The sequence below is a fragment of the Schistocerca gregaria genome, chromosome 4 (genome assembly GCF_023897955.1).
Source record: "Schistocerca gregaria isolate iqSchGreg1 chromosome 4, iqSchGreg1.2, whole genome shotgun sequence".
In the NCBI taxonomy this organism is placed as follows: domain Eukaryota; kingdom Metazoa; phylum Arthropoda; class Insecta; order Orthoptera; family Acrididae; genus Schistocerca; species Schistocerca gregaria.
The window spans coordinates 523261265-523837980 of record NC_064923.1 but is presented as its reverse complement, the minus strand read 5'-3'; the positions used below and the strand labels follow the sequence as shown (position 1 = coordinate 523837980).

The following is a 576716-nucleotide window of genomic DNA, read 5'->3' as shown; positions in this document are numbered from 1 at the left end:
AATATATGCTCCCGTCAAGTATTAAAATAACTAAAATCCCAGCAACGTTATTGGATATTATGCTTTTAATAAAAGACGGATGTAAACATTTGTCTCACTATTTTTCTTGCACATAACGATAGCAATTTATTTTTGTGAATGTTTTGTCTTCGATATCATAACTTATCGCCCTGTCTGAAGATGTCTTCTATTAGGTCAAACACGAGTCATTAATGAATAAATACACAGCAATTTCAACATTGCAACCAACAGAAAATACAACAATGGAAAAATGGATAAGTGGAGATGCACGACATTCACTGGAGTCCAACGAGTAATCGACTGAGTGTGAGGGAGGGAATGACGGAACGAGGGGGCCTCTGAGAGGTAATGAAAGCGTCGACAAAGAACCAACTGTGCGTTACGACAGCGATGTGACTACATCACGTATTCCAGTGTGGCTGCACCACCCAACTTACAGGGCGATCGTGGATTCCATATTCACTAGCATAATGGTGTATGGCACCGCTCCAAGACGATACTATTACGCGTATTATTAGCAGTTCCGTCTAGAGACCAAGTGGTGCAACAAGCCCTCTATCATTTGAGAGCTACAGAGGTGAGCGATTGTGGCGGGATACACCCAGTTCACTGCTATTAGCGCCACGTTACCGTAACGCGCCATATCTAAGGATGACGTTAAAAAAAGTAGCTTTTCCAAACTTTGCCAACATACGCTTCACTGTATTAGTGTTTAAGCTTTTAAATCTCAGAGTGATTGGGTGAATATGTTTCCCTAAATACATCGTTTTAAATAAAAAAGTTAGAAAGTCAAAAATTGTTCAGAATGTGCGTATCTCTGTCACAATCAACTGTTACAGGTCTCAAATTGATCGGTGTAATATTTTAGCTAAATCAGAGTTTTTGTGAAAAATTGAAGGCGCTAACTATTAGAATCAGAAAGATGAAAGTTGGTATGAAGCTTAAGTCTGGTATAAAAACATTAGCCATGTGGCCTCATTAAGTTACCTCTAATAGTTTTCAAGCAATTTTCTAGAAACTAAATTTGGAACAAAAACGTCCTTCTTTGTAATAGATTAAGTATCATTTATATTAATGCTAGAAAGTGCTGATTACAGTACTTGATTATATCCATTAAATTATAAAGAATTAAATAATTTCAAGTCTTTGAAGTAAATACCAACAAGGTCTCTTAAGCTTGTAAAACTCTACTGTCAGTTCCTTTCTAAAAATTCTAGCCCATAAAGTTTCAATGCTATAGAGCTGAAACTTTTTCTGTAATTAAAATCGACATAACTACATTCGTACAAAAATTACGAAGATTGTAAATTGATGGCGATCAGTTAACTCTGATGATCAGAAATAAGGGCATAAGATCATTTAATTGGTTTAATTGGAACTTACAGTAGAGATCACCTTTGATCAGATCATAGTGCTGTTTATGATAGAGACATCATTATTATTGAAACTTCCTGGCAGATTAAAACTGTGTGCCCGACCGAGACTCGAACTCGGGACCTTTGCCTTTTGCGGGCAAGAGCTCTACCAACTGAGCTACCGAAGCAGATTCACGCCCGGTACTCACAGCTTTACTTCTGCCAGTACCTCATCTCCTACCTTCCAAACTTGACAGAAGCTCTCCTGCAGGAGACGAGGTACTGGCAGAAGTAAAGCTGTGAGTACCACGCGTGAGTCGTGCTTCGGTAGCTCAGTTGGTAGAGCACTTGCCCGCGAAAGGCAAAGGTCCCGAGTTCGAGTCTCGGTCGGGCACACAGTTTTAATCTGCCAGGAAGTTTCATATCAGCGCACACTCCGCTGCAGAGTGAAAATCTCATTCTGGGATAATTATTATTTTTATCACGAATATTACTCTGTTTGTGCGTAAGAACTTTTACTGATGAATCAATCTGAACTCAAGACTTTTATTTATAATCAAAGTTCCTGGTTCTGCTGAGTAAATAGACAGTAGAAACATTTCTTTCAGTGAGCACAAGAGGAATGTGGACTTGCAGAGTGGAAGCTATGGTCAGTATGTTCTCCATCGCTCTCTTGTTGATCGCCAGAATAGTTTTCAGGCTCTCGTATAAGACGGCAACGAACGATCAAATACCATATTTCATATTCATGTTAACCCGCCGCCCCAGATATGACGCATCGGCCAGGAAACTAAACAGTGAAAGTTATCGGAACAAAACTCGTTTGGCACTAACAGGATACCGAAGTAAACTATGAAGAAACCAGTGCGAGAACAGTGCTAAAATTTTCTCGCGAGTGTGGAAACTGAGCTGCCAAAGTTAGCCACAGACGGAAAGAAACAAGAGGACAACACTAGACTGCGGCTACCATCGGCGCTGAGGTTAGAAGAAGAGGGGATGTGCTCACGGACTTGGACTCCAACCCCATTTCTCGATACCAGTAATATCGAGCTACTTTTCTTTGAAGTAAGAGACATATTTTTGTGACAATATTCACATTTGGTTCTATTAATGTATAGTTACTACGATGTATCGATATATTACAGTGATATGGTTCTTGTGTGTAAGCATTTCTGTGAGACTGTCATAATGTTTGAGTTTTTTGTAATCGTTTTGGCGTGAATGCGCACAATGCTGTCTTTGTTTCACTTTCCAGATATTATGTTGTTATTTCGCTTTGTAAAATAACATACAAGTCTTGTGTTTGGTTAAAGTAGAAATTACATATGTGAAGATTGATACAAAACAGTTTTCTTGATGATGTGACAATTAAGAAGAAGTATATGTGAATTTACAAGAAGTTTATTAAAAATGTGGATCATGAACACCAAGTCAAAACTTATTTCTGCCATGCCATGGTTCCAATCTGGGATTGTTTGATTATTAAGAATTTCCTGAAAACGCATTTGTTAGGTCTTCAAATATTGCTAAAGTACAGATCCGGGCCTTCTAGCAGCCAAAGTGGAATCATCCTAGAATCAACGACATGAGCCATAACGACTTCGACGAAATCTTCGTGCGAATCCAATCAAGATAAGTGCCAAATTAATGACTTATTTACAGTGACCTCATTATTTATATTCTGACGATACCATCCACAACCAATAACTTAGTCGTTGCCCGATAAAGCGAACATATTCTGCATGAGCAACATTATAAATCTAATTTCTAATCTAGTTTGCAAGTGGTGGTCTTGTTAGAAGGTGAAGCAATTAAGTTAAGTCAAGAATATTTAAAGTGCATGTGAATTTCTTCCTACAGCCTACTCTAAGTGGAAAATATTGTTAAGAATAATGCGAAAGGTAAGAACGAACCTGTCTCTGACGATGAATCCTGTTAATTTGAAACTGAAATTAACAAGAATGGTTCTGTCAAAGTAATAAATCCAAAATTGGAGTGTCATTTGTCAAAATCGGATTCTGAAGAACATTGCCATGTTACTGCGAAGGTGGAATCAGTTTCTGATGATGAGGTAATTGAAGTCACAAAGGGAAAAACATAGAATTAATAGAGCTATCAGACAATGAAACTGCCTTTCTGACACCCGTCCAAGTCAGGGAATGCTAGAAACTGCTTTGAAACCGGTGGAAATGCCCATTGGCAATGTAGAGGCACCAAACTGGATGCAGTTACTGTTTTCTAAAACTGAATCGCATCATAAAGTGCTGAACAAAAAGAGGAAATAAAATAGCAAACGTTTAAGTAACAATTAAGTTAGTAATAAAGAACTAAAGGATAGCAATAAAGAACTGAATAGTACGATTGAATCCAGTAGTAAACAACTTAAGGATACTAATAAAGCATAATAGTGCATTAAAAGAGATAATCACCTAAAATTGAATAGTTTAAATTATAAAATTGATGCTAACCAGCATGATCTGCAACTCACAGTAGAGCAACAGTTAAATAAATTGCATAGTAAATTCAAAACCAAAATTGGCGAAGTTCGCAAAGAATTCAAAGACGTAGATGAACTTATGGAAGGTGAGTTGACAGAAAGAATAGGCAATGAATCCAAATTTTGCTCTGATCGATGTCAATAAATAACTATTAAACTAAATGCTTGTCATAGTGAAATTAGGAAAGTAAAGTCTGACTGTGTGAAATTATTTGAGGATGTTGATAAAAGACTTTCTGACTAGATGGTAGCAGTAGAATTACAAGTAGAAGAACTAAATACTAGAAGTACTAACATACGAAACGGAGCACCCTGTTGTAGTTCCCGTAATACTACTGTCCAGCATGTTGCTTCCGTTCGCCACTTTCATCGGATGTCGTCAGTCTTTACGCTTTGATCCCGACAAACATATTCACACATTAGAGTTCTGGAATGATTTTAAGGCTGTTTTGCCTAACGCAAGGTCGGAACGAGAGAAAATTTCTTTCTTAGGAATTCATTTATAAGGAGTTGCTTTGTGGTGGTCAGCCGACGTCATAATTAGATGCAAAACTCTTTCTGAATTTAGCACTGCATTTCTAAGTGGGTACTGGTCACACAACTAAGAAAACGATGTCTTGAGAGTATTTTAGAGTGGCAAACAGTTTGCTCCAGGTCGTGAGCCAGTAAAAGAGTTACCTAGAAAGTGGGTTTCACGGCTGTTGAATCTGACAGAGAAGATGAAACTGGAAATGATTGTCATGGGAGAAGAAGATAATCTTCTTTGGTACTGGCAGTAAAGAATCATCTCCGCACCTAGAATTAATGTGGATAGGTTCATTGGATATTTGGAGCCATCACAAAGAGTAAATGCTGCTGAGGAGCAAGCCCAAATAATAATAGGTCTTCTAACAATCACGTAAACAACAAAAACAATAACGGTGGGAACGTGAATGTTTGAAATATGGAGGGTCGGAATACAAACTGGAACTATCCTAGTGAAGGCCGTGGTAGATGGAGAGGGGTAGACAGCCACCGCAGCAGTTATTATGACGGAAGCAGAAATGTTAATAATGTGACGTTGAGACCAGAGGGAGAGCAAATACTGTGTCGAATGAACACAACAGGCCGCGTGCGTGAAACTAAATCCCGTCTTTGAGGAAACTGGCTCTCACAAGGAGGAAACAGTGACACAGCCAGTAACAAAAACACAGACCAGGTCAGTCAGCACACGCAAACCCATAACAGGGACGATGAAATAAGAACAGACAGTATTGGTGATGTGCTAAACAATTCGAATCATACAGTTGATAGCATTTTGGACACTTTACAAAAATGGATCAAGGAGGAGAAAGGAAACGCTGTAGATAATAGAGAGGAAGAAATTAACTGGTTTGAACCATATAAGGACGAAAATGAGGTGGCTTACATCTGCGACAATACAGACAATCTGAAGACTAAAGTTTCGGTGGAGGAAATAGAGTCAGTTTTGCAAGATTTTGACGAGGAAGTGTTGATGGACGAATGGGGTAGCAAGAATAATGAGGTCAAGGATCCCATTAGCTGTATTGACCTGCCACAAACTGTAAAAGCCGACGACAGAGTTTTAGATAGCACTGTTGCCCAGGGACGCAGCTGCTCAGAGGTAGAGAGTAGTTTAGCTGATGTGCTGCAAACGGAAGTAGAGGAAGTCGTTCAGTGCTTTGATTTAAAACTGATGGACAGGTTGGAAAAGGCGGCTTCGAATGTAAAGATTGATGATCCCGTGAATCTAAATGTGAATGTACTAGCAACTGAACAAAACTGCTTTAGCTGGAAACAGATTGGAAAGTAGCTATTAGAACACTCTTATGAGGAACCTGTTCAAACTAGAATAACACTCCCTGTTATAAAAACTGACATCTCAGGAGTAACAGAGCATTGTGTCCTTACAGAGGCAGTGAACCAAGTGCCTTGCCCCAAGCATTCTTCTAATCTGTTCGCAATAAGAGTGAACTAGTGTCATAAAAGGAAGTGGTTTAAGAATAATATATACTACTGGAAAAGTTTCTAGACTAGTACAGCGCAATGCTTTGATAGCATTTGGTATAGGTAATATATCTATAGATCAAATTTCTGATCCCGGAAAGGCAGTAATAATAAAACATAGGAACCGCCTATTAGAGTAACGAGGAATAAGGGATATTTGCAGGAAGATATTGAATTCGATAGTAATGTGCAAGATTCTAATGAGTAAAAGAACTACACACTGGAAGAAATGGAGGCTAAGGTACAGCCAACAAATCAAATTTGTGATGAAAAAGCGAAAGAAGGCATGACGCGAAATGTTCCCCCACTACTTTTAGCATTGATAAGTTAGTGTTAATCAAAACTACAGAAAAATCTAACAAAAGTTCAGCGGAAACAAATAAGTTTATGCATGTTTATCAAGGACCATTCAGGATAGTACGTAAGCCTCATGCAAACACACATCTTTCGGAATACCCGAAAAGAAAGAAATAGGTCTACGAAACATTGTAGATCTACAGCGATTTCAAAATGACAGCAACTAGTTTCTGTAGGAAGTCTGCCACTGCTTTGGCGGATACAGAGTTTGGTATAATGTGTGGTTCCAGCTGGCTGTAACTTCCTTTCCCTTTCTAGTTTAATTCACTTCTTCCATCCTGTCTATAGATGCTGTAAGGAGCGTGCCACTTTTTTTTGCGGATACACAGTTTGGCGTACTGTGCGGTCCCAGCCTGATAAAACTTTATTTGCATTTCAAGTTTCGTTATCTTCTTTGGTCCAATCATAGTATGTAAGGAATATATGGCTTCATGTTGTACATATGCTATTAGTTTGGCGGGCCGGGGTGGCCGAGCGGTTCTAGGAGCTACAGTCTGGAACCGCGCGACAGCTACGGTCGCAGGTTCAAATCCTGCCTCGGGTATGGATGTGTGTGACGTCCTTAGGTTAGTTAGGTTTAGGTAGTTCTAAGTTCTAGGGGACTGATGACCTTATACGTTAAGTCCCATAGTGCTCAGGGCCATTTCAACCATTTGCTATCACTTTGTAATATCTTCCTAGTGAGTCTTCCTAGTGAGTAAGTATGATTTCCGAAAATGAATGTTCGCGAATGATGACTTACAATGGAATATGAAAGGTAGTTTCCAGTAACAAATTCTAAATGTTAAAATAACAATGGGTAAATTTTGAGCACAAATAATAGGAATATCATGGCTAAGGAAAATAAATAATCTCCATTAAAATGGTTAGCAACTACAAAATACAGAACGCTTTGCATTAAGGGACGTTTTTGAAGATAGAAATTCCTAAATTTTGGAACAATAGACTGTGAATAAATTAATAATTTTTAGTTGAGAGTAATGGTGTCAGAAGGTAAAAGATAAAACGATGCCACTGAAGGCAAGCCAAAGCGTTTTGATATTAGTTAAAAGAGATGTGTGAGGTTCACACCGAAACGGTGTATAAATAATGAGGTCAGTAGCCTGACGGACATAAAAGGGAGAAAGAAGCGTCAAAACAAATGGGCAAGGGAAAATAGAGAAAAATAGGAGTAATGAAGTCAGTAGGCTGACATATGGTGAAAAATTGATGAGTAATTCCCATGTGTCTCGTACAAGGGTTTGAAAAACGCATAATCTTGCACATACATCATCAAAGCCTATAAAACTGTTTCCAACACAGAAGTAACCAATTGCACAATACTTACTACATCTGAGTCACAAACAGTAAAAATTTCCAAACATTTGCTTTCTAAGCAAAACTAATTATACTTACAAAAATATTCATCTATTAGAAAGTCGAGTGAAGAGTTAGAATCTCCGAATCATTAGACACCATACAAAATTTTATTACGTATCAAGGAAAGTTCCTATCATACTAAGAACAAACAACAGAAATATACACTTCTCATTTATGATATGTGTTTTATTTTTCTTAGAGGTGTAAGCTGCTAAGCTGTACTTATACACCATTCTCAGAAGTACTCCTTATTGAACAAATATTGGCTTATGTCACTGAACCAGTGCTATGTGGCTGGTTTTTCATTTATTTCACGATCATACATGTATCTTGATAATTTGCCCAATACTTGGAACGCCATTCATTAATTAAGGAAAAAAATAATTAAAATGATAACTTAATCTTATGGCTGATCTGCTCGCCGCTTGATGACCTAGAGTCACTCCAACCGTTAGACGATAACTTTCATAGCAGTCATATCATGGCTGTATATATTCTGAGACAAAAGTATTGACGCAAAACGAAGGAATTAACCGAAAGGGTCGGAAACCGATATTACAATTTCTGAAAAGTTGGGTGACTTATTCAAGAGAAGGACATTCAGAAACTGTGCAAGTCAATAACGACTTTCACCATCTCCGCCCCTTATGCAAGGAGTTATTCGGTTTGGCTTTGGTTGATAGAGCTTTCTGATGTTCTCTTGACGGACGTCTTGCCAGATGCTGTCCAACAATTGGTGCCCTAGATTGTCAAACTCCCCAGATGTTTGAAGAACCCTGTCCATTATGTTCCAAACGTACTCAATCGGGGAGAGCTCCGGAGATCTTCTTGGATAAGGCAAGGTTTAGCATGCACAAAGTCAAGCAGTAGAATCTCTCGCCGAGTACGCTCGGACATTATCTTGGTTAAATGTTGCCCCAGGATTGCTTGCCATGATGCGCAACAAAAAGGGGAATAGAATAATGTCATGGTATCGCTGTGCTTTGAGAATGTTACGGATGACAATCAAAGAAATCGTGTATGAAAAGAAATGACACCTCAGGCGCAAGCTCTATCTTCTTATCTCGTGTTTTCTACTGCTTGTACTCTTGTTAACCTTACTATTACAGAGATCGACCAAACTTTATTTATTTATTTTATTGGTCCTGTGTGCAACAAATAACTTACTTGGTCTTTCCGCTGCCACTTTTTGATCTGCTGCATTCCATTATTTAACAAAAACATAAAAAAACCTATTACTCATACTGGGAGCAATGCATGTTCTGTATGGCGGCTCCTGCTGTTGCAGCGGCTGCTGCTGCTTCCTACAACTATATATAATTCAAGAGAAAGGGTTTGGTCAAATCTAAACTCGATAAATGATAACCCAAACAAGTAATTCCTTTTTTCAAAAACTATATTTTCAAAGCGTTTATCATTCAATTAACAAAACGCTAGAAGCTCTTTGAACAATCGCTTCGTATGTAAATTTGCCTCCAGTGGCACTAAAGCAGTGTTACAAATTAATCAAACTCTTGAGGCAGACTGAAATACTTCTCAATTAAACATATAGTGAAACAATTCCCTGGCAATTACAAAAGAAATCAATGACCAAAATTAATACTTAATCTATTCGCCTAACAATGGTTGCCCTTAAGAATTCAACTCCTATCATTATCAAAATTACTGTCTGCTGCTACGCACGTACACAAACCCTTTTCTTTAAATTAATAAGAGCGCTGCAAGTTATAAAAAATATCAACTCAATACCAAATCCTGTGTCGCTGCTGACGGACAGGGCAGCTCGGCGACGACCTCTCGCCCAGCACACGAGTTAAGTGCACTTACACTGGTCTTCAGAGATGTGTCTCGCTTCAAACTGAGCCCCGATGATCAACGAAAATGTTTCTTGAGACGCCTTGCGTAGCGGTGCGATACCAACCTGACTGTCGGCAGCCATACGAACCAACAAAGAGGAGTGATTGTCTGGAGTGCCGTTTCTTTTCAGAGCACGCCTTAGGTTTCCATCTGCGGCACTCTTACAGTGTAGCGGTATGTCGACGACATTCTTCGCCCGTCTTGTCCTCCGTGGCAAACCATCCTGGTATCGCATTTAATACACAGTGACCACCCACACACGGAGAGGGTTTCTGCTGCTTGTATTTGTGCTTGCCAAACCCTATCTTTGCCAGCAAAATCGCCAGATCAGTCCCAATTAAGAACGTTTGGAGAATGATGGGCAGGGGCCTCCAAGCATTTCGACACTTCAACGGTCTAACGCGCCGTTTGGCCGGAATATGACACCATATCCATCAGGACACCAAACAACTATGTCAGTCGATACCAAAACAAATAACTGCTTGCATAAGGACAGGCCTGGACCAGCACGTTGCTTAATTTCTCAGTTTGTGAAACCTTTTCTTCTAAATAAATCATCCAACTCCTTGTGAAATCATAATAACATGTTTGTCCGTACATGTATATCACATCTACCGAATTTCATATCATTCGGATAATTCCTCCATGGCGAGTCTTTTTCTTATTTTTTTCTTGTCTTGGAGTGTATGTTAGCCTGAGATTGCATAATGATATCAGCATCGAGATTACGATGCACCTGATGTCCAAACGTGTGATTTAGTTAATTTAGGAACCCAACGTGTTCAGGGAGACATGAGTCCAATGTCAAGTTCCACAAACGAGAAAACACGTCTCGTTGTTTTGCATCGTTTTACATATACTTTATGCAAATGTTGTCCGTGTATTATTATGTACCGGAGTAGTTTTATGTCATTAGTCACATTCAATAATGAGCAAGCTGCAAAAATACATTGGGAAACATATATAAGACATTCCACTTTACGTGTAACCTGGTATGATGATCCTTATTGCTGGTGACGCTTAACAGTCTCACAGAATTCATAAACCAAAGAAAGTCTCTTGTCATTCACATTCCAAAGTTTGTAACTTCCCATTGCATCTACCTCAGTGACAGCGAACGATGCAGTTGTCGACTCAAAGAGCTTTGAACATCTAAATGTCTGCGTTATAGCAGTAATAAAATAATTCTTACTGCTGTGAAACGTGATTTCCTTGGTTACAGAACTTGACGATGGGGTCTTGTCTTCCTGAAACCTGTTGCGTTTCTCATATTAAATAAATCTTACATGTGGGCAACAGACACATCATAATCTTTGTTTTGACACGTCACTCTATGACATTTTACCGTACGTCAATTGAACAACATTATTCGCAGATGGTGACCTTTAGCAAGCGTGATATTACTAGGGAGCAATTTGAGGCTGAGAATAGATCGTCGTTCGATAATATACATTCTTCCACATGACGGGGCCTCTTAATGGCGCAATACGAGCCCGGAGGACACGTGGCCGCGCTTCGTGAGGAATTTCATTTACGCGCGCGGCAGTTGCCGAAGAGCGGGCCTGGCTGATATACGAGCTGGGCGGCGCTGTCGCTGGCGGCGCGCCAGCCCGCGCGACTCCCCGTGCGGTCGCGGCGGCACGCGGGCTGCCGGCATCCAAGGGGCAGCGGGTGCAGCGGGATGACCGCCGGCGTAGCGCAGCCCGCGCTAACAGCGGTAGTGACAGCGACAAGCGCTGGCAGAAAACTGACAGCTGGCAGTGTAGAAGCGCATTCTTGCACGAGTTCCTTTCTGGTCGCCTTACTTATGCTGATACAGTTCGTTTTATCTCTGCTGTAGTGGTTTCCAGTGTTGGTGTCAAGACCCTTTCTAGCCTCAAGAGCTCCGAACACATTTAATGTCTGGTATCACACATATTGCATATAATATTACACAATTTATTTATGATAGATTTGTTCTTTCGTTTTTCTTTATTTGAATTTGGTTATCATTGTGCTTAGAGTTGAAGTAACGCCATATTCGCTTTGTGATACGGAGCGTTTGGGTAGAGGTAGGAATGGGTTGATTACTTGTACTTCGTTTCACAATAATTATTGAGAAATATTGCGCTGTGTACAATCAGCCCGGCTGCCAATTAAATCCTGGACAATATATACCTCAAAGACAACAAACAGAAAAGTGTCATCGCTAACAAAGCTTGAACACCTATGAACTAAGTTCATAACATAATCTTGGAATAACTATGTAGCGTTCTGTAGCCAGTGTCAAGAAGATTAAATTTTTTCTGGGTACTGCATCACCTCATTCTATAAAATACTTTGAATATATACGACAAAAGTAACGTTTCAGCCGTATTATAGCGATTTTCTCACAGAAAAAAGTAAAGGTGCCCCATTTCATTGTAAATAGTCTGTACCCTTCTTCTTTCTCCCAGACTAAAGCCTGTTTCATTCAGTGCCCCTCATCCTTCCCTGAGGCAGTAACCCCATCTTTTCCTTGGATGGCCAAAATTTCTTTTAGTTAGTAACTTATTTCTTACCATTTTCACGATCTTCCGTTCATTCACCCTGTTGTTGAGTGGTACTTAAGTAAATAAATTAATGAAATCAAAGTGAAGTAGAAATTAGAATATAAATGAAAAACTTAGTTTAGTTTAGAAGAATTACACACTGGCAAACCACGGGCAGAACAGCAGAGCAGAAGAGACAATGACCGTGAAGTCAGCAAGTTCCACATAAGCGGACGCTGTCGATTCAGCCGTCGGGGCTTCGCCCGACCGGCTCACGTGTTTCTCAGTTGTCACATGTGATCAAAAGCCCTCGCCTACATTTCAAGAGCCAATGACCGACGTTAAGAAAATTCTTCGAGAAGATTTTCAACGTGACAGACGAGGCAATGACCGTGAAGTCGTTCACCTCCAGTAAACTGAAGTGAATAAATACGCGAGACGCAGTGGGCTGGGATGAAGACCTGACAGGCGAAGACTGGCAAGCGGGAGTCCGTTGTTCGACTCCGGGACACTGGCCTTCCCCCGCCGCGCCGCTCCGCTGGCCGACGCACAACACTGACACACGCGGCCGCTTGAGAAGAGAAACATTGGGACGCCACACCCAAGGTATCACCATCCGATGCACGACCTCGCTCGCAATAATTAAACGGGCCACCTCGCGCTGCGCGCCTCCAGTCAGCTGGGCGAGACGGCGACACGAGATACACGCTGCCACGCGTAATCAGATGCCGCCGCGGCCGCAGCAGAAGGCTTCGCAAACGACACAGCTGCCGCTCTCAGAGCCAGAACATCGAGTAAGGAAACAGTTGCACAAATCGTCAATAAAAGTTATCTTATGTAAAAATGCTGTTTCATTCTACCTCATACCCGAGCCAAGGAAGAACCCACCCTGCCCACATGTTGTTAAGAGAGAAAAATTAATTAATTTAGTATTTTCACCCTGACAGAATGCTTTAGAATCAAATGCCCTTTGCAGTAGTGCTCATCCTGACAATTGACTAGTAACAAAAGAGAAAACCCAGTTACATTTAGTGACAGAAGTGTTACATTAGGTATCACAACTGTTACACTGTCTATGTGTTTGTTCCATTCATGTTTTCTCTTATGTATCCAATAATTAATGGAGTAAACTTTACATCTTTTTCTAAGGAACATTAAATAGGAAAGTAATAAAAGGACAAAATAAAATACAGTACGTAAAGGGAGATGAAAACCTAACGGTCATGGAGGACTGGAAAGCTGTTGTGGACGAAATGGTTCAAATGGCTCTGAGCACTATGGGACTTAACTTCTGAGGTCATCAGTCCCATACAACTTAGAACTACTAAAACCTAACTAAGCTAAGGACGTCACACACATCCATGCCCGAGGCAGGATTCGAACCTCCGACCTTATCGGTCATGCTGTTCCAGACTGTAGTGCCTAGAGCCGCTCTGCCACCCCGGCCGGCTGTTGTAGGTGAAGAAGCAGAAGAAAAGGTTGCAGGAGAGTAAGAGCTTGGCACAAGTAATGAGAGTGAAGAAGGACTAATTGATTTCTGTTCTGAATTTCAGCTAATAATAGCGAATACTCTATTCAAGAATCACAACGGGAGGAGGTATACTTGGAGAAGGCCGAGTAATATGGGAAGATTACATCATTGTCAGACAGAGATAACGATATCAATTACTGGATTATAAGGCGTACCCAGGAGCAGACATAGATCTGAAGTTTGAGAGACTAGTCAGAATCAATAAGCAAAGAAGTGAGATAAGGAAGTACTAAGGAATGACGAGATACTCAAGAAGTTCTCCAAGGTTATAGATACAGCAATAAGGAGTATCTGAGTAAGCAATACAGTTGAAGAGGAATGGACAACTGGAAAAAGGGCAATCATAGAAATTGGAAAGAAAAACATAGGTATAAAAACTGTGAAGAAGTCATTGGTAATAGAAGAAATACTTCAGTCGATCGACGAAAGACGGAAGTACAAAAATGTTCAAATTTATGAACACAGGGAAGTTAAGACGAAATTGCTGCTTGAAAGATGTGAAGAAATCTAAAAGCAAATGATTTTCGGAAGGATTGACTCAGTATACAGGAAAATAAAAACAACCTTAGGCGAAATTAAAAGCAACGATGGTAACATTGAGAGTGGAAGGGGAATTCACTGTTAGCTGCAGAGGAGAGACAGGAGGGGAGGAAAGAGTACGTTGAAGACCCCTGTAAGAAGAAGATTTGTCTGATGTGATGAAGAAGAAACAAGAGTCGATTTAAAAAAGGTAGGGAATCCAGTATTAGAATCAAAATTTAAGAAACCTTTGAAGTACCTAAGATCAAATAAGGCAGGAGGTATAGATAAAATTCCATCAGAATTTCTACAATCATTGGCCGAAGTGGCAACAACTTTGGCATGTAGACTGTATGAGTCTGCCGACGTACCATCTGTCTTTCGGAAGAATATCATCCCCACAAGACTCAAGAGGTGACAAGTGCGAGAATTATCGCAGAATCAGCTTAACAGCTAATGCATCCAAGTTACTCACAAGGATAATATACAGATGAACGGAAAAAAATTTAGAGTCTGTTAGATGGCGATTAGTTTGGCCTAAGGAAAGGTAAAGGCATCAGAGAAGCAGTCCTGACTTTGTGGTTGACAATGGAAGAAAGACTAAAGAAAAGTCAAGAAACGTTCGTAGAATTTGTTTACCTGTAAAAAGTGTTCGACAGTGTAAAATGGTGCAAGATGTTAGAAATTCTGAGAAAAATAGGGGTAAGCTGTAGAGACAGTCAGGTAATATACATTATGTACAAGAGCCAAGGAGGATTAATAAGAGTGGACAGCCAAGAACGAAGTGATCGGATTAAGAATTGTGTAAGACAGGGATGTACTATTTCACCCCTACTGTACAATCTGTACATCGAGGAAGTAATGATGGAAATAAAAGAAAGGTTCAGGAGTGGAATTAAAATTCAAGGTGTAAAGTTATCAATGATATGATTCGCTGATGACATTGCTGTTCTGAGTGAAAGTGAAGAAGTATTACATTGTCTGCTGAATCGAATGAACAGTCTGATGAATACAGAACATGGATTTGGTGTAAATTGAAGAAAGAAGAAAGTAATGAGAAGTAGCACAAATGAGAACAGCTAGAAACTTGAGATGGTCATGAAGTATCTGAAGTTAAGGAATTCTGCTGCCTGGGCAGCAAAATAATCAATGACGCAAGGGGCAAGGACATTCCTGGCCAAGAGCAGTCTGCGAGAATCAAATATGGCCCTTGATTTCAGGAAGAAATTCTGAGAAGGTACATCTGGAGCACAGTATTGTATGGCTGTAAAACATGGTCTGTGGGAAAACCAGAACTGAAGAGAATAGAAGTATTTGACATGCGGTGCTACAGACGAATGTTTTAAAATAGGTGGACTGATAAGGTAATGAATGGCGAGGTTCTGCGCAGAACAGAGAGGAAATTAATATGTGGAAAATGCTGACTTGGAGAAGAGACGGGATGACAGGAATTTTTTTAAGGCATCAGGGAATAACTTCCTTGGTACTTGAAGAGGGCAAAAACTGGAGAGAAAGATAGAGACTGAAATAGTACAGTAAATAATTAAGGACGAAAATTGCAAGTGATGCTGCGAGACGAAGAGGTTGGCAAAGGAGAGAAGACAGACAAAACAATGGAGAGAGAGAGAGGCAGAGGGAGTGAAAGAAACGCGATACTGCCGCCAGCTGCATGTGTAGAATACGCGGACTGTCAGGTTTCATTTTATCGTCTGTGGCTACACTACGTCTCCGCGATATCCTTTCTTCCAGGTGCGCTAGTCCGACCGAGGTGACCAATATGAAGTTTGGAAAGTACAGCAGGAGAGGATTATTGGCAGCAGAAAAGCTAAGATTGTGGGTCGTGGTTCATGCATTGATAGCACAGTCGGTTAGAGCATTGTATACAGTATTATCTGCTAGGATGTTTTGTACGATGCTATCGCAAAATGTGGTCCTTGACGTGTAAGCCGCGATTAGTATTGGCTCCAAGATGAAAGACGTAAATGTGAGTGACCTACGCATTAGCTTTTCGTCAACAATCAGGCAGTCACTGAGTTTCCAATTTCCCTGGTGAGTTGTCGGGCAGAACCACGCGAAAGGTGGAAGCGCCTCTAGCGGCAGCGACTATTAGATTCGACGTGGTTCCGAGCGTCAGTGACGGGGACCTGTCAGCTGCAACTGTGACACACGTGGACTCGGGTCCCGGAAAATTCTGGATTTTCGTGTTGGCAGGTTTGTCTGTAAAGTAAGGAATCCAACGAGCACCCGTTTGTACGGAGCGAGCTAAGCTTATAGCTGACCACAGCGCCGTGTTCCTTGCTTCCCACACTACTATTACCAAGTGAATATTGTCTGTGGAGAAAAGTGTACGGACGTAAATTCAAACAAACGCCTTCGGTGGGGAAGGTGTTTGCTTTGGTCTTATGACCTGTTGGTCGATTACCTGGAGAGAGGTACAACAATCTACTCAGCAAGGTACTGCATGACACAAAGCTAAGCCGGGCTACACATAACAAAAGGATTGGTCGGTGGACAAAGGGAGTTCGTTTGCACCATGATAATCGCCAAACTCGGGAGGGGGGGGGGGGGGGGGGGTGAAATCATTGACCATCTTCCATACAGCCCTGATTTGCCTCCCAGTGACTAATATTTGTTCCGCAACACTACTATTTGTCCTCCAACACATCGGGGGAGTGAAAGTCTCAAGCAACGAAAAACTGAAGGCATATGTGCAACCCTTCCTGCACAAGTAGGGGGGAGAGTGGTACGACGTGGGTATGAAAAAGCTCCATGAGCGTCTCCAAAAATGCTAAGGTCGTGATGGGAACTACCTTGAAAAACAGCTAAAAGTCCAAGCTTTCAGACCCTGTAAATGGTTTTGCAATAAAATTATGTTTACTGTTTGAGAAAGCAATGTGGGCCTTAATTTACGGACAACTCTCGTATTTCTGGTTGAAACTGGCAATCAAAGTGCAGACTTGTTTTTGGAGAATAAAACAAGTAATAGGAAGACACACACACACACACACACACACACACACACACACACACACACACATACCCATGCACACAGACACAAAAACGATGAGTCTGGCGAAGACACCGAAAGGAAACTCCTAACAAAACAAAACGTCTGATGCATTGGCCCACATTTTTCGTCTTTTACTTTAAGAGTTACAGGCACTTACATACGAACAATTATTGCAATAACCGTGAAAATAAAATAGACTTAATGGAAACTCAGTACACTCGCAAACGATGTGTCAATTTTTAGTCGCAGAGTGCAAACATCCGCGATGCACTCTACCAAAGAGCAATAATTTACGTGTCCAATAGAGAAAGAAAGCTAGTAATTAGAACAAACTTACGATTTTCAACAATAGCGAATCCATACAAACAACAGAGGCCGTAAGTAATTGTTCGGATTAGTATTTCGAATGTATACTATAAACAGGTAAAATTTGTGTATAGCGATTAGGTTTTTTCAACGTCCTTCTTAACAGTTTAATTCGGCTCATACTATATAAAGTAACTACGACAATGCAGCATGAAAGAGTACATATAATTTTGGAAGGACGATGTACTCAATCCCATGAAGGTGGTACACCACAAACGTCAACTGCCTTCAACTGTGAAACTTCCTGGGAGACTGAAACCGTGTGCCTGATCAAGACTCGAACTCGGGACTTCGCCTTTAACGGGCAAGTGCTCTAACGACTGAGCTATCCGAGCACGACCCAAGTACTGGCAGGGTTAAAGTTGTGAGGACACGTTGTGAGCCCTGCTTGGGTAGCTCGGTCGATACAGCATTTGCCTGCGAAAGGCAATGGTCGCGGGTTCGAGTCTCGATCCGACACTCAGTTTTAATCTGACAGGAAGTTTCATATCGAGTCACACTCGGCTGCAGAATAAAAATTTCGTTCTGTCTTCACGTGTATTGTAAGGGGTGGACAAAGTAATTCCGTTCGAAGGCCTTGCAGTGCAGAATTGGAATACAAAAAGGCAAAATCGGCGTGAGCACTAAGGCAATCATCGAAGCAACGCGACCGGCTGAAGATATCCAGTTGGTTAAAACATCTTGTCCTGCGTGAACAAATCCATAAATGCCTACTGCACATCCTCGCCCGTCAGGTATCGTTGACCATCCAAGCCCTTTTATAAAGGACCGAAAGGATGATAATCGTTCGGAGAGAGCTCAGGACTACAGGGCAGTTGGAGGAGTATCTCCCACTTGAGACGCCATAAATTTTGCGTTACGATATTTGCGATCCCAAGCCGACCAGTGTCGTGTCCAATCACGACGAGCTCGGAGCTTGACGCAACATTCCACAACGCTGGTTTCCAGCAGGCAAGCTAAGCTCCTCCATACATTTTCTTCATTCTACCGGTGTTTGCCCTCCGGTAGCCAAGGAAAGAATAATAGCACGTTGATCCGTTTTGGACGTTTTTGGTAATAATGTCGCCATAGTGTAAGTTTCCACATTCAACGCACGAATGTCGGAAAGGCATGAACGCCATACTTATCCCTTGGCTGCATGTCGGTTCTTATATACCCGCATCGAAGTCGTGCTACGTTGTACATACGCTCTATCGAAGTCCTCAAAAGGCAGTTTTTTGATAGGGCCTTATAGATGTACAGATGTGCAAATTATTAGCATTTATGTGGAACCGCAAAAGACAGATAGGATTAATGAACTATATGTCTATAAAGAAATATTATGCAACGCGTTTCTATTTCAGAGTCGCATTTCATTATTGACTGACGATGAGAAAATCGTGTAATGCGCCGTCTGAAAAAGGGACTTTGTGGCTGCGAAACTGTAGTTTGTCTTTCCACAATATTTACTGCTCGCGTTTCTGAGGATTCTATGACTGTCAACTGAATACAGAATCGTTGTCTTGAGAAGCGCCATACTCAAAGCCATGTTTGGATCTCAATGCATCATGTGACTAGCTCCTTAGAAGAGAGTAATATTCGCCCGATTTTGTAGGATCGCTCTGCTTTGCGACGTACCTTATTTGAGGAAAAAGGACTGTTAGGAACAAGGCAATTATCCACATGGGCAGTGCAGCGATGCCCGGAATGTCAGCACAACGACCACGTTTGTGGCTTTCCTTGACTCAGCAGCAGAGAGGAATGGAGCAGTGCTGCTCCCAACGGTAACATGGAACCTGAGGACAGCGCCACAGGGTCTCGAAGGAATCCCAGTTCTGCGTACAGCATCTACATCTACATCCATACTCCGCAAGCCACCTGACGGTGTGTGGCGGAGGGTACCCTGAGTACCTCTATCGGTTCTCCCTTCTATTCCAGTCTCGTATTGTACGTGGAAAGAAGGATTGTCGGTATGCTTCTGTGTGGGCTCTAATCTCTCTGATTTTATCCTCATGGTCTCTTCGCGAGATATACGTAGGAGGGAGCAATATACTGCTTGACTCTTCGGTGAAGGTATGTTCTCGAAACTTTAACAAAAGCCAATACCCAGCTACTGAGCGTCTCTCCTGCAGAGTCTTCCACTGGAGTGTATCTGTCATCTCCGTAACGCTTTCGCAATTACTAAATGATCCTGCAATGAAGCGCGCTGCTCTCCGTTGAATCTTCTCTATCTCTTCTATCAACCCTACCTGGTGCGGATCCCACACTGCAGAGCAGTATTCAAGCATTGGGCGAACAAGCGTACTGTAACCTACTTCCTTTGTTGTCGGATTGCATTTCCTTAGGATTCTTCCAATGAATCTCAGTCTGGCATCTACTTTACCGACGATCAACTTTATATGATCATTCCATTTTAAATCACTCCTAATGCGTACTCCCAGATAATTTATGGAATTAACTGCTTCCAGTTGCTGACCTGCTATTTTGTAGCTAAATGATAAGGGACCTATCTTTCTATGTATTCGCATCACATTACACTTGTCTACATTGAGATTCAGTAGCCATTCCGTGCACCATGCGTCAATTCGCTGCAGATCCTCCTGCATTTCAGTACAATTTTCCATCGTGATGGAAGTATTCGTATGTGAAGGCTCTAAGAAGAATGAATGTTGCGACATTACGTTTCTCCTTGCCACATAGGTTCAGCACTTGGCGTGAGGGTACAGGTTGCCAACACGATTACCTCTGGCCCGTACTGCCATTAATTTGGCCAACAAGCGTTATATTCCTAACATGTTAAGTTCGCAGTTGGGGAGAGTATGTGAGGATCTTTAATGTGTATTTCAGTATGTAATGTGATTTAATAATCTTGGGAATTGCAAAGTGCTAGGACGAGAAAGAATAGAAGAATGAGTTACAGGGGAATAAGAGCTCAGTCGTAATAAATTTCAGCTAGCAATGGCGAACGTATTGTTCAAGAATCACAAGCTGAGAAAGGATGCCTGGAAAAAAACTAAAGACAATGGAAGATTCCAGTTGAATTACACAGTGGTAGGACAGTGATTCCGTAATTAGATGTTGTAAGATCTACGCAGGGGTAGATACTCGTATAGGACCACGATCATGATTTAGTAATCAAGACTAGACTGAAATTTAAGAGAATTATTCGGAAGAATCAATGGGGAAAGAAGTAGAATATTGAAGTATAGAGGAGCGGTGAGATGCGTTCCAAATTCTATAATACTGTGAATACTACGATAATGAACACCACAGTGGGCCGCACAGTCGAAAAAGGAGTGATCATCACTATGAGCGCAGAATATTGGTTGAGAGTAGACAGGAAAAAGACGAGAGAAATGAGGCGTGCAAGCCGCTGTGGCCGAGTGGTTCTAGGCGCCTCATTCCGGAACCGCGCTGCTGCTGCGGTCGCTGGTTCGAATCTTTCCTAGGGCATGGATGTATGTGATGCCCTTAGGTTAGTTAGGTTTAAGTAGTTCTAAGACTAGGGGACTGATGTGAAGTCCCATAGTGCTTAGAGCCATGAACCATTTGAAATGAGATGTAGCAGAAATCAATCAGAAAATTGAAATTGGTAACCACGAAGTAGTCCAAACTAAGGAATTCTGCCACCGCGGAAAGAAAATAACATACGATGAATGGAGCAACGAGGAGATATAAAGCGGACTGACACAAAGAGGGCATTCCTGACTAAAATAAATCTCGTATTTATTTCGACAGGTTCCGGTCTTAAACCATAATCTAAGGAAAAATAAAAATGAAACTCACACTTTTCGTTTACACTGTAGAGTCAAAGAAACTGGTACACCTGCTAAAATGTCTTGTCAGACCCCCGCCAGCACGTAGAAGTGCCGCAACACGACGTGGCATGAACTCGACTATGGTCTGAAGTAGTACTGGAGGGAATTGACTCTATGACTCTTGCAGGGCTCTCCGTAAATCCGTAAGAGTACTTGTGGGTGAATATCTCGTCTGAGTAGCACATTGTAAGGCATCCGAGATAAGCTCAATAATTTTCATGTCAGGGGAGTTTGGTGTCCAGCGGAAGTGTTTACACTCAGAAGAGTGTTCTTGGAGCCACTCTGTAGCAATTCTGGACATGTGGGATGTAGTATTGGTCTGCTGGATTTGCCCACGTCCGTCAGAAGGCGCAGTGGACTTGAATAGATGCAGGTGACCAGGCAGGATATTTACTTACGTGTCACCGGTCAGTCGTATGTAGACGTATCAGGGGTGTCATACAACTCCAACTGCACACGACCCACACCAATACAGAGCCTCCGCCAGCTTGAACAGTCCCCTGTTGACACGCAGGGTTCATGGATTCGTGTGGTTGTCATCATACGCGTGCAGTCCATCCACTTGAAACCATTTGATACGAGACTCGTCCAAGCAGGCGACAAGTTTGTAGTCTTCAACAGTCTAATGACCGTGTTGACGGGCGCAGTCGAGGCGTAAAGTTTGTATTGTGCAGTGATCAAGGATACCCGAGTGGGCATGCGCCTCGGAAAGTCCATATTGATTATGTTCCGCTGAACGGTTCGCACGCTGACACTTGTTGATGACCTGGGATTGAAATGTGCAGAAATTTTCGGAAGGGTTATATTTCTGTCAGGTTGAACGATTTTCTTCAGTCATCGATAGTCCCGTTCTTGCAGGATCTTTTTTCCGGCCGCAGCGACGTCGGAGATTTGATGTTTTACCGGATTCCTGATATTCACGGCACACTCGTGAAATGGTCGTACGGAAAGTCCCTACTTCATAGCTCCCTCGGAGATACTGTGCCCCGCCGTTCGTGCGCCGACTGTATCACCACGCTGAAACTCACGTTAATCTTGATAACCTACCATTGTAGCAGAGTAACAGATTTAACAACTGCATCTGATACTCGTTGTCTTATATAGGCGTTACCGACGGCAGCGCCGTATTCTGCCTGTTTACATATCTCTGTATATAAATACGCATGCCTGTATGAGTTTCTTTGCCCCTTCAGTGTATGATACAACAAAAGATAACTGTCCTTACTGTTACTTATTTATCCGAGTCCAAAGGACACTAACAAAACGACAATCAAATAATTAGTACAAATGATTTTACTCTTTATTAATCGAACGTTCAGCCACAAAATGGCACGGCCATTCGCTGCAAATAAGTCTCCCATGTGAGAGGGTTCAGTCAGGTAACTGCAGACCAACGCGTGTTCAAGAGTCCTGCCTTGCCACAAAGTCACAAGTTTCATCATCGCTGATACCTCACCTCACCCATTCAAATTAGTCTTGGACCTTGTCACCCCTCTTCCAACATGTTTTGGTCACACATTGAAGAAAGCAGCCTGACGGTAACTTCTCTTTTGTCATCCGTCATCTCCCAGAATACTTTGTTCTCCTCCTGAACTTGGAATGGTGCTGTTATAAGTAGGAAGCTTTCCTGAATTTCAGTCGTGAATGCTGCTACCTGTCTTGTTACATCTGCAGGTGCTACTCCCACGACAGGAAAGTGGCTGCTGACAGCGGTTGCTCATAGGCACCATGCGACTTTGCGGCCTTTCTAATGAAGAGCCGTGTCAGTTTCGTTTGTAAGTACAGCGTTCCTCCTGTCTGGTTACGGCGTATTTCGTAACAGAAAAACGCAGAGCCAGTGTGGACATGCGGAGGACTCTGGGCTGCGCTCCTCATGTTGTGTTTGTCAACTTGCGGTTAAGGCTGTTCCTGATACATACCTTGTGTATGATGCACATGCATTGTTGTTTGTAGGTTGAAGCACAACCCAGATCTATTCCTGGGAACTGGAGATGGTCTCAGGGATTTAGATTGTGTCCTTTCAAAGAGATATGGAGCTTTGTTTTTGCTTTCTTATTGCATAAGTAGAACACACACACTAGAATTTTATTCGGATCGGGTTTCAACATTATATCAACAATCCAATACTTGTGATTGCCGGAAGGGTCGTAATATTGCTTTGTATCATGTAAGATATGTGAGACATATTTTATTTCCATCTTACCCTGGACTGCGTCAGGTATTTCATACGATTTTGTTCGGCTGTGCTGTTGATGGTCGCCTAAGAAAGGTACAAAGTAAGTCTACTGTTAACAAGCATAGAGGCTAACTTAAGGAAGAAATTTCTGAGACTGTCGTTTGAAGCGCAGAAATTTGCAATATTTACTCAAGGACTATAGGAAAACCCTAGAATATTGGCATCGAAGTGTTTGAGTTGTGGTGCCATTGGAGTATGATGGAAATGTGTTACGGTATGAAGGGGTTATCTGTACAAGGAAGGAGCGTTTGAAATACACTGATAATTAAAAGGGATAGGAAGATACATGTATTACGGCATCCGGAAGTAGGTTCCAAGTTAGTAGAAAGCTGTAGGGGCTAAAACTTTGACATTAAATAATTTCGCAACCGAGCCTGTTTTTGTTCTGAAACACTTTTAAACTGGTTGTTGTAACAGCATGCCAAGATGGAAGAGAGATTTTTTATATATGTAGATGTAGATATATGTAGATGTAGACTGGTGGCAGACCTCATGAAAGCGGACAGAAGAACGATGACCAAGTGGTGTTCAACTGAATTACCCAGGACATTTCGCAAGAGCATTCTTTGGGCTGAGATAAACTTCTTGTGCTGCAAAGACATCGAATTTTGGTTGGGTAATTCCATATACGGAGTCTAAATATATTATTAATTTGACTGTGGGAGAAACTGTATAGCTTCTTCAAAATTTCGATTTTATGGGAAGAGAGTTTCAGTCATTGACGTTATGCTAATGTTTCTTTGTTTTGAAAATAATTTACTGCCCGGCAGAATCAAAACAATTTCAGTACGAAATAACCGTTGTCTGCCGTCATTGGACATCTGTAGAGTTACAAGAAAAATGTTTACAAGTTAAAAGAAAGTCAGGCATATTATACGTCAGAATCAAATTATTGTGATGTTCAATCACATCGCTGCATCTGTCTCAGGGTACGGTATCACACGTTACGCATTTCAATTTTGACGAAGTCTGCGTATCTTATCTTTTAACTCTTAAATCTCTTAAGACGGCTGACGACGGACAAAACGGTAATTTCGTATTGATATTCCGCTTTTTTTCCTTTAATTTAAAGGAAGCCGACTGGTAGGCGCCTCTGACTCCCATGCGGAGAACCCGGGGCTATTCTTGGTACTACCGGGGAATTGTCCTTCGTAGAAGAAATGGAACAGGGTGCGCACGGGATCGCTATACGAATTGGGGAGCTGCTTGAAAGAGAAGTATCGGCTCCAAGATCTGGAATGTCAACAGCGGCTTGGAGAGCCGGCTGCTAACCCCTTGCCCTCTGCACTGCAACCGCATGACCCCACACTGTAGAAGATGGCATGGCAACCGGTCGACAACGAGGGGTCGTATCACATTGTTTGGTTATTTAATTTAAATTATCGACAATGGGACATTTGAGAGTGGGAGTTTATGGTGCAGAAGCGAGGTTGTGGCTCCGTCACCAAAGTCGAACATTCAACAAAAGGATAACAAAAAAGTTGTTTCTTTTGGGAGAAATGTGTTCGTCGTCAGAGTGACTATGTTGAGAAATAAATACGTAGACATTAAGAAAAAAGGCGAAGAATGGTAATAAAGTTAGAATTATCGAGAAACTTTAAGAGTTTTCACATAAATATTTCGGAGTCTTTACTTTTCAGCACGCCCTCGTATACCAACCAATGACAAAGTTCATGATGATTGTGCGTAATAGTAATAGGGTACACTACGTTGAGGCAACATTCGTCCTCACTCTAGAGGAAAGTTTTGCATAGGGTTAAGAATGAGTTATTAAGGTTACTGCTGAACCAGAAGGTAGAACTTTATCATGGATAAAGGAACTACTGCTTCTCTGTTTTTTCGTTGTCGTTTCGCTGTTCTCCTCTATCTCTTCGAGCAGCTTAGGAAGTATTTATGACAGTGCACATTATTTTCTTCTGTTATCCAGGATTATTTTAACGACGCCGATCAGAAGATTCTTTCGTTTGTTGAGTTTCACGAAGCAGCGTATATGCAATCAGAAATATACAGCGCAAGACCCATCATAAGGCGCTTTCAGGTCGGTATTAGAACGTATAGTTAACGAACTTTCTTTACATGTGCAGCACAATTAGCGAGCACAATTGGTCTCCATTGTGGCGCCACCAAAGCTGCTCCGGAGAGGCAAGGTCTTTGTGTTTGACCTCTTCCTAGAAGTGCTTGTTACTGGTTTTCCTAACCCACTCAAAGACCCTTTGGTTACTAATATGCCTCTCCGAGAGCTCTTATAATTACCATTAGCAACATTATTGTGTAGTTTTGTACTCCATTTCAATTTGCATCTTCTATTCCAGAGTAAATAGCTCGTCCTCGCTATGCACTTAATCCTACACAATACAGAACGAAACTATTCGAAGACGACTGATCAAATGTGTTCTAGGTACACAATAACGAAAATAGAAGAGGTAGCTTAAGGCGAAACTGCTGCACAGCAAGCTTATAGCTCATACACCCCTATTGCATATGCAGCACAGTGGGGAAGGAAATTGTAGTTCTGACAGATCAGGAGCAGTTTGGCTTTAGGAAAGGTAAATCTACCAGAGAGGCAGTTCTGACACTGCCCTTGATAATGAAAGTCAGATTTAAGCAAAATGAAGACACGTACATAGGATTTGTTGGCATGGAAAGCAAAATGGTTCAAGGTGTTAGACGTTCTTGGAAAAGTACGGGTAATAAACACTATGAACAAGCAACATAAGAATGGAAGAGATACGAAATGCTCATATAAAAAAGGGCGAAAGATAGGGACGTAGTCATTCGCCCCTATTCTTCAATTAATAGGTAGAACCAACTCTGACGGAAATAAATGTTTATGAATGAGGATATCAGATGAATGAGGATATCAGAGCTAAAATTTGGTGATGGTATTCCTATCCTAATTGAATTTTGTAGAAGGAAGGGAGCGCACAACAATTGCCGAAATAGAGATCTTTTATTGCTACACGAGAGATTTTGGAATAGTTAAAGTTCCATCAGCAGGTGCAAAAAATAAAATCACTTAACCATCTGAGGTCATCCTCATCCTACTCTGGCGGCACAGAGAAACTTTTTTTATGGCGCCTCTTTTCTTCTTTCGACACGGAACTGCTATTCCATCACAACACTGGAGTGAGAGTGCCCTCAGCGGGTTATGTGATCTTATTTCTTACAGCAGAGGATTGAAGATTTTCAGTAAGAAAGAACAGCGATCAGTCGTTAACAATTTGGAATCATTTTACACGTCGATTGCAACATAAACTAGTCATCATCAGCGCTAAGAATAGTGCAAAAGAGAAAAAATCTTTAAAGTAACAGTGCTTACAGCAAGTCTTAAACAGCCATACATAGTGCATGTAAAAGATGACATATTGTCACGTAGAAGAAGGTGTAATTAGATGAACGACGAACACTAACTTCACTTAACGATGGTTTATTCAGCACTTGCACATACAAGAGCGCTGAGCGAACTGCCTCCGGCCAGAACACATATGGTATATATACAGTTACAGAACATTCCAGCACACTGATTCTTGATATTTGTGGGTACTTCTAGAATGTCCTCGAACCAAATACAGAAATTAAAAATTTGCAGTTGAGGTGAGTTTTCAACTCACCTTCCATGCAACAGTTTGGTATCATTCCCATTACACCACCGTGTTACTCAGCTTCTTCTGCGAAATTGCTCCCTCCTTCAGAGAATAGCGTGTTGGTGTTACGTCCTCCTGATCCGGAACGAGGTATCGGTCCTGCATACTCCGACGCCCGATAACTGATGCTCACCCTGGCGGTGATCCTCTTAGAACTTCCTTTGCCGCTACGCTCTTCGTCAACTGTAACGCCGGAAATGCATACCCTCTTATTTCCATCTATTGTACTATAAATTTTTTTCCTTATTGTCTTACATGAAGATATGACATTTCTGTGTCTTTATTATTATATATATATATATATATATATATATATATATATATATATATATAATTGATTTGTTTTGTAAATATTATTTGTATTTTTACGCTGGGTGTGGCTTAGGGAAAACTATGCTATCGAACGATTACATCGATAGGGCGTGTGGAGAACCAAAGGGTTTAGGATCTTTGCTAGTGAACTCTGCCGCGTGGAGCGCGGGCAGAGCAGAGTCTGGTGGGAGTAGGGCGGTGGATCAGGTGTGTTGTGTGACGCTCCCGCAAGTTGCCGCGCTTTCGGGGTTTGGCAGCATGTAATTGCGCCCGACACAAACAAAGTTCACTATTAATTTCAGTCACTAAATCAACTTTCAATTTTCCGGTTTGATTAATTCTTTTGCTAAATTAAGTCAGAATGTAGCGAAATTTATTACTTCTGACAAACATTCAGTTTTCATACAACACGTGTCAACCTTCAGTTGCCACACTTTTAGTGCTAATTATATGTGCATTAATCTTTCATTTTCAGTTATTATAGTAGTTGTGTATAGGACTGGCGACCGTAACTTTCCCCAAATCTCAAATATCTAATTAACGCCAATTAATTGTTAACGTAAAGACCGCACATTTTCTTTCTTTATTAATTTTACCTTTTTCTCAAAACTAATTTCCACCAATTTCATTTGCATTTTTCCTTTCATTTAGATGTAACCCTTTTCTCTTGGTGTTTCCCTCCACTTTTGTACTCTATGATAATGTCATACTCTTGAAGACTTGGTGCCTACCTGGCGAATCGTCCTGTTGGATCCTTAAGACCAGTCAACCAACAACGTGAATGATGGTCTGTAACAACTGTGAATAGCCTTCCATAGAGATAGTGTAGAAATTTGCACATGGCCCAGATCACAGCAAGACATTCTCTTTCTGTAGTTGAGTAGTTTCTCTCAGCTTCTCTTTTCCATCCAAATTTGCACCCGACCAGCACCGATCCCATACCCACTGGCATCTGTGTGTAATTCTGTGGGTCCTCTCTCATGACACAGACCAAGTATAGGGTCAGTCGTCAAGCTTTCCGCAGCACATCGAAAGAATCTTATTGAACACCACCCCAGATAAATTTAGCATAAGCTTTTAACAACTCCTGGCTTTGATACAAAAGTCTTAGATAAAACGATGGTAATACGTACATCTCTAATACTCTTAGGAATAGGAAATTCCGTTACATATATCAACTTCCTTGAGTCTGGCCGCACAACTTTGTTTGACACAAGGTGTACGAGTATTTTGATTTCTTTTGCTCCAAAGAGACACTTTCTTGGATTAAGTCGACTTTCTTGGACACAAGGCCCACACTCTATTTATGTGTTCATCAAATGTCTTTGAGAATACTATAATGCCATCTAAATAACAAAGACACACCGTCCAGTTCAGGTGCATTAGAAAATTATCCATCATACGTTAAAAAGTTGCTAGTGCATTACACAAACCAAACGGCATTACCTTAAGCTCATACAGGCCCTCAGAGGTAATGAATGCAGTTTTCTTACGAACAGCCTCATCTACTTCGATATGCCAGTATCCCGAGGACATGTCCATGGTTGAGAAAAAGTTTGCCTCCTTCGGGCAATCCAGTGTATCATCAATTCGTGGAAGAGGGTAAATGTCCTTTTTAGTTATCTTATTAAACTTCCCGTTATCATCACAAAAGCGCCAACTGCCATCCTTCTTCCTGAGGAGAACCACTGGTGACGCAATGGGTTCTGCGAAGGCTGAATGATGTCATTCTTCATCATTTTCTCTACCTCGTAGCGAATTATTAGCCATTCGGTTGCTGACACATGGTGTGCTCTCTGGCTTCTTGGTTGATGGTCTCCAGTGCTAATCCTGTGCTTCACCGTAGATTTGTCTAATTTGCTCTTCACCTGTGTGTGGAAGCATTCAGAGAACTCTTGAAAAATGTCAAATAGCTTCTTCGTTGTTCCTTAGTGAGATCTGGTGATAGTCGAGCTAGAAGATCTTGTCTCGTACTGGTAGCGCTAATTTCGACAACAGACTTGGCATGGGAGGTTTTTATGACGCTCAGCTGTTCTGCAATTAACGGCTCAGCGTTTGCTGTGCACATGCGTCTAGGAAGGAGCTGCGGTTCTCGGCGACCTTTAACTATCCATAATATTCACCGCATCGGTTCTTAAATGAGGCAACAGAGCCTGGGATGACCAAGTTATTCTTCAGTGGTATGATTCTCTTACATTCCAGTACAAGATCCATGGGTTGATGCATGGTGTGACACATGACAATTACCTTTATAGCGCTGACTGCAGGAATGATCACTTCATCCAGCACACAAAGTCTCCACACACTCGGAAGCGCATCTTCCTGTCCAAAGTATCTCATCTCGTCTAGCATATTCCTCGAGAAACCATAAATCTATAAAGGCCTGAGAAGCTTTCAAAAACTCCCATCCGAAAATGACGTCATGACTACGCTCTTGTAAGACGATGAATTCTAAGAGCTGTGAATGGCCACTTATACCCACACGAATGACACATTTTCCTTTAGGTTTTACATATTTCCCATTACCCAGCTTCAGTAGAGATGTTTTGCTGACGACGAGTACGGTTTTCTGTAACTGGTGACGGTACTTCCCCGAAATGACTGAATATGATGTTCCAGGGCCCACAAGAGCTTGGGGTGGCCGGCCATCCATGAGGATATCGACGTAGGTTCCTATCATTTTTGGAGTGATCGACGGCGGAGGATTTTTCTCTTCGGTGGCCTCACCTCCAAGGAAGGTCCCACCCTTTAGTTTTCCAGGATGCGGCGGCTAGGTGATCGGCTGCAGCTTCTAGACGGCGATGGAGACCGTGATCGCAGCGAGCCTGCAGCGATGGTGACCTACCATATTCTGCACGCAGATATTCTTGTTCATCTTCGTCGTCCCGGAGCTGGCGTCTGCTAAGCTCAGTGTGCTGCCTTCTGGCACGGGCTTCATCAAATATCCGCCGCCTTTCTCGTCAATAGCGCACCACACATCCCGGTCGTCCGCAGTTGTAACATACTAGTTCGTTTTCCTGAGTTCTACACACGTCAGTCTTCCTTAGTGCCCAAACAGGTTCCTCATGCGGCATTGTAGGAACGCAACTTCGCCTGGGTCTCGACTTTTTCACCGTGTTATTGGGAAATAAAGGACGAGAGACTGGGTTCATTGTCTGTTCCACTTTCTATTTATGACCGCTTGAAGCGTCTCGGTTTTTTGCTAGCCGGGCAATCCAAGTGCCTTCTGAACTCCTCTCTCCCTATGTGACGAAGAACACTTGTGAAATCAGTTTCTTCCTCCATCACAGATATCGATACGACGTTTGGAAGCCGTTCAAACTTCTTGAGCGTAATTTTTGTTTGATGCATTGTCTTGATATACTGGCACCATTTTATGAAGTAGTCTGCTTTCGAAACCTCCTTTATGCCTACGGCATGATATATGTTATCAGCAACACGCTTCATGAAATGTGAAACTTTATCTTCCTCCTTCCTTCTAGGATCCACTATTTTGGACAGCTCCAGGACGTCTTTAATTTATCTCCAGCCTTGCACTTCTGTCGTTGTGTGTCGCCGAAATACTTGCGCAGTTCCGCCTGGCATATTTACCAGGTTGTGAACTTCTCCTCGTAGTTCTCATACATTCCTTGGCAGTGCCCTCCATGTAGAAGAATACGTTAGCCAAACACACGGTGTCATCCCACTTGTTAAATTTTGCTAAGCGCTCATAAACCTTCAGCCACTTGTTGGTATCTTGACCATCGTCACCAGAAAACCCGTAATGATGTCTCATGTGGTGGTACGCAGTTGCTGTCATCAAGACGTCCTCTTCTTCTTCCGTCTCTTATAGATTGCGACATGCTGAATATGGCTCAAACTCGGGTTTCTCGCCCCATAAGCGGCGGCTGTGTCGTGACCTGTTTATCGGAGCCACTGTGTCGTCCCTAATGTGCGCTATCACAAGTTCCAATATCTAGCTTCGCCACCAGAATAATGACACTTAGAAGAAGTTGTAATTAGATGAATGACGAACACTAACTTTACTTAACGGAGGTTTATTCAGCACTTGCTCATACAAGAGTGCGGAGCGAACTGCCTCCGGTCAGAACACATATGTTGTATACAGGGTGAGGTGAAATTCGCGCACTCGGGCATCGCATCTCGACTCCTCACGTGTCAATGGTAAAAAAATGTCTCTTACAAAATTTCGCCCGGTGAGTACATCGGCAGAAAAAGGGCGTTAAAGAGTGACAAATTGGCAACACTGTAGTCAAATGTATGGTATGTATCACTGTCAGCACGTACCTGTTGTGCTGTAATGTTGGTGCAGTAGATAGACATTTGGGTTAGCAAGCAGGAGATCGAGGGTTCGATCCTGGGTTAGGGCGCATTTTTTAATTTGCTAATTTCATTCTGTATCCTAAATTTACAAAATTTTGCAACGCTGAACATAACAAATATGTGGTTAGGCAAATAAGAAATAGACAGTTGAAACAAATTACCTGTCATAGGATAGAACAGCTAAAAAAATAATATCAATTTCGAGATGCTAAAGATCATGCACTGTACAGTAACATAACATCGTCTCGTCATTTGTAAAACATGTAATATAAGCACTCTGATGTGGGACATTAGGAACCAGTGACAATAATAATGTCCATGTTAATGGTCGCATGACCTTTACAACAGAATACTTTGTTCTCAGAACAACAGATGCTCAAAGTTACCTCACTGCATGTCCAAACATTGCGCAACCCGCCGGATCTTACAGCTCTCGACCCTTCGCAGCAAAGCTGCTTCTGCAGTAACAAGAGCAGCATGACACGCGCCACCAATTCTTCCAATTCGTCGACGGAGTACAGTACACATGCTCCTGCAGGTGTCCCCACAGAAAGATATCCAGGGAATTTAGGTCAGGCGAACGCGGTGGCCGTACAACTGGACCTCCATGTCCGATCAATTTTCCTGGAAATGTTCCGTCCAAATACTGTTGCACATTAATTCCAGAGTGTGTAGGTGCACCATCATGTGGGAACCATATTCTCTGCCGAACGTGTTGTGGAACGTCTTCCAGCGTGTCAGGCAGATAATTTTATAAGAATTAACGATACCTTCGTGCAGACAACCAGTCAGGCAACATGTAAAGGCCCAAACACCTGTCGCCCAATAACACGGCCCAGACGTTGATACCAAAGCGAACTTGATATCCACGATCGCAGGTGACTTGCGGGTTAACCTCATACAAGTGGTGGGCATTGTACAGGCTGATGACACCCTCACGGGTGAATGCTGCTTCATGCAATCATATTGTGGTGTTCACAAAGTCATCGTTGGCTTCCTGTTGTTGTTGCAACTAGAATTGCATCCGCTGATGGCGATCTGCAGGATGCAGGTGTTGCGTGAAAGCATAATGATAGGGGTGAAGTCGTGTGTCTCACAACGCACAGTCGTGCACCATGTTAACGACTGTGTGTTGTGAGACACTTAGCTATCTTGCTACGCTACGTGTACTTCACTCATGTTCTTGGTGTATGACCTCCAGTATAGCTTCCTCAGTAACTGGAGTACGGCGAGTCCATGGATGACCTCTGTAATGCCATGGTGGGAGGAGAGAACCCGACTCCAGACAATGAAACACATTTTTATCTGGATAACACGGACGAGGATATCTAACAGCTTATCACGAGCAGCAATACCAGAGGTTTACAATGAGAAAATTCTATACGTCTATGCATGTACATTGGAGTGTGTGGCTCGTTACTCCGCTCGTAACTAGTCCCTGTCTGTCGGACAGTGCACACAGTATAAACTCGCCGTCAGTCCAACGCGCTGTTGCACCTAACACACCTTTGACAAATAATGCTCTGCATGATTCATCCCGACACCGCTAATTGTGAAATTTTCAGTTTCGAATTACACTGTTTCCCTAACGGTAACAGACTTGATATTTCCACAATCCCATCGATAGAATAATAATAATAATAATAATAATAATAATAATACATTGAGATACATACTAAACAGCATGCTGTTACCAGACTCAATGTTGAACTGCATAATTAGTGACACCATGGTGATAACACATACAAATAGTTACCGAGTTTCGACATAATTCACAAAGAACGTTCTCAGTTCTACTGGTAACATAAGACACTAACGAAATGTAATGGACCTGAATGAGGGAAGAGTAATAGTTGGTACTAATCTACGGAACCAATGGAGAAGGGTACAAAGAAAACAGGTTTCGCATCAAGTAGATGAAGTGGTGCGAATAAATGTAGTCCTACGACGTGGAAAGGGCTTCTGTCAAAGCTGACCAATCTTTGATTTCTACGATTGTAGTATGTAAGTGCAAATGTTTTCTAGAGGACCTGCTGCAATGGCTTGATTAAGATGCCACATACCGTACCACCTGGACGACAATTACCAAATAATAAACATATACGTCAACCCATGATCGCACCATGGATCTCTTGCATGCGAACCCAGAACTCTATCCACTGCACCAACTATAGAGCAAATTAACGTGTGTTGTCAGAGATAGTTACCATACTTGTGGTTACAGTGTTGCCAGATTGCCACTCTTTAACATCCTCTTTCTATGGATGTACTCGCCAGACGAAATTTTGTGAGAGACACTTTTTTATCGCTGGTATGTGAGGAATCGCCCTACGAAGCCCGAGTGCGCTAATTTCGCTTCACCCTGTATACAGTTACAGAACATTACAGTACAAGGATTCTTGGTATTTGTGGATACTTGTAGAATGTCCTCGAACCGAATATAGAAATTAAAATTTTACAGCTCGGGTGAGCTTTTAATTCACGACCCTCGCTTCAACAGTCTACTATCATAATTGCTACACCACACTAACAGTGATACTCAGTTTCTCCTGCTACAGTGTCATTAAATAACTAGTGAAGTCACATTGACATTAAGCTCTAGCGCATGTAGACCACAATTTGAATACATGTATACACACACCCAGTGGAACAGAAATTTTAGAAGTGTAATGTAAAACCGAAGCTTGGCATTACAAACGATGCAATGGCCTCCGATTGTGCCATATCCCAGCATACACTCATTATATACGGGAATACCATTTTAAACAAATTACATAGATCAGTTAGCATTAATTACATCAAAGACTAAACGTACAACATTGCGAAAGCTTTATCAAATTTTCATGGATAAAATGGGTAAAAATTAAAATTGAAAATATTTTAAGGCAATTTTTTTCTTTATTTTTATTTCTTCTCCCATGCTCCAGCGATTCAATATTATGCTCTAAGGTGATACTGTTTAATGGAAAAAGCGCTGGATCACTGCACTGTCACTCAGCATCTGAAGAACCTGTGCTGGGTGAGAAGTATTGTGGGAGAAGAGAATATATTCTACAGAGGTTTTTTTGGGGGGGCGAGCAGAGGGGGTAGAGAGAGAGGTGTTTGCTTGGTGGGGAAACTATGGAGATGGCATGTAGGAGTTGAAGCAGATAGTGGGGACGACAGAGGATGATGAAAAGTAATGGTGTATGGCGATGGTGGAATTGCGAAAAGAAAGGATTAGGGATGGGTATTAAGGGAAAGGAGCAAAGAACACCGATATTGATGGGTGAGGTGGGGGCGGAGAGTTAAAATGGTAGAAGGGATAAGTTTCGGGGCTGATCTCATTGTCTGGGAGAGTTGGTTGAAGTTGAGTCTGAGGTCATAGGGTTCTAGTGGACTCACTTCACACCAAAACTGACATGAAAACATCATGAACTAATTACACCAGATGCATAAGAAAAACATAAACCTAACGTAGACGAAAAGTGTAGTGTGCGCATACATAAGGTTAAAAATACATAATATGTTGGTTAGGCCGAGCTGTTCTAGGAGCTACAGTCTGGCACCTCGCGACCGCTAAGGTCTCAGGTTCGAATCCTGCCCCGGGTATGGACGTGTGTGATGTCCTTAGGTTAGTTAGGTTTAAGTAGTTCTAAGTTCTGGGGGACTGATGACCTCAGATGTTAAGTCCCATAGTGCTCAGAACCATTTTTGAATATGTTGGTTACAAAAAGATTAAAAGTGTAACAGGAATGATCAAATGGTTCAAATGGCTCTAAGCACCATGGGACGTAACATCTGAAGTCATCAGTCCCCTAGACGTAGAACTACGCAGACCTATATAACCTAAGGACATCTCACACATCCATGCCCGAGGCAGGATTCGAATCAGAGACCGTAGCAGCCGCGTGGTTCCGGACTGAAGCACCTAGAACCGAGGAAGATCGGAAAAAACCAAATGTGTCCATGAAGAAATTATCTACAGATGGCGCTGACAAACTTCGTATCTAGAAACATCAGACATTCGACTAGCGAAGGTTTAACCCCAGATTTAAAGATGCTCTGAGAAAAGATAACTGTCAGAAAACCTACAGTGAAGTACTGGTATTCATTTGTAATACGAAAAAGAAGGCGTATTAGTACTGCGCTCGTAATGAGACGTAACCGAGCGAGTGATAAACGGATATAATATTTATAATCGGTATTCATCCTAGAGCAAGCCTTTCCGCTTTAAAGTGAAACTGCGTTCCTTCGGTGTTTTATCAGAAGAATAAGACCTTCATATGATGTGTTTTTTAATGTATATACACCAATTCCCCATATTAAGGAAAGTTATCACCCCCAGCACAGCCACTCACAAAGATTCTAACCATCCAATTACGCACAAATTAGCCGGCTTCCAATATGTGGTACACAGACTGAACAAAACCCCACTCACTGAAAACAACTACAAGACAACGAGACAAATAGCTCTAGAGAATGAATATGTGACAAACACTATAGATAAAGTGAACCACAAAATCAAAACAAAATTAAAAAGGACACCTAACTCACAAAAACAAAAGCCCCCTCATCAACTTACAAACACACAAAACACACATATGAGCACACATGAACAAGAAATACTCACAGCGGCAAATAAGTGGTTCACCCTCACCTACAACGACAAAGCAATCCACAGAATAGGCAAACAAGGCTAAAAGTAGCTTACAGGACAGACAACACAGAGAAAACTAAGGACAACCAACACAAGCAAAGACAAACACATGACATATGGTATCTACCCTATAACATGCTTTATATAGGACAGACAAGCAGAAAGTTTAATACCAGATACACAGAACACAGAAGGGCATTAAAAAGTAATAGCTCCAGTTCCACATTTGCTGAACACCTTATGGACAATAAACATTACCCAACTAACATCAATACTGATTCGAAAATTCTCAAATGCAGCAACAGCTCCCCACAAAAACTAATAATAGAATAAAATCATCAGATACAAAAAGCCATAGTGGAAGGACACCAAGCGATAAATGAATAGACAGTTGTCTGCAATGGACCTCTGTTCCCTGCCGTCAAAAAATTATTAGACAAGACCAACCTAAAGAGCTCACACCCCCCTCCCACCCACACCGCCACAAAAAAAAGAAAAAAAAAGAAAAATTCATCAGACCTACTCTCTCTCTCTCTCTCTCTCTCTCTATTCACACACACACACAGAAAAGTTCATCAGATCTACTGTCTGTCTGTCTCTCTCTCTCTCTCTCTCTCTCTCTCTCTCTTCACACACACACACACACACTCACACAAAATGCACAGACACCTTTGAAAGATTCAGTATAACCGTCAGGAACACCTTCAACTGTTCCAGCGCCAGCCATTGTGTTTTTACACCTTTAAGTGTTCCACTGTCAACCATGTTTTGTTTTTACTGTTGGTAAAACGTGAAACAGTGACAGTGACAGCTCAGTATATAGTTTTTGACAGTGATGAAGGTGAGGAAAAAGAAAACGTTAGTGAAACATAATGTAAACAGACACACACACACACACACACACACACACACACACACACACACACACACAGAATTAATTAATTTCAGGCGTAGTCATAACAATTTTCAAATCGTAATTTTTGCTTCAATAATTTGTGTACTTTAAGATGTTAGGTGGTTTCAGATTAGAAACTGTGAAACAAAACTGTCATAGTAGAAACATAATACATTAGGAAAACCACATTGTCTGGTAAGAAGGGATGAATTCATAATTTTATGTGTTTTTCAAATATTTGTTATTACGATGTAAAAACTAATATTTACATGTGTACAAACAGTAACGAACATTCTTTATCTTTAACAGCCATAAAATGAAAGACCACTGAAGATGCTGCAACTGCAGTGAAACATGTTTGGGTTAAAAAACAAAAGTGTATTTTATAAGCAAACACGGTAAGAAAGAGCTTCAACCCCAAGATTATTATGTTTACGCCTTTCTTTGTCACCTTTACTTGAAAATCGGAACAAACGTTTGTATATCCATCCATACTCGTAGTGTATGAGAACTCGTATTATAACCTTGTTTAAATACAATAGGAATTTACCAGTGGTAGGATTTAATGCTATTCCCTTCATTGCTTCACGAAAGCAAAGCCACAGCTTATTTTTGAGCTTAGTTCGTAGTCTCTTGCATATTACTTGCACAGGCGCCGCTAGAGGGAAATACCACGCGACTGCTCGAACAGGCTCGATACTGTATCGAACGCTGCTGGGAACCGCGAAATCTCGAGCGCGTTCGAGCGCTAGTATAATTTGTAAATTTGACCACGTAATACAAGATCTACATTGCCTGATATTGTATTTATCTATCTGCATACATACACATGCACTGATCTGTAGAATCTATGCAATAGTACCAGCTCGCAGTTATCTATGATTTTCTAAGTTTGTTTCAGTGTCAAGTATTTTTCACCTGTTCAGGTGTAGGATTGTTCTCTCTGTGTGCGAAGGTGCATCTCAGACTTACACGTTGCTGAATGCTTCGTACTCGTAATGCATTTAAACGCTATGATAGGAGCTTTTTGAAGAAGTAAACGATGGTCATGAACTGATAAAAACTGAGCAAATTGTAAAGTGGTAATGAATGATGCCCTGTAAGTAATGTGCTGGTCTACACATAAAGTAAACACCATTTGTACGCTTATACATACACAGCTAAGCAACATGAATCGTAGTGTATTGCTGAGGCGAAGCTTGTAATCGGAAGTTCTTTCCTCTGCTCCTTTTTTATGATCATTTATTTGTCTTGTAATCGTTTTTCACAGTAGATATTTTTTTTCATTTTTCGCTCACGTATTGTAGGTAGTGATTTGTCGTAGTGTCTTGTCTGTAACCTGACCTTTTTGTGAAGACAATTACTTGAAATACTAATTTCATGATATGTGAATATTAAACCTAGATTCTAAAGCATACTTCAAAGGCTGAAAATATGTTAGAACTTTGTTAAAACATGTGAGTGGGTAGATGCTCTCAAAATTCATTTCCAGTGCCAATTCTCACTGAAAACGCTGCACTTCGCATGAACATATTGCACCGCGTCCAACGTTCGCAACTGAGTTAAATCGGGGAGCGCCAGCAGCAAAATGTATTTTTCGCCGGGTATCTGCGCAGAGCACATTATTGACCTCTGTACATGCTAACACACGTACGAGGAAACGAAACATAGGGACATGTGATATTCGTGTGAACTCAACAACTTGTAACTCTCGTAAATAAGCAATTTATTCCCCAAACAAAGAACGAACTTTCTGATTTGCCCGATTTCAATGCGAGATGCTTATAACAGTTTGTACAATGAAACTTTGTCTCGAAACCTAGTAGAAAATCCAAAGAGATTCTGGTCGTATCTGAAGTATGTTAGCGGCAAGAAATAATCAATGCCTTCTCTGAGCGATAGCAATGGAGGTACTATCGAAGACAGTGCTGCCAAAGCAGAATTACTAAACAGCGAAATCCGAAATGTCTTCACAAAAGAAGACGAAGTAAATATTCCAGAATTCGAATCAAGAACAGCTGCCAACATCAGTTACATAGAAGTAAATCTCCTCGGAGTAGTGAAGCAACTTAAATCACATAAAAAAAGGAAGTCTTCATATCCAAACTGTATACCAATTATGTTCCTTTCAGAGTATGCTGATACAATAGCTCCATAATTAATAGTTATGTACAGGCGTTCGCTCAACGAAAGATGCGTTCCCAGAGACTGGAAAGTTGTACAGGTCACGCCAATATTCAAGAAAGATAGTAGGAGTAATCCACTAAATTACAGGCCCATATCAATAACATCGATATGCAGCAGGATTTTGAAACATATATTGTGTTAGAACATTATGAATTACCTCGATAAAAACGGCCTACGGACACACAGACAACACAAATTTAGAAAGCATCGTTCTTTTGAAACACAACTTGCTCTTTACTCCCATGAAGTGTTGATTCCTGTTGACAAGGTATCTTAAATTGATACCGTATTTCTTAATTTCCGGGAGGCCTTTGACACTGTACCACACAAGTGGCTTGTAGTGAAACTGTGTGCTTATGGAACATAGTCTCAGTTATGTGAATGGATTCGTGATTTCCTGTCGGAGAGGTCACAATTCGTCGTAGTTGACGGAACGTCATAGAGTAAAACAGAAGTGATTTCTGGTGTTCCCCAGGGTACCTTCATAACTCCTTTGCTGTTGCTTATCTAAAATATATAAACGATGTAGGAGACAATCTGAGCAGCCATCTTACGTTGTTTGTAGGCGACGCTGTCGTTTATCGACTAGTGAGATAATCACTATGCTAAAAGGAATCCGCTAAACTTCGGTTACAAGATAAATCAGTCAAATCTAAAGGCCGTAAATTCAACAAAATACCTATTAATTACAATTACAAACAACTTAACGTGGGAGGAATGCAAAGAAAAGTTACGGGGAAGGCAAACCAAAGACTGCGTTTTATTGGCAGGACACTTAGAAAGCTGGCCGGAGTGGCCGAGCGGTTCTAGGCGCTACAGTCTGGAACCATGTGACCGCTACGGTCGCAGGTTCGAATCCTGCCTCGGGCACGTATGTGTGTGATGTCCTTAGGTTAGTTAGGTTTAATTACTTCTACGTTCTAGGGAGGGGACTGCCAAGGGGGAGGTTACCATGAGAAAAAGATTGAATAATCAACGAAAGGATAATGTTATACGAGTCGGGGCGTGGAATGTCAGAAGCTTGAACGTGGTAGGGAAACTAGAAAATCTGAAAAGGGAAATGGAAAGGCTCAATCTAGATATAGTAGGGGTCAGTGGAGTGAAGTTGAAGGAAGACAAGGATTTCTGGTCAGATGAGTATCGGGTAATATCAACAGCAGCAGAAAATGGTATAACAGGTGTAGGATTCGTTATGAATAGGAAGGTAGGGCAGAGGGTGTGTTACTGTGAACAGTTCAGTGACCGGGTTGTTCAAATCAGAATCGACAGCAAACCAACACCGACAACGATAGTTCAGGTATACATGCCGACGTCGCAAGCTGAAGATGAACAGATAGAGAAAGTGTATGAGGATATTGGAAGGGTAATGCAGTATGTAAACGGGGACGAAAATCTAATAGTCATGAGCGACTGGAATGCAGTTGTAGGGGAAGGAGTAGAAGAAAAGGTTACAGGAGAATATGGGCTTGGGACAAGGAATGAAAGAGGAGAAAGACTAATTGAGTTCTGTAACAAGTTTCAGCTAATAATAGCGAATACCCTGTTCAAGAATCACAAGAGGAGGAGGTATACTTGGAAAAGGCCGGGAGATACGGGAAGGTTTCAATTAGATTACATCATGGTCAGACAGAGATTCCGAAATCAGATACTGGATTGTAAGGCGTACCCAGGAACAGATATAGACTCAGATCACAATATAGTAGTGATGAAGAGTAGGCTGAAGTTCAAGACATTAGTCAGGAAGAATCAATACGCAAAGAAGTGGGATACGGAAGTTCTAAGGAATGACGAGATACGTTTGAAGTTCTCTATACTCTATAGATACAGCAATAAGGAATAGCGCAGTAGGCAGCACAGTTGAAGAGGAATGGACATCTCTAAAAAGGGTCATTTAGAAGTTGGGAAGGAAAACATAGGTACAAAGAAGGTAGCTGCGAAGAAACCATGGGTAACAGAAGAAATACTTCAGTTGATTGATGAAAGGGGGAAGTGCAAACATGTTACGGAAAATCAGGAATACAGAAATACAAGTCGCTGAGGAATGAAATAAATAGGAAGTGCAGGGAAGCTAAGACGAAATGGCTGCAGGAAAAGTGTGAAGACATCGAAAAAGATATGATTGTCGGAAGGACAGACTCAGCATACAGGAAAGTCAAAACAACCTTTGGTGACATTAATAGCAACGGTGATAACATTAAGAGTGCAATTGGAATTCCACTGTTAAATGCAGAGGAGAGAGCAGATAGGTGGAAAGAATACATTGAAAGCCTCTATGAGGGTGAAGATTTGTCTTCTATCACTAGAAGAAGAAACAGGAGTCGATTTAGAAGAGATAGGGGATCCAGTACTAGAATCGGAATTTAAAAGAGCTTTGGAGGACTTACGGTCAAATAAGGCAGAAGGGATAGATAACATTCCATCAGAATTTCTAAAACCATTAGGCGAAGTGGCAACAAAACGACTATTCACGTTGGTGTGTAGAATATATATATATATATAAACGTTCATAGGGTTTGTCGACCTGGCAAAAGCGTTCGACAATATAAAATGGTGCAAGCTGTTCGAGATCCTGAAAAAAGTAGGGGTAAGCTATACGGAGAGACGGGTCATATACAATATGTACAACAACCAAGAGGGAATAAGAGTGGACGATCAAAAACGAAGTGCTCGTATTAAGATGGGTGTAAGACAAGGCTGTAGCCTTTCGCCCCTACTCTTCAATCTGTACATCGAGGAAGCAATGATGGAAATAAAAGAAATGTTCAAGAGTGGAATTAAAATACAAGGTGAAAGGATATCAATGATACGATTCGCTGATGACATTGCTATCCTGAGTGAAAGTGAAGAAGAATTAAATGATCTGCTGAACGGAATGAACAGTCTAATGAGTACACAGTATGGTGTGAGAGTAAATCGGAGAAAGACGAAGGTAATGAGAAGTAGTAGAAATGAGAACAGCGAGAAACTTAACATCAGGATTGATGGTCAAGAACTCAATGAATTTGAGGAATTCTGCTACCTAGGCGGTAAAATAACCAATGACGGACGGAGCAAGGAGGACATCAAAAGTAGACTCGCTATGGCAAAAAAGGTATTTCTGGCCAAGAGAAGTCTACTAATATCAAATACCGGCCTTAATTTGAGGAAGAAATTTCTGAGGATGTACGTCTGGAGTACAGCATTGTATGATAGTGAAACATGGACTGTGGGAAAACCGGATCAGAAGAGAATCGAAGCATTTGAGATATGGTGCTATAGACGAATGTTGAAAATTAGGTGGACTGATAAGGTAAAGAATGAGGAAGTTCTACGCAGAATCGGAGAGGATAGAAATATGTGGAAAACACTGATACGGAGAAGGGACAGGATGATAGGACATCTGCTAAGACATGAGGGAATGACTTCCATGGTACTAGAGGGAGCTGTAGAGGGCAAAACCTGTAGAGGATGACAGAGATTGGAATACGTCAAGCAAATAATTGAGGACGTAGGTTGCAAGTGCTACTCTGAGATGAAGAGGTTAGCACAGGAAAGGAATTTGTGGCGGGCCGCATCAAACCAGTCAGTAGACTGATGACCAAAAAAAAAAAAACGTTCTAGGGGACTGATGACCTCAGAAGTTAAGTCCCATAGTGCTCAGAGCCATCAGAACACTTAGAAAACGTAACAGATCTACTAAGGAGATAGCATACAGTACTTTTCTCCATCCTCTTTTATAATACTGCTGCGCATTGTGGGATCCTTACCAGATAGGACTGTCGGAGTACACCGAAAAAGTTCAATGAAGGGCAGCACGTTTTGTATTATCGCAAAAGAGTGGAGAGAGTGTCACTGCAAATGATACAGGATTTGGGCTGGACATCATTAAAACAAAGGCTTTTTTCGGTGCGGAGGAATCTTCTCACGAAATTCCTATCACCAACTTCCTATTAAGAATGCGAAAATATTTTTTTGACGGTAAACTACATAGGGGGAAACGATCACCATGATAATATATGTATAGGTGTTCGTTCTTTTCGCACGCTATAGGAGATAGTAATAATAGAGAATTGTGATGGTAGTTCGATGAGACACTTTTCAGATACTTAAATGTGATTTGCAGAGTATCCATATAGATGTAGATGTAGGCTTCCGACCAGCCAACAAGTTTTTGGGATCGACAACTCAGCCCCAGATCTTTGTATCGCTCATATGTATTGTTGATAAAGGATGAATCTGTACCAAGGACTTCGCAGTGATTAAAATCAATATTAATGAAATTGTTTTTATGGAAAAAAGAAAGTACATATTAACTTTTCATTCCGATGTGTAAGGCCTGAATGTAATTAACAGCGAAGGAACAAATTGTATCGTAGTGATTGTGTGGCATTGTGACACTCCTATTCTAGAAAAACTGTGGTGTGTGTAAAACATTCGTATAAAAACGGCAGCTGTTCATATCTGTATTATCAGTGTAACGAAAGAAGGTGCAGCTAGGAGAGGCCTGGCAATTCGCACTTGTCTTTCTGTTGTCTACCTCCGTAATGTAAGCATCGTGGGCTATAGTTATAGTAATTTCACAATATAATAGCTTTTCTTGAGTTAATTAAGTGCTGTTTTACTATCCGTTAACCATTACACACGTTTATTTCATTATTCATTGCATTATGAGTTTTATTTTTCAGCTCTCCTAGCAGGGAAAACTCAACACATCACTGTGCCACCGATCTGCCGTTGGTGTGTTTTCATTACTAATTTGGAATATCCATTCTTACTTATTTTATTGTCCGCCTGCTAGCTGAGTGGTTACCGTGCCGTGGATCCGGCTTCGATTCCCCGCCGGTTCGGAGAGTTTCTCCATACGTGGACTGGAGGTTGTGTTTCATCACCGAGACGCGTGTCGCCAAGTGTGACGTCACCCGAAATAAGACTTCTAACCCGACGGCCCAACTTCTCCGGATGGGACAGACCGGCCGACAGTGCAACAACATCAAATTCATTTTTCTTGTTGTATATTCGGAACTTGCAGTCGTCCAGGAATTTAAAAAAAATAAATCGTAAAGCACAGACCGACTGACAAACAGCAATATGTAGATTACATCTACTAAAACCCAGTAGGTCCACATCCTCTGCTGCACCGCTCACAACACCAGTCTGGGAACACAGTCTTCAGTCTGGTTACGAAATTCCGGCAGCGATGGAAGCCCAACTTACAATGCTCATCTTTTTCGATTTTGTTTGCCAATGTTTCGTCATTTCCATATTCGTCCCTCACAGCCACTCAGTAGATTCATAAAAATTTATAGCTACTGCTGTTCGTCTTTTAAATTGCACCTCGTTCATTTCATCGTTTTCTCCAATCCCAATTCATTTTGTCTGTAATCAGTTTCAGTTCTTTTCTCTGTGAGCCAATCAGATCCAGTAATAAATTATAATAAATTCTTCTCGTTAGCCAGGCTCCAGGATAGCATCAATGCAGTAAGTTTCTTCCTCCATTTTCAGTTCTAATTTTAAAACTAAGGCAAACTTGATATTGATACTCCACATAGTAAGAGCTCGTTATAAACTTTGCTGTCTATCATAAATAGCTGCCTTCCTGAGTATACTAGCACCACACATTTCTGCCATATACCCAGGTATCCAATATCGGTAGCATTACCGCTCTGTCATCATGTACTGTCTCTTTTTCTATCAGGTCTCCTTGCTCTTTATTTAAGCTGTCTTTCGTTATTAGAAATAAATTTTCACATTTGTCTATCTTATTTAACTGAAGCCCTTCTGTGCTCATTCTAGGATGGGCCACTCATGATACTATTGCATGCTTTCTGGTTGGTCATTCATAGGCTGAGCTGAATCGCACCTTCGCTACCAGGAGTCATATTCGTTCGTGCATGGCCTGAGCCCGTCTTCTCCCCATTCCATATTATCTCCGTTCCTCGTAACCTGTTTATTCATAACTGGTCGCCCCATCCACATCTTCTCCCCATCCGTCATATCTCTGTACCCTGTAGCTTTGTTGTCTATAACTCCACTTCCTCTACCTCTCTGCCTCCAAACTTCGTTTCTCTATTCTGACTCACGCCGCTATGACGGCGGTCCTTCTTCGTCAAAAGAGTCCCTAAACGTTCCCATCAGCCTCTTCTCTCTCTTCATTTGTGTGCAAGTCGCTTGTGCTTGTTCTACTGAGTCTATAATTGTTGCCATCAGATGATTACGGCAGTCGCTGTATTACCCAACGCATCCAAATACTGCTTTCTTTCAAGTTCTTTTTCAAGTATTTTTTTCAGGACAGTTACACATTATTGTTAGTATGTCATCCAACATGTTTCGACCAATAACTGTCAAAAAGCATTCTCTCGAATGCGTTATGTGACCACGTTGTCTAAGTCACATGCCCAAGTTATAACGTTCATCCTCTGTCTGAATCACCACGTAATCTACTTTTGTTTTATCGTCCCATCACTCCGGTAACAGACATTGAAAATTTCAAAGAAAAGCTACTGGGTGGAGTTTTCCTTGAGATTAAATATGCAGAATTGATAAAATACACTTGACAGTACCTTTTACTAACATGGGACGTCTCTCGGCTTGAACACGAATTTGTATTTAAACATTTATAAGGAGACACATCTCACACTCCTATGCACGCCTTCGACAAGGTGTGAATGTGTATCATTTGGTTTGTACACAACAGCACTCACAGTATTGGAGGAGGAAGATTTAACATCCAAGTCAGTCAATTATCTCAGTAAGTACTTAAAGTGTTTAGTATGCTTCTGTCAGTATTGTTATTCACATATACAACAAAATGGAACGGTAATATTAATGGTGGCACCATAGTTAAGGCGTCCTCGAATGTAAGACTGTTTTTGGTGATCCCATTATTCAGAAAGATGAATATTCATTTGACTGTTCTACTGAAGCTACATTGGATACGATAGTGAATAAAGACTATCGTTCAAGATTGTTGTACTAGTGACGACGGCGGGTACAATACTCAAAGACAAGCAAACAGTTGTGGTGACTATGAACCTTCACCAAAAAAGAAATCCAGTACTTTGAAAAACACACCAATCACGCATTTCCATGAAATAAGGGAGTCAAAGACCTGGAGATAAAACAACACATTCTACTATTATTTGACAGAGCAAGGAATGAAGGAGTGTGTGTCCTTCACTGGTGTCCGAAATTTTGGGCAATGCAAAATAGCAAGATTAATTGGACACACAGAATTTCATAGTGTTAATTTCAAGAAAGAATACAAAATTTGACATAGACGTATCATTGCTTTAATGACAGCCAGAGATAATAATGTCGAAGCATTGGCTCATGCTAGACTATTCATAAAATGTGTAACACTGAACTTTTGGCCCTGCCTGGGCGCCGTTTAATTAGAACAACAGCTTGCAACATAAATGAAACACAAAATTAAATAATGTCACTGTTTACACAAAATATTGTTGTTGTTGTGGTTTTCAGTCCTGAGACTGGTTTGATGCAGCTCTCCATGCTTCTCTATCCTGTGCAAGCTTCTTCATCTCTCAATACCAACTGCATCCTACATCCTTCTGAATCTGCTTAGTGTATTCATCTCTTGGTCTCCCTCTACGATTTTTACCCTCCACGCAGCCTTCCAATACTAAATTGGTGATCCCTCGGTGTCTCAGAATATGTCCTATTAACCGATCCCTTCTTTTAGTCAAGTTGTACCACAAGCTCCTCTTCTCCCCAATTCTGTTCAATACGCCCTCAATAGTCATGTGATCAACCCATATAATCTTCAGCATTCTTCTGTAGCACCACATTTCAAAAGCTTCTATTCTCTTCTTGTCGAAACTATTTATCGTCCACGTTTCACTTCCATACATGGCTACACTCCATACAAATACTTTCAGAAACGACTTCCTGGCATTTAGATCTATACTCGATGTTAATGAATTTTTGTTCCTCAGAAATGCTTTCTTTGCCATTGCCAGTCAACATTTTATATCCTCTCTACTTCGACCATCATCAGTTATTTTGCTCCCCAAAGAGCAAAACTCCTTTACTACTTTACGTGTCTCATTTCCTAATCTAATTCCCTCAGCATCACTCGATTTAATTCGACTACATTCCATTATCCTCGTTTTGCTTTTGTTGACGTTCATCTTATACCCTCCTTTCAAGACACTGTCCAGTCAGTTCAACTGCTATTCCAAGTCCTTTGCTGTCTCTGACAGAATTACGATGTCATCGGCGAACCTCAATGTTTTTATTTCTTCTCCGTGGATTTTAATACCTACTCTGAAATTTTCTTTTGTTTCCTTTATTGCTGGTTCAATATACAGATTGAATAACATCGTGGATAGGCTACAACCCTGTCTCACTCCCTTCACAATCACTGCTTCCCTTTCATACCCCTCGACTCTTATAACTGTCATCTGCTTTTTGTACAAATTGTAAATAGCCTTTCGCGCTCTGTATTTTACCCCTGCAACCTTCAGAATTTGAAAGAGAGTATTCCAGTCAATATTGTTAAACGCTCTCTCTAAGTCTACAAATGTTATAATCGTAGGTTTGCCTTTCTTTAATCTTTCTTCTAAGATAAGTCGTAGGGTCAGTATTGCCTCACGTGTTCCAACATTTCTAGAGAATCCAAACTGATCTTCCCCGAGGTCGGCTTCTATCAGCTTTTCCATTCGTCTGTAAAGAATTCGCGTTTGTATTTTGAAGCTGTGACTTATTAAACTGATAGTTCGGTAATTTTCACATCTGTCAACACCTGCTTTCTTTGGGATTGGGATTATTATATTCTTCTTGAAGTCTGAGGGTATTTCGCCTGTCTCATACATCTTGCTCACCAGATGCTTGAGTTTTGCTAGGAGTGGCTCTCCCGAGGTTGTCAGTAGTTCTAATGGAATGTTGTCTACTCCGGGGGCTTTGTTTCCACTCAGGTCTTTCAGTGCTCTGTCAAACTCTTCACACAATATCATATCTCCCATTTCATCTTCATCTACATCCTCTTCCATTTCCATAATATTGTCCACAAGTACGACGCCCTTGTATAGGCCCTCTATATACTCCTTCCACCTTTCTACTTTCTCTTCTTTGCTTAAAATTGGGTTTCTATCAAAGCTCTTGATATTCATGCAAGTGGTTCTCCTTTTACCAAAGGTCTCTTTAATTTTCCTGTAGGCAGTATCTATCTTACACCTCGTGAGATAAGCCTGTACATCCTTACATTTGTCCTGTAGCCATCCCTGCTTAGCCCTTTTGCACTTCCTGTCGATATCATTTTTTGATGTTTGTATTCGTTTTTGCCTGATTCATTTACTGCATTTCTATATTTCTCTTTCCATCAATTAAATTCAATATTTCTTCTGTTACCCAAGGGTTTCTTCTAGCCCTCGTCTTTTTACCTATTTGATCCTCTGCTGCCTTCACTATTTCATCCCTCAAAGCTACCCATTCTTCGTCTACTGTATTTCTTTCCCCCATCCCTGTCAATTGTTCCCTTATGCACTCCCTGAAACTGTGTACCACCTCTGGTTCTTTCAGTTTATCCAGGTCCCATCTCCTCAAATTCCCACCTTTTTGCAGTTTCTTCAGTTTTAATCTACATTTCATAACCAATATATTGTGATCAGAGTCCACATCTGCCCGTGGAAATGTCTTGCAATTTAAAAGCTGGTTCCTAATTCTCTGTCTTACCATTATATAATCTATCTGATTCCTTTTGGTATCTCCAGGGTTCTTCCATTTATACAACCTTCTTTCATGATTCTTAAACCAAGTATTAGCTATGATTAAGTTATGTTCCGCGCAAAATTCTACCACACAGCTTCCTCTGACATTAATTCCAGTCACCAATGACTATTAAATTTTCGTCTCCCTTCACTACCTGGATAATTTCTTTTATCTCATCATACATTTCTTCAATTTCTTCGTCATCTGCAGAGCTAGTTGGCATATAAACTTGTACTACTGTAGTAGGCGTGGGCTTCGTGTCTACCTTGGCCTTGGCCTGACCAGAAGTCTTGTTCCTCCTGCCACCGAACTTCACTAATTCCCACTATATCTAACATTAACCTATCCATTTCCCTTTTTAAGTTTTCTAACCTACCTGCCCGATTAAGGGATCTGGCATTCCACGCTCCAATCCGTAGAACGCCAGTTTTCTTTCTCCTGATAACAATGTCCTCCTGAGTAGTTCCCGCCCGGAGATCCGAATGGGGGACTATTTTACGTGCGGAATGTTTTACCTAAGAGGACGCCATCGTCATTTAATCATACAGTAAAGCTGCATGCCCTCGGGAAAAATTACTGATGTAGTTTCCCCTTGCTTTCAGCCGTTCGGAGAACCAGAACAGCAAGGCCATTTTGGTTAGTGTTACAAGGCGAGATCAGTGAATGATCCAGACTGTTGCCCCTGCAACTACTGAAAAGGCTGCTGCCCCTTTTCAGGAACCACACGTTTATCTGGCCTCTCAACAGATATCCCTCTGTTATGGTTGCACCTACGGTACGGCTATCTGTACCGTTGAGGCACGCAAGCCTCCCCACCAATGGCAAGGTCCATGGTTCATGGGGGGGGGAGGGGTGTTCACAAAATATTATACTAAATTAAATTACATAGACACTTACATTAATTTTGTTGCTGTGTGTAACTCTGAGTACGCCTAGTGAGACTGCTCCTCAATAAAATAGAATAACGGCGATGTGCCAAAAAATTATCTGCAGCGATGGCACAATACATCCAATCTGGACCGCTACAGGAACAAAAAAGGTACCGTCTTCTCAGCAAGACAACTGAACTGCGTAATTATTCCAATGTTCCAGCGGTTTCACGACACAGTCGATACAACTGCTTATACTAATTAATATCTTACGTAATTCTTTATTTGTATTCTCAACTTATATCTACCTTTTGCAATATATCAGCACTAGTCTTGCAAATGTGTCTTTAAAAGTTGAAAGACTTATCAAAGAATATTTAACTGCCAACCAATTTCTCATGCGACACTTTCTGAAAAAGGGCTGAAGTCAACAGTCGCTTTTGTCCAGTCTGTGCACAATACAACCATAGTTACGCAATACACGTTGGACTTTCAATTAGTCCACACATAACAAAAAAAGCCGTATATTTGTCTTCAGGGGACGGCCGCTGTGACCGAGCGGTTCTAGGCACTTCAGTCCAAAACCGCGCTGCTGCTACGGTCGCAGGTTCGAATCCTGCCTCGAGCATGGTTGTGTGTGATGTCTTTAGGTTAGTTAGGTTTAAGTAGTTCCAAGTCTAGGGGACTGATGACATCAGATGTGAAGTCCCATAGTGCTTATAGCCATTTGAACCTTTTTTTTTGTCATCAGGAAGAAACTTTTGGCAGCAAAGTACGAAGGCATCAAATGCGCATTTGGAGGCTAGTACAAGTGAGAAAATGCCAAATTTCCATTTAAAACGCTTTTCTCGTGAGTTTGCTAGTGAAAGTGTCGCAGATAGCCAGAAGCTTTCATTACATTATGATTCTCGGGGTCTTCACAGGGACACAAAAATAGTATATGGTGCACTTGCAGGCAAATACATTCAGTAAGTAATCATTTCGCCAAAAACAAAAATACCTACATCCTTTGGATGCATATTTCTTGTGGCAATATAAAATATATGCAGGAACGGTAGCAGACTCTGCAAGGAGTCTCTGCAGTGACTTCGACATTACATTAGAAAATAGAATTTTCATAATGAAGATGCATTCTGTTATTCATAGCCAGCTCCAGAACAGCAGCCGCTTTTTCAATATTTGCACCTAGCAGCTGGGTAGAAGGCTCCTGCACTTGTTGCTGAATTCCAGAATGTGATGCAAGTGTCATTTGGTTTTGCAGCTCGACAATACGATTCTGTCGATTGTCCAGACTTTCCTTTCGCCAAATGTGCCCATTGCGATTATGCATATTGTTTCATATATTTTGTTGAGGAAACTCATGTACAGTTAATTTATAGTCCGATAGTGTGCAAACTAAGGCTAACACCGTCAAATGATTTCACCATCGTAATCACTGTGCCACATAAAGCTTCTAAATACAACTGGGACATCGAATTTCTGTTCGAGCCTAGAGACTTCCCTTGTGAGTACTGCGAATTGCTCATTTAAGTCTTGTATCTCTTTTTTATTTTTTGCTTCAGCGCAAAATCCACCCGTTGTCGAACGGTTTGTTGCACCTCTAGTACCACCTGGCCTACCTTCTCTTTTTTCAGTTTCATTGTTATTTGCTAGTTTTTGCTCAATACCGTACAAACGAACAGGTACCGTTTCCATACTGTTCTCCAATTTTACCTGACGTTTGCAAATTTTACCTGGTTTGTTAATTCTTGGTTCACAACTAAGTGTTCTCCCTTCATGGTTTTTATTTGTTCGTTTATTTCGCCTCATCATTCTGATAGTACATTACCCACCGTCTATTTAAATTCTTTAATTTATCCTTCTTTGCCATTTTTAAACGTATTATGGAGGAAGATCATTATTTGTTTACCGTTTATTTCTTCGTGTATCTCTTTAATTGATGTTCCTGTGAACGTTTTATATTTTTCATCCAATTTAATTACTATAGTTTCTCCTTGTTCCTCCTCCGTGTACTTTCGTTTTCCGTACTAGCTGCTACAGAATGTGATTCTGCCTTCCGAACTTACTACCTTGGCCATGGCCATATTTGCTTATGTTGCAAATTTAATGCTTGTTATAAGACGAAGTCAGAATGTGTGACGTTTGATGCTTTTCAGTTTATTCGATGTTCAGCACGATGAATATCTTTCATATTTTTTTATTTATTGGTTTTCTATACGATGAAACTTCTTAAGTGTTTGTATAGGTACAAACCCTGATTCTTATTAGTTGTAGGATTTGTGAGCAAATAACAGCCCCGATGTGCAATGCATCGTCCTTCATAAAATATTACCCAATACTTCTTGCGTTTGAGTATTCAGTCTACATATTCTTAGTCTCATGAAATTAGGACAGTGAATCTGGTATGTCCATTGAAAGAGAAGTAAATTAGTGTTTAACGTCTCATTGACAATGGGTCGTAAGTGATAGATCATAAGCTCAGATTAGGGGAGTATGGAGAAGGAAAGAGGCCGTACCCTTTCGAAACTACCATCCTGGCATTTGCCATTAAGCGATTTAGGGAAATCGAGGAAAACCTAAGTCCGGACGGCAAGACACAGGTTTGAACTGCCGTTCCCCAGGATGGGAGTCCAGTGTGCAAACCACTGCGCTATCCTGCTCGCTTTGTTACTGAGGTTTCACTTGTTGAGACATCACTGTCAGTTCAATATGTGTGAAAATTCCTTTTGATCTTAAGAGAATTTTCAATTACCGCATTCGCTCGGGACAGATATTGTCCTTTCTTGGTGTTCATTTCTTGAGGCAAGCTTCCGCAGTTATTAATCATGTACTTAAATGTTGTGTAACTAGTCTCCGTATTGGTTCAGTGACCTGGTCAGATTTATGTCTTCGGAATCAGTAGGTGAGTAGCACTTTCTTCCTAAGAGAAGTCGTCTGTTGCGTCCTACCCTTTATTTATTCATCAGTTAATATTCAGATCCTTGGAATGGGGATCATCTTTTACTCCACTGCCCCGGTTACCTTTCACTAAACTTATACCCTAACCTCGTGTGACTCGTATCTAACAGTAGTTATATTTCAGTTGTCATGATCAGGCTATCTTAGTATCAAGAGTAATCTTGGATCTGTGGCACAAAAACATGCAATATAATGTAACATAATACAGTATCGTCTAGTATAAAATGAATGAAGTAACTGATCCTGTCATGGCTCAAAACACTTTACTTGAAAATACATTGCGCTCTGTGTTGGCATTGTATTGTACTAAACCGGGGACCTAGAAACGACGGAGAGTCTTCGTCCCGCCGTAGCCCTCAGTGGCTCACAACCCCACAACAGGCCACAACATTCCACTCACCCCACCGCCGCCCCAACCGAACCCAGGCGATTTGGCCCATTGTACCCTCCGGGAACGTCTCATACCAGACGAGTGCAACACCAAATATTTGCGTGGTAGAATAATAATGGCGTACACGTACGTGGAAACGGTGTTTGCTCAGTAATCGCCGACACAGTGTAAGTGAAGGAATAAGGGGAACCAGCCCACATTCGCCGGGGTGGATGGAAAACCGCCTTAAAAACCATCCAAAGGCTGGACAGGACACCGGAATTAGTCACAAATCCGCCGAACGAATTCGTCCCGGAGACTGGCACGCCTTCCCTCTTGGGAAGCAGCGCGTTAGACCGTACGGGTAGCCGAGCGGGCTTTGTTGACATTTCTTTAGACATGATGAATATCTGTGTCGTCATTAAAGTTTAGTATACGTACTTATCTTACTAGACCATGTTTTCTTTAGTTTGTTTTATTTTAATACATAGTGATATGTTGTTGCTCCGTCAGGTCCATGGTTCAAACTCATAACGTGTTGTACTGTAACCATTTAGTGTTGTTTATTTGTTACTAAGTAGTAGCTTGGTAGTAGCACTGTCTGCTGCATATTGGAATGCAGCATGGCGTGTAAATTGTTGTTTCTATTTATACGTTGCCTATAACATTACTTAGTCGTCGTAACGCAAGTGGCAGTCCAGGTGATATCGGCTATTCCTCCTTTTTTCCTTGTAGTCGCACGGTCCATGATTTGGTTTCCATACTACTACGAAATCATTTAACAATAAAATTCTCTGAAGCCACTTTCTGATCTGAACAATTACATTTTTGTTTTCGAAGATAATCTTCGGAACATGAAAATCTCATTACTGTCCCTGGATTATGAAGTACATGCTAGGATAGTGTTTTGCTGTGCGTGTGGTCATGCGTGTTCCTAGGCTGGTATACAATGTTGTCAGAGCATGCCATATTGTAAAAGCAGTAGGGCTTACTGTGATAAATCTGTATAGCATATTTCTCAGAGCTTGGTTCAGAGTGGTTTTTCTTGTTTGGTAAAACATAATTTAAATCTGTGTACACGCTTTATAACGGACGTAAAGTGAGGCCTTGTACTAAATGCATCAAAATTCAGCACACTTTGCATTGTGTTCATGAGTGATGGCAGATTTTAGGTCCATTTTGGTGCCTTGTTCATGCAATTTTTGTTTACATTTCTTTACAACAGTGAAATAGTTTGCATTCCTACAAATGGATCTTGTGACAGCCCTTCGCTTACATTCCTTTTGACTACAGATACTGAGGTAACATTTTCACTTTCACTGAGCAAACTATCGTCTGCAGATATCAAGGCGGCAAAGCAATTTTCGGAACTTTATTCATTGTTACAATCATCCGTTAATTCTATCCCAGCAAATGGTAGGGTTGAAAAGTCGTTTCTATTATCTTCAGAAAGTTAAGGAGGCACTATGTAGCTCTCCAATATTAGTCCACCGGAATTCAGTTATTATTTGGCTAGTCGAAAATCTGTAGTAGCGACAGACAACAAAAAGCCAACCTTCATGTTGACCAATAAACTAAGACATGGAAGACTGAGCAGAAGGACTTTGGCAGTGCAGGAGTTTGATTTTGATATACAATATGTGTCTAGTCGTGAGAAGGTGATTCCAGGTACACGTTCTAGTCTAGGACTGAATGAGGCTCCAGACGAGATGGAAATAAGAATGATGTACATTATTTTAATAGGTGGGGTAGCTTACAAAGGGAATGTGAAGAAATTGATTATGAGACCAGGACGAGGATGAAAAACTGGTTCTAATAAAATGAAAGTGCAACTGTACCAGTGAAGAAAAAATTAAGAAACTTTACCTCACAGTAACAGAGTACTGTACCACAAAATACTGAAGAAAGGAATGAATGAAGAATCTGTGCACCCAAGCATGGAACTGATAACCTTATTAAATACACATATTTGAATTATGGACATTTGGGTCCCAAGAAATGCTTACACAAGCTCAGAAACGATTTTTAGTTTCATAACATGACGAGACATGTGAGGAAAACATTACTGACTTGTGAAATCTATCAGCAAACTAAAACATCAGTGGTGTAGTACAAGAGGTACATGCACCCAGTGTAACTGAAAGAGATTAAAGAAGGGATGTAAAGTATATATTAGTAAAGTATATATTCTTTACAGGTATTTTGCAACAACACCCTTTGATTCCTGAGAGTTAGGTAAGACTCGAATCATTTCGCAGCACTGCCGCTGACTTCCTAATATTCCAATTTACTTAAGAGAATTATGTCATTTACAGTTAATGGATTTTGAAAGGACACAGAAATTGCCAGTAGCTTCTAATGTGTTATTTACTGAATGAAGTACATTCTCACTGTACGTGTAAACATCTTTCTCTACATCTAAACCCTTAAGGAACATAAAAGAGAAGAAACCGAAAAAATACTGATTTTATATCACTCACAAAGCTTATAAGGAAACTACGTGAACACAACACCAACATCATAAAGGCAGATAAAGGAAAAACAGTGGCTCTCGTGGATAAAGAGCGATACATCAGTAAGACATCCAGTTCATCACAAAAAATAAAATTATAGAATTAGACATTGAACATGCAATAGAAAACAATGAAAATAAGAAAAGTGGTACAAGCAAATCCCAGTGCACCTTACTTCCTATCCCAACCAAAGCTATGCAAGAAAGATCTTCCCATCAGGACCAATGTGAATTATAGAAACGCCCCCGCTTACCCACTTGCAAGATACAAACTGAAAATCTTGTCAGAAAACTACAAATTACAAGAAGACAGGACTATAAGAAACACCACACAGTTGATTCTGTACATAAGAGACTTGCAAGTTCCAGACACAGCCACCCTCCTGTGATTTGAAGTAGAGAATATGTATTCCAGTATACCAATAACTGAAACAATATACAATATAGAACAAAATTTTAAGACAAACAGCACACTTTGGAACACCCCCGTTTAAGTTCCGTTACTGGATTTTGTGTAATTTATGGAAGCAGCCAAACAATTAACTATTATGATTATATGACCGTATGCTTAATGGATGAAAGGTTATCGATTTTCCTTTTGTGGTTTCGGGGATATTTCAACCGAGTGCGGCTATTCTGAGACTGAATAGTGGAATGATTGGAAGTTTGTCTATTATTAAGGACCACGAAGGTTGCGATGTACAATTCCTACTAACACACAAATGCTGAGGCAGTTGCTACCTTCGCCTTACACGTGTAATTACAGTTATGTCTTTCTATTGACTGTTGATTTCCAGTACTTCATCAGACGCCATGCTGATGGTTAACATTCACAACAATCCTCACTGCAATCCATGGTTGTTGCTGGCCAACGCGGTTGACACGAAACATGTAATTCGGCACTTGCCACTTTCTGTTTCATATCACTCGCAAATAGTATCGATGAGGGTCCACCCCACGACGATCAGGGGAACGCGCTCACTCCTCATAATCTGGTGAATTTACTCAACCACCATTCTTGCCCGTCTCTCCAACACTACCTGTCACTCGTCACTCTCCCATACTACTCCACACTCGACACTCGTCTCACTGCTTCCTGCAGCACACGACAATCGACTTCTGTCTACTATCGACCTGGGCGTTGGATACTAGCATCTATGTTCGTGGGATCGCGGATCTCTTACAACTTCCACATGAATACATCAAAGAAACAGTCAGGATCCTGGAGCTAATAACAGAACAGAATTATTTTCAGTTTAGTAATGAATTCTGTTTACAAAGCGAAGGATTACCAATGGGATCTCCAGTGTCTGGAACCATAGGAAACAAACTTATGAACCATGTAGAATAGATTACATTTAACAAAATGTTGTCAAATAGGTACCAAATCCATTACTGCAATAGATATGTGGATGGCATCTTGTGCTTGATGAACCAAACATTAAAACTGACCAGTTACACACAGACATAAATTCTGTTCATGATAAGATACATATTACAATAGAGAAAGAGCAAAATAGTTAGTTATATTTCTTGGACGTCATCATAAAGATTCAAAATAACCAACACACATTTCCCATATACCGAAAATCGACAACAACAGCAAAAATTATACATGAGACACCTCAATTCACAAAAGCAGGCAGCATGTAGATGTAGAGCACCTTTAAATACATACAGTTACAAAAAGGAAATGAATACTATATTACCAACAGCCACAAACAATGGATGGAAAGAGAACTCAGTAACAAAGCTGAACAAGAAAATCAAGAACCAGAAAAGAAAAAAACACCCAACTGTCACCAACACAAAGGCAAAATCACACACAAACAAATACACAAAATACAAGAATAGAATCAGAAAGTAAAAAATGGTACAGAATGACATAAACCACAAATGCACACACAGAATATCCAATATTTTCAAACAAGAAGGCAAAAAAATAGCATACCAAACCAACATCTCAATTCAGAAATACTTCCCAAAAACAATAGCAAAAACTGCTCTCTATCAGATATCAGTAATATACCAATTGAAATTCAATACATCTGATGGAAGATACCAGGTCCAACCAGGAGAACACTTACACCAATATCAACATAAAACTACAACCCGAGACATAGACATGGTAATCATAAGGATAAACAACAACAAGAAACATCTCCTCACCTTACAAGAAAACTTCACACATCCAATAAAACCATAACAGAAAATAAACAACTTATAAACAAAAAACTTTCTGGCAGATTAAAACTGTATGCCAGACCGAGACTCGAACTAGGGACATTTGCCTTTTGCTGGCAAGTTCTCTACCAGCTGAGCTACCGAAGCACAACTCACACCCCATCGTCACAGCTTTACTTCCGCCAGTACCTCGACTCCTACCTTCCACACTTTACAGAAGCTAACCTGGGCAGGAGTCATAATACACATCAAGATAATTCAAGACAAATGACCAAACACAAGCTAAATTCGTTATTATAGGTTATCTGTCTTGATCTGACTGCCATCTAATTAAAAGAACTACGCCAGACATGTTTCACTTTTATTTATAAAGCATCTTCTGTGGTATTCCGTAAATTGGATACATACTTTTGTACATTTTTTCATTGTTTTAGGTTAAAAACAATGTTTTCTTTACAAAGTTGGCCTGCAAGCTACTTACGGTGCTTATGGTTGACCTAAATTGAAATACATGATTTAAACAGAATCTTGCTGCGGAACTGTTTGTTCATTAGTAAGATAATGTACATTGTTTTCTTTGTATTATAATATCCTGTGCTAAATGTAGGTGAAGTGGATTAATTCGGAGTGATGATGTTTCTGATGTTTCTCTTGCAGAATATGTACAGTTTAGGACCTGGAATATTCGTCTTTAATATCTAAAGAACTAAATATTTGCTGTATTTTGTTTTTGAGTTTTACGTATATACGACATCTTGTTTTGAAAGCAATTTGTGAATGTTTGTGAAAATCCAGGGGAAGTGAATGCTGGAATGAGTGAGATATAAATACTGAACTTTGAAAGCTTTAGTGCCCTGAGGAACCACTGCGAAGGAAAAAAATATCGAAATCATGTTTGTCAATTTTATTCTGAGTACCTCCTGCTGATATTACTTGGTTCTGCGGGTGTTTTTATTTATTTTATCTACATCTCTGGCTAACTTTATTTTTCCCTTTTTAAAAGTGGAAATCTTGGAAACAACGAAGAAGGGGGATGTAACGGTACAGGCGATGCTGTTGCAGTATCTACACTTACGCGCCACTGCCTCTTGGAGACAGCGTCGCTGATTCGGGGAACCGCCATCAGTCTAGCGGCGAGGAGAGTTTTGGCTGCTGCCGTTATCTGGTCGCGGCCGGTAACGACCGAAATGATAAGGCACAACGATGGAGCCAGTGCCTAATTACGAGGTTTATAGCAGCAATGGTTACCCCTGGGAAGTGAGTAAAAAGCCTGTGCGAAAGCGCTTGTCACTATGAAGGAGCTAGGATAGAAAATATTCCTTGGGCGTAAGATCCCCCTTTTAGCTATCGTACTAAACTTTAATCCGAGTGCCTAGATACTCGTATAGGAGGTCGTCAGAGGCATGGAGTATGATGACAAGAACGATGAAAAGGCCTAGCAACTCTGCACCCCCAAAACAACCTAGGAGTCCGTCTCTTGGACTGTGGAAAAGAACTTTCAAGAACTTCTGATAAAAAAAAAGATACCACGTGGCAGAAGTCTACAAGAAAGCAGTACGTTATATAATATAGAAACTACACTAGATGGAGAGGTAAAAGCGATGCTGAAAAAGGCAAGAAATGGAAAGGCAAGTGGAATTGTGGAAATATAGTCTTCCTCAAATGGTGAGGCATATGTACATTCTTCAGTCAAATTGTGGAAGGTGAGGAAATATCAAGATAGAGGTGATGTCATAAATATGTGTCTTCTACAAAAAAGGAAACACGAAGCACCCAGCCGGCCGAAGTGGCCGAGCGGTTCTAGGCGCTAGAATTTGAAATCGCGCGACGGCTACGGTCGCAGGTTCGAGTCCTGCCTCGGGCATGGATGTGTGTGATGTCCTTAGGTTAGTTAGGTTTAAGTAGTTCTAGGTTCTAGGGTACTGATGACCTCAGCAGTTAAGTCCCATAGTGCTCAGAGCCATTTGAACCATTTTGAACGAAGCACCCAAATAATTATAGGAGAATTAGTGTTATGGTTTCTGTCCGCACACTTTTTAGCGCTGCACTGAAAAACAGGTTGGCGAATGAGATTGAGGGAAAGATGTAAGAGGAACAGACAGGTTTCACAGTTGGACGACCTTGTATGGATCGTATTTTCAGCCTTAGACAGATAACTGGGAAGGTGCATTCCGAAGTACACATAATATTTGAGAATTTAGAGAGAGCGTATGGTTCTGTGTCCATCAACGGTCTATGTGAAGCGATATAGTATGTTGGCGTAGATGCATAACAAACATCCCTAATTCAAAGAATATGCCACCAATTATACGTGGCAGTTGAAGTAGGGGCAAAGCTGAGTGAGCCATTCCAAACATCTAAAGGACTTGGACAGAGCTGTTTTAATGCTGTAAATCCCAAAAGCACGTATAATTTCAGTGACCCTCTCTCCCCAGTCTGCCCATTTTTGAGCTTTCTCGATGTACTCCATCAAACCTATCTGGTAAGCTGTATTCTGAAAGAGGACGAGCAAGCTTAGCGTAGGCAGTCTCTTTAGTAGATCTGTTATATTATCTAAGTGTCTTGCCATTAAAACGTAGTCTTTGGTTAGCCTTCGTGACAACATTTTCTATATGTTCCTTCTAGTTTAAATTGTTCGTAACTGTCATTAATAGGTATTTAGTTGAATTCACAGCTTTAGATTTGACTGATCTATCGTGTAACCGAAGTTTAACGGATTCCTTTTAGCACTCACGTGGATGACCTCACACTTTTCGTTGTTTAGAGTCAATTACCAATTTTTGCACCATACAGGTATTTTTCTAAATCATTCGTCAATTTATTTTGATCTTCTGAAGACTTTACTAGTCTGCAACCAACCTATGACGCATGTTGAGATTGTCTCCAAAACCGTTTATATGGATAAGGAACAGCATAGGAACTGTAACACTACCTTGAGGAACGCCAGAAATCCTTTCTGTTTTAGTCGATGACTTCCCGTCAATTACTGAGAACTGAAACTTCTCTGACACGATATCACGAAACCAGTCACACAACCGACACGATATTCCATAAGTACGGATTTTACTACAAGCCGCTTGTGTGGTATAGTGGCGAAAGCCTTTTGGAAATCTAGAAATACGGAATCAATTTGAAATCCCTTCCCAATAGCACTCAGTATTTCTTGTGAGGAAAGACCTAGTTGTATTTCACAAGAACGATGTTTTCTAAATCCGTTTTCACTGTGTGTCAATAGACCGTACACTTCTAGGTAACTTATAATGTTCGAAAACAATGTATATTCTAAAATCCTGCTGTATATCGACGTTAATGATATGGGTCTGTAATTTAATGGGTTACTCCTATTACCTTTCTTGAATATTGGTGTGACCTGTGCAACTTTCCAGTCTTCGGGTACGGATCTTTCGTCGAGCGAACGGTTGCATACTATTTTTAAATTTGTATCGGCATACTCTGAAACGACATTGCATAGACATGGCCTAGCCATGGTACTGGCGGAATTAGAGCTGTGAGGACAGGGCCTGGGTCGTTATTGGGTAGCTCAGTTGGTAGAGCACTTGCTGGTGAAAGGCAAAGGTCCGGAGTTCGAGTCTCGGTCCAGCACACAGTTTTAATCTGCCAGGAGGTTTCATATCAGCGCACACTTCACTGTAGAGAGAAAATTTCATTCTAGTTTAAAATATGGTTGGTAAATGTATGTCCAACCGACCCATAACATAATTATATTAAGCTCGTGCGATTACCGACGTGAAATCTAAGTCCGACAAAATCGACCGGTTATAACAACCGTGGGTAAAGACAAGGTTCATGCCCCTACTAATCCGACATTTAAGATCCCTCCTCTCATATTTTCATAAGTTTATTTACGTGTTTCAAGGAAAAGCTGTCTTTTATGCTAGGCTTTCTTGCTTTTAAGGGCTTTTCTGCTCTTCACCAATTGCCCTGTTTTCCGCCGGCCGGAGTGGCCGTACGGTTCTAGGCGCTACAGCCTGGAACCAAGCGCCTGGTACTGTCGCAAGTTCGAATCCAGCCTCGGGCATGGATGTGTGTGATGTGCTTAGGTTAGATAGGTTTAATTAGTTCTAAGTTCGAGGCGACTGATGACCTCAGAAGTTAAGTCGCATAGTGCTCAGAGCCATCTGAACCATTTTTTGAACCCTGTTTTCCCCTTCGCCAACTTTCCTGATCATGGAAGACTTTCTCTTCCAGATCTCCCTTCCTCATCATCCCAGTTACTCACACTCTCCATCTTAATCTCGGCCATCCACGCATCCTCCTTCCTGGCGGCGACCAATTCAGAATTCCTTTAGCTCGTCTTCGTTACTCCATTCGCTGCACGTGGTTATACAAAGAGCTCTGTTCCCAGTTCTTTGCACGACTATTTGTTCCACATCCGTTCCCTCCCTACTGTCTTCATTTCTTCTCCGTTGTGTCCTGGGTATCCTGTTTGTCCTCCTAATTCCATCCATCTCTACTGCATGTCTCGGTTTCTCATTTGCTCCACCAGGGTTCGTCCTCCTGTGCCGTAAGTAAGTGTTCTTTCCACTACTGTTTGCAGAAGCCTCTTCTTTGTTTCTTTTGATACTGCCAGGCTTCACAGACCTCCATTTAGAATTTTAATTGCTTCCTTTGCCTGCTTCTTTTCCACAGCTTGGCGAGGAATGAATAATCGATCATAAGTATTACATTAAAAATGCTTTACAGTTTTAATAGTTCACTGCAGCAGTACTATTTCGCTTCCATCTCCTCCGACTACTAAAAATTCAGGTTTGCTCATATTTATTTTTAAGCATGACTCGTTTAAATGCTTTCATTAATTTCTTCATTACGTAGTTGACATCCTCTCTACTTTTTGATATCAGCACCTGATGATCAGCAAATAATATTGAGCAGATACTACCATGATGGACAGAAAATCCGCATGACTGATTCACCAGCGACATCGAACAAATAATAAAAATCGATCAAGATAGAAAAGTATAAGTGCGTAAATATGATGACTGATCTTTACAAAGACGTCCTGTTTTCCATTATTAATTCCTTGTTTTACACCCAATTCAGTATATTCACATTAGTTCCTCGATCTACCCACACAGTCCTCATTATTCCTCTGTAACACCACAAGTCTCTATTCTCTCATTCTCTGAACTGCTTATTGTCCGTGTTTCACTTCTGCAAAAGACTACAACTCAGACAAACATCTCCAGAAAAGACTTCCTCACACAGACTTCGTAGCTGCCGTAGCTTCGCACAGGTAGCACTAAGAATCTGTGTTGGATGACTTGACTGATGTAGCGGTGGTGAAGTATATACACAAAACTACCTCGTAAATGAATATTTCCGGTACTGAAAACAGTTTCACAGCACTACTTTCTGAGAATAGCGATCACGTAGAGGCAGAAAAAGGTGTTGGAGGGACCCCAATATACGCAAATAATTTTTCTGTTCGTCAGCTTGAACACGCTACTCTCCAAAAGCACTAGAGGACTTTCGTTGCGTTTCACAGTCAGCTTGGGCAATTTAAAGTTTTATCGAAAACGTCTGATCATTTTAGTAGTTCGGATTTTTAACCACCATAGAATGGTACAGCAAGGAACCAACAGATGGTGCTGTTAGTTTCGTGAAATATAGAAGAACCAATAGATGGCACTGTTAGTTTATTTCAACTCAGTGACTGCTTTATTGTCGGAAGTTTACCTCAGTCTGATCTTATTGAATACAAACTATCACTGAATTTAAATGGCAGGAATATACGCTTTACTGATTTCACTTTGTGTATTAAAACCTTAACAACACTGCTATGTTTCTTTCGATTGGCTTTATTTTTATTCTTTGCTAGGAACACGAATTTATTAAGTTAGCTTTCTGATTTGGGTGCCTATTCGTGACATTTTGATTTAATTTACTTTATGTCAAAATTGACTGCAAAACAGTCAAATTTATTCTGAATGCACCAAAACGGCTAACAGAATGCGGTATAAGGAATCGAGTTGAAATCGTGATATGAGACGTACTGTGGCTCAAGAGTGTCTGTCTTAAAGTCACTGTTTGGCAACTGCTTCTGAAAGCGAGACGCAACGTAGCTCTGACCGGGATAATTGTGCATTAGCTCGCTCCTTAGAACCTTTCATTCACAAAGGCTTAAAGTTGTTTCTCTCCGTCACAGAAGAGGAAATTTTGAGGGGGAATTGCCCAGGCGACCGATTTTTTTATGCCGTGAATCCCAGTTACCACTAACAATTTACCATTTCAGTTCAAACATAAAGAATTGCCGGTGAGATTGTTATGCCAAGTACACAAACAAAGAACAAGGCCAGTCGCTGCCCATTGCGGGCATGGAACTGTGGCAATTGTTTTTCGTACGGACAGTTCTACATAGATCTCTCCTGTGTTAGTGAAGAAAAGAAGCAAGCCATTCAAGTTCCCAACCATACTACTTCAAACTTTGTATACAGGGAAACTTTATATCCACATGTACAAAGTCTCTGGCGCAACTATAAATAAATACCTGGTAAAGCTGGGTTTCTCTGCTAGTTTATAATATGTTTAGATGCTAACAAATTCCTGTTTTTCATATATGCTATTCAGGTAGTCCTAATTTTATATTTTCTCTACTTCAGGTGTAATAAGTCATTTTACTGGTCAAATGGAGAAAGTGATCTGTTACTTTTAAAGTCTCATTACGTAATCTAGTCCTTCAGCATATCCTGATTTTATTCAGCTACATTCCATTGCAATTGGTTGCACCTTTGTTGATGTTTATCTTATGATCTCTTCCCAGTTCATTATCAATTCCATACAACTGTTCTTCCAAGTACGTTGTTGTTACGGACAGAAAGTGTCATCAGCAAACATCAAAGATTTACTTCTCTCTGAACATAAATTCCCCCACCAGATTTATCCTCGGTTTCTATTACTGCTTGCTGAATGTAAGATCTAAAATCGTCGGAAACAGGCTACTTGCCTGTTTTATTCCCTTCTCAACAACTTATTCGCTTTCATGTCCTTCGACTCTTACAACTTCCGGCACATTTTTGCACATATTACAAATAAAATTTTGCTCCCAATGCAACCTTGAGAAGTTCAAAGATTGCCAGCCAGACAGCACAGTCAAAAGCTTTCTCTAAATGTACAAATGCTGTAAACCTAGGTTTGCTGTTCCTCGGTGTATCTTCTAAGACAAGTCATAGGGTCAGTACTGCGTTACGTGTTCCTACATTTCTCCGTAACCCAAACTGCTCTACTCCCATGCCAGCTTCTAGCAGATCTTATATTGTTGTGTAAATAATTCTGTGTAGTGGTCTGCAAGCATGACGTAATAATCTGGTGATTAGTATTCCCACCTGTATGTACTTACGTTCTTTGGAATTGGCACTATTACATTGTTCTTGAAGTCCAAGGGTAATTCGCTTGTGTCTCACATGTTACACTATCTCTGTTACTACCGCAACAGTAATAGGCTCTGCAGTACCCTAATATTATGCGGATCGGTAAGTTCTCTCTTAGAAATAATACAAAAAAGTAAAAATAGATGTCATCTAGGTCTACTTAGTTTCACGTGAGCTCCCGAGGCCCACCGCACGGTGTCAATGAAGACGAGGCGCTCGCCGGAGCTTCAGTTAAGTCTTGGTCGTGACTTAGTACCTACTTAGCGCATTTTTAAAATGTGGCTACGACTATTCAGGCTGTTTTAGTTTTGTTTTTAGACCATTCCGTCGTAGACATATTATAGAATAAGGTTTATCTTCTGAAGAAGCCTCAATTATTTGCGCTGACACCTATCTAAAGATAGGTTTCATTACCGCAATCGAGGCTGATAGTTTCTTATATATTACATTATCGCGATTGCTGACTGGGATGCAATGTTGAAAGTACTAAAATAAATGGAAGTAGTCAGTTCGTAACACAATTTTCGTTGTGATTGACAGTTTTACAGTTTTATTGACAACTGAGAGGAGTATTAAGATAATATACACTCTTGGAGCTTGGAATTGTCCTAAAAGCTCCTCTCAGTTTTGGTAGATTGTGCCTGCGTAACACCGTTCGATTACCAAAACGTGTTCGCCAGTGCAAGATCTGGCAAGCGAGAATGGTGCTGGTAATTAAATCGTTCCATTGATTCATTCATAGCGTACATACCACCATCTCGTCTCCCTTGGTCGGCAGTGACAGAATGTTACGACCCAAAGTGCGGGTGAGATAGGCTGTAATAGTAAAATGCGACATATTTGTAGAAGAATACAGGTTATGCTACTTCAAACCCTCTGTCTGAATAAATAAAACATATCAGAACCATCCAAAACACCTGCATATAATAGAAAATATGAACACCAATTTGCCTGTGTCCTAGTGTCAAGCAGGTGAAGCTTGCGCTAACGAACACATCCAACGAGAGAGAGCACTAGAGTTTTGCGGGAAAAATTGGCGCAAATTAAAGACTAGGATACATACTAGCGAAACCAAACAAAATGTTGTATTAAATACGAACCATCTGTCGTCATGAATAAAAAACATAACAGAGTCATTTAAACCACACATACACATCAAAAACCACGAATAACGATCATCAAAAATACGTAAAATCCCAACAAGACAGGAATGGAGCATCTCATCAGCATCAACAGGCAAGAAAACTGTCTTCTAGTCGGCCAGACTATATTACGTTAGAGCAAGATCTGCAACTAATATTCCATGTTTTTAACAGAAAAATGAATTTCACAAAAGAGATACAAAACGATGAGAGAGAACTCCATTCTCTTAACTAGAAACTTAAGTTATGTGACAACACTATTAGCTTCCACATTTTTCGTAACAATACCCGGCAGATTCTTGTCGTCCACAAACTCACAAAATTGCGTTCTTTCACTCTGCAGTTCATCGTGCCGTGAACACACCTTTAGAACAGCATTGTTTAGAAAACGAAATATCTTTAGTAAAATTAATAGCTATTAACAACGGATAGGGCCCTATGTTAACAGACCAAATTGTTAGGAAAAAGATAGCTGTAAAATGTTCCACCTTAAGAGATAACAGGGCGATAAAGAGTAAGGGTAATAGCTTTATTTCTATTCCATTTTTGGGGAACGTATAATACAAGATAAGGAGACTTCTACAGAAACAATACGGTCACAGAGTTGCCTTTTCCGTAAACCATAGCTTAAAACAAAGATTGATTCATACTACTGAGGCACGGGAAGAACTTGACATTATACCTGGAGTTTACAAAATTACTTGTAATGACTGCCCCAATTATTACGTTCGACTGACAGGTAGACCCATTAAAGTAAGATATAAAGAACACATGCTAGGTAAAAATGGGGAAAACGTGTACAGTTCCGCGCTTGCTGAACATCTATTTCTCGTACAACATACGACACGTAAACTGGATGACGTAGAATTGCTACACGAAGTCAGTAAGGTTTACAGACTGAGCCTGTTCGAGAAAAAAGAAATTTTCAAACAAGTATCTCAAAAAGATGGATTTATGCTTAACAAACAGGTGCAGCATAGAAACAAAAATTTTTTGAATAGTTGCAAACCCCTTCTTGCTCTAACCTAATATAGTCTGGCTGAGTAGAAGTTTTCTTATCTGTTAATGCTGGTTAGATGCTCCTTTCCCGCCGTGAACACACCTTTAGAACAGCCTTGTTTAGAAAAGGAAATATCTTTAGTAAAATTCATAGCTATTAACAACGGATACGATGGGATTTTACGCATTTCTGATGATTTTTGTCCATGGGTTTTGATGTGTATGTGTGGTTTAAATGATTCTGTTATGTTTTTTATTCATGACGACAGATGGTTCCTATTTAATACAACATTTTGTTCGGTTTCGCTGATATGTATCCTAGTCTTTAATTTGCGCCAATTTTTCCCGCAAAACACTAGTGCTCTCTCTCGTTGGATGTGTTCGTTAGCGCAAGCTTCACCTGCTTGACACTAGGACACAGGCAAATTGGTGTTCATATTTTCTATTATATGTAGGTGTTTTGGATGGTTCTGATATGTTTTATTTATTCAGACAGAGGGTTTGAAGTAGCATAACTTTAAAATTTTAACACTCATGAGTATGTGTCCTGAGTCTTAACGTGCCCTCGTGTCTCGCCCATACCGCGAGTGCCCTTTTTTTTTTTTTTTGGTCATCAGTCTACTGACTGGTTTGATGCGGCCCGCCACGAATTCCTTTCCTGTGCTAACCTCTTCATTTCAGAGTAGCACTTGCAACCTACGTCCTCAATTATTTGCTTGACGTATTCCGATCTCTGTCTTCCTCTACAGTTTTTGCCCTCTACAGCTCCCTCTAGTACCATGGAAGTCCTTCCCTCATGTCTTAGCAGATGTCCTATCATCCTGTCCCTTCTCCTTATCAGTGTTTTCCACATATTCCTTTCCTCTCCGATTCTGCGTAGAACCTCCTCATTCCTTACCTTATCAGTCCACCTAATTTTCAACATTCGTCTATAGCACCACATCTCAAATGCTTCGATTCTCTTCTGTTCTGGTTTTTCCACAGTCCATGTTTCACTACCATACAATGCTGTACTTCAGACGTACGCCCTCAGAAATTACTTCCTCAAATTAAGGCCGGTATTTGATATTAGTAGACTTCTCTTGGCCAGAAATGCCTTTTTTGCCATAGCGAGTCTGCTTTTGATGTCCTTGCTCCGTCCGTCATTGGTTATTTTACTGCCTAGGTAGCAGAATTCCTTAACTTCATTGACTTCGTGACCATCAATCTCATTTCTACTACTTCTCATTACCTTCGTCTTTCTCCGATTTACTTTCAAACCGTACTGTGTACTCATTAGACTGTTCATTCGTTTCAGTAGATCATTTAATTCTACTTCACTTTCACTTAGGATAGCAATGTCATCAGCGAATCGTATCATTGATATCCTTTCACCTGGTATTTTAATTCCACTCCTGAACGTTTCTTTTATTTCCATCATTGCTTCCTCGATATACAGATTGAAGAGTAGGGGCGAAAGGCTACAGCCTTGTCTTACTCCCTTCTTAATACGAGCACTACGTTCTTGATCGTCCACTCTTATTATTCCCTCTTGGTTGTTGTACATATTCTATGTGACCCGTCTCTCCCTATAGCTTACCCCTGCTTTTCTCAGAATCTTGAAGAGCTTGCACCATTTTATATTGTCGAACGCTTTTTCCAGGTCCACAAATCCTATGAATGTGTCTTGATTTTTCTTTAGCCTTGATTCCATTATTAGCCTTAACGACAGAATTGCCTCTCTCGTGCCTTCACTTTTCCTAAAGCCAAACTGATCGTCACCTAGCGCATTCTCAATTTTCTTTTCCATTCTTCTGTATATTATTCTTGTAAGCAGCTTCGATGCATGAGCTGTTAAGGTGATTGTGCGATAATTCTCGCACTTTTCATCTCATACCTTCTTCGGAACTGTGTGGATGATGCTTTTCCGAAAGTCAGATGGTATGTCGCCAGACTCATATATTCTACACACCAACGTGAATAGTCGTTTTGTTGCCACTTCCCCTAATGGTTTTAGAACTTCTGATGGAATGTTATCTATCCGTTCTGCCTTCTTTGACCGCAAGTCCTCCAAAGCTCTTTTAAATTCCGATTCTAATACTGGATCCCCTATCTCTTCTAAATCGACTCCTGTTTCGTCTTCTATCACATCAGACAAATCTTCACCCTCATAGAGGTTTTCAATGTATTCTGTCCACCTATCTGCTCTCTCCTCTGCATTTAACAGTGGAATTCCCGTTGCACTCTTAATGTTACATCCGTTGCTTTTAATGTCACCAAAGGTTGTTTTGACATTCCTGTATGCTGAGTCCGTCCTTCTGACAATCATATCTTTTTCGATGTCTTCACATTCTTCCTGCAGCCATTTCGTCTTAGCTTCCCTGTACTTCCTATGTATTTCATTTATTTATTTATTTATTTCTGTATTCCTGATTTTCCCGGAACACGTTTGTACTTCCTCCTTTCATTAATCAACTGAAGTATTTCTTCTGTTACCCATGGTTTCTTCGCAGCTACCTTCTTTGTACCTATGTTTTCCTTCCCAACTTCTGTGATGGTCCTTTTTAGAGACGTCCATTCCTCTTCAACTGTGTTGCCTACTGCGCTATTCCTTATTGCTGTATCTACAGCGTTAGAGAACTTCAAACGTATCTCGTCATTCCTTAGAACTTCCGTATCCCACTTCTTAGCGTATTGATTCTTCTTGACTAATGTCTTGAACTTCAGCCTACTCTTCATCACTACTATGTTGTGATCTGAGTCTATATCTGCTCCTGGGTACGCCTTACAATCCAGTATCTGATTTCGGAATCTCTGCCTGGCCATGATGTAATCTAATTTAAATTTTCCCGTATCTCCCGGCCTATTCCATGTATACCTCCTCCTCTTGTGATTCTTGAACAGGGTATTCGCTATTACTAGCTGAAACTTGTTACAGAACTCAATTATTCTTTCTCCTCTTTCATTCCTTGTCCCAAGCCCATATTCTCCTGTAACTTTTTTTTCTACTCCTTCCCCTACAACTGCATTCGAGTCACCCATGACTATTAGATTTTCGTCCCTCCTTATATACTGCATTACCCTTTCAATATCCTCATACACTTTCTCTATCTGTTCAGCTTGCGATGTCGGCATTTATACCTGAACTATGGTAGTCGGTGTTGGTCTGCTGTCGATTCTGATTAGAACAACCCGGTCACTGAACTGTTCACAGTAACACACCATCTGCCCTACCTTCCTTTTCCTAACGAATCCTACATCTGTTATACTATTTTCTGCTGCTGTTGATATTACCCGATACTCATCTGACCAGAAATCCTTGTCTTCCTTCCACTTCACTTCACTGACCCCTACTATATCTAGATTGAGCCTTTGCATTTCCCTTTTCATATTTTCTAGTTTCCCTACCACGTTCAAGCTTCTGACATTCCATGCCCAGTCTCGTAGAACATTATCCTTTCGTTGATTATTCAATCTTTTTCTCATGGTAACCTCTCCCTTGGCAGTCCACTCCCGGAGATCCGAATGGTGGACTATTCCGGAATCTTTTGCCAATGGAGAGATCATCATGACACTTCTTCAACTACAGGCCACATGTCCTGTGGATACACGTTACGTGTCTTTAATGCAGTGGTTTCCATTGCCTTCTGCATCCTCATGTCGTTGTTCATTGCTGATTCTTCCGCCTTTAGGGCCAATTTCCCACCCCTAGGACAAGAGAGTGCCCTGAACCTCTATCCGCTCCTGCGCCCTCTTTGACAAGGCCGTTGGCAAAATGAGGCTGACTTCTTATGCCGGAAGTCTTCGGCCGCCAATGCTGATTATTTATCAAAATTTAGGCAGTGGCGGGGATCGAATCCGGGACGGAACACGTTTTTGATTATGAATCAAAGACGCTACCCCTTCACCATGGGTAGCCCTAGTGCTGCAAATATCTCTGAGCACTATGTGACTTAACATCTATGGTCATCAGTCCCCTAGAACTTAGAACTACTTAAACCTAACTAACCTAAGGACATCACACAACACCTAGGCATCACGAGGCAGAGTAAATCCCTGACCCTGCCAGGAATCGATCCCGGGAACCCGGGCGTGGAAAGCGAGAACGCTACCGCACGACCACGAGATGCGGGCCCCTAGTGCTTCCACACCGTCTTCACGCTAGTTCACAGGCTAAGTACTGATAAAATGCCGTGTTCGCATCGACCATCTCTTCATAATTATGTTGTGCTGATAGAAGTGATATTTTAATTTTTAACTTCTGACGATGCCTTTCTCACGATTGTTTTATACACCTCCACTGCAGGATGTGATTTTAGTAAGTGACTAAAAGTTTTTGTGCTTGTAATATTATGATAATTTTCATAGTACTTAAAGCTATCACTGTTTGTACTTTTCTTTTATTTTAGTTATGTTGATAAGTTGTTTGTTAATGCAGGTGTCTCCCTATTCGAGTGTATTTTTGCTTCTGGTGTAGGTATACTTAGATGTACCGAAACCGTGGACAAGTATTTCAATAAATCTTTATCCTGCTGGCCGTTGTGGCCGAGCGGCTCTAGGCGCTTCAGTACGGAATCGAGCGACTGCTACGGTCGCATGTTTGAATCCCGCCTAGGGCATGGATGTGTGTGATGTCCTTAGGTAAGTTAGATTTAGGGAATTCTAGGTTCTAGGGGACTGATGCACTGATGTCCTCAAATGTTAAGTCCCATACTGCTCAGAGCCCTTCTTTTTTTTTTTTTTTTGCTACTGTTTGGCTGTTATCATTTACCGTCAAGATTTTCAACAGTTGCTGGTTCAGCCATGTTTTAAATTTTGACTTCCAAAAATACCATCTACACGTACTACGTCATGTTTACACTGACGAACAAAATTCTTTAATCCTGTGCGTGCTACTACAGTCGGGTTCTTCTACTAACTCTCCAACAGATCCGATACTAAGACTAATACTTAACATTAACGTTTTACAACACTAGTGCTCTTACATATCAAAATAAGAAACTTTTAATCATAAGTTATTACGATATTGCAGATATTAAATTGTACTGATACTTTTTTATCACGCAGAATTCGACAAAGTAGACTATATCGTAACAATTTATGCAATTAATTTCCCAAGATTTATATTCGGTTTGTTTAAATAGAAGACACAAATCGTTCTTGATGTATAAGCCAAACATAATTACGAGCTATGGCTACAGTTTACATAGGAGAAATAGAAACAAGTACGGTATTTATATCTGAACCATCACAATTTATGATCATAATTATGTGAAACAAAGATAAAAATGACATTGTATTTTTTGTTGGTGCAGCACAGGCGGAGAAGACTAGTAAGTTCACCGACAACGGGCAGTGTTTTCACTGTCGTATTACAAGTCATTAAGTGAAGCGACTATTATTTACTGGCTAACTCGAATAATTCTTTCCCATCTTTAGAATCATTTCAACGGAAGTTATGTAACTGACTGCTTAACAATAAAACTAGACTGCGCAAATTATTTGTCATGTAATGACTTTCAGACCAATTGTCGTATTCTAAGCCCTCGCATACTCCAACTGAACGAACTTGGTTTCTTAAGCTTCTGTTCATTCTATAGAACTATATTGCACTAAGTACTGAATTCTGATATTTTCATAAGCTAACATGTATGTTTTAAATCTTTTATCTTAGTTAGAGAAGTTAATTACTCTGTCGCACCAACTGGTGGGCAGAAGGAAATCGAGACGATTTTCGCTTGACATTATCACGAATCTGGCATTACACATTCATTCCTAGAAGAGCAGTTAAGCTTTGTTAAGCCGGCAGGTGGGATTACAGCTCCCGCGAACGCTAGCGGAAACAGAGCAAGAGCAGCAGGTGCGAAGGGCCCTGCATAGATATGCAGTTCCCCTTTCCACACGTACTGCGGGTTAGACTAGCATGGTTTACGTGCAAAAAGTTCTGGATACAAGAGCATTTGCATTTAAGTGCCACGACATCACCCCTGTTGTGTCATAATGATAAAGTGAACGTTCACCAGCAAAGATAATTATCTTCTGTGCATTTATTGTGTGAGCCAAGATAATAATAATAATAATGATAATGATAATAATGATTTCGTGTGGTTCAGTGGACTGGTGTAAGTCTTTCAGACGGAGATTACTACCTGACCCAGAGATGCTATCGGAGAAAGAGGACCTACAGAAAAGTGCAGCTGGATATTAGGTAGTGTTATTGTGAGAGGCCTCTTTTTAGATACTCGATACACGTAACTTTTTTATGAATAGCGAGCAAAATGATATTTTAAGTGCAGCGTTATCAACTTAAATAGTTTGAAATTTTTATGTATGACAACCCACAGAGTAAAGATGGTATATAACTTCGATTTTAGTTTAAGAAAAAGTTGAACTGTATTACACGTATCATTGATGAAATGTGTGTGGCGCGAATAGTATCCAAACAAGCGGCAGGGTGCAAAGTATTTAATGGGAGATATGATATACATAAAGCATAGAAAGTGGTAAAAAATTATAGCAACGCCTTTTTAGAATTTGGAATGAAACATTTTGTTTCACAATACTTTTGTGCAGTAAATGGATATAAGCCACTTTACAAAATAATATATAACATAACACTAAGTTGAAACTATTCATCAAGCTAGAACCTTCCGTAACTATAGTAACATTGGTAGTACAGCAGTATAACACATTGAAACACTTGTTATTGACAGACTAGCTTTCTCGTGGACTATTTCTCAAAGTGGACTGAAACTGTAAAACCAACTTAGGTACCTAGAAACGATATAGCTTTGAAAGGTATTGTGGACATAGTATTTTTCAGTATTAGCTGCTTTTGATTCTTCATCCAAAATTTAATTTCACTGGTAGTTGTTACGTAAGTTCTACAGAAACAAAAGGCGTAATTCAGAGTTACGTAACTCAGACGGGTATGGTGACAACGTCTGGAGCACGAAGGACTTCCTTGACGGCGACCAGTATTCCAGATTCCCTTGACACGTCAGCAGACAGAGGCTCTCCGACGTTGATGTGCCCAACAAAAATACTAGTCACAAGTGTGGCAACGCATCGTCTCTTCAGACGAGTTGTAGTTCTACATACAACACCGATATGGGTGTATCTGTTTGATGAGGCTCGGGGAGGGGGGTAACGAACGCTACTGAATTGGCTTTGTCGGCTCCATAAGCGGTCAACACCGAGTGTGATGATAGCGTGTGGCATAGGATACACAACACGATAATGTCTGCTTCACGTGGCCCGTACTCTGGACAGCAAGCGTTTCATTTATGATGTGTTCGGCTGGTTGTAGTGTGCTATCTTACAGAAATCTTTGACGTTACCTTTCACGATAATGCAAGACCACTTGTAACTCGTATTTCCTGAGCCACCTAGATACAGAGGTAGCATGTTCTCAGAAGGGTGTTCCTACGTTAGTCTGTAGGGGAGAGGGGAGAGCCCATGACCAGGAGGTATGCAGTAATTTTAGTACACTCAGCTTCAGAAAAAAAACAATATCTTGAACGACAAGAGATAGGAAGTTCAAATTCACAGGCCATGTACAGTAATACGTTCCGCAGAAATGATTAGCATTTCAGTTACATCGATTCAACATGTGATCTACTGCCTAGTGTGCACAGGATGTGCCATGAGCGCTGACAACTTGTTCCATGCATGATGCCATCGATGTGTGTAAGGTGCGAATGGCGTCCTGTGGTATATTCGTGCTGCACTCGTCTGGTTCCAAAGCTCATCTGTACCGGTTTGCATTGGATCACAGCGCTGCACCCGTCGTTCCACCATAACCTACGCATTTACGATTGGCGTGTAGTCTGGTGATCTGGCGGGCCAGGGCAAAAGGCTGACGTCCTGTGATACCAAGAAGGCACGTGTTAGTGTAGCAACATGTGGTCGATCATTGTGTTGCTGAGAAATGGCACCTGGGATATTGCGTAGAAAGGGTATAGCTACGGGTCGCAGGATGTCATTCACGTAGGTCACACTAGTCGCAATGCCCCGAACAAGCACGAACTGGTTGTACCCAGCAGCACCCCACGAAATAAGGTCTTGAGCTGGCGCTTCCTTGCCGCTCCTTCTGTCTGAAGCGAAAGAAAATGCGGCCATCATTTTCAAACAAACTAAACCTGGATTTATGCGAAAACAATAAATGTTACCATTCTTGTGCCTAGTAACGTCTTTCCATACACCATTATCATTCAGCATGTTTATGCACTTTCGTCAAAGGTAGACGGAGAAGTTGACGACGAGCACGTATCATCCCTGAAAGTGTACGATGTGTTATGCTGTTCCACTGTTGCGCCAGAGCCATGGAGGGCGCAGATTTGTCCCGCAGTGCCATTGGCACGAGGTGTCGGTCTGTTCGGGGTGGTGCGACCAGACCATCTCGTCGCGTTCTGGCTTCTTCCGCGAACCATTAATATTTCGACCCATACGAGCAGAAATTTCCCGGACAGATGCATCACATTCTCTCATGCTAACAATGTGCCCTCTTTCAGACTCACTGATTTGACGGTACGGTTCGCGCATACGTCTGCGAGGCACCCAGTCACACTGATCCATGGTCTTCGGTTTACAGCTGCAACGAGAGTCGCAGGCACATTTTACCGGTAGGTGGTGTTGCGCCACGATATCGATTTTGACCTCGAACCAGCGGGCCCAAATCGTTCAAAAGTTAATTATTTCTGCAGAATATGCAAATATATTTGTCCTGTCAATATGACCGTTCTATCTCTAGTAGCTCAAGCGCAAGTAGCCGACCCTGTTAAAAACTTGTGTCATATAGATTTCTTCTTATTTTCTCGAAAAAAAAGCACATGATAACACAATTTTTTTTTGCTTCTAGAAATAGTAAACAGCCAGTCTGCTGCAAATTGGAAGATTTATTAAAGCTTCTTTAGCATCATTACGACGTTCACGGAAACGTCTTCTTGGGAAGGAAGTTCGGACAACGGGATTGTACACTACTGGCCATTAAAATTGCTACACCGAGAAGAAATGCAGATGGTAAACGGATATTCATTGCACAAATATACTAGAACTGACATGTGATTACATTTTCACGCAGTTTGGGTGCATAGATCCTGAGAAATAAGTACCCAGAACAGCCACCTTTTGCCATAATAACGGCATTGATACGCCTGGGCATTTAGTCAAACAGAGCTTGGATGGCGTTTACAGGTACAGCTGCCCACACAGCTTCAACACCATACCTCACTTCATCGAGAGTAGTGACTGGCGTATTGTGACGAGCCAGTTGCTCATCCACCATTGACCAGACATTTTCAATTGGTGAGAGATCTGCAGAATGTGCTGGCCAGGGCAGCAGTCGAACATTTTCTCTATCCTGAAAGGCCCGTACAGGACCTGCAACATGCGATCGTGCATTATCCTGCTGAAATGTAGGGTTTCGAAGGGGTCGAATGAAGGGTAGAGCCACGGGTCGTAACAGATCTGAAATCCAACGTCCACTGTTCAAAGTGCCGTCAATGAGAACAAGAGGTGACTGAGACGTGTAACCAATGGCACACCATACCATCACGCCTGGTGATACGCCAGTATGGCGGTGACGATTACGCGCTTCCAATGTGCGTTCACCACGATGTCACCAAACACGGATGCTACCACCATGATGCTGTAAACAGAACCTGGATTCATCCGAAAAAATGACGTTTTGCAACTCGTGCACCCAGGTTCATCGTTGAGTACACCATCGCAGGCGCTCCTGTCTGCGTTGCAGCGCCAAAGGTAACCGCAGCCATGGTCTCCGAGCTGATAGTCCATGTTGCTGCAGTCGTGTTCGAACTGTTCTTGCAGATGTTTGTTGTCTTACAAACGTCCCCATCTGTTGATTCAGGGATCGAGACGTGGCTGCACGATCCGTTACAGCCATGCGGATAAGGTGCCTGTCATCTCGACTGCTAGTGATACGAGGCCGTTGGGATCCAGGACGGCGTTCCGTATTACCCTCCCGAACCCACCGATTCCATATTTTGCTAACAGTCATTGGATTTCGTCCAACGCGAGCAGCAATGTCGCGATATGACAAACCGCAATCGCGATAGGCTACAATCCGACCTTTATCAAAGTCGGAAACGTGACCGTATACCTTCCTCCTCCTTACAAGAGGGATCACATCAACGTTTCACCAGGCAACGCCGGTAAACTGCTTTATGTGTATGAGAAATTGGTTGGAAACTTCCCTCATGTCAGCACGTTGTAGGTGTCGCCACCGGCGCCGGTGGCGACACCCTTGTGTTTGCTCTGGAAAGGTAATCATATGCATATCACAGCATCTTCTTCCTATCGGTTAAATTTCGCGTCTGTAGCCCGTCGGGACGTAGCAATTTTAATGGCCAGTAGTGTATGTTGTGGCAGAAGTATGTTAAGATATAACTGAAAGGTGTCAGTCACGTATAAAATTTCAGCACATTTTGTTTCTTTTCCTCTAGAGTTAGTGAGGCTGCTAACCCTAGCTGCCCTTGAGTCTGGCCGCCCTGCGTTCTCCGGATGCCTCGCTCATTAAAAACGTCTGGTCATGGCTCGTGGACGAGTGGCACACCACCACTCCACGTCACTGCAATTGATGAACTCAATCGTAGAGATGATTGAGCATGAGAGGATGTACTTGTGTCGGTCATCGAAACTTAGCTCTGCACAATTCGCCGATTGTTTAAATCCACCGTACTTACCATAGGTAAATTTCGTACCTTTTAAGCCCCTAAATTACCTTCATACTTAATCAGACTCCTGCATCTTTTCTTGAACAAGTATCATTTCGTTATTTGCTGTTTTTCCTGGTGATGTAATTTTAACGCGCAACACTGGAAGTGGAACAGATGTAATTATACACAGCTGACTGCCCCACTGCTTACTCTCTTCTAGCTGAAGTATGACACTTCAACACACATCGGCTGGCAGACTGTTGACTCAAAAATTAAGTTGAAAATGAATGTTTTGTAACTTCCTGGTACATTTAAACTGAATGTTTTGATTTCAGTTAGTAACACTAGTGGTCTTCGTGGTGCAATTCGTTTACTGTATGCGGAAAATGAAAAAGCTACTGAAATTCAACTAAAAATAGTTGCCATAGTGAAGTTGATATGAATAAGTGGAAAGTTTAATGATTTTTCAAGGGGAAGACGTGAAACTCCTTCTGAAAAATGGATCGATAATGCATCTCATTAATGACATCATCAAAGTCCAGTCAGTCTCTGAATGAAGTTCAGAAGTGTCGAGTTCTCAGGAGTGCCAACGGAAAAAGTTACATGAACTGAGTTATTACAAAGGATGTACGGTAGGTAATGCAAGACATTTCTTTGCTGAAAGCCCTTTAGTTTTATTCAGTATTCCAGTACACCATACTAGTCTCCGTCCTCTTGGCTAACAACCCATTTTTTCAACACAATCTCCGTTCAACGCGACTGTCTTACACCGTCTCACTGGGTGGGCCTGTATGCCCGCTTGGTACTAATCCACTGGTCGACGTCGGAACCAAAGTCCTGCTGCATCAATAATAGCCACCTACTGCTTCCCGCTGAGTACATCCATTGGGACAAACAGATGGAAGGCGGAAGGTGTGAATTACGGGCTGTAGGATGGATGAGGAAGAACGGTGCTTTAAAGTTTTGTGAGTTCCTCTCAAGTAAGCAGAAAAGATGTCCAGTTGTGCGTTCACGTATACGATTTTGGTGCGTCGATCACCTCGAATGAGAGTGTTCGCACATTCTAAAATTTCAGGAGTGACAACTACGTGTGGCTGACTGGCATGCGTGAGGAGGGCCGCCGACTTGGTGGGGGAGGGGGTTGGGGGGGGGGGGGTCATACTGGGGGTCTCGCTCCGGCAAATTTTCTAAATTTTAAATGAAAAATAGTGAGTTTAAAGTTTTTTAAGCATTTTAGAGTCATTTTATCAACATTAGAACGCCGAAAATTGGACTCGTAACTCTGCATTCCGGGGAAACTCGACAAGACACATGGTTTGGATTTGAAAAAACAAAAACAAAGCACAAACACGCGCGGTATTTTCGTGAAAAGCTAATTTAATTTACAGCAATAATCATGCTTATAGACTATTATACAGCTCTGAAAAGACTGAAATTATATTTAAATAAATCCTAAACTATCATTAAAAGAATAAAACATAAAATTCTGCTGTCACACATTAATAGCTCTTTGATTAATAAGTGAAATAGCTAATTTAACCGTGCGTTGAATAAGGCTCAAGGTCCATTAAATAAAACAATATCTCAAAGTTAATGCCTTAATACAGGCAATAAAGTTAATACAGTATGCTTAATACTTGCAGTCAAAAAGTAGGCAAATAGCAGGTTTTAACTGGGTCATACACCCTAAAAATATCTAAGTATTTGAAAATAACTAATACAGTACTATAGTAATGTAGTAATGCATTACTAAACTAGTAACAATATTTCGAAACTGAAAATTTAACATTATGTATGTATTTAATTCTCTATTTTATAAATATTTTTAATATTGCTCTAAACGCCATTATTATGGCTCGAATGTATTTAGAAAGGTGGAAACTTCGACAGTCCGACTGGATTATTGAGTATGAAGTCGTTGATGACTGGTCGGATATCCAATTCCTCCAAAACATGTCGCTGGGCATGAAGAACAGCCAAATCGTTAAATAGCTTCTGTCCCATTGTTGATTGGAGTCATAACTCCAGTCGTCTAAGGGCACTCAATGACTGTTCTGATGTTACTGTCGTGGTTGTAACTACTTGGAGAAGCTTAATGCACTTCAGTACTTCACATAACATTTCTCCAATTGCAAGCTCTTGTGTAATGTACTTTCTTACATCACTCATTTTTTTTAAGACCTGTTGTTTTTTATTAGCGATATTAGCTAACATATTCAAATCTAAGCGCAGTCTCTCAATGTCTTGGTCATTTTTGGAAAACACAGTTGACTTTTCCAAAGTTGTTTCACCTCTGTTTACTAAAAGCAAACACACGTGTTCAACTGCAATGACCTGTGTGAGCCTAGTTGAAGCGTAAAACGCTCACTAATGCAAGACTACACCGTTTCATAAACTGCAATGTAAATAGCTTCGTTGTATTCCTTTGGGTTTTTGAAAGTATGTGGTCAGCTGGCTTCGTTGTTTTCATACTCCTTTGGTATACTTCGATTCCGAGGAAGCGAAGGATCATCAACTTGTGAACGTTTTTCTTGCAAACACAATTCCCAATTCACGCCTTCCATTCAACATGCGAATCAAGGCCTCATATATTTTTTCCAAATCAGCAGCACTTACATGAGGGCACTGAATTTTTTTCATTGACATCCTCTACTGCGTTCATTGCAATGCAATAAAGACGTAATCAGAAATAAGTCTTGAACTGTAACATCGACTCAAGATAGACTGCACATTTGTATCCTGCCTCTGTTTTGCCTCTGCAGAAAATGTTTCAAAAACTAGCTTTTGAATATTCTCAGGATACTAGAAGCTCACATAGTCCATCGAGTCGGGAAAAGGGGTCGTAGACCTGCTTGGCAGTAGGCGCTCTCACAGCGTATGCTTCTGGAAAAGCCTCATCCTTTTGTTGGATTCCCTTACGGTGTTCATTAAATCCTTGGCTAAAGCCATAATATCCGTCATAGACGTAAGATAGCGGAGACTGTCTACAACTGCCAAGTCTAAACTGTGGGCAGTGCAGTGCACATAACGTGCTTTTGGATGTATATCCTATACTAACTTTTGTAGTCCTTTGGACGTACCTCTCATATTCGAGGCACCATCATAGCCCTGTTCTTTTAAGTTACCCATTGACAAACGAAGGCGAGCAAAAATGTCTTTTAAAATACTAAACAGAGTTTGTAATTCAGTGCTGGTGGGGGTCTCGTTTTTTATTTTTTTTATTTTAATTTTTATTTTTTTATTTTATTTTATTTTTTTATTTTTTTTGTCATCAGTCTACTGACTGGTTTGATGCGGCCCGCCACGAATTCCTTTCCTGTGCTAACCTCTTCATCTCAGAGTAGCACTTGCAACCTACGTCCTCAATTATTTGCTTGACATATTCCAATCTCTGTCTTCCTCTACAGTTTTTGCCCTCTACAGCTCCCTCTAGTGCCATGGAAGTCATTCCCTCATGTCTTAGCAGATGTCCTATCATCCTGTCCCTTCTCCTTATCAGTGTTTTTCACATATTCCTTTCCTCTCCGATTCTGCGTAGAACCTCCTCATTCCTTACCTTATCAGTGCACCTAATTTTCAACCACATCTCAAGTGCTTCGATTCTCTTCTGTTCTGGTTTTCCCACAGTCCATGTTTCACTACCATACAATGCTGTACTCCAGACGTACATCCTCTGAAATTTCCTCCTCAAATGAAGGCCGGTATTTGATATTAGTAGACTTCTCTTGGCCAGAAATGCCTTTTTTGCCATAGCGATTCTGCTTTTGATGTCCTCCTTGCTCCATCTCGTATAAGCCAATAAAGAGGTCCTGGTGATTAAGGAATCTTCGACAGTACGAATACAAAAAGACACTTTTTCGTGAATCGAAGAATCACTTGAGAAAGCAGGCTTTCTCGGCGAATCTTGATGATAAAATCTTCTCGGGTTGGCAGCCGAGTCAATGTATTGTTCTCCAGCAACGTTTCAGCAAGTTTCTTACTTGCCATCTTCAGGTGAAGTGTCGGGTTCATTGCTCTCATCTGTTACTTTCCCCTCTTTGGGGAGATGTGAGGGAGAGTTTATAGCCTTCCGGCTTTTACTACCCTGTGTACGTGTGTGTGTGATTATATCTGTAGTTTTTTGGTGTCTGTGAAATGTGATGATTGCTCTGTTTGAGTCTGGTCCATGCCTGAAGTTGGCAAGATGATTGGTGTTATGTGGGAGAGCAGGATTAGGGATTGGATATTAGGATTTTCTCTTCGACTTAATCGTCGAAGATCGTCAAGGGGTGCTTGTGCTTGTCGCGGGAGATGTCATACCGACCTAGGGAGTGGATGAGGGCGTTTCCTGATCTGGAAGAACCTTCATAGAAGGCCCTTGCCAGATCTTGGAAACGCTCTCTCAGGAGATGGATTTCAGCTGCGGCGTGCAGATCATCTATGTGCAATGCCCTCATGAGGGAGCAGTTCTGCAGCCTCTGGAGCTTGTCCAGGTGCTGCTTCGCCACGTATCCCCAGACAGGACACGCGTATTCCATTACTGGCCGGATCAGGGCCTGATACACGTTCACTCCAACTGAGTAGGGAAGGGAGCGGGATGAGTTGAGGATTGGGTACAGGATGGACGTTCTGGCACAGACTTTCCTGTGGACCTCGTCTATGTGGGGTTTCCACGTAAGACGAGATTCCAAGGTTACAACAAGGTACTTGAGGTTCTGCGCCAGGGGAGTTGGGTTCCGTTTAGGTGAAGGTGGTGGGGGAGGGGGGGGGGCGTTGAGGAAGTTCGCGCCTCCCGAGACTACGGGTAATCGGCATGGCCTGTGTCTTTTCGGAGTTGATGGTGATGTGCCAGCAACGGGCCCAAGTCTCTGCGTCATCTAAATCCGTTTATAGCCAACGGATGACCAGCTCCGTGTTCGAATTTCTCGTGTAGAAGGCTGTATCGTCAGCGAACTGTGCGGTGCGCACCAGGGGGCCGTTTTTGTGTCCGCAGTGTAAGGACTGTACAAAACGGGACCCATGACCGATCCCTGTGGCACTCCAGCACGAATACGCATTTTGGTGGAGGTAGCTGTTTCTGCTTTGACAGAGAAAGTTCTATCCGTGAGATAGCTTTTGATTTGCTTAACTATGCCCCAAGGGAGCCGTTGTGTGTACCACTTGTACTCTTTCTATGCCATACTCAGTCACAGGCTTTCCAGCACGCTGGGAACTCGCGGGAACGAGTAATCTCTTTGAAGACGTTCGCGAGGTGTGTGATCGCCGTGGGTGGGTGGTTTTTGACTAACTGATTGGTGACACTGCCATGTCCTGGCGCCTTTTTGGAGGGGAGGGACCTAATTACTTTTGCCACGTCTTCTGGGGCAAAAATCGTGGTTTCTTCCTCTGGATCCTCCTCAGCGTTGAGGAAGACAGCCACTTGACGACGGACCACTTCTTCGTGCTCTCCATCCTGGGGATTTTACCGTTTGAAACTGCTTCCTAAAGGAGTGTCGGGTTCAATTCTTGTCCCGATCTTTATAGCCGCTGGACCACGAGTTTCTCTGCATCCTCGGCTCCGGTTGGGCAAATCAGGCACGAGCAGAATCGGCGCGGCGGGGCGTGGTAGAGGGGATCCGCGGGAGCCGGGTCCTGGCGTCTCGTTTCGGTGCGGCCTGTTTATTCCATCCGCCGCCATCGACGTGCCTCCATCGGTGCGCTCTCATTCAGAGTTGGAAGCAACTATCCAGACTGACCAGGTTATCACTGAGTCGTATCTCCACTGCCTCTTTAATGATAGAGTCCCAGAAATCTTTCGCTCTACACAGTCTCTTGGTTTCTTCAAAGTGAAACGTGCTGTGCTCCGCTACCGCGGATTTTTCTTTTTGTGTGAGGTGGATGCTTCTCACATGTTCAGAGATGCGTTGTGTTATGCAACGCTGTGTCTGTCCGATATATTGTTTCACACGTTCACAGGAAATTCTGTAGACACCCGGTGTTCTTAGGCCCATGTTGTCCTCTATTGAGCCCAGCATATTTCTCATTTTTGCTGGAGGAAGGAAGATGGTTTTTATCTTGTTCTTCTCCAGCATCCAGGCAATCTTGGTCGTGGGCAGCCCTGCATACTGGAGAAACACCAGAGCTTTCTTGTTCTCTTCTTCTTGCCCATCTTGAGAGCGCGTGTAATCAGCGTTTCGGTGTATGCTTCCTTCTGGAAGCTTTTCTTCAGGTGCTGAATCTCATTAGATAAACTGTCCTTGTCGCTTACGTCATGAGTTCTGCGAACAAGAGTAGTGAGCACGGATTTACGTTGTGCTGTGTGATGGCAGCTGTTGGCGTTGCGGTACAGCTCTGTGTGTGTTTTCTTTCGGTAGACCGAGTGTTCCAGTGTGCCGTCCGTTTTCTTCTTTATTAGGATATCGTGAAGTAGGCACCTATTCTCTTTCAGTTCCATTGTGAACTTGATGTTATCGTGTATGCTATTCAGATGGTTGAGAAATTCCATTAGAGTTTCCTAGATCTCTGTAGACATTCTACGAGTGCCTATGCATAGTTGCGGTGCTCTGGTTATCCGCCAATAGAAACTCAGTATGAACTCCCTGCTTGGATCAAATCTCCGTTACGGATGGCATTTTTACGTCTATGTACAGCGCTACTACGTATCGGAACTTCAGGAAAGTATAGCGTCTGAAGCAGGAGTATACCACGATGGCCCCCAACAAATTCCGTATTTTTTAAACCGATACTGGCTAACAAAAACAATGTGTTGCCTTACTTATTGAACACCCTCGTAATTGCCACAAATGCCGGCCGTAATGGCGCTTCAGTCCCGAACCGCGCGACTCCCACGATCAAATCCCGCCTTGGGCATGATGTCCTTAGATTAGTTAGGTATAATTAGTTCTAAGTTCTAGAGGACTGATGAAGTCAGATGTCCCACAGTGCTCAGTGCCATTTGAACCATTTTTTGCACAAATACAAACAGATTATGATCACCAACGAGTTCGACTCGTTGCAGAAAAGATATTTTTATTTAATAAGCAGCATAAGGAATCTGAAGACGAATAAAGACTAGTAGATCACGATGTAACAAAACGTCTCTCAAAGATAAAGGGCAAAGGTATTGTGAAGAATTGCTTTATTGGTCGACTATTCACTTTCGTTCAACGGATGGGGCGCAAAAGAACTTTTGGACACTTTTCAATTCATGTTTGGAGAAGCTGTCTCATCAAAGACGAGGTCAATAGAGACATTAAATATTATTAACTTTTCGAGAGATGATGTCGGACTGGCTAAATTAGGAGGAGTAATAACGTTGCAGTGTTGAAATAAACAATCACAGGTTCGAATTCTGCCTCGGGCATGGGTGTGTGTGATCTCCTTAGTTTAGTTAGATTTAAGTAGTTCTAACTTCTACGGGACTGATGACCTCAGATGTTAAGTCCCATAGTTCCCAGAGCCATTTGAACCATTTTTTTAAGGAAACAAATTTATAGGTAAGACCGCAAAACGTACGAATACTGGCGTGTGTCAATCGTCCATGAATTTATTAAATAATAAATACACTTCAGAAATATTTTATGTGCTTTGTATCGTTGCTTTGCGGTGTGGGATCCGTATGTGACGGGACTGACGGAGGACATAGCAGAAGTTCAAAGGAGGGCAGCTCTTTATGTACTCTCGTGCAACAGTGGAGGGGTGGCAATCGCTAAAACGAAGGCGGTTTTCGTTGCACCAGGACCTTCTCGTGAAATTTCGATCACCAACTTTCTCCTCCGATTGGAAAATATTCTTTTGGCGCTCGTCTACGTAAGTAGAAATCATCGTCATGTTAAATTAGAGAAATCAGAGTTTGTAGAGAAAGATTTAAGTGCTTTTCTTTACGCGCGCCGTCCGAGAGTAGAACGGAACACAAATAGCTTGAGGGTAGTTCGATGAACCATCTGAAAGGCTCTTAATTGTAAATTATAAAGGTATCATTTAGATGTAGATGTAGATTTTCCAGCTAACAGTCTTAGAAAGCTTCTTTCATGATAATGCTGCTTGTAATCCAGATGTAAAGCCGACTATATTCTCAATGCTTCTATCACATGCTGAGAAAGATACTGTGCACGAACTCATTTCCACTACTGAAGTTCTTTGCGAATAATATTTATGCACTTCCATTCGTACCAGCCGTAAGAGGATATTCATCTCCCACAATCGAGCTGCCCTTTAGAACCTGACTATTTCCGTGCTGAATAATGATCGTATAAGCTCTACTGGAGGCAGTTACTGGTGGGATGAGTGCTTCTGGTTTTGAATCTTTTATGGAGATGACATTAAATGTCTATCGTACCACCGTAAACGTCGCAAGTCTGTTACTGAACTTCTCTGTAGTCGACATTTCTCGTCATTCAAGAAGATAAGGATATAGATCTGATTATCGTACCTATTGCTGTTGTGTATACTAATTACTGTGTTCTAGTACAATAAGAAAAACAAGGAATTCCCGAGCCCGAAATGCTGTAGTGTTTTTTTTCGTTACACGGAGTAGTATCATTAGATAGTCATGTTCTTGTGGTCTACAATTCGAAGACGGGTTTGATGCAGCTCCTCTCAGTACATTATCCTGTGCAAGCCTCCTCACATCCGAATAACTACTGCAGTCTCCATCTACTTGAATTTCATTACTGTAGTAGTTTCTTGGTTACCCCTACAAAATTTAGCCCTCTCTTCCACCCCACCCCCCTCCTCCATACTCTCCGCTCTCCGCCTCTCCCGTACACACATACACTTCTAATGCTTAATTGACAATTCCTTGATGCCTCAGAACAATCCATTCTTTAACAGAAGACCTGCCAAAAATATATCTTTTCAATTCTGTTAAATACCCTTCATTAATTAAGCGTTCTGCTCATACAATCTTCAACAATCTTCTTTAGCACCACATTTCAAAAGCCACTATTCACTTCTTGTCTGAATTGCTTCTGGTCCACATTTAACTTACGTTCAAGAGAAGATTCCAGACAAATGCCTTCAGATAAATATTCCGAACTTAAGTTTAGATTCGCTGTTAACAAATTTCTCTTCTTTAGAAATGATTTTGTTGTCATTGCTAATCTACATTGTATATCATTTCTACTTCGTCTCTAACTGTTATTTTACTGCCCAAACAACAACACTCATCTGTTACTTTTGGTGTATCGCTTCCTGATCAAACTCCCACATCAACTAACTGAATTCAGCTGCATTCCATTATCATTGTTTTGCTTTTGCAGATGTTCGCCTCAAATCTCCTTTCAAGATGGTGTCTATTCCGTTCAAATGCACTTCAAAGAGCTTTGCGTCCCTGACAGAATTACAATGTCATGTGTAAACCTTAAAGTTTTTATTTCTTCTCCCTGAACTTTTAGCACTTCTCTAGACTTTTCTTTGCCTTCATTTACTGCTTGCTCAATGTACAGATTCAGTAACACGTGGGATAGGTTACAATCCTGTCTCATCCTTTCTCAATCACTGCTTCCATTTCATGGCCTTTGAGTATTATACCTACCGCTTGATTTCTGTAGAAGTTACCTATAGCCTTCCGCCGCCTGTATTCAGAGACTGTGTTCCATCCAACTCACGGCCAACGAAGGTTTGCCTATCCTTAACCTGCCCGCTAAGGTAAGTCGTACTGCAAGCATTGCTTCCCGTGTTCCTGCATTTCTCCGGGACCCAAACTGATTTTCCCCGGGGTCGGCTTCTATAAGTTTTTCCATTCTTCTTTTAATAATTCGTGCTACTATTTCGCTACAACGGCTTATTAAATTGATAGTTCGGTAATATTCGCATCTGTCAGCATCTGCTCTGACTGTAATTGAAATTATTACATTATTCTTGAAGTCTGATTGTATTTCTTCTGTATAACATACCCCTCACACCAGGTGAGATAGTTTTATTCTTTGTTTCTACTAACAATATGAGCAGTTATGAGAGTATATCGTCGCCACCAGGAGTCTTGTTTTAGATTAGGTCTTTCAGTGTTCGTAAATTCTTCTCCAGTATCGTATCTCCCATCTTTTTTCATTTCATCTGCTTCCTCGCCCCTTTCTATAACTTTACCTTCAAGTGCTTTGTCCTTGTATCGGCCTTCTAAGCATTCCGTTCAACTTTCCCTTCGTTGCTTAACACTTAGTAGTTTGTTTTCAATCTGAGCTCATGGAATTTATATAGCTGCTCTTCTGTTTTCTCCAAAGGCATAACTAATTGCCCTGTAGCAGCTATCTCTCTTTCCCCTAATTGTACAAGCTTCTTCAGACTTACGCTGGTCTTCTAGCCACTTCTTCTACTAGATTTTGACTGTTTATCTATTGGATCCTCTGCTGCTGCTGCCTTCACTATTTCATCTCACAGATGTTAAAATTCGGTCATGTCCAATTCTATGTACTTATCAATTAAAATCTGAGTGTATTAATGTAAAGAAACAAGTCCTATTTCATTTCTCTGGGATATGACATGTGGATCAATGTACTATTCAAGAGTATAAACAAAATGCAGACCCAGACTACTAATGGGTATGCTACACACGTGTTCCACGTTTCCTCTGATAGTCAATGATGTTAAATACTATTGGGAAATTATGGGAGAGTTCAATGTTTCTTAGTCTACAACAAGAGTTATACAATTCAAAATTTTACTTCTTTTTAGTATCGTACAACTTTAGAGTATTTCCTCAATTGCTAAAAAGTTTACCTTACTTACCTCGGAATCTGATTACAGGGTAATATATACGTCACATTATTATTGGTTTGTTGCATTACTCTGCTATCTTTTTTATCCATAGCATTCATTATAACACTGTTCTCTCACATACCGTACAAGAGCTTTGTGTAATTATAATTTTCTTTGGTAATCTTTCAGCGATTGTGATTAGTTAACTGCCACATATTTTCCGAGCCTTGCAACTATCAAATAGAAGACAGGTCTGACAATGTGTTCATACATTCATGATTTTTTCATCTAGTGTTAGTGCTATAAGGAGGCACAAGTTGATGTATTATTTAACTCTCTTTCGAAGTGTTGCTATTAGCGTAATACATAACCACTTACAATCTGATACGTCTTACTTCATTACATTTATTCGCAATGACGTATATGAATGAACGTTTTGACATTTGTTCGACTTCCTTGATTCTGTAGCAACAGTTATCACCAAGTCCAATTTCCTTCTAAGAACTTCATTAGATGATTAATTTATGAAGCATTTTAACTTTTTACTTAGGATTTAAAAGCTATTTTGTCTTTAAAGTTCCTTTAATTGCAAATAACTTTGTGTGGAGCTAAAGTCATTCACGCAACTAGCAGCAACTACGTTTCGGCGACTGTATGCGACACATATGTATTGAGGACGCATTAGATCTTATATTTATCATTTGAGAGTGGAAACTGGGTGTCAGCCAAAACAGCCGCACTACTGCAATTTATCATATATACTGCAGCATTCTGTTAAAGCATCTATCGCCCAATAATGATCAAAGATTTTCATAATAAAAAAGTGCCAGAATATACTTCTATTGGAGGAATTCTAATTCCATTGGATTTGAGTCTGGATGATAAAGTAAATAGTGCAGAGAATGAAAATGTTTCCAAATAGTGAAGAAAGTCGAACATTTCCTTACAAAATAATTATTGAAGGCGCTGGAGAAATGACAACTACTAGACGATGACTGTTTAATTTTGTACAATAAAGCAATATTGTAGTACTTCACTTACGTTCTCGTCGACCAGTACTTATGTTGTATCCTGCTACTTCACCCATTATATTTAAAGAAAGCAGTTTTCATTTTGTGTCTGAAGTGTTCCTTAACATTTTAAGATACTGTGTGACTTCTGCGCTCTGTATTACACGCTCTGGCACCTATTAAAAACACCGTAGAGCCCATCATTAAAGTTTAACTCTGGGAAACCTTAGTGGAAAGGAAAGTTTTCGCAGAGTTTAAATTTTTGTGTACTGTTCACAAAATCGTAGAAATTGATGTTTCTTACGATGTTTCTGTATGTCGTCTACGTAACGCTTAAATTAAGTTGCTTTAATTCCCTTTCCTCTCTCGAAAGAGAAATAAAAACTCTTAAGCTGCAACCCGCCAATTATTATCAATTAATATTCCCTAGTTTAGACACCACTGAATTTTGAAGTGTTAGATGACATAAGTTCGTTGTGTCTCTTTTTCGCCGGCCGCAGTGGCCGAGCAATTCTAGGCGCTTCAGTCCGGAACCACGCAGCTGCTTCGGACGTAGCCTCGGGCATGGATGTGTGTGATGTCCTTAGGCAGGTTAGGTTTAATTAGTTCTAAGTTTAGGGGACTGATGACCTCAGCTACGAGCTCCTATAGGGCTTAGAGTCATTTGAACCACGTCGTCTGTTTCTCGTTGACACTGTTTCTGTAGCCATATGTTAATGTAGTTATCAGCAATCCGCAGGACTCATTACCACATGCTTTCCTTCATCTATATTCGACTGAAGACAGAATAAAGCAGTAACACGTCAAAACTGCATGTGATTGAACCTTGTCACACGACAAACGGTTGGTCCACAATGGCTGGGTCGCACTTGCCGTTGTCGAGTTACGCGAGCAGAGGTTATCGAAATAGAAGAAAATGTGTGTTTGGCAGGCCGTACTTATCTAAGAGGTACTCATCACTGTGCTCATGGACTTCATTATTTGTTGCTCTGTTGCAGGACATTATTTGATGAGCCCTGTATTGTACAGGGTGAGTCATTAAGTATTGCCACCTACAATAACTCCGGAAGTATGATAGTAACTGTAAAGTTTGTGGCACAAATGTAGCAAGGTACAACAGGGATCATAATATGGTATTCGTTTTTGTTGCTCGGTGGTATCGCTTCAGAGATATAAAAGTCAACTTTTTTTTAATAGGATGCTATAGTTTGGTGCGTATTTTCTGACAGCGGCTATCGAGACAAATCCAATGATGTGTAACAGTAAGCTCTTTGGAGGTCAACGAAGGTCAAAAAGGTGGCATGAAAATCCATTTACAGAAGGTGTTGGAAGTGATCACCATTGGTATCAATGCAGTGCTGCAATCTTCTTATCTTGGCTCCAGTGGTATTCCTTATCGCTTCATCGCTTAACGACGCGCATGCTCTGTCGATTCTCTCTCGTATACCGCGCAAAAAGTAAATATCCGCCGAATATGGCGTGTCCATCTAACGTGTCACTGACATGTAAACACCATTCGACGGTTTCGAAATACAGCACTAATAGCAACGGTAAGACTAGTATCGCCGAATCTAGCGAATGTGACTGATGTATTCCTTCGAAGAACAAGTCAATATGCTTCTCATTTACGGCGAATGCCAACTAAATTCAGTGAGAACTAGGAAGTTATACGCTAAAAGATAACCTCAAAGGGCTTACCCTATACGTCGTACATTTAAACAAGTGTATTATATATTGAGAACAACCGGATCTTTAACGCATCGGAAACATGTCCCCCGAATGCAAGTTACTAACGAGGAAACGAAAATTGGTCCTCTTGCCACTGTGGTTCGAGATCCTTGTGTTATTTCGCGTCAAATCGCAAGGGATCTAGGCGTGATCCAGAGTAGTGATGTTCGTGTTCTGCATCACCATAAATATCATCCTTACCGTATCAGTCTCCACCAAGAATTAACTGGTACAGTTTGTATGCGTCGCATTGAATTCTGCCGATGGGCTCAACTTCAGATTCAGAGGATGACATTTGTTAATTCGATTTTATTTACTGACGAGTCTACATTCACGAACAATGGAAATGTTAATTTGCATAACATGCATTATTGGGCAACTCAAAATGCATGATGGCTGTGGTAAGATGCAACACCAAAAACCGTGGTCGGTGAATGTATGGTGTGGGATTCTTGAGAACAGAATTGTAGGCCCCTATTTGATCGAAGGAAATCTTAATCGAATGAAGTACACCACTTTCCTGTTATTGGAAGAAATACCTTTAGGAACAAGGAACAGGATGTGGTATTAACACGATGGGTGTCCGGCACGTTTTTCGCTAATGGCTATAAATGCAGAGGCATTCCCAAATCGTTGGATTGGCCGCGGAGGAGATGTGTCGTGCCGGCTCTTTCGCCAGACTTGGCGCCTCTGGATTTTTTCTTGTGGCGTTTCTTAGAAACATTATATATGAAGAAGTTCCTACTATACCTGAAGATAGGCGGGAGAGAATTGTCAGAGCATGTGCCGAAGTGATAAGGAATACCACTCAATCCATGATAAAAATATTGCAGCACTGCATTGATACGAATGGTCATCACTTCGTACACCTTCTCTAATGGATGTTCATGCCATCTTTGTGATCTTCAAAGACCGTATTGCTACACATCACTGAATTCGTCTCGATAGCCGCTATCAGAAAATAAGTAACGAACTGTTGCATCCCTTTTAAAAAAAACGAAGTTGACCTTCGTATCTCTGAAGCGGCCCTGCCTAGCAACAAAAAACCAACGTCATTTTATGAACCCCCTTATCCCATGCAACATTTATGCCACAAGCTCTTCAAGCCCTATCATACTTTCGGAGTTATTCTTGGTGGCAGTAGTTGCTGACCCACCCTGTGTATCTGTCCAACAGGTCGGAGGTGACGCTCAAGAAACAGAGACATAATGGTTGGTGCACCATTAATTAAATTAATTACGTCGTGGACTATCACAATGTTAGAAGAATCACAAGAAAGTCTTTGTTGATAACAACAGATCCTACCCTTTGGTAAAATTATCAGTGGTGAACTTAGAGTAAAGATAACTCTCAGTGAATACTTTGGATAACTAAGCACACAGTGGTCAACGAAGGGTTGACGGCAGCTGCACCACAGTCCCTATCAATCAGGGCCATCAATTAACCATATGAATTTCGCATCTTATTTGTATTATCGTCTAGTCCCAAATTATTGTACAGAACAAACCCGGTTAACTGAATTAAAGTCTGTATTTTTGAAAGGTTTTGTAGGAGGAACACTGTTTCTACACTGAAACCCCAGGGGAACTGGTATAGGCGTGCGTGTACAAATACAAAGCGCGACTGCTACGGTCGCAGGTTCGAATCCTACCTCGGGCATGGATGTGTGTTATGTCCTTAGGTTAGTTAGGTTTAAGTATTTCTAAGTCTAGGGGACTGATGACCTCAGATGTTTAGTCTCATAGTGCTCAGAGCCATTTTGAACAAATACAAAGATATGTAAACAGGCTGAATACGGCGCTGCGGTCCTCAAACCCTATATAAGAAAACAACTGTCTGGTGACAGCTGTTAAAATGGCATTTTTTCAAGATTTAAGTGAGTTGGACCGCAGTGTTATAATCGGTTCACCGAGTGATGGGACACAGCACCTCCGAGGTAGCAATGAAGAGGGGATTTTCTCGTACGACAATTTCAAGAGTTAGCCGTGAATATCAGGAATCCAGTATCACATCATGTGTCCGACATCGGTGCGGCCAGAAAAAGATCCTGCAATAACGGAACCAATGACGACTGAGAAGAATCGTTCAACGTGACAGAAGTCCAAACCTTCCGTAAATTGCTGCGGATTTCAATGCTGGGCCATCAACAATTGTCAGTGGGCGAACCATTCAACGGAACAGTATCGGTATTGGCTTTCGGAGCCAAAGGCCCACTCATGTACCTTTGATGACTGCACACAAAGCTTTGCGTTTCACGTGGGGCCGTCATCACCGAAGTTGGACTATTGATGATTTTAAACATGTTGTCTGGTCGGGCAAGTCTCGTTTCAAATTGTATCGGTTGGATGGACGTGTACGGGTATGGAGACAACCTCATGAATCCATGGACCCTGCACGCCAACAGAGGACCGCTCAAGCTGGTAGAGGCTCTGTAATGGTATGGGGCGTTTGGAGTTGAAGTGATATTGGTCCCCTGATACGTCTAGAAACGACTCTGAGACGCGACATGTACGTAGGCATCCTTTTTGATCACCTGCGTGCATAATTTCCAGCAGGACATTGCGACACCCCACACGTTCACAATTGCTACGGACCGGCTCCAGGAACACTCTTCTGAGTTTAAACACATCTGTTGGCCACCAAATTCTCCAGGCATGAACATTATGGAGCATATCTGGGATGCCTTCAAAGTGCTATTCATAAGAGATCTCCACCGCCTCGTACTCATTCGGATTTATGGACAGCCCTGCAGGATTCATGGTTTTAATTTCCTCCAGCACTACTTCAAACATTATTCGAGTTCATGCGACGTCATGCTGCGGCACTTCTGCGTGTTTTCAGGCACCCTACACGATATTAGGCAGGCGTACGTTTCATTGTCTTCTTGGTTCATGATCTGCTGAGAATCGTCCGCAACAACCCGTTCATCCACCTTGCATGGTTGGTTGGTTGATTTGGTGGAGTGGACTAAACAGCTAGGTCATCGGCTTCATCGGATTACAGAAGGATGGAGAAGGAAACTGGACGTGCCCTTTCAAAGGAACCATCCCGACATTCCCCTGAAGCGATTTAGGGAAATCACGGGAAATGTGAATCAGGATGGTTGGACAGGTGTTTGAGCGTCGTCCTCCCGAATGGGAGCCCAGTGTGCTAACTTTTGGGCCACCTCGCTCAGTCATCATGCATATTTTCAAGTCTTAACATCTGGGAATTCCTTTTACCATTTCTAGGACAAACCGCTAAATTACGTGTTTTATTTTTACTACCTTCTGCGTTTCATTCGTCTTATTGATTTGCATGTCACAATCGTGGAGGATGCTTCTCAAAAACAGCCCACGGTAGTGCCGTTGAAATGTCACTGTTACGCCCTGATCAAATGACTGAATTACACCGGTTCTACTTCAGGGAAGGAACACAGCAAATCGACACATTTTAACTGTCTAGGAAGCGTAGGTGCATAGTCAGATAATTAATTCGTTGCTTTAGGGAAACCTCCGTTAATTAAGAACTTTTCAACTTTCGGTAGGACTGACCGTTGTAGCATTCGGCCAAGAGTTAACAAGAGGTCCCAGTGTTTTTTGGTAGTGTATTTTGGGAAGATCCTTCAACGCTTAATGTTGTTCAACTTAGTGATACGTACTGCGGGCAGTCTGTATGTGCCAGAAGTGTTGAAAGAACTGTTTTTCGTTCTTTTTTTCCATTTTGTCTTATGAGGGGGACGTTTCTTTTAAGGAAATGAAGATCTTTTTGGCAGCCGTTTCATCGGCACTGTAAATATGATCCTTAGTGTAGCCTCGGCTGTAATCTTCAGACATAAACACCATCTGGATTTGCAAATGACTTTTCTCCACATACATCAAATTACCAAACGCCACATCTGCTTTTGAAACTAACCACCAAGAGCTTGAAAAAGGATCTTTTCCTTCCTCACCTAACATTCCGTTAGCAAAGAGAACGAAAAACCACTCCAAGTTGCAAATACTTTATTTTTCATTCCATGACTAGTTTCGGGGCGAAACCCATTTTCAAATCAACGTAACAAAGTCTAAGAAGGTATTTCCGAAGATGTCGAAAATGTGTAAAGTACATTTACAGTGCCGGAGCTAGACATTGAAGAAATAGAAAATATTTGCAACTTGGACTGGTTTTTCGTTCTATTGATTGACAGAAGCTACTGACATAAAAATGGTTCAAATGGCTCTGAGCACTATGGGACTTAACTGATGAGGTCATCAGTCCCCTAGAGCTTAGAAGTACTTAAACGTAACTTAACTAATCTAAGGACATGACACACATCCATGCCCGAGGCAGGATTCGAACCTGTGACCGTAGCGGTCACGCGGTTCCAGACTGTAGCGCCTAGAACCGCTCGGTCACTCTGGTCGGCTACTACACAAGTTCATGCTGTAAGTTCGTACTCATTTAACATTTCAGCTTACCCCTCGGTTGTCAGACCACTGAAAGGCAAACGTTTTACTCGTTGTTAGGTGAACCAAAGATATTGTGGACACCAGCTCAGTAATTAGCCGCAACACTTTTAAATAAACTTGCTTTTACAACTTCTTTGACAACATCTAATTTATCAGAAAAATTAATTGCAACATGCTTCGGCTTAGTCACAACATACACGCAACGGAAGTAAACAGTCACTTGAATGCAATATTGTTGACAGTGTAGCCATCGTTAGACAGTTGAGTCGATGGCAGGGGAAGCAACTCAAGGTCGGGCACCCACCTCTCCCAACTTGTTATAGCTCAGATCGCTCAAGCCCTCGAATTATTTCCGCGAAGTACAACATAAATTTTTGGTGTTTGATTTTACGATTCCCGGTTAACCGAGGCGTTACTGTGCTTCAGTATTCTAATTTCTTTGTAAATACTTATGATTAAGTGGAACGTGGTGGAGTAGTTAGTTGCTGCATGTCTATAGATCCTTTAGATGATTATCATAAAATACTTCATGTTAATTTCTTATGCACACTTTTATGTTTCATGTAGTAAAATAACGTATTTTTATAGACGTACATTTTGTTGAATACTTGTTATCAGACTTTTAAGGGTATTTTCAGTGGGATATCTATAGGAGCACTGGGTTGTGCTACCTCGATAGTAGTTCCCCTGCCTTTATGCACTATGTTGTTATTCCAGACAGAATAAAAAAGCAAATTGTAGAGCAGAAATTTGAACAATTCAAGAGAAAGGTATCATCTAAATCATAATTTGGCGATTCACAGACATGCACTGTGGCCCCCTCGCTTACTTCCACGGGGCTTTCCACTCAACGGCACCGAAGCCTGTGTTCTTCCGATTTACCTGGTCTTCCTATATACCCGCTTCCTGTTCCAAGCCTCTTCTCCAGGATACTGAAAGTACAACGAATTCCCCCTACAATATCAGCTTTCAATAAATAAAATTTTACGCCAGCCGTTTTAAGATCTTTTTACCTAAAATGTATGCTTCCACTTCGTTGGCGGTTGAACGTTTTCATGTAATCCATAACTTTCTTTTCACTTGCCTCAGTTACAAATACTTTTTATGTGTTTCTGTAAAGGATTCAGCTGATCTCATCTAAGGGTTTTATGCAATCCAGAACGCCTTCAAAAACCAAATGCGAGATTTTCATTTTCTCTCGCTCACTACACACAGACAATTGCACTTACAGAAAAAATTGACAGGTTCTTTTTGTGGATAGTATAATGTAGTCAAATATTGCACTGAAACACGTTTTCGCAGGAGGCCATGGTTTCGGAGTTATTCAAATGGTTCAAATGGCTCTGAGCACTATGGGACTTAACATCTGTGGTCATCAGTCCCTTAGAACATAGAACTACTTAAACCTAACTAAATTAAGGACGTTACATACATCCATGCCCGAGGCAGGATTCGAACCTGCGGCCGAAGCAGTCGCGCGGTTCCGGACTGAGCGCCTGAACCGCTAGACTTCCGCGGCTGGCTCGGAGTTATTCAACAAATACAAGTTTGAAGCGCACTTTTTCACGTTTATCTTGAATAATTCGTAAACTACGCCCTCCACCAAAAAGTATCCCACTGCAAAAGATAACAACATTAAATTTTCTTGAGAAAGGTCCTTTTCATTGTTTCTATAGGGCTAATAGTTTTCTCATAGGTGATGTAGAGAAAGAGAAAATCTTGTGCTGGTGTAGTGGGTTACATAAAACCAACAGGAACCCTGTCTATGTTCCCTGCTGTACTACACCAAACTGACTCCGTATACAGAGTATCCCAAAAAATGCTCCTTCCAACTTTATGAACAAGTTCCTTATCCCAGAACGAGAAAAATATGTCAAGTAAACAAGGCCACTAAATCGCATACCTAAAGAGATTTGAGCACTTGTTCATGTTCAGTACTATGAAACACATCTCTTCTATTGCAGTCTCTTTGCATTTCACACGTCGGGAAGAGGTAGTATGGATCATATCAAGAAAACAATGTCTAGTAAACACGAGCTCTAAAATACGTGCCTTGAGAGCTAAGAGCACTTGCTCAGTAGAACAAATGTGTTTCATATTAGGGACGATTAACAAGTGCTTATAGCTATAGAAGTATGTGTTTTAGACCCTATGCTTACTAGACTTTTTTCTTGTTTTGATAAATACTTCCTTCTCGGAAAATATCGGAAGCAATGACCTTGCAATAGGAGAGGTCTTTTTCAAGTATAGAAGATGAATAAGTGGTCACAGCTCTAAAGGTATACTATTTAGATCCCAGGTTTATTGGACTTTTATACTTATTTCTGGGTAGGGAACCTGTCCCTAACGTTAATCGGTGGTTCTTGGGGCACCCTTTATAACTTTGATTGACTGTTTCTCAGTTATCAATCTGAGGTTATAAGTGAAGGGGCGACAGAAAGATTTGCATATTTGCATACTTTGTCTTTATTGAAATTCAAACACAAGAAAATCCATAACATAAGACACAGAAATTTACAAAGAAGACGGCGGTAGATTAATGGAAGTACTTGTTAGCAGCATGTTGTGCATAAAAAAAACGATAATGTAAACAGACTAATTCTAACAACTTAGGGGTTGGCACTTATTTCTGCGGAACCCTTAAATTGTCGTATATATTTTGCTTTTTTTTCATTGCGCTGCACTTCATTGACAATGTGTTTACCCACATTGAGTAAATTTTTTGCAACACGCTTCTTGCATGTACCTAAAGATATCGCAACCTTCTAATGATTTACATTTTCCTAAATTTTGTAGACTTACACAGATGATAGATTAATCTGTCGAAACCGGTTAATAGCAAGAGAAAATTCCAGTTTTCCAGCTGACGACTGACTTTTATTTTAAAAAGTTAATCCTATTTACAACAGAGAAATGAAAAGGTACTAAAATAACGGACAATTATGCCGTGTTGCAGCCGTCTTCTTCACGGCTTAGGCTGATTAGTTGAGAAGTAGCTGCTTCAATATGCTGCGTTTCTAGCGGTGCCATCACACCACTGACGTCATGTTACACAGAATTTAATGGGCCCTAAAATAACACTGATCGATCTTAGAAGCGAGGGAAGGGATATGTGGCAGACTGTTTGTAGGTTATACGGCTTGCTGGTTATTGGTAACCGGCTATGAATCTTGCGAGCTGCCAAAATACATCAGCTGTGCGTGTGCTGTGTGGTCGGTTGTGGTGGTGTCCGATGGATGAGATGGCTGCACTGAGATCACACGCTGCCCGTCATACCGACTTAGCTGGCGGCCACGACGCCGATGACTGTAGTTGTGTGTCCTGCTGATGTTGCCATGATGCTGTTCGACTTCACTTGCCAGTCGCATTTTGAGAGTGCGCTTCCTTGCCTGTTTGCAGTTTGCACTTGTGGTGCTTCATGGAACTTAATAGACTGCCCACAATCGGTGATCGGTTGTGCTGCCCCAAAGGAAAAAGTTGCTTACGCTGTGCTGTGCTGTTGCTATCATGATTTCTGGTTTTCTCGATACAGCCGGCATCCCTCACACAACGTATCTCGTATAGACGTGCAGGGTAGAGGGTTTTTACTGCATCCTTAGCGGAGCCTCCCGAATCCTGGATGCTGCGAGCACTGTAGAAAACTGGTGAGATTCCTCCTCAGCAAAACGCCTTGCCTACTCGGTCACTGACGCCCTTGACATATAGTAATCTTATCACTGGGAGCTACTCTTTTATTTCATTTTCTGTGACTGACTTACTTCTGAGATTTCTAAATCTTTCTTTGTTTTGCATCCGTTGGCTCAGAACATGTTGTGAGTCTCCTTCAATTCTTGTTGGTTATTATTTTCATTACTGACGCAGTGGTCTAAAACAGTCTGTGTAAGATGGAACACTTCTGAACCGGATGACGGAGAGATTCGGCATTTAAATCCTGGTTGCTGTAGGTACTGTTCCGGCAGACCTTGTGCCCCAGTTTACTATAGGCCCAGTTGGCAAAAGGGGGTTCTGTGGACCCCAACATTTAGAAATATAATAGCGTGACTGATATGGAATCATCAGTTTGACTGTTTTAATGACTCTCCATCTCAGAATAGCATTTTCAGCCTACGTCATCAGTCTCTGACTTCCACTACAGCTTTTAACCTCTACAACTCCCTCCAGGACCGTGGAAGTTTTTCCCACTTCTCTTAATAAATGTCCTATCATCTTGTTTCTTCTTCTTGGCAGTGCTTCGCCGATTCTGCGGACGCCCTCATTCGTTATGTTAACAATGCACCTAACGTTCGATATCGTTTCAGGTCTTAAGCAATTGATTGATATGCTAATGGGATACATGTTGTTCTACTTCTTCAAGAGGTCAATTGAGTGTGTCGACCATTCATCACAACCAACAACGAGAGCGGAGCTGTGTGGAAGTACACTATTGGCCATTAAAATTGCTACACCGAGGAAATGCAGATGATAACCGGGTTTTCATTGGACAACTATATTATACTAGAACTGAAATCTGATTACATTTTCAAGCTATTTGGCTGCATAGATCCTGAGCAACCAGTACCCAGAACAACCACCTCTGGCCGTAAAAACGGCCTTGATACGCCTGGGCATTTAGTCGAACAGAGCTTGAATGCCGTGTACAGGTACAGCTGCTCATGCAGCTTCAACACGATACCACAGTTCATCAAGAGTAGTGACTGGCGTATTGTGATGAGCCAGTTGCTCGGCCATCATTGACCAGGCGTTTTCAGTTGGGGAGAGCTCTGGAGAATGTGCTCGCCGGGGTAGCAGTCTAACATCTTCTGTATCCAGGAAGACCCGTACAGGACCTGCAACACGCGATCGTGCACTATCCTGCTGAAATGTAGGGTTTCGCAGAGATCGAAAGAAGGGTACAGCCACGGATCGTGACAAATCTGAAATGTAAAGTGCACTGTTCAAAGTACTGTCAATGCGAACAAGAGGTGACCGAGACGTGTAACCAACAGCACCCCATACCATCACGCCGGGTGATACGCCACTATGGCGATGACGAATACACGCTTCCAATGTGCGTTCACCGCGATGTCGCCAAACACGGATGCGGCCATCATGATGCTGTAAACAGAACTTGATTCATCCGAAAAAATGACGTTGGCCATTCGTGCAGGTTCGTCGTTGAGTACACCATCGCAGACGCTCCTGCCTGTGATGCAGCGTCATGAGTAACCGCAGCCATGGTCTCCGAGCTGATAGTCCATACTGCTGCAAACGACGTCGAACTGCAGTTAGGATGCCTGTCATCTCGACTGTTAGTGGTATGAGGCCGTTGGGATCCAGCACGGCGTTCCGTGTTACCTTCCTGAACCCACCGATTCCACATTCTGCTAACAGTCATTGGATCTCGACCAACGCGAGCAGCAATGTCGCGATACGATAAACCGCAACAATCCGACCTTTATCAAAGTCGGAAACGTGATGGTACGCATTTCTCCTCCTTACACGAGGAATCACAACAACGTTTTACCAGGCAACGGCGGACAACGGCTGTTTGTGTATGAGAAATCGGCTGGAAACTTTCCTCATGTCAGCACGATGTAGGTGTCGCCACCGGCGCCAGCCTTGCGTGAATGCTCTGAAATGCTAATCATTTGCATATTACAGCATCTTTCTCCTGTCGGTTAAATTTCGCGGCTGTAGCATGTCATCTTCGTGGTGTAGCAATTTTAATGGCCAGTAGGGTAGTTTGCTGATATACACTTGGATGTAAATGTCCGCTGCTATCGCCGATGGACACCGATTGTTTATTCATAACATTTACCAAGCCAGCTCAAATAGGTTGACGGCAAACATAACCGCACCATGTCAATGAAAATCAGGTGGTATTCGTTTCTGAACAGTTCCGATCGTCTCTTCCACTGGAATGTTGGTGAAGAGAATTAGTTGAAGCTGCGTCAGAGTTGCGTACCTGCTACTGATGTATAAGATGAACGAAGTGAGTCCACTCCCTCACAAACGATTCAGCGTGCCATGTACAGTATTTAAGAATCGTTTTCTGAGCATTGCTGGTGAACCAAAAAAAAAATTAATTTCGGCAGGGAATAATATAACTCTCTTGGAGAATGCCTTTCTGAAACTGATGTCTGAAATACTCCTCTGTGATATTGGTAAGGGGGAGATTGAGTCAATAATTAAATCATTGAAGACTTCTATCAGAATATTAGAGCACTGTGCTCCACGTGTTAGCCCTGTACGTAGCCATATTTGATATTTTCCTTTAGGAATGGTCAGTTTCCTGAACGATTACAGTACTCAATAGTAAAGCCGCATTGTAAAAAGAGAGAACTGGGTCATGTAGACAATTTAAGACCTATGCCATCAGTGTTTGCTAAAGTTATTGAAATGATTGTGTATGTAAGGTAATTGATTATCTTATATCACATAATTTGCTATCATGTGTACAGTTCGGCTTTAGAAGTCGTTTAACAACTGAAAATGGTATATTCTCTTTTGTCTGTGAGCTACTGGATGGGTTAAACAAAATGTTTCGAACGCTAGGCATATTTTTTGGTTTAACCAAGGCGTTGATTGTGTTGATCACAAACTGTTGCTCCAGAAGTTGGACCATTACAAAATTCAGGGAGTACTTCATAACTGGTTCACCTCTTACTTTAGCAACAGACAGCAAAAGGTATTATTCACAGTGTTGAGAATGGCTGTGATGTGGCGTGTGAGTGAGATAGTCTCAAACTGGGGGAGGGGGGTGGGTGCCCCAGGGATCAGTGTTGAGGCCACTCCTGTTCCTTATTTAGATAAATGATATGCCCTCTACTATTACAGAAAACTCTAAAATATTCCTGTTTGCTGATGAGACTAGCTTGGTGTTGAAGGATGTGGTGTGCAAATTGGGTCAGTTTCAAACAGTGCAGTTCATGACGTAAGTTGTAGAAAACAAACTAACGCTAAATCTTAGTAAGATCCAATTTTTACAGTTTCTAACACATAATTCAACAAAACGAGACGTTTTAATTTCACAGAATGGGTATATGATTAATGAAACTAAACACTTAAATTTTCTATGTGCTCAGATATATAGTAAACTGTCGTGGAAAGCTCACACTGAGGATCTTGTTCAAAGAATTAATGCTGCCATGTTTACTATTCGAGTGGTGTATGAAGTAAGTGATCGTTCTGCATAACAATTTGTCTACTTTGCTAATTTTCATTCGCTTATGTCGTATAGTATTATGTTTGGGGTAACTCTTCCAATTGTAAAAGGATATTTTTGGCTCAGAAACGGGTGATTCGGGCAGTAAGTACTGTAAGTTCGCGAACCTCTTGTCGATCCCTGTTCACTAGTCTCTGTATTCTGACATTGGCCTCTCACTATATAAATTCTTTACCGTAGTTTCTTGTTAACAATATCATCTTATTCCTCAGAATAAGCAGGGGCTTTCACTTAGTTAATACTCGGCAGATATCCAAACTGCATTTGGATCGGACTTCCTTAACTCTTGTGCAGACAGATGTGCAGTATACTGCTGCATCAATTTTCAATAAGCTACCACAAGAATTCAGAAATCTTAGCAGTAATCCATCTTCCAAATCGAAACTGAAGAGTTTCCTCGTGGGTCACTCCTACTGTTCTGTAGAGGAGATCCTTGAAAAATTAAGCTGATTCTTATGTTATATTGCTGACTGCGTTTACTGAAACTTATAGCTTGACTTTTCTTTAGATCATAAAGATTTTATTTTTATCTGTTATTACTTTTATGTTGTAATGTCATGTGCTGACACATTCCAGGACCTTGGAGATTTGCACCTCAATTTGGTCCTAAGGAACTTGACGTGTAAATAAGAAATAAAATGTGTTATATATATGTATAGACAAACAAATGGCCGCATTTTCAGAAAGATTGGATGATTTATTCAACAGGAATAACTTCAAAAATAACGCGTTGATCGACGTCTGGCCCTTACACATACAGCTACTCGGCTTGGCATTGATTGACAGACTTATGAATGTCTCCCTGAGGGATATCGCAGATTCTGTTCAATTGGCTCATCAGATCGGCAGAATCCCGAGATCGTTGGAGGGTCCTGCCCATAGCGCTCCAAACATTTCTCAATTGGGGAGAGATCTGCCGACCTTGCTGGTCAAGAAACGTTTTGGCAAGCACGGAGGCAAGCAGCAGAAGCCCTCGCCGTGTAGGGACGGGCATTGTTACTGAAATATAAGCCCAGGATTGTCTGCCATAAAGGACAACAAAATTGGGAGTAGAATTACGTGTTCTGTAAGGGAGTCGCGGATTACAACCGAAGGGTCCCGCCATGGAAAGAAATGGCACCGCAGCTCGTCACTCCTGGTTGTCGGGCCGTAAGCCGGGCGACACTCAGGTTGGCATCGCATCACTGTCAAGGTTGTCCGCAGTCCTGGGATCTCATTCACTGTAGTAGAACTGTCTTCAGTGATGAGTGTCGCTTCCAAATGAGCCCAAATGAAGAGTGAAGACGTGTATGGAGACGCCATAGATGTGGTGGGATGCCAACTGACAGTCGCCCGCCATACGAGCGGACAACCAGGAGTGTCTTGAGTCTCATTTCTTTTCATACCATTATCACTTTGATTGTCATCCACGGCACTTTACAGCACTGTGCGGACGATATTTTGCACATCGTTTTGTTTCCTTCACGGTAAGCCAACCTTGCCTTATATTTCAGCAAGATAATGCTAGCCCTCACAGTGTGAGAGTTTGTACTGCTTGACTTCGTGCTTGCCAAGCCGTAGCTCGCTGAGTCTTTCTCCAATTCAGAAGGTTTGGTGCATCATGGGAGGGGTCCCCTACCATCTCGGGATTTTGACGATCTAATACGAGAAATTGGGCAGAATTTGGCACGATATACCTCAGGAAGGCATCCAACAATATCGTCAATCAGTGCCAAGGCCAGTAACTGCCTTCACAATGGCCAGAGGTGGACCAGCGCATTACTGACATGTTCAATTTCTGAAGCTCATTCACTTGAGTAAATCACTCAGTTTTTCTAAAGTTGTAACCATCTGTTTGTCTGACAAGACCATCACCTCCATAGATTTTCGTCCAGTTCGCGTAAATTCTTGGTGCTGCATCGTTTTTTATTAGTGTGTTTGCAGAAGAAACAAGAGCAGAAACAAAAAAATAGAACAAAATTTAAAGGCAGTGGATAAGAAGGTACTAAGATAGATCGAAAAAGTAGCCAAGTGGGACAAGAGAATCAATCGGTATCATTGTGAAATACAGGATATAAATAAACAGAAGAAGACAAGAAAAAGAAATTGTAAATATCATGTGGGATACATGGACACCACAAGACACCAGTTAATGTTTTGTGAACGTGGACGACCGAAGTGAGACGATTGCCCGGACGACCACCCAAGAGATGTGATGATAGATGGTTTCGAACACGCACGGAATGAGGCCGACAAACAGTAGAAACCCTAGTCAGGAGAAGAATATGAAAGACCTGTTCCAAATAAAATTACGAAAATCCAGCCAGGAAGCAGCACTTTCCACAGAAGGTATGTTACCGGGAGAAGGAATAACCGCAGAGAATGGTCACATTCTGTTCCTTTAAGTGATAGAACGGCCAGAATTGGTAAACGTTTAACGGAAGACGTGTGTCCTCAACGACAGCGTGCAACAACCAGTCACATACGGTAGGTCGCAGGACTAGCAATGGAGGGTATACGAGTACAAAGCGTATCCGCGCCATGCAGAGCACAGTGGTCGTTGTTGTGAGGCGGTAATGGGACGATTTATGCGACATTCAAAAGGGCAGAATCATTGGCTTTCCGGCGAAAGGTGGAAGCGTTTTCGAAACGAGTAACTTTATAAATTGTTCACATGCTGCCATGCACGGCAAAATGGCACTATCCAAACCGGTGCTGAGGAAACTGTGGTGAACGTCTGCTGCGGAGATGTGAACTGACGAGTAGACTTGCAGTTGATGAGAGGCTGACTGCCCAGACGAACCAAGGGGCTACCAACAGTGCATCCTCAAAGATCACAATGGCAGCAAGCGTTCTGTTCGTGCACCCACGCTTACTGCTGTTCATCGGCGATGAAGGCTGGAATTTCCACGCCACTGCCGCCATTGGCGATAGGTGACTTTCTCAGATGAACCACATTTAAGGCTGAATAGAACAGATGTTGGTGTATCCTGCGTGTAACGTCTGAATGCAAAACACGAATGGAGTGCTATGGTCTGGGGAATGTTATCGTGGCATTCCCTAGGTGCTCTAGTCATTCTGGAAAGTATAACGGAACACAACAAGTGTGCATATATCCATGGATCAATGTTCACTCCTAAAACCAGTTTGCTTTTCCTCAACGATAGCATCTACCAGTAGGGCAATGCAACGTGTCACACAGCTCGCAGTGTACGTGTGTGATTCGAAAAACATCAGGGTTTTATCGTTTCCCTTTGGCCACAAACCCCAACGGATTTAAATGCAACTGAGAATCTGTGCGATCATCTCGATCGCGCTCTTCGAGAGATCGATTTTCCACTGAGAAACATAGCGCCGCTGACCACGACACCTCCCAGAAACTCATCCTGCATACCCGCGATGTGGTTAATCAGGTTTCTGACAGGTGGTCACGTTAATGTGATTGGACTGTGTACTTCCAACCTCGGTACCAACCGAATTTTCCAGGAGGATTTCATTGGTTGCTAGGCAAAATATCGCAAATGGTACTCCCGCTCCACTTTCTTCCAATTGGGAACCCGCTGCCCAGTTGCTAATTCCCATGGTAATTGACTTAATTGGATAAAAAAACGTGAATCTATAATTGATCGGATGTCAGACAGCGCACTAAATGTTTTATCCTTCTCCTAGCCTTTGTGCCATATCGTCAACTGTCTGTGTGCAGTGATCTAATCCGAAAAAAGGTGAGGTGAAATGTTTTTGAACTGTGTACCAAAGTCATACACGAGTACCAGCCCGGTATTTACCTACTTGCATTTGGCAAATCGCTTGAAAACCAAATCCGGGCTCGTCAGTACACACTGGGTCTCTTCGTCAATTCGCTGAGCGGTTTCGATCCGGAATGGCGCCGGCTCCGCGAATCAGGGAAGTGGTGTGCTGCTAAAGACTTTGGTTGTCCGGAAGGTTTTCAGATTCTTCGCCCGACGTCAATTTGGTGATTTTTCTAATGTTTCGCAAGCACGAGTTTGTGGCATTGTCAAAGCTTCATCCTCCTTTGCTGGTGGTGGACACCACCACGTCTGTCGAAGGTACCGAGACACAAGCCAACAGGCAATTTGTTAAACGAAAAGTTTAAAAAATGGATAGTAGTGAAGAAAATTGTTGTTTACAAGTTAATCGTCGTGTAATTTGTCCTGTGTGTCAAGAGGACATCTTTTACGATCATAGCTCACTACCACTACCTTTCTCACAACGAGGCAAGGGATCGTTTCACCTTGTATAGAAACAGTTCCGGTGACAGTGCCGGTGATTGTGTTAAGCGAGTTAGAAAAATCATGTCAAATCTATAGTCAGGAGGCCAAGGTCATGGAATACGTTCTGCTGCGTGTCGCACCACCTTTCGCCCAGTATGGTGCAACAACTTGACGTGATATGGACAAGTCGTTGGAAGTCCCCTACAGAAATATTAATCCATGCTGCCTCTGTAACTGTCCATCATTGCTGTACGATTGGCGATGCAGGATTTTGTGCACGACAGTCCTTTAGATTATGTCCCAAAAACGTGGGATGGGATTGACTTTGGCCGATCGTTCGCTCTAGTTGTCCAGTATATTTTTCAAACCAAATGCGAACGACTGTGGCTTGGTGACATGGCACATTGTCATCCCACCATTGTTTGGGAAAGTGAAGTACATGAATGACTGCAGATGGTCTCTTAAGGAGAAGATCATAGCCATTTCTGGTCAATGATCAGTTCAGTTGAACCACAGGACCCAGTCCACTCTATATAAACACAGCCAACACCATTATGGAATCGCCATCAGACTGCATAGTGCCTTACTGGCAACTCGACTCATATCTTCGTCGGATCAAAGCCACACTCTAAATCTACCAACAGCTCTTTTTTTGTCATCAACCTTCTGACTGGCATGATGCGGTCTACCACAATTTCCTCTTCTGTGCCAACCTTTTCATCTCAGAGTAGCACCTCCAACCACCGTACTCAATTATTTGCTGAATGTATTCCGATATGTGTCTTCTTGTACAGCTTTCGTCGTCTACAGCTCCCACTAGTATTATGGAAGTAATTTCCTGATGTCTTAACAGATGTCCTATCATCCCGTTCCTTCTCTTTGTCGGTGTTTTTCGCATATTCCTTTCCTCCCTGATTCTGCGCGGAATCTCCTCATTTCTTACCTTATCAGTCCACCTAATTTTCATCATTCGTTTGTAGCACATCTCAAAGGCTTCGATTCACTTTTGTTCCGGTTTTCTCACAGTCCATGTTTCACTACCATACAGTGCTGTGCTCCAACGTACATTCTCAGATACTTCTTCCTCAATATAAGGCCTATGTTTGATACTAGTAGATTTCTCTTGACCAGGATTGCCCTTTTTCCAGTTCTAGTCTGCTTTTGTTAGCCTTCTTTCTCCGTCCGTCATTGGTTACTTTGCTGCCTAGTTAGCAGAATTCCTTAACTTCATCTACGTCGTGACCATCAATCCTAATATTAAGTTTATCGCTGTTATCATTTCTGCCACTTTTCATTACTTTCGTCTTCGGTTTACACTCAGTCGGTGTCATTAGACTTTTCAGCCCATTCAGAAGGTCACGTAATTCCTTCCGGTTTTCACTCCGGATAACAACTTCATCGGCGAATCATATACTTGACATCCTTTCACCTTAAATTTTTGAAGTTGGGCTCTTCCTACTGAAATCATATGATCAGATCACGATTTTACAGTCGTCTGGGGTCGAACCGTTGTGATCACGAGGCAAGAAGAGGCGCTGCAGGTGAGGTCGTCCTCTGTCATAGCCCATCAACGCTAAATTTCGCCGCTCAGTCTTAGCGGATGCATTCGTCGTACGTGCCACATTCATTTCTGCGAATACAACACGCGGTGTTGCTTGTCTGTTAGCACGGACTACTGTACAAACGCTGCTGCTCTCGGTCATTAACTGAAGGGCGACCGTCAATTCGTTGCCCGTTTGAAAGACAAAGCCTGAAATGTGATGTTCTCGGCATACACTTGATACTGTGGATCTCGGAATATCGAATTCCCTAATGATTTCCGAAATGGAATGTCCCACGCGTCTTGCTCCACGTACTACTGCACGTTCAAAGTCCGTTAATGCCCGACGTGCGGTCATAATCACGTCTGACACCTTTTCACATTAATCACCTGAGTACAAATGACACGTCCGCCAATGCACTGCCCATTTACAGGGTGTCCGAAAAGTCTTTCTCTGATTAGATAGATTGATAACTCAGGCTAGAAGTAATATACAAATATGAAACCGGTGTCTAATTGTTTCAAAACTATCATTGGTTTTTTCACACATCAGTATACTTCCACATGAGCTCCCTTGGTAGCACGTAGCACATCTAGGCGACATTCAATTTCCGTCTACACATTAGCCAACATCACTGGAGGGATCAATTCAACGACTGTGGTTATCCGTTGCAGCAGGGTTCAAGGTCTGGTACACGTGTTCCGTAGACCTCGTCCTTGACATAACCCCATAAAACGAAGCCTAATGGGGTTATGTCAGGACAGCGTGGAGGCCAAACCGTTGGCCCACCACGACCAATCCATCGCCTAGGAAAGGTCATATCGAGATAGCCACCCTAATGAGGTGGTGCACCGTCTTGCTGACACAAGGCATCGGGGTGATATTGAAGCAGCTGAGGAACAGCATACATTTGCAACATGTACACATACACATGTGAAGGTAGCCTCAGCGAAGAAGAATAGCCCGATAATTCAATCGTGCAATAGCGCGCACCAAACATTCACCTTTGGACTGCCTCTGGTGCACTCCATGTCCTCGCCAGGGGGTTGTGACCCCCAAATGCGCACATTATGGCGATTCATTACTCCACTGACAAAAAAGGTCGCTTCGTTGGAAAAGACAATTCCTCTGAGATAACCATCATCGTCCTCAATACGTGACAGCATTTCGACCGCAAAGTCATATCGACGTGTACTGTCATTCGGCAACAAGGCCTGAGCGATTTGCACTTTGTAAGCACGAAACAATAAACGTTTGTGTAAAATGTCATGGAGAGAGCTTTTTGGCATCTGTAATTCACGTGAGGCCCTGCACACCGATTTCTTCGGACTTCGCAGGAAAGACTGCCTTACAGCTTCCACCCTGTCTGCTGAGGTTCTTGGTCGACCAGACCTCGGAAGGTCAGCAACCCTGTGTTCTTGAACTTCTCATACCAGGCTCTTGCTCTTAACATCAGGTGGATTCCTTCCAAATGCTGTCTGGAAGTGTATCTGCACTGTGGTTGGTGATCGTGTCTCATGGTACTACAGGACACACGGTGCCTTCTCCTGATTGGTTAACATGGCTTCTTGGGCACTGCACCTCATCCACTACTTACGTACTGCGATCCTAAAACAGAAAAACAACTTTGATAGTTGTAAACAATTCGACACGAGTTTCATAGTTGTATCTTACTTCTAGCCTGAGTTATCAATTTACATAATCAGGGAAAGTCTTTTCGGACACCCTGTATAACTTGTGCACGCGATACAACCCAAATCTGTATATGTGAATATCACTAGCCCTTGAGTTTTGTTATCTCAGTGTAAATCTAGATAGTCGGAGGGGAATTCGAGCCCCCTTCAGTCACATTACGAGTTGGCTGTATGACGACTGCACCACTTCGCTACAATCTGCAGGGTGAACGTCGTCGTTTCGGTGCCTAACACCGTCACTGCGTTTTGGCGCGGTCCATTTGTTGGGGGGCGCTAAGGAGGTCGGGTGGGCGGTGTAGTGGCAGCGGTAGCAGCAGGTTCCCGCCGCTGTTGATATGTTTGGTGGCGTGACGCGGCCGTATCGACAAGCCGGCGGCGCGGCGCGGCGCGGCGGTCAGTGTTTGCGCCGTCCCTCTGGCAACGCGGCGCCGCGCCGGCTTTTATAATGCATGCCGCGGCCGGCCGCCGCACACTCGCTGCGAGTCCCACGCGGCCGCCTCGCCTTCCGCTTTGGTCCGTATATAGATAGCGCGCCGCCATTGATGCACTCTGCCTGAGTGCAGCTTTCTGACCGTGTCGCTCTCTGGTGCCCGCCCGTGAAGGCACGACGTGACTCCCCCATTCTGCTGGCTGGGACCTACACGCCCACTGCGTCACGAAGTGGATACCTGTAATTTATTCCGCTCTCTCACCGTCTCGTACTGGACGAACCTTCTCGCAGAAATAAACATCTTGAGTTTTTACAATTCTCTCATTGTCGTTTTTGTTCCTCAGAAGACAAAAGATATCCGTCGAAATTTGTTGTGCAATATACTGCTTTGTAGCCACAGAAACGTGTGATCGAACCTGGTAAGCACATCAACACCTGATCTCTATCTATACCGTCACTGTGGCTCGTAAAGCTACTGGGATAAACATCAGAAATATTTCCTCCAACTCGCTTACTTTGGTGAAAATGGTCTCTTCCGTGTGTGTTACTACACCGACGTATTCGAAGAAGCTGATCGCAGAACCCATCTCATGGTGAACATACTACACACAGCAGACTTGGGAAGAGGTCCGCACCGAGACCGATACCGCTTATTATTCTGCTCGTTGGAAGAGGAAGGCTGTATCCACCCGCTAACAGCTTTTAGACAGCTAAAGACAGAAGCATCTGGCGACAATGTGCACACCACTTTGCGGAGACAGTGAGGATGCTGAAGCGCCATCTGGTGAGTGAAACAGACGCACTGCATATCCGTTTTAATGAGGTTTTCATTAGCACATTGCATCGTGTACCGTTACCTACACCTTCCAGGCATTTATTGAAGTCGGCGTCCGACGCGATCGATAAACTACATTGTTTGCTTTCTATGTGAGAAGTGTTCGATATTATGGACATGGGTCTCGAGTTATTTTCTCATTGGGCACAAAGGCTATTTTAATTTTACTTTTACACTCAGTTCTCTTGTTTTTACTTTATTTGAAATTGCTTTCGATGCTTTTTATGTCTGCACCTTAGGACACCTAGGCACAATTATCAGAACAATGTACATCCGTAAAAATATGCTGTCGTTGCACCACAGCATCCACTAATGTGGTAAATGTAAGAGCATACAGGCTCATTTGTGCCTAACGTCCAGACGAAACCGCAAAGGCTTACAAATAGATTGCAAATAAAGTAATTAAAAAATACAGCTGAGTGGAAATTGTTTATGAAAGTAGCCTTAGCCCTCCATAAAAAAATAAGGTAGAAATTACGCGAAACACTCATACTCCTAATGTGAAGACCATAACGCTTGCATAGTCGTCTTGTAGTGTATTATCCTTCTCATAGTACTTCTTAAAACAAAGATCTCTTGTGGTCAGTTATATAATAATAAGATTAATAAAACAATAAAAATAAGGTATTCTTACACAATTATTGGCTATCGCTTGAGCATCACCTGTGAGGGCAGTTGATTGGAAATTATTTCACTGAACACCTTTTTATAACTGATGAGTACGTTGTTGCAGCTATGCATCGGTGCCTAATTGGCAAATCACCGAGACCTTAAATTCGTAATGTCTTTGAATTTCCCCGAACTTGAGTTATTCATTATATAGTCCAGTAGGTTCAACCTGGTCCCTGCCTAACAATGACGGGCGGTAGAGGTATTAAAACCATTTTCATAAGGTTCTTATAAAAATTGGCATAAAGTATTTGGTAAGTAACTATTGTTATAAGCTTTAAGTTACTGTAATTCTGCTGTATAATTTTCGTGAAGTTACTTCTCCACTTTATAACTTATTAGTACTGTGGAGCCGATGGGCGGATAGAAAATTTCGCTGCTGACAACGATAAAAAAGTGGATTGTAGGTAACGAACGTTGACAATCCCTGATCTAGTCGAATTCCTCTGATCCGGTACAACGTTTACGTAACAATGACATTTAAATAGTATCTCATTTCAGAGAAGGTTAATTACAGTCTTCTGTAAGGAAGTCTACGTGTTCCAAAGTTCTGTAAAACTGTGAAATAAAGTCTTCATTCAGAACCGAAAAAGTTACTACTCTAGCTTTGTTGATCAAGTGACTGAAAGTGAGATCTGCAGATAATGGGAAAAATTCATGGACATAAGTTTCGTAATTAATTTTTCGGTGATTTACTTGGTCCGGATACGGATTGCCAGGAGTTTATTAATACTAGACCACTTTATTTTCCAGATACACTCCTGGAAATTGAAATAAGAAAACCGTGAATTCATTGACCCAGGAAGGGGAAACTTTATTGACACATTCCTGGGGTCAGATACATCACATGATCACACTGACAGAACCACAGGCACATAGACACAGGCAACAGAGCATGAACAATGTCGACACTAGTACAGTGTATATCCACCTTTCGCAGCAATGCAGGCTGCTATTCTCCCATGGAGACGATCGTAGAGATGCTGAATGTAGTCCTGTGGAACGGCTTGCCATGCCATTTCCACCTGGCGCCTCAGTTGGACCAGCGTTCGTGCTGGACGTGCAAACCGCGTGAGACGACGCTTCATCCAGTCCCAAACATGCTCAATGGGGGGCAGATCCGGAGATCTTGCTGGCCAGTGTAGTTGACTTACACCTTCTAGAGCACGTTGGGCGGCACAGGATACATGCGGACGTGCATTGTCCTGTTGGAACAGCAAGTTCCCTTGCCGGTCTAGGAATGGTAGAACGATGGGTTTGATGACGGTTTGGATGTACCGTGCACTATTCAGTGTCCCCTCGACGATCACCAGAGGTGTACGGCCAGTGTAGGAGATCGCTCCCCACACTATGATGCCGGGTGTTGGCCCTGTGTGCCTCGGTCGTATGCAGTCCTGATTGTGGCGCTCACCTGCACGGCGCCAAACACGCATACGACCATCATTGGCACCAAGGCAGAAGCGACTCTCATCGCTGAAGACGACACGTCTCCATTCGTCCCTCCATTCACGCCTGTCGCGACACCACTGGAGGCGGGCTGCACGATGTTGGGGCGTGAGCGGAAGACGGCCTAACGGTGTGCGCGACCGTAGCCCAGCTTCATGGAGACGGTTGCGAATGGTCCTCGCCGATACCCCAGGAGCAACAGTGTCCCTAATTTGCTGGGAAGTGGCGGTGCGGTCCCCTACGGCACTGCGTAGGATCCTACGGTCTTGGCGTGCATCCGTGAGTCGCTGCGGTCCGGTCCCAGGTCGACGGGCACGTGCACCTTCCGCCGACAACTGGCGACAACATCGATGTACTGTGGAGACCTCACGCCTCACGTGTTGAGCAATTCGGCGGTACGTCCACCCGGCCTCCCGCATGCCCACTATACGCCCTCGCTCAAAGTCCGTCAACTGCACATACGGTTCACGTCCACGCTGTCGCGGCATGCTACCAGTGTTAAAGACTGCGATGGAGCTCCGTATGCCACGGATAACTGGCTGACAGTGACGGCGGCGGTGCACAAATGCTGCGCAGCTAGCGCCATTCGACGGCCAACACCGCAGTTCCTGGTGTGTGCGCTGTGCCGTGCGTGTGATCATTGCTTGTACAGCCCTCTCGCAGAGTCCGGAGCGTGTATGGTGGGTCTGACACACCGGTGTCAATGTGTTCTTTTTTCCATTTCCAGGAGTGTATTAACCGCGAACACTGCTGACAGTGAATGACCTGCAACAATGGAAAAAAGAGTACTCAATATTGTAACAGTTGCTTGAGAGCCGATTTCTGTAGATTCCATAACGTAATTATACCAAAATACTTTTTTTTTCATTTTCAATTCAGTTGATCGTATCTTCCACATTAGCACTTTACGAGTTCCTGTTTCATTTCGGTATTTTTATTGAATATCCAGTGTATTGAAACAGTAAACGTTATGGTATCTACAACTTCTCTTTTGTTTCATTATGGTAATTAAGCAACCGCTTCTTCACTTTTGCCGTGATAACCTCGGCGTTGAGTGGCCGTAAGCTCCATTCTTCTTCAGTTTTTAGAGGCGGGCTCTGTGGCTGGACACTGGGGTTTCGCTCGGAGGCTGGCAGTTCAAATCATGGGAGTTCAGGATTTTTCATACCGTAATTGGTTCTGCGTCTGCCTCCCTAGCTGAGTGATCAACGCGGCTGACTTCCATGCGGAGGACCAGGCTTCGGTTCCCGATACTGTCAGGGTCATTTTCTTGGCCGGAGGACTGGTACGTGGTGAACTCAGCATGAGGCCAGCTAAGGAGCTACTCTACCAAACAGCAGCTGTCCCGAGGTCGCCTGCCGAGGTGGCCGAGCGGTTCTAGGCGCTACAGTCTGTAACCTCGCGACCGCTACGGTCGCAGGTTCAAATGCTGCTTCGGGCATGGATGTGTGTGATGTCTTTAGGTTACTTAGGCTTAAGTAGTTCTAAGTTCTAGGGGACTGATGACCTCAGAAGCTAAGTCCCATAGTGCTCAGAGACAGTTGAACAAGGTCGAAAAACGCGACAACGGCGGACAGAGCAGTATACTCACCTACAGTTGTGCTCTAGAAAAACTACGGTTCGGTAGTTTTGATTCACTACGTCAGTGACGTAAAGTTGTGTGACCGCCGGTAATATTGATAGCATAGGCAGGAAAAATAACATGAATGAACGTGTAAGACAGAGACAGGGAGCCGAGGACCTTAGTTGGTTGCGTAACTGCTGCACTTTTATGTAAGCAAAGCAATCACTTTTCATGCAAGTACAGTAACACGCACAATAATAAAAACAATTAGATTCTCGTCTGGGTTAGAGATTTACTGAGCTCGTGCACTGGTTTGTGTTGTCCTCATCATCATTTTACCATCATCAACATGCAAATCGCTCAATGTGGTGTCATCTGAAAAGATTTGCAACTCAGCGACCGAACTTCCCCAGGTGGGGACGCCTGGCCATCAACGCTTTAAGATTACTTTTCGACGAAGTAGTGAAGTGATATTTCACATACTTTTGTTTTGCAGAGTTTTTCATTTTAGATTTTTTTGATAAGGAAATGGCATTATCTAGCTTCAACTGATAAATCTGTTTCACGTTAAAAGTCAATAATTTTCGAATAGAACTTGAATTAAATATTGAAAATATCAATTTTGCCCTAAATACTGTGTACTTTAAGGGACAGACGGGAGGACAACTATGTGGAACAAGAATGTTCTGTAGGTTACCCAGCCCTTTATAATCCTCACTCAGTTCTAGACGGTTCACCGTTTCCGGTTTTTAAGGTAATCTAGTAAGACACTGATCGCAATCATAAAGAAAGTAATGGCTGTGAGTAACGCTCGACAGGTAAGCAACACACATAACGAACAGGTAAGACGGGTACGACATTAACAGAATAAACTCCGTTCCAATAGGCCTTGGAAGGCCCAGCGGTACAGATCGCCACCGTGTCGTACTCGCCTGACAGGTGTCACAGGACGTGGATATGGAGACTCGTGTGGTCAGCACACCACTCTCCCGGCTGTTGTGAATTTTTGCTACCGGAGCCGCGATTTTACAATCAAGTAGATCCTCTCTTGGCCCCATTGTCAATAACACTCTGCAGACCTGGACGGTTACCCATCCAACTGCTATCCAAGACCGAAAGTACTTAACTTCAGCGACCATTACAACAAGGGCAAAGGCTCAGCTGACCAAAGCTACTAGGAAAACTGCTTATTATACTTTATGCTAGCCTACGGTAGTTTTACAATTCTGTGGTCATCAAATGGCCGTCCATGACGCATCCAATTACACCACTAACTGAGGATGACACAGTGGTCGCCAGGGCGCGATTGGCCTGTCTACAGCCAGAATGTGGAACTTTACCTTACTTTATTTTATTTGATCAGCAATGAGACGTTGCGGTGTTCAATTTCTGATCATGAGAGTGAGTTGTAAAGTGGGAGGGGGGGGGGGGGGGGGGGTGATGAGTAGAAGTCTCTTTTCCAGTGCTCATAGATTGCCTGTTAGGTTTATTGTGATGAGAAGTTTGTTGGCGCCATTAATGCTATTCCTTAGGAGAGGCTTGTGTGATGGGAGCTATCGGCTTATTGATTATCGGTCACATTAGTCTTCATTAATCAGTGACGAAGAGAATACTTTATTTAACTGCACAAATATTCGTCTCTCATCTACACAAAACAGAAACACAGTAGACGTTGCATACTCTTGAACACCTCTGATTCCAACTGCCTGCCTGTAGTAGTCTCTGTACTGGCTCATCTATAAAAGTCTCAGTAAGGGTGGGCAGGTGGCAACGAGCTTTTTTTTCTGGCCTGGAAAGGGGGGAGGCGAGTCTTCTTAGAGGGAATCTTTGCAGCTTTACTCATGCATGTGTTAATGCCGCATCCCCCGCCCCCCTGCCTCTTGTGGTCACGCCACAGGAAATCTCGAAACAGGAGGGCTGAAAAAGAATGAGCATCCATTGCTGATTCAGGTCACATTAAAATTTCGTCTAATTTCCAACCTGTACAAGAAAGGAACAGTTGCTGTCGCACTGCACTCCGAAGGAATGTAATCGCATTCGGTGGGTATGCAGCCTCACAACTTCCTTACAGAAGGATTGAAATGTACAGGGGTGTCAGCCAGTGACCAAGATTATCAAGAACGTTGCCTTGTTGCTCATCGCAAGTTATCGTTTTCGACACGAACTGTGTAAGACAACGCCCCAAGGAAACAGGTCGTTTCATTGACGCCCTTTACGCCGTTCTCTGAGACCTTCTCGCGTCGATTCTGAGTGCGATGTTTCTGACATATTTTCCTCGGCCACCCATAACAAAACCGAGTGATTTCAGCGCTGCGCTTCATGGCTCTGACCATCGGAAAGACATCACAACAAGGAGTGAAATGTCGTAAGAGACACTGTGAAGTAATACGCGTAATACGTCTACAGTATAGATGGACAAACTCGTTCATCCATGGGAACTAGTTCGCTGGTGATCGCTCTTTTTTGGGAACCGTTCATTTTTACTCGTTCACGGTTCACTTGTACTTGGCATGCAGTTCTTACGAAAATTTGGAAGTTAGTAGCATAGGCGATTGAAGATGGAAGGCGCCAAGAGGGGGCACTTCCCTCCCCTCTGGAGTACAGAGTTTTTATTCATAACAGAATTCTCACACATTTGTAGTTTTCGTCATTCTGCAAAACCTCTCGTTTAGCCAACTGTTGCGTTATGTGGCTGATTGCAGTGAAATAATATAAGGTGGTGCACGAAAAACCGGCTCCGAGTATAGACTGCTCACCAGTTACGCAAGGTTTGTTGACTGATACGAGCAGAATAGATAAACTTGTAATAATTAGGCTGTTAAGAAATAAAAAATAAGCTAATGCAAACAACAACTGCGAAACGATAGATGGCAATTGGTAGGGGACAATGAGCAGTCTAGTACTCGAGTCCGATTTTTCGTGCGTCATCCTGTACCACTGAAATAATATTGGAGAAGTTTTCATATTCTTTGTACAAAATGTGACACCAGACACTCGATTATGGAACGCGGGCTTGATTCGGTTGTAAGTCGGTCTGCCTTCTATAACAATGAACATGCACTTTTACCTTGAATCAAAACAAGACGGAAAATAGCCACCCATGTGCGCCGTGCCTACATCCTTTGCATGTGCAATAACAAAAAAATCTTGTCTTTCTACAAGTATTTCTTCTGCTGTTTATAGAAATAGTGAAGTAAGCTGATATGCCGTTTTGTTACCTGAAAAGATATATGTATTACATGCCACGTAATTTTAAGTAATTTACATAATTATAAAATAAATTTCAACTACTGCTCATGGGCGCTGAATAAAATACGAAAAGAACCAGAATTTCAGAGTTCAAAAAAGTTTTAAAACAGGTCTAGAATGGTCGTGCACAGCGAACGAAACGAAAAACTCTGTACTAATCTGTCTATGAGCAGTCGGCAGTGGAACTGCGACGGGTGGCCACGCGAGGAAGAACGATTCCGGCCGACCGAGACAGATGGGAACGGGACCGAGGCTGTAACGAGAGCGGCCGACGTGCCGTTGCGGGAACGAGACTGGCTGTTTCCTGCTCCCGGGAACTATAAATAGAAAGCCGTGACCGAAGTGAACTATGAAAGACCGTTCCTTAGAATTCGTTCATCGCTCGTTCCGTTCATCTTGATGAACCGTTCCTTTGGAACCATAAGTTTGCGAACGACCCATCTCTAGTCTACAGTTGCGTTGGGCACCATTGCGGTGAAACTCGTTGCCGATGTGGTATCATTAACCCACCATGCCCGCAATTCGTGGTCTAGTGGTTGGAATTGCTACCTCTGGATCACGAGGTCCCGTCTTCGATTCCCGGCCGCGTTGGGGATTTTCTCTGCCCGAGGACTGGGTGTTTGTGTTGTCCTCGTCATTTCATCATCATCATCATCATTCTTGACATTGGCTAGAATTGATTGGGTAAGAAAACCGGACTGTGTAAAAATTGGGACTTTGTACGGGCGCTGATGACCGTGCAGTTGAGCGCCTCACAAACCAAACATCAAACATCATCAACCCACCATACACGTCACGTTAACTTCTGAATCTGGCCTTTTTTCCGCGTATGTCGACACCTTGCTTTTGATGCGTCTTCCAGCTCGAGGTTAACGTTGCTTTTCCGACGTTACAGAGGTAGGCTTCGGCCAAAGTTCAAACTTCTGAGTCGCAATGGAAGACAGTTATGAATTTTCGGAAAATTTATCACTTCATTCTGTTGCGCAGTGTAGAAATCCTCTCTGATAGAACCGTAGCGGGCTGCAATTTGAAATTTACAAATTTTCCTTAACGATCAGTATTTTGCTTCCTGAATTGTTTCTCTTTTTTTTTCTCTGTAAGAAACAAAGTTCTCAATTTCAGGTTTCTTTCCGAGTCACTCCTCTATCAAGATGTAGGTATTATGCAAATGTTTGCCATGTTTTCATTTTGCCCCAATAAATTTTTATACTCTTATTGCTTACTTAATATTTCCCTTTCTTTCATCCATAAAAGCTACATAATCATTGTGTCTCTTGTTAGCGGTAATAACAACTTTAAATCTTCTTCTGTTCACAGAAGGCTTGTGTCAAAATTGGTGTTTGCATGTACTGAAAGTGAGGTAGCAATTCAGCCTGAGACCTTCCAAAAATACCAGTCCTTATCGATCTTAATTATGTACCATTATAGCTTGTCGAAACTTACCTACTGTACATGCTTGATCCCCAAACTTTGTGATCAGTATCTGCATCCACACTTTGCAAAAGAGTGCCGCAGAGGATGAGACGTAAAACGCCTTTTTCAACTGTCTGTCATTTAAGATTTTTGAAATTTTATGTGACGCTTTCACTTTATATATTATAATTTTAAAATGTATATATATGACATGAGCGACTGTAGCTGTGATAATCATGTATTCAAAAGCTGTTGTGTTTATACAGTTGGTGAACTCCACAACTTTCTCTGCATTAAGAGTTATTTGCCCACCTTTACACCGGGATGATATATTACCACGATCTAACTGGATAATACCAACATTCCACCCTATAAAATTTGATCCGCGAAAAGTCAGAGACTGTTAGCAATAACCTCCGTTAAGTCATTAACGTATAATGTGAATAGTAATGTCCTATTACACTTCCCTAGTTCGGACCTTCTATTGCTTACAATAACTATATTAGTTAGTGTGTCTTGTGCGAACAAAACAAGATGAACTTCACAAGGTCGGTTTATTTTCAGAATCCGTATTGATTAGAACAAAAGAAATCATTTTGTTCCGCGTATATCGTTATATCTGAAAGGGAACGTGTTTCACAATTCAGCATAGATGATATCTATGCGAGTTAGTGTTGCCGACTGTTCCACAGTGTGTGTTACCTGTTCCGATCACAGGAGACTGTTTTCAGCTCAAAGGATATTTGGTTAATTCTGATAATGGCTGAAGCTAATGTACAGGTAAATCATGTCTAGGGCGTGACAAAGATTCCATCTACGCTGAAAACATGCCGATACTTAACGATTAAGGGTTCTCTTCACGCCTTAGTTCTAATTACTATGTCCCAGATTTTTGCAGCAGTGCTGGAAATGAATGAATATTTTCAACAGTTTTTGATATTTACTTATGACGTAACATTTGACGACAGAATTCTAAATATCGACGTCCGTTTTCCTTAATATCTACATAGGTTTCTGTCTCGTGAACCAATGGTTGGACATGAATTTTTGTGCCACATAATCATCACCGGGATTTGGGATAGGTCCTGGCGTACAGATTTCACATTAATCATACGACTGAGAGAGAGAGATATCTCAGTCCTGTTTATAAGTCGGAAATACGGATGGAACGATAAAAATTGACGACAAATGCGTAAATAAGATGAGGAACGTCTTTCATTCTCCAATATCATTTCAATAGCTCTTTGTATGTTGGAAGTGTTGTTGCTACGACTGCCTGATGATGGCTATCTCTCTATTTCTCAGTATTTTGTACTACATTGTACCTTTCCATGAAGTTCGAATCATTAAAGTGTTTGTGAAAACTTCCCTATTATTGATTTCCAAGTACAATAATACAATGATCCCATAAGAAATTGGGGAAGTGTACCTGTATAACGAATAAAAACTTTGTAAATGGTAGTAATATGAGAGTTATAGTATATAAGGTAGTGTTATTCCATGTCATATTGTTAGCTAGTGTCCTTAATAAAAAAGATCCTATATTGACACTAAAGCGAATTATTCCTTCTAGTCAGTTTGTGAGATATGTTAGTCTCAGATCTGGAGGACGAGAATGGGATTGAAACTGTGAACTGCACTAAAAAACCGTTAGTCAGTTGTTCCCATTTTGAGATTAGTTTTTGAAGGTGTTTCTCACACCAGTTTAGGTCACACACACATACACACCTTTTCAGAAACACAATATACAAGTATCTAACTTCAGCTGCCATGTTATATAAAAGTTATGCGATAACGTCTTAACAAATTTCCTGTCATCTTGCTCCTTCTTGATGTCATTATTTTCTATATTTTCTATTCTTCGCCGATCCTGAAGAGAACCTCCTCAGTTGTATCAGTTCACTAATTTTCAGTATTTTCGTATTCTCTTCTCGTTTTCTCGCAATCCTTGATTCACTACCACACAATGCCTTGCTCCAAACGTAGGTTGTCGGACATTTCTTCCTGAAATTAGGGCCTATGTTTGCTATTATTAGTCTCTTTTGGCCAGGAATACTCTCTTTCCTCCGTTAGTCTTCATTTTTGTTCTTCTTGCTTCGTCCGTCATGAGTAATTTTGCTTCCAAAGTAACAGAATATTTTCATTTCGTCTTCTAATTCATGTAAACGGACTTTAATGTTAAGACTATTCTTCATCTTATTGTTGCTAGTAATCATTACTTGTTCTCTCTTCGGTTTACCCTCCATCCATGTGATACACACACTACAACGTCCAGTTCATCCAATAAGTCGCGTAAATAAGCAGTGTCAACATCGAATCTTACCGTTTGTAACCTTTCACCCTGAATCTATGTCTTGAACCCTTCTTTTATTTTCGAAATTTCTTCTTAGTAGCAGAAGAGGTAAACATTGTATCCCTGGGTTACACTCTTTTTAATACAAGCACTTTGCTGCAGTCTTTCATTGTTATTGTCCCTTCTTCGTTCTTCTATACCTTTTCTCATAGCTTATTCCTATTTTTCTAAGTATTAAGAACTCCTTACATCATTTCACTATCTCTAGGACGGCGAAGCTTATAACTGTGTCGATTTTTTCGAGGTTTTCTTCCTTCCATTATTAGGTGCAACGCCAAAACTACCGTTATGATGCCTTTATCTTTACGAAAGCTAAACTGATTATCAGCTAACGGTTATCGATTTTCTTTTTCATTCTTCTATATATTATCCTTTCAGCAACTTGGATGCACGAGCTGTTTAGATGATTGTGCGATAGTTCTCGAACTTATGTTCCCATGCTATCTTAAGGATTGTTTTTCCGAAGTTCTAATGGCATGACACCTAAAGCATTCTTAATTTTGACGCTCTTGCTTTTGATTGCTACGAAGGTTTATTTTGCTGTTGGATAAGCTAAATCAGTTCTCTCGACATCCATCCAGTTCTCGATTTCTTCACATTCTTTTTGCATCCTTTTCGCCCTGGATTCTTATTTATTCCATTCCTAATTAACTTATACTACTGTATTTCCGTTTTCCCCAGACCGTTTTTGTACATCTTCCTCTTGTCGATCACTTGATGTATTTCTTCTGTTATTCAAGAGTTCTTCGTTGTTAGTTTCCTTGTACCGTTGTTTGTCTATCCAACATCGCTAATTGGGCTTTTAAAATATATCAGTTTACCTGTACCTGATCCGTCTGCTTTGTTATCCATTACTGCAGTATCTACAGCCTTAGACTTCTGAAATGCATCTCATATTTTCGCCGTATTTCAACATCAAATTTGTTTAGGTTGAACTCAATTCTCTTCTTTTCTCTGATTTTTGCTTCCAATTTCATTTTATCCTGTACTCGCTTCTATTCCCTCTCCTCCTACCTAGTTCCTATCACCCACTATTATTATATTATGATCTCCCTTTATGTACTTAATTAACTCTTCGATATTCCGCTATAGCGTCTCCATCTCTTCTTCCTCTGCTTGTGAGTCTGGCATGTATACCTAAACTATTGTAATGGACGTTGGTCGCTCTCTGTTCTGAGGAGAGCAACACAATTACTGAACTGTTCACAGTACCTCACTCTCTGCCCACCTTTATAATCATAATTAATCCTACCCCTATTATTTTCTGCTGCTATGTATTCTTCTGCCCAGAAATCAGTTACTTCCAATTTCACTTCAGTGATCCCCACTATATCTTAGATTGAGACTTTGCATTTTCCTTCGCAGATTTTATAGATTCCCTGCCACGTCGAAATATCTGGCATCCACTCTCCGACTTGTAGAATGCTACAATTTCGATAGCGTGGTACACGATATTTACTTTCTTTGATGACGCACATTTTGTGCTCGTGGCACGCCAGGAAGCCTCTTAACTAAATGGTAATTATCTACACAAATAATTTTTTTTGTATGAAATCGTAAATTTCCGAAAGTTTTTCAGCAATTGCTTTGACATTTTGACACAACGTTGCTGGCGAATAGGCACTTGTTTTCAAATATTCCCGAAAATAGTGAAAAGATCGTGACACATTTACTTGAAATTTTATACGATTTACCAAAAATTTGAAAAGGTACTTGACCGTCTTACTTGAGACTTTTGCATGCACTTGATATAAACCGGTAAAGAACGCCTGTGTTACATCAAATTATCAACGATACTCCGCTCCACGTCCACACAAGGGTTTAAACAATAATATACAGGTTTTCTGTTAATGATTGCGCTAAAGAAAATGCTGTGCTGTGCTTTGCTGTAAAAATTTGTGGATTTGTTTTCATTCTCGCATCGCTACGACAGCGGGGCATGGAAACCAACAGATAAATTGTTCCTCTCATATACAACATTTTTAAACACAAATTATATACCCTACAACGTACTGTTTTGTTTTCTTCCTCGCAGACGGTTTTCACAGGAAACAGGAAAGTCATTTGTGCGACTTTGCCAGTTTTTGAAAAGAGTGGTCGGAGAGGACATGGAAGGACGGGTGAGAGAAAATGAACAATGACAGAGGAAAGAAGGAGATGGAGAGAGAAAGAGCACGGACGGGACGAAATCGAATGGGAAGGAGAAGAACATCGGAAGTAAAAGAGGGCAGAAGGTGATAGACAGAGAAGGGGGAAAGGGGGAGGGGCTGGAGAAAGAGAGATCGAGAAGGAGGCGGAGAGAAATAGCGGGAGAAGAAAGAATAGGACATTTAGTTCCCGTGCGTATAACGAACGTGAGCCTTCTCTTTTCTTTCTTTTCTGTTTAATCAGATTGAGCCACAGCAACAAGTCACAGGGTGTAGCTTGTTGGATTTGTGAAAATTCATTAGTTTCCGACCATAAAAGATGCACGCTAAATATTAATGATTAATTTTTTTGCGAGAAGTTATCAGTCTTCTAATTGGTTTGATGGGACATAGCATGAAATCCTCTCCTGTGCCAAGCTCTTCATCTCAGAACAGGTTTAGATTTCACAATGGTGTCTGGACAATGAGAATTTAATACCATTTTCAGTCATGATATTTTGCTATTACCTTCGGATGCACTATATTTCTCTCTTTGCTGTTCATAATTTCTTTCTTTTGACGTCTGAAAGATACCTGATCATTACAAGCTTTTTTAAACTTTTATCTCGTTTAATGTGAACGATCTTTGTATCGCGAAAAAGGAAGGGGGCTCATTTCCATTCCAAACCACGCCGTGTTTGGAGGGAAGTCAAAAATTCATTCCCTTTCTCGACAATGAGCTCATCTGAAATTCTAATTAAGGAGGAGTTAGTCTGAATCGCCTAAAGGATTACACTCCTCTCTCTCGTGTTTAAAGAGTTTAAACTTTTTATATCCACACACAGGGATTCAATGTGCTTCGAGGTAACAGAAGCCACAACGGAAACTTACTATTCAGCCAGAATCATCCACTGAATATGATAGAGATATTTCTTTGAAACGTAGGTCTTTTTAAAAAAACGCTTGGTTCATTTTTTGTGTTCTGTATATTCGTTATATATTTCGCAGTCTAAGCTACGATCCGCTTCGTTTCAATCCATAGAAGAACTTTGGTAAGTGTTCGCAATATGATAAAACAGTGGGCAGCGAAAGTAAATTTAACTCACCACAATAAATATTTCATAGATATTGTAAATATGGCTGAAAAGTAAATTAAAACCGGTAACATGAGGAATGTAATTATTTTTGATTAGCGTGTATTTAATGCTAATATTCGGCAGTTTTGGATTCGAAAATCTTTTATTTAGAAACTTTTCTTCTCGAAAAAAAATTTTGGGCACATGTCTTCACAATATTGTTGAAAATAATGCGATGAGATCATAACATGGACAACATCTTCGGGTATCTGTGAGTGTCTTGAACAAACATTGTATAGATAACATTGTGTAAAACATCAAACACATTTTTCTGAAACAATTTCAACTTCGGTTGTACATTTCACTACTTAATGATCTTATGTAGATTCAAAACTATGACATACTTAAACTTTTCCCTATCGGTATAGCAAAGCATTGCAAAAGAACAGATAAGAAATAAATGGAAAACAAGTACGCTAGTACTATTGAGACTGTGAACAGTTGTACATTGTTAGCGACCTGTAATGCCGATGTTTTGCATTCTTTGATTTTTCTGAGAAAAGACATGATGAGGTTGAAATATTCACACGGTAACACATTTTTTAGATAAAGACTCGTATTTGTAATATGAAAAAAAATTTATTTCTAATGTAATCTGAAGATGATAGGACATCGTTGTCAGATATCATCAAAACTAAGAGCACTGTAGAAAGAAAATTCTTAAAGGTGATTTTTCTCCAGATATTAAATCCTGTTTTACATGACTGATAGGCTTGCACTATGCTGACTGATTGAAGAAATATTCTGATTTCAAATCTGATAATTTTGAGACAAATTAGTAATTATTAGCAAAAGATTGTACTTCCAGTGAAAATTTTTCTTTATACTATACATAGAAACAAGATTGTAACAGTAAGGAAATTCGTCTTAGATTGAATTTAATGTCCTATCTTCACGAAAAGCTAGGGAACTGAAATGGGATCTTAGTAAGATGAAAAAAATGAGACGATTTTGAGAACTTAAAAGGGAGCATCGGGTACAATTGACTGCCATAGCGGAGAAGACCTCAAGATAATTGGCTATATTTGAAGGATTGAATAGTAAGGCATCTGAGGAGCTTTAATCCAGACTAGATGATTTATTGTTTTTTTTTTTTTTTTTTTTTTTTTTTTTTTTTGTCTTCAGTCTACTGACTGGTTTGATGCGGCCCGCCACGAATTCCGTCCCTGTGCTGTTTGATGCGGCACACCACGAATTCCGTTCCTGTGCTAACCTCTTCATCTCAGAGTAGCACTTGCAACCTACGTCCTCAATTATTTGCTTCACGTATTCCAATCTCTGTCTTCCTCTACAGTTTTTGCCCTCTACAGCTCCCTCTAGTACCATGGAAGTCATTCCCTCATGTCTTAGCAGATGTCCTATCATCCTGTCCCTTCTCCTTATTCTGCGTAGAACCTCCTCATTCCTTACCTTATCAGTCCACCTAATTTTCAACATTCGTCTATAGCGCCACATCTCAAATGCTTCGATTCTCTTCTGTTCCGGTTTTCCCACAGTCCATGTTTCACTACCATACAATGCTGTACTCCAGACGTACATCCTCAGAAATTTCTTCCTCAACTTAAAGCCGGTATTTGATATTAGTAGACTTCTCTTGGCCAGAAATGCCTTTTTGCCATAGCGAGTCTGCTTTTGATGTCCTCCTTGCTCCATCCGTCATTGGTTATTTTACTGCCTAGGTAGCAGAATTCCTTAACTTCATTGACGTCGTGACCATCAGTCCTGATGTTAAGTTTCTCGCTGTTCTCATTTCTACTACTTCTCATTACCTTCGTCTTTCTCCGATTTACTCTCAAACCATACTGTGTACTCATTTAGACTGTTAATTCCGTTCAGCAGATCATTTAATTCTTCTTTACTTTCACTCAGGATAGCAATGTCATCAGCGAATGGTATCATTGATATCCTTTCACCTTGCATTTTAATTCCACTCCTGAACCTTTCTTTTATTTTCATCATTGCTTTCTCGATGTACAGATTGAAGAGTAGGGGCGAAAGGCTACAGCCTTGTCTCACTCCCTTCTTAGTACGAGCATTTCGTTCTTGATCGTCCACTCTTGGTTGTTGTACATATTGTATATGACCCGTCTCTCCCTATAGCTTACCCCTACTTTTTTCAGAAACTTGAAAAACTTGCACCATTTTATATTGTCGAACGCTTTTTCCAGGTCGACAAATCCTATGAACGTGTCTTGATTTTTCTTTAGCCTTGGCTCCATTATTAGCCATAACGTCAGAATTGCCTCTGTCGTGCCTTTACTTTTCCTACAGCCAAACTGATCGTCACCTAGCGCATTCTCAATTTTCTTTTCCATTCTTCTGTTTATTATTCTTGTAAGCAGCTTCGATGCCTCAGCTGCTAAACTGATTGTGCGATAATTCTCGCACTTGTCAGCTCTTGCCGTCTTCGGAATTGCGTGGATGATGCTTTTCCGAAAGTCAGATGGTATGTCGCCAGACTCATATATTTTACACACCAACGTGAATAGTCGTTTTGTTGCCACTTCCCCTAATGATTTTAGAAATTCTGATGGAATGTTATCTATCCCTTCTGCCTTAATTGACCGTAAGTCCTCCAAAGCTCTTTTAAATTCCAATTCTAATACTGGATCCCCTATCTCTTCTAAATCGACTCCTGTTTCTTCTTCTATCACATCAGACAAATCTTCACCCTCATAGAGGCTTTCAATGTATACTTTCCACCTATCTGCTCTCTCCTCTGCATTTAACAGTGGAATTCCCGTTGCGCTCTTAATGTTACCACCGTTGCTTTTAATGTCACCAAAGGTTGTTTTGACTTTCCTGTATGCTGATTCTGTCCTTCCGACAATCATATCTTTTTCGATGTCTTCACATTTTTCCTGCAGCCATTTCGTCTTAGCTTCCCTGCGCTTCCTATTTATTTCATTCCTCAGCGTCTTGTATTTCTGTACTCCTGATTTTCCCGGAACATATTTGTACTTCCTCCTTTCATCAATCAACTGAAGTATTTCTTCTGTTACCCATGGTTTCTTCGCAGCTACCTTCTTTGTACCTATGTTTTCCTTCCCAACTTCTGTGATGGCCCTTTTTAGAGACGTTTATTCCTCTTCAACTGTGTTGCCTACTGCGCTGTTCCTTATTGCTGTATCTATAGCGTTAGAGAACTTCAAATGTATCTCGTCATTCCTTAGAATTTCCGTATCCCACTTCTTAGCATATTGATTCTTCCTGACTAATGTCTTGAACTTCAGCCTACTCTTCATCACTACCATATTGTGAACTGAGTATGATCCTGGGTACTCCTTACAATCCAGTATCTGATTTCTGAATCTCTGTCTGACCATGACGTAATCTAATTGAAATTTTCCCGTATCTCCCGGCCTTTTCCAAGTATACCTCCTCCTCTTGTGATTCTTGAACAGGGTATTCGCTATTACTAGCTGAAACTTGTTACAGAACTCAATTAGTCTTTCTCCTCTTTCATTCCTTGTCCCAAGCCCAATATCCTCATACACTTTCTCTATCTGTTCATCTTCAGCTTGCGACGACGTCGGCATGTATACCTGAACTATCGTTGTCGGTGTTGGTCTGCTGTCGATTCTGATTATTACAACCCGGTCACTGAACTGTTCACAGTAACACACCATCTGCCCTACCTTCCTTTTCTTAACGAATCCGACACCTGTTATACCATTTTCTGCTGATGTTGATATTACCCGATACTCATCTGACCAGAAATCCTTGTCTTCCTTCCACTTCACTTCACTTCACTGACTCCTACTATATCTAGATTGAGCCTTTGCATTTCCCTTTTCAGATTTTCTAGTTTCCCTACCACGTTCAAACTCCTGGCATTCCACGCCCCGACCCGTAGAAGATTATCCTTTCGTTGATTATTCAATCTTTTTCTCATGGTAACCTCCCCCTTGGCAGTCCCCTCCTGGAGATCCGAATGGGGTCCTATTCCGGAATCTTTTGACACTTCTTCAACTACGGGCCACATGTCCTGTGGATACACGTTACGTGTCTTTAATGCAGTGGTTTCCATTGCCTTCTGCATCCTCATGTCGTTGTTCATTGCTGATTCTTCCGCCTTTAGGGCCAATTTCCCACCCCTAGGACAAGAGAGTGCCCTGAACCTCTATCCGCTCCTCCGCCCTCTTTGACAAGGCCGTTGGCAGAATGAGGCTGACTTCTTATGCCGGAAGTCTTCGGCCGCCAATGCTGATTACTTATCAAAATTTAGGCAGTGGCGGGGATCGAACCCGCGACCAAAGACGTTTTGATTATGAATCAAAGACGCTACCCCTAGACCACGGGTACAACCCGTCACACCTACTTGTCGCTTAGGCTATCAGCGTTTGCTGGCATCTAGACTTCACTTTCAAGTTCACTAGGATAAAGAAATGGTACAACCTCTCTCATAAAGATTACTTTCATCAGCTATTTATACAAACGTAGCTAGTTTAATTCAGAGTATTTCCTTTAGGGTAAATCTCAGGTCTTGTTATGTATCATATTATGACAAAAGAAAATATAACCTATACAGAGTTTATGAAGGCTTTAGAACAATTTTGAAAGTTCATCGTTATCTTCCATGTATTGTGCTGTCGCGAAGGGTCGAACAACATGCTGAAAGCCTGTACGGTAATTAAGCAAAGCATTCGAATCACCCTTGAGACATGTAAAGATAATGACTGGATATTTCGTCAAATACATCGTGCAACTGCTAATAAAAATCATGCTTTTCTTCATCGTTGAAGCGTAGACCTGTGCCGTTGTTGTCCCGGTTTGAGTAGAATGAAAACGTCCAGTAACGATTCGATCATTAATTGGAGTTTTTCGAAACAGACCCTTAGCTGTTTCTTGACTTAGTGCTAGTACAACATCATGAAAATGTTGACCATTATGCCCTGAGTAAAGGACTATTTTAGAATAGCTGACTATTTGAACTTTGACTGTCCAGCAAATTTCAAAAAAGTTCCAGTATATCTAGTTTATACTGATCGGATTTTGCAACCTAGCCTATTTAAGGGCTATACCTTCCAAGTTCCGATCAGGGTAATGTATTTCGCAACAATGATTCAATTCCTTTTCATCACTGGCAGGATACCCAGTCGCGTTATTCTTAGATTATGTAAGTCACTTTCACGTCCATGCTATGATTTACATTCACATTAAGATTCAGAATTCTCAGGTTCGGAACCTGGAATGTAGTAAAATTAAATCAGGTGTTGCTAATAGATTCAATTAGCAAATAAGACTCTAAAGCAGTAAATGAGTCTTGATACTCTGGAAACAAAACAATAGATGAAGGTCGAATTTGATAGCAAGAAAAGCACATACGCCGCTGAATGCACCTACAAAATTATATCATTGTATGACACATAAGTTAGGAGACATGACGTTATAAACATTGAGATCCGTGAAGAACTTTTGTGTTGTGCATGACGTTTAAATTTATTATTACTTTTCTACTAAATGTATTCACACATATTTCACTGACAGTATTCACATATGTTGGTAAATGTACCGACACAAATGTAGTATTGTACGGCACATAGGATAAGAGACATGACGTCATAAACACTGAGGTACGTGAAAAAATGCCGCACCATGCATAAAGTTCTATTAAATATATTCTTTACGACTAAGACACTCATACAGTAGCATCAACTTAACAAAATCACTGACACCTGGCAGCGCTTTTTGTAGGTTTGAACTGCGAAGCGCAAACAGCTGTAGGTGGAAACGATATCCGTATATAGAGCTAGAAGAGGTGTTGCCATAGAGACGCTTACAAAAGACGTAGATACGCGAAGCAGCTGCGCCCAGCGTACGCGAACTTTCCAGGGTACTGTACTTGCACATTAATTGTACACTGTGTGTATATTCTTTGTACGACTGTTTCATAATTTCACAAATACATGGAAACGAAGTTCTTTATGTACGGGTCTAAAAAGGCAGTTAATTTTTTGTTTTCGTTTCTAATAGAAAATTGGCGAAATGAATATCCTGGCAATGCCGGTTTGTATGTTTGTATATTACAATGAGGCGAGTAAAGCCATGGAATAGCGATAAGAACATATACAGATGGAGGTAGTATCATGTACACCACGTATAAAATGGCAGTGCCTTGTCGGAGCTGTCATTTGTAATCAGGTGATTCATGTGAAAAAGTATACGATGTGTTTATAGCCGCACGACGGGAATTAACAGACTTTGAACGCAGAGTAGTGGAGATAGACGGACGGGACATTCCATAGCGGAATTCAGTATTCCGATATACACAGTGTCAGGAGTGTGCTGAGAACAGAAAATTTCACTTATTATCTCTCACCAAGCACAAAGCAGTGGCTGACAACCTTCACTTAACGAACTTAAACACCGAAAATAGTGGTCGTTTAGGTAGAGTTGTCAGAGCTAACAGACAAGCAACACTGCGTGAAGCAACAGCAGGGACGAAATGTGGGTCGCACGACAAACGTATCCGTTACCAAAGGGCGACGAAATTAGACGTTAATGGGCTACAGCAGACGACCTATGTGAGCGCCTCTGCTAACAGGGCGATATCGCCTGCAACGGCTCTTCTCGGCTCTTGACCAAATTGGTTGAAACGTAGATGACTGGAAAACCGTGAGCAGTCAGACGAGTCCCGATTTCAGTTGGTAAGAGCTGATGGTATGATTCCATTATGGTGCAGACCATATAGATCCAGGCTATCGATAAGGTATTGTGCAAGCTGGTTTTGGCTCCATAACGATGTGGGTTATCTTCCTATGGAATGAACTGAGTCCTCAGATTCAACTGAACCGATCATTAACTGTAAAAGATATGTTCGCCTACTTGGAGACCACTTGCAGCCATTCATGGACTTCGTTTTCCGAAACAATGACGGAATTTTTGTGGAGTTCAGATGTGAGAACATTTTTGACGATTCGAGCGACTGACTTAGCCACCCAAACAGACTGACTTAATACCATCGAACGTTTATAGTACATAATCGACAGGTAAACTTGTACAGAAAGTCCTACAGTGGCATCATATTCGCAGTTAGGTACGACTATAGAGGCAGCTTAGCTTATTATTTCTGCAGGCGACTGCCAACAACTTCGCTGGATATCGGGGCTCAGTTCGAAATGGGTCTCATCACTGAAGACAATTCAGCTGCAGTAAAACAAATTCCAAGCAGAAGACGTTGCAGGCGCCCCAGACAGCACTGGGATACCACCTTATACTGCTTGTCTTCACGCTTTGCAAACGCTACCGTGGCGAGCAAGGTCGCCCGATGCCTCCCCAACTGAGTACGTTTGGAGCTATATGGGAATTTCTCTCCAAGAAGCTCCAGATATAGACGATCTAACGCACCAATTGGAAAGAATTTCGCGTTATCTCGCTCAGGAAGACATTCAACACCTATATCAATCAATGGGACCCACATAACAGCTTGAACAATGGACAAAGGTGGAACAACCCGTTATCAACTCGGTCAACTTATGGAGCTGTCTCTCACGATTAAATAATCCATTTTTCCTGAAATTGTAATCATTTGTGGGTCTGTACATGTACATCACATCTACCGATTTTTGCCCCATTGGTATAATTTCATCGTGGTGTATAGTTTTTTTGCCTTACACTGTATTACATTTATAAATAAGACTCTTAAACCTTACCTATTTCATTAATTTGTTGTCTTCAGAAGCCTGCTAAATTATTGATATTTTGAATGTATTTAGCTTTATTATACATTGCTTAAATGTTTGGTCTAGGTACAAAGATCTGTAAAAAATGGCTCTGGGCAATATGAGACTCAACTTCTGACGTTATCAGTCGCCTAGAACTTAGAACTACTTAAACGTAACTAACCTAAGGACATTACACACATCCATGCCCGAGGCGAGGAACCTGCGACCGTAGCGGTCTCGCGGTTCCAGACTGTAGCACCTAGAACCGCTCGGCACTCCGACCGGCACAAAGATTTATAGTTTCCCTAATTTTGTAGGATTCTGAAGAATGCAAATTAATTTGCAGCGACTGGTAAAGCGAAAGAAAATATAAATGCTTATGACTCCTTGTTACGTGCTAGGATTGTGGTTTGTTTGCGTGTTGTACAATTTCAGCAAGATTACCATAAAAATAGTTGCTTATTATCAATGTAACTTCAGGTTTTATTTAAACACTGCTTTTCCCTGCTAATGATCGTTATTTCGTTAAAGAAATCTCCACCTGTGACCATATACGAGTAGCAATGTTGTCTGTCAAGCAGTGTAAATGGCACTAAGTTGCAGATCGTTTATCGAATTTGAAGCTATGTTACTCGAGGTGGCACCACTTTTCTGCAAGCAAAATGAACAGTTTTGTCACACAATGCTACACGCACACAACACTAATATATTTTTCCTGTCAAAATATTTCTTAAAAGTTGTTACGAAATAAACGAGCTTCATACATCAACAGAGAAGAATATATGTCACGTAACATTCTATTTGCGCTATATTTAAAGATTATTTACAATCTAAGTCAAATTACTTCCTCAAAGTGGGTTCTGGGCCATTTATTACTCAATTATTATAGGAATTATTACCAAGGACATTTATGTCTCTATAGGAAATCTGTTTAAAACTGCCGCTGCAATATTTCACTAGGATGGCGGCTAACATACGACAATCACTTACCGATTCTCCTTCAGGCCCTGTTTTACTACTAACAAATAATATATATTAAATCTTTTTGTACCGTCACTATATGCATTAACATTCAATGTTAATCGCTTATTATTCAGCATTTACCAATAAACCGCACTGTAAATCAATAGCGCTAATGGCTGCGATCCTTTCTAACTGAGGAAAAAACATTTATCTAGGGCGCGAATTACAATGAAATAAAAGATTAAACAAAGAAAATTCATTTCAGTGACACAGAAACTCTGTTTTTCTAATATTAAAACAACATAATACAGCTTTTTACAGACCTCAGTGTTACAAGATATCAACCACGTTGATCATTATTTTCACAGAAACATAAATTATATCACTGGCAATAATTATTTGTTATTATTTTAGTATCGATGAAGTCCTTTTTTTATTATTATCACGAGATTGTTCGCTCAAATTCCACACACAATGCTGTCGCGAATATTGTTCTTAATAAAATATGGTCGTGGATATTACATTGCCCCTTGGGCAGAGAAAAAAAAATTGGTTGATGTATTTTTTTTATCAGACCACCATACCCACGTTACTTATTGCTGACTTTCACTTGATTAACATATTGTTCTCATCATGCAAATTTTTGGATAGAACATTAAGTAACTCATAACAAAGTTAGTGTTGACGTGATAGTATAAATGGCTTCAGTAACTGTAAATTCTTGGAAAATGCGGCGGAAACTTCCCGGATTAACTTGTCCCCCTCCCCCCCCCCCTCATTTGGGTTCAAAGGATTCGGAAAACCAGGAACAAAACCGTATAAGGTGCCTTAAGAATATACATTTACCTACTCCTATTTGTCAGGCTTGGAATGAGTAGAACAGATAATATTTTGAACACGCAACTTTAAATTTCTGTTTAGTGGAATCTGAGCTCAAGAGAGTCTTTTACGGAGGTTAAACATTAAAATTAAAAGTTAATGTAACTCAAATAACAAATTTCATATAAAGATTCCCCGACGACGTCGCGTAGCCGCCCCCGCGTCGAGCCGCTGGATCGCAGGCAGGCAGAGACAGCTGCTGGAACGCCCCCGACCAAGTGGGTGGATCGCCGGCAGCCGTCACCCGCACCCTAGTCTGGATCTGTTGATGTCTGGAAGTATTCCTGCAGCACGCCCTGCTTCTCTCTTTCCACGTCCCTCTGGTACAAGATGGGACCATGAAATGTTGAAAAAAAAAGGAATATCAGTAACAAGATAATTATTATATTTATCCTGTGGAAGAAGTTTTAGTCTCAAATTCACTTTCTTTCACACGGATGTATACAGTTTGATTTTGGATGATGTCCTGCGTCTTGACATTGTTCGTTTGAATGTAGTGATTCATAGTCAACTTTAATTAACTGTGGACTGTGCACATGTACGACACTGCACCGTTTATCATTCCGGTGTCCATCGTGTACTTCGTTCAGCTTTTGCGGTAAGCAATCATTTCCGCTAGGCGCTGCGTAGCCAGCGTTGCATTATATTGTTGCCACGCGGCTGGCTGTACTGTCTGTCTCATAACGTTTGGCACGCGAAGATGACTGGTGACACGTTTATTTGAGGTCTAGAATTTTACATCGATTTTAATACTGTTAACAGATCTTAACGTCCATGTCGTTGCAGCTAACACTGACACACTATGAGCGTTCATATGTTCTACAATCACAATTATAATAACTCTTCAATACTTTTCTTAAAAGAAAATACAGTTATTCACGAGTCCATTAGAGTTTCATATTTCTTGGGAGAGACGATTCATTGTCGTAATTGCTCCTAGTGTTTCATAAACCACACAACAGACAATCTTGTATACAAATGGCACTTTACAAAATAATGCATTTTTTTGTACAAGTGCGCATTGTTCCATATTGTAATAACTTGACAATATAGATCAATCACTGTCAAAAAATATGAGACAAAATGACTACTGGAATCTTGTACATTGTTATGACCGTAGGATAATGATTTAACAGTGTACATACCAGTACATTTCCATAATTGATGACAATCGCTTATCGATTCTGATTCAGGCCCTGTTTTACTACTAACAAATTAATTATATTAAATTTTTTGAATCTTCACTATATGAATTAACATTTAAAAATATTTCTCAATGTTAATCGCTTATTATTCAGCATTTACCAAGAAACCGCGCTGTGGATCAATAACGCTAATGGCTGCACTCCTTTCTAGATGAGGAGAAAACGTAACATTTATATAGGACGAGAATTACAATGAAATAAAAGATTAAACAAAGAAAATTCGTTTCAGTGACATAGAAACAACATTTTTTCTAATTTTAAATAACAACATAAATCAGTGTTTTACTGATCTCAGTGTTACAAGACATCAACCACGTCTGATCATTACAACAGTTGGAACAAGAAGAAGAATTAATCCAGAAGAATCACAGTTAACACAAGATGAAGATTTCCATAATCTTTTTCCATGAGCATTGTCTGAGGCATGATTTTCACAGAAAATTAAATTATATCACTAAGAACAATTATTTATTGTCATTTTAGTATCGATGAAGTCCTTCTTCATTAATATCATGAGTATGTTCGCTCAAATTCCACACACAATGCTGTCGTGAATGCTGTTCTGAATAACATACAGTCGTGGATATCACATCCTGAATTTTATTCTGAAACATACAGGTACGTCGTTGCAAGCTGCCTCACCTCAGTGCCAGAGTTAATCAATCGCAGTGGTGGCAAGTTGTGGCGCGCCCATTTTCCGACAGAGCATATAATTGCATTACAAGCCTGTACAATACAGCCTAAGACGGAAGTACAGAACCTAAACTACTGTTACTCTGTGGGAAAGTATACAAACTAATTAATCTCTGAAAAAAGGAAAATATTACATGCTGTCAACGCATAAAACGCATCAGAACAGAGATACCTTGTACTGGATCGATTATTACGGCGGTAGTAATTTATTTCGTAAGCCAACACGCAACCTGCTTGCTTTTTAATGAGACAGCTGCGGCCGTACCCACGGTGCAAAATGAGGGTAATTCTGTGGTTTATAATGTGGAAAACACGCTGCAGAAAGCATGACATGTGTCACCGGCCACCGGTGTCAGTACTGCGTCCGGCCACCGACTGCGGAGAGTCGACGGCAGGGCGATAACAAAAAAAGGTTCAAATGGGTCTGAGCACTATGGGACTTAACTTCTGACGTCATCAGTTCCCTAGAACTTAAAACTACCCACACCCAACCAATCCAAGGACATCATACACATCCATGCCCGAGGCAGGACTCGAACCTGCGACTGAAGCGCCTAGAACTTCGCGGCCACTCCGGCCGGCAGGGCGATAACACTGCAACTGTCAAAGATCGCCCGCCGAGGCCGGCTGCAGATTAAACACAGTTAAAGTCTACGGTTTTTTCTGTTCTGTCCCGTACGGTCTGATCTACTACAAATTATCCAGCGTGTGGTCAGATTCAACTCATATTGCCTCAGAATAATATACGTCACTGTATGATAGGTATACGACTGGCGCTATGTGTGTATTGAGTTAAAGACTACACGTCACTATGCTACTTTACAAATTATCTCTTGTGATTAATAGATCGTATCTATTGACTTGATTTCATCGTCGTGTAAGCTTTGTGGAGCACTTCTGGATTATTTATGTTTCGACGTTGTTACGAAGAAATGACAGTTTCTTTGCCTTATGGTCGCGTGTTTAATCTTCGACATAGTCAAGCTTTTCAGTAACTGTCATACTGACGAATTTTTCCCTCGATTTCTTCTCACTAGCGAAATTTGTGAGGCAAGTCAGTGCTTATTAACGAATATCAAGATCGTAAAAATTACGGGAATGGCAGCTGAAGCTTCGTTTTACAATCGTTTCTTTGTCGGTAATGGCATCTGGAGGCACTGAGGTTTCCTCAGGACAGTCGATTCTTTAACACACCTGCATCCAAATGTTGAAATGTGTGTGAAATCTTATGGGACTTAACTGCTAAGGTCATCAGCCTCACAGTCCATGACTGCAGCGCCTAGACCGCTCGGCTAATCCCACGTGGCACACTTGCATCCGAAAAAAGTAAACACCAGAGGATAAAAGTAACAGCGAGTAGCGAGTACAGTCCATCTTTAAAACTGATGCAGTCGCAGGTGAGCAGTCACTACAAAATAAATATCCATCTGTAACGGTTATTATGTCTGAAACAGAACACTAAAAACATTTGGTAGAAATTGAGACAATGCTCACTGAAGATGACATAAAGATACTGAAACGTGTTTTGGTAAAATAAATTAAAAAATATAAAAATGCAGTTTTTCTTTTTTTGCAGAAATGATTAAAAACCAAAATTTAAAAGTAAATTACTGAATCCCCTGAAGCAGAAACTATTCCTTTATACGTATGTCGACCGTGTTTGTATTTCAGCATAACGATAGCGTATGCGCTGCAGCGAAGTTGACTTACTCGGGAAACACATTGTGTGCGCTCACCAGAGAACGTTTTGCGCCTTACAGCGTGAGAGGGTGAAGGGGAAGGGCGGGCCGTGCCTGGGCGAAGTACAGCGCTGCGGCTCGTGTGGCTGGTTCGGCGTCACTGTGCAGGTCTTCAGGTCTGCGGCCGTGCCTTATCTGCGGCCGCTCGCAGACTACGCGCTATCACGAGGCGCCTGGCTGCTACCGCCGACACCGGTCTCACTCGGTAAACTTCGATTCCCGCCGAGTTTATCCCAAGACGGCGCCACACTGTACACAATATGGCACGTACTCTGTGAAACAAGTAAACAATGAGCCAAAACATTATGACCACTTGCTTAGTAGCTTGTTTGCCGTCTTTGGAGCGAAATACATCACTCATTCTGTGCACCACGAATACGACAGTTTGTTGGTAGCTTGGTGGAGGTATATGTCATTAGACGTCTGCGCACAAGTAATGTACACTACTGGTCATTATAAAATGTTACACCACGAAGGTGACGTCCTACAGACGTGGAATTTAACCGACAGGAAGAAGGTGGTGTGACATGCAAATGATTAGCCTTTCAGAGCATTCACACAAGTTTGGCGCCGGTGGTACTGACATGAGGAAGGTTTCCAACCGATTTCTCACACAACAGCAGTTGACCTGTGTTGCCTGGTGAAACGTTGTTGTGATGCCTCGTGCAAGGAGGAGAAATGCGTACCATCACGTTTCCGACTTTGATAAAGGTCGGATATTAGTCCACCTCGATTGCGGTTTATCGTATCACGACATTGCTGCTCGCGTTGCTCGGGATACAACGCTTGTTTGAAGAATACGAAATCGGTGGTTTCAGGAGGGTAATACGGAACGCCGTGCTGGATTCCAACAGCCTCGTATCACTAGCAGTCGAGATGACAGGCATCTTATCCGCATGGCTGTAACGGATCGTGCAGATACGTCTCGATCCCTGAGTCAACAGATGGGGACGATTGCAAGACAACACTCTGCACGAACAGTTCGACGACGTTTGCAGCAGCATGGACTATCAGCTGGGAGACCATGGCTGCGGTTACCTTTGACGCTGCACCACATACAGGAGCGCCTGCGAGGGTGTACTCAAAGACGAACCTGGGTGCACAAATGGCAAAACGTCATTTTTTCGGATGAATCCAGATTCTGTTTACAGCAACATGATGGTCGCAACCGTGTTTGGTGACATCGCGGTGAACGCACATTCGAAGCGTGAATTCTTCATCGCCATACCGGCGTATCACCCAGCGTGATGATATGGGGTGCCCTTAGTTACACGTCTCGGCCACCTCTTGATCGCATTGACGGCACTTTGATCAGTGGACGTTACATTTCAGATGCTTTACGACCAGTGGCTCTACCCTTCATTCGATCCCTGCGTAACCCTACATTTCAGCAGGATAATGCACGACCGCTTGTTGGCCGGCCGCAGTGGCCGAGCGGTTCTAGCCGCTTCAGTCTGGAACCGCGCGACTGCTACGGTCGCAGGTTCAAATCCTGCCTCGGGCAAGGATGTGTGTGATGTCTTTCGGTTAGTTAGTTTTAAGTAGTTCTAAGTTCTAGGGGACTGATGACCTCAGAAGTTATGTCCCATAGTGCTCAGAGAGATTTAAACCATTTGATTGCCACTCAGTGGGTTACATAGGACTTACATAAGGTGAAACTGATAACGAATACATCGATGTGAGTTCACTGTAATGTTACTAAAACCACTGTAGCTCGGTTATGGCTCCGAAACACGGACAGTTATACTGCTGAAAGATGACATCGTCGTCGGGGAAGGCATCAAGCATAAAGTGGCATAGTTGACTCGCAGCTGTCAGCTTGTCTTCGATTACAACCACATGTCTCATACTAGCATAGGAAAATATCTCCCACAGCATAATACTGTTCCCACCGGCAGATGTTCACCTGGATGACGACGTTTTTGGAGACGACCATCGACATAGTGTTGCAAAATGTGACTCAGCCGAAGACGACACGTTCCCATCGACCGACGGTCGAATCTCAATGATCCCGTGCCCACTGCAATGTTACTCGCGACGCCGTTGGGACGACATGTGAACACGAAGACTCGGCTGCGGAGCTCCATGTTCAGCAATGTACGACGAACGGTGTGGTCCGAAATACTTGTGCGCGAAACAGCATTGTGCTCTTTTGGCAAAATCGCCACCGATCACCATCTATCCTACTTTACAGAGCAGACAAGCGTCAGAACGCCACATTCTGTAAATATACATGGCCATCCTACCATTTAGCACCATTTAGCACTTGAACGTTCGACCAGTTTCGCCGTTTTTGAGATAGCCGTTCACAGGGTCAGGGTATTAGTAATATCATCTCTGTCAACGTCTCTTATGCCAGTAGATTTACCCATTCGCGGTCCGTGTCGTCGCTTGAATGATTCCCCATCCGTATTTCATCCACTTACATACTTTCCATCCCATGTCACGTTCCCGCAACGCCACCATGAGCAATACAACGTTGCGGTGAGCAGAGGTTATAATGTGATAGCTTATCATTGTTAAGTGCATATAACTGCAAATGTGACAATTCTTCACCAGTGCAGAAGATGGGCGTCATGTGCTTATACACAGGTAATATGTTACTAGACTTTATTTCTCTCTAGCCTTACCTCATTAATACTACATGGAGTGTAATTTAAGTAGCTAGCTCCAACGACTGTGTCGTTCTGTCAGTGTTAGGAGAAATACTGAAGCAGACGTAAGGCCCAGCAAATCTGTAGACTCCTTAAAAATGGAGTTTTACCTGCGAAACCCGTTGGACATCAGCGTATATAGTATAAAAAAATGTAAATGTTACTTTATACAGAATCTTAAATCTCCGAAACTTATAAGCCCATTGCTTTGAAATTTTGACACAGCGTTGCATTCGAAAACGCGCGTGTGTTAATGTACCTATTGCAGCGCCATCTAATAACATATAAATACATATCTTTATATATATAATTCTACTGTACGCGTGTATGTCACTGAACTACTACTAAGCGGCTGGACCGATTTGAATGAATTCTTATGTATGCGTTTGTGTGGCGCCATGGATGGTTTAGATTCACAACTCAGCCCGGCAGATGGCGCTGCAGTCGATATCTAGGTTATATATCTATACTGCAACTAAACGGCTGGATCGATTTGAATAAATTTTTGTGAATGCATTCAAGTGGGGGCCTGGAAAATTTATATTCTTAAATCAGCACGGTAGGTGGCGTTGAATTTTTGTGTGCAATATTGAGCGTATTATATTCAGATATAAGTTACGTTCATAGGATTTCGTTTATTTATCGACGTTTTAATTTGAGTGTATTATTATGTGTGTTTCGTTATTTTTACATTTTAATTTTTTTTTTTTTTTTTTTTTTTTTTTTTGCCTTTTGATATTTCAGGTGTCGCATTTCAGTAAATATTAAGTATATTATATCCACATATAAGTTACGTACATAAAACAATGCCACAATGGAAGAGGAGGAAATATTGGTCGACGGACTCGGAATTCACAATTAGTCCAGAACCATCGGTTAAATAAATCGGCAGAAGCTCTACTGGCGGACAAAGAAAATTTAAGAAACCAGGCTGCAGTCAGATGTGCTAATGAAAGTCAAGGGCAACGCAACGAACGCCTTCGAGCTAATGCATTGTGACAAAGACTGGTCCGTCAACGACTCACAGACACACTCAGAACACGTGAACAACAGCTTTTGCAAGTGTATCGCGCACTGACACGTGCATCACTTCTTCGCCATGCATTTGAATATGAGTCGGACATCGACTATTCGTTACATTCACAAATTGTGATCGGTGCTATGAACAAACAGTGCCAACACTGTCATGCACTCTAATACAAAGGTGAATCGGCCGGTTTCTGCTGCGCATCTGGAAAAGTTGTATTGTCCCCATTGAATTCGCCGCCAGAACCATTGAACAACTATTCGCTAGAGCTACATCTCAGTCTAAATTGTTTTTGCGTAAAATTTGCAAATTCAATTCGTGCTTTCAAGTGACATCATATGGAGCGACCAAAATCGTTCAGAATGGGGATGGTCGCAATTTTCAATCAACGTTTAAGGTTCAAGGCCAAGTGTATCATCAAATTGTTTCTTTAATGCCGATGCCTGATACCGATTCAAAATTTCTGCAAATCTACTTCATGGGTGATGAGGAGCAGCAAATAAACGAACGCTGCCACTACAACCATATCGAGCAGATGGAGGAGCGAGAAATTGTGGGTATTTTGGAACCGGTTTTTACAGAATCACAACCAGTTGGTCCAGTTGTTCAATACCGTTTCAAACAGACTGCAAAACGACAATTATACAGCAAAGTACCATCTGGGCAGCACTCGAGCCAATATAATGCACCGACCATTAATTAAGTTGCAGTTGTTATGGTTGGCAACGCATTTGAACGTCGAGATTACGAATCCAACGCAGGGATAACACAGTGCATACGATTGAACACAGTCATCGCTCTTACGACGCTTTGCAATATGCATTGATATTTTGAGAAGGATAAGATGGGTATCATTTAAATATCAAACAAAAAAAATGCAGGACAAGGTCTGTCAGGTCTGCTAGTCTAATATATAAAGGGAAAAACGTCGATAATGATCTCGAAAAATTCTCGACTTATTTACCTCCAAAATTTTTATACGTTGCTCGAATAAACATTCTAATGAACATAAGCTATATGTTTTTAATGTGTATGGTATAAAAATGTATATATAACAGGGGAACATTGATAACAAGCATATCGAAAAGATCTCGGCCGATTTACTTCGGGTTTTTACAGTACACTCAAATAAACATTCTTATGGACGTTGCGTGTATACTTTTTTAGCAACAGTCTGCTGTTAAAACAGACTGCGAGAAAGAAAATGCTGTTCTTTTCTGTGCTGTAAATGCTAGTGTACGGTTCGGTTTTCTTTCTAGCAAACATTAATATATATGATAGAATAACTTTGAAACCATCAGAAAAATTGCTTCTCTCATACATTTTCTTTCTCATTACATATATTTTTCAACCAAAAGTCTTTACACAACGACGTGCTGTTTTGTTTTCTTACTCGCAGTCGGTTTTCACAGAAAAAATAAAAGTTGTCTTTATAGATTATCGGCTTATGATGAGAATACTACTACTAATTTCTCATAACAATAACCCAGGTTCAAGATCAGAGATGGAAGGAGGTGAAGATGGACAGATAATTAGTGGGGGAAGGGGGGAGGGGCGAGGAAATGGTCATAGAAAGGTAAAGGAAGGAGATTGACAGGGAGAGGGTGTGAAGAGATGCAGAGACATACAGAAGGAGGAAATGGACAGCAAGGGGAAGGAGGTTAGGGACAGAGAGAAGAGATGGGAGGATGAGGAGATGGACAAGGAAAGAAGAAGGAGGAGATGCAGAGAGAGATGGGGCAGGTCGTTAGGACATATATCGAATTCCCACACGTATATAGCAATTGCGAAGTGTTGCCGGACTCGGTAGTTGGAAAGTGACTGATGACGGAATATTATTAATTAACAATCCCTAACCTAAAACCTACAGTCACGGACAGCCTACGACTTAATCTCCATCAACAAAACGTCTGTTAACTCTTTAACGCAGGCGATATCCGCGCATTTCATATTTCGCTCAAAACTTCAAACTGGAATACCACACTCTATCACAGTCGAAAGAAAACTTAACTTGAAAGTGGACAGAAAATAGACGCTCTCGTGCTATCTAGGCAAATCTGATTGGATTTACAATTTGCTCTTAAGAAAAATGCAACATGATATTTTGGATGAAGAGTTATCGTCCAAAATAAAAGTAGGTTTTGACGTTTGCCAGAAAGTGAGTTATAACTGTTGCTCTTCATATTGTTACGTTAATGACCTTGCAGAGAATCGTAACAATAGCTTGAGATACACTCCTGGAAATGGAAAAAAGAACACATTGACACCGGTGTGTCAGACCCACCATACTTGGTCCGGACACTGTGAGAGGGCTGTACAAGCAATGATCACACGCACGGCACAGCGGACACACAAGGAACCGCGGTGTTGGCCGTCGAATGGCGATAGCTACGCAGCATTTGTGCACCGCCGCCGTCAGTGTCAGCCAGTTTGCCGTGGCATACGGAGCTCCATCGCAGTCTTTAACACTGGTAGCATGCCGCGACAGCGTGGACGTGAACCGTATGTGCAGTTGACGGACTTTGAACGAGGGGGTATAGTGGGAATGCGGGAGGCCGGGTGGACGTACAGCCGAATTGCTCAACACGTGGGGCGTGAGGTCTCCACAGTACATCGATGTTGTCGCCAGTGGTCGGCGGAAGGTGCACGTGCCCGTCGACCTGGGACCGGACCGCAGCGACGCACGGATGCACGCCAAGACCGTAGGATCCTACGCAGTGCCGTAGGGGACCGCACCGCCGCTTCCCAGCAAATTAGGGACACTGTTGCTCCTGGGGTATCGGCGAGGACCATTCGCAACCGTCTCCATGAAGCTGGGCTACGGTTCCGCACACCGTTAGGCTGTCTTCCGCTCACGCCCCAACATCGTGCAGCCCGCCTCCAGTGGTGTCGCGACAGGCGTGAATGGAGGAACGAATGGAGACGTGTCGTCTTCAGCGATGAGAATCGCTTCTGCCTTGGTGCCAATGATGGTCGTATGCGCGTTTGGCGCGCCGTGCAGGTGAGCGCCACAATCAGGACTGCATACGACCGAGGCACACAGGGCCAACACCAGGCATCATGGTGTGGGGAGCGATCTCCTACACTGGTCGTACACCTCTGGTGATCGTCGAGGGGACACTGAATAGTGCACGGTACATCCAAACCGTTATCGAACCCATCGTTCTACCATTCCTAGACCAGCAAGGGAACTTGCTGTTCCAACAGGACAATGCACGTCCGCATGTATCCTGTGCCACCCAACGTGCTCCAGAAGGTGTAAGTCAGCTACCCTGGTCATCAAGATCTCTGGATCTGTCCCCCATTGAGCATGTTTGGGACTGGATGAAACGTCGTCTCACGCGGTCTGCACGTCCAGCACGAACGCTGGTCCAACTGAGGCGCCAGGTGGAAATGGCATGGCAAGCCGTTCCACAGGACTACATCCAGCATCTCTACGATCGTCTCCATGGGAGAATAGCAGCCTGCATTGCTCCGAAAGGTGGATATACACTGTACTAGTGCCGACATTATGCATGCTCTGTTGCCTGTGTCTATGTGCCTGTGGTTCTGTCAGTGTGATCATGTGATGTATCTGACCCCAGGAATGTATCAATAAAGTTTCCCCTTCCTGGGACAATGAATTCACGGTCTTCTTATTTCAATTTCCAGGAGTGTATTTTGCCGATGATGCAGTTGTCTGTAAACCAGTACTCTCCGAAGAAACCAACACAAATGTTCAGTCGGCTTAAATAAGTGTAAAGTGGCTCAAAGATATGCAAAAATGGATTGATCATAAAGGCTCAGTAGTATGTAAACAAATGACTGACATCTGTTCACTAGTGTGCTACATTATTCTAGAAAGCATAACACATTAGGTGACGTTGACCTAATACACCAACGACGGACACAAGTTCGTTTTACATCATAAAGAGATTGTAAAACATGACCTGCCAAACAATTCTAATCGTAGATAGATGTTAACTACACCACGAAAGCCTACTAACAAAGCTTCCGGAATGTGCGAGGAATGCATGAATATGCTACAATCCCTTTGTACTCGTAAGTACCGCACGAGGATCACGATTACATTACTAGAGTAATTACAGTCAGCACAAACGCATTCAAGCAATAATTCTTCCCGAGTTCCATACTCGAACGGAATAGGGAGAAGACGTGAAGTGCTGCTGTGGGGAGTATCCTTTGTGGTTTGCGGGAACAGATATACAGGGGTTGGACACAAATTTATGAACACTGAGAGAAACGCATGCTTCAACATACAGGGGTCCAACGAATCCGTCCCTGATTTCAAAACCAAATATCTTCAAAACTAAGATCGATAGACGACTGTAATAATCGGTAGGTTTTTTGTGAAAGCTATAAAAAAATTTTACAGAAGAATTTTATACAGAAGTTAGACAGACGTTTCAAAATTGTTCGAAAATCTGGAACAGCTGACCCTGTAACCGCAATACACAGTACCCACGAATAGTGTGTAGTAGCTCAGAACCATCATTTCCACCACAAGGGTACTGAAGGAAGAGGCTGGAATCATGTATTCTGTTGAACAACGTGTTTTCTGCTACTGGAATTCCACACTTTAGAACATAGTCCTACGGCAAGAAGAAACAGTTTTCAGACACGATTTGATGTTCCAAAAGGACCCGATGCGAAGACCATTCGCGAGCTCTTCACCGAATTGCAACAGACAGACACGTGACTGATGATCTAGTGGGGGATGTTGGCCCCAGGCAAAGTGTATTTACTAGTGAAAATATCGTCACGGTTACTGGAATTATTCAGCAAAATCCAAGGAAATCATTTCAAAGAATTTCAGTAGAGACTGGTTTGAAGCGTTCCAGTACGCTGAAAATATTGAGATGTTTCCAGAGTGAGATTTGCACTCTGCAGCGGAGTGTGCGCTGATATGAAACTTCCTGGCAAATTAAAACTCTGTTCCGGACGGAAACTCGAACTCGGGACCTTTGCCTTTCGCGGGCATGTGTTCTCGAGTCCCGGTCCGGCACACAGTTTTAATCTGCCAGGAAGTTTCATATCAGCGTACACTCCACTGCAGAGTGAAAATCTCATTCGGGAAACATCCGCCAGGCTGTGGCTGAACCATGTCTCCGCAATATCCTTTCTCTCAGGAGTGCTAGTTCTGCAAGGTTCGTAGAAGAGCTTCTGTAAAGTTTGGAAGATAGGAGACGAATTACTGGCAGAAGCAAAGCTGTCAGTACGGGGCGTGAGTCGTTCTCGGGTAGCTCAGTTGGTAGAGCACCTGCCCGCGAAAGGCAAAGGTCCCGTGTTCGAGTCACGCTCCGGCACAGAGTTTTAATCTGCCAGGAAGTTTTAATACTGAGATGGATCCTACAGGCTTCAATTCAAAACCCAAGCCACTGGGCCATACCTAAGCGAGATGTAAGGGAGAGGGCTGACTTGGCGAACCAGATTCTCATAATGATTGATAATGAAGGATTTCATCTTGGCTACATCAAGATCACAGATAAAACGAGTTTCCACTTGAATAAACAAAACTGGCGATTTTGAGATTCCAAAAATCCCTATTTGAAGTGAGGCCACAATATTGTGATGTGTTATGCCACAACGGCATTATTGGCCCTTTTCCCAAGAGAAAAACGGTCACAAGTGAACTTAACGTTGCAATTTTGGAACAGTTCGTCGCCACACAGCTAGCCTTGGAGGATCTACCAGGCACTGAATTTTTCACGCAACATGGAGCCAGCCAATGTTGCACCAAACAGATGATTTGCTTTCTTCGTGAATACTTCCGGAATAATATTGTACATTTATTGGCGCAGGGATGGATTGTCCTTCTTATTCGCCCGATATTATTCCTTGTAACTGCTGTTTGTACGGCAAATTGAAGGACACTATCTGCTGGGATGAACATGAATCGGCCTTGTGTCTCGCATCTGAATCATTTTCCGTTGAACCACTACAGGATGTGATGGCAAATTTCATTGTTCATTTGCATCATCTCCGTACTGCGAGTGTTGGTCATTCGGAAAAGATTGTGATGTGATTGCAAGAACTTCTTGCAGGGAGTGAGTCAAATCATTCACACTGATACTATACGCGCTGCACAGCGCCGGTCCTAGCCAAGCTGTTGTATTTAACCACTAACAGTTCCTATACAGCGTCCTCAATAAGTTGCAAATGTTAGTCGTGGACAGAGTAGTCTTCTGTGTAGTTGTGAGTTCAGTGAATTCGAACGTGAACTAATTGTTGGTACTCTTATGGCGAATGTTTGCTTAATGAAGGTAGCCGAAGTGTTTCGAGTTTCAAGATGCGCCATATCGAAGATCTATACCGCTTACAGGGAAATCGGAATGTACACATCCGCTAAGATACAAAGCGGATGAAAGTGCGTATTGAGTTATCGTGACGGACGGTTACTGACGTAACTGACTGTAACGAGAAATAAGAAGACGATACCTACATACTTGACTGCTGTGCTGATTGGTGCATTCGAGAACCATGCCTGCACGAAAACAACACGAATGGAGATCCAGAAGCAGAGAATTGCAGGGCGAGGTGGAACTCAAAAACCACTCAACACCGACGAAAATATTCATAAAACGAAAACGTAGTGGAGAAGCAATAAAGCCTCGACTGTGGATCAATGGAAGAATGTCATTTGGTTGGTCTTGTTTCCCATTGTTTCCAACTTGGGACCGAGTTTACGACCCAACAGTGAAACATTGTGGGTTGGACTACAAGGTCGAATTACTGCCAAGGATAATATGACCATTCTGGCTTATCATATTCTTCTCGTCGTATAATGGTAGTACCCCAATGGTGCTGCTGTATTCCAAGACGACAGGACTCCTGTTCACACAGCCTGCACCACACAGGTCTGTGTTTTAGAGCACGCGCAAAACGCTTGGAAACAATGTGGCATTTACACACATCAAAAAACGTTTTGTATCACACCGGTTCCCAGAACTCCTGAACATAGACGTTGACTATGGGCATTGTATTACATACACAGTCCCTTTGACTGTTCAGAGATGTCACTAAACCAGCCCAAAGATGTAAACAACCATGCATGAGCAGTGCATGTTACACGGAGGGGTTCCAACTGCCATTCAGTTACAATAAAAAAAATGGCTCTGACCACTATGGGACTTAACAGTTTAGGTCATCAGTCCCCTAGAACTTAGAACTACTTAAACCTAACTAACCTAAGGACATCACACACATCCATGCCCGAGGCAGGATTCGAACCTGCCACCGTAGCAGTCCCGCGGTTCCGGACTGCAGCGCTAGAACCGCACGACCACCGCGGCCGGCTCAGTTACAATTATTCCACCAGGAAGGAAGTACACGGCTCGTGTTGTCTGTAGTTCAACCATGCCTAGACGGTCAGTAACGTGGTTCGATCGCTTCCGCATTGTTACTTTGTGCCAGCAACGGCTCTCAACAAGGGAAGTGTCCAGGTGTGTCCGAGTGACATGGAGGAGATACACAGAGGCAGGAACTGTAGATGACATGCGACGCTCAGGCCGCTCAACGGCTACTACAGCAGTCGATGACCGTTACCTACGGATTATGGCTCGGTGGAGCCCTGACAGTAACGCCACCATGTTGAATAATGGTTTTCGTGCAGCCATAGTAACTATCGTGTTACGATTCAATCTCTGCGCAATAGGCTGCATGATGCGCAACTTCACTCCCGACGTCCATGGCGAGGTCCATCTTTGCTACCACGATACCATGTAGCGCGATACAGATGGGCCCGACAATGCCAACTGGACCACTCAGGAATGGCATCACGTTCTCTTCACCCATTAGTGTCGCATATGCCCTCAACCAGAGAATCGTCGGAAACATGTTTGGAGGCAACCCGGTGAGGGTGAACGCCTTAAACACACTGTTCAGCGAGTGCAGCATGGTGGAGATTCCCTGCTATTTTGGGGTGGCATTATGTGAGGCCGACGTACGCCGTTGGTGGTCATGGAAGGCGCCGTAACAGTTATACTCTAGCCCAGATGAAAGACATTGCCTTAGAACTGTCACCCGTCTTGAGTCAGCAATGGTACCGTCAACGCCAACCGCTGTTTTGCAGCCATAGCGTACTGCTGCATCATCGTACTCACTGACTGCCCGCTAGCTGCGGTCAGCTCCTGAGCCACAGACATCCGACGTGTGAAGAGGAGTACGGGCAGTGTTTCCTATGAAGGTAGCTGAGGCCACAGCAACTGCGACGGCATTACAGGAGATAGACGCTGCGATTCGACTTCATGGTATGAAAGGGATTTCATCGTGGGTGATAAATATTACAGATGTGGACCAATGTTACAGATATAGCAGTAATTTCGTGAACCACAGTGTAAGAAATGCGGTTGAATAAGGTAACCGGAACCGACATCCAGACGACAGTCTGATTTTGGGCGTGGCAGGTGGACACGTTGTGAGAAGAGAAACGCATCGTTTAAACAACGATGAATGCTAGCGTGCCGCCATGCTGCAGCCCAGTGAACACAAGCACAGAAGAAATGTGTGCAATAGAAGTTTTGCCTCTTATGCTTGATGGGTACTGCACAATATTAGGATCAAATTTCTTACATAACATCACGCTAAAGTCGATGTAGAACTATCTAAACTAGAAACAACCTAAATTTCGTGAAGGTCCGATAACTTTATTTGCAAGATAAAATCTGAAAGGTGCAGGGGAAACTACATTGGGTGAACGTAGGAACTAATCTGCCAGTAAAGGTATTGTGGGTAGTGGAACAGCTAAAACAAAATGAGAAATTGAGTAAATTCCTGTGTTTTACATGCATGAGTATTGTGTGCATGCACGAGTTAGATGCTGAGCTGCGACAAAAATTGTAAAAGTACTGGTAATGGGAGGCATTGCTTGACTACTTATGTACTTTTTGTTGATTAATATTACGTGGTCAGATGTATTTGTCACATATTATTTGACACCCTTCAGTTTTGTGTTAAGCATAGATCATTATTTATTATTATTAATTAATTTCTTACTGTTGTTGTTGTGGTCTTCAGTCCTGAGACTGGTTTGATGCAGCTCTCCATGCTACTCTATCCTGTGCAAGCTTCTTCATCTCCCAGTACCTACTGCAACCTACATCCTTCTGAATCTGCTTAGTGTACTCATCTCTCGGTCTCCCTCTACGATTTTTACCCTCCACACTGCCCTCCAATGCTAAATTTGTGATCCCTTGATGCCTCAAAGCATGTCCTACCAACCGATCCCTTCTTCTAGTCAAGTTGTGCCACAAACTTCTCTTCTCCCCAATCCTATTCAATACCTCCTCATTAGTTACGTGATCTATCCACCTTATCTTCAGTATTCTTCTGTAGCACCACATTTCGAAAGCTTCTATTCTCTTCTTGTCCAAACTAGTTATCGTCCATGTTTCACTTCCATACATGGCTACACTCCAAACAAATATTTTCAGAAATGACTTCCTGACACTTAAATCTATATTCGATGTTAACAAATTTCTCTTCTTCAGAAACGCTTTCCTTGCCATTGCCAGTCTACATTTTATATCCTCTCTACTTCGACCATCATCAGTTATTTTACTTCCTAAATAGCAAAACTCCTTTACTACTTTAAGTGTCTCATTTCCTAATCTAATTCCCTCAGCATCACCCGATTTAATTTGACTACATTCCATTATCCTCGTTTTGCTTTTGTTGATGTTCATCTTATATCCTCCTTTCAAGACACTGTCCATTCCGTTCAACTGCTCTTCCAAGTCCTTTGCCGTCTCTGACAGAATTACAATGTCATCGGCGAACCTCAAAGTTTTTACTTCGTCTCCATGAATTTTAATACCTACTCCAAATTTTTCTTTTGTTTCCTTTACTGCTTGCTCAATATACAGATTGAATAACATCGGGGAGAGGCTACAACCCTGTCTCACTCCTTTCCCAACCACCGCTTCCCTTTCATGCCCCTCGACTCTTATGACTGCCATCTGGTTTCTGTACAAATTGTAAATAGCCTTTCGCTCCCTGTATTTTACCCCTGCCACCTTTAGAATTTGAAAAAGAGTATTCCAGTCAACATTGTCAAAAGCTTTCTCTAAGTCTACAAATGCTAGAAACGTAGGTTTGCCTTTTCTTAATCTTTCTTCTAAGATAAGTCGTAAGGTCAATATTGCCTCACGTGTTCCAACATTTCGACGGAATCCAAACTGATCCTCCCCGAGGTCCGCATCTACCAGTTTTTCCATTCGTCTGTAAAGAATTCGCGTTAGTATTTTGCAGCTGTGACTTATTAAACTGATAGTTCGGTAATTTTCGCATCTGTCAGCACCTGCTTTCTTTGGGATTGGAATTATTATATTCTTCTTGAAGTCTGAGGGTATTTGGCCTGTCTCATACATCTTGCTCACCAGCTGGTAGAGTTTTGTCATGACTGGCTCTCCCAAGGCCGTCAGTAGTTCTAATGGAATGTTGTCTACTCCGGGGGCCTTGTTCCGACTCAGGTCTTTCAGTGCTCTGTCAAACTCTTCACGCAATATCGTATCACCCATTTCGTCTTCATCTACATCCTCTTCCATTTCCATAATATTGTCCTCAAGTACATCACCCTTGTATAAACCTTCTATATACTCCTTCCACCTTTCTGCCTTCCCTTCTTTGCTTAGAACTGGGTTGCCATCTGAGCTCTTGATATTCATACACGTGGTTCTCTTCTCTCCAAAGGTCTCTTTAATTTTCCTGTAGGCAGTATCTATCTTACCCCTAGTGAGATAAGCCTCTACATCCTTACATTTATCCTCTAGCCATCCCTGTTTAGCCATTTTGCACTTCCTCTTGATCTCATTTTTGAGACGTTTGTATTCCTTTTTGCCTGCTTCATTTACTGCATTTTTATATTTTCTCCTTTCATCAATTAAATTCAATATTTCTTCTGTTACCCAAGGATTTCTAGCAGCCCTCGTCTTTTTACCTACTTTATTCTCTGCTGCCTTCACTACTTCATCCCTCAGAGCTACCCATTCTTCTTCTACTGTATTTCTTTCCCCTATTCCTGTCAATTGTTCCCTTATGCTCTCCCTGAAACTCTGTACAACCTCTGGTTCTTTCAGTTTATCCAGGTCCCATCTCCTTAATTTCCCACATTTTTGCAGATTCTTCAGTTTTAATCTACAGGTCATAACCAATAGATTGTGGTCAGAGTCCACATCTGCCCCTGGAAATGTCTTACAACTTAAAATCTGGTTCCTAAATCTCTGTCTTACCATTATATAATCTATCTGATACCTTTTAGTATCTCCAGGGTTCTTCCACGTATACAACCTTCTTTCATGATTCTTAAACCAAGTGTTACCTATGACTAAGTTGTGCTCTGTACAAAATTCTACTAGGCGGCTTCCTCTTTCATTTCTTAGCCCCAATCCATATTCCCCTACTATGTTTCCTTCTCTCCCTTTTCCTACACTCGAATTCCAGTCACCCATTACTATTAAATTTTCGTCTCCCTTCACTATCTGAATAATTTCTTTTATTTCATCGTACATTTCTTCAATTTCTTCGTCATCTGCAGAGCTAGTTGGCATATAAACTTGTACTACTGTAGTAGGTGTGGGCTTCGTATCTATCTTGGCCACAATAATGCGTTCACTATGCTGTTTGTAGTAGCTTACCCGCATTCCTATTTTCCTATTCATTATTAAACCTACTCCTGCATTACCCCTATTTGATTTTGTGTTTATAACCCTGTAATCACCTGACCAGAAGTCTTGTTCCTCCTGCCACCGAACTTCACTAATTCCCACTATATCTAACTTTAACCTATCCATTTCCCTTTTTAAATTTTCTAACCTACCTGCTCGATTAAGGGATCTGACATTCCACGCTCCGATCCGTAGAACGCCAGTTTTCTTTCTCCTGATAACGACATCCTCCTGAGTAGTCCCCGCCCGGAGATCCGAATGGGGGACTATTTTACCTCCGGAATATTTTACCCAAGAGGATGCCATCATCATTTAATCATACAGTAAAGCTGCATGTCCTCGGGAAAAATTACGGCTGTAGTTTCCCCTTGCTTTCAGCCGTTCGCAGTACCAGCACAGCAACGCCGTTTTGGTTAATGTTGCAAGGCCAGATCAGTCAATCATCCAGACTGTTGCCCCTGCAACTACTGAAAAGGCTGCTGCCCCTCTTCAGGAACCACACGTTTGTCTGGCCTCTCAACAGATACCCCTCCGTTGTGGTTGCACCTACGGTACGGCCATCTGTATCGCTGAGGCACGCAAGCCTCCCCACCAACGGCAAGGTCCATGGTTCATGGGGGGGAATTTCTTACTATTATTATTTAATTTTTTGTAAAAATTACAATGTGAAAGTCACTGTATTATTCCACATCTATGTAGTTCTCCGGTTCAGATGTTATCAGTTTTGCTATGGATTAGTATGATATTATTTCTGCTAAATATTGTAGCATGTTGTAGGTTCCCTAGAAATTCTTGATCGTTTCTTGAAGATGAAAATTTCTAAAAGACATTCCTGCGTGTACTACAACGAAACCACTAAAATCATTATTATTCTGCAACTGTTTCCCTAATTTAGAATTTGAAATAGTGTGTACCACAAGTACATTACTTGAAAATACATTACATAAATTATCGAAATTATTTGCAACATAATAAAGACATTTGCATATTTGTGACGGTATATCTAAAATGTCTCTTCACCCATTAGTGTCGCATATGCCCTCAACCAGAGAAACGTAAATGTTTTGGAATAGTGAGATTATGTCTGTAACGTAACCACAAAATCTACTATCCGTCCGTGTAAGTAGTTGTAGCGGACAAAACATATGTGTACTGAACATAGTGAACACGAAATTTGTCACAAAATATTATGGACAAGGAAGGTGGTACTGAATAATAAACGAAGAAAAGAGGGAAAATCGTTTGTAGCATTTATCAATAAGCTTTTCATACCGGAATGAATAATTTATTGCGTGTGAGCTCTGTACAGACTCTGTTGTCTATGTTAGTCTGAGAGGTGTCAATGGCTGTTGTTGGAGCGCTGTTTCTCTTCGCAAATAGCAGTATCTAAATCGTACGGAATACAGAGTTATATTCCCCATTTTCAGAACGTCTCAACGCATTCTATCATCTGTCTTTGGCCCAAAACGTATTTACAGAGACTGGGCTTCGACAACCTCCGCTTCCCGCGGGCCTTTCCTTCATTGTAATTGCTGTTGGCACCTCTGGCAGTTCGTTGGGAAGCGCAGTCCCAATTGCTCGCATTTCCGTCTTCCTTCGCTCAATTATGCTCCTTTGTGGCGCCAGCGAAGCGTTCTTGTCGCATGCAACGGCAACCCTTCCCTGCTCCCACGCTTGTAGCGGTGACTCGGAGACGCGGCGATTTTGTCGACCTCCTTGCTTATTTCCATTAACAAGCGAATAAAATTACTGTTTCCTTGCAATTTAAGACCTAGGTCGCGAGGAGTACAAATTAACAAAGATTGCCAGAGTGCAGAGTGAACTAAAACAATTACGTGTTTCAGAAAATGGAGAGTGTGTGTCAGGCAGGGGGAGGGGCAGTGGTGGGAGAAATAAAATATGATTTACTTCATCCTGAAGCACTCTTTTTAGCCACAGAACAAATGTATGTCTAATATTCATAACGATTACACGCTCAAATATCTCGTACGATATCTCGCAGGAGCACCTTCGTAGTATTTGAAAGTATGTGGCTTTGATTGCGAATGCTAGGCAACATTTATATATTCAAATACTGTATCATAGGTATAATTTTGACACGAAATGTATTAAAGAGGGTAAGCAGTACATAAAAGCGTGTTGCTCGCAAACAATGAATATTAAAGTTCTGTAAAATGCACCATGGTGGTTGTCTCATATATGTTTTATACTTACACAGCATTTAGAATAGTCGAATAATTGTTCTTTACTTAACATTCATCATGATGAATATTCCTAACGAGAGAGATCACTGCCAATATATTCAGAGTGTTTATTTCAGTCGATCCTGCCGTAGCCGTCTGAAGCTTTAATGGAAGTCACTTGTCTTTGTAATTCGTAATTTCGTCATTGATGGTCCGTTGGAGTGTAGCAGGAGACGACATAGGGCTGGTTTCGGCGGATCTTATAATGGGTATCGCGAAACACGTCATCATTAGCTTATGTCTTTGTCACCAAGGGCACGCTTTCGGCATTACTACTTTTGGATTTGACATGGTTAATTTAATGGGTTACCAGACGTCCTTTCTATCGTACTGATGACTGTAGCAGTCATGATAGATATATTGGTTATGGTTCTTTTTGTTGCTGTTGTGGTGACTGTGAGATCCAGGGTGCCGAGCGAAGACACCCCTGTGTTGTCAGAATGGCTCAGAAGAGCATGAGAAGCGTCTTTGACGCTATTAAAACAGTGTTCAGTCACTTTATTCGTACATTTACAGCTCAATGCTTACTGCACCAGCCTCAGAAGGTGCCTCATTCAGGAAATCTTTGGATTACTGCTGACATCCGTATGGTCAGCTTACTGTCTGCTCGTCCAGGTAACCGTGATAGCGGTCTCAATGTCGTACAGACAGCAGTCTGGCAGGATGCAGTCTTCGCCACAGCGCGATTGTATGCTTTCATCCGGTTTTTGCAGTGAACTCTGTCCCAGTCCTAATTGTGAGGTGTTTTTGATGACCCTTCAGCTATTGACCCAGTCTCGGTAGTAGTATGACCGTTTGATCACCTCCCTGCTGGTCTGGTAGGTCTCAGCAGCCACAGGGTCCTGATCGTTAAACAGCAATGGGATCCTGAGAGGCCCCTGACTTCTGCAGCGATCTTAGTGCTACCAGCACCTGGCGACAAGGTGATACTGGAAGACAATCTGTATCCCCATCTGTACATTGTAGGCAGCGAGCAGCGTCAAGTTCATTAAACATAGGTCAGGATCTCGAGAACCTCGTTCTGCTATCATCTCTTAAGAACACATTGCAGGCTGCTAACTATTGCGTCAGGTTCATTCTGTATGTTCTTGTGTAGAGGATGTTATTTCTTGTATCATGTCTTACCGCTAACGCATATGTCTGTCTGTCTCAGCTTTGGTTTTCTGTCTCTGCCACCGTTCTGCTGACCGTGTGCTCGGCGCTTGGCGCCTGATGGCGATGTTGAAATGTGTGTCCAGATCTCGCCCACGTGCGCCATTACTAGCGCGCTTCCACTCCAGACTCCGCCTCAACTCTGCTTGGTAACGCCTGTGGCAACGCAGATGGTTATTTTAATCAAAAATTCAAATTCATTTTTCTTACTATTCTGTGCCGTAACGGAGAGAACCGTACTACCCATGATAATACCAGCGTGATAATTGTACTAAAACTGTCAACAGTATTGTCAGGTGGTGAGTATCATGAGACCAAGGAACCATTAACACGAAACCTCTGTAGGCAACAGCACGCAGCGTTGTTTTGAAAAAAATGCAGCACGTTGGATTGTGATTTTAGTTACTGAGTAGCGCTTTAAATCGTGAAAGTACAATGGTTAGGATATCAGTAGGAAACTTAACTTCCATGTCCTGCAAGGTATTTGCGGGTTATATAAGGGGAGGAGCGCTGTGAAGGGTATTACGTCCGTTATCTTTGGTGAAACGGCATTTGGGGCAACTAACAGAGAAGTAATGATCTGATTTGCTGTCTCACTGCTTCACCTCCCTCTCCCACCTGTTATGTGGGATGGAGACAAACTGGTGGCAGCGCCATTATGCTCTGGGGAAATTTCATGTGGGCATCTAGTCCAGTGGAGCTCGTACAAGACAACATGATGGCCAAGGATCATCGTACATTGGTTGCAGATCACGCACATCCTTTCACGAAGGTCATATTTCCAGATGGCAGTGGCATTTTTCAACAAGATAATGCGCCTTGTCGCAAGGTCAGTAGTGTGATGGAGTGGTTCGAGGAACACAGTAGTAATTTCCGGTTGACGTGCTGACCCCAGATCTGAACCCGATCGAACAGATCTGAGATCTGACTGAATGTGTCATGAGAGCTCGTGGCCATAGTCCGAGAATTTACGGGAATTTTGTGACTTAAGTGAGCAAATGCGATGCCAACTCCGTCCAGCGACCCACCAAGGCCTCATTGCTTCCATGCCACAACACATAGGCACTGTTATCGATGGCAAAGGTGGACATGCTGGATATTAGTTAGGTGGTCATAATGTTCTGACTGATCAGTGCATTAAGGCTGACAAGGGAGAAAAACCTAGCCATTGCCTCTGAAGGGTAGAGTTTGGGAATACTACGGCTCTGGCTAGGCTCCTTCAGAACCTAGCTAAAGAAGAAGAACGGAAAGAATGAAGTCATAGCCACCCTATAGCGACACCTGACTGATAAGGCGTTTTTTCTCTTCCAGATTGGAGACGCTGCAGTTGGAGAACTGGCCGATAGACTGTCGTTAGACTCTCACTCTAAAATATGTTCAGATATACTCAGTTGTCCTCCCATGCTCTCCGACGTCCTCCGTACATGACTGTCATGGCTGTATCGTGTTGAGTCCTGCCATCTCTACCAGGTGCTGATTTAGACGTAAAGACTCCTACTGAACCAGGAGCCAGACAGAGTTTCCAGTCATAAACCTAGGACTTCGTCTGAAGTAGCGCCAGGCAACCGCCCGCACTGGGGACCGTATGCAGAAGACTTAGTTTACTCGCACCGCGTTGCCTCCCTCTGTGAGACTATCTAACAGAACGCCTGTTCGAGCCTGGGCTGTGGTGACCCAGTCTCTCTCTCGATGTTCTCCGGTTCCTTGGGGCTCCCATCGACGCTGATCATATCCCAGGGTGAGCACACGCCTTCGATATTGATCGTACTGGGGCTTAAGGTACAGCTACATCCAGTTGTATTCCGTGGCCTGAGGGAGACCAACCGGATGCACCTGGTTTTCACACATCGGCCGCGGCGTGGTCTTTGCCAGCTACTGCCATCCTGCAGACACCTGTGTACGTAACGTGAATAAAAGCCTAATTTAATCAAGGGTGTCGTTATGGCGGTCCGCCACTCCCTTTCACTGACCAAGACCTCTGTCGACCTACGTCCTAGCGAAGTACGCAGCGTTACTTGCTAACCATCTCATAGCCGTTTCCTCCAACCCTGGTCTCTAAAGCAACATCTAGAGCTGATAGCGGATAATAACAACTATTAATTCACTTTTTGTGTGTCCATCCTTTTGGCAGGAGGTCTTTGGGACGACGGCCGTTTACTATTGTGAGGAAGTAAAACACCTGCTGTCGTCCTTGTGATTTTATTTTATTTTGTTTCAACCAGTGCATTGAAGTGCCAAAACTGGTTGCAACAAAATAAAATCAAATCATAAGAACGGCTGTAGGTGTTTTATTTCCTCACACTATTAACTGAAGTGAACTGATCTGCTATATAACTGAGAACGGCTGCAAATATTCGGATCCACACGTAATTGGCCGGGATGTGGAAGCGGAAACTGGTCGTAGACTGAAACAAAATACATATCAGCAACTGGGCCGATCTTTGAAAAATTACGTGAAATGTTGTTGTTGGCATTGATCTACTATCGATTCTGATGAGAATAAACCAATTACTAAACTGCTCACAGAAATTCATTTTCTGCACTACCTTCCTATTCACAAAGTGTGCTACCCATGTCATACACTTTCCTGCTGCTGTTAACGTTACCCTCTAATCGTCCAACCAACAATCCATATATTCTTTCCACTTGACTTCACTAACTCCGCGCTATATACAGATTCAGCCCTTCCATTTCCTTTTCCAGATTTTCTACCTTCCTTACCATACTCAAAATTTAACTCGCAGAATGTTTCAGCATTCCTTACCACACTCAAACTTCTGATATTCCACGTTTTATACGTACAATGTTATTCTTTCGTTGGTTATTCACTCTTTTTTTCATGTTTACCTCTCCCTTTGACAGTCCCCTCCGGAAGATCACATCGGGGTACGTCGTCGTCTCCGTCGCTGATTGCCGTTCCTTTGTTGTACACATTAGTTTGTAAGCATTCAGTCACATATACTGATTCTTGCAATTTCCACAAGTTTCCGTGTACTGGCCACTACTTAAATGTCTGCAGGCAATTTTTATCTATAAATATTGAACAATCGATTGCTTTTAACTGTGAGACAATAAACTTAAACAGAAGAAGGAAATTCAATAGTATTAGCATTAGCTATTAGCAATGAGCTTTGACGAGTCGCTTAAGAAGATGATTACGTAAGGAAATATCACAAATTTTGCTTAAAACATAATAGGAGTTGTAGGAAAGGAAACTTGAAAATTTATATTTGTTTCTGACGGAGTGTTGCACACTTGAAAGAGTGATCTCACGCTGAAATGCATCCTCGACTAGGGGACCAATATTTGGTGTCTTGACGATCTGAAAGAAGTGACCGACAGAATTCACAGTTTCAGCTCGATGTACTCGCGAAAACAAGGTGAGAATTCATAATAAATTGCAAAAGGCTGATTGAATAGTGGAACTAAAGTACATAAAGCAGTCACCAAGAGATTATATCGTATAACATTGTCGCATACTTACTTGGACCATACAGGAGAGAATATTTAAAATTTATGTCTCTCTGTGGAAAATATTGTACACCACCTCATACTTGCAACCTACATTGTTCGGTATCATAATCAACATACTTCTTTCCCAGTGTCGTCCGGCCTCCCTAATTCTCTTTCTTATTTTCCTTTTCTTATTTGTTCAAAAAATTTATTTGACAGTCTTCAGAGTATTTTGATGCAAAGTTGATATGGTCCCTAATGGAGTTATAGATTTGGTTGGGTTAAATTCTGAGCTGCGGGTAAAGAAAGCAAGCACAAATAAAACAGTTTTGACAGTGAGAGGCTTTAAAGTTGAAACAACTTTTTAATGCGTATTAAATATTTATTATTTTTCTACTTAGAAAATGTTTATTCAGTAACAGTGAAATGTATATGTGTAAAAGCGTTGATTAACCACTACTCGACAAATTTTAGAGAACAGTTGTTATTTACAGAATTAAATGTTTCAGTGGTGGAGACACAGCGATCTCTATGACTTTTTACAATTTTAAAAATCTTGTTCCCGATACAATTCAAGTGAGACTATATAACCGTTTTCGATTGAGCGAGCGCTATCTTTAGACTGTACTTCAGGTACCAATTACAGTGAAAGTAATATATGAGATTGGTTGTTGTTCAAGCAAAACCAGTAGTCTTATTACTTTTGGACTGCGAAAAAGACTTTAAAATTGTAATAAGTAATCGTTATAGTTAGGAATGTAAACTTTCAAAAATGTGATGAAGTTTAACAGAGGAAAAATATATATACACCGTAAACATTCCACTTATTTTCTAAGGTCTGTCAGGTACCCAACACTGGGCGATAGCGCTCCATGTAAGACATTGAGCAGTTGGTGGAATACAGCGCCTGTGAACGGAGACAAGGCCCGGTGTGGGGTGCAAGGGTCGCCGCCCTTGATATTGTGCTCTTCACCGTGATGTGCCATTTGCGCGCTAAAGAGAACGATCTGGCTAATTGAGCGGGTAGTCAGAACTTCTCCAATGAAGGGTAATCACCTGGAAAAGCTCTCCGAGGTCGGATGAACAGCAAGGACGCGGGACGTAAATGCGTCAGGAGTACACATACTCGGGAAATATTGTAAACTCAAAGGCTCACGTCTCAGACACGTTGTATCGAAAGCAAAATCTGGTCAACACGCTTCTGAGACCTTAGCATTTTTATTGTCATTCCCAATAACACCTTCGCACGTGTAATTGATTTTTACTGGTGTAAATCGTTTCAGGGAGTACTTGGTAAGTTATAAAACCTGACAGATCTGCACAGAGTAAGCATGACTGCATTGAAAGTGCTGACACCCATTTCCTGTTAGATGTTTGCCAGATCACTCTGTTCACAACTATATGAAAATCAAAAGTTCAATCGAAAGTTAATCAGAATTATGGTTATCTAATTTCGGTAATCTAAACATTGTATTTCGGGATTTGGTGAGAGTAATTTGCTTGAACGACTGATTCTGAATTTCAAACAGCCATTAAAAAAGTGGTATTTCATCTCATTACTCTGTCGTTTGTCCTGAACTCTAGTGGCGTCCCTCAACGTTTCTCTGTAGTCTGTGATGGTACCTGTAGTCTGGGTGGTTAATACTCGGTTATCAGCCACAATAAAGGAAATTCCCAGCAAACAATCAAAATCCACCGTAAAAATAAACCGCAGACTGTCGTATAGTTACGTGAAAAATGAATAGAGAAATTCCATCTCGAACTGCCAGCGGAATTCTTCTAAGATATGACTTTCACAAGGATGTAGGGAGCCAAATCCATGGTGTTTTCTAGCTTTGCTGGCCAACGGACGGAAAAGAATGATAAATAAAACGTGAAATTAAAGCACAGTGCTTAAACTACGATATTTCATGCCAAATTTTGAATTCTGTGCCTTCTGTTACCATGAAACAGTACTGAATTTTTGCTATAATGAACTTTTTCCCAGAGGATACTCAATTGATGTGAGCATAAACATCCCTGAAAAAAGCCGTCATTATTGTAAATTCTAAACTCATTGCTGCATTCTACAGTAACAACACCAATTCAAAATAGTAGTGTATAAGAAACATAATATGAATGCCATTGCAACTTAATTTTTTCAGTACAGTACTCCTTTAACACGTTTCGTGAAGTTCGTGGTAAAGCTAACGCTGATGTTAAATTTTTTCTCATCGTCACTGCCGACTCATTCTCTGGACGTATGATGAACTGCAAATGCAGCTGAGAATATACCATAAAACCATCTTGAGCCTCATATTTTTGTGCACAAGTAACTATTGTTACCCCCCACCCCCCATGAATTGCGGTTGGTAGGGAGGCTTGCGTGCCTCAACGATACAAATAGCCGTACTGTAGGTGCAACCACAACGGAGGGGTATCTGTTGAGAGGCCAGACAAACGTGTGGTTCCTGAAGAGGGGCAGCAGCCTTTTCAGTAGTCGCAGGGGCAACACTCTGGATCATTCACTGATCTCGCCTTGTAACAGTAACCAAAACGGCCTTGCCGTACTGGTACTGCGAACGGCTGAAAGCAAGGGGAAACTACAGCCGTTATTTTTCCCGAGGGCATGCAGATTTACTGTATGATTAAATGATGATGGCGTCCTCTTGGGTAAAATATTCCGCAGGTAAAATAGTCCCCCATTCGGATCTCCGGGCGGAGACTACTCAAGAGGACGTCGTTATCAGGAGCAAGGAAACTGGCGTTCAACGGATCGGAGCGTGGAATGTCAGATCCCTTAATCGGGTTGATAGGTTAAAAAATTTAAATAGGGAAATGGATAGGTTAAAGGTAGATACAGTGGGAATTAGTAAAGTTCGATGGCAGGAGGAACAAGACTTCTGGTCAGATGACTACAGGGTTATAAACACAAAATCAAATAGGGGTAATGCAGGAGTAGGTTTAATAATGAATAGGAAAATAGGAATGCGGGTAAGCTACTACAAACAGCATAGTGAACGCATTATTGTGGCCAAGATAGATACGAAGCCCACACCTACTAGAGTAGTACAAGTTTATATGCCAACTAACTCTGCAGATGATGAAGAAAATGAAGAAATGTACGATGAAATAAAAGAAATTATTCAAATAGTGAAGGGAGACGAAAATTAAATAGTCGTGGCTGACTGGAATTCAAGCGTAGGAAAAGGGAGTGAAGGAAACGTATTAGGTGAAAGTGGATTGGGGCTAAGAAATGAAAGAGGAAGCCGCCTGGTAGAATTTTGCACAAAGCATAACTTAATCATAGCTACCATTTGGTTCAAGAATCATGAAAGAAGTTTGTATACGTGGAAGAACCCTGGAGATACTAAAAGTTATCAGATGGATTATATAATGGTAACACAGAGCTTTAGGAACCAGGTTTTAAATTGTAAGACATTTCCAGGGGCAGATGTGGAATCTGACCACAATCTATTGGTTTTGAACTGTAGATTAAAATTGAAGAAACTGCAAAAAGGTGGGAATTTAAGAAGATGGGACCTGGATAAACTGAAAGAACCAGAGGTTGTACAGAGTTTCAGGGAGAGCATATGGGAACAATTGACAGGAATTGGGGAATGAAATACAGTAGAAGAAGAATTGGTAGCTTTGAGGCATGAAATAGTGAAGGCAGCAGAGGATCAAATAGGTAAAAGACGAGGGCTAGTAGAAACACTTGGGTATCACAAGAAATATTGAATTTCATTGATGAAAGGAGAAAATATAAAAATGCAGTAAATGAAGCAGACAAAAAGGAATGCAAACTTCTCAAAAATGATATAGACAGAAGTGCAGAATGGCTAAACAGGGATGGCTAGAGGACAAATGTAAGGATGTAGAGGCTTATCTCACTGTGTTGTTGTTGTTGTCTGCAGTCCTGAGACTGGTTTGATGCAGCTCTCCATGCTACTCTATCCTGTGCAAGCTTCTTCATCTCCCAGTACTTACTGCAACCTACATCCTTCTGAATCTTCTTAGTGTATTCATCTCTTGGTCTCCCTCTACGATTTTTACCCTCCACGCTGTCCTCCAATACTAAATTTGTGATCCCTCAATGCCTCAGAACGTGCCCTACCAACCGGTCCCTTCTTCTTGTCACGTTGTGCCACAAACTCCTCTTCTCCCCAATTCTATTAAATACCTCCTCATTAGTTATGTGATCTACCCATCTAATCTTCAACATTCTCCTGTAGCACCATATTTCGAAAGCTTCTATTCTCTTCTTGTCTAAGCTATTTATCGTCCAACCGGTCCCTTCTTCTTGTCAAGTTGTGCCACAAACTCCTCTTCTCCCCAGTTCTATTCAATACCTCCTCATTAGTTATTTGATCTACCCATCTAATCTTCAGCATTCTCCTGTACCACCACATTTCGAAAGCTTCTATTCTCTTTTTGTCTAAACTATTTATTGTCCATGTTTCACTTCCATACATGGCTACACTCCGTACAAATACTTTCAGAAACGACTTTCTGACACTTAAATCTATACTCGATGTGCACAAATTTCTCTTCTTCAGAAACGCTTTCCTTGCCATTGCCAGTATACGTTTTATAACCTCTCTACTTCCACCATCATCAGTTATTTTGCTCCCTAAATAGCAAAACTCCTTTACTACTTTAAGTGTCTCATTTCCTAATCTAATTCCCTCAGCATCACCCGACTTAATTCGACTGCATTCAATTATCCTCGTTTTGCTTTTGTTGATGTTCATCTTATACCCTCCTTTCAAAACACTCTCCATTCCGTTCAACTGCTCTCCCAGGTCTTTTGCTGTCTCTGACGGAATTACAATGTCATCGGCAATCCTCAAAGTTTTTATTTCTGCTCCATGGATTTTAATACATACTCCGAATTTTTCTTTTGTTTCCTTTACTTCTTGCTCAATATACAGATTGAATAACATAGGGGAAAGGCTACAACCCTGTGTCTCTCTTTTCCCAACCACTGTTTCCCTTTCATGCCCCTCGATTCTTATAACTGCCATCTGGTTTCTGTACAAATTTAAGTAGCCTTACGCTCCCTGCATTTTACCCCTGCCACTTTTAGTATTTGAAAAAGGGTTTTCTAGTCAACATTATCAAAAGCTTTCTCTATGTCTACAAATTCTAGAACCGTAGGTTTGCCTTTCCTTAATCTTTCTTCTAAGATAAGTCGTAAGGTCAGTATTGCCTCACGTGTTCCTATATTTCTACGGTATTCAAACTGATGTTTCTCGAAGTCGGCTTCTACCAGTTTTTCTATTCGTCTGTAAAGAATTCGCGCTAGTATGATGCAGCTGTGACTTATTAAACTGATAGTTCGGTAATTTTCACATCTGTCAACACCTCATTTCTTTGGGATTGGAATGATTTATTCTTCTTGAAGTTATTATATTCTTCTTGAAGCTTGAGCCGGCCGCGGTGGTCTCGTGGTTCTAGGCACGCAGTCCGGAACCGTGTGACTGCTACAGTCGCAGCTTCGAATCCTGCCTCAGGCATGGATGTGTGTGATGTCCTTAGGTTAGTTAGGTTGAAGTAGTTCTAAGTTCTATGGGACTAATGACCACAGCAGTTGAGTCCCATAGTGCTCAGAGCCATTTGAACCATTTTTTCTTGAAGCTTACACACTATTTAACCTAAATAATCCTAAGGACAAACACACACACGCACACACACACACACACACACACACACACACACACACACACACATGTCCGAGGGAGAACTCGAACCTCCGCCGGGACCAGCCGCACAGTCCATGACTGCAGCGCCTGAGACCGCTCGGCTAATCCCGAACGGCCTTTTATCGTTAATAAATGTATTTAATGCTTGTTAAGAATTACGCCTAGAAAATCGCCAGCCACTTGGAACTCTCACCGCTTCCCGTGCCACACATTCCTATGTAGTGAAATATTCCTAGGTTAAGAAATTCGATTCCGTTTGTTAGCGAACTTCGTCGTGCAGTGGAGAGAGGTCATCGGCCGCGGACTGAGACAGAGGCGCGCCAGTCCTAGTGTGACATTCGGGAGCAAGTTGAGGGGGGACGCCGCAGGCGCGCACTGGAGCGGCGCGAGGTGGCGCGTCAGGCGACGGGCGGCTATTAATCACCGCTAATCTATTCGGCGCAGGATTTCCGTGGCGGCGCGCCGCGTCGCGTATCGTGTTAGCGCACCCGCGCGGAAGGGTTATATTGCGGGGCGCCCGCCCTAGCTGCAGCCGCTCCACGGCTCCCCAACTCCACGAGGTCAGGGACCAGTCGGCACGTCGGCTGCCGCATACACGGCGAGCTCCACATAGCGCACGACATTACGTTCTCTCGTAGCGGCGGTGTGGGTTCGAAGAAGACAGCACCTGGCAAAGATCTGTGACCTTTCGTCCCGAAAAATGGGAAACAGTACCAGTATGCGTGGCAACAGTGGTGCAGCGTGGTAGAGAAGCTTCGTATTCGAAAATCTTAGCAAAACCCGAATTGAATTTCGTAGTGATGAACAAAAGAAGAGTTGAACACTTGAGTTAAAGTTCTAAATACTGATTTGGGTTATGTTCTACTTTTTACCATTCAGTCTGAAAGGGTACAGAGCTTAGATCTGGGAGTGGAACGGTGCTGAGACGAAATAAAAAAAATTAATGCTTTTATTTGGTTCAAATGGCTCTGTGCACTATGGGACTTAACTTCTAAGGTCATCAGTCCCCTAGAACTTAGAACTACTTAAACCTAACTAACCTGAAGACATCACACACATCCATGACCGAGGCAGGATTCGAACCTGCGACCGTAACGGTTGCGCGGTGCCAGACAGTAGCGCCTAGAACAGCCCGGCCACCCCGGCCGGCTGCTTTTATTTGCCTCAATGGCATTTTAAGATCCACGCTCAGTAAGCGACTATGCGTCCCCTAGCGAGACGCTGAGCAACCCATCGCTTCGAAACGCCGAACAGAGAAGTTTTATGAGATGTAGAAATCGATTGTAACCACCACGGCTTACAGTATTTCGAACTATAATGCTTTCACTACTTCCTATTTTCTTTTAATCTTTACTTACGTATTACACCATGTGTATGACACACGTATTTTCCGTATTGTACTTTTCCCCTCCTCTACTACTGTTTCTTTCCGTTCAGCTTCCGCCTGATATTCGTTATACTTCCCTTCTGTGTTGTACCCCATATCAAATCTTTCAGAATATTACAACTGTGAACTGGGCAAGTACTAAAACTGTTCCTTACAGGGAATACAAAACTTTTACCGACTGAGAGATCCAGGCGAGATTGTGAGGACTGTGAGAAAGAAGACCAATGGTCGACTTCGGTTTATTGTGAGAATACGCATTTTATAAAACTGCGCAGAATTAATCCTTTCCGTGAATGTACATTTAGCGCGTAGTATCTTTTAGCAGTGCCTTAGGAGACAAACGTTTTGGAATAATAACGCGGGAATGATACACAGACATCACAAATTCGTCAAACGTTATCTTCCTGTCTGCTATGTCCGTCCATGTTAGTGGTTTAGCAAATTAATTTACAAGCATTTTGCACTTTCGCAATACTTTGTCTTTATTAAACTTTTGTCATTATAAAATTGTTCGTGTAAACCGTTTTTCTGTTTAAAATCCGTAGTGGAGTTGCATACCCATTTCTTCATGCTTTTTATTGTTGTTATTTATCATTGAAGTTGTATTTATTTTAATTTAGTACCATATTACGTTGCGTACTGTTTGTGAATGTATCTGGTAAATACAGGCTCTCAGTGTGCACTTCTCTTCACATGCTTAGTTTTAGCATTGCAGCTTAATAAGATTACGTCTTTTGTAAACTGTAATGTGTACATATATCCTTTTTCACGTGACAGGATACATGACAACTGGGCCGCCCAGCTTTCACCTGTTTTCTTCCCCAACCCTATCCCTTCCCTTAGATTTTGACTTTATTTTTATTGCAGTTCTCTTGTTTTTGGTGTAATTTAACGATACCTTTTATGATCGTTGCTGTATATCGTCCCACACATATTTTTATTTTTTCATATAACACGACACGTGTCTACAGTGCGTATCTATTCCCCCCCCACACACACCCATCCTCTATATTACTTTTCATTATTATTGTATTTATCATGTTTTCGATATATTGTAACGATGTATTTCATGGTCTTTGGTGCGTAACGTGATTTGTGATATGCTTTGTTTTTAAGTAACTTTGCATCTCCATTTGGCTCGTCGGACGCGTTCAACGCTACCTTGAGCCGTTAATTGCTCCACCCGGTGGCAATGTTTGTTACTTTGTATGTAACGTCATATTTTCTCACCTATGAAGATAACATGGGCTCTGCCACAATCCAGTTTCTCAGAAGCTTCATTCAGTGTAAGAAGGGTCAAAAGAAGCGAACATGAGTCTCGGTTTAATCCGTAAATACTCTATCGTTTCTGAAAAAACGACAGTCAAAGTTTTCGAGGTATTTTCCACGTAATTTGTGTTTCTTTTACTGCGGTGTATCCTCAGACGAAATGGTGGCACAATGGTTAGCGGTGCGGCTTCTTAATTTTGTGCCCTTTTTTCGAAAGGGCACAAAATAACTACACGCCTTGCTACACGAATTTTTTCCCATTGTATAATGATATAACGTTATCTTTATTCGACTACCAGTTGTATGCCAGATGAATGAACTTTTAAAAAATGAGAAAATTATTTGAAGTTGTTGCTGTGGAATCCCTGCAGTGTATATTGATTCATATCAACTGCAGTCGCTAGTTTTTATAAAAGTTATTGTCTGTGCGTGGTGTGCCGCGAAATTATTGTCAACGAGCGAAATCTTGGACCGCGTTTTTTTTAGAAACGGTCGAGTCTACGGATAAGCCCAGGCACTCCTTTTCCTCTCAGTGAACTTACTGGGAAATCGGGTAATGGCACTTCCCATGTTCTCCTCGTCATTTGTACTTCGATATTTGTACTTTACTTGAACATGACACCATGTTGTGTGCATGAAGCTTCTTAACTCCTTTGACGTGTTCATTTTATGTTCTTCTAAACTTTTTTCAGTTTTATTATTTAGTAATTCCTTTTTTAAAAAAGCAGTGCTTCTCCTGACATTCTTAACCTGAAGACGAGTTTACTCGAAACACGTCAATAAAGTCGACTTGCTGAACATCAAGTGACTAAAATTTTTCTACAGCGAACATGACAGCAGTGCATAAAAAAGCTCGGAAGCTATAAAATGGCCACATGAATCATACTAAAAAAATATAAAAGTATTCCAGACAAACACTATGTGATCAAAAGTATCCGGACACCTGGCTGAAAATGAGTTACAGGTTCGTGGCGGCATCCATCGGTAATGCTGGAATTCAATATGGTGTTGGCCCACCCTTAGCCTTGATGACAGCTTCATCTCTCGTTGGCATACGTTCAGTTAGTTGCTGGAAGGTTTCTTGGGGAATGGCAACCCATTCTTCACGGACTGCTGTACTGAGGAGAGGTATCGATTTCGGTCGGTGAGGCCTGGCACGAAATCGACGATACAAAACATCCCAAACGCTGTAGAATTCAGGTCAGGACGCTGTGCAGGCATCCTGGCATCCTGGATGGTGTCGATACCAGTTTTCTTCAGACTGGTTCTGTCTTCAATTAGTTGTAGTGTGGACTTAAATATCCTGTAAGTTATAATCATGAAATCGGATCAAACTTTTGGAATTTATCCAGATACTATTTTTGTCAGTGATTCATGGAAGCTATCTCATTTGCATTTTTACGCATTAATTTGCTAGGAACGGCTTAGTTTTTTTGCACGTCTTCAGGCGGATAAATTGTGCTGAAGTCAAGATAGAGGCTTCGATGGTCTGGTTGTCATATTTAATGTTGAAGGCAACATCTGTGTCTTGACGTCTTCTGCTCAACGCGATCCAGATACTGTTTTTGGCGCTGTGGTGTCAAATGAGAACGAACTGCTGTAATAAAATTACCTATCGAAAGATACATCGGCCAAATAAAACTGTCGTGTTATAAGTTGTAGCCCGGAGCTACCACGGCCACGTGAAGTCTTAGCTAATGCTACCAGCAGAGTGTGGAGGCCCAGTAGGCTGCGAGGTGAGCCGGCGCTCGGTGGCTGGCCTGTCGCGGAGGCGACCATCCATCACACGGCGGCCTGGTCGTCGCCCCGCCCTCGGCCCCTGGTCGCCAAAAACCGGCCGCAGCAGAGTCGCCCTAATCGAATCCTGATGCGACGTCCTCCACCAGGTCGCTGATCCTCCGAAGTTCGCAGAAACTGCGCGCAACTTTTGTAGCTGCACAGTGATTCTTCCATTCCTTCGTTTATCCTTTCTCCCCTTGTTTCTGTAGAATAAGTTATGACAGGTGCCCACAGTTTACGTAGTACTTCTTTTTTTTTATTACTTTTAACAAGTTCTCTCACTTTATGTGGATTAATTCAGATTTAACGATTAACTTCTCGAATGGCTGCAAATTTTCAATACCGTTTATTTACATTACAGCATAATCTAGATGCACGAGTCCGCAGAATATTTGATAAGGTTCTGCTGGAATTCCATCTGACCCTGGAGATTTGTTTTTCGAGCTATCTAATATACCAGCTTTCGAGTCTTCGTCAGTGATCTTCAAAATGAGAATTTGTGCTTCCGCATGGCTTACTCTGTCTTCCCTGTTAGTCATTAATTCTTCTTGTAGATGTTCGTCGACGAGTTGATTGGACAGTAAAGACGCAAAATGTTGTACGATTGCGTGCTTGATCTCACCGTGCGTTACAGCGTTCGTCCATCATCAGTTTTCAGGCCAGTTAATATTTTGCGAGACCCTCGTTTTTCTTCTCAAATTACGCGGTATACTAAAGCCAACTCGTACTGTGCTATATTGTATCGTCTTGACTTTATTTTGTAAACTTTTGGTTGTTTACACCGGAGAGGCAAGGTTTGCTCTTTAATCCTTTTGATTCTTTCGTAGTTTCGCATCATTGCTCGTCGGTGGATTTTTAAACCCAAATCATTTTTCTCGCGTAGTGTATGAAAAATATACTAATTTTGGGTTTGGCATATTGATCCACCATTCAGTAGTAGAATAGAGGTGACTATGCTTTCACATCATCTTCATATGAAGTGGAATGCTTCTGATACCAAGGGTCTTGCAAGTGTGATACGTTAAGTTTCCACGTAACTCTGCCTCTGTAGGTTCTTTGTGCTGGCATATTAATTGGGTATATATACGAAACAAGATCCAAAAATACTGTGAACCATACTTCGAACTGCAAAATGTTATTCTCTAAATTGTGTGACACATATATTCTGTCCAAAGGACTCGCCAAATCGCTGGTGATGTGAGTAAAGACAGGGGCCTCTCCGTAGATGTGCCTCCATAAGAGAATTAGTCGTGAGTCTTTCACTTTACTTTCCAGTTCAGTGCATCTATTGCAATGGGTTATATGACTTCTTTAAAGAACTGCACTCTATGGCGCATGCTGATGGAGCATAATCATTAGTTTATATAAATATATGAGGAACATGTCCGAAAGAACAGATACCAATGGTGATCTTGCAGCTCTCGAACAATGAAATCCAGACCTTTACCTACACGATATTTCAGTCTAATCTAAAAGCCATAAATTCAGCTAAATTCCAAGATATTACAATTACGAACAACTTAAATTGGAAGGAACAGATAGGAAATGTTGTGGGGAATGCTAACCAAAGACTGTGTATTGTTGGCAGGACACTTGGTAATGTAACAGATCTACTAAGGAGACTGCCTACACTACTCTTGTCCGTCCACTTTCAGAATAATGCTGCGCGGTGTGCGATCCTTACCAGATAAGATTGACGGGGTACATCGAAAAAGTTCAAAGAAGGGCAGCACGTTTTGTATAATCGCGAAATATGGATGAGAGTGTCACAGAAATGATACAGGATTTGCGCTGGACATCACTAAAATAAAGGCGTTTTTCGTTGCGCCGGAATCTTCTCACGAAATTCCAATCACTAATTTTCTCCTCCTAATGCGAAAATATTTTGTTGACATTGACCTGCATAGGGAAAAACGATCACTAATAAGGGAAATTAAAGCTCGTACAGAAAGATATAGGGGTTCGTCCTTTCCGCGCGCTATACGAAATTGGAATAATAGAGAATTGTGAAAGTGGTTCGATGAACACTCTACAGGTACTTAAAGGTCATTTGCAGAGTATCCATGTAGATGCAGATGTAGATGCTTACAGGGGATGATAAATATCAACGGGGATAGTTGAAAATATGTGCCTCGGTCAGAACTCGAACCCCGGACCTCCTGCTTTACATGGCAGACGCTCTCTCCGTCTGAGCCACCGAGGACATTGAGGGTACTCTAACAGCAGAGAGTTATCTCTGGGGCTCCCTGTGAGACCCACATTCCCAACTTACTGTCCACACACTACATTTGTAGTGCCCCTGCTCACTATATTCATTACTCGCGGCAGTAAATCTACCGATTCCTGTAAGAGTTTAAGCAATGTGCATCCACATTGAAGAAGATCATTAGCTGGTAAGCCTTACTTATATGGAGCTTACTTATATGAAGATGGTATCTGTTCTTCCGGACATGTCCGCCGGCAAGCAGCTAATGATCTGGATTTCATTGTCATTACATTCTTCGAGAGCTGCAAGTTCACCTATGGTATCTGTTCTTTCGGACTCTTACGGGAACTCTTATTGTAATCGGTAGATTGACTGCCGCGAGTAATGAGTATAGTGGTTAGGGGCATTACAAATGTAGTGTGTGGACAGTAAGTTGGGAGTATGGGTCTCACGGGGAGCGTGCCAGTGCTACGTCCCTGCAGTCGCACTATCCTCTGTGTCGTTGGTGGTTCAGACGGATAAAACGTGTGCAACGTAAGCAGAAGGTCCCGGCTTCGAGTCTAGATCGGGACACGCATTTTCCACTGTCCCCCTTGATATTTATCAACACCTGTAAGCAGCTACAGGTGTGGATTTCATCTTAATTTGATTTAGTTAGTTTATTGTTATTTATTGTACCCATTTTGCCTCTATTTGCCGCGCGGGATTAGCCGAGCGGTCTGAAGCGCTACAGTCGTGGACTGTGCGGCTGGTCCCAAAGGAGGTTCGAGTCCTCCTTCGGGCATGGATGTATGTGTTTGTCCTTAGGATAATTTAGGTTACGTAGTGTGTAAGCTTAGAGGCTGATGACCTTAGCAGTTAAGTCCCATAAGAATTCACACACACTTCAACATTTTTGTTAGGTAGTTTGGTAATACCTTTCATTATTATGCTCGCCTTTGTGAGAAGAGCCATACCCATTGGTCAAGCTCAATATCCGTCACTTTTTGTATAAAGATAACGACAGTATCACCTGCACACAGAAAATCTTCTAAATTTTGTACATGAAAAGAACTATGTATTTTTTTCATATTTTACGAGTAGTGCTTATAAATTTATTCTACGCAACTAAATCTCTAAAAGCATTCTTAAATTTTATCTCGAAAGTTTGCTCCTTAGCTAGGTAATAATAATACTCGTCAGTTACAAACGGGTCAGAGGCTCGTCCTTTTTGTATGAGAAAACCATCCATGGCGACCTGTTCTGCTTCTTTGGGGTCGGAGTTCGGTCTACTTTAGTTCCTGAGAATTACACCTTCATCCGCAGTGGATTGGTCTGTGGCGTCTGCTCAGTTTGTTAGCGTGAGGATTTTCACCGGATGCGTCCAGAGAGCGGCCTTTTTAACGCCGTTGTTCAGTTTCTTTCTTTGACTCCATTCCACTGGTGTCCTGACCTTCTGGCGCAGAAACCGAAGGATCTTGGGGAAACAGGAATAAGTTTTGTCTTCTTAGGAGCCTGCTGACTTAATTTGCTCCACATTTCTTTCGATTTTTGACACAAAAGTGGAGCTGTTTGTTCCTCCCTTTGGTTCGACAGCTTTAGTTTTTTATGTTCCTTGGGAGAATTCCCTCTGACATTTGTCAGTGTCCGAAATAGTTTCTGCTTCTTGCACGGTGATTTCATCAACGCTGCGAGGGCTGCTTCCTTAGTAGTTGGCGGCATCTGGGGCGGTAGAACTTCGACAGATTTCGGAGGTGGTCGGAATTCAGGTAGGTTGTCATCTATTAATGCAGTGATTTCCATTGCAATATCCATCTAATTAATGCCGGTAGTCTCAACAACTTCGGGGACCGTTGGTATAATCGGATGCGCTCGGCTCACGGCAGCGTACAACCCAGGCAGTGTTGTCATAGCAGTGTTCGGTGCGGGTGGGACCAGGCAAGTAAGGCCTCACAAGGCCTCGGTTAGTCATCATCGATTACAACAGCTGTGTGTTAACAAACATGTATACACCGAGCGTTTACAATTAAAGTACAGTTAGTCACAGATATCTAGAGTGGGCTGTAATTGTCGTACGGCAGCGGAACTTGGTAGATATTCTAATGCTTTAACGCGGAATCGATATACTTTGGAAAACGTTAGTTCCAGTTTTGACCTCCAGCTGCAGATTTGGCACCGTCAATGCAAGAAAGACGTATAGAAATGTTTCCGTATGTAATAGAATTAGGTAAGGAATGTGGACAGAAAAGATTAAATAAGTGGGAAAGGCATAATGTTGATTTTATTATTAACCTGCGCTTACTCAGTTTGTTGAGTATGAGTACCGGAGTCGTCGGCGAGATGCAACATTCATAAAATGACGTGATCCTCGCAGCGGTTCCGGTGGAATCTGAGCAACATGTTCCCTTTATTTTCTTTTTTTCTTCTTTTTTGTGCGATAATCAGGGCTCTACCTCCGGAGGAGTTTGGTCCCTCAAGTGTGCGGGGTACGGTGTCTTATGGGCGACACCACTTATTTTACAAAATGGGGCGCCTTATTATTTATCCTTTGAGAGCCATTAGGCCCTCATTCTTGGTATTTCGAAGAAGATTTCTTCCTGTTAGTGAGGTCTATCAACTGCCATTTCTGGTATTCCTGATTGATATTGAAGAATTTCGTAGCTCGTTAATCGTAATGTAGGATGGGCATTGGTACTCGTATTTTGTGCCATTGCGCTGGCTGAACTGTTGCCAAATCAAGAAATTGTTCACGTGTAGGCCTGAGCCGTTTGATCTTGTCGAAAATTCTTCTTGTGGCGTTGCTGATTTGTGTATCGACTGTCGGCACGTCAAGTTCTGCGTGGATTTGGTTTGTGTTGGTCCACCATGGGGCGTTAAGAATGAGTTTTAAGCAACTGTTCTGTGGTGCTTGTAATGGTCTTCTGTTTGTTTTGCTGGTGATACCCCACGACGAGCAGCCGTAGAGCATCATGAGATGAACTATTGCTTTGTAGATGTGGAGTTTGGTTCTGTGGTGCATTTCTTTGCAGGCCAGGAGAGGATAACTTGCATGGACTGTTCTGGATATTCGCTGTCTTTTGTCTTCAATGTGTTTCTTGAATAGCATCTTGTTGTCTATTGTTACTCCGAGATATTTGACTATGGTGATCCATCGAAGTTGTCTGCCGTTTAGTTCGATTTGGTCATGGAGCTGCTGTCGGCGGCAGGTGAACATGATAGCGGTTTTCTTTTCCGGATTTATTTTTACTCCGTTGAATTTCGCCCATTTTTCTGTTTTGTCGACTTGTTGCTGTAGTCTGCTAATTGTAGTTGAAAGTCGTCGGTGTGTGGCCACAAGTTCTGTATCATCCGCGAATTGCGCAACTGTGGAATTTTCGGTGGAAGGGATATCGTTGACATAAACTACGAAAAGAGCAGGAGAGAGTACCGAAACCTGCGGAATGCCTTCTTGTAAGACTTTGCTTTCAGGTCGTATGCCATCAATTTGGACAGAGCATACTCGGTCTTGTAAAAAGCTGTCGTTGAGTCTGATGCAACAGTCAGGTAAGTCGGTATCTTTTTTGTGATAAGGTTGTCTTTCCAGACTTTGTCATATGCTTTTTCAACATCCAGGAAAACTGCGGCTGTGTATCTGGAGAGGTTCATGTTGTTGGTGATGTACTCTGTTTTCTTAGTGTCTGTAATTCTGCTGAGAGAGTTTCTTGGAATGCAATTTGTTCTCGTCGGCTTATATTTCCATCTAGTTGTGATTGCCGGATTCGTGGAAGAGGGATTCGTTTTAGGAGTTTAGACATGGTTGGGAGCAGGCTGATTGGTCTATAGTTTTCTGGCTTTTTTAAATCCTTCCCAGGTTTGAGAATGGGAACGATTTTCGAAATTTTCCATGCTTCCGGGAAATAATGGTTTATCAGGCAGGCATTGATAGTTCTTGTAAGGAGGACGATGGGTTCCCTTGGAAAATTCTGAAGTTGGATGTTGGTTATCAGCTCCGGTCCAGGAGCAGAGTTTGTGCCGAGTCTGTTGATAATTGTTTTTACTTCTGCAGGTGTGGTTCCGAGATGGTGTTTGTCGTATATTCCGTGCTGTGGCCATGACGTGTTTTTCAAATTGGTTTATGTCTTGCTGTGGGCGTCCTTGTGGTTCAACTGTGTTTTGCTGTTCATGGGTGATCGCGAACAGTTCCGCCTGGCAGAAAGCGTTGTTGTGTAGTAGTGCTAGTTTGTGAGTTTTAGTTCGTCTGAGGTTTATAATGAGTTTCCAGTCGTCTCTATTGCGAAGTTGAAGTGTGCTCATGCGATCTTCCCAAACTTCCGCTCTCCACTCTTGTATGCGGCAGTGAATTTCTTTTTTGAGTCTATTTAGTTCCCTTCTGTCTTATGGGTTACGTGTTTGAAGCAATCGGCGTCTGGTGGTATTCTTGAGATATTTTAGGTCGTGTGTAAGCGGTGGGAGAGTGTGGAAGTATGTTTGTGGAAATATGGTCCTTATGGACGCTTTCCTGTAAGCTGTTTTGATTTTGTCTGTAAGTGTACCTATTGCTTCTTCAAGTTTTTGGTGTGACGTTAGATCCAGTATGCAACGGATGTTGTTGTTAAGCCATCTCCGGTATCGATCCCAGTTAACTGTAGTTGTGTGTCGTGGCTGAGACGGTTCGATGGCATTTCCGATATGTCCAAGTACCGGAAGGTGGTCAGAAGTGTGGTCTTGAAGTGTTCCGAGGTGAAGGTCAGGATCGAGGTTATCTGTAATAAATATTTCGAGAACATCCGGTTGGTGGCGATGGTTAAAAAGAATGCAGGTAACTTCTTCAGGGGCGCTGATGGCTGCATGTAATCGTCCTTGTAGATTGTACAGTGTGTTCCCGCGTGCGTTATTCCTTCGAGCGTTCCATGCCACGTTTTTTTTGCGTTAAGGTCACCTCCGAGTTAGACGCGGTTATGGTTATCAAATATTTGTAGAAGGTCATTCTCGTCTAATACTGCGCTGGGGCTAAGATTTGCGGCCACCAGGGTTATTTTGCCTTGGGCTGTTTCTATGGTGACTATTGTTGCTTCTAAGGATGTCATTTGCGGCATGAGTTCTGTCTGGGTTGTGCAGGATGTGAGAACGAAGGTAGATGGCAGTTCCGCCTCCCTGTCGGTTTCTGCGGTCAGTTTGGTGACAGATCATGTTGCCAAGTTTGAAACATTCTATTGGTCGTAGGTGTGTTTCTGTAACGAAAAGTATGTCAATTTTGTTGTCTTCTATGAATTCGTTCAGGAGATCCTTTTTGTTGTGTAGTTCAGTGGCATTGAAGCTGCAAAAACGTAGGTTGTATTTTTTGACTGGTCTAATTTCCATTGCTGTTTCCGAAAAATTTCATGACTCCACCGACAATTGCCATTATTTTTTATAATAGATCCGGACCTGTCGTAAATTGCTGTATTGTGGCCGTGATGATGGATATGATGTTTGTCCATTGGAAACTTTGCAGTATGTTTTTGACGACGAATGCAGCAAGTCCAGTAGTTGTTTGGTTGGAGGTGGAGTTTTATGATTGCTGTGCTTCAATGGTTGAGGATAAGGCTTGATTGGTTTGCATGTTTGCCCATGTTCTTCGTCCCCTGCGGCAGGCTTCAGCGGCGTATTCTTAGTGCTTGGTTTTATGGTTGAAACTGTAGGTGTAGTGGTCTGTGGTCGTTGAACGTGGTAGGCGCGGATTGCTTTTTGGAATTCCTCACATACTCGGAAGGAAGCTGGATGGTCATCTCGTTTGCAGTTAATTCAGTGTGGGGTTGCGTTCTTTGCTAGACTGCATTCCCTTGCTCTATGATCGGCGCTGCAGCGGACGCAGCGGGTCGGCATAGAGCAGTAATGGGCAGTATGGAAGAAACCCTGACAATTCTTGCACTGTGATGGTCCATCTTTGTTCTGATATGATTCTATGGTTACTTTTGTGTCCAGGAGATAACGTACATGGTAGATTGCGTCATTTTCTGTTGTTTTTTTTTTGTCTAGTGCGACACAGAAAACGTCCATAAGGCGTAACTGCTTGGTTTCGTTGTCTCTCTTCTTGTATTGATGTACATTGTGAGGGTTGAAGTTCAGGAACCGGAGGTCTTTCTCAACTTCTGCTTCAGTTATTGTTTCTGGTAGTCCTTTGATGACAACTTTCAGGTGTCTGTCACTTTGTGACTGGTGTGTGAAATTGTTGATGTTGTGGTGGTGGAAGAAATCCAGGGCAGTACTTTGATCTTTGAGTGATACGAAATGATATTTGATGGTGTTGCCTTTATAGATGGCTTTAATGGGTCCCTCCATGTGTTTTTTCAAAGCTGAATTTAATGTCAGATACTGGCCTTGGTACTGAATGGTGATTGATGGTATTTTGGTTTTTTCGGAACAGCTTGTGGTGAATTTGATGATAATGGTGTTGACTGGGTTGCTGCAGTGGGGGTTCCCTTGGTGTCGCTTTGATGTACCGATGATGTCAGAGGCTGTTTGTATTGTGAACTGTTTATGCGGTGCTGTGTCCTCTTCAGTGTTTTTTTCGTTTGATTGTTTTTCGGGGGCAGAGGGGGGGGGAGTGGTCTGGAATTCCCCTTTCCCCTCGTCCTGTTCCATTTCTTTCTGTTCTGACGATTCAGATTCAGAAGAGTGGTAGTATTGAGAGAAATTATCGTCGTCAGATGTTTGATTTGTGTCTTCATTGGTTTAAGCATGTTCTCGATCCTGGCGTGGTGTACTGTGATTGTTCGATACATTTTGGCGGCATGTCTCTATGTCGGTGTGCTATTGTCTCTTCTGTAGCTATTGTATTAGCTGTCTCAGAGCAAGTTTAACATTTGTGTCAGGTGTGGTGGTGGTGTTTGCCTCAGACCTACTCGCGTTTTCTGCCTCAGCCCTGTTGTTAAGCCTTTGCCTCGAAGATTGCGGACGTACAGTACGCGGAGGGGCGGCCTCCTCTATGTCGGGCTCCCGCGTCTGAAGCCCTGGGTCTTCATCTTGCCCTGACCTGTCCATCCTACTCCCATCTACTCTGGGAAGTCTCTCCTACTTCCTATTTTGCCTTAGCTCCCTGCTACACGACAGATTTTGCTATACGTGCCAACAGATGCGAGGTAAAAACGCCGCCCCATGTGCTCACACACACAGCGCAGGCTGCTCGGAGACCGATGTTGTTTCTGTAAATTGGACTTCAGATGAGTTAGAGACCTAACATGTCCCCGGTAAACGGGTTCTTTTAGGTATTCAAAGAGTCAAAAGTTCCATGGATTCAGGCCACCTGATCTTGTAGGCCATGCGTTTGGAAAACCTCTGGTGATAACACACTAATGGAAGGTTACAGTACGCTTATCTGTCATTGGGCGAGCGACATGAGGCGTTGCCACACTTTGCATGGAAACAGCGTTTTCAACACAGTTACACTCTTGCAAAGCAGGAACCACATGCTGTACAAGGAGGTCTCGATAACGTGCACTGTGCAACTGAGAAGCCCTGTGAATGTATTCTCTTCAAAGAAGGACGGACAGAGAATAGGTGCTTGTGAATCCATACCACACGATAAAATGTGAAGAGCGTAATGGCTCTTTTTGCATAGCATGCGGCTTAACAGTATCCCAAATTCGACAGTACTGTGTATACACTGTACCCAATAGTGTAAAATGTTCCCCGCCATGTGCCACCTACTTCGATCAGTGCCAGAAACCCAAGAGCAAATTCAGAATGCAGGTGCAGATCATGAGCTTTCAGTTGCTGCAGCGTCTGGATCTTATACGGGTACCACTGTAAAACAGACCCCAAAACTTACCTTGCTGTTGATCATGCAACGGACAATTCTCGTGACACTGCACGAGCACTAGCACTAGCCTACCCGAGCACTAGCTGCAGGATCAGTTACAGCAACAGCAACCTCGTCAACAACTTCCGCCGAAATAGGATACCTCTTCCAGGCTCCACAGCAAGCTCACCAGTGTTTTCAAATTTCATTATGATCTTCTTTTAACCATTTAATGACATCAGACCTATCCTCATGTATTTCAGTCGGCAGTACTGATCCAATGCAGCGCTGTAATTGCTGACGTTCACATAAAACACTTTCACTAACAGTGCATGGTCTTTCTTCTTGATAGGCGTCGTTATGACTTCTCAAATTACAGCGCCAGTTTGCACCTGGTGGCCACAATTGGAACTACCTCTTTTCTATGTATATCGGTTCTGCCTTAACGCATTAGTTCATCTACCAGGTTTCGTTGCCATAAGATAATTACAGCCCACACTGGACCTCCATGAGTAGCTGCACTTTAATTATAAACATCTGTTGCTGTGGAACATGGTTTTGTAAGACTATGTGAAGTTGTCACTCACCATTTAAGACAGAAAACTTATCTGCACTTGACCACTTTAACCCAGAGTTTCTGAGGACATTTCCGAAAGGTGATATAACGGCACTGAATTGCTTTGATGTCCCTTCAAAGGACAACTCGAAGTTACTGAATGTGAGAATATCAAAAGCGGCATGAATAAAAACGACGCTTCCATTTCTGCTATAATGTTTCATCTTCATATTATATGATTCAACAATTTTCTCATCCATCTTGGTACTCTTGAAGTTCACAAATAAAACATAGGCCACAATCGACAGGTTGATCCCTATAATATTTTTTTTCCTTATTGTGATTTCATTCCCCTGCCCACATGGGCAGAGGAGGGCTATCAGCGGCACAATCCGCCGCTCTTCAGCCGAGTGACACGACAACTAAAACAAGAATAAAATGATACATACATAAGGAGATAAAAAAGGGGAACATAAAACAGAGTAAGGGGAGAAAATGGAGGTAAAAATACACTGACACGGAGACGTTCATGGGCGACAGTTAAAAAAGTCACCAGAAAGTTAAAAAACACAGTTGGCGATTCTTAAAACACAGAGAAGGGTCTGAATGCGCATGCACAGGTTAAAAGTCTACCACAGTATTAAAAACACTCCAGAACAACACACTTAAAACCCACTTGGAGAACACACAACGAAGAATAAAACTGCCAGGTGAGATCTGCCGAGGGAAAGGTCAGAGAGGATGGAAAAGGAGGGGAGAGCATAGGGCAGCTAGGGAAATGACGGGATGAAGAGAGGAGGGGCATCAGTGGGTTCATGAAGAGGCAGGAGACACGTGGGGCGGATGAGGGGGATCAAGGCGGCGGACAATATATAGTGTGCGGATGTGTTCAAGGAAAAGGAGAAGGTGGGGGAAGGGGATGAGGTCGTAGAGGATGCGCGTGGGGGACGGAAGGCAGATGCGGAAGATGAGGCAGAGCACATGGCGTTCGAGGATTTGGAGGGCTTTATAGAACGGGGGAAGGATGGAAATCCAAGCGACGCTGGCATAACCGAGGATGGGGCGGATCAAGGATTTGTAGGTGTGAATGATGGTGGAAGGATGCAGACCCCACGTCCGTCCAGACAGGAGTTGCAGGAGGCGGATGGTAAGGAGATAGGGAGTCCAGGTGAGGTAGCGGACGAGTGTGAGGCCAAGGTATTTGAGGGTAGGAGTGAGGTGGATAGGACGGCCATAAACGGTGAGGTAGAAATCATGGAGGCGGATGGAGCGGGTGGTGCGGCGTATGATGATCGTCTGGATCCCTATAACATCATTTCTTGTAAACAGTTCTCAGTTTCATAAGACTAGGACCGACCACAATTCTTGTAGAAGGTTAATTTCATAGTGTCCTTCCTAGTCGGTTGGGCCATCACCCAAGTACCTTAAACCATACTAACACAGCTAGACTCTGTAGCAAGTGCAGAGAATACCACGAGGAAGAAATGTCAGCGTAGCACACATATCCGACCCCCAGCGCATTCGCTGGCTGACTGACACGTTCATACGTATGTGCAAGCTGTTTAACGACATGGATTACGTGTCTGAGGGATTGCATGATTGTGCGTTAGTATGCAACCTGTACGACGATGCGAATTAATAACCTTTCCACTATATAGGGTGGTCCATTGATCACGACTGGGTCAAATATCTCTTCAAACAAGCGTCAAACGAAAAAACTACAAAGAACGAAACTTGTCTAGCTTGCAGGGTGAAACCAGATGGCGCTATGGTTGGTCCACTAGATGGCGCTGCGATAGGTCAAACGGATATCAACTGCGTTTTCTTTAAATAGGAACACCATTTTTATTACATATTCGTGTAGAGAGACATCACTGTACAACTGAAAAGCCCTCTGGATGTATTCTCTACAAACAAGGACGGACAGAGAATTGGTGTACGTAAGGAAATATGAATGTTTTAGTTGGACCACTTTTTTCGCTTTGTGACAGATTGCGCTGTAATAGTCACAAACATATGCCTCACAATTTTAGACAAACAGTTGGTAACAGGTAGGTTTTTTAAACTAAAATACTGAAAGTAGTTACGTTTTAACATTTTATTTCGGTTGTTCCAATGTGATAAATATACCTTTGTGAACTTATCATTTCTGAGAACGGATGCTCTTACAGCGTGATTACCTGTAAACACCACATTAATGCAATAAGTGCTCAAAATTATGTCCGTCAACCTCGATGCATTTGGCAATATGTGTAACGACATTCCTCTCAACAGCGAGTAGTTCACCTTCCGTAATGATCGCACATGCATTGAAAATGCGCTGGCGCATGTTGTCAAGCGTTGTCGGTGGATCACGATAGCAAATATCCTTCAACTTTCCCCACAGAAAGAAATGCGGGGACGTTAGATCCGGTGAACGTGCAGGCCATGGTATGATGCTTCGACGACCAATCCACCTGTCATGAAATATGCTATTCAATACTGCTTCAACCGCGGGCGAGCTATGTGCCGGACATCCATCATGTTAGAAGTACGTCGCCATTCTGTCATGCAGTGAAACATCTTGTAGTATCATCGGTAGAACATTACGTAGGAAATCAGCAAACATTGCACCATTTATATTGCCTTCGATAAAATGCGGGGCCAATTATCCTTCCTTCCATTATGCCGCACCATACGTTAACCCGCCAAGGTCGCTGATGTTCCACTTGTTCCAGCCATCGTGGATTTTCCGTTGCCCAATAGCTAAATAGAACACGTGCAAAAAATCTGTCATCGTCGCGTAATTTCTCTTGTGCCTAGTGGCAGAACTGTACACGACGTTCAAAGTCGTCGCCATACAATTCCTCGAGCGTAAAAATATGTTACGGGTGCAATCTATGTTGATGTAGCATTCCCAACACCAACGTTTTTAAGATCCCCGATTCTCGAGCAATTTGTCTGATAGTGATGTGCGGATTAGCAGCGACAACAGCTAAAACACCTACTTGGGCATCATCATTTGTTGCAGGTCGTGGTTGACGTTTCAGATGTGGCTGGACTCTTTCTGTTTCCTTAAATAACGTAACTATCCGGCGAACGGTCCGGACACTTGGATGCTGTAGTCCAGGATACCGAGCAGCATACATAGCACACGCCCGTTGGGCATTTTGATCACAATAGCCATACATCAACACGTTATTGACCTTTTCCGCAATTGGTAAATGGTCCGTTTTAACACGGGTATTGTATCAGGAAGCAAATACCGTCCGCACTGGCGGAATGTTAAATGGTACCACGTACTTATACGTATGTGACTATTACAGCGCCATCTATCACAAAGCGAAAAAAGTGGTACAACTAAAACATTCATATTTCTTTAGGTACTACACGAATATGTAATAAAAAATGGGGATTCCAATTTTAAAAAACGCAGTTGATATCCGTTTGACCCATTGCAGCGCTATCTAGCGGGCCAACCATAGCGACATGTGGTTTCCCCCTTCAAGCTAGACGAGTTTCATTCTTTGTAGTTTTTTCGTTTGATGCTTATTTCGTGAGTTATTTTGCCCGGTCACTATCAATGGACCACCCTGAATACGCGAGTTAACTCAAAAAACAACAGGAAAGAGCGAGCAGGACTGGAGCTGTTTGAGTTCCTTGTAAACTTGATTGCCGCTCGGAGTGGCCGCGAGGTTTGAGGCGCAATATCACCGATCGCGCGGCCCTCCCGCCGGAGGTTCAAGTCCTTGCTCGGGCATGGGTGTGTGTGTTGTTCTTATCATAAGTTAGTTCACGTTAATGCAAGCTGTGTGTAAGTCTAGGAAACGATGACCTGAGCAGTTTGTTCCCTTAGGAATTCACACACATTTGAACTCATTCTGAACTTAATTACGTAGAGATAATAACTGTAGATAATAAAAATTACTTAGCTCAGTCGCCTGGAGCAAGTCTTTCTCGTGGCTACTTTTGCTTCTTACATGTCCCTAACATTCCCCAGTTATCCAACCAGGTACGGGGATCTACAGTTTAACTTGGAATCCGAGGCACGTGTTGTTTCTAGCGACTTCTTATATAAGTGACAGTCGAGGGCTAGCTCAAACGAAGACTGAAAAATCTGTAGCTGAGGCGAGGACAGATCATACTACTTCCGGGTTTCCACTTTACTGCTAGACCACCAGACCTGGAATGTGGATAGGAATTCCTGTCAGTTAGTTTGCGAGTATCAAACTGTGTGACACGTATGGTTGTATCTTTTGACTGCAGTGACTTAGTAGCTAAATTTATGACAGAGCTACGGGGGCGTGGATCTTAGTATTTTACATAAAATTCAGCTTCATACCTGTACCCATTCCTAAGAAAAAATGGTCTTAGACGAACAGACAGACAAAAGGACAACAAAGTAATCCTATAAGGGTTCCGTTCTTACCCAAAAACAGAGCATTAAAATTATGCTCTCTGCTGCTTTTCGAAACCTACACAGGATTTCAAGAGAATGGCTCATTTAGCGCTGGAGTACCAGTGAGTTAACGAAAAGAACCCCAACAGAAGCAGTTAAAATGTGAAGTTGTAATAAGTAACTGTATATGCCAAATCTATAATAAACAGACTAAAGCCAAGCCAACGACCTTGTCGCAGTGGTAACACCGGTTACAGTCAGATCACCGAAGTTAAGCGCTGTCGGGCTGTGCAAGCACTTGGATGGGTGACCATCCTTTCTGCCGAGCGCTGTTGGCAAGCAGGGTGCAATTGGCCCTTGTGAGGCAAACTGAAGAGATACTTGATTGAGAAGTAGCGGCTCCGGACTCGGAAACTGACATAGGGGCGGGAGAGCCGCATGCTGACCACATGCCCCTCCATATACGCATCTAGTGACGCCTGTGTATGAGGATGACTCGGCGGCCGGTCGGTATCCTTGGACCTTCATGGCCTGTGCAGGAGTAGGCTAAAGCCACCAATTCTCACTCTTCAATATTCCAAAAGTTATAATGCTTTCTGTTACATAAAAACATCTTTTAATGAAGTCTAATGTATTTATTTCTACATTTAGCAATGTCTTTGTTCTTAACTGAACATTTTCAAATCCATCATAAGTGCAGTGCAACCAGGCGGTTTCACGGTCGTTGAAGTATTGGGGATGGATCAGACAGAATGAAACGCTGTTTTGCTGTCTGAACAGGTCGCAGCGTGGTGTAGAAGTTGTGTAAAGCTGACAAAGGAGTGAAACAATATGGTGAGATATCCCAGTAATGAGGATGCAGAGTAACTACAACAGCAGTAATTCCGCCTGCTTATCTCTCTCTTTCCAAGCATTAATCCCTAATCGCGGGGTCTGCTGTTTTGGTGCAACTCCTCCATTTCTCCCTGTCGTTGATATCTTCTGGTCTTAAGCGAACAACGTACATGTCTCCCCTGACGTTGTCAGTCCATCTATTTGCCGGTTCTCCTGGTGGTCTTGTGCCTCCTGGCTTGACGTGGAGCGCTGTTTTTGCAATTGGGTTGTCTTGCTTTCTCATGACGTGGCCGTACCAGCGGACACGGGCTTCCCTCACCTTGTCAGTGATCGGCGCGACACCAAACCTTTGCCGGACGTCTGTATTTTTTACGTGGTCACTTCGTGTCAGTCCCATGGACCATCGAAGCATCTTCATCTCCATGGAGTGTAACATTTGCTCCTGTTGTTTCGTCATAGAGCGACACTCAGCCCCATACATTTCTGCTGGGCGTACCATGGCCGTATTTGCTTTTCCCTTTAGATACTCAGGCATCTTTTTATCTACACTCTTGAGCCATCTGAGTATCAAGAGTTGTGTCGTAGCTTCATGTCTTGTTGACGAACTAGCCAATAATCGATCTGAGTAGTATGACCTCCACTTGTATAAGTAGCCAGATGTGTTGGCCCCTTTTTAAAGCATGTGTCGGTCACAATGAGATCATGAGCTTCTAGAAAATCAAGTATCCGACATCCACCAACGTTCTGCACACCGAACCCATGTCCTCCATGACATCGCATATATCCTTCTTAGTGAGTCCCAACATGTCCATTTAAATCTTCTCCAACAATAATGGACTCATCCTGGGGAATTGCTCCAAGCAGAGCGTCCCGACTGTTCTAAGACTTGTCCTTCTCATCTCAGTGCATCCAGTTTGAGGTGTATAGCAAGATACAATGTGAACAATGATAGCTGTTGAATCAGTCTTGATAGACATAAGACTTTCTGACACCTTGTTGACACTGGTGACATCGTTAGAAGTCCTGGTCGACGACTATTGCTACACCGTTTCATATACTGGTACCGTAATAGATGAGTTTGTAGCCATCTCCAATTTATTTTGCATTTGAACCTTTCCATTTGGTCTCCTGGATGCAGGCAATATTGACACGTCTGTTTTTAAGCACTTCTGCTAGTTCACGATGTCGGCCGGTCGACGTACCAATATTGAGGGTAGCAAATCTCATTAGCTGTTTAGGTTGGATTAACTTCCGCCTGCTTATAACTGAGATAATGGATCAACGACGAACCTGAACAAACGTCTAACAAATACACCGCTCAACAACGAACAAAATGAGGTCAATAAAAAAAAGGAAAAAGAAAAGAGCTGGGTGGTAACGTGCATGCCCCCCCGAGCAGCGGGCCCGGGTTCGATTCCCGGTTGGATTTGGTATTTTCTCCGCTCGTGGACTGGCTGTTGTGTTGTCCTCATCATCCTTTCATCCTCATCACTAAGATGACGTCGACTGAAATAAGACTTGCACTTGGTGGCCGAACTTCCCCGAATGGGGTCTACCAGCCAACGATGCCATACGCTCCTTTCCATTTTTTAATATTTTACTTTCTCTTCTGCATTGTGAATGATTACTTCAGTAAAAGCACGGATTGGCCATACTTTCTTCTTCTATCCAAGGGAACATATGCCCAGGCACAAGCTTTCTATTAGTACTGCTGATGATACTAAATTGAAATTCGTATGTTGCCAGATACCGCGTATCCACAGAAGGAAAATACGGAAACTCAGATGCGATGTACAGTTTCTTACTGTAATCTAGGCAAAAGTTTTTCTGCAAAAGGTGAACTGTTCCTTATTCGTAATTATCAGACCACAATGGAAACAAAATTCAATGCTAATGTTCGACTTGTCGGTGTCAGAACTGGGAGATATGGATAATAGAAAGCAGCTTGTAGAATGAATCATGCACTTTGTAGCGGAGTGTGCACTTTTTCGAAAGTTTCCAGAGAATTAAAACTCTGTCTAGCAGCGGGATTCGAACGCCTCTTGGTGGGTACTGCTCTAACTTATCCTGGCACGACACTCTACCACACCCTTCAAACGACTAGTTTCAGCAGTACCTCGTTTCTACCTTCTAAACTTCACAAACTATCTCCTGCGTGCATTAAGAAAACTCATTTGCACATTAACTTAAAAAAATGTCTGAACGTTCTGAGAGCCCTCCAGTGGAGTCTACAAAACTTAACTGTTGTGAACATCTTGAAATGCTGCAGGGCGGTGATGGCTGGCACACGTACTTGCGCAGTGTCGTAAAATGTTTTTCTTTTTTTATTAATAATGTCTGCTTATATGTAATGGATGAAGTGTGTACCTCGAATTTCAGCACATCGTGGAACGTAGATTGTTTTATCAAATTGACAGCCTTAATTTCGAAAAGCAATCATTGGTCACTCTCCTGTTCTATTCGGTAAAATATCCCTTACGTTATTAATCTATGTCTTGCAACGAACAGTACGATTGTACTCAGTTCTACAATGGTGCCAAATGTTATCTAGATTGTAATTATGTCCTGAAAATATGTAAGGTAACTTAGTGATAAATTTGATCAATGCAAAATGACGTTAAGCCTAAGTTTGTTGGTGAAGGAAGAGAGTGTGAATGATCGTGTCGGGAGAAGGACGCGAGGGTCTGTGGAAACACGATGTGAAAATTTTAATTTACTGAGAGACATTTTGGCAGCAGATTTGATTTTGGACTGTAAGTAGTTTCGGAAAGGGTTTCGCAAAGGCCCTTTTTGTTGTACTTGGCTAAGAAAAGGCTAGCTGGAGGCTATTGGACATTAATTTCCTGCGTCACAGTATCAGGCAAATGTAGGTTATTGCTGTGTTAAACCCAATGATTATTAAAAGATTACGATGGTGGATTTTTATTGTGTGAGAGGTTGAAGTTTAATAAGTGATAATTCCAGTTAAGAACTGTAAAATGTGTTAATTAGATTCTAAACTGAGTCAAACTCTAATTTCTTCTTCAGGACTGTTTTAAGGAGAGTAAGCTTATCGACTACGAATGTTTTAGTACCCGCGACGTTTTAGTATACGTGGCTGTGTAATCAATATAGCTTTAACTTCAACGAATCTCTTTTTGAAATGTTCATCTTTTCCAATGACATTAACTGTTTTCTGCTCTGTTTTAACCACTTACCTAAAGTAACAAGTGACAACGCAGTTCTTTTCACTTCGGATGGTTTGTCGAACGCTATTGCCAAGTTATCAATGAAATCCTTTTCTCGTTGCAAAAGTGAAACTTTATTGTTATCATCACGTAAACTGCTACAGCTTGATTATTTATTATTTATCTCCCTCTTGTTCTAGTTACAAAATGGTTCAAATGGCTCTGAGGACTATGCAACTTTACATCTGAGGTCATCAGTCCCCTAGAACTTAGAACTACCTAAACCTATCAAACCTAAGGACATCACATACATCCATGCCCGAGGCAGGATTCGACCTGCAACCGTAGCAGTAGCGCAGTTCCGGACTGAAGTGCCTAGAACCGCTTGGCCACTGCGGCCGGCTCTAGTGATTTTGTTTTTATCCTTTTTATTGGCGTTGATTCAGATTCTACTTTGGTAGTTGCAAAGTTCATACACTCAAGTAGAGATCACCGTACAGTTTTCCAAGTAGCTGCAATGTCTTTTCCTGACACCGGCGTATTTCGTAAAGATAAGAGGGACGTCACAGCAGACATACCTCGGGATGACAAAACCTCGTCGATGTTGCAATAGAATCTGCGACCGCCGCTACACCATCACAAAATGAGTGGTCTCGGCACTGGCGTATCAGCAGTGTTTAATTTCGGTAAAATTCAAGGTCACGATGCTCTGCGCTCTGTGTCCAACGTTCGACATTTTGCTACGTACTGCAAGTCTCAATAAGAACAAATGGATGCTAAGATTTGAGTTTGATTTCAAAGTAGGTAAAAGCACAATTAACACTTTCCACACTGTGCCATTCACACAGGTTCTCAACCAGGTTTCTGCATTTTTTAAAGATGTCATGAATAAAATATAAAGGCAGTAAATTATTTACATTAAAATTTGAAACTTCACCTTTCTAATGCTGTTACGCAAGTTTTTCCTGAATGTGAATGAAATTTCTCGGAATGTATTGTTCTACAGTTTGGGAAATTGAATGGTTTTCCGAAGATAATTGTAGCTTCTAAAACTCATTCATTTCAATGCTTGCAAGAAATAAGCATGTACAAAAGAACTTATTTTATTGAATGAAACATATGCATACAAGAAAAGTGCAGTACAGAAATGAAATTTTTGTTTTATCAAGCATAATTTACTCGAGTATGTTACTCTCTAAACAGTGTGGTACGAAGAGACAATGCTTACACTACAGCTGTGTTTCTTTTATTACCCTATTACCTTGCTTCATTTTGTTTACGTGCTTTTCTGGGGAGTCTTGGCCTACAATGTGCCTGCACTTGTTGATAGCTTGCCTCGTTGGTCTCGCGGTTCTAGGCGCGCAGTCCGGAACCACGCGACTGCTACGGTCGCAAGTTCGAATCCTGCCTCGGGCATGGATGTGTGTGATGTTCTTAGGTTAGTTAGGTTTAAGTAGTTCGTTACGTCCCATAGCGATCAGAGCCATTTTTGAACCTGTTAATATTCCACCTATTTTTTTTAATCTGAAGCACCTCTACATCCCACATGACTAGATAACTGTTTACCTATGACCTTGATGAATCAAACCAAAGATGGATTTTCTTTGTTTGTACACAACCCAGCAATTTTTTTAAAGCAAAAGAATACAACCTATCACTTCATTGTCTTGCGACAGGGAGGATTAAATCTTAATAGCTGGTCAACCATGTCTACTCCAGTTTTACCGTTGTCACAATCTATTACATCTTCTGGTTGACGTCTGTCTACTTGTTCTTCTTTGCTTCTGGCACTAGTTACAGTAGAATTTGCTCAGTGTGTGGTTGAGAGACAGTACACATCCCTGATCGATTTCCATTTTACCGCGAGTAAAAGTTCCTTCTCTGTAACGTCATGTACCCCTTCCTCAGCACACCTTCCTCAGTTTCTTCATGAGGTAGACCCTTAATGTTTTTCGTTGCCTAAACCCGAGGTTTTATTCTGCCACAGATAGTCCAACACAGCGGGACTTGTGTAGAACCTATCCATGTAAACGCAGTGTGCTTTGCCTAAATAATTTCCACACAGCTTCCCAATTACAGACGCGACAGAGTTATCTACATTGTTTGCTTTACCTGTGTAAATTTCGCAGTTGAAAGCATTACGTGTTGTTGAGTCACAAAGTAAATAAAGTTTGATTTGGTTTGTGTTTCATTTGTGAGATCCGTTTGTGGCTTGAAGTTATTCTTACACTTTGTGACAAAAGAGCTGAAGGAAGGCCGAATTTTGTGTAGTGTGTCACACAGCCTGGCTGGGCTGACCTAGCTTTAGAATTTCTTGTTGTCATTCATGTGCAACAGAAACAAAATGTTAGTGAATCTGTCTCTTCTCGCTAGCCTTCTTGCCCATGAAGTATGCGGAAGCACATCGTTTGAACAAAATTCACTTATATTCAAAATACTAGAGAAATATTTCATGTATATTATTGATGATCGATGCCACATAGAATTTCTATTCTCAGACTTCTTCTTATTCATTTCATGACACTTTTAGCCCGGTGTACCACTTCCTGTCAAATTATCATTACTGAAAAATGCTGAGAAACATTCAAATTCAGTACAGGTTTCATCCAACTGCAAAGTTACACCACTAGTACTATTGACTCTCCCTGCGAACAGGCCTTGGAAGGCCCAGCGGTACCGACTGAGCGCCGTGTCATCCTCAGCCCATAGGTGTCGCTGGATGTGGATATGCAAAAGCATGTGGTCAGCATACCACTCTCCTGGACATTGTCACTTTTAGTGAACGGAGTCTCTACTTTTGAATCGTATAGCTCCTCAGTTGGCCTCACAAGGGTTGAGTGCACTCCGCTTTCCAACAGCGATCGGTAGACCCGACGGACACCCATCCAGGTGCTAGTCAAGCCCGACACCTCATAACTCCGGTGACTTGACGGGAACCGGTGTTACCATTGCGGCAAGGTCGTTGGCACTAGCACTATTGAACGCTGGTAAATCAGGCTGGTTCCGGCTCTGGATCAGTTGCTTAAATCAGAAACTACATTTTGTGATGTATCAGGACGAGCAACAGTACTGAGACCCTCATCTTCACCTATCCAGGAATAAGTAAATACACACATCAAAAACTAAAAGAACAGAGCAAAATATTTTGAGGTAATATTTGGTTTTATAGTAAAATACCTATTACTTCTTAACGATATTTTTCGACAGTATAAATCAGTATTATTTACCTGAACAGTAGGAATTTCGTAAAATAGGTCTGGAGTTCCGTAATCAATATGCACATCACAGTTTTCCCCCTCCGATCCGTAGCAACCATCCAAAACAACCAAGTTCGTAACACAACACAAACACCCAAAGTAAACCACGGAGTGAACTAAGCCGAAATAAGAGGTTAGGCGACCACGATCACACAAACCGATCGCGTGCTGGCTACACTCAAGCTGAAGACTCGTAGTTACCTCTGCCGGAAAGAAACGTACAGCGTGTTTTGTCCTACGAAAAATCATGGGAAACAAAGCAACGTAAGGCAAACGGACTCCGTCCAAAGTTATATATTTGCGAGAACATATTGTGTACGGGCTGATGTGGAAAGTGTTAATAAAGTCAGCAATACAAGCCCGTTAGTTTACCAATGAATGCACATTTATTGTATTCCAGATACACAACACGTAAAGGTCGCTAACGGCCCGTACAATCGATACTTCTGTCACTTTAAGCTATACTTTACTGATTTAAGTCGACTGGTTAAAAATATTAGCGTGTAAATATATATAACTGCAACTAGTCTCACAAATATTCGTTTATTTAAAATACTATCTTCAGACTTTTTCTGGCTTATCCCCTCACGTGGTTTTGAAGTAGAGGCTACTGAATGTCCAACTGAATTACTGATCACAATCGCCTGTACCACGGGTCCTTATACAGGTAAGCGTCTCCATTACCGTCTCTGCGAAGGACTATGAACATTTTAATTACATAGTATGATTTAGTCAAATATTAGCAGTACCATCTCCAGTGTTACATTGCGTACTCATGCGTCTGAGCACCGCACAACTTGCGCTACTGCCTTTTAATTATCCATTATTTAAAATCTGTGGCATGTAAGTTGAATATCTCACTGTGTTTCACAATAGAGGGCACCTTCATTGTGTGTGTGCAAGTTACGCTTACTTCCGATAGACAGGAAGTGAATTCTGCATTTTGCTACAAAATCTATTTTGTGGACGCAGAGACATACTAGACATTTGTTGATGTGCTGTTCTGGCGAGACATCTTACCCGCATAGGCTTTATTAATATTTGTTATACCAACCTAGATAGTTTAGCAAGTACATTCAAAAAACGATATATTACTGTTTTGATAGAAGGACCTACTGAATAACTTCCTCATCGTGTGAATGAATTAAGATCAGTGACGTCACCAACCATCCCCCCTGAAACGCGGTCTGGAAGTCTGAAATCTGTTATGTAACTGCGGCAAAATTTTCAGTTTAGTGACTACTATTGCACGTCAAGCCATTCAAATACTAAGTACCAAATTTTCTGACACCACCACGATCTAAACAGCTGTCTAAGCGTCAAGGAAACCCCACTGAAATCAACTTTGGTCTTAGGCTAACTATGAAGTTACACCGCTGAGCTGGAGTTGATGTTTTGGGAAGACAACAGAATTCATTTGTGATGGCACCGAGCCAGGCCGTGCGCACGTATTCCCTGATACCAGAAACCTTCGTATGTTATGAGTGTCGGTTTGGATGAGGGTCATGGTTTCGGATGGCTCCTCAATGCATTTAGTGCCTCATATGGTTCATACTTTGATGCTTCATGAGGCTAAGAGATGTTTCTGCAAGTTATGTAATCCAAAATGTTAGGCATCTCTAGCAGTGCTGGAAACATATTTTCGTTCTGTATACAAGATTCACAATCAGAAGTATCCAACTTGCATTCTTCCAATTTGTGGACAATTAGTTGTTTCGAACAGGTAAGATCAAGTTTTTATGCGCTGCGCTAGTAGTTAGGACAGTGTGTCCTACCAATTCGGTATCATAGCTGGGATCCAGATTGATATTACTATTAAGAGCAGAAAAACATACCAGTTTAAACATCATACTCTTTTTTTATTTTTTAGAAGATTCTTCTTTTCCGATTTCATTTATTTCGATGAATTAAAATGTATTACTCAAATTAGAGGCAAATTTGAAATTTTTATTGTCATGCGTAATCCGTACTAGGATTTATATTGCTTTAACTACAATGCATATATTAAAACATTTAACACCTTCGAATATTTTTGTAAATACAGCTATGACCCTTATCTAACGTAGTTTGAATATCAGTTTACGGAGTAATCTGGAACGAAAAGGAAATGTTGAATATTTACCCGACTGCATAACGTATTTGGTAGTAAATCCCAGGACAGAGTTAAAATATAGCTGCAAATCGTGCAATATGGGGCTTAATTGGGGAACAAAATAAATCTATGACCCCTGGTCTGAGGAATGACATTCATCCTCATTCGTTTAAGAGTTGTTTTCTGAAACTACACTCCTGGAAATGGAAAAAAGAACACATTGACACCGGTGTGTCAGACCCACCATACTTGCTCCAGACACTGCGAGAGGGCTGTACAAGCAATGATCACACGCACGGCACAGCGGACACACCAGGAACCGCGGTGTTGGCCGTCGAATGGCGCTAGCTGCGCAGCATTTGTGCACCGCCGCCGTCAGTGTCAGCCAGTTTGACGTGGCATACGGAGCTCCATCGCAGTCTTTAACACTGGTAGCATGCCGCGACAGCGTGGACGTGAACCGTATGTGCAGTTGACGGACTTTGAGCGAGGGCGTATAGTGGGCATGCGGGAGGCCGGGTGGACGTACCGCCGAATTGCTCAACACGTGTGGCGTGAGGTCTCCACAGTACATCGATGTTGTCGCCAGTGGTCGGCGGAAGGTGCACGTGCCCGTCTATCTGGGACCGGACCGCAGCGACGCACGGATGCACGCCAAGACCGTAGGATCCTACGCAGTGCCGCAGGGGACCGCACCGCCACTTCCCAGCAAATTAGGGACACTGTTGCTCCTGGGGTATCGGCGAGAACCATTCGCAACCGTCTCCATGAAGCTGGGCTACGGTCCCGCACACCGTTAGGCCGTCTTCCGCTCACGCCCCAACATCGTGCAGCCCGCCTCCAGTGGTGTCGCGACAGGCGTGAATGGAGGGACGAATGGAGACGTGTCGTCTTCAGCGATGAGAGTCGCTTCTGCCTTGGTGCCAATGATGGTCGTATGCGTGTTTGGCGCCGTGCAGGTGAGCACCACAATCAGGACTGCATACGACCAAGGCACACAGGGCCAACACCCGGCATCATGGTGTGGGGAGCGATCTCCTACACTGGCCGTACACCTCTGGTGATCGTCGAGGGGACACTGAATAGTGCACGGTACATCCAAACCGTCATCGAACCCATCGTTCTACCATTCCTAGACCGGCAAGAGAACTTGCTGTTCCAACAGGACAATGCACGTCCGCATGTATCCCGTGCCACCCAACGTGCTCTAGAAGGTGTAAGTCAACTACCCTGGCCAGCAAGATCTCCGGATCTGTCCCGCATTGAGCATGTTTGGGACTGGATGAAGCGTCGTCTCACGCGGTCTGCACGTCCAGCACTAACGCTGGTCCAACTGAGGCACCAGGTGGAAATGGCATGGCAAGCCGCTCCACAGGACTACATCCAGCATCTCTACGATCGTCTCCATGGGAGAATAGCAGCCTGTATTGCTGCGATAGGTGGATATACACTGTACTAGTGCCGACATTGTACATGCTCTGTTGCCTGTGTCTATGTGCCTGTGGTTCTGTCAGTGTGATCATGTGATGTATCTGACCCCAGGAATGTGTCAATAAAGTTTCCCCTTCCTGGGACAATGAATTCACGGTGTTCTTATTTCAATTTCCAGGAGTGTAGATGCCACATTCAAATCATTGCGCGTTGTGGTTTGTGAATATTGAGGACACATCCAAGACGAGATAATAAAATAACGCGGACTTGAAAGGAACCTCCCAACTGAAGCAGCATTTTTCTCACGTAGTGGTGAAATAAAGCCCTTCTGTCTAAGATAGACCCTTACAGATAAAGATTAATAGATGTGACCATGTCAAAATACGAACGAAGTCACTAAATATTTTTCACACATACACAGTCCATTGCCGGACTGGCGTAACCGTGTACTACTCGTAATTTGATTTAAGATCATGAATACTTGAATTTTATTACATCAACCATAAAAATAGTTGAAGATTACAATGATTCCCGTCAGTGTTTGCCAGAACTTAACCTTCTAATTACTTATTAATCTCTTGTTCTTCCTGTAGCCGGTTTTGCATGTCATTCTGTCTGTAGTTCCATTCGTTAATCGATGAGCGAAGTCAGATGCGGTTGGCCAAGCCAGTGACCTGATGTTGTTACGGTTGTGGCCTGCCTTTTCAGATGGAAGCGCGAGGCAAGGTGAGCGCTAACAGCAGAAGCTTGACACCGCTGTAGTCGTCATCAGGTCCGGTACCGGCTAATCACGTACCTGCAGGTTCGCTTGAATCTATGCACCTTGCCTGATGTGGGTCCAAGTGTACATTCGCATAGATAACACGGCATGACGAACACCTGCACTCGCGGAGAATCCTAGTTTTTACATGCAGGCGCATCACGCAAGACGAACTTCAAAAGATCTTGGCTTTGAGCCGAAAAGTAACTTTCCGGGAATGCTAGACGAGGGGAATTTGGTGAGAGATAAACATTTTAGCGTAATGCGCGAAATCGATGGGCGGCTTCGATAACAGGAATTCTTTATCTTGTTAATGCACTCGGCCGACTTTCTGTCACCTTCTCATACGGAGAGGATAAATTCTGGCTTAAAAAGTTATAAGAGAGCTCCCCATTACCTAACCTAAAGAAAAAACAGGGGCAGGTGAAGTCAGGACACCAAATTCCTTACTTACATGAGATGACGCTTCCATACAGTACCTAAACTTGGTTCCTCTAATAAAAAATTCATCATTATCGACCCCAATGGCCGATACACTATTCTCTACCCAATGCAATTTATGACGTCGTAGACCCCATCGCCTCTTACCCCTCTAACTCTCTTGAACTCACCAACACGTGTGCCCCTGTGTCCAACAGAACGCTATAGTCTTTAATATCTATTAAAGAACCGGTACTTTTTACCATTCGGAGCACCCGTACCATTACTCTTATTCCAGTGCTACTGATCCATACTACCCACAATGTTATTTCCATTAAACCATATTAATCTACAACTGGCGCCATTCCCTCTTCAGATGTCCTGTACATCCACAATTAAAACATCTGAGTTGGTTCCCTTTTGCAGATAAGTTTCTTGAGCGTTGTATATTTTCTTAAAACCTGTATTTGGCCAAGATCTAAATGTAGAAACCACTAATTACTAGTTGCAACGGCCGTGTTTAGGTCGGAACACAAACATGCACTGTCTCAACCAAGAGAGTAAGTAAGACAGTCATTACAGTGTTAACATCGTTAAGGAAATGTCAACTTACGCTAATATTTACAATACACCTACATAAAGTTAGGTCGCTATCTTATCTGGTTAACTTTTACTGACATTGCAACTGGACGTCATATCTTGAAATTACTACAGCGATGTTTGTATAGTATGTATACATATGTATATTGTAAATACGATTGTGACTTGGTACTTACTTAAAGATTTTAACGTTGTAATGACTAACTGTCTTACTTATTGTCTTGTTTTAGGCACCACATATTTCTATCCTGATTTGGTGATGACACTTTAAGCGATTGAAACTAGAAATCACTATTTCCACATATCGTTCTTGGCCTTAGAGGTGTTAATAAAATCTACAACATTCATGTTTACGGATCGCTGTCCATGCTGCTCATATTAGGTAATTAACTTAATTAAAATTGGTAGCATTTTTGCAGCATGAGATTGTCTAGCTCGCTCTTGCAATCAATCTACGCCATTCATTTTCCTTTGGTTGGTCAAACAATGTTTCATGCGGTGTGTATCCAATTTTCGTGTTAGGCAAATAGGTCTCTATACGCTCAAAGGACTCAAGTTAATCTATGTATGTAGTTTGAATACGTTCTCACACCACTTAAGTATGCATGAATCGTTCTACTGCATTCCTTTTGTTTTGGTACCCCGAAACAGCTATTAGATTGATTCCATTGTTCTGATGAAATTATCACCACCTGCCACTTGTAAATGCGAGGGTAAGGCAATTATTATACGCAATTTAGTTACATTTTTGTTTATATTGGTAATACTGTCGCTTTAAGTTTATGACGCATCCTTTGTTTATTTGTTGTTATACCTTTGCAATTTTCAACCTGCTAGGTTAGTTTCGTTATCGCTGCCGTGCTGTTAATCATGGCTGCTCCGCTGTATATTTGCACCATAGAAGATCAACGTTCGGTGATCCGTTTTTTGTGGTCGGTAGGCGTATCAGGGGCAAAAATTCATCGACGACTTTCTGTACAGTACGAGAACAGTGTTTTGCCACAACGAAGTGTTTAAGAATGAATTTAAAAATTCCTAAATGGTCGTACAAGTATTACGCACGATGAAGGAGCCGGACGACTGACTAACGCCACAAATGAAGAAACCATTGAACGGTCACGTGAAATGATTCTCTTAGACAGACGATTAACAATTGATTAAGTGGCACATCGTCTACAAATTAGTCACGGTTCTGCCTACGGAATCATCCACAACAGACTTGGGTTTCATAAAGTTTGTGAAAAGATGGGTCCCAAAATAACTCACACTGTTGCATAAACAAACGCTCTTGGACATCTGCAGAACATATTTGGATCTCTTTGCTATCGAATTTGACAACTTCTTGGACAGGACCATTACTGGTGACGAAACATGGACCCATAATTACGAGCGGGAGAGTAAAGGGCAGCGTTTGGAATGGAAACATCCAAACTTGCCGTGCAAAGAGGAGTTCAAGACCCAACCGTCCGCACGAAAACTGATGCTGACGGTTTTTTGGGACGCACAAGGTCCAGTGCTGGAGCATTATGGGGAAAGCGGCACAACACTAAACAAGGTACATTACAGTAAGATGTGTACTGCCAGGCTAAAGCCTGCAATTTGAAGCAAACGCCGAGGATTGCTGTCAAAACGTGTTGTGTTGTTGCCCTACAATGTCCGTCGGCATACTGCTGTCCACAGTGCTGAAACGCTCCAGAAACTCAAATTTGAAATAATGGATCACCCTCTGTATAGTCTCTACCTTGCCCCTTCTATCACTTGTTTGGTCCATTTGATCAGGCATAAAGGGGCCGTCGATTTTTCGGGGGCGAAGCAGTGAAAGAAGCGGTACATTCCTAGCTCGCAACTCAACCGACAATCTTCTTTTATGAGGGCATCAGGAAGCTTGCACAACGATGGACCGAGTGTGTTGAAACGCAAAGAGACTATGTCAAAAAATGGCGTTCTTGTAAGTTTCTTATTTGATTACAATAATATTTTGTAGCTACTTTGCGACTAATAATTGACTCTCCCTCGTATTTTGCCATTGTCAGAGAGTAGCACCACACGCTTACCAACTTTTGCAAAGTAGTTAGTCCATATATGTTAATCACCTGACGCAAAAGCTACATTTCGGACAGCGTACAGTCGGAAATACTTTGTTAAAACAGTGAACATCACCACCACGTAGCGTCACCAGCTGTTGAACGTTGAATATATCCATAAACATCGGCAATGATGAGTTGTATAAGTTGAACTGGAACAAAGGTTTATCACGCAATCTATTTATCCCCTAACATAATGTATGGTTTAACGTTTTGGAGACGGCAGGTCGTTTTGACTAGGGAATCGGAAGGTGGGATATTAAATGTTATTTTTTCTTTTTTTTGTATGACTTCAGTAGTAGGTGACTAACGCACGATTTTCTTAAAGAAATGTCACTGCGTTTGGTCAGAACTTTTCCTACTTGTAAATCGGCTTGCTGATGGTCATCGACTTGGCTTGACTCAGCTGCCCCTTCCTTAATGGTGGCTGTTGCATCGTCAACACTTCAGAGGTTTGAAGTGGTATGGTGCATGGCACCAGATTCGGTACCCACAAGCTGCACGCATACCTGCAGACGGAACCAGCTATGGCCTTCAGCTGAAGCTAGTAAATTGATACAAAAAATAGTTCTGGCAGAGAAGTAGGTCACAGCGTCCTTCTCCACAAATAAATCCACGCAGATGATGTAATCAGTTACAAGACTATCGACAGCGAGGAAGGTGTGAACGCTACCGTTCCTCCAGTTTCAATCTAAGATGTGTTTCCAGCTTAACAGCTTTGCTACCTGTACCTGCGGCATCAAGGATTATACTTTCAATAACAGGCAACACTGGCACCTCCTTGCATTCAGAAATTTGTTTGAACAATCAGGTTTGGATAAGTATTGTCACAACACGTGAATCATTAACAGCCACAGTATCAATTTCACCTGCATCTATTGTGATAACTTACCATTTTCTGTGTGCTCAACCAGAGGACACATTTCATGGATACATTATTTCAGTGCCTTTGTTATTCTGATTTCGATGCAAAGTTCCTTGCTTATCGCGAGCGGTCTCCTTACCATTTGGGTATCTGTGCACAAGTCACGGCCAGACCCAAACTTCCATTGTCGTCAATCATACGTCTACGAGCAGTACTCGTAAACACACACACACACACACACACAAACACACACACATATATATATATATATATATATATATATATATATATATATATATATATATATATATATAACGTTTAGTCGGTTCCGACTCTTCGTGACGCCATGAACCAAATCACACCACGTTTTTCTGTCTTGCACTTTCTTCCGTAGACCTTCCAGGTTGAAACACATTGCTTCTGTGATGCCATCGATCCATCTCATCCTTCGACGTCCTCTTCTTCTAGTTCCTTCAATCTTCCCCAGCATTAATGTTGCCTTCGCATTGTGTGTCCAAAGTAAGTCAGCTTTTGTTTTAACATTAGACCTTACAGGGAGAAATCTGTCTACCGAGCAACAGGCGTCTCCGGATTTCATGGGTTGATCTGGCTTCCTTGTGTCCGGTAGTCATGCACACGCTATTATTATTATTTTGTGTGATATTACTGTCTAAGCTAGACACATCATCTCATCGAAAACGGACACACAGCTTCCAACTTCAGAATTACGAGCCTCTGTGTCCTGTAAGAGCTTCCGGAGTGTCGATCTGACTTAGATATTGATTTGCCTGTTCTGTTGTGCAGTCCACTGCACAGTAAAATCGTTTTAGAGTATGCTGCATTGTGGAGAGTTTTTCCTCAATAGTCTCTCCAAATGCTTGCTTTTGTGAGCGGTCAAATAGGTCATTCGCTATCGTATTGAGAAAACGTGCTCACCAAGCGTCCGTTCGATATGTCAGTCTACCTTTACCGAAATATCATCCATTCTCCGAGATGAAGCCTCAACACTTTCGTTGTTTCTTGTCTGTTTGTTAGCTAATCGATTCTAACCGACAGTGACCAGATCAGTTTTTACGTTTTCGATTATATTGTTTGAATGTTTCAATGATAGAATCTACTGAATGATTTGTGTCGCAGTGTGGGGTTAGAACGCGGAAAAGAAAGTAAGTGCTTAGCGTACCGTCTACATAGATGTCATTAGAGACGGAGCCTAAGCTCGAGCTAGGGAAGGATAGAGAAGGAAAGCGGCTGGGCTCTTTGGAAGGAACCATTGCCTTAATCAATTTGAGGAAATCACGGGAAATCTAAAACAGGATGACCAGATGTTGGCTTGAACTGCAATCCTCCCGAATGCGAGTCCAGCGTGCTAACCACTGTGCTACTCCGCTCGGTCAGTGAAAAAGTATTCAGTGCTCATGAGAGCTTGTTCTTTGCCAAATGAATCTATTGCTTTAACTTTATTGTGGATCGAATGCTTGTTCTTTGGCATTAGTGTCGATTGCATTAACTGTTTCTGCAATTCGGGCTTGTTCTAGACTCATATGCATCACTACACCTGCAGAGGACAATAACGTTCCTAATACATTAGTAATTTTTGTTCAGTAAGTTGTACTGTTCCGTTTTCTGTCGTTGCTTCAGGTTCGGGAGCTCAAGAACTTACATCATCTGACACACATAGCGGCAACGTAAATCCGTCGTAAAAATTGATATACTCTTATTTTCAAAGGTAATTCAAAATAATCGGCCTCAGTTATGTCACCTACTTAATGAGCCCAAATGCTTCAAGACTAGTCTGCAACTTCTTGCGACTCGGAGGAGAGATAAAGGGAATGTCTGAATGAATATCAACTTTTTGCACTTGACTTTGATTAAGATAAAATATTTTTCTCTGAGCGTGAGAACACTGATATTTGACTTCCGAAATCTGTCAGAAAATCCAAATAAATTCTGGCCGTATTTAAAGGACATGAACGGCTAGGCGCAATCAACACCTCCACTGTATGACAATGTCACTAACGCGGAGTTACTAAATACGGATTTCCGAAATTTCTTCACCAGAATTGCATAATTCGAAGATATAATTAGCAACTTAAAAATTTATATCCAAAGTGAAACGAAGCAACTCCCAGTAATTAATAAAGGCAATCCTTCCGATACAGAGTATATACTAATTACACTCCTTTCAGAGTATGGTGATATAATAGCTCCTTACCTAGCAATGCTGTACAACCAGTCGCACACCGAAAGATACGTACCTAAAGACAGGGAAGTTGCACAGGTCACACCTGTACTCAGGAACAGAAGCAGCAGTAATTCACTGACCTACAGACCCATATCGCTGAAGTCGTGCAGGAGGAGTTAGAAACTTATACTGTGCTCTAGCATTAAGAACTACTTCAAATGAAATGATCTATTGACACACAATGAGCACGGTTTCAGAAAACATACACTCCTGGAAATTGAAATAAGAACACCGTGAATTCATTGTCCCAGGAAGGGGAAACTTTATAGACACATTCTTGGGGTCAGATACATCACATGATCACACCGACAGAACCACAGGCACGTAGACACAGGCAACAGAGCATGCACAATGTCGGCACTAGTACAGTGTATATCCACCTTTCGCAGCAATGCAGGCTGCTATTCTCCCATGGAGACGATCGTAGAGATGCTGGATGTAGTCCTGTGGAACGGCTTGCCATGCCATTTCCACCTGGCGCTTCAGTTGGACCAGCGTTAGTGCTGGACGTGCAGACCGCGTGAGACGACGCTTCATCCAGTCCCAAACATGCTCAATGTGGGACAGATCCGGAGATCTTGCTGGCCAGGGTAGTTGACTTACACCTTCTAGAGCACGTTGGGTGGCACGGGATACATGAGGACGTGCATTGTCCTGTTGGAACAGCAAGTTCCCTTGCCGGTCTAGGAATGGTGGAACGATGGGTTCGATGACGGTTTGGATGTACCGTGCACTATTCAGTGTCCCCTCGACGATCACTAGAGCTGTACGGCCAGTGTAGGAGATCGCTCCCCACACCATGATGCCACGTGTTGACCCTGTGTGCCTCGGTCGTATGCAGTCCTGATTGTGGCGCTCACCTGCACGGCGCCAAACACGCATACGACCATCATTGGCACCAAGGCAGAAGCGACTCTCATCGCTGAAGACGATACGTCTCCATTCGTCCCTCCATTCACGCCTGTCGCGACACCACTGGAGGCGGGCTGCACGATGTTGGGGCGTGAGCGGAAGACGGCCTAACGGTGTGCGGGACCGTAGCCCAGCTTCATGGAGACGGTTGCGAATGGTCCTCGCCGATACCGCAGGAGCAACATTGTCCCTTATTTTGCTGGGAAGTGGCGGTGCGGTCCCCTACAGCACTGCGTAGGATCCTACGGTCTTGGCGTGCATCCGTGCGTCGCTGCGGTCCGGTCCCAGGTCGACGGGCACCTGCACCTTCCGCCGACCACTGGCGACAACATCGATGTACTGTGGAGACCTCACGCCCCACGTGTTGAGCAATTCTGCGGTACGTCCACCCGGCCTCCCGCATGCCCACTATACGCCCTCGCTCACGTCCACACTGTCGCGGCATGCTACCAGTGTTAAAGACTGCGATGGAGCTCCGTATGCCACGGCAAACTGGCTGACACTGGCGGCGGCGGTGCACAAATGCTGCGCAGCTAGCGCCATTCGACAGCCAACACCGCGGTTCCTGGTGAGTCCGCTATGCCGTGCGTGTGATCATTGCTTGTACAGCCGTCTCGCAGTGTCCGGAGCAAGTATGGTGGGTCTGACACACCGGTGTCAATGTGTTCTTTTTTCCATTTCCAGGAGTGTAGTTCTTATGCAACTAAACTAGGTTTTTATTCCCATGTAGGGCTATCGAAAGGGAGAAACTCAGATTGAAGCCATATTTCTGAATTTCCAGAAGCCTTTTGAGACCCTCCCTCAAGAGCGGCTACTAATCAAATTGATGCGTATAGAATATCGTCTCAGATGTGCGACCGGATTCGTGATGTACTGTCAGAAAGGTACAGTGCGTAATAACTGACGGACGTGATGTCTGACGTTGCCGAAGGAAGTGGTGTAGGCCCTCTGCTCCTAAAAAATTGGGAGGCAATCTGAGCAGTCCTCTTACGTTATTTAAAGATGATGTTGTCGTCTGCTGTGTAGTAACATCATAATATTGCAAAATTATAAAGATATCTATATAGTGCGAAATGAGGCAACTGACTCTAAATATTGAAATATATGTGGTCTGGGATTTGGATTCTTGGTCTAGGGACAGTGACTTTCAATCGCAATCAAAACGTCCTTGGTCCCAGGTCCGAAAACCACCACCACCACTTAAATTTTGATTACTATTCAACAATGGTGGCCGAAGACTTCGGGCATAAGAAGTCACCGTCATTCTGCCAACAGCGCTGTCATAAAGAGGGCGGAGGAGCCGACAGAGGATCAGGGCACTATTTCGCCTTTGGGTTGGGAAACTGCCTCTAAAGACGGATGAATTAGCAGTGACATGATATGAGGAAACCAATGGAAACCACTGCATTAAAGAAATATAATGAGTCCACAGAACATTTGGCCTGTAATTTAAAAAGTGTCATATTGATCTCTCCATTGGCAAATGATTCCGGAATAGTCCCCCATTCGGATCTCCGGGAGTGTACTGCCAAGGGAGAGGTTACCGTGACAAAAAGATTGAATAATCAACGGAAGGAGTATTTCCGTGACACTCGTGTGCAGATCCCAAACGCTCGAGCGTTGCTGAAGAATGTCTCGGACAACTGTTCTGTATGCGATCTTTTACAGACGAGCTGACCACTCGCAATCTCACGTTCAGACCAAACGTGTTCGTTCTATTTCATGTCACTGCAACGTTACGTCTAGGTATTTGGTCACGTCTAATACTTTACTCGAACATTACTGATTTGATTTTCCTTCTCTTCTGCATTAATTTATAATTTTTGCAACTTTAGAGCATCAAACAGAAATTGTATCCAAGCCATCCTGTGTTCTACAATCACCGAAAGACGACATTGCCCGTACACTACAATATCATAAACCAAATTGTCGCAAATTGCTGTTCTCTCTGTGAGACAGTTTTTGTGTATAGAAAACCAGAGCGGTTCTATCACACTTCCCTGGGGGACTGCTGAAGATACTTTTAATTTCCGATGAACACTCGCCGTCAAGAACACGTACTAGACGCTCTGTTATGAAAAAAATGTAAGTAAGTCTGAAAACACTCTATCGCAACAGCTGACGAAATTATGTGTTTCAAGTTGCTCGTCAATGGAACATTTGCTGTAAGGTGTGCTCCTCCGGTGTTTTGCTTGCAGCCGATGGAGGCGGCTGCACCTCGTCCCGCCCCCTGTGTGTGCGCCGAGCTACGCTGCAGTGGGATGTAAAATTCTGGCCGTAATGAAGCCCGCGTGACGGGGCGCCTAGCTTTGATCTTCCCTTTCTTTGCTCCGCCTTTGGAGTCTGCAGGAGCGAAATTTCGTTTCGAGGAACTTTTCGAAGAATTCCTCGTTCGGCTTTTTGTAAGCGGCGTAGCTATGTTAGCAAGAAAGCGGAGTATTGTTTTCAGAAGGACGCGAGTAAATATCGAACACCACGTTCGGACTGAAACTCCACTCTCTTTACTAACTGACACACCTTTTCTATTTAGTGTGTCGGATGACTAGAACACTTACTTACAAGCAGAACGCGATTACTTGTTAGACTTCTCTTTCTTTGATTTGTTTCATTTGGCGTGACAATCTTTCAGGTTACAAAGCTTAACGACCCTCGATGGATAAAATACGATACCAGCTGCTGCCAAAAGAACTCCTTAAATCAAGCACAGCTCTGACTGTTACTCTATGGTCGCGTCTTACAACTCATCGTCTTGGATCAATATGTATCTAGAAACGAAAGGACACAACTATTAACATTTCCAGGACCCAATGCTTACTTGAAAATAGACGGAGATGGACATGCATTCACCGACAGTATAAGTGCTGTCGGATTTGAAACCGACACTCAATGAAAAAACGTGAATATTGTCTCCAAACCCTATACGGTTAGGAACTTTCTACAATTGCTGCTCTTACGCTGTGTTATGTAGCTACGAATTGTACACCATCCCTTACAGATACTTTGTACAGTCCTTGTTGATATACAAAAAAATCGGGCAGCATCCGTCATGTTCTGCTGACTTGCACATTGCACATCCACTTCACAGTCAATTACGTAATGATATGTCAGTATATTAATGGATACCTAACATTTTATTTATATTATTGTATGTTCACCGTCAGCCACTCATTCGTGACGACTATGTTCTCAGTTAGCGCTACAAGTTATCTACTTTGTGGCAAACATGATAATATTTTGTGCTCTGTAGGAACAAAAAATGCTAATTTTATTCAAATATATCGTTAACATTGTTTAGAGAGCGAATTTGGTACTGACTTCAAGATTTTATAATTAGCTTGTATGTGAATCTTATCTCTTAAGTACAAGACAATTCAAGTTGTTTGAGTCATCTAGCTGGAAAGAAAAAGGTGTGATGCCCATTTTTAACATGTAGTGTGAGCAACAGCTGTTTTGAGATTATAGTTAGTTTGCATTACAATCTGAACTGGAAATAAAATTGTCACATTTCACATTTTGTAGATCACAAGGTTTCATAGGGGCTACCTATTCATCATTAATGTCTGCTACAAAGTTAAAGAGAATCAATGGTTGCACAATGAAGGTTATAGCAAATTCATGACACAGACTGAAAGGAAATAGGGTGACCACCACACACTTTCAATGTGGCCCCATTTCCTTTCTACAGCCAACTGAAATCAAAATCAATTTCAAGCACACCACCATTTCTTCGACAAAAGTGAAAAATTACTGACTTTCACAAATAAAAATAAATAAAAAATAAGAGAAATTATAAATTCTAACCAAACATCTCAATGACTGAAAATCAGTAAATTATAAAATTTTTAACTGAAAAAACTGCATATGAAAACATGATTTTTCATATAAAATTTTAAAAATACAAAAATAGTTTCCATTTTATTCTTTCTAATAAACTCTTTCTTTAAAAATTGAGGTGATTCAGTCTAAGAGTTGTAAAAGTTGTTGGGATGAGAAGTCAGTTTATAGTTTTACTTCATAGAATTATCCAAAAGATGCTTATGAAATAGCATGTACCTATTTAAAATGAATTTAAGATAAAACACGATAAAAATTATTTGGTTGTGGATGTGGACAATTTGTTTCTAATTATTGTTACAAAGAAAATTTAAAACGAATTCCAAGAGAAGAACACTCAAAAATATTATCATTTAAAAATGATGAAAACAAAAAATTCTTTGTTTTCTTTAGGTGACACAAATTTTTAAAAAAATGTGCAAATTGATGAGAAATTAAAGATTTAACTTGTTTCTATAAGAACCTAACAACTAAGTAAATCTATTCAAATAACTATAATAAAATGTATTCTAGAGTATAACAAAAATGAAAAATAATTCTATATAAAGAGCTGTTTTAATGTTTTGGAAGTGTTAGTAAATTATAGGATAAAAGAGATGTTACAATAAACTTCAAAAGTGTTACATGATATTTGAAAATGGTACCACATACACTGTTTATGTAGAAAATAATGATAAAAAAGTTTCTCAGATATTATTCTTGTTACAATTTTAAAAACGAAATATTATAGTATAAGGGTATATAGCTTTGGTATATATGTACATATAACTGATTTATTTTTATTGGAAAACATAAATATATTAAATTTGAAATTTTTAAGAAAATAAATTTCATTAATTAAACAGTCTGACAGCTAAAGCAGTCTTTAGTGTATGTAGACAATATGGTAGTGTATATATATTTTATTTTCTTAAACATATCTGTTATTATTGTGAGAACTGAAAATTTTTTATGAATCTCAATAGAAACAAAATCATATTTAGAGCTTTGTACTGAATTTGTAGTTCTATTTTGTTTCAGTACTGAACGAATAATCACTATAATATTGAATACATATTTTATTTTTAACACACATTTCTTTACTTCTTCATAACTTTTCTCGTCCTTACCATCAACTTTACAAGCATACATTTTTGTTCCAAATCCACAAAATTGTCGTCTGCTGTGTAGTAACATCATAATATTGCAAAATTATAAAGATACCTATATAGTGCGAAATGAGGCAACTGACTCTAAATATTGAAATATATGTGGTCTGGGATTTGGATTCTTGGTCTAGGGACAGTGACTTTCAATCGCAATCAAAACGTCCTTGGTCCCAGGTCCGAAAACCACCACCACCACTTAAATTTTGATTACTATTCAACAATGGTGGCCGAAGACTTCGGGCATAAGAAGTCATCGTCATTCTGCCAACAGCGTTGTCATAAAGAGGGCGGAGGAGCCGACAGAGGATCAGGGCACTATTTCGCCTTTGGGTTGGCAAACTGCCTCTAAAGACGGAAGAATTAGCAATGACCTATGATATGAGGAAACCAATGGAAACCACTGCATTAAAGAAATATAATGAGTCCACAGAACATTTGGCCTGTAATTGAAAAAGTGTCATATTGATCTCTCCATTGGCAAATAATTCCGGAATAGTCCCCCATTCGGATCTCCGGGAGGGGATTGCCAAGGATGAGAGGCCTGTGAGCAAAAGACTGAATAATCAACGAAAGGATAACATTCTACGAGTCCGCGACTGGAAAGCCAGACTTGAGTGTGGTAGGGAAGATAGAAAATTTCAAAATAGAAATGGACTCAATCTAGATATAGTATGGGTCAGTGAAGTGAAATGGAAAGAAGACAGGGATTCAGATGCTAAGAATTCTTCCGGGTTGTATGGCCGTGGTCCGTGAAAACCTTCTATCCCGGACGTTTCGTCCAAGGCTACGTTGGACATCTTCGGAGGTGCTCCTGGCTGTACCGACTCTTGCCGACTCACGAGACTCAGCACTACCAGGAGCACCTCCGAAGATGTCCAACGTAGCCTTGGACGAAACGTCAGGGACAGAAGAGTTCCATGGACCACGGCCATACAACCTGGAAGAATTCTAAGTCGTGAAAGCTTTCACTCTATGATTAGACAAAGATTTCTGGTCAGATGAGTGTATGGTAATATCAACAGCAACAGAAAATGGTATAACGGGTGTAGGATCCGTTATGAATATGAAGGTAGGGCACAGAGTTCATTATTGTGAACAATTCAGTGATAGGGTTGTTATTGTCAGAATCGGCAGCAAACCAAGACAGACAACGATAGTTCAGGTATAGTGCTGACATCGCAAGCTGAAGATGAAGAGATAGAGAAAGTATACCGAGGTATTAAAAGGGTAATACAGTACATACAGGGAGATTAAAATCTAATAGTCAGGGTGGACTGAAATGCAGTTGTGGGGGAAGGAGTAGAAAAAAAAGTTACAGGAGAATATATGCTTGGGACAAAGAATAAGTCGGCTGCTGTGGCCGAGCGGTTCTGGGCGCTACAGTCAGGAACCGCGCAACCGCAACGGTGGCAGGTTCGAGTCCTGCCTCGGGCATGGATGTGTGTGATGTCATTAGGTTAGTTAGGTTTAAGTAGTTCTAAGTTCTAGGGGAGTGATGACCTCAGATTTTAAGTCCCATAGTTATCAGAGCCATTTGAACTATTTGAACAAAGAACAAGAAAGACTAATTGACTTCTGTAATAAATTTCAGCTAGCAATAGCGAGTGCTTTGTTCATAAATCACAAGAGGAGGAGGTATACTTGGAAAAGACCGAGTGATACAGGAAGATTTCATTTAGATTACATCATGGTCAGACAGCGATTCCAAAATCAGATAGTGGACTCAAAGACGAACCCAGGAGCAGATATAGACTCAGATCACACTATAGTGGCGATGAAGAGTAGACTGAAGTTTAAGAGATTAGTCACGAAGAATCAATAAGCAAAGACGTGGGATACAGAAGTACTAATGGATGACAAGATGAACTTGAAGTTCTCAATGATATAGATGCAGCAGCAAGGAATAGCTCAGTAGGTAGTACGGTTGAAGAGGAATGGTCATCTGTAAAAAGGGCAATCACCGAAGCTGGAAAGAAAAACGTATATACAAAGAAGTTAACTGCGAAGAAACAATGGGTAACAGCAGAAATTCACCGACTGATAGATGAAAGAAGGGTGTACGGAAGTGTTTAGGGAAATTCAGGAATACAGAAATACAAGTAGCTGAGGAATGAAATAAATAGGAGGTGCAAGGAAGCTAAGAGGAAATGACAGTATAAAAAATGTGAAGAACGTGGAAAAGATGATTGTCGGAAAGATTCATTCAGCATACAGGAAAGTCAAAACAACCTTCGGTGAAACTAAAAGCAAGGGTGGCAATATTAAGAGGGAAACCGGAATTCCGTTGTTAAATGCAGAGGACAGAGCGGATGGTTGGAAACAGTGCACTGAAGGCCTCTGTGATTTAGAAGACGTAGGGGATCGAGTATTACAATCAGAATTTAGCTTTGGAGGACCTAAGGTCAAATAAGGCAGAAGGGGTCGATAACGTTCCATCAGAATTTCTAAAGTGATTAGGGGAAGTTGGAACGAAACGACCGTTCACGTTGGTATGTAACATGTATGAGAGTAGCAATATACAGTCTGACTTGAGGAAAAATATCATCCACACAATTCCGAAGACTGCGAGTGCTGCCAAGTGCGAGAATTATCGGACAATCAACTTAATAGCTCATGCGTCCACGTTTCTGACAAGAAAAGCGTACAGAAGAATGGAAAAGAATATGTTAGATGACGATCAGTTTGGCCTAAGGAAAGTTAAAGGCACCAGAGAATCAATTCTGATGTTGCGATTGATAATGGAAGCAAGACAAAAGAAACATCAAGACACGTTCATAGGATTTGTCGCCCTGCAAAAAGCGTTCGACAATGTAAAATGATGCAAGATGTTCGAAATTCTGAGAAAAATAGGGATAAGCTATAGGGGGCAAAGGTTAATACACAATTTTTACAAGAACCAAGAAGGATTACACAACTGCCCATCAAAATTGCTACACCAAGAAGAAATTCAGATGATAAACGGGTATTCATTGGACAAATATATTACACTGGAACTGGCATGTTATTACATTTTCACGCAGTTTAGGTGCATGGATCCTGAGAAATGAGTACTCAGAACAACCAACTCTGGCCTTAATAACGGCCTTGATACGCCTGGGCAAAGGGTCAAACAGAGCTTGGATGGCGTGTACAGGTACAGCTGCCCACGCAGTTTCAACACGATACCACAGATCATTAAGAGTAGTGACTGGCGCATTGTGACGAGCCAGTTGCTCGGCCACCATTGACCAGACGTTTTCAATTGGTGAGGGATCTAGAGAATGTGCTGGCCAGGGCAGCAGTCGAACATTTTCTGTATCCAGAAAGGTCCCTACAAGGCCTACAACACGCGGTCGTGCATTATCCTGTTGAAATGTAGAGTGTCGCAGGGATACAATGAAGGGTGGAACCACGTGTCGTAACACATCTGAAATGTAACGTCCACTGTTCAAAGTGCCGTCAATGCGAACAAGAGGTGACCGAGACGTGTAACCAATGGCACCCCATACCATCACGCCGGGTGATACGCCAGTATGGCCATGACGAATACACGCTTCCAATGTGCGTTCACCGCGATGTCGCCAAACATGGATACGATCCTCATGATGCCGTAAACAGAACCTCGATGACGTTTTGCCATTCGTGCACCCAGGTTCGTCGTTGAGTACACAATCGCAGGCGCTCCTGTCTCTGATGCAGCGTCAAGTGTAACCGCAGGCATGGTCATCGAGCTGATAGTCCGTGCTGCTGCAAACGTCGTCGAACTGTTCGTGCAGATGGTTGTTGTCTTGCAAACGTCCCCGCCTGTTGACTCAGGGACGTGTCTGCACGATCCGCTACAACCATGCGGATAAGATGCCTGTCATTTCGACTGCTAGTGATGCGAGGTCGTAGGGATCCAGCACGGCGTTCCGTATCACACTCCTGAAACCACCGATTCTATATTCTGCTAACAGTTGTTCGATCTCGACCAACGCGAGCAGCAATGTCGCGATACGATAAACCACATTCTCGATAGGCTACAATCCGAGCTTTATCAAATTCGGAAACGTGATGGTAGGCATTCCTCCTTCTTAGACGAGGCATCATAACAACGTTTCAGAAGGCAACGCCGGTCAACTGCTGTTTGGGTATGAGAAATTGGTTGGAAACTTTCCTCATGTCAGGACGTTGTAGGTGCCGATACCGGCGCCAACCTTGTGTGAAGGCTCTGAAAAGCTATTCATTTGCATATCACAGCATCTTCTTCCAGTCGGTTAAATTTAGCGTCTGTAGCACGTCATCTTCGTGATGTTGTAGCAATTTTAATAATCACTAGTGTAATAAGATTAGACGACCAAGAACGAAGTGCTCGGATTAAAACGGGTGTAAGATAGAAATGTAGTCTTCCTCGCCTACTGTTCAATATGTACATTGAAGAAACAATTTGGAACGAAAGAAAGCTTCTTGAGTTTAACTAAAATTCAGGGTGAATGGATATCAATGATACGATTCGCTGATGACACTGCCACTCTGTGTGCAAGTGAAGAAGAATTGCATAATATTCTGAAGTGAATGAACACGAGTATAGAATATGGACTGAGAGAAAGTCGAAGAAAGACAAAAATAATGAGAAGCCGTAGAAATAACAACTGCGAGAAACTTAACATCAGGATTGATGATCACGAAGCAGATGAAGTTAAGAGAACTCTTCTAGCTAGGCAGGAAAATAACCAGTGATTGCCAGAGCAAGGAGGACATCAAAAGCAGACTAGCACTGGCAGAAAGGGCATTCCTGACTAAGATAAGTCTGCTAGTGTCAAACACAGGCCTTAATTTGAGGAAGTAATTTCTGCAAATGCACGTCTGGAGCACAGAATTGTATGGTAGTGAAACATGGATTGTAGGAAAACTGGAACAGAAGATAATCGAAGCTTTTGAGATGTGGTTCTGCACGCGAATGAGGAGGTTCTGCCCATAATCGGGGGGGGGGGGGGGGGGGGGGGGGGGAAGAAAGATGTGGCAAACACTGACAATGAGAAGGGACAGGATGATAGGACATCTGTTAAGACATCAGGGACTGACTTCCATGGTACGAGAGGAAGCTGTAGAGGGCAAACACTGTAGAGGAAGACAGCGATTGGAAAACATTGGGCAGATAATTGAGGAAGTAGGTTGCAAGTGCTACTGTGAGATGAAGAGGTTGCCACATGAGAGAAATTCGTTGCAGGCCGCATCAGACCAGTCAGAAGACTGCTGACTTAAAAAAAAAAAAAAAAAGATGTGGTCATCAACTCGAGTCATAAAAGGAATCTATTGATTTTCGGTTACGCGATAAATTGTACAAATCTAAAGGCTGTCAATTCAGCTGAATACATTCGGATAATAATTTCGGATAACTTAAACTTGAACGGTACCTTAGATTATATTGATTGGAAGGCGAACCAAAGATTGTCTTTTATTGATAGTCTTTAGTTCGCCTTCCCCACAATATTATCTGTTATTAGTAGAAAATTTAGAAGATGCAACAGGGAGAGACTGCCTACACCACACTTGACTGAGCTCTGCCAGAGTACTACTGTGCGATATGGGGTTCCTAACAGGTAGTATAAGCCAATTGTGAAAAGTAGCTCTAAGAACCCTTTGCAAGGCACGTAAGTGACGATTTGAGAATGTGATCTAGAAGTAGGTGTAGAATATTTGTAAATATAAAATAATGAAAAAAATTGTAAAATAAAAATGTGAAATATTTTACCTGTTCTATTTGATTATTAATCATAATATTTGGACGTACAGGCTGTTATTCTTTAAAAGCCACTGATTTTGTTGCCCCTGTGGAACTCATCAAATGGCGCTCTTCACAGACATTACCTAATAAAAACATGCCCTTTGTTAATCATCTTCATTCTTCGCCATCGATGCGGATGGAGCGACGATGGTTGCACTTTTGTCTAAGTCCTTATTTTCGTGTGTAGGCTGTGTTAGTGTACCATTTATACCAGTTTGTTTGTACACACCCTTGAAAATATTTTTTGGGGTGTTGTGTATATCCTCTTTTCTTCATAATTTTCCATAGTATCTACTAACATTATCCAACGCTGTAATAAAATTAATAAATGCTAAATGGGTTACCATGTTATACTCTCTTTTTACAGTTATTAGTTTAATTTTAAATAATGCCTCTGTTGTCCATCTGCCCTTCCGGAATCGCATTTGTTGTTCTCCGCTTAATAAGAGGTCGGTTATAACGACTGACCTCTTGTTTAATAGTCTGCTTTCATTTGATCTTTTCGAGAACAGTTTTATTTCTCTCTTGAAAAGATGTAAGGCCCAAAATTTGATTTTACAGCTTACTGGCTGACAACTACAGTTACCTAGCCACTATCTCTAACAAAAAATCAATACTACTGTTGTGACTATGAGAACGCAGAATGTAGAGGTAGGAGCAGATCTTATTTTACCGGCTGAGATGAACTGTCAGAAACCTGAGTTGCTCACAGATATTTAACATCTACTGCAACTGTGCCTTGTAGTCGTATCGATTGTCACTAGTTGAATTGTGAGAGACTATAGCAAAATTTAACTTCCTCTCGTAAAGCATCTACTCATACATTCATTCTCTATCAAAACAGTGTGTACGAATCTATAAGTGCATACATACAGCGCAAGCCACCATACGAATTTTATCGGAGGCTTCCTTGTTCTACTGCTGGTCATTCGCGTTCCACTCGCAAACAGAGCGAGGTATCATACATCAGTAACTGACAGGGGATATAAACACAAGTGAAATCACTCAACAGCGGAGATTCCCCTGGACCTGACGGGGTACCAGTTCGATTCGATTTAGAGTATACAAAAGAACTTGCCCCTCTTCTAGCAGCTGTGCACGGTACGGTGCTTGGCGAGCGAAGCTTTGCTCATGATTGGAAAAAAGTACATGTCATTCCCGTTTTTATGAACGATCGCCGAACAGACGCACAAAACTATAAACCCGCTTCTCTGCCTTCGGCGTGTTGTGAAAATTTTGGAGCATAAGAACCAACATGGGTTCTGAAAACATCGATCGCGTGAAACCCAGCTCGCTCTATTCATCCACGAGATACAGAAGGCAGCAGATAAAGTCACCGACGTAGACGACGTTTTGCTTAACTTCCGAAAGGCGCTCGATACAGTTCCGCACTGCTGCCTAGTGAACATAATACGAATGTGTGAAATATCAGTCAAGTTGTGTGACGGGATTGAAGAGTTTCTCGGTAACAAAACGAAGCAAGTCATTATCAACAGAGAAGTCTTCAGATGTAAAAGTATCAACGTGAGTGCTCCAAGGGAATGTTATAGGACCATTACTTTTCGTAATAAATATGTATGACCTAGTAGGCAACGTCGGAAGTTTGGTTCAAATGGCTCTGAGCGCTATGGGACTTTACTTCTAAGTTCGTCAGTACCCTAGAACTTAGAACTACTTAAACCTAACTAACCTAAGGACATCACGCACATCCATGCCCGAGGCAGGATTCGAACCTGCGACCGTAGCGGTCGCGCGGTTCCAGACTGTAGCGCCTAGAACCGCTCGGCCACCCCGACCGGCGTCGGACGTTTCATAAGCCCATTGGCGGATAACGTTGTTGTACACACAAAAGTCGAGATGCTATAAAAAAAATTGTAGTGAATTGCAGCAAGGCCTACAGAGGATCGACGTTTACTGCTGGGGGTGGCAGCTGACCCCCAACACATACCAAAGTAATGTATTGCGGATTCATAGAAAGAAGGATCATTTATTGTATGATTACAAGATCGCAGAACAGTCATAAAAAGGCGTTACCTCCATAAAATATCTTGGAGTACAGGTAAAGAGCGATCTGAAGTGGAACCACCGCATAAAATTTACCGCGAGCAAAGCAAACGCCTGACTGAGATTCGTTGGAGGAATCCTCAGGAAATGCAGTCTCTCAAGAAGGGAAGTACGTTACAAAACACTCGTTCAAGGAATACTTGAATCTTACTTGTCAGTATGGGATCAGTACCAGATCACACTGATAGAAGAAATAGAGAAGATCCAAAGAAGAGCGGGATGTTCGTTACAAGTTTATTTAGCGCAGGTGAAAGCCTCACGGAGATGCTCAGCCAGCCACAGTGGCAGACTCTGTAAGAGCGGTGTTCTGTATCACATTTTGGTCTACTGTTAAAGTTCCGTGAGCGTGCATTCCTAGAAGAGTTACCCGCTGTATTTCCTCCTCCTACATACGTCTGGACAAAAGGCCATGAAGATATAATGAGAGAAGATTTGCCAGAATCGTTCTTCCCGCGAGCCATACCCCCCTGTAACAGGAAATGAGAAATTAACACTGATACACAAAGTACCCTCTGCTAACACTGTTTGGTGCAATGCAGAGTGTAGATATACTTGTAAATGAGGGCCCTTCATTTTTCTACTTTTGTCTTCGCGATCCTAACGTACGCTGGTGGCAGAAGGATCGTTTCACAGTCTGTAACAAATGTCTATTCTCTCACCTTTCTTAACAGCATTTAGCGCATTTAGCGAATTTTTATTTCCAGTATTTCCCATTTGAGTTCTCGTAGTATATCCATGACACTCGTGTGCAGATCCCAAACGCTCGAGCGTTGCTGAAGAATGTCTCGGACAACTGTTCTGTATGCGATCTTTTACAGACGAGCTGACCACTCGCAATCTCACGTTCAGACCAAACGTGTTCGTTCTATTTCATGTCACTGCAACGTTACGTCTAGGTATTTGGTCACGTCTAATACTTTACTCGAACATTACTGATTTGATTTTCCTTCTCTTCTGCATTAATTTATAATTTTTGCAACTTTAGAGCTAGCCACCGTTCATCGCATCAAACAGAAATTGTATCCACGCAATCCTGTGTTCTACAATCACTGAAAGACGACACTGCCCGTACACTACAATATCATAAACCAACTGTCGCAAATTGCTGTTCTCTCTGTCAGACAGTTTTTGTGTATAGAAAACCAAAGCGGTTCTATCACACTTCCCTGGGGCACTGCTGACGATACTTTTAATCTCCGATGAACACTCGCCGTCAAGAACACGTACTAGACGCTCTGTTATGAAAAAAATGTAAGTAAGTCTGAAAACACTCTATCGCAACAGCTGACGAAATTATGTGTTTCAAGTTGCTCGTCAATGGAACGTTTGCTGTAAGGTGTGCTCCTCCGGTGTTTTGCTTGCAGCCGATGGAGGCGGCTGCGCCTCGTCCCGCCCCCTGTGTGTGCGCCGAGCTACGCTGCAGTGGGATGTAAAATTCTGGCCGTAATGAAGCCCGCGTGACGGGGCGCCTAGCTTTGATCTTCCCTTTCTTTGCTCCGCCTTTGGAGTTTGCAGGAGCGAAATTTCGTTTCGAGGAACTTTTCGAAGAATTCCTCGCTCGGCTTTTTGTAAGCGGCGTAGCTATGTTAGCAAGAAAGCGGAGTATTGTTTTCAGAAGGACGCGAGTAAATATCGAACACCACGTTCGGACTGAAACTCCACTCTCTTTACTAACTGACACACCTTTTCTATTTAGTGTGTCGGATGACTAGAACACTTACTTACAAGCATAACGCGATTACTTGTTAGACTTCTCTTTCTTTGATTTGTTTCATTTGGCGTAGCAATCTTTCAGGTTACAAAGCTTAACGACCCTCGATGGATAAAATACGATACCAGCTGCTGCCAAAAGAACTCCTTAAATCAAGCACAGCTCTGACTGTTACTCTATGGTCGCGTCTTACAACTCATCGTCTTGGATCAATATGTATCTAGAAACGAAAGGACACAACTATTAACATTTCCAGGACCCAATGCTTACTTGAAAATAGACGGAGATGGACATGCATTCACCGACAGTATAAGTGCTGTCGGATTTGAAACCGACACTCAATGAAAAAACGTGAATATTGTCTCCAAACCCTATACGGTTAGGAACTTTCTACAATTGCTGCTCTTACGCTGTGTTATGTAGCTACGAATTGTACACCATCCCTTACAGATACTTTGTACAGTCCTTGTTGATATACAAAAAAATCGGGCAGCATCCCTCATGTTCTGCTGACTTGCACATTGCACATCCACTTCACAGTCAATTATGTAATGATATGTCAGTATATTAATGGATACCTAACATTTTATTTATATTATTGGATGTTCACCGTCAGCCACTCACTTGTGACGACTATGTTCTCAGTTAGCGCTACAAGTTATCTATTTTGTGGCAAACATGATAATATTTTGTGCTCTGTAGGAACAAAAAATGCTAATTTTATTCAAATATATCGTTAACATTTTTTAGAGAGCGAATTTGGTACTGACTTCAAGATTTTATAATTAGCTTGTATGTGAATCTTATCTCTTAAGTACAAGACAATTCAAGTTGTTTGAGTCATCTAGCTGGAAAGAAAAAGGTGTGATGCCCATTTTTAACATGTAGTGTGAGCAACAGCTGTTTTGAGATTATAGTTAGTTTGCATTACAATCTGAACTGGAAATAAAATTGTCACATTTCACATTTTGTAGATCACAGGGTTTCATAGGGGCTACCTATTCATCATTAATGTCTGCTACAAAGTTAAAGAGAATCAATGGTTGCACAATGAAGGTTATAGCAAATTCATGACACAGACTGAAAGGAAATAGGGTGACCACCACACACTTTCAATGTGGCCCCATTTCCTTTCTACAGCCAACTGAAATCAAAATCAATTTCAAGCACACCACCATTTTTTCGACAAAAGTGAAAAATTATTGACTTTCACAAATAAAAATAAATAAAAAATAAGAGAAATTATAAATTCTAACCAAACATCTCAATGACTGAAAATCAGTAAATTATAAAATTTTTAACTTAAAAAAATTGCATATGAAAACATAATTTTTCATATAAAATTTTAAAAATACAAAAATAGTTTCCATTTTATTCTTTCTAATAAACTCTTTCTTTAAAAATTGAGGCGATTCGGTCTAAGAGTTGTAAAAGTTGTTGGGATGAGAAGTCAGTTTATAGTTTTACTTCATAGAATTATCCAAAAGATGCTTATGAAATAGCATGTACCTATTTAAAATGAATTTAAGATAAAACACGATAAAAATTATTTGGTTGTGGATGTGGACAATTTGATTCTAATTATTGTTACAAAGAAAATTTAAAACGAATTCCAAGAGAAGAACACTCAAAAATATCATCATTTAAAAATGATGAAAACAAAAAATTCTTTGTTTTCTTTAGGTGACACAAATTTTTAAAAAAATGTGCAAATTGATGAGAAATTAAAGATTTAACTTGTTTCTATAAGAACCTAACAACTAAGTATATCTGTTCAAATAACTATAATAAAAGGTATTCTAGAGTATAACAAAAATGAAAAATAATTCTATATAAAGAGCTGATTTAATGTTTTGGAAGTGTTAGTAAATTATAGGATAAAAGAGATGTTACAATAAACTTCAAAAGTGTTACATGATATTTGAAAATGGTACCACATACACTGTTTATGTTGAAAATAATGATAAAAAAGTTTCTGAGATATTATTCTTGTTACAATTTTAAAAACGAAATATTATAGTATAAGGGTATATAGCTTTGGTATATATGTACATATAACTGATTTATTTTTATTGGAAAACATAAATATATTAAATTTGAAATTTTTAAGAAAATAAATTTCAGTAATTAAACAGTCTGACAGCTAAAGCAGTGTTTAGTGTATGGAGACAATATGGTAGTGTATATATATTTTATTTTCTATAACATATCTGTTATTATTGTGAGAACTGAAAATTTTTTATGAATCTCAATAGAAAAAAAATCATATTTAGAGCTTTGTACTGAATTCGTAGTTCAATTTTGTTTCAGTACTGAATGAATAGTCACTATAATATTGAATACATATTTTATTTTTAACACACATTTCTTTACTTCTTCTTAACTTTTCTCGTCCTTACCATCAACTTTACAAGCATACATTTTTGTTCCAAATCCACAAAATTCACTATTATGTTTCCTTTACATTCATTTTGCATCTTTCCTTATTAACTTGAGGTATATTATATATAATATGTTCTGGATAATCAGTTGTAGCAAAATTTTCAATCATTGCTTCATATCTTCAAAAAAACATTAATCTTTATATTATAGTTATAACTATTAGTATATTGCTAAGAAAAATCAGTATTTTTTATATTTTCATTTTATAACATTATAGTCAAAGTTACATATTAATTCTTTCTTTAAATCAAGTATAGCAGTTCAAATACAAATAGATTTCTTATATATAGTCTGTTTCTTATGTTTTTCATCATTTTTTCCATAGAAATTTGTTCCAAAATCATTTTTTCATTTCATTCTCATGTCTGTGTATTCTTGTATATAGGATATAGTTCAGATCTTATAGCCCATAGATAACAATTTTAACATTATTTTTAACTTTTATACAAGCTATTTCTCCTTTATTTTTCTTTCGAGTCTATGTAATTGAATTGTTAATGGAATATATATGCATTTTTAACCAAACAGAGCATTTAAATTTTAAAACTACATTGTATTTTTGTTATGTTCATTCCTAGAGACAAATACTGTGTAAGATTTTTTTTTAACCAGCAGTATAATTATAGTTTTTACCTAAAATGGTTAATAATTCGTTTTCATTAGTTTTGTGCACAATTTTTTGGGGGTAATGGTATACATCATGTAAAATATTTGAATATTCAAGATCTACATTAAAAATACAATCAATTTTACTTATTGTTTTAGAATCGAAATTATTTGGTTAATGCTAGATAAATCCACAATATGGAAAATGCTGAATCATACCATAACTACAAATATAGTTTGCATCTACAAATGCTAAGTAATTAGATTCTTCTATTATATCATAATTTTTTGTATTTATTAATCGCTTTAACATGTTTTACAACATTAGGATGCACCACCACTTATTCCTTTTTCAAACATTAAAATCGTAATATAAACCTGTAATAATTCAAGTGGACACTAAGTCAGTTTTAACATTGTATTGAAAAAAAATTTTTGTTGTAAATTAAACAATGGATCTACATTATAAATTTTTCTCAGATTTATAAAATCCTCAGGTAATAATAAAACATCTGTTTCAACATATAAAGTACGATATTCACCACAATTTTTGAAACTAAAATTTACCGAAACTATTTGCATATGTTTAGAATCTTCTTCATTAAATCAGTTTTTTTAAGATTGTTATAAAACTCTACTACTGATAGACGTTTTCTGTCTTAAACTATGTCCCAAGTATCCATATAATCATAAAGAAAATTTCGTTTCATAGTGACTAAATTTATTAGTTCTCCTCGATCCATTTTTGTAACAGTTTTCATTTATTTGTTTTTAAATTTGAAGAAGGAATGCCAAGGCTTTTAGGTCTAAGTCTGAATGTATAAATAAATTTCAATAAATCTCATTTTCAAATTTTTTGTTTCATTGAGCAAATTAGTATTTCTATTTTCATTACTTGGTATTAAATCTGTTTCTTTCTCATCCTTAGCAAGTCTTTTACAAATAAATTACACTCATATTCTGATAAGTTATGTAAATAATTTTTTTTGTTCTAGACTACAACAATTACAAAATCGATAAGGTAAAGAATGAGGAAGTTCAATGCAGAAACAAAGGGGATAGGAATTTCTGGATAACACTGAAAAGGAGAACAGACTGGACAGTAGGACATCAGGGAATGACTTCAGTGTTAGGAGAGGGAGATGTAGAGGGCAAAAAGTGTACAGGAAGACAGAGATTGAAATATATATAGCAAATAATTTAAGATATAGATTGCAACAGCTACTCTAAGATGATGAGTTTGGCACATGAGCGGAATTCGTGGTGGGCTACATCAGACCAGTCAAAAGACTGATGACCCAAAAAAAGAAAGCAACAAATCGTTATGAAGTTGAGTAAGAACAGGAAAAATTAAATAATCCTATAACACTAATACTTGTTTTACTTATGTACATAGTTACTTACAGACTATAGAAATCGTTGAACTGAGTAATTAAAACAGTTTTGAGATACATATTATGGATCACTGTGTTTCAACAAAGTTTGTTATACCTTATCTTATTTCTGTTTTTCGAACCAACAGAAAATGATCAGTCATTTGATTCGTCATTATCTGGCAATGGTAAATTAGGGAATATTTATTTTAAAAAAATTCAGGAAGAAAATTTTGGCCGAAGAGCTATGGAATATAGATCAGCCAAATTATATATATATATATATATATATATATATATATATATATATATATATATATATATATATATATATATATATATATAAATTCATTGCAAATTATCCTATTTATGTTGTAAATATGACTTGAAGACAAAATTCTATTGCAAATACAATAATATATAAAATTATGCACTACCCAAATTATGTACTACCTTTGATAGCAAATTTCTTGTGATACTTTAGCTTATACAATTTTTATTGACAGAAGAGTTTAACCTATGATATTAAAAATGGAATACTAATTTCTTTATCTTTCATTATCAAACAGAATCTTTAGCTTGAGAAAATAATAAAAATTACTTTTCAAAAGTTTTGGACAAATCCTCCAATACATATAATCCTCCAATATATGTTATCTTTAAATTTGGATTCACATATTTTCAGCGCCAATTTACTGTGTCTTTAAATTCCTTTAAAAATATTAAACTCATTGTCGACCCTTAGAAATATAAAACGAATATATTGTTCTATAATTAAATCTTCTGATTGTCTTTGATATTGTGAATTATAAATAAAATTCTTTTATCCTTAAATTCTCTAACAAAACGTTGAGATAACTTATAGGAAAAACAGATAATGCACCATTCACCTTCATTTTCAAATGTTTCTTTCTTCATTTTAATATAATAACCAACACACATGATTTAGCTTTCTTTTGTTAAATATAAATCGTATAATTGTTTAAGCTCTAAACTTTTATTAATTTTTCGCATTTAGGATGATCATAAAAAAATAGAAAATATTTTTATTATGATGAAAGTTAGGGTTATTAATGACAAATGTATGAGAGAAAATAAATATAAAAAGAATGAGATTTTCACTCTGCAGCGGAGTGTGCGCTGATATGAAACTTCCTGGCAGATTAAAACTGTGTGCCCGACCGAGACTCGAACTCGGGACCTTTGCCTTTCGCGGGCATGTGCTCTACCAACTGAGCTACCGAAGCACGACTCACGTACGGTACTCACAGCTTTACTTCTGCCAGTATCCGTCTCCTACCTTCCAAACTTTACAGAAGCTCTTCTGCGAACCTTGCAGAACTAGCACTCCAAAAGGAAAGGATACTGTGGAGACATGGCTTAGCCACAGCCTGGGAGATGTTTCCAGAATGAGATTTTCACTCTGCAGCGGAGTGTGCGCTGATATGAAACTTCCTGGCAGATTAAAAATGTGTGCCCGACCGAGACTCGAACTCGGGACCTTTGCCTTTCGCGGGCAAGTGCTCTACCAACTGAGCTACCGAAGCACGACTCACGTCCGGTACTCACAGCTTTACTTCTGCCAGTATCCGTCTCCTACCTTCCAAACTTTACAGAAGCTCTTCTGCGAACCTTGCAGAACTAGCACTCCTGAAAGAAAGGATACTGCGGAGACATGGCTTAGCAACAGCCTGGGGGATGATTCCAGAATGAGATTTTCACTCTGCAGCGGAGTGTGCGCTGATATGAAACTTCCTGGCAGATTAAAACTGTGTGCCCGACCGAGACTCGAACTCAGGACCTTTGCCTTTCGCGGGCAAGTGCTCTACCAACTGAGCTACCGAAGCACGACTCACGTCCGGTACTCACAGCTTTACTTCTGCCAGTATCCATCTCCTACCTTCCAAACTTTACAGAAGCTCTTCTGCGAACCTTGCAGAACTAGCACTCCAAAAAGAAAGGATACTGTGGAGACATGGCTTAGCCACAGCCTGGGAGATGTTTCCAGAATGAGATTTTCACTCTGCAGCGGAGTGTGCGCTGATATGAAACTTCCTGGCAGATTAAAAATGTGTGCCCGACCGAGACTCGAACTCGGGACCTTTTCTTTTCGTGGGCAAGTGCTCTACCAACTGAGCTACCGAAGCACGACTCACGTCCGGTACTCACAGCTTTACTTCTGCCAGTATCCGTCTCCTACCTTCCAAACTTTACAGAAGTTCTTCAGCGAACCTTGCAGAAGTAGCACTCCTGAAAGAAAGGATACTGCGGAGACATGGCTTAGCCACAGCCTGGGGGATGTTTCCAGAATGAGATTTTCACTTTGCAGCGGAGTGTGCGCTGATATGAAACTTCCTGGCAGATTAAAACTGTGTGCCCGACCGAGACTCGAACTCGGGACCTTTGCCTTTCGCGAGCAAGTGCTCTACCAACTGAGCTACCGAAGCACGACTCACGTCCGGTACTCACAGCTTTACTTCTGCCAGTATCCGTCTCCTACCTTCCAAACTTTACAGAAGCTCTTCTGCGAACCTTGCAGAACTAGCACTCCTGAAAGAAAGGATACTGCGGAGACATGGCTTAGCCACAGCCTGGGAGATGTTTCCAGAATGAGATTTTCACTCTGCCGCGGAGTGTGCGCTGATATGAAACTTCCTGGCAGATTAAGACTGTGTGCCCGACCGAGACTCGAACTCGGGACCTTTGCCTTTCATGGGCAAGTGCTCTACCAACTGAGCTACCGAAGCACGACTCACGTCCGGTACTCACAGCTTTACTTCTGCCAGTATCCGTCTCCTACCATCCAAACTTTACAGAAGCTCTTCTGCGAACCTTGCAGAACTAGCACTCCTGAAAGAAAGGATACTGCGGAGACATGGCTTATCCACAGCCTGGGGGATGTTTCCAGAATGAGATTTTCACTCTGCAACGGAATGTGCGCTGATATGAAACTTCCTGGCAGATTAAAACTGTGTGCCCGACCGAGACTCGAACTGGGGACCTTTGCCTTTCGTGGGCAAGTGCTCTACCAACTGAGCCACCGAAGCACGACTCACGTCCAGTACTCACAGCTTTACTTCTGCCAGTATCCGTCTCCTACCTTCCAAACTTTACAGAAGCTCTTCTGCGAACCTTGCAGAACTAGCACTCCTGAAAGAAAGGATACTGCGGAGACATGGCTTAGCCACAGCCTGGGAGATGTTTCCAGAATGAGATTTTCACTCTGCCGCGGAGTGTGCGCTGATATGAAACTTCCTGGCAGATTAAGACTGTGTGCCCGACCGAGTCTCCAACACGGGACCTTTGCCTTTCGCGGGCAAGTGCTCTACCAACTGAGCATGCGAAACACGACTCACGTACGGTACTCACAGCTTTACTTCTGCCAGTATCCGTCTCCTACCTTCCAAACTTTACAGAAGCACTTCTGCGAACCTTGCAGAACTAGCACTCCTGAAAGAAAGGATACTGCGGAGACATGGCTTAGCCACAGCCTGGGGGATGTTTCCAGAATGAGATTTTCACTCTGCAGCGGAGTGTGCGCTGATATGAAACTTCCTGGCAGATTAAAACTGTGTGCCCGACCGAGACTCGAACTGCGGACCTTTGCCTTTCGCGGGCAAGTGCTCTACCAACTGAGCTACCGAAGCACAACTCACGTCCGGTACTCACAGCTTTACTTCTGCCAGTATCCGTCTCCAACCTTCCAAACTTTACAGCAGCTCTTCTGCGAACCTTGCACAACTAGCACTCCTGAAAGAAAGGATACTGCGGAGACATGGCTTAGCCACAGCCTGGGGGATAAAAAATAACAAGGAGTAGCATAAATGAGAATCGCGATAAACTTAACACAAAACTTAGCGACCACGAAGTGGACGAATTTAAGGATTTGTGCTACCCTGCAAGCAAAATAACCCATGACGGACCAAGCAAGCAGACCAGCTCATGAAAAGAGAGCACTCCCGGACAAAGAAAGCCTGCTAGTATCAAACATAGGCCTTAACTTGAGGAATAAGTAGCGTGTAGAGTAGTAACTGCTACAAACACAATAGAACGTGATCCTATTTTATTCACGGTGGGTTCTGAAAGAACATGGCCATTCAGCCACATCCATTAGAGATAACATGAAGATACCGCACATTGTCAGCAAAGGAAAGTAAATAAATATTCTCGAAGAGCTTGAAATCAGCATCCATTCCTCCCACTCACCACACCTTATTCTCAACAAGCAACAAAATTTCATAAACAAGTCATTCCTACAAATTTTGAATGGAATTTTTGAAAACTAAAACTATTACTCATTGCCCCCATACAAACCAATAGGGAAAAAAAAGAAAATAAGTACAATGATTCCAACGTTACTTAATTTGCCCGCAAACATTCTATACAGGTTGTATCATAATTAATGGCGTAAACGCTTGGAGCACAGCAGCGTGTAGCAGGGAATCATGGATGGTGGGAAAACAGGTACAAAAATGAAACAAAGTTTTTGAGATGTTGTGCTACAGAAGAGAGTTGAAAATCTGATGGACTGATAAGGTATGAAATGAAGAGGTAGTGCGCAAAATCGGAGACGAAAAGAAGATATGTAAAGCACTGACAAGAAGAAGGGACAGAATGAAAGGACATATATTATAACATCAGAGAATAACTTCCATGGTAGTAGAAGAGGCTGTAGAGGGTAAAAACTGTAGAGGAAAATAGAGACTGGATACATGCAACAAATAAATGAGAACGCAAGTTGTAAGAACTACTAAGAGACAAATGGGTTAGCGTAGGAGAGGAATTTGGGACGATCTACATAAAACTAAAGGTGTCATCAACTTGGACACCGATGTCTATAACGCTCTTGAACTTGCTTTCGTAAGATCTACGTTTCCGGAACCCAAGCTGACTTTTGAACAGGAGATTTCTACTCTCTAAAATGTACGAGAAACATTCCATCATTATATAGTAGACTAACGTCAGTAATGTAGCCCATTCATTGTTGTTTGTTATTGTGGTCTTCAGTCCTGAGATTGGTTTGATGCAGCTCTCCATGCTACCTTATCTTGTGCAAGTTTCTTCATCTCCTAGTACCTACTGCAACCTACATCCTTCTGAATCTGCTTAGTGTATTCATCTCTTGGTCTCCCTCTACGATTTTTACCCTCCACGCTGCCCTCCAATGCTTAATTTGTGATCCCTTGATGCCTCAGAACATGTCCCACCAACCGGCCCCTTCTTCTCGTCAAGTTGTGCCACAAATTCCTCTTCTCCCGAATTCTATTCAACACCTCCTCATTAGTTATGTGATCTACCCATCTAATCTTTAGCATTCTTCTTTAGCATCACATTTCAAAAGCTTCTATTCTCTTCGTGTCCAAACTATTCATCGTTCATGTTTCACTTCCATACATGGCTACACTCCATACAAATACTTTCAGAAACGACTTCCTGACACTTAAATCTGTACTCGATGTTAACAAATTTCTCTTCTTCAGAAACGCTTTCCTTGCCATTTGCCAATCATTATCACATATAATTATCTGTCTTACGAATTTTTTGGAAAAGGAAGTGAACTGGAATTAATTCCACTCCCTAAGTACCGTGCGTTGCTCTGGCGATCCGTGATACACTACTTCAAGTATGGGAGTAAGTTCTTTCTCGTAATCTTTGGAGACTCACAAGTATCTTATCCGGTTCACAAGCCTTTCTACTATTAAGGGATCTGGTTGCTCTCATAATCCACAATCACTTACTTATCTAAGTGTCTATCATTTCGGTTTTTCTGCAATGGTTGCTTGCTCTGCTTATCTACTCTCTTTTAAGCGCCTGTCGCCTGACATAAGGGATGTTTTGTACAACGCAGTGTACTCTCTAGAAGGCACCGTATAAATCATGCCAGCCTTTGCTCTAGGTCAATCCTGTATTGATCCAGACAAGAATTTTCGTGTGCTTCCGTATGAAACATACTTTGTCGTATGCTACAATTCCCATGCCGCATGATGGCAGAATAGTTGTCCAAAACCGATTCTAGAATTTTAAGTAACAGTATGTCGCTGTAACGAAACTGAATGTAACAGGAATGTTCTTTACAGTCAGTCTTAAATAGACGTTGCTACAGCTAAAATGCTTTATACTACACACCTTTCAAAAAAAGTATTGCATCATCTCAGTTCCGAGAGTATCGAAACTTGTTCAGAAAATTTGAATAGAGATAAGTATAAGCATCATTTCCACCCTGTTTATTGCTCATGAAAACCACACTTTGCATTTTCTACCACCATACAGCCAGACCTTCAGAGGTGGTTGTCCAGAGTGCTGTACACACCAGTACCTCTAATATCCAGTAACACATACTCTTGCATTGATACATGCCTGTATCCGTCGTGGCATTCTATTAATAAGTTCATCAAGGCACTGTTGAGCCAGATTATCCCACTCCCCAAAGGCGATTCAGCGTAGATCCCTTAGTGGTTGGTGGGTCACGTCGTCCATAAAAAGCCCTTTTCAAGCTATCCAGACATGTTTGATAGTGTTCATGTCTGGAGCACATGCTGGCCACTCTAGTCGAACGTAGTCGTTATCCTGAAAGAAGTCATTCACAAGATGTGCACGATGGTGGCGCGAACTGTCGTTCATGAAGACGAATGCGTCGCCAATATGCTGCAGATATCGTGGCACTATCGGTCGGAGGATGGCATTCACGTATTTCATAGCCGTTATGGTGTCTTCCATTACCACCAGCATCGTACTTCGTCCCCACATAATGCCACAGCACAACATCAGGGAACCTACATCGTACTGCACTTGCTGGACAGTGTGTCTAAGGCGTTCAGACTGACTGGGTTGCCTCCAAACAAGTCTCCGACGATTGTACGGTTGAAGGCACTGATCGGTGAAGAGAACGTGATGCGAAACCTGAGCGGTCCTTTCGGCATGTTGTTGGGCTTATCTGTACCGCGCTGCATGGTCTCGCGGTTGCAAAGATGGACATCACCATGGACGTCGGGAGTGAAGTTGCACATCATGCAGCGTATTGCGCACAGTTTGAGTCGTAACACAACGTCCTGTGGCTGCACAAAAAACATTATTTAATATGGTGGCGTTGCTGTCAGAGTTCCTCCGAGCCATAATCCGTAGGTAGCGGTCATCCACCGCAGTAGTAGCCTTTGGGCGGCCTGAGCGAGGCATGTCATCGAGAGTTCCCGTCTCTCTGTGTCTCCTCCATGTCCGAACAATATCGCTTTGGTTCACTCCGAGACACCAGGACACTTCCCTTGTTGAGAGCTTTTCCTGGCACAAAGTAACAATGCGGACGCGATCGAACCGCGGCATAGACCGTCTATGCATGGTTGAACTACAGACAAAAAGAGTCGTGTACCTCCTTCCTGGTGGAATAACTGGAACTGATCGGCTGTCGGACCCCCTCCTTCTAATAGGCGCTGCTCATAGTTGTTTGCAGCTTCGGACGGGCTTAGTAACATCTCTGAACAGTCAAAAGAACTGTGTCTGTGATACAATATCCACAGTCAACGCCTGTCTTCAGTAGTTCTGGGAACCGGGGTCATGCAAAACTTTTTTTGATGTGTGTATATAGTGATATTCGATATCCGTGTTATGAAACTAAGAAAAAATAACTAGACTAAAAAGACGAACATTTGATATATTATACAGATATGTTGCCAAAAAATTTGAAATTTAAGAACTATTCCACGGGATGTGCTTTGGTGTAAAGACCTGTTATAGTAATTCCAATGTCATCATACATGCAGTGTTCCGCCAATGGATTGGCTGAAGCCACTCTATACGACATAAAACAAGCATATGAGTCTGTGAATGCCCTCTATGAGTGCTCTTCTATCTTAGGTCACGAACATGATTTAAAAAATCCACTAAAAACGTAGATCTAATAATAAAGTAAAGTGATTGCGCACTCCCGGTAGGACATAATTTTTGCAAAATTGTTTAGGAATTCGTGGCCCCTTGTTGACAAATTGTGTGTTGGCTTCAGTCTCGGGTTCTTCGCTCGACGTTTGATTGTTGATTTGTCTCACGTTTCGCCAGCACGAGTGTTGGCAATATCGAAGCTTCACTCTTCATTGTTTGGTAGTGGCACAGCTCGATGACTTCCGACGCTTAACAGTCTCCATTCCAACAAAAAATTTACCATGGAAAGGACAAACAGCTGCCCTTTCCAGATGTGATGCTCCCAAGAAATGATGAAAACCTGGGACAGCGTGTTTCGAAAACCGACACATACAGACCGATACCTGCACCTGCGAGGTGCAACAGCTGGAAAGCGTTCTGGGGAGCAATGGGCACTCTACCAGTTATTAAAGAAGTGTTACAGAGGCCAACATTCGGAGAAGTGATACATCGGAGAAAGAAGTGTCGAGTACGACCTTTCTGCCATGCATTCCCAAAGTGACGGACAGAATCGGTCGTATATTGCACAAGGACGGCGAAAAACTATTTATAAACTGACGAAGGAGATCAAAGAGTATCTCCGGTCGGCAAAGGAGAAAAGGGACCCACTTGCAACTTCAGGAATATACCGCATACCATGCACATGCGGAAAAGTTTATGTTGGAATGACTGGACTATCAGTCGACACCAGGATGACAGAACATAAGCGCCATTGCAGGTTGGGGCGGGTGGAGAAATTGCCCGTGGCAGAACACGAGCTGCGTGAGACCAACCACGCAGTAAAATTCGCCGACACGGAAGTCCTCACTGTAGAGAAGAGATATCACACACGTTTATGTTGGAATGACTGGACTATCAGTCGACACCAGGATGACAGAACATAAGCGCCATTGCAGGTTGGGGCGGGTGGAGAAATTGCCCGTGGCAGAACACGAGCTGCGTGAGACCAACCACGCAGTAAAATTCGCCGACACGGAAGTCCTCACTGTAGAGAAGAGATATCACACACGCTTGTTCAGAAAATATAAAGAAATACACAAACACATAGCTTCAACAAGGAAGAAGAAAGCCCCGTGTTGAATGGATCCCGGATTCCCATGCTGCAGCGCAGGTAGCAAGAGAAGACCCGCACCGGAAAAGACCACGGAAAAAAATCTTGGACGTTGGCGCGCCAGATACATTTAACCGACGGCAGCGATTTCGGCTCCAGTCCACTACTAGCAGTGGACGGTGGAGCTTCGACCATAGCAACCAGTCGTACTGGCGAAATGTCAAGGAAAATCATCAGTTAAACGTCGGCCGAAGAACCAGAGACAGAAGCCAACAGGTAATACAATTTTTGTCTAGTTTAATCCCAAAGCATGTTTCACCGCAGCTGTAGTATCTATAGAGAGTATTTTCTTGTATTGTTATGAAGTAGATACATACGAATTTTATGTAGGTTAGGAATATTTTGACGTCAGATGCTATTGTTTAGATTACATATGTGCTGTATAGTTAATGTGCTCCCAGTTAATTAGGAATTTTAAATGACACATGCACCTGATATTCCCTGCTGTTTGGGAAAAGTATATGTTCCAAACAATAAAGAAAATTCGGCTAAGCACAGTTACAATTATAACCGAATCGGTATGGTTCAAATGGCTCTGAGCATTATGGGACTTAAGATCTGAGGTCATCAGTCCCATAGAACTGAGAACTAATTAAACCTAACTAACCTAAGGACATCACACACATCCATTCCCTAGGTAGGATTCGAACTTGCGACCGTAGCAGTCGCGTGGTTCCGGACTGAAGCGCCTAGAATCGCTCGGCCACTTCGGCCGTCCGAATCGTTATGACGTGACTACTGTCGCACAATAACGGTCGAAAAAAATGTTGACAAAAAAAATAAAAAGTAAAAAATAGTTAGTGAAATAAACTGAATTTGTTACAATTTTAGACTGCAAATTACTAAGAACAGTCGTAAAAATTACTCCATAATTGTTCATTGTTTATAGCCTGTAATTATGAACTGACCGCTGAATTGTAATTAGGCGAGAACGGAACTAAAGGCACTGACTCGAGCTCCGATGTAAAAACAAATACCATTAATTAAAGTTACTCGAAAACCAATAAAATAATTTGTACTGAACGCATGCACCGAAAAGTTAATTGTTTGCGAAGCAGTTCGCGTAATGAGTAGCTTTGCGATGTTCGCTATAATGCTACCTGTTACTGATTTTAAAAATGCAAATGTTCATTAATACTTGTTTTCTGTTCTAATAAGTTATTTCTGAAAAGGTTATAATGTTTCATTTAGCGAAGAGAAAGTAATTGTATAGTACACTGTTACGTAATTTTCAAAAATGAGAGTTTTCAGTGCACGGAAAAACATGTAATATATTATTCTGAGGTAATATTTTGTCAATATTCAATTAATCTATGCTTTTTCTCTTTTACTATTGATTGTTATTCTTTAATTAGTTGTTGTATTAGGCATCAAAGTTCACTGTCGTTAAATGACTGTTTTGGACAATTCTCAGTTTTGTAAATTGGGCCCGCATATCGTGGTCGTGCGGTAGCGTTCTCGCTTCCCGCACCCGGGTTCCCAGGTTCGATTTCCGGCGGGGTCAGGGATTTTCTCTGCCTCGTGATGGCTGGGTGTTCTGTGATGTCCTTAGGTTAGTTAGGTTTAAGTAGTTCTAAGTTCTAGGGGACTGATGACCATAGCTGTTAAGTCCCATGGTGCTCAGAGCCATTTGAACCATTTTTGTAAATTGGACTTCTTTATCTTTGTTACCAATATTAAATAAACTCGTCAATTTCAGTATTTTACTATTTTTTCAGTGTTGGTATTATCGGATACCATTAGATAAATGACTGAAGTATAGTTCATTTACATCATATAACAGTTGCTGCACTAAACTCTCTGTTATTCAGTTAAGAAAACGTACTACGCTGGCTAGCCGTGTAAAGTGTAAAGATGAAACTGTTCAGAACTCACTATGATAAGTTGATGCTGGTGTGTTGTAACCAAATATTCGTCTGCCACGGATGGCACCACGCTCGTCTTTATCGTCGCTCCATATAACAAGTCTGGGACCACAGTACTCTTCTTAAATATTAATCCCTCTTGATCACAACGCACTGCTCTCACTTACAAACATACAATATACCTGGCCATATACTAAAACTCTTGCAGATTATTCCTTATATTACCGCGTACCGCGTCAGTACTTGAGCATTTGTCACTACAAACTCTCTCCTCTGACTACTTGTGTCAGACACCTAGCTTATGCCCCTAGAGACAATACGTCGTACTTCAAACGTGTTCTTTGGCTCTATGCAGTAGTAAACTTACCTGATTAGGCCAGCGTTTTTACCACATTATAATTACAATATTCTCTTTTAATTTCATTTCAGATACTTCTTTGACTTTTAGTTATATAACCACATCAATGAAATAACGAAAGGGACCTGTGAAAGGAATTACATCACAGTTGCATTATTGTTACAGAACTAATTATGTGAAAAAATTATTAGGCACTGTGTTATTTTGTTCCTGAGGCGTCATGTTTCATTGATCTATATTGTCAAATTTAGACTCAAGGAAACAGTGACAAAATGGTTCAAATGGCTCTAATCGCTATTTGACTTAACATCTTAGGTTATCAGTCCCTTAGACTTAGAACTACTTAAACCTAACTAACCTAATGACATCACACACATCCATGCCCGAGGCAGGATTCGAACCTGCGATCGTAGCAGCAGCGCAGTTCCAGACTGATTTCCTTTCTTGCAGCCACTACCTCTTCCTCCTCTCCTATCTCTGTTTGCACTAGCATATGCCACTTCGTGGTCCTTGAAGTTGATTCTATTTGGTTATTGTTGTTGTTATCGTTCCGTTTTCGTTAACTCGAATCCACTCATCAATATCTGCTACTCTACGAATTTAAAGCAACCAAAGGATAAGACGGAAAACAGTTAAAAATGACGATCTGCTACTTTTTTTCAGGAAAGAGGTTTTGTCATAACCTCGCATATTCCATGGTAATTTTCCGTCCATCACTGTTAACTTGCTCTTTTCTTATGTTTGTCGCTTTACATATTTCACCTTTTCGCCTAATTCTGTGGAGTATGCTTTTTCGTTTCTTTACCTGGTCGATTGCGAGAATCTTGCATGAATTCCTGTAATACTTCGTTCTGCTTATCAACAGGATAGTATTTTTTCTCAAATTTGTTGAAAATCTCTTCCAAAATTAGGAATTTGTCCTAATTTTTCAATCTCGAAACTTGCATGGTTGGGGTAGACTTCACCTAAAGTCAAGTTGGTAGGCTTTTCACTTGCTCCCATGTTGTACTAGTTTCAGATCTCAAACTCACCATCTCTCAGTTCTCGAAGTCCACAAAATCTGTGATTTGAGCTATCTTTTAACTCTAGGTTTTGACCTGTACATCAGTGTTGTTCGTAGTTACTGTTACTGTTTCCTTTAACTTAATTTCTGTTTCACTTTGAACCTTCACATCTTCACGCAACGCACCAGACCTTAGCGTCCTACAGTCGGCGGTGTCCATAGGCGGATGCTGACCGTAGGCGGGTGTGGAGGGATACGTCACGTCATCCGGTGGCAGGGCGTCGGAAGGAAGCGCATCTTCAGAAGGAGGTTCGTCATCCTGTGCACACATCCAAAGGGAGCAGTCATCAGAAGGGGTATGGTGCTGTTTCTTCCGTTTCCTCGGCGACCGTTGCTTACGTGTTACTCTGCGTCAGATGACGGACGGCTGTCGTCCGACATGGGGCCAGACGGCAGAAAACCTGAGATCGGTACTGCTCCGTCATCAACAGGCATGGGCTCGCGTAGTCGAGAGGACTCGACGCCGGCGGCGACGGATTCACAGTGGGAGCGGTAAGATAGAAGTAACACAGTGGGCGCCGCAGGAGGGGCGACGTCTCCGATCGGCATCTGAACCAGTGTACGCCGGAGGCGTTGACGACAGACATGACCTTCCTAGCCACATCCTGAACAAGTGAGCGACTGGCCACCGTGCCTGACGACAGCCTAGCAGCCGGCAGTAGTCTGGTAAGAAGGCAGGCGATTCTTCAGCTCCATTTTTATCTGACAGACACCACTGAGGACAAGACCTGTTTCAAACGTCCTCCACGTTTCAGCGATGTGACTGACAACGTTGCCGTAAGGTTTAAAGGCGGTCGCCGCACCGTCCAACTGTACCTCAAACGGAAGTTCGGAAACTCCCAACGTTTGAAGTCCAAAACCAGAGAGATCAACCACGACAACCCCTAGAGTATCCGAACACAACGCCGGTGCTCAGTTCTTCATTCGCCAGCCTTCTGTTCACAGTGGTAATAAGGATCGAAAAATGAATTATGAGAACATGCTGCGACGAGGCGGTATTTCGTCCCGTGTAAACCGTTACATTTCATATGCTTTTGTTCGTTCATGATCCAAAGGAAACGTTAATTGTGGCTTGGTGATAGGAAAATGCCATAGTGGTCGGTAAATTACAACACGAAGACAAGGTGTTACGCTGAAGTAAACAAAAGCGAACTCTCTCGCAAGCAGCACAAGAGGCGAGATGCAAGCAAGGCGTGTTCGCCTCACCACAGCCGAAAGAAGACTTAACTCGCCCCTAGACCATAACGGAGGTCGAATATAAGACCTTGGTTCCCATACAAAGCAGCTAGCAAATCAAAGTGGGACTGCTTTTTATTGGCAGTCTAAGTCTTGAATCAGTAGTCCTAGGAGGTAAACTCTGAGAGGTTAAATTCCCAGGCACTGGCATCTCCCAACGCCAAATTTAACCTGGCAGGTGCCACGCAGTAGGTAAAAGTGATCGAGCTCCTACAGGTACTTGGAAAGAAACTCGCCACCTCGACGATAATTAGAAGCTTTTCGTACTACTAGATATCGATTCGTAAAAATTGAGACAAGTAGTTAACCCTTGTATCTTCATTATCTGTTTATCATCTGTTCAGTACCCTCGCACCACACATAAAACTAATTCCAAATTATTTACGGCATTTACAGTAGATGAAAGTGTTGTGCCAAAGTGAATGCTGTAAAACAATCTCAAATCATTATTCAATCCGCACAACAGTCCATGAGGCTTTTGCCGGTACTTGTTATCGGAAGAGTACAACATTTCGGCTAGCAACCATGTTGTCTTCATCGAGTACTCTTGGATTTCTCGCCGAGATATTGTGACCGTTGGACACCGAGGGCAGGCACCTCACGATTCGACTGCCGTGTCAACAAATTTTTTTAGCCATACTCTGTATTGCAATTTATGTGTGTAAATGTTTCTATGTTTACACTGAGCTGTTGGCAATATAGAATAAACCCAAGCCAAGTATAAAAATATTTAAAGAACTGTGAAGGAATGCATGGTTTCAGAGTGATATAAACCAACGAATACTTTCTCTAGCCTTAGGATGAGTGCTTCTTGGCCACTACGAAATGGTGGTTGTAGTGTGGTTGCAACTGCCGTTCATATACTGGGAGATCCTTATCAACGTTTACAACGCCCCGAAGCGACGATACCGCACATGTCGGAAAATACCCCAAATTTTGAACATGTCGCGTCACCAGATGGCGTCCCTCGCCGCACGTGCAGCCGTTGGACTTGTCGGTCCTACCCTCGCCGGCAGAAGACAGTGCTGCATATCGCTTCGCTAGGCTACTCTGTTTTCGAACTTCCAGCATGCTTGAGTAACCAGTCCAAGTAGCAAATTTTTTACTTTTTATTCATGCGATGACTAATTTTGGGGGGAGACCCATTTTCGAATCGTCACAACAAAGTCGAAAACATTTCCGGATACATAAAAAATGTTCATTGCAAATTTTTTCTTCGGAAATGCGATTTTCGACTATGTCAGATGATTTGAAAATGGGTTTTGGCCCAAAAATAGTGGAAACTTGGACTGCTTTTTCGTTCTACTCGTTTTCGTTCTAGCATTAGCCGATTTGATATGGTAATGCTCGCGGTAGGGCTAATACAAGACAGCGATGAGTCGGTTAACATTTACAAAAACAGAGTGGCATAGCAGATCGATATGTATCACTGCCCCCTGTCAATGAGAGTAGGTTCGACAATCCCAACTGCAGCACATGCGGAGAGGAATTTCATCGGGTGACGTGACACGTTCAGCATTTGACCCCCAGTTTTGGGGTTTGTGGCCACATGCGCCACATGTTGGATATAAATCGCTTCGGGGATTTTCAAGCTTTAATAAGAATTATCCCCATATAGCTGTGCTACTGGCATGGCGGCACTGGTGCCCAGTCCATGTACCTTCTCTTTGCTCACCCCCTGCGACTGCTTCAGACTCCAGTGGTTAGGCACCAAGCTGTACCTGCTGCAAATCACCATCTTTATTTAGGGTCTTGTCAGATATTTTTATCTCGGTCGCGTCTTTTATAGCGCTATCCGACGAAAGATTTTTCCGTTTTATAATAGATATGTCGTAAATTGAATACGGTGTCCATTTTACAGAGCATGTTCTACAGCCCCTGATTTCGTGGGGTACCGCAGGCGGAACCAGCTCTTGCGTTCTGTAAGGCGCTGTTCAGTATTACACACAGTCTATCCTACATAAAACTAACAATTTCCAACCATTAATGGATATATCCCTAGCCTCCTGATACCCATCTTCGTCTATCACAGGTCTGATGAAATTTTGTCTGGGGGCAGAAGAATGAAGTGGCAACGAGCGTAAGTCAGTATCCGAAGACGACGATACGTCCAATACGACCTGTCCTGCTGGGTACGCGCCATTTTGCAATGTTCGTTACCAAATTACAATGTGCTTCAAGACAATCTGCGTGAATAATGTGAAGGGGTGAAATTAATGACATAAAATCGTTAGAGACGAATATAACCAAGCAATAGTTGTATTACCATGGCAGGACGATCATCGACAACACGTTTCAAAATAAAATCGTCGTCTCCTCCTGACCTAAAATCTTGTCTTCACGGGGTTGAGATTTTATTGTGGGTATTATGGTCTTAGTGAAAGGAGGTGGTCGGATGCCCTTCGTGTCGCTACCTCTCCCCCCTCTGAGTGGAGTTTGTCTGCCGTATCTTTCAGGGTGAAAGTGTGAAAACATTTTCAAAATCTTTGTGAATCACATGAGAGGGAACGTGAGTACCTGGGGGACGTGGGTGCCCTGTGTTCACCTAATTTGGGACACTATCTAAAAACCAGACACAGTTAGACCCATACATTAGTCCTCGTCGTTAATCGACCAGGTGGATTCGATCTGAGGCTGTTCCACTTTTCCTAATTCTGGAAGCGCATTGTCATCGAAGGGATCTGTCCAGGTGGGACACTGAATATACAAGGGTATTAGCCTTTTCCCTTCGGCTTTGCCCACATAAACCTTCGACACATATATGGCCCACTTTTCCTCCTCCTCCCTCTGTGTTCACTTCTTCCTTCCTCACATCTCTCTGTCCACCTTATCATGCTAACTCTGTATCCAACTCTCTTTATCCTCTCTCTTTTCTCTCCATCTGTTCCTGTCCAAACTCTTTAAACATTTCACCCACCCTCTTTCTTGGACAAAATCTTCCTCATACATCGTTCTGTTCTTATCTACCTCCCCCCCCCCTCCCGCCTAAACACTCCGCTTCCTGTTCCAGCTGCAGACTACCCCTCTATGCTTTCCACCTGCCTGCTTCATTTCCCCCTCGTCCTCTCACTCTCTGTCTCCCCATGCCCCTCTGTCCGTCTTCTCCTTTCCCTGTCTCCTTACCCCTTTTCTGCCCATGCCCTTCTGTCTCCACTCTCTGTGCATCCCCTCTCCTATCTATCTCGCATGTTTAGCCCCAACAAAACAGGTCATTAACGCAGGCCGACACTACTACCACAACATGTCTATCAGGCAATGCAGGCTACATGTCAAGGGCTTGAAAGCCATTTATTGCCCTGAATTGTAGGCTGCCATGCAAAGCAGATCGATAAAGCAATCTGATGCACAACATGTGTGTCATACAGGGCAGCCTATATGTCAGAGGCTGGAAAAACGTTTCTTGTCCCAGATGTGTAAGCTGTTTAGTTTGCAAAGCAGGTCTGAAATGCAGGGAAATACTATTCCCATACACTACACCCATCACACAGGGTGGGCTACCCGACGGGAGGCCCTCGTCACACGACGTCATTATTATTACAGGGTGCCGTATACAGCAGGTGCCAGAAAACACGTTTCTGCTTGTGTCACTTCACCTACTGTACGTGAGACTAAGTAGACAATATTTTGATTTGTACCTCATGTTCAGAAATGTATCTTTTCTACACTACAATCATTTTGAAATGTCTGAAATGTGACCACTTTTGCAAATAATTTATTAAGTGTGACCCAGTGCATAATTTGTTTTACAATTTCACTCATTAATTACTAACAAAACAAAGCTCATTGTTGAGTTCTCTTTATTGTTATACAGTATGCCCCTTCAAATATGGGTGTGTGGCATCTTCTTAGAACACTACACTCCCATCTGCTAACAGTGAAGGTACACCTTTTCCGAAATTATGGCTAATAGGGTATGTGATGGAGTCAAATGTTCAGATAATGATCTTGATTAAGACATTGAGCAGCTCTTGTATTACCGTGAGCTTTGCAATACAAAAGGATCATGTTAGTGTATTCTGCAAACATGTACTCAAACATGTTACTGTAAAATTCACAGATTGGTGCATGAGCCTCAAACCAGGTCAGAGAGATAAGGTGGATGTCAAATGACATTAGCCGATACCCACATAAGTACCTCTTACCATGAGTAAATATTGATCCAGTCTACATTCCGAATGGCTATTTTATTAAGATAACCCGTTTTGGCCAAGGATTAGGTCATCTTCATAAAGCATAATCAGCTGAAGCTGATGTGCGGAACAGTCAGTTGGTGGTGCTGTCTAAAGATGGCCTAAGCCTCGGTCTAAACTGGTCATTTTTACAAAATAACCATCAGGAACCAGACTGCCTTTTGATTGATTTTATATAAATTACAAGACTGCTGATGTGCGAAAGACGTTAATATACACTACTGGACATTAAAATTGATACACCACGAAGATGACGTGCTACAGACGTGAAAGTTAACCGACAGGAAGAAGATGCTGTGATATGCAAATTATTAGCTTTTCAGGACATTCACACAAGGTTAGCGCCGGTGGCGACACCTACAACGTGCTGACATGAGGAAAGTTTCCAACCGATTGCTCATATACAAACAGCAGTTGACCGGCGTTGCCTGGTGAAATGTTGTTCTCATGCCTCGTGTAAGAAGCAGAAATGCGTACCATCACGTTCCTGAATTTAATAAAGATCGTATTGTAGTCTATCGCGATTGCGGTTTATCGTATCGCGACATTGCTGCTCGCGTTGGTCGAGATCCAATGACTGTTAGCAGAATATGGAACCGGTGGGTTCAGGAGGGTAATACGGAACGCCGCGCTGGATCCAAACGGCCTCGTATCACTAGCTGTCGAGATGACAGGCAGTTTATCCGTATGACTGAAACGGATCCTGCAGCCACGTCTCGATCCCTGAGTCAACAGATGGGGACGTTTGCAAGACAACAACCATCTGCACGAACAGTTCGATGGCGTTTGCAGCAGCAGTGACTATCAGCTCGGAGACTATGGCTTCGGTCACCCTTGACGCTGCATCATAGGCAGGATCGCCTGCGATGGTGTACTCAACGACCAACCTGGGTGCACGAATGGCAGAACGTCATTTTTCGGATGAATCCAGGTTCTGTTTACAGCATCATGGATGGTCGCCTCTGTGTTTGTCGACATCGCGGTGAACGCACATTGGATGCGTGTATTCGTCATCTCCATACTGGCGTATCACCCGGCGTGATGGTATGGGGTGTCACTAGTTACACGTCTCGCATTGAGGGCACTTTGAACAGTCGACGTTACATTTCAGATGTGTTACCACCCGTGGCTCTACCCTTCAAAAAAAAATGGTTCAAATGGCTCTGAGCACTATGGGACTCAACTGCTGTGGTCATCAGTCCCCTAGAACTTAGAACTACTTAAACCTAACTAAGCTAAGGACATCACACACATCCATGCCCGAGGCAGGATTGGAACCAGCGACCGTAGCAGTCGCACGGTTCCGGACTGCGCGCCTAGAACCGCGAGACCACCGCGGCCGGCCTCTACCCTTCATTCGATCCCTGCGAAACCCTACATTTCAGCAGGATAATGCACGACCGCATGTTGAAGTTCCTGTACAGGCCTTTCTGGATACAGAAAATGTTCGACTGCTGCACTGTCCAGCACATTCTCCAGATCTCTCACCAACTAAAAACGTTTGTTCAACGGCGGCCAAGCAACTGGCACGTCACAATATGCCAGTCACTACTCTTGTTGAACTGTGGTATCGTGTTGAAGCTGCATGGGCAGCTGTGCCTATACACGCCATCCAAGCTCTGTTTCATTTAATGTCCAGGCGTATCAAGGCCGTTATTACGGCCAGAGGTGCCAGAGGTGGTTGTGTTGGGTACTGATTTCTCAGGATCTATGCACCCATTCTTCTTGGTGTAGCAATTATATATATATATATATATATATATATATATATATATATATATATATATATATATATATATATATATACGAGGGCTATCCACAAAGTACATTATTTTTGGGAATTAAAAGTAAATAAAATATTGGATACTGGATTTTTCTTTTATAATATACAGATGAAAGCCACACTTCAATACTACTTTTCTACATAGTTGCCATTTAAATTAAGGCACTTACCGTAGCGATGGACGAACTTGGAAATTCCTTCGTCGTAAAATTCGGCCTTCAACTACGTGTTTACCTCTTCTTGAAGCTGTGTGTCGTCATCAAAACGCTACATAGCCAACCACTTCTTCAATGCCGGGAATAAGTGGAAGTCGCTCGGTGCCAGGTCGTGACTGTACGGCGGATGAGGAAACAACTCCCACTTAAAAGATTCGAGAACTTCACGAATGGCATTTGCCGTGTGGGCCCGGGCGTTGTCGTGAACCAGCAAGATCTTTGAATCGAACTTTCCCCCACGCTTGTTTTGTATTGCTGTTCTGAGGTTGTGCAGAGTTTGGCAATACCTTTTCTGTCTCAAGAGACAGTCATTACGTGGTTGAAGGCGCAGTTGGCCGAATTTTTCGACGAAGGAATTTCCAAGCTCGTCCATGGCTACGATAAATGCCTTAATTTAAATGGCAACTATGTAGAAAAGTAGTATCGAAGTATGGCTTCCATCTGTATATAATAAAAAAATTCCAATATTTTATTTATTTTTAATTCCTAAACGTAATGTACTTTGTGGATAGCCCTCGTATATATATATATATATATATATATATATATATATATATTGTATGTGGTAACGCTTTAGAAGTCAGCTGGTCTTTTCTGTCACCCAGCGACAGTCAGTCAGTCAGTCAAGAAACGCCTATATCTATTCTTCTGGGACTTCCCACTTACATCCTTTTGGAGAAACGGCTGGCGAAATTTGTCATTTGTTCTAGCATTTTTACTTTCATGATATCTGTTAAATGGCTGAGAACTGTGTCACAGCAGCGTCTCTAAGAGTTAACGGTATTAGAGGAACAGAGCGCACGCGGCCCTGCGCACAGCACAAGGCACGCGGCGGGCCCGCCGGTGGCGGAACAATGGGCGCGTGTGGCAGTGCGGGGGAGTGAGGGCGCAGGGAGCAGGCCACCGCCCCCGGCCGGCGGGGTGGGCGCAGGCGCGCAGGCGGCGGCGGCGGCGGCGGCGGCGGCGGCGGTCCGGGCCCGGCCGGCGCGGGGGCGGCGGTGGCGGCAGCGGCGGCAGGCGCAGTGTCGGCCGCAGGCGGGCCGAGGGCGGGCGCTGACTGGTCCTGCTGCCGCCGCCCCCGCCGCCACCATAGGGCCCGTGTGCTGCGCGCACTCGGCGGGCCGCCAGCACGCGGCCCCGCTAGCCGGCGCCGCCGCCGCCGCCGGCGCTCACGTGCACGTGCTGCAGCCGCACCGGCCAGGTAACGCCCGCTCCCTCCACAGCGCGCCTCCCCCACTTGCACAAAATAGTTTCAAAAAAGAAAATTGTCGAATTCAATGAAACCCGACATTCAACCGCAACATGCGATTTACTTGATATTTTCTCTATTAAAAAAATGTCCTGATAGCATCTGGGTAATTCGTGAGGTGCGTAGTTTCGCCTGTAATGTTTCATCATCGGAACCAGTAGTCAAGTCGTCAACGAGCGCTCGTCGCAGCCACATGAAATCAACAGCCTCAGCGCAAATGGTTACCTCTTCTCTTCATCTGTTAATTTCTGAACACGATACTGGTTCTGATGACGACTCATTCGAGTCGAAATTGGTGAAGTGTCAAATCTACCAAACGCGATCGTTTAAGGATAGAACAGCTCTATTGATATGAATTAATTCTTCCACCACATCTTACCTATGTACTGCTGCCCAGTGATACCAGATGTATATGCATGCTAGAATGATACAACCGAAACTGTCAAAACACAAGTTGTTTTAATTTCACTACATCAGGGATTTCAGCCCCTCAGTTTTTATTAGTGCTTTCCATCGTCAGATCGCATTCTGTACGTGATTTTCACTGGACGGTTAAGCGATGTGAGAGGCTACCGGTGGCTAGCGGCTGCGCGTTTATGGAAGCATTTCATTGAATCGACTTGGATATAACTAACAGACACATATCATCATGGAATGAATATTTCAAAATCACTCATGTATGCTACATGTAAAATAAATATTAAGAAAGTGTAACCTCAGAAAGTCTGGAATTTTACACACAATAAAATACGTATCTGCTGCGTGCCTGAAAAGCCATTGTCAACAACGATGGAGAGATTACAGTCAGATAATTGTAATGTTGCTCCCTAATCCTTCCATTTAGAGCTAAGTGTTGGTGGAGAGACTTCAGTTAGAAAATTGTAACGTTACCACCCCTTTCTTCTATGTAGACCTAAGTGCTTCCTTATTAGTAAGCATCGTGATAGCTTATCCATGTAACTCTGTATACCAAAGACTCCCTTTCGGCGGATGTATCTCACGCCGGAGTGACACGTGAGTCGTTAATAACTCGAGTACAAGAATTTTTCATTACTCTGTAAGTGGTAGCTGAATTCCATTCATTACTAGAGTTCAGGCGGCTTATGTGTTCTGTAACACGAAATCCTGAGCGACGCGAATGTGGGGCTTGGTAATATTCAAAGAGTCCTCACTGATAATAGATTCTTTGAAACTATTTTATCCGGCGAATTCCATTTACCATTCTGAAATTAATATTACGCTTGTTTTTCAACATTTCTGTGATGCCCTGCACTTCCTTTCTACGTATACATCCAGCATTCTCAGTTGGTCTATTCTGACATAGTTCTGGCGACAATTCAGCATGGATCGCACTTTTACTGCCTGGAGGGCGGGTAACGCGGTCATACTTCGTAATCAGTTGCAGTTTCTCAGCAGATTTAATGAACGGTAGTTTCCGCTTTACGTCGGCAAGCCCTGTTCCAAAAATTTTATCTTCCGCAGTGACAGAATATATCGTAGTATATGAGTAAGTGGTTTCACCACATTTCTATGACAAAAAAATTGCTAAACACATACACATATAAGGGTTTTGTGTGTGTGCCGTAAGTCGCTTTAGTTTAAATTCGACTCGTTTGTTGAAAACTGCTGATACATCGTTCTGAAACAATATCATGCTACACTGTCGTCACTTTCCGCTATCCGTCTTCGTGTTACTATCTCGTATTACTTATCTACTGCACTATCCTTATAACTGGTGATTGGAATTTTCCGTTACTAGTGTAGCACTTCAGATTAATAGAAACTGACAGCAAGAAAATTTTCTTATTGTTCTGGCCCCAAAATTTACGTCTTTTGTTTGATACGATGCTCCATTCGAAGTCGCTAATTGCAGTCTAACTTAGAAATATTTCTCTCTTTAAAACGCGTATCGTCACGAAACTCTTCACTGTAATTTCGTATAATAATCTGTACTAACAACAGATTCGTTCAATATTTCTGTCTAAGAGGAATGAAAAGATGTATATAGTTAATGTTTTCGAAATAAGCAGGCTATGTATCGGGAAATGGAAACAGTAACAAGTACTTTTCAGTTAAGATGTTTGTACAAAGCGATTTCAAACGCAAGCAGTCCTCTTGCTCACTTCAAAGCGACAAGTCTCCTTGCAGGCAAAATGTAAAATTAATGCAAATCGTAATACATATGCACCGTTCTCTTATTAACTGTTTCAATTACACTGGTCGTGATATGACTTATGTAGCTGATAAAAAACACAAAAAGTTTCAATAAAGCGCAGAACATCTACTGAGAATGCTTCACGAAGTAAAAATCAAACACTAATGGCAGTTTCTTTTTTACTGATGTTATTGTGCCAATTACCTGTCTGTATCAAAATTGACCTGCTGCAGCCCTTAGCAAGGCACATGGAAGGAACGAAATTAACAGGTGGACGATAAATACTTTTCGTTAAACAATTAGATGCATCGCTGTAATCTCGAAGCGTAGCAGCCAAACATACTCGTTGTTGCATAGATCGCTTTGGCCCCTTTACCTCCTCACAGTTGTTTTCGGTGACGCTAAGATCGTCAATAATATGTGGCGCATCAGATATGCTGGTACCTAGGATACCACGTTTCCTCAAATGTGAAAAGTTTTGCAGTATTATTCACTGATAAAACGTCAGTCACCGGTATAGGTAGCAACGTTGAAAAAAAAATTACTTATATTAGCCATGAGCTGTTACCCACGGAGGTTTCTTGAAATTTTATTGCAATACCTTTTTGTCTGAGACTGAACCTCCTACGTTGGTGTAATTGTCGACTGGACACTGGTGCCTTATAACACGAGAGAAAAGTGACGGGTTTCATGTAGTACTGATTTCGGAGGTTTCTTTTAAAACTATGTAATACCTCAGAAATTCAGTGAGAAACTAACAAGAGAGGGTTTATAATCCGCTCAGCACTGTCATTAAGCAGCTGTAACATGTCCTATGTTCCACCTCATTGTTCTGGACATGGAATTGGAACTCATGTTACCGATAAGATGAGGTGTGTCCATTGTGTCCGTTCCAGTTCCTACACTGTGATCGAATCGGCTTATTCAGTTACGTTTGAAATCTCCAATTTTGTGAAGGGAAGAATTTTCCCAGGGAAATCTAGTTGATGGTACAACTTTTTTTGTTCCAAGGAACCTATGTATAAAGCCCAAACTCTTCGACTTGTGTCATACAGCAGATTCAGCACAACGTGAACACAACTAGCAAAAATAAATTCCACACGAGCTACAGAAAGAAGAGCGCTGAACAATTTAGCGCTAGGTAAAGCTTGTGATCTTTTTTTTGTCAAGCACTATACTCAAGTAACTGCGACTCAAAAGGAGCTACATAGTCTAAAGAGAGTTTCTAGAAGTCTCATAAATATGAGTGTGGTGACAAGACACTTTTTTAAATCTGCAGGTAAAAAGTTGCCAAAAACAAAGAGAGACAGAGATGTTTATTTGGGAAAGCGGATAAAACGTCACCGACCTAATAGTCCTGATATCCATATTCAATAGTTTATCGCTCTCTTATTGTTTATCATTTTACTGTAAACCAAATAGTATTGATGTAAATTTGATCTTTATTCAGTCCGACTATATGATCGTAGACCTTATGTAGTTTACATTCAGAGAAATAGTATCGGCGGTGGTTGAGAGATATACATTCATAAATTAATAATAGATGTACTGATCCCCCATGGAACACAAAGCAGATCAGTCTGTACTTGGAGCAAGGAATAAAGCACGCCAAATTTCAAAATCTCAGTACACCCAAGACCGTCGAAGTTTTCTAGAAGTTGGGAATTTACAACTTCAGTGCGAGAAACTTTTAACAGTTCCCACAAGGAAACTCTGGCAGAAAATCCTAAGTAAAGTACCCGAACACCAAAACGCAACCTATACCTTCACCTGTGTGGTAACGCTGGTGAAGTTATTAATGATAGTGATACTAAAGCAGAGTTACTTAACACAGTTTTCCGAAATTCCTTCTCTAAAGAAGATAATGCAAATATTCCAGATTTCGCATCAAGAGCAACTGCAAACTAAAGTAAGTGAAAAGTAGATATTCTGGGTGTAGCGAAGTAACTTAAATAACTTAATAAAGGAAAGACTTCCGGTCCATATTGTATACCAGTTCGGTTCCTTTCAGAGTATGCTGAACCAAAACTTCATATTAAAAATCAGCTCGCTCATCGAAACGTCTGTACGTAAAAATGAAGAAGTTGTTCAAGTGATAGCAATGGCCAAGAAAGGAGGTATGAGTAATTCGTTGAATTACAGGTCCATATTGCCAAAATAAATATTCAGTAGTATTTTGGGGCGTATACTATGCTCGAACATCATGAATTACTTCGAAGAAAACGACTTATCGACAAACGAACAACACTATTCACATAATATCGTTCTTGTAAAACACGACTAGCTCTTTATTCTCACGAAGTAATAAGTGCTACGGGCAGGGAATGTCAAATTTATTCCAGGTTTTTAGATTTCCAGAAAGCTATTTACACCGTTCCTCACAAGCGAATTCTAGTCAAATTTCGTGGTTATGGATCAGTTACGCGACTTGGCTTGTGATTTCCTATCAGAAAAATCAAAGTTCGTAGTAATTGGCGGAAATTCGTTGAGTAAAACAGAAATAATATCTGGCGTTCCCCAAAGAGGTGTTATACGGCCTTTGGTGCTTCTGATCTACATAAACGATTTAGAAGACAATCTCAGCATCTCTCTTAGAATTTTTTCGGATGATGCTGCCATTTTCCGTCCTGTAAAGCCATCCTACGATCAAAACCAATTGCAAAATGATTTAGAAAAGATATATGTATGATGCGAAAAATGGCAGTTAATTCTAAATAACGAGAAGGGTGAAGTCATCCACATAAGTACTAAAAAGGTATCCGCTACATAGATTTCAGTTACAGGATAAATCAGACAAATCTAAAGGCTGTCAATTCAACTAAATACTTAGGGACTAAGAATAACTTAAATTGGAACGATCACACAGAAAATGTTGTGGAAAGCAAACAACAGACTGCGATTTATGGGCAGAAAATTAGAAAACGCCACAGGTCTCCTAAAGAGACTCCTTTCACTACGATTGACCGCCCTCTTCCGAAGTATTGCTGTGCAATGTGGGGTCCGCATTAGTTAGGATTGACGGAAGACATCGAAAACTCCAAAGGAGAGAAACACTTTTTGTATTACCGCGAAATAGGAGATAGAGTCCCACGGAAATTATATGCGGAATGGAATGGCAATCATTAAAACAAAAGCGTTTATAGCTGCGGCAGAATCTTCTCATGACATTTCAATGATCAATTTTCTCGACAGAGTGAAAATATTTTTGTTGGCCCCAGCTACATAAGAAGAAATGACCATCAAAATAAAATGAGACAGATCAGTGCTCGTAAAAAAATTTTAAGTTTTAGTTTTTCCTGCTGTTCGAGAGTGGAACGGTAGTGAGATAGCTTGAATTTGGTCCAATGAACCAAATGTCAGGCACTTAATTGTGAATTGCTGAGTAATCATGTAGATGTAGATGTAGATTTAGTCATAGAGTAAAACAGATATAATATCAGGTGTTCCCCAAGCAAGTGTTATAGGCCCTCTCTACATAAACGGTTTAGGAACATACACGTTTGAGAAGTTAAGTTAGAGACACCAACTTATGCCCATCACTCACGAAAGCTGAGCGGTGTGCTGAGCACATGTGATCATATGCCCCTTCGCATCCGCATCCAGTGACGTCTATCGCCTATGGCGATCAGTCGGTATCGTTTGGCCTCCCGGAGCATGTTCGGATGGAGTTTTAATCTATACATATAACTACATACACACGTGCGTACACATTTCGCACTGATGTCTGTGTTGACGTGTCATGGCAACAGAAGAACCAATAACTTTGAGAAACTATCCAGATTCATCACTATTCGACTACTGCCCACCAGGTCAGAAACTTCCCGAAGCTGGTCTCCATGACGCTCAATTGAGTCTCAGACATGATAAATGGGAGTGAAATCAGTACTGGGATGACGTTATAAATTCAGGCTTGTGGAACCTTTCTGACCATTCTGAGGTCAGCGAGATGGTGAATTTTCTTGCCCAAAGTACAGATTGTCTGCAGAGTGCTGCTGAGGAACAAACTGATATAAATGTTTCGGCAGCAAATAGCTATGCCCACTGATTATTTATTTATTCGTGTTTGAACTGACTCGGACGTCTTGTGATTCTAAGGCTGGTACTAATATTCTACACATTCTATATGTCTTTTAGTTTAACACTGGACATATAATATTAAACATCTACATCGAAATTCTGCAGGTATATTAACAGAAGAAAGTAGAAATAACATAAAGCAAGAAGAGTGAAGTAGAAGCGAAAGAAATACTCTCTAGCACACCCTCTATCCCTCTTCTGTTGGAATGGTGATGGGTAATCTTGAAATGGTTTAAAAATTCCTGTAGCGGTCAACAGTAAAAGTCTATGGGGGATGTAGCAGGGTATCCATTTCACTCCACGCAGGCATCCTACATACGGGCGTAGCTCCGATACAGAATTTGCCTTTTGGAAAAGCAAGTGGGTAGTCTCACGTAGGTGCCGACGTACTCGTAGTCCACCATTGGTATGTACAAGCGTATACAGCTACTTGTAAGAGAAGGCGACTTTTTCCGTTCCTCCAACGCCTCCATATTTACGATTGGGGGGTTCTTCTACCACGCTAATATCTGCGTTAAGCGCTGTGCTGTGAGCAGAGGTCAACTTGTGGGGTGGTGTTTTCTATATCGGACAGTGTTGTCATAGTTATGGATCATACTTCTGTCCACAACTTATTATTGCCAGGTAGTGATTTTTTTTAGTCATTTGCTGTTCTAACAGTCGACATGTTGGTTCACAAAGCTGTTGACTCTGTCGTCGGTGACCGCGGCAGGACCTTGTCACAATGGCATTTGAAAACTCCAGCGTCAGAACGGTATCGGGGATGTACTGGTTCAATGTGTCGGTTATCGCCAACGAACAACCAACGACGAAATAGACTTATATCGCTTCCCCACCCTGCTCTCGGCTGTCAAACTGATAGCCCTTAAGAAGAGGCTAACTAACCCACCTGTTCCATTCAACTCTAATACATCCATTAAAGCCATCTAATGGTATGTGGCGGGGGGTACTTTCGGTACGACTATCTGATGTCTAACTCATAACTGTAAAGTCAACTGTAAGGAACATCCCCACCAATGTTTCGTTGACTTCCCAGACAAAACTATATCAAATATTGTTCATACACCATACTATCCTTTGAGGACTAATGCTTTTCTGAAACATGAATAAACCGTTTATAAAAAATTAACTGACATAAAAGTAAAGCATCTTCAAGACATGGTGACCTCTCAATATAACTTCATACACCCACTCATCATGTCATCTACATCTACATCGTACTCCGCAAGCCATCTAATGGTATGTGGCGGGGGGTACTTTGGGTACGACTATCTGATGTCTAACCATATTCCACAGTGCATACAATGATTAACGGTAAGCCTCTGTATTGGCTCTAATGTCACAAATTTTCTCCTCGTGGTCAACACACGAGATGTATTTGGGGAAGTAATATATTTTCCGACTTTCCCTGAAAAGTGCTGCTCTAATATTCAATAGTAAATCTCTCCGTGATGCACAATGCCTCTCTTGTAACGTCTACCAGTGTAGTTTGTTCAGCATTTCCGTAAAGCTCTCTCACCAGCTAAACGAACCCATGACAAAACGCGCCGCTCTTTGTTGGATCTTCTCTGTCTCCTCAAAAATGGTTCAAATGGCTCTGAGCACTATGGGACTTAACATCTATGGTCATCAGTCCCCTAGAACTAAGAACTACTTAAACCTAACCTAAGGACAGCACACAACACCCAGTCATCACGAGGCAGAGAAAATCCCTGACTCCACCGGGAATCGAACCCGGGAACTCGGGTGTGGCTGTCTCCTCTATCTGTCATACGTGATAGGGATCCCAGATAAGTGAACAATACTCAAGAAGCTGGCGAACAAGCGTCTCATAAGCCACTTCTTTCGTGCACGAGCTACTATTCCTTAAGATTCTTCCGATGGGTTTGAGTCTGGTGTCCGCTTTTCCACCTATCTGTTTTATTTGGTTATTCCGCTTAAGGTCGCTCTGGATATTAACGCCTAGATACTTTATGGCAGACGTAGTCTCCAGCCGTTTGTCGTCAATAGTGTAGTTGTACAGTAGCGGATTTCTTTTCCCATGTATGCGCAATATGTTACATTTATTTACGTTCAGAGCCAGCTGCCAGAGCCTGCACCATTCAGCAATTCTGTGCAGGTCGTTCTGCAACTTTTACTATCTTCTGGCTTTGCTACTTTGGTATAAACAATTGGGACTGTAATTCTCTGTGACAGGTTTAACGGGCACCAAAGTGCATTAGTGGTATTTATGGTTAGTTTTGCTGCCAGCAGCGTTAGATGTTGGGCGATCACTGTGAAGGGCGCTTAGATGTCGCGTATCCATTAAGATAACCCTTATTACCAGGAGACAGAGTTTGAAAAGAGGCTTACTGATGGTCTCAATTTGGTCGGCTGGTCGAATCATGCAGCATTCAAATTCATGAATCATTCAGAGGAGACACCTGCCTCGTGTTGGAATGCATGGGAATGTGAAGGTGGCGAACTCTTCCGCAATATTCTGGACTGCCACGTCCACCGCAGAGAATAATGGCTGTATAGTGCACCAGGCACGTTGTAACCGATTCACACTAACCCCTGCCATCGGAGAATAAGTAATAGATTGACTGCGACTTTCTGCGTCATCTCACAGCATTGGTCGAGACTATCAGCAGCCGACTAGGGAATTACTGTTCAATTAGTGTCTCGGGCGTAGGCTATCGTTAAAACTGCAACACAAGTGGTTGGATTTGAAGTACTGGTGTTCTCAGGAGACATTGACTGCTGATGTATAACGTTGCATTGTGTTCAGCGATGCTCATCGTCAGCGAGTATGTTGGTGACCTGGGGAAAAATCCTATTCTTCCAGTACTACCACTACACGGGGGTGTTGCACATAGCGTCAAGGTGTGGAGAGTCATCGGGAAGCCATCGAGTATGACTTCAGGTTACGCCTGATATTGATGGAGGGAATTACTTCACGGAGATCCTGCGTCCTCTTGTGTTACCTCCTATGCTACAGTATCGTGGAGTGCTCGTCGACCAATGGAACATGGTTGTACGTAATGTTTGCGTTATGTTCACGTACTCCTGTGGCGAGCAGAATCCTCAGATCTGTCCTTGAAAGAACACATGGGGTCCAGATCCAACTGTCCTACTGCCAGTATCCAGGACATAAAAGACAGTTGTGGGTCGGCTTGCCTCAAGAGAGGATACAATGGCATCATTCCATACTTTCCAACCTGATCGGTGCATGCATCCAGACCACTGTAAGTGCAATGTCATATCTTTGTAGATTTGACACAATTTTATAATCGCTGAAATAACATCACATGACTTCTCTTTTCGTTAATTTTTATTTCATATTCTTCCTTCTTCTGGGTGCTTCACTTCTCGTGTCAGACCGAGTACACTTTATGATCAAAAGCATCCGGACACCTGGCTGAAAATGACTTACAAGTACGTGGCGCCCTCCATTTGTAATGGTGGAATTCAATATGGTGTTGGCCCAGCCTTAGCCTTGATGACAGCTTCCACTCTCGTAGGCATTCGTTCAATCAGGTGCTGGAAGGGTTCTTGTAGTTTCTTGGTAGTCATTCTTCACGGAGTGCTGCATTGAGGAGAGGTATCGATGACGGTCGGTGAGGCCTGGCACGAAGTCGGCGTTCCACAATATCCCAAAGGTGTTCTACAGGATTCAGGTCAGTACTTTGTGCAGACCAGTCCATTACAGGGATGTTATTGTCGTGTAACCACTCCGCCACAGGCCGTGCACCATGAATAGTTGCTCGATAGTGTTGAAAAATGCAGTCGCCATCCCCGAATTGCTCTTCAACAGTGGAAAGCAAGAAGATGCTTAAGACACCAATGTAGGCCTGTGCTGTGATAGTGCCACGCAAATCAACAAGGGGTGCAAGCCCCCTCAACGAAAAACACCGCCGCCTCCGAATTTTACTGTTGGCACTACATATGCTGAGGTTCACTGGACATTCGCCATACCAACACCTTCCCATCGGATCGCCAGATTGTGCACCGTGAGTCGTCACTCCACGCAAAGTTTTTCCACTGTTCAATCGTCCAATAGTTACGCTCCTTACACCAAGCGATCCTTCGTTTGCCGTTTACCGCCGTAATGTGTGGCATATAAGCAGCCGCTAGACCATGAAATCCAAGTTTTCTCACCTCCCCTCTTACTGTCATAGAACTTGCAGTGGATCGTGTGCAGTTTCGAATCCCTGTGTGATGGTCTGGAAAGATGTCTGCCTGTTACACATTACGATCCTCTTCAACTGTCGGCAACCTCTTTCAGTCAACAGACGACATCGGCCTGTACGCTTTTGTGCTGTACGTGTCCTTTCAGGTTTCCACTTCACTGTAACATCGGCAACAGTGTACCTAGGGATGTTTAGGAGTGTGGAAATCTGGCGTACAGACGTATGACACAAGTGACACCCAATCACCTGACCACGTTCGAAGTCCGTGAGTCCCACGGAGCGCCACATTCTACTCCCTCATAATTTCTAATGGTTACTGAGGTCGCTCATATGGAATACCTGAGAGAAGGTGGCAGCACAATGCACGTAATATAAAAAAAACGTACTTTTTGAGGAGTGTCTGGATACTTTTCATCACATAATGACTGTCTCTCATAAACAGGGTATCAAGTAAGACTATGTAACGTATCAGACATTTGGCGGATGGTTCGAGAAATAATGTTGCAGTTTAACTTCTGGCCACATACAGGACGCAGAGCCAAAGTTAATGTCAGCTAAATTTAGAAACTTGTGGTAAGTTTCTATGAGACACACTAATTAATGTAACTTAAAACTAACTTACGCTAAGGACAACACGCAAATCCATGCCCGAGGGGGGATTCGAACCTCCGACTGGGGAAGCCGCACGAACCGTGACAAGACACCTTGTCAGCTAAATAGGACGGGGATTAAGCTTATTTTCGACAGTGGCCTTTTGTATGTTACCTACTCTCATTGAATTTCTGTTGGGGAATTCACTATGTACCTATAAAAGAATGCCCGGGAGCAGCTCGTGCACCAATTGTCCACTTCCCTCTGGGGTCGTCGCAGGTGTTGTCATCCGGGAATCCATTTGACTGTAAAAAAAATCAGTAGAGGTGGACTCTTCAGCCTGGACTGCCATCCTACAGTAAAACGATCACACTGCGCAACGTTTTGCATAGACAAAACCTCCAAGAGTGCAGGCAACACTTACTAATCCAAGTATGAAGCTATTTGACAGATATAATGTGTCACACAGTCTTAAGAGAGGTAAAATGTTGATAGACATGTTACACAGCTATATAATTACAATATGACCCGAAACTTTTCGCGGTATATGCGACATATTGATTTGAACCTTACGTGTTATTAACACCACTCCAACTGGTTTGATGTATGGACGGTGCACCTGAAAAAAAACTGAGGAGTATATACTAAAATCATCAGAAACGTACGTAGATTTTTAGGAAAAGGATGCGGAGATGAATTTCTAGGACAGAAATGTAAACAGGCTAGCACTGAAGCAGGCATAAATAACAGATTTCCCGGTGATTCATTGATTCACTTAAAGCGAACTTTCTAGATACTTCCTTCAAAGATCACCAAGCCTCTCGTTTCAGTTGTGACTAAAGGAATGATAGATGGTCCTTTCTGTTGTAACATAGATGTGGATAACACCAACCACATACCTGAATAGTGCTACAAATCTGAATTTTTATTTTCGAAATTGCGTAGTCATTATGATTCTAAATGTTCTGAAATTGTTCAGATGATTAGAGTGAAAGGTGTGCATGCGATCCTTAAATTCGTGAATGTGATATTATGATAACTCCCCGGAGCGAATTTTAGTTTTAAATATTTCAGTTTTTATCAAGTTAACTGAGAAAAGATCAATTGTTTCTCCTATTACAAACAACAGGCTTAATTACAAATCCGAATATTTTAAAACTAAATTGTCCCCCATTAGCAGTTATCTAACGTAACAACGACTCTGTCTCGACAATATCGTACTCGTCGGGTATTTGGGCGTTGCAGAGAGACGCAACTACGTTTTGCCTCTTAATAATATGTAAAAAATTCAAAACATTCCGGTGACTATCAGAGATGTAGATTCCATATAACACGGACCTTTCCTTACGTATCAGTCTAAAATGTCGGAAGAATGTGTTTGCTTCATTTGTCTTGTCGTGGCCCTCAGAAGCCAAAGAAACAATGGGATGAAATCACAATAGATTTCAATAAAAATGCTCATTTTTTCCGTGATACTTGAGTGTCCGGTATCTTCTATTCTTAACTTACAAAAGTTGCTAGATTTTTGTCACAATTCATTTTATTCAGTTCATTAACAACAAGTGGAAAAGAATAAGGTCCATCCAAGTGGATCACAGGAGGCTGCCCGATATCTTTCGTGCATTGTAAAAAAGACAAAAAGGAAGAAATTTGGAGTGTAACGTCAGCCTGACGTCAGAGTCGTTACAAACGGAGCACTTATTTCGTTGTAAAAGTGGAAGACTAGAAATTGAAAGCATCTTTTAAGATCAAACTATTTCAACGTTCTCTTGGAGTTACTTCGCCAAATACTGGAAAATATAATGAAGACGAAGAGTTGAAGTTTTATTTGTTCCGGATATGAGTCTAATAACGACAGCTGCGCTGCGTCGCGCTAAGCTCGGTCAGGTACAGGTGTACAGATTCCAAAATTGCCGTCTCGTAATGATTCAAATATCCTTTAGTTGTTCACAATTACTTGCATATTAACATTCGTAGGAGAGAATAGAAGAAAGATCATGGTTTTCATCCCATCGAGAATAGGGCATTATGGACGGATCATTAGACACGGTAGGGTAAGAACGGAGAACGAAATTGCTTGTGTTACTTTCAAAGAAAACATTCAGGCTTCATATTGAAACAGTAACCACGAAAAACTTCCATGTGATGAGTAGTTCCTGTTTGGACCCTTCTCTATTCTGATGAGAATCCCGTTTCCCAGCGTGTCTCGTAGCTCGACGTGTTCTCGAGTTCGGTAAGCGCATATTAATGGCGACTGAATGTTGATACCATTATACGAGGTAGCGAAATCAAAGTAAATTTTACCGTGCGCTGACCCACCGCCCACTGTCATTGAGAGAACTGCAATCAGTTATCACTTGCATCCACAAACTACACAGCACTGTACCCTAGTTCCAATGTTGTCATGCCCGGTCGAGTCTGCATCTATTCACTCGTCCATATAAACTCTGATTTCGGTAAGGAAGTTGCTTCCGCGACAGGTATCATTTCCGAATGATCTTCAGTGCGTCATCTTAATGAGGCGATATGTAGGACACCACATTGATGAAGTAATCTCATTTTGGCAGCTGTTATATGTTGGATGCGAAACGAAACCTTTTCTTGACTAGCAATCATTAAGCCTAAATGGCCTTTGCTTCATCTATCGCTTTGCAGAATTGAGAAAATAGATTAGCAATGTCTCCCGGTCTATGGAAGTCTATAATCGCAATAAGTTTTAATGTCTTTACGTCTTCAATGCAGCTGGCATAATGTGTCTCATAAGCCGTATGATCTAAGAAAATCAGATACTCCCTTCTTAAGATTCTGCCACATTCTATTCTTCGTAATTTTCAGAACGAAACGTGTCGGAAATAAAAATTGGTACAATTACTTTGATGGTGTAAGTTGTTGCCAACCATGCTATATAATTCATTTCCATCATGGATGAAGAACTTTAATAGCAAATATGACTTATTTCCACTTACGTCACTCAACTTCAGAGTTTGTGGACCCGTAATGGCACTTGACGGCGTTGCGTAGGATGCAGTTACACGATTCCGTTGATTATCGATAAAATTAACGCCATAAGAATAAGATATAAATGAGGGGAGAAAAAAATTGTATGGTAATTAGGAGATATTTTGAAAAAGGCTTATATGAAATGCATGAGATTACGCTGCGCAGCGTAAGGTATCGTAAATATTATAGTTACCCCTAGTTCGAAAATGAGGTCTGACCGAAAGAGAACAAATATAAATGCTTAGTTACTCACAATCTTGAACATTGCTAAGAATCGTTGGCAAACGTTACACTAAAAAAGGAAGTAAGTGACGGTTATGGGTGTGTCACTTTTGGATCGCGTGGCGGTTTATATTATTACGAGAATGATCGCCTTCAGACGTTTCGTAGTGGAGTTCCTGTACCCTGTTACTGCTCTAGCTTTCTGCTTTTCTCCTAAAATTCACAAGATCAACGCAAAGTCTTACAAAAATAATACTAACGAATTTTCTCTATAATTATCAAATTCTGATGGTGTACGTTTTACGAAATATATTGTTTCCTGCACTATATTTGCTTAAGGTAGTTCCCAGTTTGTAGGAAAGAGAAAGCAACTAACATATTCCAATACTGTTTTCTCCGTAAAGGAGGATTTATTGAGCAACTATAATTCTCTGGAACAATTACCATTTATTAAAATCAGTTGAGGGAGCGGAACATAACAGATCTCAGGTTTACCATCTGAACACAGTGCACATGCTCCTCAATTGCTGTTGCTGTCATCCTAAATCAAGAAATGTTTTTTTCATAAATAAGCCATGTTAATAGCTTCTCTAAAACGACATCGAATCACTAGAAAGAACGTGGTGGAGCTCACTCATCATTGTGACACGTATTTAAAACATTTCTCGTGGTGTTTACCTTCGCAATTATCTGATAACTTTGTGTAGGAGATAGAACGAAGAAATGTCGATTCGTAAATGTCTGTAAGCATGTTTTCATGTGAGGCTAGACGCCTTTATGCGAGTATCTGCCAGTCAAAACTTTTAAGCAGTACTATAACTCAATCTCTCTCTCTCTCTCTCTGTCTCTCTCTCTCAGCTAATCAACCTAGTGAAAATTTAAACATCACATTAGTACATGTCTCATACCTCCTATATCCCACTCTGATACGTTTCAAACATTTTTAAGAAGTATTCTGCTACTGCCTAAACAAATCTTTTATGAGCAGTCAATTTCCAGGAGAAACTGCTCTTTTCCCATTATCCCGACAAAAAACTGAAGCATATCTCATCCTTCCATAAAACAGTTACTCCTACGTACATATATATCAAATGAATCCAGTTTGATTAAAACTACAGTAACGCCTTATATCTGACAGCATCACCTGTGGACTGTCTAACATTACATCCAGTGATAGCCCTTCATAAGTTTTTTATTTTATTTTCATTTTCGCTGTCTCGTTGAAGATATGGCGCTAACGTCGGAGCAGTAACAGCCTGAATATGTGAAACTTAAATTCCTTGTAACAACGATTTTATTGATATGAAATTATCGTATGCCTTTATTAGCCGGGAGAAGCCGCCTGGGTTATTCGAGAGCCAGGTGCAAGTCTTTCCATTAGTCGCCGCGTCAGCGACTTGCGCCTCTGGTGAAGATTAGCTGAAGCGTGATGACAACACACACATCCAGTCAAGAGCACACAGGGAGTTGAACCGCGACATAGAGGCAGCACTGCTAACAAACAGACCGCAAGCTGCTGACAACTAATTATTTATTTCAAAATTTTGGACGACGGGTTTTGGAAGATAATTTTAAAGTGCGCATGTAGAAATTATATGTAAACTCGTAAACGGAAACGTGCCGTAGCCATTTTCTAGAAGCGTTTTCGGTCTAAACGTTATCAACGTGTATGAGAGTCACACTGTGATGTAGTCAAAGGCACTCATCATTTGTACGTGTGCAAATGGAGAAAGAATCTGCTTCTTCGAATCAGATAATACTACAGTTGAGACTAAAAAATTAATCTACATTTATGTCCAAAACCATTAGCAGATGTCATGAACAGGATGTGATTACACTCCCCTGGGACACACCAGATACTATTTCCGTGACGGAGATGGATTCCGCTATTCAGGATAACGTATTAGGTTCTGCCTCTAAGACGGCTCCGTTCAGTTGCAGAACTGACTAAGTTCAGATACTAACGTATTTGTTTATATGCGTCAGGTTTTAGAAAAACTAGAAACACCGAATCCAGCTGGTTGCCGTTATTTATGGTATTCTTTTAAATATGACGACTTGTAGAAGTTACGGAGGTTTCCATTTGCCTTGCAAAGCGTTGAGAACTATCTTTCTAAAAATGTTACACTAATCCAGAACAGAACGTTATTTAATTTTCTGTCGAATTTACAGGTCAATAGGTTCGCGTATGGAACTAAAACCAGATAAATGTATAAAAACGGTTAAGTTGCCTGTGAAATAAATCACGTGTCAGCTTTTCAATGTGAGTAGTGAGAGATCACTTCCTTCACTATACTAAGTTCAATGAAATTTATAATCTAATTCATGCTGAGGTTAAGTTGAAAAATAAAAAAGTCAAAATAATCAGCATCTCGTCCCCCTATTTCCAAGTAGCTCTTCTTTTTTTTTTTTTTTTAATTGTGTGTCGTGAGGCCATCGTACAACTACTACGCTATCAGCACGGAAGTTGTTGCGCACCAGTTGTTGAAAACGTGTGATTTATTTAAGACAACATGTTTCAGGCCTATTCTATACCCATTATCATGTTTTATTCAACAAAGAAGACGCAAATCATTATTTCACATTACTACGATCTGTAACATATATAGGTTAATGTGTGTTAAATGCAGCAACATTTTCGACTTTCGCGCAATAATTTTCGTTTCAACATTGTTAAGTGTTCAATATAGCTGATATCAGGAAACCTAGAGACGCTGGAGAACGTAGTTACATTTTAACAAGATCTCCATCGAAAGCGTTACTTGCAAGAGCTGAAAGGTTATGTGTAGTGTCTCTCTCGCACTGCGCCGAAACGCGTGTAGTACTTTTATACCCTGAAGCAGTTTTGGTTTAATATTACTGGATGATGTTTCATAATAGAACAGCATACAGTTCTATGGTCGCATTGTATAAAATGAAACATATGCCATGTCAGAACATAAAACAGAGGTTCGCGATTACAAATCAAAGTAATCGAAAAATTATTGTTGCTTCATGCCAAGGTCGTGGATTTACGCTCTATGTCTCAGGTTAGTTTGTTTAATGTTGATACAGTTCATGACTACATGGTGCATAAATATACGACACCAAGTAGTTACTCCACTACTTCCTCCATTTGATTTGTAATGTCCCATGAGCATTTTCAACCATCCAAAATCCTATGCTATCTAGTTACAGAAGGACTATTGTATCACAATTCGTGCGAAGTTTCGTACTACGTAAATATACACAGACCGAAAGCAAGCAGTGAAACTCATCAATACGTAGGTGTACCATTTAGTGAAAACTCCTTCATCTTTCGCTAAGGGAAGTTGAGCAGCATACGTTTGTCATTAGACTTTCAGTACATTAGCATGAGATTTCTTTATACTGAGAATTTCTCACACGTCTCGCATTCAGAAGCAAGCTGTTATTGTTAAATAAATTTCGTATTCAGTTTGGTTATTCTATATTACCGCTCTCTCACCTCGTACCATGTTCCGTCCACATTGAGCACCATAATCGAAAATCTAAATAAGGCTTGTGTAAGATTTTCTATCACTTCAGATATACTCGTATATCATATTATCGTTACATCGCATTGCTCATAAGTAGGTAAGAGAAGTATAGTAAACTCTCTGGCACTTTCTTGTGCTAACATGATACTTTTATTAGATTCGTCTTTTTATATCTCCAATCGTCCACTGAATAGAGTTCCTTGAACATTTACTTTGATAGTTATTTCACTTACAACTGGGGGTGAAAGCGGGAAAGATAAAAACGGTAAGAGATCTTTGCAAGGAAATCAAAAGTAAATGAAACATGAAGCAACATAATGCCCCGGTAAATTTAAAATATGGGAAGTGGGCACCACATTGTAAATCTCAGAAATTCCATTGCAGTATTCCAGATAAAATGAAATGTGCAACATGTTCATTACAATTTTCCTTAAGTATTAGAAAATATTGCCTTATCATGTAGCAAACGCATTGCGTGTTATGTTCACAGACGTTCCTTTTCTGGAACTGCGATGCGTTTTAATTTTTGGTTTTTTAACTCCGTCCGACAACATTTTTGTTATTTAATTCATGATTGCTATTTTTAAACAACTATGTATTTCAGAGAAAAATTCAGTCAGCAGTTGCACAAATAGTTTTATTTCGATTTACCGGTTTCGACAAATTAATTTGTGATCTTTAGAAGGCTACAGAATTCTGGATATTATAAATCGTTAGACTTTACATGGATGTAAGGTTTACTATTTTATCATTCGTCAGCAACTGAATTCCTGTTTCTTGAAATAATCAGCAATCAAATGGTCAAAAGAAATTTTATTTCCTTTATCGGTTTTAGCAATGAATGCCCTTCTTTTTCCCACTTGTGTCAAAAATAAGATATATGCAGCATATTGCTGTGATCATGTAGTTAATAAGCCCTGCATAAAAATTGTATTTTTCTACAGGTACGAAGACCCACATGACTACAGCTGTATGCTGCATGCATCTCATTTCTGACACTAGCAAATAATGCTGTAGCTATAATCTTCAGAATAACGGCTCAAGGTGCTTGAAACAGTTATAGGAAATAGAATTTATTTTCTGCAACTCGTTGCTGATTATTTCAACAAATATATGTAAGGAATAAGAAGTGCATTACAGAAACCTTCTTAGTATTGGTTTAGCAGATGTCAGTATATTCTTCAGAGAAATAAAAATGCCTGTGCAATTGACGACTGAATTTTATTCTGAAGCGACAGATTTGCCCCTCGATGAAACTAGAACGAATTTCAAACTGCTGTCAAGCGTTTGCAAACAATTTAAAAATTACGTACTTCGAAAACTGGAACTGACCGCAAGGAATGGGCGTTTTAAAAGAAAATCTTGAAAAAGTTGAAACACTTGCTAGACCGCCTGGGGAGGGGGGGGGGGGGGACAATGGTTGATAATTTTTGTACATCCTCGAGCTCAAATTGGACTAGTTGAAATTGAGAGAGTGAAGAGCCCAAAATCAAACTATATGTGGGTCAAAAATTAGAGAAACTGAAAAATTAAAATCTGTCGACTTGCTTGGAATTTCTGTTGCGGCTCAGTGATTTTTATCATCAAGTTTCAGATCAGGTGAACAACTGCAAAAGTCTAGAAGAATGGGAAACCAAAAGTACTTCTCTTTTCTCACACACGAGAACAGAATTGTGATTAAATCGTTTCCTAACACATGAGTTGCTGAGAATACTGCTCTGCATAAAAAGTTTTTTTTTTTTTTTTTTGGCTGCCATCCTGCTTCGGTCCGCCTTCAGCAACTTTCTAACCAGGGCCCAAAAGTGCCAAAAGATCAATGTTGGTCACTTTCAATATCTGACACAGTTATGTTAGTGCTCTATTTCCTTTCCTGTGTGTGTCTTTGTATCCTGGAACACTGTTCTACGCAGAAGTTTTATTTACACCATCTTGTATAAATACGAAAGGATTGACGGCAACAGAGAAAGGTGTATCATTTACTTGAGCTCTACAGTCAGCCAGAAATGCGTTAACCCAGAATTGTGAAACAAAACAACGCTTTGTTTACTGCAGCGGAAACTCACGAATCAGATTTCTAACTTTAGCTACGTAGGTATAACAAATAATGCAACACCCTCAGAACTATAAAACAACAAAACCTGTAATTCTGGTGGACTCTAGATACCGCATTCTTCCACTGTATAATTAGAGATAGGAATCCGACAACTGTCCAAACTATTCTACTTAGGACTTCTATTCATAGGTTTTAGTTTTTACAACTTTACAATCATATACCGTTCAGTTCCGAATATTACATTTATTAGCAGTTAGGCTGTTTTGAATATTTTATCACCTCGGAAATTTAATCGAAATTCTTCACGAAATGGTTGTTTTATAAGCAAGGGAAACAATGATAACAAAAACTCAAGTCATCTTAGTTAGTACAACATAATGAGCCTCATGTTGCCTGTGCAGACAGGTCCCAATGGAATCAGGCCGCTAGGAACTACACGTTTTTCGCCACCGCGGCAGTACTGCAAATTGTTTCTGACATCTTGGGCAAATGTATGGGTACTTACACGTCTCCACGACAGAAACGCAAAAAGAACCATTTATAATAATAATTTTATAAGCAAAATCCACTCTCGTTCTGTCCGTTTATAACGGCAAAAATCACATCACGTGAATGAAACACCATTTTGCGTCAACACATAGTGTTACACTGGGTTGGTTTTGTTGTGTTGAGAGGCACTTTTATTTCTCATTTGCAATTACCTGTCAGAATTTTCTCAACCTGCTAAGTGTATGACCTAATAGAACATTTGTAGACTACGTTGATTTAAAAACTTGTATACAGTTTTTTGCTTGATTATCATCTCAGTTGTGAGTGTTAACCGTTCGGTCATTAAAGCAGACAACGAAAGTTTAGGGGAAAATACAATAGCTCAGTAATCATGTGAAAAAGACTTTCTCGCGGAATTTCTCCTTCACGTACGTACTACATCCGCAGCCTACTTATAGTAATCCGCAATGAACAGCGTTTGTTACAAACTTTCATCAATACATGGTATTCACTTTCAAGATCATTTTCCTTTAAATTTTATTGGAAAACTTCATAGTACGACAGCGTTTTCAATACACTTCGTTACCATTTTAACAATTATTATTTTAAAGGTAATGTTCTTCCTTGAGAACCTTTTCGAAATACGAAGTAACTGTCCATTCATTAAGATCCAAAACATAAGAAACTCTGTACTTCCGTAGCGTAAACACGGAATACAGTAATCGGATTCTATATTTCAATAACAGGGCCCACCAAGAACGGATTCCTTTTTCATTGAACCTCAACGATATTTAGCTCTAATCTCACCACATTATGCTCATTTTGGAGCAGAGTGAGAAATCCGGAAGAAAAACATTTTTATTCATCAACTTCTAGATAAATTCAATAAAAAAAATGTTCGAGCAGGAAATAATTAATTAAATAACTTCTCGAAGTAAAACTGAAAGCCATTTTCATGAGCGTGGAAAGACAATAAAAATTTATTTACTACCAGAATTGGCACAAAATGAAGCTGCTTTCGTTGAGACTGTTTGATGTTAGTCGACAAAAATTTCCTTGTTGCAGAGTCTGACTCTTTGGTAACTAATCTGCATATTACCACCGGCACATTCATGAGTTCCGTTCTTATCTGTAGCAGCTAGCCCTGTAGTCTACTCATTACGGAGCAATATGAGAAAAAAAGTTTCTCGTTATATCGCATCATTATTTGAGAAATAATTCGGGAGAATAGCACAACAAGCGCAAATGCAATAGTAGGAAACCATTACCATAAAGTGAATTATATATGTAATTCTGCACAATGACACAGCTATACTGCTTCTTTAGGAGCTGATACAGATTTAATCCCTGATACTGCTTCTACAAAGTAAATATAGTGTAACAGTTATTTGTATCGTTGTATATAGAAGGTGGTACAGATATTCTAGTTTATACCTAATTCTGTTATTCTAGTGGAAAGTACGTATTCCGAATGAACACCGAAAAAATATAGTGCGAAAGTATTCAGGATTCATCGTCTGTTTTGGTAACTAGGAAAATAACGAGATCAGTTTATACAAAATGTGTTAAAATGAAGCTGAGGCATAACTAATTGTCTTTTATGTAAGTCTCCTTAGATATTACACGGGCTGCTAAGTCCGATCTTAGAAGAATTAGAAAAGTTTCGTTTCACTGTCGTTGTAGAGATAAAAATAGATATTTTCATAACAGACGAGTAGATCGGCAACGACAACATTTAGTGTTATAGGAAGCCTTGGCCACCTTGTACTTCACGTCTTACTCTGCAAATTTCTGTGTAATATCCTGCCAAATATCTTCCTCACTAATTTCGTACGTCAAAATGAGAAAAGATAAAGTAAGTACCTTGCCGAGCAGTATCAACTCTTTGCTGAGTTACAGCGTTCTAGAACTGATTTTTTTACAATACTTTGATAATGGCCAATATATTTTATATGTATATGAACTGTGGGTGAATAATGTTGGCATACATCTGTGCTGTCGTAGGCGACTGCACTTCCTCTGTGTTAAAGAAATTTTAAGATCTAATAATTGATGTAAAGACGAAACCAGTTGTATGTTAAGTAGATTAAAATGTCTCCATGACAGCCAATTCTACAGTTTATGGTCGGTGAATAACAGGTTAAGCGTGTAATCTGGGCCATATTCTTATATTTATGTCTCAAACCGATAGAGGGAGAGGCTTGCAAGGATGATGTTTTGTAATACTTCAGGCGGTTCTGTTGTGGCTTCCAGTGGATGATATTGCCACACATGAAGAAACCATAGCTAATTACGCGTATTGGTATTAGACCATTTGAGGCGTCCATGTTCTTCAATAGCGCAAGCTCTATTTTACAGTATTTGTGAAAACAGCATTCTGTTTAAAGAGATGATGATTGACTTATTAACAACGTTTGTTTACTGTTGAGATAAGCTCTTTTTATGACACAATAGTAGTGGTTTTCGGCCCACAATGGACAACTGCAGATGCTATGAAAGGCATTTGGTGAACAAATGTTCATACGTTTTCAGACTCGACGCTTGAACTCGTATTGTACTGCCCAAAATCACAAGGCTAGAGATCATCTACTAATCCGTCCACACGATTGATAGTAATAACCAAATATTTGGGGATACGCTTCCGGAGCACAAAAATGGGTAAGAGAACGTAAAATTGGCTTTAGCGAAACCAACTCCAGGCACATTAGTTGTAAGTATCCTAACGAAACTCAGTTCATTCGCAGAAGGAGAAGCTCACATACCCCACATACAGTCGATTCTGAAGTGTACCTCAATAACCATGATGTCTCATGAGGTTGAATTTATAGGGAAGACGTAGAAGGTCCAAAGTCGAGCAGCAGGTTCTATAGCTACACATTTATGTAGGCGTGAGAGCATCAAGGAGACAGTATTCAGCACACGTTACAAGGGAGGGTTCGGCGTCTCAGAGAGGCTCACAATCAGAATTCCGCGTGCGTTTCAAGAATAGTCAGGCAATATATTACCTCCTCTAACAAACATTTCGCGAAGCAACAATGACAGAAAAACCTGAGAAATTCGAGCTCATTCGGAAGCATCCAGTCCAAAATTCTTGAACCGAACAAGGAAGGAAGGAAACTATAGCGGTAAACAAAGTTTTCTACACGAATCGATGTAAAATGTGTATATTTAGACGCAAGTATGGGCAGCATACGTCTGTAGAGAAAGGGAAGCATGTCCTACATGGTGTGTCCAATCTGGGAGTTGGAATATTACCAACCTAACGTCAGTAGTAATAAAGGCTGTTTGACACTGCAGTATTCTTCAAAGTATCTGAATAAATAGTTTACGAGGGAAGTTGTAAAGTATGATAAATCATAATTTTTATTCATTATGTCCGTGAAGACCTTTTAGAGTCAAAGTACATCATAAATACATTTCTTTTTTTATCCATCAATCTTACGACTAGTTATACAGCCTGTCACGAATTCCTGTCCTGTTTCAACCCTCCGCCTCAGAATAGCACTTGAACCTTACATCCACAATCATTTATTGGATGTTTCCCTATCCCTGTCCTGCGCTACAGTTTTTATCTTCTACGGCTTTCTCTAGTTCAAAGGAATTTATGCCCTGATGCTTTTACACGTGTCCTACCATCCTGTCCCTTCTGTATGTCAGTAGTCTCCATATATCCTTATATTCTCAGATACTGCTCCGAACCTCCTGATCTAATTTTCAGCATTATTCCGTAGCACCACATCTCAAATGCTTCGATTATCTGCCTTTCCCGTTTCTCCACAGCCAGGATTCACTACAATACAATGATGTGCTCCAAACGCACATTCTTAGAAGTTATTTCCCCCAACTAAGGCCTGTGATTAATACTAGCAGACTTCTTTTAGCGAATAATGCTCATTTCGTCTGTACTAGTCTGTACTAGTCTTACGGCCAATCTTTTATGAAACATTCCTCACACACAAATAAAGAAAAGATGTTATGTGAGCATGCGTCCGGAAACGCTTAATTTCCATGTTAGAGCTCATTTTAGTTTCGTCAGTATGTACTGTGCTTCCTCGATTCACCGCCAGTTGGCCCGTGAAGAAAGGTAATGTTGAAATCGGTGCTTGTGTTGACATGTGACTCGTTGCTCTACAGTACTAGCATTAAGCACATCAGTACGTAGCATCAACAGTTATTGTTCATTACGAACGTGGTTTTGCAGTCAGTGCAATGTTTACAAATGCGCAGTTGGCAGATGCCCATTTGATGTATGGATTAGCACGGGGCAATAGCCGTGGAGCGGTACGTTTGTATCGAGACAGATTTCCAGGACGAAGGTGTCCCGACGGGAAGACGTTCGAAGCAATTGATCGGCGTCTTAGGGAGCACGGAACATTCCAGCCTATGACTCGCGACTGGAGAAGACCTAGAACGACGAGGACACCTGCAATGGACGAGGCAATTCTTCGTGCAGTTGACGATAACCCTAATGTCAGAGTCAGAGAAGTTGCTGCTGTACAAGGTAACGTTGACAAAGTCACTGAACGGAGAGTGCTACGGGAGAACCAGTTGTTTCCGTACCACGTACAGCGTGTGGAGGCACTATCAGCAGCTGATTGGCCTAGACGGGTACACTTCTGCGAATGGTTCATCCAAAAATTTGTCAATCGTCATTTCAATGCAAATGTTCTCTTTACGGATGAGGCTTCATTCCAACGTGATCAAATTGTAAATTTTCACGATCAACATGTGTGGGCTGACGAGAATCCGCACGCAATTGTGCAATCACGTCTTCAACACAGATTTTCTGTGAATGTTTGTACAGGCATTGTTGGTGATGTCTTGATTGGGCCCCATATTCTTCCACCTACGCTCAATGGAGCACGTTATCATGATTTCATACGGGATACTCTACCTGTGCTGCTAGAACATGTGCCTTTACAAGTACGACACAACATGTGGTTCATGCACGATGGAGCTCCTGCACGTTTCAGTCGAAGTGTTCGTACGCTTCTCAACAACAGTGACCGATGGATTGGTAGACGCAGACCAATTCCATGGCCTCCACGCACTCCTGACCTCAACCCTCTTGACTTTCATTTAGGGGGACATTTGAAAGCTCTTGTCTACGCAACCCCGGTACCAAATGTAGAGACTCTTCGTGCTTGTATTGTGGACGGCTGTGATACAATACGCCATTCTCCAGGGCTGCATCAGCGCATCAGGGATTCCATGCGACGGGAGGTGGATGCATGTATCCTCGCTAACGGAGGACAATTTGAACATTTCCTGTAACAAAGTGTTCGAAGTTGCTGTGTACTTCCATTCCATGATTAATGTGATTTGAAGAGAAGCAATAAAATGAGCTCTAACATGGAAAGTAAGCGTTTCCGGACACGTGTCCACATAACATATTTTCTTTCTTTGTGTGTGAGGAATGTTTCCCGAACGTTTGGCCGTACATTTTTGTAACAACCTGTATACGCCCGCCTTCTTTCATGCTTCAAAGACTGCAGAATTCCTTTCTTTCGTCTGTTTAGTTGTCATATGTTTATCTTATTCCTACTACTTTTTATTACTTTCCTCTCACTTCGGTTCTTTCAATCCTTATTCATTACTTATATTACTCTATTCAATCCATTCTAGTGGTTGTGTAAGTCTTCTTCGCTTTCACCGACGACAAAAATGTCATCAGAGAATCTTATCACTAAAATCCTTTGACCCTGAATATTAATTTCACTCTTGAGTCGTTCTTTTATTTTCGCCGTTGCTTCTGCGATATAATGCTGAACAGCTTTGACGAAAGACTGCAACCCTGTCTGCCCCCTTTTTTAATCGGAGTGCTTCCTTCTTTGGATTTCTTTTTATTTCGTCTTGGGTCCTGTACATGCTGTATATTATCTGTCATTCCCCATAGATTACTATAGTTTTTCTCAGAATTTTAGACATCTTAAAGAGTTAACATCGTTTAAAGCCTTTTCCAAGTCCACAAACTATGTTTGTGCCTTGATTTTTCCTAAATCTTGCTTCTATTTTCAGATGCAACATCAGAGCTGCCTCTCTAATGCCTCATCCTTTCAGAAAGCCAAATTGGTAGCCATCAGGGAGTTTCTCCATCTTCTTCTTTGTTCGTCTATATATTACTCTGGTCAGGCTCGTAGATTTTAGAGAACTTCTTGAGCAGTCTCTTGGTAGCCATTCCACCGGTGAGTCTTGAAACCAGGGAAAGAATTTTATCTATCCTTTCTGCTTTATTTGACGTCAATCCATATAAAGTTCTGTTAAGTTCTTCGTACCCCTCCAGAGGTCTAAAATGTGTTCTATCCACTTCTCTCCTCTGCATTTGACAGCGGACTTCTATTAACAACGCTGAAAACCATGAGAATAAAGAAATAGAAAACGCATTTGCTAAAAGAAAATTCCATTAAGAACCTTTACGTGGACATACTAAGTACACAAAATTATGTCGGAAAATTAATCAAGAAATCTTGGATAACTCTGTTTCGGAGGTAGAAAGCGATATCCGTGGTAGACTATAAAATTATGAAGAAGAATAAAAATATAAAAGATGATGCAAGAAGTGATAAGTAAGACACAATAATTGGACTACTATAAGAAATTTTGGACAACAGGAGGCAAAAGAAAAAAAACCTGGACGGAGATGATATGAAAAAATGACAGGAAGAGAAAACAGTACGAAGAATAGAAATGTAGGAATTAGAAGACGCAGGGCGTAAGAGGAAAAATAGGAAAACACCGCACAGTGATTAAGACGGCTCTGCTTATGTATGCAGTTCCCACTTTGAAATCCTCATATTAATGGATCCTAGAAAAACAAGAAAACTCCAGAAGACTGGAAATTGGCAACGGTGTAAGCTGTTTACAAGAAATGAGACAGAAGTAACAAAGAAAACTATGGTGGCACCTCTCAGTGCTAATCACGGTATCAAATATACAGGATGGTCCATTGTTCGCGACCGGGCCAAATCTCTCCCGAAATAAGCATCAAAAGAAAAAAATTACAAAGAATGAAACTTTTCTAGCTTGAAGGGGGAAACCATATGGCGCTATGGTTGGCCCGCTAGATGGCGCTGGCATAGGTCAAACGGATATCAACTGCGTTTTTTTTAAAAATAGGAACCCCCATTTTTTATTACATATTCGTGTAGCACGTAAAGAAATATGAATGTTTTAGTTGCACCACTTTCTTAGCTTTGTGATAGATGGCGCTGTAATAGTCACAAACATATGGCTCACAATTTTAGACGAACAGTTGGTAACAGGTAGGTTTTTTAAAATTAAAGTAAAGAACGTAGGTACGTTTGAACATTTTATTTCGGTTGTTCCAATGTGATATACGTACCTTTGTGAACTTATTTATGAGAACGCATGCTGTTACAGCGTTATTACCTGTAAATACTACATTAATGCCACAAATGCTCAAAATGATGTCCGTCAACCTCTATGCATTTGGCAATACGTGTAACAACATTCCTCTCAACAGCGAGTAGTTCGCCTTCCGTAATCTTCGCACATGCATTGCCAATGCGATGACGCATGTTCTCAGGCGTTGTCGGTGGATCACGATAGCAAATATCCTTCAACTTTCCCCACAGAAAGAAATCCGGGGACGTCAGATCTGGTGAACGTGCGGGCCATGGTATGGTGCTTTGACGACCAATCCACCTGTCATGAAATATGCTATTGAGTACCGCTTCAACCGCACGCGAGCTATGTGCCGGACATCCATCATGTTGGAAGTACACCGCCATTCTGTCATGCAGTAAAACATCTTGTAGTAAGTTCGGTAGAACATGACGTAGGAAATCAGCAAACATTGCACCATTTACAATGCCGTCGACAAAATGGGGGCCAATTATCCTTCCTCGCATAATGAAACACCATACATTAACCCGTCAAGGTTGCTGATGTTCCACTTGTCGCAGCCATCGTGGACTTTCCGTTACGCAATATTGCACATTACGCTGCTTTACGTTATCGCTGCTGGTGAATAACTCTTTGTCTCATCGTCCCGTAATTTCTCTTGTGTGCAGTGGCAGAACTGTACACGACTTTCAGATTCGTCGCCATGCATTTCCTGGTGCATACAAGTATGGTACGGGCGCAATCAATGTTGATTTGACATTCTCAACATCGACGTTTCTGAGATTCCCGATTCTCGCACAATTAGTCTGCTACTGATGTGCGGATTAGCCTCGACAGCAGCTAAAACACCTACTTGGGCATCATCATTTGTTGCAGGTCGTGGTTTGCGTTTCACATGTGCTGAACACTTCCTGTTTCCATAATTAACGTAACTAACCATGGTACAATATGCGTTAGATGAGTATGTGCCAAGCAAGATCGTAAGAGATGGAAAAGAGCCACCGTGGTACAACAACCGAGTTAGAAAACAGCTGCGGAAGCAAAGGGAACTTCACAGCAAACATAAACATAGTCAAAGCCTTGCAGCAAACAAAAATTACGCGAAGCGAAATGCAGTGTGAGGAGGGCTATGCGAGAGGCTTTCAATGAATTCGAAGGTAAAGTTCTATGTACTGACTTGGCAGAAAATCCTAAGAAATTTTGGTCCTATGTCAAAGCGGTAGGTGGATCAAAACAAAATGTCCAGACACTCTGTGACCAAAATGGTACTGAAACAGAGGATGACAGACTAAAGGCCGAATTACTAAATGTCTTCTTCCAAAGCTGTTTCACAGAGGAAGACTGCACTGTGCTTCCTTCTCTAGATAGTCACACAGTTGACAAAATGGTCGATATCGAAGTAGACGACAGAGGGATAGAGAAACAATTAAAACCGCTCAAAAGAGGAAAGGCCGCTGGTCCTGATGGAATACCAGTTCGATTTTACACAGAGTACGCGAAGGAACTTGCCCCCCTTCTTGCAGCGGTGTACCGTAGGTCTCTACAAGAGCGAAGCGTTCCAAAGGATTGGAAAAGGGCACAGGTCACCCCGTTTTCAAGAAGGGACGTCGAACAGATGTGCAGAACTATAGACCTATACCTCTAACGTCGATCAGTTGTAGAATTTTGGAACACGTATTAGTTCGAGTATAATGTCTTTTCTGGAGACTAGAAATCTACTCTGTAGGAATCAGCATGGGTTTCGAAAAAGACGGTCGTGTGAAACCCAGCTCGCGCTATTCGTCCACGAGACTCAGAGGGCCTTAGACACGGGTTCACAGATAGATGCCGTGTTTCTTGACTTCCGCAAGGCGTTTGACACAGTTCCCCACAGTCGTTTAATGAACAAAGTAAGAGCATACGGACTATCAGATCAATTGTGTGATTGGATTGAGGAGTTCCTAGATAACAGAACGCAGCATGTCATTCTCAATGGAGAGAAGTCTTCCGAAGTAAGAGTGATTTCAGGTGTGCCGCAGGGGAGTGTCATAGGACCGTTGCTATTCACAATATACATAAATGACCTGGTGGATGACATCGGAAGTTCACTGAGGCTTTTTGCAGATGGTGCTGTGGTGTATCGAGAGGTTGCAACAATGGAAAATTGTACTGAAATGCAGGAGGATCTGCAGCGAATTGACGCATGGTGCACGGAATGGCAATTGAATCTCAATGTAGACAAGTGTAATGTGATGCGAATACATAGAAAGATAGGTCCCTTATCATTTAGCTACAAAATAGCAGGTCAGCAACTGGAAGCAGTTAATTCCATAAATTATCTGGGAGTACGCATTAGGAGTGATTTAAAATGGATGATCATATAAAGTTGATCGTCGGTAAAGCAGATGCCAGACTGAGATTCATTGGAAGAATCCTAAGGAAATACAATCCGACAACAAAGGAAGTAGGTTACAGTACGCTTATTCGCCCAATGCTTGAATACTGCTCAGCAGTGTGGAATCCGCAGCAGGTAGGGTTGATAGAAGAGATAGAGAAGATCCAACGGACAGCAGCGCGCTTCGTTACAGGATCATTTAGTAATTGCGAAAGCGTTACGGAGATGATAGATAAACTCCAGTGGAAGACTCTGCAGGAGAGATGCTCAGTAGCTCGGTACGGGCATTTGTTAAAGTTTCAAGAACATACCTTCACCGAAGAGTCAAGCAGTATATTGCTCCCTCCTACGTATATCTCGCGAAGAGACCATGAGGATAAAATCAGAGAGATTAGAGCCCACACAGAGGCATACCGACAATCCTTCTTTCCACGTACAATACGAGACTGGAATAGAAGGGAGAACCGATAGAGGTACTCAGGGTACCCTCCGCCACACACCGTCAGGTGGCTTGCGGAGTATGGATGTAGATGTAGATGTAGATGTAGAACTATCCCGCGAACGGTCCGGACACTTGAATGATATCGTCCAGGATACCAAGCAGCAAACATAGCACATGCCCGTTGGGCATTTGGGTCACACACCACGATATCGACCTTTTCTGCAATTGGTAACGGTCTATTTTAACACGGGTAATGTATCACGAAGCAAATACCGTCCGCACTGGCGGAATGTTACGTGATACCACGTAATTACACGTTTGTGACTATTACAGCGCCATTTATCACAATGCGAAGAAAGTGGTCCAACTAAAAAATTCATGAGAACGAAAAAATTCATGTTTCTTTACGTACTACAAGAATATGTAATAAAAATGGGGATTCCTATTTTTAAAAAAACGCAGTTGATATCAGTTTGACCTATGGCAGAGCCAGCTAGCGTGCCAACCACAGCGCCATCCGCTTTCCCCCTTCAAGCTATACGAATTTCGTTCTTTGTAGTTTTTTCCTTTGATGCTTATTTCGTGAGATATTTTGCCCGGTCACTATCAATGGGCCACCCTGTATTCTAAAACAGTAACACAGAGACTAGCAGTAATTGTTGAAAACATTGTGCTAAAAAAGCAGACCGGTTTTTATAGACATTGTGCCCTAACACTACGTTCGCTACTAGACAAATCGTTGAGAACCACAAAGGTTTCATTATAGAGGCACGTCTACTGTTCATAGACTACTAGAAAGCATTCGTAAGGCAAACATAGTTAATCTGTGGGAGATAATGAACAAAAGAGGAATATATATGTGAGTAATAAGTATAGAAGAAAGTACATGCCAAGGATCAGCAATCAACATCGCAGGAAATGAAAAAATCTAAGACGAGTGAGTGCCATGAAAGTCGTACTAGAAATCCTGATTCGTGGGGGTTAGGTGTAGGAGTGAGCGTCACTTTTGTACATGTTTTCGTGAACAGCTCGGATTCTACGGCCCTTAGCGACAACGTATCCTGACACCAAATTTAACTACGTTAAATTTCCCACACAAAAGGTCCTGTTTGTTTTTTCTGTAACACTAATAGTTTGCATGTAGCAAGATACAGAATATGGAAATCTTGCGCGTGGTTTTTGAAGGGCAGACATAACACATAGCGTTGCATAAAACGACAGCGGTAGGCGCAGTTGAATCGTCCTGTATAGCTCAGACCATTTTTATTGGATTAGTGGTCGTGCTCTTTTCAGACCACCTTATTACTGAGTGCCTGCTCATTTTAACTACTTCACCCATCGAGTTATATGAAGGTATATGTCTGTAGTCAGTTAAAACGTTCGGCGCAGTATGTCTCGAAACTGCTATGGCATTTTCACGTATTCCTTCGCTGTCATATCGGCACGCGTATATAGATTAGGACATAAAGCATCTTCCGTTTGTTTGTCTTCATTCTCCTACCACTGATTCGTACTAAGAAACGTAAACATATTAGACAGTCCTTATTGTTTTCACGTAAGCGAGGATCCTAGAAGAGGGAGAACAAGAAGACGAGGGTTTAAAGTCGTGCCGACAACAAGGTCAGCGGGCGTGTCGCAGATGGTCAGATGAGAAAAATGGGAAAGAACTTAGTAGTTCCCTTTCAGAAGAACCATCCTGCCATTCTCCTTAAATGATTTACGTGAAACACGGGTACCTAATTAAGGATATCAGACGTAGTTTTGAACAGCTGTTTGGTCGCCAAGGGCACGACACGGCAATTTTTGTAATTTTTTATATTTATGGTACCTGAAGTTCAGAATTCAGATATCAATCCTCCACACCACTTCACTGCAACTCTCAATAATCCACGAAAAATCAACTTTTAAGATTTCCGAACGTTTTTGAAGTAGTATAGCGAGAGAGAGGTTTTTCGGCAGGCAATCTGGCTAAGTGATATAATGTTTGTCTACCAGTTTCGGGCACTGGGTTCGGTTCCTGCACGACGCAACTTTTTTTTTTCTAGTTAAATGATGAAAGAGCATTTACGTGAAGCCTAATGGACATAAAGATGGAAAAACAGATAGTACTCGAAGCTGATAAAAGCTGCTTCGTTTCTTTTATTATTTTCCGTTCTTTTTCCATTCAGTTCGAATATCTACGTCATTCTTAACGGAAAGGCGTGTTCTCACAGGAAAACGGCGTCTCAAGCTAAGGACTCTAGGTAGTATTACACCGCAAACACGTCTCGTAGCTTCCTAGATGCATATGTACCCGTTCCACAAAATCGGCCACGGTGGATTTCCATGTTTTCGCTCCTAGATTCACCTACGGCCCATAAGCTCATATTAACCCTGAAATTAATTGCTTTGAAACAAAATAAGTTTCACCTAACACACCGTCTTTTTTCATTATGAATAAACTGAGCCTCCATTAGTCCTGAACACAATTGTTGAATAATCAGTGTCGAACGACACGGAATAGAACTAATCTTCTCGGCGCCACCCGAAATTTATTACATTATTTTGTGTTTTGTATTTTACAGTTTGGTGGTTACATGTTAGAGATTTTTTTTGTTTGTGGTGAAGGTATTTTCACAGATAAGAAGGTGACTGCAGTATTAAAGCATTATTGCTTTATACCAGCAATCGGATATTACGGGTTACTGAAGCCAAAAACCTCAGGACTGTGCGCTGGACAACCTACGATACTTTGTCGGTAGAGTTCGGGGTCACACAGTATAAAGAGAGCAGTATCCAGAGTTTCCGTTTTCTGACTGTAGTTGCTGTGGAAGTCATAACTCCTAAGTAACCGCAGTGCTCTATATAGTCGCCTCCTATCTCTTAGCCTCATACAGTTGCGGACACAGTGTTCGGGTATGGTGGGAGTCAGAGTTTGTTTCTGGTTTAGGGCGTAGAGTTTGTTCTTTTTCGGGAGGAAGGGGGGGGGGGAGATTACGGATAAAGGTGACGCCTAAATCCCTCACTAGTTTCTAGTTTTTTCCTGCTGTTGAAGTTATCGCTGTCGAATATCCATGCTCTCAACTTCCGTCCCAGCCATCTACCCACCCCTTCCAAATTACTCCCGTCAGCTCTTAGAACATCACCACTGACTAACTTCAAGGTAATTGAAATTCCAATAAATACACCGTTTGGAAAGTTCTAGTCATAAAATTTCACACATTAATGAGTAGTGCAACTGACTTACCTGCCCGGATATCCGCACCTGTTAGTACGTCGCGCCGGCGCGCCACGTCGAAGCCCCTGCCGGATTAAAGACAATGGCAGGCATGCCTGCCAGTGTTGACGTGGTGTTTAAACGCTGTGCCAATTCAGACTAGGTAGATATCGGACTGATGCCCACGTCCCGCCTCAGTTACACGATTCACAAAGATTTGGAAAGCAATGACACACTTTCACATAGGATAACACGAGACGCAGACGGATATACTCAAATTCGGTCCCAGTGGCAGGATGAGGTGGGAGCGGGGGGAGGAGGGTGGATTGGTTACACGAAGAGCATCAGGCAGGCTACCCAAACATCGTCAAATCCAAAATAGCATGCCTATCACATGTTAGCACGGTATGCAGCCTAGGATAAAGATATGTTGTACAGTTGAGCGAATAACTATGAGGGGCCTTCAGTGAGTAATGAAACGCGTTTTTAAGGCCAGTTTATGTTGAAAAAATGAAGAATTTGTTGTGGGACGGCGTGGAATATTTTCGCTTCAGCCCCTATATTTCATGAAGTTCTCATCGGCGGCGCGCTATACGTAGCCTTCAAAATAGCATCTGTAATGGAGATGCGCTCCAAGCAGACAGCTGTTAGAGATTTTCCTTCGGTGGGAAAACCAGAGCATCGCAGTTATTCATAGGGCCTTGCAGAATGTCTGCGGAGACATGGCAGTGAACAAAACCAAGGTGAGTCATAGGGCGAGGCGAGTGTCACCATCGCAACAAGGTCGCAAGCAGACATGTGCGATATCCCGCGTGCAGGCCGACTGCATACAGATGTCACTCCTGCAGTGCTAGATTATACGGACACTCCCATTCGAGGTGATCGGCTCACAAGTGTGTGCCCGCTAGGTTCCTAGTCGCATAACAGAACACCATAAAGAACAACGAAGGACCCTCTGTGCGGAATTGCTTGCGCGCTACGAGGCTGATCGAACATCCCCACAGCCGATGAAACCTGGGACTGTTACAGTACTTACAACCCGAAACAAAACTGCTATCCACGGAGTGACGCAACCACTTATACTACGAAGAAAATATTCAAAGCCGCCACACCCTCACCCGGTAATGTCATGGCGGCTGACTCACGGGATTCTGAAGTAGTTATTCTGCTTGCTGTCCACCCTCATGGTGGAACGATCAAATCTGGAGTGTAGTGTGCTAATCGACTTCAGCGTGTTTCTCGCCACAAAAATGCATACGAACTTCTCGTTCTACAAGACAACGCAAGGCCTCACACAAGTCTGCGCGCTCTAAACTTCAGTGGAGCGTTCTTCCTCATCCACCCTACAGCCCGGGTCTTGCACTTTCCGACGTGGCTCAGTGAAGGATGCATTCCACGGAAGCACTGCGCGGGTGATGGTGTGGTTATCGATGCAGCAAGACGCTGGCTGCCCCGTCGACAAGTAGAGTAGTAACCGGGCATACAGGCCTAAGGCCGTCGCATTGTACCAAGGTTCGCTGAAAATAGGCTTTTGTAGCCAAATAATGCGCTCTACTGGAATCCTTAATAAAAGCAATCAGCTTTCAGACAAAAATGTGGCATTACCTACTGAACGACCGCCCCCCCCCTCCCTATAATATAAAAAAACTTACATAACTTTGGAAACTTCATAATTCACGATTTAAAATTGATGCTTGCACTCACCATTATTAGTATTTCATTTAGCACGACATTTGTGAATGCGACTGTACTGGGTGCGGCTATGCAAGTATATAAAAATAGAAAATGTATTTGTTTCGCTTTTTCCACATATGTTAGAGAAATTTTATTCTTTCTTCTTTTCTTAGTAGAAAGTCTTTTATTGTCTATCCTTAATGAACTTCCTTGGACTCACGAGCATGTCGTCTTCGTTGACGGCAGTAGGCATAACCAGCCTGTACAAGAGCGTCGTTGGCTGGAATGTTCTAAAAAGTGACGATCCTTGCTAGTATCTAGCGCCTTATTTTTAATCTCTCATTACTCTACATAAGTTGACTAAAAAATCTGGAAACTGAAACACAAATTAGTGAATTGTTCTTTGGAGGGGTGCACAGTAGTCTCTGAAACATCGTGTTTACGATTAAAAGCAACATTCGATTAAGAATGAACTCGCAGATAGCAACTGTCGTTCCGCATGAGCTGTAGAATATACCAGAATAAATGACAATTTGTCCCACTCGGGTACAAATTTTCGTTTGTTCTGAAATATTTTACGTTTGATCCACAACGTTAATCGCAATTTGCGAGCTCATTCAACTTGGAGGCACGCTTTTTCCCTCCGTGCCAACTTCCGGCTCCACGGTTCTAGTTATGAGAGACATTCAGAGACTGCTTGCGCAGGATTATATAAGAGTGACAGAGACTCCTTACAATCCCTTCTACACGACTGATAATAAAGCCCAAATCAAATTAGGGTCGCACTACATGCTGGAACGTTGAATCTCACCTATTAGTTTTAGAAAATTTGGGAAACGCCTGACATGCCCTCACAGACTTGCCGCCCGCTCACCTGTCCACCTCGCGCCAACAGACATGTAATTTGCGGCTGTCAATAAATAATCTGCATTGAATTGTAAATGCTTTCACGCTAATAAACACTCGGCCATTCCGAGCGCTGAATAATTCATGGCGGAGGCTTGCAGAGCGGACGGCCGGCCTGTGCCGGCTGTTGCGCGGGGCGTTGCTTTCAATAAGTCCGGCCGGGCCCTTGTATCGGCTGTTAGGCAATGGAATATTGAGCACCGACGCGACTGCCCCGCCGTCAAGCTGTCCGCCACGTGGAGCGCCGCCATTACTGCTGTCACCGGAAACTGCGTCAGCACTGACCTCGCTTCCTTCTGGCGGCCGCTAATGCGCTCACCGTTGTTTCGTTCCAGTTTTGGGTCAGGTGCGTTGTACCTCGGCGCGGAATATCGGAAGGGAAGACTAATCTCCCACCGACTACACCATATTATAGTATTTGTATGGGAACAAAACAACCTCTGAAACTGGATTGTGTCATATGGAATTGAACTCACCTTCTCCCGATGACATCCCTTTAATTACTGCACCATTACACTGTGAAACGCCCGCTAAATCCGCTGTGCACAACAGGTAATAGGATTCTGGAAAGGGCCAAGGGTTGAGGTCAGTTTCTGCTTCTAATTGTCATTTATTGTAATTTAGCAACTCTTTCACGGCTGAAGGTTTCCAACAAGAAATTTTAACAAGATAAAAATCCAATTAAGATAGCAATAAAATAATTCAAAAAACATACACCAAGTGCAATATAAATGGCTGAGGGCCACAATCAAACTTCAAAATCTCAAAATATATTACCATGTCCCTAAAATGCAGAAGGACACCAATAAATCTTTAAAAAAATCAAAATTTCAACTAATGTAGCAATAAAATAATTTAAATCCCAAAAGGCAACAAATGCAAGGTACAACACAAACGGCAGAGGGCCACTATTAAATTTCAAAACTTCAGAATATATTACCATAGACATTTAAAGGCAGAAGGCCAGCATGTTTAACATCAAGAAATCTTAAAAATCAACAAGATAAAAATCCAATTAAGCTAGCAATAATATAATTTAAAGAAACAACATATGCAAGGTGCAATACCAATTGCTGAGGGCCACAATCAAAGTTCAAAATCTCAAAATATATTACCATATCCTTTAATTGCAGAAGGCCACAGTATTTGAGCTTGAGAGGTAAATCTGAAAATCAATTTTGCAAAATTTTAAGAAACAAACACAAATCATATGCTTAAAATTTAAAATAGCTGACAACAGATAATTAAACACCGGTAGCACTCAGAAGGCCTCCAAGGAGGTCGGTCTGCCCTCGTTCACTTAGGTGAGACAAGTGGTTAGCCCAACTATACTTGATCCATCGGAACCCAACCAGGGGGCAGCCACGGACCGACCGACACAGCAGATTGCTTCCTGTCAAGCAGTACATGATAACCTCAACCGGCAATGTTACAAACGTAATAATCCACAATGGAGTATGTATTAGCTGTCAAAATTACACACCATGTTGGACAGCGACAACAGGTGAGGAACGGACGCTGCCTGAAATTACGTTAGTGGCCAGGGCAGGTAACCTGAACACTAACGGCCGCTAGGCAGAAAATTCCCCTGGTACACTTGAATTTGAAACACGGTAATAGTTAACTCGCTCAAAGAACACTGCCTGAATTTACGTCAGTGCCCAGGGCAGGTAACCAGAATACCAACGGCCACAACACAGAAAATTCCACTGGTCACTTGAGTCGTAGTCGACCAAAATAATTAATTGAACCGAGTCGCGGCTATATCTCAGCAGTAGAACCACTCGGTGTTGCTAACCGGAAAACCTCCCCAACAGCAAACCACCGAAACGAACAACGACAACAAGAATAAACGTGGCTTGGGTAGTTGAAACCACTACTCAACTTTGACGTTCTGAGTCGGCGAACCACGAAGCTCGTAGCGATCGGACAGCTCCACACACACACTCCAACACTGCGCAGGGACTGCCAGCGGCCACAGCCGCTTTCGCCGCGCGGAGAACTTCCCTCGTCCGCAACAACCGACCAACTCACTCCAGACCCCCTTGCCGGAAACTATATGCACCAAAAGAAGGATGGCACACAGTACAAATATCGATACACATCACTGCTGCCACACGTAGAAGGAAGAAGATCCGCGACGTAACAGCGACAAGGGCGGGAAACCAAACACAGATAGACAGCGAAGTTCACGAAAGCGCATAGTTGGGCAAGAGCATGGCTCACACTGGTTGCAGATGGATTTTGGGCTCTTTTCGTCGAAATGTATGAGAGAGCACAGCATGTGTAATGGAAATGAGCGTATGGCGTCAGTGAAAGAGAGTTCCCAGTCAGAAAGTTCGGCAGCCAAGTGCAGGTCTTATTGAGTGCAACATCACATTGGGTGACCTGCGCGTCGACAATGGGGATGAAATGATGATGGACAGCACAACACGCAGTCCCTAAGGGGAGAAAATCTGCTTCCCGAGCCGGGAATCGAACCCCGGCCCTGTGCGTGGCAATCCAACGTGCTGAGCGTTCAACTAATGGGGCGGACATAGCATGTGTAAAATTAATATGACAGTAAGCAGGGGCTCATTTACCTCATACTGCAACATATTGTAGGTACTTTTATTTATTTTCTTTATTAACTGTTTTTCAAGTACAGCTTCTCAGTTACTTTTGTTGTCATTGCATCACCATGGGTTTCAACACTGAGCGTCTGGAAGAGGAAAGGGAGTATATGTGTATTTCCATATTGGTATTTTGTCCTCGCACAGCCCCTCTTCCTTTCATCCATCGTTTATAAATAATGAAACAAGCAAAACAGAGTAGTTCAAAACGCGTCCCAGCACGGTCAGAGTGTGTTAGTTGTATGATACGGATTGGTCGAGTATTGGCAGATAGAACTTCTGGGTACGCAATGGTCGGACCAAGGAGGGTAACCTGATGACATGGTCGAATCACCGTTTCCGCATGTAATATGTAGGATAGTTGGTACCTGTTCCCCTATCCACATTAAGATCTGGAGAGCCACGTGGGGCATTCGTTTTCTTAGCGGCTGTGTAGGTAAGGTGTCTTAAACTCTCGTAAGTACTACATTGTTTTTAGGACAAAGTTCCGTAGGCGGTATGTACCTTTTTCAGTTTCAAGCTAAAAAATTGTAGACTTTGCTAGGGGTATATTAGCTTTTCGACGACTGAGAAGGTTATAATCCATTCTTTGTAATTCAACTACTTTCCTTTTCAAACTGCACTTTTGTGTTCTTGCCTTCAACCAAGTGTGTGAATCTTGGTAATTTAACTAGTTTTCTTTTTGAACCGCACTTTGCTATTGTAGCCTTTAGCCAAGCAAGTGGTCCTTACTCTCTCGCTACTGTAGGACCATAATAAGTTATTGGGTGTATTGTAATGAGATAATACACCATATCCGTGTGAAATCTCATGATTTTAAGTAATTTCGTTTGTGGGCCGCACGTTGCTATTGTGGATTTTAGCCAAGCACGTCATCCTTATTCTCTCTCTCTTACTGAGATAGGACTACAATAAAATGATTGCTTGTGGGATAATAAATGTAATGATATACCATTCCCGCATGAAATCTTGTAATTTCAACTAGTTTCGTTTGCGAACTGCACTTTACTATTGTCGCCTTTAGCCACGACCGGTAGCCTTACTCTGCCTCATTGCGGTAGGACCAAAGAAAACGATTGCGTGATTGTTATAATAAGCACGATGATGTACAATTTGCATGTGAAATTTCATAATTTTAAGTAGTTTTCTTTGTGGGTGGTACATTTGCTTTTGAGGTATCACGATAGAATCATAATGAAAAGCTGGTGGGTGCCATAATAAGCACAATGGTACTCAACTGGGGTGTGAAACCTAGTATTTGTGAATAGTTTTGTTTGTGAGTAGCACTTTCAACTTTGGCCCATGATCTAATTACGTTGTCGTTACCTTATAGTCCACAGTTTAAGAGCCTGAACAAGTAATTGCAGAATTTCTTCCAGCAGTACGGGAACGGAAAGTTCATTTTCTTTTAGTAATCAGCTTGTGTACTTTTTTTTCTTTGTGGCCGCTTTCGAGATTTGACATGCAGATGTTGCATATTTGAGTACTTGTATTAACGCAATGAGGTCCCGCCATTAGGTGCATGCTTAATTCAATAATATAGTGTGAATTCACGTGTGGGATTTTGACCGTGGAACCAATGTATAATTATCGTTTCCTCACTACCGACAAGCACTGCGCAAGGTTAAAATGAATCAAAGTCAGTCTTTTGGAATTCAGCTTATGGTATGGTTTTCATCATTAATGTTTTTTGTGAATTGAAAATTAATCAAGAGGTCTTAAGCTCATAGCATGAAAAGCTTTTTTTTACTTATTTATTTATTTTTTAGAATATTTCTAGTTAAATGAAGCGAGTTTAGACGCTAATTAACACGAATCCCCTCTTTTCCCATCATGTCCTCCCTGTTAGCAGCTTAAAAGCCCAATGTATTACGATATGATGTGTACTGCAAAGGATAGATTATCCGTATTAATAAGAGAAAATCTCTCACGTCTGTGTGCCACTTTGACCTAGCCTTACACGCTTGTAATTATTCATGCAGACCGACATCCGCGATATCTGTTGCGTAATGAAATAAGTTGTTAATTATCGTTTCACAATTTTTTTATTTGGCGAACGTTTGCTCTGTGGACTAAAATCTCTAAAGAGTATGTGTGGAAAGTGAAGCTGGAGGACGTAGATGTAAAGTGAGAGATCTCAGATGGGCCGGCCGCGGTGGTCTCGCGGTTCTAGGCGCGCAGTCCGGAACCGTGCGGCTGCTACGGTCGCAGGTTCGAATCCTGCCTCGGGCATGGATGTGTGTGATGTCTTTAGGTTAGTTATGTTTAAGTAGCTCTAAGTTCTAGGGGACTAATGACCACAGCAGTTGAGTCCCATAGTGCTCAGAGCCTTTTGTACCATTTGTACCATCTCAGATGGGCCTGGCAACAAATATTGTAAATATCTCAGATTGAAGTCTGCAGTTTAATCTTAGAGCAGGTACAGCAACATTTCACATGTCGACCCTGTACCAGAATAATAGTGCACCCTTTTGTGACTGGTTATTTTTCTTTTTAATCCTACGGTCCTTCAACTGGTTTGATAGTGCTCATCTTGCGTTTGTCTGTTTAGCAAATTCTAACATCTTCCCCCTGTATTGCTCCTTCTAACACCAAGGTAAATATTCCTTAACGCCATACCAGACGACAAGCCCGCCTCTTGCGTTGGTAAGGGTCTTCCACATGCTTCTTTCCTAACCTACTATTTTGGTACTTCCTTATTTTCAGCTTAATATGTCTACTTGCCGATTAAATTTCTACGATTTTCAAATGTTTCTAGCTCTTCTTCTCCGGATTTTCAATGGTCGACGCTTCACTTTCATAGACAGTTGTGACCCCATATACATTTTAATAACTTAGTCCACATTTTCTTTCAATATCTGATGTCTGTAAAGCTCTTTAGAGCTCTTTTATCAGGAAAGGCTTTCTTAACCTGACCCACTTCACTTCTCGTATCATCCTTGCTTTGGCCTTCCTGAGCAATCTGCATTCGTAGATAGGGCAATACAGTCGCAAGTGCACTGTTCTCAGTTTTGATATAAAGCAAATGATTATTCTGCTTTACTGCTGGTTTTACCCTTCATTTTTGTTTGTGTCAAAGCCATTATATATGTTAGGCCTGCCATCTATTGTGCTCAGTATATGTTATGTGCCTTCTTCACATCCAGCCAGAAGGGCTGTATCGTCTGAGAACCTTATCAGTATAATCTTTACTCGTTGCATCTCTATTCCTCTGCCAAAATTTTCTTTCACTGCTTTCTTTACTTCCTCGACTGACAAACTGGAGAAGAGTGCTGTTAAGCTGCCACCCGCTTGACGTTTAACTTTTATTACTCCCACTTAGGTTTTACTATTACCATCGATTAGAGCTATAAAATGAAAGACACCACGGAGATGTTTCTGACGTTGCTCTCGATAATGGAAGCCATGCTTCAGAAAAATCAAGACACTTTCGTAGGAAACGCCGACCTCAAATAAGCAGTCCACAATATACACTGACGGAAAAAATCACAACACCAAGAAATAATTAATGTAGAGTTATTAAATTCCGAGAATACACTTGTCCAGGTAACATATAGTGATTAACGATGCCAAGTTCTCAGGTGGCCAACTGCTGCTCGACTGCTGCTACCGACATAGCACGATGCGCCGAACACGACGGTCTTCCCTCTAGGTAGTGCCACGTGGCCATCCGGGGACTCGTTTCCTTACGACCGTACTTTGCCGTGACCACCGCTGCCAGCCTGTCAAGTCTTTCTCCAATATCGCGGGAGGAATGCGCAGCTTCTCGTAGCCCTGTTACACGATCTCGGGCAAATCCTGTGAGCTATTGACAATGGCGTCTTCGTCGTCTTAAAGGCGTCCTATACTAACATCATTTCAATACAACCAATATCAGAGGTAACCAACGCTCACGACCGTTACGGTGCGTAATTGAAGCTAACCTTTATTTGCACCTTCATGGTGACACAATTAACGCTACTCTTATGCAACTGACGCTAAATCTGAATAGACGTCATCTTTCAAATGTAGAAACACGCCTACCAACTTTCATTTATCTCACACAACTCCTTCTTGGCGTTGGGATTTTTTTTTCCAGCAGTAAAAAATAATTCCGGATGTTCCACATTTTCGGGGCAGTAAATGTAATCCATATCAATAGACGAAAAGTATACAATATGTACGAGAGCTAAGTGGAAAAATAAAGAATGAAAGATAGAAACGGTCTGTCGCCGCCACTGCTCAGTCTGTACATCAAAGAAGCAATGACGGAAAGTTTCATGGGTGGGAATAAAATTCAGGGTGAACGTTTACACTGATGAGATTCGCCGATGACATTGGTATCTTAAGTGAAAGTGAAGAACAACAGCAATATCTCTTAAATGGAGTAAGCAGTTTTATGAGTACGGAATATAAATTGTTAGAAAAGTGAAGGAAGATAAAAGGAATGAGCAGTTGCATAAAAGAGTTTAGCGATAAACTTAACACGAAAATCTGTGACCACGAAGTGGACGGATTGAAGGAATTCTGCTGTCTTGGAAGCAAAATTATCCAAGACGGATGAAGCAAGTGAGACATAAAAAGCAAACGAACATAGACAAAGTATTTCTGCTTGAAAGAAGTTTTGCTAGTATCAAACATAGGCCTTAACTTGGGGAAGAAATTTCGGAGAATGTCCGTTTCGAGCACAGCCATATATGAAAGTGAATGTTAAGACTCCTACCGGAAAAGAAGAGAAGCGAAGCATTTGGGGTGTGGTGTCGCAGAAGGAATTTGAAAATTACGTGGACTGATAATATACAGTAATATTTAAGGGGGTTTTATGCTGAATCGGTGAAGAGACGAATATATGTAAAACACTGATAAGAAAAAGTTATACTTCAGTATGACATCAAGGTTAAAAATTGAAGGGGGAGTAATCCAGCACGTCGGGTGCTAGTGCAGCTCTGGGAAGAAAAGGTTGGGACAGGAGAGGAAGTCACGGCTGGTTGCATCAGATCTTTCAGAAGACTGAAAAAATGTACAATTTTATCATATATAAATAAATATTAGAATTTTTAAAAATTCTAAAACTAAAGACAACTCCTCTTCATCCGCTAACAGCTGCGACAAAGCACATGGATATCGTGTTCTTCGCTGCACTACTTTCATAAACAGGAAAAAACTTCAGCTTTGAGTTTCTTGTGCTGGAACAGGAGAACGTTTGCTCGTTAAACTGCGGGAATTGAGTTAGACTTGTCTACGCAAACAACAATATTTTCGTATCGCCCAAACGTGTTTTAGCCCTTATTAGTCGGTCGTGATTTACTGCGGCCTTAAAAATATGTTCTACGAAATTGCTACTGACAATGAAGCCTAAAACATTTTTGTACCTATTACAATAATTAAATTCGTATCTGGAACGTTAGGCTTCGTAGGAACTTCATGAAGTAGCCATATAGCTTGTCACGTTTTAAAGGTGTCGGGCTGTATGATCGTTTAATATAGTTCCTAAGAATCTTAACCTTTTAGAAACTAAGGTAATGATTATAATAGATTTTAGAAAGATGTTTGGAGCCTAATTTTTTCTACGCAGGGATAATTTCAGTAAACATATTTTCAGGCCTTAGTTATAATGATCAGCTGATAATGGTTAAAATGTGTCGAAATAAGTTGAGGCAAAGTGAAGGGGAAAGTGACAGGGGAAGAATTCGTGATGGGCCGCATCAAACCAGGCACAAGACTGTATAAAAAAAAACTATCCTTGGTACGTGACGTGGATAGTTCTTTACATTCGTTATCGATACGCTACCGCGTTTTTTTTTTTTTTTTGTTTTTTTTTTGCAAATGTAGAGCGGGGAAAAAAACTAATATTTATGTCCCTGAAGTTGTCTGTGTTTGTTACCTCAGCTCAATATTTTGAACGAATCGGTACTACTGTTTATTTCTTTCTGGAATACTTACAGTTCGAATAATTTGTACGTTTTTAAGCACGTTGGTCACTCTCTCCAGCAAACATTTGATTTTACGTTTCATTAGTATCTCCTCTAACCAGTGCGTGGTATCAGTACACTATTCGATTAGCACCCAGTCAGTGTGTTTCAGTAAATATTCTGCCTTTTCCTCCTAGAGTCTCGGTGAAATTGCTTGTGAAATCGTTCAAGACTGTAGATCGCTGATAGTCTGTAAAAGCTTCTTTGCAGGCGGATCGACTTTCCTTGAAATTCCCTCTATGAATGGAGCCTCGTAAAAGGTCAGGCTATTCCTTCACAGCTGACTGCTAGTTTCTGAAGCGTATTTCGTTGTTGAATGACTCTGGAAGCTCACTTACTAAACAGATTGGCACTCATGAGGATTCTCTATAGCTGACCATCAATCCGTTTCGTTACATTAGGTCCTGTAGCCGCTATGAACTTTTTATGTGTTAGTATCAAGGTTCAAAGGAACAGTAAAATTGTAAAAAAATTAAAATTTAACTATGGAATTATTCCACAAACTTTATATACTCGTATCAGGGACGTTCAAAAAGTTTCCGTTTGAGTTCGGTACTGTAGCGTATATGTAGCGTTGCGCGAATCTGATAGATTATATAAGCTCCAGCATGTTTGTGAGGGATTAGTGTGGCATTTGTGACTTTCTGACGTGCGTGCGGTAAATGCGGAAACGTGAAGTATGGGACGTTATTATCAAATGCTGCCAAACGGGATCAATGTCGTACTATTTATTCTTGCGCCATTCGGTGTTTTACCAAACGGGGTCTTCTACCTAGTCCGTCAATGGGATCGTTGCTTCAATGCCCACTGTGATTTTGCCATTGGCATAACGATTCTGCATTGTACGGCCTTAGAACTCAAACAGTTTAAACAGCCTTTATATAATCGCAGCGATGCCCTTTCTCCTGTCTTAAGTCTGTCTTTACTGCGTCCTTATAAACGAAGAGTGGGAAGGAGGGGGGGCTCTTAGGCTTAGAGAAGCCAACATCTCTAGGGGAGTGAAACCTTAAACAAAATCGGGCAGCCCCACTATTCAACTATTCTTGCGCAGCCCTCGTAAGGTGGCCAGATTAAGTTTCCTAATTACTACCCAAAACAGTCTCGGATCAAGGTTAGATATAACAACGACGAACGTGAAAGAATTAATAGATTTAATACTATTAATGTAGCAATATTGAATGTCAGAGGATGAAGAAACAAAGAAGAAAAAATCAGAGAAATTTTCATGAGGGCCAAGAGAGATTTACTTTCCATAACACAAACAAAGAAAAACATACAAAGTAACAAACATGCAGTAGAATATTTGATGTTTTATAGTGGAACAGGAAAAAGAGAAAGGACAAGCAAAAGAGTTGCCATTTACATAAATAAGAAAAGGGGAAAGTTACATGGTACAGTCACATAAGCGAAATAATTACAGCTTCTACTGTCGAAGAGGGGAGACAAAAACTGACTGTCACTGCGCTTTACGCACTTGCGGAGGGAGAAAAAGAAGAGAGTCTAAATTTCTCTGGGTAAATGCAGACAGTTTTTGACAAATACAGTGTGACACACGGGAGACAGACCGTTTCTAGTGAAATAATGCTCAGCCAACTTTAAAATTAATGCATGTTTATTTGCACAACATCAAAGCTCATTATTTGCCATTTTACTTAACAAAGTTATTTGTGCAAAATAACGTGGTCAAGGTGATGTCCATCATTTAGAATGCAGGACTCAAGTCTCTTCTCAAAATCCTCCATCACACTGACTAAAATCACTGCAGGGATGGCAGCAGTTTCTTGAATGATTGCATTCTTCAACTCGTCCAAATTTCGTGGTTTTTGGTTATAGACAAAGAAAAAAGTCTCATACTGACAAGTCGGGAGACCTGGGAGGCCAAGGAACATTGCCAAAACATGAGATAATCCGGCCAGGAAACATGAGTCTAAGAACTGTCATTGAAGTGTTTTCGGTGTGCGATGTTGCCCCACCCTGCTGGAACCAAACGCGTTTTAAAGGGATTAGTCATCTTCTTAGTTCTGGTTTCAAGAATGTTTCAAGCTTTCGAATGTAATGAACCGAATTAACGGTAACGTTTCTTTTCAAAAAAATAAGGTCCAATAATGCCAACAGAGCCAAGAGCACACCAGACTGTAACTTTTCCTGAATGTAGAGTACGCTAGTGGATAAGGTGTGGATGCTCTGGAGCCCAGTAACGTAGGTTTTGCTTATTCACGGTCCCATTTAAATGAAAATGAACTTCATCGCTCATCAATAAAATTTCATTTTCATTCGATCCCAAAATCACTTGCATTCTGCAAGCGAAGTCTTCTCGTACAGCAAAATCAGTTTCCTTAAGTTGTTGGACAATGAACATTTTGTAGAGATGGAATTTTAATTCCTTATGCAAAATTCGTCTAACCGATTCACGATTGATTCGTAACTCACTAGCACGACGTATAGCTGACCGTCCTGGGCTTCTGACTGCCGCTTGCCTTACCCTTTCAACATTTCGTGGTGTCGTTAATCTGCATTTCGGGCCAAGATGCTTCTTATCGAGTATGTTTCCAGTTGATCTGAAGTTTTCCACCCATCTGAGGATTGTGTTACAGCTCCATGTCGACCGACATTAAACCGCGCACGAAACAATCGCTGCGTAGCAATAATAGACTCACCACTTTCCACGAAACTATCATAGACAAACACTCGACGTTGCAAGTCCCACTGCTCTATAGTGACTGAGTAAATGAAATGGCGTCTTGTGTGGATCAGAATTATCCCCACCACAACCACCTCCCACGACCGCGCCTTCAGTACTATGCAGTTCAAAACAGTCCGTCTCCCGTGTTTCACCCTGTATAACAACAAGCATCAAATACTGTTGACAGGAGGTTTAACCGCGAGGGCTTAGGGTTTTGTTTCTTTCAACGGACTAACGGTAATCAATATTTTACTCCACAAAACAGTTGATCCACAAACACTCATTGCCAACGTGGGGGTTTAAGTCTCTTACTGACGGCATTATCAATGACGAATACTCGAACACGAGTGTGTACAGGGAATACTACATAGGTTCTTGTCATTTCTTTGTGATATCTCAAATGGATATGTTCAACAAATGCAGAAAGAGCAAAAATTTTACAGAAAGGACGATGAAGGACGAAATCTGCCTTGTACATAAACTAAATGAGCGTAGCATACGAGACCTGTACCAGAGGAGACTTAAACGAGAACTATAGCAAAAAGAGCAATGGGTAGCAATAGTGAAGGACTGAAAAAAATAGGAACTAGAATTAAGAAAGCTCATGAAGAACCCATAGGGAAACAGAAAAAGGTAAGGAGGGAGGAAGACACTCAAGCTGCAAGTTGGCAGTTGATGGCTGGAGTGCTGACACCACAGCCACAGATAGACTGCGTAGGACCTCCGGTGAAAAGAATAGACACTAAAAAAAACAAAAAAAAGCTGCTGCTATGGATGGCATAGACACTGAAGAGCTAAAACCTCGAGCCACCTACTACATAAGAGATTACTACATTTATTTAACACTAGCTGTAGAAATAGAGCTATTCCAGAAAAATGGTCACAAGCAATAATTGCCAAAACTGCAGAGGAATACCGCATACAGAGTTCATGTAAGTGTAGCAAATAAGAGATTAAGGATTATGGCTAAGATTTTATTCGGTTAAGAGCAAGTGAAGTTTTGAAACGTGCAGGCCGACAGCAGAGGCAGTATTTATAATTAAACAGACAAACAGCGAAACCCATTTAGCATTTTCTTAAGACGTTAGATAATGCTGCTAAACCGTGGGAACTTATGACGAAAAGAGGATATTCACAACATCTGAAAGACATTTCCAAGAGTCTATACTAACACATGACTGTAATTTTAGACATAAAAGGTACTCTAACAAAACCTATAACCACAAATAAAGGACTTCGTCAAGGGTCCAGCATTTCAAAAAAATTTTTAAAATTTATTTAGATGATACGAATACAATCCGGAAATGGAAGAAGATTTTTAATGGGGGACTTCAGACTAACAGAAACTACCGCTTGAATTTCCTCGTAAATGCAGACGACGCCACACTGCTACGTACGCGTATGGCGAAGACATAAGAAGAAATTAGCAAATTCTGAGAGAATCTGTGGAGCAATAAACAAATATCTAAACAACAAAACGAGGAAAGAAACATGATTGAAATTTTATACGACAATGGCAGTTTCATTGCTTGTTTATGGAAGTGAATCTTGGGTTATAAATAAACGAAAAGAAAGTCGCATACAGGTAATAGAGATGAAATGCCTAAGAGCAGTAAAGGGATGCAGAAGATTTGACAGATTTCGAAATTAGGAAATTAGGAAAGAACGAAATATCCTAATACACTTAATATCCTCAATAAAATACTCGAACATAGGGGGAAGTGGAATGATCAACACGAAAGAATGAGTGGAGAAAGATTATCTGTCCATATGCGGAGAATTCACCCAATTGGGAGAAGGAGGGTAGGAAGACCGGGAAAAGGATGGGTTTTCGTAACAGGCGAAACAAAAAAAAAAGGCCTGATGCTTGAAGCAAAGATGTGATGAGATGCAAGGTGCGGATTATTCTTTGCACTTCGTATACCGTTCACCAAAAACAAACGACCTTCAATATTGTTGATATTTCTAGCATGTTTATTCGTAGCCTAATTTTGTGTACGTTTATTATTCTTATGGACGTTCATTACTCTTACGCTCAGAGATAGATTTTTATTTTAGATCATCTTTGTATCTTGCCATTTTAGGTGAGATCAGATGAAGATACAGTTTTATTAGGGAATAAATACGAAATTGATGATATGTTTTGTCAAGTAAATTACCTAGACGTTTGGCAGTAATGACTGTGTCAGAACGACACCGCAGAGTCGATAACTGAACAACGTACAGCGAAGCCAGACAGCTGCTCCCATTAAACTAGCTTACAAGCACACCGTATCAATGATAATTTACGGGAAGATCAGACTAGTGGAGGCAGTCTTGTTTATGGATCCCTACACAGGAATATTGCCAGATTACAGAAACTGCGTACCTGTAGGTCACAACTGCACGGGAGAAAGAATGTCACTTGATATGATAGTTATGGGTGTTCAAGTAGAACCCCGATAAAAATTTTGGTAATGAGTATGCCTACTCACGACCAATCCACAGGCCAGATAACGAAAGCCTGCTCTTACCTTTTGGGGTAGTACCCACTTGAAGCACTAGGTAAAGTTTCATTGTACACACAAGCCCGCAAGAAAAACAGATATAGTCAGCCAGCAGTGTCTGTAATTTTTTTCTACAAAACCATTCTATGAGACTCAGCACATACACTCCTGGAAATGGAAAAAAGAACACATTGACACCGGTGTGTCAGACCCACCATACTTGCTCCGGACACTGCGAGACGGCTGTACAAGCAATGATCACACGCACGGCATAGCGGACTCACCAGGAACCGCGGTGTTGGCCGTCGAATGGCGCTAGCTGCGCAGCATTTGTGCACCGCCGCCGTCAGTGTTAGCCAGTTTGCCGTGGCATACGGAGATCCATCGCAGTCTTTAACACTGGTAGCATGCCGCGACAGCGTGGACGTGAACCGTATGTGCAGTTGACGGACTTTGAGCGAGGGCGTATAGTGGGCATGCGGGAGGCCGGGTGGACGTACCGCCGAATTGCTCAACACGTGGGGCGTGAGGTCTCCACAGTACATCGATGTTGTCGCCAGTGGTCGGCGGAAGGTGCACGTGCCCGTCGACCTGGGACCGGACCGCAGCGACGCACGGATGCACGCCAAGACCGTAGGTTCCTACGCAGTGCCGTAGGGGACCGCACCGCCACTTCCCAGCAAATTAGGGACACTGTTGCTCCTGGGGTATCGGCGAGGACCATTCGCAACCGTCTCCATGAAGCTGGGTACGGTCCCGCGCACCGATAGGCCGTCTTCCGCTGACGACCCATCGTGCAGCCCGCCTCCAGTGGTGTCGCGACAATCGTGAATGGGGGGACGAATGGAGACGTGTCGTCTTCAGCGATGAGAGTCGCTTCTGCCTTGGTGCCAATGATGGTCGTATGCGTGTTTGGCGCCGTGCAGGTGAGCGCCACAATCAGGACTGCATACGGCCGAGGCACACAGGCCCAACACCCGGCATCATGGTGTGGGGAGCGATCTCCTACACTGGCCGTACACCTCTGGTGATCGTCGAGGGGACACTGAATAGTGCACGGTACATCCAAACCGTCATCGAACCCATCGTTCTACCATTCCTAGACCGGCAAGGGAACTTGCTGTTCCAACAGGACAATGCACGTCCGCATGTATCCCGTGCCACGCAACGTGCTCTAGAAGGTGTAAGTCAACTACCCTGGCCAGCAAGATCTCCGGATCTGTCCCCCATTGAGCATGTTTGGGACTGGATGAAGCGTCGTCTCACGCGGTCTTCACGTCCAGCACGAACGCTGGTCCAACTGAGGCGCCAGGTGGAAATGGCATGGCAAGCCGTTCCACAGGACTACATCCAGCATCTCTACGATCGTCTCCATGGGAGAATAGCAGCCTGCATTGCTGCGAAAGGTGGATATACACTGTACTAGTGCCGACATTGTGCATGCTCTGTTGCCTGTGTCTATGTGCCTGTGGTTCTGTCAGTGTGAGCATGTGATGTATCTGACCCCAGGAACGTGTCAATAAAGTTCCCCCTTCCTGGGACAATGAATTCACGGTGTTCTTATTTCAATTTCCAGGAGTGTATATCCTGCGACCTACATCTTTCGATTCGTCTCCACCCAACAACTTTCGGTGAGATGGATACCGCGGTACGACTCGATTGTCATGTGCGACTGTTCCAGAGGTGGGGGCCAATGTGTGTCCTTCAGTGAAAATATTATCATAACTTTAGTATCGAGATCGTTAGTGACTAAGGCATCAATGATCTGCTTCCATGCACAGAGACTACATGCAAGTAATTTATGAAACATCTTTCTAGATATTATCCAGTCTATTAACAGCTCTTTGTATGATCTCTGTGCAAGCACAATGATCCATTGCACGTGAAATTAACTATACTGATTTCGCAAACTGCGACATAGTCGTGAATACAAACAGTGATACTATAATTCCAGCTTTCGATCACAAAAATTGTCATCAGAGTATCGACTGCGGCCTGTAGTGGCAATCTTCGGAACTCGTTCGTGATTTACTTCCTTTAGATTACTGAAGCAGAAAATAAGTATTGCCACCTGATGATAGCCGCTACATGCCGAAATCGATAATCTGAGGACAATATTTTTGTCATCATAGACAGGAATTCATGACACTCATTATGCTAAATGCTGAGATCAGCAACTAAAAATAACAATAATTAATGAATAACCCTTTTATGGTAATATGCTATTGGCTACATGTTGTCTAAAGAGGTAGTTCGAATTTTTGCATGTGAGTAGGAAATAATTCAATAATAACACAGCGTAAACTTGACATGAAACTCATCAAACGCCCTGGACGACCCTTTCACATCTGCCAGTGAAGTTCTTATTCAGTGTATATAGTATGCTATATTTCCGAGAACAGTATTCTGCCACACACAAAGTGTCTGAGACTGGATGACGAATCACTTGCATGCAGCATGAAAACACAAAGAAAATTAATTTAATGTGTCGCAGAAAATCTCATTACCTAATAAACTGAGAAATAATGTGTCGCGTCATCCCTGCGTATAACCCCTCGAGGCGTCAAAGCTATTGTGAGTTGTACGCTGGTAACTGTATAATAGTATGTGGCTTCGTCTTCAGCCTTTGATGTGTTTCATGTTTGCGAATTTCTCAGTCGTCTATGGTAGCGGAAATGTAGTTGTACGTAGTGCAGCACGCATGCATGTAACAAAGAGAAATTACAGACTGACTGCAAGAAACAAAGGGTGCCAGGTTATTTCACGCGCATGCAGAGCGCAGTTCCTGGAGCGTGCGTGAAGTTGAAGTTGCTTTAAAAGCGAAACATGAGCCGTCCTTTTCCTTGTGTGAAGAGAAGTCCCAGCGCGGACATTTTCGCAGCGCTCTGACGGTTCTACTCCAACAGAGCAGAAATATAGCTGTAAAATCATAGCGCACGCCACCATGACATCTGGCCTTACACGGGCCGGAGTCCTCACCGTGACAACGTCGCGCAACTGTCAAATACACGGCCGGACTTCCAGAGCGCACGTCTTGTTGGGCGTCAAAAACAGAATTGTTTTACTCTGTAAAAAGTGTAACTGTATGGTTACAACATGCCACAAGAACGAATCACTAACAGTCTTCTGATTTTAAAAAGCCACTAACGGAATTTTAAAAAGGATCAATAATTGTAATAGTTACTTGAAAACGGAATATAGAGCAGTAGTCGATCATATGATAGAAGTGAAGTACTCGCATTCATTATCAATTCATTTGCACAGTTCTACGATTAGCTGATGTGTGCAACAACAAATCACTACCAAAACGAAATGAAATGAAATTATCGTATGACACTGATGGCCGGGAGTCTCCCTCCGCCTGGGAAAGTTCGGCCACCGAGTTGCCACAATGGGCGACATGCGTGCGGATGATGATGACATGATGATTAGGACAACACAACACCCAGTCATCAAGCGGATAAAATCTCCATCCCGGCGGAAAATCAAAGCCGGGCCTGCTGCGTTTCAGTCACTCAAGCTGATCATTTAGCTATGGAGACGGACGAGTAACTTCCAGGATTTGAACGAGTTGTGCAACCGTGGTCTTATTGTAGAGTAGCATTTATTGGAGAAAATACGTATTTGCACACACACACACACACACACACACACACACACACACACACACACACAATGACCTCAATAGAAATGACGGGCGGTTAATAAGACGTATATCTTATATAAAATAGGCAGCGCACAGTAATAAATAACAAATAAGAAACTTATCCTAAGCAAATACCACACGTACAACTTAAATCTTATTCCACCTATGTGGCAAACAAATGGACACCAGCCAAGAGCAATAGAATAGAAATCACTATCTTCGCAATTTTAGCCCATAGTACGTTATGATCGTGCAACCGTAATGACGCAGTATAATAGAGGAATAAAGTCACAACAGGAGCTACGTATACTGCTAACTTCCTCCACCAGCTACTCACCACTACTGTAGATAACAGGACTACTCTGAGTTCCCTCCGTACAGTAACGTCAGCCTGACTATTGAGAGTTGCCCAACAATCACTACAGACAACCAATGCAGAAACCTAGTGCTCTGCACATCACAGGAATAGCACTTTTCCCCATCTCTGGCAGCAGTTACTGTCTTCTCTTGCCACCGGGAAAAGAAACTGTCTGTCCTCCAAGTAGGCGATGTCCACGACAGCTTGATCCCACCCTGTTTTATCTGCTGTGACTGTACAGGCTGCCAGGCTCTACGACACACAACGTTTCAGACTCGAACTTCACCTCGGTTGCTGGCCATAAGCCACATGGGGTTCGTTTCTACTGTGTCCCTCGAAGACTACATGGGCCGTCCACCCCCAACCAAAAATTACCGCCGGCCGTTGCGACCGAGTCTTTCTAGGCGCTTCAGTATGGAATCGCGCGAACGCTACGGTCGCAGGTTTGAATCCTGCCTCGGGCACGAATGTGATGTCCTTAGGTTAGTTAGGTGTAAGTAGTTCTAAGTTCTATGGGATTGATGGCCTCAGATTTTAAGTCCCATAGTGCCCAGAGCCATTTTAACCATTTTTAACCAAAATTACCCAGAAACAGTACTAGACTTGCTCCGTGGCTTGGAAACTCTCCATCTCGGTGACCGACGTATACAGGCACAGGCTGCCTGTACGATAACCACAGCTCTAACAATTACGTTGACATATACACACATTCGAGAAGTTACCGAGTCGGTAAATACAGCACCAGATTATATGGCATGAAGATGAAGTGCAATCTCTAAACGATGACTATTTATTAAAATAAATTCTGAGTGATACGCTCCTCTACTAGCTGTTTGCCCATAAATGCAAGTTGCAATGACCAAATGAATACATAAATGGCGCCTTTTTTTGTCGCAAGAATATAACAGTGACGTACCTCATTGCCCAGTTTTCGTTTGACTCGGCACATAGACTGATGAGCCAAAACATTATCAGTACCTGCTTAATGGGGTGTTTTTCCGTCTTTGGAACGAAATACACTGTTGTCCAAGATTAAAACAACAAACCATTATTTAGAATTCACGATATAATCATACAAACTGTCAACAGAAGTCCACACGATCGTGACCTGCTCGGAAGTTAGCATTCTAGTCAACGGGCAACCACGACGTCAGGGCACCTATCAGACGGGATAGTGTTTGCCGGATACTCCCACATCCACAATCACTGTGTTCACAGTCACAGACGGTGCGTTATGGCACAGAGAAGACGCCTGCAAAGCTTTTGTCGGTGGAGGGCCATGGGAAGAATGGAAGCAGGACAGTTGCAAATTGATGTGGCCCGTTGCCTTAATATGAATCGTTCTGTTGTTTTTAGGATGTTGGTATAGTTTGTTGTTGTTGTTGTGGTCTTCAATCCAGAGACTGATTTGATGCTACTCACCATACTATTCTATCTTGTGCGACCTTCTTTATCTCCAAGTAACTACTGCAACCTACCTCTTGGTCTTCCTCTACGATTTTTACCCTCCATGATTCCGTCCAATACTAAATTGGTGATCCCTTGATGACTCAGAATGTGTCCTACCAAGCGATCCCTTCTTTCAGTCAGGTTGTGCCACTAATTCCTCTTCTCCCCTTTTCTGTCCAGTACCTTCTCATTAATTACGTGATCTATCCATCTAATCTTCAGCATTCTTCTACCGCAGCACATTTCGAAAGGTTCTATTCTCTTCTTGTCTAAACGATTTATGGTCCATGTTTCACTTCCATACATGGCTACACTCCATACAAATACTTTCAGAAATGACTTCCTGATACTCAAATCTATACTCGATATTAACTAATTTTACTTCATCAGAAACGCTTTCCTTGCCATTTCCAGTCTACACTTTATATCCTCTCTACTTGTACCATCATCAGTTGCTTTCCTACCCAAGTAGAAAAACTCATCTACTACTTTAAGTGTCTTATTTTCTAATCTAATACCCTCAGCATCCTGAGTACAAATGACAGCTCCGCCAATGCACTGCCATTTTATACGTTGTGTACCCGTTACTAGCGCCACATCGCTAACCCATGACTTTTGTCACGTCAGTGTATTTGCTACGACGTACTTGGCAGCAATTAATATTGGTCTTATACTCTTCACGATATTACAAACCATAGCTTCGTAAACGCCGTCTGATTTCTACAATCGGTAATTTCGCTTAGGCATTGCTATTTTTACAGCAGCAAGATCGTGTCATCATCTTCTGTACTAAAATAAGTTGTGACTAGCCTTGCACTCCTTCACGCTTCATTAAGAGAGAACGAGTCGAAGAGTATGAAGCGACTGTAGGGCCACTCTTCTCAGACTTGTCATACTCGCGGTACTACATCGGGATTGAAGAAAGCCCGTTAGCACTGAAGTAACAGCGGCTCCTAGATTTGTGAGGTATGCAACACGAATGTGAGACTCTTTGACTGCCATGCCAATCAGCGCCGCAAGATGGTACGCCTTTTCCACCCCGGGGACGGTGCTGGCTTCCAGGAGATGGTTCCACTTGCTGCAGCTGACCAACTTCCTCCGTGTCGCATCACCACAGCCAGTCTCATAATGGCGCTGCTGCGTCTCCACCACCTCCAACCGTGCCATCTGACTAAACTACTAGCGACAGATCAGCGCTGCCGCCTGGGCGGGAAGAAATTCAGACATGCTGTGAAATTCAGGCCACACAGATAAAAGTTATTGTACACGAAAACAAAATACTGCGTAACTGTCAAGAATATGAAAGCTTGATCAATATGATCTTAGGTCAAAGGTAAAAATTAAAGTTTTCCACGATAGTGAATGTAAAAGATGACAGTAACCTGCTGTTATGTATTGTGTTATGCTAATGTGGTTTGTAATATTCTTTACATATTCGTTTAATTTCGATGAAAGTTTCCTCAGTGTGTACTATAGAAAGCAGTAACTTGTCTGTTTTCAAGAAGAAGAAAAGCAGCATACTTTTGATAAGGTATTCTGACAGGTTTTCTGCTGGCCAAATACAATGACATTACGTAAAACAAAGGCCCACTGATGAAGGAATACAAGAAATGTTCCAATGTGAATGCAATTTCCCTTTAAGTAATTTGCCTTGAAAGTTTGGTGTGGTAGGAAAAATTTGTCATGGTGTGGTTTGACATTTGCATAAACTGATACTTTTCTTATCAAATGGCTCTGAGCACTATGGGACTCAACTGCTGTGGTCATCAGTCCCCTAGAACTTAGAACTACTCAAACCTAACTAACATAAGGACATCACACACATCCATGCCCGAGGCAGGATTCGAACCTGCTACCGTAGCAGTCGCACGGTTTCGGACTCCGCGCCTAGAACCGCAAGACCACCGCAGCCGGCAGTTTTCTTATCACCACAATATCACATTCTATAAATAATTAGAATCAACAGGGAAAGAACTGAATGAGATATATACGAACAAAGGGTGAAATTGTTTGGATACAGGTCTTCAGCGCAAATAAAAACACACATCTATGTAATTACATTTTTATTCTGCTTGAAATACTATTCTTACTTGTATTTGCTACCCTTTTGGTTATACGCTTTCATTTTGTTTTCTCCACATAATTATGCAGCAAGATATTGAATACATCATCATACATGCCACATAGAGGATTACCACAAAGCCGGCCGAAGTGGCCGAGCGGTTCTAGATGCCACGGACTGGAACCGCGCGACCGCTACGGTCGCAGGTTCGAATCCTGCCTCGGGCATGGTTGTGTCTGATGTCCTTAGGTTAGTTAGCTTTCATGTCAGTAGTTCTAAGCTCTAGGGAACTGATGACCTCAGACGTTAAGTCCCATGTTGCTCAGAGCCATTACCACAAAAATATCATGAAGGAAGAAGATCAGATTGGTTTCTGAAGAAACTGTTATTTTCAAAATTAACGCAAGAACCTGCTTTTGGCCACAATTTTCAGGAAGTATGAGGCATAGGAATTTGATATTGCTAAACAAGCAATTATCCGAACAAGAGGACATAATTTAATAAAATCTGACGATGGCAAACTGAAGCAGCCCGTGTTAGGAATACCAAAGTAAGGGCTAGAGAATTCACTTGACTTTAGAACTGTGTTTATCAAAAAGCTGTCATCACATCAACATTATAACATTGGACCATTCAAAAATCATGAATCAAAAACTGGTTATTGAAGAAACACTTCCATCTCTTGAAGAACGCATACCAAGCAAACTCTAGACAAGAGATTTTTCTGTTCAGATTCCAATAATTTGTTCCGGATGGCTGCCTATACAATACAAATCTTTCTTTTAAATTATTTGTCCATAACTTTCTAGTACAATAATACTGTTGTTGTTGTTGTTGTTGTGGTCTTCAGTCCTGAGACTGGTTTGATGCAGCATTCAGTGCTACTCTATCTTGTGCAAGCTTCTTCATCTCCCAGTACCTACTGCAACCTACATCCTTCTGAATCTGCTTAGTGTAGTCATCTCGTGGTCTCCCTCCACGATTTTTACCCTCCACGCTGCCCTCCAATACTAAATTGGTGATCCCTTGATGACTCAGAACATGTTCTACCAACCGATCCCTTCTTCTGATCAAGTTGTGTCACAAACTTCTCTTCTCCCCAATCCTATTCAATACTTCCTCATTAGTTATGTGATCTACCATCTAATCTCCAGCATTCTTCCGTAACACCAGATTTCTTCTATTCTCTTCTTGCCAAACTATATATCGTCCATGTTTCACTTCCATACATGGCTTCACTCCACACAAATGCTTTCAGAAGTAACTTCCTGACACTTAAATCTATACTCGATGTTAACAAATTTCTCTTCTTCAGAAACGCTTTCCTTGCCATTGCCAGTCTACATTTTATATCGTCTGTACTTCGACCATCATCAGTTATTTTGCTCCCCAAATAGCAAAACTCCTTTACTACTTTAAGTGTCTCATTTCCTAATCTAATTCCCTCAGCATCACACGACTTAATTCGACTACAATCCATTATCCTCGTTTTGCTTTTGTTGATGTTCATCTTATATCCTCCTTTCAAGACACTATCCATTCCGTTCAACTGCTCATCCAAGTCCTTTGCTGTCTATGACAGAATTACGATGTCATCGGCGAACCTCAAAATTTTTATTTCTTCTCCATGGATTTTAATACCTACTCCGAATTTTTCTTTTGTTTCCTTCACTGCTTGCTCAATATACAGATTGAATAACATCGGGGAGACACTACAACCCTGTCTCACTCCCTTCCCAACGACTGCTTCCCTTTCATGTCCCTCGACTCTTATAACTGCCATCTGGTTTCTGTACAAATTGTAAATAGCCTTTCGCTCCCTGTATTTTACCTCTGCTACCTTCAGAATTTGAAAGGGAGTATTCCAATCAACATTGTCAAAAGCTTTCTCTAAGTCTACAAATGCTAGAAACATAGGTTTGCCCTTCCTTAATCTAGCTTCTAAGGTAAGTCGTAGGGACAGTATTGCCTCACGTGTTCCAACATTTCTACGGAATCCAAATTGATCTCCCCCGAGGTCGGCTTCTACTAGTTTTTCCATTCTTCTGTAAATAATTCGCGTTTGTATTTTGCAGCTGTGACTTATTAAACTTACAGTTCGGTAATTTTCACATCTGTCAACACTTGCTTTCTTTGGGATTGGAATTATTATATTCTTCTTGACGTCTGAGGGTATTTCGCCTGTCTCATACATCTTGCTCACCAGATGGTAGTTTTTTGTCAGGACTGGCTCTCCCAAGGCCGTCAGTAGTTCCAATACAATGTTGTATACTGCGGGGGCCTTGTTTCGACTCAGGACTTTCAGTGCTCTGTCAAACTCTTCACGCAGTATTGTATCTCGCATTTCATCTTCGTCTACATCCTCTTCCATTTCCATAATATTGTCCTCAAGAACATCGCCCTTGTATAGACCCTCTATATACTCCTTCCACCTTTCGCTTTCCCTTCTTTGCTTAGAACTGGGTTTCCATCTGAGCTCTTGATGTTCATACAAGTGGTTCTCTTATCTCCAAAGGTCTCTTTAATTTTCCTGTAGGCAGACTCTACTTTACCCCTAGTGAGATAAGCCTCTACATCCTTACATTTGTCCTCTAGCCATCCCTGCTTAGCCATTTTGCACTTCCTGTCGATGTCATTTTTGAGACGTCTGTATTCCTTTTTGTCTGCTTCATTTACTGCATTTTTATATTTTCTCCTTTCATCAATTAAATTCAATATTTCTTCTGTTACCCAAGGATTTCTACTAGCCCTCGTCTTTTTACCTACTTGATCCTCTGCTGCCTTCACAATAATACTAAATTTTGAAATTATTAAGACATAACTGAATAGGAGAATGAAAACTTGCGACTTCCGCATAGTGTAGCTTTTAATTAATACACTACTGGGAGAGTGCGAGTCTTTATCGCACCAGCTCAAAAAACCGACAGACACCGAGATCGGTGAAAACAGAACAATTGAAGTACATCAAAAATTGATAGTAATGCTTTCAATTACCTGACAGCTTACTCAAATTCAAACATACCTCCCTATGATACTTTGCCACACTGGCACGACACTAATAAGAACCATTACAAGTATTTATTTATGTGTGTAGGCCGTTTAAAGAACTTACACAACCTCTAAAAATATCTTAACAAATGCCTTTGTTTCTTTTTTCCATTCCATTCCACTGTTAATGTTTCACGTATTGAAATTACAGGAACTACTAAACAACTCGATAAATTAGAACGGAGAAATATGAAATAAAAATTGTGTGTCCTAGAGATCTTCTCATGTGTCTAATTAATCTTTCTTTAAAGATAATATACTGAATACATTTTAGGCAAGCTTCTCGAATTTCGATAATGATTCTCGAAGGAAATAATGAACGTTGCTGTGCCTCGTTATCCGCTGTTTGTAGCAGTTTCCATCAGCAAGCAGATGTGAGCTAGAGAAAAGTGTGAAGTATAAGAAAGGTCAACTCTCAGGTGAGGTGGGAAAGACTGCGCACTGATAACAGGAATTTCTGGGGTTCGACTGCTGGTGATCACTCAGATTTTTTCCTGTGGCGTGGAATCCTTGAGCAGGAGTCATTCAGCCTCCTGACATCTAATAAGAAGCTGCTTCACAAAGTAAGTAGCAAAATAGACACGTAACCTGCTAATGGGTGTCTAACAGAAAGGCTTCGATGGGAGCCATTTGCTACTTCTATGTGCTGCAGTTTCTACTTTATTTCAGTCTGTGATTACATAATGGACTATAAGGAGCGCTATAAAGCGACCCCAATACGTACTGGATTTTCAGTGATATCACTGGCAAGCACTTAAGTGTTAATTGCAAATAGACATGCAGGTGTAGATGTTGGTATCAAGCAACTAAAGCATTTACAGTAATAACAGTTACGGGATAGCCCACTACGTATCTGTGTAGTTTCCAGTGGTCCTATAAACATTACCTTTGTCTGAGTTGAGTAGAGACGTTTATTATTGGGGAAAGAATGTAGTTTATATCCCGTGGGAACACAGGAACAAATGAAAACCTTCACGTGGGAAATAATTAATGAATGTATTCATGGAACGTTAACGTAACTCATGCGCGGATTTAAGTTTAGCAATTACAGACGTATCTACTAATTAGAAGACGGATAGCTGCGTTTCCTTTTAGCTGGCAGAATGTGCTGTTTGACAGTGTGGTCTTCTTGGTCAGATGTTCAGAGAGATATTCAGAGATAAATACGCATTTAGCTGCTTGTGTAGCTGCATTTTCTCCGTGCAAACAAGAAGAGAATGTTGGCACTGTTTCGCAGTGTACTCTAGTGATGTACTTGTATAACACATAGAGATCATGTAGATTTACCAAAGTGAGAATACGGATGTTAAAGATGCCAAGAATTTCTGGCGCTGCTGTATTTTATTAAGGCGATCTGAGTTTCGCTGAATATTAATCGTCATTCATTAAATTTTCAAACATTCAGCCCGAGCGTTTCCCCTGAAGTTTTAATTAGACCTCAATATCGCTGCTCCGTTATTGAGAGGAGACTAAGTCGAGTTTCGAATGGAAGTAATACTCGTGACCGAAATAGCTCGCTCATTTTGTAGCAAGGCTTTCAAATTTTTAGGGGTAACGTACAATTAAACGCGCAAAGGGAAACAAAATTCCTTTTATTACAAAAAGAGCACATCACAAATTTTAAAATCATTTTTAAAGACACATTTTCGAAAGTGGTACAACGTACAATTCACTCACGGAAATGTGTGCGTTATCACCAGTAGATTCTCGAGAACATCGAACAGTATTCCTCCTTCTAGCTGCAGTGAAATACTTATACCTTTCAAGCCGTCTAAGAGATAAAAAACGATGAATGGTTGACAAGTCTTTATTTAAAATCGAAGGGAAGATCAAACTGTGGTGGCGCCCTGTAGGACCATCACATCGTCATCAAATTCAACAGATTTTGTCCGCAGACATGCTGTAACAAATACTGTATGTTTCACAGACGCTGTGATACTTTGCTGAGCACGATGGTCTCTGCGCGGAAAACGTTCACGATACAGCTAACGCCTAAGATCAATGTCATATACATCGAATTAGCATTACTCTTGGTTTCAGTAGGGCAGCATATATTAGAGGTGCCTACCTACTTATGTAATTTAACGGATCACGACTTCTTGTACTTATGGAACTCCGCCAATCCTCGTGTAAACGACATGTTCTTTAAGTGTATGACCTTAATTGCCGTCTGTTTTAAAGCTGTAAGCACTGTATATAAATGTTTTGGTTTGTATACCTATGTTCAGTTTCCGTTTGTATTTCAAATAGAGACTAGTTTCGCTGAGACTTGACAGTGACACCATCTAGCGCCTGTTGTTGTACATTATGTAGGTCCTGTTCATTTTCTTGTGTTTCTATACTACGTTCATGACTTCTTGTGACAGAATCGGTTACCAGGCAAATGGAGCAATGTTATGGTAGCAAGTTAGCAGTGCGTCAATCCTACATGAAAGTACGGTGTCTTTTGAGATTCTTTTTTCGGAACATAGTACAATTATGTGCAGCATTCCATATGGAAGTTTGTTGTGCTTGATAGACTAACGGTGAGTTATTACACGTGTTTAACTTATGGGAGTTTGTGCCACGACAATGAATAAATATACGTAAATGTGTTTATTTTTCAGACTTGTGAATCTCCATCAGTCGTAAGATCGTTGTGTCGCAGCAGGGCACTTTGCAAGAATTCTTGGCAGTTTTCACCCTGGTGTAGTTTTTACCTATCCTACATTAAGACGTGGAATGAACGTTTGAGCCAGCATGGGCACAACGTGTAGTGATTTCTTTGTGCCAGCATTGCCTCGGTTGCCTGGTCCCATTATTTCTCATAATTTTTGTGAAATGTATGGTCATAATTCCCATTGTATATTCTTCAACTGATGTTTTACATTTGAACATGACGACATAGTTCGTTGAAACCGGTAATGTAAACCCATTTTTAAAGAACAAAATGTTATGTAGTGTGACTATGGCTTCACTATTGTAGTGTCAAACACTTAAGCTATATTTTGATCACATTCCTTACGACAAATATGTCGAAATATAGAACAAATGGAAGTAGTAGACGTAGAACTTACATACATATCATCTTTTGACAAGACAACAAGAAGGCTAAATACTGTGAGCCATATTATGAGTACATTTCCTCACTAATACTTTCTATGATGGGTAATTAGTTTAATATCAATATTTATTTCAAAAATACGAGAATGGTCCTAACAGTAGGCAAGGGCGTCTAGACAGCAACCTTATTACCTTGATTTTTCTCTCGGGCGCAGTTAGCATTGTTAGACTAAAAACAAATCTTATTTTTAGCAGCGGCTACTGATTTCGATTTTCTGTAAGATTACACTCGAGCAATTTTAACAGAACTAGAAAAGTTAAAGAAGTAATTAAACTTGTATTCTGAGCTTGACTTACTGACAAATATAACGTAGAGAAAGAATAATTTCTGAGGTACGTAGATCCGATACGTTTGAGCTGCTTTGTTTGTGTACAGTCTCCCTTCATCAGTATGCTATGTAGCAACAAATAAGCGAAAAGACATTCGGAAGCTGTTTGCTTCCTTGCTACAACGAACACAGGAAATTATTCATATGAAAGAGAGTCACATTTCATACTGATCTAGATGACGAACTTTCCAAATGGAATTGTAAGTTTAATCGTTTAATACCCCACAATATGTAATAAATATAGGACTGGTGCGTTATGGTGTAACACTTTCCGCCATTCTGTATTGTATAGCCCTGCTGCAATAGAATTATGCATTTGTTGTGGAAAGCCCTTTACTGCCGCACCAGACAGCACAGCATAGTCGATAAGATATGATAACAAAGAAACGAAGTTTCGTCTCAATACAGCATTGTGTGGAAGCATGGGATTGGCGTTTCGTAATGTGTGTACAACAATGTTTTGTTAGTTATAATGCTGTATTGAGACGAAACTTTCTTTCTTTGTTATCATATCGACTGTGCCGTGCTATCTAGTTCTAAAACTATAAACAAATTATATCAATGTTTAGGTTTGCATACCAGTGTTGAGGATGGGCTCATATTTCATCTGAAGACTAGTTTCGTTAAGACTTAACTATGGCGCCATCTAATGTCTGTTATTGTACATTATGTAGGTTCTGTGCTGCATTCCATATGGAAGCTTGCTGTGCTTGAAGGACATACGGTGAAGTTATTGCCGGCCGTTGTAGCCGAGCGGTTCTAGGCGCTTCAGTTCGGTACCGCGCTGCTGCTATGGCCGCATGTTCGAATTCTGCCTCGGGCAAGGATGTGTGTGATGTCCTTAGTTTAGTTAGGTTTAAGTAGTTCTAAGTCTAGGGGACTGATGACGTCAGATGTTAAGTCCCATAGTGCTTAGAGCCATTTGAACACTTTTTTTGAGGTTATTACATGTGTTTATCTTATGGGAGTTTGCGCCATTACCATCATTAAATAAACTTATATGTATTAAATTTATATCAGCTATACGATTGTTGTGTCACAGCAGGACCCATTGCAAGAATTCTTGGCTATTTTTACCCTGATGTAGTTTTCACCTAGTCCACATGAATACATGGAATGAACGTTTGGGCAAGCATGGGCTTAACTAGTAGTGACTTGTGTGTGCCACCATTGTCTCCGTTGCTGGTCTTATTATTTCTCACAATTTCTGTAAGATGTATGGTCACAATTCCCATTATATATTCTTCATGTGGTGTTTTATATTTGAAAATAACGACGTAGTTCGTTGAAACCGGTAATGTAAACCCTTTTTTTAAAAAAAATTATGTAGTGTGACTATGGATTCACTATAGTAGTGTCAAATAAACATTTAAATTCCAGTTGTCTAAGTTAAACTGTTTGCATCAGCCAAGTGGCAGTTGGTAAATGTCATTATCGAAGTCCGTAAGCTTCAGTTAATATTGATTAGAGAGCTGCAATTATGTCAACGGGAGTAATACGAGTTGGATTCATTCCTAGAGTTAGTTCTAAAATTTCACTCAACATGAAGCCACCTGTCTCGAGACAAACGTTATGTCGAACGCCAAGTACTCCACTTTCATATTTTTGCAATTACGAATTCGCCATTTTGTTGTTCCTTAGTAACTGCCCCGCAAGAGCACACAGCTCTTGCCAGTTTCTACATTCTCAAGCTGGCGCTTCAGTTGCGTGTCCGGCGGTTCAATCGCACCGCTCAATCGCAGTGTAGTCGCGCATTGCAGCGATATACCCGCGCGGCAGCATCCCCGCGACTAAGCTACCAGCGTTAAAGCAACCATAAAAAGTGACTTTTGCAGGGAGACATTGATCACCTTTTTTTGTTCTTATTTTTCGTTAATATTTACTTAATGCAATCACATCTGTAGGCCACCATTAGTCGATCAGAACAACTGAAGCAACATCATGTGCCCCCTCCCCTAAGTAATGCTTTATCGGACAACGCATTTCTTGTGGACTGTTCTGACGTTGTTTCAATTGTTCTGAAGGTGGCCAACGGTAGCCACTATCCTTTAGAAGTATAAACAATATGTGACTGGGTCAAAAAATATTAAGTATAAAATATTTATGTGAATGCCACCATCAAGCTGCCCCATCCATTTAGACGTCTGTCCCTCGAGACGTATTTGTGCCGCTTAGAGGGTGACAGAAGCCACTTTGAGAACCTCTGGCCTACAGTTCCGTGCTAAGAAGTCCATCCTTCCAACATGACTCTCCATATCTTGGGTACAGCGTCAAGATAGTTTGGAGAACTCTCCACAGACACAGCGCCTGCGTGACATTCCAAATTACGCGACGCCAATGTTACTGAGTACATCTGATAAGCTGCCGAGTGAGAAGAACGGACATGGAGCTCTCTGAGACTTATTAGTGAGAGACAGTTCAGTTATCTGTTATTTGCTGGGTTCATGCAACAATTTTCGGGCCGTTATTAGTGATACATACGTTCAGCTGAATCACCTGTCTATTGATATATTAAATTTCGTGGTACAGCCTATGTCCTTCGGCTTCCAGCCTTACGTTACTGAGGCGATGTGGTATGCTACAATTGTATTTTTATAAAAGCGTATCATATTTCCATTAACAGCGCGTCCATATAACTTCGATAGATTAATGATGCAGGATTATACATTCCTATGAAGTATCAAGGTGTTTACAATATGCGATTGCCTACAAACATTATGAATGACTACTGTTCACTACCCCAACACCAATAAATACAGAAAACATAAATACGTCACTTTCTGAGCGTATTTCACACGTCTGGTGCTTCGGAAAACGTTGTCCTTGTAGCAGGTCGTAGTAAGCATTCCACATTAACTGTAGCAATAATAACTAGGATCGTTTTACAGCAACACCGCAGCCAACTTTCTCACCGCAAAACCACAGCACCTTGAAATGTTGCACTCTTTTCTGAAACCGAGTTACTTGCTGGATATAACTTGTAGGCAGTTTACAATACAAGTGAAATCAAACATGCTTATTGCTACTCTATGCAGTTTTGTCGGAATTAGTTGCAGCGAACTGCTCACATGCAGATCCACACCGTTTACAAAAAATTCTAGGAGCTGGAAAATAACTCTCTTATTACCCACCAAGAAGAGAGAACGCTGGAATGGTAGCAAAGACTGGCGTCTGAAGTACGAAACGTCAGTGTCCATTGTATTCTGCCCCTATTATGAACGAATACATATGGCTTTATCTCTTTTTTGTCGGCTAATATTTATTAATTGTTTTATGTATATGTTAGGATTTAATTGTTGTAACATTATTATAAGCGATTTATCAGTTATTGTTACCAATAAAAGATCTCTTTCAAGCTGTATCATGAAACTGGAGACGTGAGACACAGATGATATTACTCTATGATATGTTTTTCGCTTGGACAGGCCTGCATTCGTTTGATTGTTCTCGAAATATATGTTTAGCACCCCACAGAAAAGAGTGCTTTTTAACGACAAGTCGACCGTTTAAAATGCATTACGAACGCAGACCCGTCTTGAAATGCCTGACATTGTGCTAGTGGTAGTGGGCAGTGTGTGAAACTATGTGAAAGCGCTACTGTGACATGAAATGGTGCAAAAAGTTTATATGGTACGTTCTCTATCCAGGGCACAAGTGTGCAATGGCACAATGTTGTAACATTATTATAAGCGATTTATCAGTTATTGTTACCAATAAAAGATCTCTTTCAAGCTGTCTCATTAAACTGGAGACGTGAGATACAGATGATATTACTCTATGATGTGTTTTTCGCTTGGACAGGCCTGCATTCATTTGATTGTTCTCGAAATATATGTTTAGCACCCCACAGAAAAGAGCGCTTTTTAACGACAAGTCGACCGTTTAAAATGTATTACGAACGCGGACCCGTCTTGAAATGCCTGACATTGTGCTAGTGGCAGTGGGCAGTGTGTGAAACTATGTGAAAGCGCTACTGTGACATGAAATTGTGCAAAAAGCTTATATGGTACGTTCTCTATCCAGGGCACAAGTGTGCAATGGCACTCATCTATTTTAGCAGGCCGAGAAGTAGTGGCGAAGCTCGTGTGGATGTCAACGGGGAAAGATTACCTTGTGAGCTAAGATCACCGGTTGATGGGCAGAAGAAGTTCAGAGGTGGGCTGCTAAAATTGTCACCGGTAGGTTCTAACAACACACAGATCTTACTAATATGCTTCGGGAACTCAAATAGGAATTCCTGGAGAAAAGACGGCGCTCTTTTCAAGGAAAACTATTAAGATAATTTAGAGAACCTGCATTTGACGCTGACTGCAGGACGATTACACTGCCTACGACATAATTTGCACCTAAGGACCACGAAGGTAAGATACGTAGAATTAGGGCTCACGCAGAGGCATATAGGCAGTAATTTTTCCCTCGCTTTATTTCTGAGTGGAACGAGAAAGGAAATGCAAATGGCTAGTAGTGGTACAGGATAGCCTCCGCCACGTGCCGTACGGTGGGCGGAGATTCTACGGAACTAGATGTAGATACAGAATGATTAGCAATGAGTTAAACTGATATGCATGAAAATTTAATGCACATGCCCAAAGTGTATGCAAATATGGTACAAAGAACCTCAGAACTGAGCAGAAGCTCTAACTGAAGAGGGTGTTGTTGATCTTCCAGACCGTCAGAATTCTGCAGTTGCGTTATCATTGTGACGAATGATAGATTTTGATACGATCCCGAGAAGACTCGCAGACGACACCCTATGGTCTGTCTTTCGATGCGTGAATGAGCAGAGCCACAACCAAGTCGGTGCTCAGCCTATTTCACTGTCAGAGAACCGTGTACCAATAATTTATGTTCCAGAAAAACTATCAATCAAAATTTCCATTGGGAAATTTGAAATGCGGTGGGGAGCTGGCGTCGAGTGGAAAGGTACTGAACAATAATGAATTCATTAACGTTTGTAAAAACTCTAATGACTTTGGTTTTAACAACAAACATCCAAGAATAAAATTAACTGAACAGACTGCATTTCAGTAACAACTCATGGCAAACACCTCAAAAGGGCAACAGTATAAAACCACTTCCATTTCGTAAAGAATATTAAATGAAGTAAAAAAAATACATTTACATTACCGGCAGCAAAACATATGATCAAATGATTATGTCACAGATATCAACCATCGGCTATTGCCAGTAATTATCAAAAGCCATTGCTATCTAAGGAGCTAAAATAACTAAGATGGTTCAAATTCATGATGACATAGGCGGCAGCAGAGGCTACACCAGTAGCAATAATTCTTCCCTCTCTATTAACGTAGGACGGCCGCTGCCGCTACCACAGTACTAGGAACCTTCATTAAAAATTTCAGTCATGGTACTAAGGAATCTTTAACAGATCACAGTTAACAAGAGATGCATTCATTTATCCTGTAACACAGAGACAACTTATTAATTGTTTAGTAAAAATTAAACATACCATAAATGCAGAAATTCTTCTTTAGGTTTTTTTTTTTTTTTTTTTTTTTTTTTTTAGATGCCAACAAACAGCTCGAGCTCGTGATGCCAGCCAACAGGTAACTATAGACATGCCTCCGAAATAAGGTAGCTAGATTGAACTGTTTTGACTGACTGTAAGAGGTACAATTCGTAAATCGGGATAATTACATCTGCATTCTGTACCCTTGGATTCTAAAATCAGTTTGGAATAGCCCGCGCACATTGACAGAACTGGACTCCAATAGTACCAGGCTAAACCATAAATAAAACATTTGTATACATAACAACGGGAAACCAGGGCTCTTAGTCAAAATGGCCACCACACGACACCAAGTGACGTGCACACTAATCGGATGCTCGCCGTGATTTCTCGTAAAATCCAGCGCCCATTGACAAACGTTTGCATAGAGGGCGCCGAGAGAAGGATGTAACGAAGATTACTCGTAGTCGGAAACCCTCGGGTATCGTCCAGCGCCAGCCGTGGTGGTCTCGCGGTTCTAGGCGCGCAGTCCGGAACCGTGCGACTGCTACGGTCGCAGGTTCGTATCCTGCCTCGGGCATGGATGTGTGTGATGTCCTTAGGTTAGTTAGGTTTAAGTAGTTCTAAGTTCTAGGGGACTAATGACCACAGCAGTTGAGTCCCACAGTGCTCAGAGCCATTTGAACCTTTTTTTTTTATCGTCCAGCAGACGCCACCGCGTCCAGTAATTGCAAAGGTCAGATCGGACTCTAGCCCGGCACCACAATGGACGCAAACTGCTTGCGACTTTAATGGCAGAGGACACGACGAATGCTGTGCGTCCTGCCAAAACTGTCTTTAACGAGCCATATTCACGGCTGCGACCAGCACTCGGCCCCGCCAAACCCGCAGTGAGCAGAGGCACCAACCACTCTTGCCAACGGGAGACGGCAGACGCTTGGCCACGCTAACACGCCGCCTCACTTGGGCTCCTCGTCGCCCGTGTCAAGTACCCTTTACTCCAAGTCGCCGCAGCCTTAACTATCTTCTCCTCCGACCTCCCCTCCACCGGCGACGGTAACGCTCTATGAGCTGTAGCGGCCAGAGGGATTCCAAATCCGCAGGAATTAGGCGAAATTAAAAGCTAGCGCACACACAAAATTCTTGAAAGACCGTGGCACGTGTGTGACCAGGCACTGTATAATCATGGACGATGCGCCCCCACACTGCACACTGTCACATCGCGCTCTCCTTCAATGAATTTTTCGCAAGATATAAAAGACGTTATCAACCAGATTCAGTTCCTGCTACCTCCTTCCGTAATCTTAGGTCAAAAACCATGTGAGGAAGTTTCACTATATAACACTGGATTTTATCGATGAAGGCGTAAACGATTAGCTGACATATTCCACCAAATGGTTTTCAGAACTGCTACATAGACTGGAAACAACGCTTCCGTTGCTGCACAGCTTCTGAATGTCTCTTCTGGAAGGCATGAAACATGCGATGAGAATAAAATTAATGGTTACAAGAAATATTGCCGTATTTCATTCTCTTTGTCATTGATTTCAGTATGTTAGTTTCAATAGAACTATTTATTTGCTGACAATGAAGTGGGCAAGTGATCACTCATCCGTGCGAATCATTCTGCAGATATTAGAGTACACGCTATCGCGGCCAGAATTCATTTCAATAAGACTCTCCTTTGTCTCTGACCCTGACGAAGGCTGGGATTACAGAAGTGTCCGATTCCACCCGTTTGCTTTGAACGATGACGTCATCAATATGGCGGAAATGGCTATTCTAAACATCTCCAATATGGCGCGTATGACGTCCTACACACATGCGGTAACAAACACGAAAATACATATACATAAGACAATCACATCTCCCTCCAAAAACGCAATCAAACCAACGTGACAACCGTGGGAAATTGGTGGGTTTTAGGGTGAGGACGAGCTAAGATAATAGTAACAAGAAGAACACGATCTCAAAACACCAAATAACGAACAAAAAGAAAAAAACAAATTACAACATTCCGCTACACCAACAAAACCTGCAGGAATCGGACATTTCCCTTAACCTATATAGCTCAACCACAGGTGACGATACCAAAATACCCACACCGACAAATACGACAATGGGAATCGATCATTTATGGTGACCTACATAGGCAACCAGCAATCATCAGTATTGATACCAAAATACTAACATCTACAACTACGAAAAATAGAACCAAACCCACAACGTAAAAAATTCACAAATCAAACATCCCTAAATAAATTAAAACACATTCAATACACCAAAAACAAACGAAACATCACAACTCGAGAAGAACAGACCAAAAAATACGTACTACCAATAAATTCCTGCGCTGCAAACTAGATCGCCCCCCCCCCCCCCCCCCCCCGCCCAAACACACACACACAAATTAAACGTGTCACCACACTACGAACGACAAACCAATAACACCTAACGAAAACGGCACACACATAAACAAAAAACGTTTATAATTACAAACACTGCCAAAGATTTCACACATCCAACACCAAGGCTCAAATGAACTCAGTACAACATTTTATACTTGGCACACACACACACACACACACACACACACACACACAAACACACACACACACTACCACCAGAGGGCACTATCAACACAACAAACAACATCTATAGGCACAACCAACTCAAACACCGTGCAGTAATGGTGTCACCCACCACATTACCCTCACCTCACGGGTCAAAGCAGTCGGGTACAATCGGACGCTTCCATTGACCCCGAACTTTGCCTGTATGAGAAACCGAATCGTCGGTGGTTTTATTGAATATGAAGCTGTTACACACTCAGACTAAATGTATTGAGACCTTCTACAGACATTAACAAATTGCACAAAAGGATTGACGATATCACTAGGTGTTGAGTCCTCTGACATCAACAGCACATCTATGCACACATACACAATCTGAACTAAATGGATCATTCCGATTGACATATGCCGTTCGAAAAAAAATTTGCAAGTCTTTGTTTCTAGTTTCTAGTTTTTTAATAACTAGGGTTTCATAAACTCCTTACCCACTTACTTGTTGCTGAATTGAAAACTTTTGCCTATGTTTTCATTTAATGAGAGCTGACACCGTAATTAATGCTTTTCAGATCCTTTAATTTCCTCTCTAATTTACAACGTGATTCGCCTTGACGAGCACAGCGCTTCGTCATGATGCTCGCATTATCTCACTTTGCATCGTCTTTGATGACATCGTTATTATTAAAAAATCAGACTAAACGAACTTTACACCGCCTCAAAAGTGACTAGTTAGCTTTCATCAAAAACTTTAAAGCTTCAAGCGAAATTGCAGCGTAATTTAGTTTTGTGAATTCTTTTAACATCGAGTCTTCTTTGCCCTTCAAAGTACCAGATCTCTTACATATGGTAATATTGTCTTTGAGAGGACATTGCAACAATAATGGTAGTCTGTGAAGTCCTTAATTACTTTCAAGGCGAAAGACTCATGTGTTTACAGTGCAGGATTCACGTAAGTACCGCGGCGATTTCCTCGGTGAAATGAAAATCAACGTGCGCAAGAAATCCTTTCTTACAGCACCGTTGTTTGAACGCACCGTATATAGTCTACGTTATTCCGTCAAAACACATTACATTAATTAGTGTATTTTATTATGTAACTTAATTATGTGCAATACTCCCATAAATATGTCACTGCCTGCTGACAATTCGTAGTGATCCTTGGTGAGAAGAACATTGCAGCTACGTAGAAACGAGTTGCTGTTATAGGCGTGTGATATATAAGGCAACACTGTGGCCTCTCTAACTGTGACGGTCTAGTTTGACGCTAGCTTTTTTTCTAAATTTACGAGCACTGCATTTAATTTTACTCTGCAGACATAAAATCTTTTCACTATCAATTTTAAGAGTGCGTCTTCTAAGGAATCGTAATTGCTGCTTTCATTAGTGCAGTGCCTACTACTTTGTTGGAAGTAGAACAAACTTCTATATAGTTTAAGAGTGTATTCCTTTCTCAATGTCAGTTATGTAAGGCTTTTATCACCACACATCCACTGCAAAAGTAACACTTCCAAAGACTTACTTTGCTGAGGTCTCGCAGAAGTTTAATCTCAACACTTTTATGGCTACTTATGGTAATAGTAGTTATTGTGTCTTTTCGTAAAAAATATCATGCTCATATTTTTAGGTTCCGGATGCTATTTACAAATCGATATAACTTCAGAACGTATGTTGTGAATTATAATCAACGACAAGTAACGAAATATGTATTATTTTAATTTTTTGTCGGGATCATAAAGGACCCCTAGACTCATTGTAAACCTTATGGAAAATACGTTGTTGTTGCTTGTTGCTAAGATTACGCTAAAAGACATGTTCATGTTCTGTAACCTACTCCCCCCCCCCCCCCCCCCTGCCCCGATGGTATTACACGCTATGGAAAATGCACTGGCATTGCTAGGGCTAAAACTGTTCATCTGACTTATGTATCGTTGAATGAATTTGGACCACGCCCACCTGTTGGGGGATGTTGTACATCGGGGATAGCCAAGAACTTGTCTTGCACGTAGTGCTCCTGCACACATGCAAGTCCCTCTAGGCCGAGTACACACTTTCCCTTCTACCGTGCTACACTCTATTAGTGGGAAGAAGGGGAAAGGACGGGCACTTCAAAAGTGCTGTGTGCACCTTTGTATCATATTTCATATTTTTCATCATTACATTGTTTTTGGCGTGCAGAAGACGTAATGGGATTTATAACTGGCACAGACTGTCGGTGTACGACAGAACCGAGACTTTCGTAAATTTTCGTCACTCAGCTTGCTGCATAATCGTGGCTTGTTTAGTTTCATAACTAACAAAAGCATCGACACCCTTATGTCGGTCGAAACTTCGATAACACGTTTGCAACCTTATTATGGAGGCGTGGAAACCCTTTTCGAGAGAAATAATATAGAACTTCTGGACAGTTTTAACGTGCAATAAAATTACATTACAGATTGACCTGTTCCCTACGCCGATGCACAGGAGTGATTTCAACTAAAATGGCGAACGGTCTCGAAAACTGCTCAAAAACATACGTAAGACTGGCATTGTTCTCTAGCTTTTAGGCAGCTACTGCAGTAATTATTTCACCGTCACAATGTATTATTCTAAGTTCACGTTTTCTTTAATGCCAGTGAACTGGAAATGGACAGTGTTCCTCATGAGAAGTTGTCCCTTCCACAATGCGATTTTCTTTTTAAGTGCATCCACTTTAGCCATGATATGAAAAATAAATTGCTTCTGCAGTTAATTCTATTTAAATGCAAGATCTGTAACCCATTACGAATCTTATAAATTTCGTTCTTGTTTTCTTCTTTCCTTCAGAAATTCAACAATAACAGATCTCAAATCGAGAACCGAAATTTCCCATAATTAGACACTGGAGAGAGCTGTCCATATTTGCTTTGAAGAAATTTTTAAAAGCCAAAATCGCATTCAGTGCTATTTATTACTTATAACTGGTTTGAACAGTTAACATTGTCATCTTCTGATCTTCGGAAACCTGTCGGCCGGCCAGTGTGGCTGAGCGGTTCTAGGCGCTACAGTCTGGAATCCCGCGACCGCTACGGTCGCAGGTTCCAATCCTGCCTCGGGCATGGATGTGTGAGATGTCCTTAGGTTAGTTAGGTTTAAGTACTTCTAAGTTCTAGGGTACTAATGACTTGAGCAATTAAATCCCATAGTGCTCAGAGCCATTTAAACCCTGTTGTTTTGCGCCCTGTTCCACATACCATGTTGACATTACAATGGGCAGTATATAGCACACTCCACACAGGTTTGATGAAAATAAAAGCAGGTTCCCCACATAAACACAATACGTTGAATATCACCTTGTGGAAAAGGGATGTCCACTTACATAACATTGCAACGATGTTTGTCACATGTTGACGAGTTAAGTACATCATGGATCCCCATTCCTCGAAGTAAACAGTTCAGCTCAAGTGAACGTAAACATGTGCGCAAATGAGGACCGTTACGGAAGTCAGTATCTAACTAGCATCAGTGGAATGTTATATGTGTGGACAACCGTAGTTACACTAGCTGCTTTTAAACTGTATTGTTCTTATATGTGTATGGTGTCCGTTCACCATAGTGGATCATGACAGCCGTGAAGAATACCATTTCAGTGAATTACAAACATCAGCTTTGTATGGGACTTTGATAGAATCAACGGGGAGAATTGCTCCCCCCATTCATCCTGTGCGCAGCTCGTGGTCGTGCGGTAGCGTTCTCGCTTCCCGCGCTCGGGTTCCCGGGTTCGATTCCCGGCGGGGTCAGGGATTTTCTCTGCCTCGTGATGACTGGGTGTTGTGTGCTGTCCTTAGGTTAGTTAGGTTTAAGTAGTTCTAAGTTCTAGGGGACTGTTGACCGTAGATGTTATGTCCCATAGTGCTCAGAGCCATTAGAACCATTTTTGAACCCATTGATCCTGTCAACGCCCCGTGCACAGCTGATGTTTGTATCTCATTGAAAATTTTTATTGCTTTTATTTGTGGCAAACCTGTTTTTATATTTAAAAAATCCTGCAAGAAATGTGCTACAAACAGTCTACTATAATGTTATCTTGGCATGTGGAACAGGATGTACAACAACAAGTTTTAGAAGATGGGAAGGCAGTGTTAACTGTTGAAACCTGTCATCAATGATAGATAGCATTCGTCGCGATCATGGCTATTGAAGGTTTGTTCTTTAAATCGAAAACTCATTCCAGGCCTATTCTTTCACTTAACCAATGTACTTTGTGGTAATATATAACTTCTCCTTTCTTATCGCACAGTTCCATCAAAATTTGTGCAACTAACGACCTAATAGTGCATGCGACTTCAGAAAATTTACTATGGGCACCACTAGTTTCATCACGTGTTCCACTATCATTATATTTTAAACAAATCGCTACTTGTTGTACGGAACAATGAACTCCACACAAATCGTCTGTCAATCGGTATAATTTCTAGCTTTCTCATCGTTAGTTAAATCATTAAATTCTTTCTGCAAGGTGTTGCATTGCTGTTTCATAGCGAATTTGACTACAGAGTAGACACTGAGTGTTCTCATCCTTCTCCTCTGTGGCTCCTATTTATGTTTAAAGGAATGCGGAGACGGAATGCTAGATTGCCTCTTCTGGCGCATACAGGCACTAGACCTGTGAACTTCCTGTATACCACGAACAAATAGCGGTGGCTCAACAGCGCTTAAACTACGACATTACCAAGCCAAATAGTGTGGTACAGATCAAAATAAGCCACACAAACTGCTGGCAGAAATTGGAAATCGCACTGCTAAATGAAATGTCGAGGTATACCGAACAGGATCGAGCAGACCCGACACATACCGAGCAGTGCCGAGAGAGGCCGAGCCTCGACTAGACACTGGGGCCTGATGTGTTCGTCTCGCTATGTTTCCTCTGATGGTCTTTACTGCATTCATATCATTGACAACTTTGAAGACTCCATACTGTGTTATGTCGGTATGCTGCTTCAAGGAAATGGAGCATTGAGGATTTGTCACAAAGGCGGCACTTTGGTACTTTAAACGTCAGGTAATGACGAAGGCCGGTTAATTGCTCAGCGGTGGTGAAAGGTCTCAGGACATATAATTTATAAACAATGAAGTTGACGGTTGTATGAATTCGTTGTGCTCTTTTGGTTAGAGAGCTCGAGCTACAGATAGGAAGGAAGTAGGAATTAGGCTTGCGTCCTGCTCCATGTTAACTTCCTTTTATCTTTGCTTTTTTAAAAGATTCTGGCAAGTTATTGTTACGTAAGACAAGTCTGTTGTGCAATATTCGGCAGTTTTTTCCGAATATGTGGCGATTTCCGAATTTGTGATTAGGCAGGGACCTAAGAGGACAGCTAAAGTTACTGCGAGTCAAACAACTACCAATGACTTTTATGGTCTTGATTGTCACAAATAACTCGCTGTTTAGTTACGAATATTTTGCGAATTCCAAGGTACTACAAAGCATAGCGAAAAGGACTGGTGCAGCAAAGGCCATCAGCCATCAGCGGAAATACACTAGTCTTTCCGGGAGAAGTGCATTAGGTCCCAACGTCTTGTGAGTCTCGGATCGCAGGCAGGGAGCACATGGTGCGCACGTGAAATTTTGCGTGCTCTGGTCGACCCTGTGGTACACGCATAACGGTGCACTGTTATGTTTTACTGCTGACGTAGTATGGGTGGAGCAGGATGGTCGAGCAGGATCTGTACATTGACCTCCAACTTCACCTGACTTCAATCATCTAGATTCACCTGCCTTGGGTCACCTCAAAAACTCAGGTAAACATCTTCTATTCAAGTTTTGCGGGAGTACAGCATTGATTATACTTTTTTGCTGTCAATCCCAGCAGTTGGATGAGTTACGTTACCCCAGGATGTATGCTGTTACACCAAAGTCGAAAAGTTTTTTTTAATAATAACCCCACGTTTACGTGAATGGTGAACACTGAGATATGTCTTTGAAAAGGTCTGGACGAAAAGTGTACTACGGGATAAAAAGGGGGCTTTTTAAAAGAGACATACTTATGTTCATATCTTCGTAATGAACAAACTTACAAGAAACACAAGCGTGCTAGTTAATATCCACCTGGTGTCTAACGACATTTGCTTGACACATTCCAACCCCACCCCCTTCTCCTTAAGCCAACCAACCAACCTTAACACTTTTTTTTCGATTCTGCGTAAAAATTATGTGGGCTACTCAAGATAAATGGGGTACCTTGTTTGTGAGTCTGTGAAGCAAGATGTCCTAGTGGAGGGTGCACTGCGAAAGTTGCGGCGGGCGAGAGAATTAGGGTGTCGTAAAAGCAGCAGCCTTGTACGCCGCAAGGTGGCGGCCGTATTACGGATACTCGGGGAAGCCCCGAACAAAGGCGCGCTGAGTGTCCCGCCAGAGGTGCCACACAATGGCGACGCGGATGACTGCCGCCGATCCCTGTTCAGCAAGCACTTCAGCGCGGCTCCACCGTCGGCCGGCTAGGGCGGGCTCTTTCCATTGCGTTTCATACCTTCCAGACTGGTCGTCTGCTCTCGTCGTTCGTAGCTATTATTATTACCACGTTACGCTCTTTCACGGCGCTCTGTATCAAGCAGGATTTTACTAGGAACTTGTGTTATTTATAAAATGATTACCAAGGACTAAGAAGTTTGTAGGTGATGTATAGTCCAAAATACGATGAGCTGTTTTGTGGAGTAGAGTCGTTTCTTGATTCAGAATCGCCATCCATGCTGAATGCAGCTTCGATTGCATTCCGATAGCAAATCTTTTACTCTTTAACATATCTTACAGAGGTTTCAAGACTTCATCCCACTTTTAGCTGCGGGAGATGAGTTCCTTGTACATATCTACCAGTGACGAATGGATCCGACTTTGTGGATTCAATTAACGCAAAGGAGAACATCCGTGATCAAGAAGCTGTAGTAGTATCAATTACTACGTGTGTTGCAAAATATATTAATAAACTTACAGAAATATTTTTAGTTAGGAAGAGTGACAGGATACAAATTTCGTGGTGAGTAGTCAGTATTAAATATTCAGTTCTGTGGAAGAAACTGTGGAGCACAAATCGATTAAATTAAAAATGATTTTATTGTTCTTTGACTAATACGTGCTTAGCAAGTTTTTAGGCTTGGGAAAGACCTAGCATTATTCAACAGGTGCGCTTGAAATTTTAGCGAATGCACAGAAGAACTGCATCAACATATGTAAGTGAAGTCAAATAATAGTTACAAAAAAAAGCTGAATGAAATCAAATTAGTGTAAGGAAAACAATTCAAAATACCTTCAACGAATTTGGATTGAAGTCGCTCTGAGTAGGTCGGATTTGAAAGCCTTCCAAGTCACAGGCGCTTCTGTGACGTTGCAAAGTACGATTTATTTGTTGGTCTTTTGATAGAGTGATGTTGATGTGAAGTCCCCTCGTGTGCTCTAGTGATAGCGTCCTTGACAAATAATCAGGACGTCATTGGTTCCGGGTTGAACCCAGCACTGCTTAAACTTCAAATAAAAATCGTCAGCAACGGCCGTCAAAGACTTCCGAAACATTAAGTGATCCTCGTCCTGCCAATGGCCTTGCCAATGAGGATGGAAGAGCAGACAGAAGTTCAGGGAACTCTCTTGTCCTTGGCGTGGGAAACTGCCCCTAAAGGGCTTCCTATATTCCAAATAAATCTGCGGAGGCCGTTCCTGAGTCGTTCACAAATAGCTCATGTCCGCTTCAGCGGTCGTAGTACGCTGCAGCCAGTGTTTTCAAGTTAGATGCTACTCATGCCGTATCACCTGGCGTCAATTACATAGGTTCACAACTCGAAAAGTCGCAGTCTTTACACTTTACTGTGTGAAACAAAACGGAAACCTATTCCCAGAAAAACACTGTGCAACTGAAACTAGCAAGGAAACGTGGGGCCAACTGCTCTCGAAATTCGGAACTGGGTTACTACCTACATGAAAGGTATTAGAGATCAAGTAGACGGAGAGCGGCTTAATACTAACGAATTGACTTACTATTTCAAATTTAGCTCTAACTTAGTGTACGAGTGCGTATTTCGTGGGTGTACTGGCAGTTTTTTCGGGCACCCAAGGAAGCAACCAGCTGCTTGGAAAGCGGTCGCTACGGCCAAAGTCCAGAGGATAGCATAGGATTGCAGGAGAGGACCATGTCAACGGATCGGGAGCCAGTATCCAAGAGAGAGAAGCGTTTGTGCCTCGCCCCTTAGCTGCCCGCGTCCAACGGAACAAGTCATCCCTTCTCACACGTTTATTGGCCAGGGATTGTAAACAAAGACCACACAAGGCGTCCTCCGATCCTCAATCCTGACAGTTATCCGAAATAGGGAATGGGAAAAGAAACAGACGGAATGGGTGGGAATTCATTTCTTCCAGTCGTGCAGGGGATTGTGGTAATGCAATGGCGAATGTTGAAAATTTGTTAACTTCTCGTGGTCGGAGATCACAGGGGCGTATAATTTTTTGATGGACGTTTTATTCGTTGCTGACTGTAGAAATTATTTATTTCACAATTGCACCTTCGTCCTTTGGGCCAGTTTCAAGTGGTACTGCAAAAGATTCTGCTTCAGCACCTGCGTGCAATCCTTCGACATGTATGCATGTCATCGTCAAAAACAGGCCTTTTCGCTCTAGAAATACATCAACATTGCACGAGTGCAAAGCTCTATACGTCATAAAATGATGTAAATTCATTCAAGATGCACAGAGCTTTGTACTTGTCGTTCGCACGCAGTCCCTGACTGACTAAAATTTCCAACTCATCGCACGCTACAATGCAGATATATCAAATAAAAGTTAAAAAATCCATTGCTACACACATGGGGCAGCTAGCAGCATGCTTCATATGCAATGAAAACATTACGTTAAACAGGCCCATCCCAGATGAAAATTCCGTGTTATCAATCTTCTAATTGGTTCGATGCGGTCCGCCACGAATTTCTCTCCTGTGCCAACCCTGTCGATCTAAGACGTAGCATTTTCCACCTATGACCTCAATTATTTGTTGGATGTATTCCGATCTCTAACCTCCTCCACATTTCCTATCTTCTAGAGTTCCCTCTGGTATCATGAATTTATTCCCTGATGTCTTAATACATGTCCTATTAATCTAAATGGAAACCTTGATTTTCTGATCTCGTAGGAGGAATATGTGGAGAAGCGTAATCAAACGGTGCCACACCAGCTGAAAGTAATTCAGTTGCTGTTAATTATACCGAGACTATAAAAAATAAGGCTGAACATCTCAGTAATGTTCTAGGTCTTATAAACGGACGAGTATTTCCGTCTTTCAGAGTAAGTGAAAATAAACAGAATCAGGACGAGTTTGTAACGAGCAATTCTGATACATTTCGTAACAGCGTAGACTAGTAGCAAGGTCGAAAATTGTAGCACAGTTGACAATGCTAGAAAAGGGACAAGTTCTTTCGCATGCTCCGTTTGGAATCGAACTTTCGTCCCGTCAACTCCAATGGCATTTGCTCTGTAGAGCGATTTCAGTTGTTTTTCTATCCCTCGTTCACTTATTTCAGTACCTATTGTTCTGTCGTTCGTGCTAGGATTTGACGCAGAAACTACAGTGGAACCTGCCTCTGTGAAACAGTTTTGGGCGAGACATTTAGGATTTCGGCCTTTTCTGTGTCATCCTCTGTTGCAATGCCATTACTGTCACAGAGTATGTAGACAGAGAGATTTGATCCGTTTACTGATTTAACATAAGACGAAAACTTCTTAGGATTTTCTGTCAGCTCGGTCGACAAAATTTTACTTTCGAATTCACTTAAAGCTTCACACAGAGTCCCCGTTACGATAATTTTGGCTTCGTTCGGTTTCTGTTTGAGTCTTAGGCTTTGGATAAGTTTAAACTTGCAGTAAAGCTCTCTTTCCTTTCATAGCAGCTTTTCCCGACTGTTGATCTTTTCCATCCTCACAACTTTACACGGGGCATACCTGTCGAAAGCTGATTGTACTATGTTCTTGAACTTTGTCCACTGATGCTCCACATTTTGAATGCTGGAAATGAAATTTACGTTTTGGCATGACTGGTAATCGGAAATCTGCCTCTTTTCGCTTTTGCTAAACAGAAAACATTCTTACCTTTCTTTGTATTCCTATTTACAGCTGTATTCAGTGATGGAATAACGGTATTATGATCACTAATTCCCTGTTCCATGCTGAGTCAAAAATTTTGAGTTTGTTCGTCACCAGGAGGTCTAATTGATGTCTTCGCGAATCTTTTCTCTGACCAGAGACTCAAGGTAATTTTTGGATAATGCAGAAGAATTTCACTTGATTCTCTGTCCCTACTATCCATCATAATTTTTTGCGTATTTAGAACTTTTATATGTCGTGCTCATTATGAAAAAGACGTGTGATACCAAGACTTCCGACACTATGAGAAGATTGTTACATATTTCCTGAAAATTTTGAGTCGACGTTGTTTTCGAAAACTCGAGTTTTGCATCGTAGTTCAGCTAGGACATCGTCGCTGAGTTGGGTTGCTTTGGGTTGTTTTGGGGGAGGAGACCAGAAAGCGAGATCATCGGTCTCATCGGTTAAGGAAGGATGAGGAAGGAAATCGGCCGTGCCCTTTCAAAGAAACCATCCCGGCCTTTGCCTGGAGCGATTTAGGGAAATCACGCAAAACCTAAATCAGGATGGCTGGACCGTCGTCCTCCCGAATGATCGGGATCATCATTATTTTGTCCCGCGTCGATTAGAATTTGATGTATTACATATTGTTAACATAATTTAAAATAATCCCCGTTCATAAACTGGGCGCCCAGTCAACACGACCAACTGCAAACAAGAAGCTGGCATAAAATTTCTAGATACACTTAGTAGTACAGGAAAGCCATTTTTAATTACCTTCATTATCGTGGGAATTCACCCAGAGCGTTCGTCCTCATATCACAGTACCTTGCGGCTACACTTAGAAATTGCTGACAACCAGTGCATTTCGGACTAATATTACTGTTACATATAACTCCCGGATGTGACATCACAAGATCATTGGCTTGTTGACAAATAAACAAGAGCAGTGCGTGGTCATCATTTGTCACGAATGCATACTGACCTACACAAAATCTTTCGACTCACTGAATACAAGCACTCGAAGACTTATGGGCATAATGAGAGGTATCTTTCAAATACTATCGAGATATTTTCGTCGAACGTTGTCTGCCATTAGGAAATCGACTTATGTGACAAAATAACCACATGCTCAAAACGCACCACCAGCTGGCAGCAACTAAAACCCTGTAAATATAATACCCTAAATTTTGGGAGGTGCAAGGGCGCTAGGTTTTGCCGAAAAGCTGCAACACACAAACTATTCGGAAAAAATGTGTTGATAAATGAGTTTCAAAAAATCACTGAAACATCCGAAGGCCTTATTCGTAAAATATTATCTGGGCGTCGTCAAAGAATACAGAAACTAAGAACTGTTATTCGCACGAGCCATTTTAGCGACGTAATCCGAAAACGTAAGTGAAATCACATAGTCTGTCCAATAAATGATCTAATTGAAACTTCTTTATTTAAATGTGTGTGTCTCTACTTAAATTGCTGAATAACTGAGAAGATGAAACTTCTACGTTATTTGATTCTGAAACAGCTGAGTAAAACTGGACGTACTAAGTTTACTTTCTCTATACTTTTTCCTGTCATGTCAACACTGACCCACAATATTCTAGCGCAACGCAATCTGACTACTCAAAAAAAAAAAAATTACAGCCTGACTTCAAATAATTAATGCAAAAAAAGAACGGTCCTCAATAAGAAGCAAATCCTGACAGTAACATATACATTTCATAAAGCGCTTACCTCACAAAAATCTTCATACGCGAACTACTGCAATACAGCGAGCGTCAGTACTGCCAGCTAAATAAAACATTATAACTACTAAAGCCACTAACTACTAACAGGCATGTGGTTAGCAAAGGAAAGGTTTTGTTGTAAATGAAAAAATGTATTCTTTACCTTAATAATGTGACAGCCAGTTCAAACACGAATATAAATCGTCGTTGACATCCAGTAAAAAGATATATAATCAAAATTAATTTTCAATCTCCAAGTCGGATACTTCCAGATCGTTAGCCTACGCTAAGACTTCAGACCTCTACCCTTCATTAATGCTAACTTCTCACATTTAACATCCATCACTGCTGGCTGTTCACTTCCAACTGCCCAACAGTACCTCCATTACTGCTGGCGACTAACTTCCAACTGCGCAACACTACTGGCGATTAACTTCAACAACGAATCCAACCAGCCAATGAGTCTCTTACAAAGAAATCGCAGTCAAAGATCCAGTGCAAAATGTTACAGAGAGCTGCCAACACAGAAGCAGTCCACTTACATAGTATATGATTCCTCGCGAAGATGAAATTATCGTATTGATCGATACAATGATCACTGTAAACCAAAATATAATCTTTCGTATACCATTTTCTTTCAGTTCGTTGAATGATTCAGAAAAGACGTTGCTCTTTGTCAAACTCAAGTCTGACCTGGTGATAACTTTGCTGTGAAATATGAACTAGCTTAAACTGCGCAGTTACGTAAGACTATATCAAACGTTAGCAGAAGCGCTTGTGTAACCCTCGGCATCGAAACAGGTAATACAGTATATACAGGGTGTTCGAAAATTCCCGTTACAAACTTCTAGGACTTGTAGGCGAGAGTGAGTACATAATATTTTGAACACTAAGACGTGTCCGGAAACTACCGTTTCCGTTCTACAACAGTTTCAGTTCAGATCTTCAGCTCATCCATTTCTGCCTGAGGAATTTAATTAAGCGTGACGCAGCACAGTTATTAGGTAACAATTCGAAAGGAAACACAACAAACCATCCATTTGTCACTTAAGGACAATTATTTGTCTGTATTAACACATAAACATGACGTGTTTATATTATTCCAAGTCAGCCGTTGTGGCCGAGCGGTTCTAGGTGCTTCAGTTCGGAACCGCGTGACCGTTACGGTCGCAGGTTCGAATCCTGTCTCGGGCATGGATGTGTGTGATGTCCTTAGGTTAGTTCTAGTGGACTGATGACCACAGCAGTCAGGTCCCATAGTGTTCAGGGCCATTTGAACCAATTTTTAGGGTTACTGTTACATTCGAGCGCATATCCATTTGACACAGTTCCGTCATTTAAAATCTCATCGCGAAATACAAGTAATCTATGCGAAAAGTTAGAGTTCAAACCAGGTGCTCGGCTGCTCACCGCTCAGAGACTAAGCCTCGTTATACCACACAACGCGACATTTTCTAAGTCGTTTCAATTCCTAGCTGCCTATAGACCGACTGTCCGTTTTCGCGTCTCATTCCATATGGTACCCTTTGGTGTCTAGACTAGAACTATCCGCTTTCGCGTCTGCACCAAAACTCCCTCTGACCGACCCCGACCGCGTTTCCCGCACGCCGAATATCCTCGCTCAACTGACTGGGGCAGTTGCCTTTCTGAAACTGTCCATCTCATTGGCTACAGCTTATTCTACATTATTTTACATTTTAATATATTTAAATAATCAAAGCTTCACTACTTTGACGTTCTAAATAAAGTATCAATAGTATCCATTACATAATAAACGTTAAATTCTTTTACATAAAACCGATACAGTAGCCTTGTGCCTTCTGATAAATAAGTAAAGAACAAAGGTAACTATTATGCACTAAACTTTACAACAAATATTCTATTACCTAATGATTCAATAAAGTTAATGCTGTCATTGTTCAACGTGTTTTGCGTGGAGGAAATGATGAGCTGTAGCGTAACTGAAAATTCTGATTTAAATTTAAATTTACTATTTTACTATATATTTTAAACTAATAAAGTTACAAGTTGATATTTACAGCGTTTGTCATTTTAATCATTCGCTTCGAAATGTCGATCGTTAACATTGACCAAAGCGTTCAGATTTTAGCGTTCAGGTCTTTGTTACAAAACTTACGAATTGCACTTTAACTGTAAATCCTAAACTGTTATAGATATGATCAATATTCAAGTTGTATTGGGATCACCATGAAATTTATGAAGGGTGGTAGATTAAAATAACTGTGGCTTAATTCCATGGATTACTACACAATTAAATACTTTCCATAAATTTTTCCCTTTGAAGCAGGTATTGGGTCCACCATATTTAACACTGCTATGTCCCCTCAGCCACAGCGGCTTCTACTGGGTTTCTCTATGACGTAAGTTCTCGTCTGTCTCAGTCGCACACGACAGCCCTTAGGCCTGAATAGACAATAGACACCTGTGAATTTCCCCATCTCGTGGTGAAAATGCGCACTTTGTAGCACATGGTCCTCGACGACAGGATTCGTTTCACAAGTCTGACTCTTTCGGCCATATATTTAAATGAGAGCGCTATGCTCTAACTCACAGTGTCAAAGTGAAAGAATCTTACTTTCCGTACTGCTGGGGGCTGACCGAGTACGGAGCGCCCAGATCCATCCAGGCATAAATACTGTACTAGATCCACCTAAGGACTGTTCTCGGGTAACACCTAAATATTTTATTCAATAATTTATCTCTGCCTGGTCAGAGCCGGGTAATGCTTATACACAAAAGCACCAAAAAAGAAGGAAAAAACAGGTATAGGCGTGTGTATTCAAAAACAGTGACATGTAAACAGGCAGAATACAACTCTGCAGTCGGCAGCGCCTATATAAGAGAACAAGTGTCTGGCGCAGCTTCTACAATGGCAGGTTATCAAGATTTAAGTGAGTTTGAACGTGCCGTTATAGTCGGCGCACGAGTGATGGGATACAGCATCTCCTAGGTAGCGATGAAGCGGGGATTTTCCGTACGACCATTTCAAGAGTACCGTAAATATCAGCAGTCCAGTAAAGCATCGAATCCCCGGCATCGCTGCGGCAAGAAAAAGATCCTGAAAGAATGGGACCAGCGACGGTTGAAGAGAATCGTTCAACATGACAGAAGTGCAACCTTTCCCCAAATACCTGCACTTTCGATGCTGGGCCATAAACAAATGTCAGCGTGCGAACCATTTAACGAAACATCATCGATACGGGCCTTCGGAGCTGAAGGCCCACTCGTGTACCCTCGATGACTGGAGGACACACAGCCTTACGCCTCACCTGGCACGTCAGCACTGACATTGGACTGTTGACGACTTGGAACGCGTTTACTGGTCGGCCGAGTCTCATTTCAAATTGTATCGAGCTGATGGACGTGTAAGGGTATGGAGACATGAGTCCATGGACCCCGCATGACCGCAGGGAAATCTTCAAGCTGGTGCAGACTCTGTAATGATGTGGGGCATGTGCAATTGGAGTGTTATGAGATCTCTGATACGTCTAGATACGACTTTGACAGGTGACACTTTCGCAAGCATCTAGTCTAATCACCTGCATCCATTCATGTCCATTGTGCATTCTGACGGACTTGGGCAATTGCAGCAGAACAAAGCGACACCCCACATGTCCATAATTGCTACACAGTTGGTTCCAGAGACACTCTTATGAGTTTAAATACTTCCACTGACCGCCAAACTCCATAGACATAAACATTATTTAGTATATCTGGGGTGCCTTGCAACTTTCTGTTCAGATGAGATCTCCACCTCCAAGTATTCTTATGGGTTTATGGAAAGCCCTGCAGGATTTATGGTGCCAATTTCCTCCAGTACGGCAGAAGACATTAGTCGAGTCGATGCCACGTCGTGTTGCACTTCTGCAAGCTCACGGGTGCTCAGAGCGATATTAGGCAGGTGTACCAGTTTCTTTGGGTCTTTAGTGTAGTGCTACATAGAGAAAACACTCCTTTTGCGGAAATAGGACTGTTTTAAAGTTGCTGTTTGCCTTTTATCTCTCTCTCTCTCTCTCTCTCTCTCTCTCTCTCTCTTCGTCACCTCTCCCGAGCCTGAAGAAATTTTAGATATCAGTGACCAGTCAGAGCGGCATTGTTTTACGGCCAGCATCGTATGTGCTTTTAAGAAAGGGCAGTGGCTACGCGATGAGAGCAGGTGAGCAGTAGGTGTGTCCGCCCATTCATCAGACGCTGTGGGCGCTGCACACTCACACCGTGAGAGACGCTCCCTGCCGGCTGGTAGCTGCACGGCGCCGCGCCGGAGCGACGCCAGCTCTATGTGGAGAGGCGCCATTCATCTGTCTGCAGGAGGTGGGCGTGCTCGCTAAGGTGCCGCATCGATTCCTGTTGCCAAGGAGCGCAGCACAGCGCCTCTACGGTCTCGTCCTGCACGCACAGAGTACGATGTACGCACTGAACCGGTACACGCGCAGAACAGAATTTTTGTCACCAACATGCATTGTTTCCAAAAATCATGTGAATACGGTGCGACGTAAGGTTTGTCCTTAAGATCTCTATAGATTACGAATGTCATTACAGACAGCGACACAACAAGAAATAGAAGTAGATATGGAAGACAGGCAATTCAGAACTATCGTCAGAGTTTACCAGACCTTTGGAAGAACTGCGATAGAATAAGACGGGGGGCATAGATAACATTCCTATATCATTCATCTGGAATTGCTAAAATAATTGGAGGGACATGCAAACAAATCACTATTGGTTTGTACAGTAAACTTACAGAAAATACCATCCACACAACCCCGAAGACAGCAATGGTAGACAATTGCGAGAGCTGTCGTGTAATTAACAACCTTGCATCCATAGTCCGGTCAGGAATATTACACAGAAAATTTAGGTATGTTAGATGATAATTTTAGTTTTAGTAAAGATAAAAGCACCAGAGAGTCAATTATAGTGTTGCACTTAATAATGAAACAAAAACGCAGTAAAAATCGTAACGTTTTTAACAATATTTGTTGAACTATAAAAAGCTTTCGACAATGTAAAATGGCGCAATATGTTCCAAATTTTAAGAAAAATTGGCGTAAGCAAAGGGAAAGACGGGTACTTCACAGTATGTATCAGAACCAACAAGGGTAGATTAGAATTGAAGGCAAAAACGAAATTATTGCATTAGGAAATATGTAAGACAGGACTGCAGTCTTCCCCCTACTGTTCAACCTACAAATCGAAGACGAAAATAAAACAAAAAAATTCAGAAGTTGGATTGGAGTCCAGGATGAATTGAGGACGAACTCTAGGACCCTTTCTATGCGATGAACACGAATGGGTACACACTACGGTCTTCGCGTGTATAACGAGAATCTTAACTTGAAAACTGGGGACCGTGCAGAAGAAGTAGTGTAGGAACTGTGCTATCTTGGGTGCAAAATTACACTTGACGGATAAGGCATGGACGACGTAAGAAACAATCTATGTTAGACATAGGGCTTCCCTGGCCAAAAGAGTATTAGTACCAATTATTGATACTAAGCTAAAAATGATACTCCTCACAATGTACCTTTGTAGCACATCAGTGTTCAAAAGTTAATCGCGGACTGTGCGAAAACCAAAGAAAAAGAGAATCGAATCGTTTCAGCTGTGATGCAAAAAATTTCGTGGACAGAAAAGAAATGAGAAGGTTATCCGCCTAAACGCGGAGGAGAAAACATTGAAAAGAGGAAGCGACAGGATGATAGGACACGTATTGACAACAGTGAATAACTTCAGTGGTACTGGAGGGAGCCGCAGACGGTAGAGAAAGCAAGGTAACGTAGATATTGGAATACATACAACAAAAAACTGTGGACGTAGGTTGCAAGTGCTATTCTGAGATGAAGAGGCTGGCAATAGAGATCCGGGCAGTCCACATCAAACTAGCAAATGGCTCTGAGCACTATGTGACTTAACTTCTGAGGTCATCAGTCCCCTAGAGCTTAGAACTACTTAAACCTAACTAACCTAAGGACATCACACACATCCATGCCCAAGGCAGGATTCGAACCTGCGACCCTAGCGGTCGCGCGGTTCTAGTCTGTAGCGCCTAGAACCGCTCGGCAACCACGGCCGGCCGCAAACTAGCAAGAAAGGCGATACTGCGCTAAAGTCCTGTGGATTTTTCTCGTGTGTATCACAGGTATATTGCTAATTAGCAAGTGATATTTGCGAATAACATTGGTTAACGGTTTGAAATTGATACCTTCATATGAATTTTGCTCGTTTACAACAAGTGTCACACCTTACGTGTTGCTATTTTTCTCTTTTTATTGTATGAGGAGTAGGGAAATCCGCCACCAACTTCTCTAATTTATTACTGCACTTTATTGTACTGTCGAATCTCTTTTTATGTAACTTAAAAGCTATAATGGCACAAAACAACTTCCTAGAGTCCTGAAACTGAATTTGGAGTCACGTTACGCAGAAAACTGACGATTTACCAGTCTATGAAATATTTTTAGTGGCGACATTATTCCCATTTTACTATCTGGTACCACACTTTAGTCTTCGGTGACTCTTAGGGAAAATAAAATGTTTACCGCGTATAGGCATTCTCAGTCTCATAGGTTCTGGTACAGTAAAACTTGCTCAGTACGAAATCGCGTGGGAATAAAATAGTTTTTGAGATTCGACAAGATTCTGGATTGCGTAAAACTTACTAGGCTACATACAATTTGTCAATTGACTGACAGCTCACATTCACACTGCCCAAAATATGTTGTCCCAGGAGTAATGGTCACTACTCAGAGATATGGCGGCAACGCTCATAAGAAGTAAAAAAACCATCGTATGAAGATATAGCCTGTTTCGAGTGTTTTCCGAGATACAACACATTTCATGAACACGGTGACTATAATTAAAGTTAAACTTTCGAATCGCTGTAGAAATAACACCACTTGTCGCAATGACATCAAATTGCAACGGAATATTATCGGAGAAGGGGGAAAAGTATGGCAGAAGAAAAACAAATAGTTACAAAATGTAGCAATAGATGCCGCTGTAAGCGACATAATTTAATATCGGTCGACTACAAATGACAAATGAATCATGCAACAATCCCTAAGGTGTATGTTTGACGTTAAACAAACTGTACTATTCAATGTGCATGGGTGTATAAGTGTGATACTGTTAGTTAAGTAAGCCCATCCACCACGTCAAGGACGTATCACATGGGATGGGAAAAATCGGTGTTTAATGGTCCTGAGGCCAAAAACTCCATAAAAAGCATCAATCACATTGTTTTTTGATTGTCCTGAGGCCAAAACCATATACAAAGCATCAGTCACATCGGCTTTTAATTGTCCTGAAGAAAAAACCGCATAAAAAGCATCAATCAAAATCAAATTAATTTCAATGTTACTGTCGCAAAGCATGCTCAGTATGCTGTCCAACGTTTTCTGCAACAAGTTGAAATTGAGAAAAAGCATGTTCCTTAACTGATCGAAGTGTTTCCGGGGTCACGTTCAGAATGTGTTGCGCAATGCGTGCTTTCAGTACAGCTAAGTTTGCTATCGTAACACTGAACAAAACATCTTTCAGATAGCTCCACAGCCATAAGTCACGCGGATTAAGATCATGTGATCGGGACAGCCAGGCTGTAGGGAAATGGCGGCTGATAATTCTAGCATTTCCGAATTGTGCTTCAGCAGATGCTTAACTGGATTTGCAATGTGCGGAGGTGCGCCATCTAGCATAAAAATGATTCCCACCCACACATCCACGCTTTTGGAGACTTAAAATAACACGGTAGCGCAAATGAGACTCATAGCGCTTACCAGTGACGGTACAGGTAACAGGACCGGAATCACCTGTCTCTTCGAAAAAATACGGCCCTATGAACAATGATGCCGTTAACCCGCACCACACAGTTCCTTTTCAGGATGGAGTGGTACTGGCTGATTTGCGTGTGCATTGTCCGTTGCCTATATTCTATAATTCTGTGCATTGTCATATCCTGTCAGATGGAAGTGGACTTCGTCTGTCCACAAAATCTTCCACAGCCATTCATTGTCCACTGCCACACGAGCAAGAAATTCTAAGCAAAGGTCTCTCTTGCTCGCAGGTCAACGGAAAGCAGCTCGTGCACACGGTTTTTTTTGAATGGATTAGCGAAGAAGGACGTTTCGTCGGATTTTATGCACCGTGCTCACAGCTATGTCCAGGCAATTGTCGGTGCACTACACGTTTGCACACCACCACTCGGTGACCCTTAGGGAAAATAAAATGTTTACCGTGTATAGTCATTCTCAGTCTCATAGGTTCTGGTACAGTAAAACTTGTGTGGTAGAGTTCTCGCTTCCCGCGCCCGGGTTCCCGGGTTCGATTCCCGGCTGGGTCAGGGATTTTCTCTGCCTCGTGATGACTGGGTGTTGTGTGATGTCCTTAGGTTAGCTAGGTTTAAGTAGTTCTATGTTCTAGGAGACTAATGACCATAGATCTTAAGTCCAATAGTGCTCAGAGCCATTTGATTTGAGGAAAAGTTGCTCCTGCATTGCTGTGGCCACTGCTACTACTGACTTCGAATAAATTCGTTTCCTCCCTCTACCAGTTTGCACACCAAAAGAACCCGTCTTTTCGAATTGTCGAATCATTTTCTCCAGACCCACGGCAGTCATCGGATCAACGCCTTTTTTTCTTAAACCCTTCAGTGTGTAGAACTTCCGCAGAGCGACGTGTGCACAATAATCGTTCTTGTAATACATATTTACAAGCACAGCGCGATCCTGCATTCAGACAGTCATGGCGAAAGTCGCACACGCGAAAGGAGGAAAAGCCGTGTACGCGGCGTGTTTACACCAACTTCAATGTGTCGTGCGCGTGACAGGTGTTTTCATTTATGTATTCTGATATGTTCAGCACCATCCATTGATCAATTGTCACACAATTTTTTTTTCTTATGTCATTCGTTTTCCCCTTTGGCCGACAATATTCCGTTGCAATTTGACGTCATTCTGACCAGTGGTGTTATTTCTACGACGTTTTTAAAGTTTAACTTTAATTATAATCACCCTGTGCTTTTGTTTTTGGGCGAGCAACGAGCACGCATGTGTCCTACCATGCAGTCTCATTGACGTTTTATTCTAGTCCACCCTCCCTCGTTGCTTTCTCTGCCATTAAACCAGCTTGTTGAACGCGCAGTTGACCATGGCGTGTTGTGAGGGAAGTACTGAGAGAGACCGAGAGTGTATGACAGAGAAGTGTCGGTTAACTGTGCACGTACACATACTGGCTTAAGTGCCACACATCTATTCTCATAAAGAATATGGATATAATGCTTTATATTTATGGCTTCTACGATGTTAGTGATAGCGCTGCTGTCGAAGAATTCTGTCGGCGCTTTCCGACATGTCGAATACTTGATCGTAGAGTGTTTACCAGAGTTTTCAGCACATTTTTGTCCTGAACGCGTAGTTGAACAAGTTGTCCAGGAACGATAACGCATTGTTGAAATAGTGGAGCGTAGTTCTACTACCAGCACACGCAGAATATCTGCACGCATCAGTGTCCCACGGACACGTGTTTGAGGAACATTACATGCGTAAAATTTGTAATCACTTCAAATACACACAATCTTGACACTGGCGTCAACACCACACAACTTGCGTTTTCTCACTGGTTAAAGTACTTCTTTCTTGGTCTTCCACTCTTATTATTCCCTCTTGGCTGTTGTACATATTGTATATTACTTGTCTCTCCCTATGGCTTACCCCTATTTTCTTCAGAATTTCCAACATCTTGCACCGTTTGACACTGCCTGACGCTTTTTCCGGTTCAGCAAATCCTATGAACGTGTAGTGATTTTTCTTTAATCTTGCTTTCATTATCAACTGCAACGTGAGAACTGCCTCTCTGCTGCCTATACCTTTCCTAAAGTTAAACTGATCGTCACTTTTTTAACACATCCTCACTTTTCTTTTCCAGTCTTCTGTATATTGTTATTCACAGCCAGTTGCATGCATGAGCTGTTAAGCTGACTGCGCGAGAATTGTCGCACTTGATACTCAACCGACTTTCGGAATGATGTGAAAAATATTTTTCCGAAAATCAGATGGTATTTCGCCAGACTCATAAATTCTTCTCTCCTTGCTGAATAGTCATTTTATTGACACTTCCTCCAATGATTTTAGAGATTCGGATGGAATGTTAACAATTCCTTCTCCCTTATTTGATCTTAAGTCTTCCCAAGCTCTTTTAAATTGTGATTTCAATACTGGATCCCCCGTCTCTTCTAAATCGACTCCTGATTCTTCTTCTATTACATTAGACAAATCTTCTCTCTCACAGAGACCTTCGACGTACTCTTTCCACCTATACTCTCTCTCCTCTGCATTTAAGAGTCGAATTCCCATTGCACTCTTAATGTTTCCACCCTTGGGTTTAAATTCACCGAAGGTTGTTTTCACTTTCCTACATGCTGAACCATTACTTTGGCAATCATTTCTTTTTCCATTTCTTCACATTTTTCATGCAACTTTCTCGCCTTAGTCTTTCTTTACTTCCTATTTCTTTCATTTCTCAAAGACTTGCATTTCTGTATTTCCGAATTTCCCTGAACATTTTTGTACTTCCTTCTTTCATAAATCAACTGAAGGTTTTCTTCTGTTACCCAAGGTTTCTTCGCAATTACCTTCCTTATAACTACGTTTCTCCATTCAACTTTTGGGATTGCCCTTTTTAGAGATGATCATTCCTCTTCATCTGGACTCCCTACTGAACTACTCCTTGTTGGGTTACCAATGGCCTTTGAGAACTTCAAGCCTCTCTGTAAATTACTAAATACTTCTATATCACACTTCTTTGCGAACTGATTCTCCCTAACTAATCGCCTAAAATTCAGCCCATTCTCCATCACTACCACATTGTGATCTGAGTCTATATCTGTTCCTGGGTACGCCTTACAATCCAGTACCTTATTTCGAAATCTCTGTCTGACGATGTTGTAAACTGACTGAAATCTTCTGTATTTCCATGTGTTTTCCAAGTATCCTTTCGGCTCTTGTGATTCCTGAACATGGTATTCGCTGTTAATAGCTGAAGTTTATTACAGAACTCAGCTAGTGTTACTCCTCTCTCATTTCTAGTACCAAGCCCATATTCTCCCGCAATCCTTTCCTACAACCACATTTAGTTCCCTATGAGTATTAGACTTACAATTTTCTTCACGTACTGAACTAGCCGTTCAACGTGGTCATATACTTTCTGTACCTCCTCATTTTCGGCTTGCGACGTTGGCCTGTATGCATGATTTGTCGTTGTCGATGTTGTTTTGCTAGTAATTCTAATGAGAAAAACGCTATCAATGAACTGTCCACACTAATACACTCTCAGCCCTACCTTCCTATTCATAACGAATGCTACTTTCTTTCATAATTCTGTGCTGTGTTGATATTACCCCACAGTCATCTGACCAGAAATCCTTGTCTTCTTTCCATATCACTTTAGTGACCCCTACTGTATCTAGAATGAAACTTTGCATTTCCCTTTCCAGATTTTCTAGCTCTCCTACGAGGTTCAGACTTCTAACATTCCTCGCTCCGACTGGTATAACGTTTTCGTTTCGTTTGTTATTCAATCATTTTCACAGGGTCACCTCCTCCTTTGCACTCCCCTCTCAGAGACCCGAGTGGGGAATATTCCGGAATCTTTTGCGAATGGAGAGATCGTCATGACACTTTTTCAGTTATAGGCCACATGTCCTGTGGATACACATTATGCGTCCTTAATACAGTGGTCTCCATTGAGTTTAGCATCCTCCAGCCACTGATCAGTGCTGATTCTTCCATCTCCAGGGGCAGTTTCCCATCCTAAAGGCAAGATAAGGACCTGAACCTCTGTCCGCTGCTTCGCCCTCTTTGACAAGGCCGTTGGCAGAATGAGGGTGACTTGTTACGCCGGAAATCATCGGCCACCAATGCTGATGATTTTTATGTCAAATTTAAGCCGTAGTGGAGCTCCAACCAGGGAATGAAGAAGTTTTGATTACCAATCGAAACTGCTACTCTTAGACTCGGGTTGCACGCGAAGTTACACCTACACGAGGATAAGCACCCAAGCCCAGAAACGATGTCACCAATACCTGTTCTGCCCCTGCAGCATGTTTTAAGTTTGTTTATAATAGTCCCGTTGAAATGTAAGTTTAGTGATCAGTTATTTTGGTGTCTCATCTGAAATATTTATTGATGTATGAAAAAAATCAGCAAGGTGGAAAAGAAAATAAAAACAACACTGCTATCTACGGGATAGATTTGTATTGCCTATGAATTTCGAACGTCTTTGAGACTCTAGGGCAGCGGTGCTGGCTTTTAGTAAACTTGGAAATAGCATAAGCAGAGGATAGATAAGGTTTTTTTGTTAACTCATGTCTAGCATGCAGTGTAACGCTATAAAGATAAGGAGCTCGCCGAAAGCGCTATGAAGGCGACACTGCTGGTGGTGGGTGAACGGTAGCAGGGTCCTCCCCCCCTCCCCCTCTCACCCACCCCCGCCACCCCCTACCCAGGGCCGCTCTGGCAGCAGTAACGACCATCGTCCTCTGCCTCGCCGCTTTCTTTATTGATTTAGACCCATCCCAATTTGATTGGCCCTTACAGCGGATTCAGTTCATTCCTTTCTCCTGTTCCTCCACTCGCACTCTTTCCTTCTCGTACGATCAGTTGTCGTAACAACTGTTATTGGGTTAGAATGCCGTGGATTTTTGTGCTTCGTAACTGTGCCGTACGAGTATAAATCACATTAATACTTTCAATGGTTTTGCGTTTATAATGGCAGCTCAGTGTGTCCAGCACGTTCCTTCTTCCTGTTTTTTTCTTTGTAGATTCACTTGAAGAGCGATATAAATGAATTTTGAGCATTTAGATTTCAGTCACTGAAATCTCACGTGAGAAAACACCCGGAATGTAAGAATGTAGTATAACTCTGGAACATATTCTTCGGTCAAATATTATGACGTCACCAGTGAAACACTGCTTCGTGGAAAGCGGCATAGGTTTAGAAAACGTCGATTATACGAAACTCAGTTACCTTCGACATGATAACCTCACAAGGGAACCTCCCCATCGCATCCCCGTCAGATTTAGTTATAAGTTGGGACGGTGGATAGGCTTTGAAAAACTGAACACAGATCAATCGAGAAAACAGGAAGCAGTTGTGTGGAACTATGAAAAAAATAAGCAAAATATACAAACTGAGTAGTCCATCCGCATTGCAGGCAGCATCAAGGGGATTGTGAGCTCAGGAACGCCGTGGTCCCGTGGTGAGCGTGAGCAGCTGCGGAATGAGAGGTCCTTGGTACAAGTATTCCCTCGAGTGAAAAGTTTATTTTCGCCAAGTTATGATCTGTCCGTTCGTTCATTGATGTCTCTGTTCACCGTAATAAGTTTAGTGTCTGTGTTTTGCGACCGCACCGCAAAACCGTGCGATTAGAAGACGTGCCTTTGCAATGGGAACCGAAAACATTTGATCGCAAGGTCATAGGTCAACCGATTCCTACACAGGAAAACACATCTGATATATTCTATAGGACACTGGTGACGGTATGTGCGTCACATGACAGGAATATTTTGTCGACCCACATAACTTGTACACCAGGCGAATGGGTAAAAAGATTCTTCTACCTTGCCCGATGTAAGTTTTCTTGTGGATGTGGTAATCACTCCCCAAAAAGTGATGGAAACATAAGAGTTTCTCACATAAACTGCAACAAATGAATGCAACAGTTTCACAGTCGCACAGTTTTCCCTGTGCTCTGTCAAAACATATGTTTTTAACGTTTTCAAATTTTTCCGTATGTAGACCGTCAAATCCTGCATATGTCCAAGCGAATCTGAACATGTCCTGGAATTTTGGAGAACGAAGTTGATTGTGTGTGAGTGCCTGAACTTTGATAATTGTTTGAAAATAAAAAATTAAACTTCTCACTCGAAGGATGACCTGAACCAGGGACTTCTCGTTCCGCAGCTGCCCATGCTGACCACGGGACCATGGCGCTCCTGAGCGCACACTGTCCTTGATGTTGCCTATCTTGCGCTTGGACTACTCAATTTGTATATTTTGCTTATTTTTTCATGGTTCCATATAACTTCTTCCTGTTTTCTCGACTGATCTGTGTTCAGTTTTTCAAGGCCTATCTACTGTGCCAACTTATAACTAAATCTGATGGGGGTGCGACGGGGAGGTTCCCTTGTCAGTATGCTGATTTGGTTTCGTAGACTTTCCAATACTTTTGATCCACTATCACATCGACGCCTTCTAAACGAAATACAGGGGTTGGACAAAAATACGGAAACACAACGAGAAATGCATGCTTGAACATAAATGCAGGTGCTAGCCAAGCCGTCAGGTTGCGCTGTTGTATTTGACTACGACCGACGCCTATGTTGGTAGCGTCACTCGTGGTCTGAACAGTGTTCCGTGTGTTATGTCGGAGCTAAGTGAGCCTGAACGTGGGCAAATTGTTCTTATGCTGGCTGCTCCCGTAATCAAGGTAGCCGATTTGTTTGGTGTTTCAAGAGGCACCGTACCGAACATTTAAACTGCATGCAGGGAAAGCGAAAAAACATTATCCGCTAAGCCACAAGGATGTCGAAAGTATTCGTTGAGTGATCGTGATGGACGCTCATTGAAGAGGAGCTGCAATAGTCAGTACTGAACTGAACACTGCACTCGAGAAACTACCAGCACAATAACAGCCCTAAGGGAGCTCCATAAGCATGGACTAGCAGGGTGAGCTGCAATTCCAAAACCACACATCTCATTTGAGAAGAAAACGCGGTATTTAGGCAATGGAAGAAATTTTGTCGAATGGGCCTTACAAAGAATCGCATAGGTTGGGCAACCGGAACTAAAGAACTTGTACATAATGTGATGGACAATCGAACAATTCAAAAAGGGGAAAATAGTCTATTATAAACAGAGTGAAAGTCCAAATCCGTAATAGCTTTTACTATGTTTTTCCTTGTATGATGACCGATTTGATACGCTGGAGGTATATCTTCAGCTCATATCTGCGTAGAGGATGAAAATACATTAGTAAAAGCGCTAATAATCAATTGCCTACCGAACAAAGTAGACAGTAAAGTGATGTACTTACAAAACTAATACTTCATTTGTCACGACTTCCAAGGTAGTTTCCACTCCTCGGAAAAACCGTGGATGAACCGGCAGATGGACATCTGATCCGAAGCGTGCACGATCAATGAAACACTCCCAAAACTCTGAAAAAAGACCAGCCCAGACAGTACATGAAAAACCACGTCTGATAGGATAAAATGTATGAGCAGAAAACATTGAAAAAGGAACATAGCATAAAGTAAAACAAACCTCGCTGTGTCAGTAGAGTATAAGAGAGGAGTAAGCTAACATCATCAAAATTCGCTGGGGAAACAAATAATTAAAATAATTAATTCGCCGGTTAATTTCAACGTGTAGTGTTTTTGGTTTTGCGATATTTTTGTCAAAGCCCTCTACGATCCTACAGGACTTGATCGAAAATATCATTGTGGTCAACGGGGAGTACTAAAGCTGGATGATGACTCAGTCACTAAATCTAAATGACTGAGTCATCATGAGTACATTGAAGTAATAGGTGTGTGGTCCAGGGAACTATAACAGGACCGTTGTTGTAATAATACGTCTTTTGCAAATGATGAAGTTACCCATGGGAAAATTATTTGAGTTCAAAATGATGTAATAATCTGTTAGATAATGGAAAAGTATCGGCACAGTGCAAAGGCGGGAAACTAGCTCTTAATGTAGAGAAATGCAAAGTTGGGAATTTTAATTTCTGCTGAAAAAATAAGAGAGAGAGAGAGAGAGAGAGAGAGAGAGAGAGAGAGAGAGAGAGAGAGAGAGAAGAGCTGGAATCGCTGTCTTCGTAGACTTTATTCGTTTATTGCGTTAACGTGTCCTAATTTTTTAACTGTGTGTACTTTTAACGTCAACGAGTGTGGGAAGAGTTTATAGTCATAGCTTTTGCATTCGGAAGAGGCCGTCAAAGACTGATATGAAGCATTCTGATAACTGAATTACCCTACTGCGTACATAACGGAGTACTGCGCCATAGCCTAACACAGACTATGGCCTTTCCTGCTTCCATCCACTGGAAGAGTGATACATAATTCCGTTCATCATCATCCACGTTATTGGAAAGCCTGCAGCTCGTGTAGTTCATGATTTACATAATCTAAAACTGTACCAGTTAATTATTTTTCCACGTTTAGCACAAGTTTTGACAATTTATCCCCATTTTCAAGTAAATTTGTTTACATAGATATGCGTGATTTTCTTCTTCTCTTGCACTCTATTAGACGTTTTGAAATTACACTTCACTCGTAAAATCGAGCAAAATGACTCTTGAAATTTTTTTCACATGCTAAAGCTAGTGACATAATTTTTTTGTCTCCTTACAAATACTGTGCCTCCTCTATAACACAAAGTGTAACACACAAGCAAGTCACCACTTACACTGTTTGTTTTTGCAAACAAAATTTGCTACACAGATATTACGACAGTATGGCTTCAGAAAGAGCTTTAATACAGATAAAGGTGCTACATTCCTATATGGTTGCACAAAATGTTTGTATGCAGTCACAAGTGTTACATTTTCTGTCAAGGAAAAGTAATGCCTCTGACTTCGCAAACTCTTTACGAAGCCATACTGCCGTATTATCTCTGTAGCTTGTTTCGAATACAAAAACAAACACAGTAAGTGCTGATCCGCGTGTGTGTGACTCTCTTTGTAGTGGAGCAAGCACAGTGCTTGTAAACACAGAAACAAAGAGATAATCTCTGACGTTAGCATGTAAAAAACAATCCGAGATTCATTTTCTCCGATTTTACAATTGCAGTATAACTTCAAGAACACTACTTCGGCCCAAGAGAAGCAGACAATCACACATCCAAACATTAGAAAAATATTTTCTGAACAAATGGACGTGAAAATGAGAATAAATTGTCTAAATGCGTTGCGCTAAGCCCCAAAATACAAGTAACTGGTACAGTTTTTCATTATTTACGTCAAATGATACATCTGCAACATTGTCTGAAGCAATCTTTGTCAATCCTAATTTCGTCAGCTAGTTTTACTGTAAAGAAAATGGTGTACACTGTAAAGAAAATGGTGTGTGACGCGGATTTTTAGAGTACAAGTACCATACCGCAAAACCAAACTTCCAGCCTTCGATTCCCAGATCGATCCTATGAGTTTTTATTTACCTATCGTTTCTAATATGAAAAATGGCATGCTCCCCTGAGACCCGGAATCTATCACGTCAAATTGCACGACGTCCCTATAACTGGCTGGGTGAGTTGGTTCGAGTGTCGGAGGAAAGCAAATTTATACCATCTCTAGGAGAACCGTGCCTAGAATTGTGGTGTTAAAATCACATTATATTTGACGAGAATTTCAATCAAGAATATAGCATTATTGTTAGTGAAATATAGATTTACTTCTGAGAGTAATTTTAAGGGGAGTCAGAAACGCCGCGCCGTAGCTTTCGGATGATTGACCAATGATATTACGAGGGCTGTCCAGAAAGTAAGTTACGATCGGTCGCGAAATGGGAACGACTATGAAAATCCGATAAAGCTTTGCAAAGATGTGTTGTGCAGTGTATCTAGTGTGACTCTAGGTAGAATTATGTCGCTCTTTTCATTCCTGAGCTCTCAGTGGGCGCGTAAAGATGTTATAGAAAATAGAGTCTCCCGCCAAGTACGAGGGCCTGATGAGAATTTTCCCCTGAAGGTATGCAACCAACATTACATAAATGTCGTGCGGTTTCTTCTTCAAGCCAATTCTCCGCCTCACTTTGCAGGGGCAATGAAAATGTTCCTGCATCATTTCAATTGGAAATGTTTGATTACCCACAATGCAGTCCGTAATTGTCTCCCACTGAGTTTCATCTCTGCTCAAACGAACCGCTGGCTATGAAGACAACATTTTGGCAACGAGCTTTATGCCAGCGTAGAGAATTGGGGGAAATCACTGGCGCCTGCCTTCTATGATGAGGGTATTGGAAAGTTGGTACAACACTACGACGAATGTCTGAGTCAGAACGGCGATTACGTAGAGAAGTAGCTGAAAGGTGGAGCTAACTGTTACAAATGAAATATTTCTGATTTTTACTGTGATTTTCATTTCGCGATCAATCGTAACTCACTTTCTGGAGAGCCCTCGTATATTGTCTAAAATATTCTAGTTGCAGCACAATGAGTACCTTAGCACCTTTGAAAGTAACTCTGTTTTAAATAGGAGTGTGATTAGTTAAATAAATTTGTAATAAAATGTTAGAAACGGTTGTCCCATTGATGGCAGAGGCAATACTAGCGACCTATAAAATAATACGGACTTTTCCCCAGTCTCCGAATTTTGTTCAAGCTCCACTGTTTCGACAGTGCTATGTAAATGCACGCGAGTTTGGCATCACGTCGATGTAATTGATACGATTCTGAATGATTAATGTGGCATGCATTCCCGGTTCAGTAAGCAAATCCAGACGCTTGTCAGTGGCGTAATGAATAATGAGCTGGCGCGCCAGTATCGCTGGCCACCTGGCCCGGCTGACAGCTGGCGCCAGCACGGACGGCCCTTTGTCCCCCGCTCGATTAGCGGAGCTGTCAGGCCCGGCACACGCCGACACCACACGCCTACAGACAGGCGCGCCTACCTCTATGGTGTCGCATCGCAGACCGCTTTTGCACTGGCGCTCAGCCGTATTAGTGCTACTCGTGTCATGCGTTTCTATGACGATTGCATTATGTTTGTAGTTCATCTGATTACAGGAAATTCCTGCCAAAGCCTGTGAACTAGTGGAAAACCAAACCTGATCATGTCACTGAAGCGAAGATTACTTGACTAATCACAAAGGGGTACACTGAATACCAGCAGGATCTCGATAATGGACATCTGTTAAGATACCATGGAATAACTTCCATGGTACTAAAGGGAGGTATAGACGGTAACAAGTGTAGAAGAAGACAGATACTAGAATACATTTGGCAAATACCTGAAGACGTAGCTTCCAACTACTACTCCGCGATGAAAGGGTTGGCAAGAGAGAGAAATTAGTGGCACGGCGCATCAAAACAGTCAGAGGACTGAGGGGAAAGAGGAACACCTTGATACTTGTGCAAATTAAGTCAGCAATTTGGTGAGGGGGGGGGGGGGAGAGGGGAGGGGAGACGATTGTATAGTTTGATGAAATGGTAGCTCCAGATTTTATAAAAAGAAATTTGTAGTCATACCCGTTGTCGAGCTCTAGACCACTCTCCAATGATCAGCTTTTTGTTGACATCGGCGGATTTGTGCAGGGAGTCCATGAGCCCACGTGCCAGATCCATGTCCTCCCAGTCGGAGGTTAAAGTCCTCCTTTGTGCATGGGTGTGTCTGTCGTCCATACTGTAAGTAGTGTGTAAGCTTAGGGCGCGATGACCTATGCAGTTTGGTCCCACGAGGTCTTACCACAATTTTCTTTTGTCACACCCATGAACTTATATCAGAACTCCTGTTGTGATGACCAATTGTTGAATATTTTCAGAGCGGTCTAGGGTCAGAAACGGTTGCGAAAATAACTACGTTGCCATGCAACTGGAGTTGCTATTTATCAAACTGAAAACAGTTGCAGAAGCTTTATCTCCGAGATAAGAGCATTGTGGACAAATTAACGATTATACTATTAGAAATACATAATTGTGTTACACCTACTGTCGGAGTTGGCCTAGGGATGTAGCTGATAATTCAAATGCACCAGGAACTATCTCATCATATCCTAGAGTGGTCATTGAGTACTGAATCTCATGACCTTACTGGCCGGGATAGTCGACGAATTACTTCTAGAGCGCGTTACGTGAGGCCAGAAGTACATGGCCAGACAGTGGACTGAAACGTCCTGGCAGATTAAAACTGTGTGGCCGACCGAGACTCAAATTCGGGCCCTTTGCCATTTCTCGGGCAAGTTCTCTACCAACTGAGCTACCGAAGCACGATTCACGCCCGGTACTCACAGCTTTACTTCTGCCAGTATCTTGTCTCCTACCTTCCTAACTTTACAGAAGTTGCGCAGTTTCGCAGGAGAACTTGTGTAAAGTTTGGAAGGTAGGAGACGAGATACTGGCAAAAGTACAGCTGTGAGTAGCAGTTGTGAGTGGTGCTTCGGTAGCTCAGTTGGTAGAGCACTTGCCCGCGAAAGGCAAAGTTCCCGAGTTCGAGTCTCGGTCGGGCACACAGTTTTAATCTGCCAGGAAGTTTCATATCAGCGCACACTCCGCTGCAGAGTGAAAATCTCATTCTGGAGACAGTGGACTGTTGGATAAAAATATGCGATTTTTTAGGAACGGCAAAAAATGGGTTGTGTTTGTCCTGCTCTGTTTTCTGCTGAATTATAATTTACGAAACATAGTAAAATATTCTGCTCCATCTAGCTTCGATTAAGAATTAAAGGTTCATGGTCATTTAAATCCATATAGAGCGTCGTCTAGACTACCTTTGATTCTTATGCGCTTCTCGTGAAATCATATACTCGTCGGCTTCTGACGTAGTTTTCAACATCACCGTCATACATTTCTGATAAACTTTCCAAAAGTACATCTCAGGTCGTAACACGTATCTCTTTCCACGACGCTCGTAAATGTAAGGCAAGTGTTAACACAAAGAACAGCACTCACAAAATGTCTGGCATCGTTAGGAATACAACATCAACACTGCGCACGTACCGTTTCAGAAAGGAAATACACAAAAATAGGAAATTGTTATCATCAAGTACGAGGGTTGTCCAGAAAGTAAGTTCCGATCAGTCACCAAATGTAAACCACAGTGAAAACCAGAAACGTTTTACTTGCAACAGTTACGTACAGCTTCCACGTACTTCTCTACATATTTGCCGCTCCAACTTCGAGATTTGTCGTAGTGTTGTATCAACTTTTCAATACCCTCGTCTTAGACATCAGCCGCCCGTGCTTTCGGCCAGTTATCTGCACTGGCCTACAGGTCGTTGTCTGTGAAAAAAATATGTCTTCATAGCCAGCGGCTCTTGTAATCAGATATGAGGCTCAGGGGGATCAAATTAGGGACTGTATTGTGGCTGATCAAACACTTCTCAATGGAAACGTTGCAGGAACGTCTTCATTACCCCTGCAATGTATGGCCGAGAATTGGCTTGAAGAAGGGGGTGCTTGACAGTTGTGTTATGTGGGCTGCGTGACACAGGCGAAATCTCTAACCAGGCCCTCATACTTGGCGGGAGACGCTATTCCCTACGCATCTTTACGTGCTCAATGTTCACTGAGAACCGGAATGAGCGCCGCGTCAGGATCAACGGGCACACTAGAGACACTGCCCAAAACATATGTGCAAAGCTTTACCGGATTTTCTCAGTGGTTTCCATTTCGTGACCGATAGGAACTTACTTTCTGGACAACCCTTGTATAACAGAAGCAAAAATCTCAAGACGGCTCAGAAATGTAGATGAATAGTTTCCTTTCACTTTCATTTATAGGACACGCTCCCCAAGGCCCTGTAAAAATTCATGTACAACTTTTCGTAAATTATTACAAAAGAGTTAATTAAATTTAAGATCCTCTCCTTATTAAAGACCACTTACAAAATAACTTCAGTAGTTACAGTAAAAGGACAGAAATTGTTGACATGCAACGCAAACCCGTTTGCATCAGTTGGATCTCAGAAGATTTACAAGCTTATCAGGTGAGATAACTTTCATAGTGTAAGTTTCATACTGAGTCCAACCTAGAACGGACACTGTGATTGCGATTCAAATGGATCGTAGTACCTTCCGTCGTCCACTGTGCCGCGGCTACTCAGTGTTCTACACATAGTAGAAGTAAACCAAAGCTCCACCGTTCTGGGCACACACAGGCCACTCGGGACCGACCGACTACCGTGTCATCCTTTGCTAACAGCGTGGGTTCCGCACGCAGCCCTCCTGTCCGCTAATGGATTTGCAGACCTTGGAGCCCCTACTTTTCGTTCAAGTATCTCCTGATTTGGCACAACTAGACTATGTGGACCCCATTCCCGTCCTCCCCTCAAGTAATAATCTTTGGCAATAGCGGGAAATGAACCGCAGTCCAGCGCCTGACAGTCAGCTAAGGAGGCGGACATTTAATGTAACCCGGTTTGGGACAATCGGAAACGATGAGTACAGTATAAGGTCCACACGTTCTCCAAATTTCAAGTTTGTGTCCTTGGCGATTTCGGCTGAGCTGCGATGACTCAGTTAATCAGTCTGACTTATTTCACCCCTCAGGGGTTGAAATTCCAAAAAACAGTGAAACACGATTTTCTTATTTGTAGCTGAGAAGTCAAATACCAATGTTCGTAGACGTTGCTTTAAAATACTTTAGTATTTCTTTAATAATTTCACGAAAAGTTTTCACCCACTATTTAACCGCCAAAAATGCCGAAACACCTATTTCTTTATTTCTGTCCTAGAAACCAAATACTAATTCTCGTAGGCCTAACTTCAAAGTTGCCTTAATAACGACATTGTTCAAAGAAACATTTCATCCCCTATTTCACCCCTGTAGTGTTTCTTAAACGACGCCTACGGTATAAGATCCACACCTGCTCCGAAATTAAGTTTCTGATCTTAGCGGTACGGGCTGAGCGATGATGAATCAGTCAGTCAGCCAGTCAGTACATCATCGTCCGAAAAGAGGCAAACGATGCCATATTTTCTTGGATAAAAGGTTACGATGTTCATGTTACACGAGAAGGTAGTATGGGAGGTACTGCTGGAGAAAACTCTAAATACAAATTTCATATTTTATTTTAAAGTATTTTTAGACTGTTTCCCCGAGAAACTGTATTACTCTGAAGTATTAAGAAAAGTGTGGAGACTGTGAATAATGAAGACAGACAGCTATTGAATCATGAAAATAGATTAGAAACATTTTATCACTCTGATTGTTGTAAGATGACATTAAATTTCCTTTCATTCGATTATTTTACTTCCATTGATGTAAAGTTTCGTCTCGACATCATTTTCAAATGTTTTTATGCGTACATCTTATTACAACAACCATACCTATGCCAGAGATCAAGAACTCAACAAATGGATAAACTGGGTGGTCCATCTGAAGTTTCGGATGAGATTATCTCGAAAACTATGCATAGCGGGTAAGACAAGTTCGTAAGCTCAAAGGGGGACATCAAATGATACTACACGTGACCCACATCTCCGGCCCCCTTGGGTGGGGTGGGGGGCAACTTTTAAACCTTAAATGTAAACCCCCATTTTTTATTGCAGATTCGGATTCTCCATAAGAAAGTAATCAAGTTTTGTCTGAAACATGTTTTTAAACCATTGACAGATGGGGCTGAAACCGAGAAAAAATAAAATTGGGAGAGAACTCCGATTTATTAAAATGATCCGAGAAGGACACATCAGATCGATACACAATGTGCACCAATCCTTTCATTACGCAAAATTAAGCTATTGTTTACTAAATGTATCCTATCCGCCACAGTTTTTGATGGAGGGAGGCGGAATGGTGTTACAATTTCGTTAGGGAATTCTTCAGAATTTCCATTCGGGAGGACGACGGTTCAATCCCGTCTCCGGACATCATGATTTAGGTTTTCCGTGATTTCCCTAAATCGTTTCAGGCGAATGCCCGGATGGTTCCTTTGAAAGGGCAGGGCCGATTTCCTTCCCAATCCTTCCCTAACCCGAGCTTGCGCTCCGTCTCTAATGACCTCGTTGTCGACGGGACGTTAAACACTAACCACTCACCCGACTGTGGCGCTACCGTGGCCAAACTGCGAACTATGGCTCAGTATAAAGATCAGTGCAATGCGTTCAGACGTCACCTCACTTTCAGATTGTGAACCGTAAACATCAACTGACGAAAGTAAATTATTAGCGAAACATGGCTCACTATCCTCCTAAAGAGATTGTTAATGTGATGTTAATTTTAGGTGAATGCCATAACAATTATGCTGCAGCTGCGCAACTGTACGTGGATCCCCAAGAAAGGCGACATCCAAACGACGACATTATTCGAAATTACACTCAGCGAGCTCGAAATAGATACATGCACTGTCCACCTCGTCATCGCAAATACAATGAAAATGACGCTCGCAATGAGTAGTCGTGCGATTTACGACAAACTGGAATACCGAAATCAACTGTTTTGAGGATTTTGAAGGCACATAAATATCATGCGTATCATATCACACTGGCACAGGCATTGACGCCACAAGATATGCAAATACGCTTTCATTTCTGCCAGTGGGCCTTGGAAATGATAAGAAGTGACAATGATTGTTTTAGATACGTTATGTTCACCGATGAAGCCACATTCAAAAACAATGGCGAACTGAATCGTCAACATTGTCATTATTGGTCCCCTTTCAATCCGTCAAACCATGTTGGCACAGACCCGTTGACAATCAACACAAATGGTCGTTAACGGTCTGGTGTGGAATTTTAAATGGTTACTTCATAGGACCATTTTTCTTTTTACCGTAATGTTACTGGGGAATCTTATTTACAACTTCTCCGCGATGATTTGTTGGAATTAATGTAAGATGTTGATTTAGAAACTAGGCAACGAATGTGGTTCCAACAGGATGGAGTAGCTCCCCATTATGCAAAAATGTGGGGAACTTTTTAAATTAACGGTACCCTGGTCGATGTATAGGACACAGCGGACCAATTCAGTGGCCTCCACGTTCACCAGACCTAACACCTTCTGATTTTTCCTTGTGGGTTTTTTTAAAGATATTGTTTATGAAAGACAGCTCACAAGCCGAAACGATATGGAGCAATGCATTCGAAGAGCGTGTACAGCCATAACGTGGGATGTGCTGTTCAACATTGTGGACAACTTTCGCAAACGATTGACTTTATGCATTGAAGCAAATGGGGGGGTAATTTTGAACAGTTTCTTCATGGCTAATTTCATTAATTAGGCACCCCAAATTCTGAGAGGCAAGGGGACTCACACCAATGAAGCACCCCATGGAAACATCATTCTAATACGTCCACGTCGTTGTTCGTGGGCAATGCTAAAAGTAGGATACAGTACATTTTGAACAGAAATAGCTTAATTTGGCTTAACGAAAGAACTGATGCGCATTTTTATCGATCTGCTGCGTCTTTCTCGGATAATTCTAAGCAAATCAGAGTACTTCCACAATTTTACTTTTTTCTCGATTTCAGCGCCCTCTGTCAATGGTTTAAAAATTTTTCAAACAAAACTTGATTAATTTTTTATGGAGAATCCGAGTCTGCAATAAAATGGGTGTTTCCATTTAAGATTTAAAAGTTTCCCCCACCCACGGGGTGGGGGCTGGAGATCACGTGTAGTATCATTTGATGTCCGCCTTTGATCTCACGAACTTGTCTTACCCACTATTTTTACCCGACGTATAGTTTTCGAGATAATCTTATCCGAAACTTCACATGGACCACCCTGTATAATAGTCTAATTTTAGGATGTTGGACATATCAGCCTTCACAATCCAGAGTGTTTTTAGTACTATTTAGCACTGTATAGTAGCTATTATTGCCCCTCGGCATCTTCGGCACAAGGTGAATAACGGTATGCCAGCTGATAAATCGAGCGATTGAACTACAGGGAGGCTGACAGTTTCAGACAAACACAACGTTTGAGCATTTTGTTGCAAGCTGGTCATAAGAATACAGTTAGCATGACAGGGCGACCACAACCGAACCACGAACTTATCCACGCCAGTTCTCAGGTAATGCTTCAGATCCTACAACCATCAGATCGTCTTTAGACGGAATCTCTCTCTTGCTTGCTGTCATTTTGTAGTGTAATTATTATGTGCGATCTTGAGTCAATACCGATCCAACTGCATGTGAAAGCTGAACAGTGTAAGCACACTCAGCCACTAGTATCAGTGCTGTCATATTAACTGATTAAGTGAGGTGCCTGTGTCTGTCAGTAGGGCTTTATTGAATATGCCTGTTTCTTGAATCTATCTACAAATCGTCTTGACGTTGCATTCTTCCTCAGTTTATGTTAGTAATTCGATCATAAATCATAGTGATTAAGTGAGGGGCGAAGATTAGTTATGTCTTTATTACGAAAGGTTATTGATTACCGGCTTATGGTCAGTGCAGACACCATTGGCTGGAGACTGTTACACAGGCAGATGTTTCGCAGTGGACGCTGCAAACTGGGAAATCAGTCGTAATTTGTACGTTTGAAGCTAAGAGATAACCCAAGCGGATGCAAAAGAAAGGGAAGAATATGCAGCAATAGCAAACCACATAGTACTCTTTTTTCTTAAGAAATTTCTGTCATTAGACGGCAAATTACCACACAACCATGATCTGGAATTATAGTCTTTCTATAGTATCATTGCGATAGAATATCCGACCTACCTGAACCACATGATATTGAGACGATAATATGCGTGTGAAACACGGGAATAGTAAATAAGGATCAAATGGTGGAAATTTCATTCAAAAAGTTATATATGACTGTTATACATGACTGTGGTCCCCCTCGAAGGAAAAACCATTAGAGCAGAAGTGTGAAGGGCCACTTGTCCTCAGCAGTGTGCTGTCGGTCGAGTGCAGCTGACGTGGGTGAGGGCCGCGTCTGAAGCGCTTCGTAGGGGAGCTGCAAGAGTGGACCGGTCCAAAAATTATCGACCGGCCGTGCGCGTGCGTGCCCTGGAGACAGGAGCTGCTGACGTGGCGACTGCGACAGAGAGGGCGAGAGGAAGAGGGCGGGCTGACACGGCAGGCCCAGGGCTCATTTCCCTCCCACGGACCTCTTGTCCGCCAATTGCGCGGGAAGACACCCCTTGCACTTACTACTCTCTCCAGCAGCTGCTTCGTGGCCGAAGGGCTTTTGTCGGATGCTTGCCCCGTCCACGTGTTTCCCACTAGGTCTCCCACAACCGTACTCGTTGTGTCATCGTTCACACAGCCTTACAATCTGGTAAAAATTTGTTGTCTTCTGGCGTCTAACTGTCGCAATACAAAGCGCGGCGCGGAAGGGCTACTTTATGCCGTCATTTGAAAATATGCTAATCTATTATTTTATTTTCGAAAATTTTGAAAAAATATTTCCTGTTTTTAATCATTTCTTATTCCGTATTCCATTAAGATTTTGAATTTTTCAGCTAACCGTAACGCAGAAATGGAAGTTGCTGTTGTTGTGGTCTTCAGTCCAGAGACTGGTTTGATGCAGCTCTCCATGCTACTCTATCCTGTGCAAGCATCTTCATCTCCCAGTACCTGCTGCAACCTACATCCTTCTGAATCTGTTTAGTGTACTCATCCCTTGGTCTCCCTCTCCAATTTTTACCCTCCACGCTGCCCTCCAATACTAAAGTGTTGATCCTTCGATGCTTCGGAATATGCCATAACAACCGGTCCCTTCTTCTAGTCAAGTTGTGCCACAAATTTCTCTTCTCTCCAATTCTGTTCAATACCTCCTCATTAGTTATGCGATCTACCCATCTAATTTTCAGCATTCTTCTGTAGCACCACATTTCGAAAGCTTATATTCCCTTCTTGTCTAAACTATTTATCGTCCACGTTTCACTTCCATACATGGCTATACTCCATACAAATACTTTCAGAAACGACTTCCTGACACTTAAATCAATACTCGATGTTAGCAGATTTGTCTTCCTCGGAAACGCTTTCCTTGCCATTGCCAGTCTACATTTTATATCCTCTCTACTTCGACCATCATCAGTTATTTTGCTCCCCAAATAGCAAAACTCCTTACTACTTAAGTGTCTCATTTCCTAATCTAATTCCGGTAGCATCACCCAATTTAATTCGACTACATTCCATTACCCTCGTTTTGCTTTTGTTGATGTTCATCTTATATCCTCCTTTCAAGAAATGGAAGAAATGGAAGTATTAGTACTGAATGTGACTTTTCGCAACTATTTTCAGTCAAACGTAACCCAGAAATTGAAGTATTAGTACTGAATGTGACTTTTCGCACCTAACGTCATATTCATATTTTCAACTGCAGGTTCCTTCTTACAAATCTGCACATGTTTAAAAAGTATATCGAGAATATACCTCAATGTCAGTTAAAAAGTTAGTATGGTTTCCAACGTCTTTATGGTAGTCGTAAAGCACCCTTCCTCTCTGTGTACACATTACAGAAATTGCATTGGAATTGCATTCTCAAACATCAGTTCCTACTTAAAAAACACTTTTGTTAGTAAGAGTTAAGAACAACTAAGGAAATATTTTTGTTTTCTTATTTTTTTGTGTTTGGCACTTAGTACACTCACTTGGTAGTACCCATTATGGAAAATGCGTTTTTACTGCAAGGGTTAAAGTCGAAAGTTACAACTTTCACCACGGCACGTTTACGAGCAGGGCACATTTTCGCAGAGCACTTCGCTGGGGAACCGTTCTTGCTTGAGAGCCACCGACAACGGAAAATTAAAACATCTATTGAGGACTGTCGTAAACTTCACGGCAACAGTTGAGTGAACGTCTCAGTGTGAGGAACTTATTCACTTTTATGAGCAAGGTGAGAAAATTTTGTTTGTGAAACAAAATTCTCAACGTATTGTCCCGCACTACATTCGTAGCGCCCCCGCTCGTTATACTCACTACTCGCGGCGCGTTGCCGATTCCCCTAAGAGTTCGAGCACTGTTTGTGCATTCGCCGAGAAGAAGGTGGTCAAGTGGCCGGTGAGCCTTCACTATATATTTACTAAGATGATATCTGTTCTTTCGGAATTTACGTTGAGAATGTGGGTTTCGCGGGAGGCGTGCCAGAGATAAATCCCTGTAGTCGCGCTATCCTCTGTGTCCTCGGTGGCTCAGATGGATTGCCCTCTGTAATAAAAAAACTGAGTTAATGGATCAACAACGAACTGAAGCGGGTGTCTTGCGACGTCCGCACCGAAGAGATGAAACGAATGAAACCGAACAAAATGACATAAAAAAAGATGGATAGAGCGTCTGCCATGTAAGCAGGAGATCCCGGGTTCGAGTCTCGGTCGGGGCACACATCTTCATCTGTCCCCGTTGACGTATGCCAACGCCTGTAAGCAGCTTATGATGTTCCTTCCATTGTAATTTCATTATGCATGATACTGGCGAGACTAGGAGGAAAAAGGGTTGGGAATTTGTACGGTCGCTGGTAACCGGGCAGTTGAGCGCCACACAAACCGAACATCATCACGGTATTATCCTGTGGGAACAACAGATCATCTTCATATTGCGAAAACAGCAAAAAAGCAGGTCTGACAATATTCTGCACTTGCCGAGCGCTGGTTAGCATCCGCTCCACAAACAATGAAGGCGAATGAGAGTTGTAGTTGTATCACCCCCGATCATAAGGCCTGGGATGGGGCCAATGTTTCTTGGACGAATGCACTATGCAAGTCACCGCTCTCGAGGTCTACATAGTACGCGCAAACGACCATAGCTTGCGTGCAGGTAGAATCTGCTTCCATCGCTGAAGACCACGGCGCGCCGTTCGGTGTGATCCCCTGATGGCACCAGTCGTGTCGTGCATGTCGATGCTGTGCCACAACTGGAATGCACGTTCCCACATTCTCACTGCTAAAAACCAGTTCCCGACAGTGTTGACATGTCTGGGCTCACAAGCCCTCTTGTACAATTTGTCACTGCTGCCCTTACAATACGACGATGCTGGGGGCGTCTGTGCTGCGTGGACAACTGATACCAGCACCGCTGCACAACTGATGCAGCAGGTCCAACTTGTGTGGCGATCCTCCAAGAGGACCATACCACCAATCGGGAGGCCACAATTTGAACCTTTTCAAACTTGCTCAGTTGGCTGCAGGAAGCACCTGTGCGACTCCGTGGCATGGATGCCTGCTTGCATCAACGTTTGACCACAATCAGCCTTCAGTCCGTAGGCATTCCTTGTCCAAGACGTGCCACTAAGCTATCTATGGGTGAACGACATCGAAACAATTAATAGTACATTTACTACCGCCGCGGTGACATACGCCGTTATCAGATCAAAATCTACGTCGTCTTTCCGGGAGTACTATTTTTTCGAGCAGTATTTTAGCCTCATAATTGGTGTAAATAAGCCTGTTATTTTCTTCAATGCCAGTGAAACATAGTTTGAAAATTTTATGAATGTGTTTTGTTTACTCGTTATTGTATGATATGTGCAAACTGGCTCCCGTAGGTGCGTGTATCTGTCATACCCGGGGATTAAATAAAATCACTTTGCACTATTCAATGTAATATTGAGTGAGAAGTTTAAGCAGGAATTTGTACATTAACAACCGTGTTACAAGTCCAAACTATTTTAAACATGATACATCAAACAAAAAATATTACAAATAAAGTGCCTCGTCTCGCCTCTTGTCTGCAGGGCTGCGCTCTCCCCGGCGGTAAGAATTCTATCTTCTGCAAAAATCATTTAAAGACCGTAAATTCACACATCGTATAGCTCTCCCGTCTCCAAGCATCCTGAAAATCTGATTCCAGTTTAGTTAGGGGCAGAATTATGTTACTTTTTTTAGTTTTAGTTGTTTTGTTTTTTTAAAGGAATGAAATTTTCGCATCTAGGAAAAACCTCTCGTATCACGTGATTAGTCTGAAGACTATTGAACTAACTGTAATTTTTTGGGTTACCAAAAGACCCTGTCAGGGTCCAAATCTTTCTAAAGTGGCTTATCGCATTTCGTTTGATATCTATAAATTCTAGAAAACGCCTTTTCTGCTTTGCTTCTCAATTTTTAACTCGTAAAAAGTATAATTTTGAGTTCAGAGTGCGCCTGTAGGCAGTACATACGTGGAACAGCAGCATTCTGCTGGAATCAGTAGTTGAGTTTTCCCATTTACTTTATGTGTGGAGAAGGCAATATGATGTACAGATTAAGCCGGCTGGAGGGGCCGTGCGGTTCCGGGCGTTACAGTCTGGAGCCGAGCGACCGGTACGGTCGCAGATTAGAATCCTGCCTCGGGCATGGATGTGTGTGATGTTCTTAGGTTAGTTAGGTTTAAGTATTTATAAGTTCTAGGGGACAGATAACCTCAGAAGTTAAGTCTCATAGTGCTCAGAGCCATGTAGCGATTAAACCTCACCAGCTTGACCTCATACTTTAAGGAAAAAAGAGTCACATTTGCAAGATATCAGCCCTAATTAATCTTGTCACTCCCTACACCCCACTGTAGCTGCTTAATACCCGAGCGCGAAGTACTGTACAGCGGAGTGACAACCAGAGCTGTCCAATTCGCGGTCAGTTGCAGACTAGGGAAGAGGAGGAAGGAGATGGACACATCTGATCTACTTGTTTTGAAGTCGTGTTCTACTATGCGAAAAATTGTCATGCCGCACCACGACGTGGTATGGGCTCGGTTAGTGACTGAAGATGTGCTGGTGGAAATTGTCCCCATGAATCCTTAAGAGTACGAGAAGGTGCAGATCTCTTGTGAATAGCATGTTGCAAGTCATCTTTGATATGCTCAATAATGTTCCTGTCTGGAGAATCTGGTGTCCAGCGGAAACTCAGAAGATCATTCATGCAGCCACTCTGTAGGAATTCGGGATGTTTGGGGTGTCGCATTGTCCTGCTGTATTTGCCCAAGTCCGTCAGAATGCACAATGGACATGAATGGATGGAACAGATCAGACAGGATTCTTACGTACGTGTGACCTGTAGAATCGTGTCTAGACGGATTAGAGGTCCCATATCACTCCATCAGCACACGCCCCCCACCCCTACAGAGCCTCTACCAGCTTGAACAGTCCCCTGCTGACATGCAGGGTTCATCGATTCATGAGATTGTCTACATACCCATACACGTCCACGTCCATCCGCTCGATACATTCTGAAATGAGACTCGTCCGACCAGGAAACGTGTTTCCAGTCATCAACAGTCCAATGTCGATGTTGATGACCCGAGGCGAGGCGTAAAGCTTTGTGTCGTCGAGTCACTAAGTGTACACGAGTCGGCTTTCGCTCCGATGATTCGTTGAATGGTTCGCGCGCTGATACTTGTTAAGGCCCAGCAATGAAAGCTGCAGCAGTTTGCGGAACGGCTGCACTCCTGTCACGATGAACGATTCTCTTGAGTCATCGTTACTTGCGTTCTTGCGGGATCTTTTTCCGGCCACAACGATGTCGGAGATTTGATATTTTACCGTATTCCTGTTATTCACGGTACATTCGTGAATTGGTTGTACGGGAAAGTAGCTACTTCGGAGATGCTGGCTCCCATCACTCATGCACCGACTTTAACACCACGTTCAACTCACCTATATCTTGATAACCCGCCGTTGTAGCAGCAGTAACCTATCTAACAACTGCGAAAGATGCTTGTTGTCTGATATAGGTTTTCCGACCTCAGCGCCGTATTTTGCCTATCACTTCATTTCAATATGCATGCCTAAACCAGTTCAGTGTTTTTAGCCCATATATATTAGCTCATATATTTTAGCAATATTCTCCTATCGATATATGGCAGCTACATATATGCCTCAAAATCTAAATTAGTAATTAATTTAATTAATATGAAATGAATACAATGTTTTTCAATTTACAGTTTAATCATGCTAGTCACGTTGAAGAAGAGTGCATTTCTTCGCTTTCACAGTCCCAACTTTAAAATTCAAAGAAAATAATTCACAAAAGCGATGTTAATAACTAAATAGCACTAAGCTACCCCTTAAATGACATACTAATTTGTTTCATCGCAACATAAAAATGTTCAAAGCATAGATATCTCTGGCACCAGCTACAGTTTAGAAACCACGCACTTTACCACAGTTACGTTACCAGTGTCAAACCAGAATTTCACGAAACTCGTACTCGCTGCGTTCTACAATACTTCACGCTCGGGTACAGGGCAGTCGCTGTTGGGCGGAGCGAGTAGCAAACAAACGGTGCGCGTCAAAGTTTAAAACCTGAACATCTGGTAGACCGTAACTGTTTACTGTCAGAATTATGACCCCAGTTTTCACGCTGCATCGATTGCTGAGACAGATATCTTGCAAGCGTGCTTTTTTTCTCTTTAAAATGTGAGTCCGAGTTGGTGACGTTTGTTGTTAACTTTCGCTCTTCAGGCTCAGCAACCAGCCTCCGTCATGGGTGGTGGCGATACTGGTAATACGAATGTTAGTTTATCACAATAGTAAAGTAGCAACAAGAGGACTAACATTTATGATAGTGGACGCTTGAAATACTATGAACAGAGTGCAAGATCAGGTCTTCGAAATGACAACCCCTCAGTGGCAGTAGATGAACGCCAGTGACAACAAGCAGCAGAAGAGAAGGTTCCTTTAAGATGCTGTGTGATAATGCTGTTCTAATGATAGCGCCGGGCATCACGTGAAAGCTACAGCTGCGCTTGCAAACCTGTGAGTGGCACAGCTCAAAATCGGAACTCAAAATGTACAACAAATAAATATGTTCGTTCAGTCATATATTGGTCCGTTTTTCCTCTTTATTGAAAGCGAGAATAAGAATGCGTGTCGTCTACATCCTAAGTCATAAGGTAAACTACTACATCGACAACATATGCATAAATAAATCATATATATTTTACTGTCAGGCGCCGGCTGGAGTGGCCGTGCGGTTCTAGGCGCTACAGCCTGGAGCGGAGCTACCGCTACGGTCGCAGGTTCGAATCCTACCTCGGGCATGGATGTGTGTGATGTCCTTAGGTTAGTTAGATTTAAATAGTTCTAAGTACTAGGCGACTGATGACCTCAGAAGTCGCATAGTGCTCCGAGCAATTTGAACCATTTTACTCTCAGGCCGAAATCACGTAAAGGTAGAAATTTGCTCTGGTGAATCTACAAGCAGTTTAGTCAATAGTCAAATTTTTCAGAGGTTTATTTCAGTTTGTTTCATAACAAGGAAGTCCCAAAAACAATTATTCTGAGTTTCTATTCATAGACTAAGCCTACTAAAGTCCTTTGTATCATTTGTCTTTTAGTTTTTTGTGGGTTATTTACCTTGGCTCGGTCATTTACGATTTCTGGGATCGCATTTACTTTCTCTCTTCAGGGCCAAGTTCATTGCCCTTACTTTAGCTTATGCTAATGAACATACAAAATGATCAATCCATAATATGATGCGAAACGGAAAGCTAGGACAAATCTCATTTAAGGGAGAAAGTAGACGACGCCACGCACAGTTCATTAGTTTTAACTTAATTGAATTCTTCCCTAATGCTGATTCTCTATTCAGAATACACATTGGTGCAATGAATATCGATACTTTCGAGTGTTAATATGGGACTGAATTGAAAATAAGATTATGAAATTTGGGTTGCATTTGACTAGAAACAAAATTTATTACTCATGACACGATATTATTCAGGCAAGAGAATTCATGTCTATAGACCATATGAAAGAGAAATCTCTAATCATTACAATATTACGAAATCAAGGAGGAGATCATGTTCAATTAAAATGAATTTTATGAAGACATTTTCAGAATACAATACCTTAACATGCACTCAGGCAAACGCATTCAGAAAAATACAGAAATCGTAAACACAGCCCGGCTTCAGGAAATGAGGGGCAATATGACAGGAGCGCAGAGAACACCCAGTTCATTTGCATACACATGCATACACAAACCCAACAATATTGACATCTACAATTTACGGTGATTGAGGTAACCAGAGTGTAATCGGGAATATCAGGGGCATGTGTTGAGCCTGGGGACGTGTGTCCACGACCGACACTTAAAGGCGAATAAATGTATAAAAGTCAGACATTAAAAGAAACCTCCCACACAAGTTAATATTTTACAACGTGATATAGACCATATAAGCATAGCAACAAGGTCCAGAAATAAATGGGATAAAAGCCAAAAGCTATGCTATCATCAGAAACTTGTCAAACTGGAAAAAGAACAGAAATCTTTACGTATACAGATATTTCCTACGCTCTTCAACACCAAAAGCATCGTTTAACAGTCGCAGCCAACTTTAGAATATTTGTGAGTTTAACAGTCTAAGATAACTCTGGTGAGATAAAGGAAAAATCGCAAATGACGCCTCACCACAGAGAGAATATCACCAAATCACCAAGAAGATTGTTCATGACACTTAAAGGTTTTGGGAAACAGCACAGACGTAGTGGCTCCACTATCAGAACAAAAGATAATACTCAAAGTTAGATGTAACACTTGAAATAATGTTAACATGCGAAAACATGGGGACCACAAGTCACTTTGTTATCCAACGCAACTTAAATAATTTAAATTAAACACAGTCTCGAGGTAAACTGTACAATTGCTGTACCTTCACCCATGTCACCAAGGGACTGCTTACGCAAGCGACCTATACTTGCAGAGCACCAGCAAGAAAGTGCCGGATGATGACCTCATTCGAACGCGTTCAGTTCTGGGGAATGTTTTCGTTAGAAAGCGGTGGACTGCCAACCGCGTTCCCATGACGTTCTAGCCTAGCTCCCGCTCCTGCCACTGGCCGAAACTTCCTGTTCCCTGCACTTTCTGTCTACAAGGTTACATTGGTAATGCTACCCCACAGCTCTGTGATCTCTGGACGTATTGGAGGCATCTTTGAAATAATCTCATCCTCGCGTTCACTCACTAACACACATTTAGGGCACAGTGGGAATTAAAAGGGCTGTACAGAAGTAAATAAACAAACAAAACAGCTGCCCCTTATCCGGAGGCTGTATGTAGCTACGGCAGAGTAAAATATCAAGTGAAATAAACGATACCAGTATACTAGCTTGCCAAATGTGCCTAACGTTCATGGAACGAATTCAGCGGACCCGCTTCTCATTATGTAAATACACTCCTAGGAATGGAAAAAAGAACACATTGACATCAGTGTGTCAGACCCACCATACCTGCTCCGGACACTGCGAGAGGACTGTACAAGCAATGATCACACGTACGGCACAGCGGACACACCAGGAACCGCGGTGTTGGCCGTCGAATGTCGCTAGCTGCGCAGCATTTGTGCACCGCCGCCGTCAGTGTCAGCCAGTTTGCCGTGGCATACGGAGCTGCATCGCAGTCTTTAACACTGGTAGCATGCCGCGACAGCGTGGACGTGAACCGTATGTGCAGTTGATGGACTTTGAGCGAGGGCGTATAGTGGGCATGCGGGAGGCCGGGTGGACGTACCGCCGAATTGCTCAACACGTGGGGCGTGAGGTCTCCACAGTACATCGATGTTGTCGCCAGTGGTCGGCGGAAGGTGCACGTGCCCGTCGACCTGGGGCCAGACCGCAGCGACGCACGGATGCACGCCAAGACCGTAGGATCCTACGCAGTGCCGTAGGGGACCGCACCGCCACTTCCCAGCAAATTAGGGACACTGTTGCTCCTGGGGTATCGGCGAGGACCATTCGCAACCGTCTCCATGAAGCTGGACTACGGTCCCGCACACCGTTAGGCCGTCTTCCGCTCACGCCCCAACATCGTGCAGCCCGCCTCCAGTGGTGTCGCGACAGGCGTGAATGGAGAGACGAATGGAGACGTGTCGTCTTCAGCGATGAGAGTTGCTTCTGCCTTGGTGCCAATGATGGTCGTATGCGTGTTTGGCGCCGTGCATGTTAGCGCCACAATCAGGACTGCATACGACCGAGGCACACAGGGCCAACACCCGGCATCATGGTGTGGGGAGCGATCTCCTACACTGGCCGTACACCTCTGGTGATCGTCGAGGGGACACTGAATAGTGCACGGTACATCCAAACCGTCATCGAACCCATTGTTCTACCATTCCTAGACCGGCAAGGGAACTTGCTGTTCCAACAGGACAATGCACGTCCGCATGTATCCCGCCAGGTGGAAATGGCATGGCAAGCCGTTCCACAGGACTACATCCAGCATCTCTAAGATCGTCTCCATGGGAGAATAGCAGCCTGCATTGCTGCGAAAGGTGGATATACACTGTACTAGTGCCGACATTGTGCATACTCTGTTACCTGTGTCTATGTGCCTGTGGTTCTGTCAGTGTGATCATGTGATGTATCTGACCCCAGGAATGTGTCAATAAAGTTTCCCCTTCCTGGGACAATGAATTCACGGTGTTCTTATTTCAATTTCCAGGAGTGTAGTTTGATTCTTAAACATGGAAGTAATTAGTATCGTAGGAAGTCTAGATATTTTCACTGTGGAGGGCCTCATTAAGGGTACTAATTGTGAGCGTTATACGTGCATTCACCATACATGCATTCACTGCGGAGCTCATCACAACACTAATTTTCAATATGTTTACAGTTCTCGAGCAAAAGGTAAATAATAATAGATTAGCACGATATTTCGCTTTGGAAGATAAAAGATGCTACCCTATTGTTGCAACTTGGAAACATCTGCCTCATACGTCAGCTGCTCCCCCGCCAATATTCACCATTCATAATGTAGTCACAATGATAAATGCTCCTATCATGACACGAAAGAAAGCGAGTAGGTCCTAGCCAAAGAGAGGGATGTAAACGAAGAGAACTAACTTTTATACTTATCTGTCAGTTTGAAACACATTTAAATCAAAACATTCTGACATATTCAGGCTTTTAATCCATTCCCAAAAAATTTTATCCCCATAAAACTGCTTTAGCTATTACATGTTTGCTCTTCAGTCATATTTATTTACTAAGGCCTCTCGAATCTTCTGGATTTTGGCACAGGATCAACGACTTCAGTCGGCAAGGTGCAACTATGACAACAGCTCGCAGCTAAGAGAATTCACGGCACTGAGGAAGTAGGACTAACTCGTGAAAGAGCGCGCAGAAGTCGAGGTGTTTTGATTTAAAAGTCTTTGAAGCTACCAGTCGAAACGCTAGGTCCCTCCTTTTTACACTACTGGCCATTAAAATTGCTACACCACGAAGATGACGTGCTACAGACGCGAAATTTAACCGACGAGAAGAAAATGTTGTGATATGCAAATGAGCAGCTTTTCAGAACATTCACACAAGGTTGGCGTCGGTGACGACACCTACAACACGCTGACATGAGGAATGTTTCCGACCGTTTCTCATACACAAACAGCAGCTGACCGGCGTTGCCTGTTGAAACGTTGTTGTGATGCCTCGTGTAAGGAGGAGAAATGCGTACCATCACGTTTCCGACTTTGATAAAGGTCGGATTGTAGCCTATCGCGATTGCGGTTTATCGTATCGCGACACTGCTGCTCGCGTTGGTCGAGATCCAATGATTGTTAGCAGAATATGGAATCGGTGGGTTCAGGAGGGTAATGCGGAAAACCGCGCTGGATCCCAACGGCCTTGTATCACCAGCAGTCGATATGACAGGCATCTTATCCGCATGGCTGTAACGGATCGTGCAGCCACATCTCGATACCTGAGTAAACAAATGGAGACGTCTGCAAGACAACACCCATCTGCACGAACTGTTCGACGACGTTTGCAGCATCATGGACTATCAGCTCGAAGACCATGGCTGCGGTTACCCTTGACGCTGCATCACAGACAGGAGCGCCTGCGATGGTATACGCAACGACGAACTTGGGTGCACGAATGGCAAAACGTCATTTTTTCTGATGAATCCGGGTTCTGTTTACAGCATTATGATGGTCGCATCCGTGTTTGGCGACATCGCGGTGAACACACATTGGAAGTGTGTATTCGTCATCGCCATACTGGCGTATCACCCGTCGTGATGGTATGAGGTGCCATTGGTTACACGTCTCAGTCACCTCATGTTAGCATTGACGGCACTCTGAACAGCGGACGTTACATTTCAGATGTGTTACGACCCGTGGCTCTACCCTTCATTCGATCCCTGGAACCATACATTTCAGCGGGATAATGCACGACAGCATGTTGCAGGTCCTGTACGGGCCTTTCTGGATACAAAATATGTTCAATTGCTGCCCTGGCCAGCACATTCTCCAGATCTCTCCCCAATTGAAAACGTCTGGTCAATGGTTTCCGAGCACCTGGCTCGTCACAATACGCCAGTCACTACTCTTGATGAACTGTGGTATCGTGTTGAAGCTGCATGGGCAGCTGTACCTATACACGCCATCCAAGCTCTGTTTGACTCAATGCCCAGGAGTATCAAGGCCGTTATTACGGCCAGAGGTGGTTGTTCTGGGTACTGATTTCTCAGGATCTATGCACCCAAATTGCGTGAAAATGTAATCACATAGTATAATACATTTGTCCAATGAATACCTGTTTATCATCTGTATTTCTTATGTTGTAGCAATTTTAAGGACCAGTAGTGTACATACCTAATTTTGCCCATGACATATTCACCTTTTTTGTGCTATAAGAGGAGCGTATTTCATTCTGGTTTCCAATTTCTACCTTACCATATTTTTGACATTAGCTCACCATAGATTCTCAACCGATATAGAGTTTTGTTGATTCGGGCGACGACTGATCCGGTATAGGTCTTATTTTTAATTTGCTTTCGAACCGTGAGCCTATGCCGTGGTGGCGGATAAAGCTTTCACAAAACAATAGATTTTCTGGTAATTTCAGAATGAAACTAGATTTTTGAAAGTGAGTTTTAAATTTTATTGTTATACTGCATTTTTTATTTATTTGATCAACTTTAAACAGTTTCTGTGGATTGAGTTTTACATGCTAGATTCAAATGGAATTTAGACCATCATATATCGACAATGGATAAAGTTTATTAGAAAAAAAAATTTCGTATTGACTTTACACGTTTATTTGCAAAGTTTGGACACATTCCCACAAATTTAAGCTATAGATGTGGCAGGCTTAAGACGACTGTATTTTTTGCACGTGAAGTCCAAATGAAGCAAGATCTTTTCAAACGGTTAAAAATGTTAGAGCAAGGCCCGATACGCCGGTGGACGAAGGTGTACCAAATTTGTGCCATTAGTCTCGCTCCAGTTCGGAATTATTTACTGGTGACTGTTTTCGCACGTACAATCCGAAAGAGGGTTACTGTTTTTTCACGTATAATCTGAACAGTACACATGCAAATAGTACCATTTCGGAGCAATTAAAATTATATGCAAAAGGAATTAATCTTGGCTGCCAGCTCCCGTTCGTCGTTCAAACGTCGCTTAGTATACTGTAACACAGCTAACAGCAAGACAGATGGCTTCAGAAATGGCTACTGATTTGGGCTAAACCAAAAAATTCCTAGCTCAAACAGAAACCGCGCACCAAGATCTCCTTCCAAGCAGCGTTTCTGCTCTCGGCCTTGTTAAACACATTTGTTATTAGAGTTAAGATGTGCAAAACGCAAGGACGAAAGTAACTTTCGTTTGATGTGTGACTTCCAAGTTACATAGCTCAATAAAACTCGGACCGTGCATAGAAAAAAACTGATACGGTATAGTACAGGAGGTAAATGGAAGAACTATGCCCTGAGACAAACAGTAATGTCACTTGCATTCAAAGATAACAATTACACTGAAGTCACCGTAATTCACGATGGTCCCCTGGACATTGTGGAAGAAGGAACATGGTTCTTAATAGGACATTTGATTACTGCAGACGGCAGTACTTGATCTACAACGTGTTCCCATGCTGGCCACTAGGTGGGTAAGTAATTCTTGTGAAAGGACTTTCCATTCCTCCACCAACGTGGTTGACATCTCCTGTATGGCTGTTGGTGCATTTGGATGTTCTGCCATACGTCTGCCCAACGCACCTCTCACGTATTCGATGGGATTTAAGTCGTGGTAATGTGCAGAATAGTCCATTCGTAGAGTATTATCTCGTTCCAAGAGCACCTCTACCTGCACTGTTCGATGCGGTCGCGCATTGTCATCCATAAAGATGAATTCACAGCTGAAAGCACCCCTGAGAAGTCACAGATGAGGAGGAACGATAGTGTCAGCACTCCCACGCCACATTCTGACTCCCCACGTCACTGTATTAAGGTTAAGCAGCACTGAACGACTGACCTCTGCAAGTATATGAAGGCTTCAGAATTTTTTTGGTCAAGTAAGGCTCGTCCAGCTGTCGGCTGGAAAGGTACTTTAGAGCTAAAAACTGGAATGTTTTGATCTGAATTGGAACTCGCTCGGAGTAGGAAAAGATTCTAGAGGTAATGCCCAAATAATAAAACCAAATTTTGTGTTAGAATTTTATGTAACAACAGAGAAAAACTTTAGTATAGTCCTTATTATACTTAGTCAAACCACGACTAAGAGTCTTGCTAAATAAATTGATTCAGAACACCTACGTGTTATCTCAGAAGCTGAGCAGTTGTCCTATGACCGTAAACCCGTTGAGAAGTAAATTTAATTTCAAATTCTTAATACAGAGCAGCAAGCCTCAACATATAAATGTATTAACAAATTAAAAGCTTTCCAGATACAAGTGCTACAAATTTCACAAGACAGTGTTACAAGGGGCTGTAACAAGTGAGATACATAATCTTACCCGAGGCTGCAGGCGAAGGCTCTGTTTTACGGTGAATTCATTTTGTTTACTAGTCAAGAATTACCTTACATGTTACTTGTAACCTCCTTCCTGCCGGTGTGATGGCCTCTGGCCACACCTGGGTGTACTTTCTACAAACGTCAATAAACGCTTGATGGATTGTCGGCTGATAGCCGCGTGCTCCGGAGGTTCAGCAGCGTTCTTACGGAATGTTATTCTGACCAGTGGAAGTTTCGGGAAGAATGTTTACCCCTGGCTCTTGGACATAATAATCTAGCCGGGTGAGCCGGCACTTCCAATATTCGCCTGCCGGCCTCGGTGTCTGCCTGCTACTGTATGCCTCTGCAGCTTAGTATTAGAACCTTCTAATTACTCCATAGCGATAATCATGTTGCATACGAATACATACACTATTTGCACTATGTGACAATCTGAGCCACCAAAACGATTATGTTGGACAATTGTGATTGAATCCTCGTACGACAAGAGAAAGAAACACGTATTGCACCCAGGAACACTGTCGAACACGATCGTTTTGGTGATCCAAGTCTTATGGTGTCGTGAAGCCCAACGTCCCATTTGTGTACTGAGAACTGAATCATTGAACACGCTGAAGAGCATGCATTGCCGTCAATTGTGATCACACACGCTTTTAATAACCATGCCCAGCCTTCTGTAACAACCCGGAGACCATCAAGGATCGACGTAACTTCAGACTGATGATTGTGTTCGAATAAAAATATCATTTCTGTTCGTCTCACTGGGTATTTCTTTCAGTTACCTTCTGTACTATAGTGTACTAGTTCTTTCCATGTATGGTCCAACTTTCCTGGCAGTGACAGATCACGCGAAAGTTACTTTCGTCCAGTAGTTCTGCACACCAGTCTAGTAAATGATTTACTTTACAGTACACTGGTATGGAATGCGCGCCGTATAAAGAATATTAAAGACAGCTTTCTCTCATTTGTGGACGAACAGCATGTAGCAATTTGCGTAGTGTGTCACGCATGCTTAGCTCCACTGACTGGCATCTCCATATCAGGTTTTGATGTAGTACGCAATGGTAGATCGGGTGGGTAATTAAAATAGCATCCCAAACAAAATATTAATTTTAAAGCTTACACAAGTAAAATTTCAATACGCGGCATCTCCATTCTTTCAGATAATGGAAATTCTGTCATAACCTTTGCATAACAGTGCTAAATAACAATCGATCTAAGAAACATCTGCGTATTCTCGTGAATTCCAGTATTAACACAAAATTAGTAATGGGAGACTTCAGTGCGCATCATCCCACATGCGACACAGGTCGAGAAGACAGAGTTAAATGATGAATCACACAGACGATTTAGGAGAGTAACTTAGTGGTATTTGATAACAGGAAACTAAAGGTAATTGGGCTACATCAGTTATGAGGAACGGCTACATTTCTCTTGTTGACAGGTTTAATTTTGCTTTTTTGCCAAACAACAGTATAGATTGTCCAAACTCACCTTGCAATACCTATTACCACAGAATCTTGAAACAGAGTGTCTTATCAAACAAGCAATAGACGACCAGGGTGGTAAAGCCTTACAGAAAACCTCACTCCGTCGGTTTGCTGTAATACAAGATAAGAAATTTCATGTTTATATTCATACTAGCAAATTCTCTTTGTAATAGCTGTCGAAGACTCCTAAAATAACTTACAGTACTGGTCTGAAAAAGAAAATAAAAACAATAGCTTCTTCTATAACACCATAGGTAACAAAGTTATATATGTCAACCATACAATAATATACTCTCCTCTTCGTGTATTGTCACTTGCCAAAATCTTGTACCGATATCTCGAACGGCTTACAAGGTATGAGGCATGTAATGAATATTTCAGTCGGAGAATTGCCATTCACGTATCGTACAGCAGTTATGGCGCCTTCCATGACCACCAGCGGCGTACACCGGCCCCACAAAATGCCATCCCAAAGCAGCTGGGAACCTCCACCTTGCTGCACTCGCTGGACAGTGTGTCTAAGGCGTTCACCCTGACCAAGTTACCTCCAAACCGTCCCGACGATTGTCTGGTTGAAGGCATACGTGAAACTCGCCGATGAAGAGAACGTGATGCCAATCCTGAGCGGCCCATTCGCCATGTCGTTGGGCCCAACTGTACCGCTCTGCATTGCGTCGTGGTTGCAAAGAAGGACCTCGCCATTGACGTCGGAAGTAAAGCTGTGCATCACGCAGCCTTCTGCGCACAGTTTGAGTCGTAACACCATGTCCTGTGGCTGCACGAAAAGCATTATTCAACATGGTGGCGTTGCTGTCAGGGTTCCTCCGAGCCATAATCCGTAGGAAGCGGTCATCCACTGCAGTAGTAGCCCTTGGGCGGTCTGAGCGAGGCACGTCATCGACAGTTCCCGTCTCTCTGTATCTCCTTCATGTCCGAACAACATCGCTTTAGTTCAATCCGAGACAGCTGGACTCTTCCCTTGTTGAGAGTCCTTCCTGACAATGGATGCGATCGACCTGCGGTATTGACCGTCTATGCATGGTTGAACTACAGACAAAACGAGCCGTGTACCTCCTGCCTGATGGAAAGACTGGAACTGATGGGCTGTCGGACCCCCTCCGTCTAATAGGCGTTGTTGTTCATACAAGGTTTTTCACATCTTTGGGCGCGTTTAGTGTCATCCAAGAACAGTCAAAGGGAAATGTCTGTAATGTGTGTGTATGAAGAGTACAACGACGACTGCAGAGTGGATGAAGAAGAAGAAGATCGTTCAGACGACATTTTCAGGGCTTTTAAAGGTCTGTTCGGTTTTATAATGTATGAATGTTGTAGTCTGCCTTTGCAGTCTAATAATAAAAAATGTTAAAAATTGTTAAAATTTAAGGAGAATCTTATCCGTAACGTCTTATAGCCCGTAAAATACGGTACTATATTTTATTTCTAACAGCCAACCGATATACCTGAAGTACGTCATCCTTCAATACTTTTACACCGTCTGTAGATCCAAAGTGGATGAAAAAGATCAACAGAAAAATAATTAAAACTTGTCCATACACGAGAAACTTCGCTGTAGTTAGTGCGTGAAATGTTGCACAAAACTTCGAGTCCGGTGAAACGTCATCATGCAGAACTGAAAAAAAAGTTATAGTGTACTAGTTAAAGGTTCCAGATGAATGTGTGGCTATTCGGTTCTGACGTTAGTTTCTGACTGAAATAGTATCGAGACATTTGGAGGCAGACATTTTCATCAGTTGAAGACTGTTTCAACCTGATAGTATATATGAAATTACAAAATACTTTTTATTATGCATCAGAAAATCTCCATCCGTTTGGTGAGCTCCCCTTGCGTAACTTTGGCACTGGTGTTGGACGTATAGTTTCGTCTTATGTTCTAGACGTAATTTTGTATTTGTTGTCCAGTAATTCAAGAATGCTTTCTCGAAGTCGTAAATACATTTTACCTTTACTGATGACAAGACTTTCAAAAAACATACAAGGGAAATAAGAAGCTGTATCTGAATCTACGAGTTTGTTATAGTGCTTTACTTCACATAATTAGAGCAAACACTGTAGACGAATACTAATGAAAGAAGTATTTCGATGTACCTTGCGTCACTTGTAAATGGAAAATATTCGTAGTTTTTCAGCATTGAATCTTTTGTAGGAAACCGTATCATAGATAGTGTTCATCTGTTGTCGACCAACAGAATGCTCCTTATGGAGATATGTTACATGGTAATAAAGCGTCTAATGTGTCAGCGTTTACTCGGAAGCTAAATTACTCTCCCGCCGACCACTCGATCCAATTACGATCTGGAACTTTCAGTAACATTTACTCTCGATATTACTTCTGGAAGTTTAATTAAGTTTTAATTGCAGTCTCAGGTCACTGTAGTTCGTAAATTAAGTGAAGCGTTTCTCCAACTTCTTTCCGCCGCCTGGGAGACGCGTTCGCATTGTACTCGAGAAATTGGAATCTGTTTACGGAAACATTGCGCCACGCAATAATTTCACATTAACGTACGGATGTAATTATGAAAGCGGTAATATCTGTCTCGTCGACTGTTCATTTAATTGCTGTAGATTTATTGGCCTCTGAACGTTACATTGCGCAGTCGATCGCTTGAAAAACTAACTCAAAACTTCCGTGTAAATTTTCTATGGGATAATTACGCAGGTTGATTGGGCTACGTTTTCTATGAAATTAATCCACACCAATTATTAATTTTCTCAAGATGATGTGTGTTTCCTGTTATTGAGCGTGTGGGAGAGAAGTACACAGTCATCTGATCGTACGTTGCTATCGTCTCATGTGGTATACATAACTATCCTGCTTAGCAGAAATAACAGCGCTTTCTTCACAAACAAAGCCAGTCAGACGTCCTGTTTGAAGTGGGTACATAATATACTGTCTGAAGAATACTGATTCCCACTATACAATGTGATCGTTATTTATTTACACTGACTGAAACTGAAGTGGTATCAAACATTTTTTAATAATCGGTTTTACCCAGAATGAAAGAAAAGGAGGAAAGACGTTCGTGACAGCGATGCCGCCTTAAAGTCTCGCTCAATATGATTTGGTAGAAGGATCATTATTGGATGCATGGTTGCTCCAAGTAACAATACTGCGGAGCAATTATCGGATATTACAACTGAAAGCAATGTACAAACGCTACCGGGAAGTTCCTCAGCCGAGAAGCAAGTCGGTTGACACCACTTTGCGCCGCTTGCGTGTCGATGAAATTGAAGTGATGATGAGTGCAACACAATGCCCATTACCAAAGCGAAGAAAATTCCCGATCCTGTCGAGAATCGAACGAGGCCGCGCTTCATGGTAGACAGTCGCGCTGATCACCCAGTTAAGGGGACGGACTGCTTTAACATAGAACAGTATCGACAAAACAAGTTCGCCAAAGCAAACATTTCTGTTGAACAGAAAGGATACACAGATTGAACTTGGAACTTTCCAGTGTCAACAATGTCTCGCTCCACGGGCGATTCATCTACAATGAGAAGGTTAGCAGCATTTTCACGTGATATCCTGCTGCAAGCAAGCGTTGAAGACTGTACAAAACACGCTTGTTGGGAGCGAAATGGAAGACAACGGTCACTCTAGATGAGTCCTACAAATACCTATAGCGGACGTATCTCCGTTACAATGCTGATAAATGTAGTTCTTGCTGTAAGAGGTAAGACATTTTTCGACAGTTATTCATATTTATAACAGGAACTAGTCAGGAAGAATCAATGGGCAAAAAAGTGGGACACACAAGTTCAAGGCAAGGAAGAGACACGCGTGAAGTTCCCTGAGGCTATGGATACTGCTGTAAGGAATAGTTCAGTAGGCAATTCAGCTGAAGAGGAATGGATATCTCTAAAAAGGTCAGACACAAGTGGAATGAAAAACTTAGGTAAGGAGAAGGTAATTGCAAAGAAACCAAGGGTAACAGAAGAAATATTTGATTTGATTGATGAAAGAAGAAAGGACAAAAATGTTCAGGAAAATTTAGGAATACAGAAAGACAAGTCACTTAGGAATGATGGAAGAGAAGCTAAGACGAAATGTCTCCATGAAAAATGTGAAGGAATCGAAAAAGAATTGCTTGTCGGAAGGACTGACTCAGGATACAGAGAAATCAAAACAATCTTCGATGAAATTAAAAGCAAGGGTTGTAACTTCCACAGTTCAGTGGGAATTCCACTGATTAATACAAAGGAGAGAGCGAATAGGTGGAAGGAGTATACTGAAGCCCTCTATGAGGGGGAAGACTTGTCTAATGATATGAGAGAAGAAGAAACAGGAGACGATATAGAAAAGATAGGGTATCCATTATTAGAAACAGAATTTAGAACAACTTTGGAAGACTTAGGGTCGAAGAAGGAAGAACGAATAGATAACATTCCATCAGAAATTCAATAATTATTGGGGCAAGTGGCAGTAAAAAGGCTATTCGTGTTGGTGCTTAGAATGTATGAGTCTGGTGATATGCCATCTGATTTTCTGAAAAAATATCAGCTACATAATTCCGAAAACTACAAGAGCTGACAAGTGCGAAAATTGTCACACAATCAGCTTAACAGCTCAGGCATCCAGGCTGCTGACAAGAATAATATACAGAGGAATGGAAAAGAAAATTGTAAACCTGTTAGACGAAGATCTGCTTGGCTTTAGAAAGGTCAAGGCACCAGAGAGGCAATTCTGAAGTCGCGGTTGATAATGCAAACAAGACTAAAGAGAAGTCAAAAAGCGTCTACAATGTCAAATAATACAAGATGTTCAAAGTTCTGAGAAAAATACTGGTGAGCTATAGGGAAAGCGGAATAATATATGGTATGTGCAAGAGCCAAAAGTGAATAATAAAGTTGGAAGACCAAGAACGAAGTGTTCGGATTAAAAAGGGTTTAAGTCAGGGATGTAGTCTTTCAACCCTAATATCCAGTCTACAGACCAAAGAAGCAATGACGGAAATAAAAGAAAGGTTCAGGAATGGAATCAAAATTCAATATGAAAGGATATCAATAATAAGATTCTCTAAGGACATGGTTATCCTCAGTGAAAGTGAAGAAGAGTTACAGGACCTCCTGAATGGAATGAACAATATAATGGCCGGCTGGTGTGGCCGTGCGGTTCCAGGCGCTACAGTCTGGAGCCGAGCGACCACTATGGTCGCAGGTTCGAATCCTGCCTGGGGCATGGATGTGTGTGATGTCATTAGGTTAGTTAGGTTCAATTAGTTCTCAGTTCTAGGGGACTGATGACTTCAGATGTTAAGTCCCATAGTGCTCAGAGTCATTTGAACCATACCGATTCGGTTATAATTGTATCTGTGCTTAGCCGAAATTTCATTATTCTTTGGAACACATACCTTTCTCAAACAGCAGGGAATATCAGGTGCATGCGTCATTTAAAATTCCTAATTAACTGGGAGCACATTAACTATAAAGCACATATGTAATCTAAACAACAGCATCTGACGTCAAAATATTCCTAACCTACATAAAAAAATGGTTCAAATGGCTCTGAGCACTATGGGACTCAACTGCTGTGGTCATCAGTCCCCTAGAACTTAGAACTACTTAAACCTAACTAACCTAAGGACATCACACACATCCATGCCCGAGGCAGGATTCGAACCTGCGACCGTAGCAGTCGCACGGTTCCGGACTGCGCGCCTAGAACCGCGAGACCACCGCGGCCGGCATAACCTACATAAAATTAGTATGTATGTACTTCATAACAATGCAAGAAAATACTCTCTGGAGATACTACAGCTGCGGTGAAAGATGTTTTGGGATTAAACTCGACAAAAATTGTATTACCTGCTGGCTTCTGTCTCTGGTTCTTCGGCCGACGTTTAACTGATGATTTTCCTTGACATTTCGCCAGTACGACTGGTTGCCATGGTCTAAGCTCCACCGTCGACTGCTAGTGGTGGACTGGAGCCGAAATCGCTGCCGTCGGTTAAATGTATCTGGCGCGCCAACGTCCAAGATTTTTTTCCGTGGTCTTTTCCGGTGCGGGTCTTCTCTTGCTACCTGCGCTGCAGCATGGGAATCCGGGATCCATTCAACTCGGGGCTTTCTTCTTCCTTGTTGAAGCTATGCGTTTGTGTATTTCTTTATATTTTCTGAACAAGCGGGTGTGATATCTCTTCTCTACAGTGAGGTCTTCCGTGAACGGCGAACTTTACTACATGGTTGGTCTCACGCAGCTCGTGCTCTGCCACGGGCAATTTCTCCACCCGCCCCAACTTGCAATGCCGCTTATGTTCTGTGATCCTGGTGTCGCATAATGCTCAGAGCCATTTGCACCATTTGCAGTATAATGGGTATGGAGTATGGACTGATAATAAGTTACCTAGGTAGCAAAATAACCAATGACAGACGGAGCAAGGAGGACATCAAAATTTGACTAACGCTGGCAAAAAGGCCATTCCTGGTCATGAGAACTCTACTAGTATCAAACATAGGCCTTAACTTGAGGAAGAAGTTTCTAAGAATGTACGTTTAGAACACAGAATTGTGTGTTAATGAAACACAGACGATGGGAAAACCGGAACAGAAGAGAATCGAAGCATTTGAGGTGTAGTGCTACAGAAGGATGCTGAAAATAAGGTGGACTGATGAGGTTTAGAAATGAGCAAGCTCTCTGGATAAATGGCGAGGGAAATAATATATGTAAATCACGGGCAAGAAGAAGAGACTGGATGGCAGGAAATATGTTCAGACATCACGGAGTACCTTGCATGATACTGGAGGGAGCTGTAGAGGGTAAAAACTGTAGCGGAAAACCAGACTGGAATACATCCAGCAAGGAACTGAGGATATTAGCTGCAATATTGCTAGTCTGAGATGAAAAGGTTGATACAAAAGAGGAATTGGTAGTGCGCCGAATCAAACAGGTCATAAGAGTGATGACATAAAAATGTCTGGTACCGTCAACTAAAATTCCTTTTTCCCCACAGAACTAAGATCGGTATGAGATACTGTACAGCGCCAACCGAGCTATGAAAGTCAGCCTGCATCAGATGGGCTAATGAGAGGCGGATTGTTTCACAATGAACTCAGATACTGAATTAACCACTGTACGCAAGGTATTTAGCCGTTTAAAGGTGTGGCCCTGGTAAATTTGTGCTTTGTTTCAGACGTCAAAAAAATCATCAACGTGATACTGTATGGGAAAGGGATTCACTAAATCTCTGAAAGCCATTCTTAGACCGAGCTGGGCCCAGATTTCAAAATCAGCAATTATTTGCTTCGGGCGAGTCTCAATATGACAAATTTATTCTTAGCATTTTAGCTAGAGGCGGGCTGCGTGCACTGGCTGCCTATGGCTCATACCGGCGGTTCAACATAACGAAGTTCTTCGTCTGGGAATCTGCGCTCTAGCTGACCAGAAACACTACCACACCTACTGTCCACATGGCATTCAGAAGTCTGCCTGTATCCTTTTAGAAAGTGAGTCATCACGCTGACCCATTGTGCACTGATACGAAACTTGCCGGCAGTTTAAAACTGTGTGCTGGATCGAGACTCTAACACAAGAAATTTTCTTTTCGTAGTTCCATATCACACACACTCCATTGCAGACTGGAATTCTAGAAACAATCCTCCCGGCTGTGGCCAACCCACATCTCTGCAATATCCTTTGTTCTAAGAATGCTGGTCGCCAAGGCGGTAAAGATTAATTGTACAGTGTCGCGACGTAAATGGTCCCATATAGATGGTTACACATGTCTTAACCAATATCGTGCATTATAGGAGACTTACGATGTGTGATAGAATTGTAATGGGACTGACAACCCGTAGCATAAAGCAAAAAAGCTGTTGCCTCCACATATGCGTGTTGTTTATATGTTGGGTCGCGTCACTGACCCAAAATCAGTTTGGATTTTCCTTAGTTGCTACACGAGTGTTGAAACCGTCTGAAAAGTTGTTTTTATCATCTGGATTACGCAAACAGCATGAATGAGCTGTGCCATCAAATTCTGTGTGAAGTCTGGGGAAACCGTTGGGGTGACCTGTGAAAAGTTGCAAAGGGCTTATGGGGAACATTCTTTATGCAGGGCAAACGAAGTTGTCAGTTGGCGCAAGTTCTTCTTAGGTGTACGAAAGGAAGTGGCAGATGAAGCTCGTGCGGCAAGATTTTAGTTCTCAAGAACAAGTGGCAATGTGAGAAGTGGGGAGTGTCTTATGTGACTAGATCATCGACAAACACTGAGAGTGGTCACAAGTGATCTGGGTTAGGGAGGGTGTGCAAGACTGTACAGAAAAACAGTTGGAATGATGTGATCTTCTTCAGTGAAAGCCGGAAATCTTCAGCTAAATTATCACTGTTGATGAATGGTAGCTTTTCGAATGAAATTTCGAGACAAAACGATAAAGTGGGGAGTGGCGAGAGAGAGAAAATTTAAAATCTTATACATGTCTTAAGTCTAACGTTTGTAGGTCAAGTGCAACTATGTATTATGCTTCCCGCGGTGGTGTGTAGTAGACAGTTTTAAAGTGCCGTGCCCACACTTTCAGGAACTACATAACTTCGGCTCGACACCAACGATTAACTGTATCCTGTACGTAATATAAAGTGCATGAAAATACCCATCTGCTCAGGATAAGCTTTCACTTCCTTGAAAGGAAGATGGAAGTATTTTTATATTTCATAGTAAAAAAAGAGGCGCTATAAAACGAGTGGTCTCAGTATCAGTACAAAGCATCCGCTATTTTAACCACAGTTACATGTTAGAGGTGCAACGTCTTAATGGACAAGACGAAATTAACAGATACTTGTATTTGTGGGATCGTCGACAAAAAAATTGTATCTTCTGGACAAAATGTCGGACAAATTTTTTATCGTAAAGTTATTGGAAGCCACAGGAAAATGGTGACCTGTGTGTGCTGTCAACCACTACACGAACTTTGATGCCATACAAGGAAAAGTGGTCTTCGCACTGCAAATTCTATCAAAGTATTATTTCCAAGGAATGATGTTCCTGTGGTCCCCTAATTACAAGAATCTCAGTTGCTTTTACTTCTTTCAAATCCCCTGCCTGCTTGTTGGATAACATCCTCAAGATCGTAACTGCTGAGGTATTCCAGCATAAGCCATCCACAACTGCAACGAAGGGTAGGAACAGTACTTCTGTCCCTATGGGTATGAAGGGCACACTCTTGATACGTAAGAAGAATAAAAAGTATTATTACCTAGAAATTAGAACATAACCAGTTGTTCTTAACGGAGAGGAATATTCAGACTTGAAAGATCTAAAGAAGGGCAGCGCCGTTCGTCAAGGGTTCCTTAAGTAAGCACGAGAGCTTCACCGAGATGCCAATCCAGCTTCATTGGCTGCCGCTGCTAGAGGGGCGTGGCTTACCGTTAAAATTCACTTAGGGTAGGTTCCTAGAAGAGCCACTCAATATACTGCTTCCTCCTACATATATAGACCCACGGGGTAAACCAAGATAGAATCAAGCTCACTTGGTGGCTACTCAAGAACCGCCCTTCTCTGTGCGAATCGCCATTGCAACAGATGCATAGACTTTCTGTCACATGGCCTCTTACACCATTTGACGACAATATGCATAAATATATATGAAGCTGATATCTCTACAGATACCACTGGTGATCTTGAGGCTCTCGAAGAATGAAATTATAATAAAATCCAGATTTTTAGTTACTTACAGGCGTTGATAAATATCAACAATGAAATTATAATGAAATCCAGACCTTTACCTGCTTACAGGCGTTGATAAATATCAACAATGAAATTATAATGAAATCCAGACCTTTACCTGCTTACAGACGTTGATTAATATCAACGGGGACAGTTGAAGAATGTGTGCCCCAACCGGAACTCGAACCCCGTACGCTCTATCCGACTTTTTTCCGTTTTATTCTTTGTTGTTCGCTCCATCTTTTTTTAATCTCATTTTGTTCGCTTTCGTTCGTTGCATCTGCTCGGGGGGACGTCGTTACATCCGTCTGAAGTTCTTTGTTGATCGATTAACTCAGTTTTTTTATTATTATTACAGAGGACAACTAACCCTCTGACCGAACACGCTGAGCTACCGTGCCGGCTGTCCGACTGAGCCACCGAGGATACAGACGATAGTGCGACTGCAGGGACTTTTCTCTGGCATGCTCTCCGTGAAAGCCACACTTTACAACTTTCTGTCCACACACTACACTTGTAGTGCCACTGGCCACCATACTCATTACTCGCGGCAGTCAATGTGCCAATTCCTGTAAGAGTTCGAGCTGTGTGAGTGCATCCGCACTTAAGAAGATCATTGGCCGGTAGGCCTTATCTATGTGAGGATGTTATCTGTTCTTTCGGATATGTCCGATAGAACAGATACCATTGATTATCTTGCAGCTCTCGAAGAATGGAATTACAAAGATATCCAGACCATGTACCTGTAAGCAGCTAATGGTTTCCATTTCATTGTAATGTGCTCACTGATGACATCACAACGTCTGCTTGGACCGTACTGTTTTGAAAGAACTGCGAATGACACAGGTTATTTAGATATGTTACATACATGGTTAATACCTCAGCTTGAGGAAAGGGACCTCACGGAACATATGTGGTTGCAGCAAGACGAGCGCATCATCACGACACTCTTGCAGTGCTCGAGTTTGTAAATGAAAACTTTCCCGGACGGTGGATAGCGTACTTCATCAGTAACACAATATCCCTTGAAATAACCAGCAAGAAGTTCTGACCTCACCACGCCTAACAGCTCACTATGTAGAGTCACTATGCGCATTTATCTGGACGATATTATGCTACAAAGGAAGGACTGCGCAGTCCTGTTGAGGATGCATTTCGCTCTGTAACAACGGACGTGCCCAAAGGTGGGGACGTGAGGAAATGTGGTAACAGCATGATGGAGAACATACCGATATACTGAACAATTAAAACGTAAATGTTTGTGATAAAACAACTCAAATCAAATGAATTGACATTCTTATGGGAAGATCACAAACATCTCTCTTGTTATAGAAATTTTATTAAAATCACGACCGGTTTCATGCCATGAGATTAAAGGTTGTTGTTTTGTTGTTATTGTTGTGTTCTTCAGTCCTGAGACTGGTTTGATGCAGTTCTCCATGCTACTCTATCCTGTGCAAGCTTCTTCATCGCCCAATACGTACTGCAGCCTACATCCTTCTGAATCTGTTTAGTGTATTTATCTCTTGGTCCCCTCTACGATTTTTACCCTCCACGCTGCCCTCCAAAACTAAATTGGTGATCCCTTGATGCCTCAGAACATGTCCTACTAACCGATCCCTTCTTCTAGTCAAGTTGTGCCACAAACTCCTCTTATCCCCAATCCTATTCAATACTTCCTCATTAGTTACGCGATCCACCCATCTAATCTTCAGCATTCTTCTGTAGCACCACATTTCAAAGGCTTCTATTCTCTACTTGTCCAAACTATTTGTCGTCCATGTTTCACTTCCATACATGGCTACACTCCATACAAATACTTCCAGAAACGACTTCCTGACATTTAAATCTATACTCGACGTTAACAAATTTCTCTTCTTCAGAAACGCTTTCCTTGCCATTGCTAGTCTACATTTTATATCCTCTCTACTTCGACCATCATCAGTTACTTTGCTCCCCAAATAGCAAAACTCATTTACTATTTTAAGTGTCTCATTTCCTAATCTAATTCCCTCAGCATCGCCCGACTTAATTCGACTACATTCCATTATTCTCGTTTTGCTTTAGTTGAGGTTCATCTTACATCCTCCCTTCAAGAGACTGCCCATTCCGTTCAACTGCTCTTCCAAGTCCTTTGTTGTCTCTGACAGAATTACAATGTCATCGGCGAACCTAAACGTTTTTATTTTTTCTCCATGGATTTTTAAAACCTACTCCGAATTTTTCTTTTGTTTCCTTTACTGCTTGCTCAATATACAGATTTAATAACATCGGGGAGAGGCTACAACCCTGTCTCACTCCCATTCCAACCACAGCTGCCCTTTCATGTCCCTCGACCCTTATAACTGCAATCTGGTTTCTGTACAAATTGTAAATAGCCTTTCGCTCCCTGTATTTTACCCCTGCCACCTTCAGCATTTGAAAGAGATTATTCCAGTCAACTTTGTCAAAAGCTTTCTCCAAGTCTACAAATGCTAGAAACGTAGGTTTGCCTTTTCCTAATCTAGCCTCTAAGATACGTCGTATGGTCAGTATTGCCTCACGTGTTCCAATATTTCTACTGAATCCAAACTGATCTTGCCCGATGTGGGCTTCAGACAGTTTTTCCATTCGTCTGTACAGAATTCGCGTTTGTACTTTGCATCCGTGACTTATTACACTGACAGTTCGGTAGTTTTCACATCTGTCAACGACTGTTTTCTTTGGTATTGGAATGATTATATTCTTCTTGAAATCTGAGGGTATTTCGCCTGTCTCATACATTTTGCTCACCAGATGGTAGATTTTTGTCAGGACTGGCTCTCCCAAGGCTGTTAGTAGTTCTAATGAAATGTTGTCTACTCCCGGGGCCTTTTTCGACTTAGGTCTTCCAGTGCTCTATCAAATTCTTAACGCAGTATCAAATGTCCCATTTCATCTTCATCCTCTTCCATTTCCATAATATTGTCCTCAAGAACATCGCCATTGTATAGTCCCTCTAGATACTCCTTCCACCTTTCTGCTTTCCCTTCTTTGCTTAGAACTGCGTCTGAGCCCTTGATATTCATACAAGTGGTTCTCTTTTCTTTAAAGGTCTCCTTAATTTTCCTGTAGGCAGTATCTATCTTACCCCTAGTGAGGTAAGCCTCTACATCCCTACATTTGTCCTCTAGCCATGCCTGATAAGATATTTTGCACTTCCTGTCGATCTCATTTTTGAGACGTTTGTATTCCTTTTTGTCTGCTTCATTTATTGCATTTTTATATTTTCTCCTTTCATCAATTAAGTGCATTTTTTCTCCTGTCACCCAAGGATTTCTACTAGCCCTCGTCTTTTTACCTACTTGAACCTTTGCTGCATTCATCACTTCATCCCTCAAAGCTATCCATTCTTCTTCTACTGTATTTCTTTCTCCCATTCTTGTCAATTGTTCCTTTATGCTCTTCCTGAAACTCTCTAACACCTATGGTTCCTTCAGTTTATCCAGGTCCCATCTAATCAAAATCCCCCCTTTTTGCAGTTTCTTCAGTTTTAATCTACAGTTCATAACCAATAGATTGTGGCCAGAGTCCACATCTGCCACTGGAAATGTCTTACAGTTTAAAACCTGGTACCTAAATCTCTGTCTTACCATTAGGTAATCTTTCTGATATCTTCTAGTATCGCCGTGGTTCTTCCATGTATACAACCTTCTTTCATGATTCTTGAACCAAGTGTTAGCTATGATTAAGTTATGCTCTGCGCAATATTCTACCAGGCGGCTTCCTCTTTCATTTCTTAGCCCCAATCCATATTCACCTACTATGTTTCCTTCTCTCCCTTTTCCTACTCTCGAATTCCCATCACCCATGACTATAAAATTTTCGTCTCCCTTCACTACCTGAATAATTTCTTTCATCTTATCATACAATTCATCAATTTCTTCGTCATCTGCAGAGCTAGTTGGCATATAAACTTGTACTACTGTTGTAGGCGTGGGCTTCGTGTCTATCTTGGCCACAATAATGCGTTCACTATGTTGTTTGTAGTAGCTTACCCGAACTCCTATTTTTTTATTCATTATTAAACCTACTCCTGCATTACCCCTATTTGATTTTGTATTTATGATCCTGTATTCGCCTGACCAAAAATCTTGTTCCTCCTGCCACCGAACTTCACTAATTCCCACTATATATAACTGTAACCTATTCATTTCTCTTTTTAACATTTCTAACCTACCTGCCCGATTATGGGATCTGACATTCCACGCTCCGATCCGTAGAACGCCAGTTTTCTTTCTCCTGATAACGAGATCCGAATGGGGGACTATTTTACCTTCGGAATATTTTACCCAAGAGGACGCCATCATCATTCATCCAAACAGTAAAGCTGCATGCCCTCGGTAAAAATTACGGCCGTAGTTTCCCCATGCTTTCAGCCGTTCGCAGTACCAGCACAGCAAGGCCGTTTTGGTTAATGTTACAAGGCCAGATCAGTCAATCATCCAGACTGTTGCCCCTGCAACTACTGAAAAGGCTGCTGCCCCTCTTCAGGAACCGTACATTTGTCTGGCCTCTCAACAGATACCCCTCCGTTATGGTTGCACCTACGGTACGGCTATCTGTGTCGCTGAGGCACGCAAGCCTCCCTACCAACGGCATGGTCTATGGTTCATGGGGGGGGGGGGGGGGGGGGGGAGGGAGGTTAAAGGTAACAGTTTTAATATTTTAGAAGAGATAGCGATTTTCCGAGCCTTAGCTCATCTTGAACATTTAGACAGATCTAAGACACAGGAATACTTCAGGAAATATTGACTGCCTAGCTAGAGACCACATTGTTATAATTTTCGACAACGTATTATGGTGTGAGAAAAAACTTTTACCGTTTATCAGTTATCCATTGGTTCTCGCATTACACGGAATAATATCCATGAAAAATATTAGTAGTCCGTATCGTAAGGAATTAACCGTATTACTTTTCTAACCTTGCTTCGTCCATATTTTATGTCAAATGCTAGTTTAAATTGTACTTTATTTTACGTACAGCGCCTCATCCTCTCTCACGTTTCATCCTTCGATGCACCAGCCCCACTTTCTCTAGCACCATATCGCTGTGTTTTCGGATACTACGGCCAATTTAGTTTTAGTCGTGGCTGCCTGCATAGGTCTCTATGTAGTCGAGTGTTTGTTATGACCTAGCCCGAATTGCCTCCAGATGATATTGTGTTACGTTCTTATTGATGCTTGGATAAAATTTGTCATGTTCTGAACGGCTTATTTGACTCTCTACGCACCAAGTACTTGTTTTATTTTGTTTTAGGGACACCGTTGTATCTATCTGACATACGCTTCGAGCGGATTTTAATTTTATCAGAGGCTTGAAGGATGGGGAGGGGATTCAAGAAAGCGTTAAATAGTGATATGAAGGACACGGTGAGGCTTCAAGGAAAGACTTAAGTAACCTTTTAGATACGATTATGTAAGTACTTAATGTGCAGGTCCATATTCCACTATATTAATTAAGGGTAAAATACTTCCTTTCTCGACCCTGTTTAAATCACCTGATGAAGCGCCTAAACTGGCTTGAAACAAGTCGTGGTTTTAAGCCACTCACTAATATTTTTCTCCACAATCGATCCTATAGTTACTATTTTCAGTTTCGGAGTATCAACATATTTTTGCTTACACAGTTTTCTCAGAATTATATATTTTTTCATGGGAATTCTGTAAAAATATATCCTAACTATCTATTGAAATAATGAAGAGTGATGATAATACTGTTTTAGAAGCTTCTATTGGTGTGGTGTACCTGAAAAAATGCGGACATGTGCAACGTCACTAAAGATTTCTCACACTCATAGCGTGCATCATTTTTTTTTCTTCTTGCTTGCTTTTCACACTACACAATTGTCGAGGGTACTTTCTTAATGGAATAAACCTAACAAAAAGTGAGAACGTCAACTCACAAAATATCGAATTAAATCGATTGTGTTATACATCGCTAAATAGATTCTCTGCTCTCCATTTGCTCTCTATTACAAGATAAGAAGAAACACTAAGAAGAAGAAGCTATAGTTGCTCGGCCGTCTTACAGCCGGCAATCCAATAAATGACTTGAAACCAGCGGCCTGTTGTGAGCCGGCGGTACAAGCCAATAGGTTAATAAAAGCCAAGAGCTTAATAAACTTTCTACAGTCAGAGTTTCTTTTTTTTTCTTTATTGTATTTCAGTTCCCCATTGGGGATGGGCTGGCAGCAGCATAGGCGTTGCTCTTCAGCCGAGAGACACGAAGTATATAGGAGGAAGACATTGAGAACAACATAAAGGAGAAAACATGGCGGAATATAGATACAAAAAGGGGGAACATAAATGAAGAGAGCACACAAAAGGGGGCGACAAAAAATGGAGATAAAAATACAAAAAAGTGTTTGACACAAAGAAACACACACTGTAAGGATTAAAAGAACACACAGCGAAGTACGCCAGAATGATTACAATAGCCACACGATGGCCGGCGTAGCACAGAACAATCACTGACAGCAAAACTATGTACAAGTCAAGCACACGATTAAAACCACAGCACTTTACATCTCTGTAGAACGGTACCAAACACAACACTGACGCAGTGACCAAGAACGAACTCGGAGGACCTGTCAGGGGTAGGGATATGAGAGAGAAGGAAAGGAAGGGGGCTGGCCGCTGTGGCCGATCGTTTCTAGGCGCTTCAGTCTGGAACCGCGCTGCTGTTACAGTCGCTGGTTCGAATCCTGCCTAGGACACGGATGTGTGTGATGTCCTTAGGTTAGATAGGTTTAAGAAGTTCTAAGTCTAGGGGACTGATAACCTCAGATGTTAAGTGCTTAGAGCCATTTGAACCATTTTAAGGAAGGGGAGAAGGGGCAGTGCTAGAGGGAGGGAAGAGAGAATGGGGTATGGAGTGGGGGACCCACCGAAGAGGACTAGGAAGGGAACGATGGGAGAGGAAAACAGCCGTGGAGGGAGTGCCAGAGGGGAAAATGGTTCAAATGGCTCTGAGCACTATGGGACTTAACATCTGTGGTCATAAGTCCCCTAGAACATAGAACTACTTAAACCTAACTAACCTAAGGACATCACACACATCCATGCCCAAGGCAGGATTCGAACCTGCGACTGTAGCAGTCGCGCGGTTCCGGACAGAGCGCCTAGAACCGCGAGATCACTGCGGCCAGCCACAGGGGGGAAGGAGGCAAAACCACCTCTAGAGGAGGGAGGGGAGAGGAAAAAGAGGCCCTGGGAGGGGGGAAACAAGGTAGGAAGGGTAGACGTCACAGCGAAGTTCATTATGGGGTGGGGCTGGAAATTGCCCTGATGAAAGATATGGAGGCTGTGGAGGTGGAGAGAGGGCAGAAATATATGAGGGGGTGAAGAGGAATGAGAAAACCATGGGGTGGGAGGTTCAAGCCTGCGGACGGTGTAAAGGATGCGGATATGTTGGAGGAAAAGGAAGAGAAGGAAAAGGGGATGAGGTCATACATGGGTGTGTGGGGGCGGGAAGGTGTAAATGGAAGGCAAGGTGGAGCACGTGGCGTTCAAACATTTGGATGGCCTTATAAAAGAGGATGGGGGGAGAGGAGGGATGAGGGGCAGATATCCAAGCTACGCTGATGTAACAGAGGATAGGAGGGATGAGGGATTTGTAGATGAGGAGGGTGATGGAAAGACGGAATCCCCATGTCTGTACAGACAGGAGTTTCAGGAGATGGAGGCAGGTATGGCTTTCTGCCGAATGGTCAGGAGATGAGGGGTCCAGGTGAGGGGATGGTCGAGGGTGAGGACAAAGTATTTCAGGTTTGGGGTGAGCTGGATGGGACAAACATAAATGGTGGCATAGAAATCATGGAGATCGATGGAGTGGGTGGTGCAGCTTATGATGATTACATAGGTCTTGGAGGGGTTGATGCAAAGAAACCAATGGTTGCACCAAGTGGTGAACTGGTCAAAGTGGGTTTGGAGGGTATGTTGAGAATATTCAGGGGTGGGATAGAGAGCCAGGAAGGCGGTATCATCAGCGTATTGGGGGAGGTGTACAGGAGAGGAGAGGAGAGGAGAGGAGAGGAGAGGAGAGGAGAGGAGAGGAGAGGAGAGGAGAGGAGAGGAGAGGAGAGGAGAGGAGAGGAGAGGAGAGGAGAGGAGAGGAGAGGAGAGGAGAGGAGAGGAGAGGAGAGGAGAGGAGAGGAGAGGAGAGGAGAGGAGAGGAGAGGAGAGGAGAGGAGAGGAGAGGAGAGGAGAGGAGAGGAGAGGAGAGGAGAGGAGAGGAGAGGAGAGGAGAGGAGAGGAGCGGAGAGGAGAAGAGAGGAGAGGAGAGGAGAGAGGATGGAGCCTTAGAGGATGCCGGCGGTAGTATAAAAGATACAGGAGTTAGTATCATGGAAGATGACATAGGAAGGACGGCATCAGAGGAAGGAAGCGATCAGATGGACAAAATTGATAGGCAGGGCATAGGTTTGGAGTTTAAAGAGGAGACCGCGACGCCATACGCGGCCGAGGGAGACAAAAATGGCGAAGCGACAGGAGTTAAGTTGGGGGAGGGGGGAGAAGGTGAAAACGATTAAGGAGTTGGTCTCCGACAGAGAAGGAGGGTCGGAAGCCACACTGGGTAAGAGGGAGGAGGTGGTGTTGATTAAGGTGCTGATAGATACGACGGGAGATGGTTACAGCCGAGGGGTATTTGTTGTTTTCGTATAAAAATGTGGAGATCTGGCTGCGGTTGCCCACAATTCAAGATAATATGTACCATTAGGATTAGATACTAGGGTATACAGGGCCTTCTTGCCCACCCTGTAGATGTACAAAAAAATCAGTCTCGCAATTTTTCTAACATAACTCGTAGTTCGTATATGCCAATAATCAAAATGTTGCATTTTAGTCATAAAGAGACCTAAAATGCTTTTTTCATTTCAATCCTAAAGAAGATCTGAAGATGGTCATTACAGACTGAAACCAGTCATCGCCTGAAGAATTCATTTGTGATCAGACACTGGAATAAAAAAAGCATTTTACAGTATTCGATTATGTCGCAGTTGGTGAGTAAAGAGACCTCTTTTTGAGCCAGTGGGAAATAGCACACTTAACGCGGGTTTCAGCTAGGAGACCACTCGACTATGCCGCATGTGGCACGAGGGCTGCAGTTGTGTGACACAGCGGTGGTTTTCCCTCGACCGCGGCTGCGAATGCAGCGGGGCCGTGCCGCGCTGGACGCCGCGCCGCCTCGCGGCTATCAAGTATTCATAGCGGCGGCGCTGGTCCAGAACGCGGCACGGCGGGCTGCGAGGCGAGGCGAGGCAGCGTGTTTACCGCGGCCCGTCGATACTCTGCAAACTGGGGCGGCGCGCGGCCGGCGAACAGAGGCGGCGCCGGCGCCACAGCCCAACTCCCAAGTTGTCGGCCGCGGCTGCAGCCTGCAACTTGCTCCGCCACTGCCGGCTGCGGCTGGGTGCAACCCGAGCCACCACTCCGCCACACAGTCACAGCCGCCTTGGTCTCTGACCAGTAGCGAGTCTCAAAGCGGCCCGTGTCTATACGACCGGGAGCTTTGTTTTTACGTGTTCGAAATGACGATAAGGTCTCAAGTTCTGCTCACAACAAAGCGTAGGCCTTGATACACAAGTTCAGTGCTGTTTTGTTGGTACGTGCTGCGCAGTAACGCAAGCATCACGAAACTTCCTGGTGGAATAAAACTACGTGGAGAACTGGGATTCGAATGCTCTTTTACTAAAATGCTCTACTGCCTGAGCGCCCTAAGAAGTAACATTGCCGCAATAAAAAATAAAATTTTACCAAAGACAGGGCAGGAAGCAGGAAGTGAGCTGATATGTCGCAAGTGGGTCAGGTATCCACGCATTACGATCCCACGTTTTGAGTGAGGAGACGCATTCAAGAGAAACGAGATTGCTGAGGGAAGTAAGAGAAATACTTTCCTCAGCTTGTAAGACAATTTACAAGAAACTGTATCTCTTACACAAGAGCTCGCAGTAAGGAATCAACACAGCAGTTAACAGTTAAAATATCAGAGTAAGGACACATACAGTTGTTACGAAGTGAGCCTATCGGCATAACCTCACCCTAACTCCATTCAAATACCCCAGTTTTCCAGCTCTTATCATTCACAGTGATGGCACTCGAATTGATGTTTACAATATTGTAGCGAATCTACATCTACATCTACCTGATTATTCTGAAATTTAGAATTAAATGCCAAACAGAGGGTTCACTGAAGCACCTTAAAGCTACTTCTCTACTGTTCCAGTCTCGAAGAGTGCACAGGAAAAACAAGCTCTCAAATCTTTCCGTCTGAGCTCAGATTTCTCTTATTTTATTATCATGATAACTTCTTCCTGTGTAGGTGGGCACCAACAGAAATAAATTTGGTGACTGATATGTCATGAGAACGTCCTTCTGCAACGAAAAATGACTTTGTTTTAAAGACTACTACCCCAATTCGTGTATCATATCCGTGACACTCTATCCCTTATTTCGTGATGATACGAGAGGAGTTTCCCTTCTTTGAATGTTTTTATCAGTCCTTCCTGATGCGGAGCGAATTCCGCAAAGCAATACTCCAGAAGAGGGCAGCCAAGTTTAGTGTATCAAGTCTCTTTAACAGATCTGTTACATTTTCTATGCGTTCTACCAATAAATCGCAGTCTCTGAATTGCTTTCCTCACAACATTACCTATGTGATCGTACAAATTTAAGTTATTCGTAATTGCAGTCCTTAAGTATTTTGTTTGGATTACAGCCTCTAGATTTCGATGATTTATCCTTTTACTGAAACTTTTGTAATTCCTTTTACATTATCTTGCTTCACGGCAAGTTAGTGTTATAAACACTAATAATCAAACAATGAAAACTCTAGGATGGAATGTAACGATATTATGAAAAGAAAAGTTTCTGCTCACCATATAACGGAGATGCTGAGTCGCAGATAGGCACAACAAAAAAACTGTCACAAATAAGCTTTTGGCTGGCAAGGCCTTTGTCAAAAATGAACAGACACACACACACACGCACACACACACACACACACACACACACACACACACACACGTCGGCTGTCTGGCAGCTCGATAAATAGTACAATTCTCAAGGCTGTCAATTCAGCTAAATACCTGGGTGTTAAAATTACGAACAACTTCAGTTGGAAAGACCACATAGATAATATTGTGGGGAAGGCGAGCCAAAGGACACTTAGAAGATGCAAAAAGTCCACTAAAGAGACAGCTCACACTACACTCTTCCGTCCTCTGTTAGAATATTGCTGCGCGGTGTGGGATCCTTACCAGGTGGGATTGACGTAGGACATAGAAAGGGTGCAAAAAAGGGCAGCTCGTTTTGTATTATCACGTAATAGGGGAGAGGGTGTGGCAGATATGATACGCGAATTGGGATGGAAGTCATTACAGCAAAGACGTTTTTCGTCGCGGCGAGATCTTTTTACGAAATTTCAGTCACCAACTTTCTCTTCCGAATGCGAAAATATTTTGTTGTGCCCAACCTACATAGGTAGGAATGATCATCAAAATAAAATAAGAGAAATCAGAGCTCGAACAGAAAGGATTAGGTGTTCGTTTTTCCCGCGCGCTGCTAGGGAGTGAAATAGTAGAGAGATAATATGATTGTGGTTCGATGAACCCTATGCCAAGCACTTATATGTGAATTGCAGAGTAGTCATGTAGATGTAGATGGCTTATTGGCTGAAAGCTTATTTGTGACAGTCTTTTCGTTGTGGCTATCTGCGACTCAGCGTCCGCTATATGCTGGGTGGCAACTTTCCTCTTCATAATATGGAACTCTGGTAGTGTTTTACTACCTCCGTTGACGTTTCCCATGTTTCCAACAGCCAGCCTGACTTCACGAAGAGGTTTCTCCATTCGACCCTCTGAAGCACGGTTCAGCAGTATCTCTGTACTACCTTCCAAACTTCGCAGATGTTTCCTTGCATACCTTGTGAGACTAGCATGATTCTACGGATACTACGGATAAATGGCTCAGCCATGGCCTGCAGCAGGGGTTCGCAGATTTTGCATCACTTCATGCGACTTGACCTTTTTGTAAATTTGGCCGTACCCCTATAGCCGTTTGTCTGGCTTTTTTAACTGGGTTCTTGGAAGGAAGTAGAAGGACCTATCTGGTTTAAAAACTGCTACATGGTTTACTTAACACGCAATAACTTGTAAGTGACAGATTTAAGGTAAACATCACATCACAGTTGTAGCTGTCAAGAATGGGCTCGTAGTAGGCACGCTCCGGTTCCAGACGCAAGGACAGATTGTATTGCGATACCATTTAACGTAAAGACCAACAAAGCGATAATAGCGACAATATGCCGTTGACTGCCTAATGACTGCTGTAGCGCTATACATTAATACACCATGTAATTTGGCAGCAGTTGCAAATTGGTAAGGAAAATTTCAAATAAGCACCGGAAAGACCCCATCAAAACATCGCCAACGTCAAAACAATGTGAATCATTCGCGGCCAACGCAGCGATGACTAATGATGTGACGGGTGGGGCAGGTACTACCCTATCTTTGTGTGTCCTGCATACACTCAGAAATAAACATTCTACATTAAATCGAGTTTCATTAACAGTTTAAGTCCGATAATTTTATCAATCAGATTTCCTACTGTTATTTTACTTTAAACGTAAAGTAATGTAAGAGAATAATATTACTTATATCGATTAGACTTTTGTTTATTTGTACCTGAAATATCCTTGCATACCGCCGCTGCCCTAGGAGCATGTTCCGGCGTAGAGCACACTGATAAGTCATAATGATCATCGACAACACGGATTAGACATATTGTTTCAACTCAAAAAAGGTTCACGACCCGTTTTTATAGGGTGGCCAATATTTCATTTTCGTCTCGATTTATAATGCAAAGCAGTCTTACTAATTCTAATCTCATCTGTATACTGACATGGCCCATCCCATTTTTTTCTGAATTTCTTATTACATCTCCAACTGATACCGCATTTAGTTACAGTTTAATTTCAATATTGTTATGATTTATGAGAGAGTATTACACGGCCGGACAGCCGCAAGCATTACAACGTTGCTTCCGGCATTTGGGGAGCAACGCTCGCTTCAGATCGAATCCGCCTGGAGTATTAACGACGAGAGCCTGTGTGGTTTTTAGGCGGTTTCTTACATCTGACTAGTTCAGTACTGTCTGGTATCCACTATTCGCAAACAGAATGCTTTGGTAAACATTCACAAGACATAATGTAGGCAGTTGCGATATACAAATTCTATTCCTGGAGGGGAAGTGGTGGCGACAGGAAGGGCATCCGGCACCCTCTACCACCAACACAGCCCGATCCCATGAAGCTACGGTACAAAGGACCAGAAAAAAAGTTCTGCGGTGAACATCCCGCTATGTATTGGACAAGCCTAATATCACAATGTAGTTTGTATTATCTGGTCGCATCATTGTCCATCTTTCCCATCCGTACAATAGTAACGGAAGAGCCATAACTTTGTCCAGTTTGGGTGGAGTATCCATTCAGACTCGTTTATTGAAGTTCGCAGATTTGTAACACAGATATGCCTACATTTTACAACTTTATTTCTACATCGCTGACATTGTACACCTTAGGTGATTTCCCAAAAACTTTAATTCACTGACTTGTTCGATTATTTTTATTTTTATTATAATTCTTTTCCATTTTAGTGACTCTAATATCGACCTGCCATCAATTTAGTTTCATTTGGAGAAACTGTCGTACAAAATTCAGAAGTAATCAGGTCTCACTCTATGTCTGCTTTCCGTATTTCATTTCCAGCGTTGCCTATCTTACCTCTGTAGTCGGCAAAGGATGGATTTCTAAACTTTGCATTTTTAATGGTAGACGTGTGGTATTCTGTTTAAAGACAGTTTTTCTATAGGTACGAAAATCTGAACTTAAAAAGTGTGGCAGACGGTCCTCAATATTTGCCAAGTTTTATAGACGTTTCAGTGGCTGAGTCTTTTTCACTCTAAGACAAAAAGAAATGCTCCACAAAGTAATTATCAGATTGGACGGAAATCGGTGGATGTGATGCACATGGACAGATAAAGAAAGTAATACAATTTCAGTAAAATTGGATGACATATTCATGGTAAAGAGAGTCACAAATAGAGCAGATCAATAACGCGTTTGTCCATATTTGGTTCTTATGCAAGCAGTTATTCGACTTGGCACTGATTGATAGAGTTGTCGAACGTCCTCATAAGGGATATCGTGGCAAATTCTGTGTAATTAGGTCTTTAAACCCTTGTGATGGTTGGAGGCCCCTGCACAAAATACTACAAAAGTTCTCAATTGGGAAGAAATCCGACGACCACTCAGGCCAAGGCAGCATCTGAAAATCACGAAGACGAGCAGTAGAAACTCCCGCCTGGTCTTGCTAAAATGTAAGACCAGGGTGGCTTGCCTTGGAGGAGCAAAACGAGGCGCAGAATAATATAGACGCACTGCTGTGAAGAAATTAGTCAGAAAGAATCAAACAGCAACGAAGTGGCATACAAGAATACTAAGTAATGAAGAGATACATATTCGCTAAGGCTATAGATACTGCGATAAGGAATAGCTCAGAACGCAGTTCAGTGAAAGTTGGAAAGTCCTCCTCCTTCCTTCTTCCATTTATTTTCCACATTAAGCAATGCCCAGTCCAAGAAATTAAGAAGGAAAGTCTTTTATGATGATATGAGATGTGCGATGATTACAATAAACTTTCAAGTTTACTTAGCTTCTCATGCTGAGATGGGTCCAGTTCTTCTTGTCTAGGGTTCTTAATCTTGGAGCTGAAAATCTGACATTAGGTCCTCACAGTTGGTTTAAACTAAATAAATTGGGAGATTGTTGTTGCAGAATTTTTTACGGAAATGTGTTTTCCATTGATTTTCTCACATTTTGGTATATCATACAGTATTTTGATTTTTCACGTCAACAAATCCGAACTTACATTGTTCGCAACTATTATACAAAATACGTCCGATCACATTATAGAGCAAGCTTACGACTCCCACCCTCTGCTGAAATGACAATATTACGAAGGGTACAATTTATCTTAACAAAAGAATTTCAATTAGTTTTCGTTACCTTATTAATTTCGACTACTATTTCATAAATGAATCGACAAATAAGCGTAGTGAACAGTACAGTATTGCGTAATTAATAACGGAAATTTTAACTGTGCAAATAATTCTTAATTTCAAATGTTTCTAGGAAAATAAGTAATTTTTACTGTATGTTGAGAACTAATGCTTATCGGTTATAACATAGAAAGTAAAATATTTTATAAATTAATTCCTTTTCATAAATTTTAGCTTGAAATATAACACACTGTGTATAAAATTATATGACAGTTTTCAGAAAAGCATCTGAGATAATACTGACCTGTCCAAATTCGAAAAATAATACTGCTATCGACAACTACTGTTGAGAAAAAGTAATGCTAGATGAGGATATACCGTTACAGAGTTGAATGGATATCTCTAAAGAGGGCAATCGCAGTAGTTGGAAAGGAAAGCACAGGTACAATGAAGGTAACTGGGAAGAAATCATGGATAACAGAAGAAATACCTCAGTTGATCTATGAAAGAAGAAAGTGAAGAACGTTCAGAGACCTTCAGGAATACAGAAATACACGTCGCTTAGGAATGAAATAAATAGGAAGTGCTTGGAAGATGAATCAGGCGAAATGGCTGCATGAAAAATGTGAAAGAAATAAAAAAAGGAATGATTGTCAGAAGGACTGACTCACCATATATAAACTAAAATCTCAAAACACCCTTCGGTGAAATTAAGAGCTAGGGTGGTAACATTAAAAGTGCAACGGGAATTCCGCTGTCAAACCAAGAAGAGTGAGCGGATAGTTGAAAAGAGTACACTGAAGGACTCTTTGAGGGGGAAGATTTGTCTGATGCGATAGAAAAAGAAACATGAGTCTATAGGGAAGAGATAGGGGATCCATTACTAGAATCAGAATTTTAAAGAGATTTGGATCATTTAAGGTCAAATAAGGCAGAAGGGATAGATAATATTCCATCAGAATTTATAAAATTATTGGGGCAAGTTGTAACAATACGACTATTCACGTTGTGTTTAGAATGTGTTAATCTGGCGAAATTCCACCTGACTTTCGGAAAAATATCATCCACACAATTCCGAAGATTGTAAGACCTAAAAAGTGCGAAAATTACCGCACAATCAGCTTAAGAGCTCTCGCATCCAAGCTGCTGACAAGAATAATATTTAGAACAATGGAAAAGAAAACTGCAAGCCTTTTAGATGACGATCTGTTTGGCTTTAGGAAAGGTGGAAGCACCACAGAGGCAATTCTGACGTCGCGGTTTATAATGAAAGCAAGGCTAAAGAAAAAGAAAAATCTGAAGAAAAATCAAGACACGTCTATAGGACTTGTGAACCTGTATAAAGCATTCGACAATGTAAAATGGGTTAAGATGTTGGAAGTTTTGAGCAAAATAGGACTAAGCTGTAGGGAGAGACGGGTAATATACAATATGCACAACAGCGAAGAGAGAAAAATAAGAATGGAAGACAAAGAACGAAGTGCTGGAATTAGAAAGGGTGTAAGAGAAGGATGTAGTCTTTGGTCCCTACTATTCACTTTGCACATCGAAGAACCAGTGATGAAAATAAAAGAAAGGTTCAGTAGCGTAATTAAACTTATATGTGAAAGGATATAAGTGATATGATTCGCTGATGACACTGCATCCTCGGTGAAAGTGAAGAATAATTACATCATCTGGTGAACGGAATGAAGGACAGACTAATGTGTGCAGACTATGGACTGAGAGTAAATCGATGAAAGACGAAAGGAATGACAAGAAGTAGAAATGAGAACAGAGAGAAACTTAACATCAGGACTGATAATCATGAAGTAGATGAAGTTAAGGATTCTACTCTTTTTTCTTTTTCTTTTTTTGTCATCTGTCTTCTGGCTGGTTTGATGCGGTCCGCCGCCAATTCCTCTCCTGTGCTAACCTTTCATCTCAGAGTAGCACTTGCAACCTACGTCATCGATTATTTGTTGGATCCATTCCAATCTCTGGCTTCCTCTGCAGCTTTTGGCCTCTACAGCTCCTTCTAGTACCATTGAAGTCATTCCCTCACGTATTAACAGAAATCCTGTCATTCTGTCCCTTCGTCTTATCAGTGTTTTCCACATATTCCTTTCCTCACCGATTCTGTGAAGAACCTCTTCGTTCCTTATCATTCCACCTAATTTTCAACATTCGTCTGTAGCACCACATCTCAAATGTTTCGAATCTCTTCCGTTCCGGTTTTCCCACAGGTCAAGTTTCACTACCTTACAATGCTGTGTTTCAAATTTCTTCCTCAAATTAAGTCCTATGACGACGAATGTTGGAAATTAGGTGGACATAAGACAAGGAATGAGGAGGTTGTGCGTAGAATCGGAGAGGATAGGAATATATGGGAAACACTTACAAGAAGAAGGGACAGGATGATACAATATCTGTTAATACATCAGGGAATAACTTCCATGGTACTTGGGAGAGCTGTAGAGGGTAATGAGTGCAGAGGAAGACAGAGATTGGTAGGTTGCAGTTGCTACTCGTACTATGAGACGAAAAGTTGGCACAGGAGGGGAACTAGTGGTGGGCCTCAACCAACCAGTCAAAAAATAAATTAATAAAAATTATAAAGGATTGCGGTGCTTAAAGTTTCCGAGGATGACAGCCAAAGGGGTCCGCAATATAAAGAAATGGTACCTCAGACTATCACCCCTGAATTGCGGTCCTTATGTCGGGCGACAGTCAAGTTTGTATTCCACCACTCTGCGGTGCGTCTCCAGACACGTCTTCGGCCTGTAATGTCTCTGACTGGCATTGTCTTCAATTATCAGCTACGGAGTGCGTATGGGCCTCGGCACCATGCGCCTGGTAGATACACCCACGGTTAACGCTGTCCATTGGCAACGAAAACTGGAATCTGCACGCCATTACCGCACCTGGACTTTCACTGGGTTCCGAGAAGTGCCCCTTTGATAGGAAATACGTTTTATGCTCCGTCGGACTGAATGCGAACACATTGCAACAACCTTCGGATGGACCCAGGCCGGAGGAGGGTGCACTACGATTTGGGTTATGTCATTCTTTTCCCTGGAATGTCGTCGTTCTGAAAGTCACAATGGATCAATACAAGTATGCAGCTGTCTTTGGGGACCATGTCTACCCTAAATGCAGTCTGTTTCTTCCTCGTCACGATGGCAATGCAATTTGTCATACACCGCACAGTGTACGTGGGGGGTTCGAAGAGCACAGGATAAATTTACTGTACACCACTGGCCACCAAGCTTCTTGGATTTAAACCTGCCCTAGAATCTGTGGAGCCGCGTAGATAAGGCTGTTCGAGGCGTGGACTCTCAATGGAGAAATCTAGCGAAGCTGTTCACAGCACTTGGGTCGGCATAGCTCCACGCCACCGTCGGTAACTTTAAGAACCTCACTGACTCTCTTGCTGCACGTCTCGCGGCGGTTACCGCTCCAAATGTGGTTATGCTGAAGGAAATCGACTATTTTTCTACAAAAGTACCTTAACGGATTTAGTGAAAGAATGGAAAAATTAATTTTAGATTTACTAACGGGGTTTTGAATCCTATTCAAGTCAATGTGTATCTACATCTGCATCTACATCTCTACTCTGGAAGGCGCTTTAAGTTGTGTGACGGATGGAACTTCTGATTCCATTGTGCAATCCATCGTTCTGTTCTTCATTCGTTTGTGCTGCGTGGAAAGAACAGCTTTTTCTCGTCATAGTCTTTTCATGAAACGAATGTGAAAAGAAGTAGAATACTGCACGACTCTTCCACGAACTTCCATATCTACATCTACATGGATACTTTGCAAATCACATTTAAGTGACTGGCAGAGGGTTCATCGAACCACCTTCATAACTGTCTCTTGTTCTAATCTCGTATAGCGCGCGAAAAGAATGAACACCTAGATTTTTCCGTACGAACTCTGATTTCCCTTGCCTTAGACAAGAAGAGAATAGAAGCTTTCGAAATGTGGTGCTACAGAAGAATGCTGAGGATTAGAGGGGCAGATCACATAACTAATGAGTAGGTATTGAATAGAATTGGGGAGAAGAGGAGCTTGTGGCTCAACTTGACTAGAAGAAGGGATCGGTTGGTAGGACATGTTCTGAGACATCGAGGGTTCACCAATTTAGTATTGGAGGGCAGCGTGGAAGGTAAAAATCGTAGAGGGACACCAAGAGATGAATACACTAAACAAATTCAGAAGGATGTATGTTGCAGTAGGTACTGGGAGATGAAGAAGCTTGCACAGGATAGAGTAGCATGGAGAGCTGCATCAAAACAGTCTCAGGACTGAAGACCACAACAACAACAACATATCTTGGTGTTTGTTCCTCCCTTTGTAGATCGGCGTCAACAAAATATTTTCACCTTCGGAGGACAACGTTGGTGATTGGAATTTCGTGAGAAGATTCCGTCGCAACGAAAAACGCCTTTCTTTTAATGGTGCCCAGCCCAAATCTTGTATGATTTCTGTGACACTCTCTCCCATATTTCGCGATAATACAAAACGTGCTGCCATTCTTTGAACTTTTTCGATGTACTCCGTCAGTCCTGTTGGTAAGGATCCCACATCACTCAGCAGTATTCTAAAAGAGGACGAGCAAGCATAGTCTAGGCAGACTCCTAAGTAGATCTGTTATATTTTCTATGTGTCCTGCCAATAAAACGCAGTCTTTGGTTAGCCTTCCTCACAACATTTTCTATGTGTTCCTTCCAATTTAAGTTGTTCGTAAGTTTAATAACTAGGTATTTGGTTGAATTTACGGAATTTTTAGACTGATTTATCGTGTAACCGTAGTTTAACGAGTTCCTTTTAGCACTCATGTGGATGGCCTCACACTTTTCGTTATTTAGGGTCAACTGCCACTTTTCGCACTATTCATATATCTGTTCTAAATCGTTTTGCAGTTTGTTTTGATCTTCTGATGACTTTATTAGTCGATAAACGACAGCGTCATCTGCAAACAACCGAAGACGGTTGCTCAGATTGTCTCCAAAATCGTTAATATAGATAAGGAACAGCAAAGGGCCTATAACACTACCTTGGGGAACGCCTGAAATCACTTCTATTTTACTCGATGACTTTCGGTCAATCACTACGAACTGTGATCTCTCTGACAGGAAACCACAAATCCAGTCACATAACTGACACGATGTTCCACAAACACCCAAAATTTCACTACGAGCTGTATGTATGGTACAGTGTCAAAAGCCTTCTGCAAATCCAGAAATACGAGATCGATCTGAAATCCCTTGTCAACAGCACTCAACACTTAATGTGAATAAAGAGCTAGTTGCGTTTCACAGGAACGATGTTTTCTAAACCCATGTGGACTGTGTGTCAGTAGACCGTTTCCTTCGAAATAATTCATAATGTTAGAACACAATATATGTTCCAAAATCCTGCTGCATATCGACGCTAACGATATGGACCTGTAATTTAGTGGATTACTCCTACTGCCTTTCTTGAATATTGGTGTGACCTGTGCAACGTTCCAGTCTTTGGGTACGGATTTTTCGTCCAGTGAACGGTTGTACATGATTGTTAAGTATGGAGTTAATGCATCAGCATGCTCCGAAAGGAACTTAATTGATACAGTCTGGACCAGAAGACTTGCTTTTATTAAGTGATTTAAGTTGCTTCACTACTCTGAGGACATTTACTTCTACATAACTTATGTTGGCTGCTATTCTCGATTCGCATTCATGAATATTAACTTCGTCTTGTTTTGGGAAGGCATTTCGGAAGGCTGTGTTTAGTAAATCTGCTTTGGCAGCACTGTGTTCGGTAGTATGTCCAATGTTCTTGCGCAGAGAACGCATTGATTGTTTCTTGCCGCTAACATACTTCACATACCACCAGAATGTCTTTGGATTTTCCGCCAGGTTCGAGACAACGTTTCGTTGTTGAACTTTAACAGTCAACCACCCTGAAAAGCAAAACTCCTATCTTGTAGCGTCTGAAACTACAGTCGGTTAAGAATTTCATGAAGGGTAATAGACACCGTGCTGAAACGCGCTGCTCCTCGTTACGCGTTGTGTGCCTTTCCAAGTAAACCAGTCTGGTATTGGTGCCGGTTGATGGGCAGCTCTCAAGAATATTTCTAACAAGTGTTTTGTAAACTGCTTCCTTCTTAAGTAAGTTACATTTCCTTAAGATTTCCTACAATGTATCTCAGGCTTGCGTCCTGTTTTCTTACCACGTCTTTAATTGGTCATTGCTTTATAGGTGTTTCCGAACGACTGAGGTATTTTAGTGTAGTTACAGTGCCCAGTTATTGGCCATCAACAATGATCTCGAACTGCAGTGAATTTCTTCGCCCACTTATGCGTGATACGTCATATTTATTTAGATTCAACTACCAGGCCCTGCATCAATCGTCGATTCTCTACAGCTCGTCCTACGTTTTGCTACAGCGTTCTGGCGTTTCAACCTTTCCAACAGGCAACAGAAGACTGTGAATAGGCTCAGGGAGACTCCAACGTTAAACCACGTTAGCCATTATTAATTATAAACTGTAACGCTCCTAAAACATAAACTATGATGTACTCTTGAAAATAAATTTACGTCTGTCGACTTTTCCTGCTAAGGAGGACTTTTTGAGTTCTGTGTACAAGAAAGTAAAGGCAGATGTTTTAACTATAGTATCACTTCACTCTGTAAAAATAGAACGTTTTTTGCCTACAAGGCAGTCTTTCACTGCCACGTAGAGAAAACTCCTCCTCGTCCATCTAACTGCGGGTTCCATGGGAAACAATGCACCATAATGTTTTTAGACGTATATTGCTAAATTTGTAATTAGTATGTTGTAGTTACACATAAAATAGAATCTGTGGAAGTTGAGTGATGTAAATAGGCCGCCAGGGACTTTGCCCGCCTTATTCCCAGTGCAGCAGTCCAGTTAGCGGCGTAATTTCCTGCGCCCCTGGAACACACACCTAACTGCACTCCATCTCCGGTCTGGAGATTAGTCGCCTGCCACATCGACACCCGGCTGGGCGACAGCAGCGTTCGCCACAACATTCTCTATGAGCTCTGTGGCCTTCGCGACGTTCTGTGACTGCAACACGTACCAAGGAAACGAGGCTTTCAAGTTCACCGTGTGGCCGTCTCTTTGGTAGTCGCTATCAGACAACGAAGTCGAATGTTGCACGTTTGTAGGACAAATTATTCAAGATGTGGCCTTTACAAGGCTCTCACAATGGTATACACAAAGAGGATTTGAGAACCTGTGACACATTTTCAGGAACTTTCCGTCGCCCATAAAATGTTCAATAATTAAAAGCATTGAATTTAAGAGAAGCTCAAAGGCTTCATTGGTGTCCAATTGCTTCTACTCCATTCACAAATTTCTTATTAGAACAGACTATTGTACACATTTATAGTAATACCACAGCCGGAAGCGGTGGCCCAACGGTTCTAGGCGCTTCAGTCCGGAACCACGCTGCTGCTACGGTCGCCGTTTCGAATCCTACCTTAGGCATGGATGTGTGTGATGTCCTTAGGTTAGTTAGATTTAAGTAGTTCAAAGTTAAGGGAACTGATGACCTCAGATGTTAAGTCCCTTAGTGCTTAGAGCCATTTGATTTGAATTAATATCAAGTAACGTGAGCGTTACGTAAAACCTGTTTCTGCACTCCTTTAGTGCAATAATGTCGTCAACGTAATTAAGAGTTGTGAGCTGATTTCCTCTAATAAACAAAGTATTCATCTCATAGTACAGTACATTTACATGTTTTGTGATCCGGTTGTTATGACCTGTTAATCCCGTACTGTATAACGGCCTGTGCGGGCTATTCGGAAATTCTCGGTGCAGTCTTCTTGGACTTGTAGACGGGAGGGAGTACATAACATTTCGAACAGGAACCCATGTCCGGAAACGTACCGTTTCCATTCTACGGTGGTTTCAACTCAGACGTGTAACGCGTCCACGACTGCTGAGCGAAAGAGAAACGTCTCAGGGTTGCTTGTCCCAGTATGCAGTAGGGTAGACCGCAAGACGTGGACTACTTCTTATGCGGTCGTACACAAAGTTTAATTTACGAGACTCTTGGGCAGACAGAGGAAGATTTTCTGGTACGTGTTCCGGCCGCTGCACTAGAGATTGAAGATACTTCAGGGGGGATGGGGACTGTGCCCCAGAAGATGCTTCACAGATACAAGGTCTGTAACGACGCTGGTGGTCGTCACATCGAGTTGCTGCTATAACGCATCAGTAGTGTTCTCTACTTATACTATGTTTTTTTTTTGTTTGGAATAATGTCAACGTGTAATGGCGGAGTGTTAATACAACCCCTAAGTGGTAATTGGATGTTCTGTTATGTTTCCTTTCGAATTGTTACCTAATAACTATACTGCGTCACGCCTAATAGGATTATTCAAGCAGAAGTGGATGAGTAAAGCTTCTTAACTGAAACTTCTACGAGTCCTAAAAGTTTGTAACGATAATTTCCGAACACCATGTATATGAGCCAAACTTGAAAACGCCTGCGTTCTTCCTGTTCGATAGTTTTTCACTATTGAAAAATATATAAACGTACTTTCTTTTGATGCTACTGGACAATATTGACAACCAATTTAGAAAACCCCATTTTATTTTCCAAAATGTCAAAAAAAGTCTGTCTGGCATATCTGGTACACCACATATATATGGCTCAATATCTAGCAGTTAATTGTTTTTTACTACTACTTTACTGCAGGTCATAATTGCTGCTTTACTCATGTTGCTCATTGACACACCATCCACATCAGTACTCCGTTACTCACGCAGTATGGAATATTTTGAAACAGTTTCTGTTCTTATTCGAACACGAATAAACGTCAACTTCACACACTGCACAAAGGATGTGTCTACCCTTGTAATATGGAAATTATCATCGCTGTCGATCTTTTCATGTAGTAAGTGTCCAATTTTGGTTCATTCACATATGAATAAGGATAGAAACAGTTACAATATGTTCCATACTGCATGTGAAAAGAAGTATGATGTAGATCAAGTGTCACTGGATAGCAGGAGCAGTTATGTCGCATAGTAAAGTAGTTTTTAGTGAAACAACAGTGAACTTCTAGTGTGCCACAGACGTGTCAAACCATTTAGTTTTCTTATATCTTGGAAAACACAACTTTTTTCTTAAGTAATTATCTCTAACCTCAAAAACCAATACATAAATTGTTTCACTAAAAGAAAGGAACTCACCCAGAAAGAGGTTACATGAGTATACATTCGCTAAAGTTCACCTATTCCACATCGATTTAACTAAGGTCTGTCGAAAGGATATTAGCGTATCAGTTTTTCCTGTAAATATGTACTATGCATTCTTTTTTTTTCATCATTGAAGAGGTCTTCGCTATGCGTCTACAGAACAAAGAATGTGTCTAATCTAATCTAAAATACATTTTACATTTAACCTACTTTACCTGGTTCTGAGTATATTACTTGTCATCTGCTACCGAGATAAATTAATTATACTAATAACAGATTAATTCTGGACATGGCTAGAAATTTCCAAACTTCCGTCTGAGGGAGCACAAACTGAATTCCTAAGGAAAACGATAGTTTGGCGTTCAGAACAAAGTTTGATAGTTCTAAGACATTGTTTCTTGCCATATTGTTCATCTTTTATCATATAATTTGCAGCCTGGAGTGTAAAAACTAATGACTCTTCTTTGATACCAGTATTGAGCATCGGAGTAGCATTTCCGGATATAAAAGAACGTCTGTTTTTCAGACACCCCCTTACTTTTAAGGTCAGTGGAATTTTAGAGAAGGATACACTAGTTCTCACGCTTGTGCGCTGAGAAATTTTAAAGAGTGATTTTCTTGAATAATTGGAAAAGTCCTAAATATAGGAAATAATTTATTCGGAGGGAAAAAGAACCATTACTTTAACCAAAATCCACAATCCTCAAACTGTTTTAATTACTGCTTGGTCACTGTGGTAAATTTCTCTGACTTCCTTATGACGGTTTCCTTGTTTGCTGATGCACTTGTTCAGGAACAAACACAATTACGACTCGAACAGTCTTTGAAGGACTTCTTGAATCCATGTTTGATTCGATATCGCAAAGTGAGACAGCGCTTGTCGCAACAATTGCTGGATTCAAGAGATACAGGTTTTGGGGCTGTATCATTTCAGACACTGGAACATTTATTCGTATTTAGAATTTCTGTAGATCACTTGTGTACTGAAAATATTTATTTTTTTGTAATTACTTCATGATACTACGTTTGATCACCGAAACTGTAATAACAGAGTTTATGTTGTTGGTAAACTATTAAAGTGTCTAATTATCTTTTTTTAATGTTTTAGGTTAGTAAAACCACTGCTAGGATGGAAAGCGTAAGCTACCTCGAAAATAGAGAAACAGGACCTTCATTTAGGTAGCTCTTAACCATTAGAGTTTTGTCGAAGTGACAGAATATGAAAATGTCATCCGTTGTGATTACTGTACTTTGTGCATTGAGAGATCCATGAACTACTGATAACATTCACTACCAGTATTAAATACAGAACTTTGCTGAACTAACTTAATGTAAATTATCGTAATAACATTGTGGGTTTCCTCGTGCCGTGTTTATTATTTGCTCGCACGCGACAAGGCGTAGATGCTACCTTGCAAGAGACAGATACGAAAAAGAACGGTGTCGAATTTACGTGCAGCTGGTCATACAGTATACCACCAACATTAATGGCGGGTTTCATGTAACTTCCCATACTCATCAAGGCAAATGAAAGCGTTGTCTAACTACGTTAAAGCACTACAGGAAAGTTAAACGCATGTTTCACCCACACGAATTCAGTCGTGTCTTCCACCTACGCAATCGCAGAACCTTAAGGTAGTCAAATACTGCTTGGACGTGCTTCCATGGCATGCGGATCTCCAGAAAGCAGTGCAACAGCACAGTCTGCGAGAGTGATCACTGTTATTCAAAATCCTTTCTCCAAAATCTTCTGCAAAGTATAAATTCTTTTAAAAAAACACGCCAATTGCTTGTTTATACGTTTATGCATGGTGCTTAGCTGCTTAGATGTGTCTTCTAGCGACTATAATTTTTGTACGGGATATCGTCGAAATACTGTGCTAACCAGTCCAACTCAATAGTTCGTGTAGGCCTATATAAAAGATACTTCAGCGCTTCTTTGCAGAGAACATTTAAAGACATACAGATATCAAAAAACTTGGAATGTAAGTCTACACTGAACTATATGTATAAACTGTAAAGCCGTCGTTCTGTCTATTTGTCTGTTTGAACACAAGGATCTCCAAAAGTAACAGGCTAAATTTCATGGAGTTTTCATAGATAACTTGAACGAAGGTTGGGACAACGTATAGGCTTTCTTTCATCAAAATCGGATCTCGAAAAAAAAAAAAGAAAATGTTATATAGGATAACATATTTACTCTTCGGCAAAGCTATTTAGTCTTTGGCTAATGATCTGTTTCATATTTGTGAAAAAGCTTTCTTGATTGATATTTTCTATGTAACATAATTCAAGGTAATGAACACAGTGCTTATGCACTGCTCAGTGGGTTTAATCCACACTTCCATACTAATAATATTAAATTTGAATGAACTCTGTCCTAGAAAGTGGGAGAAAAACACCTCTAAGAGTCTGAAGAGCGCAACATCTATTTTTCTTCTGGTAACATAATCTATGTCCCAACGGCCTTGCTGCAGTGGTAACACCGGTTCCCGTCAGATCACCAAAGTTAAGGGCTGTCGGGCTGGGCTAGCACTTGGATGGGTGAACTTCCCGTCAGCCGAGCGCTGTTGGCAAGCTCGGTGCACTCTGCTCTTGTGATACAAACTCAGGAGCTACTTGAATGATAAGCAGCGGCTCCGCTCTCATAAACTGACATACGGCTGGGAGAGCGGTGTGCTGACCACATGCCCCTCCATATTCGCATCCAGTGACGTCTGTGGCGTGAGGATGACATGGCACCCGGACGGTACCCGTTGGGCCTTCATGGCCTGTTAGGGAGGAGTTTTGTTTTTAACACAATCTATGTTAAAAATTATGGAATTTCTTACATAATGCCAACACTGAATGACGTACAGTTACTTCAGTATCACGATGTACAAAGCATGCCCCTCCCAGGCCATCAACATGCACAGTTCAGCAGTGATGCTGCGATAGTCACTGTGTCATGTCTTAAGGCAGTTGAGTGTTAGTGGGAGGGGGAGGGGGGGAGGGATGCACATCACTAGCTATTCATGCCAAAATTGGCAGAGACTTGAGGACAGCTGACATTATTGTATGTGTAGTAATAACCATGTACAATAATAACCATCACTAATCACGAAACGCTCCTGATATGCGAGCACAGCTGCGGGAAACAGTTAACAAATCAATACAGAAATATATTAATAGCTTGTCTGAGCCGCGAGATTCTCGTCTCGTTTAGAGGGAAATTCCTGCAGTCACTGTTCAGTCAGAACGCTCATGAAAACAACTGAGGCGAGAGGTGGCAGTCAGCTGAAACGCGCCAGTGGCGACTGGTCCTGCTGTGATTGAGTTTCTTTCCGCCCCGCCGCAAAGAAGACAAAACGACCACCCTGCTTTCTCCTTCTTTCTACCGGCATTACACAATTACCGCAGACTACGTCATGTAACTCCGTTATGTCCCGTTGTGGAACTGTTACTTATGGCATTATATTTTAGAAAATAGCCCATTGGTCCAAGCCGACAACTGTATCTTACTGAGTAGATTTAGTTCTGCACTGTCAATACCGATGTTTAAGAAGGAGAAACACATAACGAATTTGATGAATCTAGAGGCCTGTGTGACAATCTAACACCCACTTCTTTTCTATTTTCAGTTACGGGTAACACAAACATTTCGTTACTTTTAAAAGCAAAGCTTCGTTATTAACTTTGAAGTCGACCCAAGTATCCATGTGTTGCAGTAACAACAGAACTTCTGAGACGAACTTGCTACTTGTAGCATTTCCTTCACGCTATAACATGGTTTTCTTCGAAATTGTTGAAGGATCTAAACCGACTTCAATCGAGTGTTTTTACTGTTCAAAACTAATGACATGTGATTTCGTTATTTGTTTAAGGAAGCAAGACACAAAAATAGATGTCCTTTTTGGAAAGCATACGTTTTAGTTTATAGTCGCACTTTCTTTATTTTGCCAACTGGCTACCGTTTCGGTAGACAGTACCATCCTCAGGTCGTCTCCTGGGGCGCAGTCGTCACACTCCCTTCTCAAGTAGGTGTGTCAAATACAGTCTATTTTATTCAAAGTTTACTACGCGCTTTCACACGTATTTATACACACCTTAATGCTACCACATGTCGTCGTTAGTCATAATAACTTAGACAAAAATTTGGTTTTTATTCTGATCACTAGTGATAGAAATGCACTCTCGACCTTATATCGAAACGAAGAAAATGTCGTGGGTGTGTGTTCCGAGCTAACATCCCATAGATTTTCGGGCTCAAATGCAGTTCCTCTTCGTCGAAATGTCTTGGCTTAAACTCGTCTAGAGGTTGAACCACATGTGTCGCATTACACGCCCTAAATTAGACATTTGTGATCCTTTGGTTAAATTGTGTGACTGATGGCAAGTTTGCGAAATACAATGTTACCGTAACATATAATAACAGTAATAATATTGTCGGGAACTAAATTAACGACCCATAAATGATGTACGCCACACAGTTGCGTTTTGGTTAGAATAACGTTTATTCAGAAAGCAAATTAATATCGAAAGTGGTCGTATTTAGAGTTACTGTTACACTCGAGCTCATATCCATTTGACACAGTTCGATCATTCACCATCTAATCGCGAAATATAAGTTATCTACTAGAAAAGTTAGAGTTCGCACCAGACGCGTGGCTGCTCACCGCTCAGAAAGTCCACTGATACCACAAAACGCGAAATTTTCTAAGTCGTTTCACTTTCTAGCTACCTGAACACCGACCATCCGTTTTCGCGCCTCCACCAGCACTGTACCCTTTGGAGTCTCCAACCGAACTGTCCGCTTTCGCGTCTGCCTCCGAACTCCCTCTGTCCGTCCACGGCCTTGTTTTCCCGTGCGCCGAACATACTCGCTCAACTGATTATGGCAGTTCCCTTTCCTGAAGCCTTCCATCTCATAGGCTACAGCTTATTCTACATTATTTTACATTTTAACATACGTAAATTGTCAACGATGGACCACTTTCACGTATCTAAATAAAGTAACAATAATATCCATGACATAATAAACGTAAAATTCTTTTAGATAAAACCAATACAATTTCCTTCTTAACTTAGAATGTTACGGCCAACAGCCTTGGACCAATGTGCATTCTGATAAATAAATAAAGAAAAAAAGTAACTATAATGCACTAAACTTTACAACAAATAACCTATTACCTAATGATTCAATAAGGTGTCATGCTATCATCGTTCAATGTGCTTCATGTGGAGGAAATGATGATCTGATGCTTAACTGAAAATACTGATAATTCTAGTTTACAACATCTTTTAAACAAATGAAGTTACAGAGTTGATATTTACATTTACCATTATAGTGATACGCTTCTATGTGAAATGTCAATCGTTGAGATCGGCTAAAGGATTCAGATTTTAGTATTCAGGTCTTTGTTACAAAACGTGTGAATTTCGCTTTAACAGTAAATCCTAAACTACTATACATACACTCCTGGAAATTGAAATAAGAACACCGTGAATTCATTGTCCCAGGAAGGGGAAACTTTATTGACACATTCCTGGGGTCAGATACATCACATGATCACACTGACAGAACCACAGGCACATAGACACAGGCAACAAAGCATGCATAATGTCAGCACTAGTACAGTGTATATCCACCTTTCGCAGCAATGCAGGCTGCTATTCTCCCAAGGAGACGATCGTAGAGATGCTGGATGTAGTCCTGTGGAACGGCTTGCCATGCCATTTCCACGTGGCGCCTCAGTTGGACCAGCGTTCGTGCTGGACGTGCAGACCGCGTGAGACGACGCTTCATCCAGTCCCAAACATGCTCAATGGGAGACAGATCCGGAGATCTTGCTGGCCAGGATAGTTGGCTTACAACTTCTAGAGCACGTTTGGTGGCACGGGATACATGCCGACGTGCATTGTCCTGTTGGAACAACAAGTTCCCTTGCCGGTCTAGGAATGGTAGAACGATGGGTTCGATGACGGTTTGGATGTACCGTGCACTATTCAGTGTCCCCTCGACGATCACCAGAGGTGTACGGCCAGTGTAGGAGATCGCTCCCCACACCATGATGCCGGGTGTTGGCCCTGTGTGCCTCGGTCGTATGCAGTCCTGATTGTGGCGCTCACCTGCACGGCGCCAAACACGCATACGACCATCATTGGCACCAAGGCAGAAGCGACTCTCATCGCTGAAGACGACACGTCTCCATTCGTCCCTCCATTCACGCCTGTCGCGACACCACTGGAGGCGGGCTGCACGATGTTGGGGCGTGAGCGGAAGACGGCCTAATGGTGTGTGGGACCGTAGCCCAGTTTCATGGAGACGGTTGCGAATGGTCCTCGCCGATACCCCAGGAGCAACAGTGTCCCTAATTTGCTGGGAAGTGGCGGTGCGGTCCCCTACGGCACTGCGTAGGATCCTACGGTCTTGGCGTGCATCTGTGCATCGCTGCGGTCCGGTCCCAGGTCGACGGGCACGTGCACCTTCCGCCGACCACTGGTGACAACATCGATGTACTGTGGAGACCTCACGCCCCACGTGTTGAGCAATTCGGCGGTACGTCCACCCGGCCTCCCGCATGCCCACTATACGCCCTCGCTCAAAGTCCGTCAACTGCACATACGGTTCACGTCCACGCTGTCGCGGCATGCTACCAGTGTTAAAGACTGCGATGGAGCTCCGTATGCCACGGCAAACTGGCTGACACTGACAGCGGCGGTGCACAAATGCGCAGCTAGCGCCATTCGACGGCCAACACCGCGTTTCCTGGTGTGTCCGCTGTGCCGTGCGTGTGATCATTGCTTGTACAGCCCTCTCGCAGTGTCCGGAGCAAGTATGGTGGGTCTGACACACCGGTGTCAATATGTTCTTTTTTCCATTTCCAGGAGTGTATGATTAATATTCAAGTTTTATTAGGTTCACCATGAAAATTTATGGAGGATGACAGATTAAAATTACTGTAGCTTGATTCCCGGCATTACTATAGAATTAAATAGTTTTCATAAATGTTTTCCTTCATGGCCGATCTTAGTCCGCCATATTTAATACTGCTGTGTCTCCTCAGCCACAAACGGCTTCTTCTGGGTTTCCTCATGATGTAAGTTCTCGTCTGTCCCACTAGCACACTATAGCGCTAGGGCCGCAATAGACAATAGACGCCTGTCAATTTCCCAATCTCACGGTGAATCTCCGCCCTTTGTGGCACACGGTCTTCAACAACAGGATTCGTTTAACAATTCTTGTAGGCTGACTCTTTCGGCCATGTATTTAACTGAGTGCGAATGCTCGTTAACTCACTGTGTGTGTGTGTGTGTGTGTGTGTGTGAGAGAGAGAGAGAGAGAGAGAGAGAAAGAATCCAGAACCTGTGGTAGAAATAAATTGATAGAAGAGCAGGAGCGTAAGATCTTTGCCCTTCAGGTGCAGTTACAATACGTAAAGAAGGAGAAGGGTGAAGGGTGCTGGGGAATAGGAATTGGCCGTTGGCAAGAAGGCAGCTACAAGGAGGAGGTATTAAGACAGGCAGTAGATTTGACCAACGGTCAGAGTTGAGAGGAGAGGAGTCTCTTGTAGTTGCAGGTGTAGGAAACATGCAGCATACCTCAGCAGTTAGGAGTCCTAGGTCAGTTGCAACGTGTAACAGAAAGAAGGTTCCGGTGCTAGAAACTTCACACGGTAGAGGTGTGGGCCACCAGTTGCATGAAATGTTGGGGAGCGAGTAACAGGTCACCGGCAATTCGAAGTCTATTGCAGGGTTGGCTCAGGAATTTTAAGAAAGAAGATCAGGTACTGATAGTGGGTGGAGTCGGTAATAGTCTTGATAGGTACGGGGAATATGATGTAGGTGGCGACCTGGTAAAGATAGCTACTCAAACTGGTGTTACTAATGTGCATTTCATGCAACTGCTTCAGCGTCATGATCGGCCTCATCTTAATGCGGCTCTTAGGCGCGTTAACATGGGGCTGGAGAAGGTACTGATGGCAGAGGGCATGAGTCACATTTCAGTGGTGCCAGTTGAGTCTGTCAGTACATCGGGTTTCGCTAGGCATGGCCTGCCCTTCAGTACGTATGGGAAGGGGAGTCTGGCAAAGCTTATACGTGACAATGTAGTGGGTGGTAGTGGGATCACTCATGGAAAAATTCCTGCAGTAGTTGGTGTTTGAGCTGCACTTTTTATATAGATTGAAGTCAGCTGCTAGATATACCTGCTTAAAGGTAGTCACTCTAAGTAAGAGATCACCTTCAGAGGAAGTCATGCTTCCGAGTAGAAAAGGTATTAGCATATTTCATCAAAATATAAGAGGTATTAGAGATAAAGTTAGTGAACTGCTTGTATTTGTTGAATCTGAAATTATTGCTATATCGGAGCACCACTTAAATAATTTGACAATTCAGAGGCTTCCTTTACCAGGTTACAGATTAGCTGGCTGTTTTACAAGGAGTTCCTTGCGGAGAGTGGGAGTAGCCATGTACGTAAAAAACAGTATTCCATTTGAGTCCATAGACGTATCACGGCACGCATGGAACAGATATTTTAATGTTGTGCAGGGGCAGATGAATTTAGTGCAACTAAACTTCTAATTTTTCTTGTTTATAGATCCCCTAGCTCTGACTACAGAGCATTTCTGCACAAGCTAGAGGGGGTTATTGATTCACTTTATAGGAAGTACCAGAAATTAGTTATATGAGGTGACTCCAATATTAATTTTGTATATGATGGTGAAGAAAAAGTATGTTGGTAGATCTCCGAAATTCGTATGACCTTATGCAGACTGTGTTTTATCCGACTATAGTGTAGAGGAACAGTAGCACAGCCATAGACAATATTTTTATTAATTCTTCATCACTAGTGGGCATTCAATTAGTAAAAGGGTGAATGGCCTTTCAGACCATGATGTACAAATTTTAACACTAAAAGGCTTCTGTACTCAAACAAACGTCACATATAATTACAAACGATGTAGGAAAGTTAATCCAACGGCAATAGAGAGTTTTTTAAACCTTGTCAAGGAACAAGAGTGGCAGGATGTTCATAGTGCCAATAACATAGATGGTAAATATAATACTTTGCTTCACACATTTCCCATGCTTTTTGAGAATTGATTTCCATTAGAACGTTCTAAACAGGTTACTAGTAGTAAAAGGTAGCCTCGGTGACTGACTAGTGGGACAATGATATCCTGTAGCACAAAGCGGGAATTATATTAAAAAGTAAGAAGTTTTCACAATCAAGCTACAGTAGGCCACTATAAATAGGTACTGTAAGTTGCTTAATAATGTTATTAGCAAGGCAAAGAATATGTGGTAAGCAAAAAAAAAAATAGCTAATTCACAGGATAAAATTAAGTGAAGAAAGTGTATGATCAGCAGCACAAGGTTGACGATATGAGAGTTGGTAGTAAACATATTTCTGTTACTGCTGTATGAGATAATGTACAGTATTTAACAATCATTTTCTGAGCATTGCTGCTGAATTAAATAAAACTTTAGTTTCTGCAAGGAATCATATATCTGAAACTTCCTGGCAGATAAAACTGTGAGCCCGACCGAGACTCGAACTCGGGACCTCTGCCTTTCGCGGGCAAGTGCTCTACCATATGAGCTACCGAAGCACGACTCACGGCCGGTACACACAGCTTTACTTCTGCCAGTATCCGTCTCCTACCTTCCAAACTTTACAGAAGCTCTCCTGCGAACCTTGCAGAACCAGCACTCATGAAAGAAAGAACATTGCGGAGACATGGCTTAACCACAGCCTGGGGGATGTTTCCAGAATGAGATTTTCACTCTGCAGCGGAGTGTGCGCTGATATGAAACTTCCTGGAAGATTAAAACTGTGCGCCCGACCCAGACCTTTGCCTTTCGTGGTCAAGTGCTCTACCATCTGAGCTACCGAAGCACGACTCACGCCCGGTACTCGAAGCTTTACTTCTGCCAGTATCCGTCTCCTACCTCCCAAACTTTACAGAAGCTCTCCTGCGAAACTTGCAGAACCAGCACTCCTAAAAGGAAGGACATTGCGGAGACATGGCTTAGCCACAGCCTGGGGGATGTTTCCAGAATGAGATTTTCACTCTGCAGCGGAGTGTGCGCTGATATGAATCTTCCTGGCAGCTGTGAGTACCGGGCGTGAGCCGTAATTCGGTAGCTCAGATGGTAGAGCACTTAACCGCGAAAGGCAAAGGTCCCGAGTTCGAGTCTCGGTCGGTCAGACAGTTTTAATCTGCCAGGAAGTTTCATATCAGCGCACACTCCGCTGCAAAGTGAAAATCTCATTTGGGAATCATATATCTCTCTTGGCAAATATCCTTCCAATATTGAGGTCTGAAATATTTGTCTGTGATACAAAAAAGAGGGAGATTGAATCAATAATTAAATCACTGAAGACTAAGGACTCTCATGGATATGATGGAGTACCTAGCAGAATATTAAAGTACTGTGCTGCACATGTTAGCATTCCCTTAGGAATAGTCAGTTTCAGAACGATTAAAGGAATTCAGTAGTAAAGCCGCTCTATAAACAGGAAGAAAGGGATAATGTACACAATTTTAGACCTATTAGTATGCCAAAGGATAATTGATCATTTTATATCATACAATTTGCTATCAAATGTACATTTCGGCTTTAGAAAGTATATTTTATGATTTAACTAAGGCGTTTGACTGTGTAAAGCACAAAATATTGCTCCAGAAAGTGGACCATTACGGAATACGGGGAGTAGGTCACAAATGGTTCACCTCTTACTTTAGCAACAGACAGTAACAGGTCATTATTCACAGTGTTGAGAATGCGGAATACGGGGAGTAGGTCACAAATGGTTCACCTCTTACTTTAGCAACAGACAGTAACAGGTCATTATTCACAGTGTTGAGAATGGCTGTGATGTGGGGTCTCAGTGGGGTACAGTCAAATCGGGAGTGCCCCAGGGATCACTGTTGGGACCACTCCTGTTCCTTATTTATATGAGTAAATGATATGCCCTCTAGTATATCGGGTAACTAAAATATTTCTGTTTGCTGATGACACTAGCTTGGTAGTAAAGGACGTCTTATAGTATTATATTGTAGGGTAACTCTTCCCATTCTAAAAGGATATTTTTGGCACAGAAACGGGCAACACAAGTTCGCGAACCTCTTGTCGACGAACCTCTTGTCGACCCCTGTTCACTAGTCTGGGTATTTTGACATTGGTCTCTCAATGTATATATATTCTTTACTGTCATGTCATGATAACAATATCAGCATGTTCCCAAGAACAAGCAGCTTTCACTCTTAATACTCGGCAGAAATCAAACCTACATTTGGATCGGACTTCCTTAGCTCTTGTGCAGATAAGTGTGCAGTATACAGCTTAATCCATTTTACAAAACCGACCACAAGAGTTCAAAAGTCCTCACGCTTTCAAATCTGAACTGAATAGTCTCCTCATGGGTCACTCCTTTTATTCTGACGAGGAGTTCCTTGAAAAATGAAGATGATTCTTGTTGTATAATTGATTGCGTTTACTTAATTTATGGTTTGTCACTTTTGGGTTCATAAGCATTATATTTTTATCTGTTATTACTTTTACTTTGGACTAACACGTTCCATGGGCTTGGAGATATACTCCTAAGTTTGGTCCTACGCAACCTGACGTGTAAATAAATTAAAACACACACACACACACACACACACACAGAGAGAGAGAGAGAGAGAGAGAGAGAGAGAGAGAGAGAGTGAAAACAAAACACAAGCATAAATCTTGTTGTAAATGACCAGCTCAAGCTGCTCAGAGCTTTTGTTTTATTATTTTAGATCTGTTTCCTTGAGTAAATAATCTGAAAGAACTTTCAAATTTTTCATGTTGATTACCATATGTCCCTAATTTTAAAAATTCAGCTACCTTCTAAGTGTAATGGCATGAATAGAACAACATAATAAACATTGTTCATTAACGTCAAGACTAATCATTTATACATTCCACATCAATACGAAAAAGGTATCGTTCAAATAATCTATGGAACTTTTAACGAACTAAAATGTAATCCGCGAAAATTTATCGCGTTGCCTGTGTATTGCTCTTGCGTATGGCACGACTAAGTCAAATTAGTAGTTACTATACTTACTGTAAGAGATATGGCATATGTAATGAGCTAACGATTCTGATATTAGTAATAAGGAGAAACTATACGAAAAATGAATTACGTTGGAAAGGATTAGTGTAACGACAATTTTTTGAGAAAATTAAATTACGACATTAACTGTTTTAAAACATGCACTGTTGCAACATGTTCACGTTCAAGAACGAATACAAATATAGCACTGTACAGTAAAGATTCTATTCAATTATGAACTGACACTTTCTGTTCAGTACTAAAGAAACTCTTTTTCGATTTCATAAAGTGTGTCAATACAACATCACTGTTGCGTCAAGTTCGAGAAGGTGCAGACTGCAATCCACAAAATAAATATTTACTTATCTCAAGTGAAGAATTGTTCTTACGATGAAATTATTACAGTCTGGCGCTTAAGTGAAACCACAATTTTCCAGCCTGCACCTGAAACGGCAGAAGAACATGACATATTACATCAGTCAATTTTTTGACATCACTTGTTACAACGATAAATGAAAGAGCGAACCCAGTATGGCACGAAATACGGGGTTTTGCATCCCGTTTCTTTGAAGTTGGTAAGGCGGAAAAGACATCTGCATACAAATTGATGCAAGTTAAATTGCATCTGGAAGAGGTTGAAAATGAATTTCACTTCTTAATTGAACTCGTCAGAGAGAAAATTTTAATTACTTTTCCATTCAGGAATAAATTAACACCACTACGACAAAAAATCTTACGAAACTTATTATTCCGAGAACTGGAAAGTAAGTCATCATTAATGAACTGAGGGAGACTTCGGGGTCAGGCGTCTGACGGACGATCTCATTAGATTCCGAAACTCGTCCTCTGAGAAGCCGGGTTCAGTCAGAGTGGAAATTTCCAGAACACTTGAAATCATTGAACACGGCAGAGCGCGCGCACAGAAAGGCGACGGAGAGCTGCAGCCTTTGTGGTGTTGTGTTAGCACAGTCTGCTGCAATTTACACTGGAGAAAAGCGTGTGGTGGCGTGTAGACCAACCAAACATATTCGGTAACTGCAATACTGCTCTTTGGGCTATGAGACCAATGGGGGAGGGGAGATGATTTTTGTTTTGGTTTGCATTTCTGAAATGTATTGTTGGGGTAACATATGCGTTGTAGAATGCGGTCACAATTAATTAAGGACGAATCGTATCACATATCAAGTAAAGTGAAACTGTTTTTTGTTGTATTTGCAACTCGTCAGGTCCAATAGTCCTTACATAGAAGTGACTAATATGATGACATTTATAGGAGTACCCGTCTGTACTAAGATAAGTGTTCGAGCTTTACTTATCTTTGGCAATGTAATGCATATGGATTCAAGATGACGAAAGAGAATTAACTGTAACACAAATTTTGGTGCTTTGCGCCTCACCTCTGCGTGCTTCACTTCATCACTATCAAAGTCCTCAAAGATGTCCTTTAAGTTTTCGAAAGAATGAAGAAAGATGGGGCCAAGTCAGGACTGCATGGATGATCGCTGACAGTGCAACCAAGGTGTCAGATTGTTGCAGATGTCTGAAAGCTTGTGTGCGGTCTGACACTGTCATGCTGAAGGAAAGGGTGTTCCGTGAGTAGACTAACTCTTCGAATTCGAATGTCGACTACAGCATGCTGTTTCTCACGCACCGATAAGGTTAACATTATACACCGCAAAGTTACACGCTGCAGCTCGGAGCACTCCAGCGGCGAAGGGCTCGAAATTATGTAAACATGAAGAAAGAACATGTATAACGTTAATAACGTTTGTTTTACTTAAAACATTTTTAGAGTTTTCGCACAAAAATTCGGAGACATTAATTTTCAGGACGCTCTCGTAATATATCGCCGAATTTGTGTGTTGCCCTTGTTTGATTAATGCAACAGAACTAGGTTTCCAGTTGATATTGTACAATGTAAGAGACGCGATATACCATCATCCACACAGTTTCCAAGATTGCAAGTGTGAGAATTATAGCACAGTCAGCTTAAAAGCTCATGCATTCAAGTTGCTGACAAGAATAATATACAGAAGAATGGAAAAGAAAATTATCTGCTAGATGACGATCAGTCTTTGTTTAGCGAAGGTAAAGGAACCGGAGATGCAGTTCTGCTGTTGCGGTTGATAATGGAAGCAAAAACCAGAATATTCCGTCCGAGCAGGCCTCGGATAGCTCAACGGTAGCGACCGACAGCCGTGTCAACCTCAGCAGAGAAGGCTTCACTGGATGCGTATATGGAGAGGCATGAGGGCAGCACACCGTCCTCCCATCCGGTGTCACTTTCCGTGATCTGAGTCGCTATCTCTCAATTTATTAGCTCCTCAATAAGCTTCACAAGGGCTGAGTACACCCCGCTTGTCAAAAGCGCTCGGCAGACTCTGGTGGTCACCCGCCCCAGTGGTAGACAAGCCAGACAGTGCTTAAATTTGGCGATCTAACGGAAACCGGAGTTACCACTGAGACAAGATCGTTGGCTAATTTAAGCAAGACTCAAGAAAAATCAAGACACGTTCATAGGATTTGCCGACATGGAAAATGCGTTCGACAGCGTAAAATGCTACAAGATGTTCGAAGTTCTGAGAAAAATTGTGGTAAGCTGTAGGGAATGGCGGGTAATGTACAATACGTACAAGTGCCAAGGAAGAACACTAACAGTAGAAGATGAAGAACGAAGTCCACAGATCAAAAAAGGGGTGTAACAGAGGGATGTAGTCTTTCACCACTGCTGTTCAATCTATACGCCGAAGAAGCAATGTCGTAAATAAAAGAAAGATTTAAGAGTGGAACTAAAATTCAAGGGGAAAGGATATCAATCTTAAGATTCACTGATGAAATTTCTGTGATGAAAGTAATGAAGCATTCCGTGACCTGTTAAATGAAATGAACAGTCTAACGCATACACAATATCAGCTGTGCGTAAGTCAAAGAAAGATGAAAATCTTGAGAACAGCAAGAAACTTAAAATCATAATTGGTAATCACAAAGTAGACGAAGTTAAGCAATTCTCCTACCTAGGGAGCAAAAGAACCCATGATGGACGGAGCAAGGAGGACGTAGAAAGCACACTAGCACTGGCATAAAGGGCGCTCCTGGCCAACGGAAGTCTGCTAGTATCGAACATAGGTCTGAATTTGACAAAGAACTTTCTGAGAATGTACGTTTGGACCACAGCATCGTATGCCAACAAGACAGGGACTGTGGGAAAACAGGATCGGAAGACAATAAACGCAATTGAGATGTGTTGCACAGAAGAACGTTGAAAATTATGTGGACTGATAAGATAAGGAATGAGGAGGTTCTCTGCAAAGTCTGCGAGAAAAGGAATACATGAGAAGAAAAAGGGCCAGGATGATAGGACATCTGTTAGGACGTCGTGGATTAACTTCCACGGTTCTAGAAGGAGCTGCAGAGGGTAAGAACTGTAGAGATTGGGATATATTCAGCAAACAATTGAGGACGTATGTTGCAGTAGCTACTCTGATATGAAGAGGTTAGCATAGGAGAAGAATTCGTGGAGGGCGTATCAATTCAGTCAGAAGACTAATGACACAAAATAAGAAAAAAGGCACTGGTTTAGCTTTACCATTAGGCTACCGGTACTGAACCCTGCGATCAAGTTCTGAATGGCACACGCTTTCGAACGGCCGCTGCGTCATCATTTGCCGCCTGGTCTCATAATGGAGGGGAATGGCATTAGCGCAGTGCCCTACTAGCCGTTGTCGACTTTTGAGATGTGGGTCTGCTACTTTTCAGTCAAAATACCTCCTCAGTTAGCATCAGGAGACTGAGTGCACCCGTTTTAGTCTTCCTGCAAACAAATCATCAAATTTCCTGGCAGATTAAAACTGTGTGCCAGACAGAGATCCGAACTCGAGTAGAGCAATTGCCTGCGAAAGTCAAAGGTCCCGAGTTCGAGTCTCGGTCTGGCACACAGTTTTAATCTGCGACGCTGCAGAGCGAAAATTTCATTCTTACGGAAATAGTACCCGGCAATACTGGTAATAGACCCATAGTCCTCCAAATGGGATTCAGACGCGCTAACATATCTTCAGGTAAAGTCGCGATTAAATATCAATACGGTCAGGTTAAATAGAAAAAGTAAGTAGGTTCACACGCTGAATACATACCTTCCTCTTTTGACGAAACCTCATGCATCACGTCATACCTAGGCCGGCCCACCAAATCACGCTACCTTATTCCAATGGAAAATTTCTACGACTAGAACATCAGATAAAAAGTACCAGCCAACATCTTCGCAATTTCGCAGCTCTTCGGCATATGTTCATCTACTATTAGATTCAGATGTATATGCCGTACCTGAAGAAACTTGTTAACTGTACGGCTCACCGAACAGAAGCGATTATCAAGAGATTGTATAATGGTACATGGTGTTAGCGTGATGTCTCATGACATTGGCTAGTATTTGGCCGCCCTTCTTAACTCCACAAGCAAAAATTATGGCCTTCTCTGGCTACAGACAAAAAGAAGAAACCTTGTTCAACCCGAACTTTTTGACTCTGTAAGTGCAGAACAGGGAATCAGTGATCATAAGGCAGTTGCAGCATCCCTGAATATGGAAGTTAATAGGAATATAAAAAAAAGGGAGGAAGGTTTATCTGTTTAGAAAGAGTAATAGAAGGCAGATTTCAGACTACCTAACAGATCAAAACGAAAATTTCTGTTCCGACACAGACAATGTGACTGTTTATGGAAAAAATTTAAGGCAATCGTAAAATGCGTTTTAGACAGGTAGGTGGCGAGTAAAACTGTGAGGGACGGGAGAAACCTACCGATGTTCAACAACAAAGTTAGGAAACTACTGTGAAAGCAAAGAGAGGTTCACTGCAAGTGTAAATGCTGCCAGAACCTCTCAGACAAACAGAGGCTAAACGATGTCAAAGTTAGCGTAAGGAGGGCTATGCGTGAAGCGTTCAGTGAATTCGAAAGTAAAATTCTACGTACCGACTTGACAGAAAATCCTAGGATGATCTGGTATTACGTTAAATCAGTAAGTGGCTCGAAACAGCATATCCAGACACCCGGGGATGATGATGGCATTGAAACAGAGGATGACACGCGTAAAGCTGAAATACTAAACGCCTTTTTCCAAAGCTGTTTCACAGAGGAAGACCGCACTGCAGTTCCTTCTCTAAATCCTCGCACAAACGAAAAAATGGCTGACATCGAAATAAGTGTGCAAGGAATAGAAAGCAACTGGAATCACTCAACAGAGGAAAGTCCACTGGACCTGACGGGACACCAATTCGATTCTACCACAGTGTACGCGAAAGAACTTGCCCCCCTTCGAACAGCCGTGTATCGCAAGTCTCTAGATGCACGGAAGGTTCCAAATGATTGGAAAAGAGCACAGGTAGTCCCAGTCTTCAAGAAGGGTCGTCGAGCAGATGCGCAAAACTATAGACCTATATCTCTGACGTCGATCTGTTGTAGAATTTTAGAACATGTTTTTTACTCGAGTATCATGTCGTTTTTGGAAACACAGAATCTACTCTGTAGGAATCAACATGGATTCCGGAAACAGCGATCGTGTGAGACCCAACTCGCTTTCTTTGTTCATGTGACCCAGAAAATATTAGATACAGGCTCCCAAGTAGATGCTATTTTCCTTGACTTCCGGAAGGCGTTCGATACAGTTCCGCGTTGTCGCCTGATAAACAAAGTAAGAGGCTACGGATTATCAGACCAGCTGTGTGGCTGGATTGAAGAATTTTTAGCAAACAGAACATAGCACGTTGTTATCAATGGAGAGACGTCTACAGACGTTAAAGTAACATCTGGCGTGCCACAGGGGAGTGTTATGGGACCATTGCTTTTCACAATGGATATAAATGACCTAGTAGACAGTGTCGAAAGTTACATGCGGCTTTTCGCGGATGATGCTGTAGTATACAGACAAGTTGCAGCATTAGAAAATTGTAGCGAAATGCAGGAAGATCTGCAGCGAATAGGCAGTTGGTGTAGGGAGTGGCAACTGACACTTAACATAGACAAATGTAATGTATTGCGAATACATAGAAAGAAGGATCCTTTATTGTATGAATATATGATAGCGGAACAAACACTGGTAGCAGTTACTTCTGTTAAATATCTGGGAGTATGTGTGCTGAACGATTTTAAATGGAATGATCATATAAAATTAATTGTTGGTAAGGCGGGTACCAGGTTGAGATTCATTGGGAGAGTCCTTAGAAAATGTAGTCCATCAACAAAGGAGGAGACTTACAAAACACTCATTCGACCTATACCTGAGTATTGCTCATCAGTGTGGGATCCGTACCAGATCGGGTTGACGGAGGAATAGAGAAGATCCAAAGAAGAGAGGCGCGTTTCGTCACAGGGTGATTTGGTAACCGTGATAGCGTTACGGAGATGTTTAGGAAACTCAAGTGGCAGACTCTGCAAGAGTGGCGCTCTGCATCGCGGTGTAGCTTGCTCGCCAGGTTTCGAGAGGGTGCGTTTCTGGATGAGGTATCGAATATATTGCTTCCCCCTACTTACACCTCCCGAGGAGATCACGAATGTAAAATTAGAGAGATTCGAGCGCGCACGGAGGCTTTCAGACAGTCGTTCTTCCCGCGAACCATACGCGACTGGAGCAGAAAAGGGAGGTAATGACAGTGGCACGTAAAGTGCCCTCCGCCACACACCGTTGGGTGGCTTGCGGAGTATAAATGTAGATGTAGATGAACCTTATGCAGAGGCAGAGAGTTTCCTACATTTATTGTCGGGGAGTTCTCAGTTAGAGAGCTCTATCCAAGGAAATAGTGGTAGGATTCAACTGTCGTTGCTCTGTATTAATATATGTACTGCATTGCTGTCTGTGCTTCAGTGAGAATACAACAGCCGACTAATGTGTGGCTCTTTCTTTTTTTCGCAGGGATGGTGAAACAAGTGAAGGGTGGCTACCTGCTGCGATACAAGAGTAAGTAGGAGCGGCAGCGCCGCTGTTTGCCGCACCGCTGACGTAACAGCGCGCTCGCCACCCGCCCTTTGTCATTCAAATGTGCGCTTTGTGCGCCCCGTGTTTGCCCCATCAGCTGTCAGCTAGATGACGTGTCAGACGGCTTTTGCATTACAATGGAGCCCACAAAAACGGTGATTTTGTACACCGTGTGGTTTATTTATATCAGTTGATAGCTCCATGAGAAACCTAGAAATGCCAGGTCTATCACTAATTTCACGAGTACTTATTAATTTCGATGCAGAATAATACTACTGCTTCAACGACTGGAATATATCGATTGCTGATGTAATTCTTGATGTTTACCTCATTTCCCGTTGCAGTTAGAGGGCATGTTCAAAAAAGGTTCACAGCACACAGTGAAGTATGTAGTACTCTTCCAAAACCACAGCAAATGTAATTATTGACATTGCAAATTTGGATGGCTTCAGAATTTCAGGAGACAATTCCTTGTACGACAGATACACCATATATAGAGATTACAGTAGAGCTTTGATTATCCACAGTAATTGGGGGACATGGGTGTTCGGAAAGCTGGTTTGTTCGGATAATCGAACTGTACATGTTTATTTGCCAAACAGAAGTACTGTACAGTAAATTTATTCATAAAAACAGGCATCTCTTTTATTATTACAAAGTAACATACCAAGGCAACTTCAATAGGAATATATAGTATGTGGCACAGTTTATTAAACAAAAATATATACATATTACATACGCATTTTACATGAACAATACACACAGTATACAAAATTAACGTATAAAAAATCCTTTATTTTGGTCTGTCTAAGCAAGCCTACACGCTTATGAGCACCTACGTCACATACTTTTTTCATTACAGATATCTGAAACTGGTCACTTTCATCTTGGGCTTCAAACCATCGCAAGGCAGTATCCAAACAAGTGAACGCCTCAGAAGATGCTGGTATACTTTCATCTTCACTTTCTGGAGCACTGATTAATGAGATGCTGGCGGCGTCATCTTTATCAGTGACGACGTTTACAATTTCGCTGTCCTGCATGATCTGGTGCCCTGGATCTGCATCATCGATATTCATCCATTTATGAACGTCTTCTTCATAACATTCCTGGCAATCTATTTCTTTTAGCATACCGAGAATTTCGGACATATCATTCTGTTCGTCATTTTCAATCATACCTTGTGAATTTTCTTCTGTGGCCAAAATTTTATTCCAGGTTTTCTTTAAATTCTCTTCCTTTACACTATCCATGCTGCGCTGATCATGTAGGACGCGTCATTCAAGTCAATAATCTTATAATTTCTTAAGAGACATTCTTCTCCATGCTCTTCTCTTTCTAACAATAACTTACGCAACAATTCTTTCTTCTAATATCGTTTGAAAGTCTCAATAACGCCTTGATCCAAGGGCTGTAATAAGTAGGTTACGTTAGGTGGAAGAAATATTACCTTTATGAACACGTCTTTTTCGTTTAAAATATCACATGCATTGTTAAGGAGAATTAGTGTTTTCTCCCTCTTCCCATTCTTTAGCTGATGAGCTTTAGCAGAGGGCACGAAAACGTCCAGAAACCACTTCATAAAAATCGTACTATCCATCCAGGCACTCTTTTGTGAGGTGTACACAACAGGCAAGGCTGTCATATTAACGTGCTTGAAACAACGCAGTTTTTTACTTTTACCAATGACGAACATAGGCAGTCGGTGACTTCCAGTAGCTTTACGACAGGCAAAAGCTGTAATACGGTCCTTGCTTGTTTTAGGACCAGGTGCTGCTAATTCATGACGTGAAACAAGAGCTTTTCTCGGTAAAGCTTTCCAGTTAAGTCCAGTTTCGTCAGCATTGTAAACGTTTTCGAGAGCATAATCTTCTTCCCTTAATACGTCCCTTAGTTTGACTTTGAAAGAATCAGCTTCTGAAGAATCAGCCGACAGTTTTTCTCCCTGTATTGTAAGCTTACAAATGCCGTGTCTTGACTTGAAGCGTTTGAACCAGTATGTGCTCGCTTTAAAGTTCGAAGGCCCTCCAAGTTTTTCGTTGAACTGCATTGCCTTCTCACACAGAAGGGGACCTGAGATAGGTTCTCCTTCCGATCTCTTTTGTGGAAACCTCTTATAAACAGCATCATCTAGATCTGTGTTAGTGGCAAGCTTCATTGTTTTACGGCTTATTGATCCATCAGTAGAATCAAGCATAGCTATAAAATTGGCTATGCTCGTCTTTTGTTTTTTATATCCGTAATTGTCGACTTCCCCACCTTGTACTCATTGGATAAAGTGGTGGCAGATTCACCTTCTTCTAACCTTTTAATAATCTCGTACTTGTCCCTCATAGAAAGGACAACACGTTTACGTTTAAGCATTTTGTATAGTCAAGTTCACTTCTTCACGCAGCAGCACACAAGTGGTCGTAACAGAGAAGAGAAGGTGACAGTTTGCACCGTGAGAAGCTCTTATTGGGGGCGCGCAATCCTTCAAACTGCGCAGAGCGGCAAGCCTCAACTCTAAGGCTAGGCGCAAATTGAGAAGCGTATAGCACGTGTGACGTGACACGACACTACAGCGCTACACGCACGTGCCGTACGGGTCGCGCGGGTGCAGTGCATATTGCGACGCTTACACCATACTTTCTCACGCGCCGTCTGGCGACGCTCTGCGCTGACTGAACCGAAGCGGGCGCAACCTCTTATCTTTCTCAAACGATTTTACAGAAACTATGGTCTGAAAATATGATTTTTGCCTTACTAGTAGCGTTATATGTCAGCTTCGTGACGAAGTGCTCATCACCTCGCTAACGACCATTCTTATTGTGATGTACACATTTTAGTAAGATACTACGCAAAAATCAAATTAGTTTGCAACGAAAATTAGGGGTCCCTATGATTTTGCGTTTGGTGCGTATTACACCATATGTGCTGAGTATGAAATTTAGCTAAAATGCTGAATTTTTGTTTAGACTTGGGAGGAGATCTCTATCTGCCTCCGATCTCGAGAAAATGGATCCCATGAAGCGCGCTCACTTCGGATCTCACGCCCGCGAGAATGAAATACTCGCAACATCTCTCGTATCTCTTAAACCGCTAAAGACATCGAAACGAATGTTTGGCGAATGATAGCACACAAGGAGGAGAGTGATTTGCCAGTTATTAAACACACGGAACTTTCTTATTTACGGCGATATATCACTACTTATACTTCTTTTTTATGTATTTCACTCCAGTGACAGTAATTTTTTAAACGTTATTCACAGCTAGCGAAACAAGAACTTCCTAGTATGAAAATGAACATGAAATTTCTTCTTGTGAGTTACTGCAAACCGATACTATGAGGTTTTTCGTAAGCTTTTGAGCTCTGTAACTGTCAATTACTTGTTTAATGAGGCCCTACGTTTCGGAATTCTGTCTGAATAGCTGCTATGAGATGAGTTTGGCAAATTACATTGTGACAAAGGAAGTACAATTAAACCAGTCACCAAGAGAAATGTGGCCTTTATTCATAAATGGTGATGCTTCTTCGAATGAGAAAAGCTTAATAACTCACACAAAAACAGATTCGAGATTCTGTTGGAATTTTGGTGCAATCCCCGTAACCCATCGTATTTTTAACAGTGAGCGACGGGAATGGTACTTACCAAAGGATTTTATTCCTTCTCTTGGTCTGAGGAGTATTAAAATAATAACGGGCATTCCTTCAGGCGGAATGACAGGCACATGCCAGATACTGTTTACTCGCCTAGGGCTTGCCAAACTAACAATGCTTGATCGCGAATAAAATAGTTGTTATTGAGAAAAATAAACAATTGATCTGTCGCACAACACAATGGTCAGTGTATTGTCAGCAGTGAAGGATAATGCGCGCGAGAGGAATGCACAAGTTCGCCATGTGTGCTTTGTGAGATGGAGTTCGGAAAACATTGTCATGAAAGTAGATCTGCCTTTGTCAGCAGCACATTTCACCAAATTAAATATATCTAATCATAACACCCTTTTAGGATATTCCTACTTTCGTAATAATACCGACAATTTTTTTCATTTGTGTAGCCTGTTGTTGTATACTTAGTTTATTAATGCTGATAACGTCCCTGCAACAATTGAAATGCTTTTTCTCATCACGGCGAGCCAATTAAAACATTGTTATTTGTGTAATTTCTAAGACTTTCCCGGCGATTTGCTGACATCTCGTAAAATCGGGTGTACTGCCGGTGGTCCGCGTCTTCCCAACACGATATTTCGACGTCGTAACTCGGCGTCTTCATTAGGTGTTGCCTGAGACTGGTTGGCGAGCTGACCTCGACCCATATTTATGCCTGGGCGGTGTGTGGTGCTCCCTATGCCGTCCGCGCCCGCTGTGGCCATTTCTGTCGGTGGTATCAGTCTCTAGGCGCTTCCTCTTCGGTCCGCGCCCGTTGCGGCTCTCTTCTGAGGTATCGGACGTCCCAAGGCGTCCCCTATTGGGTCCGCGCCCGATAGGCGCGATCCTAGCACTATCATGGCTCTGCTCAAGCTCCTTATGCTGTCCGCGACCGCGGCGAGTTTCCCTCGTGGCCGAGCCATTGTCCTGGCCTTCTGAACCCAGTATGCGCCTATGAGGTGCGCTTCCTGTGGCATCCGACTGTTGTTGGAGCTGCATATTATGATGGCCATCCTCCAAGGAGCTTGCTGCCGCCTGGTGTCGCGTATGCCTTTCTGTTCCGTTACTTATACCCTTGGACGTCTGTAGTTGATTCCTGGAGGATGGAACTTCCTTCCGTTGTTTCTGTAGTAGTTCCAAAGCAGGATTCCACGCAGTACTAAGCTGATATCCTGCTTCTCGGTTGATCAAGTTCTCCATCATCTTGATTTCAATCGATTCATTAATGACACTAGCCCAGAATCGGAGGGTCTGAGCCAGGATCCTAGTTTTGTCATACTCCATGGTGTGCTCAAGGTCAAGGCAATGTTCTGCTATTGCAGATTTAGTTACCTGTCGTAACCTGGTGTGTCTCTGGTGTTCTTTACATCTTATTTCAACTGTTCTTGTAGTTTGGCCGATGTAAGCCATCCCGCATTCACACGGTATATGGTAGACACCAGGTTTCCTTAACCCCAAATCATCCTTGACAGTTCCAAGGAACGTCCTGATCTTGTTAGGTGGGCAGAACACACTCTTGATATTGTGTTTCTCCAGGATTCTGCTGATCTTGGCAGATATAGGCCCCGCATATGTTAGAAAGGCTACTTTCCTGGTCTCTTCTTCCTGCTCCTCTTCTGTTGCCTCAGGTCGTCTGGTGGGACGGAGCGCTTTGCGGATGTCCCTGGTGGAGTATCCGTTGTCTGTGAACACGAGTGTTCTCAGCACTCCATGCTTCTGTGCTGGGTGATGGCAGCTGTCGGCCGGTAGATATAAGTCAGTGTGTGTTGGTTTCCTGTACACCCTGTGGCCTAAGGTGCCGTCTGCCTTCCTCTTTACCAGGACATCGAGGAACGGGAGCTGACCATCACTCTCTAGTTCCATGGTGAACTTGATGTTGGGGTGTCTTGTGTTCAGATGGTCCAGGAACTCATCCAGTCTTCTCTTGCCGTGTGGCCAGATGACGAATGTATCATCAACGTATCGGAAGAAACACGTCGGCTGGTAGGCAGCAGTTGTAAGTGCCTCACCCTCGAATTTCTCCATAAACAGATTCGCCACTACCGGAGATAAGGGGCTGCCCATGGCCACTCCCTCAGTCTGCTCATAGAACTGGCCTCCACAAAGGAAGTACGTCGATGTCAAAATATGCTTGAAGAGATCCAGCAAGGCTCCGTCAAATTTCTCACTAATAATATCGAGTGTGTCCTGAAGTGGTACCCTGGTGAACAGAGACACCACATCAAAACTGACCATGATGTTTGTGTCTGAGATCCGTAGGTTGTTGAGACGTTCCACAAAGTCCGAGGAGTTGCGGATGTGGTGGACACACTTTCCGACATATGGTGCCAACATCTTCTTAAGGTGGGAGGCTGTAGGGTAGGTGGCTGCGCCGATATTACTGACAATCGGGCGAAGTGGTACACCCTGTTTATGGATCTTAGGTAATCCATACAGTGTGGGTGGTACCGGTGCTTTAGCTTTTAATTGTTTGACCACCTTTTCAGGCCATCCTGTTTCCTTAAGAAGAGACCAGGTTTTTCTGTCCACTCTATCAGTGGGGTCATTCTCTAATAGATTATAAGCAGGATCCTCCAAAAGTTGACAGATCTTCTGGTCATAGTCAGTCTTCAGCAGTATGACAGTCGAGTTCCCCTTGTCCGCTGGTAACACCACCAAGTCTCCATCTTCTCGCAAACTCTTGAGCGCCATCCTCTCGTCTCTTGAGATGTTTGTTTTAGGCGGCCTGGCTCTAGTTAGCGCCCTGCATGTCTCTCTCCGAATCTCTTCTGCAACACTTGATGGTAGAGTGTTGACCACTTGCTCCACAGAGCTGATGAAGCTGGAAACTGGTAGTTCTCTGGGAGTGACAGCAAAGTTAAGCCCCTTACCGAGTACTTTCAAGGTGACTTCATCAAATGTGCGACCGCTCAGATTTACCACTGTGCGTGTGTCATATGTTGGTTGCACTCTATTATTCAGGCGCTCAAATTTCGCCATTTGTCGAGCTGTAGCATTGTGTTTGATGCATGCCGCCGGCGCCCACGATGTACCATCTATCCTGTCCCAGTCTTCAGGTGCCAAGTTGCTGGCTAGATCCAGATGTAGACGTAATAGATCCCTGGGGGTGACGTCCAGTCTATGCCGCATGTCCCGGTTCCTTTCCCTCACCATGGCTATACTGGCACGATGCTTGATCCTATCAGCCGCCCTGGATGTGATATGATGTTTAATCATGGCAAAAACAGGCACCACGTCTCCTTCTCTGCATCTGAGCAGGATTCCACGCAGTAGAAGCAGGATATCAGCTTAGTACTGCGTGGAATCCTGCTTTGGAACTACTACAGGAACAACGGAAGGAAGTTCCATCCTCCAGGAATCAACTACAGACGTCCAAGGGTATAAGTAACGGAACAGAAAGGCATACGCGACACCAGGCGGCAGCAATCTCCTTGGAGGGTGGCCATCATAATATGCAGCTCCAACAACAGTCGGATGCCACAGGAAGCGCACCTCACAGGCGCATACTGGGTTCAGAAGGCCAGGACAATGGCTCGGCCACGAGGGAAACTCGCCGCGGTCGCGGTCAGCATAAGGAGCTTGAGCAGAGCCATGATAGTGCTAGGATCGCGCCTATCGGGCGCGGACCCAATAGGGAACGCCTTGGGACGTCCGATACCTCAGAAGAGAGCCGCAACGGGCGCGGACCGAAGAGGAAGCGCCTAGAGACTGATACCACCGACAGAAATGGCCACAGCGGGTGCGGACGGCATAGGGAGCACCACACACCGCCCAGGCATAAATATGGGACGAAGTCAGCTCGCCAACCAGTCTCCCCACGAGTCTGCGCTGAGATGTCGGAGCGAGAGGATGTCCGTACAGCGAAGGGTGTGGCGGATCGCCGTCCGGCAGAGCTTGCTTTGCCGGCGGCCCCATCCGGCCCCCCACCTAAGACGACCCAGGCATCATCAATGGACACGACTCTGGATTTCGAGTCGGCTGCCATGTAAGTACCGCTGCCCGAATCAGACGACGAGACGGCGGCACGACATGAAGCGTCCACCTCCACCAGGACGACGAAAAGGAGGGCGACCACCACCACAGGAACTACTCGAGCCCCTCCTAAGGGAAAGAAGGCAAAACCGGCGGATGTCGTCGTCGATGAGGAAGGTTTTCAACTCGTCAAACGGCCGGCCAGGAAGGCTCAACTTTCATCTGCACCGCCGGTTCCGGCGACAAATAGTTATGATGAGCTCGCTGAGGGTGTGGAGTTACCTACTCAGAAGAGTGAACCAAGGCCGCCGCCTATTGTGGCCCAACATACTGAAGACTACGACGGCCTCTACAGAATGCTGCTTCGTCTTGTTGGCCAAGACAACGTTGTCATCAAGCCTGCTGGCACCAACCTGTACAAGGTCACACTGAAAACAGCTGATGACTACAGAAAGGTTAAGGCTGCGTTCGGAGAACAGGAAAAGCCGTTCTACACTTATCCTTCGGCAACGGACAAGAGGCTAAAGATCGTCTTTCGAGGGCTCCCTCGAAACTACAGCCTGGATCACATCCGGCAGCAACTGGAGGATATGGGCTATGGATTTGGACTCAGGTCGATAACCCGCCTACCGTCTCGCCGAACCAGAAAGGAGACGCCGCTGGTCCTAGTGGTCACTTGTGATATCCCACACCACCGTGGGCTGTGGCAGGTCACGAAGATAGCGCCGACACCAGTCACTACAGAAAAACTCCGCTCGAAGAAGGGAGAACCTCAGTGCTACAACTGCCAAATGGTTGGGCATGTAGCATGGTTCTGCACGCTACCCCCACGCTGTGTTAAGTGTGCAGGGGAGCACGCTAGTCGCGACTGCACACGGCAGCGGACAGATGGACCGCCCAAATGCGCTGGATGTGGGGGAGAACATGTTGCCTCTTACCGCGGCTGTTCCAGCTTCCAACGGGCTGCGGCACGGAGCCGTGGCCAGCGCCCTGGCTCAATAAAGCGGCCTGCACCAGTCAGACCTGGAGTCAGTTTTGCTGCTGCTGTTTCCCCTGGCTCCTCTCCGCAGGCCCCTGTACCTGCGACGGCGCCAGCCACTGTTGCAACAGCTGCAGACAACAAGAAGGCCCGCCGTCCACGAGGCACAGCGCGACCACCAGCACTGCGTCCTGATCAGCAACAGAGTGAAGACCAGGGACAACACGACCGCTCCCAACAGAGACGCCAGGCTGTCGTCGTGGAAACCCCAGCTCAACACCCACACGCTGCATCTGCACCCTCCCAGGCGGCCGATTCCAGCATGGAAGAAATAAAGCTCCTCCTGCAAGAACTTCGGGAGCTTCTCAGAGATATCCCGTGGCAACTCATCGCCGCTGTTAGTGCAGCCGTTCAGGCAATCACCACCGGACCACTGAAGACCCAGCATGGCCCATAGTCAACGAGGAGTCACTGTATGCTTGTGGAATGCCCAGGGCATCCGCACCCAAGATGGCGAATTTCGTCAGCTGCTGCGAGATGAAGCCGTTGACATTTGCCTCGTCTCTGAGACTTTTCTCAAGCCTGGAGTTCACATCCGAGCAGTGAACTACGTGTGCTATCGGACTGACAGACCAACTCATGGCGGTGGTACTGCGGTCTACGTACGGACTTCACTGGCGCACCATCAGATTCAGCTTCCCCCACTACAAGCGATGGAGGCAACTGCTGTAGCTGTTGACACCTCACATGGGCGCATCACGTTTGTGGCTGTCTACCGTCTACCTGGCAGGCAGTTACTCCAACAGGACGTTGAAGCGCTGCTGACATTACCTGGAAAGGTCTTTGCCGGCGGTGATTTTAATGCAAAACATACTGAATGGCATTCTCGTCTTACCAACAACTACGGACGAAACCTTCTCCGAGTCGCACAGCGGTGGAACGCCATCATCCTCGGACCTCATGATCCCACCCACTTTCCTAACAATGGTGGACTTCCAGACGTGCTCGACATTGCGGTGGCCAAGGGGGTGCCCTATGTTATATCTGCCAGCAGTCGCAACGCCTTATCCTCGGACCATGTTCCAGTTATCTTTGACATCGATGTCGATGCTCAGCTAGTGTCGCGGAGAGGAATCCAGACCAGGAACACCAACTGGATCCGATACCAGGAGCTGATCGCTGAGGGCCTCCGAGATGCACCAGATGCTGCTGAGGTTGGAGTTGATGGCTATGCCCGATTCCTTCAAGACTGTGCTGTACAGGCGGTGCACCGGGCCACACCGCGGCCGCGATCTGAACCACCTGACCGATCTCGGCAACTGCCACCACATCTAATGGAGGCGATAACCACCAAAAGTCGCCTATTCCGTGAATGGCAGCTGACACGAAACGCAGTAACGAAGAGGGCACTAAACCGGATGAGAAGAGAGATAAAGGTTGCCGTTGCAAATCACCGCCATCAGGAATGGTCCAACCGCCAGGCCACTCTTCGGGTTGATGATGGTACTGCTTGGAAAGCCACGCAGTTCTTCCTCCGCCGACGACAGAGGATACTGCCGCTACAAGTCGGTCAAAACATCGCCAGCAGCCCAGCGGACAAAGCCAACGCCATCATTGATGTTTTTGAACGAAATTTCCAGCCCATCATGGTCCCCATGGATCCGGATCACATTCGACTGGTTACACAACGTCTTCCGGTATTCCTCAATGCACCTGTGGGCGACGATCACATCGAAGAGGTGGATGCTGATGAAGTCTCCGTAGAACTTCGGCGACTCAACAAACGCAAGGCAGGAGGCCCTGACCAGCTCACAAATGAAATGCTGCGACAGATGCCACCAGCAGCCACAGAACACCTGGCTCGACTTTTCAACAACATTCTCCGCACTGGAAACTATCCTCAAGCATGGAAACATGCGGAGGTAGTGCCCATCCAGAAGCCTGGGAAGGACCCTCGTTTACCAAGTAGCTACAGGCCCATCATCTTACTACCAGCGGTCAGCAAGGTCTTTGAAAGACTTTATCTCAGACGCTTACAACGTCACATTCAGGAAGAACGTCTACTGCCGGACGAACAATGTGGTTTTCGCCCTGGTCATGCAACAACGCACCAACTGCTTCAACTAGTTGAAGAGGCCCTTGATGCCATCGAATGACGGGAGTTTTTCGGGGCCATCTTCCTGGATGTCTCACGGGCGTTCGATTCTGTATGGCATGAGGGGCTCCTTTTCAAGCTTCTGGACCTCAGTGTGCCCCTGCCGAATGTCCGCCTCCTACAATCTTACCTCGCCGACAGAAGCTTCCATGTCCGCACGGAGGACTTGTCGACGCGCCGTCTGGTCAGGGCTGGAGTTCCCCAAGGCTCCATCCTCGGCCCCATATTCTACATCCTGTATACTGCAGACATGCCGCGGATGGACAGGGTCCACCTTGCCCTCTACGCAGATGATACGGCGATGTACGCAAGGAGCATGAATGCAGCTCTACTCCAACGACGCATGCAAGCAGCAGCTGACACACTTAGTCAGTGGGCCAGGAGGTGGCGCCTCAGCTTCAATGGGGCTAAGACGCAAGCCCTCCTCATCACGAAGAAACATATTCCAGCTGCTCTACCGCAGATCACCATTAGGGGAACTGCCGTACCTTGGGGCACTACAGCAAAGTACCTGGGTGTGACGCTGGATAGAGGGCTCACTTGGAGACAACACATCGATGATATAGTCAAAAAGGTCAGGGGTAGAATGACACAGCTCAACCCCTTCCTCAATCCATCAACTGCACTCCCACCTGACCTGGGTGTTGCGATGTATCTGACTCTAATCCGTCCACTCATCGACTACGCCGCTGTGGTTTGGGGCAACGCCGCAGCGAGCCACGTCGGAAGACTACAACGACTCCAAAACCGGATCCTACGGCTGGCGTTGCACCTCCCTCGGGACTTCCCATCGGACGACCTTAACCGAGTCTCGAACATTCCAACTGTTAGAGAGAGGTTTCGCCAGGCTACACGACTCTTCTACGAGAAGACCATGCAGTCAACAAATCCGCTCCTCCGAGCATTAGGCCAGCGTCTCAACGCCACCAGATGGCCACAAGTGCTTCGCGACCAATAAGTTGCAAGCACGCCAGGAACGCCGTCCCAGCAGACTGAAAGGACATAAACACAACGAAAGGACAACCCACACACACCGCCAGCTTGGAGGAATAGCCAGCCAGCTTAGACTCCACCGAACAACAGAGACCAATCTGTCTCTGTCAGGCTGAAGCTAGACCAACCAGTCTCAGGCAACACCTGATGAAGACGCCGAGTTACGACGTCGAAATATCGTGTTGGGAAGACGCGGACCACCGGCAGTACACCCGATTTTACGAGATGTCAGCAAATCGCCGGGGAAGTCTTAGAAATTACATTGCAAGACTCTACGGGGAGGAAACGTGCATGAAAATGAAGTTATTGGACAAGCTACGACAGCGCAAAGAGAGGATGTTGAGCTCTCTCAACTTCCTGCTCAGATGCAGAGAAGGAGACGTGGTGCCTGTTTTTGCCATGATTAAACATCATATCACATCCAGGGCGGCTAATAGGATCAAGCATCGTGCCGGTATAGCCATGGTGAGGGAAAGGAACCGGGACATGCGGCATAGACTGGACGTCACCTCCAGGGATCTATTACGTCTACATCTGGATCTAGCCAGCAACTTGGCACCTGAAGACTGGGACAGGATAGATGGTACATCGTGGGCGCCGGCGGCATGCATCAAACACAATGCTACAGCTCGACAAATGGCGAAATTTGAGCGCCTGAATAATAGAGTGCAACCAACATATGACACACGCACAGTGGTAAATCTGAGCGGTCGCACATTTGATGAAGTCACCTTGAAAGTACTCGGTAAGGGCCTTAACTTTGCTGTCACTCCTAGAGAACTACCAGTTTCCAGCTTCATCAGCTCTGTGGAGCAAGTGGTCAACACTCTACCATCAAGTGTTGCAGAAGAGATTCGGAGAGAGACATGCAGGGCGCTAACTAGAGCCAGGCCGCCTAAAACAAACATCTCAAGAGACAAGAGGATGGCGCTCAAGAGTTTGCGAGAAGATGGAGACTTGGTGGTGTTACCAGCGGACAAGGGGAACTCGACTGTCATACTGCTGAAGACTGACTATGACCAGAAGATCTGTCAACTTTTGGAGGACCCTGCTTATAATCTATTAGAGAATGACCCCACTGATAGAGTGGACAGAAAAACCCTGTCTCTTCTTAAGGAAACAGGATGGCCTGAAAAGGTGGTCAAACAATTAAAAGCTAAAGCACCGGTACCACCCACACTGTATGGATTACCTAAGATCCATAAACAGGGTGTACCACTTCGCCCGATTGTCAGTAATATCGGCGCAGCCACCTACCCTACAGCCTCCCACCTTAAGAAGATGTTGGCACCATATGTCGGAAAGTGTGTCCACCATATCCGCAACTCCTCGGACTTTGTGGAACGTCTCAACAACCTACGGATCTCAGACACAAACATCATGGTCAGTTTTGATGTGGTGTCTCTGTTCACCAGGGTACCACTTCAGGACACACTCGATATTATTAGTGAGAAATTTGACGGAGCCTTGCTGGATCTCTTCAAGCATATTTTGACATCGACGTACTTCCTTTATGGAGGCCAGTTCTATGAGCAGACTGAGGGAGTGGCCATGGGCAGCCCCTTATCTCCGGTAGTTGCGAATCTGTTTATGGAGAAATTCGAGGGTGAGGCACTTACAACTGCTGCCTACCAGCCGACGTGTTTCTTTAGATACGTTGATGATACATTCGTCATCTGGCCACACGGCAAGAGAAGACTGGATGAGTTCCTGGACCATCTGAACACAAGACACCCCAACATCAAGTTCACCATGGAACTAGAGAGTGATGGTCAGCTCCCATTCCTCGATGTCCTGGTAAAGAGGAAGGCAGACGGCACCTTAGGCCACAGGGTGTACAGGAAACCAACACACACTGACTTATATCTAAAGGCCGACAGCTGCCATCACCCAGCACAGAAGCATGGAGTGCTGAGAACACTCGTGCACCGAGCCAAAACACTCTCTGACACAGACAGCCTGACAGCGGAATTAGAACATCTACAAAGAGTGTTCACAGACAATGGATACTCCACCAGGGACATCCGCAAAGTGCTCCATCCCACCAGACGACCTGAGGCAACAGAAGAGGAGCAGGAAGAAGAGACCAGGAAAGTAGCCTTTCTAACATATGCGGGGCCTATATCTGCCAAGATCAGCAGAATCCTGGAGAAACACAATATCAAGAGTGTGTTCTGCCCACCTAACAAGATCAGGACGCTCCTTGGAACTGTCAAGGATGATTTGGGGTTGAGGAAACCTGGTGTCTACCATATACCGTGTGAATGCGGGATGGCTTACATCGGCCAAACTACAAGAACAGTTGAAAAAAGATGTAAAGAACACCAGAGACACACCAGGTTACGACAGGTAACTAAATCTGCAATAGCAGAACATTGCCTTGACCTTGAGCACACCATGGAGTATGACAAAACTAGGATCCTGGCTCAGACCCCCCGATTCTGGGCTAGTGTCATTAATGAATCGATTGAAATCAAGATGATGGAGAACTTGATCAACCGAGAAGCAGGATATCAGCTTAGTACTGCGTGGAATCCTGCTTTGGAACTACTACAGATACAACGGAAGGAAGTTCCATCCTCCAGGAATCAACTACAGACTTCCAAGGGTATAAGTAACGGAACAGAAAGGCATACGCGACACCAGGCGGCAGCAAGCTCCTTGGAGGATGGCCATCATAATATGCAGCTCCAACAACAGTCGGATGCCACAGGAAGCGCACCTCATAGGCGCATACTGGGTTCAGAAGGCCAGGACAATGGCTCGGCCACGAGGGAAACTCGCCGCGGTCGCGGTCAGCATAAGGAGCTTGAGCAGAGCCATGATAGTGCTAGGATCGCGCCTATCGGGCGCGGACCCAATAGGGAACGCCTTGGGACGTCCGATACCTCAGAAGAGAGCCGCAACGGGCGCGGACCGAAGAGGAAGCGCCTAGAGACTGATACCACCGACAGAAATGGCCACAGCGGGCGCGGACGGCATAGGGAGCACCACACACCGCCCAGGCATAAATATGGGTCGAGGTCAGCTCGCCAACCAGTCTCAGGCAACACCTAATGAAGACGCCGAGTTACGACGTCGAAATATCGTGGTGGGAAGACGCGGACCACCGGCAGTACACCCGATTTTACGAGATGTCATTGTTATTTGTGACTGCTTTTCGACTGTTTCCAGCTTGCAGTGGAAATATGTTGTTCACATGCATGTAGTACAGTGTGTCGTATTACATTATTACATACATATCAGAGTAATCACAGTGAAACTTCTACACTTCAGATCTTGGACGCTTTTTACCACAAGAACAAAGAGACCACACCTATGGAGATTATCCCTTTCTAAATTTTCCTAACAGATCGTACAGATACGATAGCTTACTAGGCAGCGAGAATATAACCTTGCTTTACTTTTCTGCCTTCATTCTTAATCACATGATTTTATAATATTCCTTGCTTCCTTATTCACTACCCTCTGTCCCTTCTTGCGATCTGAAAACATCACGGAGGCATATGGTGCAATTCCAGCGGCCAATTGCTCATCAGTTACTGAAGTATTCATTTTTCTTGACAGAGGAAAAAACAAAACTATGCAGATATAAATAACAGAAAAGTATAACGTGCTAACGAAGAAAGCTGGAGAGCTTAAATGGCGAAAAACGAAACACTACACAAAGGCAATAAAATTCAGCACACAGTAAAACATAATTTATCGTATTGGCAGTACTACCACTGCTGATATACGCCGTTCCGATGTGAGCATATGGCTGGGCTACTTTTCCGCTCCCCTCCTCAAATTTCCCACAATGCTAGCGAGGCAAGCGCGACGCACGGCGCGAGAAACTGTGCCTCAACCACAACGCCGCCGACCTGGCGCAAGCGCGTGTCGCGTCCCAGTCGCGTCGCGTCGCAATTTGCGCGGTCCCACTTGAACCTGTGATGTTACAAAAACGCGCGCTGCGCTGCGTCGCGCCACACGCGCTATACGCGTTTCAATTTGCGCCTAGTCTAAAGCTGGCGCAGCTGTTGCTGTGAACAGCTTTGATACTCCCGCTACATCTACTGCTAGTGCCAAGCCGACAGAAGTGTGCTGATTGTTGAAACACAGCGACTGGCGGCTTGGCCGGTCAGCAACGCCTTGTGAATGCCGCATTAGAAGCAACGTTCCGTCAGCGGTGGCCCAGTGCGACAACTACTTTGGGAATCTTGGTTTGGGAGTGAGGGGGATGATGGGCGGTAGGGTGGGAGAGTAACAGGTGCGAGCGAGGACACAGTTCGGTTAAGCGGTCGTTCGGTTGACCGACGTTCGGATAATAGACGCTCTACTGTACTTTATCCATGTTGGACCTTGTGAACTCCGCGACCGTTAATGTTCTTTGATGGTGACGAAATGGGCTCTAAAGTGCATACCTGAGGAGCTATGACCATTCGTTCATCTTCGCTAATGTGAAACACATCTCCTCTACTGAGCAAGTGTTCATAGCTGTTAAGGTACACACGTTAGAGCCCATGATTATTGGACATTTTTTCTCGATTTTTTCCACACAACCACCACTGAAAGTTACCAGACCTACACTCTTCGCAACACAAGAACCGGTACATGTATCCAACTGTCAGAGGGATCAGAACTGTTTTCGTTTATAACTTTCTACTCGTTCGTTTCCTGTACAGGGATCCTTACTACAAATTAATATATTTATCGTTCTCCATCATCCTAGAAAGTCTGTAACATCATCACGGAATCACCCCGCGTATACGTACATTTACAGACGCCCGTGCCTATAATTTTGACTCTCTGTAGTCTCGTTGGATGACGTTTTCGGACATGGGTTCCTATTCAAAGTACGATGTACTCACTACGCTCTACAAGTCCTAGAAGCGTGTAACGGGAATTTCCGCCACCATGTATAGACAACGTCCTTGTTGTCATATTGACTTAAAAGTGATGTCACTAGTGAAAACTAAAACCGTGTATCCAACACTTGGATACTTCTCGAATCGCAAGGGGTGTAGGTTGACGCATGTACACTTTGTACGTTCTTCCACATAGCGCACAGTAGCTTGCGGAGTGAAGATATAGACGTCACTTTGATATGAGTTGTATCATTGTACTTTAAGTAAAACCAACCATCAAATGTATTACAGAAAACTTATCCTCTTTGATTAGCACATACTCCAACGACACACTGTAAATATTTAGAGTTTTAAGAAGTAACTGGGGCATCCATGTTGTTGGGGATACACAGTATATGAGGTAACTTGCGTCATTAGTCGTTCATGTTTGGAGGAATTTGGTCCTGTTTCCTTCAGTTTCTAGCAGTTTGCATGTAAATTACCCTCAGACTGCCACTACCGATATCGAACGATTGCCAGGGAGAGACTGATACGTGCAGTCCCATGACATAGAAACCAGGCCTAGCTCCAGCGTGCGGTGTTGCAGTCGAGCGCCGGATGCGGTTGCTGCGTTGCCAGGTCGATACCTGTACGACTCCATGGAGCCCTTCTCCCGACGGACATCTCGCCGCTACCGAGTCGGGCCAATAAAATTAACGATGCTAATGAAGACATGCGTCACGTTAATGAACACTTTCAGCCGCTGGTAACCTGATGCCACAGACATGGCAACCTCTATTAAGCTCCTCTTGCTAGTCTCGCCACTGGCTCTATGCCACTGCATATAGTTAATTTCCTACCTTTGGGCTACCGTGTCTGATATTATAATTATAACCCTTACAGCAAGGAAACGTAAATCGGACACACGATGTTAGTTAATGTTTTAATCACTCTCAAGTAAGTTCCAGGAATTAAGGGCGGCACCTAAAATGGCATACACTTAAGTTAAAAAATGCAAGAATTTCTACTACTAACCATCACTGCTGTTTTTCTATTTAAATCCGGCATTTATATTTTGCACTCTCCTTAGTTATAGCAGACTCAGGCATTTCTACAGCTAGCATGCTATGAACTATCTTTGCACATCTGGGAAATAAAAGAAGTTACAAAGACACAGCCAGTTACATGGAAACGTGAACCCGCATTTTATTTATGCAGGAAGGTAAATATCATATTAATATGCCTGTTCTTGGCCAATTCAAGAGAAAAGTTAGAAAAACAGTCCCACATAGATGACTTATGATTCTTATTCGCCAAATGTAATTTCCCTCGGCACTGTTCTTGAAGCGAATTCTCTCCTTTCCACCTGTGGTAGCAAGTAACAACTCACATGAATCTTTCACGTAGAAGCAGAATGGTCGTTGCTTTGAAATTTCCTGGCAGGTTAAAATTGTGTGGCAGATAGGAGCTTGAACTCTCGTTGCACACAGTCAATACTTCGGAAAGTAACAAGCCCCTGGCAAGAAACGGTGTACTCAGAAAATGTAAGAGATGAATAGTCAAATATAGATGCAGACGTAGCTGTAGAAAATGTTGGAAGCGAAGAGATACAATGTCTTTTCTCTAGTGTTCATCAAACATATGAGAGAAGCAGAGAAGGAAATTAAAAGGAAATAAAGGATCGAACTATATAGGTCTAAATTTGAGGAAGAAATTTCTGCGGATTCATATGTGGAACATAACACTGTAGAGAAGTGAATCATGATTTGAGAACAAACCGTGCCTGAAGAGAATCGAATTGTTTGAAATGAACGTTTACACATGGGACTATTTGAAATTAACCGAAAAGTATGTAAATATCAGAGGATCAGACAAAATCAAGTCTCTAGGACAGGTCACTGAGCCTAATGTAGAGTGGAGAAAGAAATTTAATTAACATTAACAAAAAATGGACTTCAAATTTCGCTTAAAAGAAGATGTTTACAAAAATTGTGTAAATTTGCAAGAAATAGTCACTACAATGCTTTACACAAGGCAGAATGCACGCTAGTATCAGAAATACTGATTTTCGGATCGATCAAAGAAAACGAAGAAATCAAGAAAAAGGAAAGAAAGATTGTGAGGAAGACTTTAGGAAATAGAATAACCCTACAAACATTTAAATTTTGGGTGTAACCCAGAAGAACACGTAGAAACGTAATGTAGCAGGAATCATAGACGAAAATAAGAAAATAGGACCAATGGTCTATGGGGACATACAAAGAACTGGTCCGTAGGCACTTAGTGAATCGTACACATCGGTTAAAACTCTTAATCCAATTTTAGAAACCTTCATTTGCCGCTATTTTTATTAATAACTAACAACGTTACACTAAGACATAAAATGTAAAATGATTTTTCCGGATATACCAAACGTCTGTAATTATAGTAAGCGTTGCCCTGGTTGTTTCACGTAATGCACGTCCGACAACTACACACACTATGATTCTCGCGCCATGTGATGTAGTGGTCTACTGCCTGCTGGGGAGTAAGGCTAGGCGAGCACAGGCGATTTTTCAGTCGGCGCGACTTAACAATCGCTGTCGCTGAAGTACATTGTGGTGCGCACACAGCGGCAGGAAAACCGCAACTAATCTCAGTACCAGCATGGATTTCATCGAAACAGCTTGTTTGGTGGCGCTTTTGCTACGAAGAAGAGCGAGAAAACAGCGCAAATGTCGTTACTGGGTGCAGCTGATTGCAAGTCAGAGACTAGTGAAAGGTCAGTTTTACAAATTACACGAAGAGTTACAAAATCACTCAAATAAATTCCTTCAATACTATCGAATGAGTAAGAATAGCTTTGATACACTGCTTCAGACAGTAGGACCGAATATAACAAAACAAGATACGACATGGAGGAAGTGTAAACCACCTGAGGAGCGCTTATCACTGACTTTGAGGTAAGCACACATTATTTCATTCAACACTTTTTATTGCCCTTTTACATTATTTATTAGATACATCAAGAGAATCATTTTATTCAACAATTGTTGTTGCCATTTTACATTACTGATCAGATACATCACGAAAATCACTACTGCAAGTCGAAACTGGCGAACTTGTTTCACGAGAAAACTGCAAAACCATGTTGCGCATAGAGGTTTCTGTGCTCTTGTTGCGGTTGTCAGCAGAGGGGCACACGAACAGATTTTGTGGAGGTTCCGTTTCATTTAGGAAATTTGAAGAATACGGTTGAACGAATGAAGATGCTGGAAAATAAGTTGCTTGAATGGTGTTATAAGTCGCTTGAGTTGTGTTATAACACATGTTCAGATGCTGTGGAAAAATCGGTGAAAGCTGATGAGATCTGGCATTCCTCATCACATCCAGTATTTCTATTTTCGAGTAATGTACCTTAATACTTTTATGAATAAATATTAATGCTGTTACTGAATATTATTTCTTCCAGATACCTTGCAACTGGAAGTAGCTTTCGCTCATTACATTACGAATATCTACTGGGAACCACTACAATCAAAGAAATTGTGACGGATACATGCGAGCAGTTGTGGCAATGTCTACAGCCTATTCATATGGCAGAAAAAACTGAAGATGACTGGAAGATTATTGCCAAACAGTTTTTAGACAGAACTGACTTTCCAAATTGCATTGGTGCTGTAGTTGGGAAACATGTGAGACTGAAGACGCCTGCTGACAGTGGCTCAGAGTTTTATAATTACAAGAATTATTTTTCGACAGTACTTTTGGCCGTAGTGGACGGTGACTATTGTTTCACTGTGATAGACGTGGGCTCGTACGGAGCCAAAGGGGATTCTAATGTGTTTACGAAATCCAACTTCTATCAAAAACTGAAATCTAATCAGTTAAACATTCCAAATCCTCAAAAATTACCACACGATGGGGAAGGAGAGCCTCGACCTTTTAATTTTGTAGGAGATGAAGCATTTTCACTGTCTAGACATATTCTGCGGCCGTACTCGAAGAAAAAGCTGACAATGAAACAGCGTGTTTTTAATTATAGACATTGTCGTGCTCTTAGAATGGTGGAATGTACTTAGGGGATTTTGGCTAACAAATGGAGAATATTTCATCGACCTATGGATGTGGATGTCGGTTTTTCAGACATAATCATGAAAGCATGTTCTATTCTGCATAATTTCGTAAGACTAAATGACGTTGTACGAACTGAGGACGAGTCGTATTAATGCCTTCTACAAGGCTGTGAGCCTCTAGGAATAAGAGCTGATGCGTGTGGTATGCAGATAAGGGATTATTTTGCAAACTACTTGGTGACTCCACAAGGGTCAGTATCTTGGCAGTATGAAAAAAATTTAAATTGTTGTAATTGTGATGTCTACATGAATGAATAAAGTAAGTGAACCATGGTATACTTTTGTTAGTCTTTTCTGCTCCAGGCAATTCAGTCCAGTTCCGAATTAGGCTGCAGCATACTTCTCCCCATAGTTTTTCTTTCAAATTGCTACCACTGTATTCTTTTAATTTCCTGTTGTAGAGAGCTGGACGCTTTTCTACTTCTGTGACTGTCGTATGGATTCTGCTGTCATCCGTATATAGCCGCGCAGCGTTCTGTGACGTCACTGATGTCCTTTCCAGTGCAATACACGGTAACGTTTATGTTTCGTCCCTTAGCACTCGTCACGCCCCCTTTAACCTTACAACGACCGTGTCCCCAGCTGTGCTTAGCTGCAGACCGCCGTCTTTATTGAGGGTGTTGTCACAATTTCTTTATATGGATCGCTTATTTTATGGCACTATCCCAGAAACATTTAGTCTGTTTAGAAACAGGCGTCTCGTTAAAAGCTGTTTGGTGTCCGTTTTCCAGAGCATGCATTGCTAACGATGGCTGCTAAGAATATAGTAGGCAGAATGTCTGTCGTGTTCTACATGGGACTGAGCATTAGTACGCGCAGTCTGTTCTCTCTAAACGGTATACACGCGAAGGAACTGAACCACTTACGGAAATTTTTCAAGGCACTGGTACAAAAACTGACAGATGTCGCAAAGGTCTCTCCGAAGACACGTAAGCGGAAGTACCAGGAGAAGAACACGAGAAAGTTTGCATTTTTGCCGTTCCGTGGCCCAATAAGTGGAAACATTATCCGGCTCCTAACGAAACAGCAAATAGTTTGGGTTATCTCGCTTCCAGGCACAATTCTACAACCTGTAAAGTCTCAGAAAGACGATGTAGGCCTCGGAACGCCAGGAGTAAAGACTATAACATACCGTGTGGAAAATTTTATGTCGGACACACTGTGTAAACTATTGAACACCGCCGAGTAGAACACGACAGGTGTTACTGCGTACGGTGTATTGAGAAATCAACGCTAGTAGAGCATGCTGTAGAAAACTCACACCGAGTAGTATTCTCTAAGACATCTGTTACTAAGCAGCCAGTTGTTTCTGGGGTAGCTTAATAAAAGAAGCGCTTCAGATAAAAATCTTGTAACAACACACTATATAAAGACAGTGGTTTGCGTATAAGGACAGTTTGGGATCCAGCTGTCGGAGGGTGAAACGTTTGCCTTGGGTGCTTAAGGAAGACATTATCAAATATGCCGCTAGAGTGAGCACTAGCAACGTTAGAGGAGGCAACGCAACCATCAGGCAATAGCCAACGAGCACCCTGCCGAAAACTGGTGGTTTTTAAAGTGTCCGAAGCTACTATAAGTCCAGGACAGCTGCATTAACAAACCAGAGAGTTCTAGGAAATGGACGACATTAGCTGAATGCAGAACAAAATGTGGAAAAAAATTAAAGAGATAGGAAGACGAAACAGTTCTGACAAGGCAGAGCAGAAAATGGACAGCAGGTAAGAGGAAAGTAAAAAGGAACAGTTAAGGTACCAGATAAAGTGTAAAGCTAGATTAGTGGCTTAAACGTCGTTCTTCAATGAAGAGGGAAAAATGAGACATGGTGGCGAACGTCGTTTTCTCTTCATAAATCTCCTCCCATCCACTACATCCTAAACAATAACATTGGTCCACATGTTCCATTTATCGCGAATCTCTCATCCAGCGCAAATTCCCAAACGGTTGGAAAAAATCTGAGGTAACACCCGCATATCAGAAGCGTTAAACAACTGACCAACAAAATTACCATCGATTTTCTGAAGAATTCTGTAACATATTCGGTGTTCAAATATAATAAATATCCTTCAGACGCAAAAGCTTCTGTCAACAAATCAGGATGGTATCCTACGAATCACGAATGGAGGCTAGCTGGCAGATTCCATGTTCCTAGATTTGCAGAAAGCGTTTGACACAGTGCCTCACTGTAGACTGTTAACGAAGATCCTAGTATACGAATTAGGCTTCCATATATATGTGAGTGGATCGAAGACTTCTCAGTAGACCTTAGTACGTCGTTCTCGACTGCTAGTGTTTGATAGGGACAGCTCTTGTTCTCTACAACACCCACATAAATGATCTGAGGGACAAGATGAGCAGCGGTCTGCGGCTGTTTGCCGACGATGACGCTAAGAATGTCGTTGAATGGCTGTAAGACGATATAAATTGACTTAGACAAAATATTTAGTTGGTGTGAAAAGTGGCAACTTGATCTAAAATGTATGTTGATGCAGATGAGCATCAAAACAGTCCCGTAATGTTAGAATACACAATTAGTGGTATTCTGCTTCCACATCATCGATAAAGGACCCTAATGAGACAAATTTTTAAATTCTGTTCGAAAGTGGAGATCCACACCTTGTCGAACTAAAGGAAGACCTTGAAGCAATTTAGAGGCGTGCTGCTAGATTAGTAACCGGTAGGTTTGATCAACAGGCAAGTATTACGAATGGTTTGTGAATTCAACCGGGAATCCTGGAGGGAAGACCAAGTGCTTTTCGCCAAACACTAATGAGAAAGACCGAGCGAGGTGGCGCAGTGGTTAGCACACTGGACTCGCATTCGGGAGGACGACGGTTCAATCCCGTCTCCAGCCATCCTGATTTAGGTTTTCCGTGATTTCCCTAAATCGTTTCAGACAAATGCCGGAATGGTTCCTTTCAAAAAGGGCACGGCCGATTTCCTTCCCCATCCTTCCCTAACCCGAGCTTGCGCTCCGTCTCTAATGACCTCGTTATCGACGGGACGTTAAAAAACACTAACCTAATCTAACCTACTGAGAAAGTTTAGAGAATCGCATTTGAAGCTGACGGCTGAAAAATGCTACTTCTGCCAATGCACATTTCACGTAAGGATAACAAATATAAAAGAAATTAATGCCCTTACGGAGGCATATGGACAGTTTTCGTCGCTCTATTTGCGAGTGGAACAGGAAAGGATATCATTATGTGGCGGGATACCCCTCCATTCTTGCGAGGTATGTGTGCAGATGTAGATATCCGTAGTAGAGGTGAAGCATCAGACTGAGATGCTTGGAAATTGTCTGACTGTAAAAGACTGTTCAGTTCAACTCAGTACAATTTATTACCACGAATGTTAGACTTGTTAGCTGGAAACTGTAAGTACGTTATACGTATTCAATAATCATGGTGACATACAATGTTTGAAATTATTCGTATAGTAATATGTTAACAATAAGTATTAGTACTATTACTGTAGAAATGAAACATAACATTGAAAATATGAATCAATTGAAGAGTAACGTACAATGAAAGAAACTAACTCAAACTTGAAGTGAATAATTACTAGCTTATGTTAGTAGATATGTTATTTTACTGTCAGTCTCGAAGTAACTACCTACAACTATTCCTATTTCTAAACCTGTTGTTGCTACTATATTTTCCATTGCACGCACTGGTACACGAGTGCCTTGGGTATCCTCGAGTCTACGCTTACCAGTGGTAGTGGTTAAGTTCCTATGGGCCCAAACAGGAGAGGTCACCGGTCCCTAGGGTAACACACTACGTACTCGAACTTAAACTAGCTTACCCTAAGGACAACACATACCCCATGCCCGAGGGAAGTCTCGAAACTCCTACGAGGGGAGCAGCTCGAACCGCGGCAAGTTGCGGCCAACCCGCGAGGCTACGCTTACCACTGTTGTAGCATCTTTTCTTTATTCCCTCGAAATCTTTCACTGACACACACACACGGGTTGTACCCTAATACTGTGTCGAAAGTCTTGTCGATTCAGAAGTTTGTGTACGAAATTACGCCTCCATTACGTCTCATAAATGGTCGATGGGATTCACGTCTGGTGATGGGGGTCACCAAATCTTTCGCTCGAATCGTCCAGAATGTTCTTGAAACCAATCACGAGCAATTGTGGACCGGTGACTTGGCGCTCCATCGTTGTTTTGGCACATGAAATCTATAAATGGATGCGAATGGTCTCCAAGTAGTTGAACATCATTATTTTTAGTTAGCGATCGGTTCAGTTGAATCAGAGAACACAGTCCATTCGATGTGGACACAGCCTACACCACTATGCAGCTACGACCTGCTTGGATGGTGCCTTTTTGATGGGTCCATGGCCGCGTGGGATCTCCACCACACTCGAACCCTACCATCAGTTCTTACCAAAGGAAATCGTGACTCATTTGACCAGACCATGGTTTTCCAGTCATCTAGGGTCCTACTGATATGGTCACGAGCCCAGGAGAGGCACTGCAGGCGATATCGTGCTGTTAGCAAAGGCACTTGCGTCGGTCGTCTGCTGCCATAGTCCATTAACGCCAAATTTCGTCACATTCTCTTAACTGATACGTTCATCGTATGCCTCACATTGATTTGTGCCGATGTTTCTCACAGTGTTGCTTGTCTGTTACCAATTATGACTTCACAAATGCCGCTGCTCTCGGTTGTTGCGTGAAAGCCGTCGGGTACTGCGTTGTCTTTTGTGAGAGGTAAAGCCAGTAATTTGGTATTCTCAGCACATTCTTGACACTAAGGGTCTTGGAATATTTAACTTCATAACCATTTCAGAAATAGAATATCGCAAGCGTCTAACTACAAAGGTCAAAGTTTGTTAACTCCCGTCGTGCTGCCAGCATTACATCGACATTTTTTCACATGAATCACCACAGTACAAACGACAGCCCCGCGAATGAGTTGCCCTTTTGTGCCTTGTGTACGCGATACCAGTGCCATTTGTATATGCACACATCGCAATTCAATGACTCCTGTCATCTCAGTGTATATATATATCAAAGGTTCTCTTAATTAAATTTGTATGTGCCTATCATTAACTATAACGGAGGAAACGCTTCTTGTGATTTATTGATGTCACTTCAATATTCAATACGTCTACTTGATTTTATAGACTGAAAGTTAAGCAGTTGTCTTTTAGATATTCGATGAGCAATGTTATTAAATGCCGCGCGGTTTGAGGCGCCATGTCACAGACTGCGCGCACCCTACCGCCGGAGGTTCGAGTCCTCCCTCAGGCATGGGTGTGTGTGTTGTTCCTAGCATAAATTAATGTAAGTAGTGTTTATGTCTAGGGACCGATGACCTCAGCAGTTCGGTCCCTTAGCAATTTACACACCCTAGAGCATTTGTTATTAACTGTAGTCTACAAGCTTCGGTCTCCTACAGCTGTTTGCTGATCGCAGTCCATCTGCCTGAAAACGATCAACGGAACCTTCCTCACTACATTCACAGACTGGTGTATTAGTACATACCACTCAATGCAAATGTTTGGAAACTGCACAGCGATCTATTAACAAGTGAATCGTACTTCGAGAACGGATAACGTCCAGCAGTTTGACCCTATTTGTGACGCTTGGGAATATGAACCCGCCTTGCAGTGCTTCAAGCGTCTAAAGCATTCTGCCATTCACCTAACTTTCAAAAAAATGTTTCAAATGGTCCTGAGCACTATTGGTCTTAACTTATGAGGTCATTAGTCCCCTAGAACATAGAACTACTTAAACCTAACTAACCTAAGGACATCACACACATCCATGCCCGAGGCACGATTCGACCTGCGACCATAGCGGTCGTGCGGTTCCAGACTGTAGCGCCTAGAACCGCTCGGCCAGCCAGGTCGGCCCTAACTTTCAGGTTCGTAAGTGTCTTCCATTAATAATATGAATTCTTTGAACTTGTAGAAACGATCGTATTTTAACGCCCCAACCAAAACACGCTCCCATGTAACATACCACAATATCCATCGGCCATGTCCCAAGAATCATCAGTAAACCCTCTGCAAGTGTAGTGCGAAAGGCACCAGTGAGTCTCAGAAGTACGCTCTGCTCAGTTCGTTGCGGTACTTTTTTTTACCTGCATACTGAAAAGCGATGCGCCAAGACCGAGAGGGGTGAATCCCACAATGGCGTTGAAGGCATGACAGCACCACATGCTACGGTAATTTATGGGAACTCCCGTGCGTGATTTAGCGGCTTTGTGAGTAACTGATTGTACATGTTCAAGAAAGATTATTTCCTTGTCTAGAAAAATACCTAAATATCTGCTAACAGTGGTGTGTTTTACAGGGATCTCTTCAAAAGATTCGAGGAATGATTTCTGTCAAGAGAAAGTCCTCCCTTCAGAAGATTATCTGTGGTTTTAAAACAGCTATATTCAGTTTGTTGCCACTGCACCAATGCTGCATCTGAGCAAGCATTTCGGTCGTCTTTTCGTCAAGTCACGTTCAAAACGGCTCTGAGCACTATGGGACTTCTGAGTTCATCAGTCCCCTAGAACATAGAACTACTTAAACCTAACTAACCTAAGGACATCACACACATCCATGCCCGAGGCAGGAATCGAACCTGCGACCGTAGCAGTCGCGCGGTTCCAGACTGTAGCGCCTAGAGCCGCTCGGCTACCCCGGCCGACTCAAGTCACGTCCTCGTGTCTGTAGACACAACTAATAGCATATCGTCTGCATATGCCGCAACCTCTTCAGAAGCATCTGCCCCCTCTAACAGATGTAATTGGGGCTCGGTAATAATAACCCAGAACAATGGACCCTGTAGCACAGCCCTGGGTAATCTGTTTGATTACCTTGCTGCCGGCCGGAGTGGCCGAGCAGTTTCTAGGAGCTACAGTCTGGAACCGCGTGACCGCTACGGTCGCAGGTTCAAATCCTGCCTCGGACATGGATGTGTGTGATGTCCTTAGGTTAGTTAGGTTTAAGTAATTCTAGGGGAATGATGATCTCATAACTTAAATCCCATATTGCTCAGAGCCATTTGAACCATTACCTTGCTCTGTCCCGCAAGCCACTGGGTGCTAAGTTCACTACAATAATCAATGAAGTTCTTATACATACATTTGAGGACCCTATATTCACAGAGGAATGCGAACTTCGCAGGCCACCTAAACCTGTCGAATGTGCCATCTATGTCAATCATGAGTGCGAGTCAATACTTGGTTGGTGAAGTTTCTACAGTCTAAAGAGATCAATTAACCACATCATGAACGCTCTCCAGAATGTCGTTTATGCCATATTATATTCATCTATAGACTTCCCTTTCCTGAATCAATATTGATGTTGTAGACCCAAGAGATCCTTGTGCGCCTACAACCAGTCAGAGAGCAGACGCTCCTAAACTTTGGCCAAGGCGTTTAATAGGCAAATACGGTGGCGGAAAATAATAGAGGTATGCAATTCACTCAAGATTTAATGTTGCAACAGTGAATATGGAGTACATGAAATAATTACATCTACAAATCATTCGCACAAGCGATTCTAAGGTATTAGGTATCGATCCATGCTGAAAAACCGATATAACACGTGATGAAAGGTAGTTCTTGAAATGTCAGTGGACGCTCGAGGATAAAGGAATAACTAAACGGACTTGGTAAAGGTGCAGGTCATTTATTACATGTCATTTGTTACTTGTCATTTGTTACTTCACAAGAGTCGAACAATCTTTTATAGCACAGATACCAAGGTCACTAGAAAATACCGACGAAAATAGTTGCTTGAAATGGACGAAATTAAGAAGGTACACTTAATGAGTGACAGTAATTAGCGCCAGCAGCAGATTTGAAACTTTAAAAGCAGCTCAAATTTCAGCAGAAAATTAGATAAATTAATTAAGGAGAGGCATTCAGGCAGTTACTCCAAAATTTCGTCAGTTAAACTATTTTGTGATTAATAAGTTAATTTAAACGAATAAGATGCACCGATTTAGGAAGTACTTACAAGCAAGTAGGACAATCAAATATAACACCCCCTTAACGTTGAGTGAAAATGACAACAATGATGCTAAAGATTACAATCGCAACATTTAACAGTATATTGGGGTGCTTAACATTAATGAGCACTACTTACAAAAAGTGTAGCAACACGAAATTTCACAAGTCTGGTACCTCCCGAGCTGATGTTCGTCAAGTAGAAATATTTTGTGCAACGAGCACAGGAACAGTTCTCAAAGCAAATATCCAGTATTTGATCAATCAGTGAAGCCCCTTGGGCGTAATCGAGATACTGACGTGGAAAAGTAATAAAATACCATTTAACAAACTGTGCATTGTATTGTATTGTACTGTATGTTAACCGTGGACCTAGAAATGACGGAGAGGCTCCGTACCCGCCGCAGCCGCAGTGGTCCACAACCCCACAACGACCACCGCAGTCCACTTCAACCCTTTCCCACCCCACACCGAACCCAGGGTCATTGTGCGGTTCGACCCCCGGTGGACCCCCAGGGAACGTCTCACACCAGACGAGTGTAACCCCTATGTTTGCGTATTAGAGAAATAGTGGTGTACGCGTAGGTACGTGGAGAACTTGTTTGCGCAGCAATCGTCGGCACAGTGTAGGCGGAATAAAGGGAACCAGGCAGAATTCGCCGAGGCAGATGGAAAACAGCCTAATAACCATCCACAGATTGGCCGGTTCACCGGACCTCGACACAAATGCGCCGGGTGGATTCGTGCCCGCGGCGAGGCGCTCCTTCCCACCCGGAAAGCCGGGCGTTAGACCGCACGGCCAACCGTGCGGGCAACTGAACATTACACCACTATTAAAACTATTGTGTTAAAACCAGACTTCAAAGAAGGAAAACATGGAAGGTCTAAATAAGATGGTTTAGAATAACGGGCATTTCATGTAAAATTAATGCCCGATTGCTACGAGATAGAAGCTCGACTTATAAGCGATGCCCAGCAAGCCCCTACGTCTCAAAGGCTACGGTGAGACGAGAAGCGGCACACCGCCTGTGTGCATGTGCACAGCCGACGCGGACAGCCTGCGCCCGTTGAACCGGCGGGTAACAGGTAACACCCCGGGGCAGCGCCTCTAAACGGTACGAACTGCTCGGAAAGCCAAGAGCAAATAAGCAGACATACGATTCATGTGGAATAATCATAGAAAATACGAAAATGCTCAAACCAAGACAAGAAACTAAATGTTGGTATGGCCCCAAGCCCCAACCAAACCTTACGTATTACAAGAACATTATAATAAGAACTAGCTATACCCGGCGAGCTTCGTTCCGCCTCTGAAAATCTATATGTGTTATAGCTGACCCGGCAAACGTTGTTTTGCCATTTAAATTATCTCTAGTCTATAAGAATGATGTATACGTGTAACATAATGTATACGTGTAACACAATAGCCGTTGTTGGCGGGAGCTCGTGACACAGACAATAATAATGGCAGAAAACTGTGTGGAAAGTGGGAATAGGCTTTGCGGGAAGTCCGGCAGAATCGGTCACTATTAGTTCTAGCGTTTATACGATATATGGCGCGGATTTAACAATTGCAGCTGATACAAGGCTTGTAAATGAGCATACGAACATAGCGACAATGTCGTGCCGAAACGTGTTCGCCAGCATTATAAATAAGGCCAAGCGCACACGCATCGATTTTTATCGTAGGTAAAAATGTTATGCGATTAAATTATTTTAGAGGAACAAAGGAAAACATAGGAACTTCTTTGTTCCACTAAAAGAATTTTATCGTACGATATTATTTCCGTACGATAAAAATCGATGCGTGTGAGCTAGGCCTAAATGTCGCTTTGGCAATCGACGTGTGCTACCTAATTAAATTTCTCGGTCTAGTTACGTCGATTGAAAGAGGGATATTCGAGTCGTTGCTTTTGGTACCTTTTTTTCAATTACCTCTCTATTGAATAGTGAAAGACTATCAACGCTAGACACCTGGCGGCAATAACTGTTCAAGTGATATTTGATCTGTTATCGACTAGGGCTGAAAATTATTAAATTACTAAAATCGGTATTAAAAATACTGGCTGGTGGCAGAAGGGTGATAATTTAGGGTTGCGTGTATTTTGTAATGCCACATCATAAAAAAATAAAATGTTCTGTCCGAAAAATAAAAAAAATGGGGTGGACCACCCTTATCACTTAGGGGTATGAAAAATAGATTACGACCAATTCTCAGACGTACCGAATATAGATGTAAAATTTCACCAGAATCGATCGAGCCGTTGATGAAGTCATAATTGATCACTTATCGACCGGAGTTGAAAAGTATTAAATTACTAAAATCGCTGTTAAAAAATAGGGATTCGTTGTAGAAGGGTGCAAATTTAGGATGTGTGTATTTTGTAATACCACATCATAAAAAAATAAAAATAAAACGTTCTGTCCAAAAAATAAGAACAAATTTTTGCGGAGGACCACCCTTATCACTTAGGGGTATGAAAAATAGATTACGACCGATTCTCATATCTACCGAACATAATTGTAAAATTTCATCGGAATCGATCGAGCCGTTTCGTAGGAGTATGGCAACTAACACTGTGACACAAGAATTTTATATATAAGACTAAAGATTACTTAAGACAATTAACCAGTTAGTCTCACTATAAAATATAACAAGAAGTTAATGTATTATCAAAGAAATCACAGGGTTATTCAAGCACATTAATTTAAATGACTTAGAAAGTAACAGGCAAATATTGTAAGCTAACACTCGACAACTACAATAGTAATTGTATTTAGAACAACAAATATTAATTTCTTTGAAAGGCGCAAAATCTCACCTGAGTTATGGAACTTAACTACCCAAATGAGCCAAGATTCACTGGGTCGCTAGCCTTTGATTACCACGGCCGCAGTCAATCTTATAGTCGTTACATCAGTCAGGGAAGCAAAAAATTCCAATACAAATAAGACTCAGTTTCGACATCAGTGGTCACTAATACACGTGGGAGCCCAGAACAAATGACACTTCAAACAGAGGCACAAGAAAGTAAATTTAATACTTGAGACAGAGTGAAGGACAACCACAGGCAATCCAGCGTAGCGAGAGAAACTTCGGCGTGGGAGCAAATATGACAATCAAGTAACGAGTAGCTTACCCCCAAAGGGCAGAACGGATGGCACCAGAAAATGAAGCACTCCCGTACCCAAATCAGCAACTATGCCTCTTTAGTCTAGGGTAAACTGGCCGCGTCGACATTAGGAACAGGTATTGCCGTCCAACACAACTCCACCCACTATCGGCCGCTAAGACAATCGTGCGCCCGTTGGCTCCGGGAACAGCTCACCGTACGTCACATGTGCCTCTTGTCTTTCTCTCATTGAAGCGGGTAGTTGCCTGCCCATGTGGTCAACAACTCGCTGCGAGAAACTACAACCAAAGAGTCAACTAACAGCCAACCGAAGCGCCACCAGAGAGCATACAGAGACGGAGTGTGCCACTAGCAAAAGATGTAAGAACATAGGATGAGCTGATAGGGCTGTATGAGCTGTTGGTTAACGAGTTGTACGTGTCACTCTCGTCCCATCACATCCCACAGATGCTCCATTGAAGACAAGTCCGGAGATCGTGCTGGTCAGAAAATTTTCATGGGCAGCCTGTGGACGAGCATTATTCTGTTGGAGTAACACATTACCTTCCTGTTTCAAGAACGGCAAAAGAACGTGTCTAACAACATTCTACGCCAACAGAGCGCTGTTTAGCGCCCCCATGAGAAACACCACGGGTGAACGAGAGCTGAAGCTCATCGCACCCCAGATCATGACCCCTGGAATGCGACCAGTGGGTCTTGGACTCTCGAGAGAGCGCTCACCAGGTCCACGGTGCACGCGCCAACTACCATCATTTGGATACAGCCAGAGCCTGCTTTTATCACTGAAGACCACGGTGCTCCATTCCAAGTGATCTTCTGACGGCATAGTCGATTCATGCATATCGATGCTGTGGCTTGAGTGGAAGGTGGTCTAGGAGTCCCACTGCTAATAACCGGTTCGCAACAGTTCGTGCTGACAGCTCTCGAGCCCTCTTACCTGCGCTGTCCTAGCTGCACGATCTGCCACTGTTGCCCTTACAATACGACGATCCTGGCGGGCGCCTGTGTTTCGTGGACGTCCAGAAACTCGTCTACGACTGTGACAATGTTAACGTGCCTTCTGACTGTGAGCGATCTGGTAGGTATGCCACCACGCTACCTGCTGGTAGACGACGATGAAATCATTATAACTTCTACAATCCTCCAGATGGCCTATGCCGTTATCGGATCGAAACCGACGTCGTCTTTCCAGATGGACTATTTCTTTGTCCGACTCTTTAGCTCTATATGCCAACGGCCGTACCGCAGTGGCAACACCGGTTCCCGTCAGACCACCTACATTGAGCGCTGTCAGGCTTGACTAGCACACTGAAACGCCCCATTGGAAAAATTAATGAACTACTGTGCTGGTAAACCCCTGACGTTATTTGACTATCAAACAGCTGAGCAAAACTGAACGTACTCAGACATTTCTCTCTTTACTTATTCTGATTATCACTACACTGACACACAATATTTTTAGGGCAACGCAAACTGACTTTTAATAATCCTTACGAAAGAATGGCCCTGTCTGACAATAACAAATACCTTTCATGAATCACTTACCTCACAAAAATCTTCGTTACTCGAACTACTGCAATACAGCGAGCTCCAATACTGCCAGCTAAATAAAAGATTCTAGCTACTGAAGGCTAACTACTGATAGGCGTACTTAGCAAATGAAAGATTCTGATAGAGAACAAACAATGTACACTCCTGGAAATGGAAAAAAAAGAATACATTGACACCGGTGTGTCAGACCCACCATACTTTCTCCGGACACTGCGAGAGGGCTGTACAAGCAATGATCACACGCATGGCACAGCGGACACACCAGGAACCGCGGTGTTGGCCGTCGAATGGCGCTAGCTGCGCAGCATTTGTGCACCGCCGCCGTCAGTGTCAGCCAGTTTGCCGTGGCATACGGAGCTCCATTGCAGTCTTTAACACTGGTAGCATGCCGCGACAGCGTAGACGTAAACCGTATGTGCAGTTGACGGACTTTGAGCGAGGGCGTATAGTGGGCATGCGGGAGGTCGGGTGGACGTACCGCCGAATTGCTCAACACGTGGGGCGTGAGGTCTCCACAGTACATCGATGTTGTCGCCAGTGGTCGGCGGAAGGTGCACGTGCCCGTCGACCTGGGACCGGACCGCAGCGACGCACGGATGCACGCCAAGACCGTAGGATCCTACGCAGTGCCGTAGGGGCCGCACCGCCACTTCCCAGCAAATTAGGGACACTGTTGCTCCTGGGGTATCGGCGAGGACCATTCGCAACCGTCTCCATGAAGCTGGGCTACGGTGCCGCACACCGTTAGGCCGTCTTCCGCTCACGCCCCAACATCGTGCAGCCCGCCTCCAGTGGTGTCGCGACAGGCGTGAATGGAGGGACGAATGGAGACATGTCGTCTTCAGCGATGAGAGTCGCTTCTGCCTTGGTGCCAATGATGGTCGTATGCATGTTTGGCGCCGTGCATGTGAGCGCCACAATCAGGACTGCATACGACCGAGGCACACAGGGCCAACACCCGGCATCATGGTGTGGGGAGCGATCTCCGACACTGGCCGTACACCTCTGGTGATCGTCGAGGGGACACTGAATAGTGCACGGTACATCCAAACCGTCATCGAACCCATCGTTCTACCATTCCTAGACCGGCAAGGGAACTTGCTGTTCCAACAGGACAATGCATGTCCGCATGTATCCCGCCAGGTGGAAGTGGCATGGCAAGCCGTTCCACAGGACTACATCCAGCATCTCTAAGATCGTCTCCATGGGAGAATAACAGCCTGCATTGCTGCGAAAGGTGGATATACACTGTACTAGTGCCGACATTGTGCATGCTCTGTTGCCTGTGTCTATGTGCCTGTGGTTCTGTCAGTGTGATCATGTGATGTATCTGACCCCAGGAATGTGTCAATAAAGTTTCCCCTTCCTGGGACAATGAATTCACGGTGTTCTTATTTCAAATTCCAGGAGTGTATTTATCTTATGAGTGCCCAAAAGTCATTATATATATATATCAGTTCATGACATCCAGTCTTACAGATTTACTCTCTCTGATGGACACACTTCCAGATCATCCGCTCTCAAAACTCTGGCATCTCACTCGCCACATCCATCACCGCCGGTGGTTCACCTCCAACTGCGCAACGCTACGCACTGTTCACATCCAACTGCCCAACACTACCAATATTCCAACAATGCAAACTAGCCACAGATTTCACACAGCACAGTCAGTGATTTTCATATAGAACGCTACGTGGCGTTACCAACATAAAAACCAAACAGCCTATTTACAACATGGATGGGTCACTGTCCAGGCTGCCAAGAGCTGTTGACAAGCGGGTACACTCAGCCTTTGTGAGACGTAAATGCTGCGGGGCGCGGTGCGTTTAACACATGCACCTCCATATCCACATGCAGTGACGCTTGTTGGCCGACGATGACACGGTGGTGGGTCGGTGCCGTTGGGCCTTCCAAGGCCTGTTCCGACGGATAGAGAGAGAGAGAGTGAGAGAGAGAGAGAGAGAATAGGTCCACAGATCTTCGGTAACGCTAGCTAGCAAATGAATGCAGGTACCATACCATTTCCGAAAACAATACCCAATTAGCATTGCCCTTAGTTTTGAAAACCGCTGTGCAGATACGTGCCTGGTGAAAGCGGAGAGTCGCCGTCTATTTCCGAGCGCCGTTGGAAGGAGATGAGCTGTGCAGACGTCCAGGGTACGGGCCCCACCCTGGCCGACGCGGCCGGCTTTAATCCATCAACGTCAGCGCCGGCAGCCGGCAGCCCGCTGCAGCCTGCCCGCTCGTCAGCGGAGCCGGAGGGGGGCGGGGGAGGGAGGGGGAGGGAGCCTCATTCTGCCCAAATTACTTCCCACGCTCGTCCTCCCCAACACTCTCTCTCTCCCTCTTTCCCTCCCTCTCTGCTCGTGTGTGCATGTACGTGTGTGTGTGTGTGTGTGTGTGTGTAGGCGACCACACCGTGAAAATTTAGTCGCCACGGCCCTTGTTTCCGCTTAGGAGCCCGTCACACAGCTTTATAAATTATTTATGAGCGTGAGCCGTTATTCCACAAACTTTGGGCTCGCGGTTCGTTTAATTGCTTTATAGCTTAATGCAGCTCTCGCAGGGGATATGGGAATTTCGTCGCTTCGCGGAACGCCGTAACACAGCAGGCTGCCACTAAAATGTGGTCCCACCAGGGCAACACTCCAGTCCTTCTGAAACTTCTTCGCAGTACAAAAATTACCTCATTCTCCTCTCAGCTTGTTACCGAGAAACTAGGCGGAAGTAGGTGCCAGTAATTTACCAGGGTTTGTATGTTGAAAAGTATCTGTGAGTTAGACAGAAGTGCTGTACAATTAATTCACCGACTAATCAGGCATCTTCATTCAAGGAGCGGCCATGGGCCAGTCTATAATCCATAGCTTCTGTCTGCCATTCGGTCATGTCTCCACGTCACCCATCTTCATCATACTGTGCTGATTCCATATAACCGCTTGCCACTTACACGGCACTGTACTGACACGACGTAAGTCACTTGTGGATGGTCGTTTGACCACCGGATACCAGTTCTTCAACACGTGCAGCGCTACAAAGAGACCCACTTACTCCTTTAAGTGCATACGTAGAGTTTAGTCCAGTGAGCCTATCTTAATCGTTATCTAAAGAAGGGATAATCATTACATTAAATCAGGCGATGAAATTGGAACATGCTTCCATTTAACTACAAGAGCTCTGAAACGTGAAATCATTACGAAAACGATGCTCAGTAACTCAGGTTACTGTGTCAAATGTGTATCCCTCCGCTTGTCCACAACTACTGTTCCCACTTACGCCATTAGAAAGTCCGTAAATTTAAATTCAAACGTTATTAATTTACTGGCTTTACAGGCGACAAAACATAAATTAATTTATCTGAAGTGATCTTAAACTGAGGGGTTTTCATGCTACAGAAGCTAACTTCAAGTTTTGCATGAAGTGTGCTTTCTACTTCGTTAGGCGGTATGTGGACAGGGCTTCAACATATTACAAGAGCAATCTCCAATAATTACTGATGCAGGCGCTTCGAAAGTTAATAGACGGCATGAGAGGTAATTCCTATGAATTCTTCATGGTACATGAGATAAGGGCTGAATGTGTTACACGAGTTGCCTATAGTGGACACTTTTCGCTTGTCCTGCCTGTCTTCAGTGGTGGTAGAATGGCTAGTGAAAAAAAAAAAAAAATGGGAAGTAGTAACCCTGTAAGAAAGAAGCTTGGGCAGAGATGGAAAATCATTGTGTTTCCGATGATCTATTGAAAACCACAGCAACCGCTCCCAATAAGTAACCATTTATAGAGGCTCAGATAATAGGTACCTATTTTATGGACTTTGAGCAAGTAGCTGATATAATCTTTAAGACAACTTCGGTTAAGTTGTCCCTGATGGAATTAAACCATCACGCATGGGGTGATTCAGATAAAAAATGGAAAATTAGAAGGACAGGAAATTATAAGAGTATTGAGAAAGAGTTGCAAAGTAAAGATTTAAATACGATCACTTTCAGTAGGGTCACTGTTGCAAAAGAATTGTGTTCAAAATATAATGGAATACCTACCTGAGGTGCAGAAACAGTATTAACAATGAAGTGTGTCAAGGATGAACAGTAAAATATTACTGGAGTTAGAAATATTACAAAACTTGTTTGATGGGCTTAAGCCGTTTAGCATTTCAGTGCAAACTTATTTAGAAAAGCTATGGATTATTTGTTATTTTTGGGTCGTGCCAAGTGATAACTTGCTTTCATAATCTAAATGAGCAAGTGTTATGTGGAGTTAGTGCATATTTATAATCTTGTTATTCTAATTTTGAGTAACCTAGAAAGTAAATTTTATTAAACAGCCCCTTCAGCATATTAACACATCTGTTATCTACCTTTCATGAGTTCTATCCGAAGATTGGCTGACAGCAGTTGGTTTCCAATAGATCTCCTGGCGTACTGCCTTTCGGAATTATTATTCACATATAGAAGCTACAACTGGGATTTTTTATAATTTGACGTGTGTATTTCAGTCGCGGTCATCATCCTGTTCCTTTTCCATTGACATAACCCTTTATTACCGTTTTCGGAGCCACTCGTATTTTTCATTGGATAACCGGTAACTGGTACTCTTCTTTTTGCGACAGTGTTACTTTAACGCTTGTTCTATTTCAGCTCTTTAAGGACTTCGTGATTCGCGATCTTATCCGTTAATCTGATTTTCTGAATACACCTGAGCACCGCATCTCAAAACAATTGAGTCGTTTCCTTTCTCAAGTCCCACAGGCAAAGTCTCACAGCTGTTCAGTGTCACATTCGGAGTTTAAACGATTAATACTGTATTGAGAATTAAAAGGAAGAATTCAAAGCTCATACGAGAAAAGGATGGAGACGCGTCTGGATAATCGAGTGCGTTAACTCGCCGCTTTCAGGTTTCAGAGATCCGTGGAAAAGGCGAGGAAGAAGGAAAAGAAAAGATTCGGAAAGAATGGGCATCGAAGGACTCATCCTCTCATTTCCCTTAAGAAATTACGAAATACGGAATAACTAACCATAGATGCCCCGATAGGTGTCTCACCTGCTATTACCCGAGATATGATTCAGTTGCCTCATCACTGTACCACCTCGGTCGCTCAAGTTCGCTGGGCGGCGCTAATTGACTGCCTGTGGCATCATTTTCCGCCAAATGTACAATTTCATTTCAGTTTCAGAGACAAATTTGTGTAACACACCGACGTCACAACTGTCGATTTTAGTTTCTTGTACCTACGAACAAGGGTCATTCGTTATTCACGGTGTTCAGAATGGCTGTGTTGTGGGGTATGAATGGGGTACGGTCAAGTGAGGAGTGCCCCAGTGATCAATGTTGAGGCCACTCCTTTTCCTTATTTATGTAAAATATACGGGTAACTCTAAAATATTTCTGTTTGCTGATGACACTAGCTTTGGAGTAAAGGATGTCGTGTACAACATTGGCTCCGTTACAAATAGTGCAGTTTAGGACGTACGATCATGGCTTGTAGAAAATAAACTAACGCTAAGTCATAGTAAGACTCAGTTTTTGCAGTTTCTAACACAGTTCAACAAAATCCGATGTTTTAATTTCACAGAATTGGCATATGCTTTATGAAATAGAACAGTTAAATTTCTAGGTGTTCAGATAAACAGTAGACTGTCGAGGAGAGCCCACTTTCAGAATCTTGTTCAAACACTTAAGGCTGCAATTTTTAGTATTCGAACTTTATCTGAAATGAGTGATCCTTCGACTCGAAAATTAGTCTACTTGTCTACTTTGCTTATTTTCATTCGCTTATATCGTTTGGTATTATATTTTGGGGTAACTCTTCCCATACTGAAAGGATATTTTTGGCTCCGAAACGGGCGGTTCCGGCAATAAGCGGTGTAAGTTCACGAACGTCTTGTCGACCTCTGTTCACGAGTCTGGCTACTTTGCCATTGGCCTCTCAATACATATCTTGCTGTCATTTCTTGTTAACAATATTAGCTTATTCCCAATAACAAGCAGCTTTCATTCAGTTAATACTCGGCAGAAATCAGTCCTGCATTTGGATCAGACTTCCTTAACGCTTGTGGAGAAAGGTGTGCAGTATACTGCTGCATCCATTTTCAGTAAGCTACCACTAGAATTCAAAAATCTTAGCAGTAATCCAAGCACTTTCTAATCGAAACTGAAGAGTTTCCTCAGCGGTCACTCCTTCTATTTTTTCGAGGAGTTTCTTGAAAAATTACACTCGTTCCTGTTGTATTGTTGATTGAATTTGCTTAAACTTACGTCTTCACTTTTTTCGTGTTCATAAACATATAATTTTTATCAGTTGTTACTTTTATGTGAACTTTCATGTACTGACACATTCCATGACCTTGGAGATTTGTTCCTCTATTTGCTCCTGCGGAACTTAACGTGTAAATAAAATGAAAACTAAAATAACAATACTTCAGTCCTTCCACCGAGGAAAGACACTTGGTAACATTAGGAACTGAATCCACAGTTTCCGTGGGGTTGTAATGCTTATCACTTAGTAACAGAGACATTTATCATTTAATAAATTTTAGACTCCAATGAGTGACTGAAGAACTGAAATTGTTTTAGTTTAGAACTATTGATGAAAATGATACTAACAATTGCAAAAAGAAGACAACTCAATTTAAAGCCGTTGACAGTATCATATCTGCCACCGTTCTTCCAATATATTATGTACAAACGTATACTAAATTGGAAACTACAGTGGTAAAAGATTTGCTCCGAAATTTATAAACGTGTCTTCAGTCTTGTTGAACGAACATATATGTTTTCTGCCTTTTATTTCTTGTCACAAACTGTTAACCACAACACAGTGTTCAGATTATGTAGGGGTGGAATTTCAATTGTACTGTCAGTTACTCATACAATAGCTCCAGTTGTCGCGACCACATTCTCACTCTTGTTTTCTGTCACTGTAGTTCTAAGATACTGGGTTGGTGCAAAGTTGCGTAGCGTTTTTCCGTACGTTTAATAAATACAAAGGATACACATAACAGAGACTTAAAATCATCATTAATAAATTCTTCTCCAGTGTTTACAGCACTCTTGCAAAGTGGGGCAACTTTTCGTTTCAGAGCCTTTGAAAATAAACGTGGTTTTGGCACGAATACAACGACGAGCCATGTTCCAAGCGGATTAGCATCCCGAAAGGAAGTTTATTGAAGGTCTTTCGACACAGAGCGGAAGAAGGTTAATAAGGTGGGCGCGGAATGATTTCCCGATCTGACTCCTGTATACTGATTTTTTGTCTGTCTAGCGGAACGCGGGATGGCGTTATTGTGGAGTAGCATCACTTCACGTAGTCTCTCTAGTCGTTATTTTGGGGTTGTATCTAAAGACGTCTCAGTTGTTGATAATAAATGTCAGCAGTGATGGTTACGCACCGGGGAAGGAATTCATAGTACACCACATCACGGCAGATCCACCTGATGTGTAAAATTTTATTTTTTGGATGTGCACATGTCTGTGTACGAGGAATTGATTCTTCGTTTCGGGTCACCAATTCCTTTCTTTTTCTTATGTTAGCATAAAAGTGCCATTTCTCGTCACCAGTAACAAAACAGGATAGAGATAGTCGGTGTTATTCACCAGCCAATTCATGTCCAATAAGCAGAGATACACATATGGACACATCTTACGTTTGTAGCTTTGGCTTAGAGTATGCGGTACCCATACACTAGATTTTTGAACTTTCCCCGTTGCAAGAAAATGTCGCATGACTGCGGAAGGATCACGATTCATCACATTCACCAGTTATCGAGTTCACTGACTTGGATCATTGCGAATTAATGAGCTTAAACGATTTTCATCTATCTCTTTCTGAACGTCTAAAGTCACTACCGTCGAAACTATCTTTCTTAAAACAAGAAACCAATTTCTCGCCGTGCTCTGTCCAATGGTATTATCCCCATACATGGCGCAAATGTTTCTGGCTGCCTCCGCTGCTGTCACCCTTCTAATGAACACAAACAGAAGAATATGTCTGAAGTGATCTTGTTTCTCCACTTTGGCACTCCATTTTCTAGCGTCCACAGTTACACTCATCTTCAAATGACAAAGTGGCAATATGTAAACCCAAATAACAACAGTGAACCAGATATAAAAAAATGACAATGGACAAATGAACCCATGGCAATCTGAATACCAAAATTACAAACAAAAACGCTAGGAAGTGATGCTCCAACCTAATAGAGAGAGAGAGACAGTGGATGACTGGAAACGAGTGATTTGGAATGGTGAATCTCGCTACTCTGTAGCAATCCCGTGAAAGAGTCTGGGTTTGTCGAATGCGTGGAGAGCATTACCTGCCTCGAAATCTTCCAGGTTGTTTGGCCGTAGTCCATGGAATTCTTCTATCCCTGAGGTTTCGTCCAATGCTACGGTCGGCATCTTCGTAGGTGCTCCTAGTTGTGCTGAGTCTTGCCGACCGAGACTCAACACAACCAGGAGCACGTCCGAAAATGTCCAACGTAGCTACGGACGAAACGTCAGGGACAGAAGAGTTCCATGGACTATGGCCATACAACCGGGAAGAATTCTCGGCAGCTGAAACATCCGGTCGTGAAAGCCTTCATTGTTTCATTACCAGCCATCATGTGTAGTATTAACAGCGAAGTACGCAATAAATGGTGTTATGGTATGGGGTGTTTTTCATGGTCAGGGTGTGGTCCCCTTATTGCGCTCCAGAGAACGTTTTAAGCTGAAGGGAAGGAATACATTTTATCTCTCAGGTCAATTTAAATTCCAGTAAAGGTTCCTCTTCGATCAGTTTCTCAATGGATTTATCTTTTCCGAAAATAAATTGGTTTTCTAAGTAACTCTAGACTTTCCCGTGAGCCATCAAGACATTTCCCAGAAGTAGCTTCACCGTCTTGTCCACATCGTTTGTTAGACAAACTAGACTATACGACTTTCAGTAAGTGAGAAAAAATAGTATCCGGAACATGGCGAGTCAGTTGAAATACCTAATATTAAAACAGGCTTCAGCGTCCGATTGCATACAGAAATTACACCTGGTTAGCCATAGAGATCTCGGAAAAAATCCTGTGCTTGTTTCTTAGCAGGAAGTACAGTTCACAGTTGTCTACAAAAAGGGTTGCAGAAATTGCCCGCGAAACTATTGACATTGTACTGCTCCAGAACATATTGTGTGCTCGTACACAGCGAGATATCTCGAATAGAAGGACGTTCCACATGTCAGCCAGCATGGATTACGATATCATCGGTCTTGAGAAACCCAACTTCCGCTTTTCTTTCTTGACGCCCTGAAAGCCATAGATCAAGCCAGCCAAGTAGATGCCGTATTTCTTGTCTTTCGAAAAGGAAACAAAAAGTTACTAACGAAGGTACAAAAGGAAATCTGTGATTGTACTGAGGACCTTTTGACGAGGAAAACGTGGATAGTTCATTGTTTACGTATTTGATACTGTATGGTTTTACCATCTGTATGTGTTATAATTTGTATGTGTTATTCTAACATTCCTTATCCAAGTACATCATGGCAAAATTGCCAAATGTATTTGTGAACGGAATGATATGTTCTATTCGAATATGCAGCACTATGATTGTGTAATTACGTAAGAGCATTTATCATATACTGTAAAGTGTCGTATGATGGAGGAAATCGAAATCGTTAAAATAATTTAAAAATGTTATCTTAGATGAAGAGTCATAAGCAGACGTAGAAACAGATTTCGACGTAACGCAGGGAAGTATATTAAGTGTATTGATGCCCTAGCTACTTACGCTGTATATTAATAACCTGTCAGACAATACTAATAATAACCCAGGACAGAAAGAACGTCAGAGTCGGTTGTAATGTCAACATTATTTTTAATTTCAGTGCAGATATAGATTTCCACTGACAGTGCAGCTAACACCGTTGTGTTATAACTAGTCACATAGACTGGTTGCAATTATAACGTCATATATTTGCAGTCTAACTCAGGCCTGTGCAAGCATAATTCCATCTTAATCGACTAATGTTTGTGCTTCCCTGAGTTAGACTGGAATATGCGTAATTCTAATTACGTTCAGTGTACATATAGCGGATGTACTGTCAGTTGAAATCTAGATCTGCAATGCAATAAAAAATACAGATGACTTTACGACCGATGCTGACCTTTCTGTCATGGGTTACATCACGGCCGTGGGGCACAATCATTCCCATGGAATCGGGCATCATTAATAGTAATCTCAGACTTTATATGAATAGTGTTGTCTATAATGCAGTACCGTCGCAAATGACGTGTCCAACTACCCAGTCGAACTTCAAAGTGGTTTGAAGATCGACAAAGTTCTCTAAAAGTACGACAGTGTAAAACTATACACTTTACAAATTGCGGAAAAGTAGTACCTAACGATCTCAGTTCCAGTGAGCCACAAATGTGATCAGTGAAATCATACAAATATTAGACTGGAAAAATCTGTATGCATATATATGAAATGGAATGATCACTTCGTCTCGGATGTAAGTAAAGCGGATGACATACTTCTGTTCATTGGAAGGATACTGGGAAATACAGATCCCTTGCGTGACCCATTTAACATGGAGTGTCCAAAGAAAAGGTACGAAACAACAGTGCGAATATAATTGAAATTTTTATTCAAATTTAATCTCCAGAGGCCCTAGCACAACTATCCTAGTGTTTCACGAGCTGAAGGATTCCCGGTCCCAAGAATTCCTGTGGCTTTGACAGGAGCCAGTGATCCACTGTATCCTTCAGTTTGTCGTCCGATTTGAAGCTCTTCTTTTTTAGATGCTTTTTTCTAGAGGATCAAATACATGGAAGTGGCATGGTGACATGTCTGGGCTCTAGGGTAGCTGCTTTAGGCGCTCCACTTGAACCAGTCCTGTACACTTTGTGTGACCTTGGATACGTGTGGACGCGCGTAATGGTGGAGCAGACTCACTCGTTCCTTGAGCAACCCAGGCCGTCTGCTCTTAAAGGACTCGCGTGGGCTGCGGAGTGTCACATAGTACACGTCAGCGATTTTTCCATCCTCGAGGAATTCTATCAGTAGTGGACCTCGGATATCGAAAAAGGCGGTGAGCATCACCTTGCCTTCTGAGGACAGTGCTGTGAATTGTTTAGGGGAACATTCGCGTCCCTACATGTCTCACTACGTTATCCCAAAGTGGCATATGCAAATTTCAACCAGTTGGTTGTTGCGACGTTTGGTATATTTTCGTTTGAACTCTTCTACTCAAAGGAATGGGATACATGACAAATAAAACTAACAGGGGAAGTCGAATTTGCTCAAAGAAGGGCAGCACGGTCGCAGGTTAGTCTGACTCACGGGAGATAAGCGAATGATGAATTACGTGAACTCGTCCGTCCTTTGCGAGAGTACTGCTATGCAATACGGGATCCTCACCAGATTTCATTGAGAGATGACACGGAAAAAGTTTAAAGAACAACAGCTCGCTTCTTACTATCACGAACTAGGACAGAGAGCGGCACTCGATGTGATGGGCAAGTTTGGGAGGCTATAATCAAAACAAAGGAGTTTCTTGTTGCACCGAGATCGTTTCACGAAATTCTTATCTCCTACATTCTACTCGAATGGGAAAATATTTTGTTGACACCCACATAAATAGGGAGGAATGATCATCATAGCAAAACAAAAGAAATCGGAGTTCACGCGGAAAGATTTAAGCCTTCATTTTTCCTGTGTGGTGTTAAAGGAAGTGAAATAGTGTAGAATTGGCTCGATGAACCCCTGCCAGGCACTTAAGCATGAATTACAGGGTAGTCATGTAAAGGTAGATATAGATGTACATGAACTGGAAGACGCTTGAATGCAGACGCCAATTATTCAGCGAAACACAACTTTTAGTAACGAGTCATAAATGGCGAATCTGGAAATATACGTGTCACGTTCTTATGACTCCAGTAGGGACAGCGAAGACAAAATTAGAATTACCAAATTGCACACAGAGGTGTGTGAGAAGTCGTTCTTCCCTTGTTTCATAGGCTTGTACGGAAAGGAACGACGACAACTACCATCGAGCAACCCCTACACGGAATGCTTACACTGATGACCCGTAACACTGCTATCCCTGCCCACTGCTGCACGTAATGGCGCTGCGGACACATGACATCGTATATCAGCGGACAGAGTAGAATGGGGAATCACTCCAGCAAGGAGACTGGAGCGAATGGAAAAATCTGCAGACATAAGCAACTTTGACAAAGGGCAAATTGCTAAGGCCGGACACAAGAAAATTGTGCAAAACAAATCTGATGGCCCTCTGTGGCAGATCTGTCGACCACTGTGCTGGTGCATGAACAAGTGTTTCGAAGCACGTTGTTCAGTGCTCATTGTTGAAAATGGAGTTCCACAGAAAATAACGCTTACGGTTTCCCAAGATGGCTCGACGAAATCGTCAGTTGCAGTGGGCATAGGATCATATAGATAGGAACTTGAATAAATGGAAAAGTGTGGCCTGGTCGGATGAATCATATTCGTTGGTACAGCACATCGATAGACGTGCACGGATACGCCGTCCTCCAGCCAAGCGACTAGTCGGCACTTACTTGTGCCGCGACAGGGACGAAGGCTGATAGAAGCATTCTTGTATTATACGAGGATTCATTTTGGCTTCCATTGGACCTGTGGTAGTAATCCAAGGCACCATGACATGTGTGGACTACGTGAATATTGTTGGAAACCAACTGCAACCCTCCACGTATGAACTCTTCCCGGCAGGGGTAACTTCCTGCACGACAACTTTCCTTGTCACAGACCATAATCGTGCTACACTCGTTTGATGAGCAGATTTCTACATGTCGGAAGACATCTGAGGTATTATCAGGCCACAGCTATAGGCTAACAAGACAGCGGTCCATAATTTATGGGAGTTGCATGGCTTCAATTGTATTTTTAATTCATTAAAATTGAAAGTAAAACAGTCTTGATTGCAACAGAACATTTGTTGTTAAATGGCAACCGATTTCGATCAAATAGCGACCATTGTCATATACACTGTATTTTTAATTCATTAAAATTGAAAGTAAAACAGTCTTGATTGCAACAGAACATTTGTTGTTAAATGGCAACCGATTTCGATCAAATAGCGACCATTGTCATATACACTGAAGATCCAAAGAAACTGGTACATCTGCCTAATATCCTGTAGGGCCCCCGCAATCACGGAGAAGTGCCGCAACACGACGTGGCATGGACTCGACTAATATCTGAGGTGGTGCTGGAGGGAATTGTCACCATGAAGCCATCAGGGCTGTCCATAAATCAGTTAGAGTGCGAGAGGTTGGAATATCTTCTGAACAGCACGTTGCAAAGCATCTAAGATATGCTCAATAATGTTCATGTCTGGGGAGTTTAGATGCTAGCGGAACTGTTCAAACCTAAAAGAGGGTTCCTGAAGCCACTCTGTAGCAATTCTGAACGTGTGGGGTGTCTGCTGGAATTGTCCAAGTCCGTCAGAGTGCACAATGGACATGAACGGATGCAGGTGATCAGACAGGATGCTTACGTATGCGTCATCCGTCGTATCTATAAGTATCCGGGGTTCCACATCGCTTCTACTGCACACATCCCATACCATTACAGAACCTCCAACAGCGTGAACAGTCCTCTCCTGATATGCAGGGTCCTTGGAATCATGAGGTTGTGTCCATACACGAACACGTCCATGCACTCGATACAATTTGAAACGAGACTCGTATGACCAGGCATCAACAGCCCCATGTCGGTGCTGACGGACCCAGGTAAGGCCTAAAACTTGGTGTCATGCACTCATCAATGGTACATGAATGGGCCTTTGGCTCCGAAAGCCCACATCGATGATGTTTCGTTGAATGGTTCGCACACTGACACTTGTTGATGGCCCAGCACTGAAATCTGCAGCAATATGCTGAAGGGTTGCACTTTTGTGTCGTTCAACGAGTCTTCTCAGTCGTCGTTTGTCCCGTTCTTGCAGGATCTTTTTCTGGCCGCAGCGATCTCGGACATATAATTTTTTACCGGATTCCTGATATTAACGATACACTCTTGAAATGGTCGTACGGGAAAATCCCCACTCCATCGCTATATCGGAGGTGCTGTATCCCATCGCTCCTACTCTGACTATAACACAACGCCTAAACTCCCTTAAATCTTGATAACCTGCCATTGTAGCAGCAGTAACCGATCTAACAACTCCGCCAGACACATTTCATATACAGGCGTTGCCCCCCCCCCCACAGTGCCGTCTTCGGCCCGTTTACACATATCTGTATTTGAATATACACTCCTGGAAATCGAAATAAGAACACCGTGAATTCATTGTCCCAGGAAAGGGAAACTTTATTGACACATTCCTGGGGTCAGATACGTCACATGATCACACTGACAGAACCACAGGCACATAGACACAGGCAACAGAGCATGCACAATGTCGGAACTAGTACAGTGTATATCCACCTTTCGCAGCAATGCAGGCTGCTATTCTCCCATGGAGACGATCGTAGAGATGCTGGATGTAGTCCTGTGGAACGGCTTGCCATGCCATTTCCACCTGGCGCCCAGTTGGACCAGCGTTCGTGCTGGACGTGCAGACCGCGTGAGACGACGCTTCATCCAGTCCCAAACATGCTCAATGGGGGACAGATCCGGAGATCTTGCTGGTCAGGGTAGTTGACTTACACCTTCTAAAGCACGTTGGGTGGCACGGGAAACATGCGGACGTGCATTGTCCTGTTGGAACAAGTTCCCTTGCCGGTCTAGGAATGGTAGAACGATGGGTTCGATGACGGTTTGGATGTACCGTGCACTATTCAGTGTCCCCTCGACGATCACCAGAGGTTACGGCCAGTGTAGGAGATCGCTCCCCACACCATGATGCCAGGTGTTGGCCCTGTGTTCCTCGGTCGTATGCAGTCCTGATTGTGGCGCTCACCTGCACGGCGCCAAACACAGATAACACTATCATTGGCACCAAGGCAGAAGCGACTCTCATCGCTGAAGACGACACGTCTCCATTCGTCCCTCCATTCACGCCTGTCGCGACACCACTGGAGGCGGGCTGCACGATGTTGGGGCGTGAGCGGAAGACGGCCTAACGGTGTGCGGGACCGTAGCCCCGCTTCGTGGAGACGGTTGCGAATGGTCCTCGCCGATACCCCAGGAGCAACGGTGTCCCTAATTTGCTGGGAAGTGGCGGTGCGATCCCCTACGGCACTGCGTAGGATCCTACGGTCTTGGCGTGCATCCGTGCATCGCTGCGGTCCGGTCCCAGGTCGATGGGCACGTGCACCGTCCGCCGACCACTGGCGACAACATCGATGTACTGTGGAGACCTCACGTACCATTTTATATGACTTATATTAATTGTTATTATTAGATTTCTCTTTAGTTCTATTTTGTGCGAAGCTTTCAGTGCTTATGGTCTGAAGACGGTCGTTTCTTGACCGAAAAAGATTACCACTTATCAATAAATTTGCTGTTGTGATCAATACTATTTTAATTTCAGTTTTAAAATATTCCATTAAAACTGCTGTTTTATTGTCCGTATAAATGCTTTCAAAAATTAATTTACTTACTGCTGTAGATAGAAGAAGCAATATGAAAAACCTATTCCCTGCCGTTCCGTTTTTAAATTCGTGGAGGCGTGGGACGCACTGGGCCAGTTATAAGTACCTCCAGTGTTTCGGAAGACGACTATACAAAAGCTACAAGACTTATAGAGAACAGACACATATCAGTTGATAGTGCATATCTTCCAGTTCTTAACTCACATTACAGGTGCTTGACATGGGCAGTTCATCGTCACGTATTGTCCGGGAAGCAGCCTGATTCGGAAAATTTGTTCACTTTGTTGCATATCTGCATGTGCCAACAAAATCTTAGCGATAATACAGAGAGGAGAAAAGCAGACGGTTAGCCATGAAACTTGAAGACAGCGCAACCAACAGCTGTAAGCTACAGTGTACGTAGATGTACAGTCAGCTGCCCAAGAAAGTGTACGCCGTACTTTTAAATGTAACGTCCGCAGCGACATCTCGGTCGTGGACTGGAATACGTGATCAATGCGCTTTTGCACAGATATAGATAAACAGCGTGATAGTCGAATATTTTGCTTTGTAGGTTGCTGTTTAAAAGGAGTGCAAAATATCTGAACCGTCACGGGGCAGTGTTCCGTGTAAATCATCCAAACACACCAAGGTTTTCATATGGAGCAGCTGCTGAAATTCTTGGAAAGTCAAAGACATTCGTTGCGAAGTGGGTCAGACGATATTTGGAGATTGGAACCGTGCTTGATTTAGCGGAGACACAGCTAAAATGCCAAGCTATAATAGATAATAGTGTCGATAGGATTAACTATTAAGTAATTGTGCAGCTAGTAATAACATGTATTTTCATACAAACATATATTTATAATAGTATCTTTTATTTCATACGGACAATGGCGTACAAATTCTTGCTGAACTGACTGTATATGAAACTGTAAGACTAAAGAAAACAAAAGCAAATCCGAGGATAGCAAGTACACACTGCCTGTAGCTATCTGTGGGTTAGGGACGGGAGAACCCGAGCGATTTAAACCGACACCACTTTCTTTAGTCCTGAATAACCGGTATTTTTCGGTATTTCATTGGTCTGGGCTACAATTTTTTTTTTGTGTCAATATGGTAAGAAAAACGAAATATCAATTGGCGATAGCAGCAGTTTTAAATCAACCAAAAACGAGAGTAATTTTTATTCGTAAAATTTGGTGGTGGTTAGTGTTTAACGTCCCGTCGACAACGAGGTCATTAGAGACGGAGCGCCGGCCGCGGTGGTCTCGCGGTTCTAGGCGCTCAGTCCGGAACCGCGCGACTGCTACGGTCGCAGGTTCGAATCCTGCCTCGGGCATGGATGTGTGTGATGTCCTTAGGTTAGATAGGTTTAAGTAGTTCTAAGTTCTAGGGGACTGATGACCTCAGATCTTAAGTCCCAAAGTGCTCAGAGCCATTTGAACCAAGAGACGGAGCGCAAGCTCGGGTCAGGGAAGGAATGGGAAGGAAATCGGCCGCGCCCTTTCAAAGGAACCATCCCGGCATTCGTCTGAAACGATTTAGGGAAATCACGAAAACCTAAATCAGGATGGCTGGAGACGGGATTGAACCGTCGTCCTCCCGAATGCGAGTCCAGTGGCTAACCACTGCGCCACCTCGCTCGGTCGTAAAATTTGCATCGCTTTGAAATACTGCATTATTATAGAAAATAGGAAAAGATGTCAGGGCCATTTTAACACAATGACAACAGAAACGAGCAACAAACACATGCCATAAGAATTGGTACAAAATTTCTCAGACAGTAATCTTCCCATTACCATGTGGCGAGGCCTGTTAGATGGTAATCATGTACATGCTTTGTCCAGAGTTGCCCTATCCGGTACACAGGGTGAGTCACCTAACATTACCGCTGGATATATTTCGTAAACCACATCAAATACTAACGAATCGATCCACAGACCGAACGTGAGGAGAGGGGCTAGTGTAATTGGTTAAACAAACCATAAAAAATGCACGGAAGTATGTTTTTTAACACAAACCTACGTTGTTTTTTAAATGGAACCCCGTTAGTTTTGTTAGCACATCTGAACGTATAAACAAATACGTAATCAACGTTTGTTGCATTGTAAAATATTAATTACATCCGGAGATATTGTAACCTAAAGTTGACACTTGAGTACCACTCCTCCGCTGTTCGATCGTGTGTATCGGAGAGCACCGAATTACTTAGGGATCCAAAGGAAACGGTGATGGACCTTAGGTACAGAAGAGACTGGAACAGCACATTACGTCCACATGCTAACACCTTTTTATTGGTCTTTTTGACTGACGCACATGTACATTGCCATGAGGGGTGAGGTACAAGTACACACGTGGTTTCCGTTTTCAATTACGGAGTGGAACAGAGTGTGTCCCGACATGTCAGGCCAATAGATGTTCAATGTGGTTGCCATCATTTGCTGCACACAACTGCAATCTCTGGCGTAATGAATGTCGTACACGCCGCAGTACACCTGGTGTAATGTCGCCGCAGGCTGCCACAATACGTTGTTTTATATACTCTGGGGTTGTAGGCACATCACGGTACACATTCGCCTTTAACGTACCCCACAGAAAGAAGTCCAGAGGTGTAAGATCAGGAGAACGGGCTCCACGCCCTATGAAACGCCCATCGAACATCCTGTCAAGGGTCAGCCTAGTGTTAATTGCGGAATGTGCGCGTGCACCATCATGCTGATACCAAATACGTCGACGCGTTTCCAGTGGGACATTTTCGAGCAACGTTAGCAGATCATTCTGTATGTTGCAGCTGTTTGGGACCCTGCAACGAAGTGAGGACCATGGAGGTGGTCGCCAATGATTCCGCACCATACATTTACAGTCCACGGTCGCTGTCGCTCTACCTGTCTGAGCCAGCGAGGATTGTCCACGGACCAGTAATGCATGTTCCGTAGATTCACTGCCCCATGGTTTGTGAAGCCCGCTTCATCGGTAAACAGGTAGAACTGCAACGCATTCTCTATTAATGCCAATTGACAGAATTGCACTCGATGATTAAAGTCATCACCATGTAATTGCTGATGTAGCGACACATGAAACGGGTGACAGCGGTGACGATGCAGTATGCGCATGACACTACTTTGTTCCGTCCACCGGCTCTCACAATGTCCCGTGTACTCATGTGTGGGTTCGTGGCAACAGCAGCTAACACACCAACTGCACCCGCTTCTCCTGTGACGGGCCTGTTACGGACCCGTTTGCGTGCTACGACCATACCTGTAGCATACAGTTGGCGGTAGATGTTTTGCAATGTGCGGCACGTTGGATGCTCTCTTTCCGGGTACCGTTCTGCATACACCCTGGAGGCTTCAGCTGCATTTCGTCGACACTCGCCATAGATGAGTATCATCTCCGCCTTTTCAGAGTTCGGGTACACCATGATCACAGTTCCTACAACACTACACTATCACAGACGTCTGGTAACACGGTGTACTACAGTTTGTCTGTGTGCGGAGACGAATGCAGAATAACAATAGCAGCAAGCGCCACATGCGTACACTGCGAGAGCTAGACCAAACCACAACAGTGCCCTACAGCCACACTCGTAAACACGGTCGTCATCGTAAACATGTCCCTGCGGATGCTGCTCGCCGACCGTGGCCCGTGTTTGTTACATCACGCGACTGAACGTCGGAGGTTTCAAGCGTCAACTTTAGGTTACAATATCTCCGGATGTAATTAACAGTTTACAATGCAAAAAACGGCACTGATTACGTATTTGTTTATATGTTCAGTTGTGCTAACAAAACTAACGTGGTTCCATATTTAAAAAACGAAAGTTTGTGTTAAAAATATTTCCTTGCATTTTTGTATGGTTTGTGTTAAACAATTACACTAGCCCCTTTCCTCACGTTCGGGCTGTGGAATCGGTTCGTCAGTATTTGATGTGGTTTACGAAATATATCCAGCGGTAACGTTAAGTGACTCACTCTGTATATGGTAGATTATCGCTGTGGACGTCGGACGTTAGTTGTGTTACAGAATGGAACCATCCCTAGTCCGGAAGCGATTTACGAAGTGCAGTATCAGTGAAGTACAGTTCTGTATTTGCTGTAAAACATTGAGAACGGGAGGACAAGCGATGAACTTAAAACTTAACAATTCATTCAGTGTTTACAATAAAAACAGAAACTATGTGATCTGTTTCCTGTGTCTACATAATATGCCTTATATACTTGTAGGCCTTGAAAGCGGACAAATTAGCACGAAAAATAGAGTTCTCCAACCTCTGTTTTCACTCTTTATCACTGGTTATTGGTAACGACCAAACACCGGTATGATCGGCGATTACAACATGTTTTTTGATCAGAGTTTCAAAAAGTTAGACTCAATAGGAAAATAACAATGAATTCTTGTGGTATTCAACCACTTATCACTTTTCGAGAAAAGCAGCGAACGGTTGACGGACAGTGTTTTACTTGTATGTTTAATTTAATATTTTGATCCTAAGTATCTTGAAACTGAAGAAGTCGAAATGTTTCAGTCTTTGACAAGTTCACCTTTTGATACAGGAAAAAGTAGTAATGAAAAACAGAAAATCGTTCATTTCAGGAACCGGTTATTTTGAGTTGTTTTAACAGTCAGATAAATCTGGGGTCGAGAACAACCGATACAAGCGAATAGTAGTCGTTTTTGCGATAACCACCGATCCTACTGTGGGTGGGCCAGATGAGGGCGGCTGAGTTGTGCTGGGAAGCCTATCTGGATGGGGCGCGAGTGGGGGTGTGTGGCGGGCGTGACAGCGCCAACCTGGCAGACGAATGGCGGGGGTGGAGGGGGGGGGGGTGGAGGGGGGGAGCTGGCCGCCCCGAATCGCCGCGGGATCTGCTCCGCCCCCTGACCGCGAGCGGCTGGGCGCTCGCCGCTGACAAATTGTCCCGCGTAGTCCGGCTCCACCACTGAATAAGCATCCGTCTGCACACTCGCACTTTGGTGAGGGTTAAGACGGAGAGCGCGCACTAGTGCACTTTCTGCGTCTACGGGCTGTGTGCAAAAAGTAAAGAGAATTTTTATTTTTTGAAATAATCGTATTTTTTCGTCTACAACAACGTTAACTCCTTCAAAACAGTCCTCGTGACGTATTATACAGTTACGACAGAGCTTTTTCCAATCCCCAGGAACTTACCTTGGGTATAGTTTTACCTCTCTTTGTGACGCGTTCTTGCCGGAATCGCGCTGCTGCTACGGTCACAGGTTCGAATCCTGCCTCGGGCAAGGATGTGTGTGATGTCCTTAGGTTAGTTAGATTTACGTAGTTCTAAGTTCTTGGGCACTGATCACCTCAGATGTTAAGTCCCATAGTGCTCAGAGGCATTTGAACCAGTAAAAGTTGACACTAATATTTGTTAAAATATGGAAAAATTAAAATTTAAAAATAATGTGAACAAATGTAGGAACCTGCTAATTAGCGAAAATCTTCAAATTGTTGGCTACTGTGGTTCAGATACAGCTGACAACGCTGACAGATGGGATCCAACACATTCCTAATCGTTGCAATTAGTATTTCCCACATATGTTTTCAACTCACTGATTGTAGCTGGTCTTGTTCTATGAACGCTGTGGTTTAGTAGTATCCATAGAGAAATCCATGGAGTCAAAACTGGTGAGCATAGGAGATACTCGGCACTTCATACTATCCCTCTGATAGGCACAAGTCGTAGAGGTCGTAGAGGTCGAAGGTACTCCATACTACTGGAAATGCCGTTCTCCATCCCAAAACATCGCTTTGATGGATGTCATGGCGTATTTTGCAGTAAGGTCAGGTAGTTTTTACCAATCGCTTTATGTTTAAGAAAACAAAGGTTTAATTAACCAAATGCGGATAAACCACACCACACTGTAACTCCTGGTAGGTCCTCATGGTGTTACACTATCACCTGAGGATTCTCAGCAGTCCAGTTGGCACAACTGTGATGCTTAATGGAACCATTTAAGTTAAAAGTGGCCCCATCACTCGAAACATCCTTTATAGGAGTTTTGTCCTATGCGCATATTGTTTGATAATACTCACAAAATTCAATTCTTCAGACACACTCGTCCTCATTCAGAGTGTACAGTAATCTAGGAATAAAGCTTTCCCATTAGATGCGCTTCAAAATGCGGTTGTCGCACTATTTTGGAACTCCTGTCTCATGTGCCACTTGCCGTAAAGACTTTCTAGGAGACTAAAACCTTTCGATGACTTCTCCTTCTCTTGTGGGGCCGATGGATTATCATGGTCTTCCGGAACGGTCCTTGTGGGCATCTGGACAATTACTTCTTCCTCAAACTTATCTCGCAGACAAGTAATTCTGAGTCGCATTGGTTCATCTTGTTGAAGCTTCATTCTTTACTGTCTTTGCACTCCACTAATGTTCTTAGTCTTCCAGTAGCACTTCAGAATGAACTTCCTTTGGTCAAAGTTCAGCCTGCCTTGATCTACTTTTCCAAGCAGTCACATACGAGAAAGGAAATAAAAGGTAGTCATGAGCTGTAAAAATGTATACGTATTTCGGGCATTGTGTACAAGTTTGTGAACCTCGATAGGAACCCCGTTTTTATGCGCATCGTTTAGGAAAACATTAGGTTGGGTACGGTGTCTCGTGCATACCCATACATTCAGTCTCTTTGCACGCAGCAGCAGCAGAAAAGGACCCAGCAAGAAAAATCAACGTGATGTCGGTCTTTCCCTATAAACAATCCTTAACATTCAAAGATCAGTTGCACACACACAAGATCGACTACAACGTCTCCTTGTTTGTATGGGTTCTTTCCTAGTTTTAAGAAAGGCATCACTGTAAGTTCTCTCAAATAGGTAACTCATTGCCTCCAAAAGTAATTATTTTAGCAAAATGGAATTCCTCTTATGAAGCACGGACACCGATGAGTCGAAACATTACGATCACTGCCTACTGCCGGATTGAATACTGCCTGCTGGCAGCGAGAGTACATGAGCCGATAGGCAAAGTATATAAGACGAGCAGATATGGGGCCCAAAATGGGCAAATCCAGTGACATATGCAAATTTGACAAAAGGCTGATTGTTGTGCCTGGCGCCTGAGAACAAGCATCGCGAAAACGGGGAACTTTATCGGCTGTTTGTGTAGTACTGTTGAAACGTCTACGGAAAATTGTTGAAGAACGGTGAAACGAAGGCTAGACGACCAATGTTCGGACGTTCAACCCGCACTGCGGAAGTCGGAAGATTGGTCATTCAGTAAAGCAGCTGGCGACAGAGTACACTGCCGGTGCAGGCACAGGTCTTAGGGAGCACACTGCTTGTTGAACACGGGGCTCTGCAGCAGACGACCCATGCGTGTTACCGTCACGTACGACTGCGGAGAGCAAGGGGTCGTATAGATTCGACCGTTCATCATCGAACCATAATCGCATGGCTGAATAAATCACGTTTCTTGTAGCACCAGGTCGATGGTCATGTCAGGATATTCCGTTTCCCAGGTGAATGCCCCGTTAACAGAACAGCTTCCTAGAGATAAGATTTTTCTAAAAGACTAAGGGAATGGTAGACTGAACTGTTCCGACACCCTCTGACAACCACGTATTTTTTGTACAGTGGAAATTATTGTAAAATGACATGGTACAGCCATGATTTCACGATTGTCACCAGCCAGTTTTTTCATGTAGGATTTCGAAGAACGAAAGTTGAAGAATGCACCTCCCCTGCTCCTCCCCCTCCCCCCCCCCCCCCCCCGCACACACATTTCGTCCATTCTGCTTTTTCGGATATGTTGACAATATTCTTTTAATTTGTCTGCATGGAAGTGAGGCTTGCGTTACAACTGTTTAGTCACCATATGGGTGGTTTACATCCAAACTTAAGATTAACTACAGAGAAGAAGAAGAAAATTAAGTTAGTCGAATAGGAAGCATGTGGATGACTCAGCCATCATTCGTTTCGAAAACTGACAAATACAGTACAGGTACGTACCTATATTTCATCGGACATGTGCCCCTAACACGCAGAGGCAGGACTGTTCTAGATACAGGGGCTCCGAGATCAATCACCTGATGGCGATGTTCAGAAGGAACAGGCACTGAATCCGTGACATTCGGACAACTACATTGACTAAACCAACACACGAGGTGATAATGAAGGCAAAAGGACTAATACTATTCACGGCTCCCGTTCTGCGGTGCAACAACAAGTACGATAAGTAAATCCTAAACAGGCAAGGAATAAAATCAGTCTTCCGGCCAATCAGGCTAATTAAAGTAGTGTTACATTCTTTTAAAACTAATCTCGGCCTGAGACTACCAGGAGTTTATAATATTGCTTATGAATGTGGCAGCAGTTTTGTGGGGTAATCGAAGCGGACTACTGTCGGGTGCTGTGTTAAGCATTATCACCTCAAGTTACTAACGTTGAAAAATTAGTGGTGGCCAAGCACAGTCTAATACATAAACACAAGAATATGTACGAACACACAGGGGTTATGTCTCATGCTTCGAAGTTTCTGTCACATCATTTTGTCTATTATTACGGACACAAAGGAAAGTAGCCTATATGGTGACAACGATGACACAGGCGCTAGCTATGCACTTTGAAAGACATGGAAGCGTGCACTTAAAACTAAACAAGAACAGGAAAAGATTTCTCATAGTTTGCCGCCCTTTGTGGCCGAGCAGTTCTAGACGCTTCAGTCTGGAACCGCGCGACCGCTACTGTCGTAGTTTCGAATCTTGCCTCGGGCGTGAATGTGTGTGGTGTCCATAGGTTAGTTAGGTTTAAGTAGTTCTAAGTTCTAGGGGACTGATGACCTCAGATGTTAAGTCCCATAGTGCTCAGAGCCAGTTGAACCATTTTTGAACTTCTCATAGTTTACCGTCTGATATGAGTGGTGCCGCTGCCAGCGGCCCTGATAGTGGGCACACGTAATCTATGGACGCGGAGAGCGGCACGTGTCGCTAAAGTAAGTACGGCACAATTGGTGTTGGCTCTGAGCACTATGGCTCTGAGCACTATGGCTCTGAGCACTATGGCTCTGAGCACTATGGGACTTAACTTCTAAGGTCATCACTCCCCTAGAACTTAGAACTACTTAAACCTAACTAACCTAAGGACACCACACACATCCATCACCGAGGCAGGATTCGGGCCTGCGACCGTAGCGGTCGCGTGGTTCCAGATTGTAGCGCTTAGAACCGCTCGACCACTATGGCCGGCACAATTGCTGTTCAGCTGAAATAAGTAGTGAAACTTCTTTATTTAATTCTCAAACTGCTGAGTGAAACTGAACGTACGGTCTCTTTTCCATTTTTTATCATTTCATTTCTGACCTACAGAATTATTCCCTGACAAATACAGCTCAAACTTATTCCTACCATTTATGATCCACAATATACAAGGATAACGCAATCTATTAATTAACACAAAACAATGGCCCTGAATTAGAAGAGATGCTAACAGTAACCAATACATTTCATAAGTCACTTACCTCACAGAAAATCTTCATGACACGAACTACAGCAAATGCAGCAAGTATACAGCCAGCTAAATAAAAAGATCCTAATTATTGTAGGCTCTAACTACTAATAGGCATGTGGTTAGAAAAGGAAAGATTTTGTTGCAGAGCAAAAAATGTATTTAGCAGATTTTACCTTAATCATGAGACACCCAGTTCGAAAAATTGTATAATCGTCAATAATTCCATTGTTTACATTTTACAATCCATGTCCAACCAATTTTAAATTTCCAGGACGGACACACGTCCAGACCGTTCGCTCGCGCTGACATTACTTCTGACCTCCATCACTGCTAACTATTAACTTCTAACTGCCATCACTGCTAACTATTAACTCCTAACTGTGAGTCCGATCAGCCACAGAGCCTCTTATAGAGGGCGCACAGCGCTGTCAGTGATATTAATGCAGTCTAATGTGCTGCCAACATACAAGCATATAAACAGGTAACTTATAGTAGATTTGGTTGTGTTCAGAGACTGCTCTGAAGTGCAATGTGGTAACACATTGTCCAATAGCGTAGCCTAGTGTTTACGGTCGCGCCGTATTAAATTGGTTGATTTCAGATGAACGCCATATGTACAGCGCTCATTTTGGAACAATGCTAAATTAATTTATTAAGTGTATTTATACTTTTTACAATTTTATCAAAATTATGACCATGTTAGTAGAAATACTTAGCTGCCATCTTATAGACTATTCTCTTGACTACTGAGAAATAATTACATAGAAACCTTTCAGCACGAATCATTGTAGTTCATTCCGAAATCGGCTGTAAATGTAGTCGTTTGGGTGGCACCTCAGCATGCGCCATCTGTGTGATAATGTCATCATGATGTAATCTAGCTAAAAAGAGGTTTTACTGTCTACAGATCCCTCATGTTCTGTGATAGTTAATCCCTGAAGTCTTAACATATGTCCTATCATCCTACCGCTTCTTCTGTTTGCATATTCCTTTCAATATTTCCTTACCTCCATTTCAATTTTCGGCATCATTATTTATTTATTTTATTTATTTATTTATGCATTTATTTTACCTGGCAAGATTAGGGCCTTCAGGCCCTCTCTTACACCTAACCAGGCATACTCAGATTGAACGAGTTACAGTTACTAAATAACATTAAGAACATTTAACGTATTATGCAGTATTGATGTCAAACGAAAAAAATTTGAGATTATAACAGTAGTACAATGATAGTTATAACAATAAAAATAATTATAACAATCAACGATAATAATGATAATAATAATGATAATAGTAATAAAAATAATAATAATAATAATAGTGACTAAGTATATGAAAGTAAACATACATTTCTTTTGTGAATGTCAGTTAGTTGGGAATTTTCTCGTTATATTCTTGCAGCTTGTGAGTTATTCTCATCGAGCAGAGACATAAGACGATAGAATGGGGTGAAAGAGATATATAAGAGGTAGATAGGTTTGAAGAAGAGAAAAAGAATGGTAAAATTCGAAGCTGTGATGGAGAGAAGAAAGAAAGAGATGTTAGGGGCACAACAATGGTGGCTATACCGTCCCTAATATGTAAGTTTTGAGTTCCCTCTTGAATGTTGAGTAGTTCTGGATAAGACGCAGATCACAGGGGAGTGCGTTCCATAGTCGTATGGCTGAGATGGAGAATGACATGGAGAAAGATTTTGTGTTATGTAAAGGTACAGCCAAGATGATAGACGTATCCGATCTGGTATTGCGATTGTGGAATGATGATAGATGTTTAATGTGAGAAGATAAGTATTGAGGGCACCAGTGGCTAAGAAATCGATGAAGTAAGCACATCGTGTGGAGATCGCGTGCCTTATGTGGGCGTATCCAACCTAGCTGGGAGTATGAAGGACTGATATGATCATACAACCGAATATTGCACACGTATCTGACGCAAGCATTCATCACTAGCTCGAGGCATCTAGAATTTTCACTATTCGTGCCGTGTTGAACTACATCGCAGTAGTAAAGATTAGGCAAGACTAGTGTTTGGACTAATTTTTGTTTAACATGGGTTGGAAATATTTTTCTAAATTTTTGAATTGCATGTAGGGAGGAGAGCGATTTCCGGCAAGCTGTGACTGTTTGTTCTTCCCAGTTTAGGTGTTCATCCAAGATTATTCCAAGGTCTTTTACTGTTTTTTGGTATGGTAGTTGGGTACCATTGAGGAGTATTTTAGGGACCGTTTCGCGAAAGTACCGGCTGATTAACTTTGGATGAGATATAAGTGTGACCTGGGATTTCTTGGGGTTTAGTTTCAGACCTAGGTTCTGTGCCCATCGAGAAACAGAGCAAAGATCTGCGTTCATACTCGCTACTGCGCCAGCAATGTTTTTGGGGCTTGCACTTATGTACAGTTGGATGTCGTCAGCATATAGATGGTAGCTGCAGGAGTGAATCACTGAAGAAATATCATTAATATACAGTGAGAAGAGTAGTGGACCAAGGACGGAGCCTTGGGGAACTCCAGAGTGCACGCTTTTCCATGATGACTTTTCCGACCCACAAACGACTTGTTGACTTCTGTTTTTGAGGTAGCTGTCGAACCAGTGTATTGCGCTGATTGAGAAATTCAGCTGTTTCATTTTAATTAGTAATATATCGAAGTCAACTGTGTCAAAAGCCTTGCTAAAGTCAAGCAGTGTTAGGATAGTAGCTTCACGTCTGTCCATAGCATGTTTAATGTCATCAGTTACTTTGATTAATGCAGTTGCTGTACTATGGTGCTTTCGAAAGCCTGACTGATATTCGTCATGGATGTTATGAGTTTTGAGGTAATCCGTCAGCTGTTCATGGACGATGTATTCTAGGGCTTTAGATATTGCAGGTAGTATGCTGATCGGCCTGTAGTCACCTGGCGACTTAGGGTTGTCAGTCTTGGGTATAGGCTGGATTAAACTTTGCTTCCACTCAGTAGGATATATACTACTGACAAGAGACAGGTTGAAGATGTCTGTGATAACTGGAATAATAGTGGCTACGACGTTTTTAATCATGCCAATGCTCACTCCATCATTTCCTACTGCCTCGGAAGAGATTCTCATAATTGCCTTGTGTACTGTGCCGGTAGTGACATGTTTTAGGAAAAACTTGTCTCTCAAGAGATTGATATCTTGGGGCTGGTAATTTGTCGCTGCGTGGCAGATTACAGCTGTTGAGAAGAAATCGTTTAATTCTTCTGCAGACGCTTGATAAACAGCGTCATATCTTCGCTTCCCTATACCGAAACTGCGCAGCTTTTTCCACAGTGCAGCAGGTTTTGATATGCCGCATACGACAGAGCGGGCATGTCTGATTTTGGCATTTCTCACGCTTTGCTTCGTTCTGTTTCGGAGTTTCCTATAAGCTTCGTATGCCTCGGGAGTTGGGTTACGCTTGAAGGCCCTGTGTGCAGCATCACGTTTATTCATTAACTGGCGTAATGCAGTGGTGAGCCATGGAGCAGGAGCTCTCTTTACCTTGACAGTGCGTTGAGGAGCATGTTTATCATACAGTGCAATAATTTTGCTACATAATTGCCGAATTTTTCCGTCTAAAGTCGGTTCATTGCTTATATCATGCCAAGGGATGTCTGAGCAATCCTTTTGAAGAGCGTCATGGTTAACATTTTTTAAGTTTCTGTAGGTTACCAGGTGAGATTTTTCTTTGGTAGTATGCACTGAGTAATTTAAGAATATCACGTCATGAGCAGAGAGTCCCGGAGCGGATGTCTGATTGGCGCGGATTATTTTATCTGGTCGCTTTGTTGCTATTATATCTATGAGTGTGTGGCTGTGTGACGTGTGGTGAGTTGGGTCCAGCGGTGTTAAACTCATATCATTGGAGTGGAACAGTCGCCTTAGTTTTTCGGCAGAGGGAGATTTTAACTGTAAGTCGATGTTTGTGTCGCCCATAATGATTATGTGTTCATACTGTGTCACGAGTGAGGACAGGGCAGACTGAAAGGAGGACATGGCACCGACGTTTGGAGGTTTATAGATTACTCCAATTAGCAGTTTCTGATTTGATGTATTTATTTCGAAAAACAAGAACTCTGCTTCTCCTTCGCCCTTTGCATCCGATGTGCATAGTACAGTAGGCGTCAGATCAGAGCGAACATAGGCACCCACACCACCCCCGCGTCGTGTTTCACGATCTGCCCTTAGGAGAGAGTAACCAGCGATTCGGATAGCGTCGGAAGAAATGTTTGGTTTCAACCAAGTTTCAGAGACGAGGATAATGTGGAACAGCGATTGGCAGAACAGGTCACAGAACTCGTCGAAGTGAGCCGTTAGCGACTGCGCGTTCGCGTGGGCCACAAAGAGCCCGCCGCCGGAACCGGTCCGTCCCATTGTGGCCGCCTGTAGGACCGAGCGCGCTCCGTTTACCTGCTGGCCGGAAGAGGGACAAAAGCTGGATTTCGCGGGGGAAGACATGTTTACAGGTGTCCAAGGTCGTGACTGACTCAAGCGTCTGTGAACTAAAGGTGAAAAACACGCTGGAAGTATCGGAGAAGGGAGCGAAAAGAAAGATGGAAAGTGGCAGTAGTGGTTACGAAAAAGATAATAGTAGTAGTAGTAGTAGTGGCGAAGATGAAAATAACAGATATAGAAAGGCGGTTGTAAGGAGATTCCTGTTAATGGAGAATGTTAATTCCCATTTAACTGACAATATGAGTATACATGAGCACTTATGATAGACAAATAAAGAAACAATATTTATGTGAAATAATTGACTGATTTTAAATAGAGTACTTATGGTACTTATAGAAATAACGGAGCTATATTTAAGCTAAAACATGAAAAGAAAGAATAAAAATTAACTTATATTAGACAGATTACAATATGAGACTTTGTGTCTCGCGAGATTTCGCTCAGTCTTTCAGTTCGAACATGTTCGTCACCGTTTTCCTCCCTCCTTCCGTCTTGACTACGATCCTGCCGTCCTGGGTCCATACATTTTGAAGGCCGAACTGTGTGATCGCAGCGTTCAAAACTTTTAGTCTTTCGCGCGTCAGATCTTCCCTCAGGGTAACCCCACTCTTGGCGAGTTTTCTTTTCTGAGCAAACACTTCAGCTCTTTTCCGGTACGACACAAATTTAATTATTATAGGCCTGGGTTTCGTGGCGCCTGGTATCCTGCGCCCAACACGATGGCTTCTGTCAATATCGGCCACGTCGATCTGCACGCCAAGTTTCTCACGCACGAGGCTAATGGCCAGGTCGTCGGTGTTTTCGCGATCGTTTTCAGCTACCCCGAACAAGCGCAAGCTGTTCCTTCGCTGATACTGCTCAATTTCATCGGTGGCAGCAGACAGTTTAGCTTCTAGCTCGGCGGCTTTTTTCTCTTGTGCGGCCAAGGACTTTCTAAGAGACTGGATTTCGGTGCTGTTGCGCCCGACAGACTCTTGCAGTTTGTCCATGACCGCGGCCGTCACAGAGTCCGTGATGGATTGGACGATTACGTCTAGCGTGTCTTTGCTGTGCAGCGCCGCACTCACCTGGGACCGGACGAGCTCCCCGATGTCGGGAAGCGGGGCCTCACCTGCCGCCGGAGACCGGGCGCCCGCGCTGCCTGCGCCCCTGTAGCCTCGACTGCTGCCGCTTACTCGTGCTCTTCCCATTTTTCACTCACTTATCACTTATCACTTGTGGTAATCGACGGAGAACAATACACCACGGCAAGTAACACTTGTTTAGTCAGATGCACACGTTGTGGACTGTCGCACTTCTCTGTAACACCTTCAATGAGCGGAAAAACTCGCGAGCCGAAGAAACGCGCGTCACTCAGTGGCCGCCATGTGCAGACATCGTCACACGGTAAATCTCAAACTCCTCGAATCTTATCTTTACCTGTTTTCCCACGGTCCATACAATTCTGTGCTCTAGAAGTGCATTATCAGAAATTTCTTGACATATTTAATGCCAACGTTGCTTGCTAATAGTCTTCATTCAGCGAAGAATGCCGTCCGATATGGTAGGAACGTTGATGGTGGGGAGTGGAGAGCGCTAGGAGTCGTTGCTGGACCGAGTTGCAAGCTATCATTTATTAATAAAAATATTAACCACGTTGCGTTTGGTGCAAGGAGATTTTACGGCCATGGGTCGTGACCACGTTTAATCGACATTTTTATTCGGTCAGCTTGGCCAGCCCAGTCTACCATGTGTTGTTTTTCTCATCCGCAGGCAGTCTATGACTGAGACTCCACTTCCATCTCGGCAACACAAAACACTCACCACATAGCGGTCGCAGCAGGCCCCTGTGATACCAATGGCAAAGTCGTTCCAGGAACAGCTCACTCCATTTGCCTATGCCGGCCTGTTACTTATATCCTGCTGCCTTTATAACTCACGCATTGGTTCAACTGGCTCTGAGCACTATGCGACTTAACTTCTTAGATCATCAGTGGCCTAGAACTTAGAACTAATTAAACCTAATTAACCTAAGGACATCACACACATCCATGCCCGAGGCAGGACTCGAACCTGCGACCGTAGCGGTCGCTCGGTTCCAGACTGTAGCACCTAGAACCGCACTGCCATTCCGCCCGGCCACATCAGGCATTACTCGCCATCCAAGGTAGGAGAATAACACCACTTCATCTACTTATTTTGCCCTATTTTTTTGCTAATGTCATCGCTAATATCGTTTCCGTGATTCATAATTATATCTGCATGAAAAAAGAAAGGAGAATCACTGCTGTCACCTGCACCGGGACATTAAGCAGCATCAGCGACGACGAGCGAAAATGAGGACCGGACCAGGATTCGAATCCGGGGTCTCGGGCTTACTAGGCAGGGCCGGCTGCTGTGGCCGAGAGGTTTGAGACGCTTCGGTCTGGAACCGTTCGACAGCTACGGTCGCAAGTTCGAATCCTGCCTCGGGCATGGATGTGTGTGATGTCCATAAGTTAGTTAGGTTTAAGTAGTTCTAAGTTCTGGGGGACTGATGACCTCAAATGCTAGGTCCCATAGTGCTCAGAGCCATTTAAACCATTTTTACTAGGCAGGTGCGGTAACCACTGCGCCATCCGGAACGCAGCTGCACCGACTGTCTCGGTACGCCTCACTACCGGTCCACACTTCCACCGAGCGCCCCTTATCCGCAGTCTCTGTCCATTATGCTCCTGTTCACTACAGAGGTTCCCACAGAACGTCGGACGTCTTTCGTGCACTCGCAATGAAGAAAGTGGGTCCATTGCCCAGGCGGTTCATTAATTATATGAACGTGTGGCGTTTTTCCTTCGAAAGAACAAACACTACACAGATCCATAATTTACAGGGACTGCTGATAGGTGGCCCTCTGTGGGACTGTGGATCGGCCGTGAAGCATACCGAGACATGCGTGCAGTTGTCGTAACGATATGTCCCGAATGGCGCAGTGGTTATTGCATCACTCTAGTAAGTAGGATATCACCGGTGCGCTACACATTTTTGCCCGTCGCTGCTGATTCCACTTAATGTTCCGCTGCAGCTGACAGCAGGGATTCCCCTTCCATTTACATAATAATGTTTCACAGCGATGGGCTTAGCGTCTGTTAGTTCGAAGGCACAGACACCACTCATTCACATAATTATAGCTGCCTTTTGTTAGTTTACTCTAAGTCCGCATTCTGTGTTCATTAGTCTCTTTATCCAATATAACACGTCATGTAATTTCTCTACGCTTTCAGCGAGGGTAGCAACGTCACCAGCGTATCTGATCGTTCATATCCTCTCAGTGTGAATTCTAGTCACACTCCTTAATGTCCCTTTTATTTCCATCGGTTGATAATGTACAAGTGAATGATAAATTATAGGAAGGTTAATTTAAAAGAAAATGATCAGCTGTGGGTGCAAAATGGTTTTAACCTTCAAAAACGTCACAGCGGCCTGGGAAACGTGCACAAGGAAATTAATCGATCTGTCATCAGCAGTCGTAGTTATCTTAGTTGTGAACTGTGCGCTCTCTCAAGTTTTTGGCCAGAAGGTGCTTCAGGAGTGCTCTTAGGACGCTCCTTTAATGGCTACCATCAACGTCTTATTTTCTCCAGCTTTGCACATACGTCTTCTAAAATGGCCGCAATGTTTTAGAACTGTTTACGGCAATCTCATAGAATTTCAACTCAGCTCATTTCGAAAGCATCGAACGAGGTCCCTTATTTCAACATCAAGGACGGAGTGCTGGGTAGTGGGCACAATATACCATGTCGGATCCTTCCACGACCCATTCTTTACTTTCCGTCCCTAAATGTTAATCTCGTCTTCCGTCTTCCTTCACTCACATGCAAAAAGTGATCCATCTTCCGGTGGAGAGCACTCCGCCACCTCATCTGGCACTAGGCTAGGCGAAACCCTGTCAAAAGTTCAAGACCATTGCAATGACAGGTAACTCAACAGTTACGACAAACAAGCTGACACTGCACTCTTGCTGTAGATAGATAATCGGCAACTGGCGGACCGCGGTCCAGGTCCGGACCACAGAAAACACACTCAAGAAAATATGTTTGCGTGCCACCCCTACCACTTTGAAGAGTATTTTACAAGTATTTGAGTGACTCATTTGAGTTCTTAATGTTTAGTAAGCAGATTAAATGCATAGTCGCTGTGCTGTGTAGTGCAGGAGGCTTCGCTGGAAAGTGGGGGCGCAGCGGAGCCAGGTAGCCGGTCGGCACAGCGTGTAGTGTTCATTCACACGGGGGCACCGGACACGCTAAGGCAACACAACAATTTTATTTAGTGAAATAGGAAACTTTATAAATCGAACTCTGTCTCTGGCAACGAATGTAGCTTTTTTTAATCGGAGCAGGCCTGTTCAAATTAATACAATTTTGAGTTCGTAACTCGAACGAAAGCTTAACACCGCTGTATGAAACTTTGATGACAACTACTATTTTATCTCTTGAGAGAGTGTACTCGGTGGCAACGACTGTGCCATGGAAATTGATTCTTTGCGATGCGTCGACACGCAGGCAACTCCTTGCAGTGCGCCGACATGAGCTTCGGGCGGGCAGTGGTACCTTTACAAACAACGAATCGAAATAAAATGGACAAATTTTATTGTCACATTGTCAAGAGTTGTTTCGACCTCGTACAGAGCTATTATTAATTTGTCTTGTAATAACATGCAGCTTATATCGTTTCTTTGTATCGATATGGATCCTAAAATACATAAATATAGTAGTGAACATAGGAAGTTACTGACTCAATGGACTGACAAAAAATTTTCATTCTTCGTCATAGGCCTGGACTGTTCCAGTGTGCCTCATAAGCAACAAAACTATAGATTCTGTTAAACGTGCCAATTTAAAGAGACACTACCGAACAGCTCATTAGCTCTTTCAAGAAAGTTTTCCGCTGGTTAATCAAGATCGTCAAAAGAATCTTTAGGCATATTTACCTTCTTACAAAAAACAATCTCGGCCTTACAAAATCTCTCTATGGGCGGGCAACCAAAATCGGTTGTTGGGCGCTTAATAAACACCAGAAGCCATTTTCAGACTCTGGGACAGTAATAAAATTTATGTTGGGAGCGGCCGCCGCACATTTGGAAGAGAAAAAGAACGTTGTCGAAATTCATAGTATTCAACGTTAGCAACAAGCAATACAAATGAAAATGAAATTTTGGCTGCTGATAGTAAAGTTAATTTGTTCGAATTTCTGCAGAAGATGCATTTCCACGCCATAGCACTTGATGAATCACGTGACAATGAAGAAAAACGCCTACTTTCGTGCGATTTTTTGGTATTGAAAGTAAGGCAATTTTGCCGTTTAGAAACGGGGCTCACGGAGAAGATTCATTTGAGACTTTTGATTACATCCTGACAAAATCGACCATTAGTGATGATAAAATGATGTCTGTTTCAACTGACGGGGCCCCAGCTAGATCGGCCAAGACAAGGGACTTGCACATTTTTATCAGACTTTCACCTCTAGCTAGCTCTGCAATAGAACTTATTCAGGTTTAAAACCTAGCGTTCACTTTTTATTTTCTGGAGACTTTTCTTAAAATTACAAAAAATATTCTGGAAAGCTAACGTTTCTTCAAATGTGAAAACATGTTACAAGGTACAACATTGTCAACTACCCAGGAACAACTACTGCATTGAAATTTAAAAGCGTTTCAGTCCAAAAAATCTAATCAGTAGTGTATTTAATTGCCTGTGTAATAAATTATTACCCTACTGAGCGCTAATAATCAGTCAGTGAAATCAAATCGAGCAGAGATATTATAAGAATACCAGTAACAAGGTAACTAAATTTTGAAGCAGAATCTATTTGAAACTAACAAGACACGTAAAATTGTTCAGACAGTAAATAGCCTTAGTTCATTTGCAAGTGTCACATGTTCAATGTTATTAGAGCTTCTTCTATTTCATGGTAGAAGATGCCTGATGACAGACGAAGTAAGAAAATGACGGAAGTGCGAAATCCATCATGTGATTGCCGGCCGGAGTGGCCGAGCGTTTCTAGGCGCTACAGTCTGTAACCGCCCGACCGCTACGGTCGTGGGCTCGAATCCTGCCTCGGGCATGGATGTATGTGATGTCCTTAGGTTAGTTAGGTTTAAGTAGATCTAAGTTCTAGAGGACTGATGACCACAGAAGTTAAGTCCCATAGTGCTCAGAGCCATTTTAACCATCATGTGATTCTAAAATCGGACTGTCGTGCCGACTAACAAATATAATTTAGTTTGTTTCTAGGTGACTATCTTCAAAGTACAACATTCTACAGTACTCTTTATTTAAATAACAACCGTTGTACTTCTCTAAAATGGCACAATACATTCGTTTAACGCAGACCAGTATGTAAACCGTCGTAACTGCTGTCATGAGACATCAAAAAACAACTTATCAGAACTAAATATAAATTTTCATAACATTCGAAATTTTCTTGTTTTCTTTTCCCACGCAGCCAACGATGCGTCTGAAATACGTTGTTACAGAATTTACATGAAATTCTTAACCGAGTATAAAGCGTAAACGATTGCGAAATATTTTGTAAATGTGTCGTGTGGATATTAGGAACAGAACATTTGAATATGAAAAACGGCCTATTACCATATTCGCAGAACATAAACAGAGAAAATATATTTTGGATGATGGACGAAGACTAGCCAAATGTAATGAAGGAAACTTACTCAGAAGAAGAAGCTATATGATGTTCTTTATGCACAGAGTAGATAATGGAGAACATCGAAGGTTTCTAGAGACGAACCTTGCCTACAACTAACATTGCCACTGCTATTACTACAAATAAAAAACTAAAACTGGACCATCAACTAATATCATTTAACACACTTGCCGACAGTAACGTTGCGAGACACTGAAGAGAATACGACAGCGCAGACAACAAAAATAAGCCTTGACGAAACACAATTAAACGTGTTTATAATTTCTTTCTGCTTGTCTACTGTTTCACTGTGGTAAAAAGACATTGCAATACTTCACATGTACCGTGTTTCTCTCTTTTTCTCCTCTGGAACTGAAGAAAACGTACCGTAAAAATACGAAGGTAGCATTTAGTACACAGTCCGTTTCCTCGGCTGACTTATGTGCCTTCAGATACCATATCACTTTACTTATAGCCCATTCACACTTTGGTAGAGCATTGCTACGAAATTTGGCTAAACTAACCAGTTGCCTTTTCATTTACAACCTTTAGTGTGTTATTTCGTGAAAATAGCTTGATGTAAACATCATTTTGTATCTTGTGCATATTCAAACTTTTATAAGATTATGAACCCAACAGCAGCGAAACCATGACTCATGTTTTCTGTCCGCCCAAGAACTGAAGAAGTAAATCAGATAGAAAGTGAAGATTATGGTTTGTGATTGCAACAGCTGTGTTTCATGAGTTTCAATCAACTGAACATCACTTCCTCTCGTTACGTCAGACCAAAGCGCTCTTAGAAAGGTCACATTTCGCATCGTAAGTTATGCATATATATGTCAAAAATGATAACTTGTGACAAGATCTTTTCCTCGCTTTAACATTGGGAAATAAGTTTTACATCATTTGAAGGATCTAATGAAGTTACATGTACAGACCACGTTTCGATGCAACGTAGGTACTAAGGTGGTGAAGTTAGCTACTCCCGTGAAGCAACTACGTTGGAATCATTTACCAAGTTCAAAATTATTTACGGATTAGTGCCATATTGCTCGATATGACACAGTGTAGTCCTCTATTAATAAAATAAAGCAAAAAAATTGTCCGCGAACGCAGAAGATATTATTATAAGGTAAGATATTATATGTAGCTGTTTTCAAGCTGTGAACATGTTTTTCACCGCTGTTGCCTCAATTTGTTTGCAGTGCACCAATATCAAAAATGGCTCTGAGCACTATGGGACTCAACTGCTGTGGTCATTAGTCCCCTAGAACTTAGAACTACTTAAACCTAACTAACCTAAGGACATCACACACATCCATGCCCGAGGCAGGATTCGAACCTGCGACCGTAGCAGTCGCACGGTTCCGGACTGCGCGCCTAGAACTGCGAGACCACCGCGGCCGGCTTGCACCAATATCATTGTAGCTGTGAGTATAATTAATTCCGCCAAATGACCCCACTTAACACTACTTCAATAGCACGAAATCCGAACTCCCAATCACACTAGGTCTGTTTGGCTTTCCAAAGGTTTTATCTTTGGACCATTAAAAGCAACATGCATACACCAATATGCGTACTCTCAATAGGAAAGCTACGCACCCAAAACTTCTTTTTTATGAAAGAAGAATTATTAATAATTGTTTTAATGAGAAATCTTGAATTCTAAGTCTTCTTATTTTACATGGAAAACATATACCTAATAAAATGAAATGACTGAATAGGTGAAGTGTACATCTTTCTCATAACCTAAGGGACTAAAATAAACGTGAACTATCAACAAACATTCTTGGGTAACGATACTTAGAAATGAAGAAACCGATTGCAGATGCCAAACTCAGGAAAGATTAGATTGGCTTCCGGAGAAATTGAAGAACATGCGAAGTACATCTTACGACTTACGTTAGAAAACAGGCAGAATGAAGGTAAACGTATGTTCATAGTATTTTTACATTTAGCGAAAGCTTCGGAAAATATGATGGAAGCCGGAGTAAAGTGTAGTAAGTGGAAGAAATATCTACAACTTGCGTGGAACCAAACTGCAGTTATTAGGATAGCAGTGTATGAGAATAGTGGGAGACAAGGTCGAAAGCTACCCCGTAATGATTTAGTCTGTAAAGATGCCATAGGATAACAAACCGATGGATGATACACCTTGCAGAGAAGATGCAAGATTTTTCTGTCTACGGTAATGGAATTTTTTAACTCAAAATTCAGAAACCCCAATTGTAAGTAGATTTAAAAGATTTCTACAGCTATGTGACACCGTTCTATAAACTATCCGGTCAAAGCAGTCTTATTCTGAAGCTCTTAAAACTTGTGTTTCAATGTTGTATGTATCTCAAATATGAAAAACAAGTCGTAAATGTAAAACACTGAGTCGTATTTGCTTACTTTTCACAAGCAAATAAAGAAAATTACGTGAACCTGAATGACTTTTGTAGAGAAGATCAACATTTTAGGCTACAGGAACACAATGTACCAAAACGTAAAGACAGTAGCAGGACTGAAATGTGAAATTACTGTAGCAAATCCTCTTACGTCCGAGAATCTGACAAATTTTTCAGCAAAGCTGCCGCGAAAAATTATATCAATGGAACATATTTGGAAACTGAATGCATTTATTTGTTAATCAGACTACATTTCAAATGCACAAAAGTTTAAATTACTTGTCAGTGTGGGTCATGGGACGGAAATTGGCGAAATCATGCATGTAATACTCACTGGCGGCCTAACGTAGGTGGTGTTTTTACGTTATTCATATCGTGTAAATTTTCTACATCGCTTGGTTCACATTATTTAAATCTCGAACACGGCCGGTGATAAATATTATCACTACACGTAGAAACTGAATTATTGATGAAATATGTATTTTGCTTTTTTTAATTGATGTTTTATTCAGTGCAATATCGCTTCTCCTTTTGATCAATGTTTCATTATCCCACTTTCATCTTGAAATTTTTAAATGTGTGAAAGTTACCATGAAGGCAGGAAAAAAATTGTCCTTGTTAACAAGAGCTTCTTAATTCTTTCAGAGTGGTACACGCTCCACCTACTACCGACATCAGCACAATGAGAATACTGGTAACACCTCCTGTAACTTCTTCAAAACTCAATAATTTCGTTATGACCGTCTGGATTATTCCATAAAAAAGGAAAGGGACACTGATTTTAGCTCCTCATCATAATTAGCGTTAGCATAGTAATCAACAGAATTTTTCTCATTCATTTATCGTCCACTGCTGGGTGTAGGGCTATTCCAGAACTTTACCTATTCGAATTTTAATTTCGCCAACTGTTTCTTTATGTCGTACATCCATTTTCAATTACGTCATCCTCTATGTCTTTTATTGTCATGAATAATCTGTATCTACGTCTACACCTATACTCTGCTCGAGAGTATTTGTGATTCCTCTTTCTTTTCTCGGCTTTCTTGTTACATTCACGAACAGTGCGTGTGAAAATCGATTGTCGATAAAGCTCCGTATGAAATCTAATTTCTCTGTCCCGTCGCGATCATTTCGCGAGACGTATTAAAGATGTATTTTGTTTCTCGACTCTTCTTGGAAGATAAGCTCCCAAAATATGTCCCCTATATATAAGAAGGGTAAAAGAGCGGACCTGCAAAATTGCAGACCAGTATCACTAAAATCGTTATGCTGCAGAATCCTTGAACATATTCTCAGTTCGAATAAAATAAATTTTCTTGAGACGGGAAAGCGTATGTGTACGAATCAGATCATTTATAGAAACGCTCGTGCGGAAATCAGCTTGCCTTTTTCTCACATGATATCCTGTGAAACAAGAATGAAGGGCAAGAAGCAGATTATGTACACTCCTGGAAATGGAAAAAAGAACACATTGACACCGGGGTGTCAGACCCACCATACTTGCTCCGGACACTGTGAGAGGGCTGTACAAGCAATGATCACACGCACGGCACAGCGGACACACCAGGAACCGCGGTGTTGGCCGTCGAATGGCGCTAGCTGCGCAGCATTTGTGCACCGCCGCCGTCAGTGTCAGCCAGTTTGCCGTGGCATACGGAGCTCCATCGCAGACTTTAACACTGGTAGCATGCAGCGACAGCGTGGACGTGAACCGTATGTGCAGTTGACGGACTTTGAGCGAGGGCGTATAGTGGGCATGCGGGAGGCCGGGTGGACGTACCGCCGAATTGCTCAACACGTGGGGCGTGAGGTCTCCACAGTACATCGATGTTGTCGCCAGTGGTCGGCGGAAGGTGCACGTGCCCGTCGACCTGGGACTGGACCGCAGCGACGCACGGATGCACGCCAAGACCGTAGGCTCCTACGCAGTGCCGTAGGGGACCGCACCGCCACTTCCCAGCAAATTAGGGACACTGTTGCTCCTGGGGTATCAGCGAGGACCATTCGCAACCGTCTCCATGAAGCTGGGCTACGGTCCCGCACACCGTTAGGCCGTCTTCCGCTCACGCCCCAACATCGTGCAATCCGCCTCCAGTGGTGTCGCGACAGGCGTGAATGGAGTGACGAATGGAGACGTGTCGTCTTCAGCGATGAGAGTCGCTTCTGCCTTGGTGCCAGTGATGGTCGTATGCGTGTTTGGCGCCGTGCAGGTGAGCGCCACAATCAGGACTGCAAACGACCGAGGCACACAGGGCCAACACCCGGCATCATGGTGTGGGGAGCGATCTCCTACACTGGCCGTACACCTCTGGTGATCGTCGAGGGGACACTGAATAGTGCACGGTACATCCAAACCGTCATCGAACCCATCGTTCTACCATTCCTAGACCGGCAAGGGAACTTGCTGTTCCAACAGGACAACGCACGTCCGCATGTATCCCGTGCCACCCAACGTGCTCTAGAAGGTGTAAGTCAACTACCCTGGACAGCTAGATCTCCGGATCTGTCCACCATTGAGCATGTTTGGGACTGGATGAAGCGTCGTCTCACGCGGTCTGCACGTCCAACACGAACGCTGGTCCAACTGAGGCACCAGGTGGAAATGGCATGGCAATCCGTTCCACAGGACTACATCCAGCATCTCTACGATCGTCTCCATGGGAGAATAGGAGCCTGCATTGTTGCGAAAGGTGGATATACATTGTACTAGTGCCGACATTGTGCATGCTCTGTTGCCTGTGTCTATGTGCCTGTGGTTCTGTCAGTGTGATCATGTGATTTATCTGACCCCAGGAATGTGTCAATAAAGTTTCCCCTTCCTGGGACAATGAATTCACGGTGTTCTTATTTCAATTTCCAGGAGTGTATTTCTAGATATCCCAAAAGCATTTGCCACGGTGGCCCATTGCAGGCAGCTAACGGAGATACAAGAATATAGAATAAGTTCACACAATATGTGAGTGGCACGAAGACTTTTTAAGTTATAGAACCCAGTCCGTTCTCCAAGGCGAGCTTTCATCGGAGTCAAGGATATCGTCAGGAGCGCCCCATGGAAGAGTAATAGGGCCGCTGCTGCTGTCTACATAAATGATTTGCCGGAGAGGGTGGGTAGCAATTTTCGGTTGTTTGCTGCTGATGGTGTGCCGGCCGCAGTGACCGATTGGTTCTAGGAGCTTCAGTCCGAACCGCACTGCTGCTATGGTCGCAGGTTCGAATCCTGCCTCGGGGATGGATGTTTACGATATCCTTAGACAAGTTAGGTTTAATTAGTTCCAAGTCTAGGTGACTGATGACCTCAGATATTAAGTACCGTAGTGCTTAGAGCCATTTGAACCATTTCTGATGATGCTGTGGTGTACGGTAATGTGTCAAACTTGAGAGAGTGTTAGAGGATGCCTCAGCCAAAATTGCTAGCTGGTGTGATGAGTGGCAGCTAGCTCTAAATGTGGAAAAATGTAATCCAATGTGGATGAATAGGAGAAACAAACCCGTAACTTTGGGATGCAGCATTAGTAGTCTCTGTTGATCCATTGTGAACATGAGACAACGGCTGGTCAAATATTTGATAATGAAATTCGCCAAACAGCCGTGCAATTGATAAGCTATTTTATTTTAGCTATCAGTTTCATCAATTCATTATGACATCTTCAGGCCCCATATGCACCTCTCGAAAATAATTGATATTGTCATGCTGGGGCTATATGTTTCTTGATGTCGTTAATTCTCAAGCCAAGTCAAGTCTTCGAAGGAAGCACTTGAGAACAGATTTGGAGCCTGAAGATGGCGCAATGAATTTGCCGAAAGTGGTGCGTAAAATAAAATAACTTTACAATAGCACGGCTCTTTGGCGCATTTCACTGTTAAACAGCGTTAGTAGGGTCCTGCTTGGCACTGTCGCGTCATTTAAACATCTGCGGTAACGTTGCAAAGTGGGTTGCAAAATGGTATTAAATGGAACGAGCATGTGAAGACTGTGGCAGGGAAGGCGAAAGGTCGACTTCGGTTTATGGCAAAAATTTTAGGCAAGGTGCGGCTCATCCGTAAACGAGACGGCGTATCGGACGCTAGTGCGACCTATTCTTGAGTGTTTACGATCTGTTTAGGTCGGATGGGAAGACATTAAAACAGCTCAGAGGCCGGTTGGTAGATTTGTTACTAGTAGTTTCGAACAACACTTGAGTGTTACGGAGATGCTTCGGGAACTCAAATGGTTATTCCTGGAGGGAAGGGTACATTCCTTTAGAGGAACACCACTGAGTAAATTTTAAAGAGCGGACATTTGAAGCTGAGTGCTGAACCATTCTAATGGAGCCAATGTAAATTGCTCGTAAGGAATACGACGATAAGATACGGAAATTAGGACCCATACGGAGGCATACAGACAGTCGTTTTTCCGACGTTCTATTTGCGAATGGATCAAGATAGGAGGTGACTAGTAGTGATACGGCTTTCCTCCCACTACGCTCCGTATGGTGGCTTGCGGAGTGTCTATGTAGATGTAGATGTAGAAATACCAGCAGCAAAGTTCTCCGTCAATCACAACGTCTCTCTTGTAGCGTCTGCAGTGGAATTTTTTGGGCATCTCGGTAACGCTCTCCCGCCTAGTAAACAATCCAGAGCGAAAAGTGCCGCTTTTCACTGGATGATGATTTTTGGTTTGGGGTGCGCTCAACTGCACAGTTATCAGCGCCCGTACAAAGTCCCAGCTTTTACACAGTCCAGCCTATCCGCTGTCACGAACGATCATGATGATGAAATGATGAGGACGACCCAAACATCTTGTACCCAGGCAGAGAAAATCCTCAACCTGACCGGGAACCGAACTCGGAACTCCGTGATCCAGAGGCAGCAACGCTAGCCACTAGACCACGAACTGCGGACCTTTTCATTGGAGCTCCTCTACGTTCTCTATTAATACTGCTCGGTATGCCTCCCAGAATTATGAACAGCACTTGACAATCGGTCGAACTATTGTTTTCTAAGTCACCTCTATCATGGATGCATTACCTTTCCTTAATATTCTCACAATTAATCTCAATCTTCTTGCCCTAGTATTTATTTTGACTCGTCACTTCTCTTTAGGTCGCTCCGGTGGTTCCTCCTAGGTATTTTACGGTAGTTACTGTTTCTTGTAATTTGCCGCATAGAGTGTAAACGAACAGCAATGGATCTCTTCGTCTATTTACACTCAGTACGTTACATTTCTTTACGTTCTGAGTCAACTGCTAATCCCTGCACCAAATGCCGATCCTCAGCAAACCTTCCTGCAATTCGCTACAGTTTCCTGTATCTGTCTACAGAATCCTACATAGAATCTCTTTAGTCCCTCCCTCGTCAATTAGTTCCGCCGTATGGCTTTTCCCTTGACCATCTTTATTTTTACCTTCCAGTAATGTCGAATGTGCCGTTTTCTATTCCTTTTTGAGCAATCTTCGATTTTTGAACTGTTCGTGCAATGAACACCCATGTTTCAATTTTGTAGAACTGGCAGTATCCACAGGTTACAGACTGTTTAATGCACACTGGGAATTTAGTTCTGAATGAAGCATTCACTTTCCCAAATGAACTCCAAGCCATATTTAATCTCCTGTTTATTTCTTCAAGTAGTCGTCTTTTGTTATTCTCAGGTGCTTCAAATGCATAAACCGCCGATTGTCACAACAGCTGCAGATTATGTTTTCCTCTCTTGTTCTCGGCGTGATATGGTATACTATTTTCATATTATTGTATTTAACCTTCACATCTACTGCCGTGATTGTCCATCTTCTGCGTTATTGCTCTAGGTCCGAACGAAACAAAACTATCGTCTGCAAATGTGGTAATGTGCTACCCGTGTAGGCATAGTCCTCTCAATCCATGTCTCTGCACTATCCTTCCTTCCAGGAGTGCTAGTTCTGCAAGGTTCGCAGGAGAGCTTCTGTAAGGTTTGGAAGGTTGGAGACGAGGTACTGGCAGAAGTAAAGCTGTGAGGAAGGGGAGTGAGTCGTGCTTGGGTAGCGCAGTTGGTAGAGCACTTGCCCTCGAAAGGCAAAGGTCCCGAGTTCGAGTCTCGGTCCGGCACACAGTTTTAATCTGCCAGGAAGTTTCAACTCTCTAGATCATTTCCAAGCCGAATAACTGCTTGCATAAGGGCAAGAGGTGGACCAGTGCCTTACATACTTGCTGAATGTGTGAAGTTCTTCCCTTGACTAAATCATCCTTTTTTTAAAAAATTGTAATCATTTGTTTCCCTGCACACGTACATCAAATCCACCGATTCCCGTCTCATTCGGATAATTCCTTCGTCGTGCGTCGGCTTTCTTTATTTCTTTTGTCTTAGTGTGTGTGTTGGTACAGGAAATTTAATACAAACTGAGTCTCCAGATGTAAGCCACTTTTCCCGAGGAATTCGTCAAACACAACAGAAGTATTGCTAAGACTACTACTCGTTACTCTGTTAGTGTCGATCAATGTGTGAAAACTTTTCCACCCATGTGTTGCATAATATGAATATGCTTGTTTGGAAGTTAAGACGAGGCCTGCAGAAGACGCTCTTCCTGTGCCCACAGAGAGACTATTCGGCAAAGCATGGCGGGAGGAGTGGGTGGTGCTGTACGACGACTCGACGCTGGCGTGGTTCAAGGAGAAGGGCCGCGGGCAGCCCGAGGGCAGCGTCAGGGTGAAGGACGCGCCGGAGATGATGGCCGTGAGCCAGTGGACGGCGCGCATCCCCGGCCGGCCCGACCTGCCCTCCGGCTGCCACGTGGTGCAGCTCATGGCGTTCGGCACGCGGCGCCGCGACAAGGTCCACTGGCTGCTCGCCCAGTCCGAGCAGGAGGTCAAGTGAGTACTCGCGCGCCGCCAGCAATCACCGCAAATCTTAGGAACTGATCACACAGTCACTATTAGTATGGTTCATTTCATGACAGGACATGGCCCTTACTTCCATAGACTAGAAAAGAGACCAACAGGTAATTGTTTACATCATCCCCAGTGGAGATAACGTTTATTTAATGACTATACACACCCCTTACTTTCAAGACGAAAGCAAAATACGATACACACCAACAGGTAACACAATTTCTACATCATTCCCAATAGAGGGATGGTTCATTTCGTGTCTTCACATGGCCCACACCTCGAATACTTACACAGAATAAGAGGAAGACCAACAGATAACACAGAGTCCACCCCAGTAGAGGTACCATTTATTCCATGACAATACATACCTCCCCCCTGTCCTCTAACACATAAAATAGGAAAAAGACCAACAGCATTGGGTAACTGGCTATTTAAGACTCGCCCCCTTACCCCACAGTATGTGGTTTTCATATGAGATACTCTACCTAATTGCAAGTTAGACGACTGAGACACCTCCCCCCCCCCCCCCCCCAATAAAAAAAAATCCACACAAACACAAGATGATACATAGTGGTTAATAATAATAAGTTTATCGAATTCAGAGTATTTTCAACATATCTCGGGTATTGGGCCAGCTGACGTCAACCTCTTTACGGATGATTATCTGAGGAACAATCAAAATCCGCCAGGTTAGACGAGAGCGCTAATGCGATGCTTCCTGGGCTCGGGTAGGCGCTCCGGCCACGGATCGAATCCGCCCGGTGGATTACCGACGTCGGTCGGTGTTCCGGTCAGCCTGGATGTGGTTTTTAGGCGGTTTTCCACATCCCACAAGGTGAATACCGGGCTGGTCCCCAAGTTACGCCTCAGTTACACTACTCGCAGACATCTGGACACGTTTGCACTATTCCATGAATTACACTAGACGCAGACAGCAGGAGTACACTAATTCCGTCCTGGGGGGTACGGGGTGGCGGCAGGAAGGGCATCTGGCCACACCTTTCCACTAACCTTGCCAAATCCGTTCCTAACAATGGCGACCCTGCGTCAGTGCGGGACATGGCACCAGTGCGAGAAAGAAAGAAAGAAAGAATCAGAGAAATAATCAAAATCTTCCAGTGCTGGAAAAGCCTAATATCACAGGTTCGGAGTAGACTGTGAGAGGCAGTCAAATGAAAATCGAACACCCACCTTGATGCGACCATGCAGTGGTTCTATTCAAAAGTAATCACTATATAAGATATTTATCCCACTGGGAGACAAGACGATCAAATTCTGTTTCATAGAAAGTAATCGCCTGCTGACGCATCGACAGCCTCACTCACGCTGGCACTTCCTCGTCCGACTGAAACCGACGTCCACGCATCTACATCTACATCTACATGACTACTCTGCAATTCACATTTAAGTGCCTGGCAGAGGGTTCATCGAACCACAATCATACTATCTCTCTTTCATTCCACTCCCGAACAGCGCGCGGGAAAAACGAACACCTAAACCTTTCTGTTCGAGCTCTGATTTCTCTTATTTTATTTTGGTGATCATTCCTACCTATGTAGGTTGGGCTCAACAAAATATTTTCGCATTCGGAAGAGAAAGTTGGTGACTGAAATTTCGTAAAAAGCTATCGCCGCGACGAAAAACGTCTTTGCTGTAATGACTTCCATCCCAATTCGCATATCATATCTGCTACACTCTCTCCCCTATTACGTGATAATACAAAACGAGCTGCCCTTTTTTGCACCCTTTAGATGTCCTCCGTCAATCCCACCTGGTAAGGATCCCACACCGTGCAGCAATATTCTAACAGAGGAAGAACGAGTGTAGTGTAAGCTGTCTATTTAGTGGACTTGTTGCATCTTCTAAGTGTCCTGCCAATGAAACGCAATCTTTGGCTCGCCTTCCCCACAATATTATCTATGTGGTCTTTCCAACTGAAGTTGTTCGTAATTTTAACACCCAAGTATTTAGTCGAATTGACTGCCTTGAGAATTGTACTATTTATCGAATTCCAACGGATTTCTTTTAGAACTCATGTAGATCACCTCACACTTTTCGTTATTTAGCGTCAACTGCCACCTGCCACAGCATACAGCAATCTTTTCTAAATCGCTTTGCAACTGATACTGGTCTTCGGATGACCTTACTAGACGGTAAATTACAGCATCATCTGCGAACAACCTAAGAGAACTGCTCAGATTGTCACCCAGGTCGTTTATATAGATCAGGAACAGCAGAGGTCGCAGGACGCTTCCCTGGGGAACACCTGATATCACTTCAGTTTTACTCGATGTTTTGCCGTCTATTACTACGAACTGCGACCTTCCTGACAGGAAATCACGAATCCAGTCGCACAACTGAGACGATACCCCATAGGTCCGCAGCTTGATTAGAAGTCGCTTGTGAGGAACGGTGTCAAAAGCTTTCCGGATATCTAGAAATACGGAATCAACTTGAGATCCCCTGTCGACAGCGGCCATTACTTCGTGCGAATAAAGAGCTAGCTGCGTTGCAAAAGAGCGATGCTTTTTGAGCATGTGTTTCTTCATGTCACCAAAAAATTGAAAATCACACGGTGAAAGATCCGGATCGTATGTAGGATGCTGCAGTGTTTCCCAACAAAATCTCTGAAGCATAGCATTCGTCCGATTGGCTGTATGGACGGGAGTTATCGTGCAACGGAATGATTCCATCCGAGAGAATTTTGAAAGCCCGAGGGACAACGGCAAAGCCAACAATGGAAGCATCCAACATCTCCACCGCCAAAGAAATTCCAAGCTGTGCACACAATTTCCGGCACACAAAGTCACAATAACCTTCTCTTTCAACTTCAGGAGTTCGCAGCTCGTCGAGTTCCTCGAGACTGGAACCACAACCATTGCGCAGCGCTTTGCAGAAACTGCGAGCTGCCGTAAATACAAATAGCCCATGAATGCTGTAGGGCGGAATCACCGTGTTGCACGATAACTCCCGCCCCCACACGGCCAATCGGACAAAGGCAACGCTTTAGCGATTTGGTTGGGAAATGCTGAAACATGCTCCGTAAAGCCTGGACCTTTCACGGTGTGATTTTCACATCTTAAGCGACCTCAAGAAACACACGCGCCGACGTTGACTTCAATCGGATGAGGAAGTGGAGAATTTGGTACGGTTCTGGATCAGTTAGCGGCCGCTCGCCTTGTGCAAAAACGAGATTTATCGTCTCTTTTCTCAGTGAGGTATATGTGTTAACGTGTGTGGGATTTACCTTTAAGTGGAACCATTCCAAGGTTCATTTGACTGACCGTTTTACGTGTTAGCAATATAGACAGAAACACTTACCTCAGTAATCTTAACAAGGAAGAAAATGTGAGTGACAGGGAATATGCCATTGATATGTGATTTTTTAAATGATAGTGTTTTCGCCTATTTATTGTTATTTGTTTCCTTCAGGATGTATAAGTCCAATATCAGCTTTGTAGTCATTGGTCATTGTCTAGTAATTTATTATTATACCTTCGAACTTAATTATGTTTCACGTCGTAATGTAAGCCTAGAATATTGACTATAAAGGGAGAGTCTCGTTAATAATAACTGTTTTGCTTTGTATCGCAAGGCTAATTGAAAATAGGGCTAAAATCTCTTCGCAAGTATCAAATTGTTTGTACGGTTCCCCACAGATGTAAAGCGATACATGTGTTCGTATCGATGGAACAAGGTGATTGAGGGTTCCACAGGTAGTTAATCAGGCTTAAATAAATGGAATATAATGATCGGGGAAATGTTTTGATTTTATTTTCCTGTTCTAAACACTTCTCACCACTTGGAAAGACTCATTACTTCACTGAAAGTCAGTCCAGAGGAAGCTGGCGAAGTCGTGAGATCGTTGCAAAGCATAATAATAACTGCAGGGGACTGATGATTGATGCAGAGACTGAATGTTTTCCTAGAAGTCAAATAAATGCAACTTACTGCTTATAAATGAGAGAAGAGATCTAGTACTCTTCGCTTACGGACGTAAAACACATAGGGATAACTTTTCGGAACGGCAATGATTACATTAATTGCAGTATAAATAGATGCTAGATTGAGATACGTAGGAAAATCGTAGGAAAATATACAATCATCGAGAACACCTACCTAAAATCCGGATAACGCGTCGTGCATGGAAGCAGTGAGACCATTGTAGGTTACTGGAGACACTTGGCGCCACATCTGCACGCAGAACTCACCTAATTCCCGTAAATTCCGTGGAAGGGGGCGATGACTTCTGAAGCCACTTACAGTCACATCCCAGATGTGTTCGATCGGGTTCAGATCTGGCGAGTTGGATAGCCAGCACAGCAATTGGAACTCGCCACCGTGATCCCCGAACGCGTCCTGTCCTTTTGACATGCTGCATTATCTTGTTGAAAAATGCCACTGCCATTGGGAAACATAATCGTCATGAAGGGGTGTACATGGTCTACAACCAGTGTACGATTCTCCTTGGCTGTAATGGTGCCTGGTACGAGATCCACTGGAACCATCGATACCCATGTGAGTGTCCCCCAGAGAATAATGGAGCCGTTGCCAATTTGTCCTTGTTCCCAAGTATAATTGTCAAGGAACTGTTCCCCTGTAAGACGATGGATTCGCGCCCTCCCATTGGCATGATGAAAAATCTATCGGGAGTCATCAGTGCATGCAACGCTGTGCCACTGCGTGAACGCCCAGTGTCGATGGTTACGTGCCCATTTCAGGCGTAGATGCCGATCTTGTGGTGTTAACATAGGCACTCTCATGGGTCGTCAGCTGCGGAGGACCATCGTTAAGAGTGTTGGGTGCACTCTATGTTCAGGCACACTCATACTCTACCGCGTATTACGTTCTCATATTAGTTCTGCCACAATTCGCCTTCATTCTACGCACGTACAGCACAGTGTGTGTGTCTGACTAGCAGTCATTCCTCGCCAGATGACGCTGCTATCACGTGAACTAATCGGTGATCATATTTATCTGACTGGTCAGTGTAACTTTCAGGAAATCTTCCTGTTGCCCTTCAAGAGTTCAGTAAGCACCAAAGCGTTATCGAGATTTTGACGACATACAGGAAAGGCGTAGTGCATTACACAAACATTTACTGTCGCACATCCGAGAATGTACGATCCAAGAAGATTTCGACAGGATAAATCTTCGTCGTGCTCACCTCCGGCTAAATACCACAACAGGAAAAGCAGACGAAATGAATCTCATAAGGTGGTCTACGGGTAGCTTTTTTTACTAATAATCTGAGTGTTCCGGCTCCGAATTCGAATCTAGCAACTGCTATTCTTGCATAAGACAGTGGTTCCACTGCGTTAATGACACATGACGTGTATCCACATGACATGTGGCCCGCAGCTGAAAAAGTGTTATGATGATCTCTCCATTGGCAAAAGATTCCAGATTCTGCTATCAAATATAGGCTTCATTTTGAGGAAGAAATTTCTAAAAAGGTGAATCTGCAGCACAGCATTGTCTACTAGTGAATCAATGACTGTGGGAAAAACCGGAACAGAATAGAATCGAAGCGTCGGGTATGTTGAAATTAGATCTACTAAAAGATAAGGAATGAAAAGTTTTCCATAAAATCCGCGAAGAGAGAAAGATATGAAAAACATGGTAAGAAGAAGGTACAGGATGATGGGACGTGCTTTAAGACACCAGGAAATAACTTCTATGGTGCTGAAGAGATCTATAAAAGGTAAAAACTGTGAAGGAAGACAGAAATTGAAATATTCCAAAAAAATTCTTGAGGTTGTAAGTGCTACTCTGAGATGGAGAAGTGGCACAGGAGTTCGTGGCGGGCAGTACCAAACCAGTTACAAGACCAATGACACAAAATGAAATGAGGTAAAGAGGAAGTTTACCGATTGTTTACAAATGGAAAGTTAAGGTGGAAGCAGATAGTGCTACCTGAAGTTCCCTACGTCGCACACCATGAGCTGGCTGGTGGGGTAACAGTGAAGATTTAGAATGGAACCATTTCCTTTTAGAAACATAAACATATGTATGAGAACACATCTCTGATTGCGCTAAAATATTTCGTTCTATGCAGATCAGTCCTGTGGCACATGAGTTCCACTTCAGTGGACAGCTTTTGTTAGTCACTTCTCTGGCGTTTTCAATCACTCATATGGCTTCATGCTGGGCACAACACCAGAAGGGAGTGATCACTGCAATGGACTATATGCATTTGCAGCCCCAGGACTGATTGAAAACGTTAATTAATAGCTGTCCACTGTAGTGGATGCTATGCGCCACAAGATTAATGATGCAAAGGAAGCTATGAAGTAATCTTCCAGACATACCACGGTTTCCAACGCATTTTTCCTACAGAGATGCGCCCTTAAGAATTTCTTACCAGACACGCCATTTACCACGACAGTTGTGTGTGGAATACCTTCCTACTGACAGACTCAGCGTTCGCCCAGGTTATTAGCGAATTACGTCATTCTGTATGCTTTGTAGGCATCACAAGAAGAAGGTGATGATGATGTAATTCAGCAGTATAGGTTTCAGTGATACAGACTTCTTTACCAGAAAAAATAGCAACACATAGCTTAAAAGTGAAATGATAATGTGCAGTCTTCACGCTAGGACGAAAGGGCATGATCAGATGCTGATCGATAAGTTTGTGGCAGTGTTGCGAAAATCGATGCCGATGTGCCTGTGCAGGTGTCTACAGCGTTTGAAATTTAGATTGCGGTCGGCCCGACACCTGCTAATGAGAGCTCGGTTCTGTGGATGAGAACATCGACCGTTTCTTCCCCCAGCCCCCTCCTCTCTCTCTGTCTCTCTCTCTCTCTTTCTCTCTCTCTCTCTCTCTCTCTCTCTCTCTCTCTCTACCCCCTCTACCTCCTCCCCCCCCTCTCTCTCATTCACACACACACACACACACACACACATACACACACACACACTCACAAATACGCGAGCGTGTACGTATGAACATATACTAACGCACACTTTCCAACTTGTAGAGCACCACATGAGTAATAGAAAAGAGAAAACTGTGAGTTGTGCAGGAAAATGATTATGGGAGGTAAACGGTAGGAAATGATCATCTTTACGCAAGCAATGAACAGGAGGGAAAATGAAGGCTTAGAGAGAAGAAGAGTATTCGAGATAAATATTACGAAGATAACGAGTTGCACATGTTTATCTCATAGAGAAAAAGGCGAGAACGACGTCTTCAGGAGAATGGCCTAATAAGCTGCTTAAGGAAAATCGTGAATATAGGCATAGAAATTTTTCTTAAATGGTTTACGCACTAACGATTACTTAATTAGAACTTATGCGTAGATAGTTAACGACCAGAGCGAGTTAATTACGTTGTTAGTAACAATATTCATAAAAGGTGTTATCAAGTAATAAGGTACTTACTTTTAATGCCAATATGTGACACACAATGTGATCAAGTAGTTAAATGAAACAACAAGTTCACTGTTACCAGTCACCGTTTTATTCATTTCCACGACGCGTTTCGAAGGTTTAAACCTCCATCATTGGGTGTATTTACATAAGTAAGTATTACATTTGTGTGTGTGTTGTGTTACGATTTTTGGAGGAACTTGTGACACTGCCTAGTGGAGAAACAAGGCACTATTTCAGAATATGGTTTAGGATTACTTTTGACAAAAAAATTAAACTGATATCTAATGGTAAACATTAAATAAGTAAACTACAGTACCTTCAGTGGTCACCGGTTCCTTTTGCTGTCGTAACATATCACATGTATACTGCCACATTTGTAAACAAATATGGCGTTAGAAATCAGCTGGGTGTAAGGATCGTATAGCAGATGAGAGGACATAATCGCAAAGTGCAAAGAGTATACATCGTAAAAACATTATTACAGAATAATTGCTTTAAGCATTTGGCGGTGTTTGTTTTGAGGTGTCAAATGTATGTGTGTGTACTTCAGGTGGTATACAAATCCAATTCTGACAAGTTAAAACCGCTAAAAATTCATACTCGTTAGAATTGGATTTATATACCACCTGAAGTACACACACATACATTTGACACCTCAAAACAAACGCCGCCAAATGCTTAAAGCATTTATTCTGTAATAATGTTTGTACGATGTATACTCTTTGCACTTTGCGATTATGTCTTCTCTTCTGCTATACGATCCTTACACCCAGCAACATATTACTTATAATGTCCTGAAATTTCAATAGTAAATCTCTTCGTGATGCACAACTCCTCTCTTCTAACGTCTACCAGTGGAGTTTGTTTAGCATCTCCGTAACGCTCTGTCGCCAGCTAAACAATCATATGACGAAACGCGCCGGTCTTCGTTGGATTTTCTCTATCTCCTCTATCAGCCCTACCTGAAAGGAATCCCAGATAGATTAACAGTACTCCAGAATCGGGCGAACAAGCGCCTAATAAGCCACTTCTTTCGTTGATGAGTTAGATTTCCTTGAGATTCTTCCGACGAACCTGAGTCTGGTGTCCCCTTTTCCCACTATCTGTTTTACATGGTCATTCCACTTAAGATCGCTCTGGATAGTTAACGCTAGATATTTTACAGTGGACACTGTCTCCACTTGTTTCTCATCAATACTGTAGCTTTTTCTGTGTTGCGCAATAAGTTGCATTTTTTTACGTTCAGGGTCAACTGCCAGAGTCTGCACGATTCATTAATTGTCTACAGGTCGTTCTGCAAATTGTTACTGTTTTCTGGCGTTGAACTTTGGTATAGACAACTACACCATCTGCGAATAGCCTTAAAGAGCATCCGACGCTTTCTACTAGGTTATTTCTATATATTGTTAACAGTAACGGTCCTATCGCACTTCCCTGTGGTATTCCGGATATTACCTTTAGATTTGTCGATTTAGTTCCGTTAAGAACAATGTGTCGAGTTCTATCTTTCTTGAAGCCTTGAATCCAATCGCAGGTCTGCTCCGATACTCCGTAAGCTCGTTTTTTTTTCATTTAACAGCAATGCTGGACGGTGTCAAATGCCTTACTGAAATCAAGGAACACGGCAACAACCTAATGGTCGTTGTCCACTGCGCTGTGGATCTCATGGAGGAACAGAGCGAGCTGAGTTTCGCAGGAATCCATGTTGATTTTTATAGAGGATGTGTTCATTTTCCAAGAACGTCATAATTATTTAGCATAAAACATGCTCCATAATTCTACAATCTGACGATCGCCTTATTGTGCTATACGTTCCTCCTTGCAACGTAACGGGCACCAGATATTTGACGTTCATCCAAGAGGCACCGTGGAGTTATTGGAAGCGAATGTAGTTCCACCAATATGGTAGTAACCATTTGGCACGTGGCGGCCGTGAACTTTTCGATCAGACAAACGGTGAAAGGTGGATAGGTTGGAGCCACTACCGTAGCCAGACTTAATTTCTCCTGACTTTTTCTTGGGAGACCATATGAAAAGTTTTGTGCATGGGACTCTTGTTCACTCTGAAAAAGACCACCTTGCACGGTTTCTGGCGGCAGCAGATAACATTCAGCACACACCAGGATTTGTGAGCCGTGCGCACGAAAGCATGCACAGCAGGTAAACCTTGCAATGAACAGGAGGGTCGTCACTTACAACAGCTTCTGTAGAGCACACAGGATATACATAGCTTATTGTCTCTGCTATGCACGTATCGTGAAGTGATCTGACTGTCATACTTGTTTCACATACAAACAGTACATTTCTGGATATGACTTCCTTATCAAAACTATCTATAAATCCCCTCCACAGCCTTAATCAGGTACACCTTTTTGCCAGTATATCTGTTAACCCGAACAAAGTAAAATATTTTACTGCTTTATAAATTCCCAGTAGGTGGATCCTCCTCGATTTGGCCCAAACGGGCAGGCCGGTGTGGCCGAGCGGTTCTAGGCGCTTCAGGCTGGAACGGCGCGGCCGCTACGGTCGCAGGTTCGAATCCTGCCTCGGGCACGGATGTGTGTGATTCCTTAGGTTAGTTAGGTTTAAGTAGTTCTTAGTTCTAGGGGACTGATGACCTCAGATGTTAAGTCCCATAGTGCTCAGAGCCATTTGGACCATTTGGCCCAAGCCGTGACGATTCAGTGAATTGTATACTGCATATGAGTCTGCAGAGTGAAAATTTAGGCATATTGGAATCGTACCGTAATCTTTCGCCAGCCACAAAAACACCGTAAGGTAGACCTATGGCCTCATAACAGATCCTGAGCTCACATACTGAGGTCACTGACAGATTAATATATTCGACACAGGATGAATCCCTATAGCAAATTTTTTCTTAGGACTCTCTTTTCAAGGTAAACTACCACCCATGAAGATAAGTTTGACTTTAGGAAACTTAACAGTACCAGAGAGGCAATTCTGATGTTGCAGTTGATAATGGAATGAAGTCTAAAAAAACCAACACACATACATAGGATTTTTCGACCTGGAAAAAGGGATCGACAATGTAGAATGGGGCAAGATATTCGAAATTCTGAGAAAAATAAGAGTAAGATAAAGGGAAAGACAGTTAACGTACAGTATGTCTAAGAGACAAGAGGGAGCAATGAGAGTGGAAGACCAAGGACTAATAGCTCGGATTAAGAAGGTGTAAGAGAGGGATGTAGTCTTCAACCCCTAATGTTCAATCTATATAACAGAGAAGCAATGATGGACATAAAAGAAAGGTTCAGGAGTGAGAGTAAAGTTCAAGGTGAAAAGATATCAATGATATGATTCGCTGATGATTTTGCTATCCTCAGCGATAGTGAAGAAGGATTGTAGGATCTGCTGAAAGGAATAAACTGTCTAATGAGTATAGAATATAGACTGAGAAAAATCGAAGATGGACGGAAGTAATGAAAAGCAGTAGAAATGACAACAGCGAAAAACTTAACATCATAATTGTCGATCACCAAGGACACAAAGACAAGGAATTCCGATACCTAGGCAGGAAAATATTACATGACGGACGGAGCAAGGAATACACAGAGAGCAGAGTAGCAATGGTTAAAACAGCATTGCTACCCACGAAAAGTCTGCTGATGTCAAACATAAGCATTTACTTGAGAGAGAAATTTCTGAGAATTTACGTTTGGAGCTCAGTGTCGTATGGCGGTGAAACATGTCCTGTGGGAAAACCGGAACAGAAGAGAATCGAAGCATCTGAGATGTGGTGCTAAAGTGAATGTTGAGGATCAGGTGAACTGATAAGGTTAGGAAATGTTCCCCGCAATATCGGCGAGAAAAGACATATACGGAAAGCATCGACAAGAAGAAGGCACAGGAGGCTAAGACATGTGTTAAGATAAATAACTCAAAAACTTCTACGGTACTACAGAGAGCTGTAGAGGGTAAAAACTGTAACTAATGCTGTAGGTTCTAAGTGCTGCTTTGAAATGAAGAGGTTGGCTCATGAGAGTAATTCGCGGCGGGTCGTATCAAACCAGTCAGGAGACTGAAGACTTAATATAAGAAATCAGCCATCTTCTACTCATATGGTATGTATCTTAAAAATCACGAGCTTCTACCGAAAAGTTGTGTTCTCTAAATCTAAGGCTAAGTCGCAGATGTTTACTCAGTTATACGTGATGAATAATAATCCAAAACTTGAAATAGTTCTTTTATTTTTAAAAGAAATTTATTACGAATACTTGGACTTCTTTCTTTGTGATTTTTTTCAAAATAGTTACTACTTTTTTCCTAATTTTTTTGTATTTCTTACGTCCTATTCTTTTGTCGGCTTCGGTACACATTTTTATGATAGGAAGGCCTATAAGGGCTGTTGCTTTTACAGAAAGAATTTATTTGCAATTAACAAAATAATTGGAGAATGTGTGGCTTGATAAAGGTAATAAAAAGCGACGCAACGTATTATAGAAAGCCACTTGTACATGAACAAATAATCTCTGAAATACAGCCGTATGCAAATTCTATGTTATATCGAAATACTGTGTGTGAAAGTGATGCGTAACGCTCTCATCGCCTAAGCTTACATGAAAGATTATGCAGTCACTGAACGCAATACACGACACTTAACCATGTTCGCAAAGCCACAATAGCGGAATACTCGTAATCTGGAACAAAACATCTGACGGTGGAAATAATCGCACACACATTTCGAATCAAGAGCTCAGTGGTGGAGTTTCATTCAGTAAGATGCTTTTATATTAGTAATTAATACATTTTCCCATGTGTATTGGTTCGCATGCAAGAAAACGTCATACCTACAGCAGCTGTACAATACTTGTTCTTATATTCTACCTTCTTTAATACTATTACAGTTATCACACGCGTAAGAAACAATGATTGCTGAATAATCTTAACAAACAAAATTATCTACTTCTGCATTTTGGAATTAAGTGGAGGTAATATTTGGACCTGCAGGAGTGGTCTATCATAAGAAATTGAGCAGACTGAAACGGCATCGCACAACGTGAAGGATGGTAGCTTCTTCCTTCTGTAAGGCAGGATAGGCCACGACTTGCGGCAGATATGAAGACAGAGTACGATAGTCGTGCAGGAACAAGTGTTTTTCAGCACGCTCTTCAGCGCACATTTTGTGCAAATTTCGATCGTATTCTAATGTAGACTTAACGGCATCATCAAAAACGATTACTGTGAGAGGGCACAACGAGATTCTACACCTACATTTGCATCTACATGGATACTCTGAAAATCACATTTAAGTGCTTGGCAGAGGGTTCACTGAACCACCTTCACGATTCTCTATTATTCCAATCTCGTCTAGCGGGCGGAAGGACGAACACCTATATCTTTCCGTACGAGCTCTTATTTTATCATGGTGAGCGTTTCTCCCTATGTAGGTGGGCGCCAACAAAATATTTTCGCATTCGAAGGAGAAAGTTAGTGATTGGAATTTCATGAGAAGATTCCTCCACAACGAAAAACACCTTTGTTTTAATGATGTCAATCCCAAATCGTGTATCATTTCAGTGACACTCTCTTCCCTGTTTCGGGATAATACAACACGTGGTGCCCTTCTTTGAGCTTTCTCAACGTACTCCGTCAGTCCTACCTGGTAAGGATCCCACACCACGCAACAGTATTCTAAATTAGGACCAGGCAGTCTCGTTGGTAGATCTGTTACGTTTTCTAAGTGTCTTGCCACTAAAATGCAGTCTTTCGTAAGCCTTCCCCACAACTTTTCCTGTATGTTCCTACCCATTTAAGCAGTTCATAATTGTATTTAGATAAATTTACGGTCTTTAGATTTGACTGATGTATCGTGTAACCGAAGTCAAACGGATTATTTTTAGCATTCATATGGATGACCTCACATTTTTCCTTATTTAGGATCAATTGCCTATTTTCGCAACCATACAGATATCTTATCGTTTTGCAAATTGTTTTGACCTGATGACTTTACTAGAAGAGTAACTTCACCGTCATCTGCAAACAACCTAAGACGGCTGCTAGGATTGTTTCCCAAATCATTTATATAGATAAGGAACAGCAAAGGGCCTATAACACTATCTTGGGGAACGCCAGAAATCACTTCTGGTTTACTCGATGACTTTCCGTCAGTTACTACGAGCTCCCGCCATGAACCATGGATCTTGTCGTTGGTGGGGAGGTTTGCGTGCCTCAGCGATACAGACAGCCGTACCGTAGATGCAACCACAATGAAGGGGTATCTGTTGAGAGTCCAGACAAACGTGTGGCTCCTGAAGAGAGGCAGATGCCTTTTCAGTAGTTACAGGGACAAAAGTCTTGATGATTGACTAATCTGGCCTTGTAACACTAGCCAAAACGGCCTTGCTGTACTGGTAGTGCGACGTGCTGAAAGCAAGGGGATGCTACAGCCGTAATTTTTTCTGAGGACATGCAGCTTTACTGTATGGTTAAATGATGATGGCGTCCTCTTGGGTAATATATTCCGGAGGTAAAATAGTCCCCCGTTCGGATCTCAGGGCGGGGACTACTCAAGAGGACGTCGTTATCAGGAGAAAGGAAACTGGCGTTCTACGGATCGGAGCATGGAGTCTCAGCTCCCTTAATAAGACAGGCAGGTTAGAAAATTTAAAAATGGAAATGAATAGATTAAAGTTAGATATAGTGGAAATTAATGAAGTTCGGTGGCAGGAGGAACAAGACACCTGGTCAGGAGAATATAGGGTTATAAATACAAAATCAAATACGAGTAATGCAGCAGTAGGTTCAATAATGAATAAAAAATAGGGTTGCAGGTAAGCTACTACAAACAGCATAGTGAACGTATTATTGTGGCCAAGATAGAAACGAAGCCCACGCCTACCTCAATAGTACAAGTTTATATGGCAACTAGCTCCGCAGATGAAGAGATTAATGAAATGTATGACGAGATAAAATAAATTATTCAGATAGTGAAGGTAGACGAAAATTTAATAGTCATGGGTGACTGGAATTCGACAGTAGGAAAAGGAGTGGAAAGAAACGTAGTAGGTGAATATGGAATGCGATTAAGGAATGAAAGAGGAAGCCGCCTGGTAGAACTTTGCACCGAGCATAACTTGATCATAGCTAACACTAGGTTCAAGAAACATGAGAGAAGGTTGTATACATGGAACGGGCCTGCAGATAATGGAAGGTTTCAGATAGATTATATAATGTTAAGACAGAGATTTCGGAACCAGGTTTTAAATTGTAAGTCATATCCAGTGACAGATATGGACTCTGACCACAATCTATTGGTTATGAACTGTAGATTAAAACTGAATAAACTGCAAAATGGTGAGAATTTAAGGAGATGGGGCCTGGATAAACTGACAGAACCAGGGGTTGTAGAGAGATTCGGGGAGAGCATTTGGGAACGATTTACTAGAATGGGAGTAAGAAATACAGTAGAAGAAGAGTGGGTAGCTTTGAGCGATGAGATGGTGAAGGCAGCAGAGGATCAAGTAGGTAATAAGACGAGGGCTAGTAGAAATTCTTGGTTAACAGCAGATATATTGAAATTAATTGATGAAAGGAGAATATATAAAAACGCAGTAAATGAAGAAGCAAAGAAGGAAAAGCAGAAAGCTGGAAGGAATATATAGAGGGTCTATACAATGGCGATGTACTTGAGGACAATATCATCGAAATGGAAGAGGATGTAGATGAAGACGAAATGGGAGATAAGATACTGCGCGAAGAGTTTGGCAGTGCACTAAAATACCTAAGTAGAAACAAGGCGCCGGGAGTAGTTAACATTCCATTATAACTACTGATAGCCTTGGGAGAGCCAGCCCTGACAAAACTCCACCATCTCGTGAGCAAGATGTATGAGACAGGTGAAATACCGTCAGACTTCAAGGAAAATATAATAATTCCACTACCAAAGAAAGCAGGTGTTGACAGATGTGAAAATTACCGATCTATCAGTTTAATAAGTCGCGGATGAAAATACTAACACGAATTCTGTACAGGCGAATGGAAAAACTGGTAGAAGCCGAACTCGGGGAAGATCAGTTTGGAGTGCGTAGAAATGTTGGAACACATGAGGCAATACTGATCCTACGACTTATTTCAGAAAATAGATTAAAGAATGGCAAATCCACGTTTCTAGCATTTTTACACTTCGAGAAAGCTTTTGACAGTGTTGACTGGAATACTCTCTTTCAAATTCTGAAGGTGGCAATGGGAAAATACATGCAGCGAAAGGCTATTTACAATTTGTACAGAAACCAGAAGGCAGTTATAACAGTCGCGGGGCGTGAAAGGGAAGCAGTGGTTGGGAAGGGAGTGAGACAGGGTTGCAGCCTATCCCCTGATGTTGTTCAATCTGTATATTGAGCAAGCGGTAAAGGAAACAAAAGAAAAATTTGGAGTAGGATTTAAAATCCATGAAGGAGAAATAAAAACTTTGAAGTTCACCGATGACATTGTAATTCTGTCAGAGACAACAAAGGACCTGGAAGAGCAGTTGCACAGTGTGCTGAAAGGAGGATATAAGACGAACATCAACAAAAGCAAAACGAGGTCAATGGAATGTAGTCGAATTAAGTCGGGTGATGCTGAGGGAATTAGATTAGGAAATGAGACACTTAAAGTAGTAAATGAATTTTGCTATTTGGGGAGCAAAATAACAGATGATGGCCTAAGTAGAGAGGATAGGGCCTGTGATTTAGTAGATTACTTCTACTACCATTCTTGAAAATTGTCTTTGAGTACGGATCTTTCGTCGAGCTTACGGTTGTATATGACTGTTAAGTGTGGACTTTGGATCAGTCTTGCCTTGCCGGATGAGACATGTTTCTTGTTGTACCACATTGTTGGTCGTTCAGGACGCTCCGCCATCCATGCGAACACACACTGGTGTCTTGACCACAAAATACGCTTGATGTGAACCCGATGGGACACATCTAGGACGCTATTGATCGCACCTTCGAACACACAAATCACAGGCCCGTAATTTGTGGGAATTGCTTGAGTCGTCCATAGACATTTCGTGCCACATATCTCCGGAAACGTTACAAGGACTTGTCATATCCATGCCGCGCAGTATTGCAGCCGTATTGTGTTCAAAAAATGGAATAACACGCTGATGTGCAGGTGGTCTAAATGTTTTGGATCATGCGTGCATTTACTAACAAGCACAAAAGGGAGAGATTTGAGATCAGATGGATGGAAACCGTTACCAGATGAAGAGAGATGCCTTAAGTCATAGATCCCATCTAATTTAACAGTGTAACAAAGAATTATATGAAAATAAATTCAATGTGTTGCATATATAGTTAAGAGATCACAAATACTGTGCACATAGAGAATAAGAGACTGATAAAAACCCCAAGGAAACAGATGGAAGTGACCCTACAGAAAGGTCTGAAGCAAATAATCGCTCTCACATGTTCTCTCACTTGACTCCAAGAAAAAGAAGGCAACGTAGAAACGTGTCATCTTGATGTTGCTGTTGTGTTCTTCAGTCCAAAAACTTATTCGCTGCAGCTCTCCGTGACAGTCTGTCTTGCGCTAGTTCACAAATCCTGAATTTGAACCCGCTTGTAATCAAACATTGGTCTCCTTCTACGACTTTTGCCGCCTACACCTCTCCGTCATCAGCTTAACTGTTCTTTGATGCCTCCAATGTGTCGTATTAACTGATTCCTGCTTTCGAATTATTACTTCTTAATTGCTTATTAGATCTGCCCATCTAATCTTTCATTAGACGCATCCCTCCGCACAGCAAGACAAACACACATACACACACACTTTTAATTTGTCTTGGTAAAACGAATGATATTTTCCAAAACATAAATTAAATTATTCCCAACCCCCCCCCCCAATTCCGACAGAGGATTTTGTTGGTAGGTAAATACCGGACCTGGCCAGCCCCTCCTATTCATTCCTATTTGGTCCTCTGTCGCCTAGTGACTCTGTAATGGATTGCACCCCCAATAGCCTGCTCTACTGCTTGGACAGGAAAGCAGAAAGTGCCAAAGAAAATACATATCGTGTTTCTATAGTACCACATTTCAAAATCCTCTCTTCTTTTCCTTTCTGTACTATTGCTTGTCGACTTGTCACTTGTGTACAAGGTTACATGTAAGGTAGATAGTTTCTAAAAATACTTATCTGCCCTTAAATATTAGATGTTGCTCGAAGCAGATGTACTGCAACTTAAAAATTGACACAAAGGCTCGAAGGTTTGAGTATTTGTTACTACCGGTTTGAAACCGTGACGTTATTTCGCACCTGTGATGACCCACTTTTCTGGGCTCAGAAGCGGTCTTCTCCGATTTTGTAATAATGGCTTTTCGGAATTAAATTTTTTGCTTCTGCGTCATATCAGTGGGTTGATATGTGTTCTTGTGAGACTTTTTCCCTGCTCTGAGATCAATCTGTGCTGATAGAATGATGTGATGTCCTCTGCTTGCCTAGATCATGTTTCTGAGTGTACGGTTCAAGTTTCTCACTTGCGTGGTGTGAGGAAATCTCTTCCCGGTTTGTTCTGCTTTCCAAAGTGTCGAGTTTCTTCTTATTTGTTGTTTTGTCCATGTCAAGGGCGTCTGGGAGGTTTGATCGGGCTTGGGCTTCGATGGAGTGGACTTTGAGAAAATTTCAGATCTGTCCGTAATACATCTGTGCCCTGTCGAACAGCAGAACTCGTTTGCAACTTACAGTTTATAAAGACCTAAATAAACTTATTACTGTTCATTTTTTCACATGAAATCCTTGAACATTACCGCAGTAGTCGCAGCAGTTCTGCCTCACCACGGTCTGCCATTCGAAAGAGAAACAATGGCGTTCACAGATCATTCCACTTCCCACACCATCAGTTGCTTCTGCGAAGTTATTGATTTCCTTGACCACTGACTACCAACAAGGAACATTAGCTCATATTCTCTTCATGGACACAATGAACAAAGTAACCGTTTAACCACAAGTTTGTACCGATACTGTTATACAAATCTATTGAGTTTCTCATTTCAACAACATACCCGCATATATCTGACTGACTCTTCCGAACAGCTTAAAGGCTCAGGTAACAACGCACAGTGAAACAGGTTCGTAATACCTACACCGAATACAGCGTACCAGAGAATTCTACACAGTAATTATAAATATTTACGTCGATTGTTTTCAATATGTCCTGATCTAAAGTACACAATATTAATGTCATTCCCCTGAGCTCAACATCTCACACATCATCGCGGGATAGTGCCTCTGTTTTGCAGAGAAACTGAAGGGAAGGCAGTAAGACTTGAATGGGGCATAATATCATGTTTCCTCGAATCCGTTTCTTGGACAGACCAAAGGAAGTGAAAAGAGCATAACAGCATGTTCGTGGTCCTGGAGTCTCTACACTGTGTCCACAGATTCTAAAGGGATGGTTTAAACAGATGCAAAGAAACAGTACAGGACCATTATAATTTATATTGTACATTTTGTGTAAGATCGGTATGACCAAAAGAGCACTGTATAACAGGGAGCAGCCTAATGATTCATTTCAGTTATTAAGACACTGACCCCCTACATTCAGAAGGATGGAATTTGCCCTGTCTGGCTGTCCTTATTTTGATTTTCCTGAATGCTGGTGTGGTCCCTTCAGTAAGGAGCACACACATCCTTTTGTGTTCTGTGTGTAAATATATTTAGCTATTTATTTTCAGTGGCTTATGGTAACGAATATTATCATTGAGTGATGAATAAATAAATAAATAGTATGAGATGTGTAGATCAGTACGATTTAATTCTATATTTTTCCTTAAAGTCTGAGATTCTGGCCTTGAGAAGCGCACGGAAAATTAGAATTTCTGCTCCGTTTCCTTTAAAGCAGCCAGTCTGGATCTGTGCACCACTTGTACTTGACCGACGGCCTTAGTCCGCCTGAAGAACTCTTTCAGCGGCATTAAGGCAGTAAAGAATCACCTGGTTAAGCGATGCGATGAACGTAGATCTTCGGCTCCAGAGAGCGAAGCCTGCAAAGGGCCACCGCTTTGACGACGGCTGAATGGCACTGGACAAAGGGCCGGCCCTTGGCCCGCCAACGGTACTGCCGTGACTCCGCTAAAGGCTCGCGATACTCTCTCAGCACTCACAGCGATTAAAATTTCCTCAAAATGGAAGCGTTCTTTTCAAATTACTCTCTGCAGGAGCACTCAAGCCTGTGATAGGCTCTTCAACGGTACTAGATGGACTTCTTTCATTGTCTGCTTCTATTCAGAGGCTGAGAACAGCGTAGTACCACCAAATGCGTTTATCTATATCGGTGAGGAAAATGCCAAGATGATCCATTTTAACGGCAAAGGTTATATATGTTCACATAATCCAAGCATCATGCAAAGAAATGTTTAAATCACTGTCTGAGGCAGCCGAAAAATTAAAAAAAAAAAAGACTGGTTAGTGTTGGAACTACTTTAAAAATCAATACTACAAACGCTACTTATTTTAAATTCTCGTTTGTTAAATCTCTCACATTAATTGTTCCAACCACATTCGCTGCTCAATGTCGACTCTATCTCCAATACCAGCAATTTCTTAGTTGTCACTCCTATCACCACCACCCACTCTCGAAACACCCCGTCCCCATTTTTATGACAATGGTACAAGCAGTCTTCTTGGTACTTTGTACATTGTATGTTTAGCATAAACGACAATCCGTTATTTACGGTTTTTCTGCTATATTGTCCCTTTTGTGGTAATAATTCGCTAATTAACGGTATTGGACTAAAATGGCAGTAAAAGTATTTAAAATTTATGTCACTGAACAGGGGACACTGTATTCCATGTTTCAATTTCTTTTACTTTTCTTTGTCAAATTTCAGACGGAATTAAATATGACTCATTCTGATTTTCTACTTATAACTGATTCTGATTTTCTGCTTATAGCTATAAAGCAACAAACATCATAAATTATAATACTTGTGAACAAATGTTTGACCTTCTGATCCTATAACAATGATTCTGTTTTTGTTTTCCAGCGACTGGATGACAGCGATCAGCAACACTGTAAGTATGATTTACCTTCTTTCTGAATTAATACAATGTTCATTTCAGGGCTGGTCTTTTGGGCGTTATACTATAGTTAAAGATATGTTTTTGTTTATAAGGCACAGTTGTAACATTAATGAGCCCTAAGTGACGCTCCTAGTTCTACCCTTGGTAGCTCTCTCACTCATAGTTCTTCTCTTTGTCTGCTTCTTTTCTTCCTACATTTCAGTGAAATTTTATCTGTCTTACAGTCTTATAACTGACATCTACGTGGTGATGACAACTTACCTGGCTGAGTCTTGGCGTCAGACCTAGCTGTAGGCAAAATTCTCGAAAATTGGGGATAATATGCTTAGAATGATCTATCAGAACTGCATGAGTTTCTAATGGATTGTGTTTCAACCCCGTATTCTGGCGAGGTGCAAATGCTCAGAAGTGCACTGGCCACTGCAACACGCAATGTGGTCATAGATTCTGTCAAAAATGGCTTCTTTAATGGGTCGTATCGTGTAGGTAGCCAGTGCTCAAAGATCACCGTAGTAGAATGCTGACTTTCGGCGGCAACGCTTGTCCCAAAAAACCGAAGGGTGCCAGGCAGGTCGGGAGATATTCGTCTCTGCTTTCCGTGGGAAGTTCACCGGCTGTTCTTTGTTAAAATCTTTTTCCTTTCGCCCTTATGGAGGAGGAAGTGCAACAGCAACAGCTTGCCAGATGGGAAGACAATTCATTGAATAATGTAAAAACGTGTTTGTAAGAGGCAATTCAGTAAGCCAATTTCTAGACTTTCTCACATAGGAAAATAGCGGATTGGGTATCGAAAAGAATATTTGGGAATGAGGAGTTTGTAGCTCTTTGTTTTCTCGGAGTGGTATGGGCCAGAACACAATTCATCGGATTAAGTATAAAACATTTCGTAGGTGTGGCGTTGGACCGAGGTTTTAAAACATATTTCGCATTGGAAAACGTTTAGCGGAGACCTTTCATTGGCACAGTATTGTTTTGTGTAGATTTCGTGCACAGCACGAACTAGGAGACACAAACATGGTCTCGGAAATGACTACCTGATGGCCATATGGCCACATTCCAGGTTACTAAACCTGCCCCAAGTGGGCATTCCATTCTTTTTGAGTCATTTGTCCTCTGGCTGCATCTTCATATCCTCAGTTATTTGCAAGATGTATTCCAACCCCTGTCTTCCTCTACAGTTTTCACACTCTGCAGCTTCCTCTAGTTCCCTGAGATCTTTTCAGATGTCCTACCATTCCGTCCCTTCTTTTCGTCAACATTTTCCATATATTCCTTTCCTAGCCGATTCTCCGGAGAGCCTCCCCATTCCATATCTTATCAGTCCACCTAATTTTCAACATTCACTGCAGCGCAAAATCTCAAACGGTTCGCTTTTTTCGGATTTTTTCACAAACCACGTTTAACTACCATACAATGCTGTGCTCCAAATGTAGGTTCTCAGAAATTTCTCTCTGAAATCCTGTAATACTAGTAGATTTCTCCTTCCCAGGAATGCCCTTTTTACCAGTGGTAGTCTGCATTTTATTTCCTCCTTACTCTGTTCATCATGGGTTACCTTGCTGCCTAGGTAGCAAAACTCCTTAACTTCATCTACTTCGTGAGTACTAATCCCGCTCTTAAGTTTATCGCTTTTCTCATTTCTGCTACTGCTCATAGTACTCGCCTTTCTTCCATTTATTCTCAATCCATATTCTGTACTCATTAGACTGTTCCTTCCATTTAGCATATCCTCTAATTCTCCTTCGCTTTCACTGATGATGGCAATGTCATCAGTGAATCATATCATTGATAGCCTTTGAGCTTGAATTTCAATTCCCCTCTTGCACGTTTGTTTTATTTCCGTCATTACTTCTTCTACGTATAGAATGAACAGTAGGGATGAAAGACTACATCCCTGTCTTACACCCTTTTTCATCCGAGCACTTCGTTCTTGGCCTTCTTATTGTTCCGTCTTGGCTTCTGTAAATATTGTATATTACCCATCTTTCGTTGTCGCTTACTCCTATTTTTCACAGAATTTCGAACATGTTGCACCATTTGACGCTGTCGAATGCTTTTTCCAGCTCGACAAATCCAATGAATGTGTTTCGATTTTTCTTTAATCTTGCATCCATTATCAAAAGTGACGTCTTAATTGCCTTTGGCTTTCCTCAGGCAAAAATGATCGTCAGCTAACACATCCTCAGTTTTCTTTCCTATTCTTCTGTATATTATTTTTCTGAGAAACTTAGATGCATGATCTATTAAGCTGATGGTGCAACGGTTCTCGCATTTTTCGGCTCTTGTCTTTTGCAAGCTTCATAAATGTGTGTATTGTGTTTTCTTGGACCGCCTCCGTTAGCTGCGTGGCTAGCGCGGCGGACTGCCACGCCAAGGGGCCCGGGTTCGATTCCCGTCTGGTTAGGAGATTTTCTCCGCTCAGCCACTGGGTGTTGTGTTGTCCTCATCATTATTTCATCCTCATCTGCGACGCACAAGTCGCACAATGTGGCGTCGAATGCAATAAGTACTTGCCTTCGGTGGCTAAACTTCCTCGAATGGGGGACTTCCGCCGCACAATGCCGTTCGCTCATTTCCACTCTCGGAAGTCAGATCGTATATCGCCAGACTTATAAATCCTACACAGCAACGCGAATAATAGTTTTGTTGACACTTGCCTCAATGGTTTAAGAAATTCCGATGGAGTATTATCTATCTCTCCTGCCCTGTTTGATTTTAAGTCTTCCAAAGCTTTTCTCTGTTCTGATTATGATAACCGATATCCAACCTGTTACCTGTTGGCACCTCGTTTTTCTCCAACTACGTCATCAGCAGATACCGGATTATATGCATCATATAAACATGAAAATATGCATGAAAAATGATTAAAATGCATGAAAAGTGCTGAATAAGATCAAGTTATATAATAAAACATGCTAGTTACTGCGTGCATTATATCTCAAAGTCAAACCTGTGCACCCGGGTTCGATTCCCGGCGGGGTCAGAGATTTTCTCTGCCTCGTGATGACTGGGTGTTGTGTGATGCCCTTAGGTTAGTTAGGTTTAAGTAGTTCTAAGTTCTAGGGGACTGATGACCATAGATGTTAAGTCCCATAGTGCTTAGAGCCATTTGAACCAAACCTGTGCACATCAATTACGACGAAGGGAGCCGGCCACGAAAAATATCGGTACATTTAGAACGCTGATATTTTCTGAATACTTTCTGGTAGAGGTTAGGAAGGGGGCTTTTCTGGGATTATATTCTAAAAATCTGCAAAATGGGGGCGTATACTATGTATCAATTATTGTTCCTTCTTTGCTATTGTTTCCGGTAAGAAGCGGATTCGATACGAGTGAGTCGCGGAGAAATATTCGATATACACAGGACCAACTTAAAGATATATCGCACGCAGAGGGCACGCTCAAAAACTCGGTAATATTTTATTTAAAAAACATACAATCATGAATTTTTTGAACAGCATTAACTTTTAACTAATACTGATGCATCAATGAATCTTTTACAATTTAGTCTACATTTTTCTACTATTATAAACAAAAATGACCAAGTACTATTCCAAATGTTCGGTAGTAAGATTATATTTTCGATCACTCAAAACAATTTTATAAGCAGAAAAGGACCGTTCTGCATCAGCTGAGATAACTGGGCACTATTTGAATTTGTGTGATATGTTGGAACTTATTGTTTCTGGTAAAAGTTCACCCATCCCATTAATAGAACTATCAATTTGCCACAAGAGTTCCAAGCCTGGGTTATTGTTTAAAATGTTCTCACACATTTCTCTAAGTTTTCTTGGGTATACCTTCGGCAATGAAGAGTTCATTGAAATAATTTTATTCATTAACTGAATAGACTCATTCAACAACAAACCTTGAGTTTCAAGCTTTTTAATTCTTGCAGATATATGGAAAAAATGGGTACTAATCACGGCAATATTTTTTTTTAAATACCAGAATCAATAAACGCTTCCTTGCACTGGCAAACTGCCAAAGCTTCTGCTCTATCGAAGTCGTTTATTATCACTCTAAAGGCCTCGAAATGTTCATTGTAAAACGACAGAGGTTACCACGGGTTTGGGAGGTAATGGCACATTTGGTAGCTTTTCTTTGTAGGTCTTGATACAAGCACGAGTCTTTAGAAACACTTTCTTTGGGGATGAAATTAGTTTATTTACATTCTCAAACATGGAAAGTGCTTCTTCAGCAAGGCGATGTACTCCATGGAGAAAGCACGTCACATGAATCAAATTGGGATAAAACGCTCGGAGGGCTTTTCCTGCTTTGGTCATATAGGGAGCAGAATGCGAAATAAAGACGAACACGCTTTTATGTAGAAAATTTTGGAAATATTTTCCTGCTGCCATCATTCACAAATCTGGCGATCAGAGAAAGATTGACTTTTTCAAATTCTCCGCAGCCCGCTAAACAGGAAGAAGAAGTCTCTTCTCTTAAAGCACCATAAATTAAATTTGCATTGTAACGGCCGCAAGTGGCTGTAGTTTCGTCAACTGAAATCCAGATAATGCTGTCCTTAAGTGCATTGTGTATTTCTTCCGGAACATTTTCATAAATTGTCGGTATGTAATTTTTATACAATGTAGATTGATCTGGTATATTTTGATTTAAGCAGTACTTGCACAGGAAGCCTTCGAGGATAGGATTTCTAAGTTTGTGAAGCGAAATATTGCTTGCAATGAATGCTTCACATACATCCATGTTAAAACGACTTTTTTGATTGCCTTAGGACAAAGCCCTGTTACTGCAACTTCCTGTTATCAAAAGTTGTTGTCGCGGTCCTTTCTTCTGCATCCCTGCGATATGAAGACTTGTCTTGACATGCTGGTCTATTTGAAACTTTTCTGCATGAGATATTTTTCTAGAAAACTCGACAATATGACACACTTCCGTCATTTGTAACCGTTCCAGCGTCGTCAGCTATCCACAAAATGACGTTTCTTTTTTCGGGAGGCGTGGCACGTAATACGTTACACACTACACCTCGTCAACACGTTCAACTGTGTGGAAGTAAACAGAATGCTAAACTGAAATAACAGACGTGTGACTAAAGGCTTGCGTAGTTTAATGTAATTGTTGCCGACACGTGCGGTATGACAGCGGAGGGGATTAACCGGGGACGCGGGCGTAGGGGCATTGACTCTGTCTGCCTTCTGTAACGCTTTCGGTAGGCAGTGGCCTCTCCGTTAGCGATTACACGCAGTTATAGGTAGCGGGCAATCTGTGACACATCGAAACTAGATCGAGCTATAAATCGAACACCTAATTTTTTAAAATGTTGTAAACTAGTTTTTAGTTAAAATATGCAATCACCGGTGAAAAGCAGACAAATATGCAAACGCATATGCAACATGCAAATGCATATAATCCGGTCTATAGACATCAGGTAAGTCTTCCCCCTCATAAAGGCCTCCAGTGTACCTTTGCCACTCCTCTGCATTGAACAGTGAAATTACGATTGCACGCTTAATGTTACCACCCTTGCTCGTAGTTTCACCGAAGGCTGTTTTGACTTTCCTGAAGTTCTTAAAAGCCGCCTATTCTCCCTAGAGCGCTCTGGGGGCTTCTCCCAGTGGCCGCCTGTCCCCCCATCCCGTGACCTCCCATCCAAATCTCCATCAGGTACCTCATACAGCGCACCAAATACATGTGAGTGGAATTCTGTACAGAGACATTTGGAAATTAAGACATGTTTGCGGCTTGATATTCGTAATCAGCGATGTCACCAATATTATCAATGCCAGATATGCATGAATAAAATGAAGAAAAAACAGTGATATATAAAAAGAGTCATTTGACAACTTGAATGCAGCTTTGCAGTCTGTCGATAGTTAACTTCAGGCCATCTGTTACTTTGGCAGATGTTGCATTACGATGTCGTTGCTTGACTGGTACGGTATCCCTCTAGCAGGCTATTTGTCGTTAACTAGTCAATAAGTTGGTGGCTGTCTCTTAATTCTAAAACCTTGGATAGCGGCCGAACAATACAAACGGTGTGGTAACTTGGGTTGTTGAGACAGTCTGCTATGGGTGGTCTCTGTTGCTGACCGTATTAAACATTCTTATCATATATTGTTGAAGACTCATTGGTATCAGTGGCGTCACCGTGTCATTTCTTCATCATCGGTTTCTTAGTCTTTGGATTCCTCATTACTACTCTGCGGAAACACAATACCTATTCTGCTAATGAGTTGATATTTGATTGTTGGAGAGACAACATCGTTGTGACAGGTAGTCTGCGAGAACCAGTTATAGAAGTTGGCCACTGATGTATCTTGTATACGGATGGTGTTATCCCTATCAGCGTTATCTAAGGCCTGAATATGGTGCTTTGAAGCTCCGAAACTGTTAGGTATAAAATGAATGACGGCTGAATTCCGTTAGACCTATAATCACAAGGATGGACAAACAAAAACTATTCTCCAGCGTTCTGGATGTACCTTTGCATCAATGTAAATCTGCAACCGTCTCCTTCTATTGTCCGACACATTTCTGTGGTGGAAACTACACAGTTATCTGTGTGCGCTCCAAGCTGTAGCTCTACTGGATTCAAGATGATGCTAGAGCTTTTCTGTTACTATTGTTGTAGCTGTTCCCTTGCCATATCCCAGTCATCCCCATTACCAGAGTAGCAGATTGTTCCTGTTGTCAACACAGCCTCAGCTTTTTTCAACCGTTGCTTCTTTTTGAGCTACGTTTTCCCTTAAAGAGTATCCCCAATTTAGAGGTTTAGCTTCTGCAGTAACGGCACATGTCTGCCACTGTGTAACTACAACATTTTTAGTGTCACTGTTTTACTTATGATTGTTTATAACGGAAACTTGCGTGTATATGTACTTTTGTAACGGCTGTTGTTGGCAGTGTAATAAGAGTGTAATGGGTGAGTAAGTGCAGATATTCTTCTGAGTACTGTGTACTGAACTATATTACAACAGTATTTACTTAATTTGATGACTAATAATTACAGCTATTAGGAGTAGAAAGTTTTTAGGTTGGTTAGAAGTTTCAAGTACATTTGACGAGGGTAAGCCATTAATGCTAAATTTCCCCTAGGTAGCACATTTGGTGTTGAATTGTGTATGCACGATACAGGAAGTCTATACTGTAGGGGCAGTCCACCTAGTGGTGCATTTACGACCACGCTGAAAACATGAGGTCGATCATTATGCGATTTGCGAGGAGACTGACGCAAAGGAAAAAACCAATTAACTCACTGATCTGTCTACATATTAAAGTGCTATATATAAAGATGTCTCCATATGTACCCGTTACAACCTGTGTGTTAGAATTTTAATGATAATGTTTCCCTTTCCGCGTTATAAACCGCGTCCAGAGGAGAGCGGCCGCCGTTGTTTAATCAGCTTACGCCGTGCTTGTTGGCAGCTGCCGCCGCCGCCGCAGCCGCCGGATGAGAAGTGCACCTCGACGCCGAAGCTGATGGACCCGATGGCGCCGCGGCTGCCGCACGGCCCGTACTACTGTGAGTGTCCGCCGCCTGCTGAACACCGCTCCGCTCTGCCAACTCTATATGCAGACTTTTTCTAAACACTGGCCTTTTACTTTTTACGGAGTCCTTCAGTAATTAAACAGTAAAACCTATTGTAATGGAGCGACAGGATACTGGAAGGGCGGGTTGATTGAGTTATTCTCAGCAGGTTTCATTCGCACAAACAACTTAACACAATACTTAATAATAATTTTAATACAATCAACTCAGACATGTCTCCAGTGGCACGGTTTAAAAAATTACGAAATACTACCAAGACTGTTTAGGCGCAACGGCCAAATAATAAAAAAAAGCATAGCCGGCGATATCACCAATTATGACAATTTAACTCATATGATAATTAAATTAAGACCCTAAGCTGGCGACAAGCGTTGATATACAGCAACGAGGACAGTTGAAATTGTGTGCCCTAACTGGGACTCGAACCGGGGATCTCCTGTTTACATGGCAGATGCTCTATCCATTTGAGCCACCGAGGGCACAGAGGATAGAGCGACTGCAGGGATTTATCCCTTGCGCACTCCCCATAAGACCCACATTCCCAACTTAATGTCCACACACTACATTCGTTGTGTCCCTGCCCATTACACTCATTACTCGATGCAGACAATCTTGCCGAGTCCCGTAAAAGTTCTGGCAATGCGTGTGCATCCAGCACAGAAGAAGGTCAATGGCCGGTTAGCCTTAACTATATGAAGATGGTATCTCTTCTTTCGGGCATATCAGATAGTATCTGTTCTTTCGGACATGTTCGAAAGAACAGATACCATATTAATATAGTTAAGGCTAACCGGCCAATCACCTTCTTCTTCTGTGCTGAATGCACACGCATTGCCCGAGCTCTTACGGGACTTGGTAGGATTGTCTGCAGCGAGTAACGAGTGTAATGGGCAGGGACCCTACGAATATAGTGTGCGGACATTAAGTTGGGAACGTGGGTCTCACGGGGAGCGCGCAAGGGATAAGTCCCTGCAGTCGGTCGCACTATCCTCTGTGCCCTGGGTGGTTAAGATGGATAAAGCGTCTGCCATGTAAGCAGGAGATCCGGGGTTCGAGTCCCAGTCAGGGCACACATCTTCAACTGTCACTGTTGATGTATATCAACGCCTATTGACAGCTTAGGATCTTGATTTAATTATCACTTCATTGTAAGAGAGCTGTATTGTCACCGATAGTATCTGTTCTATCGGAAATCATATATATATATATCATATATCAGATTCATATATTTAACTAAGAATCCCACAGTTTACGTGTAACGTTTAAAACTATGAAAGCCACAGTAAAGCTGCCTTTGGCACCTGTACAAAAATAAAGGAAATATGAACGGCTAATTTGCCATGATAAAAGCTCGGAGATTGCCTTCAGCACCTGATTAAAGAAAATTCATATCAAGGTTGTTCCTGTGTAGCTGGTAGTTGCCTTTTTTTTCACGTGACCGTGTAGATTGTAGAAGTCGGCAAGAGTTGCAAGTGTATGTCCCGCCCGAAGTGAGGCCCTTTCTCTGTCCAGTAGCAATCATCCGTCCAGTGTTTGTTCTGCAGCTTCACCCAGGAGTCATTCTCTCTTTTGTTCTGCAGCTTCACCCAAGAGTCATCGTGTCCACTAGTTCCTCGCTGTTTTCCAGCCCGCGCTCACCGCACATCTAATTCGACAGGCAACAGGGTAGCCCCGAAATTCTATTTTGCCCAGTGGGTACCGACGGAACGGTGCTGTCATGGCATGCATACACACAGTATAAACGATAATGTTTACAATTTACTTCAGTCGTTTACGAAATGCCGAAAAAACAATTTGATACAGGATATTTGTTGTCTATCAGGGTGGGAAACAACCTTTAATTGTCCTACAGAAGCCACCTAAACTATCGCGCAAGTGCACCGTGAGAGATTTTCAATATCCCCTCGCCCTGTTATTTCACCATCTTAGTTGGCTGTTAATTTAATTACTTTCATTAAAATGATGTATATTAAGGATGTGAGGATAGCAATTAAAGTTTGTTGAAACCAGTCGACCACATCTGTAATTCATGCGATCTGGACAAATAAAATCTCTTCAAGTAGAACGCTATGTCTGATAACCGTAATTACAAATTTAAACTATCCTTCGAGGGCCGTGAAAGAAATAACACTTTTTTAAACATTACACAAAAACTAATTACGTTAACACTAGACGTATCACGTGTGTAATTTCTGACCCGTGAGGGGTTTTCGAGGACCCTACTCCTCTCCGTAATCATCGTAGGACCAAACGCTCCCGTGAATTTGCATCATTTATGTGGTGGTACATTTCACCAAAATTTCATATCCCTACCAAACATAGAAGTACGAAAAATTTACCTTTTATAATAGTAGTACCATGTTGGTCATTTTGACACATTTGCATTTTACCGTAATTTGATATCAGTAACACCTGTTTTCAAACACTGAATAGTTTCTGGGCGTGCCTCGACGTTATTCACGATATGTAGGAGTATATTACAGAATTGGCTTAGAGATCAATGTCAAGAAAACTTCGCTGATGGGATAAGAAACGCCTAAGAATATCGAACAAATGCACAGAAATTGGTGGCGATTACTTGGAGGAGTAAACAGAAAATTGTTTTTATCTAGTACACCATAATTGCTGTACAGCCACTTGTTTAATTATCGAATGACCCTCGAATATGACAAAGAGGAAAAGTTACACAGGGCCTTCTAGTTCATTTTAAAAAGGCATTTGATGAAGTGTTTTTGTTAGGCAAGTACTATGTACACGTTTGTACACTCACAGTAAGAGCCTGCGATACTCAATCCAGAATGTAAATAAAATCCCTGAGAATTCCACAAATGTTTTGTACGCCTTCTATAAGGATTTAGAGTGTAGAGAAAACCATTCCAACTGCGAATTGTTCGCTTTATTAGTTATTTCGTTCATCTGCGGTTCACGCCTTCATGGAACTACATTAAATGTTTGAAACACCGCTCCGCAGCGTCGTTCACACGAAATGTTGACACATCAAATCTGAGTAGAAACTTGAACTTTCGAGGATGATCCCCATTGCTTTTATTAGCATGAACTGATTTCAGAACTTTTCAATTACTTGCTTGGAACAGTATCTTATGCCAAAAGCCTTATAATAAATTGTTACTTGCTTCTAATACCATTTTGAGTTACTGTTGAAGAAATATGCTCTCATTTCACGATCCCAATCAAGTGCAAAGGTGGACTATAAATTCCTTATCTTTTCACCGTAATTTCTCGTTTGTGGTGCAGCTGTCTGCTTAAAATCACAGTATTGTGCCATTATCTCGTAACGCTCTCCCACAGACTCTCGCTCTCGCTAACTACTGCTTGCCCAGAATGCCGGACATAATGTGCGGAAGTTATGTTCCTGAAGTAGAGTACTTGAGGAGGAAGAGAGGAATAGCAAAATTAAAAATGAGGAAATACGGAGAAAAATGGAAGTTAAGAAAACGTTTATAGCTACAATTGAAACAGAAAGACTATTTTGAAATAGGCATCGCGAAAAAATACTCATCTTTCAAGATGCCCATTGCAAAGCACAAGATGACCGAAGCGATTATTGCAGTGGATACGCTCTGGAGGAAGAAAAAGAGGTAGACCAGTAAGAATACGGAAACAGGATGTAGATGTAGAAATGCTAACTAGAGATCTTAAATGTGGAGCCTGGATGGACAAGAACCAATGGAAAATGGGAAGCGAGAACTAGCACAAAATGTGTCACATAGTTTAACTAGTTGTGAGAACTTCTTTTTAATGCTGATTGGCCTGTAGTACGATCAATCTGAAAAAAATCTTGGCGTAGTTTCCTTAAACTTTCGTCACAGTTTCAGTGCCCTGCTATTGAATACATCACGTTAATTTAAACAAGGTCAACCATTAGTGCTTTATATCATGCATTGCAACTAGCCTCTCCTACGCAGCGTGAAGCGCGATGAAGCACGCTGTCTGCACTCCGAGAGGGGAATACGAAGAGCGCAGGCAGCCAATTACAGCCACAGGTCCGGAAGGACTGCGCGCGCTCGTAGCCGCCAACCAGTCTTGATGCGCAGTTCTCGGCTAACAATTGTTAAGTCTGTCGTGCCGCTCATTCCGCCCACCCCTGGGAAATTCCAGTGAAACACGGCCAGGCCCACGCCTCGCCTCGTCTCCATTACATAATATCCCCCATTTCACTGGTGGCTTCAGTCGTTAGCTGGCAACTGGTCCCGAGTGAGCCATTTATCAGCTCGACAACTTTTCTCCGCGATTGTTTGCCAGACGACCGTCGCAGGAACGTGAAAACGATGAGCTGCAACGAAATTGCATATCTCTTGCTCTTTGCACTTACTTGCATTGGAAGTATGGAAAGAGCGCGTTCCAAAAGTAGCTTGTAGTTATGTATTTCTAATCTGAGCTTAACATAACAAATTTTCCTGCGAACGTCGGTGCACCACCAAGGATGAAAATGTAGGGGTCATCTGCCTTTCAGTGGCTTAAGTGGCAATTAAAAAAACTCCAAACTTTCTAAAGCTAAGCGTATTGCAATTTCAGCAATAGCGACAGGAAACTCCTTAAACTAACCATGCCAAATCTGTTAACAACTATGCCGACCTTGGTCCGATGTGGGATAAGTGCACAACAAAGGAAGAAGAAGGTTGCACTCCAAGCTAATATCTTCGTTCCTACAAGACCGAAACTTAACACTCGGTCGATATTATGGGGGGCACATAAGGAAATGTAGGTAAGGTAAGAGAATCAAAATCCTAATGGCCGGACAGAGATGTGTGCTTTCGAATATGAGTCTATTTATGAGTTTGGTGCATATGAATGATATCATGGGACATGCGATTAAAAAATCTACATAGTTGCTGTCAGCCCACTATCCATCACATCCCCGTAACCAAATTGAGCCGTTCTTCCTGATTGGCAACGAAGAATACCTGAAACATCAAATGAAATTGGCCCTAAAACTACGTAAATCATCGTTCCAGTATCCGACAAAGAAGCTGTCTGGCACCAACTTTAATTTCGGCGCTCTTTTAGAGCATGCTAGTAACGACACATTCCCTTCTCCCCGAATGCATTAGCGCAGTTTAGGTACGTCTGCGTCTGGTGCGCTCGTTATTGATAGTATTCTATTTTTTGTTTCATTTGTGATAGACTGTCACAGGGATGCAGAAATGATAGGTGTGGATGTAAGTGAGAAACTAAATGAGAAGCAACTGAAATCAATATAAAGAAGGCCATAGGACCTCCTAATAGCACATTCAGCACATTATGAACATTTTGAAACGAATATGCTGAAGAACTGCCATCTCCTCTCGCCCGCCTCCCCCCCTCCCCCGCGCTCTCTCGTGTACCCTCTCCCTCTCTCTCTCTCTTCTCTCTCTCTCTCTCTCTCTCTCTCTCTCTCTCTCTCTGCCTCTCGCTCTCTCTTCTTCCCAGTTTATCCCATTTAAAAACGGGGGAGCTCGTTCCAAATTTTAAGAAGGGTTGCTAGAAAGATGAACAGATCCACCTCACTTACGTCGATTTGCTGTACAGTTATGGACTTGACCAGCAGTTTCATGTTCTGCTGCACAAGGTTTGTTAAGATGGCATGCGCACGAGATAAAACAGTCGCAATATGATTGTCTGGCGCCAAAAATCAAAACCAGTAAGTTAGCGATTAGGAGTAAGTGATTATTTTTACGATCTAAAGATACATACCAGTTCCTTTAAACATGTGGTTTCTTACTGACTCAACATCATAATAAAGATGAAATTTAATATAGGAAGATCTATATGCGCCAGCAAGTTGATACTGTAATTGATATGATGAGAGAAGTCAGATTTCACTGTAATTTCTCAGCGATAGGTAATATGTGCTACGTAAAACCGAAGGGATACTACGAAGGTTGGAACTTCAATAATGGCAACCATTTATTTACAGCTCTTACAAAATAGACACGTGTTTCAAAGTTCTACTGACCTTCAAAGTAGTCACCAGCATTGTGTATAGCCCGTTGCCAGCGATGTGCAAGTCGTAGGATACTCTTAGCAGTGCCAAATGTATTGACAGTACGAGTGGCGCGGTCTATTGCCCGACGAATTTGTTGCAGTTCTGAAGCGAATGCCATGAAGTGTTTCCTTCAGTTTCTAAATCGAGTTGAACTCACGTGGGCTTAAGTCTGGGGAGTGCAGTAGGTGGTATAGCACTTAGCAGCCCCATCAGTCAAACAAATCAGTAACAGCTGGCACTGTACGTGCTTGAGTGCTGTCCTGCAAAATGATGGTCAGGTCCTGCAGAAAGTGTCATCACGTCTGTCTCTATGCTGATCGTAGGTTGTTTTTCAAAATTGAACAGTGCTATACAACCTGCTGCACTCCCCTGACTTAAGCCCTCGTGAATTTAACTCACTTTGTAATCTGAAAGAAACATTTCACTACATTCGCTTCGGAACTGCTACAAATTCGTCGGGAAATAGACCGCGCCGCTCGAAATGTCAACACAACTGGCACTGATAACACTATCCTGCGACTACCACATCACTGGCAACGGGCTATACACAATGCTGGTGACTACTTTGAAGGTCAGTAAATTCTGAAATACGTATCTATTTTGTACGAGCTGTAAATAAATAGTTGCCACTATTATAGTTCCAACCCTCGTATTCTGGCCGCGGACAAGAAATTATGAATGGCTTGCAGTGTGGTTGAAAAAGGACGGTGATGTTATGGGTCGTATAATGCATTCAGTTGTTTCGCAGGTTTCTCAAATTAAGAGAGGGTATGAGCAAGGCGCTTGGACGTACTCACAGATCATTTGAATTAGGCATCTGAGAGTAGATTATGGATGTTTGGATCGTGTTTCGTTGTTGAAGGACCAGGACAAACAATCAACAAGTCCAGAAACCACTAGGACGTAGCTGCAGGTTGTCTGTATTAGTTATTTGAGCGTTGGTGATGGGTGAAAGAAACGTATTGTATGGTTAATGTACGAGACGTGTAGAAATATCTGGATCCTTAAGAAGCTATATAAGGAAAGTGATTATCGATTTTATAATCCAGCGAGCTCGAAGGCGAATGAGGAACCTAAGTGCGTGATTACAAGTTGACTTGGTGTGTGCAATCTAGATGCTAAGTAAATCCTAGTGTGTTAAACCGTGGTAGGTGTTTCAACATGTCAACTTGTGACAGTTACACATTAAAAACGAGTAGCAGCACGCGGTTGCAGAGTGCAATACCAAACTGTTTTCTCTAACATTGCGGAGTATACAATTTTCGCAGGCGATAGTGTCGAATAGAAGAAGAAAAAGAAAGCTCTCAAATATGGGCTCTAATGCGCATAGCTTAAGAATTAAGAGGGCTTGTTCATCTTCGATACTGTGAAACGCATCTCTTCAACAATTATCTCTTTGGTTTCCATATTTTTAGAGGAGGAAGTACGGATAAAAAAATTGTCTAGTAATTAAGGCTCTAAAATGCTTTCCTTATAAGGTTGCACAGTAGAAGAGAAGTGATTCGCAATATAGAAGATGAACAAGTGCTCATATCTCTTAAGGTATACATTTTAGAACCTTGTTTACGAGTCATTTTTTTCTTGTTTTGGTCCATACTGCCACTTCTGAAGGTTGCCTACCCCACATTCTTATCTCCAAATTGACACATTTGCCCTTCTGCATCATCCACGAAAACTTGTAACACCATCACGGAATTACGTTCTGTATAGCGGCGGCTTGAAACGTAATTTTTATGTAGGATGGCGGCGCTCTCTATGGCCACATATATTTAATGTGTGGCGCTTGGCTGCTTAATACCTGCAGTTGCTTGCGTATGTCCAATGAAACGTGTCAGTAAGAGAAATTTACTTGTGACTTGTGTCTGCTCTGCAGTTTTAATTTCCAACGGTTGCTGTTCTCCCTGTAGACTACGCATGTGTTCGCTATATATCGGGTGATCAATAAGTCAGTGTAAATTTGAAAACTGAATATATAACGGAATAATGTAGATAGAGATTGTGGTTCGATGAACCCTCTGCCAAGCACTTAATTGTGAATTGCAGAGTAGTCATGTAGATGTAGAGGTACAAATTGACACTCATGCTTGGAATGACATGAGGTTTTATTAGAACTAAAAAACTAACTATTGCTAGACGCGTGAAAGATCTGTTGCGCTCGTCGTTTGGTGATCGTGTGCTCAGCCTCCACGTTCGTCATGCTTGGCCTCCCAGGTACCCAGACCTCAGTCCGTGCGATTATTGGCTTTGGGGTTACCTGAAGTCGCAAGTGTATCGTGATCGACCGACATCGCTAGGGATGCTGAAAGACAACATCCGACGCCAATGCCTCACCATAACTCCGGACATGCTTTACAGCGCTATTCACAACATTTTTCCTCGACTGCAGCTATTGTTAAGAAATGATGGTGGACATATTGAGCATTTCCTGCAAAGAACACCATCTTTGCTTTGACTTACTTTGTTATGCTAATTATTGCTATTCTGATCAGATGAAACGCCATTTGTCGGACATTTTTTGAAATTTTGTATTTTTTTATTCTAATAAAACCCTATGTCTATTCGAAGCATGTGTTTCAATTTGTACCTCTCTAACTACATTATTCCGTTATTTATTCAGTTTTCAAATTTATTCTGACTTTTTGATCACCCGGTACATTGACGGAAAAATATCGTAACACCAAGGAATTGTGCAACATAAATGAAAGTTGGTAGGCGTGTTTCTACATCTCGAAGGTGGTGTCTATTCAAATTTCGCACCAATCACAAAAGAGTACCACCACTATGAGGATTCAAATCAGATTTGGTTTGAAAACATGCTGTAACGGTCGTGAAAATTGGTTACCTTTGAGGCAGGGCGTGGTGAGTTGATATTAGTCAAGGATGCCTTTATGGTTACTAAGACGCCATTATCAGCACCTCTCTGAGTTTGAACCAGGTCGTGTAACAGGCCTACAAGCAACTGAACATCCCTCTACGACATTTCAGAAAGACTTGGCAGGAGTGTAGCCACTGCACACGACTGCTGGCAGCGGTACTCACGAAGAAGTGCTGCCGGTCGGCCACAGAGGACTACGGAGGGAAGAGACCATCAACTTCGGCGAATAGCTCTGGCACGTCGGACTGCACCTGCAACAGCAATCTGAGCAGCAGCTGGCACCACAGTAACACAACGAACTGCTACAAATCGATCTGAAAGAACATGCAATCTTGGTTGGAAAACTGGATTTTTTTTCTGTATCCTACAGTAAGGTGTTTCACATTATACAGCACGCCTTGAGATTGGCCTACGAGGAAAGCATACAACCTTTTATATAAATCTCATGACCCTCATTCAGCAAAATTGGACTACCAAGAAAAAATAAAACAACAACCTGGCAAAATATGGTGTTAACCACATAGGAAGCCGACCACGGAAATGTCCCAGTAGGCACCGTATGTGCTTAGCACCACATTTTGTCCGTAACTTGTTTTATTTTTTATTGCTAGCCAATATTGCTAAATGTAGGTCACGCCATTCATACGAAAGGTAGGATTTTTTTCTAGTAGACGAATGTGAAGATGCCTTGTATTGGGCGAAATGCGTCATTGGTGGACAAATAAAATTAAAATCCAGTTTGCAACCAAGAATGCTTATTCTTTCAAATCGATTTGTACCTCTTCGTTATGTCAATGTGGGGCCAACTGCTTCTCAGATTGCTATTGCAGATGCAGTACGATGTGCCAGAGCTACTCTTTCATACTGATACCACTGGTTGCTGTATCACACCGCCATGGATTGGATAAAGTTCTGTTACAAATCGATTGCTTGTAGGACAGCTCCGAACCCGACTCCCTGTAGCGTGCATTCAACTAACTCCAAACAACCAACCGCCAGAATGAGATTTTCACTCCTGGAAGAAAGTTTTAATCTGCCAGGAAGTTTCATATCAGCGCACACTCCGCTGCAGAATGAAAATCTCATTCTGGAAACATCCACCAGGCTATGGCTAATCCATGTCTCCGCACTGTCCTTTCTTCCAGGAATGCTAGTTGTGCAAGATTCGCAGGAGAGCTTGTGTGCAGTTTGGAAAGTAGGAGACGAGGTTCTGGTGGAAGTAAAGCTGTGAATACGGGGCGTGAGTCGTGCGTGGGTAGCTCAAGTGGTATAGCACTTGCCTGCAAAAGGCAAAGGTCTCGAATTCGAGTCTCGGTCTGGCACACAGTTTTAATCTGCCAAGAAGTTTCAGCCAACCGCCGTTTTGCGAATTCATCGGTGTTAAGCGACAGCTCATTGGAGGGCAGGGTGGAGATCTGTCCTGAAAAAAGTTGGCTCTGCCTTGGTGCCAGTGATGCCCGTGTGCTGATTAGAAGGAGACCAGTTCGGGGCCTGCAACCAACCTGCCTGCTTGCTGCACACAGTGGACCTACCCCTAGAGTTATGGTGTGGGCTGCGATTTCATGCGACAGCAAGAGGCACACCAGTGGCTGTTCCACTCACTCTGACTGGAAATCTGAATGTTAATCTGGCGATTCGACCTGTTTTGCTACCATTGATGCAAAGCGTTCCAGGAGTATTTTCCAACAGGATAACGCTCATTCTCAAACCGTTGTTGTAAAACAACGTGTTCTGCAGTCTGTGTCTCTTCCTGCTCGATCACCTGATCTGTCTCCAGTCGAGCACATATGGCACATCATCACACGGTAACTCCAGTATCATCCACAAACAGCCGACCAAGTCTAATAGCTTTGGAACTCGATCCCACACACTGCCTCCAGGCACCTGTGCAACACAATGCCTAGACGTTGGAATGCTTAAGTTCAACAGTCTGCCAGTTACATGGGTTACTAATGTACCAGCATTTCTCATTTGCAATGGCTTATCTTGCGCTTAAGTGATCTTGCAATGTTGATCATGTATATTACCTAGACAAATACACTCCCGAAAGTTTCATTACTCTGTATTACTTACTTTTTGGGTTTGCTATTTTTTTCCCGACACTGGATATGTAACGTGTGACATTTGTCTGCTTAATTTTCGCAGCTGGTCGCATGTGTCGAGTGAAACACGTGGATAAAAGAAATTTACAGGAAATAAGTTTGTACACATGGAAGAAGCCTTGAGATACTTGAAGGTATCAGATAGTTTTATAATGGTAAGACAGAGATTCAGGAACCAGGATTTAAACTGTAAGACATTTCCAGGAGCAGATGTGGATTCTGACCACAATCTATTGGTTATGAACTGTAAATTAAAACTTAAGAAACTGCAAAAAGGTGGGAATTTAAGGAGATAGGACCTGGATAAACTGAAAGAAGCAGAGGTTGTAGAGAGCTTCAGGGAGAGCATAAGGGAACGATTGACAAGAATGGGGGAAAGAAATACAGTAGAAGAAGAATGGGTAGCTTTGAGAGACGAAATAGTGAAGGTAGCAGAGGATCAAGTAGGTAAAAAGACGAGGGTTAATAGAAATCCTTGGGCAAAAGAAGAGATATTGATTTTAATTGATGAAAGGAGAAAATATATTGCAGTAAATGAAGCAAGCGAAAAGGAATACAAAAGTCTCAAAAATGAGATCGACAGGAAGTGCAAAATGACTAATCAGGGATGACTAGATGACAAATGTAAGGATTTATTGGCACATATCACTAAGGGTAAGATAGATACTGTCAACAGGAAAATTAAAGAGACCTTTGGAGAAAAGAGAACGACTTGCATGAATATCAAAAGCTCAGATGGAAATCCAGTTCTATGCAAAGAAAGGAAAGCAGAAAGGTGGAAGGAGTATATAGAGGGTCTATACAAGGGCGATGTTCTTAAAGACAGTATTATAGAAATGGAAGAGAATGTGGATGAAGATGAAATGGGAGATGCGATACTGCGTGAAGAGTTTGACAGAGCACTGAAAGACCTATGTCGAAACAAGTCCACAGGAATTGACAACATCCCATTAGAGCTAATGATAGCCCTGGAAGAGCCAGGCCTAACTAAACTCTACCATCTAGTGAGCAAGATGTCTGAGACAGGCGAAATACGCTCAGACTTCAGGAACAATATAATAATTCCAATCCCAAAGAAAGCAGGTGTCGATAAATGTGAAAATTACCTAACTGGTATTTTAATAAGTCACGGCTGCAAAATACTAACAATTCTTTACAGACGAATGGGAAAACTAGTAGAGGCCGACATCGGGAAAGATCAGTTTGGATTTCGTAGAAATATAGGAAACGCGTGAGGCATATACTGACCCTACGACTTAGAAAATAGATTAAGGAAAAACAAACCTACGTTTTTAGCATTTGTAGTCTTAGGAAAGCTTTTGACAATATTGACTGGAATGCTCTTTTTCAAATTCTGAGGGTGACAGGGGTAAAATACAGGGAGCCAAAAGTTATTTACAATTTATACAGAAACATATGGCAGATATAAGAGTGGAGGGACATGAAAGGGAAGCAGTGGTTTGGATGGGAGTGAGACAGGGTTGTAGCCTACACCCGATGCTATTCAATCAGTGTATTGAGCAAGCAGTAAAGGAAACAGAAGAAAAATTTGGAGTAGGAATTACAGTCCATGGAGAAGAAATAAAAATCTGGATTGGCCTTGTAATTCTGTCAGAGACAGCAAAGGACCTGGAAGAGCAGTTGGAGGGAATGGACAGTGTCTTGAGAGAAGGGTGTAAGATGAACATCATCAAAAGCAAAACGAGGATAATGGAATGTAATCGAATTAAATCGGGTGATGCTGCCGGAATTAGATTAGGAAATGAGACACTTAAAGTAGAAAGGAGTTTTGCCATTTGGGGAGCAAAATAACTGATGATGATCGAATTAGAGAGGATATAAAATGTAGACTGGCAATGGCAAGGAAAGCATGTCTGAAGAAGAGAATTTTTTAACATCGAGGATAGATTTAAGAGTGAGGAAGTCGTTTCTGAAAGTATTTGTATGGAGTGTAGCCATGTATGGAAGTGAAGCGTGGATGATAAATAATTTAGACAAGAAGATAAGAGAAGCTTTCAAAATGTGGTGCTACAGAAGAATGCTGAAGATTAGATGGGTAGATAACATAACTAATGAAGAGGTATTGAATTGAGTTGGAGAGAAGAGAAATTTGTGGCACAACTTGACTAGAAGAAGGGATCGGCTGGTAGGTGGGCGCTGATGACCACGCTGTTTAGCGCCCGTAAACCTCAAACACACACACACACACACACACACACACACACACACACACACACACACACACACTCTGGTAGGGCATATTGTAAGGCATCAAGGGATCACGAATTTAGTACTGGAGGGCAGCGTGGAGGATAAAAATCCTAGAGACTAAGAGATGAATACACTAAACAGATTCAGAAGGATGTAGGTTACAGTAGTTATTGGGAGATGAAAAAGCTTGCACAAGGATAGAGTAGCATGCAGAGCTGTATAAAACAAGTCTATGGACTGAAGACCACAACAATAACAACAAGATGTGACTGCTCTATAATTTCAATTTCCAACGGTTTCATTTCCCTGTAGATTATACCTGCACACGCTACATGTGCACAGCACGTATATATGTGGTGACTGACGATGTGGTCTGTCGCAGCAATGCCGGGCGAGGTGCCGCCTCCATACGCGCACCAGCAGCACTCGGCACTGCTGTCGTCACCCCTGGCGACCGTGGGCGGCGTCGGCGTCGTCGGCGGCGGAGTCGGCGTCGGCGTCGGTGGCGGTGTGGGCGCGGGCGCCTTCACCGCCCCGGTGCCGGTGGGCGCGGCCAACGGCTACCTGCCGGCGCCGGCCCCGGCCGGCAACACGACCATCGTGGTGCGCGACCGCGACCACTACGTGGGCGGCAACGGCGGCGCCGACTTCGCGACGGGGCTGATGATGGGCGCGGCGCTCACCAACTGGGGCCACGGCTGGGGCTGGCACCACGCCGCCAGCGACGTGCACGTGCACAACCACTACGACGTCAACAACACCGTCATCAACAACGAGCACCACTCGGCCACGTACGTGCACGAGGACTACGCCGACCTTGGGTTCGACGACGGCGACTACGGGATGGACTGCGGCGGCGACTTCGGCTTCTAAGCGCCGCCGCGCGCCCCTTACCGGGGAGGAAACGACGCCCCGCTCTGTGTCTGCAGTTCGGTAGACGCCTAGTATTTTGTACTGCAGGGAATGATACGAAACTTTTAACGGCTAATTGTATATTTTGCACCTAATACTACTTTAAGTAGTAAGTCTATGTCTATTATTGTATAAATAAGGAGAAGAAAAATCGAAAACGTGTAAGTCATGTACACCAAGAGACTATAACTTTGCGTAGATCGCTCACCCACTACAGAGCGCCTCAGAACAGCGAAGTCGCTGCCCGTCAACTAGAAAGTGTAGAAACTGAGTCAACAGTGCCGTCGGATAGAGCCTTGTTCCCCGCCCCATTACAGTGTGGAATTGAGTAGCTCGCTATCTTTTCTCAGACCTTTGGTTACACAGTAGGTCTAGCTGATTCTTGGCAGTAAGTTTTGCACCTAGAAGACTCCATGAAATATTCGACAACGTTCTATGTAGCACAGTTAACGCCATGAGCTGTATTATTGGTTTCATTTATATGCATATATGCAACTGGTTCTGTATTACGATTTTCATGCCCCTGTGTGAGCCCAGGTAATCAAAGGAAATATCGCCACTCCCCCCCCCCCCCCCCCCCGTTTTTTTTTTTTTTTTTTTTTTTTTTTAAGAAGGCCCGGAAACCATAGGCATCCTCAAAACTCCACAACCTATTTGTCATGTGTGGAGTTTTGCTGACGCCGATAGTGTCTGGGTCTTCCACAAAAAATATGGAAATGACTTCCCTTTGTAAACCTAATTACCCAGACCAATAGAGGGGCATGAAACTATTGTGACACGGAAATCAGATTTCTGTAAATTACTCCAGTGGATGCAGTTAATGGTGTTAACGTTACTACATATAAATGTAACAGCCGTCTAGAGCCCACTAGAAGAGGGACGTACGGAAATTCAAGATTCAGGGTATATTTGTTTTACGATCGTTAGACCTTGGTCCAATGCATATTTCCGTGCCCAATCATTCGTTTAATAACGCTGGAGACATCCGTATTTTCTCAATTAGGCAAGCTATAGATACCTAACTGTTTATACGTCACAGCGCAAAAGTCGGGTCGTGACGTCGTTATACTGCCGATTATGATTGCAGAGGGACGCCCACGTGCTATTTGGTGCTTGTACTGCGGAATAGCTGGTTCTGTTTCCTTTAATTAGCCTTAAGGCTCGCATCTTATTTCTATTAAAGTTGCTTTCCTGCTTTTGGATTTCTATTGTATCCCTGTACATCCTAACACAGTAATGATTGGATGATGATGAAACTATAGTATCCAAAAAAAAAAAACATTTGGTGCTATTGCAACTGATCATTTATGCATGTTGCTCATGTGACAATCAGTCCTCTGTTCTCTAAGCAGGAACTTAATGCTTCCTTTACTGTTTGCAATATACACTTACCGTAGCTGCAAGAAATTCTGTGTACATCTGCTTTGGTGCGGGATCGTGCCTTACACGACGGCCTGATGCTTATGTTAAAGAAAACCACCAAGGATGAAAATAAAGGCTATGAAAGTCTCCATCATACAACCGAAATGTCTACGGCCGGAACTGGAATATCAAGTTCTTTAAATAAGCTGCTGTCAATGTTGATGTTAGCAGAGAAAATGTTTCAAACGAAGTAAGTTATCCTTGATGTCTAAGCTCTTGATATTTTCCAACTTTCACATGCAAAAGTGTAAGTAGTATGTTCTAATTTTTTCAAAGAACACCCCGAGCCCTTCGGATGGAAAACAATCGTCACTTTGGTCCTAAGAGCGAGTAAGATTTCATTGAGTCTTTCTAACAGCTATAGGTTTCCGGAACAAAGACTAGAAAAAACTTCAGATGCAGGGAACAACATTTTTGAATCACTAATGCCTCAAGACGTCGAAATAAGCGTACAAAATTCCTCTGATCGGGATCAGATACGAGATTTTTATGAAGCAGCCTAAGACTCATTATTTCTGAGTGATTCCCCGCCAAACATATTCGGACAAATTCTATCTTCGGTGACACGGCAGTTCATTTAAGATGACGGTCCGCCGGAAAAGCTCGTTCTAGCAGGTCGGGAACGGCTAGAGTTAACGCCATACAGTAATCCTAGCCTCACACTGAAATCACTCGTAGACACTACTCGGAATATTTCCCAGTATTTTCAATCCGTTTTGATCGTATTTTTGCTGTAGTTGTGACATATACATTTAACCCACCACTTTAAATTTAATGACTTACTTCAATCTATGATACTTGGTCACCTCGCGAGCCATCATCCCCCAACGCTACATACATTCTGCACTCGGTGTTGTATAACTTCGAACGAAGCAGGCACTGCATTCTACATTCTGAACACTCGTCTTATTCCACAAAGCAGTAGCGCTCTCTCATCCTCTTTCAAAATCTTAAGCTGTTAATTTCAAAAATAAAAGAAACAATAACATTCTGGAGACAGTATCACTTCTTTTGCTGACCAAGCAACAGTCGTTGTCTGTGGATACTGCTCATCTCTTCTCTTTCACGACTGTAATGGTGACATACAGCGTTTAAGAGCAATATCAGAGCTGGCAGCAGGACGTAATGTTTTCAGTTTGTTTCTGTACAGATACTCTCGGTCCAGTAACCGTACTAGAAACCGTTTGCCTAGTCCAAAGGGTCCTTCAGGTTTATGAAAGCAGAATAACTAGATGCCAGTTAAGTCGACAGCTACTCTTATTTCCTTATTTCTCTAAAACTACATCTGTCATTGTAAATCTACTCGTCTTCTGCACTAGAAACTGATTCTACGCACAGTTTTAATATGCTACGAAATTCCAAATCGGAGCACAGTCGGCTGCAAAATAAAAATTCATTCTGTAAAAGTCTGTTAATTGCTTGAGAAATTTAACTGATTCATATTCCTATTTCATGGACTAATAAGCCTTGGAGTGTCATGGTTCCCTATTTAATCTCACTTTGCTGGACTTCAGAAGAATATGGTAAAAACCGTACAGCATATCGGGTTACAGTTAATCGGTTCTGTTGGCCGTTAAGATACTTTGTGGTTGACAGCAGTGATTACAAATTCTGTGAGGCACCTGTATAAACTATTTCCTTGTTTGTTTCGTATTAAAGCACGTCAAAACCTTTAATAACTATTTAATTCCATTGTCGCGGGTACTTATTTCTGTAGACAGAAATGCAGAATAGGAAAATAGCTCTTTATGTTTCATTTAGTCCTCTCACCGCGTATATAAGAGCTTGTTCGATGTTTCTTAGATTTTTGTGAGCCATGTAGCCGAGAGTTTGCTTAGAAATGAGACTTGCCACTCAAAGTCCTTTGAAATTTCAAAGGATTTGTTCTTTGACCTGTATACAACAAAACCCTCCGCCCAGCGCGTAAAAACGTTCGTACCAAACTGCATTTTCAGAAGCTCTAGTGTTTGTATGCGGTCGCGAATCTGCGAAAGTAGTCATTCGCTGTAGCGACACGGGTATGCATGTTGTAGTAGGTGTAAATGTTGTCTGAGTAAGTCTGTGCATGTATAAATATATGTACATATGTATATCTTACATGTATTTATGTGTATACACATATTCGGTGTTGTGCATCTCAACGTCACAATTAGACACTCAGGAATTAAACTGTTGACATGTGCGCCTAATCAAATGTTTTGGTTTGTCCGCCAATGTTGTATATAAGACGAACTGATTATTTGGTTACAAATGTAGCTGAAAATATTTGAAAAGAGGTGCGTCGTTTCCTCCCTGAGAAACTAACACTTATCCTTAACTGAACTAAAGAGAGATGTCTCAAAACTTTGCGGTGTGAAGAGTGCACTATGGATAAAATCAGAAAACTTCATATTTACCTCCTCAGTGAGCAAGTCTTGCAGTTCTTCGACTGGTGGCAGATCAAACGGTGGTGCAAGTGACTGACTCTTCTTCAATCTGAAATGGGGTCATCGGAGTATCCAGTGTTGGTGACCGCGGCTGTACTACGTGTCGGCAGATGGACACTTATCTTTCCTGGCATCACAGCAGAATACAAGAGCTGCATTCTCACCTTACACCACAGCGTCGCCAGACAATCCGGTGCCAGGTCCTTTCAAGGTGTGAAGGTAAGCCATCCAGGAGACTCGGCGTGGATATTGCTGTTCAGATTTCCCCAATGGCGCAGGATCCATTTCTTTCTATCCTTTGTCAGTCAGCTTTTCGTAATCAATATAGTTTATCTCCATTTATAATGCTTTTTGGTGGCTGCATCGTTACTTGCCATAGTAAGACATGTATAGTATTGCTGCATGAATATCGCGCACGGAAAATTGGCCACGGTAGTATATTTAGTTAATAGCACCACTTCCGAAAGTTTGTTCTGCCGTATAAGAACTGTCTGTTGTTGTTTACAACCCCCGTAAATGTCAATTTTTACTTTTATTTAGACAACGGTTTTAATCTTGTGTTGTCTAATCTGACAGCAAAATGAAATATTAGTGAAATTATCTCCAAAGTCCAGTATTTATACGTGAGCACTGACTCCCACAGTCGTTTTGCTCAAAGTGTACCATGATCCATCTTCTATGATTGTAAACATGGTTACTGGAGCGTGACAATAATGAGTTCTTTTTTACCTTCAAGATTGCAACAAGCCATAGTTGAGCGTCTCGCTCCTTGTGCGGTGACTTTCCTGCTCACACTCCCATTCCACCCGTGGCCAGTCCCTCCACTGCTACCGTCTGATCGGCAGTCACTTGGCGTTGTTTCCCCCGGGTACACCACCTGCGCTTCAACGTCATAATCATATGGGACACTCGCAGGGACTGACAGCAACAAGGCAACAAACAAGCGCCTTTTCCGTGGTCGTCAAAACATCTGATCTTCTTCTGTACAAATTATTTTCTTCAGGGTACTTTTATGAGCAAACAGCTACATTAGAGGAGCACTGAGTTGAATGCCAATGTGGATATTCAAAGAATTCCTTAATCATCTGGGCTTTAATAAAAATATGGGGTGACAGCTGAGGTCTCCGAGGATATGGCCACCTTACTTATCCTGCCACTTAAAAGGAATTTTTTCTTAAATTTTTTCTTAAATTCTTATGTCTGTCATAAATAAGGTTTCAAAGAAAACGAAAACTTATGTTCTGAATTTCACACAACATGATAAAAGAACAGCAAAACTGAAAGTAATGAAACTTTAAAGAAAAATATTTTAAATATACGTATTACACGCGCTTCCCTGACACAGTCTAACTAGAGGAATTGTAGGGAATCTAAATGATACACCTAAACAATTGGTACGTTATAGAAAATACACTTCCTGGAAATTGAAATAAGAACACCGTGAATTCATTGTCCCAGGAAGGGGAAACTTTATTGACACATTCCTGGGGTCAGATACATCACATGATCACACTGACAGAACCACAGGCACATAGACACAGGCAACAGAGCATGCACAATGTCGGCACTAGTACAGTGTATATCCATCTTTCGCAGCAATGCAGGCTGCTATTCTCCCATGGAGACGATCGTAGAGATGCTGGATGTAGTCCTGTGGAACGGCTTGCCATGCCATTTCCACCTGGCGCCTCAGTTGGACCAGCGTTCGTGCTGGACGTGCAGACCGAGTGAGACGACGCTTCATCCATTCCCAAACATGCTCAATGGTGGACTGATCCGGACATCTTGCTGGCCAGGGTAGTTGACTTACACCTTCTAGAGCACGTTGGGTGGCACGGGATACATGCGGACGTGCATTGTCCTGTTGGAACAGCAAGTTCCCTTGCCGGTCTAGGAATGGTAGAACGATGGGTTCGATGACGGTTTGGATGTACCGTGCACTATTCAGTGTCCCCTCGACGATCACCAGAGGTGTACTGCCAGTGTAGGAGATCGCTCACCACACCATGATGCCAGGTGTTGGCCCTGTGTGCCTCGGTCGTTTGCAGTCCTGATTGTGGCGCTCACCTGCACGGCGCCAAACACGCATACGACCATCATTGGCACCAAGGCAGAAGCGACTCTCATCGCTGAAGACGACACGTCTCCATTCGTCCCTCCATTCACGCATGTCGCGACACCACTGGAGGCGGGCTGCACGATGTTGGGGCGTGAGCGGAAGACGGCCTAACGGTGTGCGGGACCGTAGCCCAGCTTCATGGAGACGGTTGCGAATGGTCCTCGCCGATACCCCAGGAGCAACAGTGTCCCTAATTTGCTGGGAAGTGGCGGTGCGGTCACCTACGGCACTGCGTAGGATCCTACGGTCTTGGCGTGCATCCGTGCGTCTTGCGGTCCGGTCCCAGGTCGACGGGCACGTGCACCTTCCGCCGACCACTGGCGACAACATCGATGTACTGTGGAGACCTAACGCCCCACGTGTTGAGCAATTCGGCGGTACGTCCACCCGGCCTCCCGCAAGCCCACTATACGCCCTCGCTCAAAGTCCGTCAAGTGCACATACGGTTCACGTCCACCCTGTCGCGGCATGCTACCAGTGTTAAAGACTGCGATGGAGCTCCGTATGCCACGGCAAACTGGCGGCGGTGCACAAATGCTGCGCAGCTAGCGCCATTCGACGGCCAACACCGCGGTTCCTGGTGTGTCCGCTGTGCCGTGCGTGTGATCATTGCTTGTACAGCCGACTCGCAGTGTCCGGAGCAATTATGGTGGGTCTGACACACCGGTGTCAAATTGTTCTTTTTTCCATTTCCAGGAGTGTATAATATTTGAAGGGACGCCAACTCATTGTGTGTCGGACGATAGCACTGAAGGGGTTGACGACCGATGACGTGGGAATGGAATTTGCTCATACTCCCATTCCATCTAACGCAAAAAGTGGTTATACATTGCTACTCCCAGTAATTATAATGGTTCAGATTTGATACATAACATACAAATGTAAATGTGAGAACAATGATAAATGCAAGAAATTTCCGCAACAAGCCAAAAAAGGTAATGTCTGTAAAAAAAAGTTATATGGAGATTTCAGCACCTAGAATCCGTACTTATTGTCTACTTTAAAACCTCCAGTTTGTAATCACATACCCAGTCATTTCAAATTATCTGTGAAGTGGAATGACATGTGTTATTTACCTCGTGCTGGCGGGTTCGCAGATTTTTCACATCCTACAGCGCATTTATTTACAGTATCAGCTACAACAGAAAATAGATGTCAAGAAAATAATGGACTTTATTCAGAATCAAGAGATCTTGAGTATCATATACAGCCGGGAAAAATGTAGCACTCTCAGGGGCCAGGTCATGTTATTGACAAGTGAAGTGACGGGTAGTTCATAATTGTATGATTATACAGTAACAAATGCAGGTCAAATGAAACAGAAACTTCACGGTAAAGGGCGCTCAAACAGTCCCATTAGTACACAGCGTACTCCTTCTGTCGGGATCACAGGCGTGTGTTTTGGCATGTAAACGATCATATACGTAGCGAATGGCATCCTATGGTAGACTGACCAATGCATCTTGCTCCTTTTGTTTCAATTCGGTAACTGGTATCGCAGGCAGTGGAGAACGTGTGAGTTCGTCCTTAAACATGTCCCGTACGTGCTGAACTGGAGGGAGATCTGGTGAACTTCCTCGCCAGGACAACCGTAATTTCATAGCTTTATCAATTACTTGGGGCTGTCGCGTGAAAGCTTTTAACAATGTAAGGGGCAGTCAAATGTAAGACAGGTGGAAAGAAGTAAACCGTTTATTATTTCAAATGTAATCGTCATTAATTGTTAATACATTCATCCAACTGTTAAGTTGCCTCTGGAATCATGAATGTACTCGCGGGCAGACACTTTGCCAAGGTTGTTTCGTTACGTTGAAGAAATTCCTCTGGAAAGCACTTATACACTCTTCATATAGTCTCGATCTCTCCACCCGAGATTTCCATACTTGTGGAGTCCTAGAGAAAGACACTCATGGCCGTAAATTTGCTTCGGACGAAGAGGTTCACGCCTATGTACAATCGTGGTTCCGTAGGCAACCGAAAACAATTTCCGATGAAGGCGTGAGTGCCTGGGCTCACAATGGGATAAATATATTAACAGCGTTTGTGATTATATATGAAATATCAAATATTTTACTTACTTTTTCCATATGTCTCGTTTTCATTCGACTGCCCCCTTCATTACTGCAAGCATCTCGTAGATAATTAATTGGCAGTTATAGTATAGTTAATTTATTGTGCCACTTCTGAAAATGGTTTGGCCATATAATATGTAAGATGTGTCTGTTAATGTTTATGACCCTATAAATTTGAATTTCTACTATAATTTGTGCTACAGTTTTACTTCTGTAAGTCTGATTACAAAAAAAAAAAAATTGTGGAAGGGTCGGAAACGTGCAGTATTAATACACTCCAAGGGGAAATAAAGAAAAAGACTAAGCAGCACGAAGGAATTAACCGAATTTCTGAATGGGATGGAAATCGGTAGATTTGATGTACGTGTACAGACAAACACAATTCCTGAAAAAAAAAGATAATTTAATCAAGAGAAAAAGCCTTACAAATTTAGCAAGTCAACAACGCGTTGCTCCACCTCTAACCTTCATGAGACCAGTTATTTGGCTTGTAATTGATTACTAATGTTGTTGTATGTCCTCCTGAGGGTATCATGGAATCCAACTGATGCGTTGGATCGTTAAAATCCCGAGCTGATGGAATAGCCCTGCCCATTAAGCTTCAAACGTCCTCTATTGGCGAGAGATCCGGTGACCTTGTTGGCCAAAATAGGGTTTGGAAGCGCAAAGACAAGCAGTAGAAACACCCGCATGTGCGAGCGGACATTGTCTTGCTGAAATGTAAGCCCCGGATGGCTATGAGAGGCAACAAAACGGAGCATAGAACATCGCCGACGTACCACCGTCTTATACGGCTGCCGCGGGTGGCAACCAATGAGCTCCTGCTATGAAAAGAAGTGGCCCCCAGACCATCACTCCTAGATGTCGGGTCGTACGGTAGGCGATAGTCGGCTTGGTATGACTTCAGTGATGAGACCAGCTTACAATGGAGTCCCCACGACAAGGGAAGACATGTCTGGAGAAGCTCAAAGAGTTGTGGGGGACCAACCTGGATGTCGCCCGCCGCATGGCCCTACAGCCAGGAGTGATGTTCCGGATGGCTATTAAAAATTTCATAGCAGGACCCTTTTGGTTGTCATCCACGACAGCGTTACAGCACAGCGGTACGTTGACGACATTGTACACCCCACCATCCTGGGCTTACATTTCGGCAAGATAATGCCCGCCCGCACTCGGTGAGAGTTTCTACAGCTTTTCTTCGTGCTTTCCAAACCCTACCTTGACTAGCAAGGTCACCGGATTTCTCCACAACTGACAAGGTTTGGAGCATTATTAGCTGCCCCCCTCCAGCATGCTAGGGTTTTGACATAATGTGGCACGACGTCTCTAAGGAGGACATTCGTCAGCTCTGTCAGTTAATACCCAGACCACAGGGGCCACACGTGGACCAACCCATCCATTGCTGACTTGCTCAGTTTTTGAAGGTCTTTCTCCTGAATAAATCGTCTAATTTTTCTACAAGCCCCTGTGCATGCACATCGATCTAGCGATTTCCGTCAAATTTCAATAATTCGTTAGTGGCGCTTCTTTTTTTTCCTCCCTTAAATTGTACTTGAGCTCTAACTGATACAACCTTGATGTTGACAGTGTCACATGACCCTTATTTTGGCCCGCCCGGTTGGCCATGCGGTCATGATGAGCTTGTTTCCGTTCTTGAAAGTCTGCCTGTCCGTTAGTTTTTGACGTGTCCTCATGCTGCAATGATATCTACACTACAGTCCATTAAAATTGCTGCATCAAGAAGAAATGCAGATGATAAACGGGTAGTCATTGGGCAAATATATTATACTAGAACTGACATGTAATTACATTTTCATGCAGTTTGCGTGCATAGATCCTGAGGAATCAGTACCCAGAACAACCACCTCTGGCCGTAATAACGGCCTTGATACGCCTGGGCATTGAGTCAAACAGAACGTGGATGGTGTGTACAGGTGCAACTGCCCATGCAGCTTCAACATGATACCACACTTCATCAAGAGTAGTGACTGGCGTATTGTGACGAGCCAGCTGCTCGGCCATCATTGACCAGACGTTTTCAATTGGTGAGAGATCTGGAGAATGTGCTGGCCAGGGTAGCATTCGAACATTTCTGTATCCAGAAAGGCACGTACAGGACCTCCAACATGCGGTCGTGCGTTATCCTGCTGAAATGTAGGGTTTCGAAGGGATCGAATAAAGGGTAGAGCTACGGGTCGTAACACATCTGAAACGTAACGTCCACTGTTCAAAGTGCAGTCATGAGAACAAGAGGTGACAGAGACGCATAACCAATGGCACCCCATACCATCACGCCGGGTGATACGCCAGTATGGCTATGACGAATACACGCTTCCAATGTGCGTTCACCGCGATGTCGCCAAACACGGATGCATCCATCATGATACTGAAAACAGAACCTGCATTCATTGAAAAAAAATAACGTTTTGCCATTCGTGCACCCAGGTTCGTCGTTGAGTACACCGTCGCAGGCGCTTCTGGCTGTGATGCAGCGTCAATGGTATCCGCAGCCATGGCCTCCGATCTGATAGTCCAAGGTGCTGCGAACGTCGTCGAGCTGTTCGTGCAGATGGTTGTCTTGCAAACTTCCCTATCTGTTGACTTAGGGATCGAGACGTGGCTGCACGATCCGTTACAGCCATGCGGATAAGATCCCTGTCATCTCGACTGCTAGTGATAGGAGGGTATTGGGATCGAGCACGGCATTTCGTATTGCCCTCCTGAACCCAACGATTCCATATTCTGCTGACAGTCATTGGATCTCGACCAACGCTAGCAGCAATGTCGCGATACGATAAACCGCAATCGCGATAGACTACAATTCGACCTTTATCAAAATCGGAAACGTGATGGTACGAATTTCTCCTCCTTGCACGAGGCATCACAACAACGTTTCACCAGACAACGCCGGTCAACTGCTGTTTGTGTATGAGAAATTGGTTGGAAACTTTCCTCATGTCAGCACGTTGTATGTGTCGCCACCGGCGCCAACCTTGTGTGAATGCTCTGAAAAGCTAATCATTTGCATATCACAGTATCTTCTTGCTGTCGGTTAAATTTCGAGTCTTTAGCACGTCATCTTCGTGGTGTAGCAATTTTAATGGCCAGTAGTGTAACATATCTCGCATTCAACGAAACAGATATTGCTACTAATTGACAATAGTATTTCATGTGACAAATGTCATTTATATGGACACCAAACAGAAATTTAGCTTTATATGTTTATGAAACTGGAACTAATTATGTAGAGTAGGCAACACACTAATCAACCAGGTGGTTCCAATAGATACTGCTTCAAATAAGATGAAGAGTATCAAAATTTTTTTCAGTTTGGCGGATGAAACAGTTGCTTGCGATTTATGAAAAGATGTTTCAAGTTACCTGACGCTCTGCAGTATTACAGGGCAAATTGTGGTCGACTACAATGCAGAAATAAAAGTGATGGTTGATGCTACTTGAACGTATATCGAGAATGCAGCCGGATTGATTGATCTTTCCAGGGCGAATGTTCGACGGCGTAGCTTGCCATCGTCATCAGTTTACTATGGTTGACTGACATCCTCGGTACCGAATTGGCTGGGTTTTCACTCCTTTGTCTAGGAATATCCAGCATCCTGTGACATTTTGTCTTCCGCGTAGCTGACCTGTGGTTCTGAAAACTGGTGTGAGTGTGTGTAATGGCTTGGAGAGCCTCTCCTCCGGCCTATCATCGTGTGAATATGGTGAATTCGTGATGGTAGTGGTTTTTCTTTACGTTAAATCATGATTTTACTCCATATTGTCTTAACCGACGATGGATGGTGGTGACGGGTAACTTAGACATTGTGTGCGATATCTCCGCCTCCCTTTTAGAGACACTAAAAGACGACATGGGACTCGGGAAATCTGTAATGAGTTACATACTATGCGAATGCGGGATGAAGATATCGTACAAACCATTCGCACAATTGAAGGAAGGTGCACGGAACACTAGCAGGAAACCGACCTATAGTGGTCCACAAAATTAGTAATTGCTCAACATTGCCGTCAAACAAATCATAAAATGAAATACGAAGAAACAAATATCCTGCGAAACAGGTGTAAGAAAGGAGGATATGGAAATGCGGCTACACGAGAATCTCATAAACAAGGCCAGTGGATTTCAAATTAGTCAAGTGCTCCCGCAATGAAAGTGCTGCAGTCCCTGCGGAAACGGAACACCAAGTGCGGCGAAGGCAGAGAGCAGACTGAGGCCCGCTGCTCGACTCCCGGCCGTGAGCTACCCCACCACGGCGGGCGGCCCACTGCGCGCTCCATACACGGGGTCAGTAGAGCGAGGAGACGACCGGTAAATATGTCGCACCCACTGGTCCAGGGTGTTAGCAGGAGGAACCCGATGGCACGTTACGCCGTCGAAAATTCATTGTACAACGATCAGTAAGTAAGAATGCATGACCGTGAGACTTTCAAGCCTTCTTGTTCATGTTCACAGCAACCTGAATAAGTCAGCCTAAGCCGTGGTACGAAGGATACACCCAAAACAACTCAGCACGCCAGACACATCGCGGACTAAACGACTCGTCGGCAGTCGGTGCAATCTAAGCCTTGTACAATTTTTGTCTAAAGAGCTGATTTGGCAGCTTATTGCGGCAGACTACTCGCCTCCACCCACCAGCTGTCCAACGTCTCTGTTGCTTGACCCACACAAGACATGCATCTTTATTGTGTCTCTGTATTCAGTTTCGTTTCCTCAGGTACCCCACAGAATGTCTATTGCAAACAGTTCTTGTTGCAGTGTTCGCTCGGAAACTAGTCGAGAAAGTAGTAATTCCTGCTGAGTTTGAAACCAGTCGTCACAGAGAAGACATACTCGTCTCCGCCGCCTGTCGATTACAAGAATTTACTACCACTGTTCTTAAGCGTTGCTACAGACTGTTGATGAACCAACAAATCGGGTAGTTCCATTCACAGTTTGGTCGTGGGTTGAAATGGTTCAAATGGCTCTGAGCACTAAGGGACTTAACTTCTAAGGTCATCAGTCCCCTGAAACTTCGAACTACATAAACCTAACTAACTTAAGGACATCACACACTTCCATGCCCGCGGCAGGATTCGAACCTGCGACCGTAGCGGTCGCGCAATTCTTGATTGTAGCGCCTAGAACCGCTCGGCCACTTTGGCCGGCTGGTCGTGGGTACGGAAAAACACTACGGCTTCCTTTTGCCATTCGGCAATGTTTCAACATCGGCCAATCTTACTGAGCTTATTACATACTATCTACCATCATGCACTCACCTATTTCAGCAGCGGAGCGTCTCTTGGGGTTAGGTGAGGAATGCACCATTGTGGAAAGACCATTGTTAAAAACAAGAAGGGTGCGTGGAATCCTTTTGGTATGCCGGCCAGACTAGGTGCATCAAGCTGCGCGGTATTGTCGAACTGCGTATTATCACTTTGGCGGTAGTGAGATACCGTAGGATTGCAGCGGCAAGGCACTGCTACCAAAACAGGCACAGTATAAGAATGACAACAAATTTGTTAACAATTTCAGGAAAAAAGAAACTCTTTCGAGAGGTCCACAAATCTCAGATAGCAAATATTTACCCAATAAAAGAAATACAGGAAAAGTAAATCTCTGTTTATAGTGCATCCATACTTCACCAGATGTTTAAAAATTTGTTTGAAATGGGAAATTTTAAATGGTGGAGCCGCACTGCAGAAATCAACGGCTTTCTAATTCGAGGCACAACGATCAAATAACCCAAACCACACAACAATAATTACCGTAGATAACGCAATAAGGAAGCAGAAGCGACTAACACAAGTCCGTAATATTCATAATCTCAAACACAAAGCAACAATTCTCAGTGTAATCAACACACTACAATAATAATTACGTCACGTTGATAACAGCTTAACTAGTGATCAGTAAAAGTAAACTACAACTGCCCACATTTGGCGTTGGCGCCGCAGCGCGTAAAAACAAATTCAGGATGGCGAACTTTAATGTAACGATCTGACCGGGACAGGCCTCGACCTAACATATGGTTGAGTTTCCACTCACCAAAGTGCTTAGAAGGGACGGTCTTCATTATACACGTAAAGCGTCTTTCGAGCGGCCTCAAAGGCCAGGACTTAAGAAACATGAAAGTAGCTCAATGACAAGACAAATGCCTAGCAGTAAGACGGTGCATTAAACAACAACATTAACAACGCAAACCAAGAACTATACATCAATGCACACACACAGAAAATATTAAGGCACGTTAGAAGCAATATGATAGCGGATTTCTGCCATATTCCAAATGAGGAGCAAACAGGCGTCCCCACACTTAACGCGCCGACGTTTCAGCACCAAAAAAGAAGTACTAGTTTAAAGTAAGCATTCCAACGCCAAACCAGTATCCAGGCAGAGTAATATACCGCACAGACCGAGCGGTTCTCGGCGCTTCAGTCGGGAACTGCGCTGCTGCTAAGGTCGCAAGTTCGAATCCTGCCTCGGGCATGGGTGTGTTTGATGTCCTTCGGTTAGTTAGGTTTAAGTAGTTCTACATCTAGGGGACTGATGACCTCAGATGTTATTCCCCTAGCGCTTAGAGCCATGTGAACCATTTTTCACATACCAATCTCTTTACAAGAAAGCGTGTTACGGAATAATCTCAGGGGTAATACTTTGTTAACTCCTTTGACTACTTGTAATAGACAACAAGTATACCTTCTATTGGCGCGTGCGGGCTCTCCCTGGTGTGAACCCTTGGTGTTTACAGATTCATTCAGTTCCCAGTGTTTCACCTTCTTCACTAACACGAGTTGAAGCCACAAAAAAACGCGTGACCTTTCTGCTGATCGTACAGTAAAGCAACTGCAGCACACGCTCATAGAACCCGTAATAAACAAGAAAAATAAAACTGCCATGCCGTTCGCTATACAAAACCGAACACTCAGCAGAGTGAAGGACTCACAAGAGCCACATCCCTTACCAAACAATTTACTGAAGACCAACGACCATAAACAAATTTAAATAAGATGCTGACACAAGATACAGTAAAACCACGTGTAACGCCAGTGAAGTATGCCAAAGCAAGTACACAGTCCGTCACTGCTTAACTCTGAACAAAGGCGCCACCTAAAACGGCCGCACGACTTGGCATAAAATTTACTTGGGGCACACACGAACAAATACGATAAAGGTACGGCAGTGTGATTTAATACACTCCTGGAAATTGAAATAAGAACACCGTGAATTCATTGTCCCAGGAAGGGGAAACTTTATTGACACATTCCTGGGGTCAGATACATCACATGATCACACTGACAGAACCACAGGCACATAGACACAGGCAACAGAGCATGCACAATGTCGGCACTAGTACAGTGTATATCCACCTATCGCAGCAATGCAGGCTGCTATTCTCCCATGGAGACGATCGTAGAGATGCTGGATGTAGTCCTGTGGAACGGCTTGCCATGCCATTTCCACCTGGCGCCTCAGTTGGACCAGCGTTCGTGCTGGACGTGCAGACCGCGTGAGACGACGCTTCATCCAGTCCCAAACATGCTCAGTGGGGGACAGATCCGGAGATCTTGCTGGCCAGGGTAGTTGACTTACACCTTCTACAGCACGTTGGGTGGCACGGGATACATGTGGACGTGCATTGTCCTGTTGGAACAGCAAGTTCCCTTGCCGGTCTAGGAATGGTAGGACGATGGGTTCGATGACGGTTTGGATGGACCGTGCACTATTCAGTGTCCCCTCCACGATCACCAGAGGTGTACGGCCAGTGTAGGAGATCGCTCCCCACACCATGATGGCGGGTGTTGGCCCTGTGTGCCTCGGTCGTATGCAGTCCTGATTGTGGCGCTCACCTGCACGGCGCCAAACACGCATACGACCATTATTGGCACCAAGGCAGAAGCGACTCTCATCGCTGAAGACGACACGTCTCCATTCGTCACTCCATTCACGCCTGTCGCGACACCACTGGAGGCGGGCTGCACGATGTTGGGGCGTGAGCGGAAGACGGCCTAACGGTGTGCGGGACCGTAGCCCAGCTTCATGGAGACGGTAGCGAATGGTCCTCGCCGATACCCCAGGAGCAACAGTGTCCCTAATTTTCTGGGAAGTGGCGGTGCGGTCCCCTACGGCACTTCGTAGGATCCTACGGTCTTGGCGTGCATCCGTGCGTCGCTGCGGTCCGGTCCCAGGTCGACGGGCACGTGCACCTTCCGCCGACCACTGGCGACAACATCGATGTACTGTGGAGACCTCACGCCCCACGTGTCGAGCAATTCGGCGGTACGTCCACCCGTCCTCCCGCATGCCCACTATACGCCCTCGCTCAAAGTCCGTCAAGTGCACATACGGTTCACGTCCACGCTGTCGCGGCATGCTACCAGTGTTAAAGACTGCGATGGAGCTCCGTATGCCACGGCAAACTGGCTGACACTGACGGCGGCGGTGCACAAATGCTGCGCAGCTAGCGCCATTCGACGGCCAACACCGCGGTTCCTGGTGTGTCCGCTGTGCCGTGCGTGTGATCATTGCTTGTACAGCCCTCTCGCAGTGTCCGGAGCAAGTGTGGTGGGTCTGACACACCGGTGTCAATGTGTTGTTTTTTCCATTTCCAGGAGTGTAAATGATTGCCAGCTGGCAGCTAACGTCTTTAATTCCTTTCGTCTTGGTGCATAGTGGCTGGAAAATCAAAATGGTCTCCATTCTTTCGCACACGTCCAAAAGAACAGACACCGTATATACAGGGTGTTACAAAAAGGTACGGCCAAACTTGCAGGAAACATTCCTCACACATAAAGAAAGAAAATATGTTATGTGGACATGTGTCCGGAAACGCTTACTTTCCATGTTAGCGCACATTTTATTACTTCTCTTCAAATCACATTAATCATTGAATGGATACACACAGCAACAGAACATACCAGCGTGATTTCAAACACTTTGTTACAGGAAATGTTCAAAATGTCCTCCGTTAGCGAGGATACATGCATCCACCCTCCGTCGCATGGAATCCCTGATGCGCTGATGCAGCCCTGGAGAATGGCGTATTGTATCCCAGCCATCCACAATACAAGCACGAAGAGTCTCTACATTTGGTACCGGGGTTGCGTAGACAAGAGCTTTCAGATGCCCCCATAAATGAAAGTCAAGAGGGTTGAGGTCAGGAGAGTGTGGAGGCCATGGAATTGGTCCGCCTCTACCAATCCATCGGTCACCGAATCTGTTGTTGAGAAGCGTACGAACACTTCGACTGAAATGTGCAGGAGCTCCATCGTGCATGAACCACATGTTGTGTTGTACTGTTCTAGCAGCACAGGTAGAGTATCCCGTATGAAATTATGATAACGTGCTCCATTGAGCGTAGGTGGAAGAACATGGGGCCCAATCAAGACTTCACCAACAATCCGTGCCCAAACGTTCACAGTAAATCTGTGTTGACGTGATTGCACAATTGCATGCGGATTCTCGTCATCCCACAAATGTTACCTTTTTGTAACACCCTGTATAGAACATAAGAGTGTTTTCAATTAGTTTTTTTTGCGTCAATGCTTTAGATTCTATTTGCCGATCTGTTATTACAGTAAAGTCCATTCTTGTACGTCTGCCCTCTGGTATTATTAATTAAATAAAGAAGTAACAGATTAAACTTACCGAATATAAGTAACACGTGAAATAATTGTAAAGCTTTTATACCCTGGGACATATTAGAATGAATCCTCACAGGCCTACGAGACCGTTGCTGGTATCACTGCTACATATGGCGGCAGTTCTGCAATGGAGCGTTTTCGAACTTACATTACCAGAGCATAGAAAATCATGATCGGTTCTGTTGCCCCTATCTTGAGCACCGTATTTAATATACTTCTGTATATTGTGTAAAGAGTAAGAAGGCTAACAACACAAAATATTAATTTGGGCTTGTTACAAATATATTTAATTTTTTTCACATGTACTCTACATAGACTGTTTTCACATAATGAATGCTGAAGGGTTTTCGTAACCGTGTAATCGCGATCTAGAATCATCCTTATTTCTTGTCATTTGTTAAAGGCAGAATAGCAGATCACGACTGGAATAACAAAATGTCCAAGCTCTTTTATAATTACTAAAGATACTTCAAATCTATCTTTGCAATTGCTTTTCACAAATGGCATATATGGTTTGGCATGCACGTTTTGTTTCTTCACTTAAAACTTCGTCAAAGGTCTTTAATTATGTATATTTGTAGGTGGGGATATTAAGCTGCCAAATAATTCTTAAAATTCATCGTGAAACTTTCAGCTCTCATTTATTTTTCATGATTACTTTTCTGCCATTTATGCCAGTTTATGCCAGCTTAGTCTGATAAAGGTCATTGACCGAAACTAGCAGCTTATTGTGCGAAAGAAATGACAGGTTAAGGTTTCACCACGAATTTCAACAGTCTGTAATTAAATATAATTGGAATTTTTGTTTGCTAGTAGATCTAATAACAGGTTGTTTCAAAACGTATTTAAATGTGATTGCTACTTACAGCATTTTTTCTTATTTCCGCACACACCTCGGAGTGTTGTCTGCAAAAATATTTTCAGGTCTTTTCTGCCTTTGAAACTGATTTTCTAAATCCTAATTTCACTTTGATTGTAGCATTACTCATTTGTTAAAATAAAGTATTACAAAGTACCCTGATAATGTTTCCTTACGTTGTGTGTAGTGTTGCCAACATGACTGCCAGTTGTTGTGTTCACTTCATGTTGTAGAAATGGAGTAGAGAGGAAAGGGTATATAGAGGTGAAATGGAGGGAAAGAATACGTATTTTTGTCTGTGTTGTACTGGTGGTTATGATTCTCATACCATTACTATTTAAGTTGGCCTCCAAACGTTGAGCGGATTATATTGTATTTTCTTGCTACAATGTGTCCCTTAGAACTAATGTCAAAGGCATTTCCAATGACCCAGACGTAGATTTTGTAGCAGATTTTGTAACTGATATGCTAGATGCGTATTCTTACTAGTTACGAAGACGGATTGAAAGTACCTTTAATACCTGTAAAGCAGTTACAGACAGTATGGTAGTAGAAATGGAGGATTTAGTGATGGATTCTGGAGTACTCTTTTTTGCACGCGTGACAAGAAATTTTCAGAGTAAAATACACCGTGTTGTTGTTACTGTAATCAGATCGCAAGTATTATTAATTAGGCAAAACTTTTTCGAGTGAAATCGTTAGCACGTATGTGTAGGATTGTTTTCCTTTTGTTATTTCCGGTTCTTTGATGGTGTTTCTTTCTACTTCTTTTCTTATTTCTTTGACTGTTCTCATTTATTTGGATATGTTCAAGGAAGATTAATTTTTGCTTTCCAGTTACTAGAGAAAATTTCTCCATATTTTCGTAAATATCTTCTTCCCCATCTCTGGTACTGCACCCATTATCATATACATTATTTCTCAAGTTATCATCCTTTTTTTTCAACGCGTATTAATCGTGCAAGGATGAAAGAGGTATCATTAGAAAGTTTTTAACCAGTTTTTGACATTCCATACCGATTCTGCCCTAAAACGTAATGTTTCCGAAAAATTTTAACTATCATAGGCAAAAGGACATGATGGATGCCCAGCTTCATACCTGTATTTACAAAGCTACTTTGACTCCCTTTTCATGCTATCTTGCTGGCCGGAGTGGCCGAGCGGCTCTAGGCGCTACAGTCTGGAACCGCGCGACCTCTACGGTGACATGTTCGAACCCTGCCTCAGGCATGGATGTGTGTGATGTCCTTAGGTTAGTTAGGTTTAAGTAGTTCTAAGTTAAAGTGGAGTGATGACCTCAGCAGTTAAGTCCCATAGTGCTCAGAGCCATTTGAATCATGCTATCTTATTGAAAATACCAATAAAGTAGTTATTAATTGGATAATTTTTATACAGCATCCTCAAAGATAATAACAGTGACAACTATGATAATCCATTATGTCTGTCTGTCGCACAACTTAACTTTCCTTAACGAATATGCTTTCCGAAACGGCAAACATATTTGTCGTTTCTGCTTTAAATTGTGATTTACATATTGCTACTACGGCTCTCTGAAACCGAAAATATTTGTCGAGTTAAAATTATAAGTTACTACAGAGAGTCGCTGATCTTTGCCCATCTTACAAGCCGCGACATGCATCCAAGATGCTAAACCCATTTTTGGACGTTTATAAAAGTATATAGAAGGATGTGTCATAAATTCATGATTGTTATTTCACAACATTCGGTTCATTTTTAAAGATGTTTTCTTTTCATTCCCACAACTACCTTTATTCCGAAGAACACACTTATTCCAATTACTTAAAACTGTAAAAGGGGAAAGTTTCACCCGGGTCTTCGTAGTTTCTTCAATAATCTGTCTTTCACCTACTTCTATTCTGACCAGCTTATATTTAATCATGAATAGTTTATTATCATTAGAAATAATATTGTCATTATTATTGTTATTGGAACACTAGAACAGTTTTATATCGTTATTAAAACAGACTAATAAAAACAGACGTAGAAAATGTTTGCAGTAACACTACACTGGGGTACGTGGAGTGCCAACAATTCTGATAGTGAAAAACCACTTCATACAGGTGTATATCTGCTGTGGGGAAAGTCACCGTCTGTCAAAAGATTAGTTGGAATCTAAGGTATCAAAGACATTCTTCTTCTAACAGCCGTGTACCGCAAGTCTCTAGAGGAACGGAAGGTTGCAAATGATTGGAAAAGAGCACAGGTAGTCCCAGTCTTCAAGAACGGTCGTCGAGCAGATGCACAAAACTATAGACCTCTATCTCTGACGTCGATCTGTTGTAGAATTTTAGAACATGTTTTTTGCTCGAGTATCATGTTGTTTTTGGAAACCCAGAATCTACTCTGTAGGAATCAACACGGATTCCGGAAACAGAGATCGTGTGAGACCCAACTCGCTTTATTTGTTCATGTGACCCAGAAAATATTAGATACAGGCTCCCAGGTAGATGCTATTTTCCTTGACTTCCGGGAGGCGTTCGATACGGTTCTGCGCTGTCGCCTGATAAACAAAGTAAGAGCCTACGGAATATCAGACCACCTGTATGGCTGGACTGAAGAGTTTTCAGCAAAAAAAAAAAAAAAAAAAAAAAAAAAAAAAAAAAAAAAAAAAAAAAAGCATGTTGTTTTCAATGGAGAGGCATCTACAGACGTTAAAGTAACCTCTGGTGTGCCACAGGGGAATGTTATGCGATCATTGCTTTTCACAATACATATAAATGACCTAGTAGATAGTGTCGGAGGTTCCATGCGGCTTTTCGCGGAAGATTAGCATACAGAGAAGTTGCAGCATTAGAAAATTGTAGCGAAATGCAGGAAGATCTGCAGCGGATAGGCACTTGGTGCAGGGAGTGGCAACTGACCCTTAACACAGACAAATGTAATGTATTGCGATTACATAGAAACAAGGATCCTTTATTGTATGATTATATGATAGCGGTACAAACACTGGTAGCAGTTACTTCTGTTAAATATCTGGGAGTATACGTGCGGAACGATTTGAAGTGGAATGATCATATAAAATTAATTGTTGGTAAGGCGGGTACCAGGTTGAGCTTCATTGGGAGAGTCCTTAGAAAATGTAGTCCATCAACAAAGGAGGAGGCTTACAAAACATTCATTCGACCTATACTTGAGTATTGCTCATCAATGTGGGATCCGTACCAGATCTGGTTGACGTAGGAATAGAGAAGATCCAAAGAAGAGCGGCGCGTTTCGTCACAGGGTGATTTGGTAACCGTGAAAGCGTTACGGAGATGTTTATAAAACTCAAGTGGCAGACTCTGCAAGAGAGGCGCTCTGCATCGCGTTGTAGCTTGCTCGCCAGGTTTCGAGAGGGTGCGTTTCTGGATGAGGTATCAAATATATTGCTTCCCCCTACTTACACCTCCCGAGGAGATCACGAATGTAAAATTAGAGAGATTCGAGCGCGCACGGAGGCTTTCAGACAATCGTTCTTCCCGCGAACCATACGCGACTGGAACAGAAAAGGGAGGTAATGACAGTGGCACGTAAAGTGCCCTCCGCCACACACCGTTGGGTGGCTTGCGGAGTATAAATGTAGATGTAGATGTAGATGAGATCTGTTGTGAGCAAAAATACTGAAAAGCAAAATGAGTGAGAAATACATACAGTACCTCACCTTGGTAGCCCAGGGTTGACGCCATTACTGTGAGACAGTGACACAAGTTCCCCCGACAAATGCTTGGTTTCGTATTTGGCATAACCCTATCAAACTATAGTGGTATAACCCTCTGGAACGATCGTCGAAAATAAATGTGAATGGTTACAGTTACTTGTTGTTTCAGTTTATATTCCCAAGGTTCGTTCATGACAGAACTGAAATGTTGGCATATAGAGTGCGTGGTTTGATGTTTCAGGCCGAACGGGGACAGTGGCTGACCCAGGGAGCCGCTCCGAAGGCAGTGGGGTGGCACTCTGGAGCAGACCGCACGCCCCAACGACGCTGACGCCCGCCGTCCCGACGCCGACGCCGAGCAGCTCTCCTCCCACCCTCCTTCCCCGCCTCTCTCCCTCAAGCAGACGCTGGCATCACCTGGTGCTCGTGTGGCAGGAAATTCGACTCCCAGTTCCTCGGACACTTCCGAAGAACGCAGCCTCCGACAGGCCGGCAATTCGATGTAAATTTTTAATTAGCACATAAACTGACGATGACCAATGACTTTTTGTACAGAACTTTTTTAATACAAATCTGTAGAACTGATATTAAGAGACGTATTTCTACAGGTGAGATTGTTCGTATTTTTTATTTCATTTTTAACGCAAGAGGAATATTTCTAGTTTTTGACAAAACCACTAGTTAATACCAGAATGTCCTCATATGTTTGAAAATTTGTGTAGCTTCTAACTGTAGCTCTTGTATACCAGTGAGCCTTATGTTTTTATACTGTTGTAAAAATATTTAAAAAGAGAATCACCGCTTAAGACATGCGATAAAACATTAAACGCTTACAAATACATGAAGAAACGTTCACCAAAAATTTTGTATACACCAAAGCGATTAGTTTTAGAGCATTCACTTCTTCTTTGGTGCAGATCTCCTTAATTTCTGCAAATGATATTTGGAGGACACTTCAGCGCCTCACTTACAGCGCCACTGAGTCCGAGACGAGACAGTGTGTCGCTTTTGTAACAACATTTGTGACCTTTGTAATTAAAGGGAAAACTTTGTCGTAATACAGTTCTCAGAGAGCTCCCAATGTACGTGTGTGTTTAAGTGTGTGTTTGTGTGTGTGTGAGAGAGAGAGAGAAAGAGAGAGAGAGAGAGAGAGAGAGAGAGAATGCGATTCTTTTCGATCGCACAATAGCTTGAATGTCATGGGAAGTTATATGTACATTTGCGAAGGCCTGGCGAGTTCTCAAATCGAACTCTTCAGGTCTCCCGCAAATGGTTCAGCTTAACGCTGCACGACTTTGTAAGAGAAAATAATTTTTAGCGTTTTAGCTGCCAATTTGGTGGTGACGCCACTCTCGGCGAACAGGGTAAGCGTCACCCGCTGCAATGAACGCAACGGTCAGATCTCGCTGCCAGGCCGAATGTGTAGCGCTTACGGAGCAATTTGGCGGCAGCAGTGTGACACGACTGTTCACTGTCACTACTTTACTGCGTGAGAAGCGTGTGTACTTGTGTGTGTGTGTGTGTGTGTGTGTGTGTGTGTGTATGTGTGTGTCAAGATGACTAGATCAAGGAAGAACGCGTGTAGCATCTGTTTCATGCGTGAAAATTTTACCCCTTATAATATGTGTGAAAGTTATATTATTGATTTTATTTTTACCATTGTGGTTCCCGGAGGGATTCCGAAACCAGTACTTCTGAAAGGACAAATCTGTACAGTTAGTTGTTCACGCATGTATGGTTGAACAGAAAAGTTAGCGTAAAATGCTTGCAAATTCATATGAGATCACCAACAGAATATGAATGTCAAAGTGGAAAATGTTACTGCTGTAGCTAGGTGCTAGTTGTCGAAAGTAAATATTCATTGTTGTTGTGTAGATGTGTTTAGAGTATTTTTGACAAAGAGAAGTCGTTTTAATGTTCTAGATGCATAACCTATACAACATATATCTATTATATATATATATATATATATATGTGTGTGTGTGTGTGTGAATGTGTATAACCGTGTGCAAGGGTGCACGTATATGTATCAATATGGATTTAGGTCTCATATATCTGAGGGCAGGTCCCACATATATTTAATAGTTACGAATTGTAATACGTGATTGTTGTACTAGATGTTTTAAATGTGTATAGAAGACCCACGATAGTTTGGTCTTAACTGTTTCCTATGGACTGCGTGATACTTTTCACTTCATCCAAGTATTTTCCTTTTGTAATTTTAAATTTAAAAAGAAAACAGAGAAAAATCTTTTTGCAAAAGGAGACAATCGGACAGTATGTGTAATTAAACAGAAAAAAATCCTAATATTTCTTAACTGTGCCACGAGCCGCTGAAGCCGTCGAGTTCCTTTTGTGTGTTGGGGAATGGGAATAATACCACATGTATGATGGGGTGGATTCGTAAGCGAGAGGTTTATTTGGTTTGTTCTTCTTTGAAACCCTAGTTGGTTTGAGGAACTACCTTAAAACTGAGACGGTAATGCACTACTTCTGATAGTTTCATAAGTTTCCTAGTACCACCAGTTCTGTCTACCAAAGCCTCTAGACTTTGCTAAAAAAGAGATATTGTGTTTACTCTTCGTTTCATGGACTACGGGCTTTCAGTTCATTTGAAAGAAAACATAATTCGATGAGAAAATTTTTTAACTATGATTTAGCACAAAATATAACATTCTCTACGACTTTTCCATTGGCTAATCTACCACTTTGTTTCTAGTTTCCCGCGTCATACTCTAATGCAGGCTTTTCCCTCCGACCGAGACGAGTATCCTTTGCAGCTAAATGACGCCGTTGCTTCCCCGACACCAACGACGCGCAATTTGCTGGTCCAACTGTGCTCATATGCGGGCTGTGAACCTATATGAATGCTGCTTGCACGAGTATTTTGCCAAGTTTTCGAACTATGGCAAACTGAGATGCCATGTGCACGTTTCTTCTCTACTCCTCAACCTCCGTTGTCGAAACGTGGTTTTCATTTCCTGTCTATTAGTACTCCACTTGGACAGTCTATGAAGTGGAAACCTGTTTTCAGTCTATTATATACGCACAAGTCCCATATCGAATCGAAGAGCTACGTTCATTCTCTTTATATTACACATCATAGCGATGTGATTTTGCGGCAAAGCTTTTTGAGACTCTTTCGGATGCAGCATTAATTTAAAATTTGAATGTTCCAATACCATTGACAGCGCTATAGGTATTTTGCAAATGCGATTTTGCCGTTACCTATAAGTTTCATAACTAATTCAAAGGTTTTGTGTTGTTGTTGACGAGTGCGAATACTGGAACAGAATAACGGTGAATCAGACAGCTAGCAGCAGCATTCACACATCCTTTCTGTCGTTTTAGTGAACAATTTTATATTGTGTAGTTTTTCCTATGTTAATAATGAATATAATGACGCTTTATATGTGTGTTTAATAGTTTTAGAAATTTCCCGTATAACTTTCCAGTTGGAATGCTTTATGTGTATACAAGTGTGTTATTTGTAATACAACAAAGTATTATAGATTGGACTTACTGCTCATAATAAGACATTTTGGATATGTTCAATTTTGATAAGCAAGAAATTTACTGAAAATTAATTTTTAGTATCGAAGAGGCCTTTGCTATTTCTAAGGAAATAAAAAAAATTAAGAGACTGATAGTTCTGCAGGAATTAAAGGAGTTTTCAGTCGCACTTCTGTGGCACGTTTTGAATATATATGAGAAGCAGCTTACTCTCAACAAGCAACTTCACTGAACTAACGCTCCTTATAACAGACTGATTAGATGCACTTACCTTATGCCTCGCCCCACCAAAGAAACAGTCCAAAATGTTTTAATATCAAGCAGTTTCATAGAACAGATCGTAATGAATGTAACACATTCAGTCAGAACTACCTTTACTTTGTAGCATATGTTTATGTGTAGAACACTATTACAATTAATGTGTGTTTAAAATGACAAGTTGTGGAATGTACTCATGAAGCATGTACAGATTTAATTCGGCTTTGATTATGTACTTAATTTTCGCTTGTTGAATCGATGTTATTCGTTTCTATTTGTGTATATCTGCATTTGTATGTTTCATTAATAGAATAAGATTGTTTGAAAACATGGAACATTCCGGTTATTCCTTAGATCCTCTGTATCTGTTAACAGCTTTGTAATGATAGCAGTATAGCTTCGACAGCGCAGCCAGGACGAGAAAAAACTAATAAAATAATTTAAATTTGACCTGAATAAACTAATGCAGCAACGAACCATTTTTTCCAACATATTATTTGTCTTCTAATAGGCAGTTAATTTTACAGTTTTCTGGGCTGCGGGATCTCTCACACATTTGTTACGTTCGACCCAAAACGGTACTACACAAAGATATTTCCCCTTCATGCTGCGTTACAATATGAAAATACGATTACGACGTCTTCAAAATACTTTATGCATTTCAGTCATGTTATATGACTGAAGATCAAAGAGATGTCTCGCAAGAGGATATAAATACTTCAGCTATTCATAGCAGACTGGTGATACGAAAATGTTAGTTTTTAGATTAAAATCTTTTTGTTTTGGCGATCGACCTACGCAGTAGAATCAGAAAGTAATTTGGCTGACAACTTTAAATCTCAGAATTTGAAAATATGAACTTGATGACGCTCTTATATTCTGTTTGCAAGTTCCTCTTCCAATAGCGATTAATGAGCTTGGTTTCATGTATCTTGGGCGTGCATGTGATTAGCAAAGGTGGCAACAATATGTCACGCTTTCGTTCAGCGAAATAAACATGGGCATAAATGACCGTAATGTCGAGAAACTATGTGACATCATTCAGACAAAATAATTTTACTTTCTAAGAAAGTGGAGAAATATCAATACGTAAGAAATATACACCGTGCATTTCGAATATTTCTAAAATCATGGGTGTATGCATATTAGTGCATATGCAGGATGCTACTATGCTACTGTCTAATGTCTGGAAACCATAAGCACAGGTTTGATGCCTTTGGCTGAATTTGTGTATGGGAAGTTGACGGATTTATTTAATTCCGTAACTGTTGCAATTAGTTCACTGTGTGTAACAAGTCACTAACTGCTGCGGTTTTATTATTTTTATTTCTCGTCCTTGCGAGATACTTTAGGCCATATGACCAACATTAATATAAGCGTGTAAGTATATATCATAAGCTAATTTATACATAAATTAAATGCAGATGCTTCGCATCTCGCTGCCCTTGGATTGTAGGAGGCTGTCGGTCAAATCCGTTGTTTCATAATACTACAGCCCTCTCGACCAAAGGCGCCATCTGAAACACTGGTATTCATATCTTCCAGCAGGTAGTGGTGAAGGCGGAGAGTAGTTCTCTTGCATAAGCATGTTGTGTGTAAGAACTTTACCTTAATATGAATCAGGACGGGAATGAGTCATTTGTTTTCTGAAGAAATTCAGTGTAATTTTTGGCAAGTTTCGTTGTTATTGCTTCACATATCTGGTATGGTTTCCACACAGATTAAATTAGTTTTGAGTGCGTTTTCCTGGGTCATGAGTTCTCTGATGCCTGCCACGAATTCCTCTCTTGTGCCAGACTCTTTACCTCAGTGCCACTTGCGCCCAACATCCTCAGTTATTCGTTGGATGCATTCCAGTATCCTTCTTCCCCTACAGCTTTTATGGTACAGCTCCCTATCATTATTTGATATCTTGACACGTGACATATCAGTCTGTCTCCTCTTTTTGTCAGTATTCTCGGTATGTTCCTTTCCTCGCCAAAATTTCGGACAACCTCCTCATTTCTTATCATGTCAGTCCACCTAATTTTCAGCATCGTATCGCACCACGTCTCAAACATTTTGATCGTTTCCGGTTTTCCCACAGTCCACACTTTACTTACAAACAATGATGTGCTCCAGACGTGCATTTGAACAAATTTCTTCCTCTTACTGAGGCCGAAGTTTGATACTACAATGGTGCGCACAAGTTAAGGATGAAAGTAACAGTCGCATAGTCTGGAAACGAGGGACCGCTACGGCCGCAGGTTCGAATACTTCCTCGGGAAAGGATGTGTGTGATGTCCTTACGTTAGTTAGGTTTAACAAGTTCTAAGTTCTAGAGGACTGATGACCTCAGAAGTTAAGTCCCATAGTGCTCAGAGCGATTTGAACAGTCGCATAGTGTGTCACTGCCAAGAAACGTGGATCATACGTAGGATGAACTACTACAGTACACTGCAGAAATTTGGACGATACAGCGTAACCGAAAACAACACGCAATGAGACGAACAGAAACGAAACTGTTATTCAAAAACAATAATTACTCTGAAGGTACCGCGATTCACTACTGTTCTGTTGGGTTTTTCAAAAGCGAAAAAATGTGTCATGGTTCTTCACAGCGTGATTACAATTTTCCAACGCATCCCGGAAGTGCTCTATGCTATTTCAGTCGGAGGAACGTGCAGGCCAGTCCATTCGCCCAAAATCCTCTCGTTGCAAGTTGCTCTGCACACACGCAAATCGATGCGTTCACGTATTTTCATCCATAAAAATGAAGTCAGGGCCGAATGCACCGCTAAAAGCAGACTCAGGTGGAGAGACTACAGTGTCACAATAACGTTGACTGGTGTATGTACCGCGTTCAACGATATGGAGGTCAGTACACCCATTCAAATCTATGGCACCCCACACCATAACACCTGGACCACCAAATCGATGACATTCAACAATTTCTTCACGACAAATCTCAGTCATCAGCTGCAAATAAATTTCTTATTATCTGTAATGGTTTCGCCAAATTACTTTATCATCTTCAGAAACTTAGTTTAGCAGCAGTCGATATCTTGTTAACAGGCCGGCCGAAGTGGCCGAGCGGTTCTAGGCGCTACGGTCGCAGGTTCAAATCCTGCCTCGGGCATGGATGTGTGTGCTGTGCTTAGGTTAGTTAGGTTTAAGTAGTTCTAAGTTCTAGGGGACTGATGACCTTAGAAGTTAAGTCCCATAATGCTCAGAGCCATTTGAACCAACCATCTTCTTAACAGAAAGATCATGTTAGCGTATGTTCAGAAATTTACATACCGTACGTATTTTAAAAATCGTTTGACAATTTACAACAAAATAATCGCGCCTATGTATCTGATATATACAACAGATACGTAGACGTGATTGAGTTATTGCAAATCGTTAAACGAAGTTTAAACAATATGTAAATTTCTGAACATATCGTGGCATTGATCTTCTATGTAGAAAAAATTGCCTATCTGCTTGACTCTCTGCTAAACTAAGCTTCAGAGAATGACAAATTAATTTGGAGAAACAGTTACAGATAATAATAAAACATATTTGCAACTGATGACTGAATTTATCCTGAAAAAATAATACTACAGCTGCTGAAAATTACAGCCGCCAATAAAGTAATATTCCTGAGTGCATCGCATGTTTCAGTTTCTCACCATATGAGAATAAGTCAAGCATTGTCGAACATTAGCGTTTTGATGGTGCAGGTGTTATAGTGCGAGGAGGTATAGTGTTGCATAGGCACACTGACCTCCACATCTTGGAACTCGGTACTGTCGCAAGTCAACATTATTATGACGCTGTACTCTCTCCACACGTGCGTCTTTTCAGGGATGCATTCGACCCGGTCTTAATTTTTATGGATGAGAGTGAGTGGCCTCGTAGAACAGCGCCGACGGAGGAGCTCTTGGAACGAGGGAATTACTCGGTCTGCCTGCCAGTTCCCACGACTTAGCACCGAGAACATGTAGAATGCGTTTTGCAGTCCACATGCACCAACCAACACCCAGTAGCTGTCAGTCGCTCTGGGGCAGGATTGGAACGCACTACCACAAGATGTCTTTACCAGGCTTCTGACCAACATGGCAGTACGTTTCAGAGCATGCATTGCCGTCCGTGGCGATCACACAAAATGAAACCAAGTCCCCTCTTTTGAAAAATCCTACAAAACCGTCATCAATCGCAGTGCCTTAAGCGTAATTATAGTCTTTGCATAAAAGTGTCATTTCTGTTCATCTCATTACTATTTCTTTGATTTACCTTCCGCACTATGCTGTACCGTCCAAATTTCATCGCAGTAAGTCACTTGGCAGTGATAAATCATACGAGTTGCTTTCGTCCTGAAGCTGTGCACACCAGTGTAGTAGGCTTCTTTCAACCAGGGTTTCCTCGTCACCTAAACTATTCTGTTTTTTTAAGTCTTCCTTGTTTCGTCCGTCATATGTTATTTCGATTGCATGGTGCAAGAATTCCTATACCTAATTTACTTCTTGGCCAATAGTTTTGACGTCAAGTTTATCACTAATCTCATTTCTGCTACTCCTCACTACTTTCGTTTTACTTCGGCTTACCCTCAGTTTGTATTCATTCCATTCAACACGCCCTGCACATCACTGTTACTGATAATAGCACTACCATCAATGAATCTTGTCATTGATACTTTTTCACCCTCAATTTTAATAGCACTCCGGAAACTTCTTCTTATTTGCGTGTAGCGTCTGAAACATCCTATTTGATCGTGGTTACAACTGTGAATCAAGCAGCCAGTTGGTGCACTGATTAATCCAGGTCAATGCTGGGAATGCCAAAATCATAACACGAGAAAAATAGCGAAACTGAATAGTATAATTAAAATGTATTGTAGACTAAAGACTTACACGTATTTCAGAAATTAAAAATCTGTCACTGAAATTAGGGTAGAAGAGAGTTCATCTATTAGTAATTAGCTTTCACTTGATAATTAAATTATTAATTAAAAATAATAAACAGAATATTTTCTAGCATTTAGACAGCGTCCATAGCGTTCAGATCAGCGAGAGAGAGAAAATCAAGGAATGAGAAGTGACACAGCAAGGTTGCTGGAGCGTTATCTAGCCTGATCATCTCTACAGGTAGCTGCGGGATGCAGGATGGCGACTCATCTTCTGGATTCCTGAATTACGCAGTTATGTAACATCTTGCGAAAGGTAAGCGTCACAATAGTACACTACTGGCCATTACAATTGCTACACCAAGAAGAAATGCAGGTGATATACGGTTATTAATTCGACAAATATATTATAAACCGATATGTGATTACATTTTCACGCAATTTGGGTGCATATATCCTGAGAAATCAGCACCCAGAACAATCACCTCTGGCTGTAATAACGGCCTTGATACGCGTGGGTATTGAGTCAAACAGAGCTTGGATGGTGTGTGCAGGTACATGTGCCCCTGCAGCTTCTACACGATACCACAGTTCATCAAGAGTAGTGACCGGCTTATTGTGACGAGCCAGTTGCTCTGCCACACGTTTTCAAATGGTGAGAGATCTGGAGAATGTGCTGGCCAGGGCAGCAGCCGAACATTTTCTGTATCAAGAAAGGCCCATACAGGACCTTCAACATGCGGTCGTGCATTATCCTGCTGAAATGTAGGGTTTCGAAGGGATCGAATAAAGGGTAGATGGTACGCATTTGTCCTCCTTACACGAGGCATCACAACAACATTTCACCAGGCAACGCCGGTCAAC

The 576716-nt window shown here is 42.3% G+C and overlaps 1 protein-coding gene and 4 non-coding genes across 5 annotated transcripts; 2 read left to right on the top strand and 3 right to left on the bottom strand.

Annotated features, from left to right (window-relative positions):
• Nucleotides 1-1490: 1490 nt before the first annotated feature.
• Trnal-caa (transfer RNA leucine (anticodon CAA)) lies at nucleotides 1491-1565 on the bottom strand. Its single transcript has one exon. It is a non-coding gene; the product is annotated as a tRNA-Leu (tRNA).
• Nucleotides 1566-1696: 131 nt separating this feature from the next.
• Trnas-cga (transfer RNA serine (anticodon CGA)) lies at nucleotides 1697-1771 on the top strand. Its single transcript has one exon. It is a non-coding gene; the product is annotated as a tRNA-Ser (tRNA).
• A 109348-nt stretch (nucleotides 1772-111119) lies between these two features.
• On the top strand, nucleotides 111120-571461 carry LOC126268031 (uncharacterized). Its single transcript, XM_049973453.1, has 7 exons — nucleotides 111120-111892; nucleotides 424309-424353; nucleotides 502723-502996; nucleotides 523378-523405; nucleotides 530810-530906; nucleotides 544490-549086; nucleotides 567456-571461. The coding sequence occupies exons 1-6, from the start codon at nucleotides 111844-111846 to the stop codon at nucleotides 544978-544980; spliced, it is 984 nt and encodes a 327-aa protein (XP_049829410.1). The 5' UTR covers nucleotides 111120-111843; the 3' UTR covers nucleotides 544981-549086; nucleotides 567456-571461.
• Nucleotides 225296-225370, bottom strand: Trnas-cga (transfer RNA serine (anticodon CGA)). The gene has a single exon. It is a non-coding gene; the product is annotated as a tRNA-Ser (tRNA).
• On the bottom strand, nucleotides 226496-226570 carry Trnas-uga (transfer RNA serine (anticodon UGA)). The gene has a single exon. It is a non-coding gene; the product is annotated as a tRNA-Ser (tRNA).
• Nucleotides 571462-576716: the final 5255 nt, after the last annotated feature.

Excerpts from the sequence above, each read along its gene's own strand:
- LOC126268031 (XM_049973453.1), top strand. The coding sequence starts at position 111,844 with ATGTGCACACCACTTTGCGGAGACAGTGAGGATGCTGAAGCGCCATCT. Across the intron at positions 502,997-523,377 it reads CAGTCCGAGCAGGAGGTCAA|CGACTGGATGACAGCGATCA; the intron begins GTGAGTACTCGC and ends TTTGTTTTCCAG. Across the intron at positions 523,406-530,809 it reads TGACAGCGATCAGCAACACT|CTGCCGCCGCCGCCGCAGCC; the intron begins GTAAGTATGATT and ends GCTTGTTGGCAG.